The sequence below is a fragment of the Homo sapiens genome, chromosome 15 (assembly GCF_000001405.40).
Source record: "Homo sapiens chromosome 15, GRCh38.p14 Primary Assembly".
In the NCBI taxonomy this organism is placed as follows: domain Eukaryota; kingdom Metazoa; phylum Chordata; class Mammalia; order Primates; family Hominidae; genus Homo; species Homo sapiens.
In genome coordinates, this window is record NC_000015.10 from 73,276,875 (window position 1) to 73,843,946 (window position 567,072).

At 45.6% G+C, this 567,072-nt stretch overlaps 7 protein-coding genes, 5 long non-coding RNA genes, 1 other non-coding gene and 1 pseudogene across 65 annotated transcripts in view, besides 33 other annotated features; 8 read left to right on the top strand and 6 right to left on the bottom strand.

Moving 5' to 3' along the window:
- Positions 1-28,332, top strand: part of NEO1 (neogenin 1) — a 253,515-nt gene extending 225,183 nt beyond the window's left edge. For 11 of the 29 annotated variants that reach the window (XM_047432591.1, XM_011521628.3, XM_011521629.3 and 8 more), the window contains 8 exons: positions 1,257-1,325; positions 6,090-6,237; positions 11,439-11,677; positions 12,272-12,364; positions 16,516-16,674; positions 21,474-21,737; positions 24,447-24,583; positions 25,739-28,332. In XM_047432591.1, coding sequence (XP_047288547.1) covers positions 1,257-1,325; positions 6,090-6,237; positions 11,439-11,677; positions 12,272-12,364; positions 16,516-16,674; positions 21,474-21,737; positions 24,447-24,583; positions 25,739-25,822 — 1,193 coding nt within the window. In that variant the 3' untranslated portion in view covers positions 25,823-28,332. The remainder of the gene's footprint in view (positions 1-1,256; positions 1,326-6,089; positions 6,238-11,438; positions 11,678-12,271; positions 12,365-16,515; positions 16,675-21,473; positions 21,738-24,446; positions 24,584-25,738) is intronic. The other 18 variants (XM_011521633.4, XM_017022233.2, XM_017022234.2 and 15 more) reach the window with 5 other exon arrangements.
- MIR12135 (microRNA 12135) lies at positions 23,036-23,105 on the top strand. Its single transcript, NR_162148.1, has one exon. It is a non-coding gene; the product is annotated as a microRNA 12135 (primary transcript).
- Positions 42,097-42,146: a silencer, noted in NCBI's record as "silent region_6632". NCBI's record gives its function as "represses an Ori minimal core promoter by ATAC-STARR-seq in GM12878 lymphoblastoid cells {active_cell/tissue: GM12878}" and the evidence as "EXISTENCE:reporter gene assay evidence [ECO:0000049][PMID:35858748]".
- Positions 42,985-92,084, bottom strand: HCN4 (hyperpolarization activated cyclic nucleotide gated potassium channel 4). Of its 2 annotated transcripts, NM_005477.3 has the most exons (8): positions 90,612-92,084; positions 66,511-66,934; positions 55,257-55,418; positions 52,699-52,917; positions 48,424-48,570; positions 48,081-48,321; positions 47,215-47,379; positions 42,985-47,075 (listed from the first exon to the last, which is right to left on the bottom strand). In NM_005477.3, the coding sequence occupies exons 1-8, from the start codon at positions 91,394-91,396 to the stop codon at positions 45,607-45,609; spliced, it is 3,612 nt and encodes a 1,203-aa protein (NP_005468.1). In that variant the 5' UTR covers positions 91,397-92,084; the 3' UTR covers positions 42,985-45,606. The 2 variants fall into 2 exon arrangements, with proteins under 2 accessions (NP_005468.1, XP_011519450.1); XM_011521148.3 differs by lacking the exons at positions 66,511-66,934; positions 90,612-92,084 and adding an exon at positions 58,195-58,614.
- Positions 47,869-48,369: an enhancer, noted in NCBI's record as "H3K4me1 hESC enhancer chr15:73617084-73617584 (GRCh37/hg19 assembly coordinates)". NCBI's record gives its function as "activates a minimal SCP1, AML or CMV promoter by ChIP-STARR-seq in naive and primed H9 embryonic stem cells {active_cell/tissue: H9 hESC(naive and primed)}" and the evidence as "EXISTENCE:reporter gene assay evidence [ECO:0000049][PMID:30033119]".
- Positions 48,370-48,870: an enhancer, noted in NCBI's record as "H3K4me1 hESC enhancer chr15:73617585-73618085 (GRCh37/hg19 assembly coordinates)". NCBI's record gives its function as "activates a minimal SCP1, AML or CMV promoter by ChIP-STARR-seq in primed H9 embryonic stem cells {active_cell/tissue: H9 hESC(primed)}" and the evidence as "EXISTENCE:reporter gene assay evidence [ECO:0000049][PMID:30033119]".
- Positions 53,018-53,921: an enhancer, noted in NCBI's record as "NANOG-H3K27ac-H3K4me1 hESC enhancer chr15:73622233-73623136 (GRCh37/hg19 assembly coordinates)". NCBI's record gives its function as "activates a minimal SCP1, AML or CMV promoter by ChIP-STARR-seq in primed H9 embryonic stem cells {active_cell/tissue: H9 hESC(primed)}" and the evidence as "EXISTENCE:reporter gene assay evidence [ECO:0000049][PMID:30033119]".
- On the top strand, positions 58,386-68,310 carry LOC105370890 (uncharacterized). Its single transcript, NR_188273.1, has 6 exons — positions 58,386-58,458; positions 58,605-58,770; positions 64,139-64,191; positions 65,439-65,621; positions 66,396-66,708; positions 68,182-68,310. It is a non-coding gene; the product is annotated as an uncharacterized LOC105370890 (long non-coding RNA).
- Positions 66,547-67,746: an enhancer, noted in NCBI's record as "CDK7 strongly-dependent group 2 enhancer chr15:73635762-73636961 (GRCh37/hg19 assembly coordinates)". NCBI's record gives its function as "activates an origin of replication core promoter dependent on BRD2, BRD4, P300/CBP, MED14 and CDK7 cofactors, with strong dependence on CDK7, by STARR-seq in HCT116 cells {active_cell/tissue: HCT116}" and the evidence as "EXISTENCE:reporter gene assay evidence [ECO:0000049][PMID:35650434]".
- Positions 69,931-70,131: a silencer, noted in NCBI's record as "peak2386 fragment used in MPRA reporter construct". NCBI's record gives its function as "represses an SCP1 promoter by STARR-seq MPRAs in K562 erythroleukemia cells {active_cell/tissue: K562}" and the evidence as "EXISTENCE:reporter gene assay evidence [ECO:0000049][PMID:32103011]".
- Positions 74,995-75,495: an enhancer, noted in NCBI's record as "H3K4me1 hESC enhancer chr15:73644210-73644710 (GRCh37/hg19 assembly coordinates)". NCBI's record gives its function as "activates a minimal SCP1, AML or CMV promoter by ChIP-STARR-seq in primed H9 embryonic stem cells {active_cell/tissue: H9 hESC(primed)}" and the evidence as "EXISTENCE:reporter gene assay evidence [ECO:0000049][PMID:30033119]".
- Positions 75,496-75,996: an enhancer, noted in NCBI's record as "H3K4me1 hESC enhancer chr15:73644711-73645211 (GRCh37/hg19 assembly coordinates)". NCBI's record gives its function as "activates a minimal SCP1, AML or CMV promoter by ChIP-STARR-seq in primed H9 embryonic stem cells {active_cell/tissue: H9 hESC(primed)}" and the evidence as "EXISTENCE:reporter gene assay evidence [ECO:0000049][PMID:30033119]".
- Positions 86,054-86,348: a silencer, noted in NCBI's record as "tiled region #342; K562 Repressive non-DNase unmatched - State 21:Repr". NCBI's record gives its function as "represses a minimal TATA promoter and a strong SV40 promoter by Sharpr-MPRA in K562 cells {active_cell/tissue: K562}" and the evidence as "EXISTENCE:reporter gene assay evidence [ECO:0000049][PMID:27701403]".
- Positions 97,391-101,643: an enhancer, noted in NCBI's record as "VISTA enhancer hs2161". NCBI's record gives its function as "enhancer in: heart[9/9]" and the evidence as "EXISTENCE:transgenic organism evidence [ECO:0001131][PMID:17130149]".
- On the top strand, positions 99,216-164,117 carry LOC124903571 (serine-aspartate repeat-containing protein I-like). Its single transcript, XM_047433430.1, has 3 exons — positions 99,216-99,574; positions 99,664-101,488; positions 163,782-164,117. Exons 1-3 carry the CDS (start codon positions 99,216-99,218, stop codon positions 163,785-163,787), a joined length of 2,190 nt encoding a protein of 729 aa, XP_047289386.1. The 3' UTR covers positions 163,788-164,117.
- A 2,172-nt stretch (positions 164,118-166,289) lies between these two features.
- REC114 (REC114 meiotic recombination protein) lies at positions 166,290-283,139 on the top strand. 2 transcript variants are annotated; one of them, NM_001042367.2, is made up of 6 exons: positions 166,290-166,470; positions 196,958-197,047; positions 263,611-263,694; positions 274,064-274,276; positions 279,428-279,517; positions 282,878-283,139. In NM_001042367.2, the coding sequence occupies exons 1-6, from the start codon at positions 166,312-166,314 to the stop codon at positions 283,040-283,042; spliced, it is 801 nt and encodes a 266-aa protein (NP_001035826.1). In that variant the 5' UTR covers positions 166,290-166,311; the 3' UTR covers positions 283,043-283,139. The 2 variants fall into 2 exon arrangements, with proteins under 2 accessions (NP_001035826.1, NP_001335701.1); NM_001348772.2 differs by lacking the exon at positions 263,611-263,694.
- On the bottom strand, positions 206,316-207,071 carry MRPS15P1 (mitochondrial ribosomal protein S15 pseudogene 1; annotated as a pseudogene).
- On the bottom strand, positions 283,140-356,515 carry NPTN (neuroplastin). 8 transcript variants are annotated; one of them, NM_001161363.2, is made up of 9 exons: positions 356,251-356,515; positions 320,148-320,495; positions 315,092-315,263; positions 310,650-310,744; positions 296,788-296,921; positions 293,276-293,549; positions 286,362-286,371; positions 285,022-285,096; positions 283,140-284,174 (listed from the first exon to the last, which is right to left on the bottom strand). In NM_001161363.2, exons 1-8 carry the CDS (start codon positions 356,339-356,341, stop codon positions 285,036-285,038), a joined length of 1,185 nt encoding a protein of 394 aa, NP_001154835.1. In that variant the 5' UTR covers positions 356,342-356,515; the 3' UTR covers positions 283,140-284,174; positions 285,022-285,035. The 8 variants fall into 8 exon arrangements, 5 of the variants coding, with proteins under 5 accessions (NP_001154835.1, NP_036560.1, NP_001154836.1 ...); NM_012428.4 differs by having other exon boundaries at positions 286,362-286,383; XR_007064440.1 differs by lacking the exon at positions 283,140-284,174 and adding an exon at positions 286,505-286,709 and having other exon boundaries at positions 285,027-285,096; positions 286,362-286,383.
- NPTN-IT1 (NPTN intronic transcript 1) lies at positions 290,064-292,669 on the bottom strand. The gene has a single exon (NR_103844.1). It is a non-coding gene; the product is annotated as an NPTN intronic transcript 1 (long non-coding RNA).
- Positions 310,583-310,748: a silencer, noted in NCBI's record as "fragment chr15:73879798-73879963 (GRCh37/hg19 assembly coordinates)". NCBI's record gives its function as "represses an EF-1alpha promoter that drives an FKBP-Casp9 reporter gene in an ReSE screen in K562 erythroleukemia cells {active_cell/tissue: K562}" and the evidence as "EXISTENCE:reporter gene assay evidence [ECO:0000049][PMID:32094911]".
- Positions 340,339-340,928: an enhancer, noted in NCBI's record as "NANOG hESC enhancer chr15:73909554-73910143 (GRCh37/hg19 assembly coordinates)". NCBI's record gives its function as "activates a minimal SCP1, AML or CMV promoter by ChIP-STARR-seq in naive H9 embryonic stem cells {active_cell/tissue: H9 hESC(naive)}" and the evidence as "EXISTENCE:reporter gene assay evidence [ECO:0000049][PMID:30033119]".
- Positions 340,942-341,503: an enhancer, noted in NCBI's record as "OCT4-NANOG hESC enhancer chr15:73910157-73910718 (GRCh37/hg19 assembly coordinates)". NCBI's record gives its function as "activates a minimal SCP1, AML or CMV promoter by ChIP-STARR-seq in naive H9 embryonic stem cells {active_cell/tissue: H9 hESC(naive)}" and the evidence as "EXISTENCE:reporter gene assay evidence [ECO:0000049][PMID:30033119]".
- Positions 356,032-356,291: a silencer, noted in NCBI's record as "silent region_6633". NCBI's record gives its function as "represses an Ori minimal core promoter by ATAC-STARR-seq in GM12878 lymphoblastoid cells {active_cell/tissue: GM12878}" and the evidence as "EXISTENCE:reporter gene assay evidence [ECO:0000049][PMID:35858748]".
- Positions 356,372-356,671: a silencer, noted in NCBI's record as "silent region_6634". NCBI's record gives its function as "represses an Ori minimal core promoter by ATAC-STARR-seq in GM12878 lymphoblastoid cells {active_cell/tissue: GM12878}" and the evidence as "EXISTENCE:reporter gene assay evidence [ECO:0000049][PMID:35858748]".
- LOC105370891 (uncharacterized) lies at positions 359,543-378,160 on the top strand. The gene is made up of 3 exons (XR_932451.3): positions 359,543-359,863; positions 370,688-370,742; positions 377,711-378,160. It is a non-coding gene; the product is annotated as an uncharacterized LOC105370891 (long non-coding RNA).
- Positions 406,398-406,906: an enhancer, noted in NCBI's record as "H3K4me1 hESC enhancer chr15:73975613-73976121 (GRCh37/hg19 assembly coordinates)". NCBI's record gives its function as "activates a minimal SCP1, AML or CMV promoter by ChIP-STARR-seq in primed H9 embryonic stem cells {active_cell/tissue: H9 hESC(primed)}" and the evidence as "EXISTENCE:reporter gene assay evidence [ECO:0000049][PMID:30033119]".
- On the top strand, positions 407,070-437,640 carry CD276 (CD276 molecule). 9 transcript variants are annotated; one of them, XM_017022638.2, is made up of 10 exons: positions 407,070-407,189; positions 422,712-422,844; positions 425,381-425,719; positions 425,898-426,212; positions 426,785-427,123; positions 427,302-427,598; positions 431,465-431,599; positions 432,774-432,815; positions 434,261-434,296; positions 436,060-437,640. In XM_017022638.2, the coding sequence occupies exons 2-10, from the start codon at positions 422,766-422,768 to the stop codon at positions 436,080-436,082; spliced, it is 1,605 nt and encodes a 534-aa protein (XP_016878127.1). In that variant the 5' UTR covers positions 407,070-407,189; positions 422,712-422,765; the 3' UTR covers positions 436,083-437,640. The 9 variants fall into 9 exon arrangements, with proteins under 9 accessions (XP_016878127.1, XP_011520397.1, XP_005254757.1 ...); XM_011522095.3 differs by lacking the exon at positions 407,070-407,189 and adding an exon at positions 407,341-408,025; XM_005254700.5 differs by lacking the exon at positions 407,070-407,189 and adding an exon at positions 407,341-407,925.
- Positions 407,290-407,339: a silencer, noted in NCBI's record as "silent region_6635". NCBI's record gives its function as "represses an Ori minimal core promoter by ATAC-STARR-seq in GM12878 lymphoblastoid cells {active_cell/tissue: GM12878}" and the evidence as "EXISTENCE:reporter gene assay evidence [ECO:0000049][PMID:35858748]".
- Positions 407,460-407,589: a silencer, noted in NCBI's record as "silent region_6636". NCBI's record gives its function as "represses an Ori minimal core promoter by ATAC-STARR-seq in GM12878 lymphoblastoid cells {active_cell/tissue: GM12878}" and the evidence as "EXISTENCE:reporter gene assay evidence [ECO:0000049][PMID:35858748]".
- Positions 407,600-407,729: a silencer, noted in NCBI's record as "silent region_6637". NCBI's record gives its function as "represses an Ori minimal core promoter by ATAC-STARR-seq in GM12878 lymphoblastoid cells {active_cell/tissue: GM12878}" and the evidence as "EXISTENCE:reporter gene assay evidence [ECO:0000049][PMID:35858748]".
- Positions 407,890-407,939: a silencer, noted in NCBI's record as "silent region_6638". NCBI's record gives its function as "represses an Ori minimal core promoter by ATAC-STARR-seq in GM12878 lymphoblastoid cells {active_cell/tissue: GM12878}" and the evidence as "EXISTENCE:reporter gene assay evidence [ECO:0000049][PMID:35858748]".
- Positions 407,924-408,430: an enhancer, noted in NCBI's record as "H3K27ac hESC enhancer chr15:73977139-73977645 (GRCh37/hg19 assembly coordinates)". NCBI's record gives its function as "activates a minimal SCP1, AML or CMV promoter by ChIP-STARR-seq in naive H9 embryonic stem cells {active_cell/tissue: H9 hESC(naive)}" and the evidence as "EXISTENCE:reporter gene assay evidence [ECO:0000049][PMID:30033119]".
- Positions 419,219-419,730: an enhancer, noted in NCBI's record as "H3K27ac-H3K4me1 hESC enhancer chr15:73988434-73988945 (GRCh37/hg19 assembly coordinates)". NCBI's record gives its function as "activates a minimal SCP1, AML or CMV promoter by ChIP-STARR-seq in naive H9 embryonic stem cells {active_cell/tissue: H9 hESC(naive)}" and the evidence as "EXISTENCE:reporter gene assay evidence [ECO:0000049][PMID:30033119]".
- Positions 419,731-420,243: an enhancer, noted in NCBI's record as "H3K27ac-H3K4me1 hESC enhancer chr15:73988946-73989458 (GRCh37/hg19 assembly coordinates)". NCBI's record gives its function as "activates a minimal SCP1, AML or CMV promoter by ChIP-STARR-seq in naive H9 embryonic stem cells {active_cell/tissue: H9 hESC(naive)}" and the evidence as "EXISTENCE:reporter gene assay evidence [ECO:0000049][PMID:30033119]".
- Positions 419,731-420,754: a biological region, named in NCBI's record as "H3K27ac-H3K4me1 hESC enhancers GRCh37_chr15:73988946-73989458 and GRCh37_chr15:73989459-73989969".
- Positions 420,174-420,468: an enhancer, noted in NCBI's record as "tiled region #8861; HepG2 Activating non-DNase unmatched - State 10:DNaseD, and K562 Activating non-DNase unmatched - State 10:DNaseD". NCBI's record gives its function as "activates a minimal TATA promoter and a strong SV40 promoter by Sharpr-MPRA in HepG2 and K562 cells {active_cell/tissue: HepG2 | K562}" and the evidence as "EXISTENCE:reporter gene assay evidence [ECO:0000049][PMID:27701403]".
- Positions 420,244-420,754: an enhancer, noted in NCBI's record as "H3K27ac-H3K4me1 hESC enhancer chr15:73989459-73989969 (GRCh37/hg19 assembly coordinates)". NCBI's record gives its function as "activates a minimal SCP1, AML or CMV promoter by ChIP-STARR-seq in naive H9 embryonic stem cells {active_cell/tissue: H9 hESC(naive)}" and the evidence as "EXISTENCE:reporter gene assay evidence [ECO:0000049][PMID:30033119]".
- Positions 423,531-423,580: a silencer, noted in NCBI's record as "silent region_6639". NCBI's record gives its function as "represses an Ori minimal core promoter by ATAC-STARR-seq in GM12878 lymphoblastoid cells {active_cell/tissue: GM12878}" and the evidence as "EXISTENCE:reporter gene assay evidence [ECO:0000049][PMID:35858748]".
- Positions 425,132-425,853: an enhancer, noted in NCBI's record as "H3K27ac-H3K4me1 hESC enhancer chr15:73994347-73995068 (GRCh37/hg19 assembly coordinates)". NCBI's record gives its function as "activates a minimal SCP1, AML or CMV promoter by ChIP-STARR-seq in primed H9 embryonic stem cells {active_cell/tissue: H9 hESC(primed)}" and the evidence as "EXISTENCE:reporter gene assay evidence [ECO:0000049][PMID:30033119]".
- INSYN1 (inhibitory synaptic factor 1) lies at positions 458,584-476,477 on the bottom strand. 6 transcript variants are annotated; one of them, NM_001384353.1, is made up of 4 exons: positions 475,236-476,477; positions 474,101-474,823; positions 463,694-463,768; positions 458,584-463,602 (listed from the first exon to the last, which is right to left on the bottom strand). In NM_001384353.1, the coding sequence occupies exon 4, from the start codon at positions 463,499-463,501 to the stop codon at positions 463,043-463,045; it is 459 nt and encodes a 152-aa protein (NP_001371282.1). In that variant the 5' UTR covers positions 463,502-463,602; positions 463,694-463,768; positions 474,101-474,823; positions 475,236-476,477; the 3' UTR covers positions 458,584-463,042. The 6 variants fall into 6 exon arrangements, with proteins under 6 accessions (NP_001371282.1, NP_001371281.1, NP_001290183.1 ...); NM_001384352.1 differs by having other exon boundaries at positions 458,584-463,598; positions 474,101-474,988; NM_001303254.2 differs by having other exon boundaries at positions 458,584-463,768; positions 474,101-474,223.
- Positions 474,594-475,367: an enhancer, noted in NCBI's record as "H3K4me1 hESC enhancer chr15:74043809-74044582 (GRCh37/hg19 assembly coordinates)". NCBI's record gives its function as "activates a minimal SCP1, AML or CMV promoter by ChIP-STARR-seq in primed H9 embryonic stem cells {active_cell/tissue: H9 hESC(primed)}" and the evidence as "EXISTENCE:reporter gene assay evidence [ECO:0000049][PMID:30033119]".
- Positions 476,478-491,211: 14,734 nt separating the features above from the next.
- Positions 491,212-492,928, top strand: INSYN1-AS1 (INSYN1 antisense RNA 1). 2 transcript variants are annotated; one of them, NR_120353.1, is made up of 3 exons: positions 491,212-491,312; positions 491,879-491,986; positions 492,596-492,928. It is a non-coding gene; the product is annotated as an INSYN1 antisense RNA 1 (long non-coding RNA). The 2 variants fall into 2 exon arrangements; NR_120352.1 differs by lacking the exon at positions 491,212-491,312 and adding an exon at positions 491,340-491,582.
- Positions 497,690-498,889: an enhancer, noted in NCBI's record as "MED14-independent group 3 enhancer chr15:74066905-74068104 (GRCh37/hg19 assembly coordinates)". NCBI's record gives its function as "activates an origin of replication core promoter dependent on BRD2, BRD4, P300/CBP and CDK7 cofactors, and independent of MED14, by STARR-seq in HCT116 cells {active_cell/tissue: HCT116}" and the evidence as "EXISTENCE:reporter gene assay evidence [ECO:0000049][PMID:35650434]".
- Positions 520,374-521,332: an enhancer, noted in NCBI's record as "H3K4me1 hESC enhancer chr15:74089589-74090547 (GRCh37/hg19 assembly coordinates)". NCBI's record gives its function as "activates a minimal SCP1, AML or CMV promoter by ChIP-STARR-seq in naive H9 embryonic stem cells {active_cell/tissue: H9 hESC(naive)}" and the evidence as "EXISTENCE:reporter gene assay evidence [ECO:0000049][PMID:30033119]".
- Positions 521,920-522,599: an enhancer, noted in NCBI's record as "H3K4me1 hESC enhancer chr15:74091135-74091814 (GRCh37/hg19 assembly coordinates)". NCBI's record gives its function as "activates a minimal SCP1, AML or CMV promoter by ChIP-STARR-seq in naive H9 embryonic stem cells {active_cell/tissue: H9 hESC(naive)}" and the evidence as "EXISTENCE:reporter gene assay evidence [ECO:0000049][PMID:30033119]".
- Positions 522,600-523,278: an enhancer, noted in NCBI's record as "H3K27ac-H3K4me1 hESC enhancer chr15:74091815-74092493 (GRCh37/hg19 assembly coordinates)". NCBI's record gives its function as "activates a minimal SCP1, AML or CMV promoter by ChIP-STARR-seq in naive and primed H9 embryonic stem cells {active_cell/tissue: H9 hESC(naive and primed)}" and the evidence as "EXISTENCE:reporter gene assay evidence [ECO:0000049][PMID:30033119]".
- LOC105370892 (uncharacterized) lies at positions 529,807-533,425 on the bottom strand. Of its 2 annotated transcripts, none has more exons than XR_932453.2 (3): positions 533,326-533,425; positions 532,548-532,722; positions 529,807-530,292 (listed from the first exon to the last, which is right to left on the bottom strand). It is a non-coding gene; the product is annotated as an uncharacterized LOC105370892 (long non-coding RNA). The 2 variants fall into 2 exon arrangements; XR_932454.1 differs by lacking the exon at positions 529,807-530,292 and adding an exon at positions 530,866-530,990.
- Positions 533,426-567,072: the final 33,647 nt, after the last annotated feature.

A 567,072-nucleotide genomic window follows, 5' to 3' on the forward strand; every position in this document is an offset into this window, starting at 1 on the left:
TCATGCTCTCTGCCTCTTTAAAGAGAAGATTATACTCTTTCGTGAAGATTTTTTATGCTTGTAATAGGAGTGGTTAACATTTATGGAACATCTACTATGTGTCAGTCAGTATTAAAAATATTTTATGGTATTAAATTTCCATTTAATCCTCACAACAGCTTTGTGAAGTGGATACCATTATTATCCCTGTGTTACAATGAGAAAACTGAGGCCCAAAAAGAATAAATAACTTGCCCAAAGTCAAACAGTTGTATATGATGGAGGTAATATGCAAGTGCAGTCTGTCTATTAAACAATGTGCTATATTAACCTCATAGTTAACTTCATAAAACAGCTTTTACTTTGCAATTCTTTCAGACCTCTTTTTCAGGAGAAGTATGATATTGCTTTCTGGGTATAAACCTTAGATTGACACCTTTGCTTTATTGGAAAAAGGTCCTCGTATTTGCTTTTCCCAAGCAGCTTTTCCTATAAATGTGAAGAGCAAAATTCAAGGCCAAGTATAAGAATTTTTTAAAAAACTGATATTTGCACTTTCTGAGGCCTCCTTCTGGGGTGGTCCTAGGCCTGAGGTCAGCAGCCTCACTTAGTATGTTCCCTGATGATGGATTAGGAGACAGTGTCTTTTTGAGCAACTAGGAGGAAGACTGTTTTTTTCAGCCTCTGGAATGTTTAGGTGACTGAGCAGGAACTGAGAACCTGATTTGAACTTCCATTTACCTTCCTGCTCCTGCTTAGCTTAGGGTAACTTTATATTCAGAAGGACAACTTTGTAATTTGAGAAAAGAATCTAAACAATACTAACACCTGCTAGGTCAGGTATTAGTATCCACATAGCCAGGTCCCTTGGAAGAGTATAGTTCTTTAATGTAGACATTAACCTAATTAGTCCCCTTGGTTGCTTTTCTAGGAGAAGCTACTTTTGCTGTAAGTCCTCTGAGCAGTCCTTTGGGAACTGTTTCCTAAGCTAGAGAAATAGCACCTACTGTCCCAGCTTCTAAACAGCAGTGACAGTCAGCTCACAGCCGTGAGACAAGCGTGTCAGTCTTTCAGATGCCTCATTACATAGAAAGCTATACCTTAGTTTGCTTTCCACACATAGACTATAGATTCCCATGATTTATGTGCTACTTTATTTTCTCATGGACAGAATAGACTAAAAATTGTGTTTTTTGTTTAAAACACTCCCTAGCTATGAAGTGGACTGTCACGCCAAATGTGTGGGGTCATTATTGACATGATTTCTTCTCCTTTAGCCTCAGGGTCTGGAGGGAAAGGAAGCCGGCTGCCAGACCTAGGATCCGACTACAAACCTCCAATGAGCGGTAAAGCCTTTCCCATGGCGTTTTTTGCTTACTATGGACATGAAGCACTTTTGCTTAAATTTTTGAAATGTCCTTTATAGCTTGTGTGTGGTGGGTTGTAGCATATTAGCCTGTTTTCTTTTATTGCTAGATTTAAGTGTTTGCCAAATCACTCCAAGCCCATGTGTCGTAGGACCCATAAATCAAATTGTTTCCCCAGTTATCCAACTTAAGATTAATTCCTAAACAATTTGTTCATCCTGTTGCCTACTGCCTCTAGAAAAGAGTTAGAGTTTCGCTTTCAAAAATAAACCCTCTAGTGGGATTAGCCACCATCCAAACCAAGCCAAACAAATGCTTTTAGAATCATTAAGTTCTTCCAGTGCTACTACATACTGCAGTGTTTTTAGTTTAGCAATTCTAGAAAATTCTTCCACTCTCCTAGCCATCCTGAGAGCTGGTGCCTTCTAATTTAATGATGACACCCCCGTCTTTACAGAGCTTCACCATATATAAGCTACTTTCACACATGAAGTCACAATTGATTCTTACAACATGGTGAAGCAGGGAGAACAGATACCGTTATTCCCGTTTAATACATTCAGAAACTAAGTGGAGAAGTAACGTGCCTGGGGCCACGTGCTAATTGTGGCAGTCCTAGGACCAAAACCCAGGGCTTCTCATTTCTGATTGTGCTTTTCCCACTGTCACATTCAGCCTAAAAAAGCAGTGGGTGCTGTACCAGACGTGGGAACCTAGAGTGGAAAGTGTCCACAGAAGTAGTTACTAGGAATGACCCTTACTGTCTCTTCACATGTGGAAGAGAGAGACATATGAGAGAAACGCCTGTCCCCTAGTAACTCATAGTCTAATTGTAGGAATACGATGATGTCTTAATCTCCAGCTATCTATTTAAATCAAAAGTGGAACTGCCCAGACTTTAATGAAATCAGCCTTAAAAGAACCAGACAAACTTAACATCCTTCCAGAAATAATTGTGCTCCAGGTTCTAGGACTCTGTTTATGAGTTTCTTCTTCTCCATGTGTATGTGACATTTATATTGTGTCCACAGTATAATTTTTAAGGCTGTGAGGAAGGTAATTACTCCTTTGTCTTTCTTTCATTCATGTATTCACTCATGCATGCATGTTTTTTTGTTGTTTTGGTTTTGGTTTTTTTTTTTTTTTGAGATGGAATCTCGCTCTGTCACCCAGGCTGGAGTGCAGTGGCATGATCTCAGTTCACTGCAGCCTCCACCTCCCGGGTTCAAGGGAGTCTCCTGCCTCAGCCTCTCGAGTAGCTGGGATTACAAGCGCCTGCCACCACGCCCAGCTAATTTTTGTGTTTTTAGTAGAGACGGGGTTTCACCATGTTGGCCAGACTAGTCTTGATCTCCTGATCTCAGGTGATCCGCCCACCTCGGCCTCCCAAAGTGCTGGGATTACAGGCGTGAGCCACCACGCCCGGGGCCCGCGTGCACGTTTTTAAAGATGCAGGCTCTATGTGACAAGCTGTGGGAGCAAGAGGAGTTAATAACAAACTACCTGATAAAGGGAAAGCTTCCTAGAAGAGGTGCCGTCTAACCCGGATCTTCAAGGATGCTAGAAGATTGCTAAATGTCAAGAAAGGGATTGGACATTCCAGGAAGCAATATCAGCATGTGCAGAGGCATGGCAATATATTAATAAAACAGCCTGCTCTCTCCAGGAGTCACACTGCATAGAGAAAGGATAGAGATTGAGTTGAAAATGCAGGTTGGAATCAGCCTGTCAAAAACTCAAGTACCAGTGCTAAGAAATATGAGCTTTATCCTACAAATAACATGTGAAATATCTGACACCACTGGTACACTATGACATCCATCTTTTATTATCAACTGTTATTACTCTGATAGCAGTGAAGAATAAGTTGGGGGCTAAGAGTATAAAGTCAGGCAAGAGGGGTTAGGGAGCTGTTACAGGCCAGGCGTGGTGGTATGCACGTGTAATCCCAGCTACTCAGAAGGCTGAAGCAGAAGAATCACTTGAACCCGGGAGGCAGAGGTTGCAGTGAGCCGAGGTCACACCACTGCACTCCAGCCTGGGCAGCAGAGTGAGGTTCCGTCTCAAAAAAAAAAAAAGGAAGCTGTTATAGTAGTCCAGATGAGGCATAAAGAAATGGCATATATATTGTCCCTGGTAGGACTGTTCTTTGGCAGCTCACTCTTGCTGTATCTTAGAAGAAAACTTTTGTCCAGCTCATTCGCAAGAGGTCAGATGCGAGTAAATGAGAATTTGTCAGTGAAATGCAGGAAAGAACCACCTCCACCTCTGCCTGCCTCCCATACTTCAGCTCCCCAGCCTCTAATTTGCAATGCCTGCCCTGCCAAGTACCCAACCCTGTAGTTCAGCACTGCTATTAATAACAGTGTTATGGAAAGCCCTACTCTAATATGAACAGTATGGTCCATTTTAGTGGCCCCAGTACCATGGTCTTTCCCAAATATAAAAACATTATTTTATTGAAGGTCAGTATGTACAGTTTAAGTTGTCTGTCTGCTTACCTTTTTCTCATAAATGAAAGATAAAAATGATTGAACCAAATGTAGAATAGGCTCTTAATCCCTTCTAAATCAGCCCCAGATTTAGCACTGTACTTAGATGTAGTCTGTAAAATCAAAGAAGCAAAGTTGGAGGGTCAGTTAATCCGGCGTTGTGGAAGGGATTCCCACAATGAGTGTAAGTTTGGATTAGAACATAAATTTGGGCCGGGCGCAGTGGCTCATGCCTGTAATCCCAGCACTTTGGGAGGCTGAGGTAGGCAGATCACGAGGTCAGGAGATCGAGACCATCCTGGCAAACACTGTGAAACCCCGTCTCTACTAAAAATACAAAAAAAAATTAGCCGGGCATGGTGGCGGGCGCCTGTAGTCCCAGCTACTCGGGAGGCTAAGGCAGGAGAATGGCATGAACCAGAGGGGCGGAGCTTGCAGTGAGCGGAGATTGTGCCACTGTACTCCAGCCTGGACGACAGAGCGAGACTCAAAAAAAAAAAAAACACATAAATTTATAAGCCAGGTTGTTAGGAGAACCACTTCAGGAGATTTTTTCCCCCCTAGACGGAGTCTTGCTCTGTCGCCCAGGCTGGAGTGCATGGCGCGATCTCCGCTCACTGCAAGCTCCGCCTCCCAGGTTCGCGCCATTCTGCTGCCTCAGCCTCCTGAGTAGCTGGGACTACAGGCACCGCCACCATGCCCGGCTAATTTTTTTGAATTTTTTATTAGAGACGAGGTTTCACCATGTTAGCCAGGATGGTCTCGATCTCCTGACCTCGTGATCCACCCGCCTCGGCCTCCCAAAGTGCTGGGATTAACAGGCGTGAGCCACTGCGCCAAGCCAAGAGATTTTTTTTTAAAACACACATTCCAGGCCATACTTTGATGGTAGGAACTTCTTCCACAACATCCCACGCTGGCAGGATGCCTCTTAAGTACTTCCAATAACTAAAGATGCATTTCTTGGCAAGGCAGCTCATCCCATTATTGTACACCTCTGATTGTTAGAAAATTAAGAGAGAGAGTAGCTAGAAGGAAAGAGATTAGATATCCATGGTGGTTAGACATGTGTGGTGGGATTTGCCACATTTTATAATATGAGCATACATAAATAATGAGTAGGGAGGCAAAGAAACATGTTTCAAGAAATGGAAGACAGTAAGACTTAGAGCTAAATTACAAAGCCTAGAGCTCATCCTTTCAGCAATGGGGAAATAATAATAGGAAAAGGAAAAGAAAATCTGAATTTCCTTCTTCAGGGTCCTAAATGGTCCAGCCTCTGCAGCTTTTCCAGCCTTATCCCTTTTTTCCTCCTCACTTCCTTCCTTCTGACTTGCATCTCTCTGCTTAAACAACACTGGCTGCATTTCTCTTCCTTGAGAAGAGCTTGTTCCTGCCTCAGGGTCCTTTCCCTTGTATGATGGAATCTTTCTTACTCAGATCTGAACTCAAATGCCATCTTCTCAGAGAAGCTTTTTCTAACCATTCAATCTAAATTGGCTACCCAGACACTCTGTATCATAACCCCTCATTTTCTTTTTTTCACACCGTTAGTTATTAACTAATAATTTCATATTTATCGTTTATCCCATTCCCCCGCCAAACGTTCACATCTTTGTTGTTCACCATTGCACCTTAGTACCTAGAACAATGACTGACACATAGTAACCATTCAGTATTTGTCAAATTAAGCCATACTTCAGACCTACTGTTTCTTGAAGTTGAACAAGAGAATTAACTCTGCGTAGGCTGTGTATTTATAAAAACAGACTTTACTTTTCATGCAATTTTTATAATCTCAGATATCTGCCTGTTGGGGAAAACTTCTGCTTTGTATGAATGAACATTTTTAAATGGTTTTGAAAACCAGAAAACTAAATGACTTATAAGTGGTGCTTTACAAAATGAGTTTATATATCACATGAGACACCAGAGAGCCAAGACTCTTTATCTGTCTAAGTATATCTCAACCTTTGAAAGCTCTTGAATGTTCAGTACAATTTGAGAAGCTTTAATTAAGTACTATCTTTGAGCAGGCTCTGTCCTGAGCACTGTTCATAGGACAGACTCTTAGCTGTCTAGGAGCTCATCATCTAGAGAAGAGAGCCATGTTCACGCGGCACTTTTATATAAGTCAGAGCAATGAGTGTTATCAAGAAGTTCACGTGAGATATTAATGGTTCTGTAGCTTGATAGTATGCATGTTTTAAATTCTCTAACCCTAACACATGTACCATTTCTCTCTCTGCAGGCAGTAACAGCCCTCATGGGAGCCCCACCTCTCCTCTGGACAGTAATATGCTGCTGGTCATAATTGTTTCTGTTGGCGTCATCACCATCGTGGTGGTTGTGATTATCGCTGTCTTTTGTACCCGTCGTACCACCTCTCACCAGAAAAAGTAAGAAGCCCCAGATGCACCCCTTAGATTTTTGGCATCTTATCTTTTGCTTCCATGTGACTTCTGTATATGGAGTGGTACACAAAGTTAAGACATAAAAATACATGAAAAGGAATTTAAGATATTTTAAAAGAAAATGGGAAGTGGTTCCTCTTATCAGTCAGTGTCCTGGCAGAAAAGAGCTGGCACATTTAAAAGGATTTCAAAAGAGGTAATTTACAAAGTCATAGGTGGGGTTAGGGCAAACTAGGCAGGGATATTCAGAGGCTAGCAGCTATGATAAGACACCATCATCCTTGGGCCTGAAAGGGCAAGAGGAGAGAGCTGTTTTCAGAAATCTGAAGCAGTAGGAGAGGGCTTCCTGACAAAAGCAAAGTGGGTGCTAGAGGCATGCAGCCATTGCCAGCCTCCTCCCAGCGGGCAGTGGCAGGAAAAGAAACACCTCCTACCCTCCAGCCTCTTGCCAGTGTCTAGTATTAGCTATACCCAGCTGGAAGCCAGGAAACCCAGCAGGATTGCCAAGTAATAGTTAATTTAGCTCAACCTCTGGGGTCAGAGGGCCAACTAGAGAATAGATGTGGTGAGAAAAGTAGAAAGTGTCTGGCATTGCTGGTCACCCCCTTTGGAGCACCATCTGTACATGCCCACAGTGAACCCGATGCCCAGGAGTCTGTGGACATTCTTACAGGCTGTGTCACAGCACAAATGCCAGCCCAGTTGGAAGAAGACCATAGGCCTGTCATTCTAAATCTAAGTTTAAGAATATTTTTAAAGAATTGCTACCAAGTGTAGAGTTGGGGGTGGGGGTAGGATTGCTTTAATGAACAGGAAAGGATCATTGATAATCAATTTATCAGTTTCTCAGAGCGGCTGAATGGCTGCTAGCCTTGAACTCCTCTGGGATTTTGAGGGTTGTGGCTAATGGTCTAAGTGCAGATAGCAAGGGGGCTCAGTTATGTAGTGCTTGCTAATACCATACAGTCCTACACTTGAAAGAATCCTTGATCCTAAATTACATTCAACTCAGATATCTGGTTAGCAAAATAGATAGAAAAAAAAAAGGAGATTCCTGAGTTATTCCTAATAGCAGTACCATAATGTGCATAATAAAATGACTTTAGTTGCAATATCTTGAAAGATCATAAGATGGGGGTGTTGCTCCGCTAGAGAAAGAGAAATTCATGTTTATGTGATTATCCATGCAGACTTGATCTGCCCAAGGCAAGAATGCATGTATTTAATAATCATAAATTTGTTCATTTTCACTGTACAGGGTAAGTACAGGCCACCCTGTAACTGCTACTGGTAATGACTTTATGTCATTTTTTGTAAGTTATGTGATATTTTAAATCTCTCTTTCTTTTGCCCAAATGAAATAGCTTTCCATAGCTTGTACTGTATCACTTTTCCAAGAAAAATGGAGGCTTCTTTTATAATCCTTCTGACCACTGCCTCTTATAGCTCTTCCTTTTTTTTTTTTTTTTTTTCTTTTGAGACGGTGTCTCTCTCTGTTGCCCAGGCTGGAATGCAGTGGCACATTCTTGGCTCACTGCAACCTCTGCCTCCTGGATTCAAGCGATTCTCCTGCCTCAGGCTCCCAAGTAGCTGGGATTACAGGCACCCACCACCATGCCTGGCTAATTTTTGTATTTTTTAAGTAGAGATGGGGTTTCACCATGTTGGCCAGGCTGGTCTCGAATTCCCGACCTCAAATGATCCGCCCGCCTCGGCTTCCCAAAGTGCTGGGATTAGAGGCATGAGCCACTGCGCCCGGCCCTGTCTACTTTTAATAGTGGAAAACTATTATTTTTAAAGCCTCAAAGACTACATTTTTTTTTCTACTCTAGAACTTTTCTTCAAGCCTCTTTATTTGGCATTTAATATTTATCTATCTATGAACTTGATTTTATATCAGTTTTAGAAATATTGGGATCTTTATTTTTCTGTTATTGAAATAATTTGAAAACCAAAATGACAGAATTCCTTAGTGCTTTGGAAGACTTCAAATTCAAAGTAAATTTTTTTTTAGACAGGATTTTGGTCTGTCACCCAGGCTGAAGTGCAGTGGAACAATCTCATCTCACTGCAACCTCCACCTCCCGGGTTCAAGTGATTCTCCTGCCTCAGCCTCCCAAGTAGCTGGGATTACAGGCATGTGCCACCATGCCCGGCTAATTTTTGTATTTTTAGTAGAGACAGGGTTTCACCATGTTGGCCAGGCTGGTGTCAAACTCCTGACCTCAAGTGATCTGCCCACCTCAGCCTGCCAAATAAGGTACTCAGTCTTCAGATTGAAAGTAAGAAGATGAGTTGATAATAGGCTCTATTCTCTGTATTGGCACGTCCTACAGATTTGGGTCCCTTTGTTGAAAATCATCATATCAGATCTTCATGGGGTTTTCCCCTCCCCCACTTCCCCAGTTATCTGCTTTGCAAGTATTCCATTGACTGTTGAAAAATATAAGCGAGCTTTTCTTACTACTTTTCTTCCTACTTTTCTTCCTCTGTAATACCTGAGGTTCATTTAGATGGTAGCTGTTTACAGAGTCTTACAACCTCAAAGTTGATAGAGCATTTAGAGAATCTAAACCCTCGTTGGTTCTCAGCACATTCCCCCTTAGCCCCTGACTGGCAACAGGTAAGCTGGGCTTCTCCTTCATGAAGAAGGCAGAAGCTGTCAGATAAGAACAACCTCAGCACACCACCATCAAATCTGACACCTTTCTACACTGGTAATCATCGTTTCCTCCTCCCTCCTAAGTGTACTTCCCCTGTTTGAAGCCCGTTCTACCCTTTACCCCCTGAATCTCATTGTCTTCCATTTTTCTAAGACCTTTTACCTGCTGTTATTCCTCTCTCCAGCATAGCTGACCTCTTACTCGTTATTGGCCGCCTCTTCAGTATTTAAGTGTGCTCTAACTTCTTCCAGCTTAAGGAATAATTATAATTATAACCTCACCCCCACCCCCACCCCCTGTATGGTCCTTTTCACCGGCTGCTTACTAACCTTTCTTCTCCACCACAGAATTCCTTGATAACTTGCTTATACTCTTATGTCTGTTCACTGCCTACCCATGCATCAGCCCTTTCTAATCTTTATTCTGCCCCTACCACTTCACCAGAATTGCTTTTGTGGAGGTCACCAGCGACCTGTGTATTGCTAAAGCCAAAGAACATTTTTCAGTTCTCATCTTAGTCTCTCAGCAACATTTCACACAGTCAACCATTCCTTCCTTCTGGAAACATTTTCTTCTTTTGTATCCATGACAGCATGTTTTGTTTTGTTTTTTGTTTTTTTTCATAGGTCCTCCTGTCTACCTAGCCATCAAATACAGACATTCCTCAGGGCCTGGGCCTGGACTTACTCTCTTCTCCTTCTGTGTTCTCCCCAAGTGATCTCATCTGCTCCCGTGGCTTCAGCATTCCAGCTACTTTTGTATTTCTGTCTCCAGCCAAGGCCTCCCTCCTCTGAGTATCAGACTTGCACACACAGTTGCCTCTTCTACATTTCCTCTTGAATGTCTCAGAGACATTTCAAATTCAGCATGTCCAGAGCAGAATTCATCATCTTTTCAGGCAAACCCGCTTCTGCTCCTTTATTCCCAATATTAAGTGGCTTAAATCAGAAACCTTAGCATCATCCTGTACTCCTCTTTCTTCTTTACTCCCACCTCACCCTACATCCATTTATTTACCAAGACCTGTCATGTCTGCCTCCTGAATAACTTTCAAATCTGCCTCTTGCCTCTACTCCCACTGTCCCATGCCATCAGTTATGGCTGAGATTGCAGTAGCATCCTAGCTGGTCTCCTCTTCTATCCCCAACCCCACAGAGCTATTCTTCACATCACAGCTGGTATAAAGTTTTAACTCAAAAGTGTTCTCCTTACTCTCTTGCTTAAAACCATTTAATGGTTTCTCATTACTCACAAAGGGAAGTTCACACTCTTAGCATTGCCCTAAAAGCTCTTTATGATCTGGTCCCTGACTACCTTTCTAGTATTATTTCACATCATTCTCTGCAGGGTTCACTATGTCCCCACCACTCAGGATTTCTTAAAATCCTTCTAATATACCACCAGGGCATTGCACTCTGCTTTAGGGTTTTGACATAAGCTGATTTCACCACCTGGAATGCACTTTCTGTTCCCTTTAGGTCTTAGCTTAAATGTCACTTCCTCCTCTAGGTTTTTCCTGTTCAGCTTAAGTCCAACTGTTAAGAAGTTACTCTAACACTTGACATTTCAGTAAGCTCAGAACATTTTAAAATAATAGTTCAACGTCTGTATTCCTCACTTTATCAAAAATTCTGAGGGCACAGCAGTCTAGCACAGGGTCTGGCATATACTGGGTACCCAGTATGTCCTCATTAGGGGTAAGTAAGAGAGTGAATGGAGAAGCTAAAACACAGAGAAGTAGACATTGTTGTCCCCATTCTTGACTCCACCTAGTTGGTAGTCCTAGTTTGGCAGTCTTCGAAGTTGTTCCGGCCAGGTACAGTGGCTCACGCCTGTAATCCCAGCACTTTGGGAGGCCAAGGCGGCAGATCACCTGAGTTCAGGAATTCGAGAACAGCCTGGCCAACATGGTGAAACCCTGTCTCTACTAAAAACACAAAAATTAGCTGGGTGTGGTGGTGGACGCCTGTAATCCCAGCTACTCAGGAAGCTGAGGCAGGAGAATCTCTTGAACCCAGGAGGCCAGGTTGCAATGAGCCGATATCTCGCCATTACACTGTAGCTTGGGCGACGAGCAAAACTCCATCTCAAAAAAAAAAAACAAAAAAAGTTTTTGCCTCCCTCCTTTATAAGCCACAGACTTTCCCTCTACTCCATTGTTATGTTTCTACATTGCTCTAATTAGAAACTTGTGGATGAACCTTCTGGTTATGAGATTATATAATGAAAAATGCTATCTTAATCTTTTAACAGTCAAAAAAAGTAGTCACAAGGCAGGATTCAAACATAAAGACCCTGGTAAGTATCTCTAAATATGTGTGGACAAAATAGAGATACATTTACTCTCCCCAGGAGCAAACTTGTTGTTGTTGTTGTTGTTGTTGGGGGCAGGAGGTATGTTTTTAGTTTTTGCTTTTTTTGCTTGAAACATCTCTCAGAAAGGAAGTTTTAATCACTCAAGCCTTTTGACAAATACGTTCAAATGAGTTACTTTTTAAAAGCTCCTCTGAACTTCGTGCCTAGGAAACGAGCTGCCTGCAAATCAGTGAATGGCTCTCATAAGTACAAAGGGAATTCCAAAGATGTGAAACCTCCAGATCTCTGGATCCATCATGAGAGACTGGAGCTGAAACCCATTGATAAGTCTCCAGACCCAAACCCCATCATGACTGATACTCCAATTCCTCGCAACTCTCAAGATATCACACCAGTTGACAACTCCATGGACAGCAATATCCATCAAAGGCGAAATTCATACAGAGGTACCATTTTAAGTGCAGGTTTTTTCTCAAATGTTAGGAAACTATTTTCATTTAAATCTTTTTTTTTTTCCCTGAGTTTGCCTTCATTTGGCAATTCCTATATGAGATCAGATTTAGAGAAATGTGTATGATAAGATTTGGGAACATATGATGAAGAATACCTAGCTTCTTATGGGAGAGAGATTCTGTAGCCATACGAGACAATCTTGCAGATCTTTTAGGTCTCTCATCAGGCTTCAGCAGCGTGATATTCAAGGATTTGAGGCTAGCTAGCCCATGTCTGTGCATTTCATTCTGTGTCTTCAGCTGGCTTCCAGCTTGCATTGTGGTATTCAGAACATTCTTGGTCTGGAGGCTCTTATAGACACCCTGTGAAGTATGGTGGGCAGCATTGTGACATCCACATTGATTCAGCAGGAACTCTTGTAATGCTCTAATGATCATTTTCCTCTTTATTTCACTTCTTACAGAAATGTCTTGTCCCCATTATGCTGTTTGTGAATTCTGAATCCCCTACTAGAAATGTTTCACTGTTGAGGCTGCTCAGTGGCATAGGGCACATGCTGGTAACTAACCTCCACGTTTAACATCTAGGGCATGAGTCAGAGGACAGCATGTCTACACTGGCTGGAAGGCGAGGAATGAGACCAAAAATGATGATGCCCTTTGACTCCCAGCCACCCCAGCGTAAGTAGAAGCATCTCTTTTCCTCAGTGCTACCAATCTGTTCAGTCATGTAGGGGAACAACTATGAATGATCTTTTTGACTTCACTTGATTCTAACACAAAGATAATCTACCAAAGCTTTGACACCTTGAAGGAGGAAGTACCAAACACTTGCCATATTTTGCAACAAACATTATTCTTGAGGCTAGCGTCGTTATGTTTATGGTAAATAAGCTGAAAAGCCAATGTCTCCAGATTCCCAGGAATAGGGGAGTAACTAGTCTCCCTAAAAGTGCATCATATCTCTATGGGAGAGATGGGAAAGCTTCCCTCCTCCAGACTAGAGCTAAGGATGGTCTGATGTTACAAGTTTTCATTACGCTGCCTGACACCAGTGCTGATGAGCACCTGTGAAATTTATTTTTTTAATTAATAGATTTGAAGGCCAAGCAAGATGGCCCACACCTATAATCCTAGAGTTTTGGGAGACCAAAGTGGGAGGATTGCTGGAGGCCAGGAGTTCTAGACCAGCCTGGGCAATGTAGTGGGACCCCATCTCTACCAAAAAAAATAAAATTAAAAATTAGCCAGGTATGGTGGTACATGTCTATAATCCCAGCTACTCAGGTGGCTGAGGCATGAGAATCACTTGAACCTGGGAAGCAGAGGTTGCAGTGAGCCAAAATCGTGCTGTTGCACTCCAGCCTGGGTGACAGAGTGAGACTCTGTCTCAAAAAAAATAAAAAAAATAAAGCCAGGCATCGTGGCACACAACCTGTAGTCCCAGCTACCCAAGAGGCTGAGGCTACCCAGGAGGCTGAGATGGAAGGATTACTTGAACCCAGCGTTTAAGGTTGCATTGAGCTATGATTTTGCACCATTGCACTCCAGCTTGGGCAACAGAGCCAAGAGCCAGTCTCTAAATTAATTAATTAAAATAATAAAATTTAAAAATAAAATTAGTAGACTTTATATTTTAGAATAGCTTTAGGTTTTACTGTGTGGAATTTTTTTTTTTTTTTTTTTTTTTTTTTTGAGACAGAGTCAGAGTCTTGCTGTGTCGCCAAGGCTGGAGTGCAGTGTCACGATCTCAGCTCACTGCAGCCTCCACCTCCCGGGTTCAAGCAATTCTCCTGCCTCGGCCTCCCAAGCAGCTGGGATTACAGGTGCTCGCCACCACACCTGGCTAGTTTTTTGTAGACACGGGGTTTCACCATATTGGCCAGGCTGGTCTCAAACTCCTGACCTCAGATGATCCACCCAACTCGGCCTCCCAAAGTGCTGGGATTACAGGCCTGAGCCACCACCACCCGCCCAGCCGGAATTTTTTAAACAACATTTTTCATTCTTGATTCGTGCCTCACTTTGATAAGCATAAAGGTTTCTGAGCCTCTTTTAATAATAGTTGAAATTCAAAATAAATATCATGATTAAACCAGAAAGCAGTGGGACAAACCGATTCTTTCAAACTACTATGTCCTCTCTCGTCACTGTTTTCAAGGAAGTGAAGCCTTTCAGACTAGCTAGCACAGTGGGGCTTGCAGTTGAGGGAATTCTCAGCCATCTGTCAACAAACGATGCGATTTAATAGCCATGAATATCATACATGCAACGAGGTACACCATGACATCGTGCACTTGGAAAAGTTCCTCAAATCCCCAACCTCTTGGTGGAAGCTTCAAGCACGTGGATGTCTGCACACGCATTCCCTCTCCCACAAACACTGTACACAAACATGTAAGATACTGGATTACAAAAACCATCTTTGAAAGAGTAATACCCTATTTGTTAACAGGTAATTTCAGCTCAAAGTAGCTTATGCTTGTGGTCCTTGATGGAAAGAAAAGCCTGGACTTGGAAATGCAGGGGAAAACCATGGTTTCCCTCTTACAAGAGGTGCCCTGGATGGGGTTCCCAGGTTTAAAGATACAAATGCCCAAGAAGAGTAAATTAATCCATCCCAGTTGCTTCTGATTGATCAAGAAGATGCTAGCACTATACTCTTATTTGTTTGTTTTGTATAAGACTTGAGTTCCTACCTGAACTGGCTTATTTTGAAAACTTGTAAAATTTTACTATCTTTATTTCTAGATGTATTACTTTTAAATATGTTAAGTAAAAAAGATATGTTGTCCAGTTGATATCATTCTTCTTTTTTTGATGTTGGGGAAGGAGTTTGCACCAATATACAATATTATTTAATTTGTGCCTTAACAGTTGGGTGGGTAAGTGGAATCTTTTAAAAACCTGCAACCATAAGATCCACTTGTGGTCTTTAGGTTTTCAGATACTGTTTTTAAAACCCGCATGGCTACAGTTCTGTTTCACAAGCTGGTATTCCCTGAGCTCTGGGCCCTGGAATGCTGCAGGAGCCATATACCCACTCCCCACCTTCCCTGGTCTTAAATGACTGAGCAGTGCCAGGAAGGGTTTGCTGGTGCTGGGACATGGCTCCATCCAGGGCCATGCACTGAAGCAACAAGTTCAGAGTCAGCTAACAGCTGCTGATTTCCTACTATATCCTAGGCAGGCACATTCACACTGCTTTATTTTTTTTTATTTACTTACCTAGAAAGACTGGAAATGCCTTATAAAAGGGAAAAAGTCAATTTTGTTTTTCCCTTGTGAGAGTCCTAAAATGCTTTCAAATTGTACTTTCCTAGGTAAAAATCAGGTTTATTCCCCCTACCCCAGCCTGAATTCTGGAAAACACTGAGTCTGAAGCACCTACTTCTAAAAACTACCTGTCTTCCCCTAGAGTTGCTGACTCCCCAGTTACCTCAAGAGCCCTCCTCAGACAGCTTTCCTCTGTTGTTTTATTCCCGGGCACAACCTGGAGCCTCTGGTCCCCAAGAGCAGCACCTGAGGGAAAGCCCCTTTTTTGTTCCTCAGGCCTTGAGAAGGGAAGGAAGGGTCAGCAGTGCTCAAGGGTCCCAGTCATGCCACCTGCTTGCTTGCATGTGGCCAGGACAAGGGATAGCTGGAAAGTAAAGGCACCCATTTTGTTGACCAGGATTTCTTTTCACCAGAGTAATGTTGAATAGCCCCACAAAGACTTTAGGGAGATCCTTGGGGACAGAAGACATTTCAATAGGCCACTAAGTGTTAATTAAGTAGTATTATTAAGTTCATGAAGCCTTTGTTTGGAGAAAAAAAGATTCCCAGTATTGTTAGTCAGCTTTGGCCTATTTGCCTGTTTGGTGGGGGTAGAGCTGGTTATCTTGATCTTAAACGTGCCATTTCTACAACCACTCCAAGGGAGTTCCTCAGAAAAGTTTATTCTCAGACTCTGGGCTTCTAATTTTATCTGTTTCCATCTCAGATGGATAATGAAGCCTCATAGAAAGTAGTACATGGAATCTCTGTCTTCATAGAAAGTAGTATGTGAAATCTGTGTGGAAATTTCAGATTCTTTAGCTAAACGCAGTTAATTGAATCCTTAGCCAGTGTGGGAAGGAAAGAGCCATTTATTCTCTTACATGCAGATGGGTATGTCTGAGTCCCCAGACTGGAAGCAGTAAAAGATGGTGCCATCAGCCAGTGGTTCATGCTTTTAGTACTAGATGGGACCATCAGAGTTCAATTCCATTTGCATTTATTTTAAGACATGAAAGCCGATTAAACAGCTACTTATTTATTTGGCCTAAATACCCATTAAATGCTTCATTCAGCAGTTTTAACAAAGGCAGAATGAATTAGGAATGTACTCGAAAAAGAAGGGACTTCTTTCTATCCTTTTAGCAGGACAAAATAGAAAATTTATGTGTTGGCTTATGGATTTATATTTTGTGACATATTCAAATAGATACTTGTAATAACTCATGTAATCCATGTTTATTATAGTAGAATTGGAAAATACAGATAAGCCAAAAGAAAAATATTATTTTAATCCTGACCACTCTTCCCTGCAAGATAATAACTGTTAACATTTTAGTGTATATTCCTTTTTTTCTATATATATGTAGACATATGCAAAAGAGTATCTTCATTTTTAAAAAACAACGTAAAAATCAATGGCTAATTGACCAGATCTAGCCAGCTGCCACCAAAAAACCAAGGGAGTGTTTGGATTGTATGGGAGGTGGGAAGGGGGTGACTTTGCTCTTAAACTGTGATTTGTGTGTGTTTGTGCAAGCATGTTAAGCATTTCTCTGTCTTGTGTTCATTCACAGCTGTGATTAGTGCCCATCCCATCCATTCCCTCGATAACCCTCACCATCATTTCCACTCCAGCAGCCTCGCTTCTCCAGCTCGCAGTCATCTCTACCACCCGGGCAGCCCATGGCCCATTGGCACATCCATGTCCCTTTCAGACAGGGCCAATTCCACAGGTGAGAGATGAGGATCAAGCCCAGATGGAAACCATTCCAAAAGAGTCGGCAAGCAGAAATGGGGAAGGACTTGCCCTACTTAGAAGAGGGATTTGGAATTTTTCTGTTTTATTTAACTTAGCATAACATTTCTGTGACTGACTCAAATTTGTTTCTGTAAAATTCACCCCATATTTCTACTTAAGTTTTAAACATTCAGTGCAAGGTTTTCTTTTAGTAAAAACAGTATCTCTAATCACATAAGCATCCCTTGTTCCATAAACTTGCACTTTAACTCAGTCTTTTTTCCAATTTCTTTCTTTTAATCCTCTAGTTTGAAAGGAAAACTCATCCTGGGTGATTTCAGACACTAGTGGTTGCCTTTGCCTGGCAGTCACTGTAACATTGGGTAGGTCCAAAGGTTAACTGTTACATACAGGTTACTTCCACCGTGGACCAAAGTGCAAACAACATCCAAGGAGCAGTGGGGCCACCAGCCACGAGGAGTTGTGTGTATTGTAAACCACAGGGTGCCTGATGTAAACCTCAGGATTATTAAAATTAGGAAGCGATGCACAGGAATAGATCCTCTCTGAAGAAACAGAAAATTACCTCTGAAGTGTATTTAAAGAAATACGTTGCTAGACAAACATGTCCCCAGTTTGGAAATCTTAGGAAACCGCATTATCAAACAGTTTTAAGGAGGAAAGAAATAGTGAAGGTGTGAGGACAGTAAGCGGCATAAATATTCTTCATTAATTGAAAATTAATTTTCATCCTCAGTTTTAAACGGCAAGCCTAGTAACTTCCCATATATTCAACATATTATTTTTCCACCATTTGAAACTTGCCTATTAATAGTTATTATGTTACTGATAGAACTGAGTTTTGCTGGTCTGGGGAATAAGGGAATTTCAAGTGAGTTCCATTTTAAAAGAACCTCAAAACTTTATGCTGGAAATTTGGGTTTCCAGTAATATCCCCATTCTTTTAAGTTTTTTGTTTTTCTTTGGTTTCTTTGTTTGTTTTTGAGACAGAGCCTCAGTCTGTTGCCCAGGCTGGAGTGCAGTGGTGCGATCTCGGCTCACTGTAACCTCCACCTCCTGGGTTCAAGCGATTCTCCTGCCTCAGCCTCCCAAGTAGCTGGGATTACAGGCACACACCACCACACCCAGCTGATTTTTGTATTCTTAGTAGAGACAGGGTTTCCCCATGTTGGCCAGGCTGGTCTCAAACTCCTGACCTCAAGTGATCCGCCTGCATTGGCCTCCCAAAGTGCTGAAATTACAGGCGTGAGCTACCGCGCCCGGTCCCCATTCTTTCAAGTTTTCATCAATCATAAACATACCCAAAACATCAAATGAAGCTTTATTAAGGGGTGCCTAATAATTTCCAACATTAGCTACTCCCAAAGCTATTACCTGATTTGGAGAATGCTGCTTGAACTCACATCTAAATTTGGCCTTCCAGGCTGAGCAGTGTGGCTCATGCCTGTAATTCTAGCACTTTGGGTGGCTGAGGCAGGAGGATCGCTTGAGCCCATGAGTTTGTGACCAGCCTGGGCAACAAGGCAAGATCCCGTCTCTACTAAATATTAAATATATATATATATATATGTAAAAATTTGGCCTTTCTACTATCTCCCTCCAAATCCCAATTTGGAGTTCTGCATTTAGGAAAGACGGTTTCCAAGATGGACAGTTACTCCAGCCAGCTGCATGGAGAGCCAAAGTCTGCCTTACAGACATAGTCTCAAATAGAACAGAGGACCAGAAAGCAGCCTCCACACCTGCTCTTAGAAAGGAGGTTTTGTGCCCAACCCTGTTTCTCCATCTTTAAGGCCAAGGAATCTCACATGCTAGGATGTGGTCCTGCCTGAGTGGATGGCAGGCACCTTCCAATCAAATCAGCCCCTTCCTCCTTCCTCCTGGGTTTGGGGATTGGAGAGAAGCATGGCAGCTCCTACCCAGCCCTCTCCCTTGTGATCTAGTATTGGTAAGCATTCCCTGCTCTACGGACCTAGGCAGAAAGTGAAGAGAGGGGGAAAGAATAATTTGCATTACTGAGAGAGGCCATGCTTTGATGACTAGTTGGATAATAGAAGGTAAAACTAAAGTGATAGACTTACTGAAGACTGATTTGAAATATAGAGCAAGTATCCAGAAATGATCAAAGTTCTTTTTCACGATTGTACTTTGCTAAGCTCCTGTGTCTCTGGAGCTCAGAGTGTTGCCACAGCTTGGTATATATGGGCTAAGCAGGGCCAGTCTCTGCTCTAAGGAGCATTCACTATGTCACCACCACTTGACATTGGAAAAGCACTTTCCTCTTGTCCAATCACTTGGCCAGTGTGAACTCTGTGTGTCTTAACTCTTTAAGAGGCAAGTCAGTCAGGAAGTAGCCCCCTTGCCAAAGCAGGAATTTTACTTACAGCATGGATTCTAAGCAGGCCAGTGATTTTGCACACTGTCAGGGAGCACCCTTCATGATAAAAGCAACGTGCCTGGGGCCCCCGGAGTTGTGCAAGGCAGCCCTGGTCTGTGGTAGCAGGCCTGGGTGCTGACTCATGTAGGCAACCCCATTTTCCTTTTTCACCTTTTGCGCCATCTCTTTGGCCCTCAGAAGCTTATATATCCAGTTACAGACCGTTGAGGCAGTCAGGAGAGGCCGGTTTGCCCAGAGCTGACCTAACATATCTGTCAGTACAGGCTGACATGGCCTGGACATGAGTCTACTGTTCTCTCTCCTCCTCCCTGCTACCCTTCCTAGCCAGCTCCTACCCTGCCCAGCTTCTCCCTGGCCCAGGATCACAGAGGGGGACCACCAGCTCCCCCGCCGTGGGGATGGCTAGCTTGAGCAAGCCTAAGAAGATCCTCAGCACACCCCTTTAAGGGGTGAGGAGTGACCTAAGCCTGGTAGGGCCAACATAGTTAGGCACACTTGGGAGGGTGTACGAGTCCCTCATCCATGGACCCAAGATCAGAGGTGCCACTCGTGACTGGTGTGGCCTGACTTCTCAGAGCCCAAGGGCACAGATTCACTGCTACTTCAGCAACAAAGGCAGGGAAATGTGTTGGATTTCTGCAGATTGCTCATGCTTTACAGTATCCCCATCTGCGGGGATACATTCCAAGACCCTCCCCCTCCCCCCGCAGTGGAGGCCTGAAGTCGCATATAGTACTGAACCCTTTATATCTGTTTTCTCCATCTGATAACCGAGACAGCTACTAAGTGACTCAAGGGCAGGTAGTGTACGCAGTCTGGATAGGCTGGACTAAGGGATGAGGCACATCCCCAGTGGAATGGCGTAAGATTTCATCATGCTACTCAGAACGGTGCAAAATGTAAAACTTATGAATTATTTATTTCTGGAATTTTTCATTTAAATTTTTGGACAGCAGTTGGCCACAGATAATTGAAATCATTGAAAGCAAAAGCATGGATAAGGGGGACTACTGTACTTGTTAAGGTTGAGGACTCCAGAAGTCAGAAGAGGCCTTCAGGCCACCTGGTACAGTCCATTGCCCTGAGCTGTGTCCCCATCCCTCTCCTCACAGGTGGGGAAGCTGGTCACCAGCTCATGCTGTTGGAAGGGTCTTCCTTATGTGGTCTCCCCGGGCCTTGGTGCTGCTTCTGCCCCACAGGGTGGGGGCAAGTGGTAGTCTGGGTGTGGAAAGGTGTGTGGTGGTCCAGAGCATGTGTGTGGAAGTCGGAAGGCAGGGATTCAGATTCCACCCTGCTAGTTCTTAACTGTGCAAATGGGCAATTTGCTTAACCTCCCAGTGCCTTCTGAGTTACTTTGAGGATCTAGTGAACTAATGAATGTAAAGCAGCTGGCATAGTGCTTGGCTTAAAGTAAGCACCCAGTAATTTACAAAGAAAAGAATCTTAATAGATAGATATTCAAGCACCGTGTTCAGCACTTTTCATACATCTCATTCAATCCTCAAAGAATTATGTGTTATTCTCCCTCTTTTGTAGATGAAGAAACTGAGACTCAGAGATATTCAGTGACTTTGTCAAATTCACCCAGCTAGTACACAAAGATTGGAGTCCAGGTCTGTCTGACTCCAGAGTCCGTGCTTTTCTACCCTGCTGTGCTGCCTTCCAGAACAACTCTGCCCCTTCTTATATTTTGAGATTGTTATCATGTTCTTCCTGAGCCTTCCCTTCTCCAGGCTAATCTACCCCCATTTCCTTCTCTGAATCAAAAATGCCCTTCATTTGGTGTGATCTGAAAGCTGTGTGCAGACCTCTGGGCTGCTCTGTTTGTTGTCCAATTCTCACTTGAGCTATGGGTTTTTTGCTGTGATGAGGCCATGCACAGTCCCTGGAGGCACGAAGGCCTGTGGCATTGGCCTCTCCTGCAGTGACCGCCAGGCCTTGTCAGCAGAGCTGGCTACTGTCAGGTACCCGGCCAGCCTTGGTGGTTAGCCATGGTTGTCTATGAAAGGCCACTGTCTAAGATTCCAGTGAGTGAAGTTTTTAATTTTCTTTTATACTTATTTATATCTTAATATCTTAGTCATCTCAGGAACCTTTACAAGTGCTTCATAATAAATAATGAGGAGAACTTTAAATCTACAAAATTGTGACCACTTAGCTGTGAGGTGAAAAACTGGAATAGCTGGTTGAGTACAAAATTGTTCGAGACTCCATTCTTATCCCTGGCAGTGGTGCTAATCCATGTTCTCTTGGACTAGCACTGATCGCAAGTGCTATTGAGCTGGTTTAGGGAACCCCTAGAAGTAGCCAAACTGTGGGACTGTCACATATTTAATGGCAAAAGAAATGCTAACATTTAGACTTTCCTGCTGTAGAATCCGTTCGAAATACCCCCAGCACTGACACCATGCCAGCCTCTTCGTCTCAAACATGCTGCACTGATCACCAGGACCCTGAAGGTGCTACCAGCTCCTCTTACTTGGCCAGCTCCCAAGAGGAAGATTCAGGCCAGAGTCTTCCCACTGCCCATGTTCGCCCTTCCCACCCATTGAAGAGCTTCGCCGTGCCAGCAATCCCGCCTCCAGGACCTCCCACCTATGATCCTGCATTGCCAAGCACACCATTACTGTCCCAGCAAGGTGAGTGAGGATGGCAGCACACCTGGAGGGAGCACACCTGGAGTGACCCTTTGGCTCAAGCTTGGGACAAAGCCACCCCTTCTTTGAAGTATAGCAAAGCAAATATCCTCCAAGCCTATCTTAGCAATTCTGTTAGCGTAGCAGTGTGCCATTGCCCCGCCCAGGAAGTTTATGGCCTCCCCTTTTCTGGGAACACTTACAAACCGGAGAATAATTTGCTGGGAACCAAGGGCTGACCTTTTGAATTGTGTTTTATGTGCAGCACCTTTGGTGGTAAGTCCAATGGCATGGGAATGGATAGCAGATCTAGTCTGCCCAGACCCCTGGAATCACCTCACTTCGTAAGGTCCCTGCAAACTAGAGAAGGGATCAGGGAGGCCAAGGCTTGGACTCATAGGGTGGTGAAAGCAGAAGTAACCTCAGAATAGGGAAAGGAATCCTGTGAAGGGAAAGTCATTTACCCAAATCCACACAGCTCAGTAACAGTCCCCTGACCTCAAAGGCATGCTTGCTTTCTGCTCTTCCAAATTGTTACCTATTCATTTGCTTTAGAATAAGCCAGTGGTTTTCAAAATTTCTGGTCTCAGTATCCCTTTATAGCTTAAAAGCTATTGAGCACCTAAAAGAGCTTTTCTTCATATGGGTTATATCTATCAATATTTACCATATTAAAATTAAAACTAAGAAATTTTTAAAGTATTTTATTCATTTAAAAAAGCAAGTATCTATCATGTTAAGATAAGTAGCATATTTTTATGAAAAACAACTATTTTCCTTTTTTTTTTTTTATTTGGGATGGAGTCTCGCTCTGTCACCCAGGCTGGAGTACAGTGGGGCAATCTCGGCTCACTGCAAGCTCCGACTCCCGGGTTCACGCCATTCTCCTGCCTTAGCCTCCCAAGCAGCTGGGACTACAGGTGCCCACCACCATGCGCAGCTAATTTTTTGTGTATTTAGTAGAGACGGGGTTTCACCACATTAGCCAGGATGGTCTTGATCTCCTGACCTCGTGATCCGCCCACCTCGGCCTCCCAAAGTGCTGGGAATATAGGCGTGAGCCACTGCGCCCAGCCGAAAAGCAACTATTTTCAAAACAAAAATATAGTGAGAAGAGTCGTTTTATTTTTTGCAGATCTCTTTAATGTCTGGCTTAATAGAAGACAGCTGGATTTTCCTATCTGCTTCTGCATTCAATCTGTTGCAATATGGTGTTTTGGTTGAAATATAAGAAGAAAATCTGGCCTAACAGATATGTAATTGGAAAAGGGAAGAGTATTTTTATAACCTTTTCAGATAATTGTGGATATTCTTTTTTGATACTACAGCAAAACTCAGCAAGTTGTAGTTTTTTAAAGGTTTGTTTGTAAAGTGAAATCTGAAACCTTATCTATGAAATATTCATACTTCATTCCATTGAAATTCATTCATCTGTCTTGCATTTAATGCATGATACTAAAATATCACACATCGGTCATTTAGAAAATATTGGTCCACTACATTATGCAAATTCTGCAAATAGTGATACATTTCATTATCCAGTATCTAAAAACATATTCATTAATATCATCAAAATGTGTAAGTATTAAGTTCTCAAGACCATGGTGGCGGATGCAAGTTTTCCAAAATCCTGATTTTTACTTAAAACTTAAATTTTATCATTGGCAAGAAACACTATCCATTGTGTTCCTTGAATTGACAGGCTCACTTTGTTCATTTTCTAAAAGATGTCTCAAGAACCAGTTTGTCTGTCTTTGAACTAACAGTGATATTCCATGATAAAAACATTCAACTCAAAACTCAAAACTATCACAAGTACCTTTATTTAAGACAGCTGTTGGCCGGGCGCGGTGGCTCACGCTTGTAATCCCAGCACTTCGGGAGGCCGAGGCGGGTAGATCACCTGAGGTCAGGAGTTCAAGACCAGCCTGGCCACCATGGTGAAACCCCGCCTCTACTAAAAATACAAAAAGTTAGCCGGGTGTGGTAGCAGACACCTGTAATCCCAGCTACTCGGGAGGCTGAGGCTGGAGAATCACTTGAACCCGGGAGGTGGAGGTTGCAGTGAGCAGAGGTTGCTCCACTGCACTCCAGCCTGGGCAACAAGGAGAGACTCCGTCTCAAAAAAAAAGACAGCTGTCATACTTTGCACACAGCTGAAGTACTTTATGCATACTTTCCATTTTGTCACATACAGTAAGGTCAAGATTTAGTAAAATAAAAAATATGTATTCCTTTATTAAGGATGGTTCTTAGTGAAACTGGCTTTTTTAAACTGCACGTGCGTGTCAGTGAATGGCTTTACAGTTTGGCACCACTGCCTTAATTTGTGCTAAGGCTCCAGCAGCTCACCCACTATTGCCTTTGTATCCTCAGTGCAAAGGCAAACACAGTGGAAAGGCAAATAATGTCTTACTATAAAGAGAGCTTTGGCCTTCCAGATATCCTGCAAGGGTTTGTGGACTACCACACTTTGAGAACCACTGGACTAGGATATTGGTTTTCTAGAGACAGTGGAATATTTTCTCTGGCCTCATGAATGCCCTGCTATCTCCCTCCTTCCCTCTTATTCCAGTAACTTTTCAGAGCAGTATCCCTGCACTGGGTCTGTATGTCTCTCTCACCCCGAAGCAGCACTTGGACCTTAGGGCCTTCATGAGGTCTAGGGGAGGCAGGCTTGGCCACATATCTGATGGTGCCCTTTCCCCTCAGCTCTGAACCATCACATTCACTCAGTGAAGACAGCCTCCATCGGGACTCTAGGAAGGAGCCGGCCTCCTATGCCAGTGGTTGTTCCCAGTGCCCCTGAAGTGCAGGAGACCACAAGGATGTTGGAAGACTCCGAGAGTGTAAGTTCGTGGGGCCATCAGTCCAGCCAGATTGCCTGGGAACATGCCCCAGGGCCTGAGACTGCTGGTCAAGCTGATAATCTGTGCATACCAGGCCCGCCACCCAGAACTATGAAGCAGATACACTCATTCATTCAGTAGATACAGTGTTGAGCATCTCTTCTGAGCCGGGAACTGTGCTGAGGACTTGGTGTGCTTTCTTTCCCATATCCACTCTTTTTTTTTTTTGAGACAGAATCTTGCTCTGTCTCCCAGGCTGGAATACAGTGGCATGATCTCGGCTCACTACAACGTCTGCGTCCTGGGTTCAAGGGATTCTCCTGCCTCAGCCTCCTGAGTAGCTGGAACTACAGGCACCCATCACCATGCCTGGCTATTGTTTTGTATTTTTAATAGAGATGGGGTTTCACTATGTTGGCCAGGCTGGTCTTGAACTCCCTACCTCAGGTGATCCACCTGCCTCAGCCTCCCAAAGTGCTGGGATAACAGGCGTGAGCCACCACGCTCGGCCCCCATATCCACTCTTGAACATCTTAAATTAGCTTTTCACACTAGCCCAGCTAATGGCCCCTTCCCCCACATCCTGCCTGCCTTTTAGTTCTGTCCCTTCTGTCATTGTTCTTTTCTTGGTTTGAACCATCCATACATTCCCTCAGTTCTACTCTGTGACCTTTCCTGAGCAAGATGCTGGAGGAGAAAGTGCCTGAGTGGTTGTTCTCGAAACAAAAATCACCAGGGTCTTTCTTTGATCTTTCACTCTCAAACTCCAGTAAAAATGTTTTGCCTCTGAATTTCCAGGTACAGGATTCTCTAAGCGGAAAGCTTGGGGCCCAGAGATCCAGGGACATACCAACTGTGCTGACTGGGGCAGAGACCTAGAAGGGGCAAGCAGTGGGCCTTCTGGCCTGTGAAGTCATTGTGACCCTGGGGAGTATGTGTTGGGAGAAAGGCATTGTGCATTATCAGGAAACGGGATCCTAGTGACCTTGGGTCTATCCTGCTACTTTCCACTCTTCTGAGCCACCCTGCGTGTTAGTAGCCAGTTTTCTGGGGCCATTTGACTACTGACCACATGAGGCTTTGGCCTCTCTCTGGGCTCTCCTTTCTGAGCTGCTCCCTGGATCCAGCCCAGTAACAGTGTTTTCTTTTCCATAGAGCTATGAACCAGATGAGCTGACCAAAGAGATGGCCCACCTGGAAGGACTAATGAAGGACCTAAACGCTATCACAACAGCATGACGACCTTCACCAGGACCTGACTTCAAACCTGAGTCTGGAAGTCTTGGAACTTACCCTTGAAAACAAGGAATTGTACAGAGTACGAGAGGACAGCACTTGAGAACACAGAATGAGCCAGCAGACTGGCCAGCGCCTCTGTGTAGGGCTGGCTCCAGGCATGGCCACCTGCCTTCCCCTGGTCAGCCTGGAAGAAGCCTGTGTCGAGGCAGCTTCCCTTTGCCTGCTGATATTCTGCAGGACTGGGCACCATGGGCCAAAATTTTGTGTCCAGGGAAGAGGCGAGAAGTGCAACCTGCATTTCACTTTGTGGTCAGGCCGTGTCTTTGTGCTGTGACTGCATCACCTTTATGGAGTGTAGACATTGGCATTTATGTACAATTTTATTTGTGTCTTATTTTATTTTACCTTCAAAAACAAAAACGCCATCCAAAACCAAGGAAGTCCTTGGTGTTCTCCACAAGTGGTTGACATTTGACTGCTTGTTCCAATTATGTATGGAAAGTCTTTGACAGTGTGGGTCGTTCCTGGGGTTGGCTTGTTTTTTGGTTTCATTTTTATTTTTTAATTCTGAGTCATTGCATCCTCTACCAGCTGTTAATCCATCACTCTGAGGGGGAGGAAATGTTGCATTGCTGTTTGTAAGCTTTTTTTATTATTTTTTTATTATAATTATTAAAGGCCTGACTCTTTCCTCTCATCACTGTGAGATTACAGATCTATTTGAATTGAATGAAATGTAACATTGAAAAGACTTGTTTGTTGCTTTCTGTGCAGTTTCAGTATTGGGGCGGGTGGGGGGCTGGGGGTTGGTAATAGGAAATGGAGGGGCTGCTGAGGTCCTGTGAATGTTTCTGTCATTGTACTTTCTTCCAGAAGCCTGCAGAGAATGGAAGCATCTTCTTTATTGTCCTTTCCTGGCATGTCCATCCTTATTGTCACTACGTTGCAACTGGAGTTTGATTTGGATCTGGTTTTAAAATTCTTCTGTGCAATAGATGGGTTTGAGGATTTAGCGGCCCTGATGTCTTGGTCATAGCCTGGTAAGAATGTCCATGCTGAGGAGCCAGATGTTGTATTTCTAACTGCCTGAGTCACACAGAATAGGGTAAGAGCCTGACCCCATTCTGTAAATCAGAAAGCAAGGATGGAGACCCTTTCCTGCTGCTATTATTGGCTCTCTTTGAGGAAGTTGGAGGTTAAGGAAGGAACTTGTTTGTTTCCGTATACGACTCCTTCTTCTCTCTAGTTCAGTCTTCAGCCAGTCCAGCGCTCTCTTCCACACTTCAGAGCCCCTTCAGAGAAAGCATTAGCAGGAATGAGACAAGGCAGAGCTGCAGTGCCCCCTGAGGCTTCCACACATCTTTCTGAATATTATTTTTCAAGTAACAAGGGCAGGGACAGCGGAAACAGCTGCCCACCCCCCCCATCCCAGCAGCTCAGCTAAGCCCTGATGAGAATGAAGCCACAGGAGTTGTCTGAGGTGAACCCAGCCGCTCAGCCACACATGGAAGCCATTGCCTTTGCACATAGTTCTTGGGTTCTTTTTCCTAAAAAGGTAAGGAGCTGAGGTGTGTGGTTTTTTAATATTAAGAATATATAATGGAAAACACACGACTGACGCTCAGGCATCTTCCCCTACTCCCCAACAGATCCCCAGAAGACAGCGTGGAAGGCAGTGTAGACAGTAAATCGGGCTTCAGTTCTATAGCCAAGAAGAGATCAGCTGCTGAAACCACCAGTGGGTACCCCAGGCCACCTGCCTTTGAACTTGGGGATTTGCCATGTTTGATCTTGTCACATACTTGCTTTTTTACAAGATGAACTCTTTGTATTTATGATTTGGGGGGCAATGAAAGGTGCAATGCAGGAACTGCTGCTGCCGAGCTCGCTGGTCACATGGGGGTGCCAGGCGGGATTCTGGAAAACCAGTGCACTTAAACTGATCCTGAAGAGAGCTGTCCCAGCACTCTGGCCACCAGGAGGGCCAGATTCCCCAGAAACTACCTTTTGCCCAAAGAACATGCTCAGTATTTGGGGCATTTCCTCCCACAAACCCTGACTGCTTCTGTTACCTCAGGGCCTTGGTACCTGGATACTGCCACAGAATTGGGGCGGGTGGGGGAGGGGCCTATTTTTAAATAAAATAACTGTTCAAAGTTGGGGGTTTTTTAAAAAATTAAGAAAAAGGAAAGCTATTCTGTATTGCACCTTTTCACAATTTAATACATTTTCTTACATTTTCCTGTGATTTTCGAAACTAAACCATTGTGTGTCCTGTAGTGTCCTGGTTGAGCTGCCGCTCAGCAGCTTCCTCGGGGGGATTTGGAACACCTGTGTCTGTCGCCGCACTGCCTGTGGGAGGGGCCCAGAGGGCTGCTGGGACTGGCGTCTGTACACACTTGTTTGGCCTTTTCTGTAGTTGATGCTGTAAACTCTATGGCTTTTTAAAAACGATTTCATGTTTTTATTTAGTATTGGAAATCCAATACACTTTTTTAATCCAATCAAACTCTGGTCTGGTCAAAGAGTTATTTTCCTTTGTCCTTAAAAAAAAAAAATAACAACAACTTTGGGGCCCCCTGCTTCCCAGCCTCTAACTGACTTCACGGTTGCCTTCACAACTGTAAAGCCAGTAGTCTATGAGGAGACTCAGGGAAGGGTGGCAGGTGAGCCAGGAGGCTGCAGGAGGTGTTTGGACCGTCCACCAGTACCAAAAATGAGTCTTGTCCCTGTTCCCATCCCCCTGTTGCTGCCCTGCAGGGACTGAGCAGCCTGAGGAATCAGAGGGGGCCCCTGGCAGCCGTCCCTGAATGGAGTGCAGGCCATGTCCCTGCCGCGGCAGCGCATTCTGTTAGGGCAGACTGACTGTCCACGTGGGGCCTGGCCTCCCCACTCCCAGCCCCACCACTCATAGGGACCTGAAGCTGGAGCAGATGTCTCCTGGGATGCCCGCTTGCCCCAGGCTGCCTCACCTTACTGTGTTCACTGTGTAAGATTCCTCGTGGTGTCCCAGAGTCTGGGCCAGGGAATAGGGGACCTCAGCAGCCAGAGGCCTGAGCTTGCAATAATAGAATGAGGGCTAAACACAGAGCACAGTGTCCTCACTGCTCCCTTTGCCCCACTGTTCATCTGCTCTGTGGCTAGAGTGTACTTTAGGAAGCCCAAATCCCGTCCTTCCCATTAGCCACACTCCACTGGGCTCAGGATGAAGTCCATGCTCCCATAGCTGCAGGTTGGTGCTTGTCTGCCACAGCCTCCAGGTCCAGACTAATGTTGCCTTGTGTACCAGGGGTGTGGCCACAGAAAGCTACCAGTGAGGCCATTCTCAGTCTGCCTGGAGTGTCCTCTTTACTGCCATTCTGTCTTAAGTGCCGGGCGTCTGCTGCTACTATCCCTCCTGTGCGTCCCTAGGTGGAGCTCTTGGCACATATTACCATGATTTGTTTGAGTCTTTTCCTGGGCCCTGTGGGCTCAGTGGGGACAAGATTATTTCTCACTCCTTTCTGAATGTCTAATGCCAGGGGCAGTTTCTGACAATAGCAGATGCTTGTCTCTTGGATGGATAGACAAACAGTCACGAGGACTCATGCCCTGGAGCGTGCTGAAAGGCTTCACACACGCGCACAAGAAGCCCCCTCCTGGCAGGGATCCTAGTAGGTCCCCAGTGTTCTGGTGCTAGAACACTCCCATTTCAGCAGCCATGGCCGTTTGGCCTCCTGGGGTAAACGTGAAAGATGAAAGATGACAGTCATGAGAAACGATGCTGGACTGGGCCCAGTGGCTCACGCCTGTAATCCCAGCACTTTGGGAGGCAGAGGCAGGCGGATCACCTGAGATCAGGAGTTCTTGACCAGCCTGGCCAACATAGTGAAACTCTGTCTCTACTAAAAATACAAAAATTAGCCAGGCATGGTGGCGGGCGCCTATAATCCCAGCTACTTGGGAGGCTGAGGCAGGAGAATCGTTTGAACCTGGGAGACGGACGTTGCAGTGAGCAGAGACCATGCCATTGCACTCCAGCCTGGGCAAGAGTGAAACTCCATCTCAAAAAAAAAAAAAAAAAAGAAAAAGAAACAATGGTGCTGCCTCATGACCAACTTCAAGCTGGGAACTAACACAAGAATATCTTGCAGATTTGTTCTAAGATGAGCATATGGACAAGGGTGTATACGAAGAAGAAACACCTCTTCCCCTACCCCATTCCTGCCCCATCCATCAACCTCTCCCAATTGCAGCCACCTTCCTGCCAGAAGTGGGGAGAACCATCAGGAGAGACTGGAGACAAGCAATAAGCAAGCCATCAAATTGATGATGACAGGGCCATGGGCAGGGATTGGAGAACCAGGGAGCCAAGAGGAACCACTGCTAACCACAGACAGAACCCCAGACAGCAGGTACCCGATTCTTAACCTAGGGTTCCCAGCTACCAAAGGAGGGAGTTCACCAGGGGTGCAGGAGGAAGAGGTAGGAGACAGTAGTTGAGAGAAAATAATACTTGTTTTTAATAATCTTGTAAATGTACATAATGTTGGAAAAGTGCTACTTAAAACTACCACTACCCTCTAAGCATGGTGGATGATATTCATCTCAAGACACCCTTTTCCTCAATTAGGAACTTGGTTTGTAAAATGAAAGGGACCTAAAGCTGAGCTCCAAAAGGTTGGTGGGAGTACCTGCTGCACTATAGCACAAGAATAATTCGGGATTTCCTGAAATAATTAGGGGTGGAGGGGACACGCAACCGGTATAATCAACAAGATGGTGCAAGAATGAGGGGCTCTGTGGGAAAGCACCCCAGTGGGAACTGGCTGGCCTCAAGGTGTTCAAAGACCTTTCTTAAATGGGAAGATCTTTTTGTTTGTTTGTTTGTTTTGTTGTTTTTGAGTCAGAGTCTCACTCTGTCACCCAGGCTGGAGTGCAATGGCGTGATCTCGGCTCACTGCAACCTCCGATTCCCAGGTTCAAGCGATTCTCCAGCCTCAGCCTCCAGAGTAGCTGGGACTACAGGCACCCGCCACCATGCCCAGCTAATTTTTGTATTTTTTAGTAGAGACAGGGTTTCACCATATTGAACAGGCTGGTCTCGAACTCCTGACCTCGTGATCCACCTGCCTCGGCCTCCCAAAATTCTGGGATTACAAGCGTGGACCACCGCGCCCGGCCAAATGAGAAGATCTTGCCCTATTTGCACTTCTATGGAGTGAACCCCCTCCAGCTCCCCAAATCTCATGTAACATCTGCTGTGTGCACATGGCCTTGAATGTGTTACTGGACACTCCCCCAGTGAAGAAAACAGCATCTGGGCCAACATGGCGGTGGGCAGGCCATGAGTCTGGCATGGCACGGGTGACCCATGAATGGAATTGGTTCGCTAGAAGCAGGAGCTGAGGGCCAGAAGTGACCATAAGAATCTAAACCTGAGAACTCTCAGAAGTCCAGGGGGCAAAGGGGGACACAGGTCAAGAAATGTGGGTTCCAATCAGCCTAATCCAGATTTTAAGAGGCAGACTGACCTCAGCTTGTGTCTGAGTTGCCATCAGTTTACAATTTCTCCCTCCTCGGGGTCCTGGAGCAAAGCCTCATCACCCTGTTACTAGGTGTCAGCCCCTTGCTAATGGGGTCTGCCTTCTGTGGACCCGGTTGCCCAAAGGAGAAATCTGGGAGCCATTCTAAATTCTTCCCTCAACACCACAGCACATTGCTCAGCAAATCCTGCCAGCTCTTACCTCTCAGAGGTCCCCCAGAGTAGCTCTTTGCTGTCTGGTAGGCAAACTACTAATTAAGCCCCCTGCCTGAGTCTCACCAGCAATCAGGGAGCGATCCTCCACACAAGTGTTCAGGTGCTGCTTCTAACGCAAATCTGATGCTTCCCCGCTGCTCAGCACTGTGCGATGAGAGCTCCAGCACCTGCCCTACGGTAGAGACTCCAGTGTGGCCCTGTCTGCCTCGTCCCTTTTATTTCCCACTAACCTGCCCCTTCACCCGAATTTGGCCCTAACCATTGACAGCAATTTACACTTGCAGAATAAGCCGTGATGTCTGGCCTCTACTGTTTCCTCTGCCTCAATTTCTCTCTATCCCCTACCCTGACCACTGGCTTTCTCTGTCTGGTCATATCTATTCATCTTTGAAGGCCCAGCCTAACCATCCAGTCCCCTGATCATTCTTGTTCACGTTTCTGTCTCCGCCAATACACTGTGACCTCGCTAAGGAAAGCAGCTGTGCTTGGATTCTCCACCCGAGCACCCAGCACACCATAGGTCTTCACTAAATGAACTTGCCTCGTGAGGCAGATGGACTTGAAATCAGGTAACTAATACATCATGGCCCGGTACTGAGGGAATTTAACAAAGCCCTAATTCCTCCTAGGAGCATATACTTAAGGTTTTGCAGAGGAACTAAGGCTGAGCTGAGCCTAGGGTGTAATGTGAGGCTTATCTTTCTGGAGGAAGGAGGAGGCCACTGCAGAGCTGTGGAGCTGCCTGCTTCACGTGGCCATCAGTACAGATCCCAGCCATCCCATGTCACTCCTGTGCTCAGCCTCCTGTCACTGCATTCAGTGCAGAGGCCCCAGCAGGCCAGTGCAAAGGCTATGGAGGGTGCACAGGTCTGGCTAGCTGGCTTTCGGGGAGAGAGGGAGCTGGTCCCCCAGATTCCTGGAACACTGCAAGGGCAATACTGGGCCCAGTCAAGCTAAGTTTGGCTGGCCAGATACCACAGCTTGGGGTCAGTTCTAGTGAGACAAGAATAAAGTGGTTCCTTTTGTAAACTCAAAACCCAGGTCTTGCCGAGAATTCTGGGCAGCTCATGGCTTTCTGGAGAGGAAAGAGCCAGGATTTACTTTTGAAGGCAAAATTATGGATCAGGCTCCTGCAGACAAAGTTGCCCATGATACGTAAGGAGAATCAGCCAATGAACATTCTAGACTAACACACAGAAGGGAAATTGACTGTAACCAAAGCCAGAGAGATCTCAGTGTGGGCAGGTGGGATGAGAGAAGGAATATTTGCGGCCAGTCAGAAAAGGGTCTTCCTCACCCAAAAAGCTGGAAATCTTCAATTGTTTCCAAAGATACTTCTGAAGGCCCACTATATGCCAGGCACTGAGGATGCAAAATGAGTACGAGAGTACTCATGAGATGGTAATTTCATGAAAAGAACATGAAAAGTGCTAAGAGACCCAAACAAAGTGATCTGGTAAAGTAAAGAAGGAATTTCCAACCCTAACTGGAGAGTTGCGTGTCACGAAGTAGGTGACACTGAGAATGATGGACGAATTCACCAAAGAAAGGAGTTTCTTCCAGCATTGCTTGAACTAATCTAAAAAGCAGGAAAAATTCCAACACTGGATAAATTACAACAGAAAATGCTTTTCAGTGATTTGCTCCAAAGACAGTAAGGGATGTCCGTAACAGGAACAGAAAATCTGACCCAAGTGGTAGATGAAAAAAGAGGTTGGGGTTTCCTCAGGGAAAAGCCTAATACTAAGAACCAGAGGGAAGCCTGACTGACGCTTATCAAAAAATAAGTAAATGAGTGATCATCATCTTCCCTGAGAATTTGTTGAGAATTTTGTGTCTATATTCATAAGAGATATTGGTCTGTAGTTTTTTTTGAAGGGGGGAGTGTTGTACTTTTTGAGTGGAGGGGTCTGGCTTTGGTATCAGTATAATACTAGCCTCATAGAATAAGGGAAGTGTTCCCTCCTTGTCTATTTTTTGGAAGAGTTTGAAGGATTGCTATTAATTGTTCTCTAAAGCTTTGGTCGAATTCACCAATAAAGCCATTGGGGCTTGGGCCTTTCTTTGTGGGAAGCATTCTTTATTACTAATGTAATCTGTCGACTTGTTATAGATCTATTCGGATTCTGTATTTATTCTTGAGTCAGTTTTGGTAATTTGTTTCTAATTTGTCCATTTTATCTAGGTTATCTAATTTGTTGGTATACAACTTTTTATAGTGTTCTCTTATAATCTGTTTTATTTCTTTAAGGCTGGTAGTAATATATTTTATTTGACTCCTGATGTTAGCAAGTCTCTCTTCTCTCTCTCTCTCTCTCTCTCTCTTAGTCTAGCTAAAGGCTGCCCATTTTGTTGATCTTTTCCAAGAACTAACTTTTGATTTTGCTGATTTTTTATATTGGTTTTCTGTTCTCTATTCTATTTTTTTCTGCTTTCATCTTTATTATTTCCTTTCTTCTGTTTGCTTTGAGTTTAGTTTGTTCTTCTTTTCCTGGTTTCTTCAGGTGAATGTTTAGGTTATTGATTGGATTTTTTTAAGTATCAGAGCATACTACTCTACATTTTCCTATAAGCACTGTTTCTGCTGCATCCCATGTTTTTGGAATGGTACGTTATCTTTTTGTTTTCATTTTCATTCATCTCAACTTGTTTTTTTCGGGGTTTTTTGTTGTTGTTTGTTTGTTTTTGAGACAGAGTCTCGCTCTGTCACACAGGCTGAAGTGCAGTGGCATGATCTCAGCTCACTGCAACCTCTGCCTCCCGGGCTCAAATGATTCTCCTGCCTCAGCCTCCCTTGTAGCTGGGACTACATGTGCCTGCCACCAGGCCTGGCTAATCTTTTATATTTTTAGTAGAGATGGGGTTTCACCATGTTGGCCAGGCTGGTCTCAAACTCCTGACCTCAAGGGATCCACCCGCTTCGGCCTCCCAAAGTGCTGGAATTACAGGCGTGAGCTACTGCACCTGGCCTCAACTTATTTTCTAATATCCTTTGTGATTTCTGCTTTGATTCAATGATTACTTACATATGTGTTTAATTTGTATATATTTGTGAATTTTTCAAATATCTGTTACTAATTTCTAAATGTTGTTCTATTGTTGGTCAGAGAATATATTTCATATTATTTCAATCCTCTTAAATTTATTGAGACTTGGTTTGTGGCCTAACAGATAGTCTGTCCTGTAGAATGTTCCACGTGCCCTTGAGAAGAATACATATTCTGCTGTTGTTGGATGGAGTGTTCCAGAGATCCCTCTTAGCTCTCTTTGGTTTATATTGTTCAAATCTTCTATTTCCTGGCTGATCTTTTGTCTAGTTGTTCTATCAGTTATTGAAAGTAGAGTATTGAAGTCTGCAACTATGACTGTTGAATTGTCTATCCTCCCTTCCATTATGTCAGATTCACTTCATGAGTATATGTGTATGTGTATGTGTGTGTGTGTGTGTGTGTGTGTATAATCCAAATAGATCCATAACAAGTAGACAGATTACATTAGTAATAAAGAACACTTACCACAAAGAAAGGCCTAGGACCCAATGGTTTCACTGGTGAATTCTACCAAAGCTTTAGAAAACAATTAATAGCAATCCTTCACAAACTCTTCCTAATTTTATATATATATATATATACATATATAATTTTTTTTTTTTTAGAGAGAGACAGGATCTGGCTGTGTTGTCCAGTCTGGACTCAAACTCCCGGGCTTAAGTGATCCTCCCACCTCACTCTCGTGAGTAGCTGGAACTATAAGCATGTACCACCATGGTGGCTTAGGAGTTTGGGGGCTCTGTTGTTAGGTATATACATATAATTGTTTAATCTTCTTGATGGATTGACCTTTTTCTCATTATAAAATGTTCTTTGTCTTTAGTAATAATTTTTGTCTTAAAGTCTACTTTGATATTATTAAATAGTATAGCCACTCCAGCTCTCCTTCAGCTAATGTTTGCTTGGTATGTCTTTTTGCACCCTTTTACTCTCAACATATTTGCATCTTTGAATACAAAATCTGTCTGTTGTAGACAGTATACAGTTGGATCATGGTTTTGTATCCATTCTGCCAATTTCTGCCTCTAAACTGAATGTTTAATCCACTTACATTTAATGTAATTGCTGGTAAGGTAGGATTTACATCTGCCATTTACCTATTTGTTTTCTATATGTCTTGTGTCTTTTTTTTTTTTTTTTTTGAGATGCAGTCTCACTCTGTCACCCAGGCTGGAGGGCAGTGGCATGATCTCAGCTAATTTTTGTATTTTTAGTAGAGACAGGTTTTCACCATGTTGGCCAGGCTAGTCATGAACTCCTGACCTCAGGTGATCCACCCGCCTCCCAAAGAGCTGGGATTACAGGCGTGAGCCACCATGCCCGGCCATGTCTTACGTCTTTTTTGTCACGCTATTACTCTATTACTGCCTTCTTTTTGTTAAGTAGATATTTTCTAGTGTACCATTTTAATTCCCTTGTCAAAAAGCATGAATCATGAAAGAAAAATTTGGTAAGTTGGATATCATCAAAATTAAAAATGTTTACTCTCTTAAAGTCATGGTTAAAAAGTGAAAAGTCAGGCTGGGCGTGGTGGCTCACGCCTGTAATCCCAGCACTTTGGGAGGCTGAGCAGGTGGATCACAAGGTCAAGAGATCAAGACCGTCCTGGCTAACACGGTGAAACCCCGTCTCTACTAAAAATACAAAAAAATTAGCTGGGTGTGGTGGCAAGCAGCTGTAGTCCCAGCTACTCGGAAGGCTGAGGCAGGGGAATGGAATGAACCCGGGAGACGGAGCTTGCAGTGAGCCAAGATGGCGCCACTGCACTCCAGCCTGGGCGATGGAGCAAGACTCTGTCTCAAAAAAAGAAAAAAAACGAAAAACTGAAAAGGCAAGCCAAAAACTAGGAGATGATAATCGCAAAACTTATATCTTATAAAGGACTTATATCCTGAATATATTACTTACAATTCAATAAAGTGACTCAGCAAAAACAAATGAGTAAATATTCGAACAGTCACTTTACCAAAGAACATATACAGATAGCAAGTAAACACCTGAAAAGATGCTCGGTATCTTTAGTCATTATGGAAATGCAAATTAAATCCAGGAGTTAATATTACACACTCTCTTGAATGGTAAAAAATCAAGACTGACAACATCAAGTGTTGCATGAATATGAAGTAACCGAAACTCTCATATGATTGCTGGGAGAAATGCAAAAGAGTATTCCAGCTTTGGAAAAGAATCTTGTGAAGTTTCTTATAAAGTTAAAAATATATTTATCAGGCCAGGCATGGTGGCTCACTCCTGTAATTTAAGCACTTTGGGAGGCTGAGGCAAGTGGATCACAAGGGTTCGAGACCAGCCTGGCCAACATAGCAAAACCCTGTCTCTACTAAAAATAAAGGCTGCAGTGAGCCAAGATCGAGGCACTGCACTCCAGCCTGAGCAACAGAGTGAGACTCCATCTCAAAGAAACAGAAAAAAAAGGAATATATATATATATATATATAAAAAATAGCCCAGCAATGCCATTCCTTGAGTATTAAGATAAACAAAAATCTACATCCATCTTGAAAATGACAGAAGTAGATTTTAAGTGTCCTCACCACAAAAAATGGAAAGTATGTGAGGTAATGTGATAAGTATGTCAGTTTAATTATTTCAACGTAGTCATTCCACAATGTATACATATTTCAAAACGTGGTACATGATAAATTTACACAATTTTTCTTTGTCAATTTAAATAATTACCTAAAAAGAAAATCCACACCCAGATAAAGAATTGAACATAAATTTTCACAGGAGCTTTATTCTTAATAGCCCAAAACTGGAAACAGTTCCATGTTCATGAATGGGTGAGTGAATAAACAAACTATGGCATAGCCATCAGAAACATTAGGCTAAAGGAGAGAAATCAGACACAGACCATATGCTTTATGATGATACTGATATGAAATTCTAGAAAAGTCAAAACTTTAGTGACAGAAGGCAGACTGGCAGGGTTCGGGAGTGGGAGGAGGGGATTGACTGCAAAGAGCCATGCAGGAACCTGGGGAGTGATGGAAAGAGTCTATGACTTACTCGTTTAGGTAGTTGTAGTACTGTCTGTCAAAACTCATTGAGCTGTGCACATAAAATTGCTGAATTTGATACATATGAGTTATACCTCAATAAAGAAAATACGAGGTCAAGCTCAGTGGCTCAGCCTGTAGTCCCAGCACTTTGGGAGGCTGAGGCAGGTGGATCACTAGGTCAGGAGTTCGAGACCAGCCTGGCCAATATGGTGAAACCCCGTCTCTACTAAAAAATGCAAAAATTAGCTGGGCGTGGTGGCGTACACCTGTAGTCCCAGCTACTCAGGAGGCTGAGACAGGAGAATTGCTGGAACCCAGGAGGCGGAGGTTGCAGTGAGCCGAGATCACGCCACTGCACTCCAGCCCAGGCAACAGAGTGAGATTCCATCTAAAAAAAAAAAAGAAAAGAAAAGAAAAGAAAGAAAATAGAATTAGCACTAGCAACAAAAATATAAGGTACTAGGAATTAATGTAATGAAATGCAAAAACCTTCATGAAGAAAATGATAAGATTGTGTTGAAAGAATTGGCAGGGACAGTTAATACCCAGCAAAGATTGCAGGTGATCTCCCACACAGCACAGCCTCCTCTGCAGTTACGCTGTGGCCTTGTGACAATGGAATATAAGAGCAAGTGATGTTCACTGGTGAGAGATGTAGTTCAGATGCGGGAATCTCATCTAGTTGTCTCTTCTTCTCCCACAATGATCTTGGAGAATGGGGGTTCAGTTCAAGTTGGTATCAGTGAGGAAAATGCTGCCTGGGCTGCACAGGACTTTACCCAAGCTGGAATAAACCTTTATTGTCTTAAACCTTGAAATTTGTGGCTCTTTCTGTTGGGGCTGTTTGTGCTCATTAATACCAAAGACATTAAAGAAGACCCAAATGTGGGAAGTTATACCCTGTTCATCCATGGGAATACACATTTCCGCAACAATGTCAATGTAATTTCAATCAGAAGCCCACTGGACTCTTCATGTACCTCAACAGATTCTAAAATGTCTGTGGTAGTGCAAAGAGATTGGAGTAGCCAAGACATTCCTTAAGAAAAAGCTGGGGGGCCGGGCACGGTGGCTCATGCCTGTAATCCCTGCACTTTTGGAGGCCGAGGCAGGTGGATCACCTGAGGTCAGGAGCTTGAGACCAGCCTGGCCAACATGGTGAAAACTCGTCTCTACTAAAAATACAAAAAAATTAGCCAGGCATGGTGGTGGGTGCCTGTAGTCCCAGCTACTCAGGAGGCTGAGGTAGGAGAATCGCTTAAACCTGGGAGGCGGAGGTTGCAGTGAGCTGAGATCACACCATTGCACTCCAGCCTGGGTGACAAGAGCAAGATTCCATCTGAAAAAAAAAAAAGAAGAAGAAGAAGGTGGGGGACTTACTCTATATCAACATACTTTATAAAGCTAGTGTAACTAAGACAATTGACTGTTTGAATGGGGATAGACAAGCTAATAGTACAGAATAGAGAGCCTCGACACAGACCCAGATATGATAGAGACGTGACATTGTATTGCATATTAATCAAGCCTCATTCAAGAAACAATGTAGGAAAAATTGGTTATCCATATGCGGCAAAAAAGAAATTGAACTACGCCTTCACACCACACCAAAGTCAATTAGAGTAAGGACTTAAATGTGAAAAGCAAAACTTCACTTCTAGAAAGAATATAGAACACATCTTTACAACATCAGGGTAAGATAGGTTTCTTAAGCAAAAAAGGCACTAAGGAAGTACTAGACATTAAATATATATATATATATATAGCCAAAATTGACCTCATTAAAGTGTAAAGCTTCTGTTTATCAGGGAACACCCCTCCAAAAAAAGCAAAAATACAAACCATAAACAGATATTTGCAATAAATATAGCGGACAAAGGATTTAGTTTTTCAAAAAGATGTGTAAAATTCTGACAAATCAATAAAAAGACAATAGAAAATTGGTCAAAATATGTGAATAAATATTTCTCAGAAAAGGAAACACAAACAGCAAATGAATATACGAACAAGCATCCAACCTTACTGGTAATTGGGGATTTGCACATTAAAACACAAGTAGATATGACTAGATTAGGAAAAATAAGAAAGCCTGATGATTCCAATTATTGGCAAGAATATGAAGCAAGAGCAATTCTCATACTCTGCAGGTGGGAGTGGAAATTGTTAGAACCACTTAAAACAGCTTGGCATTATCTTGTAAAGTGAAGATTAATTTACTCTGTGAGTCAGTTATTCCACTCCTAGATACAGAGCCTAGAGATCCTCTTACCATGTTTTTCAGGAGCCACAAACAAGAACATTTGTCGCAGCAGTCCTGTTAATCACAGGAATGAAAACTGACTGAAATGTCTATGTTCGGAAGAACACATATGTAAATGGTGGACGATTCATATACTGGAATGCTATACAGCAATGAAAACGAACTATCCATGCATTGACAGGATCTCAAAATTACAGTATTGAATGAAAAAAACCCAAATTATTAAAGAATGCATGCAGCATACCATTTATGCAAAGTTTTAAAATTACAAATATATTCAGTGGTGTATGAAGATGGTGGGTATGGCCCACCCCTAATGCAGGTAATAAAAAGGCCCACTGTTTGTAAAGAAAAGAATAATAAAACTGACCAAAATCTGATTTTTATTGTCACCATACATCAGCAATTCTGGACAATATTATTGATAAAAATTCTTGCCACAAAGGCAGCTACTTCCAATCTCCACTCCCCACCTTGGTGTGCAACTGAATACATTCTTTAGAGTCATTTGTTTCTATAGAAAGAGTATCATGAAAAGTAATGATAAAATTCAGGTGAGAGGTTTTCCTTGGAGGGAGGGAGAGGGACACACTTGGGCAACAGCATAGATGCCTTCAAAGGTATTCCTTATGCTCCATTCCTTATGTTCCATTCCTTAAACTGAGTGATTGGTACATAGCTGTTGATATTATTTTTTATATCTGATTTACATAATGTATCTCTTCAGTAGGTACGAAATATTCCACCCTCAAGAGAAAGAAAATTAAAGCAGCAAAATCAACAAGGGGTGCAGGTGGAGGAGAAGGCATGCTTTGTAGTGCACTGGAAGCTGCAAACCCAAGAAAGAATAAAAGGGCCGTGGTCAGTCAGAAGAGAATGAGGGACCCTGGAGCAGCTGCCCAGGCCGAGGCTCAGGGCATGCGGGGGCCTGAATTGGGGTAGGGGAACTCTGGGAAGCTTTTGCTTCCAGGCTGGGGAAGCCACAGGCCTAGGTGAGGTTAACCCCAGGAAGTGCATCTGGAGTGAGAAGACGGGGGACAAGGCCAGAGGCCCAGGGAGCACCAACCTTTTGGGAGAAAGAAGAGCCCTTCAAGCTGAGGCTGAGCTTGAGAAAGGTGAAGCAGTGAGCAGAGGATGGGGTCCCATGTGCTGAGGAGGGCCTGGTGGAGGAGGTCACACCCTGCTAAGAGGACAGCAGGACGCCGGCTGGGAAGGAGGCCCTGGATTTCACAATGTGGGCAGGTGAATTCATCAGAAATTGTCAGAGCCATGCGGTGGAGGAGGAAATGAGGACAGGGAGGGGACACAGCTCTCCGGTGGGAAGAGTGAGGAGTAGCGGCTGGGAAGAGACGTGGAGTCCAGGTAGGGATCTTACGCATCTTTCAATTGTCCCTTAAAAATCCCAGTCGGGTTTAGCCCCACTAGGGAGAAAAAGTGCCTTCAGGCCTTCCCACAGCGCCAGCAGCACGAGCACAGCAGGTGTCCCTTGGGGCTGACGCATAGGGTGCTCATGGTGGGGTGGAGGAGCTGTCTGCCCCTGTGCTGGGAGCATTCTATCACTGACACTGTCTGAATTGCTGGTACATGGTGATCAGAGGAAGCAAACTGACATTTAGTCACTTTTACCGTCTTTTTAAAATTCTCTACAGTTAACACACCCTTTGTTGCCTGCACCAGGGACAGACAGCTCCTACCGCCAGCCCTTGCTAAGGCTCTAGTGGGACGAGACCAGATTGAGTCCCCGGCACCTGGGTGTGCAGCCCCGCTCCTTTCTTCTAGCTGACAGGGCTGGCAAATTCCTGCCTCTCTGAGCCCCTTTCCCTTTGGCTCACTGTAACTGAGGGAAATTCTGACCTCTGGGGTGGTTGGGCAGATGACAGCAAAGGAAAGACCCAGGGCCTACCGCACAGGAGGTACTTACTAGCTGTCCTTCCCGCATCAGGGAACAGAGGAGACAGTGACTGAGGACCCCGCAGCGAATGCCCCACCCACACAGGCTTCCTCTCAGCGGGGCCTGTCCCCACTGCTTCCCCACAGCCCCAGAGGCCAGGCCTCAGCCATTCAGACGCGGGGGAGGTGATCGCAGCACAGGGCCGCGCCCTGCCTCTGCCGCTCCGGGGGTCCCCAAGGAAGCACCAACGCCTGGCCGCAGGGGGCAGTTGTCATGGGGACGCCAGGGCCCGCTGAGCTGCCTCCTTAGCAACGGGACTCCCCGGCCAGTTGCCATGGAAACAGCATCCCCTGGCAAGCGGTGATGGGGAACGGCTGGGTTTCCTGCCCTTTTCCGAGGACTTTCCCCTCCTAGGGCGGGAGACACGGCACTCCCTATACCGGCGGGAGCCGCGAGGACTTGGTTTTTCCAGTCGCCCGTCGCCACCCCAGGAGGGGGCCTCTGCCCGACCCCGCGAAGTCCCAGGGCCCGGAGGAACCCTCTGGAGACAGGGGTGGGGAAGGGGGTCACCCGGGGACCAGGCCTAGCCCCGAACAGGCACAGCAGTGGGAAGTCCGTGCCCTGCCTCCTTCCAGAGGCCCCACATGCTGCCTCTGCCCTCGGGCCCCCACCAACCCACACAGGAGCCCAGCGCTGTTCCCCCACCCCTCGGCCACCCTCTGATGCCCTCCCCCTTGCCCAGTCACCTTGTGTCTCCAGCCACCCTCCCACTTCTGAGAGCTTACCTAAGACGGCATCCCCCTCTATCTAGCTGGATGGAGCCCAGGTGCACATTCACCACCCTCCTCCTCAGCCAGCCCTGGCAGTAGGGGGTGGGAAGGGTCTCACACCTCCCCCACTCCTGCGTTTCTCCCCTCCACTAGCAAAGCACACATGCCCACTCGCTCTCACCCTCCTCAATGATTCTCACCAGTCCATAAGCACGTGCACACCTGTGTCCATAGCCAGGCCTTGCACATCCCCCGTGCACACCTCTATGCACAGAACACAGCTCCATGCTCTTGCAGGCATAGGTTTGCACATACACAAGTGCCCTCTGGGCCATGTCCCCTGCCTTCCACACCCGAGTTCCCAAGACTCCAGGATTTCCCAATGACCTCACCCCCACCCCTATCCCTGGCCCCTAGAAGAAGGTAGCATCTGCTGGAATTTTTTTTATTTAAATAAAATATACAATACGGCGCATTTACCGGTTTCTGTTTTAAAAGTGGATTTGAAAATTCCTTGTAGGTGACTGGGTGTGGGAGGGCCCATTGCCTGCACCTGTCTGTCCCAGTCTCTGCAGAGTGGCCAGGTTGGGTCAGAGCTATTATAAAATGCATGTGTGTGTAAGTAGAGAAGAGGGTGGTTAGGCCAGGCTCTGATGGCAAGGGGGCTCCTCATGGCCCTGGACCCTCCACCTTCACCCCTGCTGCCTCCAGGACAAGACTGTGGGTTTGGATCAAGTCCTGCTGCCTCTCAGAGCTGCCTTCCTTAAGGGGAAGGGGTGTGTGCAGAACTCAGGTTGAGGCTAAGTCCTTCCAGTTCTCAGAACTCCTGAGCCAGCACAGTAGAGACCAGTACTAGGCGGCGTCTAGTCTTTACCTAAGATCCCAGGAACCTTCACCCACTTCTCTCCTGGAGTACTGCCTCCCACTCCCTGCAGCCCATCTATGGAGAAATCGGTTTGTCTCACATCCCAGGATAGCTCAAGGCAAAACCCGATCTTGCCAACATTCTGGCTTGGAGCATGGAAGGTTCTGGATGGATAATGTGGGACCAGCCCTTCTCATTACTTGGGGATTGCAGCCATACCTGCTCTGGCCCTATAGGCAGGGGCAGACCCCTGACCTTGGCTCTGGCAAGATCCCATCTGGGAGGAGGGAGGATGGTGCCTCCAAAGGCATCTGAGCTGCTTTCTCGTTCCCGCAATCTGGAACCTGCTTATGGCTCCTAGTTGCCAGGACTAAGCCCAGACAATCCCTTACCCTATCACCCAAGGCCGTCCCTCTGACCCCTCAGCCTGGGGATCCCCTCCCAAAGCCCTGATCCACCACTCCACATCCACCTCAGGAATCTCCCCACCATACACTCCATCCCACCCACCATTCCCTCCCTCTCTCCCTGTTGAAGTCTTCCCACTTCTCAAGGCCTGGCTCCCACCCACCTCTGGCCACACACCTTCCTTGGGCCCTTAGGGAGGCCCAGCCACCTCCTGAGTCCTGAGATTTTAAGTCTTGGAGCCCTCAGCCAAAGCTCCCTGGGCTCTCACATAGTTTGCTGGAGCAATAGGCTGGGCATATGAGGGGCAGAAGAAATGTGATTTTTTATTGAGCACCTACCATGGTATGTGCCAGGCGCTGGGCTGGGCATTTCACATATAGATTTTTCTCATCTGGTCCTCATAGGTCCTTGTGAGGCAGTACCATAATTATTCCCATTTTACAAATGAGGTGACAGAAAGGTCAGATAACTTGCCCAAGATCATACAGCTAAGAAGTGGCAGGGCTGGGATTCAAACCCAGGCCTGACTGCTGCCAAAATCTGGTGTCTTCCTTCTGTACCATGCTTGGGGACCATCTACCTCAGCCCCCCTCAACACAGTTTTCTGATGGAAGGAACACAGACTTGGGCCTCAAGGAGGCGTGGACTCGAACCTCAAATCAGTCCCCACTCTGCCACTCCTAGTTACATGATTCTGGAAAAATTACCCAAAACTGTTTCTTCCTCTGCTAAATGGGGAGAATCAAAGTACCCACCCCATGGTCTTTGTGAAACTGAAGGAGTTAATGTGTGTAAAGTGCGAAACCAGTGCTTGGCACAGAGCAGACTCAATAAACAGAAGTTCCGCTCACCTCCCACTGTACAGATGGGCAAACTGACGGCCCCAGAGGTGGCGGTGTGTGCTTGAGGCCCTAGGAAAGGGGAGTCTTCCACTTCCGTGTGGTGAGAGGTCAGGCTGGGACTGGCTTTGAGACCAGAGATGGGGAGAGAGGGGGCCTGCTGCGAAGTCCTGGGGTCCTCTTCCCTGAGGACTGGAGAGAGAACGTCCCTAGACCATGCAGTGCACAGCCTGTGGGCCAAGGCGGGTTGCTGGGTGTAAGGTGACCTGGGCATCCTGTCAACATGGGATTAAACTAGACCGCACACGTGTGCGCACATGTGAGTGGCTATCTACATGGCTCTACAGAGCGCTACATAGCTATACATATACACATCTTACATACATATACATATACATATTCATATACAGATCTTGCTACGTTTACAGTAGAAAAAATGCTAGGCCCTCAGGGCCCTGGCCCTTTTCTCCCAAGGTCGCAGGCTTCTGAGGCTCCCCAGGGCACACCCCAGGGCAGCCCCTTTCTGGGGGCAGAGTGGAGCTCCAAGTTACAGCTAACGGGCTGATGGCAGCTGTTTCTCTAAATGAACACAATGACACATCTGCTCTAAGAACCGCCAACACTGGCCACTCCCACCCCTGCCCAGCCCCGGAGACCCCATCTGCCTTTCTCTGGCTTTTGCATTTGGGACCTGCCTGCTCCCTCCTCCCTCCCCCTCCCTCCCTCTAGTGCTGAGTATTAAAATAGTCTATAAAAGCAAGTGACCAAAAATCTATAGCTCTAAGAATACCTGGTTATTTTCTGCTGTCTTTTGTTTTTCTGGTGTGTGTGGTTTTTTAAATAATTATTACTGTTATTGGTATATCTCCTAATCACAGTTAAACCTGAAGGAAGAAGGAAGGGAGAGAAAAGAAGAAAGAAGAGGGAAGGAAGGGCCCAGCTCATAGATTGGATGGCAGTTTGGAGCGCACTGGCTCAGGCCTGGCCCCAGGTTCCCTCTGGGGTCCAGCAGTCAGAGGGGGCCCCCCAGAAGAGGTGGCTCTTGCCCCAAACAAAGACAGAGGGGGTGGCAAAGAACCTGAGGATGTCTTCCGAGGCAGAGTGACGTGCTGGCCGGGGATGGCACCATAGGGCCTCCCAGGGGGACCGAGGCCCCCGCTGCTCCCACTGCCCCCGCTGCCACCCCCAGCCCTGGGGAAGAGCGGGAAGGCAGCCATGGACTCCCCTGAGGAGTGCGGGGAGGCTCTGCGGAGAGTCTGCGCCCCGTCCTGAGGCAGGGCTGGCTGAGACGCGGAGATGAGCTTGAGGTCCTGGGTGAGGCGGCCGGGGGTGAGCGGGGGTGTGCCCCGGCGCTGGGGGACCTGGGGTGGTGGGGGGCTGGATGCAGGTGGCAGGAGCAAGGATCCGTGGGAGCCAGAGGCCCGGGGCGGGGCACTCGGGAAGGTTCTTGGGGGGCCTGGGCTGTGGCCAGGGGGGCTGAGACCTCCTCGGGGAGTAAAGCCTACAGGGGAAGCCCCCCCAGAGGCCCCTGCCACAAGGGACGGCGGCTCAGGCTGCCGTGGGGGTGTCTCTGGCGTGCTCAGTGGGCCAGTGGCCAGACCTAGGGACAACTCCCCGGGAGGCTGGCCCAGCTGCCCGGGGCTAGATGACGGGGATCTGGATGAGGGTGGGGGTGGCAGGAAGTGCTCCGGGAGTCCCAGGCCTCCCCGGGCCCCGGGTGGCGCGGGAGATGGCTGGGCAGCCTGCGGGGAGCGGGCGCCTGGCTGCAGCGGGGTGAGCAGGGGAGAGTCGGAGGAGGACAGGGAGCCACCCAGCGCCTTGTGGAAGTGGCCAAACCCGGCTATGGTGGTGGCGGCTACGCCAGCTGATGGTGTGGGAGCCGAGGGGGAGCCACAGGCCCCGGGGGGTGGGGAGGAGCTGGATGAGGGCAGGAGTGGGCTCAGTCCAGCGGGGGCAGAGAATCCAGCCAGCTGTTGGATGTGGAAGGAGGATGAAGACGGTGTGTCCACCTGGGACGGGCTGCTGGCGGGCGAGGCGGAGCCCAGCGCAGAAGGGATCAGGGACTGCAGCCGTTTCAGGTGCCTTGGCGTCTGCCCGGCACCGAGGTTGCCCAGCCCAGATCCTGGGGGAGGGCGGAAGATGGCAGCAGGCAGGCGAGGGTGGTGGGTGAGGGCTATGGCCACAGAAGTGGTGGCAGCGGCAGCCTGCAGTGGTGCCTGGATCAGCGGGGTCCAGATGACGGGCGTGGGGGTTGGGGTGGCAGAGGCAGCAGCCTGGACGCGGTGCGCGCAGTGGGCCATCTCCCGGTCATGCTGCACAATCTGCTGGATGATCTCATTCTCCTGGTAGTTGAAGACGCCGGAGTTGAGGTCGTGCTGGACTTTGTGGAGGAGGATGGAGTTCTTCTTGCCTGGGCCACAGAACAAGAACAGGCACTCAGGGCAGAGCGGGGAAGGAGATCAGGTGCAGACCTGGCTTAGGCATAAAGGAGCCCTGCCCTCCTCCCCCAACACCCCCCACCTGCCCCGCCTGTGGCCCCTCCCCCTCACCAATGCGGTCCAGGCGGTCCAGCGCCACGGTCTCGAAGGCCCTTCGCATCATGGGGTACTCCTCCAGCACCTCATTGAAGTTGTCCACGCTCAGCGAGTAGAGGCGGCAGTAGGTGTCGGCCCTCACGCTGGCTGTGCGCCGGCCCCGGGTCAGCAGGCAGATCTCTGCCAGAGCATCAGGACTCAGGATGAGGCATGCACAGCCTGCCCAGGCCAGGGGGACTGCCCACCCTGACCTTGGCCCTGACTGCCTGGCACAGAAGCCTTGGCAGGCTCACAAGGCCCTGCCCCCAGACTGCGGCCACACTGGATGCCTCTTCCCCACCAAATGGGGGCTGGACAGACTTTCCCATCTTTGGGACATACCCTCTGCTCTGGACTGAATGTGTTCCCCCAAAATTTATATGTTGAACCCCTAATCCCAGCATGATGGTATTTGGAGGTGGGGCCTAGGGAGGTGATTAGATCACGAGGGTGGAGCCCTCGTGGATGGAATTAGTGCCTTTTTAGGAGGAGGCCGGGGAGCTGGCTCATCCTCCTTCTGCCACATGAGGACACAGCGAGAAGTCAGCAGTGCAGCCCAGAAGAGGGCCCTCACCAGCCCCAACCATGCTGGCCCCCTCAGCTCAGATGGCCAGCCTCCAGAACCATGACACATACATTTCTGCAGTTTACAAGCCACCCAGTCTGCGGCACTTTTGTTACAAGAACCCAGACTGACTAAGACACCCCTACCCTGGGCTCACAGACACCTCCCTCCAGGCTGTGGCCAAGAAGGGTGCTCACTGCCTCTGTCCCCTCGGTATCTCCCCAAACCAGCCCCTGGGAGCAGCTGCCCTGTCCCCCAGGGCCCAGGGCTGCCTCACCTCCAAAGTAGGAGCCGTCGGCCAGCTTGGTCTCCTTGTTGCCCTTGGTGAGCACGCTGACCACGCCATGCTGGATGAAGTACATCTTCTTGCCAATGGTGCCTTCCCGGATGATGTAGTCCCCAGGCTGGAAGACCTCGAAACGCAGCTTGGTCAGCATGGACGTCACGAAGTTGGGGTCCGCATTGGCAAACAGTGGCATGGAGGCCACCAGCTTCCGACAGTTAAAGTTGATGATCTCCTGCCGGACAGGGTGGATTGGGACACGGGAAGGAGGTGGTGAGGGGAGCTGGCTGCCAGGAAGGCCTGGCTCCCCTCCACGCCGGGCCGCCACACAGCTCACCTCCCGCAGGGGCTCGCTTAGCTCGCCCAGGATGCTCTCCTCGTCGAACATCTTGCCCTGGTAGCGGTGCTCGTAGTAGTCGTGGATGCGCTGCCGGGTGTCGGGCGGGAGCTTGTGAAAGGACATGTACTGCTCCACCTGCTTGTACTGAGGCCGGGAGAAGGGGGCGTCAGCTCCACCCCACCAGGGGGCGTCAGCAGCCAGCCCCACCACCTCGGCAGGCACCACATCCGGGCACCCACCCCGGGGGATTTCCTGGCTAAACTTGGTTCCTTGAGATCTGAGGTCTACAGTGTGGAAATGACCTCACTGTGCTCAAAACAACTGCCCGGGCTCCCAGCTGCTTGGCATGGAGGAGGGGCCCCCACCAGCATCTGCTCCTCGCTGTGTTCAATACTAAGGAGGTGGGTGAGGGCGGCAGGGAATGTCCAAAGCCCAGTGACAGGACATCAACTGTATCTCCAGGGAGGTCGATCACATTTCCTTGGAATGTTACACTGGGGACAGGGAGGCCTCACCGACTCTGCGGGGAAAGAAGCTGTTTCCTCCCAGCAGTGACAACTGGCACAGTCAGGAGGCAAGGGTGCGATGGATCAGAACGCTCAGAGGCAGAAGCAAGGATGCCTGGCTGCTCGATGCTATGAATCCAAACGTGGCCTCAGCTGAGACCCCGGGTCATTTCGTTGAGAGCAACTCCAGGTAAGGGAAAAGCAGGGTAGACTAATTTGAGGGGACCTTCAAATAGAGGCTCGGGTACAAAAGATTTGTGAGCCTCAGACCCTGGGGCTCAAACAAATAAGAAACGATCCTGCCCGCCCTCACTGAGAGGAGTGGACATTGCTCCCACCATCCTAGATTGTGGGTGGACAGTGGGATTCCCAAGAGCAGGATGAGGGATGGGAGGTATTGATTAGGCAACAACACAGACTCCTCCCGGATGGGAAGTAGAGGAAGTCCCTATCACCCCAGCAGCAATCAGAAACGGGGCAGCCTGTTTGCATCTATGTGTGCTCCAAAGAGGTGGGAACGCACAACTGCTGCACAGAAACACCCACGGGCAAATGAGGGCTGAGAAATGACATTTCCTAAACTTCTTCCAGCCACCCTGGCCTCTGACTGCTCCAAGTTATGCAAAGTCCCAGGGGACAGTGACTTCCTGGCTGGTTACAGAGATGGAGGCAGCTGGAAAACCTGGAGCTGTGTTTTAGAGAGTCCCTCCCCTGACCCCCAGAGAACAGGTAGGGGTAGGGAGGCAGGGTCTGGACATGGGGCAGGAGTTAAAAGGTTGAAGTGGTCCAGGTGAGAGACAGACGTGGGGATGGAGAGGAGGGAAGACATTTAAGAGAAATTTATTGGGCAGACTTAGATATTAGCCAAAGGACAAACATTTTAAAGTCTCAAATGAAAAGCCACAGACGCCTTGACTCTGGCCCTAAAATAAACTCTGATGCATTTTCTTTTCTTTTTTTCTTTTTATTTATTTATTTATTTATTTATTTTTTTTGTTAAGACAGGGTCTCGTTGTGTTGCCTAGACTGGAGTGCAGTGATATGAACACAGCTCACTGCAGCCTCAACCTCCTGGGCTCAAGCGATTCTCCCATCTCAGCCTCCTAAACAGCTGGCACTATAGGCACATGCCACCACGCCTGGCTAATTTTTGTATTTTTAGTACAGACAGGGTTTTGCCACGTTGCCCAGGCTGCTCTTGAACTCCTGGGCTCAAGAAATCAGCTCGCTTCAGCCTCTCAAAGTGCTGGGATTGCAGGCATGAGCCATCATGCCCAGCCTCCCAGACGCTTTTTCTTTTTCTTTTTTTTTTTTTTTTGAGATGGAGTCTCCCTCTGTTGCCCAGGCTGGGGTGCAGTGGTGCAATCTTAGCTCACTGCAACCTCCGCCTCCTAGGTTCAAGTGATTCTCCTGCCTCAGCCTCCCTGAGTAGCTGGGACTACAGGTGTGCACCACCACGCCCAGCTAATTTTTTTTTTACTTTTAGTAGGGATGAAGTTTCACCATGTTGGCCAGGCTGGTCATGAACTCTTGACCTCAGGTGATCTGCCCGCCTTGGCCTCCCAAAGTGCTGGGATTACAGGCGTGAGCCACAGCGCCCGGCCCCAGATGCTTTTTCTAAACTAATCCCTGATCTTGACCCCAGACTAAAACCTAGCCTTGATCACACACTGAGCCCTGACCCCACTCACATGCTGAGCCCCACCCCAGTCACAGGCTGGGCACTGGTGCTGGCTCCAGAAGGATCCCTCACCTGGCTGAGCCCCACCCCAGTCACAGGCTGGGTCCTGGTGCTGGCTCCAGAATGATCCCTCATCTGGGCCCGGACTAAGCCCTGACCTTTGTAGCTTGATGCCTTCTCTACCTCCCTAGGAGGTAGAGAAGGGTCCTCTAACCTAGGACCCTGTGTTCTAGCCAGGCTAATTTCTCTGCCACCACCCCTATGCTCATCCTCATCCTGATGCCTGGCCTAGAATTCTCTTCCACCTTCTCCTTCCTCTGCTTCCCCACAGTGAGCTCTCCTTGCCTCCCAGCTCTGTAGGCTCTCCTGAGCTCTCTTCTTGGCATCATGGGACCTGGACCTCCACACCTGGGTGGCCCCCACCTGTCAGTCACCCCACCAAAGGACAGTGCCTGGGACAGGCAGGCAGGCAGTGAATCCACAAATGCTGACCCTACTGTGTGCCAGGCATGGGGCATAAAACAGAAAACGACATACTGGGTCCTCCCCTCATGGAGCCGTGGCCTGGAGAGGGAAGGTGGGTTTGTTAAACAGATGGCTGCCTATGGTTAATTACATCACCACAGAGTGCCGAGTGTGGTGAAGGAGGAGAGGGTGCCATGGGGTCACATGACAGGTGAGGGGCTGGCCAGGTCACAGACGGCTTCTCTAAGTGGTGAGGCTGGACGTGGAGAGGGTGTCAGGTGGACACCTGGGGAGGAGAGTTGAGGGTGAAAGCCCGTGTCTGGGTCCCATGGCAGGAGCAGGCATGGGGAGAGAAGTCTGGCCAGGCTGAAATAAAGGGTGCAAGGCCCAGGGCAGGAGCTGAGCATGAGGGCAGATCCCTGGTTATGCTCCTCAAATGCCAGGCTGGGAAAACATGCTGAGGAGTTAATCTACATCTTCAGAGCAACGTGAAGTCCCTGAAGAGTTTCAAGCAGAGGATGAGGCTGACGTGTTTTAGATGCCGCTCCAACTGCTGTGTGAGGTGTGCAGTGGAAGGTGCCAGGGCAGAACCTGCTTAGCTGATAAACACAGGGGAGCTTACTTGCAACCCCCACAGCCTGATGCCCAGTACCACCCCCGCCCTGCAGATGAGGAAACGGGGCCTCACGCTGTGGAGGCACAGGCCCACGCTCAAACAGAGCTCGGCAGCAGAGAAGCTGGGGTAGGGCCCAGGTGGCCTGACTCCAGGCCACAGGACTCATTCTCTGTGGTGAGGGGGCTGCTGTTGAGACCCCAGGGAGAGATGAAGCTGGGGACGGGGGAAGGTGGTTGGGATGCAGAGAAGGAGCTGTGGCTTTGAGGTAGGCATTGATGACAGAGAGAGGCCAGGGATGGCTCCTAGTCTCTGGCCTGGGCATCTGGGAAGAGCAGAGACTTGGAGTAGAGAGAACAGGGCAGCCTTCTCATTACAGACATGAGGGGCGTGGGGTGTCCAGAGAGGGATGAAATAAACCACCTGGAGCTGAGAGATGAGGTGGGGCTGCTGATGCTGTGCAGGCCCCACTGTGCAAAGATGGGCACAGAGCCTGTGGGCCTGGGTGGTGAAACCACAGCACCGGGGCCCCAGACAGAGGGAGGGTCAGGGGCGAGGCCCGGGCCACTGGGGACTCCAGTGGCAGTGACTGGGAAGAGAAGCCAGCAAATGGGGGCAGGGGACTGGCCAGAGGGGCAGGAGCAACACCGCGAGAGTGCGGTCCTGGAGAACGAGTGAGCAGCCAGGAAGGGCGTGGTGACTGTCAAATGCCTACTGGAGCAGCACGGAGGGCACAGGGCCTCAGCCAGGAGCCACAGGCCCCAGTGACACTGGAGACGGGGAAGGTGGGAACAGAAAAAAAGACATGTGGAGGGGCCAGGCCAGGGAGCTGAAACTCAGATTCTCATCTCAGAGGTGTCTCCCTCCTCCTGCTCTTCCCTCACACTGGGAGTTCCGATCCTGTGGGGTGGGAGCAGGGGGCGGTTCCTGCTGGGGGCCCACTGGCTGGTGGCCTGTGCTCCCTCTTGGGAGGGACCAATGTGCGGGTGCTCCCTGGGTAGACCTACCTTTTCCTGGTACTGGCGCCGGGAGGAGTCCAGGGACTGGATGAGGGCAGTGGCGTGGCCAATGAACATGGCGTAGCAGGTGGCACCCACGATCATGCTGAGCATGGTGAGCCAGACGTCGGACATGCCCACGGGCGCCTGCCGCCCGTAGCCGATGCACAGCATGTGGCTCATGGCCTTGAAGAGCGCGTAGGAGTACTGCTTCCCCCAGGAGTTGTTCTGTGGACAGACGGATGGGTGGGGACAGTGGATGAGAGGGAAGGCCCTTCTCACTAGCAAGAAAAGGCCCTGCCACCTCCTCACCTCAACCTAACTTTCTCAGTGGCTGGGCCCAGGGCTCCCTAACCTTGCTGTTGGCTGAAAGCCTTGGGTGAGAAGCAGCCTGTGCTGCCAGCGAGTCCTCCTCTTGTGCCTTCCTCTTGCAATGGGGGCAGAGATCAGACTGGAAGCCCCAGTAAAGGTACGGGAGCCAGCGTGGCCCAGCCCCCATGGGGCAGCTTGGAGCCTCCTGGCTGGGTAGCAAAGGCCCCGGGCTGAGCCACCGTGCTGTCCTTCCCTTGCTAAAACAGCTCCACCCCCCAACCCCCTAAACAGCTGCCAAGTGAAGCCCATTTCCCCACTGACCTCAATTATAAAACCAGATATGCTTCCCTTGGGGGGACAAGCTCTGGCGGACTGAGCCGAAAAACACTGTCCTCATTTTGGATGAGCAAAAGTTAAAGCTGTGAGCTAACGGGCCTCCTGCATGAACCCTGCCCGCCTCTGCTAGGGCTGCGGCCACCAGTTCTCCTCCCACTACCCCCAAGGCAGACTCTCCGGAACACACAAGGCGTGGGGACAGGAGGAGGGAAGCTCTTGGCTATTTTTGTCTACAAAGCCAGTCGGTGTCTCAAGGAAGGCTCAGCGTGGGAACACTGGGATCGGAAGGGCCATCTCTTGAATTTAGTGCATGTGTGGGCCTGCCACCCTCACATAGAGAGGACACTGCCCCAGATGAGGGCCCATTGAACCTGACGAATGCCAGCACTGGCCACCTCCCTGGTGTCTTTCTGCTCACAGGGCAGATGCATGAGCCACAGTGCAGAAACCTACCCAGGCCCACAGAGCACCTGCCAGAGGCCCAGCCCCCAGGGGAAGGCGCAGGAGCCCGTGAGCTTCGAGCCATATTCAAGGTCAGCCAGACTGCCCTGAACAGAGCTGAGCTGGCTCCTTGGGTCTGATGGCTCAGTCTAGACTGGAGTGGGGACCAGGAGGGCTCATCCCCAGGGGTGGAAGAGACCTGGGTTCCCAGCCTTGGGGAACAGGGGTAGGCCCCCAGCGGCCTTTACTGCTGAGCCTCTGGGAACAGGGAATTCAATCCATATGGCTGATTCATTTACACTTAGCTCATCAAAAGGCTGTTTTGTAAAGGCCTGTTTGATGCTGAAAGATGCCTCAGGGTCTCTTTCACCTCTTTCAAAGCCAATTTTTCCTCCCCTGGGGCCCTGGGAATTTGCCTTCAGAACAAACCAAACTGACTGGGAGGAAGCCTGGGAGAGGCAGGGGTTCACCAGAGACACAGAAAGGCTCACAGATCCAGGGTGTCTTCTGTCCTGCCTGGAACCCACCTCATCCACAGGGGGACTGGAAACTCTGCCCTATGGCTTCCGAGGCCCCAAGTTCAACTTCTCTCACCCACCCTGACCCACTTGCAAGGTTGGAGGGATAGGGTGGGGTCAGGCTTCATCCTGCCTGCCCTCCCTATCGGGACTCCACCTCGGATCAGGATATGTTGGCGAGTGGGGGCAGCCCAGCTCTGCTGTTGGAGTAGAAAGTGACCACATATGACCTGGGAGTCTGCGTGGGCTGCAAATAGTACCCTTGAAGGCGTCTGTTTTCTTGGGCTCAGCTTTTTGTTTTTTATTTTTATTTATTTATTCCTTTTGAGACAGGATCTTGCTCTGTCACCCAGGCTGAAGTACAAGCGAGCTCAAGGGATCCCCCTGTACAGCCGGGACACATGTGCTTGCCACCACACCAGCTAGTTTTTTAAAAATAAATTTTATTTATTTGTTGAAGTCAGGGGTCTCCCTATGCCGCTCAGGCTGGTTTACAATTCCTGGGCTGAAGGGATCCCCCTGCCTCGGCCTCCTAAAGCACTGGGATTACTGGTATGAGCCACTGCACCCAGCCTCAGGCTCAGCTTTTAAGGACTTGGCTTCTAAGGGGCAGAGGCAGGAGGCCAGGAGCTGCCAGCCCAGCATTGCCATGCCTGGGGGAGGCCGCCCAGGTCTTAGTCTCCCTGGGTAAAATCAAGATGAAATACTGAGGCTCCCAGTTGCAATGGAGGCTGTGAGAAGATGGAGGTACCAGCTCCCAACCCAGAGCTGTGAATGGATCCCTGGACTGGCAGCAAGCGATTGGGCCTGTACTGGGTAGAGCTATGTGCCCCCTCAGCCCCAGGCAGCACTCAGGGTCCTACATGCTGGAACTCAGAAGTTCCAAGTCCACATCTCGCCACCCTACCTCTGGAGAGCCCGCCTATGGCCCAGAGAGAGGACCGGGCTGGGCGCACTCACCACCATGTTGTTGATGGACACCCAGCAGTCGTCAGGGAAGTCCTGTAGCATGGGTACCAGGAACTGCAGGCAGCCGTCCCAGTGGCAGAGCAGGAGCATCATGCCGATGAGGTTCACGATGCGCACCACGGCGCTGGCCAGGTCGTAGGTCATGTGGAAGATCTGCCAGCAGAGGAGGAGAAATTGGCTGGGATAGGTGAGTGGCCAGGAGGGCCAGCGGCCACTTTCCCTGCCCTGGAGCTGCTGGTGGGCACTGCTCTGCCTGGACTCTGCAGGGCGCCCACTCAGTGCAAATCCAGGCTGGGGGTGGGATGGGAAGGCGTCAGTCTAGGTCTTGGAAGAGGAAGACTGTAGGCTGCAGGGTCCCAGAGGGACATCTCCTGGCATCTATACAGATGGGGGGTCTTCCTGAAAGGTCTAGCCATCCAGGACATGTGGAAGGACACCTGGAGCCCCATGCAGCCCAGAAGTGGGCAGAGAAGCCACTTTCTCAGCTTTCCTGGGGTGTGAGGATACCAGGGAGAAAAGCCTGCCAGCCTGAGGCTCCTCAGGGAACCAAAAGTCTACAGACATGCCAGGGGCGTGTTTCCCTAAATCTATCACTAAATTCTCAAGACTCACACACGGTAGCCACGGAACTGCAGAGGAAGCGGCACAGGCTCACAGGCCCCAAGTTCAGGCAGACCTTGATCCCAAGCCCAGGTCCTACCCAGTTCCTAGCTGTGTAACCTTGAACCTCTCTGATCATGTTTTCTCATCTGGAAAATGGTGATAAAAATTCTTATCTGAGTGGGCTGTCAAAAGGACTAAATTATACATATAAAGTGCTTAGTAATGGGTAGAGGAGTGTTCAATAAATTACAAACCATTATTAATTGATAAGCTGTTATTAATAATTAATCTTCCTGATTGGTTAATACGTATTTGGGGTAATGTTCTCCTTTACAGCACCCTTGACCCCAGCCCACTGGCACCAGCCCCTCTCTACTCCTGCAGCTCGGAGTGGGGGGCTGCAGTGTAGCTGGACAGGGCCAAGGTGGGCATATCCCAGCCCCTCCTCCTCCCAAAGCTGCCATGCTGGGGTCCCCTTGCTGACAGGGCAGTGGGGGATGGAGAGGTGGAGGCAAGTCTAGAGGAAAGTCTCTGGAAGCTCTGGCCTTGCTTCTGTGGCCTGGGAGACTTTGAAGTGGGTCTAGCCACCCAGCCCCCATTCTCATCCCTCCATACTATTCCCAGGCAAAGACACCCCTCTTGGAGGGGGGCTTGGGTCAAATGCCACAGAGACCTAGTTTAAGCCCATTTCAGATGTGGAAACTAGGCCCAAACAGACAGAGCCTAGATATGTCAGCCCCTGTCTACTGGTCTTCCAGCTACAGCCCTGTAGCTAGTGGCAAGCTGTTCTGATACTAGTGACCGAAGATGAGTACTTTTTGTCCACAGCTCATCACCTGCAGTCACCCCCACCTGTGGCCCCCATCAAGGGCATGACCCTGAAGGTTCCAGCTACAAAGCTGGGAGTCTTTCCAGGATGAAGTGGACAGCGAAAGGTTCATGGGGTCCGGTAGCTTAAGCTTGCCCCATCATTTCCCTGTGGCCCTGGTGACAGAGGGGACAATAGTGCCACACCTGACTGTGGACATGAAATTCCACAGCCATCCTCTATTTAAACTCACAAAAATCCTTTGCTGAAGATATTGTTCATCTGTTTTATACCAAGGCTCAGAGAAGTACAGGAACTTGCCCAAGATCACGGTGGCAGTGGAAAGGCCAGATGTTGTAGCCAGGTCTGCCTGATTCTGAGGCCTGTAGCCACCATATTAGATTGTTAGATTGACCTAGTGAGGAAAGGGTAGCTCTCAGCAGTTCCATTTTGTGGATAAAACAACTCAAACCCAAAGTGGCTGAATGAGGTGCCCAGATTCACACAGCAAGCTGGGTCCTAGGCCAGGTGGGAATTGCCAGCTTCTCGCCTCCCCAGCCCCTGCACACAGTGTGATGGTGTAGACGGTGCTGTGTGCCCTGCAGCCCAGTACCACTGGGGCACAGACCAGCTCTGGGGCTGTCAGCGTTTGAGCTCCTGGCTAAGCTGACACTGCTCAGCATCTGCCATGGCCTGGAAGGAATGGTGGGCCCTGGAGAGCAGGCCGGTCTGTGGCTGGGCTGGGGCCTGGGTCTGGGACACAGAGCAGATCTGATTATGAATTTGGGGTCTCTGGTCCATTTTCTGTGGCTGGTCATGTTCAGGCACCTGTATCCTAAGACCGTGAGGCTCTCCCCAGCAGGTCCCTGAGCACCAGAGCCCCCAGCACCAGCCGGGGGGAAGATCCCACTTTTGCCTCCTTAATTAACACTTAGGTGAATGTGACATGTCTATGACCCTGGGCAAATCCTAACCTTTCTATGTCTTGGTTGACCAGGATGCCACTAGCTCCCCAGCTCACCCAACCCCCTGGTGTCTGAGCTAAGACACCAGGGGTTTGGGGAGGGCGAGTGACACAGCACCATTCACGGTCTCAGAGCCGGCCATCCTCCACACCTGCCTCCCCACCACCACAACTCAGCCTCCCCCTCAAACAAGCTAGACATCTGCCCCCTGTTTTACAAGATTGCTTGTGAATTAAACTAGCTAGCAAAGTGCTCTCTGCACACCCGTCATAGACGCAAGGGTGGGGCCATTATTATTAAGCTCCTTCTCTTCCCAGCTGCTAGGGACTGCACCTTTGTGTCCCTCTCAAATTCCTACGTTGAATTCCTAACCCTCGAGGTGATGGCATTTGGAAATGAGGCCTTCGGAAGGTCATCAGGTCATGAAGTTGGCACCCTCATGAGTGGGATGAGTGCCCTTATAAAAAGAGACCAGACAGAGACGATCTCTTTGTCCTGTGAGGGCACAGGGAGAAGGCGGCCGTCTACAAGTCAGAAAAAAAAAAGGCCTTACCAGAAGCCCCCGTGCTGGCACTCTCAACCCAGACTGCCAGCCTCCAGAGCTGTGGGAAGTAGTGTTTGTTATTTCAGCGCCCCCAGCCTCTGTTGTTTATGTTGTCACAGCCTGAGCTGACTGAGACACCAACCTTCAGAACCCAGCCCTCTGCCACAGACAGGAAAGCTGCGCAGGAGGCCAAGGGTACTGGAGGCACAGACGGGGGCCCGTGGGGGCAGGACAGCAGCCTCCCCGAGGCACATGGCTGAGTGCTGAGCTGGGGTAATGAGGCAGGCCTGCCCCAGGGTTGGAGAGTCCAGGACAAGGGGCAAATCAGGTTCCACAAGCCACAGATTTGGATATTTAAAGTCGTAACTCAAGCCAACAAACTGTTAAAGAAAATATATTCTATTCTCCTACCTTGACAGAAGGCACCATCGTAATGCCCTGGAGGGCCAGACTTGAAATGAGAACTCTTACAAAACCACACCAGAGCACAGCCCACCTCCCTTCTCTTCCCTGACTGTGCCCCCCAGCAGAGGACCCTGGCCCACAGCCAAGCCACATCCATGCCACTCCTGCGAACAGCCACTTGTAAGTGGGTCAAGGGGTGGGCACAGAGGCAGAATGGTCCCCTCAGGACATCCTGGGAACGGCCCTGCACAGGCCTTGACAGCAAGCTTAGAGGTGTCTGTGCCAGGAATGCTGGGTACCCAAGTGTGGTCAAGAAAGAGTTGCAAAGAGCCCCCAGACTCCTCACTGTGGGGAGAGGAGCCTTCCGGAGTGGGGGCCAGTGGGGCCCTTCTTTCCTGGGTCTCGGGGCAGTACCCTTAGAAAGACCCAAATGTCTATGCCATGTCCCCTGGAAGTCAGCCTGTGTCAGTGCCCAAGAAAGCCCCCCTCCCTATGGGGGTCAGGGAGGAAAGTCTTGCCCTTGCTTGCCCAGAGCTCATAGTCTGGCTGGGGAAGGAAGCCGCACCCAGGAAAGGGACTTGGGAACATGTATATAGAAACCCAGCAACAGAGGAAGGCAAGCAGGGCACAATGGGGAGGTGAGTAGAGAGGCTGGTCCAGGCTCTGAGCACCCCCAGCCCAGATGCTGCTGTGGGGCTGGACAGCACGGCTGGTAGCAGAGCCCACAGCCACAAGCATGCCGTTCTCCTCCCACCCCTGGCTTGTCAAGGCAGCAGGAATTCTGCTGAAAGTTTCTTTAGTTGAGGAGGGTATCAAAGTCTAGGGCATCTCTGGAAGCACCCTGAGTGGGGTCTCCCTGGCTAAAGGGCTCCCCAGGATGCAACTGTGTTGCCGCCATCACAAGGGGCTGTGGAGACCGGCAATGCTCCTCCTCTGATGAAGGCAACCTTCCCTGTGCTCCTCTTTCAAGCCCTGGGATACCCCCAGTTCCTTGCTTCTGTCATGCCTAAGACACACAGGTGGACTCAGAGTAACACAAATTGGCTCGTATGTCCAGCTGTCTCGGTCTATCTCTACGTGGACACATCCAAAACCTGTTTCCATCTCACAATTGGTGTCGCTGTTCGTGAGGCTGAGCAACAAAAACCCACCAGCCAGCCGTGAGTGAGTCTCTCATCCCTCCCCACATCCCATCAATCCAGGTGGTTTTGGCTCTACTGCCTAAGTGGACATCTCAAAGCCATTTACTTCCCTCCAATCCCAATATGACCCCAATCTAAACACCCGCAAGATGACAGCCCCAACCTCTTGATGAGGCTCCCCGCCCCTCCAAGCCACTCTCAACCAAGCAGCTAGAAAGACCTCTTGGAGACATAAATCAGACCATGTCACTCTCTTACCATAAACCTTCCAATGACTTCCCACTGCACCCATGAATACACTCCAAATGCCAACTGTGGCCCTCGGCATCTCGGCTCCCAACTACCGGCCTCCCTGACTCTGCCCAAAGCCATCTCTGGCCACAGCGGCCTTCCTTCATGTCCTTGAATGCCCCAGGCCAGTTCGTGCTTGCCCCAGGCCCTCAGTACTGGGCTTGCTCTTCCATCTGCCTGCGTGCTGCCTCCAGCTCCTTCTTGTCATCCTGTCTTGGCTCAAAAGCCACTTCCATGGAAAGGAAGGACACTGGATCCCTGTGTGTGACACAGCCAAGGGCTCTCCCTTCCCATTCTCACTGTGACTCTTTGCCCTGATGAATTTCCTTCCTGGAGTTCTCACTATCTGAAATGACATTCACTGACTTGCGTGCTGCTGCACGAGGCAGGGCTCCTCTCTACTTCTCACTTCTGTGTTCCTCCATGCTTAGCACAAGCAGGCATCAAAAATATCTGCTGATTGCCTGAATAAATGCGCGTACATCTAAATGAATGAGTGGGTACCATATGGGAGCTCAAGGAAGCCTCCGGGCATGGCTAGAAAGAGTCCCAGACTGTCACAGGCCACAGTAACTGCTCCTTTGGACAGATCACGCTGGGCCTTAAAGACAGAGCATCGAAGGTGGCATGTTTTCCTGCAATGACCTCCTTTCCTTCTGTATCGCCTTTATCTTTTCATTACTCCTTTTCTTCTAAGATCAGGTCCTTGTCTAATTGTGCCTTTATCGTGATCTCAGCAATGAACACGGCACAGAGCATGTGGTAAGGTTTCAGGAACTGAGAAGGGCTTCGTGATGAAGGTGAAGGCAATGGTGACAGTGACGAGAATGGTGGTCAGCAGGGCTCCTGCTAGTGTAGACAGTGGAAGAACAAAAAGGTACCCGCTCTGGGCAGATGCAGCCCACAGGGAACCTACCCTTGTCCCTGTGGGAAGAACCAAGGTGCCTTCTCCTGCAGGGGACACAGACTTCCGTGTCCTACTGAGAGCATGGTGGTGGTGAAGCCTGGAACTGCGGTGAGGAGGACTGTGGGCACTGGGGTGGTGGGTGCAGGTGGCAGGGCTGGAGAGGTGTGTTTCAGGTGGTTTTTAGACACCACAAAGCTGGAGCGCCAACAACGCACAGTCTGAGCTGCCTGGGAAGAGCTGGTGGGGGCACATCCATTCAGGTTAGGGGGTGCCCTAGATTTGAGGACACTCACCTCACCTGCACCACTCTCCAGCACCTGGGAAGTGGTTGCCGAGAACAAGGCTGGACGTTGCTGGGAGAGGCTGCTAAACACTGGTGTGTCCCCACTGTTGGCTGGGGCCACAGGCCACCGGAGAGTCAGTTGCACCAGGCAAATATTTGCCTTGCTCTTTATATTTCATTAGAACTCCCTCTTACGATGTTGGTTCTGACTGCAGGGGTTGAGCACCTTCATTTCCAGGCCACTACAAGCCTTGCCCGTCAGGCGGTCCAGGCAGCTCACTCTGCCACACATGGAACTTGGGGAAGCCCTGCTCTCACTCCTTCTGCAGTTTCTCAACTGCAGTGCAAGGACAGAGCCACTGCCTTTTCCACCCCGAGCCTCAGTTTCCTCATCTGTGGAATGGGTAATTGCCAGATCTCAGGGCTATCATGGGGGTCAGGTGAGATCATATCCACCACTAGCACATGGTAGGCACTCAGGACATGTTGGTTCCTTTCCTTCCCTCTCTTTCCCAGCCCTCCCAACAAAGAGTTGATTTCTCAGTCCCAAGGAGAGGCCAGAAATTGGAGGTCTGGCTGCTGCTGTTTCCACCAAGGCCTCTTCCTGGGGCCTGATTGAATCCTCTCCTGTGGATTCATTTTCTCCTCATGGAAGAACAACTTCCACCTGTGTCTCAAGAACAAGTGTCTGCGTTGAAGACAGCAACCCCAGGCCTGGCAGAACAGGCTGCTGCATATGCATGCTGGGTGCAGTTTGAAGGCAGCTGCACTGAGGGTCATGCCGGGTCCCATCCTGGGTGCAGGAGACAGGGCCAGTACCCACGCCCCAGGACCTCTCCTTGTGTCATCTCCACTTCTCGCAGATGCCAAGCACCTGATTCTGAGATGAGGCAATCAAGGTCTACAGGATGAGGGGACTCATCAGAGGCCACACAGCAGCCCCAGCTGGCCTTCTGCCTCCAGCCCCTCTTTGGCCACTTCAGGCTGCCAAGGGAGAGGAGAGACTTCTGGGATGGGTCACTGGAGTGCTGAGCCTTGCAGGGTAACGTCCAAAGAAGGGTAACCATGGTTTCTAACAATAGCCTCCATGCCTGGAACAAGCTCACACCTCGGAGGGAGGGAGGAGGCATGGCTGGAGAGGCTCGGGAGGGAGTCTGCTGACCCAGATCGCCCAGGATGGAGGCAAGAGGCTTGCATCCTCCAAGATGGTGGCCCACCTGCGCTGACTCACAAGACTGCCTGACTGCCACCAACACTTAGGAGATCTCCTGGGGGCCTGGTCTGGGCCCGGCTGGGGGAGGCAGTAGAAGCCTGGGGTCAGGAGTCTAGCTTCTTGCAGTGCCAGGCAGCCTGGGGCAAGCTTTCCCCAGTCTGTGGGAGGCAAGCTCCCTAGCCCCAACCGAGGGCATCCTCCTTCACGTTCCGTGAGCTACAACAAGGTCTTCAGAATCAGCTAACATAAACCTTGCCAAGGCAGATGGGAGCTGGGGACTGGGCCCCAGGGAGCCACAGCTTCAGAGAACATCATTATGTGCCTCACAAGTGGGGAAACTGAGGCCCAAAGGAGGAAAGAGACTCATAGAGGGACTTGAAAGAGGAGATTAGGGCAGGGTTTTCTGTACTAAATACTCTCCTCAGCTCTCATGTGGACCTAGGGCTCCAAAGGGTCTTTCTGCTGCTGCCTCTGGGCCAAGCAGAGGTGGGAGAAGCCCCCGGGCTGGAGTGGCCTGCTATGGTCCTGGAGACAGGGTTCCTGGGGCCAGCTGGGAAACCCCAGTCCAATCTCAGGGGTCCAGTGAGAGCCCTAGGCTGGCCAGTGTGCCCGGCAGAAACTAGCTCAAAGCAATTTTCTTCCCAGCTGGTAGGAGAGATAAAGGTTTGTGTGTGGAAGGGTGAGAGTCATCCATCTGGCCTCCTGGGATCTTCTTCCTCCCCACGAGATGGGGCGGCACGTCTAGTTCAGAGGCCTGACTCAAGGCCTCCTGGGGCCTCTGCCTCCCCCAGAGAAAGGCCAGGACCAGCGCCTGACCAGTTCTGGGTGCCCAAGAGGGTGGCCTGGCCAGGGTGGCAGTGGGGACAGGAGCCCTGGGCCTGAGCTCCCAGGATGCATAATGTGGGGACGTGAAAGACAAGCTTAGCTCCAACCCACGACTCACCCTGTCCAGCCACTGGCATCTCTGCCAACTCCTACAAAAGACCACAGCCCTCAGGCCCTGGAGGAGTAAGGTCAGCCCCTGGGAGGCTGAGGCCTGGAGACACGAATGGATGCTGGAGGAGGGAAAGAGCTGGCGTGTCTCTGCTTTTCATGGCAGTCTAGCTGTGGGTCCAAGACATGCAGAAGGTTGGGGGTTTCTCAGGGTCTGAGGGAGCCAACCTGGTCCTACATTTCCACCTGCGACGGAAACCAGGAGACAAGTGTGTCAGAGCATGAGGGGAAACACGCCTCCATCTTTCCTTCACAGCCCCTCAGAGTGGACCCAGCCGCACCCTCCAGAGTCACTGTCCCCTCTCAGCCCTCAGCTCAGACCACCTGCCACATCTCTGCACATCTCTGTCTCACAGGCACCTCCAACTCAACCTGTTGCACAGATCTCCTCCCCTGCCACTGCCCTCCCACTCTCTGCCAACAGTCGTCCTAGTCCTTTGATCCCAGCGCCCACCCAGGCCAGCACAGGTGGGTGCCCGGCAAGCACTTGCTGGACTGAATGAAGTCCAGTCCCCCATGGAGGGGCCCCAGCCATGAAAGGAAACAATCGTAGAATCAAAGTCATTCCCTTTCCATCTGAGAAGGCGGGAAGTGCATGGAACAGGAAGACAGGAGGCCTAGGCCAAAAGCCCTACCACTGGGGCGGCTGGCCTTTCTGATCTTCAGTTTCCTCACTTGACACATGAGGATCATAAATCTTGCCCTGTTTCTCTTGACAGCTAAGTATGGGGAACCAAGGAAATGTTACTAAGACAACTTGGTGGGGAGGGAGGTAGGTGTGTGTGTGTGTGTGTGTGTGTGTGTGTGTGTATAAATATATATATATTATAAATATAAATAACATCTATTTATTTATTTTTTTGAGACGGAGTTTCACTCTTGTTGCCCAGGCTGGAGTACAGTGGTGCGATCTTGGCTCACTCTGCAACCTCTGCCTCCTGGGTTCAAGCAATTCTCTTATTTCAGCCTCCCGAGTAGCTGGGATTACAGGCGCCCACCACCACGCCTGGCTAATTTTTTGTATTTTTAGTAGAGACGGGGTTTCACCACGTTGGCCAGGCTGGTTTTGAACTCCTGGCCTCAAGCAATCCACCCATCTCGGCCTCCCAAAGTGCTAGGATTACAGGCGTGAGCCACCGCGCCCGGCCAGGAGGGACACATATTAAACAGTTCTTCTGCACCAGGCTTCATGCTAAGGCTTTATAAACATCAGGTACAACTTATACCTATTTTGCAGATAAAGAGACTGAGGCACAGAGAGGCAAAGTGGACCCAAAGCTACATGCTAGGCAGTGTGGAGCCGGGATTTTAACTTGGGTCTTAAATGCGCCATTCCACTACACCGGGGTGGGACAGCCCACACTATGTGCTGGGGGCCAAGAGGGCTAGCTGGATTCTGTCCCAGTTCTACCAGAGGTCTAACTGCATGACCTTGGGAGAGTCACGGCCCCTCTCTGTCAGCATAAGTAATGTGAATTTTCCAAGCCAAAGAGAATTTCTGCCATGGAGGGACGCTGCCAAACTGGTGCACACACTTCTCCTATGGCACATGCGTTCATGACGCCTCTGACCATCAGCCATAGGTGCTGCCAGTCGAGGCCCAGGCTGCTGCTGGGGGTGAGCATGGGGGGCTTCATGTCCTGAACATGGGAACTTCTGCCAGGCAAGCAGGGGGTCCTGGAGGCTGGGAAGTCAGCCACGCGGCACAGGGATGGAGCGGGAAATGGCCCTCCATGGAAGCTTGTCCCGCCCACAGGTGGCAGGGATCCAAGGTGGGCTGTCTCACAGAGAGAGTAGGCCCTCCAGGCTGGCCTGCCTGCCGCTGCTGCCAAGTTGTGTAACTTGGGTGGGTGGCAGACACAGACCGAAGCACTTGGCAAGGTCAGCTGCTCTTCCTCCCAGCAAAGCCCTTAGCTCCTCTGCTGCAGATGACTGCTTCAGCCCATGGATGAGTGAGGTTTGTTCACAATGCAGTTGGTCCGCCCAGTTCTTTTTCAATGTTTTATTTTCCTCCTGTAGCCAGTGTTCACAGCCCCTAGGATCCCTTTACAGTTTCTGAGCACAAGACTCCAACTTGCCCGCGTGATTTCACTCTCTACAGCCAGCGGCCGCACCTTTTGTCAGAGGCCTGCCCGGGCTGCTGGAAACTGCTTTGGCTGTGAGTGCTGAGGGCTGGCAGTGCCTTGAACCAATGACTGACAGGTAAGGGGATATAAACATTCCAACTCCCTTGCCCTGACTGGGACAACTCCAAGGTGTGGCGCACACTATCCTCAGATCCCATAGGGCTGAGGCAAACAGCCATCCACAGGACACCCTCCAATGTCCAACCATTGCTTGGCTTCCTGCCTTTCCCTGTCCCTCTCCCCAGTCCCCTTACCAGATTTTCCTGGGAATGCATCCCCAAAACATCCCTTTCATGCAAATCTTTGTCTCAGGTTCTGCTCAGGAAGAACCCAAACTAAGAGAGTTGCCAACAAAATTTGTATAAAAATCCAGATTTCCATTTCTCATAATGCTATAGATCTAGCAACCCTGGGCCCATTCCCACTTGACAAAAATTAGCTGGAGCTGCATAGAGGCCACCCAATATAACGGAGATGTTCTCTAGTTCTTCTCATCCACCACACTGTCTACTGTCCCCCAACTGGCCCTTTTCACCCATCCCTATTCCCTGCCTGTCCCCAACAAGTTTATGGGTTTACAAACCCTACAACATAACGCAGTGGTTAATAATGTGGGCTCTAGAGGTGATCGGCTTAAGTTCACATTCCAGGTTCACAAATTACTAATCATGCAACCTTGTATAAGTCACTTAATATTTCTGTCTGTTTCTTCAGGTGAAAAATGAGTATATACATGTACCTATATGGTTCCCTCTATAGCTGTTACACACTTCATTGAGATACTGCATGTAAAGTATCCAGCACATGATAAGAGGTCAAGAACTTACTAGTATTTGTCCTCTTGGAGCAGGTGTGCCTGCCACAATCTGACAGCCTATGTTCAATTATCTGAGGTTCCCTGCCAGTTCCTCACTCCCTCTGTGGGGAGTGGCCTTTCCCCCAAGAGGTTTGCACTGACCACTTACCTCTTCCCACTGGTGAATATATCGAATGAGGCGGGAGAGGCGTAACAGGCGTAAGAGGCTGAGGATCTTCGTGAAGCGGACAATGCGCAGGGCCCGGGCAGTCTTGTAGACCTCCGAGTCGATGCGTGTCTCCACAATGAGGAAGATGTAGTCCACGGGGATGGAGGAAATGAAATCTACCATGAACCAGCTTTTCAGGTACTTCATTTTAATCCGCTGCGGGTCCAGGATGATCTCTGTGTTGTCCTCCACCACGATCCCTGTGCGGAAGTTGAGGACCAAGTCGATGAGGAAGAATGTGTCTGACACCACATTGAAGACAATCCAGGGTGTGGTGTTCTCATCCTTGAAGAAGGTGATGCCCACAGGAATGATAATCAGGTTTCCCACCATCAGCAGCAGCATGGTCAGGTCCCAGTAAAATCTGCCCAGAGACACAGGGGTCAGTCGCCAGGAAGAGAGAGAGGACAAGTTACAGACTAAGGGAGGAAGATCTGAGGGACAGCATCTGGGACAGAGAAGTCTTGGGAGGTTCTGAGACAGGAAGACAGGCACATGGGTACCAGGGCAAGATGTGGAGATTGGCACAGGGAATGACACAATAAGAGGCTCTTCATTCACTAAGGATACCCTCCGTGCTGCCCTTCTGTGAGTTTCCCCGAGCCCCAACAACAAGCTTCCTCCTCCCATCCCCAGCCCGCAGTAAGAGTCAGGCTGAAAAGCAAATCAGTGACACTCAGAGAGAAGCAAGAGGCTGTTTTAGCAAAAGGAGCAGCTCACCCCACACCACCCCAGGCTCAGGCTAGGCTGCCCCATCCTCCCTGAGGGTCAGCTGTGGCTTGAGATGGGCTGTCAGGGAGACATTCCACAGACCATGACCAAAGAGCAGGGGAGGTACAGACATGACTCAGGTGCCTGGAAGGCAGGAGGCCCAGGCTCCGGCCCCAGCTTTGTCATCAACATGCTATGTGACATCCGGAAGGGCCTCCCTATTCTGGGCCTCAGTTTCCTCACTGTGTAATGAGTCCTATCATTCTGATCTGGCCCTCTCCCAAACTGGTTCTCTGGCATCCACCTTTAGTCCATCCCCTATAATCAGAAAATGTCTGACCATCTCCTTCCCTCAGAGGTTTGCATCCTAACATGGGGGTGTGGAGGGGGAGAGATAGCTTCAAAACAAGAATAATTAATGGGGGGATTTCAGGCACCAGTGAGATACCACTCAATGTGATAGAAAGAGACCAGCCCAGGGCTTCCAGAATCATTTCTCCTAAGGCCTCAGGCACCTTCAAGTCGTTTGTAGAGGGAGCCTCAGGGCAAAGCCTTGGAGAAGTTGAGCAGCATGAGGAGGAGGCACAACACCAACTCACAGGTCTGTGGTGGGTTTCTCCCAACTCACCAAGCAGGGGGCCTTCTGGAGTGTGGAAACAACACAGGTGGCCAAGACCCCAATCCAGAAGGCATGGCCAGTTATTCCCAGGGACCCTGCCCAAGCACCAGCCATCCCAGGGCTGGCCCCAAGACCAAAAACTTGCACTGCAGAGCTGTTTCCCTCTGCTATTAATTTAGACATTTACACAATAACAGATAAAGGTATTAAGTGAGGCAGAAATAAGCATGTCTTCTCCCAGGAGAAATAACCTTTCCACCATCTTTGATTCTTTACTGCAGGGAAGCCAGGAGGAAGGAAGTGGGAAAGAAAGAGATAAGCTTTCCTCGAGTCTTCAGAGGGTCTCACTGTAAACCAAAGTGCCCCTGCCTGCAGAGTTCCAGGTTGCAAAGAAATTACTTCATAGCAAATTGTTTGTTTGTTTGCCAGACTCAAAATGGGGCTGTGATTCAAGGAGAGGGTAGGGCCTGTTTTGCTGAAGGTGGGTGAGATGGCTGTCCTACATCACACTGTGTGGCAAAGGGCAGTTTCCAGAGAGTCAGCTTTCTGCAGCTCCTTTGAAAGCCAAGCTCTTCAGGGCCTCAAGACAGGGCCTTATGGGGGATAAGGCCGGATGCCAAGAGGCCAACTTCAGCTCCTCTCTACCCCATGACCCACCACTCCTTCCTGTGGCCCCAGTACCCATATGCCAGCTGAGAGAACCCAACTAAGGCCTGAGGACCCATCCTCAGCTTCACACTTTACTACAAAGAATGCAGCACACCTGCTAATGAGTCATGGGCCCCAGGAGGATGGTTTCAGCATCTATGGGGTGCCCTAGAGCCGTGCATGCTCTACCCAGCCACATAGACCTCACTCAAAGACAGCTGTGTACACTCATTAGATGCCACACGCAGGTATCCCCATTCACACACACAGTGCACAAACACCCCTCTATACACTCTGCTGTCATCCCTCTTCATTTAATCTCCTGGGAAAAACAAAAGAAAACAAATTTTTTAACTGTGCATAGAAAGGCCACTGAGGGCTATGTGGCCCTCTGTACATAAAGCTAATAATACACCCAGGCTGGAGGAGTTTCTAAAATTAACAGAGCGGGTGCAAGGCGGCTGGGAATGCTGACTCGGGCGGGCCTGCCACTCCAACGGGTTTCTACACTCTCCCCAGCTCTAGTTCCCTCAATTACAGTCCAAATTTGAGAGAGTAATTAACAGGAGAATGTTTGCATTTTGTGGTCTTCATAAAACCAAATTGCATAAGGCAAAAACACCCATTTCCTCGCACTCTGACTAATGGTTTCAATCTTGAGCTTCCAGATGCTCAGGGATATTTCCAGCACTCGATCTGGGCTGGGGTCGGGATCCTGGATCATTCTTTCCCACAAACCACTACCCTGGAACATCACAGAGCTGCTGGAGAGACAGTATAATATGGTGGGAGGAGGGATGGGCCTGAAGTCAGGGTTCGATTCCTGCTCCATGGTTTACTAGCAAGTCACTTTACCATGCCACACCTCAGTTTTGTTATCTGCTCAATGAGGATAACCACAGTACCTGACTAGCAGCACTGTCATAAGGAGGAAATCAATTGATTTCTGTCAAATGCTCTGACCTATGCCCAGCTACATTATGAAATGAGTAAATAAATCATCAAAATCAATAAATTTGCAGGAAAGAGGTAAGAGGGAGGATCAAATCTCCCAGAGAAGAGCCAAAGCAAAACATCTGCTGGGAGTGGGATCACAGAGGAGCCTGTAATAGACCCAGGAAAGCCAGTAGCAGGAGGTCCCTCCAGCAATCAGATGACAGACCTATTTGCCTCAGTACACAGATGCCCTCACCTCCAGAGACTCATGGTCTGGTCAGAGCGCAAGGCTTGGATAGAAGGCAATTGGCAATGGTGTAAGAAACCATCCCTATGAGCCCAGGTATCCGTAAAAAGCCCAGGTATCCATAAAAATGGGATCCCGGTGGCCTAGAAGGGTGAGGCCGGGAAACTGCTTCTGGAGGAGGTGAGAGGAGTTGGGTTTTGGGAACTGCCGTTGGCTTCTGGACTACCTTTCCTTACTCCTTGCCAGATGCTTGCACAGGTCTCCGAAAGCCAGGCCCTGCCAGAGCTAGATATGACGTTCAGCACCACGGACAGCGCCCAGCACACCTGCCAGCCCCGTTCAGTGGGTTTAGCCAGGGGAAGGTGGCAACAGCTTCTACACTGGCATCCTCAGCTTGCTGGCCCCTCTTCATTTCCAATCCTGCTGGTCGAAGCATCTCAAGTGATGCCTTAATATCTCTGAGCATTTTTACTGGGGCTCCTTGGTGACTGAAAAGTCTTTATTCATAAAGACCCCAAAACACTTCACATGTATAGAGAACTTACTTGGGTTTTCCATGCATTACTTCATTTATCCCTCACACTAGCACTGTGGCTGCTGTTATTTTACAGATGATGATCTTGAGGCTGACAGAGAAGTGTCTGCCCTAGACTACACAGCTAGTGAGGGACAGACACAAGATTAGGAGAAGTCTCTGGGACTCCAGAGTTTGAGTTCTTGGGGTTGTGGGTACCCTAGAGGGATGTGGGAGGCAGATATGCCTTTCTGACACCTTTACATCACAGTGGAAAGGCAGCCTACCACAGCAGGTGTGGCCCCTGCCCCAGAGAAAGAAGAGAAGACTGCAAAGAGGATTTGGGGGGCCCATGCTCCTGATGCTAGGGCTGTCTGAGGTAGAGGAAGTAGCACACCTCTCAAGTGCTGAAGGCACCCTGGCCATCAGCAATCACTCGGTCACGGTCACACATGTCCTATAGAAGGGAAAACGAAGGCTCACAAAGGAAGGAAGAGTAACATTTCCGAAGCCTCAAGCTGGATGCCCAATGCTCCCTTATCATCTGGCCACCCCGAGAATCACTCATGAATAAATCTCACAATCCAGGGTGTGAATCCAGGGTGGTGGGTGTAATGCCCTGACAGGAAAGCAAGGGGCAGTCAGGCTCAGATATCCTGGAGTTGGCACGTGCCTGAATTAGGGGCCCTAGTCTCTCCAAATCCAGAGGATCCTCCTCCAGCCCAGTGCCCTTTAAGTTAACAGGAGTCCTGGCCAGCAAGACACCAACTGGGCTCTGGGAGCCCCAGCAGCCCCAGGCTTCCAGACCTGTCTTATCTCAATCCTTACTTCCTACCTGGACCAATGGGTCCACCCAGGCAGGCAGGTGGCCTCTCAGCAGGAAGAGGCAACTTATAGGCTGACACTGGAGGGGCAGGTCCCATATGCAGAAAGAATGGGGGATGGTAAAAAGCCAAGCAGCCCATTACACCGATATCTGGAAATTTCATGTTTTGGTGTGAGAGGAAGTTCATAGCCTCAAGGGAGCTGAGGAAGACATGACAGGAGGTGGCTGATACTGAACTCGGGGACTCAAGGACAAGACTAAGGGCCCTCTCCTTCCCTGGAGGCCAAAGAGGATGGGAAGGGTGACAGAATGAAAGTAGGAAAAGTGGAGGTCCCAGCTAGGGATGACCTCCTTCAGCCTCTTCTTGTCCACACACACCCACGCTTGCCTTTGAGGACATATGCACATATATACACGCATGCACATGTGCACATGCACAGACACGAACATGCGTGCACACACGCACACACACATGCACACCCACATGCAATACCATGAATACATTTTTTGTAAACACGCTCTTGCCTTTTGCCCTCCTACATGCATCCATTTTTACACATGCATACTTTCTTGCATACATTTTGGCACAAATGATATCCACTGGGAATCCTGTCAGCTGGAAGAAGAATGTCATTGTTTTGTCATTAAAATATTTTCCACCTTTCAAGCTAGCTCTTCAACTCTGACCACTGAAGCCTCTGCACAGCCTGAGTCTTGGTTTTAGCTCCTAAAACACCATGGGTTCATGGAGGACAGGGACCTTGTCTCAGACACCCATGTCCCTGCAGTGCTGACTGTAGCCCGTGGGTCTCCACGCTTTCTCCCAGGTGAGCAGCACACTCAGTGCCCCATCTGTTACCCTCTCCAACTTTGCAGACAGCTCCCACTCAGTGCCACTCCCAGCACCAGACCTGCATTCTTACCTGCCTGCAAAATGCATCCACCTGGAGGGCCTGCTGTCTCCTACAGCCAACGACTCCAGAGCTGAACTCAGCATCATCCTCCTCAAAGCTGAATGGCACAGTTTGCATTTCAATAATCTAGGCTCAAAACCTCCCAGCCATCCCTTACTGCTGCCTCTTACCTCCCACCCACCCCTACAGCAACACCCCCAGCAGTCACCATGTCTAGTCTAGCTGCTTCCATGATGGCTTCTGCATCTGTCTCTCAGCTGGACCCTTGCCCCACCTCCTTCCTGGTCTCCAGCCTCCATTCTCATTCTCTCCAACTCATATGCCCTCTGGGTTATCTTTCCCATTCCCTTGGTTTTCCAGACCCAGCAAAGATCCTGACACTGAAAACAGTGAGAATGGAGGAGGATGGCAGTCAATACTTTTTGGACACTTACCATTTGCCAGGCACTAATCTGAGTACCTTATCTGGACTACTTTATTTAATCTTCATTAAAAAAAAACCCCTATGAGGTAGATACTATGATTATGCCCATTTTACAGATGAGGAGACTGAGGTACAAGGAGTTGAGAGATTTGCCATATATGGTGGGCCAAGTATTCAAACCCAAAGAGTCTGACTCCAGAGGCCTGCTTTCTAACCACTCCACAGAAATATCAATCTGGCTGGTGGTATTTTATTACTCCCAAACTCTGTCCCTCCCCAAGCTCCTTGTCTCCCTCCCAGCTCTCTCTCCTGTGCTCTCTTCCATGGCACCTGCATCCTTAACTTCTTCACTCCCAGACCCCACTGCCTCCCCGCTTAAGTGAACCCTAGTTGTGTCCTAAGGACATCACTCTTCCAAATCCCTCATGCCTCAGAATCAGGGGTGAGTCAGCATCCTCCCCTCTCCCTACTGCTGCTACCTCCTGCCTGTGGCAGAAACGTCTACAAGATCTTTTGGGTATCCTTGTCATTTGCTGGCCATCCTTCCAGCACCCATCTGCCATCCTCAAGGACTTTGGCAATGCTGGCACCTGGTTCACAACCTCCCGTTCCACTCCAAATCCTGTGATTGTCCTGGGTGACTTCTACTCCATATCATTGACCCAGACAACACCTTGGCCTCTTGGTAGCTTGCCACCCTGACTCTAACAATCCCACCTCAATGGTCCATTCCAAAGCACACACTTGACCACGTCACCACCTCCGGTGCTGCATCTCTGCAGTCCTCTTGTACACCCTGCCCTTCTTTCCTGCCGGCTCTTCTATTCAGTTGTGCTGCACCTGTTTTTCAGAGTCCTGGGAATATCCAGTCTGCTGACTCCTCTGATCCTCTCATCAGAACCCTCCTACATCCTCCCAACCACCCTTCACCCCAGACACGATGGTCCAGCTCATTCGCCTCTCTAAAACCAACGCCTTTAACTCCCATGCCCCTCCTCCTGGCACCGTCATGAAATCCCAGCCCCAGGCAAGGACCACCATCAACCCTTTTCATGTTCACATGGGAGCTGTGTAGAGAATCCCACAACCTCAGACCAGTCCTACTAAATATCCAAGTTTCTTAGCTCCTCATGCCTCAATGTCATCATCATGGCCTCATTCACAGCCCTCATCTCTGTCCCCTGATCCTTCCAGGAGAACCTAGTAAACTTTCCTGCCCATTCCCCATAGCTGCTATTTCAAATTAATTCCTCTCTCCTCAAAGCTCTGAAACCACCACTTTTTCTCTCAGAGTCAGCAGATAACACCACTTTCTACGTCACAGAGAAAAGCAAAGCCGCCAGTGTCCCCTTCCTCTTTCTGCCACCTTGAAGCATCTCCCCAATCCCATCTCCTCTTCCCAGTCACAGGGGAATCAGCGGCTCTTCTACCTGCCCTTTTGATACCATCCCCATTTTCCTCCCCAGGGACCTTAATCTACAGAAGATTCCCTCTCTCTCTTCCATCTGTCTCTCTCCACTGATCCTTTCCCATCAGCTTTTCCTTTTAAGCTCTCTAAACTTAAAAAAAAATCCCTCCCTGAACCCCTGCTGTCTTATCTCTTACCAAGCTCCTTGAAGGAGGTGTCACCGTCCCCACACTCTCGCTTTCGTGCCCCTCACCCAGCGCTCCTCTCCACTCCACTTGATCTTAGCCAAAAGGCCGAGAAGCGATGCTGCTCTCCACTCCTCAGCACGTCACCAATATGCATCCTGCTGCTAAATCCAATGGTCACTTTCCAGTCCATTTCCTCCCTGGCCTTTAGCATCATCTGGTCCTGTAGACCATTCTTACCTGCAGACAGTCTCCTCCTTGGCTTCCAAGGTGGCCCACTCCACTGACTTTTCTCTGTTCTCACTGCCTCTCCTTTCCCTTCCCTTGAACGGCCTCCTTTCCCTCGGCATGACCTTTCCATGTTTTTGCTCCTTGGGGCCCTCATCTCTTCCCGCTCTGTGCACTCTTTCCAGGTGATTTCACTGACTCCCATGGCCTTGTTATTCTGCTGCCTTGTAAACCATACCCCTCTCTTGAACTGTAAACCCATGCATCCACTTGCTGACTACATGTCTACAACTGGATGTCCCACGGGAACCTCACCCTTGCCATATTCAGACAGAGCTTCACAGCTTCCTCCACACTCTTGTGCTCCCAGAAAATGGTACCACCAGGCATCCAAAAGTATATCCCAGAAACCTCAGAGCTATCCTCAACTCTTCTATCTCCCTTGCCTTCCAACACTTCATCACACTGGATCCAACGTGTCCCATCAACCCACCATGGGGACTACTCCAACAGCTTCCCAGCTGAGCTCCTGGCCAGTCCAGGACCTCACATACCTCAGGGTCAGGGCTGGGGCCAGCACCCTCCTCCAATCGACTCTCCACACTTTGCTAAGCCCCAAATCCTTCTGCGCTTCCCATCACCTCTTAAGTGAAATCCAAATTCCTCACTGTTGTCCCCAAGGCCTTTCCTGGCCTGGACTCTGCCTCCTTCTCCTGCCTTGATGCTCCCCATTCCTCTCCTTGCACACTCTGCTGCAGACAGACTCAGCAGCCTTCGGTGTCCCCAACGCATGGTGCTTTCTTTGCCTCTGGGCTTTCCCACATGCTGTCATCTCTGCCTGGAACTCTTCTCCCCACTTGTACCCACCTACCCCCCTTGGTTCACAGGAGGCATCACTTCTCCTGGGAAGCCTTCTTTGTATCCTAGGAAATCTGGTTAACTGCCCCTCACAGGCGCTGCCCTGGCATAGTACTTATCATGTTATAAGAAACTGTGTGTGTGACAGTCTAACTTGCCATCACTGACTCTCTGAAGTCGGCGCAGTACCTTTTATACGGTAGGTCCTCATAAATACGTGAATGGGTGGAAACATACGAATGAGTGGATGGGGGATGGGTGAACAGATGAGTGCATGCCATGCATGCCTCAGGAGTGCGTGCCAAAGGCTGAGTGGCAGGGAGCCCAGCAGAAGCCACATGATGCGGGCAGCCCTCAGAAACAGACTCCTTCCCACCAGGCTTCCACAAGCCTCCGACAATCAGGGAAGAACTTAGCACATCCAAACCCCCAAGACTCACAGCAACAGCCCTCGGCAGGTGGTCCCACCCAGTGCTGAGGATCATGGTGGAAAAGTGACAGAAAAAGAGCGGAGACATTGAAAGTGGGGGAGAAGGCAGGTGAACAGACATGGGACAGAAGAAACAGGGGGCCTGGGGTCTCTGACAGGATGGGATGAGAGAGAGCTGGTCGGGGGACCTTGTGGCTAAAGACTGCCAACCAGGGCCCTGACTGTGTTTCCAGCCTGAGCTGTGCAGGCGGTGGGAGCAGAACCAACCACCCATAATAAGCCTCTCATTATGGGCACACCCCCTTGGCCCTCCTCTACCCCACCTCCACCACAGGGGATTTTAGAAGTTCTCCCTTCTTCCCAAATAGGCCTAGCAGTGAGACTCAGGAGCCCTGAGGAGGGGATGAAGGAGGCAACTCCACTGCTCTCCCGGAATCCCCTCCATTCCCCAACCAGACAGACCCAGGAGGAGTCTTAGGGCTTCCCCTACTGTGAGCTCCCCAAGGGCAGAAATGATTTCTCTTCCTTTTCCAAGATGGGAACACACAGTTGGGCAAGGGATGGGGAGGAATCTCAGTAACATTATCTTATTGTTAAATGGATGGATGGACAGATGGATGGATGGATGGATGGATGGATGGATGGATGGATGGATGGACGGACGGACGGGAGACTGTTGCCAGAAGAAGAAAAGACTGCCAAAGATAAAACAAAAAAAGAATTCACTAAATCATTAACATTGATGATTTCTAAGGGTGGGAATATATCGTGACTCTGAGTTTCTCCATTTCACCTTTCTACATTTTCCACCTTCCCCAAAACAGGCAGATGTTACCTTTATAATCAGAAACATTCATCTACCTTTAAACAATGGCCAGCGCCCTGTGCTGTAAGGGGTCCTCTAACATGTGTCAGGGGAAAGACACGATCCTGGTCCCCAGATGGCTCCTAAGTGGTCAGCAGAAATATGTGGCAAAGTCATTGCCGTGCCCGGGAGGTCAGGATGAGAAGATGTTTTGGAGATCAATGATGAAGGTGGAGAGAGGGTGGTTGTCTGAAGAGCAGGTGTAATAGGCAAAGGAGGACAGCTTAACATCACACGCATGTCAGTCCATGACACAGACACGTGACACGCATGAGGATGCCTTTCCTGCCTCCCCTCCTCACACCTTGATAACTGTCTGAAAGCACCTATTACTCCCCCTCCACACCCCCTATCTGTCTAGCTCCTCTTTACCATTCTCTGAGGCAGAGCCACTGTCACCACCTTCACCATCCCATACCCTAGAAGGAGCTGCCTCTCTGGTGGTGGGGGAGTGTTTTGTCCCAGGGTGAGCAGGAGTCCTCCCTGCCTGTGTCCTGGGGCTGGCATCTTAGCCTCCCCCTGTACCCTCAGGGTTGAAATCACCTCCCACAGCCTTCTTGAGCCAGGCTGGGTGCTCAGCTCAGGTCTCTGGAGGGAAATATAGCCCCACCCACTGCCCAACCTTCCTGCCCAACCTCCCCTCACTGTTGTTCTTCCCTGACCCCAGGGTCTCCCCACCACAATAGATAAATTGCTGTCTTCCTCCCACCCCCGCCTGGCCACTAGGGCTCTATTTTTAACCCACCTCAAAAACTCTGACTCAGAATCACAGGGCTCCCAGGTAAGCTGCTCCCTTGCCTGCCTAGGGCTGCCTCAGACACAGTCCGATTTAGAGCCAAGGGCATCTGGGGCTTGGTTTACAGGCGGGTTGTTTGGATTTGGGTGTACATTTATTTTCCAATTTTTCTATGTTTATCAATATTTGAGGAACAAAGTTTGTTTCGTTTTGTTTTTCTTAAAACCCAATGATGACCCTTTACCCCTGCCTCTTCTAAGGTACCTCCCCATCCTGGGCTGAGGTCCTGCCTGTCATGATGCAATGAGAGCTGGCCTCAGCCTCTCCCCAAGAAGGTGAGCTGTGTGAGGGCAACAGCTAACCCAGTCTTCTCTTCTTGGCCTGTGATCCTTCAGCCATACAGCACGGCGCCCCTCACACAGGAATGTGCACACACATCACCTGGGGACTTTCTGAGCTGCAGACCTGGTGGACTTCAGTCGGCTGTGGGGTGGGGCCAACATCTGCACTGTTAACAAGCACCCAGGTGATGCTGAGACTGCTGGTGCAGGGACCACATTTCTGTGTGGCCAGGCTATTGTAGATGTACGGTGGCTAGGTGCTCTGCTGTGAGGCCTTGGGCAAATCACTTAACCTCTCTGAGCCTGTTTTCTAATGTGCAGGATGAGAACATTAATCCCCACCTCACAGGAGTCTAGGAAGACCAAATGAGATAATATTTACAATATGCTATATGGCATAAATACTCAATTCAAGTGGGCCATTATCCCCATCATCATCATCCCCATCATCATCATCATCATCATCATTCTATGGCCATTAAGATGCAGGTCCTGGCCTGAGAGCTAGGAGGATCCTGAGGGACACAAATGGTCCCACCTCAAGAAGCCCTCAATATAGAGGATGGACAGACCCACCCCACAGCGGAGCTGAAAATCCAGGCCAGCTCCATGGGCAGATGGGGCCATGAGCCAAGGGAAGGGAGTAAGAGGGTTGATGCAGAATCTCTGACTCTGTATCCCTCAGGCTGGGGATGGCCAGAGGGGAGGAGAAATTCAGCCAGGCTTGCTCCAGAAAGGAGCAGGGGGCAGCATGCCCTGTTGGGTACTAAAGCCTCAAAGAGGATGCAGGCGCCCAAGTAGGTCCGCTGGTCAGGAGACAGCACTGTGGCTAGAGGCCAGGGGTTACAGGAAGGAGGCCCATGCTATGCGATGGAAGGTGTCTGGGTCAGGGGCCTGAGATTCTCAAGTTCTAGTCCCGTCCCTGTCTCTAACTTGCTATGTGACCTTGAATAAGTCCCTTCCTCTCACTGTCTCTTCCTCAGTTTCCCCATTGGCACAACACGAGGATGGAGCTAGACATCTCTAAAGATATGCTGAGTTCCATGAATCTCTGCAGTGCAGAGGCTAAAGAGGTCAGCCAAGGGCAGCTGGCCAGATTGACAGCTCACTCACGGAAGAACGCGCACCTCAGGGAACCCTGACACCTCAGCTCCCAGCTCTGAAGAGAATGTGGAAGACATCCTGAACGCCAGCTTGAGAACTCAGGGCTCTTCCAGGGTACATGAGGGGCTGGGAAAGTTATAGAGGAAGAGAATTCCTTGAGAAAGGGACTGCAACCGCACCTTCTCAACAGCACAGTGAGAACAGGCCTGGGCAAAAGAAACACTTTGAGATGAAAACCCATTGTTTATCTGATGGGCTAATTCCTCCTCTGCAGACCCTATGTTGCATATGCAGAAACACACCAGTGAATATGTACATGCGCACACACACACACACACACACCGCCAAACTGCACAGCAGGGGACATCTGCTTCACAGTGCTCCAAGTTGCCCAGATGCATGTTCCCTCAGGCCAGGGCCTAACCTCTCTGTGCTTCACCCAGTGGACAAGACCACTGGGGAAGATGGGGGAGGTAACAAGCAGTTGGAGAACCTCTCAGTCAAGCTTACAAGAATCAAAGAAGGCTCCAACACCACTCCCCCAGGAACCTTCTGTCCTCCCACTCAGGAGATTGGAGCAAAAATAGAACATTGTTGTGGAGTAGCACGGGAGCACACCCTCTGGGGAAATTAGGTGGGAGAGCTCACCTGCTCACACAGGAAGGCACTGCCAGCAGCGGGAGGAAACAGGCTTGAGGGGCAACATGAAGCACTGGAAATGGATTTGGGGCAGAACGTCTTTGTTTTTTGCTTTTTTTTTTTTTTTGAGATAGGGTCTCACTCTGTAGCCCAGGCTGGAGTGTGGTGGTGCAATCTTGGCTCACTGCAGCCTCGACCTCCCTGGGCTCAAGCCACGCTCCTGCTTGAGTCTCTGGAGTGGCTGGGACTACAGGCACACACTACCATGCCCAGCTAATTTTTCTTTCTTTTCTTTTCTTTTTTTTTTTTTTTTTTTGTAGAGGTAGGGTCTCTCCATGTTGCCCAGGCTGGTCTTTAACTCCTGGGCTCGAGTGATCCTCCTGCCTCAGCCTCCAAAAATGCTGGGATTACAGGAGTGAGCCACAGTGCCTGACCCGGGGCAGAACTTCTTAAGGCAGGCAGCATTGGTCATAGAAGGGGCTAACAAGGAGGCCATAGGAAGGCTTCCCTATAAAGAGTAGCTAAATACTGACTCTGCAAGGGTCTACACCACCCCTTTTTGATGGGATGGAGCTTGGGGCCAAACAACAAGGATTCTCTGGGGCATCTGGGGACACAGAGCTGGAGGGAACGGGCTGCCTTCTCTCCAGGAAAACACAGTCTAACAAGGAAGATGAGTGGGGCCATGTTCTCTGAGGTCCCTTCTGGCCTCAGAATTTTATGATTTTGACTCCTCACAACCCACAAGGAAAAAAAAGGTATAAAAGCTCCCTGGAGAGGGAGGCCTATTACCAATGGGGTTGGATATTGTGCTAAGAAGGCAGGATTTTACCCCAAGCTCTGGGGAGCCACCGTAGGACTAAGGCAAATGCAGAGCAATCAGAGAACTGCAGGCTGTTAGTGCAGATGGGGGCTTGGGGATGCCCAGCTCATTGGCTCCCAAAGTGATGGAGGCAGAATCACCTGAGTGCTTCCTGAAACTCTACCTGCCCGGCCTCACCCAGGGAGCCCAAACATCCATGATCACATAAGCACCCAGATGACTCTTCAGCGGCTGCCAATTCAGGCTTTGGGATCTTGCTAACACCCAACCCCTCTCTGGTCCCATTTTCAGAGGAGGAAAGCAAGACTCAGAGAGGTGAGGCCTCAGTTAAGTCCACACAGCTGGGCAGCACAGAGCCAAGTCTTCTACTGGTAGGATTCACAGGCTTGTCCCCTAGACTCTGTCCCCAGGAGCTACAGAGCAACCCAACAGGATGATGATGCCCCAGAGCCTCTGGGACACGTTGAACGGCTTTTCCTGTTTCCTTCCTCTGCCAATCCCAGAGTAGATGATCCCGCTGGCCTGTCCCACAGGGCCCCTCCACCCACAGTCATCTGGTGTGCCCTGCAGTCTGCATGGGTCCTCACACTCTGAGCTCTTCTGAGGCCAGGTCTGAGCTTCCAGGAGGGGACTGCTCCCTAGGAGGGGAGGCTGGGAGGAGAGCGTGGTTGAGGCCCTTTCCCGGATGGCATTTCAGTTCATTTTCATTAAGCTCCTGCTGCATCACTTCCCGGGAAGGATGCCCCGGAAACAAAGAAAAGAAAGCCTGGCCTCCATCCACGGAGGCCATGACCTAATGGAGGGAGGGCCTTCAAGAGGCCTCACCAATATGACACAACGTGCCAGGAAGACCCCCAGCCCCGCTCCCCAGGACAAGGGCCGACAAAGCCTCCACAAAACAAGGCCCCTAGGTAAGAGATCTTCCACGTGTCCCTGGCCCCCAGGGACTGCAGAACTCTAGGATCATGACTGGCTGGACCTCGGTGACAGAGCCAGAAAGAGGGAGGGAGATTCTCAAAAGCTCTACTGGTCGGCAGCACTGTCCCTGCCCTGCTGGCTCTATTTGTGCTAATGGGGTCAGGATTCAGGGCTCAATACCTATTTGGCCAATTAGCTCTGCTCTCTTCAGCCTCATACTGAGGCCCGACCCTGGACACTGAGAGAAGAGAGGAGCTTGCTGAGGTCACCCAGCAGAACAGGATGAGGGTCAGGAGGGGAAGCTGAGGGTGGGAGAGGTGGGCAGTTCTGGGCAGGCTGGCTCAAGATAGAGGACCCAGGGCTCTGGGGCGGGCCGGCCCCCACACTGCAGGAAGCCAGGCCCCAGGGGCAGTCTCCCCTGCTGGACCAAGTTTCTTCTAAAAGGTGCTAATGGCATGAACGGGACCTGTGGACCTGAGGGTCTTTCCTGTCTTTGGGGAAAGGAACAAGTGCCCTCACATCCTCTGAAGATACTGGAGGTGGGAGAAGCCCATGGCTGACTTTGGCATACAGTGGCTGGGGACTCACATTAATCATTAACAGGGGCTGCTCTAGCCTCCAACGGGGAACTGCAGGGTAATTACTTCTGGGCTCCAGGCCACACGCTCAGTGACATTATTGCAGGCAACACCTGCCTTCTGGGCCTAGTAAGGCAGGAGAAGCGAGTCTTCTCAAAGGCTGTGCACCTAGGACCAGGGTGCACACATACACACAGGCAAACACACCACACGTACTCAGATGGCAGCACAGGCAGCCCGCTCAGAGTCCTCAAGGGTGAAGGGCAGGGACTAAGGAGTACAGGTTAAAGGAGGCAGGTTCTGAATAAGCAGCCCCCAGCACCTGCCAACACCCACCCCAGCCAGGCGGCCCTTAGCTTAAGCTTCCAAGAAAGTGCACAGAGTGGTTCTCTCTTTCCTTCAGATCCAGCTCAGAGTCACTTGCTCCAGGATGCCTTCCCTGACCATCAATCCATATTGATCTATTGCTCATCTGCCCTCCCATAAACCAGAAGTGGAACCCTACTCTCCATTTTGCCACCTCCAGCACCCTTAATAGTGAAAGCAGTCTTGGAATGGGTGATATGGTATTCTGGAGGGCATGACTCCCTTAGCTTGCCTCTCTCCAAGCCCAGAGGATAATGTATTAGCCAGCCCCCATTATGTATTAATTTCTGAAAGCCTCGTTCACGCAGACATAACACATCCACCCACACAGATAAATGCTTAGACAGACACAAAATCATCAGCAGCCAATTATCAGGCCCCCGCAGCTGCCGTGATCAGACCTGGAGGCCCCGCTGCTTGCTCTGCAATTTGTGGTAGCCCAGAGCTGGGGGAGCAGTGGGTGGAGGGAGTCCCCCTATCCAGCCGGCACGGCTCGAGGTCCAGCCCTGACCCTGAGGGCACCTGAGCTTGCTGCCTGGCTGAGAACACCAAACACCAGCCCCAAACGATGAAGAGAGCAGAGTTGGGTGGGGAGCTGTCACGTGTGAGATTTGGTGGCTCTGGCGTCGGCAGTGGTGGCTCTGTTGTTTATTTATAATTTGTACTTTACCTCCCAGAGAGGACCAGAGGCAGCTGGCTCAGATACTAAGAGGTGTAGGAGCTCAGGGAACTTAGGGAGAGCTTCCTAAAGGGGGGCGGGGCACGAAGGTAGAGTCCTGAGCCTTGGTACCTCAGCAAGGGCACCGAAATTGGCTCAAAGGCTTTGCACAAGGATGCCAGTTCCTGACCCTAGACCAAACCCTTCCCTTGGCCACAGACTTAGCCCTGACCCCAGCCACGGACTGAACCCCAATCCTGGTTACACACTGAGCCCCGACCATTGTCAGAAGCTGAGTTCTAGCCATGGTCACAGAATAAGCCCTGATTCTGGTCACACACTGAGTCCTAAACCACAGATCAACCCCACTTCTTGACTTTTCTGAAGTCTAGCATGAATAGATCACGTGACCATTTCTCTGGTGGATCAGAGAAAGATACCACTGGACACTTGCCCCTTCTCCTCTGAACCCCAATCACCGCCATCCATGAACAGGGGCATTAATGGCACCCGGATATGGTCCCCAAACCCCAAAGGTCTCTAGCAGTCAGGACCTGCCCAGGAAGAGGAGGTGAGCTGGCATCCCAGCCCAGCATCCTCAGAAACAGCATCCCCAGATCTGGGGTCAGGACAGCATGTCCCAGCCACCAGACTCTGCATCTTCAGAAAGGGGAAGGCTCCCTTCTCATGGGAGCAGCCTAATTTTGATGGGATCCTGAAAATATCTATCATCCCAGAAAGACAGGTATGAAGCTAGAGTGACAAGAAAAAGCTCCAACTGACAGGACCATTCAGGAAAAGCCTTCCCTGTGAACCCTCTGGCTGGGAAGCTGGGGGTGGACTTAAGCTTGAAGGCCTTTGCAGACAAGACGTTACACAACCCACTTGGTCTCTGGTTTCGCCTCTGACATACTCTGTGACCTTGAGCCAGCTGCTCCCCCTCTTTGCTCCTCTACTCCCCATCTATGAAACAAAGGCTCCAGGCCAGCGGCTTGCTAAGGCCTCTCCAGATCTGATATTCCGACACCTGATCCATTTTCTGTGCCTGCTGACTATCCCTTTCTGAGCCCCTCCTCGACGTTTTAATTCTCAGGAGAATGTTTTCTTGAACTACTTGTGTAATTAAATTTTTTAAACACTAACATAAAAGAAGGAGGAATGTCAAATTCCAGTTCTGATATTCATGGCTGCATGATTTGGGGGACCTCTCTCTCTCTCTCTCTCCTTTCCTCGTCGGAGGCTTATCTGTAAGTTGGGGATATAAAACTATTTGGAGGCCATCGTGAAGAATAAATGAAATGGGAGATATAGAGCTCCTAGCACAGCCTGGCACATGGTAGGTGCTTTGTAAATGGTGGTTACTGATCTGTGAACCCACCTGGCTTTAGTCTCTGTTGATTTGAGTCTAGGGCTATAAAATCCAAAGCCTACAGGGGTCAGGCAGCTAAATGGCATGAATGACGTGGCTGGGTGTAAGACAGTGGCCTTAGCGACAGCTGGGGACCTGCACAACTGCAGAGCAAAAGCCAATGTAAAGGAGGCAGCCTCTAGTGTCTCCTTCAGCTCCCCGCTGTGGAGTGGGAATGTGGGGCCAGGGCTGCCAGGGTTTCCAGTTTTTCAAGAGAAGCCCGAGAGCCATATTTTCATGTTGTATCTTTCCATTTAAAAACATTGGCTCAGATTTGTTATGACCCACTATGCTGGCCAAACAGAGCACATCTGGATGCTGTATTTGGTGCATGGGATGCTGCTTGGCAACCTCTGATCGAAGTACTGCCCAGTCTTATCTTGAGCGCCCACGGTGACGGGGAGCTCACCACCTCTCTGTGCTGCCTCCCACCTCAGATCCGAGTGGGTGCTGATGGTACAGTGTCTCCCAGTGGCTTCCTAGCCCTTGGGACTGCAGACTTCTAGGGCCCTGGCAATGCCTCCTCAGTAAAGAAGCCTAGCTGGCAGAGAACATCCTCTCCAAAGCCAACACAATGCCCCTGCCCGCCCATGGCCCTCTCTGTCTGGGAAACGTGAATTCTTCAGCATCCCCTGGGCGAAAGCAAGACTGTCTGGCCGGCCTCAGTAGCCCTTCTATTAATTAGCAACTGGCAGTCGCAGCTTTGTAAGAGCCCTTGAGCCAAGTGAGTCTGTGCAGGAGCCGGCTGCCTCCTCGGTTCTAAGACAAGCCCCCAGGGGACTGGGGCTGGACCTTCTGCTCTGAGTGAATTCCTCCATGGTGGTCAGTGTTGTGGCAGGCACAAGGGCCACTCAGGCTGCTATGACACTTGTCAGCCCCATCATTTGTATGAAAGCTAATGCCTTTCAGGGTAGGAGGGGGCAGGGAGAAGTGACAAGCAAGCCCAGCCCCCAGGGGCGGCTGCTGGCCATAGCCTGGGGCAGGGAAGAAGGATATAAGATTGGGAAGAAGGCCTGGATGCCTCTGTCCTCCTCTCAGCTGGCCCCTGTCAGAGCCACTGGCTCCCCTGCTCAGTCACCTCTGCGCTCATACCGACATCTGCTCCTTTCCAGAAATCTCATTGCAATGCAGCAGTCACAGTACTCCCTGCGCCTTCTCCCCAGCCAGGCCCACCCCTCTGGCCCTTTGGATGGGAGAAAAGCTGCAAAAGTGGTGGGACAGGATGGATTAATGAGGGTCCTCTGACCACCCAGCTTCTTCCTGTTCACACCCATCCCAAAAGCCAGCATGCGGGACCAGCAGCGTCCAAGCAGCAGTGCAGGAAAGGAGGAAGAGCAAGCTATGAATCCCACATCCCCACACTGGCAGGCAGACCTCTGTGACTTGGCTCAGCCCAGTTCACAGACTTCACCCTGCCACGCTGAGCTTGGGGATAGAGGCCACAGGCTCTGAGGCCAAAGAGATAAAACGGAGCTCTGCCCTCAGGGAGCTCAGTTTGGGAGCTTGGGCTAAGCATGGAACAAGCGCATGAACAGTAACCTCAATACTCCAAGCATGGTCCTGGTCTGGACACCAGCCACATTAGCAATCTTTGGGCGCTTAATGAGAAATACAGCATCTCAGGCCCCATCCAGACCTACTGAATCAGAATCTGTATTGAACAAGATCGCCGGGTGAGTCGGATGACATTACAGCAGGACAAGCTGCATTGTAACAAACACAGAGCTCCGTCCAAATGCCACAAGGTGGTCAGCCAGGAAGAGATGGATGGTGGCCAGGGTGGCCTGAGAGAGCATCCCACAAGGCCCTGGGGACACTGGGCCCTAAAGCATGGGAGAGAAGGGTGGATGGACAGGGAGACAGGTCAGCACAGTTGGAAACTCCCTATGTGAGGCAGGCAGCTACCTGGCAGCCCAAAACCCTCGAAGCTCACAGCAGCTAAGGGAACCAGTGTGGCAGGGCCAAGCAGGGGAGAAGGTAACCCCCATCCTTACCATGTAGCCACCAGACCAGGAACTTGAGCCTTGCAGCAGGGAGAACCTGGAGCCGAGGCCTCTCTAGCCAGGCAGTATGGGGATCCTGGCCCTCTGCCCCTATCGGGTTTTTGTGCACCCAGCATCCTGGAAGCACCTCGGTCCTGAGCTCCAGCAGCCCCTGCCTTGTCAGGTGGGACACATCTCATCCCCAGAGAGAGCCCTGCTGCCCACTGTGCCAGCTGATAGCACAGCCCAGGCAGCTCACCTTGGAATTCCCCTCTGCAACTAGGCACCCTTCCCCCTCCAACACAGCCTGCGGCTCCTTTCCGCCTGGCTTTGCACACTGAGAGTCCTAACAACATTCCTGGGTAATGGCCCCAGGAAAGCCCAGCAAAGAAGGGGCCTCGGAACCCCCAGACCCAGAGTCAGGCTGCTGCCTCTTCCTCCTTGCCACCTCCTGCCAGAACAGTCCTTTCCAGGATTCAAAGTGAGAAAGGTGGGAGCGGGTAGGACTGAGGAAATAGAAAAGAAACCAGTCCCAAGGGAGAACCCCTTTCCCCCCTCAGGCATCTAACTCTGAGCCCTGTTTTTGTTTCCATCCTGCTGGCAATGGGAGGCCCAAGCCCCAGATTGCAGAGGGACCCCCACTGCCAGGCTCCAGAGAAGGTGAGTGTCTGCCTCTCACCAGGCCCAGGCTCTCTTCTGGGATGGCCTAGAGAGGGGTTCACAACCTTGAGCTCCCAGATGGTCCTCAACTTAGGGGGCCACAGACACCAGAAATTAAGTGCCACACTCTATGTGTCTGGACACCCAGGTATCCTTCTGGATGGAGTAAAATGTCTGACCCCAAGAAGGTTCACAACCCCTGCTTGAGCCAAGGACAGAGGCCCTTGTGATCTTCCCAAAACCAAGGAAAGGAAGTTGTGAGGACAGGGGAGGTGTGGTTCACAACAGCATCACGGCTCCTCTGACAGCTCACTGCAGCTTCTCACCTCGGCAGGGCGACCACAGTTGTACAATTTGTGCTTGACATGGCAACAGGCAACAAGATTCCCATTTTCTAAATGGGAAAACTGGGGCTCAAATAAGGCTCATAACCCACACAGGGCTCCACAGCAGTCAGGGTTGGGGAGGTGATGGGAGGTGAGTAATGGCAGTGACGGGGTGCCAGTGACCAGCAGCAGGAAGTCGGCTCAGGACACCCCTGGGACCTGCTAGGCCACTGGCCCAGTTTCCAAGATTTTGGAGCCCAGCTCTTTCTGCCCCAAGGAAAGGACACTTTAAGCACCCCCGTCTTCCCTTCCTCATGGCTTCAGGAGGCTCAGTCTAGGAGAGGGTAGGGACAGGGGGATGAGAAAGGCCAAGCTTCTGCCTGCCTCCATTATTAAGGCTGAGCCAGCTTTGGGGGCGCAGCAGCAATCCCAGAACTGACGTTCCACACAGGGACTTCCCCACCAGCTTCCACATCCACCCACACAGCCCCCAGACACCCACTCAGACAGACACCTAGATACACACACCCAGGCTGACTCCCTGAGCCTGACCAGCTTCCAGGAACACAACCAGCTACATCTGCACTTGGGGTTCCATTTCCTTTCTCTCCTCTTAGAAAAACAAGATTAGCCAGTACCTATGTTTTTTGTTGTTGTTGTTGTTCCAGGTTCTCCAGGACACAGCTTGTGTGGAAGGAAGGACCCATCCAGGACCCAAGAGCCCAGCCAGCCTCGGGGAGGAGCCCGGGGAGCTATGTCCTGAGGGGCTGCAGCATCCTGGCCTCTTCCCTTAACACACCACAAATACAAGTTTCAAAAGGCAGATGGGGAGTTGGAGGGGAGGGGAAGCCAGAAAAGCCCAGGGAGCCTGGGGAAGCCATGGCGGTGGCCAGGGCATGGTTTCTTTTCTATTGGGGGGTGGGATCGGGGGCAGGTAGAGTAATGAGAAGCAGAGGTAGCCCAGAAAAGCCTATGATTAGCCATGGCCCAGGTTATGCTGGTCCCTCAAAGCACAGCCCACCCTTGCCCTGGAAAAGGCACCCAGCCTTCCTCCCCCAGCAATGGGAGATGCTGGAAGCAGCCCATCACAGCCAGCCCTGAACTCCAAACCGCAAACTCAATCTATCATTGTTTGCTGGCAATTCTTTATTAAACCAGTTCTGCTGGATCAATGCTTCCTGCCCGTCAAAATGATGAATAAATCCTCGACTAGCCTGAGCAATGCTTGCAGAAGCTCTTGCGAAGCCTGAGGTGGGCAATGGCGATTGGCTACACATAGAGGCCCAAGGCCAATGGCTAAAACTCTAGAGACCAAGGCTGGGGGTGCTGGTCGGGGTGCGGTGGGTTAGGTGGGGTTGGGTGGTGGGTTTTCGAAGCTTAGAAGAATTAGCTAGGCTCTTGCCTGTTTGACATTCTAAGGATGACACTAGCTGTTTTGGCCTAGAAGCAGGAAAGGTATGGCCACCGCTCCTCCAGACACACTCAGATGGTCTTTCTTGGATTTCTTTCCTTACACCCCACCCAGCTCCAGACAGCTACAAGGCTGTGCAAAGAGGACGTGCCACTTGCAGCTACCAGTCCCTGTTGCTTGTTGCACAAACCCAAATTCAAAGCCCACTCTGACCCTTTTCCTGTTGCCCATTTCACAATTCTGCTGTATCCCCGCTTCCCTATCCCCACACCCTCTCCTGCAGCCATGTCCCAGGCAGCCTGCAGTTAGTGGGAGATTCTGCAGCAGGGGGACTGCAGACAGACATACCAGAATGGGGTAAGACCAGGAAGGGGAAAAGGATCCTATCTGATGAAATCAACCCAGTCCTCACTCTCCAACTTCTAAGGTAAGGGAGATAGGAAGGGCCAGGCCCAGCATCCAGAAGGTCCCCGGCCAATGCTTGCTGCTGAGGGAGGCTGGGCATGCCTGGGGTTGGCCTCTTGTAGGCTCCCCAGGCAATGGGCTTGGTGATGAGAACCCTGAACAGATGCTTTCTGACAACAAAAACAGCAGGGACCTGGGCAAGGGAGGGGAGGGCCCTTCAGCAATCTCGAGGGGTTGGTACTGGAACTGCCTATCACCACCACTGAAGAGTTGAGAGACAGGAGGAAAAACCCAGGACACCCATGGGGGTGGAGGAGACATAGCCCCTGCTCACTCCTCTCTAGCTCGGCCCAGGATCCTCAGGGCCCAGTACTGGCCAGAGGCAAGCCCACTCTTCAGGAACCTGGCACTGGGAACCCAGACACCGTTCCTGATGGGAGGGTCCCACATTTGCTCACACAATTTGATGACTATGGCTGTCTGTTTAGCCTGCCCTCTGGTCTCCCTAGTCTTCTGGGAATGGGAACCCTGGAGATATTAGGGTTAGGAAGAGCAGTCTGTCAAAGGAAAAAAGGGGGGAGGGGCTCTGTTCACTACCTATTTTAAGCCACCGAGTGTTGTCTGACTGGTCATTCCCAGTGCGAGAAATCTCTCTCATTGGATGGAAAATGGCTTTGCTCTCATTACAAACCCAGCTTCCCTGGAGTTTGCAAAGAGGGCTCTGGGTTGGCAAAATGCTCATTTTTATAGGCAGGCAACTAAGGTAGGCAAGGAAGGGAGATAAGTAGGCGGCAGGGCCCAGAGAAAGAGAGAATGAGAGAATTAAACCCAGCTTGAAAAGTGTTTCCCAGACCTTCATCACAATCTCATGCATCACGAAAGCCCAGAGGGGCACTAGGGAACCTTAGGACCTTGACTTAGGTAAAGGCATCCCTGATCCCAACCCTAGAAACAACCAACAATCCCTCTTTTTGCACAAATATGCCCACAAGCTCCCAGTGGTATCTGCTGTTCAGTGGCATCCGACTCAAGTGATGTGGAAGGGGGCAGGGTCCCTCTCCCTGACTGGCAGTCATACCTTGTTTGGGGACCCACGAGTGGCCCATGAGAGACCAAGCAGATGCTGGAGCTTGGGTCTCTGGGGTATGGATGGGCCACTGGACAAGCATGGGACACAGGACAGCTGCTCATCAGTCAGAACACCAGGCATCTTCACCCATCACTATGAGCAAGGTCATTCAGCCCTGCCGCTCTGGATGCCAGCTGCCCAGGGTGCCTGCTCTTGGCCCACCACTCAGCATGAGGAGCTGAGCTCAGGGTTACGGTGGGTGCAGGGGGTTTTCATCCCGGCCTGAGGCCCCAGTGACTTCGGTCCTCCAGGGACCCGGCCGCAGCTTCCCAGGGCACCAGAAAGCAGACATAAATGCCTGCTGTCAGCACCCAAGGAGCTGGCCCGTTGCTAAGAGGTCTGTCTCTCTTCACGGCCCTGCTCTGCAGGCTGAATGACCCGGAGCTGCCTCTAGGATGGCCATCCTGACTCTGCAGCCTTGAAGGGGGAGGAGGAATATGTGGCTTAAGGTGGCAGAGCCCTATCCTGGCTGCCGGCAGGGGTAGGCCAGGCTCAGAACACCTTTTCATTCTGTCTCCAATGCAGCCCAGACCCGAGAAGACCAGTGACTGAACCCAGAGGAAAGTTCCCCCAGCGCGGTGCAGGAGGGGGCCTGGGGGTGTCTCGGAGCCTAGAGGCGCCCTGCCTCTCTTGGAGCTCCCAGCGCAAGGCAGGAAAGTTAACTCCGGCTGGGAGGCAGGGTCAGGAGGAGGCATGCCTGCCACCGCGCAGGGCACCCACAGGATCATCGCTGTGGCCCCTTACCTGAAGTCACTGTAGGGGTGGATAATCCAAAATCCGGCCGACTTGACCCTCTCCTGTTCGCGCTCCACGGCTTTCTGGCTGCCGAACATCCTTAGGGAGAATTTGTTGACCCCGGGTTGGAGCATGGCCCCGAACTGGCGCTGCATGAAGCCGGCCTGGCCCAGGCGCACCTCGGCCTCCGGGAGGATCTGGTCGCCGGCAGCCGCGCCTCCCTCCACTTTGATAGCGGTGTCCACCGAGGGCTGCTCGCAGGAGGCGGAGGCCGGCTGCGGTGGCTGCTGGGGCGGCGGCGGCGAGGCTGCGGGCTGCGCCGAGGCGCCGGGGCGCTCGGGCTCGGCCGCCAGGCCTGGGGGCGTCCTGTCCTCGCCGGGGGACGCGTCGCCCTCGGCGATGAGCCGCCGCTCCTCCGCGGAGTCATGCAGGTGTCCGTGACTGCTGCCGCTCCCCGTGCCGCCGCTGCCGCCGCCCCGGCTGCCCAGCGAGGCCAGGCTCCCGCGGAAGCGCCTGCAGTCGCCGTTCGTGCTGGACTTGCCCGCGCCGCGGGCCGGCCCTTCGCTGTCCGCTGCCCCGAGGGCCGAGCTCCGGGACTCCGTGCCACCCGCGGCCGCCGAGGGGGAGGGCGAGGGCAGTGGCCGCAGCCGGATGCTCCTGCGGCTGGGGTCTTGGCGGCCCCCGGCCCCCTCCTCCTCGGCGTCCTCTTCCTCGTCCATGATCCACGCCTTGGCCCCCACCTGCTGCGGGAGGCTGTAGAGCCGCTTGCGCATGGACGGCGGCAGCTTGTCCATGGCGCCAGGGGCCGGGGTCGGACCGGGCCGGGGGCAGGAGCGCGGCGCCGCGGACGGGCTCCAGGTCCGCCCGCCGGTCAGTCCGCCCGTGGGGACGCGTCCTTTGCCGCCGGCGTGGGGGCAGCCTCAGGCGCCCATGCTTGGGCAGGCTGCGCGCCGCGGGGAGGATCCTAGTCCCGCTCCGAGTCCCCGGGCTCGCCGCGCTACACCTCCTCCCGGGCCCGGCTGGGCGCGGGGACCCCGCGCTCCCTTCTTGCCTCCCTCCCTCCCTCTGGCGTTCAGGGGCGCGGCGCGCCGCCCGGCTCCAGGCGCCCCGCCCCCGCGGGGAACAATGGGCGCCGGCCGGAGAGGCTCTGCGGCCGCGGCGCTCAGGGAACCGCTCCGGAGTGCAGAGCGCACGGCCCGCGCGGGTCCCGGGCGTGCGTCCCGCGGGAGGGCTGGCTGTCCGTCTGTCTCGCCGCCCGGGCTTTGTGGCTGGCCACCCGCGAGCTCGCCTCGCCTCCTCTGCCCCGGCCCGTCCGGCCCGTCCCGGGGCTCCCGCCGCAACCGAGCGGAGCCCAGCGACCCGCCGGGCTTACATCAGCGGCCGCCTCCCCCGAAGCGCCCTCCGGCAGCGCTCGGGCTCCCGCGCCCCGGAATATTCATGAAGCCGCCGCAGCTCGCGGGTTGCCATAGGAGCGGCTCCAGCAGCCGGGCCTGCCTACCTGGGCTTCTTAAAGGGGCAGCGGCGCACGGGCCGGGGGCTGGAAAGGGGCGGGGGGCGGGCCTGGCAAGGGGCCCAGGTTAGACCCTCGCTAGACCTTCGGGGCCGGGGTGAGAGGTATCCACACTGCTGCGCCCTTAAATCTCTTTCCTGGGCTAAGCTGGGAGTGCGCCCCAAGTCTGAAGCTCCGGCTTCAGTTGCGAATTCCCCATCCTAAGATTGAAGGGTGGGGGGTGGCTTCCCAATTTCTCCATCACCAAGCTCTGGGCTCGCCTTTCCCTGGCATTTTTGCCCCTCAGCTGGGTCTCCGACTTTCCTCTTGGGAGGCGACCGGGTTCGTCTGGATGCAGAGTCCCGGCCTTCCCGCAACCCTCCTGGAGAGGGGGCTTCCGGAAATGCGCCGCGTCGGGGAGGCTCCCACGGTTTTCCTGTGACATGGGCAGGGTGCGAACCCCGCGCCAGTCTTTCCCCTGCAAAGCCTCGCAGCAGCCAGGCAAGGAGGGCGTGGGGAAACAGGGAGACACGCACAGGGCGCGCGGGTGGGACCCAGCCCTTCGAGGTAAGACTTCGAGGAAATGCGCCGGCAACAGTGACGGATGCGAGATCCGAACGCCGACCTCCGCACGCGCCTCTCCCTCGGTAGTTCCGAGAAAGGGACAAGCCGGCTGCAGCGGGGAGCGGTTGGGCCGGTTCCTCGGACGCCCCAGCACTCTGGAACTGGCTTTGGAGCCCCTTCTCCCTGTGTTCCCATCCACATTATGACACCTACTATGTGGACCCACGCTGGGTGAGTTCCTGTTCCACCCAGTCCCCTACCTGCACCCCCAAGCAGCTGCACAGCCCCCACTCCCTTCCAGTCTGCAGCCCAGCCCCCTTCCCCCCAACCCCCGCCAAGGATCCAACTGTGTGTCCTCTCTCCCAGTCTCTCCCAGTGTACAGTGTCCGGGCTTATGGACAGATTTCACTAGCTCAGCCTAAGGTATAGCCCTACCCCCTCCAACACCATGGACAGCCTGATACCCCAGATTAGCTCAGAAATGGATAGGGGGACAGATTGGGCATTAAGGGGAGGGGAGTTGTCCAGAGAAGGCTGGAGCCGAGGTTAATGCTGGAGCGGACACACAGCAAAGTCTCACAGGAGGGAGGCAAAAAGGTCCCCTGGCTCTGCCATCTCTCTGAGGAATAACATCAAGTTTTTCTTCAAATGATTTTTTTACTCTCATTCTTAGCCCAATGTGACCACTTTCGCCTCCTCCATCCAGAGTAGGAATTTGGAGAGCAGGATGCGGGGCGGGCAGCCTAGCAGGGGCTCTTCTGCTCTACCCACTGGACCACAGGACCTCCCACAGTGAGAGGAATGACTAGGGTGATGACATCACTGGTAGCTGGCATTTTTACTTTTGAGCAGCTCTGAGCTGACAGTTCTCTGCACAGATGCTGGAAGCCTAATCCCTGAGTGTCCTTGGGTCTCCTTGAGAAGAAGTGTTCTTAAAGAGCTGTGAGCCCAGCCTGCCCTGGTCTACCAGCCACAGGAGGGAAGACCTCCATTTAACACACTTCTTTGAGCTTCTTTGTCTAGCTGGGAGTTAGTCTGCCTTAACCCCGCTCAGGAAGTCAGCCCATATAGGCTTCCCCATGACCTATGGTAGAGACATCTCCTCCTCTGGGAACCCTTTCCTAATCACCAAAACCTTGGTCATGTCCCTGCCTTTGGTTCCCATGGCCCATTAGCTCCTGTGACCCTGAGCACTGATTACACAGTGCAGTCTGTGCCCTGAGGGTGGAGCAGGTCCACCTTATCTCAGGGACCTCTCCACCAACACAAGGGTGGACAGAAAGCAGATTAATAAGTTTCAACTCTACAAATGAGTGAGGGACCCTAGAAGTTAGCTAATGGCATTGGAGGGGATGCTTGGAGGAGATGGAGGATAAGACCAAAATTCTGCTTCCTGGGATACTGCTGCCACAGGCCGGCCAGGGGTCAGGATCTCTTAATTCCACCCTACCAGCACCTCACTCGCCCTCAATTTCATTAGTGGCACCCATTCACGACCATCTAGGACCAACTTTAGGTGCAGCAATGACTATTAGATAAATCAGGCCCTTGATAAACCCTGATGAGATCTGGCTTCTCCTGCCTCCTTTATGTGGAAACCCTAATGGAGGACACTGGTGGTGTGCCAACAGTCCAGGGGACAGAGGAGGAGCAGCCCCAGGTCTTGCCCTTGATGGGCTTCAAGTTGTGAGGAAGCTAGACTCATTCTCAGGAATAGGGCATGAAAATAGAGCAGGAAAACTGAAGACAGGAAAGAAATGTATATTAAATCATGTCCCCAACCATGAGAGATTTCAGAGGGAGCTATTGCTGGCCTTGGAGTAGCTAGGGAGGGTTTCCTGGAGGAGGGGGCCAGACTTGATGAGAGACATATATCTAACACTTTACAGTTTACACCTTTTTGTTGTTAAACCACATGAAATTTTGATTTTTGTGAGCCCAATATTGTCAAATTTTGGCAATTTCACGTGAGTCAACCTGACATTCTTACTCCCATTTGCAGGCAAGAGAACTAAAGCACAGAGAGGTCAAGAGGCTTGCCAAATGCCCCATAGCAAGAAAATGGTGAAGCTAGAATTCAAGGGCTCCACAGGGCAGGCTGTGCTCTACTGCCCATCTGCTCATGCAGGTGGGGTAGGGGGCAGGCACAGATGGAGGAAGGAGAAGGAGAGAGAAGGTAAAGAATGGGGAGAGAATAAATAGGACTCCCACATTCTGTAATCTCCCCATTGCTCCACCTGGGTCTCACACCCTCTCCTTTCCAGCACTGCCTAGAAGGCCTGGGGTCTGCTCTGGTTCCTTTGATAACATGGTAGCCAGGCCCTGGGGACCCCAGCAAGGGGAAGGCCCTGTCTCAGGACTGAAATATATGGAGAAGACCTGCTGCTCTCACCATGGGTGGGGGACTAGGGGACTTTGGAGACAAATGGGCTGCTGCAGTGCTGCAGCGGGCCTGGATATTCCTGGAATGCAAATGTAGAAAACATCTGAGTCTAAGAGAGAAGGGGACTGGGGAGGATGGGTTTCCTTCCCTGGAACGGACACTGAATATCAGTGAAAGTTAGAAGACCTGCTGGGAGTAGAAGTGGAGAATGTAGCTGATTGTATAAATCAACCTCAGACCTTATTTGTGGGGGACCTAGATGGGCAGAGGGGGATGGGAAATTCTGGAAGCTTATTTGCTTATGGGCAGAGGGCATTGTTCTTGCTTGGAGAGGCAGCTCTGGGGTAGGGCAGTGGCTCCCACAGCCTGCAATGCCAAAGTTTTGGCCAGTTCTGCTTGAAATGAGATGAAAACACACACACACACACACACACACACACACACACACACACACACACACACACAGAACAATGTAGGATATTTTAGGTTAAGGTTGCCAACTGTCCTTTCTTAGAAGGCTGTCTTTATTCTAAGGTTATATCCTTGCTACATTCTCTGTGTTAAAATGCCCTTTTATGAAATCATGGTGCTGGAAGATGCTGTTTTTTCAATGTCGTTGGCTAAATAAAAAGTTGGCACTGGGTTCTGTGTTTGTTCCGAAAAATCATTTTTGAAATGTTATTGATCTATAAGTTCCAAAAGTCTGGGAACCCCTGTTGTAAACAATAGAGCATGAAACTGAAAAACAAAAGCTGGAGAATTAAGTACTTCTCTGTCAGTTACTGCCTGTGTATGCCTCGATCTTCCTCGTGTGTAAAATGGGTTTAATGATATGCACCTCAAAAGTTATTGCTAAGACTACATGAGAAAATGAATGCACCTAGCATAGCATCTCATTTGTAGTAAGTTCTCAGTAAACACTGAATGATGAAATGATGGAATGAAACCTGCATTACCCAATGGAGAGGAAGGCTCCTGGCCTTTGGAATCCAATTTAGGTCATATCATCTTAAAACTTTCTGTTGGGATGAAAGGGATGTTTTATACAAGATTCCTTCCTTTGAACTCTCCATCCCTGACAAGCCCTGGCTGGGTCTCCAGAAGGCAGACTTCCTTCTCTCTGGGACAGGACCTTGCTGTGGCCCCAAGCTCTACAGCAAGCTTGTTCAACCCGCAGCCCACAGACCACATGCAGCCCAGGACAGCTTTGAATGCAGCCCAACACAAACTTGTAAACTTTCTTAAAACATTATGAGATTTTTTTGCGATTTTTTTAGCTCATCAGCTATTGTTAATGTTAGTATATTTTATGTGTGGCCCAAGACAATTCTTCTTCCTCCAGTGTGGCCCAGGGAAGCCAAAAGATTGGACACCCCTGCTATATAGGCAGCTGCTAACTCAGAGGGCCACATCGTTGACCCTGTGCTCAAAACCCTCTGAGAAGGCTGGGGGTGGTGGCAAGTGGTATCCATACATACATGCCACTTCATCTTTTTGCTCAGTGTAGATACAGTCCTGCACTTCTGCTCTGCCCCAAGGCAGGTCTGCTCTGTAGGGCTGGACAGGGATCAGGGACATATAGACTTCCTGCTGGGAGTCCTGACCTGGAGACAAGGCCTCCAAGAAAGAATACTGGAATCAGCACCATGCCCTCAGGTTTTCTGTCCTGAGGCTTCCTGATAAAGAAGCTGGAAAAAAAAAAGAAAGAAAGAAAGAAAGAGAGAGAGGGAGGGAGGGAGGGAGGCAGGGGGAGAGAGAGAGAGAGAGAGAGGGAGGGAGGGAGGGAGAGAGAGAGATAGAGAGAGAGAAAGAAAGAAAGAAAGAAAGAAAGAAAGAAAGAAAGAAAGAAAGAAAGAAAGAAAGAAAAAGAAACTAAGAAACTGGAAGGGTGGAAGGGGAGGGGACATGCAGGGAGCAACCAGACTGGATATAGATGTTCCGGGAAACAAACCAACCAGCCAGAGTTGACCAAGCCCTTGGGTGCCCAACCCTGTGCACAGCTACACATGGATGGAGGCCAAGAAGGCAGAGATATGCCCTAGCTTGGGCGATACCTGGTCTGGTCAAAGCAGCAAAAGATCATCCCAGAGGTTTGTAATCAAGAGTCAAAGGGAGTGGTTCAGAAGCTCAGGGCAATGATCCTCTTGAGTAGAGTCAAGTTGGGTTCCCTGGAGGAAATGGAAAGTGGTTAGTGTGTGTGTGTGTGTGTGTGTGTGTGTGTGTGTGTGTGTGTGGATGTGTGCACGCGCACATGCTTATTATGGAGGAAAGAGTGAATGGAGTAGCCGGGCATGGATAAGGCCTGCAGCATTCTCACAGTGGGGTCATCAAGGATAGAGCTGGGGGCAGGTGTTCAATTCACCTGCAACAGCCTTTGCCCTAAGCTAGCCCTGAGAGAAAGTCCTGCTGTATTATACTCAGTCCTTCTGGTCCCCCTCCTCCCAGTACCCTCAACCCCAGTAGGTGACACTTGCTACAAAAAAGCACTGGGAGCCCACATGCCCATCACATCAAGGTGTTAGTGAACAAGAGACCCCCTATAGGCTCAACTTCCTATTGGGCTTGCCATCTGCTTTCTCTTCAGTTCTGCCTGGTTTCTTTAGGATCTAGGAGCATGAGCTATTGTATTGTCCTCTTCTCTATCCCCTGCCTCTGTGCAGGACTCCACCTGTGAGCCCCTGGACCCCAGCAGAGCCCAAAGCCCTTTCATCTCTAGGCCAGCCCCAGCTGCATTGCCCTTGATCTGTCTACTCCACACCAACCCGGATGCTCGACTGTTCCCTGGGGACTCTGCCAGGGCACTGGGTGGGACCTCTTCCCCCTCCCACCTCGGGGAGCCTGGAGGAAGATGTGCTGACAGCTCAGCCAGGTCTGGACTGTGTCTCTGTGTCCTTCTGGGGCTCCAGGACGTCTGGGCCACCTGGACTCAGAGCCAGGCCAGAGAGGGAGGCACTGGGAGGGGGAGGCCCTGAGGTGCCAGCTGAGCAGAGCTGCCAAGAAATAAGTACCACAGACTCCTCTGTTCGAAGTCTGGAATTCACGATATATCAGGGATGAAGTGGGTTCAGACAGGGGCCTCTGGGGTGGTTTCACAGCTTGGGCTGGAGGCGCCAGGAAGGGAAAGAAGGAAGAGACAGAATGGACTGGGAGAGGGGGGAAGAGACTCTGAAAATGGGGCTGGGTGCGGTGGTAGAAAGAGAGGTGGTGGACAGCTGGAGAGTTGGGGCTTTTCCTGGGACCCTGAGATGGCCCAGGGACTGGACTTGGCTCAGTCCCCCACTAACACTGGGCTCCTCCGCTCCACCCAGCCTTGCCCAGGCAGTCCTCCCTGCCATGCCCTCAGTCCTCTCCCCGACTTATCTATGTTTTCTTCCTCCCCCAATTTCACATGATCCCTTTTCTCTGTTCAACGTGTGGAGTACCTGTTATCTGATGCTACATGACCCAGTCCCTAATCTCCAGGCATCTCCAGGCTATGGCAAGGATAAGACAGACTCAAGACTTCACATAAGGAAGCCAGGGACGAGGAGCACGTGATGTGGACAAGAGGCTAGAGGGCCGAGGGGGGAGGAGGAAAAGCGTGAGGAGGGAGCAGGGGAGATGCTCATGTCTGAAGTAGTTTTGATGCAAGCAGGTGTGACTTGTAGAAGTGGAGGCAGGGAGGTGGGGCACGCCAGGTGCAGGGCCCAGTGTGAGCAGGAGAGCAGCAAAGGGAAGCCCCTGCCCTGGAGTGGGTGAGCACCCTGGGAGACCACAGTCCTGGGGGGTCAAGGAGTGGGGAACGCGAGGACATGAGGGTGGGTGGCTCTGGAAGCCGTGAGGAATGCTGAGGGCGACTGGAGACAGGCTTTTGCGAGGACCATTGGGTTGTGCCCTGGGAGCCCAGCGCTGTGCTCAGCTCTGCTCAGAGCGAGCAGGAAAAGAACAAGACACAGTCCCTGCCCCTGGAAGCTCACAGTGGGGTGGCGAAGATGAAAGTAATGCTGTGAAACAAGTCATCCTGCCAGAAGCAGGGGCCTGGACCCCTGACTGCTACAGGGACAGGGACTGAGCAACAGCCAGGCTGGAGTTTAAGAGAGCTGCTCTCTCTGGTTCCCTGCAAAGCACATCTTTGTACAAGCCCCAAGGCCCAGCCTCCCTCCCACAAGCCCCATGCCTCAGGGTAACCTGCTATTACATGAGCCTTCTGCTGGATGCCTTCCAGAAAGAGACACTCCACTGTGTAATGAGAGCTGTGCCCCAGGCCACCCTGCAGGATCCAGAGAAGAGGCAGAGCCAGGGAGAGGGCAATGGAGACTGCCACATAATCTATGACAGATGTGGTGACAGGGGCTGTCATGGAGGCTGTGACAGAGACTGCGGTGTGGACTGTGATACACACCGTGACAAGGTCTGTGATACAGACTGTGACAGGGACTATGACAGAGGCCGTGATAGAGACTGTGACAGGGGCTGTGACAGAGACTCTAACAGACGCTGTGATAGAGACTGTGACAGAGACTGTGATAGAGGCTGTGATAGATACTGTGACAGGCTGTGATAGAGGCTGTGACAGGGGCTGTGACAGAGGTTGTGATAGAGGCTGTGACAGGCTGTGATAGAGACTGTAATACACACTGTGATAGAGGCTGTGATAGAGACTGTGATAGAGACTGTGACAGAGACTGTGACAGAGGCTGTGATAGAGGCTGTGACAGAGGCTGTGACAGAGGCTGTGACAGAGACTGTGATAGAGGCTGTGACAGAGGCTGTGACAGAGACTGTGATAGAGGCTGTGACAGAGGCTGTGACAGAGGCTGTGACAGAGGCTGTGGTAGAGGCTGTGACAGAGACTGTGACAGAGGCTGTGACAGAGGCTGTGATAGATACTGTGACAGAGGCTGTGATAGAGACTGTAATGCAGACTGTGATAGAGGCTGTGATAGAGGCTGTGATAGAGACTGTGATAGAGGCTGTGACAGAGGCTGTGATAGAGGCTGTGAGAGAGGCTGTGACAGAGGCTGTGATAGAGACTGTGATAGAGGCTGTGACAGAGGCTGTGATAGAGACTGTGACAGGGGCTGTGACAGAGGCTGTGATAGAGACTGTGATAGAGGCTGTGACAGATGCTGTGACAGAGGCTGTGATAGAGGCTGTGATAGAGGCTGTGACAGAGGCTGTGACAGAGACTGTGATAGAGGCTGTGGTAGAGGCTGTGGTAGAGGCTGTGACAGAGGCTGTGACAGAGACTGTGACAGAGGCTGTGACAGAGGCTGTGATAGATACTGTGACAGAGGCTGTGATAGAGACTGTAATACAGACTGTGATAGAGGCTGTGATAGAGGCTGTGATAGAGACTGTGATAGAGGCTGTGATACAGACTGTGACAGAGGCTGTGATAGAGGCTGTGACAGAGACTGTGACAGAGGCCGTGACAGAGGCTGTGATAGAGGCTGTGACAGAGACTGTGATAGAGGCTGTGACAGAGGCTGTGACAGAGGTTGTGATAGAGGCTGTGACAGAGGCTGTGACAGAGGCTGTGATAGAGGCTGTGACAGAGGCTGTGACAGAGGCTGTGACAGAGACTGTGATAGAGGCTGTGACAGAGGCTGTGATAGAGGCTGTGACAGAGGCTGTGACAGAGGCTGTGACAGAGGCTGTGATAGAGACTGTGACAGGGGCTGCGACAGAGGCTGTGATAGAGGCTGCGACAGAGGCCGTGATAGAGGCTGTGATAGAGGCTGTGACAGAGGCTGTGATAGAGGCTGTGACAGAGGCTGTGACAGAGGCTGTGATAGAGGCTGTGACAGAGGCTGTGATAGAGGCTGTGACAGAGGCTGTGACAGAGACTGTGACAGGGACTGTGACAGAGGCTGTGAGAGAGGCTGTGACAGAGGCTGTGACAGAGGCTGTGATAGAGACTGTGACAGGGGCTGTGACAGAGGCTGTGACAGAGGCTGTGACAGAGGCTGTGATAGAGGCTGTGACAGAGGCTGTGACAGAGACTGCAACAGAGACTGTGAGAGAGGCTGTGACAGAGGCTGTGATAGAGGCTGTGACAGGGGCTGTGACAGAGACTGTGATAGAGGCTGTGACAGGGGCTGTGATAGAGGCTGTGACAGAGGCTGTGACAAGGGCTGTGACAAGGGCTGTGACAGAGACTCTGACAGCGACTGTAACAGGAATTGTGACAGGGGCTGTGACAGAGGCTGTGTTAGAGGCTGGGACAGAGACTCTGACAGGGACAGGGACAGGCACTGCGATGGGGACTGGGACAGAAATGTGACTAAATCTGGAACCACAATCAGAGTTGGGACAACAGTTCCTGGAGCCCGGGCCCACACTCCCACGGTCGACAGAGCAGTTGGCGGTGACAGCAGCAACACAGCAAACACAGAGGCCCAGCCAGGCCCAGGCATTTGTGGGGACGCCAGCAGGCTGAAGCTGCCGCGGGAAGACAGCGAGAGGGAGGTGAGTGAGGCTGGCGCCCACCCAGCTCTGCCTCGGATGTCTGTGTGTCCACAGGCGAGTTCCTGGCCCTCTCTGGGCCTCAGTTTCCTTGATAGTGCTTACCATGGGGACAGATCAGATTAGAGTGTGGTAAGTGCAAACGTGCACTGACTGAGGGTCCCAAGTTACTCTCAGGGGTCTCTGAATCTCCAGAGTCTCCCCAGGCACAGCCAGCTGATTGAATCCGTAATGCGCCTCCCACACATATGAACAACCATCTACCCCATGTGTGCAGTGCTCTTGTGAAGAACGAAACACAAATTTGTTTTAAAATGTAAGATAATTCATAGTCATGATCGTAACTAACATTTATGGAGCACTTGCTCTGCGCAAGGTACCACACCAAATACTTAGCATGGATTAGCTCATGTAATCCTCACTAGAGCTCTGTCAGGTAAGTGGTATTTTCCCCATTTTACAGATGATTAAACTGAGGCTTAAAGAGGCTGACCGAGTTGCCCAAGTTCCCAAGGCTAGAGGAAGAGCCAGGGTTTGAAGACACTTCTGTCTGACCCAGTCTGGGCTCCTATCCTCACTCACCATGAGCAACTCTCTTAATCACAACTGCTATTGTGTCAGATACACTTGAAGTTCAAAGTCAAAAATGTTTTCATTGAAAAAGGGGTCTTCACACTTGAATTGGCTGGGACCTACCGGGAAGCGTTCCTTCAGTGCGTGGGCACTTCTGGTATTTCTGGAACTCTATCTTCTCTCTGCCCCTGCCTGAGGCACTAAGTTGGGGATAAGCAGGATATGATTTTCTGCCCTAAGAGAGCACAGAATAGCTGTAACGATTTCAAGGACTGTGTTTGTTTTTGCACCTTGTGCTCAGGATCTCACTTTGAGCTGTGCAGAGAAGGCCCTCACACCCTGCTGTCCTTGAGGGTTGGATCCTCATTCTCCCAGATGCTCCTTGGTTTGGAAGTGAGGTGGGGACCCCCATGGCTCCTCCCAGACCATCACTCTTCTACCTTCCCATAAAACTCCTCACCCAGCCGGGCGCAGTGGCTCATGCCTGTAATTCCAGCACTTTGGGAGGCCAAGGCAGGCGGATCACCTAAGGTCAGGACTTCAAGACCAGCCTGGCCAACATGGTGAAACCTTGTCTCTACTAAAAATACAGAAATTAGCTGGGCATGGTGGTGGGCACCTGTAATCCCAGCTACTCAGGAGGCTGAGGCAGGAGAATCACTTGAACCTGGGAGGCAGAGGTTGCAGTGAGCCACTGCACTCCGGCCACTGCACTCTAGCCTGGGGGACAGAGCGAGACTCAATCTCAAAAAATCAAACAAACAAACAAAATCCCTCTTCACCCACCTGCTCCTCAGAGGCTCCCACAGCTGGTCCCCTCATGGCTGTCACCAAGGCATCTTTCCCACTGAATTTCCGCCTTCATGGAGGGGGCTCCCCATGAACCTTGGCCCTGGCTTCTGATTTCAGTGGCCTTCTTCTCACCCCCAGCCATCCACTCCCATGGCCTCAACCTAGAGATGCTCTACCTCTACGATTTAGGCTGACCTCAGCCTCTGCTCCTTCCACCTGCTCTCCGGGCCCTCCCTTTACACCTGCTCATCAAGGGCAGTGAGAGCTGCAAAAGAACTCTCAGCACATAATGACTCCACCTGAACCCTTGCACCCAGAGACTTAATAAAACTCTAGCATCGTTTCTAACAGCTCAAAGCAGCATCACTAGATGATGACTCCAGTGCTTTAAAGTCCCTGCCTGGGAAAGCTCAAGATGGCCAAAAGAATTTATTGTTTGTTCCAGTCGAGGGCCCCTGTCTCCCAGTCTCTGTGGGAGGGCACTTAACTTTGATAAGTGCCAGTCACCAAACCTAGCTTGCCTGGTCATATAGAGCAAACTCCTGTTTTTGCCCTTCAATGCCTGTTGCCTGGCTCATCCCACTTTAAAAAAAAAGCCTTTTGGCCTTTGTTTTGAAGAAGTTGAGTTCAGTTCATGCTGAACCCTTTTCCCTATTGCAATAGTTATCATTGAATAAAATCTGTCCTTACCATTTTAACTAGTGTCTAGGTTTGTTTACCTTTGACAATAGCAAGTTCTGTGCATCCGCCCCTTCCGCCTTCAGTCCCTTCCCTTCCCAGTTTAGATACCAATATCTACCACCACAAGCTTATCTTGCCAGTGTCCTCAATTTCTTTGCCTCTTGGTTCTTTTTGTCTGTCAACCTAGAAACTCCAGCTCTGACCTTCTCTGCAGGCACACCAGCTACAGCAGGCCTGAGAGGCAGCCAGAGAAAATCACATAGCCGCACAGATTTGTTCATTGTCTCTGATGTGCCTCTATGCCTGGCAATCTGACTGTGTTTTCCTTATCTGCCATGTCTTCATTCTGTTCCATCAGTGTCTGAGTCTGCACAGTGTTGCTATGACAGAATACCACAGACTGGGTAATTTATAAAGAAAAGAGATTTAGTTGGCTCATGGTTCTGGGGGTTGGGAAGTCCAAGAGCATGGCACTAGCATCTGGTAAGGGTCATCCTGTGGTGGAGGGCTGGAGGGCAAAGGCAAGCATGTGAAACAGAGAGGAAGGGGACCAAACATATCAGGAGCCCAATCCTGCAATAATGGCATTAATCCATTCGTGAGGGAGTAGCTCCTATGACCTAATCACCTCTTAGAGGCCCCACCTTTTAATACAATGGCAATTAAGTTTCCAACACACAAACTTCAGGGGGACACATTCAAACAATAGCAACCAGTTAACACTTCTCCCCAAATCTCAGCCTTCTGATCAAATCTCTGCTATCCAAAAAAAAAAAAAAAGTGTCCTCCTTGAACTTCACTGTCCCTTTCTCTCCTTCCCATCACATCTAAACCTCTCAAGAGGGTGGGCTTCATTTGCTTTCCTTTCTCAACTCCCACTCATTCCTCAGCCCATGCAGTCAGGCTTCACTACCCATGGTGTCTTCAGCAAGACCACAAATGTCCTCCTGAGTACAAAGTCCACCTTTTTTTCCTTTCCTTATTGACCTTGGAGCACCATGCCATGCTGCTGACCACCTCCCCCTTCTTGAAATACCCCCTTCCCTTGACTTCAGGGACACACACTCTTCTGATTTTCTTTCTACATCTCTGGCCAGTTCTCAGGATCTTTTGTGTCCCATCCTCTTCTACTGGCTCCTCACATGTGGGTGATATCCCTGACTCTATTGTATGCTCTTTTTTTCCCCCACGGGGTCTCTCTCCCTGAACGCCAGACCCTTGGCTTCAGTTGCCATTCATGCCTTCAGCCCAGACCTCTCCTGTGGGCTCCAGACCTGCTTATTTGGCTTCTTGGATGTGTTACAAGCAGCACACACTGAAAATGTCTAAACATTCACACTCTTCTCCAAAGACCCCTGCTCTTCCTGCTCAATGAACGAGACCACCATCATCCGGTGGCTGAAGCCAGAAACACTGGCATTATTCCTGACTCCTTCCTCTGCCCCAACATCCCATCAGTTCAAAAGTCTTATTTCTCCTTCATAAATATCTCTCAAATATGTCCACTTCTTACCATATGCACTGACACAACTTCAGATGATTTCTTGCCTAGGCTATGGCAACAGCCTCCTAACTGGCCTCTCTGCCTCCAGCCTTGCTCTACTATAATCCATTATCCATGATGCTACCAGAGTGGTTTTTCAAATGTAAATCTAGCCATATCTGCTTAAAACTCCTAACAAATATCACTGGCCTTAGGATAAAGTCCAAACTCCACTGGCAAATAAGCGGCTCGGTGGTCTGGCTGCTGTTGCTCCCTCAGCCTTCCCTCCAACCAGTGCCCTCCTGACCACTGCACTGTGTGCTCATGCATGTCCATGGGCTTTCTGCTGGTGGTGATGGTGGCGATGTCATTCATGGCAGTGGAAGCGATCAGATGTCAGTTGTTGGTGATTATGGTGGTAACTTTAAACCACTGCCCATCACATTTTCAAGGCGATCTTTGGAGGCTGACTTCATCCAACAAATATTCCTCGCTCCTATTTCCTGCAGGGTTAATTATGCATGCCCATCTCAGATCCACCTCCATCCAGGACTGTTTTAGGGCTCTCTGTTTGGGGCCCTGGCGAGCTCCCACATTGACTCTTGGTTATCAGCCTGAACCTATGTCCAGCGTTCATCTCTTTCTGGCCTTCAGTTGAGCCCAGCATGTTGGTGATGGGACAGTGATGGCGATAAACATGAAGATCCTGCTGCTATCAGCACTCACTGGGGAGACAGACAAAGTTGCCTGGGGACCCTAGGAGAGGAGCCACTGGGAGGTCCAGCCAGGTGGTGCTGGTTCCAAGTCCTGCTGCGTCCAGCAGTGATCAGCTGATGGGGCTGCTTTGACCTTCTCAGAGGTTTGGCTCTGAAACACTGACCTTCACCGACTTTCTCTGTATACCCAGGGCTGATGGTCTGACCCCCAACACAGGGCACTTGGTTGCCAGGCTGGAGCCCTGACACTTCTGATACAGACAACATCTCTTCCCAATACCAGCATTTATTTGCATCTATGAATATGCATGGAGGCTGTTTTCCTGAACTGGGGAAGGTAGCTGGGAGCTGGGAAGACTGGATATAAGCTGTCTGGGGGGTGATCACAAGGCACTGATCTGCCCCTGTGGTAGGCAGAATGACGGGCCCCAAAGATAACCAGGTCCTAATTCCTGGAACCTATGAATGTTACTTTGCCTGACAAAAAAATATATAAAAGTTTGCCAAGGTGATTAAGGATCTTGAGATGGGAAGATTATCCTGGATTATCTGGGTAGGCCCTCTGCAATCACTGGTGTCCTTATAAGAGGGAGACAGAGGGAGGTTTGACCCAGAACAAGAAGACAAAGTACCCACAAAAGCATGATGATGCGCTGAGGGCTTTGAAGATGGAGGAAGGGGCCATGAGCCAAGGAATGCAAAGGAAAACATCTAGAAGTGGGAAGATACAAGGAAACAGATTCCGCACTGGAGCCTCTGGAGGGAGCGTGGCTCTGCCAACACCTTGATTTCAGCCCAGTGAAACTGATTTCAGGCTTCTGACCTCCAGAACTATAAGAGAATAAATGTGTGTTCTTTTATGCCACCAAGTTTGTGGCACTTTGTTACAGCAGCAATAGGAAACTAATACAGTCCCCTTCCACCCTCCCTCTCTGTCACTCCTCACTTCCTCTTGAGTTGGGTTAAGCTGTGGGTAAGCAGGGTAGCTGAGCGCTGAGTGGTAGAGAAGACAGTCCTCCTCACCTCTCCTTGGGGCCTGGCACCCTCTGGTTCCATTGAATGGTGGCTTTGGAAACATTGGAAGGTGACACCTCCTCAGAGCAGTAGTCACACATGGGTCACTGTCAGAGTGACATGCTCAGGCTACTTCCAGTGGCTTTGCTGGCAGTAGGTGTTGAGCTGGGGCAGAGAGGAAGGATTCTAGAGAAGCCATATGGGGATCGTGGCTGACAGAGCGATGCTTAAGCATATGTGTGCTCCCTTTTTTGGAACTCCCAGAAATACTTGTGGCAGAGGAGGAAGAGGGCAGAGGTCCTGTAGGCGCAAGAAGAGAAACAGCAGGAACTTTGAGTTATGGATGTTAATGGAGCTTTATTTATAGCCACAGACTGGGAGGGTCTGATAACATTTGTGTGATGTTGCTCCTCTCGCTGGCTACTCCCCCACTGCCTTTTCGCATAGGTGGCTGATTAAGCAAACAACGATGTCCAAATGCTTTCATCCCCTTTCCCTGTTTTCATTCAGTCTCCATCTTTTTCTTATTGAGTTGAAGGAGCACTTTCTGTACTGGGGAGAGTATTCCCTTCTCTATCACGTATTGCTACAAATACCCATTTCCCCTAGTTTCTTATTTCCTTTAACTTTTGTTATGCGGTGTTTGCCATGCAGAAGTTTTCTTTTTTATAGTAAAGTATAAAACTAAAAAGTAAAAAAAGTATTTTTTTTTAATTTATTTATTTTTGAGACAGGGTCTCGCTCTGTCACCCAGGCTGGAGTGCAGTGGCACCATCTCGGCTCACTGCAAGGTCCGCCTCCCGGGTTCACACCATTCTCCTGCCTCAGCCTCCCTAGTAGCTGGGACTACGGGCACTCGCCACCACCCCCAGCTAATTTTTTGTATTTTTAGTAGAGACAGGGTTTCACCATGTTAGCCAGGATGTTCTCAATCTCCTAACCTCCTGATCTGCCCGCCTCGGCCTCCCAAAGTGCTGGGATTACAGGCATGAGCCACCGCGCCCGGCTGTAAAAAAGTATTTTTACGATCAAACAATGCCTTTTGATAGTAAAGTATATCAACATTTCCTTTTACCATCTCTGACTTAGATAACACATTTAAAGAGCTCTTCCCCATCTCAAGAAATACTCACTTAAATTTTCTTTCTATAAATAAATGTTTATATACATATATAATCCATATTTCTCCCATTAATTAGCAATGCCTCCTTTCATCATATACTAAATTTCTATACATACATGGTTATATATTTCTGGATTTTATCTCTGTTCCATCGATTTGCTTCTCTATTCTTGTTCCTATACCACTCTGCCCCCCCAAATTACTGTAACATATATTATCTTTAAATAATAAGAGGAGTCTCTCTCCTGTGATACTTATCTCATTCAGAATTCTTTCCTGGGTTTCTTACCAGATTAACTATCTAGTTAAAATAATTTGATCATATTTTAAAAGATCATAGGCTGGGCAAGGTGGCTCATGCCCGTAATCTCAGCACTTTGGGAGGCTGAGGCAGGCAGATCACGAGGTCAAGAGATCAAGATCATCCTGGCCAGCGGGATTCCCAGAGTCTTCAGATTTGCCCTGAATTGAGGGTGAAGGCAGGGATAATGGGTGAAGCTGTGGGTGTGGGTGAAATTCAGAAGGAGATTGAATACTAAACAAGAGGAACTGAAGGTGGAAGACCGTTGGCATGTGTGGGGAAAGTGAATGCTGCGAATGTGGATAAGAGAAAGCACACAGAGGGGAGAGGTGAGACACCAGCAGACGGGTGTCAAATAAGCCGGAGGAGGAGGAAAGCTCAAGACCAGCATAGTCGACAGAGTGCCATGTTGCAGGGCGGAGGGCGGTTGCAGAGAATGACTGCAATGGAGCTGTGGGCTGTGTTGGTCGTGGCTGATTAGCGATGAGGTGGTTATAACATTTAGTGTTTAAACTGGGACTGTTGGAGAAGACTCTGAGACAACAGGGGTAAAGCAGGATTCTTCCTGGAAAACTGAGACACATGGTAACCCCAGTTAGTGGTGACCTCTGAGAAAGTGGTCTCGTTGGAGGGATGGCCAAGGTGCCTAGGTTACATGGGTTGATGGTACACTGTGCTTTGTAGAAGTTTGGCCCAAAAGATAAGGAAAGAGTTGGTGGTAGATGGAGGGGAATCAAGGTTGAAAGGGGTGGGTGTATTTACTTGTCTGTTTTCTAGGCTTGAGAGATTTGTCCATCTAGGGAAGGGTAAGGACTTAGTAAAAAGGGAGAGATAGAAGATACAAGATATAGAAGGGATAATTAACAAAGAGAGAAGATACAGGAGGGCAAGGGCAAGATCAGCAGTGTATAAAGGACATGGGGTTAACCTGGAAGAGGAGGACAGTTCCTGATAAGAAGGAAATAAAAGAATGCATGGCAAATGGAGGAAAGTTGAGGTGCAGAAAAGGGAATTTGAGAGAACTAATAATTTCTCAGGAATGGCTGCTGAGAAGGAGGTGGGCAATCTCTTTGGAGTAAAGAGCCCCCAAAGGAAAGGAGTAGAAGCCTTTAACCCCTTTCTTTCAGTAATTAACACGGCTAGATTCCCTCTAATGGATTGAGATGGTTCTGAATGAGACCCATTAGTGGTAGGGACCTGGCCAGGGTCTAAGCTCAGTGCCAGGCCCAGGCTCTAAGCTGGTAGGGTTCTGGCTGGTGTGTCTGGGCTGGAAGCCTCTCCCATCCTAGGCACTTTGGCACATTGGGGGTCTTCCTCCATTGAAGAAGGACCACAATCCCTGTAGAAATCTGGACCAGTGAGAACATCACTGTCTCGGTGGGCAAGGATGCTCGGACTGTGCAGGGCCAGGTTCTACTGTGACACCTTGGGGTGGCAGCAGAAGCCACAGTGAGTCGGAGGCTCCAGCGCTCTCCTCACCTGGCTTTGGATGGAGGAACCAGCCCTTCGGATTCAGGAAGTCCTCCAATTCAGGGTGGAGGAAGCCCCCAAGAGACAGACACTGGATTTCTTGTTACTTCAGACAGGCTCAAATGGTTAATATGAAATATTAGTCTAATTTATAACCCAATTTCAGTATAATAGAATGGTATGCAGCCATTCAAATATGTTGGAAAATAACGTTTGATTACATGAAAAAAATATTCAGGAATATTCATAGAACAACTAGTATGAACACAATAATCTGATTTTTGAAAAGAATATGTAATATATCTATATAGAGACAGATATAAGACTGTAAGAATATATGCAAGTTAGCAGTGGTTGTTTCTGGGTGATGGAATTATGAGAATTATGAGTGATTTTTCTTTTGACTTACCTTTATTTTCTACAAGGTGCTTATATGGCTTTTTAGTAAGTTAAATAACAAAGTCATTTTTTCAAAGGATTGCCAAGCAGTAACAGGACCCCAGCTGAGCCGGGAGGGGGAATCTGTTGAGAAGCCAGTGCCTGAGCCCGGGTTACTCTCCCCAGCTGCACTCAGCAGGTACAGCTCATGACTGTGTAAACTGAAGGGAAAAACAACGTGGCCAAATTTAGCAATGCACCTAGCCCATGGGACACTTCCAGGGGGAGCTGCCCTGCATTCCCCACCTGGGGCTCTGTAGACCACCTTTGAGCTGGCGACTTCAATCCAGATGGCATCGGTTACACTTTCGCCCTTCTCTTGACTCTGCACACAACTATCCTCAGCCCATCTGTACCCAAGGCCAAATGGGAGAGATGAAGGTGTAAACCAAAAGTGACTGAGACAGGTTTCCATCGAGTAAAGGTTTATTTAGCCAAGGTTAAGGACAGGCCATGCGGGCTGTAGGTAGAGGGTGGGAGGGAAGGTAGGGAAATTCAAGCCACAGGAGCATCTGTGACCCATGCTTTTTCCAAAGGGAGTTTTTGGGAACTTTCATATTTAAAGGGGGAAGAGCAAACAGGAGGGAAAAAAGAGGGAGTGAGGGTAGGCCGTGAGGCAGATGATTACGGTCTTGTGAGGCTCTGATTCACCCCAGTAAATCTACATTTTACATGTGAAAGAGAGCAGAAGAAAAAGTCAATGATGCTTTATCCTGCGCTGAGTAAATCTGCATTTGACATAAGAGAAAGTAAACATGTGAAAGGAGGGAGCAGAGGAAATGAGGCTCTGACAGGGTTGTGAAATCACTGCTGCCTGTTTGGGAACAAAAGGAAAGCAGTTCTTGTGTGACTCAGTTCCCCAGCTTAACTTCCCCTTTGGCATACAGAGTTTGGGGTCTTGAGATCTATTTTCTTTCACAAGGGTTTAGGAAGGCTGAAATAAGCAAGGGGTTCTCAGAAGGAATGGACTACGGTGGCTACAGCTGTGATTCCGGTTATGTGCCTGTCAAGGTCACCGCGCTGCACAAAACTGTGGTTTTTCCACCCTCTGGTGGGAAGAGGGGCAAGGACACTGCCAGCCAGTAGGGAAAGGCGCAAATCAGACCAGAACCCAGCATCTAGAGGGAAGGCCTTACAGCTCTAGCCAGAGTCCTTGATGAGTCCTAGACAGCATCCACCCAGGGGGCACGGTCAGCTCGCTCATCCTGGCCGGGGCTAGTGGCCCATCCTGAGTGTCACTGAGAGGGGCCCATGATACCTCCCACCTATATTTGGTGGATGTGTGCAAGGGGGTCGCTGAGGGGTGTGGACAGGTCTCCACTGGAGGGTGCGGAAGGGGCTGAGCACTAGCCCTTTCGGCTCTTTCCAGATCCCTGAATCAGATATCACCACCTGCCCCATGGGAAGCCTGTTAGCCAGCCGGATCTCTCTGCTTAGCACACAGGGCTGTCTCTCTCCCAGGAGCAAGGCCTTTGCCAAACAGCAGGAGGGGTGAGATGGGGCAGGTGAAGAGGGAGGGGCCTCCCCTGGCCCACCCCCATGCCTACGTGAAGATTCTCTAAGTGAAGCGCCATCCCTGGTACCTACCACTCTCTTGAAGATTCCCACAATGATGGTGAAGGAAACGCAGTTTATCTCTGACTCATAACAGGCATTCCATAAATATTTGTTGAATGAACAAGTAAGTGAGTGAAGTAATTAATTGATTTTGTGGGCACATGGCTAGATAAGGAGACAGACTCTTTTTAGACGAGGGACATATAGATAAAAATACCCATGGTGCCTGGCCATGAGTAAAAGAAAGGCTAAGTTGCCAAGGTTTGTTGACTATGAGTCAAAATTTTTATGTATTAATCATGATACTTTAAAAAGTCTTACATTGAGGCCGGGTGTGGTGGCTCACGCCTGCAATCCCAGCATTTTGGGAGGCAGAGGTGGGCTGATCACCTGAGGTCAGGAGTTCAAGACCAGCCTGGCCAACATGGTGAAACCCTGTCTCTACTAAAAATACAAAAATTAGTTGGGTGTGGTGGCATACACCTGTAATCCCAGCTACTTGGGAGGCTGAGGCAGGGGAATTGCTTGAACCTGGGAGGCAGACATTGCAGCGAGCCAGGATTGTGCCACTGCACTCTAGCCTGGGAGACAGAGCAAGACTCTGTCTCAAAAAAATAAAATAAAAAATAAATAAAATTTTAAAAATAAAATTAAAATAAAAAGGCTTATATTGGGACTAGAACCACAGAGTATCAAGTCCAACCAAGTCCAAGTTTCAGATAAGAAAACAGGCCTGGAAGGAGAAGGGAGTGTCCAAAGCCACAGCTGGTAGAATTTAAGCAAACTGCAGGCCTCTTGCTTCCCGGTCCTGCAGGGGTCTTGTGCCTCATGCTACTTCTGCAATGCAGCTGGGGGCCTTTTCCCCAGGTGCAGGGTGTATGTGATCAGTTTTCCTTATAAATAAATATTGGTTGGGCATCTACTGGATGCAATGTACCTATTATATGCCAAGCAAGTTGCTAGATACTGGTGGTAGAATGGTGGACCAGATATTAACTTGACAGGAAAGGAGATGGGCGATTAATCTGGCAATTTCAATAAGGAAAGTACACCCAGCTTTGGGAGCCCAAAAAAGGAATGCCTAGCCCAGACCTAGGGTGAAGGGTCAGGTGGGAGAAGCTTGAGGTGGAGAGCAGACATTCCACACAGGAGCCTTTCCAGGGGCATTCCCTCACCCTGCTCCCCCAACCCCCGCATTCCTGGCTGATCTGTCTCCTACTTGCCTGGGAGTGCCTGGCTCCAGAGTCCCAGGCACTGCAGATAAGAGTCACACCTCAGAGGCCAAGGGGACAAATATGCAGGACAGGCTGCTCAGATAGAGGGAGCCTCAGGAAGGGGTCAGGCTCCAGAGGGAGGCCCTGGGAAGGAAAAGCTCTTCGGGGGGATGTGGTGGGATGGTATGAACTCAAAGGCAGAGGCCTGACCTGCAGGCCCCTCTCAGCAGGCCCTTCCCAGCCCTGTTGAGTTTTGCTCTTCAACCATGAATCTCAGTCTTATTTGGAGGCCAAAGCTTCTCTAGGAGAAGGAGACCCCTCATCTTTCTGGTCTCCTTTCCACCTCCCTCCTCCCATCTGCCGATGGGACAACTTCATAGACAACTCACCCCTCTTGCCTCATCAGCCCATCCTGAGTCATTTCTTTCATCCCTCTTCATTGGATGGCTCCTGAAACTCAATCTCTTCCAGAGAAGTGTGGAGGCAGAGTCAGAAGTGGAGAGAGAGAGAAACAACCATGATCCTCCTCCTCTCCATCATCCTAGTCCTAGTAGTTGGGCTAACATAGACAGGAGCCTATGTATCGGTCAGAAACCCTGCAGGAAATGGAAGCAGGAGAGCTGTGAGTTAGCATGTTGCTGAGGGGCAAAGTCCTAAGAGAAAGAGGGCAAAGAAACTCCATCTCCTTCCCCACTGGATGTGCTGGTTAAAATCATCAGCTAAGGTAGGTCTGGCTTCTCTGAGATTTCATTGCTACTCCTGATTGGCCTGAGGCAGCCCCTGGGCACTTTTCATGCTTCTTGATGAGGAGTTCTTAACTGGGCTACTGGGGTTCCATGCATGGCTCCAGGAGGTCTCTGGAGCCCCCAAACTTGTATGCAATACACTGCATATTTGCACGTGTCCTTGTTTCTAGAAGGCTCACAGGTTCCATCGGATTCCCAAAGGTGTCCATGACACATAAACGGTACAGAACCCCTCATCCAGGTCTTTGGAGGAAGACACACCTCCTGCTCACCTGCCCTCTCCCGAAAGGCTCCCCTCCCCTCCTCTGGGTTTCTTCCACTCTTGTGCTTCTGTAGACAGCCTGTTCCCAGAGCCAACTGGGGCCATGTGCTTCTCTGCTCACCTGGACACAGCACCACGCCTCTATCGACTGCCCTATTTAGGAGCTGCTGAGCTGACAGCAGAAACCAGGACTGCATTTGCCCCCTCCAGAGGCATCTAGGCTTTGAGGAAGGGTGTGGGCGAAGAGCCTCTGAATCTCTGGACTTAAGGAGCAGGAGTTCTGGAGTCAAAAAGACTTGCACTTCACCCTGGATCTGTGCCACCTTGACAATTTAATGAACCTCCCTGAGATTCTGTTTCCTCATCTATAAAATGGGGTGAATGCCTCCCCACAGGGGTGTTTTGAGGATTGAGGTAATGGCTATAAAATGCCAGGCACTCAATAAATATTAGCTGTTATCTGGCATAATTGGACCCAGAAATTTTCTCTCCAGTGTCCCTGGCTGGAGGTTGTCCAGCTCTTTCTGGGAGCTGCCACCTCCCAAGGCAACCCAGCCCCATTTGGACAGCTCCCACTGTGAGAAACTTCTTACGTCAGTTGGGAACTCTGAGTTGAAGTGACAGAAATTCAACTCACTGGCTCACCAAAATAGGGAATGTATTGGGCCAAGAAATTGGGAAGGGTAGCAGCAGAAGTGACCTCAAGGACTCTGGAGACCTAAACAATGTTGTCAGGACTTTTCTTCTCTCTCCCTGAAACTCTTGGCTCTGTTTCTCCGTGTGATTGGCACAAAGTCACCAACAATTCCCAGCATATCTCATCCCAGCTTGGAGAACCAGAAGATAGAGAATCTTTCTCCCAGTGATCACACATACATTCTCAGGGAGGATTGAGAGAGGCCAGGCGTGGATCACATGCCCATCTCTGAGCCAATTACCATGGACAGGGCCATGGGCGCTTATGACTGGCCAGGTGTTGTCCCACGACCTGAGGCTAGGAGATCGTATACACTGAGTGGTAGCCACGTTGAAACCATATGGAGTGTGGGAGGGTAGGTTCCCCAAAGAAAGGAATGCTGTTTCTAGAAGCCTGGGCAAACAAAACAAGTGGTTGTTCACTGCTCTTTTTCAAATTCAGTCCAGCACCAGTCCTGGCTCTGTCCTTCTGGCCTACACAGGACAAAATATGAAGAGTCATTGTAACCTCCTCAGTCTTCATTTCTCCAAGCTAAGTTCTTCCCTCTCTCTGAATACAATGGGTTTCCAGTGCCCCCTCCCCAGACTCCTGGGCAGAAGGCAGCAGTCTGGTTGGAAGTTGGAATGGGGACTGGATTTGAGAATTATCAACTGAAATGCTGATGAAAATGATGGGGGGCTCTAGTATGCCTTGGAGGCAGCCACTGATCTGGTGTTTCCTTTAGCCACCAGGGGAGTTGACTTGGGAGGAAGGAGAAGTGGTGGTGAGTGGGAGGAAGAGAAGGGGAAAGAGGAGGAAGGAGAGAAGAGAGAAGAGTGGGAGGAGCAGGGAGGCAGACGAAGAGGGAGAAATAGGAGTTAATGAGAGGAATGGGAAGAAAGCTTCAGCTCTCAGGCTGGGAAGCACAATCAATACATCAAAAGGTGCCCAGTGTGGGCCGGGCACAGTGGCTCAAGCCTGTAATCCCAGTACTTTGGGAGGCCAAGGTGGGCAGATCACTTGAAGTCAGGAGTTTGAGACCAGCCTGGCCAATATGGTGAAACCCTGTCTCTACTAAAAATATAAAAATTAGCCGCGCATGGTGGCATACGCCTGTAATCCCAGCTACTCAGGAGCCTGAGGCAGGAGAATTGCTTGAACCTGGGAGGTGGAAATTGCAGTGAGCCAAGATTGCACCACTGCACTCCAGCCTGGGCAACAAGAGCAAGACTCCGAGAAAGAAAGAAAAGAAAGAAAGAAAGGAAGGAAGGAAGGAAGGAAGGAAGGAAGGAAGGAAGGAAGGAAGGAAGGAAGGAAGAGAAAGAAAGAAAGAAAGAAAGAGAAAGAAAGAAAGAAAAAGGAAGGAAGGAAGGAGAGAAAGAAGAGAGAGAGAGAAGGGAGGGAGGGAAGGAAGGAAGGAAAGAAGGAAGGAAGGAAGGAGGGAAGGAAGATGCAGACTATGTGCAGAAGGAGCTCGCGGCTGGGAACCATGCCCCAGGTGATCAGGGCAGGTGTGTTAGTTTGTTTCCACTGCTACAACAAACTACTACAGACTAGGCAGCTTATAAACAACAGAAGTTCATACCTCACAGTTCTGGGGGCTGGAAAGTGCAAGATCAGGGTGCCACCATGGTCAAGTTCTGGCGAGAGCTCTTTTCCAGTTTGCAGACTGCCAACGTCTAGCTGTGTCCTCACCTGGCAGGAGAGGCAGGCAAGCTCCCTAGGGCCTCTTCTATAAGGACACCAGTCCCAATCACTAAGCCTCTGCCCTCATGACCTAATCACCTCCCAAAGCCTCACCCTAATACTATCGCAATGGGGATTCAGTTTCATCTTATGAATTTTGAAGGACAAACAGTCAGACTATAGCAGCAGGCTTCCTGGAAGAGGGAGCTTGAAGGAAGAAGAGGAGTGCAAAGCTAGAGCCTGGCTCTGGGAACCCACAGCAGGAAGCATAGGAGCATCTCTGATGGCCCAGCTGGAGAGTCGGGGGCAGGCTGGCAAGAGAAGGGGCTTCTGCCTCCCTCCCTCCATTCTTCCTTTCCCAATTGGGCTGCTCTGCAGAGGTCACCCCTAGGCTAATGAGGAATCTTCCTGAAGTTTAAAACCAATTAAGCAACAAATGGTTTCTGATTAGTTATTTCTCTTGATGTGAATTTTAATGAACAGCTTCCTCTCCCCGCCCTACCTTCCAAGCACCCTGGGAGCTAGCCAGCTTTGGGTCTGCCTTGAAGAGCCCTCAGGGGTGTCTCAGAAGGCTGGGAGAGGAAGGGGAGAGGGACTGGGATGGGGGGGATGGTGAGCAGGTTTGCACAGCACAGCAAACCCTACCAGTCAGCCTGCATTTCCCTTGACATTGCAGGGTGCCGCTTGTCCCTGAGGCAGGGGCTGTCTCGAGGGGAATGAGGAGCAGGGAGAGGACAGAAAGCAAGTGGAACAGAGAGATGGTGACAGCGACTAGGTGACAGCCTAGTCAAACAGGCTGAAGTAGAAAGTATAAAAAGTTCACCCAGGACAAAAGCTAGAAGAGCTGGAGGAAGCCCAAGCTGCAGGGAGGCACAGAGGTGGGACCAGGGCTACAGGGGAAGGCAGAGTGGTGCAGTAAGCAGAACCAAGTTCTATGGGGATGTGCTGTGGGGCTCTCAGTGGATGGGCCCCCCACTCTGGTGCTCATCCTTCCACGAATGCTGAGATGGTGGTTATCATTGGCCTTCCTCTAGGGACACTTATGACCCTTCCATGAGATGACGCAAGGGAAAGGACACTGGGAGTAGGGTAATGAGTGTGGGGGAGATGGCAGGGCACTGTCTTCTCCACCCCTCAACAGGAGACTCCCCGCACAACAGCTGTTGGACCTTATTCAGTTACACCCCTGTCTCATTCCACGGGCAGCAAACGGGGGCCAGAGTCCTCAGCTGTGTCTCCATTGCGGACAGGAGGGCCAGCTGCACAGTCACAGGGTCCAGCTCTCTCTACCCTAAAATGAGCATCCTCTAGGATCCTTGCCCAGGACTGAGACACCCCTCGGGAGTAGCTGAGACCCAGAAGTGCTGCTCGGAAGCTTTGTGGAATCTTGCTGATCAGCCCTGCACTCCTGACCACTCCTTCCAGCTGAGCAGAAAAGCTTTCTTGAAAGGAGAATGAAGTCCAGATCTCTGCTGGAAGAAGGAAAGAGGGTGGGGGAAGCACCTTGTAGGAACTGCTGACAAAGAAATAAGGATGGATTTTTCTGCAGGTTCCTCTTCACTGTTCCCCTCCTCTCCCCCTCCTCCCCAGTCCCTCTACCTCCCACCTTTTCTTCCCTCCCTAATCCATGTTGGCTCTGAGGGACATCTGGCAGAAGGTTTCTGGAATGATCTGACTAGGCTCTGGACTTCCAGGAAAAGCCCAGTGGTTCTTATAGTGATTCCCTCAGGGTCAGAGGAAAGGCAACATTTCTGGCCCAGGCATCTGAGTGATGACAAATTGAGAGCAGCCACCTCTAAACCCAACCTCTTTGGCTTCTGTTTTGGGTACCAGGAGCCAGCCTGGCCCAAAAGATTGGCTCCTGACCAGGGCTCTGCAGCCCAGAACTGGGGCCAGCTGCTCCAGGCCTGAGCCTCCCCCACACTTGGCCTCATGTCACCATCAGGCACCTGGGCCCCTCTGGTTGGCTTGACTGCCCCAGCTTTCTGGAACATGCTGGCTGTGTCTTCCTCATGGAGCAGTGACAGATGACAGATTGGACTGATTAGGTCTCTTGGTGGCAAGGGACAGAACCCAATTATGGGTACAAAAAAGAACTTTATTGGTAGATAATAGTAGTACCAGGTTGTCCTTTTTGAGGAGCCGGCCAGAGTCAGGTATGGGGTACTGGCAAACACATCCCAACTAGAAGAAGGGTTGAACAGTCAATCTAGGGAAGAGCAGGGCTGCTGCTGGATCCCAGGAACATCTGAACTCAAGACTTTTTTTTTTTTCTTTTGAGACGGAGTCTCGCTCTATTGCCCAGGCTGGAGTGCAGTGGCATGATTTCGGCTCACTGCAAACTCCGCCTCTCGGATTCCAGTGATTCTCCTGCCTCAGTCTCCCTAGTAGCTTGGATTACAGACATGTGCCACCACACCTAGCTAATTTTTGTATTTTCAGTAGAGACGGGGTTTCACCATATTGGCCAGGCTGTTCTCAAACTCCTGACCTCAAGTGATCTACCCGCCTAGGCCTCCAAAAATGCTGGGATTATAGGCATGAGCCACCACGCCCAGCTGAGCTCCAGTCTTGAATGTTGCCAGGAACCTGTCTTCTTCCTTCCGCCTATATCCCTTGTCTCTGCTCCTCTCTGACTGTAGATCAGCTTCAGATGCCTCCTGAGCCTCATCCCTCACAGCTTCAGTTCCTAATGAGAAATGGACTCATCTCAGTAGCAGCTCAAAAAAATCCCAGGGAGGAAGTCAATGGGTTCAGCTTGGGTAGAGGCCCTGCCCCTGGATCAGTCCATGATTAACTGAGGATAGAGTAAAATGGCTCTTTCCACGGGAACCCTGTAGGTGGAAAGGAGGAAGAAGCAGCTTACTAGAAGAAAGGGGCCTCTCCCCAGAATTTGAGAGGAGGGCTGGAGAGACAAATCAGTAAGCCTCTATTTCATCTGCTGTCTCACCAAGAGGACTGTGGGACTTTTTTTGCAAGTCCCGCTAGAGAAGCTTTGTGAGTGTGACTCTCATCATCTCTGGCTCTCAAGGGGGCACACTGCTAGATGTATTTCTTTCCCTCATCCCCAGCTCCCCGCCGGCCAATCCTGACCCAGAGACTGTTCTCATTTGTCACCCCAGACTCTGGCCCTGGTGACCCACACCTGCCATCTTGTCCTGCATTCTCTCTCTCTTTTTTTTTTTTTTTTTTTTTTTTTTTGAGATGGAATTTTGCTCTTGTCGCCCAGGCTGGAGCGCAATGGTGCAATCTCAGCTCACTGCAACCTCCGCCTCCTGGGTTCAAGTGATTCTCCTGCCTCAGCCTCCGGAGTAGCTGGGATTACAGGTACGCACCACCATGTCCAGCTAATTTCTGTATTTTTGATAGAGACAGGGTTTCACCATGTTGGCCAGGCTGGTCTTGAATTCCAGACTTCAGGTGATCCGCCTGCCTCGGCCTCCCAAAGTGCTGGTATTACAGGCGTGAGCCACCATGCCTGGCCTCGTCCTGCATTCTCTTGTCTTGGTCAGCTTTACTTAGTGGTTGAAATAGAGCCCAAAGATAAGATCCCAGGATTTGGAGTCAGGTGTCCCTGGGCTTAAAAGTGCCACCATTTATGACCTGTCTGAGATCCTGTTTCTTCACTTGTAAAACGGAAAAGAGTACCTAACCGACAGGGTTGTAATGAGGGTTAAAAGAGACGGGTGGCCGGACGCAGTGGCTCATGCCTGTAATCCCAGCAGTTTGGGAGGCCAAGGTGGGCCGATCACTTGAGGCTGGAAGTTTGAGACCAGCCTGGCCAACAAAGTGAAACCCCGTCTCTACTAAAAATACAAAAACTAGCCTGGCGTGGTGGGGCGTGCCTGTAATCCCATCTACTCGGGAGGCAGAGGCACGAGAATCACTTGAACCTGGGAGGTGGAGGTTGCAATGAGCTGCGATCGTACCCATTGCACTCCAGCCTGGGCAACAAAGCAAGACTCCATCTCAAAAAAAAGAGAGAGAGAGATGGGGAATATAAGCTCTTGGCACATAGTAGGCACTCAATAAATGGCAGCCTGAAAAATTCCTCATCAAAACATATAGAGTCTCCACGGCTCCTTTGTCAAACAGCAAGATCCCTGTATTTGAGCAGGAGCTATTTGTAGCAGGTGGGGGAAGGGCGGTGAGGATCGTCTTCCTGCTGCAGGCTGAAGGAGAAAACCTCAGTCTCCCCTCCCCAGCTAAGCTCACATATATACCTTTTGGCCAACTCTGGGGAGCTGTCTGTTTTCTGGGAAAATGTCTCCGTGGCTTCAGGGAAAAGGTCAGCTACACTGGAGTGCATCACAAGAGCAGAGTGGAGAGGGAGATGAAGACCCTGCAAGGGACCCTGGACATATCTATCCTGGGGAAACTCCAGCTTCTAAATGTTTCAGGCCGTAGGGAAAACCCAGACACTGGGTCCCTCAGGGCCACGGTCTGCATCTGTGCCCAAATCAGCCTTGTGTATCTGCACAGGCTGTCCTTCCTGAGGAGCTGGCTGTGACTGGTACAGGATATTGGCAAACACATGTCAGCTTTACTCCCCCTTGTTTGGGTCGGCAACCCTGAGCTGCAGGCTGGTGGGCCTAGCAGTGATAGGGAGGGGCAGGGGAAAAATAGGGAACAAGGACAACCCAAGATACAGGTACATGCATGCAAGCACCCTCAGACACACACCAGCCGGCCCTGTGTGTAGAGGGAAACAGATGGCCAGGATCAGAAGCCCTACCTGAGGCCTCCCAGATGTTTAATAATAGTAATCGAGCCTGCATTTACAAAGCACTTACCATGGGCCAGGCACTGGGATAACCTCTTCCAGTTCATTATTTCGTTAAATCCTTTCCAGAATCCCTGGAAGTGGGCAGTAGTACCCCTGTTTTACACATGAGGGACTGGAAGCCCAAAGAGTTAAGTAACTTGCTAAAGACCACATCATCTGATTTCAAAGCCCTGTCATCCTGCTGCCCACATGGGTACTACAACAGACCCAGTTTTCCTACGAAGACATTCACAGAGGACAGAAGATTCTCCAGGCAAATGCACTGGTTCTTGCAGGCAGGCCTGGAGTGGCCCAGTGTTAGAATCTCCTGGGGAAGTTGCTGAAAGTGCAACTTCCTGGGTTCCACTCCCCCTTCAGGCACCCTTTCTTCTCCATACTGATTCAATGGGGTTGAGGGCCTAGGAATATGCATTTTAACAAGCTGCCTATCTCCCATGAAAATAGCTTCCCGCCCCATTATTAAAAATATATACTGTCTGTAATCCCAGCACTTTGGGAGACCGAGGCGGGGTGGATCATGAGGTCAGGAGATCGAGACCATCCTGGCTAACAAGGTGAAACCCCGTCTCTACTAAAAATACAAAAAATTAGCCGGGCGTGGTGGCGGGCTTATATACTGTCTGGGCATGGTGGCTCACGCCTGTAATCCCAGCACTTTGAGAGGCCAAGGTGGGTGGATCACCTGAGGCCAGGAGTTCAAGACCAGCCTGGCCAACATGGCGAAACCCCGTCTCTACTAAAAATACAAAAATTAGCCAGGCATGGTGGCTCATGCCTGTAGTCCCAGTTACTCAGTAGACTGAGGCAGGAGAATTGCTCAAACCCGGGAGGTGGAGGTTGCAGTGAGCTGAGATCGCGCCATTGCACTCCAGCCTGGACAACAGAGCAAGACTCCGTGAAAAAACCAAACCAAACCAAACCAAACCAAAACAAAAAACATATATATACTGTTTATCGTAAGATCTTTGACTCCCAATTGCTACACATGGGGCTCAGGTGCAAATCTACATTTTTCATATATTTGTGGGAAAGAACTAGGTTCACTAACGTTGGAAATGTCTGCTCAGGATTTTGAACACATGGCCTGGCCCGGAATGCAGTTGCTGGGCTTCCCCAGGTCAGTGTCAGTCCCAGGGATCTGCACAGAGGAAGCTGGGAACTCCACAGTCTGGAGTGTGGGAGGAGGGTGCATCCCCTCCAGCTTTCTCCTGGCTCCCTAGGCTCCTGCAACCCCTATCGACTCAGCCTCACAAGCAGGGGTGGAGGAGGCAGCAAGCACTGCTTGGAGTAGGCAACTCTACCAGGCCTTCTCCGTCCACAGGAGAATGCATCAATAACTTCTGCAAAAGCCTCTTTCCTCTGCCCAGGACCCTCTCTCTTGGAAGCCTGGGACCATCCTTGGTTCCCTACTTCCTAAGCTCCTCCCACACCATTCTGCCAGACTTGTAAAGCTCCTCTTCCAAGAATGTCCTCCCCTGGGTAATTGGACCCACAGGCCATTGACATTTAAAGAAATGTTCCTGACCTTTTCAGCAGTTCCATAAAATCGCAAAATAGGTCTCTAAATATTACTGCAGACTCCTACTTGCCCAGACCCTGGCAGAGACTCATTTTCCCGGCTAACTCAGGAATAAGAGAAAAATAGCAATATTGCTAGCAAAAAGAGGGCTATTCTCAAACATCTTTTGGTAATCATTCCGTTATAGATGGCTGTTATCTGCATCAGGACTCCACCATCACCACCCACCACCACCATTACACATTTCGCCATCATCACCTTAATTACTTGATTATATAAAATGTGCAGGATTTGTGCTCTTAAATCTTCACAGTGCAAAAAGTCTACTTGCGTTTTAGCTATTTGATCCAGCTATGTGAGAACGTTTATCTTCTTCTCCCCTTCCTCCATTGGTGTGGGACCAGATGGAACAATGGATATAGAAGGACCAAAGGCTATGGAGAGAGACATAAGAGAAGACAGAACTCTGGGAGGAGGGGCAGTGAATGTGTAAAGAGACATTCTGAGAAATTTGAAAATAGATTAGATATTAGATCAGGACTATCCCTTGCATTAACAGAGCTTGGGTTAAGAGTAGAAATTTACATTTTCCTCCCACATGTTTCCCAAAACAGCCTTATCACTTAAAACAGGAGTTGGGCAAACTCCACTCTGCAGGCCAAATGCAGCCTTTGGCTTTTTGTACGACTCTTGAGCTAAAAATGTTTTCACTTTTTTTTTTTTTTTTTGAGATGGAGTCTTGCTCTGTTGCCCAGGCTGGAGTGGAGTGGTGCAATCTCGGCTCACTGCAACCTCCACCTTCCAGGTTCAAGCAATTCTCCCTGCCTCAGCCTCCTAAGTAGCTGGGATTACAGGCACACGCTACCATACTCAGCTAATTTTTGTATTTTTAGTAGAGACGGGTTTTTGCCATGTTGGCCAGGCTGGTCTCAAACTCCTGACCTCGGGTGATTCACCTGCCTTGGCCTCCCAAAGTGCTAGGATTACAGGCGTGAGCCACTGCACCCGGCCCACTTTTTTAAAATATACAATTCAGTGGTTTTCAGAATATTCACAGAATTGTGCAACCATCACCACAATCTAATCCTGGAACACTTTTCATCACCCCAAAATGAAACATGACCCATTAGCAATCACTTCCCATTCTCCTAGCCCCCAGTCCCTCAAAACCACAAATCTACTTTCTGTCTCTATGAATTTGCTTTTTCTCGACATTTCATATAAATAAAATCATATAATATATGACCTGTTATATCCAAATTTTTTTACTTAGCATAATGTTTTCAAGGTTATTCATGTTGTAGCATATACTATATATAAGTAATATTTCATTGTATGGCTATATGTGTAGTACTTTCTGATAACACTCTGGCACCAAATGTGTTTTTTTTCACTGACACCAAATACCTGCTGTTTTTCCACACCAACAACCAATTCTCCAGCATGACTCTGTGTCCTACAATTCAATTCAGTTCTAACACTAACTATCCAGAGTTAGCACAGACCCCACAGGTTAAGGGCTCAGTCCCACAAGAGTGCTCCCACTTCAGGTGTCAGCCATAAATGGGGTTCCAAGGCTACTAACACTTCTGTCCGTCTGACTCCAAATTCGTGACCCCACCCCCACCCCGACCCTCAGGTTCAGTAATTCTCTAGAATAACTCACAGAACTCAGGAAAGTGCTTTACTTACAATTATTGGTGTATTATAAAGGATACAAATGAATAGCCAAATGGAAGAGATGCGTAGGGCAAGGGATGTGGGGTGGGGCACAGAGCTTCCATGCCCTCCTTGGACACACCACCCTCCAGAAGCTCGTTGTTCAAGAGTTTTTATAACTCAATCTCCAGCTCCCCTGCTCTTCCTGGAGATAGGGAAGGGGGTTAGGGGAGGGCATTGAAAGTTCCCATCCTCTAATCACATGTTGGGTCTTTCTGATGACCAGCATCCTGAAGCTATCAAGGGGCTCCACCATGAGTCACCCCATTAACAAAACTAAAATGTATGCCAGCGCTGGGCGCGGTGGCTCACACCTATAATCCCAGCACTTTGGGAGGCCAAGGTGGGTGGATTACCTGAGGTTAGGAATTCGAGACTAGCCTGGCCAACGTGGTGAAGCCCCGTCTCTAATAAAAATACAAAAATTAGCCTGGCGTGGTGGCACATGCCTGTAATCCCAGCTACCCGGGAGGCTGAGGCAGGAGAATCGCTCGAACCTGGAAGGTGGAGGTTGCAGTGAGCTGAGATCAGCTGTTGCACTCCAGCCTGGGTGACAGAGCGAGACTCTGTCTCAAAAATAAATAAATAAATAAAAATGTATGCCAGGCCCCGTGGTGTGCACCTGTAGTCCCAGCTACTTGGGAGGCCTCATGAGGCAGGAAGATTGCTTGAGTCCAGTTTGAAACCAGCCCCAGCCAAAATAGCAAAACACCATCTCAATGCCCCCACCCAAAACAAAACACAAAAAAACCTCAGGTGTAGTCAAAGGGGCTTGAAATGAATAACTAGATGCTCCTATCACTCAGGAAACTCCCAGAGTTTCAGGAGCTCTGGGCCAGGAACTGCAGACAAAGATCAAATACATTTTTTATTATACCACAATGTACCACATTTTGTTTATCCACTCATCAGTTGGTGGACATTTAGGTTGTTTCTACTTTAGGGCTATTACGAATAATGCTGCTATGAATATACATGTACAGGTTTTTGTGTGAACACATGTTCTTAATTCTCTTGGGTGTATACCTAGGCGTGGAATTGCTGGGTCGTGGGTTTCACCATGTGATGAACCGCCAAGCTTTTTTTTCAAAGAGGCTGTACCTTCTATATTCCCACCAGCAATGTGTGATGCTTTCAATTTCTCCACATCCTTGCTAACACTTGTTATTGTCTGTCTTTCTTACTTTAACCATCCTAGTGGCTATGAAGTGGTATCTCATTGTGGTTGGTATTAACATTTTTAAAGGATTGTAAAAACAAACAAACACACAAAAAAATATAGCACAGAGACTGTATGCCATACATGGTCTGCAAAACCTCAAATATTTACTACGTGGACCCTTACAGAAAATGTTTGAAATATTCTTAATTACCCATTGAATTAAAAGGCAAAATACAAATAATAAGGAATGATTATCAAAAGTTTAAATCCAAATTATTTGACTAAAGCTGAAATTTTTACTTTTAAAAAATTTAATTACATCTTAAGTATTTTTATTAAAAATAATCACAATGTTAGCATTTATTGTCTATCTTTTTTTTTTTTGAAACAGTGTCTCACTCTGTCACCCAAGTTGGAGCGTAGTGGCATGATCTCGGCTCACTGCAACCTTCGCCTCCTGGGTTCAAGCGATTCCCCTGCCTCAGCCTCCCAAGTAGCTGGGATTACAGGCGTGTGCCACCACACCTGACTAAATTTTGTATTTTTAGTAGAGACAGGGTTTTACCATGTTGGCCAGGCTGGTCTTGAACTTCTGACCTCAGGTGATCCACCGGCCTTGGCCTCCCAAAGTGCTGGGATTACAGGCATGAGCCACAGCACCCGGCCTCATTTATTGTCTATCTAATTGCTAATGTAAAGAATCAGCATTATACTTCAGGGACAGGACATCTAGATCTAGCAGATACAAATTTAAAAGTAGTATGAATTGTTTACTTTTGCAAAATGTTCCTCAGTTACCATATACAGCTATTGCAAATTTTTTGCTAATTCACTAGTGTGCCCAGAACTCTGAACTAGAATATGAAGAGAAGCAAGGAAATGGTCTCTTGGCACTACTGAGGCAGACATTTATCATGCAAGAATGTACTGCATTCACATCACACTCTCTAAGAGGAATGATTTGACAAGTTAATTAATTTGTCTTTCTCTGCTTAAGTGCTTCTGCTGCTAAAATCCACAGGCTCCCAGAAGTGGACCCATCTCTAACCTCAAAAACTGCCCAGCTCTGATGCTTACTCAGTATTTGGAGGCAGGCACCTCTTACTCAGAGGCTGGTGGGGCATTGGGGGAACAAGAGCATTTCCCAGAGGCCTGAATGGTGTGAGTCACAAGAGTAGATGTTAGGCTATGGGTCATTTGTGCTAGGGCTGTATGCTTAATCCAGGGTGATAGAGGTACCCACATATTCTTTAATACTTATGTATTTATTTATTTATTTGTTGGTGTTAGAAATATGTAAGAACCTTGGCCAGGTGTGATGGCGCACCCCTATAGTCCCAGCTACTCAGCAGGCTAAGGTGGGAGAATTGCTTGAGCTTCAGGAGTTCGAGACCAGCCTGGGTGACATAGCAAAACCCTGTCTCTAAAATATATTTATATTATTTATTTATATATATAAATGTATATAAATATATATATTATATATTATATAAATATATTTTATAATATATAATATAAATATATTTTATATTATATATATAATATATATAAAATATAAAATATACATATATATATATGAACCTCTAAAGAATGGGGTCTGGCCCAGGTCTAAGAGTAATACTGTATTACTGTGTTGGTAAGATGTTGAGGGATTACTCTTTATTTTGTTAGATGTGATAATAGTGTTATGGTAATTTTATTTTATTTCGAGACAGAGTTTTGCTCTTGTTTCCCAGGCTAGAGTGCAATGGCACGATCTCGGTTCACCACAACCTCTGCCTCCCGGGTTCAAGTGATTCTCCTGCCTCAGCCTCCTGAGTAGCTGGGATTACAGGCATGCACCACCATGCCCAGCTAATTTTGTATTTTTAGTAGAGATGGGGTTTCTCCACGTTGGTCAAGCTGATCTCGCACTCCCGACCTCAGGTCATCCGTCCGCCTTGACCTCCCAAAGTGTTGGGATTACAGGCGTGAGCCACCGCGCCCGGCCCGGTAATTGGAAAAAGTCATCTGTTAACACTGAAGTATTTATGAATGAAATAAAATGACATCTGGGATTGGCTTTACAATACTGCAGACAAAAAAGGAAAACATCAGGAAGATTTATGAAATAAGATTGGCAAGTATTAATATTAATAACTCGTGAAACTGGGAGATGATCTATCACCCAGTTCATTTTACCATTTTCTTGACTTTTTGTATGTTTAAAATTTTTCATACTACAAAGTTAAAAATAATGAAATGAAAAAAGACAGAGGACTGTGGGGGAAGGGGAGGTACAGTGAGCGAATGAGGGAGAGAATCCTGCTTCCTGGGACGGCGGCCACATTCTTCTCTCTGACAGTGAAGGAAGAAGGAAGGACGCCCAGGAAGCAGGCTGCAGCCCACATGTAAGAACCTTTACTAGCAACCAGATCCATGAAAATGGAGTGATAGCATTTGGGCTGGAAGTAAAGGACTAATGAAACCTTCTCCAGCTGACAGTATGGCTATTTTGGTATGGACTGTTCCAACCCTCCCTTCTGTAAGGAAGCATTCCTGGAATAATGAAAGAGTTCTTGAGACAGACAGCTGACCTCCAAGGTAGCTCTTTTCCATATCATTTTTAAAGTTAGGAGATAGTTCAGGCACCAAAAAAAGGTATATGTGACCAGCCCAGCCAACATGGTGAAACCACATCTCTACTAAAAATACAATTGTTAGCTGGGCGTGGTGGCGTATGCCTGTAATTCCAGCTACTCGGGAGGCTGAGGCAGGAGAATCACTGGAACCCAGGAGATGGAGCTTGCAGTGAGCTGAGATAGCACCACTGCACTCCAGCTTGGGTGACAGAGTGAGACCCTATCTCAAAAACAAAAAAAGTTTATGTATGTACCTATCACTCACCTTGTCAAATCTTAGCATTTTGCCACCTTTGCTTCCAACCTTTAAAAACAAATTTTTTAATTTTAATTTTTGTGAGTACATGGTAGGTGTATATATTTATGGGATGCATGAAATGTTTTGATATAGGCATGCAATGTGTATTAATTGCATCATGTAGAATGGGATATCTATTATATCAAGCATTTATCCTTTGTGTCACAATCCAATCATACTCTTTCAGTTATTTTTAAGTGTACAATTAAATTGTTATTCACTACAGTTACTCTATTGTGCTATCAAATACTAGGTCTTGCTCATTTTTTCTGCTTTTTGGTACCCATTAAGCAACCCCACTTTCCCCCAACCTTCCCTATCCTTCCCAGCCTCTGGCCACCATTCTTCTACTCTCTATCTCCATCAGTTCAATTGTTTTGATTTTTAGATCCCACAAATAAGTGAAAACATGTGATGTGTCTTTCTGTGTCTGGCTTATTTCACTTAACATAATGACCTCCAGTTCCATCCATCTTGTTGTAAATAACAGAATCTCATTCTTTTTTATGGCTGAATAGTACTCCATTGTGCGAAGTACCACATTTTCTTTATCCATTCAGCTTCTGACCCTTTTATTTATAAATTGAAATAAAATATTACAGATAGAGTTGAAGCCCTTGTAAACCAGTCTGCAATTCTCTTCTCTTTGCCCTCAGAGATAACAACTAGCTTGAATTTGGTGTTCATCATTCCTACCCAAACTACATGTATAGGTATCTATCAATAATATATAGCATTGTGTTGCCTATTTTTAAACTTTATATAAATTGTATCATACTTAAGTGCCCCATAATTTTATTTTTTCACTCACATTTTTTGAATATTTATCTGTGTTGATCCTAATTATATCACAATTGATTTATTCATTCATTCTCTTATTGATGGACATTCAGGTTGATTACAATATTTTTCTATTGTAAACTATACTGACATGAAAATTTTGTACATGTTTTCTCATGTATAAGTATGACAGTTCCTATTTAGCTGGTAGTAATTAATTGTTGATTTCTAGTGTATATAATCTTATATTTAGTAGCTCCTCCCCAAATTGGTTGTATGAGAGTCCATGTGGCACCACAGTTATTAATTTTTGCCAGTCTGTTGAGTGTGAAATGGTATATCATATTCTCTTAATTTTGCATATCTGACTGCTTATGCAGCTGTGCAGTTTTTCTCCCTTACTGGCCACTTAGATTTTCCTTTTCTGTGAATTCCTTGTTTGACCATATTTTCTCCTTTGCATTGTTAGTTTTTTCCTCAATGCTTCATAGTTCTTTATATATTCTACATACTGACCCTTTGTAGGTTTAATGCAGTGCATAGATCATCTCCCAATCAATAACTTGATTTCTCAATTGTGATTTTTTTGTACAAACTTTTTTTTTTTTGAGACAAAGTCTCACTCTGTTGCCCAGGCTGGCGTGTAGAGGCGCGATCTCAGCTCACTGCAACCTCTGCCTCCTGGGTTCAAGTGATTCTCCTGCCTCAGCCTCCTGAGTGGCTGGGATAACAGGCACGCACCACCCCATCTGGCTAATTTTTGTATTTTTGAAGAGACAGGCTTTCGCCATGTTGGCAGGGCTGGTCTTGAACTCCTGACCTCAAGTGATCCGCCCACCTTGGCCTCCCAAAGTGCTGGGATTACAGGCGTGAGCCACCGTGCCTGACCTATACAAACTTTTTATTTTTAATGTAGTTGAATTTATTTTCCATTGTTGTTGATGTTTTTTTTTCTTAATTTAAGACATCCTTTCCTACTCCAAGGTCATATGAATATGCTCTTATATTTTCCTCTAAAAGGTTTTAAGTTTTGCTTTTTCATAATTAGGTCTTCAATCTGTCCAGAATTTATTTTGTGTGTGGCATGAGCTACAGATCTAACTTTTTATGTGTGAATAACCAATGTTTTCAACATTTCTTACTTCTGACTCAAAATTCTACCTCTATCATGTATCAGACATCCATATAGACTTAGACATGTTTGTGGCCTCTCTACCCATTAGGTTTTTCTATTTGTCAATGTTTATTCCAATATCACACTCCCTTAGCTACCATAGCTTTATATGAGATTTTAATATCTGGCTGGGAAGTCTCTCCTCCTATCATCTTCAAAATTGTGTTGGCTGTTTTTAATTCTTCACTGTTCCATATGAACGTTAGGATCAAATTTTTCATTTCCACAAAAACCCTATTGCCCAAAACTATACTGATTTCATATATTAATTTGGAGATAACTGCCATAGTTACAATTTTGGGTTTCATCACATATGAAACTAAGAGATATATAAAATCCACACTTACTTAGATCTGTTTTAAAATCTTCTAATAGTGTTGTATAATTTTCTCCATTAAATTTTCTCCTGGGATATGTTGGTTGGGTTTATTCTTAGTGAACTTAAGCTTTGTTTTGTTTTGCTATTTTGACAGTATTTTAAATTATATTTTACAAGTATTTCTTGTTGCCATATATGAATGCAATTAATGTTTTCACCTTCTCCTACTCTTTGTTTTAATAATTTTACTATAGATTATTTTGGATTTTTCTATGCATTGTTGTACAAATAATGATGGTTTACTTTATTTCCAATACATTTTTTGACATCTTTGTACTAATTGATTTATGCTTTAATAGAGATATGTATGGGTTTTGTTTGTTTGTTTGTTTGAGATGGAATTTTGCTCTTGTTGCCCAGGCTGGAGTGCAATGGCACAATCTCGGCTCACTGCAACCTCTGCCTCCCAGGTTCAAGCCATTCTCTTGCCTCAGCCTCCCGAGTAGCTGGGATTACAGACGCCCCCTCACCACGCCCAGCTGATTTTTGTATTTTTAGTAGAAACAGGGTTTCACCGTGATGGCCAGGCTGGTCTTGATCTCTTGACCTCAGATGATCCACCTGCCTCAGCCTCCCAAAGTGCTGGGATTACAGATGTGAGCCATTGCACCCAGCCTGTTTTTGTTTGTTTGTTTGTTTGTTTACCAGTATCTTTTTTTTTCCTAGCATGGCTAGGCTCTCCCTTAGCTTATTGAAAAGAAGCGCCATTGTCTTATTCTGGCCTTTAAAGGGAATAGGAAGATGCTAATAGTATTTTATTTTTATTTTTTTTTATGAATGGATATTGAATCAACTGCATTTTCTGCATCTCTGAAGGTCTCCTTTAGTGTGTTGATGTTTCTGAGTTTTGGCATCAGCTTGTAGGGCAGGCTGGATTTATCTAGAGAGGCTGTCGCAGAGTGGCCACCGCTACTGGTAGAACCGGGTGCATTTGCTCTATGTCCTGCTGAGTCAGAATCCCTGGTGATGGCAATCAGGCCCCAGTAAGGCAGTGTCCTTAGGCTTTGCAGCTGCTTCTCCAGTGAGCCATTTTCCCTCTCACTCAGAAAAATGGGAGAATTTCTTTGAGGAACATTCACACAAGCAGAAGACTCTCATCTGGGAGTCTTCCTGCAAGTGGAGGATGCTACTATGTCATGGGAGCATCTACCTCTGAGACATTAGGGAAACTTGAGTTGGAGGAAAGCTAGAATGGCACAAGAGTGGTGTCGAAAGATAGGATGACTGTGATGGGTAAATCAGTAGCCCACCAAGAACAGCAGTGCATGAGAGGTAGGGAGGACTGGCAATGGACAGCAAAAGATGCAAGAACAGTATTAACCACATAGGGCTAAGGACCAGGCCCCAGGGATCTAAGTATGACTCAGTAGTGGGGGAAAAGGAACATAGCACTGGCATGGAAGGTCAGGGCTGCTTTAGATGTTAAAGGGCCAGGGTTCTCAGAGCTGATCTATTTTGGCCTACAAAGATAATGTGAAATTCCTACAACTGAGGGATCATGGCTGTCATTCATACCTCTATATGGGCACAAATTTTTATGTCCTTTCTTCACCTAGAACCCAGCTTAATACACAAAAAGTATTGTACCTTTCCAATATTTGTTAAATGAGTATTTGTTGACTGTCGAACCCACACACAAAACAATTAGCACAGGGCCTGTCACACAGTGATGTGGAAACCATAATGCTGGCTCTGAGTGTTGGTTGGAGAGATGCTGGGTGAATAGAGGCCTTCATGGACTTACAACCCAAGTCTCAGACAGACAGTGTCTCCCTGACCAAGCCTGGAATGAGAGAGCAGAATGACAGTACCTCTAGCCTCCCTCCTCTTCACTGGCCCCCTCTCTAAAGTGCAGTGGAGCCAGACAGAAGAAAAATGACCCAAGCATGTCAACTCACAGAGGCTGCTCCCCTTGGTATGTCTTCCTCAGCTCATCGTTGTCTGTCTACTTCACTAAGAGAATGGGACACATATGAGCATGTGGTCTGCTTTACTCCTTCCCCAGGAGCTGTCTGCATGCCTGTCAGAATTTATATTTGCAAAACCATCAGTGATCAGAAAATACTATGGTTGATTCTCTGTCCTTGCTGCCTCCAACAGAACCACAGGAAAGGTACAGGTTCCATCTTTTCCTCCCTCCCCTTCTATTATCCATCTCCTCTCCTCTCCATGTCCCTACTGCAAAAATTGGCCTCTCAATCTCCATTCTACCTTCTCTTAGTTAGAGGCATTGAAAAGCTACACACTAGGTTTCTGGATTCAAAGCAGCTTTTACCAAATAAACAGTCAGGTGGCATTTGGAAGTAAGAAGTGAGAAGAAGACCATCTTCCTGCTGTTGCTGATAAACAAAGTAAAGAGTACGAAGGCTGTGGCAGCATCTGGACTCAGAGTTCCAATGTCTAGTGTCTTGCTTTGTGGGATGAGGGTCAGCTGTGGTGTTCACAGAGGTAGTAGCAGTAGTGGGTTCCTAACAGTTTCAGTGGTATAATTATGTATTTGATAGCCTGGTTGCAGAACCTTGACTTCCACATCACAAATTTCTTCCAAAAATTTTTTGTATTACATCCCTTTCCGCATAAAATAATTAGAGTGATTTCTGCTTACTTCAGTAAACTGATTGATGCATCTATCCTCTGCTGGGTCACCTAAATAGATAACAGTTTGCCCAGGAGGGAATTCAGTTTCGGTTCAGGTCAACCCAGTTAGTACTGACCTCCACTATATGCCTAGTTCATTTTCTAGGCTTTTGCCTTCAGGAAGTTCCTAGTCTGTCTGGGTAAATGGACTCACACAAAAGGGTCTGTAATCATAGATACTATTTATTGAACAATCACCAAGCACCAAGGTACTATTGGGACTTTACATTTGCTGTCTTTCTCATCATAACCCTGTACGTATGTGTATCAAGAATGCTTTTGGTCATAAGCATTAGAAAATCCTATCACATACTTAAACAAGTAAGGGGTTTATTTTTCTCACATAAACAGATGTTCAGGCTAGGAAATTCAGAACTGTATGGCTTGCCGAAGCCATTATGAAGAACTGGGCTTCTTTTATCTACCTGCCTTACCATCGTTAGTGTGTTTTTACTTCTACAATAGAATAGAATAGAACAGACTAGAATAGAATAGATGCTGTACCTCCAGACATGTCATCCAAGTTCAAGGCAGAAAGGAAGATGATTGAGGAAGGCAAAAAGCAAATAGCAGGCTGGGCATGGTGGCTCATACCTGTAATCTCAGCACTTTGGGAGGCTGAGGCAGGTGGATTGCTTGAGGCCAAAAGTTCAAGACCAGCCTGGCCAACATGGTGAAACCCCATCTCTACTAAAAATACAAAAATTAACCTTGCATGGTGGCACATGTCTGTAGTTCCAGCTACTTGAGAGTGGGAGGCTGAGTGAGGCACAAAAATTGCTTGAACCCAGGAGGCAGAGGTTGCCATGAGCCAAGATCGCACCACTGCACTCCAGCCTGGGTGACAGAGTGAGACCCTGCCTCAAAAAAAAAAAAAAAAAAAAAAAAAAGCAAATAGCAACATTCAGTAACCTCTTCCTTGTCAGACATTGACTTTTTATTCTGGAATGGAAGGCCTCCCTGGGGTCTTCTGTCTGCATCTGATTAGTTAGAGCTGTGTGGTATCATGGCCACCTTTTTCTACAACAGAGAGTGGAGATGTGAGCATGTCACTTGCCAGCCTTTTTTAAAGTAAGACAGTAGACAATATGGTTGAAATAGAGGCTAAATCATCTAATCTACAGAATCTGCCAAGGCAAGTGTTATCTCAGTTTTACAGATGAGGAATCTAAGGTTGAGAGAAGTCACACGATGTGCCTGAATTAGCTAAGGGAATGTGGACCACAGATAATACGGTCGTCTGTCCTGTGGAGCATCTATGCACTGCACTGAGGTGAAGGGGTGCTTTTCCTCAGTGTCCATCAGAGTCTCCTTGGCCTCAATGCCTGCTACAGATGTCCCCTGATCTTGGACGAGGAGTGTAGACTTGGGGAAGTATAGAGTTTTTGACACCATTAAACCTAGAGATTGAGAAACCTACCTTAACATGTTAGGAGCATTTCTAGAGCTGAAGCACTACCATGGGGATGTACAGGCTACTGTGAGAAGACAGGACTCAAGGGAAGTTTCCACAGCAAGAACCACCAACTCATGAAGGCCACTTGCCAGCAATTTGTGTGGCACCAGCAGGGAACATCAGGGCTAACAGGGAGCTGTGTTCACTGTTAGGTTGTTATAGAGGTGAGTAGTAACATTTGAGATAGCTTAAAAAAGAAATGGTGAACAGGCTTAGGAAGGTAAAGGTAGAGGTCTCTGTCCCCTTGAATTGGTGTAGGCTTGAAGAGAAAGTGGAATTGTGGACAGGGAGATCTGGGTGAATGGTGGCACCAGAGAGAAGCACTGAGAAGGTCCTGAGGGCAGTGGCTGCTGTGGATGGTCTAATTTCAAGATCTCAATAAAGGTAACTATAAAATTGGAGAGATTTAAAGAAGGCCAAAAAAAAAAAAAAAATGAGGTACCATGTTCATGGATCAGAAGCCAATATTGTAAATATGTAAAATGTCTCTAAATTGATCAATAGACTCAATACAGTCTCAATTAAAATCACAAGATTCTTCTAGGAAACAAATGAGCAGATTCTAAAATTTATATGGAAATGTAAAAGGTAAAGCTTATCCAAGGTAGAAGAAGAGGTAAGAGGACTTGTTCTAGCAGATATCAGGATTTACTATGAAGTAGAGTAACTAAGTCAGTGTGGTATTGGTACAAAGATAAAAAATTAAACCATTGAACTGATGGAATAGAATAGAGGATCTAGAAATAAATTGCGCATAGACAGACAGTCGATATATGACAAAAAAACAACGCTGTACACTGGGAAAAGATTGTCTTTCTAATAAGAGGTTATCAATGTGGAAAAAAATGACTCTTATTCCATACCATCAACAAAAATCAAATTTCAGATGGATCGGAAAATTCTCAATAGATTGGAGTCCTAAAAATTAAAGACAGAATAGTAAGAAATGTATAAGAGAAGATAGGGGAATATTTTCATGACCTTAGGATAGGTAAAGATTTCATAAGATGCACAACAGTACCAACCGTAAAAAAGAAGATTGTTCTACATTAAGACCTTTGTTTTTAGTTAAGAGCTTTGTTCAAAAGATACCAGTAAGAGAGTAAAAAGATAAGCCATGGAATGAGGCAAGATGTGTTCCACACATATAACCGACAAGAAAGAGCACCTAGAAATCAATAAGAAAAAGACAACATAATTTAAATAATGGTTAAGTAATTGAACAGACACATCACAAAAAGGGAAGTCCAAATGGTGAATACATTTAAGGAAAGTGGTTCAATTTTATTAATTAAGGAAAAGTACAAGATTCTATTACATACCCATCAGATGGGTAAAGTTTTCCTTAAACATCTGGCAGCACTAGGCATTGGCTAGGGTGTAGTGCAAGGGGAACTCTCTTATACTGTTGATGGGAGTGTCAATTGGCATAACCATCTTGGAAAAATGGCATTTGTTACTAAAGTTTAAGATATGCATACTCATACCATAACCCAGAAATTCCTGTACAAGAATGTACATGGGCAAGAATGTTCATAGCAGTATTGTCCACAATAGCCTCAAACTAGAAACAATCCACATGTCCATCAACCATAGTTTATTTATTCATATAATAGATTATATGGCAACAAAAATGAACCCAGCTACGTGCAGCAACATAAACAAATCTCACAAACACAATTTTGAGCAAAGAAGTCATATACAAAAGAATAAACACTACATGATTCCATCTATATGATATTTAAGAAATCAGCAGCCAAACTACCTAGCCTAGACTTGCATACTTAGGTAGGATGTGACTACTATTATTTTCAGCATAGTGTATTCCTCTTGGGGAGGAAGAGGGCTGTGACTAGGAAGAGGCAACTGGGGGTGCTTCAGTGGTGCTAGAAATAATCTCTTTCTGGCTGGGCACGGTGGCTCACACCTGTAATCCCAGCACTTTGGGAGGCCGGGAGGCTGAGAAGCCGAGGTGGGTGGATCAAGAGGTCATTAGTTCAAGACCATTCTGGCTAACACAGTGAAACCCCATCTCTACTAAAAATACAAAAAAAAAAAAAAAAATTAACCAGGCATGGTGGGACACACCTGTAGTCCCAGCTACTCGGGAGGCTGAGGCAGGAGAATAGCTTGAATCCAGGAGGCAGAAGTTGCAGTGAGCCAAGATCGTGCCACTACACTCCAGCCTGGGCGACAGAGTGAGAGTCCTCCATCTCAAAATAATAATAATAATAATAATAATAATAATAATAATGTCTTTCTTGAACTGTGCTGATTACCCAGGTGGTCAGTAAGAAGGATTAAACTCTACATTCATCTGGAACCATCAGTTTTATGTACTTTCCTGGGTATAATATTGCAGAATAAAAAGATGAAATATAATATATATTAGATCTGGAAATAAATTCAAGAGTCCCTCTGGTTTAGGTCCACTCCAACAAGCAGATCAGACGTCCTTTATCCCCATTTTCAGGTGAGGCAATTGAATTTGAGAGCTTTAAATGACTTGTCCGAAGCCATTCAATGGTAACGAATCGAAACCAGAAATAGAACCCAGGCCTCCTGCCTCCCAGGTTAAGACTCTTTCCGGTCTACTTTGCATTTCTCTCAACCCAAACAGCAGTAGTTAAGTTCACAAAGAGTTAAGCAACATCATTGAGGGAAGAATTTCCCAGGTGGCCTGGATCATCCTGGATCCTGGCCTCCTTTTCCCCAGGGTCCCAGCCCTACCTTGATGACCCAGGCAGTGTGAGGAGCTGGGACTGGAGGGTTAACCCTGAAGCCTCCAACAGCTGCCTGGGTGCATCTGAGGCTTTGCATTGCTCTTATTTCCCTGTTCTGCTCCACATTTCCTGGCTGGCCCTTCTGGACCTACAAGCCCTGGCTGATGTGACCAGCTCTTTGAGATTTGTATGTTTTATTGCCTCTCAGTCAAGAAGAGAACTACCTAAAAGATATACAGTTTGAGCTCTGTGAGGGCAAGAACCATATGGGCACAGGCACTATACTCCAAGAGAGGTGGAGCTGAATAAAGGTCTGGTTCCTTATCCAAGGAAGTCGGTGACCAATCCATGGACTTTGTAAGTCATTGATGGTTGGGGAAGGGAGAGATCAATGTGGGCTAACTGGTCCAAGAGGTCACATTTGTAGTGAGTCTTCAGTGATAAATGGAAATTGATACATGAAAAAAGAATGGAGGATGTTCCAGCATGGGAAACTTCAGGCCAGTTTTGAGAAGGGTGATCAAGTTGACCACAGCAAATCATTCATGTGGGAGTGTAAGGTTTGATCAGTTTGTTTCACTGCCCTTTCAGTTACAGCATTCTGCAGGGCTTGTCATCAAACTTGTGAAGCTATTTTGTGGCCCATGGCTCTTCCTCATCACAGTGGAGGCTCCTGCAGGGCAGGCCTATGCCTCCCCTATGGGGCTCAGCCAGAGCGCCATGCTCTGCAGCTTTGCCAAATCCCCTTCTGACCATCAGGCTATCAGCAGTGTTCCTCCCGTGACCATCTGGGTTCCAGGTGATGCTTCTCCCAGACGTTCTGGTTTGCATTTTTTACAGGTTGAAGTAAGTGCATTATTTCATTCTGGCTGTCCCACAGCCCCAACCCTTATGCAGTTGTCCCCCCTGGTCCCCCATATTTTTAGCAACCAATGTAATTAATATGCTGTGTAATGTGTTTTCCTGGAACTATGATTATGCTCAAGGTATCTCAAACCTTTTTACAGTAATTACTGAGAAAAAGCTTGGAGAGTATTAACCATGCATGTGGAGTGAGCTGTAATCTGACCTTGGACACTTAGATATTAAAAATCTCTCTGACTGTGTCTGCCTTCATTTGCATTTCCAAATTTTCAGGTTAGAGGGCCTTTCAGTTGATTGAATAATGGGTTAATGGAATCCTCTTTCTAATTAAATCCAGATTGTCTCTTTGTGAAATTGCACACTTGACAGTCTATCTGGATCATTCTAATTGCATTCTAAAGTTGCCATGGGGGCTGTCTTGAAGAAGCTACTGTCCTGTCTGAGGGTAGAAACTGCACACAGGAGAGTAGCAGGTCCAGGAACACTCAGAGGCTATCCAGTTCCACACAGTGCTGTAATATAAGATTTGGGAGAACAGGGACCCACTTTGCCTTGTTGACCATCATGTATGCTGTGCCTAGAGCAATTATGGCCACTGTTCTCAATGCTAGGCTCTTGATACTGGATAACTATTGCTTGAACACATGAATGAATGAATGATTTGCAGCTGTGTTGTCATACTGACAACCCAGTGGGGCGGGCTGAATGGCCACTTGGATGTAGTTTTAATCCCATGTTTTAAATTATGGGACTAGGATATATTGAACCCAGAGCATGAGAAGATTCTGAATACAGGAGAAGCTAGGCTTGAGCAATTCCCATATCTCCCCAATATATGCCCCCATAATGAGCCTTCTGCAGGGACTGGGTGGCCCATTTCTTTAACAAACTCTATGACTTGCTAATAGCCATCTAATTTCAAATTTCTATGACAGTTATGCCATATGATAAAAACTTTAATATGAAATGTTCTTCTAATACCAATCCTAGCTAATCTAAAACATACTGCTTCCTCTAGCCATGGATTTCTATGCTTAATTCTAATCTTTTTTTTTTTTTTTTTTTTTTTTTTGAGACAGAGTCTTGCTCTGTCGCCCAGACTAGAGTGCAGTGGCACAATCTCAGCTCACTGCAACCTCCATCTCCCAAGTTCAAGCGATTTTCATGTCTCAGCCTCCTGAGTAGCTGGGATTACAGGCACGCACCACCAGGCCCAGCTAATTTTTGTGTTTTTAGTACAGACAGGGTTTCACCGTGTTGAACAGGCTGGTCTCGAACTCCTGACCTCAAGTGATCTGCCCACCTTGGCCTCCCAAAGTGCTGGGATTACAGGTGTGAGCCACCACACCTGGCCAATTCTAATCTTTTAAAAACTCAATATTAATCCTTGATTGCAGAGAAAGTAGTGGGGAAAGTATTCTGGGTCTGCCTATTACAAACAGTAATATAACCAGCTTTTTTTTTTTTTTTTTTTTAAATGCGTGGTTGGCTGGGTGTGGTGGCTCACACCTGTAATCCCAGCACTTTGAGAGGCTGGGCAGGCAGATCACTTGAGCCCAGGAGTTCAAGACCAGCCTGGGCAACATGGTGAAACCCCATCTGTACAAAAAATATTAAAGAAAACTAGCCAGGCATGGTGTCTCACACCTGTAGTTCCAGCTACTCAAGAGGCTGAGGTGGAAGGATTGCTTGAGCTCAGGAGGTAGAGGCTGCAGTAAGCCCTGTTTGCACCACTGTACTCCAGCCTGAGCAAAAGATTGAGACCCTGTCTTAAATAAACAAATAAATAAAAATTAAAAAATAAAGTGCATGGTTAAGCTTATAAGAAAGAAAAGTGAATCTTTCATTGGCCACCAGGAAAATTAAAACCTAAACCACTATGAGATACCATGTTACACCCATTAGGATAGGTGTAATAATTTAAAAAAAAAACCATAAAATAACCAACCTTGGTGAGGGTGTGAAGAAATTGAAACCTTTCTACATGACTGGTAATAATGTAAAATTGTTTTTTAAAAAAAAAACTCCAGGCCAGGTATGGTGCCTCATGCCTGTAATCCTAGCACTTTGGGAGGCCGAGGAGGACAGGTCACTTGAGGTCAGGAGTTTTGAGACTAGCCTGGCCAACATGGTGAAACCCTGTCTCAACTAAATATACAAAAATTAGCCAAGTGTGGTGGCAGGCACCTGTAATCCCAGTTACTCCGGAGGCTGAGGCAGGATAATCACTTGAATCTGGAATGCAGAAGTTGCGGTGAGCCGAGATCTTGCCATTGAACTTCAGCCTGGGCAACAGAGAGAGACTCTCTCAAAAAAATTTTTTTTAACTCCAAAAAGTTTTTTTTTTCTTTTCCTTTTTTTTTTTTTTTGAGACAGGGTCTTTGCACTATTGCCCAGGCCGGAACACAGTGGTATGGTCATGGATCACTACAGCCTCAACCTCACCAGGTTCAAGTGATCCTCCCACATCAGTCTCCCAAGCAACGGGGTCTACACGCGTGAGCCACCATCCCTTGCTAAGTTTTGTATTTTTGGTAGAGATGGGGTTTCACCATGTTGCCCAGGCTGGTTTTGAACTCTTGGGCTCAAGAAATCCACCCACCTTGGTCTCCCAAAGTGCTGGGATTATAGACGTGAGCCACCATGCCTGGCCCAAAAAGTTAAACATAGTATTATCATATGATCCAACAATTCCACACAAGAGAATTAAAAACTTGTACATAAACATTTATAACAGCATTATTTATACAGTTGGTTCTCCATATCCACAGGTCCCACATCCTTGGATTCAGCCAACTGTGGCTGAATAAAAAAGTATTTTTGGGGCTGGGCATGGTGACTCACGCCTGTAATCCCAGCACTTTGGGAAGCCGAGGTGGGTGGATCACAAGGTCAGGAGATCGAGACCATCCTGGCCAACGTGGTGAAACCCCATCTCTACTAAAAACACAAAAATTAGCTGGGCATGGTGGAGCATGCCTGTAATCCCACCTACTCAGGAGGCTGAGGCAGGAGAATCCCTTGAACCAGGGAGTCGGAGTTTGCAGTGAGCCGAGATCGCACCACTGCACTCCAGCCTGGTGACAGAGTGAGACTCCATCTCAAAAAATATATATGTATGTATATTTTTAAGAAATATATATTTTTAAAAACAATAATACAACAATAAAAATAATACAAATAAAAAACAACACAGAACTACCATTTACATAGCATTTACATTGCATTAGGTATTATAAGTAATCTACAGATGATTTAAAGTATGCAGGAGGATGTACACAGGTTATATGCAAATAGTGTGTCATTTTATGTCAGAGACTTGAGCATGTGGATTTTGGTACGGGTGGGTATCTTGGAACCAATCCCCCTTGGATATCGAAGGACAAGTGTAATAGTGCATATCTTGGTATAAACAACCCAAGTGTTTATCAACTGATGCATGGATAAATAAAAGGTAATATAGCCATACAATGGAATATTAATACACTTATCCCAGGCCACTTTTCCCTCCACAAAAGTTGATGGCCAGATATCCTACATAGAGCTCTGCCTTCCAGGAGGATCACAGCCATGGGTGGAGTCATAGGGGGGCGGCAGACCATTTTTGACGCACAGCAACAAATCAAGGCATTCCATTCATGGACCAGACCCAGTTTTTTCCTGCTCACAGTAGCTGGTTGTATGGAACTCTCCACGAGGCCTTAGGTTTGAGCTGAGACAAAGGTATTGGTACAACAGAGGTGGGCGGCATGGGGATTTGGGATACCTGACAGTGTAAATTATTTGAGCTCTTCAGTTTTATTTGGGCCTAATCTCAAACATACCGATTCCACCATATGATGGATTGCTACTGTGTTCTCAAATTTGTGACTTGGTGGATGTGACAGGACCCAACTTATAAGGTTAGCTCCACTCAAACAGTCACCTAGCACCCCATGGTCATGCACTCAGTTTCAGCCAGGGTTCTGGTCTACCAGGGACTGATGTTTAAATAATGGCTATCTCTCTGCTGCAGGTAGCAAATCCTTTCTCCAGGACCTTAGGGATTTGTGCTATGACTCTCCTAAAATAATTTTTCAGAGATGCCACATAGCACCCTTATCTATCACAGGTACCTATAGCCCCATTGTGCTGGATTATATGACCTCCCCACCCTCTGCCCCATGGCAGGGCTGCTTTTGCTGAAGCCTGGACCTGCTGAAGAGCTCACTTTTACCCTAGGCCCAATTCAAAATCAGCTGCCTTCCAATGCATCTGATAAATGGGACTGAATAATATTCCCAACCATGGTATGTGCTATTTCCAAAATTCAAAGAGAGCTTCCAAGTACTCTGCCACTTTTTCAGTGCTAGGAGGTACAAGGTACAATCGTTTGTCTTTTACTTGAAGATATTCCAGCATACCCCAGACCACTGGGCCCCTGAAAACCTCACTGGTATGGTATTCTCCCTAAATTTTTATGGGATTTATCTGTTACCCTCTGGCCCTCAAGTGTCTTGCCAGGGCTTCCAGAATACTTATCATTTCCTCCTTACCAAGTCTGACTAATGTGATTTAATCAATATGGTAAACCAGCATGAAGTTCTTCAGAATATCAAGATAATCAAGGTCCCTTTAGACTATATTGTAACGGGGAGCAGGAGAGTTAATCAAGCTCTAGGCAAGACAAGTGAATGTGTACAGCTCTGTGTCTTAGGTAAATGCAAACTACTACTAACCTCCTTTCCTAATGGAGGTTAAAAATAACACATTCACCAGCTTAATAGATGCAGACTCAGTATCATACACTGTGTTGATCTAGTCAGTAAAGATAGCAAATTTCATATAGTAGCTGGGATTGGGACTACCACTTGCTTAAATTTATGGGAATCCACCATCATTTGTCTTGGTCAATCTGATTTGTAGGTCCTTAAGAAAGAATGGTGGTAATCTCTGCTATTCCACCCAGTATGCAGTACAACTACTTCTAATTTACTATCTTGGTTGGTAGGAGGAATAGTTTAAGGGGCTTCTGTCTGGCCTTTCATACTACAATGACTCTTACCCCACAGGCCAGGGAACCAACTACTAAGTGTATCTATCTCAATAATGCAATCGGGACTGAGAAAATTGACTTATACCAGGACTCCATGTAATACCCAGCCTGCATATACCCCTACTCTAAGTATGGGGACCATGATGACATTTTGGGTCTTTGTGGTATCAAATGTCAGCTCATTTAAAGGCTCTATATCCAATAGCCTTTAAAAGATCTGGACAGCCCTGTGCATCATTACCGTGCTAAACGACTATAGGTCCCTTTGGGATAAGGGTTGAGGGAACACCTACTTGCATACACTTGATGTAACATTATAGGGTCCTTCTTCAAGGGAGTATAGCCCCCTTCAAGCAAGTGCTCTAAAAACTGGCTCATGTCTGGAAAACAGTGAGAGATCATGATGTTTTTCCATTGCAATCAACTTTCTGCTCACCCTCTCTTGATCTATTTTGATCTTGTAAGTTAAGCCACATCCTCATTGACCCACCATTTATCTTGTGCCTAGAAACATCATTGTTTATTAGCCGTTGCTCTGAAGCCATGTGGGTTAGGACTCTTGATTTTCTTCTGGCCTTGCTGTTCATCATGGTAATTACACCCACATTTTCTCTGGCAGTTAAGTGCTGCCCCATGGCTGTGCTATTCCTGAATCCTATCATCTCATTGATATTAGGGACTCCAGTTCCATAGCACATCTTTTACCTTTAACCCTGGCCCACACAGGACAGCCACCACGGAACCCCTCACTAGCTTATTCCTTATTATTTTAATGAAGGAAGTGTCTTCTTGGCCTTTCCAGGGAATATAGTCAGCTGGAGTGTTCTCTAAAATTGCATAATAAATGCGTTCTAACACACTCATTTTTCTGAGGCTTCTTTTTTTTTTCTTTTTTTTTGACAAGAGTGCAGTGGCACAATAATAGCTCGCTGCAACCTCGAACTCCTGGGCTCAAGCGACCCTCTTGCCTCAACCTCTAGAGCAGCTGGGACTATAGGTGCATGCCACCTCACCCAGCTATTTTTTTTAAGAGGCGGGGTCTTGCTATGTTGCCCAGGCTGGTCTTGAACCCCTGGCCTCAAGTGATCTTCCCGCCTCAGCCTCCCAAAGTGCTGGGATTACAGGCATGAGCCACTGTGTTTGGCTTTTCTGAGGCTTTTGACCTCCTCCTCAGTACTCTGCTAAGCCATCTCCCCTTTCTTTCCTACAGACTATCACTGATTCCAAGCTTCAAGGAGCCATTCCATATTAGGATCAGCTCCAGGCATCCTCATTGGGATGTTAAATCCAAAGCCACAAGTGTGTCTCCATATCATTAAATCTTCCATGTCCAGCCTTATCTTTCAACCTCATTAGTCCAGCAATCTTGGAATCCATTCCCACATATGTTTTCCCACAGCTCTTTTGGTGAATAATCCCTTATCTTTAATGGCAACAATCATACTTTTCAACTGAAAGCACGCTGAGACCTGACCGTACTTATCAATCTAGAAGTGGCCAGGTGTGGTGGCTCACGCCTGTAATCACAGTACTTTGGGAGGCTGAGGCGGGTGATCACTTGAGGTCAGGAGTTTGAGACCAGCCTGGCCAACACAATGAAACCCTGTCTCTACTAAAAGTACAAAAATTAACCGGGTGTGGTGGCATGCCCTTGTAATCCCAGCTACTCGGGAGGCTGAGGCAGGAGAATCACTTGAACCCGGGAGGTGGAGGTTACGGTTAGCCAAGATCATGCCACTGCACTCAGCTTAGGCAACAGAGTGAGACTCTGCCTAAAAAAAAAAGAAAGAAAGAAAGAAAGAAAAAATAGAGAAGCAAGGAGGGTGGCAATGGGAGGTTGCCCTCCTAACAAGTGGTGGTGGAGGTGAGAAGGGCACACCTACTGGCTCAGAAGGGTCTAGATTCTTAAAGGCATCTACCCAAATATCCCATGTATCAGTGTCCTGACCTCACCTTATCAGTGCTGTGATTTTGGCATAGGAGATTTGTTAGGGCTATTAATTCATCTTCCTCTGTAACTCCACCACCCTTGCAATCAAATCTTGTCCTTATTTTTAGTACAATCGTCTTTCAGCTGCAGGAGATGCAGGTCACTAACATTGCCACCAGGCCGTGTGGTCTTCACATTGTATCCAGACTTAACAGGACGCTGACATGAATTTGGTATTTTTTTCCCCTGCTGAGCTTTCATTTTATTTCAAGACAGGGTCTCTCTCTGTTGCCCAGGCTGGAGTGCAAGTGTTGCAATCTCTGCTCACTGCAACCTCCGCCTCCTGGGCTCAGGTGATTCTTCCACCTCAGCCTCCCGAGTAGCTGGGACTACAGGTGCATGCCACCATGACTGGGTAATTTTTTTATTTTTTGTAGACACGGGCTGTCACTACGTTGCCCAGGCTGGTCTCGAACTCCTGAGCTCAAGTGACCCACCTGTCTCAGTCTCCCAAAGTGCGGGGATTACAGGCATGAGCCACCGCACTGGGCCCCCTCTTGGTTTTTATGGCAGTTAACAACAGCCAACCAATTCTGCCTTCTCTGTAATTACCATTGCGCCCTTATCTTTCAAGTGCCAGAGCTATTGAATAAGCATTGCATTCCATTCCACCTGTATTCCGCCCCAATCTATAGGCAAGTTTTATTCATTGCAACTAGCATGAGAGCTAATATTACCACCCCAGTCGCTTTTTTTTTTTTTTTTTTTTTTTTTTTTTTTGAGACGGAGTCTCGCTCTGTCGCCCAGGCTGGAGCGCGGTGGTGCGATCTCGGCTCACTGCAAACTCCGCCTCCCTGGTTTGAGCAATTCTTCTGCCTCAGCCTCCGGAGTAGCTGGGACTACAGGGGCCTGCCACCATGCCAGGCTAATTTTTTTGTATTTTTTAGTAGAGATAGGGTTTCACCGTGTTAGCCAGGATGGCCTTGATTTCCTGACCTCATGATCCACCCACCTTGGCCTCCCAAAGTGCTGGGATTACAGGCGTAAGCCACTGCGCCCGGGCCACCCCAGTCACTTCTTACTGATATCTGGTTGGCAAATGATACAATTTCAGAACCCCATATTGAGGGTCTGCTTCATAGGATCACTTTTGGCACCACCCTTCTTAGGATGAGAAAAGGATTTGAATGCAAGGAGCTTATTTGGAAGGTGTTCCCAGACCGCACTGGTATGAAGCTAGAGAAGAGAGAAAAGTAGAAGAAGGAAGTCAAGAGAGGCTCTACTAATGAGCAGATTTTCACCATGGACACCTCCTCCTCCCATTCATCACTGACTAAGAATCACTCCCCAGGATTTGCACTCCCCAGTACTTCTGGTTCAACCCATGGCATGGACCATGTAAAAGCCCACAGGTAGAGAATCACAGGTTTACAATGGGATACTATTAGTGTGTATGGTAATGATGAATGCTGGTGGGGTATGTGTGTGTCCTTAACTGTATATACTATCGTAGGCTAGAAAAAAAATTGTCCACCTTAACCACCTCACACAAAAGGAGATATCAAGAAAGCTTATCTTTTTTTTTTTTGCTTGGGCAAATGTGTGTGTGTGTGTGTGTGTGTTTGTATGTGTATGTGTGTGTCCCCTTTGAGAATCTGCAACCATAGATCTTTACTTGACATAGGCTTGCTATTTGAATTTATACTCCTTGATGGTCCAGAAACCCAAGGTAAGAAATTAATGTAAAATTTATCCCTGGCTAAGTGATACCCATGGAATGCTCAGCAAATGTGCATGAAAAAATAAAAAAAATTATATGACTTTAAACACCCAATAAAAGGAGAAATGATTTTTGATAAAGCCAAATGATGTTACATAATGCAGCCATTAAAATGATGCTTAGAACCGGGAGCTTGGGGGAGAGAGATAAAGAGAAGTTGTTTAATACTTGCAGAGATTCCGTTCTGCAAGATGGAAAAGTTCTGGAGATCTGTTCCACAGGAATGTGAATATACTTAACACTACTGAAGTGGATACTCAATAATGGCTAAGATGGTGAATTTAGTGTTATGTGTTTTTTTACCGCACAGGAAAAAAGAGAAACAAAGAGTTCTTAATGGTGAGGAGAAATGCTTATGGTAGAATGCTAGAGAGAAGGGGGACACAAAATTGTATAGACCATCTTATCCATCTTATCTCATCTGTGAACAATTACATATAATAGTAATTATATATTTTATATATAATATATTATATATATACATATATATGTATATATAACTACAGTGGAGGGAAAAGGTTTAAGAAAATATTTTAAAATACTAATAAAACTGCCTGGCAGAATTATGGGTGATTAATTTCATTTTATCTTCCTTTCTAAAAAAATCTATTTCAGTAATGTATCACTTAGGATGCTTTCAGTTGCAAGAAATGGAAAATCCAATTTGAAATGACTTAAAAAATGAAGGGGATTTATTGGCTTATGTAACTGAAAAGGCCAGAGGTGGGGTAAGCTTCAGGGCTGATTTGGTTCAGATGTTCTAGTGATGTCATCAGGAACCCATTTCCTTCCCTCTTTCTGCCCTGCCATCTCTGGCTCCAGCTTTACCCCAAGGCTGACTCCCTTCATGGTACCAGAATAGCTGTAGCAGTCCCAGGCTGTGCACCCACACACCATGCTGTCCCAGGGAAAGGACCCCTCTCTTGGCGGCTTTCAAAAGAAGAGGAAATTTCTTTCTCATAAGCCACAGATAACTGATGCTTAAGTCTCTTTGGCCATATTGCATCACATTTCCACCTCCGATCATATTATCCTGATCGATCTTAGCTTAAGCAGATAGGCTACAAGGTGCAGAAGATACCTGAAAAAATGTCTGGGCATTGTTAGGAAGGGGAGAGAAGAGAATGAATGCTGGCTGGACAGCTAACAAATACATGTATTTAAGCCTATTCCAAAATTTTAGAATAAATTTGTATTTCTCTGGGAAGTTCAAAAACCACAAGTGTAAAAATGCTCTTTTATAGAATATTATATATAGTATACTATAGCATGTATTACATAAGTTTATATAATATAAACATACAATATGTAAGTTATAAGTTTGTTATATAAATATATATTTATTATAATATATGATATATATTATATATTTTGTACATAATATATATCATAAGTTTCTATAATACATACTATAGTATACTATACATAATATATTTATATATGTACTATAATAGACTATTATATTACAAATATAATATAAATACCATAATAATAATGTTCTTTATGCAGAAAAAGTAACAAACCACCTTTACCAGCCTTTTACATAGACTCTATAGAACGAGGCTAGCATTCTGAAATCAGCTTTAACCTGACATTACAATTAAGGGTGACATTAAAAATATTTAATGAGCAGTATGGCACAGTTATCAATCAATCTGAGTGGGCACCCAAACAATGGGGGAGAGGATGTCACTGGCCATTCCACTGCGTTGGTGACCTCAGCCACAATCACAGTCATTATTACTTAGCAGTCACCATTAGCTCAGAGTATGACATAAAACTGTCCAGTTTACCTTCAGCCACCAGTGCTGGACACCCACTAGCCAAGGGATTCTCACTCACACCCAGTCCAACACTGCCAGGACAGAGGGATCCCCATCACCAGACACACAGTCTCAAGGGAGACTAGGATTATCATTGTCAAACACCAGTGGAAGCATGGGCTAAAGAGAATAAAAATAAAATCCAGCAAAAGCCTCCCTAGTCTTCTGTTGCATTTAATGAAGAGATACGACATTGAAGTCAAGACAAACCAATGTCAAAATGAGCTCAATCATTTACAGCTGTGTCTACTCCACCTGGCCAAGCTTCAATGTTCAATCTACAAAAATGAGTAATACAAGAATTACCTCCAAAATTGGTTATGAACACGTAGAGGTAGTGTAAATAAAGTCATTAATGCGGGTGCAGCACATACTAGGGAGTTAATCAATGGTAAGTATCTTTTATTACCATCTCAAGAGGCTGGTTGAAAAACCTCAGAGAACTGAGAGGCTTATAAATGCCCTTGTAGGGAGATTAGCTCTCTGATTTCTGAAGTAAGGAAACAGCCACTGGCCTCTCCGTAATTTAACCCTCATTTTGGGCTTGAACCATCCATTCATCCACACTGCCCCTGTCTCTATAAATATAATGGGCTGACAGCCTCTAGTGCTGGAAACAGCTCTTCCTGAGCTGGGATTTCTGACAGCTCAACTTCCACAAGCTGTTCATGAGTTATTTCAAGGGACATTTTACTGTCAATCACTTACCCCCGAAGTGGACTGCACAGTCCTGCCATGTGACCAGGATTCTGAAAGGGGCGAGAACAACATTTGCTTCCTGGAAATCAGCATACTGGTTCACGACCCATAAAAGGAAGCTGAGAAAAGGAATGTGATGCTAAACAAGGAAAGGAAGCTATTCTTACCAACAACTCCATATATGTCAACCACTGTGCTATCTTGCTGAATCCCCACAAGAACCCCGGGAGGCAGGTGTTAGATGCCCACCTTACAGGTGAACAAACTAAGGCTTAAAGATGCTAACTAACTTGCCCAGGCTGGTATGGGGAGGAGCTGAGTTTCACATCTAGGGCTCTTTGACCGCAAATTTCTTTCAGAATTTCTCAGAGGTGATGCTGCTGACATTTTGGGCAGGGAAGTTTTTTTTTATTATATGATGTTTAGCAACTCTGGTTCCTGAGCATTAAAGGTCAACAGCATGCCCAGGTCATTGTAACAGCTAAACTGCCTCCACACAGTTTCAAACCTTCTATATCTATAATAAATAGATCTTTTAGATCTATAATAAATCTATTTGTAATAGATAAAAAAACATCTTATTTCAGAACAGGATTCTGGCACAGAGTAAGAAGAGAAAAGGAGGCTGGGCACGGTGGCTCATGCTTGTAGTCCCAGCACTTTGGGAGGCCAAGGTGGGTGGATCCCTTGAGCCCAGGAGTTTGAGACCAGCCTGGGCAATGTGACAAAACCCTGCCTCTACAAAAATACAAAAGTTAGCCAGCCATAGTGGCACACACCTGTGGCCCCAGCTACTCAGGAGGCTGAGGTGGGAGGATTGCTTGAACTGGGAGGGTCGAGCTGCAGTGAGCTGTGATTGCACTACTGCACTTCAGCCTGGGTGACAGAGTGAGACCATGTCTCAGAAAAATAAAAATAATTTAAAAATAAAAATAAATTAAAAAAATTTAAAAATAAGTAAAAAAGAAGAGAAAAGAAGCTTCACAGATGTGGCCATGGGTGATATTGGAAATGCATTTGTGAATCCAAGTGTGTGTGTTCCTGTCTAGAGTTAATAATGCATCTCTGTGCATAGAGTGTGCATGCCACACTATCACTGCACACGTGCATGAGATGTGCTCTTGTGTATGCACAGGCATGCAAGGCCCTAAGTCATCTGGGACCCTTTCTTCTCAATCAGCTCCCACATTCAATCAGTCTCTTCAGTCCTGTTGATTCCCCCTCGTAAATATATCTCACACCCATTTCTGCTCTCCATCACTGCTACATTGGTCTATATCAAACTTCTTCATCTCTCATCTGGACCACTGCACTGACCCTATATCTGATCACAGGTACTACCAATTCATTCTCCACACCACTGACCACCAGCATTATCTGTCTGTAAGGCAAATCAGACCACATCTCCCTCTAGCTCAAAATTCCTCAGTCGTTGCCATTGCCTATAGCAATTTTAGAAGCAGAACCTTGTATCTAAATGAAGTCTTCAAACACAAGTGCAATACGTAAAGCAGATAAATGCAGAAATGCTCTTTTGGATTATGCAGACTCCTCAGCAAGGCATACAAGGTCTTTTATGATCTGTCCTCCAGCCAACTACTACAGCAACTTCTCTGGCTTGGTGGTCATGTTTGAGGGCTCTAGAATTCCCTACCTGCATTCAAATTCTTTGCCACTTACTAACTGTGCAACTTGGGCACATTGCTTTACTTCTCTGTGCCTGAGTTTCTTGTAGATAAAGTGGGACTAACTGCACTTAATGGAGTTCTTTTGAAGATTAGATTCATTCATATTTGTGAAACACTTAGAACAGTTCCTGTGGTTCCCAAAGGAATCTGTGGTGGGATTGAGGCCCACTAGAGTTGCCTACAATGTGACCAGTTAAATACACATCCTTGGATTAGCTTTCCTCTTTCTCTCTTTCATTTCAATTTTTTTTTTTTTTTTTTCAGATCGAGTCTGGCTCTGTCGCCCAGGCTGGAGTGCAGTGGTGCGATCTCAGCTCACTGCAATCCCTGCCTCCTGGGTTCAAGCAATTCTCCTGCCTTAGCCTCCCAAGTAGCTGGGACTACAGGCTTATGCCACAATACCCAGCTAATTTTTGTATATTTAGTAAGACAGGGTTTCACTACGTTGACCAGGCTGGTCTCGAACTCCTGACCTCAAGTGATCCACCCGCCTCAGCCTCCCAAAGTTGAGGGATTACAGGCATAAGCCACTGCGCCCGGCCCTCTCTTTCACTCTTTAGTCCCCCCACCTCTATTTCCTCAGACCACTTCCCCAAATAAACTATTTGCACACAAGATCCTGTCTTGACCTCTGCTTTTGTAGGGAATCTAAGCCAAGACAAAAAAAGGTTCCCAAATTTTTCACTATTACAAAAAAATCCTGCTTTATGTTTTTATGTTTCCTTGTGACCATGTGTGAGTTATTCTCTGAGGTATAAATCTAAAAGTAGAACTGCTGAGTTACATGATGTGTGCATTTTCGATTTTATTAGAAATTGCCAAGTTACTTTCCCATATGGTGGAACTAATTTACATTGTTGTCCACACTGCTGAAAATTCCCATTTTCCCACATTCTCTTCAATATTAATGTTGTCTGGTTTTAATTTTTGCCAGTAACATACAGCCTCATTATTGTTTTTAATATGTATCTCCTTGACCGCTAACGAAGTTGAGCATCTCTTCTTAAGTTCATTGCTCATTTTGTTTTCCTTTTATGTATTTTGCTTATTCACATCTTTTGCCCATTTTCTATTGGGTTTCTTTGTCTTTTTGTTATTGATTTATGGAACTTCTTCATACATTCTAGATACAAATCCTTTATCTGTTAACTAGGTTGTGAATATTTTCTCTGAATGTTTCACTTGTCTTCAAATTTTGCCTATGATACTTAGTTTTTACTTTTAATGTAATCAAATATATTTTTCCCTTTATTGTTTGTTATTTTTTATGTCTTGTTTTAAAAAATCTTCTTTTTATGTTACTTTATGATAATATTTACTTCTTTCCTTTCATAATTTTACATTTTGGTTTAGGGCTTTAATACATCTGGAATTTATTTTTATACATGGTATAAAGAATAACTCTTTTTGAGCTAACAGGCATTGAGAAGTTTTACTTTGCATTAAAAAATGTTTCTTGCAGAGACATCTTGGCATTTTGCATAATGTATATCTGACAGACCTAGAAATGGCAGAAAGGTAGAAAAGAAGGCGAAAGCACTGAGAAACTAGGGATGGTAAAGAAATTTCAATTTCACATTTTATCCAATGTGAGTACTGTGACCTTGTTTGGGCAATCACATAAAAACCACTTTGAAAAGGTTTACATTGGTTCTTAATTATCTAGAGGTGTCATATTATTGAACATTTTTTGATTCCCTCACTTCCATTAGTCAGCTGGAATATGCTCAGAGAAATTGCAAAAGCTATGAAGTGGGAAAATAAGTAGCTTCAGTCTGAACCAAACACAATGAGAAAAGGAGGCCTGCAGGAAGAAAATTACATTTCAAAGCCTAAGCTAAAAAGTTTGGGGATTTTCTGCTATTTTGGAATAGTTACTCACTTTATATTCGTTCACTCAGCAAGCATGTATTGAGCATCTACTCCATTCCAAGGACTATCCTGGGTGTAGGGAGCTGTAGAGATAAATAAGTCCCTCCCCTTGCTCTCAACAATTTCTCTTTTAGGCAAAAAGACAACTATGTAAGAAAATAAATTTTCATTATAGGTGATAAATATATGAAATGCCTACCATACACCATTTAAACATAATACCGAGCAGGAGGAATTAGTTATCTACACTGGGGAGGAGGAGGTGGTCAAGGAGATGTTCCTGGAGCTAACATGTGAGGAACTATTCAGCGGTGAACAATGGTTGACCAGGTAGACAAGGAGGTAGGTATGAGATGACTTCAAAGGACATTCCAATCAGAGGGAGTAGAGAAAGCAGACATGTGAGAGGCAACTGTGCCTGTAGGTGGTGGGAAGGGTCTAAAAATGTCACACAAACAGGATCTATTTTCCCAATTTTCTATTTCTCCTCTTCAGTTTGAGCTTGTCTTAGTTCTGAAGAAAAGGCCCATTTCATCAAAGTAAACAAATATGGGCTGAAATTGACCTTCTTTTGCATATATATCTAGATTTCTTTTATTTATCTAACAATTTTTGTTCAGCACCTACTACAGGTGCTAGCAATACTTAAGGAATTCTTGTGAAAAGACATACAGAAATACAGACATTAGTAAGACAGATCTGCTAATGGAAGGTTGTACCCAGGTCCTGGATGTGAAAACAGGGCACCTAATTCTGCCTGGGAGAGTCAGGAAAGAGAGACAGAGGAAGTGGTCCTTGAGTTGAAATTTGACAGGTAAATAAAGTTTGCCAGGCAGAGAAGTAGGAAGGAGACAATTCTAGGTGGAGGCTGCAGGATGTTACGGTACCAACGTGGTCACTACACCCCTTTCACCTGCAACTGTCTCACCCACAATGCCCTGCTCAAGGAAGAGAAGCAAAGCCATCCTTTGAAGGATGGTGGCTGCTGATTGGACCTCCTCACAGGCAGACAGTGTCCTATGACGTATCCAGATGCAAGGGCTTTACCCAATTAGGAAGCATTGGTAACTGGTCAATCAGGCTGCATCCCCTAAGAATTTAGAGAATACAAATTGGACTGTCTGGTAACAGCAGAAGGATGATGATGCCAGCTCTCAGAGAAAAGAAGAAACCTGGCTAGAGCACCAATTGTCTGTGATTATTTCCCCCAAGGATAGAAGATTAATTCATTTATCCATAGGCTCCCAGCTTCCAGTCATCAAGGATTGCCCTATGGGATGTTAACTCCTTCACGTTTCCAGGTTGCATGTAGGTCAGAATGGCTGAGTAGGACCCCACTGGAGTTGCCAGATTGTTATGTTTTCTTTCATGGGCTCTGTCTCTTTGGCCTTTTTTTCCCCTCCCTCCCTCCCTCCGTCCTTTCCTCCTTTCCTCCTTTCCTCTTTCCTTTCTTCCTTCCTTCCTTCCTTCCTTCCTTCCTTCCTTCCTTCCTTCCTTCCTTTCTTTCTTCTCTCTTTCTTTCTTTTCTTTCTCTCTCTCTCCCTGTCTCTCTCTCTCTCTCTTTCTTTTTTAGATGGAGTTTCGCTCTTGTCACCCAGTCTGGAGTGCAATGGCGCAATCTCGGCTCACTGCAACCTCCGCCTCCCAGGTTCACAAGCGATTCTCCTGCCTCAGCCTCCTGAGTAGCTGGGATTACAGGTGCCCACTACCATGCCCAGATAATTTTCATATTTTTAGTAGAGACAGGGTTTCGCCAGTTAGCCAGGCTGGTCTCGAACTCCTGACCTCAGGTGATCGGCCTGCCTCGGCCTGCCAAGGTGCTGGGATTACAGGCGTTAACCACTGCACCTGGCCGACCTTTTGTTCTACTTTCTAGGAGAGCTCCTCAACTTTATTTTTCAACTCCTGTGCTTTCTTTTATATTTGTCCAGCATATTTTAAAATTTTTAGAGCACTCTTTTTTCTCTAATTATTTGTCTTTTCTGTAGCGACCTGTTCTTGTTTTATAGATATAATAGCTTCTCATGTCTCTCTGGGGATTTTAATTATCTTCTTCTTCTCTCTGTGTCATCTCTGTTCTCTCTGGTTATTTATCCTTTCTTCTACTCTCTTTTATATGTTGGAGATTTTTCTCAGAAGTCTGATAATATTAATTGCTGGTTTTTATTTAAGAGTGAGGTAACTAAAAAGCTGATTGGAACTATAATATTCTGATTGGGCTTTAGAATTGGGGAAATTTGCTTTAGGTAAGTTAGGAAATAAGAAGTTTCCTTCTATTCTGAGTGGCCCCCAAATGCCAGATAAATGGAAGTTATTCCATTTCTCTATGGAAGAACCCTCTGCCTGGGGGGAGATGTCCTGTGGGTAGGTGTTTTACACTCAAGTTTTGAGAATGTGTTCCACTTATAGACTTTCTTTCTTTCTTTTTTTTTTTTTGAGACCGAGTCTCGCTCTGTCACCCAGGCTGGAGTGCAGAGGCGCGATCTCGGCTCACTGCAGCCTCGGCCTCCCGGGTTCAAGCGATTCTCCTGCCTCAGCCTCCTGAGTAGCTGGGATTATAGGTGCCTGCCACCATGCCCAGCTAATTTTTGTATTTTTAGTAGAGACGGGGTTTCACCATGTTGGCCAGGCTGGTCTTGAACTCCTGACCTAGTGATCTGCCCGCCTTGGCCTCCCAAAGTGATGGGATTACAGGCGTGAGCCACTGTGCCTGGCTCCACTTATAGACTTTCAATTAGTCCATCCATTTGCAGCCTCACGTCTCAGTCACGTGTACCCTCTGGGGACACATGCCATCTCTGCCAGACATGATGGCTTTCTTCTATTTTACATTCTCCTTCTAGTATGCTCCAGGCTGCAACTTCCCCTGCCCTACTAACAGTTACCCTTCCTTCTGTAGTTTTTTCCTCCTTAGAAACTTGTTGAAATCTCTCCTTCACCTTGCTTTTTGATCATAGTCTTTTTTTCTAGTCATCTACATTTATTAATATGACGGTACATTTGGTCTTCTTAGTTATTCCTTGGTTTTAAATACTTTTTTGATGTTCTGTTATATTAATGTTTCACTTTATAATCTGTGATTACTTTTCTGGGACGTGCATGCTGTTTTTGTCTGATAATAAGGATTTTTTTTATAGTCTGATATTTTTCTAGTTGATCACTTTTTAGCTATGATTTTGAATAACATAACTGATTCTAGCATACAGCTAGATTTAAAAGTCCAATCTGATGATTTATGTTTTTAATTTGTGAGTAGAGTTTATTTACATTTTTGTAAATATATATATATTTGAAGTTTTAGGACCACCTTATGCATGATTTCTGCTTATTATTCTTTCTTTATTCCTTCTCTTTGTTGATAGACTTTTCTTTATACCAACACTCTTTTTTAGTTTACTCATTTGGAAGCTATAGATTGTTCTATATTTTTAGTGGTTTCTTTCATTTTTTGACATATGCACACTTAACTCCTCATTTTCTAACAAAACTACTGTTATTAAATATTTCAATCCTAACTTTGGACATTGTCACAATTTAACTACTTGTTGAATACCTCTCTCCCTCCATCTTTTTACTCTTTAGAGTTTTAAAAATAGTCAATAGTTTTTTTGATAGTCAATAATTTTCTCTACATTTAAAATCAATTTCTGTGCTATCATTAAATACATCCTCTAATAGTTATTTTAGTGAGTGTCTAGAAGTATCAACTCTCAGTTATTACACTGAAAATTCATTGTTTAAATTTTTAAATGGGCAACTTTTTAATTGAAGTGTAATATACATAAAGAAACCTACAAAAATTATATACAATTGATTCTCATTATTTGTGAAAATCATGTTCCATAAAATCACCATGAACACTGAATTAATAAATACTGAACCATTGCTCCCAGGGGAAATACAGAGTTAGGCTCCCGTGAGCCTCTGGTCACAACATTTTCGTCAGCCGATCAATGTGTAATCTTGTTTTATGTGTGTTTCTATTGAAAGACACCTTATTTAATATGTATGGTTGATTCATTAACATTGAACTTACTGCCAACAGCACTGCAACTCATGCCTGAATGAAGCTTACTAACACATGTATTTTCTCTATAAGGCATACCACAGGCTTATGATAACACTAGGTAACACTTCAGCTGTATGCTTCCAGGCCATTTTAAACAGCAAAATCACCATCAGAAAGCACAAAAATGCAGAAAAACGTGCACTAAGTAGCCTGTGAAAAGGACACTTGAGGCCAGGCGCGGTGGCTCACGCCTGTAATCCCAGCACTTTGGGAGGCCGAGGCAGGCGGATCACAAGGTCAGGAGATCGAGATCATCCTGGCTAACACGGGGAAACCCCGTCTCTACTAAAAGTCCAAAAAAAAAAAAAAAAAAAAAAAAAAAAAAGCCCGGGCGTGGTGGCGGGCGCCTGTGGTCCCAGCTACTCGGGAGGCTGAGGCAAGAGAACGGCGTGAACCCGGGAGGCGGAGCTTGCAGTGAGCCGAGATCGCGCCACTGCACTCCAGCCTGGGTGACGGAGACTCTGTCTCAAAAAAAAAAAAAAAAAGAAAAGAAAAGAAAAGAAAAGAAAAAAAAGAAGAGGACACTTGCTTCTAACATGAGAGCTGAAACAAGTAAGCAGAGAGTTGCTTTGTCCGACTTCAGCTTGGAACATATGCATCCAGTGACTCAAATTTTTCCCCTCAATGCGTATATCTGCAAACGACCACAAAGCTCAGCAAGTATTGATTTTGGGGTTGCAAATAAATTTGAGTGAGTAGGTAAATTAACAAATACAGAATCAGTGAATAAATGAGGATGGATTGTATGGACACACAATGACTTTTCATAAAGTGAAAGCACCCATGTAACAAGCATCTGAGTCAAGAAATAAAGCGTTTCCAGCATTCTCTTTGGCCTTTTTCCAAGGGTAACCATTTTTCTGGCTTCTGACACCATAGATTGGTTTGCCTGCTTTTTCACATTACCTCATGTAAGCATGTGTTATGTACTTTTTTGTGTCTAGCTTCTTTTGTTCAATATTATGTTATTCATCCACGTCACAGGTTGTAATAAATAGTATTGATCATTCTAAAGCATTTTTGTCAGTCTGTTCTATACAATTAGTTTTGTCAGAAGTGAGTTTGTATTCCTAGTGTTGATTTTGTTGATTGTCTTTCCTAGAATTGTATTCCCTGATGTGTTTTAGACTTTTGATTTTCAGGGTCATTTTAAGCAAGAAGCTTCTTGCTTTTCTTCATGTTTCTCTTGCTTTCTAGTAATTGAGTGGTGTGCTACTGCCTTCCCTTTGTCCCCCAGGCTCCAGTCCAAAACTAGGTCTTACAGGGATGTTGATGTGCTGCAACATTGGAGATACCCAGTTCCAGAGTCTGCACGAGCCTTGGCTCAGGTCCTGCTCATGAGGCTGTGTCTGTCCACCTGCCTCCTTTGGGCCCCATGTTGCTGGGAACAGTTACACCGGGCAGCAGAGTGGCAGTCTTTTTGAGCCCCTTTCAATGGAGTAGCATCCCACTCCAGCTCCTGGCTTCATGCAGGGAGCCTGACTCTATTCTGTGCCTTGTGTGGAGATGTTTGGTCCTGATTCCCTGCTACCGCTGTCTGGGTCCAGACCTGGAGCCCAGCATGCCCTGGCTTTATCCTTGCTCACTGCTGGAGATTTATGGTCCCAGAGATGCTTGTCTTCTCTTTGATCCCAGCTATCCATTTTCAGTCATCTCTTCTTATATTTGACCTGTCATTACTGTGTCTGGACATGGGTGAAGTTGTCGAGGAGTGAATTTAACTGTACTATGCTGCCTGGGAGTCTGTATTGTTTGTTTTATCAGAGAATTAACAAGCCATTTTTATCTTGAAATACATAAAGTATTCAAGAGTTTCCTCTCAGGTGGAAACAATTCAAATATCTGTCAACTGATGAGTGGATAAACAACATGGGTATATCTATACAATGGAATATTAGTCATCCATTAAAAAGAATGAAGTATTCATACATGCTATAACATGGACGAATCTTGAAAACATTACGCCAAGTAAAAGAAGCCAAACATAAAAGGCCATATATTGTATAATTTCATTTATATGAAATATACAGAATAGACAAATTCATAGAGACAAAGAGTGGATTGGTGCTTTCCAGGGGCTTGGGGGAGGGGAGCGTGGAGCTGATAACTAATGGGTATGGGGTTTCCTTTTGGGGTGATGAGAATGTTCTGGAACTAAAGAGTGGTGATGGTTGCACAACACATGCCTTCTAACTGCTCTCATTTGAAGGTATCACTCCTTCGCACCAACACAAGGCCAGGTCCTGTCTTTATTGAACATCTTTCACAATATATTGTGAATTACTTGTCTTTGGGTCTGTCCCTCTACCAGACTATAAACATTTTCAAGAGAAGCGTTTTTTCCTATTCAGATTTGTATCTCTGTTACTTTGCTTAGTGCCTGGCACAGAGTAAATCCAAGTAACACTGCTGAATAAATGAATGAACAAATTAGTTGAACTGACATGACCACTTCAAAAAAAGTCATTCTTTTTCTGGGTCCCTCAGTTTATTGTCAGAATCATTTCCCAGGGAAAGATTTTCATTCAGAGACACTGTGATGCCCTCAGAGTTAAAGCATTTGATGTGAGGAAGCAGTGCAAGCAGCCCTTACCATTCCCAGGGTCCCCCTAAAACTTTGACCTCCCAGCCTCAGCCAGTCCTAACCTAACATCTGCTGGAGGTGCAGTTGCAATGGCTGAATTATTCAAAATATTCCCAACAACTAAGCACAAAAATGCTGTTGCTGAGTCACTCCCAGCACAAAGCATTTTCTTTATGATGTCTGCCCTCTGAGGTGTAAATTGCAAGTCTCACAGCCTCACTCTATAGAGGTGAGCTAAATGACTTCTCCAGGGTCAGGGAACAAATGATGGAATAAGCGATGCATCAAATTGGAAGCGATTTCTAGGGATCTATGCTTCTGTATTTGACTATGTATATGTAGGTGTCAGGGTTGGAAAGTCCCCAAATATATCACCTATTAGATTAAGATCTTGAGATACAAAAATTTATTCTTGAATGTTAGTGCCAATTCTTCATGACGTGGTTGAAGGTGATTTCTTCTTGTTCCAACAGTGTGGAGGTAAGGAAGGGAAAGGGTTATTAACCATTTCCCCCCATGTTAACCCTTTATACACTCACAGTGATTTTTAAATTATCCCTTTCTTCCATATTAAAATTTGCAGTCCATTCATTAAAAAAAAATTAAGAACCTATTATGTGCCAGCAATTCTGGATTTCAACATAAAGTATGGTCCCTTTCTTTAAGGTCTGAGTTCATAGTCTTCCTTTAGGGTTTGCTTTAAATTCTTATTTCTGACGCTAATCCAGCTTTGTAAAATATGCTCCCAAATCTACCACCTGGCAAACGTTTTGTAGTAATTTATTATTCTCTGTGCTTTTAACACACGGGAAAATCAGTGTTAATCTCTCTCCATGTTATGCCAATGACCAGCAGCCTGTAGACAAGTTAGGATTGTCTGCGCCTGGTCACATTGAAATACTTTCAATGACCTGCGATGGAGGAGTTGATTTTTGCTTGTGGAAGATACAGAGTAGCAACTTGAAAATAATTGCTTTTTAGCAGTGAGTGTAAAGTACCATGGGAACATCCCCTTCTCACACAGTATACACAGGTCTGTCATAATGTAGACAGTTCATCTGGCTTGACTGATGCAAACAGGGCTTTTCTGGGAAATCTCACAGCCATCAACATTGTTCTGCAGTTCTCAATCACTTTGTGTGTCCCCAGAGCTGTTGCTGAGGGACACAGCAGGCAGAGCAGAGGTGCAGCTTTTCCTGTCGTCTTGTCATCTAGGGGACCCAAGGAGACTGAAGCCATCATTTCCTTTGCTGACTCAATATCCTGGGCAAAACGGATGTATGGGGTCCCTGGTCTGCTCTGAAAGACACATGCTAGGGTTCCAAAACCAGTCCTTCAGCCTGCCTCCAACAGTGATGCTGACTTACTCACACAGCATCTCTCTGTGCTATTTATGCCACCTGCAAAATAGAGTTACACAGTAAAAGAATTTGGAATGAAAACACTGTTCAGTGAAATAAATGACTTTTTCTCTTTTTTTAAAACTTCAGGGGCTAGGTTTTTCTAACTGGTAATAGTCTTCTAAGAGGGGGATGTAGGGATCCAGTGGCTCATGCGAGTAACCCCAGAGGCTGAGGCAGGAGAATTGCTTGAAGCCAGGAGTTTGAGACCAACTTGGGCAACAAAGCGGGACCCCATCTCTACAGAAAAAAAAAAAGAAGGGGATGTTTTAACTCATAGTAACCTGTCATTTATTAGTTCTGCCTTCAAATGCTGTCATTCTGCTGCTTCTAGTCAGCGAGGCATTGGAGGGTCTACTTTCATTTGAGAATGACTTCTCCCTCCTCTGAATGCTGGTTGTAGCATCTTCCTATATGCAACTATATTAAAGCTAAATACATGAGGGTAGGGACGGTCTGTCTTGTTTGTTACTGTCTTGGTTTGAGTTTCCACAGAAGCAGACCCTGGGATAAGCAGACCCTCGAGTGCAAGCAATTTATTTGAGAGGCGATCCCAGGAAACACTGATAGCAGAGGGAGACAGGGTAGGGAAGTTAGCCCAAAATGAATCATTACTAAACAAGTTAGCATCGTGGGTAAGTGGAACTTAATTCCACTGGAAAACTTAGGGAACAGGGTATTACACACATCTCAGAGCTGTCCCAACTGAGGAGTAAGGGAACTTGGGTATTTATATGACAGTTTCCATTAGTCATTGGTTTAGGGCTGCCCCCATTTAACATAACAGTACATCCACATGGAAAAGAATGATCCTTAATCCCTACTTCACTTCACACAAACAATATAATGCAAGAAGGATCATATACCTAGTTGTAAAAGTTAGAACCATAAAGTTTCTGGAAGAAAATGTGGGAGGATATGTGTGCAACCTTAGGGTAAGCAAAGTTTTCTTGTGCAGGACAGAGAAAACACTATTAAAAACACCCGAAAAATTAATTAAAAAGTACTTAATCAAAATTAAATACATCTGCTCTTTACAAAAACATTGTTAAGAAAATGAAAAGGCAAGTAATGGAATGGGAAAATATTTTCATTACATATATCTGACAAAGGACTGGTGCCCAGAATATATAAAGAACTCCTACAAATCAACAACGTTCAACGATTTGAACAGACACTTCACACATAATGTATACAAATGGCCAATAAGCCAATATCATTCATCATCAGGGAAATGTAAATTAAAATCCCAATGAGAAACCACTAGACATCAACCAGAATGGCTCAAACTAAATACTTGGTAAGGCGAATGTCAGCAAGGATGTGGTCATGTCAGCAACTGGAACTCTTATATTTTGCTGATGGGAGTGCAAAGTAGCACAATCACTATGGAGAACTCTTTGGCAGTTTTTTACAAAGTTAAACATACATCTCTCTAAGACCCAGAAATTATATTTCTAGGTATTTATTTATTTATTACTGTTTTTTTGAGATGGAGTCTCGCTCTGTCACCCAGGCTGGAGTGCAGTGGTGCGATCTTGGCTCACCGCAACCTCCGCCTCCCAGGTTCAAGTGATTCTCCTGCCTCAGCCTCCGGAGTAACTGGGATTACAGGTGCCCACCACCACGCCCAGCTAATTTTTGTATTTTTAGTAGAGAGAGGGTTTCACCATGTTGGCCAGGCTGGTCTTGAACTCCTGACCTCAGGTGATCCACCCGCCTTGGCCTTCCAAAGCGCTGGAATTACAGACGTGAGCTACTGCACCTGGCCCTCTAGGTATTTATTATTGAAGATAAATGACAACACACATCTACAAAAAATAAAAATAAAAAGCTTGTACAAAAATGTTCATAACAGCAAAAACAAACAAACAAAAAACTAGAAAGTATCCCAAATGTCCACCAACAGGTGAAAAAAAGCAAGCTGTGAAGTAGTCATATAATAGAATGCTATTTAGCACTAAAAAGGAATGAATTATTGGTACATGCAACAACATGGATGGAGCTAAAAAAACAAAATTACACTGAATGAAATAAGCATATATAAAAGAATATATTCTGTTTTATTTCATGTATATAAAGTCCACGAACAGGAAAGCTAAGGTGATAAATCGACCAGTGGTTGTCCTTGCAGGGTGGTCTGATTTGAGTAATGGAAAGGAGGCACTCACAAGGGAACCTGGTGGTTTTGAAAGTGTTCTATATTTTGTTTTGGATGGTGGTTACATGAGTATATATAGGTGCCAAAACTCGCCTAATTGGATATGTGAGATCTGTGCTTTTTATTATCTAAAATTATACCTTAATAAAGATTACAGACTTATCTTTTAAAAAGAAAACACATTAGCCATTAACAATAGTGGGTGATTTGCTCAGTGTTCTGCCCTCTACTAGACTGTGAGCTTCAAGAGAGCAGAAGCCCCATTTGTTTTGCTCTCTACTATATGCTCAGCACCTATCATAGCACCTGGGACCACTTGAGTGCTCAAGTCATATTTGTTAATATTATAAGTTTGTAAGAACCTCTGTGCATTGAGCTGTGGCTTTATCCTATCTCCCTTTGCAGACATGATCTGTTCTTGGCAGATGCTGGTGGCCCCAGAAGCTCGAGCACAGGTGCACTGTCTAGGAAGGGAGCTTGCAGGTGGGAACCCAGCAGGGCCCTGGGTGTCCTTGGGCACTGACAGGGTCCCAACTGTGAGCACCATCTGCTCCTGTGAAGGGTGTCTGACAGTAGCCGCAGCCCTGGACCTGGAAGGTGAGTACCTCTGAGACCCAAAGTCAGGCTCCCATTCCCATCCTCCCTGCCTGTAGGGAGTCCACGGAAAGTCACTTTAACCCTGGAAATAGAAAGCACCAACATATGTACCACTTTGTAATTTACCAAGTGTTTTCCCACATATGTTCTTATTTTATCTTCTCCATGACCCTGTAAAGTAGTTGTCTAATAACCTTATTTTACAGAGAGGTTAACTGACTTCAACAAGCTCACGCAGCTGGCAACTGACAAACCTGGGATTCAAACCAAGTTTTTAACCATTTATTCCTATATTAAATGCAGTACTGCTGTGTCATTTATGGATCTTCAGAAGCAATTTCTGAAACCTGACCCCTTCAGTAAGCTTTACTGGACTGCTGGAAAGATAAGTAGCAGGCCCCGCTTGCCTTTTATCCAATTTATCCCATATGCTTCCGAGATATTAACCTGCCTGGACCACTACTAGGATAGTGTCATTCTCCCATGCAAATTTTTCATATTCCTCATCACCTACCAAGTAAAATTCACATTCCTTAGCTGCTGTTCAATGCTCTTTTGCCCCAACTCACCTCTGTAGCCTCATTTTCCTTAAAAAACAACTTCGCATTCTAGCTGGTCATGTCATTATCCTCATTTCCACAACTTTACTCCTCAACTTCTCCTTCGTATGGAACAACAGTTCCTTCCATCTTCCCTCGGGAAATTTTTCTCACCCTTCAAGTCCTCACTCAAATACCACTGCCACTCCCTATTGGGAAGATTTTTACTTCATTTGAACCCTGAGAGTACATGGTTTGTACCTTTCCTGTGGCATTAACTGTCAGGTGTCATGGGTATATTTGCATCTTGCTTGTTTTCCTTATTAGATCCTGTGATCCCAGAAGGTTAGATACATGCCTTATCCGTTTCTGTAGCCCCTATGGTGACTAGCATAGCTGTTTGCCCATTGTAGATATTTAATTGATACTTTGTAGAGTGAATACATTACCACCTCTCCAACCATTGTCTATGAATTGAATATCCTTTGGTATGCATAGCTTTAAACATTGTTTGCGTTTTAATTCTATTTTATGTATTTGGTTAGCATAGTCTCTACCCTCTGTATACTTTGCTTCTAACTTGACATAGATTGTATGAATATCTAAATTCTTTGCAAATGAGGTGGACACGTGGAGATTGTGGAGTCCACAGCTCTACTCTGGCTCTGCCGTTCACTGGCTGTGTAACCTTGGACAAACCACATCTACTCTCTGGATTATTTTATTTATTTTATTTTATTTTATGAGACAGAGTCTTACTCTGTAGCCCCAGCTGGAGTGCAGTGCGACAATCTCGGCTCACTGCAACCTCCGCCTCCGGGGCTCAAGCAATTCTTGTGCCTCAGCCTCCCAAGTAGCTGGGGTTACAGGAGCCTGCCACCATGCCTGGCTAATTTTTTGTATTTTAGTAGCGATGGGGTTCACCATATTGCCCAGGGTGGTCTCGAACTCCTGAGCTCAGGCGACCCGCCCACCTCGGCGTCCCAAAGTGCTGGGATTACAGGCATGAGCCACTGCGCCTGGTCACTGGACCTTATTTTGCCTCCATCTATTAGATGGGGGTAATAATCCCTGCTTTACTTCTTTAATTCACTGCAAGTTTGTTGGGAGGATAAAGGAAATAACAGATGTGTAAGTGCTTTGCCGCCTATAAATCACCCAGAAATGTCGTTTCATTGCATCTGCTGTTAAATGCAGGCACATCTTTTGCTGCTGGCAGCCCCCACCCATCTGCTCCTCTTTCGGTGAAAAATTGACTGTCGGGTGGCAGGGAATGTCGAGCGGGCGGCAGGATGGATGATGAAGAAGCAACCATGTCTCCTGAATGGCGTGTGGCACTGGGGCTTTGTTGTGGTGGGTGTTAGGTGAAGCGGGGACATTGTCTTCTGAAAGGCCGCTATGAGGAAGGGAAAAGCCTGTGTCCAGGCAGCCTCGACTACCAGCCTAGTCCCAGGGTGTACGCTACAGGGAGTCAGGCAGTTTGGGAAACTTCTCAGACTCAGAGCTTCAGAAGTTGACATGGGCTGCCTGAGGGAAGGTGTGGGCCCGAATGCTGTGCAAGTGCGACATCAACTTCCACTAATAAGGGTCACAACCGCCCTTCAACGTAGAAGCAACCATCTCGGTGCCCAAGGTCAAGAGAGACACCGAAGCCCGGAAATGCCCTAAGCGGGAATCTTCGGAGCCTGCCCATTGGCTTCTGCTGAACGGGAGGGTGGGCCCTGGGGCGCTCCGCTTACTGATTGGTTCGATGCCAGATTGGCAGGTCCCCGCCGGCAGTGCGTGTGGTGAGGCAGGACATGGCGGAGGCAGGAAAAGTGCCCTTGAGCCTCGGGCTTACCGGAGGAGAAGCGGCAGAGTGGCCTCTGCAGCGGTACGCCCGCTGCATACCCTCAAACACCAGAGACCCACCTGGGCCATGCCTGGAAGCTGGGACAGCCCCCTGCCCCACATGGAAGGTGAGGCCCGAAGGCAGGAATATCCCTGAGGTGCCCACAGCCCTCAGGAGGGGAGGCTCCGCGAATACACTGGGCCAGTGCCCCGAAAGCAATGCCGAGGGGACACCGAGTGACTGCCAGGCCTGTTGGGGAATGGACAGGCCGACAACTAAGATAGGAAATACATACATAGCAGTAGGAGACATGGTTGGAACCCTTTACAGTCTCAAAATAATTATGCAAGGGAGTAGTAAACATTCATATATTCAATGTGTATTTATTGAGCGTCAAGTATGTGCTAGACTCTATTCAGGGTGCTAGGGATGGAGCAGTGAGCAAGATATAAACGCTCCCCACCCTTATTGATGTTTTTAGTTTAGTGGAGGATATACTATTTATCCAAATAACTAATTACAGAAGGGACAACTGAGTCATCCCGTAACCAAGCATTCACACAGGACTAAATTTGAATCCTCGCGTTGCCAGTGAATTTCTGGGACCTTGCTTTAGTTACTTAACCTCTCTGTACCTTATTTACTTTGTCTTAAAATAGAGATAATAATATAATAGTACAGGCCCTCAGAAATATTGGGATTCGGTTCCAGACCATCACAATAAAGCAAGTTACGACCTTTTTGGCTTCTCAGTGCATATAAAACCTGTGTTTGCACTGTACTGTAGTCTATTAACTTGTCTAAAACAATTATGTCTAAAAGAACAACGTACCCACCTTGATTCGAGAATACTTTATTGCTAAAAAATGCTAACACTCACCTGAGCCTTCAGCAGGTCAGTCTTTTTGCTGCTGGAGGGTCTTGCTTCATGCTGGTGGCTGCTGACTGATCAGAGTGGTGGTTTCCCAAGATTGGGGTTGCTGTGGCAATTTCTTAAAATAAGACAACAATGCAGTTTGTCACATGGATTGCCTCTAACTTTCAGGAAAGATTGCTCTGTAGCATGCAATGCTGTTTAATGGCATTTTTACCCACAGTAGAACTCCTTTCAAAATTGGAGTTAATCCTCTCACATTTTGCTGCTGCTTTATCAACTAAGTTTATGTGATATTCTAAATACTTTGCTGTCATTTCAGCAATGTTCACGGCATCTTCACCAGGAGTAGATGCCATCTTAGGAAACCACTTTCTTTGCTCATCCATAAAAAGCAACTCGTCATCTCTTCAAGTTTTATCGTAAAATTATAGCAATTCAGTCCCATCTTCAGGCTTCACTTCCAATTCTAGTTCTCTTGCTCTTTCAACACATCTGCAGTCCCTTCCTCCATTGAAATCTTGAACTCCTCAAAAGTCATCCGTGAGGGTTGGAATCAACTTCTTCCAAATTCCTGTTAATGTTGATATGTTGACCTCCGTCCATGAATCACAAATGTTCTTAATGGTATCTAGAATGGTGAATCCTTTTCAGATGTTTTCTATTAACTGCCCAGATCCATCAGAGGAATCACTATCTACAGAAGCTATAGCCTTATAAAATATATTTCTTAAATAATAAGACTTGAAAGCAGACAATTACTCCTTGATCATGGGCTGCAGAATGAATGTTGTGTTAGCAGGCATGCAAACAACATTCATCTCTTTGTACATCTCTAACCAAGCTCTTGGGTGACCAGGTGCCTTGTCAATGAACAATAATATTTTGACAAGAATCTTTTTTTCTGAGGAGTTGGTCTCAACAGTGGGCTTAAAATATTCAGTAAACCATGCTATAAACAAATGTGCTATCATCCAGGCTTTGTTGTTCTATTTATAGAGCACAGGCAGAGTAGATTTAGTACAGTTCCTAAGGGCCCTAGGACTTTCAGAATGGTAAATGAGCATTGGCTTCAATTTAGAGTCACCAGTGGGATTAGCCCCTAATGCAAGAGTCAGCCTGCCCTTTGAAGCTTTGAAGCCAGGCATTGACTTCTCCTCTTTAGCTATGAACGTCCTAGATGGCCTCTTCTTCTAAGAAAAGGCTGTTTTGAATACGTTAAAAAATCAGATCAGACTTTGGCTTAAGGGAATGTTGTGACTGGTTTGATCTTCTATGCAGACCATTACAACTTTTTCCATTTCAGCAATAAGGCTATTCCACTTATCATTCCTGTGTTCACTGGAATAGCATTTTTAATTTCCTTTAAGAACTTTTCCTTTGCATTTACAACCTGGCTAACTGGCATAAGAGGTCTAGCTTTTGACCTATTTTGGCTTTCAACATGCCTTCCTCACTAAGCTTAATCATTTCTAGCTTTTCATTTAAAATGAGAGATATGTGATTTTTCCTTTCACCTTAACACTTTGAGGCCATTGTAGGGTTATTAGTTGGCTGGATTTCAATATTGTTGTGTCTCAGAATAGTGAGGACTGAGGAGAGGGAGAGAGACAGAGCAAAGGCTGGTGGATGGAGCAGTTGGAATATACATACCATTTATTAAGTTCACTGTCTTCTATGGGCATGGTTTGTGGCACTCCAGAACAATTACAATAGTAACATCAGAGATCACTGATCACAGATCACCATCATATATAATAATAATAATAATGAAAAAGCTTGAAATATTGTGAAAATTACCAAAATGTGATACAGAGACATGAAGTGAACACATGCTATTAGAAAAATGGCACTGAGAGACTTGATTGATGTGGGGTTGCCACAAACCTTCAATGTGTAAAAAATGTAATATCTGTGAAGTGCAATAAAGCAAAGTGCAGTAAAGGGAAGTGTGCCTGTACCTACTTCATAGGATTATTTTGACCATTGCATAAGCTAATACATGTCAATCACCTAAAATAGTGCCTAGTATATATTAAGTTAGGGGTTTGCTCTTATTATCATTTTGTTCTAGTGGTATGCTTTAACACCATGGGTTGCCAGTCATTCAGTTCCCTTTTGTCTGGTTTGACTATTGGATGAGGAACCTGGGATTTTGGATTATACACATACATGTACGTCACATGTGTGCACACATGCATACATGTTTGTGTATTTTGGGCAGCAGTAGATAGGAGAAGAATTAAAGAGAATAAAGGTCCCAGGTAGCTGGGTGTGGTGGCTCATGCCTGTAATCCCAGCACTTTGGGAGGCTGAGGCAGGCGGATCACCTGAGGTCAGGAGTTTGAGACCAGCCTGGCCAACATGGCAAAACCCCGTCTCTACAAAAAATGCAAAAATTAGCCGGGTGTAGTGGTGCCTGCCTGCAGTCCCAGCTACTCAGGAGGCTGAGGTGGGAGAATCACTTGAACCTGGGAGGCTGAGGTTGCAGTGAGCTGAGATCGTGGCACTGCACTCCAACCTGAGTGACAGAGCAAGACTCTGTCTCAAAAAAAAAAAAAATTCCCACAACATGTACAGAGGCCACAACATACCTGAAAAAACCTCAGCATGTAATGTATAGTGAGAAGGCTAGCAAATCTGGTGCTTAGAGAATAAGGGAAATGGTAGCTTGAGATAAGCCTGTCTGAAGATGTAGGCAGGTGCCTTGTGAACATTATTATAAATCCAGTGGGAAGCCACCGAACAGTTTTAAGCAGAGGCATTTTCATCTTTGAAAGATCACTCTGGCTGTGGTGTGAAGATGGAATTGGAGGGGAATATGAGTGGATTCAGAAAGATCATTTAGAATGCTATTGCAGTGTTATAGGCAAGAGATGATGATGGCTTAGACTCAGGGCATGGCAGTAGAGATAGGGATATTGGGAATATATTTTGGAGACCAAAATGAAAAGGCTTGGTGATTGATTGTATATGGGTGGTGAGAGTAAAGGACTTCTGGGTTTCTAGCAGAAGCAACTGAGTAGATGGTTGAAGAATGGGAAACACTGGAGGAGGAACAGTGAGGGAAAAATCCAAGATGTCAGTTTTGGATGTATTGAATTTCATAAGATTGTGAAGCATCCAAGTGGAGATACTGAATAGGTGGTTGGGTATATTGGTCTAGACTCAGAAGGAAGATCTGGGCTAGAGATGTAAAGGTGTGAGTCATCAGCATAAAGGTGATATTTATAGTCATGGGATTAGGTGAGATTCGGGACCAAGCTTAAACGTAATCCAACATTTGTAAGTTGGGTAGAGGGGACAGAGCCCCAAAGAAGACTGATAAGAGGCCTGGCACAGTGGCTTATCCCTGTAATCCCAGCACTTTGGGAGGCCAAGATGGGTGGATCACTTGAGGTCAGAAGTTCAGACCAGACTGGCCAACATGGTGAAACCCGAGGCTACTTGGGAGGCTGAGGCAGGAGAATCCCTTGAGCCTAGGAGACAGAGGTTGCAGTGAGCCAAGATTGTGCCACTGCACTCCAGCCTGGGCAACAGAGTGAGACTCTGTCTCAAAATAAATAAATAAATAAATAAATAAATAAATAAATAAATAGGAAAATACAACAAGATAGCCGAATAGGAACAGCTCCGATCTGCAGCTCCCAGCAAGATCAACACAGAAGGCGGGTGATTTCTGCATTTCCAACTGAGGTACCTGGTTCATCTCATTGGGACTGGTTGGACAGTGGGTGCAGGCCATGGGGGGTGAGCCGAAGCAGGGTGGGGCATCACCTCACCTGGGAAGTACAAGGGTTGGGGAATCTCCCTCCCCCAGCCAAGGGAAGCCGTGAGAGACTGTACTGGGAGGAATGGTGCACAGATACTGTGCTTTTCCCATGGTCTTTGCAATCAGCAGGCCAGGAGATTCCCTCTGGTGCCTACACCACCGAGGGCCCTGGGTTTCAAGCACAAAACTGGGTGGCCATTTGGGCAGACACTGAGCTAGCTGCAGGAGTTTGTTTGTTTTTTTTTTTTCACACGCCAGTGGCTACTGGAAAGCCAGTGAGACAGAACTGTTCACTCCCCTGAAAAGGGGGCTGAAGCCAGGGAGCCAAGTGGTCTGGCTCAGCGGGTCCCACCCCAACAGAGCCCAGCAACCTAAGATCCACTGGCTTGCAATTCTCACTGCTAGCACAGCAGTCTGAGGTTGACCTGGGATGCTGTATCTTGGTGGGGGGAAGGGCATCCGCCATTGCTGAGGCTTGAGTAGGTGGTTTTACCCTTACAGTGTAAACAAAGCCACCAGGAAGTTTGAACTGGGTGGAGCCCAAGACAGCTCAGCAAGGCTGCTGCAGCCACACTGCCTCTCTAGATTCCTCCTCTCTGGGCAGGGCATCTCTGAAAAAAAGGCAGCAGCCCAGTCAGGGACTTATAGATAAAACCCGCATCTCCCTGGGACAGAGCACCTGGAGGAAGGGGTGGCTGTGGGCACAGCTTCAGCAGACTTAAATGTCCCTGCCTGACAGCTCTGAAGAGAGCAGTGGATCTCCCAGCATAGTGTTCGAACTCTGATAAGGAACAGACTGCCTCCTAAAGTGGGTCCCTGACCTTTGTGTCTCCTGACTGGGAGACACCTCCCAGTAGGGGCCGACAGACACCTCATATAGGAGAGCTCTGGCTGGCATCTGGGGGGTGCCCCTCTGGGACAAAGCTTCCAGAGTAAGGAACAGGCAGCAGCCTGTTCTGCAGCCTCCGCTGGTGATACCCAGGCAAACAGGGTCTGGAGTGGACCTCCAGCAAATTCCAGCAGACCTGCAGAAGAGGGGCCTGACTGTTAGAAGGAAAACAAACAAACAGAAAGGAATAGTATCAACATCAACAAAAAGGATGTCTACTCAGAGACCCCACCCAAAGGTCACCAACATCAAAGACCGAAGATAGATAAATCCACGAAGATGAGGAGAAACCAGTGCAAAAAGGCTGAAAATTCCAAAAACCAGAAAACCTCTTCACCTCCAAAAGATCACAACGCCTCGCCAGCAAGGGAACAAAACTGGATGGACAATGAGTTTGATGAACTGACAGAAGCAGGCTTCAGAAGGTGGGTAATAACAAACTCCTCTGAGCTAAAGGAGCATGTTCTAACCCAATGCAAGGAAGCTAAGAACTTTGAAAAAAGGTTAGATGAATTGCTAACTAGAATAACCTGTTTAGAAAAGAACAGAAATGACCTGATGGAGCTGAAAAACACAGCACGAGAACTTCATGAAGCATACACAAGTATCAGTAGCTGAATTGATCAAGCAGAAGAAAGGATGTCAGAGACTGAAGATCAACTCAAAGAAATAAAGCAAGAAGACAAGGTTAGAGAAAAGAGTGAAAAGAAACGAACAAAGCCTCCAAGAAATATGGGACTATGTGAAAAGACCAAATCTATGTATGATTGGTGTACCTGAAAGTGATGGGGAGAATGGAACCAAGTTGGAAAACACTCTTCAGGATATTATCCAGGAGAACTTCCCCAATCTAGCAAGGCCGGCCAACATTCAAATTCAGGAAATACAGAGAACACCAGAAAGATACTCCTCGAGAAGGGCAACCCTAAGACATATAATCGTCAGATACACACCAAGGTTGAAATGAAGGAAAAAATGTTAAGGGCAGCCAGAGAGAAAGGTTGGGTAACCCACAAAGTGAAGCCCATCAGACTAATAGCAGATCTTTCGGCAGAACCCCTACAATCCAGAAGAAAGTGAGGGCCAGTATTCAATATTCTTAAAGAGAAGAATTTTCAATCCAGAATTTCATATCCAGCCAAACTAAGCTTCATAAGCAAAGGAGAAATAAAATCCTTTACAGACAAGCAAATGCTGAGAGATCTTGTCACCACCAGGCCTGCCTTACAAGAGCTCCTGAAGGAAGCACTAAACATGAACCAGTACCAGCCACTGCAAAAACATACCAAATTGTAAAGACCATCGATGCTATGAAGAAACTGCATCAACTAACTGGCAAAATAACCAGCTAACATCATAACGACAGGATCAAATTCATGCAACAATATGAACCTTAAATGTAAATGGGCTAAATGCCCCAATTAAAAGACACAGACTGGCAAATTGGATAAAGAGTCAAGACCCATCAGTGTGCTGTATTCAGGAGACCCATCTCACGTGCAAAGATACACATAGGCTCAAAATAAAGGGATGGAGGAATATTTACCAAGCAAATGGAAAGAAAAAAAAAAGCAGGAGTTGCAATCCTAGTTTCTGATAAAACAGACTTTAAACCAGCAAAGATAAAAAGAGACAAGAGCGTTACATAATGGTAAAGGGATCAATGCAACAAGAAGAGCTAACTATCCTAAATATATATGCACCCAATACAGGAGCACCCAGATTCATAAAGCAAGTTCTTAGCGACCTACAAAGAGACTTAGACTTCCACACAATAATAGTGGGAGACTTTAACACCCCACTGTCAATATTAGACAGATCAATGAGACGGAAAATTAACAAGGATATCCAGGACTTGAACTCAGCTCTGGACCAAGTGAACCTAATAGACATCTACAGAACTCTCCACCCCAAATCGAGAGAATATACATTCTTCTCAGCACCACATCACACTTATTCTAAAATTGACCACATAATTGGAAGTAAAACACTTCTTAGCGAATGCAAAAGAACGGAAATCATAACAAACAATCTCTCAGTCCACAGTGCAATAAAATTAGAACTCAGGATTAAGACACTCACTCAAAACCGCACAACTACATGGAAACTGAACAACCTGCTCTTGAATGACTACTGGGTAAATAAAGAAATGAAGGCAGAAATAAAGATGTTCTTTGAAAGCAATGAAAACAAAGACAAAACATACCAGAATCTCTGGGACACCTTTAAAGCAGTGTGTAGAGGGAAATTTATAGTACTAAATGCCCACAAGAGAAAGCAGGAAAGACCTAAGGTTGGCACCCTAACATCACAATTAAAAGAACTAGAGAAGCAAGAGCAAACAAATTCAAAAGCTAGCAGAAGACAAGAAGTAACTAAGATCAGAGCAGAACTGAAGGAGACAGACACTTGAAAAACCCTTCAAAAGTCAGTGAATCTGGGAGCTGGTTTTTTGAAAAGATCAACAAAATAGGCTGCTAGCCAGACTAATAAAAAAGCAAAAGGAGTAGAATTAAATAGATGCAATAAAAAATGATAAAGGGGCTGTCATCACTGATCCCTCAGAAATGCAAACTGCCATCAGAGAATACTATAAACACCTCTACACAAATAAACTAGAAAATCTAGAAGAAATGGATAAATTCCTCAAGACATACACCCTCCCAAGACTAAACCAGGAAGAAGTTGAATCCCTGAATAGACCAATAATAAGTTCTGAAATTGAGGCAGTAATGAATAGCCTACCAACTAAAAAAAGTCCAGAACCAGATGGATTCACAGCTGAATTATACTAGAGGTACAAAGAGGAGCTGGTACCATTCCTTGTGAAACTATTCTAAACAATATAAAAAGAGGGAATCCTCCCTAACTCATTTGACAAGGCCAGCATCATCCTGATATCAAAACCTGGCAGAGACACAACAAAAAAAACGAAAATTTCAGGCCAATATCCCTGATGAACATTGATGCGAAAATCCTCCATAAAATGCTGGCAAACCAAATTCAGCAGCACATCAAAAAGCTTATCCACCACGATCAAGTCAGCTTCATCCCTGGCATGCAAGGCTGGTTCAATGTACACAAATCAATAAATGTAATCCATCACATAAACAGAACCAATGACAAAAACCACATGATTATCTCAATAGATGCAGAAAAGGCCTTTGACAAAATTCAACAGCACTTCATGCTAAAAACTCTTAATAAACTAGGTATTGATAGACTGTATCTCCAAATAATAAGGGCTATTTATGATAAACCCACAGCCAATATCATACTGAATGGGCAAAAACTGGAAGCGTTCCCTTTGATAACTGGTACAAGACAAGGATGCCCTCTCTCACCACCCCTATTCACCATAGTATTGGAAGTTCTGGCCAGGGCAATCGGGCAAGAGAAAGAAATAAAGGGTATTCAGATAGGAAAAGAGGAAGTCAAAATGTCTCTGTTTGCAGATGACATGGTTGTATATTTAGAAAACCCAATCGTCTCAGCCCAAAATCTCCTTAAGCTGATAAGCAACTTCAGCAAAGTCTCAGGATATAAAATCAGTGTGCAAAAATCACAAGCATTCCTATACACCAATAACAGACAAACAGAGAGCCAAATCATGAGTGAACTCCCATTCAGAATTGCTACAAAGAGAATAAAATACCTAGGAATCCAACTTACAAGGGATGTGAAGGACCTCTTCAAGGAGAACTACAAACCACGGCTCAAGGCAATAAGAGAGGACAAAAACAAATGGGAAAACATTCCATGCTCATGGATAGGCAGAATCAATATCATGAAAATGGCCATTCTGCCCCAAGTAATTTACAGATTCAATGCTATCCCCATCAAGCTACCATGACTTTCTTCACAGAATTGGAAAAAACTACTTTAAATTTCATGTGGAACCAAAAAAGAGCCTGCATAGCCAAGACAATCCTAAGCAAAAAGAACAAAGCTGGAGGCATCAGCTACCTGACTTCAAACTATACTACAAGTCTACAGTAACCAAAACAGCATGGTACTGGTACCAAAACAGATATATAGACCAATGGAACAGAACAGAGGCCTCAGAAATAACACCACACATCTACAACCATCTGATCTTTGACAAACCTGACAAAAACAAGCAATGGGAAAAGGATTCCCTATTTAATAAATGGTGTTGGGAAAACTGGCTAGCCATATGCAGAAAGCTGAAACTGGATCCCTTCCTTACATCTTATACAAAAATCAACTCAAGATGGATTAAAGACTTAAATATAAGACCTAAAACGATGAAAACCCTAGAAGAAGACCTAGGCAATACCATTCAGGACATAGGCATGGGCAAAGACTTCATGACTAAAACACCAAAAGCAATGGCAACAAAAGCCAAAATTGACAAATGGGATCTAATTAAACTAAAGAGCTTCTGCACAGCAAAAGAAACTATCATCAGAGTGAACAGGCAATCTACAGTATGGGAGAAAACTTTTGCAATCTATCCAGCTGACAGAGGGCTAATATCCAGAATCTACAAAGAATTTAAACAAATTTACAAGAAAAAGTCAACCCCATCAAAAAGTGGGCGAAGGATATGTACAAAAGAAGACATTTATGCAGCCAACAAATATATGTAAAAAAGCTCGTCATCACTGGTCATTAGAGCAATGCAAATGAAAACCACAATGAGATACCATCTCATGCCTGTTAGAATGATGATCATTAAAAAGTCAGGAAACAACAGGTGCTGGAGAGGATGTGGAGAAATAGGAACGCTTTTATACTGTTTGTAAGAGTGTAAATTAGTTCAACCATTGTGGAAGACAGTGTGGCAATTCCTCAAGGATCTAGAACTAGAAATACCATTTGACCCAGCAATCCCATTGCTGGGTATATACCCAAAGGATTATAAATCATTCTGCTATAAAGACACATGCACATGTATGTTTATTGCAGCACTGTTCACAATAGCAAAGACTTGGAACCAACCCAAATGCCCATCAATGATAGACTGGATAAAGAAAATGTGGCACATATACATCATGGAATACTATGCAGCCATAAAAAAGGATGAGTTCATGTCCTTTGCAGGGACATGGATGAAGCTGGAAACCATCATTCTCAGCAAACTAACACAAGAACAGAAAACCAAACACTGCATGTTCTCACTAATAAGTGGGAATTGAACAATGAGAACACATGGACATGGGTGGGGGGCATCACACACCGGGGTCTGTAGGGGAGTGGGGGGCTGGGGGAGGGATAGCATTAGGATAAATACCTAATGTAGACCACAGGTTAATGGGTGCAGCAAACCACCATAGCACGTGTATACCTATGTAACAAACCTGCACATTCTGCACATGTACCCCAGAACTTAAAGTATAATAAAGAAAACACAAACAAAAATAAATTAAATAAATAAATAAATAAAAGATTGACAAGGGACAGAGAGTTGAGAAGCACCCAAGAGAATGGAGGTTTATCAGTGCTAAAGAGAGTTATTTCCAGGGGAAAGAGTGATTGATTAACTTTGTTGAATGATGCTGCAAAATGAAGAAACATGATGACTAAGGGATATCTATTCCATTCAGCAGTGTGAACGTCCTTAATGGTCTTTACCAAGAGAAATTTAAGTGGAGTGAAGGGAGTGGAAGCCAGATAGGAGTAGGGTAAAGAATGGCTGATGGGTGAGGAAGTGTAGCCAATGTGCACAGACAGTTCTTCTGAGAGGCTTGGCTGTGAGTATGATTAGAGAAAGGGCACAATGAATTATTCACCACATTCTAGAATATTAGAGCCAGGGGCACTCCTTCAAGATTGAAATCAGTATATCTAGGACCATAAAAAAGACATTAAATTCCTAGTTGTACTGTTCTGAAACCCTGTATCCTGAGAAATGATATAGGCTGAAATACAAAATGAGGTGAAGAAGAGTTAAATATAAGGATGACTGACCTATAATTGGATCTTATAAAAAGCTGGGAATGTTTGGTGACATATTTAATTTTTGAGACTGCTCCACAGGTTCCTTGATACCTTCTCATAAAACACTTTAAACCCTTTCTCCTAAAGCATCTGTGTTGGGTGCAGCTGAATAATTCTTAAATTCTTATCCTGCAACCCAGAGGCCAGGACATTTGACCATTCTAAGGAGTTGATTGTTATTACAATTTTTTTACTTCTCTTTGCAAAGCTCTTCATAATTGCTTATAAGGAACAGTGCTTTTAACAGTTTTCAAATGTTTGGCATAAAGCCACAGCTACAGTGACAAGAGATGAGGTTGGCTTTTGCAGTGGTTTTGAAAACTGAACATTTGTACCTTCCTTTGAATCTGTGCCGAACCATCCTACCCGCTGTGATCAGTTTCAGCCTAGGTCTGTCATTTTTTTTTTGGAAAAAACGAAAGAGAAAACAAGATTTGTTCTATTTTATGGGCACTGGGACTATTGTGCAGTAATAATAATAAAAGATGAGCCATCTAAAGAACTGTACTCTCTAAGTCTCATGTGAATTTTTTATTTTAAAAATATGTGGTACCTGCAGTAAAAAAAGAGGTTAGGTAAAGCATAAAAATATATTATTGTGGAGGATAGAGTCATTCTAGTTGTTTTTTCTTTAGGGAACTTTCAGATTCAATCTTGGTTGAACCTATTTTGAGTTCTTTGATTTTTTCTGATTATAGGAGAATCTGTTCTCCTGGTACTGTTCTCTATAGCTGTTTAATTACAGAGAAAACTTTCATCACAATGGCTCTATATGCTGAGACAAAAATGTCAACTCAAGAGAAAAAATGAATAGTACAACAAGACTCCTAAGACTCGAAGTCCTAGTTGAGAGGGAAGATCAATTCTGAGACAGAAAGAATGTTATGTATAAAATATCTAATATATTTTATAGAATAATATGCTTCATTATGTATACTGATTTGATTTACTTCTTTGAACTGAATTAATCTTGTTAAAAGACACTGTCTAGAGATAAACACAATTCGGAAGCAAATAAACTTTGTAAAACACGCATGCACACTGAAAACCCAATGGTTTAGAGCTGTGCTACCCAGACCTTAATGTGCATAGAAATCATCTGAGGGTTTTGTTAAAAATGCAAATTCTGACTCAGTCAGAATAGGTCTGGTATGGGGAATGAGATTCTAGTTCTAACAAGCTCCCAGGTGACACAGATGCTGTTGGTTCAAGGACCACACTTTGAGAGGCAGGGGTTTAGAATATCTTGAATGAAATGATAGCCATATAGTAAAATTGATAAAATGAATTTATAGAGTTATGAGGTAAGGCAATCAGATTCATAATGACTGTGCAAATGTTTTATTAATAGGGTTAATATTTAAGCCATCTGTCGTCATTTAAGTGGAATGAGCAAATGTTAGTTCCTTAGATCTGTTGGCTCAGCCTTTCTGAAAAGATATAATAACAGATTGGTCCATTTTATGTATTTTATGTCTGAATATAATTTAGTCTACTAATAAGTAGACTAATTTGAAAGGTGATGTTAATTGCAGGTTGCTTTTAAAGTTTTACCATGTTTTTCAGATTTCAAGGATTTCTCAGACATGCCCTAATTGGTTGAACCTGACAACTTCTTAGACTTTTTTTTTTTCCTTTCAAAGGGAAAAAAATCCTTTTTTTATAGGAGGAACTTAAAATAATTGCCCTACTTAGAAATTAAGAAATAGAATGTGAAGTTTGTACTTGAAATGAACTTTTAAATGTGGATTCAACATAAGATATATTTTGGATCTTCTCAACAGTGTTCTTTTTTCTTTCATATTCCTAGTGCCTACATAATACCAAGTATATGATAGATGCTCAGTAAATGTTTGAATGTATGGTGTGGTAATTTTCCTTATGATAATGTGTTAATTATTAAATGATAGCTATTATTTATCATTTGCTTTGGTGTATTTTTTACAAGAGCCCTATGAAGCAAATATTATTATACCCATTTTATAGATAAGTGAACTGAAACTCAGGTTCAGTGGCTTTCCCAGGAACACAAAGATAAGTTGAAAAGAAAGAATTTAGACACTCCTTTTCTTGTCTGTAAAATCTGTGCTTCTAAGCTCTATGCTGTTTGCCTTAAAACTGTTAATATCTTATATGGAATGTAGCAATTCAATTATGTGGATGAAGAATTTTGAGATTAACACACAGGATAAAAATAACAAAAATAACAGTTTTTTAATTTGTTTTTAAGGAAAATTTAAAATAGTAAAATAGTTCTTTGTATGCTTGATAATTTTTTATTGCAGGCCTAATGTTGTGAATTTTACTTTGTTGGGTACAGGGTATCTTTGTATTTCTGTATTTCTGAGCTTTTTTTTTTTTTTTTTTTTTTCCAGATAAGTTATTTGGAAACAGTTTGATCCTTTCAAGTTTTGCTTTTAAGCTTTGTCAGCTGGGACAAGAGTGGCTGGGACTAGGGCTAATTTTTCCCACTTCTGAGGCAAAGCTCTTGAATATTCTACTCAATGTAAATTGTTTTCTCTACTAAGAACAGGCACTATTCCCTGTCCTGTGTGAGCTCTGGGGATTATTCCCTTAAATTCTTTCAGGTGGTCCTTTCCCCACCCTCTGGCAGTTTCCTTACGCATATATATATGTTGATCAGTACTCAGCTGAAGCAGAGGAGGAGGTTCTGCAAGTGTCTGGAGTTCTTCCCTTCGTACAGGTCTCTCTTCTCTGGTGTTTTGTCTTGCAAACTGTAGCTGCACTGACCTCCTAGGACTCGAAGCTTCATCTCCTCAACTCAATTATCACCAGGCTCTGCCTGGGTTTATCATCCTTGCACTCTGACCTGGAAACTCGTGCCAAGAAGTAACCTGGGGCAGTGGTAAGGGCTCACTTCCTTCATTTTCTGTCATTTCTCAGGAATTAACATCCTTTATTACGTGATACCTATTGACTTGAGAGCTGTTGCTTCCTTTGATTTGTTCAGTTTTTTATTTCATTTAGGAGGTATGAAATAACCTGTTAAGGAGGTACTTGTTAATTCCCGTTGGCCAGAAGAGGAAGTCTATAGTGAGTCTTTTGATTCAGTTCCACTTTGTTTTTCTACTGCAGGTCATCAAACAAAGCATTATTAAATTATCTGCTAAGTACTTGACATTCAACTAGGCATTAGAGATTCTATGGAACTGTGTGCTTCACACAGTCTTAAAATGTTATGTTACTTGAGTACAGGATTACAAGGATAGGTGGGGCTTGATCACTGGAGCCAAGATTCCTCCTGGTGAGCAGACAACTTTCATCAGTCTTTTGGGGTGCTTCTTGAAAATGCAGCTTCATTGTTCCTGTGCTAGGCCTACTGAATCAACTTCTGGGGTGGCTCTCTAATTGATTCTATGAGTTGTAATCAGTCTTCATGGCCCAATTCTGAAGAAAGGGTGGTAGGGAAGAGGGGACAATTCACTAAGTGGTACTGATACTATATGGAACTTTCAATTTACAAAGTATTTTCATAAACCTTTTTCCATTTAATTCTCACATTAAGACTTCCTGGGTCTCATTACCATCTTATAGACAAAAAGCTGAGGCCTAATTAGGGTAAATAGTTTGCCAAAGGGTAACATAGGAAGTGGAAGAACGAATTCTAAAACTCAGGTTTTCCTCAAGCCATTGCTTCTTCTGCCATACACCGACACTTACTGCATTAGTTATCTTCTCATATGCAGATGTAGGAGTATCATCAAGAGTTATTATCCTTTCATGTAGCATGCTTTTTTTGAAGAGTTAACAGGTAACATTTTGTATTAGGATTAAGATAGGCTCTGAGTGACATATAACAGTGGATTAAATAAGATGAAAGTTTATGATTTTCCGCATAAAAGTCCACAGCTGGTGTGGCACTATAGTGATAGGTACTGAGGCTCCTTCTTTGTTCTCTGCTGTGCATGGCCATGGTCTCACAGTCTGAGATAGAATCAGTATCCTAGACAGCTTGTGGAGGAGGGGATAAAGAAATGGACAAAGGTATATGATTGCTGTCTCTTAAGGAAGTTTCCTGTAAGCCACCATGACACTTTCCTAGAGCACAGTGGCCAGAACTTAGACCTGTGGCCATCCTAGCTGCACGGGCAGCTGGTATATATGGTCTGTATTCCACAAGTTCATATGTCTAGCTAAAAAAACTAAGGGTTCTATTACCCCATAAGAAGGAAAAATGGATATTGGAGGGTAACTGGCAGTCTGCCACACAGTTCTCTTCTGATCTAGAGACTGCTAAGAAATGAAGACTTATTCTTTGAGCCCCTGGTTGGAATAACAAAAACAACTACTTAATGAGTAATTATTGTATGTTAATACCTAGAACACTGCTTGGCAGATGCCCCCAAAATATTAATTGAAGGAATGAAGGCCAGACATTCTGCTAAGCATCTGATCTCACATACCATTTAATCTTTCAGATGATCCTATAAGGTAGTATTACAATTTTTATTTTACATTTTACAGATGCGGTAATTAAATATACTTTTTCTTTTTTCTTTTTTTTTTTTTGGAGACAGAGTCTCACTCTGGCACTCAGACTGGAGTACAGTGGTGCAATCTTGGTTTACCACAATCTCCACCTCGCAGGGTCAAGCGATTCTCCTGCCCCAGCCTCCTGAGTAGCTGAGATTACAGTTGCCTGCCACTACCGCCCGGCTAATTTTTGTGTTTTTTTCAGTAGAGACGGTTTCACCATGCTGGCCAGGCTGTTTTTGAGCTCCTGACCTCAGATGATCCACCCGCCTTAGCCTCCCAAAGTGTTGGGATTACAGGCATGAGCCACCGCGCCCGGCCCTAATTAAATATGCTTCTAAATGGCAAAACTGGAATTTGATCCTAGCTGTAATTCCAGATATTGTCTTTTATAAAGTAGTAGTCATTAGTGCTGTTCACCAAATATGCTCAGATTGTATATTCCTGGCCTCTTGAAGTTAAGTTTTTTATATGACTGGTTTTGGCCAATGAAATGTGAGCAGAACCAACTGTCATGGGCAGAAGCTTTAAGAACCAGTGCATGATTCATCTTATTCTTTTTCTTTGCCAGTGTTGCAGATATTGGCTTCTCTCTTAGCCTAGGTCCTACAGTGAAAACATAGGCAGTGTGAGGTAGAGTGTGAAGACAGGTAGAATAAGGGTGGATAGGTAATGTAAGTGAGAAACCTTTGCTTTTGGGGGTTAATTTCTGCAGCATACTGTAAGCTACACCTGACTGATATGGAAATTTTTTTTTCTTTTGGTTATGTTTAATTGAATTATGTCATGTACATTGTAGAGTGCATGGGCTTTTGAGGAAGAACCTTATAACTGATGTTCTAACATTTTTTTTCTATGACAAAATTATTAGTTGTTCTAAAGCATTAGTTTATAAATGTTTCCAACTTGGGACCAGTCTTTGTTCTCTTTCTTCAGTAAACAAAATCTTAATTTTATTGTGTAACAGACATAGTTTTCATAGAGGCTATGGATTGTTTATGAAACATGATTTAAGGTAGAATTTATTTGGACAAATAACTGAAGTTTTTTTCAGCTTAGTGGTTTAAGGAGTCTAAGAAGTTACAGTTTAGAATGAGGCCCAAGAGTATTAAAATTCATTCATTTTTAGGATTTATTCTTTATCCACTATGTGCCAGACACTATGCAAGGCTCTGTTTAGAGATGGTTAAAGCATCTCTACTTAAAGAGCTAGCCAATTAAGCTCAAGTACCTGCTTATTTCAATATAGGTGTTTTTGACTTCACAAATGACAGCACTGTATCTGAGAAATAAAGTAAGGTGTTTCCTTAACTCAAATTTGAAATATAATTTGATTACTGGAACTGTTATGAGCTTAAGTGTGCTTTGTGAATGAATAGAAGAGCATGCCTATGAAGATACCAAAGGTGAGTGAGAGTTGCAGAGACCTAGGATAGGTTTGATAATGGGAAGTACCACTTTCTGGTATAGTTAGTGATTTTATCAGATTTAGTAGTCTGGGAAATGTTTAAAGGATACTTTAAACATGTGGGAGAAATGTTGTGGGAGTATTTGTTATAGAAATAACCAGAGTGGCCTTGACTGGTAATTTCAAAGACATAAGGAACTTATTCTTCTGTTACATGGAAAGTGTTTTGAGTAAATGTAGTCTATTTATGGCTACTGATAATTCTTCTGTTACATGGAAAGTGTTTTGAGTAAATGTAGTCTATTTATGGCTACTGATAGAGGTGATGAAGTTAATTCTAGTAATTGGGTTTAAAAAGACTGGATAATTTCATGATCAATAATCTTAGGGATATGTGGTAAAAGGGGAATTACATCTCATGCTTTGATACATGAGATAATTTTTGTACATTGTAAAAGAAAAAGTTCTCTATATATATGATTACTTTTTTGGTGGTGGGGAAGGTCTGCGTGTTATTGCTATTGTTTTTTTTTTATTGTTACAGTTAAAACTTTGTATTTCTGTGAAACACCAAAAAATGCTGAATTTTATTGTCTGGTAATTGGTATTTGGCAGGACCACTTTTATTAGCATAATACACTCTACAAGTTTGTTGAAATAATTTATGAGACTCTTGCTACCAAGAGTCAGTGGGAAGGCAGTTGATAGCCTACTTAGCAATTTTGCACACTTTTCATATTTTATAGTGCATAAAATAGCAACTTGAGCCAATATATAAAGCTGTGACACTTTTTGAGGGGTCTTAAAAGCAGAAAACAAAACCCCTGATCTAGTACATAATTTAATTCATCACAATCTGAATAATACTATTTTCACCTTTCATGTAGATATAATTTAGGGTAAGCACATTTGGAATACTTTTCTGTATTTTCATACTCTTTTGACTTTTTTCTACCTGATGTTAGATTTTTCTTATAGTACTGACTTGCACAAACACATGCATGTAAATTTTGAGAAGATTCTCTGTTTAACCAATATATAGGTTGTGCTATTGTTATTTAACTGATGTATAAGCTTGTGATAGGGAGGTTCCAAATAAAGCTGTGTGTGCTGCTGTGTTGATGGCAACATACTGCCATAGGCGGAGGTCATATTGATGTCAATGTTAAGCTACGTTTAGATTGGCAACTGGAACGAAGAGAAGATGTAAACTTTATGTATGTTCTCTGTGACCCCTTAACATTAATGTCTTCTGTTATGATTTGGTCATTAGAGATAACATTTTTCTTTTTCTTTTTCTTTTCTTTTTTTTTTTTTTTTTTTTTTTTTTAAAGACAGAGTCTTACTCTGTCACCCAGGCTGGAGTGCGGTGGTGCGATCTCGGCTCACTGCAACCTCTGCCGCCCGAGTTCAAGCGATTTTCCTGCCTCGGCCTCCTTAGTAGCTGGGATTACAGGCACCTACCACCATGCCCGGCTAATTTTTGTATTTTTTGTAGAGATGGGGTTTCACCATCTTGGCCAGGCTGGTCTGGAACTCCTGACCTTGTGATCCACCCACCTCAGCCTCCCAAAATTCTGGGATTACAGGTGTGAGCCATCGTGCCCAGCCAACATTTTTCTTTAAGCTTTCCATATTGTGTTAATGTGAACATGCCAGTAGTATAAAGTTATCAGTCATTAAAGGTATTTCCCAAGGGCCAGAAATAAGCAATTTTTTTTTCTCAGATACCTGGATTATGTTAGGTGTTATGATATTGGAATGTCTCGGTAGAATTAGGACATTATATTCAAATCCTAAATACAGTATCGTTGTCCTTTGTGGTAAGCTGAATGCTTTTCTTAACCTTGATTCTACCTAGTCGACAAAGAACATGGAAGCCTCTAACAACTTGTATTCTAAAGCATTTCAAACATAATCAAAGGTAGACAGAATAATATAGTGATACACGTATGCATCATCTAGCTTTAAGAATTACCAACTCGGGCCAGGTGCGGTGGCTCACGCCTGTAATCCCAGCACTTTGGGAGGCCGAGGCAGGCGGATCATGAGGTCAGGAGATTGAGACCATCCTGGCTAACACGGTGAAACCGCATCTCCACTAAAAATACAAAAAATTAGCCGGGCATGGTAGCGGGCACCTGTAGTCACAGCTACTCCAGAGGCTGAGGCAGGAGAATGGCGTGGACCTGGGAGGCGGAGCTTGCCCTGAGCCGAGATCGTGCCATTGCACTCCAGCCTGGGCAACAGAGTGAGACTCCGTCTCAAAAAAAAAAAAAAAAAAAAAAATTACCACTTACAGCTAGTCTAATTTCATCTACACCCTATCCACTTCCTTCTCATCATGTTATTTTGAAGCAAATCCCAGACATGATATCATTTCATCAGTAATTATTTCGGTTCATATCTCTAAAAGAAAAAGGACTTTAAAAAAGCATAACCATAATACCCCAAAATTAACAATTTCATAATATTATCAGTGTTCAAATTTCAAGTAGTCTTACAAGTGTCATAATTCTTTTAAACATGGCCAAAAATTGTGATTGATTGGTGTATCTTTTAATTTTTAGGTTTCTCTGCAGTATTTCCTTGACCTCACCTCTCTCTCTTCCTTGCGGTTTAAGAAATCAGGTTGTTCTACAGAGTTTCTCAGTCTGGATTTTGCTGACCGCCATCTCTGTGGTGCAGTTTAATGTGATCCTTTGTGCTCTGTATTTCTTGTGAACTGGTCATTGAATCTAGAGGCTTTGTCAAATTCAGGTTGGATTTTCTTGTATTTTCTTTATATATCATCTAGAATATTTCTGTAAAGAAAAACATCCCCTTATCTATTAGAGGTTACCCGGTGGTTGGTTTTTATAGCAGAGCTAGGATAAATTCTTGATGTTTTCTCTTCATTTACCACTTAAAAAATGAGTTAAGCTGGGCGCTGTGCTTCACACCTGTAATTCTAGCACTTTGGGAGGCCCAGGTGGGTGAATCACTTGAGGTCAAGAATTTGAGACCAGCTTGGCCAACATAGTGAAACCCCATCTCTACTAAAAATACAAAACTTAGCTGGGTATGGTGGCGCATGCCTGTAGTCCCAGCTACTTGGGATGCTGAGGCAGGAGAATCACTTGAACCCACGAGACAGAGGTTTCAGTGAGCCAAGATCGTGCCACTGCACTCCAGCCTGGGTGACAGGAAAAGGAAAAAAAAAAAAGAGTTGGTTCCCTAGACTCCTTCGGTGTTGGAGGATGTTTTTGTTTTTAACTAGAAGCTTTTAAGATCTTCTTCTATCCATGGAATTCAGGAATTTAATCAGGATATGTCTAGTTATTGATTTTTTAAAACCCCCATCCCCATTAATGCCTGGAACTTAAACCGTTTGTATCTTCAGTCTCACTTCTTTCTGCAGTTGTAGAATATTTCATTCTATTATTTTTTCAATCAGTTCCTTTCCTCAGTCTTTTTTTCTCCCTCTACTTTAGACCCTCTCACTAACATTTTTTCTCCTGGATCTGAATCTTTGCTCCGTGTATCTTGTTACACATGATTTCTTTCTCCTAGTTTTGCTCTATTTTTCTCCTGCTTGCTCTTTTAAACTATTAATTTGGCCTCAATAGTGTCCATCCAATTCTTCAATTAGCTATTGAAATTTGTATTCATAAAATAGTTTTAGCTTCAAGATTCTCAAGTGTGAATAATAATTATATTTATCATTATTTAATAAGAAATACAGAAATATATATTTATTATTATTACAGTTATTATTTAGTTCAAGCTGTTGTCAGTCTCCTCTAGCAGCTTGTTCCCCCGGGAGCCTCGTGTTTTGGGTTTTCTGTTGTTCTTCATTGCTTTAGCCCATTGGGTATGTAGCTATTTTCCTTTGTCTAACTTATGGGTCTTTTCACTCCTGGGTGTCATCTCCAAGAGTGGACACTTTAAGGTGCTGAGTGTTGGGAGATGCAGAAGTCACAGTGCTGTGGGCCTCCTGTAGAGAAGTAGGAAGGATTGAGTTAAGTTGGCCAACTCCTTTGTGACTCCTTGGAGGTTGAGAGACCGCTAGGAACTTCAGAGCACATAGTCTGGTCTGCCCATCTTCATGAGGTCCACCAATTTCTAGGGACTAGGCTCTCTCACAAGAACTGCAGCATTGTCTTTGCCTCAGGGCTCCTTGCTTAGTACCTCCTTTCTCCTGTAGGGGGAAAACGTCCTACTAGCTCTTTTTTTGTGGACCCTGAGACCTCAATCCACCCTTCTGGCTGTCTTGGATGATGTGTTTTTTGTTTGTTTGTTTGTTTGTTTTGAGATGGAGTCTCACTGTGTTGCCCAGTCTGGAGTGCAATATTGCAATCTCAGCTCACTGCAACCTCTGCCTCCCAGGTTCAAGAGATTCACCTGCCTCAGCCTCCTGAGTAGCTGGGATTACAGGTACCCACCACCACGCCCAGCTAATTTTTGTATTTTTAGTAGAGACAGGGTTTTGCCATCTTGGCCAGACTGGTTTCAAACTCCTGACCTCATGTGATCTGCCTGCTTCGGCCTCCCAAAGTGCTGGGCTTACAGGTGTGAGTCACTGTCCCCTGCCAGATGCTGGTCTTAATAATTGCTTAAGGAAAGGTAAATGGCATTTGGATTGGATTTGGAAAGAGAAGACTTCAGGGATGCAATGAAGCTACCATTTTTTCTTGAACCCCTTGGAAGTTCTTAAAATGGATATTTTCTAACTATATGAGCACATTATGTAGACCTTTTGGATGAGGGATTGCAACAGACATCTGAAAAATCATAAGCCTGGAATTCTCCTCCCCCAGCTACCTGGTTAACTTTCATACCTTTGGTCTTTGCTCAAGCCTCACCTTCTCAGATGCCTACCTTAACCTCTCTATTTATATTGTAACATCTGTGTCCTGTCTTTGCACTTTGATTCCACTTGTCCTGCTCTATTTCTTCCCTAGCTCTTAGCATTATCTCATATACTAGATAATTTTTTTATTTGCTATGTTCAGTGATGTGCCTAGAACATCTGACACCTAGAATGAATATTTTTTTAACATCTTCTTCCCCTGAATGATAAAATTATTTTCTGAAATAATCAAGTTAAATGAAAAATATTATGCAGCGGACATTCTCTCTTACTGAGTTTTGTTATAATAATTATGCCAAATAAATAGGAAAAATACAGTATAAGGCAGGAAAAAAAATCCACAACTATTTAGCCCATTGTTTTTATTTTATTTTATATTGTGTTATTTTATTTTATTTTGAGACGGAGTCTCGCTCTGTCACCCAGGCTGGAGTGCAGTGGCGCGATCTCAGCTCATTGCAACCTCTGCCTTCCGGGTTCAAGCGATTCTTCTGCCTCAGCTTCCTGAGTAGCTGGGACTACAGGTGCACACCACCACGCCTGGCTAATTTTTTCATTTTTTTAGTAGAGACGGGGTTTCACCAGTTGGTCAGGCTGGTCTCAATCTCCTGACCTCATGATCTGCCCACCTCGGCCTCCCAAAGTGCTGGGATTACAGGCATGAGCCACCGCACCCGGCCACCAATTGTTTTTATATCTAGTTAACTGTTTGAACTTGGATTCTGCAGTTACAGACTGATATTTTATGAAATTGTTCATTAACTAATAAGTGAAGTTTTTTTAAGTAAAATTAAGCATTTCCGACTGGGTTCGGTGGTGCATGCCTGTAATCCCAACACTTTGGGAGTCTGAGGCAGGTGGATCACGAGGTCAGGAGTTTGAGACCAGCCTGGCCAACATGGTGAAACCCCATCTCTACCAAAAATACAAAAAATTAGCCAAGTGTGGTGGTATGCACCTGTAATCCTAGCTACTCAGGAGGCTGAGGCAGGAGAATCACTTGAACCTGGGAGGCAGAGGTTGCAGTGAGCCAAGATGGTGCCATTGCACTCTAGCCTGGGTGACAGAGCAAGACTCCCGCTGGGGGAAGGAAAACAACAACAACAAAAACCTAAGCATTTCCAAAAGGTACAATTTACGCAACTATTAATAAAATTGTTGATATGTTTTATCCCCTCTTAACGTTCTTTAGTTTCAAAACACTTAATTTGAAGAGAATAAATTTCAATGTTAAAGATATTGTTCAAATTTAGTAAAATATTTTGTGAACTAAAATTTGCACTTATTAAATAAGTTACATCTTGCTATTTACACTTGCAACAGTGTTTTAAATTTTAGACAAATACCAAAAGGTCCCATAAAAATGACAGAATTGGAGTGCCTCAAGTTGTTTCTTGGTCTTTACAATCACTGTGCTATCTTTGTTTTATTTTGAATCTATCATTTAAATGCACAAGAATGTAGTACCACAGGGAGGGAAAAGCCAACTGCATCCTAAGAAAGGGTTGGATTAAGAACTTCATGTTAAGCAGTCTTCAGGTTTAAGAAAGCCTGGTGCACTGCTTTTGAAACAAGTGTATGTGCCTAAGTTTGCATGGATGGGGGTTAGCTGTAACTGGGAGTTTCCCCAATGAACTTATATGTAGACAACAATTTAAGAATAAATAACAAATCTGATATTTTGAAGCTTACATATATATTATTTAAACTCAGCAGTAACTGCAGTAATTATTTGGAACTTAGACCAACAAAATGTTTTTTTCAGGAAGGAGTATTTTTATCACTGACATTGATTAGAATTACTGGCACATGGTGGTAATAAACTGATTTTAGTCAGCTTTTTAATTGTTTATAAATTCTCTACAGACCAAGCATTGCTTTATTGCCAGCACCTGCAGTGTACTGCTCCCAACATCCCACCTTTGGTATGTCACTAATTATATTTGTTGTGTATTGTCTGTACTCTTGCTCTGCATCACCATTTCACACTTGCTCCATTAGGATTAGGATCTGTGTTTTGTTCAGTGATACTGCAATCATATATTTGTTGAATGAAGAATTAATGAAGTTCAAGTTCAGAGACTTTCTATGTCTTTTTTCTTCTCCATATTATAAGAGGGATCAGTACATAGTGGATACTTTGCTATTGTTAACTCACTGACTTAAATGCTTGGCATATAGTCTCTTTGGACTCTTGCATTTCTTGAAAAATTTGGAATTTTGATTGGGATTGGATAGATCAACTTGGAGAATTAGTGTCTGTACTAATTTCTTAGTGCTGCTGTAACAAGCTATAAACTTAGTGGCTTAAAACAACGCAAACATTAGCTTATAGTTCTAGAGGTCAGAAATTTGAAATGGGTTTATTGAGCTAAAATCAAAGTGTCAGGAGGACTGCATTCCTTCTGGAGGCTCAAGAATCTTTTTTTTTTTTTCCTGGCCTTCTCTAACACGTAGAGGTTGCCTGCATTCCTTAGTTTGTTACCCACCTTCCATCCTCAATGCCAGCAATCACATTCCTTCTGACTCTTTCTGCCTCCCTCTTTCTCTTGTAAGGATGCTTCTGATTACAATAGGTTCACCTGGATAATTCAGGGCTATCCCTCCAGCTCAAGATATTTTAACTTAATCACATATGCAAAATCCCTTTGCTATGTAAGATAACATATTACAGGTTCCGGGTATTAGGACATAGACATCTTTAGGGGGACCGTTGTTCTGCCTATTACAGCATTTTAATAATATTAAATCTTCCTATCTGTGAACAAAATATTTCTCTCCATATATTTAAGTGTTCTTAAATTTCTCTCAATTTTCAATGTGCTGGTCTTCTTTTGTCATATTTATCCCTTAGTATTTTATATTTTTGATGTTGTAAATTTTGATGCTTTTAAAATTTCAGGTTCTAGTTCTTCATTAGTGTATGTAAATGCAATTGGTTTTTATTTATTGATCTTCTATTCTGTAACCTTTCTAAAATTCACTTATTCTAGTAAAATCAACTGGATTTTCTACATAGATGATCATGTTGTCTGTGAATAAAGACAGTTTTACTTCTTTCCAATCTGGATGCTTTTTCATTCTTTTTCCTGTCTGATTACAGTGGTAAGAACTTGCGGTAACAATGTTGAATAGAAGTGGTGAAAGTGGACATCTTGTCTTGTTTCTTATCTTAGGGAGAAAGCTTTCAGTATGAAGTTAGCTGTAGTTTTTTTTTTTTTTTTAATAGATGCCCTTTATCAGCTTGAGGAAGTTACTTCTATTCCTGGTTTGCTGAGTTTTAAAATCAGGAATAGATGTTGGATTTTGTCAAATGTTTTTTCTGCATTCTCTCATATTGAGGTGATCATATGGTTTTTCTTTTTTAATATGTTAACATGGTGAATAACTTTGAGTTCACAATATTTCTGATTTCCCTTTTAATTTCTTATTTACCCATGAGTAAATAAGAATATTTGGGGCTTTTTTTCAGAGACCTGTTTTTGATTTCTAATTTAATTCATCTGTGCTCAGGTAACATTCTCTTAAATCAACCAGAACTTGTTCTGTGGCTTAGAATATAGTCTTTGTGAATGCTCTGTGTATACTTGAGAAGAATGTGTTTTGTGTTGGTGTTAGATGGAGTGTTCAATAAATGTCGATCAATCATGTTGGTTGACAGTTGCTCAAGTCTGCTATATACTTGGTGATTTGCTATGTGCTTTTTCTATCAGTTATTGAGAGAGGGGTATTAAAATCTGACTGTAATTGTGAACTTGTCTGTTTCCCCTTACAGTTCTATCACTTACTGCTTCGTGTATTTTTAAGCTCTGTATTGGAGGAATACATGTTTGGGATGATTATCTTTCTTGATTAATTGACCCTTTTATTATTTGAAATGACCTTCTTTGTAACCTTTTGATATTCTTGTCTAATATTAATAAAACCACTCCAGTTTTTATTTTTTATTTTTATCTTTTTAGTGAAAGAGTCTCACTCTGTTACCCAGGCCTCTGGGTGCAGTGTGCAGAGTGCAGTGGTGCAATCATAGCTTACAGCAGCCTCGAACTCCTGAGCTCAAGTGATCCTTCTGCTTCAGCCTCCCAAGCAGCTGGGACTACAGGCGTGTACCACCGTGCCTGGCTAATTTTTACATTTTCTGTAGAGATCAAGTCTTGCCATGTTGCCCAGGCTGATCTCAAATTCCTGGCCTTAGGCAAGCCTTAGACTCTTTTTTTTTTTTTTTTTTTTTTAAGACTCCGTCTCCCTCCTTTGCCCAGGCTGGAGTGCAGTGGCGCGATCTTGGCTCACTGCAAGCTCCACCTCCTGGGTTCACGCCATTCTCCTGCCTCAGCCTCCCGAGTAGCTGGGACTACAGGTGCCCGCCACCATGCCCGGCTAATTTTTTGTATTTTTAGTAGAGATGGGGTTTCACTGTGTTAGCCAGGGCAAGCCTGTGCTGAGATTGTAGGAGTGAGCCACTGTGCCTGGCCTTACTCTAGCTTTTGACTAGCATTAGCTTGGTATATATTTTTTCTATCCTTTTGTTTTTAACCTGTTTGTTTTTATATTTAAAGTGCATTTCTTGTAGGCAGCATATAGCTTGTTTTGTCTTTTTTATCCAATCTGACAACCTCTGCCTTTAATTGAGGTGTTTACATTTAAATGTACTATTATATTTAATATGATTATTGATAGGGTTGGGTTTCAGTCTGTTATCTTGCTATTTGTTTTATAATTTTCCCATCTGTTCTTTGTTCCCTTTTAATTTTGATCTTGCCTTTCGTTTGGATAAATTGAATATTGTTTATCAATATAATCCCATTTATCAGTTATCTTTTAAAGATATTTAGGTAAAATTTTTATGCATTTGCCCATGTAATTATTATTTCCTGCACTCTTCATTCTTTTGTGGAGATCTTAGTTTTTATCTGATAACATTTTCTTTCTTCCTGAAGGACTTCCTTTCACATTTCTTTCAGTGCAGATCTGCTGGTGATGAATTCTTTCTGAAGACATCTTTATTTCCTTTGAAAATTTTGCATCTTAATATGGTGCCTTCATTTAAAAGTTCTTATTTACTTAACCATCCAACAAAATATTGGGTGTCTATTGTGTGCCAGGTACTATCCTAGGCATTTGAATATAACAGTGTCCAAAACGGGGAAAAAAAAATCTCTATCTTCATGGAGCTTAATTTCTGCTCAGGGAAGACTAGTAACAAGTAAATATAACAAAGTGGTAAGAGCTATGGATAAAAATAAAGCTGGAGAAGGGAATAGGAGTAGTGTGGTTTAGATAACATGGGGGAGTTTTCAGATGGATGGTTAGGAAAAGTTTTACCTGAAAACATGATATTTAAGCTAAGGTTTGAAGATGGAGTGAGTCGTGGTATCTAGAAGAAGAGAATTTCAGATAGAACAGCAATTGTAGAAGCCCTGAGGTTTATAATAATCAGTGTGCCTAGTGGGTTCAGGGAGCAGGAAGGAGGCTAGTGTGGCTGATGAGAGTGCACAGTAGGTGGGTGCTACAGGACAAGAGCAGAGAGGCAGTGGAGGGCCTAGACCGTGGAGTGCGTTGCAGGAGCTTCTGAATGAGATAGGGAGCTATTGCAGGGCTGTAAGCTGGAAATGACATGATCTGACTTATATTTTTAAAGGATCACTCTGGCTACTGTATTGAGAATAAACTCTGTGTTGGAGAAGGGAAGCAAGAACAGAAATTGAAAAGCCAGTTAGGAGATTATTATAATAATCCAACTAGAGAGAATGATAATTTAGACAAGACCTATAAGAAGTGGTTGAATTATGGATATTTTGAAGATAGACATGAAGGATTTGCTGATGGATTGGATATGGGTGTGAGAAAAGGAGTCAAGAATGATTCCATGGTTTAGCCAAAGAAATGGAAGGAAAGAATTAATTTCTTAAGTGTTGCATATAGAAACCTGAAAAAGAAGAAAATTATTTTCTGAGGTGAAAATGTTGTGATGTCAAATGTCTACAACAGCCTAGCACAGGGTAGGTACTTTGTAAATAGTGAATGAGAAGGTTAGGAGTTCAAGTTAGGGGCTGTTAATTTTGAGATAACTATTAAACCTTTACATGGAGATGTTGATTGGGTGATTAAATGTAGCAATTTGGAGGGCAAGAGAGTAGTCTAAACTGGGGCTCTCCTGGAAGTTGTTGGCTATGATTTGAAAAAAAAATAATTTGGGAAAAATAGAAATCTTTATAGTGAGTGTTTCTATCCAACAAGAGACATATGTAAGAATGTTCATAACAGTATTATTTGTAGTGAACCTAAACTGGAAAAAATACCCATCAGCAAACAAACAAACAAACAAAAAAAGGGTGGTATCATCATAGAAGGTATTCAAGAATCATGAAAATGAATACACATGCAACAACATTGATGGAGCCAAATGTCAAATAATTCTTTATGATTCCACTCATATAATTAAAACTAAAGTATAGTGTTAGAAGTCAGGATGGGAGATTATTTTAAGGGAAAAAGAAGCAGATAGTGATTTTAAGACAGCAAACACTAGAGGACCTTCTGGAAATCTGGTAATGTTCTATTTCTTCATCTGGGTGATGTATTTGCTTTGTCATTGTTCATTGAGCTGTACACTTATATTTCGGATGCTTTTTGGTATATATGTTACATTTCTTAAAACAAAACATTAAACTATCATGTTAACACATTGCCTTCCAAATAATTCATTGACCAGACTGTAGTTGTGAAAGCTGTACTTGACTCCTAGCTATGCTTCTGGTTCTAACTAGTCATTAAAACACACAGGATAATTCATTTAAACTGTGACAAGAAGAGTGTTGTGCCACTGACCAAGTTCCAAATACTGGGAAAGAGGGAGAATTACAACCACTGAAGGAATTAGTGCAGGTCTTATTGTATCCCCTTTGATATCTAAAATGTTATTCACTTTTTAAGTTTGGAATTTAAAATGAATTAGAGAAAACACAGTAGAAATCTTGGATTTAAATATAGCATTAAAACTCCAAACCCCACGTATGAAACTATAAGAGCATTGTTAGTAGAATGCAGTAACCTCATAAAAACATATCTAAGTTGAATTAGGTATGTGTTAATTATTTTGAACTTTGGGCATTAAGATGAGTCTATAACATCTTATTGTTTATGTAAGGATGTTTACCTTACGGTGTTTATTAAGGATATGAAAGCCACCTATATAGTATAGTCACTTAAGACCCAGATCCCACTCTAATGTATCTATCAGTCATGTCCTTCCCTGACATTTTGATTTAATTTCTTCGGTTCCTCACTATATCTCGATAGGTTGGAACTATAGATCCAATCTAACAAGATAAAATATAATGGGGCTAATCCAAGGTTTTATGTTTAGGTTCAAGATGAATAAAGGGAAGTATGATTTACCAACATAGGTAATGAAGTGTCAGGAGGTTATATTGATTTAAGATCAAACTCTTCAGTGTACTACCCTCTCAAAAAGTTAATGTGATTATAGGCAATAGTATTGCAAGTAATGGGAAATAATTAGACTACACCAAGCAGATTATGGTAAGTTTATGGCACCATATTTTAAGAGTGACACTGACAAACTAGAGCTCATCCAAAGGAAAGCACCAGATGTTAAGGGGTTATGAAAAATGGAGGGCTGGGTGCGATGGCTCACGCCTGTAATCCCAGCACTTTGGGAGGCTGAGGTGGGCAGATACTTGAGGTCAGGAATTCGAGACCAGCCTGACGAACATGGTGAAACCCCATCTCCACTAAAAATACAAAAATTAACCGGGCATGGTGGCGCATGCCTGTAATCCCAGCTACTCGCGAGGCTGAGGCAGGAGAATCGCTTGAACACAGGAGGCAGAGGTTGCTGTGAGCCGAGATCACACCATTGCACTCCAGCCTGGGCAACAAGAGTGAAACTCTGTCTCAAAAAAAAAACAAAAAAGAAAAGAAAAATGGATTACATGGCTGAAGAAATTGGGACTGTGAAGTCTTACAGCAACTCTGTAAGGTGCTATCTCCATTTTACAGAAAGAATACTGAGGCTCAGAGAGAATAAATTATTTATTAAAATGTAACTAAAAAGTGGTTGGCTCAGGACCCACAACTCATGATTCTTAATCTGATATTCTTTCTGTTTCAAAATATTGGCTTTTAATTTTATTTTTTAAAAGTCTGGCTGTTAGCCTATATATATGGAGAAGCTTAAAGTTGTAAGGGAAGGGTTACAGATTAAATGAATGGAAAAGCAAAGAGAATGCTCGGAGTAAAAAGATCAATATGAGAAAACACTTGGTCATCAGTATTGTAAGTTTATCAGTTATAGAAATGTATTATCTTTTACATATTTTTCTCCTTCTCCCTTTCAAGGTTTTTGATTCCAATGAAGAATCTGGATATCTTGTTCTCACCATAGTTATATCAGGTCATTTCTTCATTTTCCAAGGACAGACACTACTGGTAGGTTTTATGCATAACAGTTTAATATGGAAATACATCTTTGTCTTCTTAGCTTTACATGAATTTTTGTATCCTCAAGCTTCTTCAGTCTCACTGTAATTCATCAAGGTCAACACATTAAGCATTTATCGAATGTGCCATAATAGTGGGAAATACAGAAACGTACTGAATATTGCCTGCCCTAAAGGGGTTTAGGATTTTGTTGGGAGTCAGAGTGGATCAAAAGATTGAAATTAACCAGTATGATAAAGGATTCTGTAGTAAGGGAGATTGAGTTAAGATAGGCTTGTTAACAAAGACAAGTGTGGAGGGTTTTCCAGATAGGGAAAACAGCATATGCAGAGGGATAGATTTGCAGAAATAAAGAAAACAAAAAGGTGTTACTGTTAATTGATAGCGTCCTCTATAAAACTCTAATTTTATGGTGATACATGTGTTCTTTATTCTGAATATATGTACACTTTAGGAAATTTTGGAATGAAGAAATATGTAAAGAAAATAAGAATCAACTTGGTTGAAAGTTTAGGTTTTATTTGGTACATAGAAACCAAATGAAAGAAAAAAAACAATTGGTAACTTCCAATCAAAGGAATTGTACAAGAAAGGAACATATAAGGGAAAGTTATTATATCATTTAGCTGTGAATGGGGTCTACATTGACATAAATTCATACAACAAATATTTACTATCTACATGGGCATAATTTAACAAATATTTATTGAGTAATTGTATATGCTAGGCATTTTAGGGGATGCTAGGGATATAGCAGTGAACAGTGAAGACAGAAATCTCTTTCATTATGGGATATCATCATTCTAGTGGGGGAAAAACAGCAATAAGCAAATAGGTCAAGTACATTTAAAAGACATTAATTCTTTTTGGATCACTTACATGTTCTATCATAATATGGTAGGATCTCACATGTGTATGTTGTGATGATTCATATTTCCGCTTAAATATAGCCTTCTCATTGAACGTGAGATGACCTGCAAAGTCATCTTTGTATTCCTCGTGACTTTTAAAACTGCAGCATGCGTTGTACTATTTTGCTTTATCTGCTACTGTCAGGGTCTGCATCAGTTGCAAGAGATAAAGGTTTCTTCAGCTGCTAATGAGTGTTGCAAATGGTAGACTTGAAGAATACCTAGTGCACAGTTAGTTCTCCCTGCCAATATCATGGGTCTTTGCTGAATGGTGACATTAATGCAGTTTGGCTTCCTCGGGCATATTAGACCACCCCATACTGTGTCTCTGCTCCATCTTTTTGCCCCAGTGGTGACTATTATGAACAAATGGATAGAAATTTCTTTGTATCACACATAGAATGATTTTTGCACTGTAGTCACAAAACCAAGTTATCAAATTCCAAGATACCCACTACAGAGAAATGTAAGGATAACTCTGCAATTTGGTGCATGTTGCATATACAGTCATGTGTCTCATCACAACATATTAGTCAAGAGAGGACCACAGATATGATAGTGATCCCATTAGATTATAAGGGGGCTGAAAAATTCCTATCACCTGTGATGTCTTGATGATACTGGCCCTTGTAGGCATAGGCTAATGTGCATGTTTGTGTCTTAGTTTTTAACAAAAGGTTTTTAAAATACAATGATTTTAAAAATGTAAAACTAGAAAAAATATTGTATATGTTTTAAGTTATTGTAAAACAGTCCAAATGTTTTTTAAAATTTTTTTGAAGTTTATAATGTAAAAATGTTACAGTAAGCTAAGGTTAATTTGTGATTGAAGAAAGATACTTTTTAAAATAAATTTATTTATAAAAAATAGTCATTAAGGAAATGCAAATTAAAACCACCATGAGATAACAATACACACTTAATTAGGATAGTTAACTGAGTGTACAGTGTTTATAAAGTCTACAGTAGTGTACAGTAATGTCCTAGGCCATCACATTCATTCACCACTCACTCACCCAGAGCAATTTTCACCTTGCAAGCTACATTCATGGTAAGTGCCCTATACAGGTGTAATGTTTACTGTACCTTCTCTATGCTTAGATATACACATATTTAGCATTGTGTTAGTGTTACGGTTGCCTACAGGGTTCAGTACGGTAACATGCTTTACAGGTTTGTAGCCTAGGAGCAATAGGCTATCCCACGTGACCCACATATGTAGTAGGCTGTACCATCGAGGTTTGCATAAGTGTACTCTATGATAGTCACACAATGACAAGATCACCTAATGACACATTTCTTAGAACATATCCTCATTGTTAAGTGACATATGACTATACATATATAACTTAAATATTGTAATTTGTTTAATCTTTTTTAAAATTATTTTTAAAAATCACTTTTATTGAGGTATAATTTACATAAAATTCACTGACTTTAAGTGTTCAATTTGAAGTGTTTTAATAAATCTATAGTCATGTAACCATCGCCACAATCATGATACAGAACATTTCAATTAACCCAATTTCCTTGTGGCTCTTTGCAGTGAGCTTCTCTGCCCACCCTCAGCACCTAGAAACCATTGATCTGCTGTCACTCTAGTTTTGCCTTTTTTAAAATAATTTTTGTTTATATATATCTTTAATTGACAGATAAAATTGTATATATTTACTGTGTACGTTATTTTGAAGTATATATACATTGTAAAATGACTAAATCTAGCTAATTAACATATGCATTACCTCACTGTAGTTTTGCCTTTTCTAGAATTCATGTAATGGAATCATATGATATGTAGTCTTTTCAGTTGGGCTTCTTCCATTCAGTATAATTTGAGATTCATCTCTGTTGTTCCATGTTATCAGTAGTTTATTCCTTTTCATTAATGAAGAATATTCCATTGCATAGGTAAACCTATTTTGCTTATCCATTCAACTTTTGATAGACATTGGGGTGGTTTTCATTTTTTCAGCTGTTATGAATAACACTACTGAATATTTGTATACGAGCCTTTGGGCATGTTTTCATTTTTCATCGTTAAATGTCCAAGAGAAGAACCGCTGAGTCATATGGTGTGTCTGTGTTTAACTTTATAGGAAACTGCAAAACTGTTTTCCAAAGTTGCATTCTCATAAGCAACGTATGAGGGTTCCACATGTTCCACATCCTCACCAACACTTGGTATTGTCAGTCTTTTTAACTTATCTATCCTAATAAGTGTGTAGTATTATCTCATGGTGGTTTTAATTTGCATTTCTTTAGTGACTAATACTGTTGAGCATCTTTTCACGTATTTGCCATTTGTATGTCTCATTGGTGAAGTGTCTGTTCGTGTCTTTTAACCATTGAGTTGTTTGCCTTCTTATATTCGAATTTAAAAATTCTTACTCTGGTTACAACTCTTTTATCAGAAATGTGTTCTTCAAATATTTCTACCAGTTTATAGCTTACCTTTTCATTTCTTTGTGTCTTTTGAAGAGCAGAAGTTAAAAATTTTGAAGTTCAATATTTTTTTCTCTTATGGTTTATCCTTTTTGTATACTACTTAGGAAATTTTTACCTATGCCAAGATTGCAAAGTCATTTTTTTTGAGTCAGGATCTTGCCCTGTTACCTAGGCTGGAGTACAGTGGTGTGATCATAGCTCACTGCAGCCTTGACCTCCCAGGCTCAAGTAGTCCTCCCATCTCAGCCTCCTGAGTAGCTGGGACTGTAGGCATACACCACCATGCCTGGCTAATTTGTTATAGTTTTTGTAGAGACAGGATCTCACTATGTTGCCTAGGCTGCTCTCAAACTCCTGGACTCAGGCGATCCTCTCACCTCAGCTTCCCAAAGTGTTGGGATTATAGGCATGAGTCACTGTGCCTGGCTGCAAAGATTTTTAAAAATGTTTTCTTCTAGAAGCTTTATGCTTTCAGCTCTTATATTTAGGCCTCTAGTTCATTATGAATTTTTTTAGTATTAATATTTTTATTTTTATTTCATGTAGTGGTCCTTCTTTCCCACAATTAAAGCAATGTGGTATTGATAAAAATTACTATATTATGGAATGTAATCATGGATCTTAGGCAATTTACTTCTGGAACCATTGAATTAATTTTAATATATGGTGACAGTTAAGAATTTGGGTTTATTGGCCGGGCGTGGTGGCTCACGCCTGTAATCCCAGCACTTTGTGAGGCCAAGGTGGGTGGATCACCTGAGATCAGGAGTTCGAGACCAGCCTGGCCAACATGGTGAAACCCCATCTCTACTAAAAATATAAAAACTAGCCTGGTGTGGTGGTGGGCACCTGTAATCCCAGTGACTCGGGAGGCTGAGGTGGGACAATTGCTTGAACCCAGGAGACAGAGGTTGCAGTGACCCGACACGGTGCCACTGCACTCCAGCCTCAGTGACAGAGTGAGACTCTGTCTCAAAAAAAAAAAAAAAAAAAAAAAAGAATTTGGGTTTATTTTTTGCACGTGGATATCGATTATTTTAGTACCATTAATTGAAAAGACTAGCTTTCTCTCATTGAATTACCTGGGTATCATTGTTTAAAATTAATTTGCTAAGTATGTGTTAGTCTATTTCTGGACTCTTTTTTGTTCTGTTGATCTATATGTCTATCCTTACTCCAATAACACACTGTCTTCTGCTTTGTTGTAATTTTTGAAATCAGGTAGTTTAATTCTTCCAACTGTGTTCTTTTTCAAAGTTGTTTTGACTATTATAGGTCATTTGCATTTCCATATAAATTTTAGAATGACATTTCCTACAAAAAAGCTTGCTGGGATTGTGATGGGACTGATTTGAATCTATAAATCAATTTGAGAAGAATTGATTTCTTTTACCATCTTCTAAGTAGTGAGCATATTTAAAACTCTCCATTTATTGATTTCTCTCATCAATGTTTTGTAGTTTTCATAATACAGGTCTTGCACATACTTTGCTAAATTTATCCACAAATATTTCATATTTTTTATGTTCTTGTAGGTAGGATTTTAAAATTTCAATATCTAATAGTTTGTTGCTGATGTTTAGAAACATAATTGATTTTTAAATATTGACCTTGTATCCTGTGATGATCTTGCTGAACTCATTAGTTCTGCAGCTTTTTTGTAAATTCTTTAGGGTTTTCTACATACATGATCTGTGTTCTGTAAATAAAGATGTTTTACATTCTTCCTTTCAATCTGTATACTCTCCCTGCCTGCCTCACCCGCTTCCCACAGATTATGCTGGCTAGGATGTCCTTTTCAATGTTGAATAGCAATGGTGAGAGTTGATGTCCTTGCCTTGTTTCCCCATCTTAGGGGGAAAGCATTTAGTCTTTTCACCATTAAATATAATGTTAGCTGTAGGTTTTTTTTTTTGTAGATCCAATTCATAAAACCAGGGAAGTTCCCTTCTATTCCTAGTTTGCTAAGGGACTTGTTTTTTCCCTTTGAGCTTCTGGTATTTATCTATTTTTAAATAAAAATTATATATATTAATATACATATAATTAAGGTATACAATGTAATGTTTTGATATACATTGTAAAACAATGACTGTAGTCAAACGAATTAACATATCGTTACCTCACAATTACCATTTTATATATGTATGGTGAGAATATTTAAGATCTATTCTAGCAGATTTCAAATATACAATATAGTGCTATTATCTATATTTATGCTGTACATTAGATCTCTAGAATTTATTCATCCTATATAACTGAAGCTTCATACCCTTTGACCAACATCTCATTTCCTCTACCTTCCCTGGCCCACCCCTAGTAACCACTATTCTATTCTCTGCTTCTATGAATTTTACTATTTTAGATCTCATATATAAGTGAGATCATGTAATTTTTGTGTGTGTCTGGCTTATTTCACTTAGCATAATGTATTCCAGGTTCATCCATGTTGTTGAAAATGGTAGGATGCCTTCTTTTTTAAGGCTGAATAATATTCATGTGTGTATATGTACCTATATACATAACAATTTTTTATCCACTTATCCACTGATGGACCCTTAGGTTATTTCTGTATCTCGACTATTGTTAATAATGCTGCAGTGAATGTGGAGTACAGATACCTCTTCAAAATACTAATTTCATTTCCTTTGGGTATATACCTGGAAGTGGGATTGCTGGATCATATGGTAATTCTATTTATAATTTTTTGAGGAAACTCCATACTATTTCCCAAAATGGCTATACCAATTTACATTACCACCAACATTGTACAAGGATTGCTTTTTCTCCATATTCTCACCAATACCTCTTGTCTTCTGTCTCTTTAATAGTAGCCATCCTAAGAAGTATGAGGGAATAATGTCATTGTGGTATTAATTTGCATTTCCCTGATGATTAGTAATGTTGAACACTTTTTCTTATACCTGTTGGCCATTTATGTCATTTGTGGAAAATGCTTATTCAGGTCTTTTGCTAATTTTTTTTATTTTTATTTTTTTGAAATGGAGTTTCGTTCTGTCACCCAGGCTTAATAATAAATAAATTATTTAAATAAACAAATTTATTTAAAATTTTTAAATTTTATAATAAAAATTTTCAATTACTGAATCAACCTTTATTGTAGAAGTATTTGATTTTTTAAATTATGTACATATGTAAGTGTGATAAAAATAAGAATACATATTTAAAATATATTTTGCCCCCTAAATTACAGAATAATTTTCATCAGTTCATGCCATTTATTCATAATCTTTCTTGGCCTCCACAGAAAGCAACACGTAGAAGAGCAAACACATTTGGATTATAACGCATTTATAACATGTGTAATTTTATGTTGGTATTACATTTACACACCCTCTCCTTTCATACTAATCTGGGTCATGATACATTTTTAGAACTTTTTTTTGAGATGGAGTCTCACTCTTTCGCCCAGGCTGGGATGCAGTGGTATGATCTCAGCTCACTGCAACCTCCGCCTCCTGGGTTCAAGCGATTCTCCTGCCTCAGTCTTCTGAGTAGCTGGGATTACAGGTGCCCACCACCACACCCAGCTAACTTTTGTATTTTTAGTGGAGATGGGGTTTCACCATGTTGGCCAGGCTGGTCTCGAACTCCTGACCTCAGGTGATTCACCCACCTTGGCCTCCCAAAGTGCTGGGATTACAGGCCACCGCACCTGGCCTTAGAACTTTTTTCATAAAAGGTAGAGACAGGACAGCCATAGAAAGTTTTAGCCATTTCTGTCTTAGTACAATTATTCAATCACTGGCGTGAATCTAAATATCATATATTTATATTTTCAAAGTTGTGTGGAAGCTGCATCCATAAAACCCCTCCAAAAAGTAGTAACAGCCTAGTAACAGCTTCATGTGTGTGATATGTTTATGTAAAACTCAAAACACGTCAACATGGTTTTGGGCTTTCTGCTTGGTCCTGGGAAGTTATTTAAATTTAATTTCCTTTAACCATCATAGGTCTTTGATTGCCACTCCCTGTGAGATCCATGGGAACTTAATGCTTCAGATTAAACTGCATGCATGGTATCTAGTAATACTACAGATTTCCATCTTGCTTGTTCATATAGCACCTGCATTCAACTGGGGACATCACTGCCAGAGGGCTCCATGGAGACATACCACTAGACTGTTCTATTGTCATTTATGTCAAAGGGTTAATATAGCAAGAAGGCTGAGATATCTTGACCCCATCCTCAGTTTACCTTGGACTTGGGCTCAACTGACTTTCCCTTGCTAGTCTTGAGAGTTTGAACAGATTCTCCCTTGGCCGTTTTGGGTTTCACATTTTTTTTTTCCCTAATTGTGGTAAATACATGTAACATAAAATTTACCATCTTAACTCCCTTTTTTTTTTTTTTTTTTTTTTTTTTGAGGCGGAGTCTCACTCTGTCGCCTAGGCTGGAGTGCAGTGGAACAGTCTCGGCTCACCGCAACCTCTGCCTCCCAGGTTCAAGCAATTCTCCTACCTCAGCCTCCTGAGTAGCTGGAATTACAGCTGCACACCACCACGCCAGGGGCTAATGTTTGTATTTTTAGTAGAGATGGGGTTTCACCATGTTGGTCAGGCTGGTCTCAAACTCCTGAGCTTGTGATCTGCCCACCTCGGCCTCCCAAAGTGCTGGGATTACAGGCGTGAGCCACTGCGCCTGGCCTATCTTAACCATTTTTAAGTGTACATGTCATTGACATTAAGTACATTCCTATCATTGTGCCACCAGCAGCACCATCTATCTCCAGAACTCTTCATCTTGCAAAACGAAAACTCTGTACCCATTAAACAACTGCCCATTATTTTTCCCCCAAGCCCTTGGTAACCACCATTCTACTTTCAGTTTCTATGAATTTGACTATTGTAGGTACCTCATATAATGGTGATATAGTTTGGATGTTTGTCCCCTCCAAATCTTGTGTTGAAATGTAATCCCCAGTGTTGAAGGTGGGGCCTGTAGGAGGTGTATCCCTCATGAATGGCTTGGTGCTGTCCTCACGATAATAAGTGAGTTCTTGCTCTGAGTTCATGCAAGATCTGGTTGTTTAAAATAGTGAGGCACTTCCCCCTTCTCTTGTTCCTGTTCTTGCCATGCGACATGCCTCTTCCCCCTTTGCCTTCTGCCATGATTGGGAGCTTCCGAGGCCTCACCAGAAGCTGAGTAGATGGTGGTGCCATGCTTTCTATATGGCCTGCAGAACTGTGAAACAAATAAACCTCTTTTCTTCATAAATTACCCAGCCTCAGGTATTCCTTTATAGCAATGTAAAAACAGCCTCTAATACAAGAGGAATCATACAGTATTTGTCATTTTGGACTGTTTCACTTAGCATAATGTTATCAAGATTGCTCCATGCTATAGCATATCATAGATTCCTTCCTTTTTAAACAGAATAATATTCTACTATAGGTATATACTACATTTTGTTTACTGATTTATCTACCAATGGATGTTCAGTTGTTAATACCTTTTGCCTATTGTGAATAATGCTGCTGTGAACATGAGTTTACAAATATCCCTTTGAAACCCTGCTTTCAATTAATTTGGATATGTACTCATAAGTAGAATTGCTGGATTATATGGTAATTCTATTTTTGATTTTTTTTTTTTTTTGAGGAACTGCCATACTCATTTCCACAGGGGCTGTACCATTTTACATTCCTAGCAATAGTGCATGACAGTTCCAGTTTCTCCACATCCTTGCCAATGCTTATTATTTTCTGTTTTTTAAAATAGTATTGATCTTAGCGGGTGTAAGGTGGTATCTCCTTATGGTTTTGATTTGTGTTTCTCTAATGATTAGTGAGATTGAGCGTCTTTTATGTATTTGTTGCCCATTTTTGTATCTTGTTTAGAGAATGTCTATTCAGTTTTCTTTTTCAAAAAAATATTTAACAGTTTATTTTCTTTGAGTACTTCTGGTCAGGCTTTGGCAGGGCTCTCTGGATTCCTCTGGTCATGTTTTGAGCTGCCGCTGCTGCTGCTGCTGCTGCTGCAACTTTTAAAGGCTGTTTTTGCTTCTTCAGCTTTTGAGTCTCTTGGAACATCCAGAACGCACAGTCTTCTCAGTCAGGACTTGGCAATGGGCTGCTCCATCAAAAAGATGTGCTCAGTCCCCAGTGTGTCTTCTCAGAGACATCATATTGGTCTAACGAAGGTTTTTGAGCATCTTTTTCCTCTGGACAGTGCCCATCACCAATAGTATTTGTGGGTTTTGTTATTTCAGTGTTTCTGCTGTGTTCTTCATAATTGTGGGCTTTGGTCAAGGGAATAATTCGAGCCTCCAGGAAGCTGGTGTCCTTAGGGTTTGCCACGACTTTGTTCATCAGATGTTCTTACTTGATATTTAGCTTCTCCTTTTGGTTGGTCATTTCCAAAGACAAGGATCTTTTCACTGTATCATTGCCCTTCTCAATTCCAGGGATGGTCTGGTGGTCTTTGAGCAGCATGGAAAGGGGAAGGTCATGGTCCTGTCTAGGCCAGACTGGTTTCTGGATGGTGTATCTGCTGCAGCCTGGAGGAGGAGACTGCAGGCCCCTTCAGTTGGAAGGAAGCCTGGCATTCCCTCAGCCCAGCAGCCCAAGGACTGGGGTCTGGGTCACTGCCTGGGTCCAATAGAACTCGGCACTCTCTATGTGGCCCTCAGCATGGTGACTTCTGACCCCCACCAACTCCCCTGGGGCCTACTCCACAGCCTCCAGCCCCTTCACTGTAGGGACTGGGTTACACAGGCCTCTTCAATTTTCTGATTGGGGTTTTGTTGTTGTTGTGTTGTGGAATTGGTGTTGTTTTTTTAAAATGATAATTCCCCTTTACACACACACATGCATACACATCCTCCACCTAGTGAATGTAGCTTTTAAAACATTTTTGGCCAGATCTCATGTGATCTTCTCCACTCCTGTTTCTTCTTTCAGCTTGGATGAGGTGTAGGATAAGCACTATGAGCCCTTTTTAGGGTAGGGACTAGAAAGTGTGGCTTTTCTTGGAGCACAGAGCTCTGTGCCATGCTGTGCCCTCTCCCCAGTCACCCTTATATATCAAGTTGCTTCTGCCACCTGCTTCTTTGTTGCCTGCTCAATCCTCCTCGGCTTCTTCTGTCCTGGAGCTGGAGCTTCTGATTATTAGCAGGAGGTACACTTACTCTTCAGTGGGCTGCCATCTTTTCCTGGATCTCAAATTCATTCTTTAAAAAAGTGGAATTCGTAACTCCTTTGGGGATATTTCTCCAAATTTAAAAACACATTCTCTTACATATCATTGTAAACCTCTAAAGATCTACCTTTTGTCAGCATCTTCCTTCTCAATCCAGAAGTTGCAGAAGCCAAAGTTTCAAGCCAGGTTCTAAATATATCCAAATGGGAGAAGTTATTTCCCAAGGCTTTAGCCTCTATTTCCAGCCATTCCTTTTTATCTCAGTTGGCTTTGGTCCAGCATGAGTGTCTTTACCTAGATATAATTATGCCTGAAACACAGAATGGTTTTGAGACAATTTTAATTCTGTTTGTCTGGAAAACATGGGTCATTCTAGAAATGATAGAGTTCAGCAAATTTTGGTTTTAGTTTCCTTTTTATTTTTCACACCCGGCCCAAATGTTCTTCCAACAGGAATTGTCTTTCTGTTTACCAGTGAAAATGCTATATTCCTATTTAAGTGAACTCTGAAACCTTTAAACACTAATTTTAACCCAATTAGTTTTTAAAAATGTCCAAAGCAGTCTTAACTACAGAATCTTCTAAAAGGAAAGATTTAGCATAAACTTTTAAAGTCAAGTTATTCATACCATTAAACTATTTATTTAATATTTATTTTGAGATGGAGTCTCACTCTGTCTCCACTGCAGTGGCACGATCCCTGCTCACTGCAACCTCTGCCTCCCAGGTTCAAGCGATTCTCCTGCCTCAGCCTCCCGAGTAGCTGGGACTACAGGTGTGCGCCACTACGCCCAGCTAAGTTTTGTATTTTTAGTAGAGACAGGGTTTCACCGTGTTGGCCAGGATGGTCTCGATCTCTTGACCTCGTGATCTGCCTGCTTCAGCCTCCCAAAGTTCTGGGATTACAGGTGTGAGCCACCGTGCCCGGCCAACTGTTTAAATCAGAACCTGTCTATTCTTTGGCCACTGATATGGTTTGGATCTGAGTCCTACCCAAACCTCATGTTAAATTGTAATCCCCAGTGTTGTAGGTGGGGCGTGGTGGAAGATGATTAGATCATGGGGGTGGTATCTCATAAATGGCTTAGTACTAACCTCTTGGTACTGTCCTTGAGATATTGAGTGAGTTCTCGTGAGATCTGGTTACATAAAGTGTGTGGCGCTTGCTCACCACCTTGCTCCTGCTCTTGCCATGAGATAAGCTCCTGCTTCACCTTCTTTAAGCTCCCAGAGGCCTCCCCAGAAGCAGACGCTGGTGCTGTGCTTCCTGTACAGCCTGCAGAACTGTGATCTAGTTAAACCTCTTTTCTTTATAAATTACCCAGTCTCAGATATTCTTTATAGTAATGTAGGAATAGCCTACTACAGCCACTTTTTCAGGAAAGAATGAGGGAAACAAAGCTCTTCATAACTTTATCACCCCCTCCCACATTTAAAACCACTGTGATCAATTTAATTCCACTTTTGTGTGTTTTGTTATTTCTCTTATAAAGACAGTTGGGTTAGCAAGAGTTAAAGCATTTTACTGTTCTACGTTTATACTGTCCTACATCTAAATAAACTTCAGCTCTTATGCAATACTTGCTTGCAAATTTGCTGATTACTCAACTGGAAGAAATATGAGGCGAGGCAATCTTCCACCATACCTTTTTTCCTTTTTTTTTGGAAATGGAATCTCGCTCTGTCACCAGGCTGAAGTGCGATGGCGCAATCTCGGCTCACTGCAACCTCCATCTCCTGGGTTCAAGCGATTCTCCTGCCTCAGCCTCCTGAGTAGCTGGGATTGCAGGCACGCACCACCATGCCCAGCTAATTTTTGTATTTTTGGTAGAGACAGGGTTTCACCATGTTGGTCAGGCTGGTCTCGAGCTCCTGACCGCGTGATCTGCCCGTCTTGGCCTCCCAAAGTGCTTGGATTACAGGCATGAGCCACTGTACCCGGCCACCATACCTTTCTTATCTTCCTGGCTTTTCAGCTCCCTTTGGGAATCTGCGATGTGAAAAACCAGGGAATAACGCCTTAAGCTATCTTACCTTTCCCTCTTTTACCCATTGGGCTCAATTTGTCAGCAGGGAGTTCTTAGTCCATTTGTACTGCTATAACAAAATACCATAGACTGAGCATTTTATAAGCAATGCAAATTTATATCTTACAGTTTTAGAAGCTGGGAAGTCTGAGGTGCCAGCAGGATTCGTGTCTGAGGTATCTCTACTTCCAAATGGTGCCTTGTTGCTGCATCCTCCATAGGGGAGGACTGCGGTATCCTTACATACAGAAGAACATAAGAGAGGTACTCTATTCTGGCTGGGCGCAGTGGCTCATGCCTGTAATCCCAGCACTTTGGGAGACTGAGGTGGGCGGATCACCTGAGGTTGGGAGTTCGCAACCAGCCTGACCAACATGGAGAAACCCCATCTCTGCTAAGAATACAAAATTAGCCAGGTGTGGTGGCACATGCCTGTAATCCCAGGTACAGGAGAATCGCTTGAACCCAAGAGGTGGAGGTTGCGGTGAGCCGAGATCGCACCATTGCACTCCAGCCTGGACAACAAGAGCGAAACTCTGTCTCAAAAAAAAAAAATACTCTATTCCCTGAAGCCCTTTTCTAAGGACCCTAATCCCATTTATGAGGGCCCTGCCCTCATGACTTAATCACCTCTTAAAGGTTCTACTTCTGTATACTATCATATTGGCAATTAAGTTTCAACATATTACTTTTGAGGAATACATTCAGACCATCAATTCCACCCCTGTTCCCAAAATTCTTGTTCTCACATGCAGAATATATTCATTGCATCCCAGTACCCCCAAAAGTCTTAACTTGTTCCAGCACCATTTCAAAAGTCTTCAAAGTCCAGAGTCTCATCTCTAAATCAGATGTGGGTGAGACTCAAGGTAAGATTCATCCTGAGGTAAATTTCTTTTCAGCTGTGAGCCTGTGATATCAAACAGGTTATATCCTTCCAAAGTACAATGGTGAGATGGGCATAGGATAGACATTCCCATTTCAAAAGAGAAGAAATGGTTAGGAAGAAAGGGATAACAGGTTCCAAGTAAATCTAAAACCTAATAAAGCAAACATTAAGTCTTGAGAGTAATCTTCTTTGACTTCATATCCTACTTTTGTACACACTGGGGTGGAGTTGGGCTCCAAGGGCCTGGAAGGCCCTGCCCGTTAGAACTTTGTGAGCACGGCCCACACAGCAGTTCTCATGCGTTGGAGTTGGGTGCCTGCAGCTCTTCCAGGCTAAGATCACACTCTGGTGGCTCTACAGTTGTGAGATCTCAGGAGTGGTGCTGCTCCCGTGGCCTCACTAGACATTGCCCTAATAGGGAGTCCTTGCAGTAGCCCTGCATCCGTGGCTTCACTAGGCATTGCCCTGGTGGGGGCTATCTACAGTGGCCCCACCATGTGGTATTTTTTTTTGCCTGGGCCCTAAGGCTCTCTGAGCCATCCTTTGATTCTAAGTAAAGGTAGCCATGCCTCCACAGCTTGTGCACCCTACACACCTGCAGAATTAGCACCATGTGGATGCTGTCAAGATTTATGTCTTGTGCCCTCTGGAGTGGTGGCCAGAGCTGAACTTGGGCCCACCTTAGTCACAGCTGGGGTGGTCAAGGAACACTGCACCAGAATTCTGGGAGCAGAGACTTGAGGCAGCCTGGAGCAGTGAGCACCAAGGTCAATGGGCACTCTGGGGCCCTCCCTTAAAACTGTTCTGCCCTCAAGGCTCTGGCATTGTGGACCTATGATGGGTGTGGTAGCCTCAAAGTTCTTTGAAATACTTTTGGGGTTATTTTCCCATTGTCTTAATGAATTGTATCTGGCTTTCTTCTATCCATACTATTCTTTTTATCAAATAGTTGCTTGGCCATACCTTTAGGGTTTTCTTCCAAACACTCTTTTATATTCTTTACATGGCCAGGCTGAGAATTTTCCAAATCTTTATGTTCTGCTTCCATTTGACTATAAATTCCATGCTTAATTAATATCTCTCTTCTTGCAGTTTATTATAAGCAGTTAAGAGAGTCCATACAGCACCTAGAGTATTTTGCTCAGAGATTTCTTCTACTAAATATTCTATTTCATTGCCTTTAAATTCTGCCTTCCTCAAAGCAGTGGGACACAAACACAATTCAACCAAGTTCTTTGCCATTGTATAACAAGAATGGCCTTTCCTCCAGTTTCTAATAAGATATTATTTATTTTTGTATAAGACCTTATCCAAATGGTCTTTACTGTCCATATTTCTACCAACATTCTATTCACTACCACTTAGATTATCTCTAAGACTGAGGCTTTCTTTATAGCCGTCCTCTTCTAAGCCCTCACCTGAATCATCTTTAATGCTGTGTTCATAGCAATATGGGCCTTTTCCAGCATTCACTTCAAAACTATTCCAGCCTGTACCCATTACCCAGTTTCAGAGCCACTTCCCCATTTTCAGGTATTTGTTATAGTAACACCCCTTTCTTGGTACCAATTTCTGTCTTAGTCCATTTGTGCAGCTATAACAAAATGTCACAGACTGGGTAATTTATAAACAATAGAAATGTATTTCTTATAGTTCTGGAGGCTGGAAAATCCAGATCAAGGCACCAGCAGGATTGGTGTCTGGTGAGTGCTGCTCTCTGCTTTTGAGATGGCATCTTTTTGCTACATCCTCCATAGGGAAGGAAAACTAAGTCTTCACATGGTGGAAGAGCAGAAGACAGTGAACCCATTTTCTGAATGCCCCTCCCCCACCTTTTTTTTTTTTTTTTTTTTTGAGACAGAGTCTCACTCTGTTGCCCAGGCTGGAGTACAGTGGTGTGATCTCAGCTCACTGCAACCTCTGCCTCCCAGGTTCAAGCAATTCTCCTGCCTCGGCCTCCTGAGTGGCTGGGATTATAGGCAGGTGCAACCACGCCCAGATAATTTTTGTATTTTTTTAGTAGAGATGGGGTTTCATCAACATGGTCAGGCTGGTCTTGAACTCCTGACCTCAAGTGATCCACTGACCTCAGCTTCCCAAACTGTTGGGATTACAGGCGTGAGCCACCACGCCTGGCACCTGGAGCCCTTTCCTAAGGGCCCTACTCCCATTCATGAGGGTTCTGCCCTCATGACTTATTATTTCTTAAAGGCCCACCTCTTAATTCTATTATATTATTATTAACTTATTATGTAAAGGCCCACCTCTTAATTCTATTATATTATTATTAACTTATGTAAGTTTCAACATTTGAATTTAGGGGAACACGTTCAGTCCATAGTGAGGGGAGAGTCTGTGCACTCTTACATGGCTACTCCAGAAAAAAAAAAAACAAAACTCAACTCTCTAATCACCCAGCCTTCCTCAGGCAGCAGTTCCCTTATTTGCTTCCTAGCAGTCCTTCCAAACTCTAACAACAGTGGTGGTTTATCTGTGCCAATCTCATGTCTGATGCCAACTGTAGCATTTCAGGTAGTGGAAGGAGTGAGTACACTCAAACACAGTAGAGTTCCTTGCTTAATTGTAAATGTGGAATCTTTTGAGAGTGAGGTGACCACCCATGACTGGAATAGGTACAGTGAATCTCAGGATAGCTTTTGCTAACCCCATTTTCTGATGACACTTTGCTAGGCTGTAGCCCTTATATACTTGGGACCTAGGTCACCATTCCAAAAGAATTTCACTAATAGCTTCTGATTAAGAGAATGTTTATAAGCATTGGATTTACATCTGCATTTTTTTCAAAGACAGAAAGTTGTCAGTGCTCAGATGTCCATGAAATTATTCTTTTGCCAAGCTTTTCAGCATTCTGGAAATCCACAGTGCTCTTCACATTTTCTGTTGGGATACTAAGGTTTTGTTATGTATTATTGGAATTATCTCTATAGAATAAGAATATTACGTCTTTGAATATATGTTGAAATAGTTTTGCGTGGTTTGTCATTGACTATTCTTAAAATGAGTTTTATTAGAGTACAATTTATATATAATAATAAAGTATCTGGGCGCAGTGGCCCATGCCTGTAATACCAGTGCTTTGGGAGGGTGAGACAGGAGGGTCTCTTGAGCCCAGGGGTTCAAGACCAGACCTGGCAACATAATGAGACCCTATCTGTACAAAAAATTAGCCAGGCATGGTGGCATACACCTGTAGTCCCAGCTATTCAGGAGGCTGAGTTCAGAGGATTGCTTGGGAGATGGAGGCTGCAGTGAGCCCTGGTCGCACCACTGTATTCCAGTCTGAGCAACAGAGCAAGACCTTGTCTCAAAAAATAAAGAATGTATATATATAATATACTCACTGAGTTCATTGAATTTTGATAAATGTATTCAACTATATAAACCATCACAATCATGATATGAACATTTCTTTCATTCCTTCGCCCCCACCAAAAAAAAATTCCCTCTTACTTGCCCACCTTCATCCCCAGAGAACTACTTTCTGTCTGCTTTCTGGCACTACAGATTAGTTTTGCTTTTGCTGGAAATTGATTAAATGCAATTATTGTAATATGTGCTCTTTTTGTGTCTAGCTTCTTTAATTCAGCATGATGTTTTTGAGCCTTATCCGCATCATGCTGAATTAAAGAAGAACATCGTACATGTTCTTTTTTTGTTGATTTGTATTTCATTTTATGGATGTACCACAATTTGCTCATCTATTAACCTGTTGGATATTTGGGCTATTTCCAGTTTGGGGAAATTATGAGTAGAGCTGTTATGAACATTTATATATAAGTCTTTGTGTATTATCTTAATTTTGTGTATTTGTGTATTATCTTAATTTTGTGTATTATCTTTGTGTACTATCTTTGTGTATTATCTTAATTTTTTGTATTATCTTTGTGTATTATCTTAATTTTGTGTATTTTCTTAATTTCTTTTTGTATATATAAGTATTTGTGTATTATCTTAATTTCTTTGTGTACTATCTTAATTTCTTTGTGTATTATCTTAATTTCTCAATTTGCTCATCTATTAACCTGTTGGATATTTGGGCTATTTCCAGTTTGGGGAAATTATGAGTAGAGCTTTTATGAACATTTATATATAAGTCTTTGTGTATTATCTTAATTTCTTTTGGGTAACACCTTAGAGTAGAATTATTGGGTTGCCCAGTAAGTGTCTTTATAAGAAAGAAGTAACTTCAAAAGAAACTTCTGTACAGTTTTTCAAAGTGATTGTATCAGCCAGATGCAATGGCTCACGCCTGTAATCCCAGCACTTTGGGAGGCTGAGGCAGGTGGATCACATGAAGTCAGGAGTTTGAGACCAGCCTGACCAACATAGTGAAACCTTGTCTCTACAAAAAAAATTTAAAAATTAGCCAGGCCCGGTGGCACATGCCTGTAAGCCCAGCTACTTGGGAGGCTGAGGCAGGAGAATCGCTTGAACCTGGGAGGCGGAGGTTGCAGTGAGCTGAGATCATGCCGCTACACTCCAGCCTGGGTGACAGAGTGAAACTCTGTCTCAAGAAAAAAAAAAAAGTGATTGTACCATTTTGCTTTTCCACCAGCTTTGTTTGGCAGTTCAAGTTGCTCTATAATCTTGCTAACAGTGGTACTGTCAGTCTTTATAATTTAAGTTATTCTTGTGTGTGTGCAGTGGCATGTCATTGTCATTTAGTTCTCATTTTCTGAATGACTAGTGAAGCACATTTTTTATATGCTTATTGGCCTCGTTAAGAAACAGAACATTTTCAGTATCCCAGAAACCTTTCTCATATTCCCTTCCAGTGACTACTACACACCCCACTCCGCAAAGACTAACCACCATCTGACTTCTAATAGCATAGTTTCCCTGTTTATGTACTTTATATGAAATGAATAATACAGGACTCTCCTGTCTGCCTTCTTTTGCTCATCATTATATTTATGGGACTTGTCCATATTATATTTATGGGACTTGTGCAAAATGAGATTGTTCATTCTCATTTTGTGAATATATAACAATCTATCCATTGATGGGTGTTTGAGCAATCTCAAATTTTTAGCTACCACAAATAGTGCTTCTGTGAACACTCTTGTATATCTTTTGGTGGACACTTGTATGTGTTTTTGTTGGGCATACAACTAGGAGTGGAATTAATGAGTTATAGGGCAGCGCTTCTCAAACATTAACATGCATATGAATTATCTGGGCTCTTATTAAAATGTTGATTGTGAATCACCAGGTCTGGGATGTAGTCTGAAATTTTGCATTTCTAGCAAACTCTTGATGATGCCGATTATACTCATCTATGAACACACTTTGAGGGACAAAGTCATAGAGTATGCTTTGGTAGGTATTGCTGGAGTTTTCCAGAGTTATTCTGCTCAATTTATACTCTTACAAATAATGCATGAGAGTTCTCCACATTCTTGGCTATACATTCCTGATATTTTCTTTTTAGCCGTTTTGGTAGGTTTTCATTTATATTTTCATAATTAATAGTGAGTTTGAACACTTTTCCTTATGTTTATTGGCCAGCTGGATATCCTCTTTTGTGAAGTATCTGTTGCAATCTTCTGCACAATTTTCTCTTGGGTTATCTTTATGTAGTTTTTATTTCTGCCATTTTTTTTACTCTTCTTTATTTTTTTTTATTTTTATTTATTTATTTTTTTTGAGACAGAGTCTCACTCTGACACTCTGGCTGGAGTGCAGTGGTGTGATCACTGCTGACTGCAGCCTTGAATTCCTGGGCTCAAGAAATCTTCCAGCCTCAGCCTCCCAAGTAGCTGGGACTATAGGCACATATGCCAACACACCCAGCTAATATTTCTAATTTTTAGTAGAGATGAGATCTCACCGTATTGCCCAGGCAGCTGCTTATTCTTTTATTTCTTCAAGCTCCTTGTTTATTTATTCTTTACTCTTAGTGAAATCTCTGACTGTTGCTTATTATCTGATCTTTACTCTCTTGTTTCAAAGAATCTGCATTTTTCTGAATTTAGTTTTTTTGTGGTGCAATTTTAATTAAAATTTACTTCTATTTCCAGTTTTGTTTGTTTTCAAAACTATGCCCTTTTCTGTATCTTGAGGGTTAAGTTTTCCCCTTTCATTTTGTTGCAGAATGTTTTCATAGATCTATTATTTTTTCTTTTTTTCTTCTTTTTATTTTATTTATCCTCATGCATGGAGATGTCTCATATGTAGAGGCCTGAGGGTGGATTCATCTGCAATAACCTCACTGTCCTTAGAAACTAATAGTTTCCTTTCAAATATTACATAAGAGACCTGGCTAATATAAGTTTACATTTCTGTTCATTGATCTAGAAGCCTGAGAGGAGTGAACTTAGAGCCTGTCCTAGCAAAGGAGTTATCTCTAATTTCTTCTGTAAGGAATCAGTTTTTTGCTAGCCACAATGCCAGTTGAATACTGTAGTTATTCATCCACCCTTCTGGTATATCTGCCTATTATTTCTCACACAAATTTTTTATTTCTCCGATTATTATCTGGTACGCTGCATTACACATTCTAGGGCACAGTTATTTCAGATGATCTTGATTAGTAGTGGTGAAACAGATTCCAGATGAGGGCTTTCTTATTTTTTCTATGGCTCCCCTATTCAGTAGCTCTTGCTCCTCTTGGTAATGGTGTTTCTGCCAGTGTCTTCTCTTTCTCTCTGAGTCACAGAACTCCTTTCTCAGGAAGGTGCATCACTAGTTGGCTCTTGGCATCTTTCTTCCATCACAATACCATGTCTTGCATAAATTCTTCAACAGTTTTGTCATATGAATGGCATCTAGTCCTAGTTTCTAGTATTGATATAGTTCTCTACTATTTTATATTTGTTTTGGCATTTTCATTTTGATAAGATGAAGGTATGAGTTAAAAGTTCAAGATACACCCTGGAGGCAGAGATTGCAGTGAGCCGAGATCTCGCTACTGCACTCCAGCCTGGTGACCTGTCTCTACTAATAATACAAAAATTAACTAGGTGTGGTAGCACGCACCTGTAGTCCCAGCTACTTGGGAGGCTGAGGCAGGAGAATCATTTGAACCTGGGAGGTGGAGGTTGCAGTGAGCCTAGATCATGCCACTTCCCTCCAGCCTGGGTGACAGAACAAGACCCTGTCTCAAAAAAAAAAAAAAAAAATTGAAGATATTTTCTTACCTCAAAGTCTAAAACCCTTTAAATTATTTTTCTTTTTTTCTAAAATGCTTTAAGTATTAAAAAGAAATGTACCTTTTCTCACCATAGGATAACAGTTATGCAGCTTTCTGTGACGTTTGGTTGTTCGTGGTATCTCAGATGATGTTACATTTTTGCAATTGGTTGATATTCTATAAGTGGGCCAGAATATCCAAATATACATCAAGAACATTTATGTAGATGTAAATAATTCACTTTCTATAGTGGATCAGACAGATGAGACACTCTAATTGGGTAGCTAAAATGGAGATCTTTGACCTAAGCCTTGTTATACTAAGTGTTTAATGGAAAGTTAGCGTATATATCTAGCTTCACTAATATGGTAATAGCTCTGATAGGGACCCGAAGGGCTTATCTAGCCTGGTTTGCTTTTAAAACTGCAATTACACTTTTGTTTTGTTGCACTTACATTGTGACTTTTATATGAATTTCTTGTCTCTCTTTCATTAGGGACTAATTCCCGACAATTTTTAAAAGAGATTCTGCTTTGTATTTAGTATGAAAATCTTAACCATGTGAAGCCAGTAATACCATTTTATTTCTTCTCCTCATCTTTTCTCTTCTCTCTAAAGTGAGTCAAGACTTTGGAATAATCTTTTGAAAGGGTACTAACTACTCACAAAGAGTAATTTTGACACTTTAAACCTAACTGCCTTTCCCACCCTTCTTTTTTCATTTCCTAGCATATTGGAGTCAAAGACATTTGCCAGATTGTGTAGACTGTCTTTATTTTTAGAGCTCTTGTTTACTTTACTAGATTTGTAGTTTCGAAAAAAAAGTACCTCTTCGGGGCTAAGTTCTGGTTGGTTCCTTTTGGGTATGTTGAAAGTTTGCATCAATATGTAGCTTACTAGTTATCTCTGATATGTTCTATCCTCAGTGTCGTAACCCAAAACAAAACATAAATACCACAGTCTTAAAATATTTTGCACTGCCAGTCTTAAAAAAAAAAAAAAAGCAAGAGAACTTTTTTTTTGCTGTGACAAAATAAGTCTTGATTTAATTTATATCCCTATTTATCATCTTATCAAATTACAGGCATAAGAAGCTTAGTTATAGTACTTAGCCAGACCTCTAGATTCCTTCTTTTATTAAGAGGCTATAGAATTTAGGGTCTTTTCAAAAACACATCTTTGGTATAAGATTTTTTTCTCACAGTATTCAATTAAGTCTGTACTAGGTTCAATTGGATTAGCTTTACTTGGATTCCTTTAAAATAGTAAATCTTCTTATTGTTGGAGAAAAATTGTTATTTTTTATATCACTAATCATTAATGAAAGGGAAATGAGCACATTTTACTTTGACTATTACTAATTAAACTCTTCTTAAATCTTTAATATTTGGGAATATTTAATCCTTCAGTGGACCTTATTGAGCAGATAAAATTTATACACTTGAAACAAAGAAAGTGCAGTTCCAAAAGATGGGAAAGATGCTCTAGCAGCATAATATTTTTTTATTTAAACTTTTTATTTAGAAATAGTTTCAGACTTATAAAAAAGTTGGCTGGGTGCGGTGGCTCACGGCTGTAATCCCAGCATTTTGGGAGGCTGAGGCAGGCAGATCACGAGGTCAAGAGATTGAGACCATCCTGGCAAACATGGTGAAACTCCATCTCGACTAAAAATACAAAAATTAGTTGAGTGTGGTGGTGAACGTCTGTGGTCCCAGCTACTCGGGAGGCTGAAGCAGGAGAAATGCTTGAACCCGGGAGGCAGAGGTTGCAGTGAGCTGAGATCGTGCCACTGCAAATTCAGCCTGGTGACAGAGCAAGACTCCTTCTCAAAAAAAAAAAAAAAAAAAAAAAAAAAGTTGCAAAAGTAGGCCGAGCGCGTAATCCCAGCACTTTGGGAGGCCAAGGCGGGCATATCACTTGAGATCTGGAGACCACCCTGGCCAACATGGCAAAACCTCATTTCTACAAAAAACACAAAAATTAGCCAGACGTGGTGGCGGACACCTGTAATCCCAGCTACTTGGGAGGCTGAGGCAGGAGAATTGTTTGAATCCGGGAGGTGGAGGTTGCAGTGAGCTGAGATCACGCAACTGCACTCCAGGCTGGATGACACGGTGAGACTCCATCCAAAAAAAAAAAAAAAAAATTGCAAACGTAGTATAAGGAATGTGTTTATACCATTCACCCAGCTTTCCCAAATGTTAACATTTAGCATAGAATGGTAATCCAAACCAGGAAGTTAACACTAACACAATACTACTAACTGATCTACAGACCTTATTCAAAATTTGAAGTTGTCATACTGTGTTTTTTGCTGGTTCAGGATCTAACCTAGGATTCCACGTTGCATTTAGTTTTTATGTCTTCTTGGGTTCCTTCCATCTGGGATAGCTCCTCAGTCTTTATTTTTTTTTTTTTTTAATAACTTTGACACTTTTGAAGAGTACTAGCCAGTTACCTTGTGAAGTGTCTCTGAAAGACAGAAGAGATGTTCAGTTCATTATCTCAGGAGGTATATGATATTGATATATCTTGTTACTAGTAATGTTAACCTTGATCACTTGGTTAAGGTGATATCTGCCAGTTTGCTCCATTGTAGTTACTCCTTTTCCCTTTGTAATTAACAACTATGTTGCCAGAAGATATTTTGAAGTATGAAAATACCTTCTTTCTCACAATACTCTTGTCCACTAATTTTAGCATCAATTGGTGATTCTTGCCTGCAACAGTTACTGCTCTGGTGTTTGCCAGATGGCAATTTCCTATTTCTGTGATTCCTTCTGCATGTACTAATTGGAATTCTACTGTAATAAAGGGCTGTCCCTTTTCCCTTATTTATTTATGTATTTATTTGATTCTATCAGTATGGACTCATAGATGCTCACTTCATTCTGTAGGTTATCCATCACTATCATTATCTATCACTATCACTAATCTCCCACTGATCACTTTTCTTTAGTCTTTTAGTCTCTAGCAGCATGCTATCAGTTAGAATATCAGGGTTCTTACTCTAACTTCCTATGTGCCATGAAATTCACCTTTAGGCAAAATATTCAACTATTGTTACCCTGAGTGCCCTCTCTCATAAAATGGGAATAATACCTGCTTGTGGTATATAAATAGATTTGTAAACTATAGAATGTGATACATATAGTAATATTGTCATTATTTTATTGCTAAATGCCACAATAGGTATTCAGAGAACAGGGGCTCTTTTCAGGGGCTGACTTAAGAATTAATTCTTTTAGAGTGTCCACTTATTTCTATAGGGAGGCCCAAGAATGAAAGTGGAGAGGAACAGTTGTATGGAGATGAAAGGCAGAAGGAAGCCAAAAGTAAGTCACAGAAACACAGAGCAGCATTTATTTTCACATTCTGCTGTGTACAGTAAATAATTACTGAATTCCCTAGAATATCATGCAATAGTAATCTATTTCTTTGACTATTAGTTTTGAAAATTCCCTTGTTTCATGTAACAAAATATTTTTAAATTAAATGTGGCATATGAAAACAACATTAACTTAATTTTTCCTGAACCTCAAGCTATTGTTTGATTTGGAAATGTTATCTCTGGTGTACTTTAAGGATGTGTGAAGCACACAAAACCATAAGGTGTTATGAATGTTATTACTCTTGTTTTTTTTTTTCCGAGTTTGCTTTGTGAGTCTTTTTAGATACCTATGACAATACTGTGTACAGAAGTCCTTGATGTGACTTTTTCCTCATTAAATTTCTGAATCAATACATACATCCACTGCCCGAGATCATTTGTTTCTCCATCCTCTTTGCTGTAGGTATTTGGAGGATCTGTTGAATGCTAAGTTTGTGATTTAAGGTAGGGGTGTGTGTGTGTGTGTTTCCTTTTTTATGTTTTATTTTGTCTTTGGGGATGAGAGTTTTATTTCTTCCTGTCACAACAATTGGGCAAAAAATAGTAGACTAAACTGCTAAGTAGGTCGACCTGCCTGAGCACCATGAGGTGGCAAATTCTAATAAGATTTCCTGACTTCAGCAGTTATCAGTGATGGGAACAGGGAGTAGAAATAGCAGTATTTGAACTTCAAATATCCAGGGAAGAATAAATGAGTTTCTGCTTTGTTCAACATTTGTAACTAAAGAAAGATTTTACACCTTTTTCTATTTCATTTTAATGAATATTACCAAATAAAGGCATGAAACCAGAATTAAAGAATAAGATCACAGTAAATTATTATATTAATGGATTTAGGCTGTGTAGTAGGCACCTTCTGTATTCTCTAATACAGTAAAAGATTAGAAATAGCCTTGCCTCCTTGTTGCATATGTGTATAAAAGTGAACGTTAGGCGTTGAAGCTATTAAGGGATACTATTTTGTGTCAGTTATTTTGGAGATGGATGTTTTGTAAAATCCTCTTAGACATTAAAATCAACAAATGCTTTGAATGAACTTCAGACCTTTGGCTTTAGCTTAGCTTTTGGTCATAGGCTGGAATTTCATTTTTTGTTGTTGTTGTTGGTCTTTGGCTACTGACTTGTTTGCAGAATGGTGCTCAGCTAAACTCTTCCCCATGTCATTGGTCTACCAAGTATCTTAAAACTCTCCAGATAACAATGGCAAGCGCATTGGACACTGTAAAGAAACACCTCTTAAGGCGTTAACACTTCTGAATGAATTACTCCGATTCCTTTAGGTTGGTGCAAAAGTAATTGCGATTTTGCCAGCAGAAAGTGCAATTACTTTTGCACCAATCTCATAATTGACCTGAAACCAGTTATGAGGAGGCAAGTATTATGGAAAAATATTTTTCATTCCTGCAAGGTCATGTGGAGAGTGTTTTAAATAGCAAAGTCAAGTACTTATTCACCAGAATCCAGTTTGATCACTTGCTGTCTAATTAGTCTTTTGTGTTAAATCTTTCAGTTTGGTTGAGGGACAACAGGGTAGTTTTCGACAAATCATATTAAAACCAAGTAGTTTTAACATTTGAGTTCCCTACATCTTTATTACCGTTACCTCAGTTTAGTCCTCATTATCTCTTGTCAGGGTTACTACTGTAATCTCCCACTGATCACTTTCTTTAGTCTCTTATTAAGTCTGTACTAATATCTGAATAATCATTTAAAAATACAAGTCTGGTCAGATAATTTTCTTGCTTCCAGTTTCTTCAAAGCTCCCAATCGCCTTAGAATAAAACCAGGCTTTCTTAGCATGGAATGCAAGGATCTTAGTGATCTAGTCATGGCCTGACTTTTCAGTCCTGTTTCCTTACAACTTCCCCCAAATGACTTGTGGGTCCCTGAAAACTCTGCAGTTTTGCTTTTCACCCTTGCTTTTAATGTTTCTCTGCTTGGCGTGTTATTGTATTACTGACTAGCTCCTATCCATGCTTTAAGACACAATTTAAATTTTAGAAACTTTTAATTATGGATATTGTCCAAACATACACAGAAGTAGAGAGAATAATATAATAAACCCCATGCATCCATCACCCAACTTTAGAGTATCATTTTGCAAATTTTTCAACCATGATTTTTTTTTCCAACTCAGTCTTCACTGGAGTCCTCCATGACCTCTCTAAGCAAAGTGAGCCACTCTTTTCCTGTGTTCTCTTTAGCACCTTGACCATCCTGCTATTAGAATGCCTGCAAATATAATTCCTCATTTACCTGTCTCTCCCTCTACAATGTGAATCCTTTAGGGTAGGTACCAAGCTCTTTTCACCTGTTCTCTATGCCTAGCATAGATGCCAACACATCATAGGTGTTAAATATATGTGAATGAAAGTAATAACCTCTTATCTTCTTCATCCCCACTTGCTGTCACCCTTTCTTTCCTTCACAGAAATAGCAAAAAAAAAAAAAAAACTTGTTTCCCCAAAGAAACCAGATACGACAAAAGAGTGTGTTATGTATGCACATGTGCATTTATTTTTACTTTTTCAAGAAAGGCAAAACTAGTCTATGGTGATAGAAGTCAGGATAGCAGTACCTTTGGCAGCAGGTGAGATGGAGGCATTGTTCACTGGGGAGAGATCACGCATGGAGGAGCCTTCTAGGTTCTAGAAATGTTCTATGTTGATCTGGATGGTGGTTAAATATATGTGTGTATAAAATTGTATCAAGTGGTAAAGTTAAGATATGTGTATAATACTTTGCTGTATATAAGTTACAGCTCATTTTTTAAATGTCTGTTTGTTTTTTAAAGCCTGTTCTCTTCAATTATTGTTTTTTTTTTTTTTTTTTCACTGCTGGTAACATCATTTTCTTGATTACCCAAATTGCAAAACTGGGAGTTTCTCCAGACTTCTCCCACTCCCTCCTCTGAACTCTGATGAATCCATTTTATAAATAGCATTTGATCTTTCCCTTCTTATTCATCCTTAGAACCTCTGCCCCCAGGATATGGACCAGCCTGTGATGGGCCCACTTTGTGTCAGGTGTCCCCATGGTCTTATGTATTTAGGGAGGAGTCATCTGGCTTACTACCCACTTAACAGGAGTTGTGAGTGGGACATGGCTCAAAGGCCTTGTTTGGGAAGGCAGTGATTCACATCACTTATATACAGTATGTGAGAATTTAAGGCATATCCATTAAGCCATTTTTAGTACCTAGATAAGTGTATCCGTGTAAATGAGGTTATGGTATTTGAAGTAAAATAACACAATTTTTGCTAACTGTATATTTTATTGCAGCACATCTATGAAGGTGTGCCATTCAATCTCATTGGATAAATGTTAACTAAAGTTTAAAAGAAACAAGTTTTTATTACATGTAGTGTGGAAACGTGTAGCACAATTTAAGGCAAGGTGCATTTTACCTAAGTATCCCTTGTCATTCTTCTTCTATTGAAGGAAACGTGGTAAAAATAAAAAGCCATAGGAAGGTTCCAAATGGTGATAAGAGTTTATCCTGTGAGCCTTTTCCAGTTTTATCAGCAGCAGCAGCAGCATTATTATTTTAGGCAGAGTCTCGCTCTGTCTCCCAGGCTGGAGTGCAGTGGCACCATCTCAGCTCACTGCAGCCTCCGCCTCCCAGGTTCAAGAGAGTCTCATGTCTCAGCCTCCAAAGTAGCTGGAATAACAGGTATGTGCCACCACACCCAGCTAATTTTTGTATTTTTAGTAGAGCTGGGGTTTCGTCATGTTGGCCAGGCTGGTCTCCGTCTCCTGACCTCAATTGATCCACTCACCTCAGTCTCCCAAAGTGCTAGGATTACAGGTGTGAGCCACCATGCCTGGCCACCAGTTTTATTATTAAAGAAGGACAGAATTGACTCACTTTTAAGCAAGCTGATTTTATGTTTGGTTCTTGAGAATAAATGTCTCATCAAATAATCAGAACAGATACAAGGATGCAACGATCAGAACAGTGAATACTTAAATGTGTGCAGTTCCGGAGTAGAGTTTATTTTCTTATGTAATGACATTTAAGATCATATTCTTCTGAAAATAAACTCAGTATTTAAGAGAGTTGCATTGTGGAAAATGCAACTCAAAGAGTTATGAGCTGGGCACAGTGGCTCTCGCCTGTAATCCCAGCACTTTAGGAGGCTGAGGCTGGAGATAGCTTGAGCCCAGGAGTTGGAGGCTGCAGTGAGCTATGACCACGCCACTGCACTCCAGCCTGGGCAACAGAGCAAGACCTTGTCTCTTAAAAAAAAAAAAATGACAGAATGCCAGGAATTTTAGATACAGAATGTAACATTTGTTTACTTTGTATTCTTCATATCATTGTTAAATAACACATCTTATAGAAAAAAAAATATAAAAGCTGAGGATTAAATTTCCATGGTAACATCACCTTATTACACTACAGTTGATCCTTCAGGATGCAGGGGTTAGGGGCACCAACCCCTTGCGCAGCTGAAAATTCAGGTATAAATTTTGACTCACTGAAACGTAACTAATAGCCTACCGTTGACTGCCTTACCAGTAAAATAATTTTTAACACATATTTTCTATGTTACATGTATTACATACTGTATTCTTATGATAAATTAAGATAGAGAAAATAATCATAAGGAAGAGAAAATACATTTACTTTTTATTAAGTGGAAGTGGATCATCATAAAGGTCTTCATTGTCATCATCTTCATATTGAATAGGCTGAGGAGGAGGAGTAAGAGGAGGGATTGGTTTTGCTGTCTTATGGGTGGCAGAGGCAGAAGAAAATCTGCCTATACATGGACCTGCACAGTTCAAACCTGTGTTGTTGAAGGGTCACATGTAATTAGTTTTAGATTCCATTTAAGTAAGTTTTAGTGCTAAAATTGTTCAGAGCATAAATATTTGAAAATTTTATGTTGATTTTATGGAACCTGGCACATTCTTTAGAATCCTGTTACCTCCAAAACTTATTTGTAGGCTATTATTTGCATAAAGGACAATATTTTTCTATGCATGCTTCAATTCTTACTGAATTGATTGCATTGATTAGCGAAATACAGATTAAAACCCCAATGAGATACCACTATATATCTATTAGAATGGCCAAGATTAAATGAACTATAATACAACTGTTTGCAAGGATGCAGAATAAATGGAGCTGTCATGCTTTGCTGTTGGAAATGCAAAAGGATACAGCCACTTGGCAAAAAATTTAGCAATATTTTGTAAAGTTAAACAGTCACTTACCATATGACCCAGCAATAAAGGCTCTTAGGTATTTATTCAAGAGAAATAAGTTACTTTCACACAAAAATTGGTTCACAAATGCTTACAGCAGTTTTATTCATTATCACGCCAAACTGGGAAACAATCCAGTTCATACGTTCCCCAGTGTTTCAACTGAGTTGTGGCACACAACTCATAGAACTGTATACTAAAAAGGGTGAGTTTTACTGTATGTTTATACCTCAACTTTTATTGAGGTATAACTTATACTTCAATAAATCTGACTTAAATTTTTTCCGTATCTTTTAAGGATGTAACTGAAATATTTACAGGAAAAAAAAGTGATACAATACCTGGGATTTGCTTCAAAATTATCTGGCAGTAGAGATAGGGATAAAATAAGATTGATCATGAATAAATTATAGTTACATTATGGGGTGGGTACATGGATGTTCATTTTATTTTTCTCTCTACTTTCATACATGCTTGAAATAAGCAACATTAAAACAAATTACAGGTTATCTGGCAGATGTGAAATGGGATCTCATGTTTTAAAATTTTATTTTCCTGTTTATAATGAGTTTTAGCATCTTTTCTTATTGGCAATTTGGGTTTCCTCATTTATGAATTTTTGTTTTTGTCCTGTGCCCATCTTCCTACTAGCTTGTTTGGCTTTTACTTATTGATTTTAGACCTTTATATATTCTGAATACCAGTCCTTTGCCAATTACACAGGTTGTAAATCTTTTTTCCCAGTCTGTTATTGGCTTTTCAATTAGTTTATGTTAGCTTTTGTTGTATATAAGTTTTAAATTTTTATGTAGATGAATTATGAACCTATTTATTTATGCTTTTATATCTTAGAAATTCTCCCATAGGAATTTTTTTTTTTTTTTTTTTTTTTTTTGAGATGGGAGTCTTGCTCTGTCACCCAGGCTGGAGCGCAGTGGTGCAATCTTGGCTCACTGCAACCTCTGCCTCTCAGGTTCAAGCGATTCTCCTGCCTCAGTCTCCTGAGTAGCTGGTACTACAGGCACGCACCACCATGCCCAGCTAATTTTTGTATTTTTAGTAGAGACGGGGTTTCACCATGTTGGCCAGATGGTCTCGATCTCTTAACCTCGTGATCGCCCTCCTCAGCCTCCCAAAGTGCTGGGATTACAGGCGTGAGCCACTGCGCCCGGCCTGAAATATTTTTATATTTCTTTGTTTTTCACATTTCTCTAACCCTTCTGGAATTTATCTTTTTGTATAGGAATTCAATATTTTTTTCATATTGATTACCAGTTGTCCTTATACTAACCTTTCCTACTGATTTGGAATGCAACCTACAGTTCTTTACCACTGGGCTCCCTACTGATGTTGGATCCCTTCCTGGACCATGTTCTTGTTTGGCAAGAGGAATCCTAGCCCCTCCTTCCTGCCCATATGATCAGAAGTTGCTTTTTCTCCTCTGGGTTTCTTTAGGAGTAGTTATAGATTTATGCTGCTTTGGCTTTGCTTCTCTTCCAGGTTTGGAAATGGGTCATTTTAAACTTTTTCTCAGGAATATACTTGGTGGAGGTTGGGGTAGAGAGGAGCAGGCAGGCTCAAGCTACAGATTTTATATGTTGAACTGGTTTGGAATGAGTCTTTTAAATTATTTTTGTTACTTATTAAAAAAAATTGACTATTCATGAATTATAAGTTGTATAAAAAATTTTGTGGGTTTTGTTTTAATGGGTTTTGTTTAAAAATATAGATGTTTTATTGGATTCTATTTTAATTTGGGTTAAGAAACCCTGAACCTTGGGTTGCTTAAATTTCTGCAATAATAAACTTGCATCCTCTTCTCTAGCCAAACTAAATTACATTCTATTCCTTGTTCATGCCATGTTCCTCTAGTCCTCTGTACCTTTGCATTTGCTGTCCTCACAAGTGACCTTTTTTTTTCCTTATCTGCTTGGGAAACATGTACATGTTTCTGTTTATCTTCTTCACTAGTCTGTGAGCTCTTACTATGTCTTATTTATCTTTTAATCCCATTAACTGTGCACAGCACCTAAAATGTAGTCAGTGCCCTGTAAATGTTTATGTGCAACCTTAGATTCACTATGTTTGTGATGTTCTTCATGTATAAAAGTTTTAAACCTTTTCTATAATTTAGTTTGACATTTGGTCAGTGTAAATTTACCAGTTTCACACATGTGGATTGTTATTGGTCAGGCTCTACCATGTGTACTCAACCTGTTGGCCCCTAATTTGCTAAATCCACCAAGATTCTTATGAAAACAGTTTTTTGTCCAATTGGCCCGTATGTAGATTTTTCTACGCATCCCTTTGGCACAAGCTAGTTAGGATGCTTTTCTGTTCTACCAATGCCCTTTCCCCTGTGTAGGGCCTTTTCTTATCCAACATTCAACTGCACTTCTCCTTCCTTTTTTTTTTGTTTTTGAGATGGAGTCTTGCTCTGTCGCCCAGGCTGGAGAGCAGTGGCGCGATCTCCGCTCACTGCAAGCTCTGCCTCCTGGGTTCACGCCATTCTCCTGCCTCAGCCTCCTGAGTAGCTGGGACTACAGGCGCCCGCCACCATGCCCGGCTAATTTTTTGTATGTTTTAGTAGAGACAGGATTTCACCGTGTTAGCCAGGATGGTCTCGATTTCCTGACCTCGTGATCCGCCTGCCTCGGCCTCCCAAAGTGCTGGGATTACAGGCGTGAGCCACCGCGCCCGGCCTGCACTTCTCCTTCTTACCCTGGTTATAGTTGGTAGAACATTTCCTGATTACACCCTGATTATTGTAGCTATTGTGATGTCATGCTCTTAGTTTGAAAGGCTCTCTTCTTTTTATTCCTACTAATGGAGCGGTTGAAGAGGGCACGCCTGCACGTGTGGTCTGCAGAGCACATCCTTTCTGAACTGACAGGAATGGAGATGCCCCCTGCTTTTTTTTCCTTTTTGTAAACAAATGTTTTCATATTGATTTAGCCATTTTATACAGAAAGCTTCTATAAAATGTTATTATTACTTATTTATGGAATAGGCTCCATAAATGAAAGGTTAAAAAAAGCTTTGTTATTTCTTAGAAGATAAAAGCTTTACTTTTTTTGTATCTGATCTTTTATCACATATATTTTCTAATAATGGAAGATAGTGAGAACTGAGAAATAGGTTCTGAGTTGTGACCCTTCAATTTTTTAAAAGCTCTGTTATGTTGTCTTGGTTCTGCTTTTAATGTCACTTAGTATTGTCTAAACTGTACTGAAATAGCAAGAGGTGGCATTATACCTAACTCAGCTGGTTCACTGTGCTGTTATAATTACTAATACTTATGAAATCTAAAAATTGAAAGTTTAAAGAGATGCCTGCAGTGCTGATAAAACGTGGCTGAAGTGCCACTAGAAATGAATGCAAGTAGAAGTGCTATATATAATAATTCAGGAATTAGGTCAGAAATTGTTAACTATAAACAATGTAAATATGCTTGGTTTGCTGAGGATTATAGTTTAATGCAGCCATATATATGTTCATCAACACTAAGTGCAATCATTTGTAGAACCATTATTACAACTGTAAATCTTTTGGGGGGATAAGTGTAAATGAATGAGTTTTATAAGTCTCATCTCTATACTCAAGAGGCAAATAACTCTATCAAACTTACAGGACCCTTTGAAGATTAAGAGCAATACAAGTCTGAGAGAAGGTACTTGTATAAATTTGTGTGCTGACATTCTGGCCTTAGAAAGGATTTTTAAATCACCAAAGAAAAGATCAACATATATTAACTACGTAAAAGTAGAAAACTTTGGTATATCAAATAAAATCCATAGCCAACTAAAAAAAATTAAAGTCTTGGAGTGAAAAGGCCTTGTTAAATAAGATAGAAATGCTCAGAATCTGTAAAAGAAAAGATTGATAAAGCTTGCTACATAAAAAAATTCAAAACTTTCTGCATGGAAAAAATACCATAAAGTTTTAAAAAAAGACAAATCAACTCAAGACTAAGTGTTCATTTCCTGTGTATATAAAGGATATCTACAATTAATAAGATAAATTATAACCCAATTAAAAATGGGCAAAGGATATAAACAGACTGTCCACAGAAGTGGAAACTATGTATATATAACTTAAATAAAAATATATCACATATACATTTTTGCTTGCACATGCATAGGGTACATCTAGAACAAGATTGTCCAACATGTGGGCCAGGATGGCTTTGAAAGCAGCCTAACACAAATTTGCAAACTTTCTCAAATTATGAGATTTTTTTTTTAAAGCTCATCAGCTATCGTTAATGTTAGTGTATTTTATGTGTGGCCCAAGACAATTCTTCTTCCAAGGTGGCCCAGGGAAGCCAAAAGATTGGATACCCCTGATCTGGAGGCTTTATAAGAATTTGGTAAAATTTCAGTGGTTATCCCTAGGGAGGGGACCTAGGTGGCTGGAGGACAGAAATGAGAAGAGGATTTACTTTCTAAAATATTTTTTACCTTTTGATTCTGTACATATGTATTAAATATTAAATAGACACTATATATGGGTACACATGTATGTGTACATGTACGTACACATATATAGTGTTTTATGTGTATATATGTATTTTTAATGTTAAAAACCTAGAAACAATCTTTAGAGCACAGAATGACAAATTTTTGTTTTAACAAAGAGCTCACACAAATTAAAAGCAGCAACTTATAAATAAGTAAGCAAATGAACAAACAGTTCACAAAAAGAATGAATAAACAGACATACAGAAGTATGTTCAATCTCAGTAGCAATCAGAATGAAGCTTGGACATAACCTTCTCAGAAAGCCATTTCCAAGTACCTAGGGTCATGAATGGCTTTTATGAATCCTGTCTGTATAAACGAGGTGGATGCTAAGGTCAAGGTTAGCGCCATTTTTGGTGCATCCCTACAGCATCTTGTATTTGCTGTGTTGTGGCACTTAATCATAATCAGTGGCTTTTGTTGGTTGGTTGTTCTTCTTGTTTTCTGTCTTCAGCTCTAAACTACAAGCTCTCTGAGGTCAGAGATTATGTCTTCTGTTATTTTTTCCAAGTCTGCCATCACATCTGGCGTCTGTTTGTTGAATGAATAAATGAATAGAGTAAATAGATAGTAATCAAAGGCATAGAAATTAAAGTAAAATATTTTGGTTTATTTAATAAGGGAAATTAAATTTTAATATATTGTGTGTTGATAAAAATGTAATGAAGTTAGTATGTTCATTTACTGCTGGTGACATAGCACACTGTTTTTCTAAAATGTTTTCTTCATCTGCCAGTATATATATCAAGACTACCCTCTACCGCAGCACAGTTTCTTTTTTTTTTTTTCTTTTTTAATTTTTTTTTTAATTATACTTTAAGTTTTAGGGTATATGTGCACATTGTGCAGGTTAGTTACATATGTATACATGTGCCATGCTGGTGAGCTGCACCCACTAACTCGTCATCTAGCATTAGGTATATCTCCCAATGCTATCCCTCCCCCCTCCCCCCACCCCACAACAGTCCCCAGAGTGTGATATTCCCCTTCCTGTGTCCAGGTGATCTCATTGTTCAATTCCCACCTATGAGTGAGAATATGCGGTGTTTGGTTTTTTGTTCTTGCGATAGTTTACTGAGAATGATGATTTCCAATTTCATCCATGTCCCTACAAAGGACGTGAACTCATCATTTTTTATGGCTGCATAGTATTCCATGGTGTATATGTGCCACATTTCCTTAATCCAATCTATCATTGTTGGACATTTGGGTTGGTTCCAAGTCTTTGCTATTGTGAATAATGCCGCAATAAACATACGTGTGCATGTGTCTTTATAGCAGCATGATTTATAGTCATTTGGGTATATACCCAGTAATGGGATGGCTGGGTCAAATGGTATTTCTAGTTCTAGATCCCTGAGGAATCGCCACACTGACTTCCACAATGGTTGAACTAGTTTACAGTCCCACCAACAGTGTAAAAGTGTTCCCGTTTCTCCACATCCTCTCCAGCACCTGTTGTTTCCTGACTTTTTAATGATTGCCATTCTAACTGGTGTGAGATGGTATCTCAGAGTGGTTTTGATTTGCGTTTCTCTGATGGCCAGTGATGATGAGCATTTTTTCATGTGTTTTTTGGCTGCATAAATGTCTTCTTTTGAGAAGTGTCTGTTCATGTCCTTCACCCACTTTTTGATGGGGTTGTTTTTTTCTTGTAAATTTGTTTGAGTTCATTGTAGATTCTGGATATTAGCCCTTTGTCAGATGAGTAGGTTGCCAAAATTTTCTCCCATTTTGTAGGTTGCCTGTTCACTCTGATGGTAGTTTCTTTTGCTGTGCAGAAGCTCTTTATTTTAATTAGATCCCATTTGTCAATTTTGTCTTTTGTTGCCATTGCTTTTGGTGTTTTGGACATGAAGTCCTTGCCCATGCCTATGTCCTGAATGGAAATGCCTAGGTTTTCTTCTAGGGTTTTTATGGTTTTAGGTCTAACGTTTAAATCTTTAATCCATCTTGAATTGATTTTTGTATAAGGTGTAAGGAAGGGATCCAGTTTCAGCTTTCTACATATGGCTAGCCAGTTTTCCCAGCACCATTTATTAAATAGGGAATCCTTTCCCCATTGCTTGTTTTTCTCAGGTTTGTCAAAGATCAGATAGTTGTAGGTATGCGGCGTTATTTCTGAGGGCTCTGTTCTGTTCCATTGATCTATATCTCTGTTTTGGTACCAGTCCCATGCTGTTTTGGTTACTGTAGCCCTGTAGTATAGTTTGAAGTCAGGTAGTGTGATGCCTCCAGCTTTGTTCTTTTGGCTTAGGATTGACTTGGCGATGCAGGCTCTTTTTTGGTTCCATATGAACTTTAAAGTAGTTTTTTCCAATTCTGTGAAGAAAGTCATTGGTATCTTGATGGGGATGGCATTGAATCTGTAAATTACCTTGGGCAGTATGGCCATTTTCACAATATTGATTCTTCCTACCCATGAGCATGGAATGTTCTTCCATTTGTTTGTATCCTCTTTTATTTCTTTGAGCAGTGGTTTGTAGTTCTCCTTGAAGAGGTCCTTCACATCCCTTGTAAGTTGGATTCCTAGGTATTTTATTCTCTTTGAAGCAATTGTGAATGGGAGTTCACTTATGATTTAGCTCTCTGTTTGTCTGTTGTTGGTGTATAAGAATGCTTGTGATTTTTGCACACTGATTTTGTATCCTGAGACTTTGCTGAAGTTGCTTATCAGCTTAAAGAGATTTTGGGCTGAGACAATGGGGTTTTCTAGATATACAATCATGTCGTCTGCAAACAGGGACAATTTGGCTTCCTCTTTTCCTAATTGAATACCCTTTATTTCCTTCTCCTGACTAATTGCCCTGGCCAGAACTTCCAACACTATGTTGAATAGGAGTGGTGAGAGAGGGCATCCCTGTCTTGTGCCAGTTTTCAAAGGGAATGCTTCCAGTTTTTGCCCATTCAGTATGATATTGGCTGTGGGTTTGTCATAGATAGCTCTTATCATTTTGAAATACGTCCCATCAATACCTAATTTATTGAGAGTTTTTAGCATGAAGGGTTGGTGAATTTTGTCAAAGGCTTTTTCTGCATCTATTGAGATAATCATGTGGTTTTTGTCTTTGGCTCTGTTTATGTGCTGGATTACATTTATTGATTTGCGTATATTGAACCAGCCTTGCATCCCAGGGATGAAGCCCACTTGATCATGGTGGATAAGCTTTTTGATGTGCTGCTGGATTCGTTTTGCCAGTATTTTATTGAGGATTTTTGCATCAATGTTCATCAAAGATATTGGTCTAAAATTCTCTTTTTTGGTTGTGTCTCTGCCCGGCTTTGGTATCAGGATGATGCTGGCTTCATAAAATGAGTTAGGGAGGATTCCCTCTTTTTGTATTGATTGGAATAGTTTCAGAAGGAATGGTACCAGTTCCTCCTTGTACCTCTGGTAGAATTCGGCTGTGAATCCATCTGGTCCTGGACTCTTTTTGGTTGGTAAACTATTGATAATTGCCACAATTTCAGCTCCTGTTATTGGTCTATTCAGAGATTCAACTTCTTCCTGGTTTAGTCTTGGGAGAGTGTATGTGTCGAGGAATTTATCCATTTCTTGTAGATTTTCTAGTTTATTTGCGTAGAGGTGTTTGTAGTATTCTCTGATGGTAGTTTGTATTTCTGTGGGATCGGTGGTGATATTCCCTTTATCATTTTTTATTGTGTCTATTTGATTCTTCTCTCTTTTTTTCTTTATTAGTCTTGCTAGTGGTCTATCAATTTTGTTGATCCTTTCAAAAAACCAGCTCCTGGATTCATTGATTTTTTGAATGGTTTTTTGTGTCTCTATTTCCTTCAGTTCTGCTCTGATTTTAGTTATTTCTTGCTTTCTGCTAGCTTTTGAATGTGTTTGCTCTTGCTTCTCTAGTTCTTTTAATTGTGATGTTAGGGTGTCAATTTTGGATCTTTCCTGCTTTCTCTTGTGGGCATTTAGTGCTATAAATTTCCCTCTACACACTGCTTTGAATGCGTCCCAGAGATTCTGGTATGTTGTGTCTTTGTTCTCGTTGGTTTCAAAGAACATCTTTATTTCTGCCTTCATTTCGTTATGTATCCAGTAGTCATTCAGGAGCAGGTTGTTCAGTTTCCATGTAGTTGAGCGGCTTTGAGTGAGATTCTTAATCCTGAGTTCTAGTTTGATTGCACTGTGGTCTGAGAGATAGTTTGTTATAATTTCTGTTCTTTTACATTTGCTGAGGAGAGCTTTACTTCCAAGTATGTGGTCAACTTTGGAATAGGTGTGGTGTGGTGCTGAAAAAAATGTATATTCTGTTGATTTGGGGTGGAGAGTTCTGTAGATGTCTATTAGGTCCGCTTGGTGCAGAGCTGAGTTCAATTCCTGGGTATCCTTGTTGACTTTCTGTCTCATTGATCTGTCTAATGTTGACAGTGGGGTGTTAAAGTCTCCCATTATTAATGTGTGGGAGTCTAAGTCTCTTTGTAGGTCACTCAGGACTTGCTTTATGAATCTGGGTGCTCCTATATTGGGTGCATATATATTTAGGATAGTTAGCTCTTCTTGTTGAATTGATCTCTTTACCATTATGTAATGGCCTTCTTTGTCTCTTTTGATCTTTGTTGGTTTAAAGTCTGTTTTATCAGAGACTAGGATTGCAACCCCTGCCTTTTTTTGTTTTCCATTTGCTTGGTAGATCTTCCTCCATCCTTTTATTTTGAGCCTGTGTGTGTCTCTGCACGTGAGATGGGTTTCCTGAATACAGCACACTGATGGGTCTTGACTCTTTATCCAATTTGCCAGTCTGTGTCTTTTAATTGGAGCATTTAGTCCATTTACATTTAAAGTTAATATTGTTATGTGTGAATTTGATCCTGTCATTATGATGTTAGCTGGTTATTTTGCTCGTTAGTTGATGCAGTTTCTTCCTAGTCTCAATGGTCTTTACATTTTGGCATGATTTTGCAGCAGCTGGTACCGGTTGTTCCTTTCCATGTTTAGTGCTTCCTTCAGGAGCTCTTGTAAGGCAGGCCTGGTGGTGACAAAATCTCTCAGCATTTGCTTGTCTGTAAAGTATTTAATTTCTCCTTCACTTATGAAGCTTAGTTTGGCTGGATATGAAATTCTGGGTTGAAAATTCTTTTCTTTAAGAATGTTGAATATTGGCCCCCACTCTCTTCTGGCTTGTAGGGTTTCTGCCGAGAGATCTGCTGTTAGTCTGATGGGCTTCCCTTTGAGGGTAACCCGACCTTTCTCTCTGGCTGCCCTTAACATTTTTTCCTTTATTTCAACTTTGGTGAATCTGACAATTATGTGCCTTGGAGTTGCTCTTCTCGAGGAGTATCTTTGTGGCGTTCTCTGTATTTCCTGAATCTGAACGTTGGCCTGCCTTGCTAGATTGGGGAAGTTCTCCTGGATAATATCCTACAGAGTGTTTTCCAACTTGGTTCCATTCTCCCCATCACTTTCAGGTACACCAATCAGACGTAGATTTGGTCTTTTCACATAGTCCCATATTTCTTGGAGGCTTTGCTCATTTCTTTTTATTCTTTTTTCTCTAAACTTCCCTTCTCGCTTCATTTCATTCATTTCATCTTCCATTGCTGATACCCTTTCTTCCAGTTGATCGCATCGGCTCCTGAGGCTTCTGCATTCTTCACATAGTTCTTGAGCCTTGGTTTTCAGCTCCATCAGCTCCTTTAAGCACTTCTCTGTATTGGTTATTCTAGTTATACACTCTTCTAAATTTTTTTCAAAGTTTTCAACTTCTTTGCCTTTGGTTTGAATGTCCTCCCGTAGCTCAGAGTAATTTGATCGTCTGAAGCCTTCTTCTCTCAGCTCGTCAAAGTCATTCTCCATCCAGCTTTGTTCCGTTGCTGGTGAGGAACTGCGTTCCTTTGGAGGAGGAGAGGCGCTCTGCGTTTTAGAGTTTCCAGTTTTTCTGTTCTGTTTTTTCCCCATCTTTGTGGTTTTATCTACTTTTTGTCTTTGATGATGGTGATGTACAGATGGGTTTTCGGTGTGGATGTCCTTTCTGTTTGTTAGTTTTCCTTCTAACAAACAGGACCCTCAGCTGCAGGTCTGTTGGAATACCCTGCCTTGTGAGGTGTCAGTGTGCCCCTGCTGGGGGGTGCCTCCCAGTTAGGCTGCTCGGGGGTCAGGGGTCAGGGACCCACTTGAGGAGGCAGTCTGCCGGTTCTCAGATCTCCAGCTGCGTGCTGGGAGAACCACTGCTCTCTTCAAAGCTGTCAGACAGGGACATTTAAGTCTGCAGAGGTTACTGCTGTCTTTTTGTTTGTCTGTGCCCTGCCCCCAGAGGTGAAGCCTACAGTGGCAGGCAGGCCTCCTTGAACTGTGGTGGGCTCCACCCAGTTCGAGCTTCCTGGCTGCTTTGTTTACCTAAGCAAGCCTGGGCAATGGCGGGCGCCCCTCCCCCAGCCTCGCTGCTGCCTTGCAGTTTGATCTCAGACTGCTGTGCTAGCAATCAGCGAGACTCCGTGGGGTAGGACCCTCCGAGCCAGGTGTGGGATATAGTCTCGTGGTGCGCCGTTTTTTAAGCCGGTCTGAAAAGCGCAATATTCGGGTGGGAGTGACCCGATTTTCCAGGTGCGTCCGTCACCCCTTTCTTTGACTCGGAAAGGGAACTCCCTGACCCCTTGCGCTTCCCAGGTGAGGCAATGCCGCGCCCTGCTTCGGCTCGCGCACGGTGCGCGCACCCACTGGCCTGCGCCCACTGTCTGGCACTCCCTAGTGAGATGAACCCGGTACCTCAGATGGAAATGCAGAAATCACCCGTCTTCTGCGTCGCTCACGCTGGGAGCTGTAGACCGGAGCTGTTCCTATTCGGCCATCTTGGCTCCTCCCCCGCCACAGCACAGTTTCTAACCTTTGACCCAATTCTATTTCTCCAAATCTGTCTTAAGATAATTTAAGATACAAAAAAAAGTATACATTTAAAAATGTCTGTCACAATGTTATTCCTAATAGGGATAAAGTGGAAGTATTCATAATGGGCAACATTAAAGTAATGGTTTTTACAAATCGTTGGTTCTATATGATAGGCATTAAAAATTATAATCCTAACAAAAAGGTAGCAGTTTGAAAAAAACGCTTGTGCTAAAATAATGTTAAGACAGCAAAATTCAGAATATAAGTATACTTTAATAACAATGATAAAATATAAAGAAAGACTAGAAGAAAATACTTTAAAAGGAGAAAACAGGAAGGTATATTTATCTGCTGTAATTGGCATAAGTTTAAGTACAGTGGCTAAGACTCCTTTCTCAAAAGTGCTCTAATGGGCACTACTGCCTTTAACACTCTGATTTTTTTTTTTTTTTTTTTTGAGACAAGGTCTCACTCTGTTGCCCTGTTGCCCAGGCTGGAGTGCAGTGATGCCATCATGGCTTACTGCAGCCTCAACCTCCTGTACTCAAGTGATCCTCCTGCCTCACCTTACAGAGTAGCTGAGACTATAGGCATGCACCACAATGCCTGGCTAATGTTTTGTAGAGATTGGGTGTCTCTCTGTTGCCCAGGCTAGTCTCAAACTCCTGCATCAAGCAACCCTCCCACCTTGGCCTCCCAAAGTGCTGGGATTACAGGCATGAGCCACCATGCCTAGCCAGATTTCTTTTTCTTTAGATATATTTAATACATCCAAATAACTTATTGTATTATCTTTTATCTTTTGGTAGGAGTCTGGGAGATTTCTCCAACAGAACAATCATATGATTATTTTTAAAATAAAAATGTTTACATATTCCAGCAAACATAATATCCATATTCTTACGGGTTGCTGCAGTTATTGTATTGGTGATGTTGCTTACAAATTTTCAAGGTATTTTGGCAGACAACTCTTGTGGGCTTTTAGGGCCTGAATTGTGTCTCTGCCCATATTCATATGTTGAAGCCCTAGCCCACAAAGTGATGGTGTTTGGAAGTGGGGGCCTTTGGGAGGTAATTAGGTTTAGGTGAAGTCATGAGAGTGGAGCCTGTGATGAGATTAGTGCTTTTATAAGAACAGGAAGAGAGAGAAATCTCTCTCCCTTCTCTTGGTGCATGCACTGAAGAAAGGCCATGTGTGAGCACACAGCAAGAAGGCAGCTGTCTACAAGCCAGGAAGCAAGCCGTCACCAGACACTGAACCTGCCAGTATCCTGATCTCAGAACTCCCAGCTTCCAGAAATGTGAGAAATGAAATATCTGTTGTTTAAGCCACCCTGTCTCTGGTATTTGTTATGGCAGCTTCAACTGACTAAGATATGGGCTAACTTTTATGAATATAGGATGTGTTGAAGGCACATGATAGCTACTTTTATATTTTGCGCATAATCCATTTTACTAACAAGGAACTGAACATGAAGGCCAGTCTCTAGCTTTTTCTTTTTTTTTTTTTGGAGACAGAGTTTTGCTCTTGTCACCCAGGCTGGAGTGCAATGGCACAATCTCGGCTCACTGCAACCTCCGCCTCCCAGGTTCAAGTGATTCTCCTGCCACAGCCCCCCAATAGCTAGGATTACAAGCACCTGCCACCAGGCCCAGCTAATTTTTGTATTTTTAGTAGAGACAGGGTTTCACCATGTTAGCCAGGCTAGTCTCGAACTCCTGACCTCAGGTGATCTGCCCGCCTCGGCCTCCCAAAGTGCTGGAATTATAAGTGTGAGCCACCTTGCCTGGCCTCTAGCTTTTAACTATTAATAAAATTAAGGTTCTGATTGTTAGTGTTCTAAGCATCTGGGGGTTTTAGAAAGATACTCGCCACCAGCCTGAAAATAACCCACCAAGAACTTTTATGATCTTCAAAAGTCTAGAACAAGAGAAACAAATTTCACACAGAGTTAAATGGTAAAAATCAAAGCCAAGGTATGGAAAGATCTCCCAAGGAGATAAGATTGCTCCCAGGCTGAGTCCTGAGAAGTAAATTGAGATAAGTCTGCAGAACCTTGGAGGTTGTATTGATGAATGCGGTACTCCATGCTATGAAGTAAGACAGCATTCTGGGCCAAGTCTTACTCAAAGAGAGGTGCTATAAAGCTATAAATAATTTTTATACTCTTGTTACCCAGGCTGAAGTGCAATGAAGCAGTCTCGGCTCCCTGCAACCTCTGCCTCCTGGGTTCAAGCAATTCTCCCGCCTCAGCCTCCCGAGTAGCTGAGATTACAGGCTCCTGCCACCATGCCAGGCCTATTTTTTATTTTTAGTAGAGATGGGGTTTTACCATGTTGGCCAGGCTGGTCTTGAACTCCTGATCGGAGGTGATCTGCTGGCCTTGGCCTCCCAAAGTGCTGGGATTACAGGCATGAGCCACTGTGTCCAGCCATGTAAAGGATTTTTATATGCTCCAAAGTTGGAGTATTTTGTAAAACACTCCATCGATTTCATTCATCCCAAAATGTGTACTGGGGAAGGTGAGGAGGGAGTTGAGAGAACCTCACTAGGACACAGGCTTGTTCTGTGTCCACAGACCCCTGTCTTAAGAGGTTTCAGGTCCTAGAATGTCTTTATGATTTCTTGGCTGTTTATGATCTTCAAGTCTTTTATTTAGCAATTAGGTATGCAAGTGTTTATATACTTCACCCTTCCCACTTCTTTGTAGGTCATATAAAAGATTTAGTCTTTAGCTTGAGAGAAATAGGAAGCTATTGAAGAATTCTAAGCAAGGGAGTGACAGAGTCAGTTACGTTTTTACATAAAAAAGGTATCTCTCAAACAAAGAAAAAAAATTTTTTTAAAAGGTATCTCTCACAGTGTTGTGGAGAAGAGGAAGAGTGGGCAAGAAGATACATGAAGCCTACTTAGGAGGCTGTTTTAGTAAATAAAGAAGATGACAGCTTGGACTACAATGGAATAGATTTATTTAAAAGATATTTAAGAGCAAAAACCAATCGGACTTAGTGGTGTTTTAGAAGTGAGGGGGGGAAAGAGAAGTGAAGGAAAACTTTGAAGTTTCTGGTTTATGCAACTCAACTGAAGGTAGCCTCATTTACTGAAGTTAGGGACTTTAGAGACGAGCCAGGCCTGGCAGCAGGCATGTGTGATGACCACCGCCCTGGTGTCAGACAGTTTGAATTGGAGGTGTTTTTGAGACACTCAAGCAGGGATGTCAGTTCCACTTGTCCTCATTTACTATTTAACAATTAGCCCTTCTGGTTCTTTGAAGGTCAGAGAAGGCTGTGCTAGAGATATGATTTGGGACTCACAGATATTTAAATAGCAATTGAAACTGTGGATCTGGTGACCATAGCCTGGGGGAGGGTAAAAGAATGAACAAGGGAAAGAGGAGGTTGAAGAGAATAAGATCAGAGTAGGCAAAGAAGGAACTGCCACATGTAGGAGGAAAACTAGGAAAGGGTGTGATCATAAAAGCCAAGACAAATGTTTCACAAAGGAAGCAGTGGTTAACTATGTTGAATATTGCCGATGCTGATAAAACATTTAGATAAAAAACCAATTTGTTAATTGCTATGTTAAATGAGGAGATGTGGAGTTTTTAAAATGGCATAGCAATTAGATAGGGAAATTTGGATAATGAGCAGTTAAAGAAATGAATTACGTTTGCTATTATACTTCTTAAGCTGAGTATTAAACTCTTTGTGTTGCAAATAACAGAAACCCAACTCAGGTTCTTTTAAACAAAGTAAATAACTTATTCCTTCATGGATTTGAAATATCCAGGATAGGAGTGGCCTCCAGCACAACTGAGTCAGGGGCTTAACCAATATTGTTAGCTGTGTCTCTCCCTGTCTCTGCCTCTGCCTCTCAGCTCCGTTTTCCTCTGGAAGGATCTCTCTGGTGGTTCCTGGCCACATCAGGCTTTTCTGATCCTTACAATAAATAACCCTAATGGAAAGAGAGCTCCTCCTTCCTAGTTCTAGCAGGAGTCCCAGGATTTACTTAAATTTTACTAATTTAAATCACATCCTTTTTCATAACCTAATTACTTTGGTCAGAAGTAATTAGATATGCTGACAGGCCAGGCCTGAATCACCTGCTCACCCCTGGAGGTGGGCCAGGTGAAAAGTAGCCTTGTCTGAATCACATGGGCTCTGAATAGGGGGAGGGGTGATCTCCCAAAGGAAAACCGAAGAATGCATGCTGGGGATACAAAAACAACAGACAGCTATTTTAGCGGTAAAAAGAAGCCTTTGGCCCAATACATTTGAATAACTGCTTCTGCAATATACTTTATAGGTAATCTTTTGACCTAAAGGATGAATGGATGTATTTGTTGTTATAACTTTAAAAGAGCTACAGGGTCTGATTTTTAAGACTAAAGAAAGGTTGTAATTATTTTTGCTGCATGTGCTGCTACCGTGGGGCTGAATACTAACTAATCTTAAAGACACATTGAGGCCAAAACAAGCCCATGAAAAATGTTCAGCATCAGTAATCATTAGAGAAATGCAGATCAAAACCACAATGAATTATCACCTCACACCCATTAGGATGGCTGCTATAAAACAACAAACAAGCGAAACAGAAAGTAACAAGTGTTGGTGCTATGGTCTGAATGTTTGTGTCCCCCTAAAATTCATATGTTGAAACCTAATCCTCAATGGAATAGTATTATAAGCATTACATAGTATTAAGCACCCTTAAGAGGTGATTAGGTCTTGAGGCCTCTGTCTTCATGAATGGGATTAATGCCCTTATAAAAGAGACCCCAGAGAGCTAGCTAGCCCCTTCCACCATGTAAGGACACGATGAGAAAATGTCATCTTTCAACCAGAGAGCAAGCCCTCATCAGACACTGAATCTGCCAGCACCTTGATCTTGGACTTCCCAGCCTTCAGAACTGTGAGCAATAAATTTCCACTGTTCATAAACCACCAGTGTATGACACTTTTATTATAGCAGCTAGAATGGACTAAGACAGTTGGCAAGGATGTAAAGAAACTGGAACCCTTATACACTGTTGATGGGATTGTGAAATGGTGCAACCTCTCTGAAAAACACTATGGCATTTCCTCAAATAATTAAAAATAGAACTACTATCTGATTCAGCAATCCCACTTCTGCATCTATATCCAAAAGAAGGAAAGCAGGGTCTCAAAGAGATATTCGTACACTCATATTCATCGCAGATTATTCACAGTAGGCAAAAGGTAGAAGCAACTCAAGTGTCCATCAGTGGGTGAATGAGTAAACAAAATGTGGTATTTACGTATAATGGAATATTATTTATCCTTACAAAGCAAGGCTGTCCTGTCATGCTACATAGATGAGCCTTGAGGACATTACGCTAAGTGAAATAAGCCAGTCTCAAAATGACAAATACTGTATGATTCCTCTTATATGAGATGTCTAAAGTAGCGAAACTCATAGAAACAGAGTAGAACAGTCATACTAGGGGCTGGGGGAAAGGAAAAATGGACAGTTGTTATTTGATGGGTATAGAATATTAGTTTTTTTTGCAAGATGAAAAAGTTCTGGAGATCTGTCGTATAACACTGTGAATGCATATATAATATCACTGAACTGTACAGTTAAATATGGTAAAGATAGTTTTATATGTGTATCTTACCACAATTTAAAAAAATTCATGACACATTGACTGATTCAACAAATTACATAAATAGATGGTCCTTATGGACTAATTGTATCTCTTTTTTTTTTCGTTTTGGGTTTTTTGTTTGTTTGTTTGTTTTGAGATGATCCCTGTAGCCCAGGCTGGAGTGCAGTGGCACAGTCTTGGCTCACTGCAACCTCTGCCTCCCGGGTTTAAGCAATTCTCTGCCTCAGCCTCCTAAGTAGCTGGGATTACAGGCGTGTGCCACCACACCCGGCTAATTTTTGCATTTTTAGCAGAGACGGGGTTTCACCATGTTGGCCAGGCTGGTCTTGAACTCCTGACCTTGTGATCCACCCACCTTGGCCCCCAAAGTGTTGGGATTACAGGTGTGAGCCACTGTGCCTGGCCTATTGTATTTCTTAATAAGGATTGGTGCACGTATCCAAAGGCAAGGGGTTTTCAGGGGTTGAATTTGTTAGAAGATGTACCTAGCACCCCATCACGAACCTCCCTGCCCCATTTTGCCCTGGATATGCCTCTGAACTATGTGGTTGTTGTACTTTGCAGTGGTATTAATAGATTTGTATGATTAACCTTATTTTTCCTGGTTCTCTTTTAAATAGTCCATTTGTGTTATCAGTAACTATCTTTTAAAAGAGTATTTCTAAATCTTTCTAGGAGTTTGCAACTCATTATATTTGTTTATTAGAAATTAACCCACACTTTCTTTTGCCATAGATGGGATTGCTGTTCTTCATTTTTTCATTAATTCATCAAACAGACATGCCTATTGAATGTCATTCTTGAGATACAGAGGTTTGTGACATAGACTTTGCTCTCAGGAATCTCACAGACAAGGCAGATATGATTCACAAGACAGGGTAGGAAGTGCTGTGACAAAGGTGTGCACAAGATGTTACAGGGACATAGAGGATGAGTATCTCTTTCAGGATGGGCCAGAGTATAAAGAAAGTCTTAGCAGAGGTAATGACTGGGTTAAACTTTATTTTAGCATTAAAAATACTTAAGAAACGGACAAATCCACAATCCTGGTGAGAGACTTCAACACACCCCTCTCAATAGCAAATAGAAGAGCAGAGAAAAATCAGTAAAGATGTAGAAGATGAAACAAAACAACAACTGACATACTGAACACTGTACCTAGAATGACAGAATTCACATTATTTTCAAGTACACATAGTATACATACCAAAATTGAATAATTGTTGGCCTAAGCTATGCTTGAGGAAATTCTGTAGTTGTACAAGCATATTAGAAAAGATGTAAGAGTGAAAATCAAGGATTTAAACTTCTATCTCAGATTGAAAAAGAACAGTAAATCAAACCTAAGGAAAATAGAAGAAATAAAGAAGAGAAATAAGTGAATTAGAAAGCAAATGTATAACAAAAAAAATCAAGAAAGCCCAAAATTGGTACTATGGAAAGATTAGTAAAATTGATGAACCCTTACAAAGACTAATTTCTTGAAATAGAGAAGATATAATATTAGGAATGAAAAGGGGGATATCACTGTAGAGCCTACAAACATTAAAAGAAGGTATTTTTATCATCTTTATATCATGTATTTGATTGGATGAAATGCACAAATTTCTTGAAAAATACAACTTACCAAAGCTAACAGAAGAAAGAATAGAAAATCTAAGTAGTAAAATGTATATTAAGGAAACTTGTTTCTGTTATTTAAAACCTTTCCACAAAGAAAACTGTAGGCCCATGTAACTTGTCTGGTGAATTCCTTCAGATGTTTAAGGAAGAACTCAGATTTTTCTAGATAATAGAAAAAGGGAATAGTTCCTAACTCAAATTGAACACATAAAATGAACAGTACATTACAATGAATTGGGTTTCTTTAAAGTATGCTAGGGTAGCTTAATGTTTAAAAATCAATGTGTTTCACCACATTGACAGGAAGTAGAAAAAGTAGATGATCATTTTGATATGAATTTTTAGCTTAGCAGAAAAGGCCCTTTTCAAAGAATCTGCCTGTCCTCCAGCCTCCTCTCCTTCCCTGTCATGTATACACACACTCCTTCAGCCATATATGGAATGGTTTGCACTTCTGAGGCATGGCATGTTATTTCTTGCCTCTCTGCTTTCACATGTATCATACTACCTGCTTCTTTACTCAGTAACTTACACTTGTCCTTCAAGTCAGTTTAGGATTCTTGGAAGATGTTGCCAGCATAGTCTTTCCTCCCCCTTTTTCCATCTTTATTGAGATATAATTTACATGCAACGAAAGGCATCTGGGTAACTACCACCACCACAATCAATATGTAGAATATTTGTATTACCCTTAAAAGGGTGCTCCTTCTCTATAAATATTCCCCACATTGATCTATCTGCTTTCCGTTAGTGTAGATTAAATTCATATTTTGTGAGGTTTCATATAATCTGTATTAACTCTTTTGTGTCTGGCTTTTTTCACTCAGTATGTTTTTGAGATTCACCCATATTGTTGTTTGTATCTGTAGTTCATTTTCTCTAACTGTTGAGTTGTATATCACTATATGGATATACCACAAATTGTTTATCCAATACATATTCATGGACATTAGAGTTTCTTCTAGTTTTTATTAAGAATAAAACGGTTATAAACATTAGTATTCAAGTTTTGTGTGGACATATTTTCATTTCCCCTAAGTAAGTACATAAGAGTTAAATTGCTCAGTAATATTGTTGGTATATTCTTAACTATGTAAGAAACCACCAGACTGTTTTCCAAAGTGGTTGTACCATTGTACACACCAATCAGCAATGCATGAGTGTTCTGTTTGCTTCATATCCTCAGCAAGACTTGCTATTGTCAGTCTCTTTAATTTTAGCCATTCTGCTGGGTATTGGTGGTATGTCATGATTTTAATTGATGTTTCTCTGATGAATTATGTTGAGTATCTTTTAATGTGTTTATTGGCCATTAGTATTATCTTCCTTTGTGAAGTGTCTGTTGAAATATTTTGCCTATTGAGTTGTCTATAAGAGGTTATATATATATTTATGTATATATTCTGAATTCAAGTCCTTCATCAGATATGTGATAAAAGAAAAACTTCAGCCGAATTAAATTTAAAGGAGTTTAATTGAGCAATGAATGATTCATGAATCAGGCAGCCCCTAGAATCACAGCAGATTCAGAGACTCCAGCACAGCCACATGATGGAAGAAGATTTATAGACCAAAAAAAAAAAGGGGGAAATGAGGTACAGAAATTGGAAGTGAGGTACAGAACAGCTGGAATGGTTACAGTTCAGCCTGTGCCTTATTGGAACACAGTTTGAACACACAGCAGTGAATGAATGGTTGAAGTCTGGCCGCTGGGACTGGCCAAGACTTAGCTATTGTTACAGGTGCATACTACTAAGTTAGGTTTTCAGTTTTGTCTGCCTATGAAGCTAGGTTACAGTTCATCCACAAGGACACAAATGTAGAAGTATGGAGTCCTTCTCAGGCCATATTTAGTTTGCTTTAACGTATATATGTTGTGAATACTTTTTCTTAATCTGTGGCTTGCTTTTTCATTTTCTTAACGTTGCCTTTGGAAGAGCTGATACTTTAAATTTTATGAAGTCTGATTTATGAAATGTTTCTTTTATGGTTCATACTTTTTGTGTCCTCTGTTTCTACCCCAGGGTGGCAAAGATTCTCTCCTATGTTTTATTTTAGAAATTTTATAGTTTCAGCTAGTACATTTAGGTCTATGATTTATTTTTAGTTAATCTTTGTGTATGATGTGAGGTAAGGGTCAAGGTCCCCTTCTTCCCAACTATGGATAATTTGATTGTCCCAGCACCATTTTTTGAAGAGATTGTACTTCCTTCATTGAATTATTGTGGCACTTTTATTGAAATCAATTGACCTTGTACAAGGGGTCTTCAAAAAGTTCATAGAAAGTATATTGTGAAAAATCTATACAAGGATTTCATTTTTTTTGCACCAAAATAAACATCTACTAACTTGTTATAACATGTCTGAACAGGATCTAATTTGAGGCACTAAGAAAGAGGAGACATCAGTTTGAAAACAACCCCTATTAGAGCAACATGGATTTTGCTAAAATTGAAGAAAGAACAAACATCACATTTATGGTGAAGCTTGGATGGAAGAAGAGTGAAATCAATGATGCTTTATGAAAAGTTTATGAGGACAGTGTTCCCAAAGAAATTGGCAGTTTATAAATGGATAAATCATTTTAAGAAAGGATGAGACAATGTTGAAGATAAAGCCCATAGTGGCAGACAATCCACATCAGTTTGCAAGGAGAAAATGAATCTTGTTCATGCCCTAATTGAAGAGGATCAATGATTAACAGTACAAACAATAGTCAGCATCATAGATATCTCAATTGGTTCAGCTTACACAATTCTGACTGAAAAATTAAAGTTGAACAAACTTTATGTTGATGAATACCAAAACTCTTGTGCCCAGATGAACTGCAGACAAGAACGGAGGTTTCTTTTTATTTTTCTTTTTTTTTGGAGACAGAGTCTCACTCTGTTGCCCAGGCTGGAGTGCAGTAGTGTGATCTTGGCTCACTGCAACTTTCGCCTCCTGGTTTGGAGTAATTCTTGTGCCTCAGCCTCCTGAGTAGCTGGGACTACAGGCACCCACCACCATGCTAGGCTAATTTTTGTATTTTTGAATAGAAATGGGGTTTTGCCATGCTGGCCAGACTGGTCTTGAACTCCTGGCTTCAATTGATCTGCCTGCCTCAGCCTCCCAAAGTTCTGGGATTACAGGCATGAGCCACTGTGCCTGGCCCAAAAGCAGAGCTTTCAATGGAAATTTTTAACAAGTGGGATCTAGATCCCAAAGCATTTCTTCGAAGAACTGCAACAGATGAAACATGGCTTTACCAGTATGATCCTAAAGACAAAGCACAATCAAAGCAGTGGCTAGAAAGAGGTGGAAGTGGTCCAGTCAGAGGAGATGTGGATCAGTCAAGTGCAAAGGTCATGGCAATAGTTTTTTGGGATGCTCAAGGCATTTTGCTTGTTGACTTGCTGGAGGGCCAAAGTGCAGGGATTACAGACATGAGCCAAGTTGTACTATTCTTACTATCTTTTTAGTGCCTGTGGGATCTGTTGTGCCATCTTCTCTTTTATTCTTGTTGTGAATTTGTGTCTTCTCACTTTTTATTCTTGATCAATCTAGATAGAGATTATTATTTTTTCAAAGATCTATATTTTTGTTTCATTAAATTTTCTGTTTTCTATTTCATTTACCTAAGCTCTATATTTATTTCCTTCTACTTATTTCTGGTTTAGTTTGTTATTTTCTGACTTCATACAGTGGAAGCTTATATTATTATTGCTTTTTTTCTAAGTATTTAAAATCATAAGCTTTCCTTTGAGTACTATTTTCACTATATATCCCAATTTTTTTCTATGTTGTATTTTCATTTTCATTCAGTTTAAAATGTTTTATTCTGTGATTTTTTTTTACCCATGGGTAATTTCACATTGTGTTATTTAATTTGTAAATATTTGGAGATTTTCCAGTTATCTTTATGTAATTTTTTTCTAATTTAATTCTTTTATGACCAGAAAGCCTACTCTATAGTATTTCATTCTTCTTTTAAAAACCTACTCTATATTATTTCAGTCTTTATGGAAGGTATGCATATGGTATATCTTTTTGAATGTTTTGTGTGCATTTGAAAATAATGTATATTCTGCTGCTGATGATAGGTATTCTATGAATGTCAGATCAAGTAGGTTGATTGTGTTAAGTGTTCCATATTCCTAATGTTATTCAGTCTACAAGTTCTGTCCATTACTGAAAAAGGAGTTTTGAGGTTTCCAATTCTAATTGTAGATTTATTTCTCCTTTCAGTTGTGTCAGTTTTTGCTTCATGTATTTTGAATAGCTGTTATTGGGTACAAGCACATTCAGGATTGTTACGTTTTCTTGATTAATTTAACCCTTTATCATAATGAGATGTTCCTTTTTATCTCTGGTAATGATCCTTGACCTGACACATGTTTGTCTGAGATTGACATAGCCATTCCAGTTTTCTTATTATTAGAGTTTAAATGCTATATCTTTTTATCTCTTTTTATCTGTTTCTTTACATTCAAAATGAATTTTTTCTAGATAGAATATCGTCTGATCTTGCTTTTAAAATCTATTCTGACAACCTCTTTTCAGGGTTTAGACCCTTTGCATTTAATGTGATTTTCTGTGTAAGTTTAAATCTGCCATCTTGTTATTTTCTGTTTATCACATCTATTTTTGTTTGTTTCTTTTTCCCTCTTTTCGTTACTTTTGGGTTAATTCAGTGTTTTTTTAGGATTCCATTTCATTTTCACAATTGGTTTATTAGCTACTCCTCCTTTATCACCACCCACCATGGCTGTTGTAGGGTTTACAATATACATCTCTAACTTATCACAGTCTGTCTTCAAATATATGCTGCTTCCTGTGTAATGTATGAAACTTAACAATAGTGTACTTCCATTTGTCCCCTGGACAAATGTGCTGCTGTTGTCATATAGAGCATATTCATGAAATAGCTTCTTCAATACCCTTTTCTGCTAATTTTATCATCTCTTAAATTTCTGAGTTTGTTTCTGTTGACTCATTTTTCTCAAGGCTACTAGTCATTGTTGCTGGTTTTTCATATATCTAGTACTTTTTGATCAGATGTCAGATATTGTGACTTTTACATTGCTGCATGCTCACTTTTGTTGTATTCCTTTAAAGAGTACAGAATTTCTTTCAAGCAAGTAGTTAAGTTACTAATAATCAGTTTGACCCTTTTGAAGCTTATTTTTAATCTCTTTTAAGGTAGATCTAGAGTAGCTTTTACTCTAAGGCTGATTTAGCAATACTCCTGATGTATTTTTTTTTTAAATAGAGATAGGGTCTCATTATGTTGCCCAGGCTAGTCATGAACCCTTGGCCTCAAGCAATCCTCCCATCTTGGGCTTCCAAAGTACTGGGACCATAGGTGTAAGCTACCACATCTGGCCCTCATGTATGTTTTCTACTGAATGTCCTGTGTATTCAATGAAGTCTCTCTACTCTAGCTAGTTGTAACTTAAACATTCCCAGACCTGTGGAATTCTAGGACTGTTTGACTTACAATTCCTGGTGATTCTTATTTTTCCAGAAGTTGTTCTTGCTCAGTCTTATGGTATTTCGTTCTGCATATGTACAGATAGCTATTCAGCCAGAGATTCAAGGAACGCATATGCAGGTTTCTAAAGCTCTTCCTCTGTGTTGTCTTCCTCTCTTAAGTGCCCTGCCCTGAAAACTGCAGCATCTTGGCCTACCTGACCTCCCATCTCTTTCTTCTCAACTCACTGGGATTGCAGGCTCTGTTTGGATTTCCATTCTCTGTGCCAAAGTCTGGAAATTAATTTTAGGAAGAAAGCCTGGGTGATGGTAGGGCTCACTTTGTCTCCCTTTTATCAGATATCACAGTCCTGTACTGTCTATTTTCTACTGTCTGAAAATAGTTGCTTCCAATAGTTTTGTCCAGTTTTCTAGTTGTTTATAATAGGAGTATAAATTTTGACCCTCTTATTCCCTGTTGGTCAGAAATGACATCACAGCTTTTGTATTTTCTCCTATCTCCCCATAAAAATAGACAGTTCAAACAGGGCTGCAAAACCAAAGACCCATGGATAACATCTACAACTAAAACTAGATGACTAGGCATTCCTGTGACCTTCCAAATATGAGTGGATGGAGCTACATCACTGACAGCTTGAAGACCTGTGTGATGTCGTTATCTATACGGGGGGGAAAAAAAGGCATTTCAGCTTCTGATACCTTGAGATTGCTAAGGCTATATCAAAAGGACAGGGCCAACTTGAAAAGGTCCTCATAGCTAAAGAGAGGCAATGTAAAGATCAGTAACTGCAAAGGATCGAAACAGCAAATATATTTAAATTTGTAAGTTTCAAATGACACTTTTTTAAAAAAAAACCCTCATTGTAATCTTTGGAGGATACTAGAGAACCACCTCATTATTTTGAAAGCTGACAAATACAAGAAATGAGGGTGAGCATTTATCCCACCTTTCCTATTTTTACCTAGTATAACAAAATAGTTGATGAGGCAAAATTCCTCTTTCGAGATGTATTCTGTCTCATAAAGAATGAATGAAAAAATTTAAAAATTACCATTTTGCAACCCCAGATGAATTAATGAGTGTAGGCAGTGATTATCAATGGCTGCTAATATCACAAAAAGAATAAAAAACCATTATGTACCTACTATGGAATCGAATACCTGTCACTTAGGAAGTAATCTTATAAAATCTGAGAAAAAAAAATCCAACCTGAATCTGCAAGCTTCTTGATCTACCGCTTTTTGAGAATTATAAGACAGAGTTACATATTAAAACACACCATGGAGATACAAAAACAAAATTTAGTGAGGGGACTTTAGGGCAGGGGTTAGCACACAATGCGTGGGACACATCTGGCCCATTGCCTGTTTTTGTATGGCTTTTGAGCCAAGAATAGTTTTTACATTATTAAATGGTTGAAAAAATTCAGAATATTTTGTGAATTATGAAAATTGCAGCGTTCATAAAAAGGTTTTGTTGGAACACAGCCATGCTTATTTGTTTATGTATTGTTTGTGGCTGCTTTCGTGCTACAAGGGCAGAGTTGAGTAGGTGCAGGAGTCTGTACAATCAAAATGCCAAAATATTTACTCACTGGCCCTTAACAACAAAAAAAATTGTCAATCCCTAATCTAGAGGACTAATGGCCTGGTTTCTTTAACAAAAAAATTCCAAGAAAAAGGATGAAAGGAAAAATCAGTAAGACTTAAGAGACATGACAAGTATCACAATATGTGGACCTTATTTGGATCCCTATTCAAAACACCATGTTTAAAAAACCAAGATCATCAGGAAAATGTGAACAGCAACAAAGATACTTGATGATATTACGGAATTGTTAATTTTTAAAGGTGTGATAATGATTTTGTGATTATATTTTAAGAGGTCCTTAGCTTTTTATTTTTATTATTTATTTATTTATTTTATTTTTTTTTTTGGAGACAGAGTCTCGCTCTGTCGCCCAGGCTAGAGTGCAGTGGCGTGTTCTCAGCTCACTGCAAGCTCTGCCTGCCAGGTTCACGCCATCCTCCTGCCTCAGCCTCCTGAGTAGCTGGGACTACAGGCGCCCGCCACCATGCCCAACTAATTTTTTGTATTTTTTAGTAAAGACGGGGTTTCACCATGAAAGCCAGGATGGTCTTGATCTCCTGACCTCGTGGTCCACCTGCCTCGGCCTCCCAAAGTGCTGGGATTACAGGTGTGAGCCACTGCGCCTGGCTGGTCCTTGGCTTTTTAGAGATAGATTCTGAAATATATACAGATACTTGGATTTGCTTCAGAATAATCCAGGGAGATGGGAGTTGTTGAGTGTGGATGTAAGTAAAATAAGATTGGCCATGTTATGAAAATTGTGACTGGAAGATGGGTGCGTAGTGTGATGGCTCATCACACTGTTTTACTATTTTCTCTAGCTTTGAATGTTTGAAAACTTAGAGTTTAAAATAAATCAGTTATTTCAAAATAAGTTTAAAAAATCAGTTCAAAGGCCATTTCCTCTGGACCTAGTAATTGAATGCCTCTTTTCTGTGCTTCTGTAGAATCATGGAACTTACCACATTGATTATTGTTGGGTGGTTATTTGTTTAACTTCCCCTAGACTCCCAGCTCCTTGAGGGCAGGGACCATTTGACTTTGATCTGTAGTGTCAGTTATAGGACATAGCACGTAATCTGGTACATACTTCTGGAACAAATATAATAACTTTTCATGGCATATCATGATTTCTAGATGATAAAAATTGTAAAACACAGTCGTCCTTTTTTGTTGACATTATTTATTTTTATTTACTTTACTCCTTCCAAATAGCCTATAGTTCAGCATGAAACCAAACTGGTTATATAGCTTTTATAAATCAGGAAAAATATAACTCCAAAATAAAGTAAGTTATAGAATGGGCATCTTAGTTTGAGCTATCTCAGTCTGAGATATGATATTAAGTGTGGAATAGGTACTTTGAAGTAAGGCAGGTATTGCTTCTCCAAGCACAATATTGTATGTTTCTGAATATTGCAGAAATATCCATATTCAAATCTAAGACCAAAATCTAATCAAACCAGCTACAAATTATTTCTATCTATCTTATTATTCCCTTTTGTTAGCTTAATACCTTAATTATTAGCTTAACCTAACAACTGGTTATGATTATTGAAAATTTAATTTTTGCCTGGGTGTGGTGGCTTATGCCTATAATCCCATCACTTTGGGAGGCCCAGGCTGGAAGATTGCTTGCGACCAGCCCGTACAACATAGCGAGACCCCATCTCTACAAAAAAATTTAAAATTAGCTGGGCATGGTGGTGCATGCCTATGGTCCCAGCTATTCAGGAGGCTGAGGTGGGAGGACTGCTTGAGCCCAGGAGATCAAGGCTGCAGTGAGTTATCATCGTACCACTGCACTCCATCCTTGGCAACAGAGCAAAACTCTGTCTCCAGAAAAAAGAAAATGTAATTTTAGAAATCCCAATCTTTTGCTTTGTTTTCCCTCTTCACATCGTTGTCTTCATATTTGTAGCAATTCTCTTATCATGGATTTTTTTTTTTCTGTTTTCAGTGAAATTTGATCCTCACAAACTGAGCTCCAGGATAGTGAGTCAGAAACACAACCCTGAAGCTTAAGCCAGGGTCTAATTTTTAAATAAATCACCTGGCACCAAAACACCTTCTCACATTCATCAAGAAGCGCTTTTGGTGTTCTGGGCCTGGGGACGAGGTGCACTGTGAAATGATCAGTCATCCAGTTACTTTTGTAACCTGATTCTCCTATGCTGTTTTCCTCTGAATCAGGGTTTTAACAGCAGGTGTGAACATTTAGAATTGTCATTTTCATAAAAATAAAATGCTGTTTTCTTCAAAGCATTTACAAAATCATAATGGGAAGATTTTAAAGCTAATTTACCTAGCTAAATGCCAGTGACACCCCATGATATTCTCCTGGCTTCCTTGCCCAAACTGGTAGGTGAAGTCAGAACTGAGGGGTGTCTGAGGTACTAATGGAACTAGCTCAATGGCAGAGTCAACAGCAAGGGAAACAGACTCAGTAGGGTTAAGGGCACAGGTAGTTTTTCCCACCATCTTTGGACTTCAGATTGTGTACATCTTATCTGTGCATCCATTTTCTTAGGTACTTTTCTCCCTTTCGTTGATGGCTTCCTTTTTATCTCTATGGCAAGTCTTCATTATGTATGATAGCAGGGGCCACGGAGTGCATGGATGACCACAATTTAGAAACGCACTTCATAATTTATAATGCATGAAAAGCAAAGCTTGAGATTCTCTTTATATGAAGTGTAGTGTGGCGCCCCATCTTGGTGGCATTCTGGCCACTGCCCCTCAGGCTGTGCCAGAACTGGGCAAATTAAGGGATGGGTCAAAGTGTGTTAGGAGGAAATGGGGGTGTCAACCATGTGCCAGAAATTGGCCCTCTTTCATTCAACAGACATGCTGGGCACAAAGATGAATGTACCCCAGTTCTTGATCTCATGAAGTTTGCAGTGAGGTGTAGGGGCTACAAAAAGAAGACAGGGTAGAAGCAACAGCCAGCCATTGCAGGGCACAGCACCTCCTGCTGCTAGACTCCATGCAGATTTGACAGCCCTTATTTCTACTCCATCCCTGTGCATCACCTGACACCATTGACAAGTTTCTCTGCTGGAAACTCTCACCCCTCTTAGCTTCCACATTACTCTGTCCTGGACATTAATTCTTGGTATTGGCTCTTGTTCTTTTGTCTGATGGTAAATTAGCATTTCCTAGAGTTCTCCACTCTTTTTTTTTTTTTTTTAATACTTTAAGTTTTAGGGTACATGTGCACATTGTGCAGGTTAGTTACATATGTATACATGTGCCATGCTGGTGAGCTGCACCCACTAACTCGTCATCTAGCATTAGGTATATCTCCCGATGCTATCCCTCCCCCCTCGCCCCACCCCACAACAGTCCCCAGAGTGTGATATTCCCCTTCCTGTGTCCATGTGATCTTATTGTTCAGTTCCCACCTATGAGTGAGAATATGCGGTGTTTGGTTTTTTGTTCTTGCGATAGTTTACTGAGAATGATGATTTCCAATTTCATCCATGTCCCTACAAAGGACATGAACTCATCATTTTTTATGGCTGCATAGTATTCCATGGTGTATATGTGCCACATTTTCTTAATCCAATCTATCATTGTTGGACATTTGGGTTGGTTCCAAGTCTTTGCTATTGTGAATAGTGCCACAGTAAACATACGTGTGCATGTGTCTTTATAGCAGCATGATTTATAGTCCTTTGGGTATATACCCAGTAATGGGATGGCTGGGTCAAATGGTATTTCCAGTTCTAGATCCCTGAGGAATCGCCACACTGACTTCCACAATGGTTGAACTAGTTTACAGTCCCACCAACAGTGTAAAAGTGTTCCTATTTCTCCACATCCTCTCCAGCACTAGCAAGGCAGGCCAACGTTCAGATTCAGGAAATACAGAGAATGCCACAAAGATACTCCTCGAGAAGAGCAACTCCAAGGCACATAATTGTCAGATTCACCAAAGTTGAAATAAAGGAAAAAATGTTAAGGGCAGCCAGAGAGAAAGGTCGGGTTACCCTCAAAGGGAAGCCCATCAGACTAACAGCGGATCTCTCGGCAGAAACCCTACAAGCCAGAAGAGAGTGGGGGCCAATATTCAACATTCTTAAAGAAAAGAATTTTCAACCCAGAATTTCATATCCAGCCAAACTAAGCTTCATAAGTGAAGGAGAAATTAAATACTTTACAGACAAGCAAATGCTGAGAGATTTTGTCACCACCAGGCCTGCCTTACAAGAGCTCCTGAAGGAAGCACTAAACATGGAAAGGAACAACCGGTACCAGCTGCTGCAAAATCATGCCAAAATGTAAAGACCATTGAGACTAGGAAGAAACTGCATCAACTAACGAGCAAAATAACCAGCTAACATCATAATGACAGGATCAAATTCACACATAACAATATTAACTTTAAATGTAAATGGACTAAATGCTCCAATTAAAAGACACAGACTGGCAAATTGGATAAAGAGTCAAGACCCATCAGTGTGCTGTATTCAGGAAACCCATCTCACGTGCAGAGACACACACAGGCTCAAAATAAAAGGATGGAGGAAGATCTACCAAGCAAATGGAAAACAAAAAAAGGCAGGGGTTGCAATCCTAGTCTCTGATAAAACAGACTTTAAACCAACAAAGATCAAAAGAGACAAAGAAGGCCATTACATAATGGTAAAGAGATCAATTCAACAAGAAGAGCTAACTATCCTAAATATATATGCACCCAATACAGGAGCACCCAGATTGATAAAGCAAGTCCTGAGTGACCTACAAAGAGACTTAGACTCCCACACATTAATAATGGGAGACTTTAACACCCCAATGTCAACATTAGACAGATCAATGAGACAGAAAGTCAACAAGGATACCCAGGAATTGAACTCAGCTCTGCACCAAGCGGACCTAATAGACATCTACAGAACTCTCCACCCCAAATCAACAGAATATACATTTTTTTCAGCACCACACCACACCTATTACAAAATTGACCACATACTGGGAAGTAAAGCTCTCCTCAGCAAATGTAAAAGAACAGAAATTATAACAAACTATCTCTCAGACCACAGTGCAATCAAACTAGAACTCAGGATTAAGAATCTCACTCAAAACCGCTCAACTACATGGAAACTGAACAACCTGCTCCTGAATGACTACTGGGTACATAACGAAATGAAGGCAGAAATAAAGATGTTCTTTGAAACCAACGAGAACAAAGACACAACATACCAGAATCTCTGGGACGCATTCAAAGCAGTGTGTAGAGGGAAATTTATAGCACTAAATGCCCACAAGAGAAAGCAGGAAAGATCCAAAATTGACACCCTAACATCACAATTAAAAGAACTAGAGAAGCAAGAGCAAACACATTCAAAAGCTAGCAGAAGGCAAGAAATAACTAAAATCAGAGCAGAACTGAAGGAAATAGAGATACAAAAAACCCTTCAAAAAATTAATCCAGGAGCTGGTTTTTTGAAAGGATCAACAAAATTGATAGACCGCTAGCAAGACTAATAAAAAAAGAGAGAAGAATCAAATAGACACAATAAAAAATGATAAAGGGGATATCACCACTGATCCCACAGAAATACAAACTACCATCAGGGAATACTACAATCACCTCTACGCAAATAAACTAGAAAATCTACAAGAAATGGATAAATTCCTCGACACATACACTCTCCCAAGACTAAACCAGGAAGAAGTTGAATCTCTGAATAGACCAGTAACAGGAGCTGAAATTGTGGCAATAATCAATAGCTTACCAACCAAAAAGAGTCCAGGACCAGATGGATTCACAGCCGAATTCTACCAGAGGTACAAGGAGGAACTGGTACCATTCCTTCTGAAACTATTCCAATCAATACAAAAAGAGGGAATCCTCCCTAACTCATTTTATGAAGCCAGCATCATTCTGATACCAAAGCCAGGCAGAGACACAACAAAAAAGAGAATTTTAGACCAATATCTTTGATGAACATTGATGCAGAAATCCTCAATAAAATACTGGCAAAACGAATCCAGCAGCACATCAAAAAGCTTATCCACCATGATCAAGTGGGCTTCATCCCTGGGATGCAAGGCTGGTTCAATATACGCAAATCAATAAATGTAATCCAGCACATAAACAGAGCCAAAGACAAAAACCACATGATTATCTCAATAGATGCAGAAAAAGCCTTTGACAAAATTCACCAACCCTTCATGCTAAAAACTCTCAATAAATTAGGTATTGATGGGACGTATTTCAAAATGATAAGAGCTATCTATGACAAACCCACAGCCAATATCATACTGAATGGGCAAAAACTGGAAGCATTCCCTTTGAAAACTGGCACAAGACAGGGATGCCCTCTCTCACCACTCCTATTCAACATAGTGTTGGAAGTTCTGGCCAGGGCAATTAGTCAGGAGAAGGAAATAAAGGGTATTCAATTAGGAAAAGAGGAAGCCAAATTGTCCCTGTTTGCAGACGACGTGATTGTATATCTAGAAAACCCCATTGTCTCAGCCCAAAATCTCTTTAAGCTGATAAGCAACTTCAGCAAAGTCTCAGGATACAAAATCAGTGTGCAAAAATCACATGCATTCTTATACACCAGCAACAGACAAACAGCCAAATCATGAGTGAACTCCATTCACAATTGCTTCAAAGAGAATAAAATACCTAGGAATCCAACTTACAAGGGATGTGAAGGACCTCTTCAAGGAGAAGTACAAACCACTGCTCAAGGAAATAAAAGAGGATACAAACAAATGGAAGAACATTCCATGCTCATGGGTAGGAAGAATCAATATCGTGAAAATGGCCATACTGCCCAAGGTAATTTACAGATTCAATGCCATCCCCATCAAGCTACCAATGACTTTCTTCACAGAATTGGAAAAAACTACTTTAAAGTTCATATGGAACCAAAAAAGAGCCTGCATCGCCAAGTCAATCCTAAGCCAAAAGAACAAAGCTGGAGGCATCACACTACCTGACTTCAAACTATACTACAAGGCTACAGTAACCAAAACAGCATGGGACTGGTACCAAAACAGAGATATAGATCAATGGAACAGAACAGAGCCCTCAGAGATAACACCGCATATCTACAACTATCTGATCTTTGACAAACCTGAGAAAAACAAGCAATGGGGAAAGGATTCCCTATTTAATAAATGGTGCTGGGAAAACTGGCTAGCCATATGTAGAAAGCTGAAACTGGATCCCTTCCTTACACCTTATACAAAAATCAATTCAAGATGGATTAAAGACTTAAACGTTAGACCTAAAACCATAAAAACCCTGGAAGAAAACCTAGGCATTACCATTCAGGACATAGGCATGGGCAAGGACTTCATGTCTAAAACACCAAAAGCAATGGCAACAAAAGACAAAATTGACAAATGGGATCTAATTAAACTAAAGAGTTCTCCACTCTTTCCTGTCCCACCCAGTACTATCAATTCTGAACCTCAATTTTTCTGCCTCAGCACTTTCCTGGGTTATGACAGACTCTCATCAATTAACAGTAACTTCCTTTGGCAGTGATTCTTGACCTGGTGGGGGAACAGTATCCAAAGCTCCAGTAGCAGAAGCTCCCTTGGTGATTTTGACACATTTCCCCCTCCTCTTGGACAGATTCTGTGTCTTATATTTTAACCCCTAGCACAGTGGCCAGCTGTGGTAGGAGCTCAGTGATGTTAACCGCATGTTTAATGGCAGTAAGCACAGCATGCTATGAGAACACAGAGCAGGTCACTTAATTGTGAGAAAGTCAGGAAAAGCTACAGAGAAGCTATCAGTTGAGCCAAACTGAATTCTCTAGATGGATAAGCCTTAAAAGAGATTCAAACAGGTGGATTTTCACAGCAAGGCAGATCAGTTATTGAAATTTATGTATGGCAAGTGGTTAGACACACAGGCTTCTTTACTAAATCTCAGCATTAGGAGGAAAGAACTCTTTCTGAATTTTGAACATTAGCATAAGTCAAATAAAAGTAAGATGTTCTATATCATTGGATAGGTAATAGATTTGTGGTCATCACTGCTCCCAAGAAATGATACTGGTCCTGGCATGAAATAGTCTAATTAATTTTTAAAAATAATTTCAATTTTCATTTTAGATTCAGGGGTACATGTGCAGGTTTGTTACCTGAATATATTGTGTGATGCTGAGGTTTGGGATACAAATGATCCCATCACCCAGGTAGTGAGCATAGTACCCAATAGATAGTCTTTTAATTAATTGTAATAAAGTGTTTCATTTATTCACTCAATAAACTTATTGAAGCACCTTCTAGTGTTAAGCACTATAATAGGTGCTATATATTCATTAGCGAGCAAAACGAACTTAGCCCCTTCCCTCTTGGGGCTTATAGTCTAGTGAAAAAATAGACATTAAGGAAATCACTACAAACACACAGACACAATGATAAATGCTATGAGAGAAAGTGGAATGTTGAGGGAAAGTACAACAGAGTCACCTAGTTGAGAGACTAGGCAAGAAGTGAACAATGATCAGAGGTTAATTAGGCAAAAAAATTAGGGGGAAGAGGCAGAAGAGATATAGGAAACTCCATGGCAAAATGGTTTGAACAAATCGATGAAGAGCCATAAAGCAGCTCAACTAAGAGTTGCTGTTGAGGAGGAAGGGCACACCCCTTCTCAGGTCCTGCTTCTGCCTCTTCCTTGAGTTCATGCCATATTGTAGTGGGTATCCCCCCCTGAATCAACTCCAGCGACAGTGGTCTCCTTGCAGGTTCCCAGACAGGCTATGCTGTTTCATGCCTTTTTAAAATTGTGGTAAAAAACATGCGACATGAAATTTACCCTCATTTTAAGTGATCAGTACAGTATTGTTAACTATAAGCACAGTGTTGTCCACAAATTTAAGCATTATGCATAAGCATTAAGCATAACATTAAACAATAATGTTGTCCAGCACAAATGTTTGCACAAATTTTCTCATACATGCATAAGAAGCTTACACAGCTCAAAAATCAGAGCAATGTAAAAAGGCATAGAGAAAGCTTTTATTCCCACCCCTGCCACATCTGCACTGTTCGCCTTCACTCCCTGCAGATAATATTTTTATTAGCCTCTTGTGTATTAGTCCTCTAGTTCTTTATGTAAAGAATATACATTGTTATGTTCTCTCTTATTAAAAAAGTAGCATATGATGGACATTGTTATGTAGCTTGCTTTTTTGCCTAACAATACGTGTTAGAGTTCAGTTTATATAGAGCTGCACTGTCCAAGATCAGTAGGAGTCATATGTGGCTGTGGAGCACTTGAAATGTGGCAGGTGCAACTAAAAATGGAATTTTAAATTTAATTTAATTTAAATTTAGATTTAAAAAATGAAAGCAGTGAACAATATTTTCCTATTAATCTCAACTTTATTGTTTTAGTAGGACTACATTTCACTTTAACTATTGAAAATCCAACATCCAAATTGAGATGTGGTATAAGTGTAAAACACACACTGGATTTCAAAGACAGTATAAAAAAAATGCAAACTGTCTCATTAATGTTTTACATCATTTACAATCTAGTCATCAATTTGTTCAGTGTTTTTTGATATAGTTGGCTAAATAAAATATTAAAACCAATTCTGCCAATTTATCTTTTTTTAAAAGTGATACTAGAGAACTTTAAATTACATATGTGGCTCAAATTCTATTTCTTTTTTTTTTTTTTTTTTTGAGACAGAGGCTTGCTCTTTCGCCCAGGCCAGACTGCAGTGGCGCTATCTTGGCTCACTGCAAGCTTTGCCTCCCGGGTTCACGCCTTTCTCCTACCTCAGCCTCCTGAGTAGCTGGGACTACAGGCACCCGCCACCGCACCCAGCTAATTTTTTGTATTTTTACTAGAGACAGGGTTTCTCTGTGTTAGCCAAGATGGTCTCGATCTCTGACCTCGTGATCCGCCTGCCTCGGCCTCCCAAAGTGCTGGAATTACAGGCGTGAGCCACCGCACCTGGCTCAAATTCTATTTCTACTGGACAGTGCTGATACATAACATTTACTACTTTTTACACCTGTATAGTATTCCATTGTATAGAGTACCACAATTTACTTAACCAATCCACCTTTGATGCATACCTGAGTTGTTTCCAATCTTATGTTTAAAAAAAAAAAAAAGCAGAAATGCTTACCCTTCTCCATGCATCACTTCATACATGGGCAGGTTGATCTGTAAAATGAATTCCCGGCATTGGGATTGCTGGGTCCAAATGTAAATACATTTGTAATTTTGATATTGCCAAATTGCCCTCCGTAAGCATTGTACCAATTTGCACTCCCACCAGCAATGTGTGTGAGTGCCAGTTTCCTCATACATTGCCACTTGAAACTACAATTAACTGTATTTTTGGATGTAATAATCAACATTTCTTTTTGCTAATTCTGAGAGGGTTTTAAGAAGAAATCATAAATGGTTTGTCTAACTTCTCTTTCCATTTGGAAAAAAAACCTATTGATAAAATGCTTAGAGGTAGCATTTCAGAACTGATTTTTTTTTTTTTTTTTTTTTTTTTTGAGACGGAATCTCACTCTGTCCCCCAGACTGGAGTGCAGTGGCGCAATCTCGGCTCACTGCAACCTCCGCCTCCTGGGTTCATGCCATTCTCCTGCGTCAGCCTCTGGAGTAGCTAGGACTACAGGCACCTGCCACCACGCCCGGCTACTTTTTTTTTTTTTTTTTTTTTTTTAAGGAAAGCATCAAAGAATTAACCCTCACTGTTTCCCAGGTTGTAAATTTCTATGAAAGTTGCAACTTTCACCATACTGAGATTTAGGCAGAGGGATTTTGTGAGGGTTCAAATGGATAAGGGACTACATTTTCTTCTGTTTTTTTAAGAGTTGGGGATTTCTCAGATTACTCCAGCAGCCTTCCCTGGCTGTGGTGGACTAACATTTAAGGGTAGACTGGCAGTTTCCATGCAATTTTTGCATATTGTCAGTTAATCTCCTGGATTGGTTTTACTGTATGCTAAACATATTCTAACTCAATGGGTTGCTTAACTGAGGAAACCAGTGACAACATAACTGGCGCTTAAGAGCTGCCATAATCATCAGATAGTTCATTCCACTGACTTTATTAGTAAATGGCAGAGAAAGTTTATCTTTTCACTTTATGGATCCAACTGTTGTCCCTCATTTGAGACTTGTGTGCCCTCTACTGCCCTCTTTGCCTTTTTTTGTTTTTTCAGATGGAAATGAAGAAGTAAACATTCAGTATCCAAAAGAAAACTGCTTTAAATTTTCCATTCATAGGAATATGAAAATAAGATTCTTATGAAGAGAATTCTTACTATGGAGTTAGAGACGTGCCAGATAAGTTAATAAATCAGTATAATGGAACCCTTGATTTGGGGGAATATAAAATATTTTGGCAAATCCTAGAGGCATAGAAAGGCATTTTATATCAAATATGACTATGGACACTTAACTATCTTTAGTATTGTATTGATTTTCAACATAAAAAGATTAAGAAAAAAAAGTTGTCTTACGTTCCTCATGCAGGAAAAGCACCAGGACATTGAGGACTTAGTATAAGGGTCATCCTTGGCAACTGGTTTTATTGAGTCATTGCTACTATGTTTGAGTTACACAATAAACAAATATACAACTTTCTAACAGGAAGTAGCTGCAGCCATAGCTATTCTTCATATTTTTGTTTCTGTTGCTAATTTTTGCCTAATTTTGTTTCAGGAAGGGTTTTCACTCATTGGTAGCAAGGACTGGTTGAAGATTGTAAGACGCGTGGATTGTCTGTTGTTTGGAACAACGATAAAGGCAAGATTTAAGCTAATGATCACACTCTTCTCATCTTCTATGTGTGTATGTTGGGGAGGTATTTGGGGGCATCTCTTGGTAGGTGACGGGTACTGGGAAGAATACAAATGTTTAAGAAAGGTTTGTACTATGAGAAAAACATGAAACAAGGACCGTAGAGAGGCAGAAGCCTCATTAGCAGGAGGACATTGCTAAGGAGTCAGGCTCTGATGGATTTCTCAGTATGCGTCTGATGGAGCTGTGCAGCCATTCTCTATCCCCCAAGCACAAATTGGAAGTGGAGTACATCATTTGTCTTGCGATTTGGATGTTTAAAAAGGTGTATACCTTCAAATGATTCAGTGAATATGTATTTTCATTTTTTCTTTTTAATATTAAAAAATTTCCCTTTTACTTGCTTTCTAGCTGTATTAAGTGTAAAGAATGATCTTCATCAAAGAAACAGTCATATTAATCACCTGGATCATTTTCCTTCAAAAATAACTATGAAAACCAATCTGTTAACATTCATGGAGTAGATAATATTGAAATTTAAGTGAAAGATACTAATTTTTGAGGGACTCAGACTCTGAGAGTTAGACGATTATCTAGTGGAGGGGTATTAACCTGGGGTACACAGACCCCAGAGTCTCCATAGAATTCAGGGGGTCCATGAACTTCCATGGATTTTCACTGACCTCTAATTGAAATGTATCATTTCCTTCCACTATGAATGTAAGGCCAGCAGACCACAGTAGTTTTAGACCTTCTCACTAATGGAAATCACAGATACTTTCATATCACATTTCAGTTGTTTCTGACATCTCAAATGTTTATGCTCATCACTACCTCAAAATTAAGGTGTTTATTAGTCCTCCTACTAGATCTTTATTATCAAATACATTAATAAAGAAGCATATATATTAGTTCACAAATTAGTGCCTTAATATTGTAATAAACTAATTCAGTATAATTGGTTTCTTTGTAAACTTGTGCATTTTGTGTGATTAAAAACATTGTTCTGAGAAGGGGTCCACTGGCTTACCAGATTGCCACAGGGATCTGGAGCACACACTCCAAAATGTTCAAGAACCCCTGTTTTGTTTCCCATATAAGGAAATTGACTTAAGCCAATAGCCCAGGTTATGACTAGCTATCAGAGAACCAGGCTGCCCTTTGATCTTTGGACTTAGCTCCAGACCATATCATACTGAATGAATGTATAGATCTCTGAAAAAGTTATACATGCTGTATGTTTGATACTTGAGTTTTAAATTTTTCTAAATATACATTATTACTAAAATTTTAAACTAACTACAAAGAGCAAAATAAAAATCAACCATAATTTGACCACTCAAAAATAATTATTAATATTCTGAAGGTTTTACTAAGCATATATACTATATCAGTTAGGATTGTGTTCAGATGCATGTAAGAGAAAAATCAGCTATAATGGCCTAAAAAACCAGATTTCTTTTTTTTTCACTTAAAAGGAAATCTAGGCTGGGCATGGTGGCTCATGCCTGTAATCCCAGCATTTTAGGAGGCCAAGACAGGTGGATCACCTGAAATCAGGAGTTCAAGACCAGCCTGGACAACGTGATGAAACCCCATCTTTTTTAAAAATACAAAAATTAGCCAGGGGTGGTGGTAGATGCCTGTAATCCCAGCTACTTGGGAAGCTGAGGCAAGATAATTGCTTGAACCTAGGAGGCAGAGGTTGCAGTGAGCCAAGATCGCACCACTACACTCCAGCATGGGCAACAGAGCAAGACTCTGTCTCAAAAAAAAAAAAAGAAAAAAAAAAAGAAAAAAGAAATCTAGAGACAGGCCCTTGCTAGCATCCTCCAGCAACTCAACAGTGTCCAGGTTGGCATCTCGGTAATTCTCCTGGCCTCTCCCTCTTGGGTGCAGAATGGTTGCTGCAGCTCTACTATATTTCCATTGAAGGAAGGTCAGCATCACCTGGCCCTTTTATAAGGAAAGCATCCACTTTCCTATATAGCTCTCCACCACCCACAACCCCCAGAAGATGCCTGCTTATGTGTCATGGACCAGTGTAATATGGCTGTCCCAAACTGCAAAGATTAGGAAAATGAGCGTTTGACATTTCCAGCCCCTCTTGTGGATTGGCTTGTGCTAATTGAGTGTCCACCATATAGATAATTTATAAAATGGGGATTGTAGTACTTTGTATCCTGTTCTTTTTATCAGGAACATTATACCAAGTCATTAGATAGTCTCTGAAAGAAAACACTCATAATGGCTTGGTAGCGTGTTATTGTTTGGATGCACTAGGGTTTAACTCATCGCTAATTTTTCACTATTATAAAAATGTTCTGATTTTCATAAGGATTTATTTACAGGGTTCTTGAGATAGAAGTCCTAGAAGTATACACTTTTTTTTTTTTTTTTATATAAATTTGCCCTCCCGATAGGTTGTCCCTGCTTCTACTCTACTGGCAATGTGTAAGAATGTTCATTTATCCAAATCCTCTCCAACGTGGTGATACAATTTAAATTCAAAAACTAGTTTCTAATTTGACAGGCAGAAATAAGCATATTCCTTTAATTTGCATTTCTTGTTAAAACTGATGAGAATGGTAATGTAACATTTGTATTTCTTCTGTTAATCACCTGCTTCTTTTGCCTAGTTTTTCTCTTCTTCAAACTACGTATAATTTGTGTAGCTATATAATTTTATATATTTGTGTATATACTGTATGCACAGACTTTTTAAACATTTAAAACTAGGAACCATTTGCCTGTTATTGTCAATGGTTTTTTTGTTTGTTTGTTTTTGAGACGGAGTTTCACTCTTGTTGCCCAGGCTGGAGTGCAATGGCGTGATCTCAGCTCACTGCAACCTCCTCCCGTGTTCAAGCGATTCTCCTGCCTCAGCCTCCTGAGTAGCTGGGATTACAGGCATGCGCTACCACACCCAGCTAATTTTGTATTTTTAGGAGAGACGGGGTTTCTCCATGTTGGTCAGGCTGGTCTCAAACTCCCGACCTCAGGTGATCTGCCCGCCTCGGCCTCCCAAAGTGCTGGGATTACAGGTGTGAGCCATCACACCTAGCTGTAAATGGTATTCTTTATCCCAAATATATTTTCAGCCAGTTATTATTGGATTTTTTTCTGAATTAGTTTAAATTTAACCTCCTTACTAAACTTTTATTAACTGTTTTTTAATTTCTAGGAAAGTGTTTTTATAATTTACAGACAATTGTATTTCTTTCCAATGATTTATATTTTTTATTACTTTCCCCACCTTACCGAATTGTCTAGATCTCCCAGAATGCTGTAATCATAGGGTTATAGTATCTTTGACGTCTTCCTGACTTGCATGGGAAGTAGTGTTTAGACATTAACTCCATCTCTGTCTGTTAACTGGCTTTTTTTTTTTTTTTTTTTTTTTTGAGAAGAGTCTAACTCTGTCCCCCAGGCTGGAGCAGTGTTGTGATCTCTGCTCACTGCAGCCTCAACCTTCAGGGCTCAAACAATCCTTCCGCCCCATCCTTCTGAGTAGTTAGGACCACAGGAGTGTGCCACCATGCCTAGCCAATGGTTCGATATTCTTTATCATGTAAGGCAGATTCTCTTTCAATTATAGTTTATTTAATACCTTTATCAGGATTACATATCATTTTATCAAATGCTTTTTGACAAGTATTAAGATCATGGGTTTCTTCCTCCTTTGATCTATTGACTTGATGTAATATGTTGACATTGAACCAACAGATTCTTCTTTTGCCCTACCTGGCAAAGAGTATCTGATGCATCTTGGCTTGGATAACTTTTAGTTTTCAAGTATTATGCCAAAACACTATTATTTAATTGACAAATGGAAGAAGTAAAATTTTCATTCCTTTTATAGCAATTTAATATAAATTCTATGAGTAGTAAACATTATATTTCTTTTCTCTCTGAACTGAAATAAGTAGGTTGAATAAATTCTGCCTACTTATAAGGTAGGCTTCCCTTTTTCCAGCAATTCTGATCAAATAGGGGGCTAACAATAGACATATAATTCCTTATCTTAAGGGCACTTTGGCTCAAAGAAGGAAACCCAAACAACCACTGTCCTCTTTACTTCTCACTCCCAGTAACTCACGGAGGAGTTTTTAAAATGATTTCGTCTAGCCAAGGCTTTGAGTATTGCCTTTTAGTTTCAAAGCAAAGAATCAAATAAAATGCTGAAGTACCTTCTCTGTTTAAGACCTTTTTCTGTACTTCCACATTTTCTATAGTAGAGGAATTCACAATTAGCGGTGGGGAAAACTGCTTCAGTTGGGGTCTTAGTGGTAATGGAAAATTTCTTACCAACCTGGGTGATGAATCTAAAACCAGCGGGAAAACCCACTGGGTTTTTATGAGGCCTCTAGTGTCTCCTTGGCTCTCTATGTCATGTTAACTGGGCTCCACATTTTCCAGGGCATGACGATGCCTTGGAACACCTACTGTGGAGCCTGTGGCCTAAGCATCTCTGTATGGAGATGCTATTCATACCTGTGAGCCAGCACTTAGTAGGCCTAATCCCTTTGTGAGTACACGTAGATAAGTGAAAAGAGATGAGCACTTATCCTTAAATTTGCTTCCTTGAGTCTGTATTAGTTGTTATAACTTGAAATTAAGTGTTCTGAAGGAGGGCAGGTGCAACTTTACATGTAAGCCACCACTTCAGATACAGTAATTATGAGCCCATCTTCTTAGGTGATAGAAACTAGAGACTGTATATTTGGCGAAGTTCGTGATTGTTGGTATACTTGAGAACTTTTCACTTCACAGCAAGAAGCTCTTTCTGACTTTTAATTATGGCATAAAAATAAATCTCATCAAGACTTTCAATCTTTAGCAGTCCCTCTGGTTAACCCAGTGGAAAGTTTTCCATTATGGTAACCTATGGCATTGAGGATATAGGATGGAGATACAACTAATTTTCAGATTTTTCCTGATGTACCTGGGTTTTATCTTGGATCCACATGCATTGAAGTGGTATTTCTGGCTTTAGATGATAAGCTCAAATTCTAAAATTTTTACAGAAGCAAACATGGAACAAGACTTCAGTTAGGCTATTAGACATGTAAACTACTCTGTTGCTTTTTTGGAATTATACTCCAAAAAAAACCCTAGCTATCCAAACTGATTATTATATACATTCACATATAGATACCTGTAGACTTATATAACTGGTCTCAGGTTTTTGCCCTGCTTGTATGCTTAGTGTCTGCTTGTGCATACAGCTTTTTAAAGCTAGCTATGAAATACAGTTGCTGATGTCACTGTCAGAAAGTTAATTGCAGAATCCTAATAGCTAATATAAGGGTACTTCATATAGATGTCTTCATATAGAGTCTGTTGGAAACAGCTAAATAACTGTAAACAAGAAATCAGTTTAATTTCACAAAAGAAGATTCATAGTAGTATTATAGATTGAATGTATAGGTCTCTTATCAGTTCTTTTCCCTTCCTCAGGGAAGGTAGGCTTTCAATGACTCCTGATAATCTGGGGATTATCCATCCAAGAGGAAAATGGCTAAGGGCATGAATAGGTAATACACTAAAAGAAAAAATACAAATGACCAATAAGCATAAGAAAGATAGTCAACCTCACTTGTAATCAAAGAAATGAAATTTTTAAAAAACTATGTTAACCTAGTATGTTGACAAAAATTTAAAAAAAGAATCTTCAGTGTCGGAGGGAAATGGGCACATAGATTCTTGGTGGGAGTAAATAAGCCCTGTCTTGCCACAGGGGAGTTAGGCATTATGTACCAAAATATGAATTACACACATCCTTTGACCCAGCAAATCTGCTTTTAGGCATGTATACACAAAGATGTATGTATAAGAGTGCTTGTTAAAGCTTTGTGGTTTATAATAGGAACAAAGGCTGGAAATAACCTAAATGTTCATCCATAGGGGGCCAGTTAAATAAAGGAATACTCTTCAGCCATTGAAAGTAATGAGGTATACTTCTATTTTTATATATTTGATGTTAAATTAAAAATTATGTTATAGAACAGCAATGTATTTTACATATACACACACAATATATATAACCTATAAAAATATATTTATCAGTGAACTCATTTTTGATAAAGGTTACAAGAACATACCCTGAGGGAAGAGACAGTCTCTTCAATAAAGAGTTCTGGGAAATTGCTGAGGCAGGAGAATCGCTTGAACCCGGGAAGTGGAGGTTGCGGTGAGCCGAGATTGTGTCATTGCACTCCAGCCTGGGCAACAAGAGCAAAACTCTGTCTCAGGAAAAAAAAAAAAAAAAAGAGTTCTGGGAAACTGATATCTATGTGCAGAAGGATGAAACAAGACTCCTATCTTTCACCATATACAAAAATCAAATAAAAATGGATTAAATACTTAAATCGAAGACCTCAAACTATGAAAACTACTACAAGAAAACACTGAGGAAACTCTCCAGGATGTTGATCTGGGCAAAAATTTCTTCAGTAATACCCCACAAGTGTAGACAACCAAAGCAAAAATGGACAAAGGGGATCACTTTAAGTTAAAAAGCTTCTGCACAGCAAAGTGAAGAGACAACCCACAGAAGGGGAGAAAATATTTGCAAACTACCCATATAACAAGGGATTAGTAACCAGAATGTATAAGGAGCTCAGACAACTCAATAGGGAAAAAAAATCTAATAATCTGATTAAAAAATGGGCAAAAGATTTGAATAGACATTTCTCAAAAAGCAAATGGTAAACAGGTATATGAAAAGGTGATCAACATCACTGATCATCAGAGAAATGCAAATCACAACTACAATGAGATACCATCTCACTCCAGTTAAAATGGCTTTTATCCAAAAGCCAGGCAATAACAAATGCAGGAGAGGATGTGGTGAAAAGGGGACCCTGTTAAATGGTTGGTGGGAATGTAAACTAGTACAACCATTATGGAGAACAGTTTGGACGTTCCTCAAAAAACTAAAAATAGAGCTACCATATGATCCAGCAATACTACTGCTGGATATGTACCCAAAAGAAAGGAAATCAATGTATCAGGATATCTGCACCCCCATGTTTGTTGCAGCACTATTCACTATAGCCAAGATATGGAAGCAACCTAAGTGTTCATCAGCAGATAAATGGACAAAGAAAATGTGGTACTTATACACAATGGAGTACTATTCAGCCATAAAATAGCCATACACAGAATGGGTATAACTGGCTAGCCATACACAGAAATACAAAAATTAATTCAAGATGGATTAGAGACTTAAATGTAAAACCAAACGCTATAAAAATGCTGGAAGACAACCTAGGCAGTACCATCCAGGACACAGGCACAGGCAAAGATTTCGTGACAAAGATGCCAAAAGCAATTGCAACAAAAGCAAAATAGGATCTAATTAAACCAAAGAGCCATGCACAGCAAAAGAAACTATCAACAAAGTAAACACAAAACCTATAGAATAGGAGAACATTTTTGCAAACTATGCATATGACAAAGGTCTAATATCCAGCACCTACAAGGAACTTAAATTTACAAGAAAAAAACAACTCCATAAGAAAGTGGGAAAAGGACATGAATAGACACTTTTTTTTTCTTTTTTGAGATGGAGTCTTGCTGTTGCCAGGCTGGAGTGCAGTGGTGTGCTCTAGGCTCACTGCAACCTCCACCTCCCGGGTTCAAGTGATTGTTCTGCCTCCGCCTCCCGAATAGCTGGGACTACAGGCATGCGCCACCATGCCCAGCTAATTATTGTATTTTTACTAGAGACAGAGTTTCACCATGTTGGCCAGGATGGCCTCGATCTCTTGACCTTGTGATCCTCCTGCCTTGGCCACCCAAAGAGCTGGGATTATAGGCATGAGTCACTGTGCCCGGCCTGAATAGACACTTTTTAAAAGTAAGACATACATGCAGCCAACAACTATATGAAAAAAAGCTCAGTATTACTGATCATTAGAGACATGAAAATCAAAACCAGTGAGATACCATCTCATACCAGTCAGAATGACTATTACTAAAAAGTAAAAAAATAACAGATGCTGGCGAGTTGTACTTATATACTGTTGGTGGGAGTGTAAATTAGGTCAGCCATTGTGGAAGACAGTGTGGCAATTCCTCAAAGACCTAAAACACCATCTGACCCAGCAATCCCGTTACTTGGTATATAATCAAAGGAATATAAATCCTTCTGTAATATTCACACATGCATGTTCTTTGTGGCACTATTCACAATAGCAAAGACATGGAATCAACCTAAGTGCCCATCAATGATAGACTAGAAAAAGAAAATATGGTACATGCACACCATGGAGTACTATGCAGCCATAAAAACATGAAATATTTTTTGTAGAGATGGATGGAGCTGGAGGCCATTATCCCTAGCAAACTAACACAGGAACAGAAAACCAAATACCACAAGTTCTCACTTATAAGTGGGAGCTAAATGATGAGAACACATGAATACATAGAGGGGAACAACACACACTGGGGCCTTTTGGAGGTAGAGGAAGGAGAGGATCAGGAAAAATAACGAATGGGTACTAGGCTTAATACCTGGGTGACGCAATAATCTGTACAACAAACTCCCATGACACAAGTTTACCTATGTAAAAAACCTGCACTTGGACCCTTGAACTTAGAATAAAAGTTAAAAAAAAAAATTATGAGATCTTGTTACTTACAACAACATGGATGGAACTGGGGGTCATTACGTTAAGTGAAATAAACCAGGCACAGAAAGACAAACATCACATATTCTCACTTATTTGTGGGATCTAAAAATCAAAACAATTGAACTCGTGGAGATAAAGAGTAGAAGGATGGTTGCCAGAGGCTGGGAAGGGTAGTGGGGATGGTTAATGGGTCCAAAAAAAGAAAGAATGAACAGGACCTAGTATTTGATAGCACAACAGGATGACGATAATGGAAATTTTTAAATACACGAGTATGGTTGGATTGTTTGTAACACAAAGGATAAGTGCTTGAGGGGATGGATACCCCATTTTCCATGATGTGATTATTACTCATTGAATGCCTGTATCAAAACATCTCATGTACCTCATAAATATATACACACCTATGTACCTAAAATTTTAGAAATTAAATATACATGAGTGTTTGTATATATTCTTTTATACACCCACAGATATATATGACTCTTCATATTTTTTCCAATGTTGGATAAGATAATGATAATGGATGACTTTTATATTCAGGGGGAAAAATTAAATGAATTAAAATATAAAGAGTACCAAATACTGGCAGTGAAAAGGGGCAGTGGTGCCTATTCTTCTAAACATGATAGCTTACCATTATCTCAGCCATGCCAAGAGTTTTCTGTAATCTAAATATATGGCTTTACTTGATGGGTTTATTTAAATAGTGTAAATTATGAACAGGAAAATCAAGGACTATTTATTTGCTTATAGGAACTTACAGGATTTTGTTAACTGTAGTTAGGAGTGTTTTCAAGGAAGCAACATGGTATATATATTTCATGAGGGAAAAGGACTGTCACTGTGCTAAGCTTAGCATCTACATTTCTTTACAGAAGAAACTGATGAAAGGTATACAATATATACAGTCCTGTTTCGGGAGGCTTTTATGTAGGTTGACTCCTCTAAACTAGGCAGAGTAGTAGACTAGAAAAAAGGGAAACTATTCTAAAATGGTTTTATGTTATTGTTATAATCTAGATGTTTTTACACTTAGATGTTTTTATACTTGTAATCAAATAAGTTTGATGTAGTTGACAGATTTTTAAAATTTTTTAATTGCATCTGTCCCACATTTGCTAATTTGCCAAGGGATGTGACTCATACAGCAAATTAAAGACAGCCTTTCACTATGCAACTTGTATGGTAGTCTGGCCTCTTTAAGGATAAAGGGTACTACAGATCATTAGCATGAGATCTATTAGCTTTGAGCATCTGCCTGTCACTCTTCCCCAGTATTGTTTAAGCTCACTGCCTTGTTTAACATAGTTATCTACCTGGTTTGGTATTACTCAGTTTAGAAAAGTTTTGAGCAGGACTATGCTTGCTGTATTATTATCCTCACAGATTTTTCACTTAGGGAATTAGAAGCTATGAAATCTTTATTCCAAAGCACGATAAAACACTGATCTGCAATCAGTATAGTGATCTTCCTGTCTTTATGATATGAGCTTTTCCACTGTTGCTGATGTCACTTCCCAGAGGGAAGTGAATTTTAGTATGATGAACAACTCCCAAAAGGGGGAAGAAAATGAATTATTGGCTTTTCTATGCCTGCATCAATAAGTGAAGATGACTGTTCCCTTATCTATACCTCTTCCTCCGCCAAGCAAAGGAAACACTCAGTGGAAGACCCCAAAGTAAATAGTTATATGATGAGGGTCTCTCATGATAACTTTTGATTTGTCAAACAGGACAAGAGTCGCCTGTTTCGAGTACAGTTCAGTGGAGAGTCAAAGGAGCAGGCGCTGGAACACTGCTGCAGTTGTGTTCAGAAGCTGGCACAATACATAACCGTGCAGGTGCCTGATGGAAACATCCAGGAGCTTCAGCTGATTCCTGGCCCACCCAGGGCAACTGAAAGTCAAGGGAAGGATTCTGCAAAGAGTGTCCCACGGCAGCCTGGAGTAAGTAGGCTGATGTGTTGGTTATACAGGAAACATGACAATGCAGTGCACAATGAGTGGCCAAAATGACAGTGGAGTTTGTCAAGTCTGTTAGGTTTGTAGTTTAAAAAACATCTATGTTCGGTGACTTTTTAAAATTGAGGTCGATACTCATTGTAGCTCCCTATTCAGAAATTAGGCAGGGAGGAGTTCCAGCTGCATTCTGGGTGTCACTACAGAACAGTGGTTCTCAAAGTGTGGTCCACGAACCCCTCCCTAGGACTCTTCCAGGGGGCCCACAAGGTCAAAATTATTTTTCTTAATATTTAAAGAAAGAGTATCACTTGCCTTTTTCACTGTGTCAACATTTGAATTGATGACACAAAGGCATCGTAAGGCTGCTGTCATCTCATACAGATCAGGCAGTGGCACCAAACTGTACTAATAGTCATCATGTTCCAATCATTCGCAGTAAGAACAAACTAACGAAATAACCCTGCAGTCTGCAGTACCATGGCTGTCTCAAGGGAACGCACCTGTGTGACATTTGTATTTTGAACTAGCCTCTTTTTTCATAAAATACCATCATTATGTGAGAGAACAACAGACTATGGTAATTCAGATTTGGGTATTTGGCAGACATTTTCTCAAAAATCAGTGAAATGAACTATCACTTCAGGAAAACAACTGATAGTATTTATTGAAAATGATAAAATTTAAGCTTCCAAGTGAAAATTAGAATCTTGAAAAACTTGTATCTGCCACATGAGCTTCACAACTTCCCAACCCGGAAGACTTTTCTAAAGGTGCTATTAATAAATGTGATTTACTTGTTTATAAGTAATTACCTGATGAAATGTGTCAATATTTGAAAGACAGTATATTCAGTGAATCAGTATTGTCCAGATGACCGATGCCTGAATGCCACAAAATTATACGTGGATAAAGAGCTATTCAAAAGTGTAAGATAGGCTAAAAGATTGTAATATAACAGTATAACAAGTTTATTGCCATGGTTTCAGATTCTATATTGCAACTTAACTTTAAGCAACTCACTCGTTGAGTTTTGGTGTTGTATCAAGGAATATCCACAGTTATCTGAACAGGCTATTCTAAAATACCCCTCCCTTCTCCATCTATAATTTGTGTGAGGCCAGATTTTCTTCATGTCTTCAACCAAAGCAGCACATTACAGCAAACTGAATGCAGCAGCAAATATAAGAATCTAGTCACCTTCTACTAAACTAGGTAGTAAAGAGATTTGCAAAAATCATTATTTTGTTTTAGAAAAGTTATTTTCCATAAAATGTTTTCAACATTAACGTAAAGTGGGTTTATTATTTTTAATGAACATTTTTAAATTCCGTGTTAGTTTCTAATATGATAAATACCAGATAAATGTAACTCAGATGAAAGTTCTTTGAAGGCCTCATAAGGGGTCTTGTGATAAAAAAGTTTGAGACTCATGACTATAGAATTTCTCCCAGAAATATGTGTTCTGCATTTCTTTGGCAGTTTCAAATATTATTGGAATAAGCACCTACCTCTGTTCTTGAGATGAGATACTACTTTCAAGCTGGGTTTTGCATTTGCTTTGAGAAGTGATTTTTCCAAACCTGGTTTTCCATTACTTCATCATGTTAGTTTTCCTTAACCAAAACACCTCATTTTTGCTGTTTTGTCACTATGTTTCTTTTTTTTGAGACAGAGTTTCGCTCTTGTTGCCCAGGCTGAAGTGTGCAATGGCACGATCTCGGCTCACTGCAACCTGGCCTCCCAGGTTCAAGCCATTCTCCTGCCTCAGCCTCCCGAGTAGCTGGGATTACAGACATCCACCACCATGCCCAGCTAATTTTTGTATTTTTAATAGAGATGGGGTTTCATTATGTTGGCCAAGCTGGTCTCGAACTCCTGACCTCAGGAGATCCACCCTCCTCGGCCTCCCAAAGTGCTGGGATTACAAGCATGAGCCACCGCACCCAGCTGTCACTAAGTTTCTTGTTACTCATAATTTGTCTAAGGTGAACATAAATTTTCATTATTTATTATACAATCTTTTTCTTTAAGCAGGTGCTGCATGATTTCCTCTTGAATGTATTTAGTTTACCAAACAGATTTTGGTGTTTTCCTTCCCTTCGTTTGATTTTTGTGAAGATGTCTTAATGCTGAAGCTGCTTGCCTCACAAACCCTGGATCTAGTTTCAAACAATAATGCTTCGTCTATATTCAGCTCCTGCTATATTCCTTAAGAATCCCCTCCCTACAAATGGGTTGGTTGTTATAAGGTATTTTATTGCTTATGATCCTTTGCCCTTTAGTTTTTCATGTTTCACTGCCTGTTAGATTCAGATGATAGTATAGTATACCCAGTGTATGGAGTGTAACAAAAAAACCCAAAAGGGTTCCAGATTTTGGGAACTCAGTCTGGAGTTCCTTATAAAGGTAATGAAGTCACATCACGCTAGAACCTCATCAGGCTACACAATTATCTAAGTATTACAAATGCAAATAAATTGAAGTTGTAACATGCAGTAACAAATGCAGGCTGAGTTGTGAGCTACAGCCCCAGATGAAGGCTCCAGCTCTCTGATGTTAAAGACTGGTCCCAAATGTCTAGGTAGGAATACCTGAGAAGTGGTTAGGAAACTTTCATGCCTTTCTTGATTCTATTTTCAGGGACTCTTCTGAACTGTAATTGGGTGATTTGACTAAGATAGCATGATGTTGTGCAAAGACTACAGGCTTTGGTATCAAAATGGATCTAGGTTAGAATCCTGGCCCTATTTCTTAGTAGCTGTGTGATCTCACGGAAGCCAATTAGCCCCATCTGTAAAATGGTGAGATTAAAATGCTGTATAGAAAGTACCCAATACAATGCCTGGCAAATATAATCACAAAATCCATCATTACTATTATTGCCACCAATGTTACCCTTTCAGATGTGCCTTCCCTTGCAAATGAACAAATCAGCATCCTAGTCAATTAGCAAGGATCAGAACCTCCAGAGCCAAGAGAGGGCATGATAAGACAGTGTCTGAAGCTGCAGAGCAGATGATAAGTTAAAGCCATTGGATTAAATTCCACCAGGGTACAGACCTTGTGAGGCACCACCTAGAACATTCTAGTTTTCCTAATGGCAAAACATAAGGTTTGCCCTTAACTCTGTTGTACAAATTTTGGTAGCATGTGCTCTTTCTCAGAATCCGTCTTAAGCGGCACAAGCCATGGCCAAGGTTCTGGTCATTTTGCTGCTCTCTTACATTCAGGTGTGTCATTTTTGTAGTACCTATATATTTTTTAGTATAAAATAGTTATTTCCTTCTTTGCAAATAGAGATAATTCTATTTCAAGTTCTTGAGTCATTTACTGGCTCATATTTTAGTTTTTGCTTTTCCTCAGCCTTGTAATTTTGTTAATTGTGGCTTAACCAGGCATTTCTCAACCTTAGCACTTCAAAGGCAACCAGCCCACCCCAGGGAGGGGGATGGGAAAGACAGTTAAGAGGATCGCAGTTCCTATGTGGACTCTTTCCTGTTAGCACAAAAAGTCCAGAAGAAAGTAGCTAGGGGACTCCAGCTACTGTGTGCACAGACTCTTCCATCTCTATGCTGTTGCAGAGGTGGACCATCTAATCCTAGAGCCCGCTAGCCTCAGGTGCTTCAGTTCCACTTAGCTATTTTTTAGTGTTTATGGCAGACAATTTTGGTTGACATTAGTTCTTTGTGTGAGCTGAAATGATAGGTATTCTAGGAAAGCATCATATGTCATAGCTGAAGAAACACTAGGCACTAGAGGCTGCCTTGTTTTTACAGAGGAGAAAACTGAAGAAACTGAACAGAGAAATGGGGCTTGTCTAAGGACTATTGATTATAGAGTCCTTTGGCCCTTTGGCCATTTTGCTCGTTTTTTGTTTTCTTGTCTTTGTTCTTTCCTTCCTCACTGTACCTCCACCCCTCTTTTTTGTTGTTGTTTGATGCTTCCAGGTCTGGTTTCCTGCTACCTACTGACTAGCAACCATCAGATTCTCTGTAGGACAGAAGACAGAATTTGGCATCTCCTGCCTTCTGGTAGTCAGACTTGTTGCTGAAGGACAGAAGCGCCCTCCAAAGAGTGCCCTGTTTCCTCCCTGTATTGCACCATGAGCTCATACCTAGTGTAGGATCACCACTGCTCGTCTGGAGATTAGCACTGCAGCAACCTCAGGTACCCAAGGCATATTGGGGCCTGCAGACATGTGGCTAGGAAGGAACGGAGGTAGGGCCCTTCATGCCTCCAGACCTCCTGCACCTTGTTCATTCCATTTGCCTGGAAAGCATCCCATGTCCTACCCGAGAACAACTTATTACCATAGATTCTCTCCAGATAGCATGGACCTTAGAGCATCCCTGTACTTCCTGCTTAGCATACAGCCCTCCAGTTTACCCACTTCTCTGTGAACCTCTAGCACTTCCTGAGTTGCAAGATAATTCATGGTTTTACTTGTTAGGTTCTCACTGGGTTGTGGGCTTCCAGAGGGCAGGACTATCTTGTTCTTTGTCGCTCCTATCCCCGTACCACCCCAGTGTCTAGTACGTAGGAGGTATAAACAGTTGTTGAAAGAAGATATCTGTAAGTTTTACTTACAGAAGAACTGATTCTTTCAGAATATCTAAAATGAGATTTAAAAAAATCATTTTATTGAAAACATCAGTTGTCTTAAAATTATAGGAGTTTCCCCCCATTTTGCATTTCTTCAATGAACATGTATTACTTGAGCAATAATTTTTAGAGTGTGACAAATCATCAGAAGCTGGGGTCCGTCCACTGCATGTAGGCTGCCATGGTAACAGCACCGGGCCCACCCTCCAGCACCTGGTCCTGAATCCTAGGCTGGGCCTCTAACAACAGAGGAATGCCCCAGTGTCTGACAGGAAGAAGCACTAACAGCCTGCCAACTGCTGAGGAACATCAAATAGAGGTCAGGAGCCGCAAATTTAAACTCAGTACTTCTGCTGTGGTAACTCAAGTAACCCTCCGTTTAAACCAGGACAGACCTATGCTGACAACCATTTTTATCACTCTTAGTGGTATTTTCTTTCTTTGAACATGAATGCATATTTCTGCTCTTTAATGGCCTTTGGTATTTAAGATTACATTCAGCTAGTCTCCTTATTGCATGTTGTTTTATTCCAGTCCCACCAGCACTCAGAACAACAGCAAGTGTGTGTAACAGCGGGCACAGGCGCTCCAGACGGAAGGACCTCACTGACGCAGTTAGCTCAGGTAGAGCTTATTTCTGTGTTCAATTTTCTTGTCATGAGAAGCAGTGACCCCTAAGAATTTGTATCCCTTTGTTCAATTCTTTGTTTTAGGAGAGAAACTTCTAAAGCATTACTCTAAAAGGTGATAGAGACAGAGACGGGCCATTTTCATCTACCCCTTGCAGAGTTAAGTTTTATTACAGTAAGTTGTGAGGTGAGACATGATGGCTGCAGGCACATAGTCAAGATCTACCCTCCTAAGGAAATAAAACGGGGAAAAGTGGTTGAATGTCCAATATAGAAAATTTAATCACCACTTTCCCAAAAAAGAATAAATGGAGGACTCCATTGTAATTATGGAAATGAAATTTGGGAACTATTTTAAGACAAATATCAAAATGAATGTGGATTCAGATCTACAACAATTTCTATATGGGTAGATTGTTAGTACTCAGCTAAGGATGTGAAACCCAGGAGGATTCAGCTGTTAACTCAGACTTGCTTTCAGACAGCCCCTTGCCCCCTGCTGCAAAACCTCTTCATTCAAAACTATGGTTGTGTGACGTCCACTCTCCTGGGAGCTCTGCAAGGACTTTGTCTCCCCCTCACTGCATTCCTCATTGCAGGTGTTCAAGCCAGCAGCTTCTGCTTGCCACAGAATTCTGTGTGAAGTTCATCAATCTTCAAGTATGATTTTTTTTTTTTTTTTTGAGGCAGGGTCTCACCATGCCTCAGCACCCAGCAGGCTGGAGTGCAGTGGTGCGATCTTGGCTCACTGCAACCTCTGTCTCCTGGGTTCAAGTGATTTTCCTGCCTTAGCCTCCTGAGTAGCTGGGATTACAGGCGTGTGCCACCACGCCCAGCTAATTTTTGTATTTTTAGTAGAGTCAGGATTTCACTGTGTTGGCCAGGCTGGTCTTGAACCCCAGACCTCAAGTGATTCCCCCACCTTGGGCTCCCAAATTGCTAGGATTACAGGTGTTAGCCACTATGCCCGGCCACATTTTCTTTTAATCCCTCCACTAAACTGTACTATCAGTAGTTTAAAAAAAAAAAAAAAAAAAGAAAAAAAGGGTTTTCTCCATCTGGCTTGCCACTAACTCAAAATAAATGGACAATCATATAGAATAAAAAACTCAAGAGGTAGGAAGACTAAGAATTCATGTTTATTTCTTTTAATAAACCCCTAACTATGAAAAAAATTATTTGTCCAGCAGCAGGACTAATGCCCATATTTGCATTGGGGTTAGGGGCTAACTGAATCAGAGAAGCTGAGGAAAACAGAGCTGCAATAAAACAATAAGCAAGGCAGGGTGTGATGTCCTTATTTAGGAAATATCAATTGCTAGAAAAGGCATACCTTTGCCCAGTTTATTTACGTAGTATGGAAGAACCATATACAAATGAGAAAAAGCATGAAGCTTGGAGCTCAGATACATTACTTACTTGCTCTTATCTTTTGGACATGTCATTCTATGTAAGTTGGTAAAACCTTTTGGAAGGCAATTTAGCAGTACATATCAAATTTAATATTATGTTAGCTATAATTTCATTTCAACTACACAAATATACATATGTTCATCACAATGCTTAAGAAATTGGAAACAACATAAATGTTCATTTAATAGGATATTAAGTGAGGTATAACCACAGATGGGATAGAAATGCAATTAATACAAGGGATGTAGGCTGCACATGGTGGCTCACACCTGTAGTCCCAAGCACTTTGGGGGGCTGAGGCAGGAGGATCATTTAAGGCCAGGAGTTCAAGACTAGCCTGGCCTAACATCATATTGAGACCCCCATCTCTAAAAATAAACAAAACAAGTGCTGTATATCCCAAGTAAGTTTCTGTTACAGAGAGTTCCTGGAGAAATACCAGTTATGTACTTACACACTAAAACATGCTATCCACGTAAAGAATAAAACCACCTACCTCACAGAATTAATGTGAGGAGTCAATAAGATGACCAAGTCAATGCACCAAAGTAAGTGGACCACACAGAACTGGAGCCCATCATCGTCATGTGGGACTGTGGATCCGGTGTTGCCAGATCTTCCAAATTGTCAAGATTTTTATTTGAACTCTCCTAATATTTAAACGTTGACAACTTATTCAACTGGTTTTAAAACACTGCAGGTTACCAAAGAAAACATACAGATGACAAATAAGCATGTGAAAAGATGCTCAACATTATTAGTCATTAGGCAAATGCAAATTAAGACCACGATGAGACATCCTGCAAACTTATTAGAATGCCTAAATTAAAAACAAAAAGAAAAACTGACAATACCAAACCCTGGATGGGTGAGCAACTACAACTCTCATCTACACTGCTAGTGGAATGTAAATGGGACAGCCACTATAGATGACAGTTTGGCAGTTTCTTACAAAGTTAAATATACACTCACCACATGACTCAATCCTAGGTATTTACTGAAGTGAAATGAAAACCTGTGTTCACACAAAAACCTGTAAGGGAATGTTTATAGCATCTTTATTCATAATTGCAAAAAAATAAAACCCAAATGTCCTTCAACTGGAGCACAGATAACCAAACTGTGGCACATCCATGCAATGTAATACTTATTCAGCAATAAAAATGAATTACTGCTATACTCAACATCATGGATTAATCCCAAATGTATTCATTATGCTAAGTGTAAGAAGCCAGATTCAACAACGTATTATGATTTCATTTATATGACATTCTGGAAAAGGCAAAACTATATGGAGAAGAGATCAGTAGTTATTAAGGGTTAAGGGTTTGACGGTAATGGTTAGCACAAGGGTCACATAAAGGAATTTTTTTGGGAAGTGAAAGAAATGTTCTGTATTTTGATTGTGGTGACAGTTACACGACTATTTGTCAAAACTCACAGATGGCCAGAAAAAGATGCGTGTGAACTAATGTCCTTTGGGAGTCTGTGGCCTCTTTCTTACATTCAGAATGCAGCTAGCACATAGTAGGCTGCTCACATCCACTCTGCCACCTATGCTGTGGCGAAGATGAACTGAGCTAGTGGAGCTCATTCATTGATAGCATTGATAGGTTTGTTTTCAATCCACAGGTTATCAGCACAGTATTCTTCATTAAAGTAGAATCTCAACTTTGCAAACATTTCATCAGTACATTTGAAATTCTTTCCTTAGGGCAACAAGATTATCTCACATGCTATGTGTATTCAGAATACATATTAATATACAAAATTGTAAATGTAACAGTAAAACTATGTAAAGGAAGCCTGTAAAGCTAATTAACACTAATTTTTTTGGTGTGTATTTCGCTAATCTTTCCTTAAAGCACTATTTGCCTGTGTTCTATTAGCCAGGTATTGCTTTTACCTGTAATCTGTAACGACTTTTCTGGTATCCCTGCAGACTCTTCTGGCATCGGAGGAGCTGCCCCATGTCTATGAACAATCTGCATGGGGTGCAGAAGAGTTAGGCCCCTTCCTACGTTTGTGCCTTATGGATCAGAATTTCCCAGCATTTGTGGAAGAGGTAGAAAAGGAACTGAAAAAGCTGGCGGGTTTGAGAAATTAATGCTCTATATACATATATAACTAAGGAACTTCAAAGTATTGAAAAATGCTTCCTCCTAAAATTAAAGAAGATATTAGAATAAAGAGTATTATCCAAACACCTTTTATCAATGTTTTATTTTTAAAAACAGGTGAATCCACTTTTTTATACATCATTGCACTTCAATAATTACACAAAACACACAAGTACATGCATCTACAATTACGCACCGCATGAGAACCGTTAGGTTATAAAATCTATCATCAACCAGTAAATCAATGTGAAAAAATACAGTGTCAAACCAAAAAGTATAACTATAGTTGCATAGAATATTACCATGCTATAACATTTCAAGGTCATTGGAAACAAAAGAAAAATTATAAAAGTTTGCCTTGATTGAATGAATGTACAAGAATAAGGTTCAACACATCAGTGCAAAAGGATTTATGAATTTACATGACTTAACAGAAGAAAAGATAATCACTTAAAAAGCAATCATACGTATATACTGCAATTCATTATACCCATTCAGTGGACTGTTCCAGCTTATTAAAGTCACAGGTTAAGCCCTTAAAATTATAGATTTCAGTTTATATTACTCATCTTTATGTACCAGAACTGCACAATTTCCTCATCTGACAACATACAATAAGGAATGAATATCAGCAGCTTAAAAATGAAACAAGCATTTACTTTATTTTGGATTTCTCCCACCCCCAAAAATATAAATATATATATATATATATTTATATACTGTATATATCTGTAGGTTTTGCTGTACTTTACAAAAGTGTATCACTAGATGGCAGCAGTGCATTTTAGAGCTTTGCCAATTTAACAGCTGCATTAAGTAAAAAATGGCGCATGCATGATCTGATCCTCAGAGGACCTTTTCACTTCTATTTAAATATTTTAACAAAGGAAAAAAAAAAGCAACATTCACAGCACATCAAGCCCAAAATAGTTTACACCTTCTACACTGAAGCATTGTTTAAAATGTACCTGGCTAGATCACCCTTACAGGAGAGGCTAAATAAGGCATGCTTTAGACAGTCATTGTGGTGTTGCTCACTTGAAAGGGGAGAGAACCAAAGAGGTCCAAGCAGAAAATTTTAGCAGGTCATGTTGCCACCAGTTTCAGGAACCTAAAGATCTGTAAAGAAATATGTATTTGGAAATTATAAAGGGATTATGCACTGTCACTCACAACTACACCGTGTGCCACACAAAACTTTGGTTCAAACAGCACGCTCAGGGATGTGGTGTGAAATTCTGATCTCCATATGCCTAACAAGATGACATTCTGGCCCTGCTGCTACCTGGCCATTCTTGTCTTGCCCCCAGACGTGAGGTAAGACTAGTAGGCCTCTGGGAATAAGCCACCTAAGAAGGTGACAATTTTCACCTCTTTGTAAAGATATAATAGTAGTGAAAAGTGTTGATTTTAAAATATGTCTTCTGAAATGGCATTTATATAAACATGTGACACAATGCACCTGATGGCGGGGCACACTGGCTCATGCCTGTAATCCCAGCACTTCTGGGAGGCTGAGGCAGGCGGATCACTTGAGGTCAGGAGTTCAAGACCACCCTGGCCAACATGATGAAACCCCGTCTCTACTAAAAATACAAAATTTAGCTGGGCATGGTGGTGGGCAGCTGTAATCCCAGCTACTTAGGAGGCTGGGGCAGGAGAATTGCTTGAACCCGGGAGGCGGAGGTTGCAGTGAGCCGAGATCACACCACTGCACTCCAGCTTGGGCAATAGAGTGAGACTCCATCTTAAAAAATCCAAACAACAACAAAAAACAACGCAGCTGAAAAATGTTCCTTTCCAGTCCCTAAACTGGGCAGACAGAACTGGCTTCATCAGTATCAGCTGCTCTGAAATGAACTAAAATATCTTATAACACCAATTACTGAAGAATTTGTAACAAGGTCAATAGAGGCACATTCATTTGAATATAATTTTTAAGACTGCTACAGAAGGCCATACTTACATTGTAAGCAGTACTTAATTTGTGTTTCTCTGGCGCAAGTTTTTATCTTTGTGATTGTTGGTAGAGTTGGTTTTCCTTTGGAGGAAAAATTGCATTACATGAGTTAAACTCAGTCAATAACTTTTCAAAGTATAACACATGGAAATACAGGGACTCTTTCACTTACTGCCATCCCTGGTGTAGTGAGAAATTTTGTGGCACAATATGAGTGCATAAAAAAACATTCCTTAAGTAGCTACAGGTTAAGTATCCCTCATCTGAAATGCTTGGGATCAGAAATGTTTCAGATTTTGAATTTTTTTAGATTTTGGAATATCTGCATTATACTTACCAGTTCAGCATCCCTAATCTGAAAATCCAAAATTCAAAATGCTCCAATGAGCATTTCCTTTGAGCCTCATGTGAGCACACAAAAAAAACTTCAGATTTTGGAGCATTTCAGATTATGGATTTTGGTAGTAGGTAGACTCAACCTGTATATACCTCATTTTATCCTCCTTTTGACCCCCAAGGCAGACGAGTACTTTCCCTTCGAATCCGGAACTATAATTACGATACAGGTGAGAATATGTAAAACTTTTCTCCACTGAACACAACACCACTGTCCCTTCTTGATAAAAGGTAATCATAAGCTGGCAGTGCTGGGCCCTCTGGTACTTAACAAATTTGGGTGCTGTTTGTCTGCTTCTCACTCTTTAGTCCAACTCTAGGAGATTCTGCCGATCTTAGATTGATTCCATACCTGCAGTACCCTCTCTCTTGGATACGAGCAATTGTTAATGGGGCTAGACAGTTTATCCAGGCTATAGTTCAGCCTCAAATTGCATTACATGAGTTAAACTCGGTCAGTAACAACTTTTGAAAGTATAACACATGGAAATACAGGGACCCTTTTACTACCATCCCTGGTGTAGTGAGAAATTTTGTGGCACAATATGAGTGCATAAAAAAACATTCCTTAAGTAGCTACAGGTTGAGTATTCCTCATCTGAAATGCTTGGGATCAGAAACGTTTTAACATTGACAAAACCGGGAGCCTCAGATATACTGGCCATTTCCCCCACATTTTAAGTATATCAAATACACAAAATTTGAAAAAAAAAAAAGTTTTTTGCATGGTATTCCACTTTGTATGGCCACTGGAAAACAAGACTGCATAACCTATCCTGAGAATCAAGTGGTTTTTAGTCAGATCTGTGTCAAGCTAAGAAATCTACACTGCAACCTTCATTTCCACTCACTGTCTTCCCCTCCAATCTTAGCTACTCCATTTGATTAAACTGCAAACACAACATCATTCAATCAGATACTGTTGAATCAATGTCCAATAAAGTACTTACATTGGTCCAGCTGGTTCATCATCTACATGGTGTTCAGTTTTTTAAAAATCCATGAGAGATAAGAGAAGAAAGGAGAAAACTGTTAGATTCTGCATAAGGATTAACAGAATAGCAAACTGCAAGTGGCAATCATGGCTACTCACAGCATTTATTAAAGGCCATTCCATCTGGAGGTGCAAAACACTCATGGAGTTATTATTTCTAGATTCAAGTTTAAATGGCAGGTATGTTGTTTCAATGGTTTTAGTTAACACTTTGAATGCTTGTCATGAAAAACTGCAACTGTAGCGGACAGATAGGCTGCAACATTGTTATACTCATCTTGTCCCCAAGTTCCAGTGGTTCACTCTTAAATAGATGAGAAGACAAACCAACATTTCAGTTGTAAAATCCTGCTGTTTGTTTTCTTGTGGTGAATGCATGCAGTTTTGGCTCAATCCTGCAATGTGAATGGATGTGTACCATCTGTACATTTAGCCACACATCCTCACTTCCCCAAAGGGCACTCTGTTTTTCTTGCTGTTTTGTAATCTTTAGAAGAGTCTTTAGTCTGGAGAATGAGATTGAGAAGAGGCAATCACAATAGTTCAACCTAAATTGGGTCAGCCATGCTGGGCTATGCCAGCAACAAGTGTATGTATACCAGAGGATGTTCTGTGACACACCGAGGAAAGCTGAACAGTGGTGACATCCCTCTAGAAAAGACTTCAGAAAGACAGGCTCACTCCTGTGCCCTGGCCAAAACCAGAAGCCAAACCCAGGGGAGCCATGAGATAACTTTTTTAAAATCAAAAAGCTGACATTATATGAGTTTAAGCCTTCTTAAATTGATACTTTATGATTCTGATTTATAAGTCTTTCGTGTTTCAACTAAGTGCAACTTGATCCCCTTTAAGCAGAGATACACATTCACAGAGAGAGAATGTTTTAAAAAGACCCACAAGGGGAAGGGAACAAGTAAGTGCTCTTAGTTTGTTTTTATTATACAAAAGTCAGGTAAACTAAATGATTCAGAACAGTTTGATTTCACTGAAGGCTTCTAGAAAAATTCTCAGCAGGATTCCACAAGGGGGCTTGGTGCACATGAAGCAGTTATGGAGATTACAGTCTCAGTGTAGGCATCTGCAGGAGCACATGTCGGGAGTAATGTCTGTCAGAGGGAGACATTGCTCCACCTGTTCCTTCGAGGCAACGGAGAGGCAAAGCCACCGCCAGCACACACAGTGACTGGAGCAAAAAAGGATTTCAAAAAAAAGAACTAACCACAAACCAATGACTCATCAGCCAAAACAATAGGCTAGCGACACACTAGTGTCCACAGGAGTCCACTACTAACAACAGTATACACTATCAAACGGGTACAGAGAACAAACTAAGACTTAAGGACACCCAAGACATCTGTGTGCTGTGTATGCAGTGGAGAGATACAAAGACATACCAGGTACTAAGACACAAAAGCCCAGCCTAAATTCTCCCCTCACAACATCCTAATGCTCAGCATCCCGGCCAAGCCAGCTCAGCTACATGCTAGGAACTAAGCACTTTGGGGATTTAAATGAAAAGACATAGGAGCAAACTTGGAATACTTTTAGTGCTCTGGCTGTGCACTCGAAAATACAAAATTCTAATGCAAGAGAGCCGAATCAAGAATACACCAATCTACTCCCAAATTTAAAATAAAAAGCAGGGGAGGGAGAATCGCAATAGCCAGGCTAATCTTTTCAAAGCATGACACTGTAGGCACCAACCCAAGCACCTCACACCACGGGCTGTTTTTCCTTTTGGAGTGTGGGTATTCCCTGGTGTCTGATTAGTAATGTCACTTTCCAGCCCAACAAGCTGGTAACATGCAAAGGGTTGCATGGAGGTGTTTTAGCGACAGTGCCTCCGGCATAGCTGCCATGCCTGCAAGTGGGAGCAGTTGAGATTCACAAGGGGGCAAAATCCCAGGAGCCCTCTTCATCTGTCTCCCCAAATCCACTTTCACACTGACAAACAAAAGAGCCTCATGTCTCCCCACTCTCCTGGACTGAATCACTATCTGCAGCACCACTCTCCCCTACAGGTCAGACAAAAAAACGACTTGACCCCTAACAGGGAAGTCAGGGGAGAGGGAAAGAACAGAATTACAGAAAAAAGATACAGAAACCAAAGTAAATGAGGATTAAACAGCAAACTGAAATCCAAATTAGTTGTGAAAGTGAATGAAGTAAACTTGAAGAAAAGTGTTAACATTATGAACTGTGCATCGTATAGACTGAAGCGGAGATTAAACAAACTCCAAAAGCATGCATATCGCTCACTTACCACCATGTTTTAAGGGTTTGATGCAATTGAGGGGGGAAAAAAAAGAAGTCATAGTAACCGACAAATATCAACATACCCCAAACCCTCAGGCCAAAAGATAGCCAGCTTAAACAATGACTGTTCTCTCCACCTCAGTATTACAGCCACTGGCTAGATGAGAGGAAGAGGACTGGGGGGATAATGGAAACAAGATGCTTCTGGAATCCACCTTATGAGAGTGAAGTTACCGGTGGAACTGTAGCACACACTGATTTATCTGCGTGTTCCATCTTCCCAACCGAATGGACCACAGCCCTCACTCCCCCTATATCCGCCTCATCATCTAGAAGGGGTGCTCTGCAATGTCTAGTAAATAACGGATTGCCTAATACAATATCACCTCCAAAAAGATGGCTTTAAAGTCCGAATAATGAAGAGTTGACTCTCTGGTCAAAGGTCCTTTGTCACTGCATTCATCTCACTAGAAGGTTTTATGGTTTCTAAATCCACTTAAATTTTGCCTGACCTTAGCAGGTTAGCATTAAACCCAAGAGAGACTGAGTTACTTCCTATTTCCTTCCTTGTTTGGTCCTATTGCATTTTCTCCATGAGGTAACTTGTTATTGACCCAGATGGCCCCTAGTTAACAGACCAGACACCGAATGCATGTTTTAGGTGTCATTTTAAAAGTCACATTTCTTTTCCAATATCCCTAGTCTGTATAAAGCTTCATATGCTACCAAATGTTTTGACCAACGAATAGATTTTGGAACATTAGAACAGCTCTTCATTCTAAAGTGTCTAAAAGAGCTTGGATATATCAGAGCCACTAAAAATGGCCCCCCAAAAAACCTCAAATATCTTCTCCATCAGTAACTTAAAGAGAGTCCCTTTGACTTGCTTATAAAAAATTATCCCAAGGTAAAAACAGAAAGTTCTTTTTTGGTACCAGCACTTCTTTTCTTAAATCAGCTCCTGTTTTAATTTGCTGTCTGTGAGGTCACTAAAATATCCAGAAGAACTGCAGGCCTCAGCAACTAAGTGGGTTCACTCCCCATTCCTCCAGGGCCTGGGGAGGGGAGACTCAGGAGCACAGGCTGACTGCTCCTGGAGTGCAGTCCGCAGGACACCAACACAGAAGGTGCACCCAAGCAGGTGCCCAGCTGTGACATGGATGGAAGCCTAGAGGCTGCTAGCTTGACCTGGTCTTTTTAGAGAACTATCATTTAACATTTTCAGGGAATACAGTCAAGTGGTGAGTCAAGTGAACAAAACAAAGCTCTTATTTGACTCCATGATTCACTTGTTCCTGAAAATACTGAAGGTAAAGGTGATCTGTAGATTAGTCCACCTACAAGACAACCTAGTGGGCACTGATCCTCAAAGAGACCATACAGGGGACTAAAGGAATGCAGGTGGGTGTTTTCATGTAGGAAATGGTCTGAGAATACTCCAGTAGGTAAAGAAAAAAGACATGGGGCTTTTTTTTTTTTTTTTTTTTTAAAGGAAGCAGCTAAACCTCAATCCTAAGCATTTTCAATGTGAGAAATCTAAATATTTGATTTTCTAGTGAAACATACTTAAACTAAACTATGTAAGTTCAAATTTGTGCTTTTATACTTTTGTATTGTTCACTTAGTGCTTTTGTAGTAAGGGGATGAGTTACCAAGAACTCACAGACTGCCCAAAATATGACGACTGTGCATTCATATAAAAAAAGTTCAGTGAGTCTGAAATGAGCCATGGGTGTATCTTGATAATAAAGTGCTATTTGGCAAAGTAGAAGTATGGCAGGCCTATAAAAAAATTCCCATTTTCCTAATGGTATAAAAAAAATCCAACACAGAGCCACAGATGGTTATCTGATAGGTAAACACTTATGACCTCTTAACACTCCCAAGTTTGTGTCAAATATAATGTACCTCTTCGTTTATTCCAAAAGGAGTGTACGTATATATCTATATGAAAATTTGGGGAGAAGCACATGGGAAGGAAGCAGACAGGTAAGTTTGTCCTTCCTATGGAGTGCACAGGGGTTGAGGGGAACTGGCTAAAGAAGGAAAAGGCAGAGAAGAAGGAAACTCACCAAAGAACATTCAACTTTTTCTTTTGTTTAATGATTACTTCCAGGAAAGGAGAAGAAAAGCGGGCAGGGGTGGAAGCAGGATGGAGTTTGAGAGAAAGACAGAAAGAGACAGAGGAGAAAAACAGAATGGAAATACTGGAGCAAGGGCAGGGTGTGAAGATGGAGAGTGGAGCCTGGCCCACACTGGCTGTCAGGAAGGGAAGGAGAGAAGGCAAACATTGCCATCATTCCAGCATCTCAGATTTTTCACCCCAATGCAACAACAACGAAGTAAACGCTGCTTTCATTACAATACTCTCCCAAGAGACTAGAGCAAGGAGGTTTTACTTTGCACTTACCCTGCCGTCATCTCTTTTAAGGGTAGGATTCATTCACTGTCTATAATAACTTAGTTTAAAAGAGGTACTTTCCCTCTAGGAAGCTGTTCAGATTTGCTGGCCACAGATGTCTCCTATAACAAACTGGTCCCCCATTTGATTTCAGTAACCAAGAAAACTCTTACAAAAAAAGAGCTGCTTCCCTGGGCAGGTGTCTGCACTTATCCAACAGAACAATCCTAACCATTTCTCAAATCTAACCTACCACATGCACTGTGATAGCAACCTCATAAGCGCGGTGACTTCTTAGGGCAAAGACTAGACCTCTGCTGGGAACACGCTAGGCTGCTGCATCACTCTCACCAGTGGCAGCCAGCCTTGCCTTAAAATTTAAAAATCAGGTTCTGAAGTCCATCTCTGCCTTCTCTTACCTGACTTTTTAGCTTCTCAACCTTTCCAAAAGGCAGGCTGAGGAAGGTGGTATTGGCAAAGCAAAAGCATTCTGGGGGGATAAAAAGGCCCTTTTCAGGAATGAGGCATAACTGATCCCACAGAGCCAAAGCTGAAAACACACGAAAGACAGGCAACTCTTTCCCTTTACTCCCAGGTCTAAATAAAGGTGCACTCTTGCCTTGGGAGTCCTAATATGTAGCAGGAAAGAAATACCTGGAGAGAAAAAGCATTAGGAGTACATGAAATCCCAAAGAAAGCAGGTTCACTTCATAAAGTAGGAAAGTAAAACTCATGGGGACACTCCCAGGTTGCAGGAAACTAGAGATTCATTTGCAGAGGCCGTCTGCTCCCAGCCAACGTCCTTCCCACGCCTCTGCCCAGCTCACTGCTGAGTGCACATCTGGAGGGAGTCACCAGATATTGTCAGTGTCATCAACAAACCTCCTCACCAGCCACTCACTCTACTTACTGCAGGCAGAGAGATTTATAACTGCTGAGAAGAAAGGAAAAGATGGGGAAGGGGCTGTTGCTCTCAAACATGTCCTCCCAGAGAGTCTAAAGCCACTGGCATGCCTCTGGGGCCACATTCTTTCTGAGGGAGCACCAGATGTCACTTTGTATTCTCCACTGGACAGCCAGCTCTGTGGGGCAGGATACAGCACCACAGGTGCACAAACACAGGCCCCAGAACAGCTGGACTACAGCTGGCAACCCCACCATCACCCCGGGTAGGCTACCACTGAGCCCAGGGGCACACCCATCTGTCTAGTCTAGCCAGGGACAGACTAGTGGTGGTAACAGTCGGCCAATTAATTTCTGTACGCCGGTCATGTTATAGGGTGGGGATGGGGAGCCAGCTGGGAACCTGAAGTACTGCAGATACAAGTCTCCATCAGCAGCTTCCCCCTTCACAGGAAAAATCGATCACCAAAAATTTCCCAAGGCTTTTCTGACTCTAGGCATATCCAATAACCTAAGATTTCAGCTCTTGCTCTTTCCAGTGCTCAGTGGTGTGCTGTGGTTCTGCTGCTACCATCTCCTCCCTTCTCTGACCCTAGGCCAGCTTGAGGGCACAGCCTCGGGGCATGGACTCCATTTGTTCCGCCTTTGCTATCTCTGTCTTACACTAGATGGGTGGATACATCAGACTCTCCTTTGTCTGTGAGACACAGATGGAAAGCCACCCAGCAGAGAGCGCTGGAAACCTATCAAAGGGACCAACCAAGGAACCAAAAGCTGGCTTGTTCCAATGGCTTTTCTGAGAACAGTCTGACTGGGCTGGGGCAGTTACCTACAGGGGCTACACCAGGCAACCATGTGACAACCAGTTAGATACCTTAAATCTGCCTGAAAGGCCAGGTGGCCTGCCATCTTGGGGTGGCTTCTAGGCTTGACTTGGATTCTCCTCAAGCTCAATCTGCCTGATGATCTGTATTGAAGGAGGACAGAGCTGAACAAAGAGACTGACAGCTGCCCATTCACCACATGGGGCCTGAAAGGCAGATGGGACTAGGGTTTGGAAAACACCCAAACAGAGGGAGAGAGCTAAGGACAGCTCTAGATGGCTAATGCAAAAAAAATAAAAATAAAATAAAAATAAAAAATAAAAATAAAAAACTCTTACGGGTAGGGGGTTAGGAACTGGTATAAGAATTTTCCTTCTTTCCTTTAGGGATTGAATCCCAACATCCCTATAGTCCTCTTTGGGTACTTGGAAACCACCCGAAGGAACCAACCCCAGCAGTACAGCTATTTTGTAGGGATGCTCTTACCGTCAGGAACCTCATCTGGCCTCTTCCTCTTCTCATACACAACAATGATCACCACAAGGATGATAATTTCAGCCAGAATTCCCAAGAAAGGCCAGAGTGGGGCCAGGTGGCTCCGCACCCTGAGGACAGTGACAACAGAGGCGGAGCCAATGGCGTTGGTGGCATTACATTCATACTCGCCAGGGTCTTCCGTGATCTGCAGGTTCACAATGTTCAACTCAGTGTAATTTTCCTTGTTGATGATGAAGAAGCGGCCAGAGGTATTGACAATGTCCTGCAAAAAAGTGAGAATACACAAAGGTGAGAGTGAGTAACTGAGCTAATGTTCAAGAGAGGGTGACACTGCTCTCCGTTCTTTTTAGGCACCAGCCAGAATGAGGAAGCAGTGTCTAGGAACATTTCATTAATGATTTCCCTTCAGTATCAACAACAACAAATCAACTTCTGACAGAGCCAGGCAAGCCTCCCTTACCATCGGTCCTCCAGACTTCCCCGACTTCCACGAAGTGAGTGCAGGTCCTACTGCCTGGAGACTCAGAAAAGTCCAACAACCTAGTAAATGCTGCCTCCAACACCAGGTAAGAAACCACAGCAGAAAGAGGACGGCAGAAGGAGGGGTACAACCCCTACAGTCAGGCATGCCTCGGGGACCTCAGGCCTCTCTGATGACCTCAGAGTCAGCACACTGACTTCACACTTGGTGAGTTCTGAGGAAGTCTCCTTAAACTTCCTCCACAAACAATGCTAAGAACTCACTCCTAGTCAGACTGGGGGAAATTCATAACTTTCCTTTCATTTAAGGACTAGAGGTTAGAGGAAAGGTTATTCAATCAATCAACAAATATTTGTGGCTGGGCACAGAGGCTCATGCCTGTAATCTCAGCACTTTAGGAAGCTAAGGTGGGAGGATCGCTTGAGCCCAGGAGTTCAAGACTGGCCTTGGCAACAAACTGAGACCCCATCTCTACAAAAAATCAAAAATAAAATTAGCTGAGCATAGTGGTGTACACCTGTGGTCCCAGCTACACAGAAGGCTGAGGCAGGAGGATCACATGAGCCCAGGAGGTTGCTGCACTCCAGCCTGGTAGACAGATCAAGACCCTGTCTTAACACAAAACAAAACAAACAAATAAAAGAGAACAAATATTTACTAAAATATGCTGCATGCTTTATATCCTACTAAGGGCAGGTGGGAGTGAGAAGGTGAGATAGGGAGAAGACAGACCTAGAAATGAATAAGGAGCTTGGCCTCAAAAGGGAACCAGACATCCAAAAAGGGATGACTGATTTCAGGAATGTGTTAAGAAGCCCCAACAGAGCGTGTGTATAGAGTGCTGTAGGGCACAGTGAGTGGCCACTGCTGGAAAGAGTCAGGGAAAGCTTCACACATGAGCTAACATTTGCACTAGACTGTGGAGGAGGACAGCTGATCAAACAGGGAGGAGCAGTGCAGGCAGGGATTCGCATGGGTGTGAAGGCAGAGGTGCAAGAGTGCACAGGCAGAGGTCGGGACTCAGCGGGATGGCTCACTGCACTCAGCTCATGAGATCCCGGCAGGGAAAAAACAGACTCATGTGTCTTTACCCTGCAACAACTAAAGCACAATCAGAAATAGGAGAGAAAAAGGGGAATATTATCCTGGAAATGATTCTAGATATGGCATACAATCTTGTCAGCATTTGAGTGCAGGTACATCTGAAATGGGGAACTCGTAAGCTTTTAAAACAGCTAGTCTGTGATGCCTCAAGCTTCATCTTTCAGATTAAAACACATACTGCGTTAATTCCAACCTGCTTTGGCAAAAGCTCAAGGGCACTCCTTCCCAGTGACCAGCAGAGAGAAGTGGACATTTCCTCTCCAGTGCCTTAGAAAGTTCAGTGTCTTGTAAAAAAGACTCAGCATCTTCACCTCGGCAATCCTCATCCTGCTCCTCGTTAACGGGTCTCTGAAATCATCGCTGATGTTGGAGTCATTATCACAACTCAACATTTTATTATCAAGATGTCATGAAGTAGGAAGAATAATGGACTTGAAATTTAAAAAAACTAGATACAACTCTTGGTTTTGCCACTAATTTATCTTGGCTACTATGGAACCCTTCCAAAGAAGATGGATTAATGATCTTTAAGGTCCTTTTGGATTCTGAAGACTGATAATCAAAGAGGATCCATGGGATCAGAGGAACGCTTGACACGCTCTCTGACAGAAAAGGTAATGGGTCAACAATCATAATGAGAGAGAAAGTGAGGTTCTAAAGCTCTGACTCTCCAAACAACATCATGAATCATCCCACTGATCGGAAAAGATGTTCTCTTTGACATTTTCTGGGGCAAATACCGTCAGGTTCCCAATGTCTAAGGCTGCCAAGGCTGCCCTTGGGCCTCCTCAGGTTGCCCCGATTCCTTATCAGTATGTTCTGTGTTGCAGGAATGTACTAGTAATTGCCCTCAGTACCTTGGGCCTCCTCAGGTTGCCCCAATTCCTTATCAGTATGTTCTGTGTTGCAGGAATGTACTAATAATTGCCCTCAGTACCTTGTTTCCTACTAAAAAAACAAGGCAGGTTCTCTAAGACCACTTCAAAAACAGTATTTTCTTCAGGATAAATGGACGAGAATTAGGCTCGGTTCTTTCAGTGTCCTATCCTGAAGGCAAGTGATATGGTTTGGATTTTGTCTTCACCCCAATTTCATGGTGAATTATAATCCCCAGTGTTGGAGGAGGGGCCTTGTGGGAGGTGACAGGATCATGGGGGCGGATATCCCCTTTGCTGTTCTCCTGACAGTGAATTCTCATGAGACCCGGTTGTTTAAAAGTGTGTAGCATCTCCCTCCTTCACTCTCTTCCTCCTCTCCAGCCACCTAGGACCTGCCTGCTTCCCCTTCACCTTCCACCATGATTCTAAGTTTCTCTACTTACAGGGATCACTTAAGAAGAAATAAACAGCAACTGCAGTCTAAAAAATAGGTAAGTTTCAAGGATCAAAGAAGCCTGAGGGGGAGGCTAATTCTTTGGATTTAGCTTTATCTTAACTATATTACCTGTCAATGCCTCACCTTCAGTTACAGTAATCTGAAAGCAATAAAACTCAAAGCAGGCCAGATGTCACTCTGTTGTCTAAGATAGGAAAGATCATCTTTCCTGTGTTTCCTGAGGCCTCCCCGGCAATGCTTCCTGTAAAGCCTGTGGAATCATGAGCCAATTAAACCTTTTTTCTTTATAAATTACCCAGTCTCTGGAAGTTCTTTAGAGCAAAGTGAGAATGGACTAATACAGTGAGCAATCTAATCTCTTACCAGAGGGACAGCTTTAACAAATCACGTACAGGGATTTTTGTGCTGGAAGAGACTGTCAATGACCTCTTGATTCATGCTGTAAACCGTGACTCTAGAAAGGGTGACCCTCGCCATGCACACATCCGAGGATACAGCTACTACAGTAACTGACCCACGTGTCTGGACCTCTGCAGGGAAAACTCCAGCAACCAGAGACCCGGGCCTGCCTCCTACTCACCATGGGCATCCCGTTCTCCTTCTTGCGCCATATCCAGTCTGGGTGGGGGTAGCCAACTGACTTGCAATACATAGTGGCATCCTGCCCTTCATTCTTGTTCTCACTCCGTTTATGGCCAGTGATGTCAGGAGCGGCTGTGAGAAAGCGTTAGACGCAGTTACCACGGAAGTCTACTCCAAACAGGATACAAAGGCCCCACCTTCTGGCTCAGAGCCCTGCTTGTAATGTAGTCAGTCTTTATGCTTACTGTCATACTCAGCTTTGATGAAGAGCATTTCAGGTCAGAATAGGGTAAAGGGACCAAACCCATCCTCTACCCCCCACCCGCTAAAGATGCCCAGGCAGATACCAGGGTTACTAATATATGAGGCTCTACTAATGTAGGTGATTCTCCAACCTACTGGAAAAGGATGCAGGTCCAACTGCCCTCAATTAAGCCTACCTTTAAAGAAAATGCAAACAAACACTATTATCTCTTCTATCGGCCCAAGTTTTTTCTTAAAACACCTGCATGAACAACAGTTATGCATCCTGTCAAATATCACACATTCCCTTAAGGAAATGAGATTCTGAGATAAAACAACTACAATCAAGTCCTATTACAAGGTATGTAAAAACAATGAATGCTTGGAGAAGCTACTCAATAAGTAACAATGACCAAGGCTCTCCCAGGAAAGAGGGAATCCAGAAACTGGTCTTCACAAGGAGGAAGAAAGGAATGAACAGGAAATTCAACCAGTGTCCCAAGAGATTTTTTTTTTAATTGAATGACTGATTGAGATGGGGTCTTATTCTATCGTCCAGGCTGGAGCATAGTGGCATGATCGCTGCTCACTGTAGCCTCAAGCTCCTGGGCTTAAGTGATCCTCAGCTCCCGAGTAACTAGAACTACAGGCACATGCCACTACACCTGGTTAATTTTTAAATTTCTTGTATAGACGGGGTCTTACTATATTGCCCAGGCTGGTCCTGAACTCCTGACCTCAAGTGATCCTCTCACCTTGGCCTCCCAAAGTGCTGGGATTACAGGTGTTTGCATCTGCACCTGGCCCTAAGACCTTTTATTAACAACTTAAGAATCTGCCTTGGACACCTGATTTGCAACAGTTTCCTAGACTGAACCCAATATAGAAGGAATTTCAAGACATGCTAGAGGCCGTTGGTCTTCTCTATTTATAGGGATCACTTAGGAAGAAATAAACAACAACTGTAGTCTAAAAATTAAGTAAGTTTCAAGGATCAAAGAAGCCTGAGATAAAAGCGAATTCTTTGGATTTAGCTTTATTTTATCATAACTATATTACCCGCCAATGCTTCACCAGTTACAGTAATTTTTTTGGAGACAGAGTTTCGCTCTTGTCGCCTAGGCTGGAGTGCAATGGTGTGATCTTGGCTCACTGCAACCTCCAACTCCTGGTTTCAAGCGATTCTCCTGCCTCAGCCTCCTGAGTAGCTGGGATTACAGGCATGTGCCACCATGCCCAGCTAATTTTGTATTTTTAGGAGAGATGGGGTTTCATCATGTTGGTCAGGCTGGTCTTGAACTCCTGACCTCAGGTGTTCTGCCCGCGTTGGCCTCCCAAAGTGTTGGGATTACAGGCGTGAGCCATCACGCCCGGCTAATTTTGTATTTTTAGGAGAGATGGGGTTTCACCATGTTGGTCAGGCCGGTCTCGAACTGCTAACCTCAGATGATCTGCCCGCCTCAGCCTCCCAAAGTGTTGGGATTACAGGCGTGAGCCACCACGCCCAGCCGGGTTACAGTAATCTGAGAGCAATAAAAGTCAAAGCAGGCTGGATGTCACTCTGTTATCCAAGATAGGAAAGAGAATCGATATGCCTTGGTCCCAATTCCAGTTTTGTTGGTTCTTTCGTTATTCTGGGCTTTGCTGCTACAGCCATTATCAAATGGAGACACCTCGTGTCCTTGTCTACCTCCCAGTGTTCTTGGGTAGATGAACAGGATGTCAAAACATTCATCTTGAGACTGTAGAAGCCTGTACTATTGCATTGGGGCTAATCTCATGTTCCACCTTTGACTGGCTTGGTTTTTCTTGGCTTAAAAACAATGCAAAGTCCTACTAGTCACAGAATGTGCTTCCCAGGCACAAACTGGTTTTAGACTCACCCTCCAGAGGCACCTGGATGGGCATGCACTGGGCAAGGCCCCAAGCTGTCTCTGTAACCAGTCCCTGCCAAACTGAGGCCTGCTGAGTAACACTCAGTGTGAAGTGTTTTCTAGATAGTACGTTTCAAAGGAAATATCTTTTTTTTTCCAGGCAAAGTTTCTTACTACAGAAGGAAGTGGTCAACCTGGCTCTATCTCATTCCCACAAAGCCGAACTTTTCCCACAGCTACTCAGTCACTTCTTAGGCTGACTGTTCAACCTGGTCACCCTTTCTCAGAGCTTACTTCAGTCCATAAATTCCAAGCACTCCAAGGAGCAGGCTCCATAGCCACACAGGACCCAGCATGCCCGAAGGGTTACCATGTGCTGCTCCAGCCAGCCATGCTTCATTCATCTGGCAAACACCTGCTGAGCACCCACTACACACCAGATATGTCAGACTGGTTGGGTAAGGCTTTTGTGATGAGATGAACTTTAGCATGGTCGTGAAGAAAATAAGGGAGTATATACAAGGTTCCTGACCTGTGGTAAGTAAAGAATGTATTTTTTCTTTTTTGAGATGCAGTCTCTCTCTGTTGGCCAGGCTGGAATGCAGTGGTGTGATCTTGGTTCACTGCAACCTCCACCTTCCGGGTTCAAGTGATTCTTCTGCCTTGGCCTCCCAAGTAGCTAGGATTATAGGCATCTGCCACCATACCTGGCTAATTTTTGTATTTTTAGTAGAGATGGGGTTTCACCATGTTGGCCAGGCTGGTCTCAAACTACTGACCTGAAGTGATCCACCCGCCTCAGCCTCCCAAAGTGCTGGGTTTACAGGTGTGAGCCACTGCGCCTGGCTAAGAATGTCACTTTCTAACAGGCCAGGAACCCCAAGTTATCTTGGGACCTCAAGAGGAGAGGAATTTGCCCAACTCGTAAGTATTTGAGGGTACAAACCCATGGCTGGGCTCGACTTTTTAACAGTCTTATCTGAGATTCTTCATGGAACAGAGTTCTGTCAAAGCCAATTTAAAAAGCCTAAGTGAAAAATAACTACTCTTGCTGCACTTTATGCAAATAATCAGGCCAAGTACAGTAAGAATAAGTTTATTTTATAAATAAATCAGTTCTATCATGATTTGTTTTTAATAAAAATGGGGACTGGAGAGAGAAAAATTACGCTTCAAAAGAAAAACTATAGTATACTGTTGTTAGCTGTTCTTGAGGTTTTTTTCTGCAGTTTAGATGAAATTCTAAATTCTTTGTGGGTTGGAAGTCCCCAAACTAATGCTTTCAAATCTTTGCTTTTAAAATTGGGAATTGTACTCCTCATCCTAGGACTCGTTATTTACCTTACAGTAGGCTGTTCACTTAAACACTGTAGTAAAACTATAGATGAGAGTAGTAATGTTTTTCCCACACAAGCCTTGGAATCCTAGCCAGGCCTGCATGAGTACACTCAGACAGTTACAAGGTGGTTCCACTCTTCTCACCTTGGGGTTCACTCCCATTCCCACAATGTCCCCTATCAGCAGGAAGAAGCCAGAGTGATCTACGGCCTTTTGCCATCTTCAGAGCCTACACCTTAAGATTAAGGTGTTATAAAACCCAAAGGGAGAGACTGAAACCGTCTTTGCAAAATTATGACTGAGACAGGGAAAGAGATCGAACTTAACTGCTTCATCTTACTTCTAACCTCCAAGCTGTCCTTGTTCACTCCTGGGCGCAGGCTGAACTAACTTTGGGAGAAACTTATAGTTTAAACAAAGATGGTAACAACCCTTTCCCAAAACAGACTCCCTTCTTGCCTGGGGACTAGATTGCCTTTGTAGAACTAACATTAGACACAAGATTAGAAATTATGGTTTAGGAGTCATGCAGCTGGAAGCTACAAGATTCTGACCCTCCCTAAACTGCTCCTAAGATCAGTGCTTGAGATATTTTGCAGACCTTGCACTTGATGGATCAGCTGGCCCCACCCAGATCAATAAACTGGCTCATCTGATCCTGTGACCCCCACCCAGGAACTGACTGAGCACAAGAAGTCAGCTCTGACTCCCTGTGATTTCAGCTCTAACCAATCAGCACTCCTGGCTCACTGGCTTCCCCCAACCACCAAGTTATCCTTAGAAACTCTGCTCCCTGAATGCTAGGGGAGACTGATTTGAATAGTAATAAAACTCTGGTCTCCCAGCAAAAAAGAAAAGAAGGGAGTAGGTCACACATATCTGTAGGAAGAACACTCTAGGTCGAGGGAAATGCAAAGGTCTTGAGGTAGGATTGTGCTTGTTATGTACAAGGAACAGCAAAGAGGATTTGATTGGAACATAGTAAGCAAGGAGAAGAGAGCAGGAAATAAAAGAAATCAGAGAGACTGGGGACCCAGATTAGACAGGACTTTGTAGGCCACCATAATGACTTTGGCAGTTACAGTGAGTCAGCCGGGAAGCCACTGGTGAATACTATGTGCAGGTATAAAATGATGGGTGTGTTTTAACAGGCTCCCCGTGGCTACTATGTGAACAAGAACTGCAGAGACAGCAGTGGAAGCAAGACCAAGCAGGAGGCTATTACAGTAACCCAGGCAAGGGAGAGGCTGGTTTCCATGGGGGCAGTAACAGTGGAAATAAGGAGAAATGGTGAGATTCCAGGTATATTTTGGAGGTTGAGTTAACATATTTGCTAATAGATTGAATGTGGACTGTGAGAAGAAAAGGAGTCAAGGATGACACCAAGGTTTTGGCCTGTGTAACTGTGAGAATGGAGTTGACAGTTACTAAGATGAGGAAAATTGCAAAAGAATAAGAGTGTTTTTTGTTTGCTTAATCTTAGTTTGTTTTGTTAAAAGACTGAGAAACAGTGGTGGTAAAAACCAGAAGGTCAAGGTCTAGAACATGGTAAGTTTAAGATACTTATTTAACATATGGCTAGGTGTGGTGGCTGGCTAGGTGCAGTGGCTCACACCTGTAATCCCAGCACTTTGGGAGGCCGAGGTGGGCGGATCACCTAAGGTCAGGAGTTTGAGACCAGCCTGGCCAACCTGGTGAAACCTTGTCTCTACAAAAATACAAAAATTAGCCAGGCATAATGGCAGGTGCCTGTAATCCCAGCTACTTGGGAGGCTGAGGCGAGAGAATCGCTTGAACCTGGGAGGTGGAGGCTGCAGTAAGCCAAGATCATGCCATTGCACTCCAGCCTGGGCGACAGAGTAAGATTCTGTCTCAAAAAAAAAAAAAAAAAAAAGATACTTATTTAACATCCAAGTATTGGGAAGGCTGAGGCAGGCGGATCACGAGGTCAGGAGATCAAGACCATCCTGGCTAACACGGTGAAACCCCGTCTCTACTAAAAATACAAAAATTAGCCAGGCACGGTGGCGGGAGCCTGTTGTCCCAGCTACTCGGGAGGCTGAGGCAGGAGAATGGCACGAACCCAAGAGGTGGAGCTTGCAGTAAGCTGAGATCGCGCCACTGCACTCCAGCCTGGGCGACAGAGGGGACTCCGTCTCAAAAAAAAAAAAAAAAATCCAAGTAAAAATATCAAGTAGGCAGTAAAAGAGCAAGTCTGGAGTTCAGGGAAATGTTCTATGTTAGGGATATAAATTTCAGGTATCAGCTTATATGTGGTACATTTTCCCATTTTCATTCTCCTTTGACCCAAAGAAGACACCCACTTTGGGCCAGTTATTGGCAATAGTACTATGAATTCAGTACTATCAGCTTTTGCTTTGGGGACTCATTTCCAAGACTGTACATTAGAACCATCTAGAATGCTAAAAGTTGAGTCGGCAGCTGCACTGCCTCTGAAAAGTCACTATTCTGAAAGGACCCAGACTTAAAGGTCAAGATTGGGAAGGGGGCTAGGAACAGTCTTCACTCCTGCCTTGGTGTGTGGGAGGAGGAGAACACCACTTCCCCTCTTTATTTGACACTCTGGGAAAGGGTGGCCGCCATACTGGGGGACACTCAACCAACCAATGGAGAGGGGCACACTGAGGAACTGAGGGCCACTGCCAAGAGCCATGTGAGTGAGCTGTACACATGGAGTGGATCCTCCAGCTCTGGTCAAGCTTTCAGATGACTGCAGCTCCAGCCAACAGCTTGACCAAAATCTCAGGAAAGACCCCAAGCCAGAACACCCCACTAAGCTGCTCCCTAATTACTGACTCAGGAAAACTGTGAGGTGGTAAGTGCTTAGCATTTTATGCCACTAAGTTTTGGGGTAATTTATTATGCATTTTTGTATGTATAGATACAAATATACCAATTGATGAAGCAGACATTACCCCACTTTTTAAAATTGGAAAACTCAAGTTTGGAAAAGTAATTTAATGTTTAAATGGTAAAGCCAGAATCCAAGTTCAGGGTTGTGTGAATCCAGAGACTATGCTTTTTGTACTTTAACATACTGAGGGGAAAATAAACTAGAATAGAGTCCACAAAAATAAAAATATACAACATGCGAGGAGGGAGACCATTAGGACAAACACCTAATGCATGTGGGGCTTAAAACCTAGATGATGGGTTGATAGGTGCAGCAAATCACCATGGCACAAGTATACCTATGTAACAAACCTGCACGTTCTGTACATATATCTCAGAACTTAAAGTAAAACTTTAAAATATATATATTATATATATAATATATATATAATATATATATAATATATATAATATATATGTATATATACAAAATATATTTATATATACATAAATATATATATACATAAATATATATATTATATATAATATAGTTATATATGTATATATTTGTTATATATGTATATATGTATATACATGTTATATATGTATATACATGTTATATATGTATATATGTATATACATGTTATATATGTATATATGTATATACATGTTATATATGTATATATTTGTTACCATGTATTACTGGTAACTGCAGAGCAAAGAGCCCAAAAGTTATCTTTCCTTGTAGATGTGCTAAAACACCTTAGACCCAAAGCAGAACCAATTTACCTTAGACCCAAAGCAGAACCTATTTACCTGTCAGACTTTACTCTGTATTAGTGTAGCGTAAAGAGCAGAGCTTCAGACCTGAAAACATGGAAATCTGGACTTGATCTCGACTCTATTACTCACCAACTGAGTAACCCAGGGCAGATCACGTCAAATACTCTGAGTTTTAGTATTGTAAAATAAGAGTAATACTCACATGTTTCAGAGGTCTTGTGAGGATTAAATTACATCTCCATACTAATCTAGAACATGGTTGGAACTCAGGGCCAAGCATTTAAACATCAGTCAGGGAAAGGAAAGGCTAAGGCTTCGACTCTGTCATTAGTTCTAAGAAATCAAAGATACTGATTACTATGTGCTCTCCCCATTTGCTGATACAAACAGGACTTTTGTTTGTAGCTCTAAAAATAAGGTTTAATCATGTCAGATACTGATAAATTATCTGATTAATGGCCTATTTTAGTGCCTCACCTTCTATGGTCTTGCCTTTTAATAAGGGACTGCTTAACCAGATTTTGTTGGTCTAAAAGCAGGTCTGAGCGTCTAACTAAGCCTTCATATCCTGAAGGAGACAGAGACAATACTCTGTGCTTCTCTTTACCCTCTTAGGGGGGCACAGACTAAGTGGCAAGAGCAAGGGGTAGGAGCAACAAAGTAACAAAAAGACCCTTAGAAGAGAGTTCTGATCCACTCAGGAATTCATTCATTCTCTGGCCTTGTTAGTCACATATTCTAGTCACACTGGTTAATGGCTATCCCTCCAGTATCCTAATAAATAGCAACACAGGGGTCCCAAAAGAGTCTCTGTTACCCAACAGCACCTGAACCAATTTCATTATCTGGGCAGTCTGGGACTCTGGCTGAGGACGAATGCATGTTCCTTAGTACCCTCTGCTACCCAACCTGATGCACTTAGAGCAAAGGGTCAGCTTCTAGGCCAGGCTGGATGCTGTAGAAACTGTCAACTCAGGCCATGGAGGCACGTTTCAGATGATATTAAATAAAGTTAACAGAACAGACTTAAGAAAGTGATCAAGATATAAGGCCTCTTTACAGACACTGCTTATATGGTGCTCTTTTTTTTTTTCTTTTTAGACAGAGTTTCGCTCTGTCGCCCAGGCTGGAGTGCAGCAGCGCGATCTCAGCTCACTGCAACCTCCGCCTCCCGGGTTCAAGCGATTCTTCTGCCTCGGCCTCCTGAGTAGCTGGGACCACAGGCGTGCACCGCCACACTCGGCTAATTTTTGTATTTTTTAGTAGAGACGGGGTTTCACCACCTTGGTCAGGCTGGTCTGGTCTTGAACTCCCGACCTTGTGATCTGCCCGTCTTGGCCTCCCAAAGTGCTGGGATTACAGGCTCAAGACACTGCGCCTGGCCTTGGTGCTCACTTTTTAAAGCATGTTCATAACCCAGCAACTTATCTTCAAAGAAAATCTATCCTTAAAGGTGTTGTCAATGACTAGCCTGTTTCCAAGTAAACACAGAGATTCTGCATTTACGGTCTATTTGCTTCCTTCATGCAACCTATCAAATCCCAAAAACACCTATCTTTGTGGTGGACAAAATGAACACTTGGCTGACGGCAGTGGGAGAGTGAAGATTTACTGCTTGCCAAGAGCTATGCCCAAGAAGGAATATGAGATCAGTCAAGACAGAAGCAAGAAGGATGCAGGCTTTTGGCTCAACAAGCATTCTCCACCCACAGCAGATTTATCATTGGTTGTGAACACTAGAGCAGTCTAGGACAGGTGCCTCCTTCTGCAGGTGAAACCACTGTGTAAGAGGTGTAGAAGTTTCCTTGAAGACAGTGACCCTCAACCCTGGCTGTACACCATAATCACCTGATGTGCCTTAATCTGATGCCCGAGCCACAGTTCATATGAATTAAATCAAAATTGAGAACCACTGTTCTATCACCTTTCCTGGCACCAGTACTAGAGGTCAGATACCCCCCACAAGACAGGGAGATGAGTGGGTAGAGGTGTGGGAGTCATTCAGGTGACTTTTCCAAGCTGAGAAACTGACAAATTGAAATTTTCCAATAACACTAGGAAAATGGGCTTGGAAATCACTTCCTGCAATAACCAACCTCTCCCAGCCTACATCCTTCTCCCGTGCTGGATGCTTCCTGCCCTCAAACATCGGACTCCAAGTTCTTCAGTTTTGAGACTCGGACTGGCTCTCCTTGCTCCTCAAGCGTGCAGGCAGCCTATTGTGGGACCTTGTGACCATGTAAGTTAATACTTAACAAACCCCCATATATGTATCTCCTGTAAGTTCTGTCCCTCTAGGAAACACTAATACACAACCTCTCATCTCTGTCCACATAAGGGAACCTAGACCGTCAAGAGCCACACAGAGCAAAGGAACCTTAAAGATGAGCTATCTCATTCTACTTCATCATGCACTTGAGGAAGCTGAGACCCAGAGAAGGGAAGTGACTGGTCAGAGTCACTGTGTTTAATGGCAGGACCACGATTAGAACACATTTCTCCTAACTCTTAGTCAAGGCCTTTTAAATGTTACATGCTCAACAGGGCACCATGGCTTGGTGCTTAGGAGCACAGGATCTAGTGCTAGGGTGCCTGAGTGAGAACCCTAGCTTCACCAGTTAACTCTGTGACACTGGGCCAGTTATTCCCTCAAGCCTCAATTTTCTCAACTGGAAAGTAGAGATAATAATTGCACTTATCCCATAGAGTTGTGGAGACTAAAGGAGAGAAAAGGAACAAATAATGCACCTAGCACAGTGCCTGACCCACAGTAAGTGTGCAATAATGTTAGCTATTCTTATTCTTATTAAGGAAGGTCAGGGTGGCACCCTGAAGAGAGGAAAAGAAAGTGCAGGTGTGGTTTTTGGGCTGAAGTTAATGTTCAAAATGCCCTAGCAGCTTCATGATATTATTATGCCTTCAAAGACTTCTCAAGTCACAGCAATTCTGAGTCAGAAGCAGGTTGCTTTGACATCAGTTCTCACCTAAAGGATGTCACAACCTCTACGCATCCTCACCTATCACACTAGCTGCCTTTCCTGACTGTCAGTGAAGAAAGGACGGTGGAGATGCTGTGCATGCTGAAAGTGCCGTGTGAATGTGGTCTGGGTATCACTGTTCTTCACAGTGATCTTCATCCCCACCACACTGCCTTAGCCAGTCTGGATTAATATGTCACTTGTAATGCACCATGACAGAATAGGAAATAGGAAGGCAGGGCAAGGCCACTTATAGAAATCCTAACCTTTATTCTTAATAGTCAAATATAGAGAAAGCTAAGGAGTAGGGAGGAGAAAAACAAGATCAATCCTGGCTCTCTCAGCAGCCAAAAGACTGAAACTCATTTGAAATGTCCAATAAGGAGGGTGAGATGAACCTAGTAAGACAACAGGCTCAACCCCCTTCTGGGCTGGGAAGTGCCTCTCACAAGAGGCAGTGACATATTTGTTGCAAAGGATTGGATGACCAACAAAATCCTCTTCCAAAAACAGCAATAAAATTCAAACTCCTTCTTTCTTGTACTAATCAAAATGGTTAAGGGATAAGGATACTGCTTGGGAGTCATGAGAGCAATTTTTTTCTTTTTACTTTGTAAATGATACCGGGATTTTTAATTTGCTTTTTTGTGAGCACTTTTTAAAAAAAAATTTTAGAAAAGGAAGGAAGGAGAAGAGGGAAGGAGTAAGGGGCAAAAGGTTGAAAAATTATAGGGGTAGAAAATTTCAACATCTATTCATTCATGTATTCTCTGTAAGGTGTGCACTCTGGTACCACAGCCTCTGAAGAGTCACAAGCTGAGGACAGAGATGCCCTCCTCAGTATTAGCTGAGTGGATCCCAGGGAGGTGGGGCTTTGGGCTCCATAAGGCCTCATCACTGCTGTCTTCCCTCTCCTGACCGGCCCTGCTCCATCTTCCTTCTCTCCATCTGTGCAGATCACCTGCCGAATACCTGAGAAACGTAACCCTCAACAGTATCTTCCTGTTTATACTATGCCACATTGTGTCCTTTAAAAAAAAAAAAAAAAAAAAGGGAGAGAATTTAAAAACCTGCTCCAGATACAAGGCCTCCCCCACTACATGTAGATACTCCTATCCTCCAAATTCCTTTCTTGACGGTGATCTACAGGCTTTGGTTAAAAAACATGATCATCTTGGCTCTGTTCCCAGGCCACTGTCCCTCTGTCTGGTTCCTTCAGCCTTCTTTTCTTTTGTAGACCACAGATAACTCAAGATTTGGTAATCTGACAGATAATGCCCAGTCCCTGGCTAGGCTAAATGCTTCACTTCCCACAGTGCTGAGCCCAAACAACACCCCAGAAATGTTCTGAAAGACAGGAAAAGGCAGATGGGAAAGAAACGGCTGAGAGCAGAATAGATGATGAAGAAATATATATGCATGGTCTGAATTACATGCCCTGTTGTGCTGATTCAGTTAAAGCCACACAGGAAGATTCTCAGAGACTCCTTTCAGCCAAGAGGCCACTGATGTTCTCGGAACCTCTCTGTTCTCAAGTACAACCACCTCTTAACTCTCTATTACTCAGCAGATTTTTCAGATCACTACAGCTATAAAAAGATAACTGTCTCTTATCCCCACCCCGGAGACACTAAGGGAATAAAATGAGAGTTTCTATTAAAATGTTTTGGGAACATACACACATGTACTACTCTAAATGCAAGGCAGTTTTTCTACCCCAACCACAATTGGAGGTTAGCTTAGAATATGATCCTGGGCCTATGGCAAACCTTTTAAAACTTATACAGAAAAAGCGAAGTGTTCATAGTCTTTACCATACTCAACTATCCATAACTGGGAAGACAAGACATTAAACATTGAACTCTTTTCTATCCAGGTGTTGGGGGGAGAAGGAAAGACAGACTAGAATTCTTTTACAAATTTTCTTGAGAGATAAACACACAGTATATCTATCCAAGGTGGTCCAGAATATGGTTTAAGATATTTATAAAACAGAATTCCCTCAAGGTCTACTTCTGTAAAACCAAGATACTACCACCTGCCTCACCTTCCACACAGGGCTATTTGTACAGTGAGAATCCAACAGTGCACAGTAAGCACCTTGAATATAACACGTAAGTTGTAACTTGCTCTGAAAATACTCCTGGCCTACAGCGTCCTATTCTCTGACCCTGGCAACTGCTGCTTCCTACCTGCTGAAGAGACTATGAAGAAAGATGCCTCTAGGGCCACTAAACCCCACCTTCGTAAGCAGCCAAACAAATGGAAAAACCATTTTGATTTCCACTCTTGAAAGTGCTTTTTAGAAATCATTAACTCAAAGTCACTAACGATTACAGTTAGTTAGGACTAATTATCTCTTAGGCTTGGGGAGCACAATGAACTAGACACCCCACTCTTTCCTTCCCTCACCCACCCTGCCTCTCTGCACTTGGACTTTGTGCTGAAGGCTCAGCCAGGAATGCTGCACGGCCTCAAGTCTCACAGAGAGGTCTCACCACAAATTTGGCTCACCTAGGCTGGGGAAAGCCCTCACTGGCTTAGAGAAAATGTTTTCCCACATCCTTCATTTTCATGTTGAATACATGTGGCATTCTTCTAAAATGGGTAGAAACCAAGGTTTCTCCAAGAAAAGCCACTAAAAAAATCAAATGCTAAGTTCTCTGGCCCAGTGTGACCTGTAACTGTAACTCCTTTAGGCATTCAGAATTAAACTGGCAGCTGGAGGAGGCAGTGGCCATCCCTACATCAACTCACAAGTTCAGGGCTGTGTCACCAAGACATTACTTTCTTTTGATAACACCATATAATGGAAACTTTGAATGTGTCTAAGCCTTTCTTGAATCTGCATTTTTAACCTTCCAAATATTTTAGGAAGACCTGAATACCTATTATACGGGCCCTTCCTTCTCCTAAATTTGTCCTTCTAGCTTCCAGGGATAACTCTATGGATTTAAAGAACAAGTCTGTGTCCTTACTAAGCAAAATGAGAAAGACTGAAAATAAAAAATCTGACCTCAAACAGTAGCCCTGCCTTCTCATGATAATTTTGTGAGAGTAGAAAAAACATTGGATTGGGGGTCAAGACCTGTGTTCTAGACTAGCTCTGCCACAAACTCACTGTGTGACAGACAGCTAGAGGTTTCACTTTTCTGGGTCTCAGATGCTTCTTTGAAATAACTTAGGAAAGCTGAAATTTATGATGTTGGGTAGCTCCAACTTTTATAGTTCTGTTTGCCCATCTTGGAACTTTCTGCTACTGCCTCATCTTTCAAAGGTTTCTATTAAAATTCTAATGAATTATCCACAAACAGCTGATGTCCACTCTGCACACTGTACTTTCCCCTCAATCCTGCTGGCCCACAGAAGACCTATGTAATCATACTTGTAAGGCACTGATCTAAGAGCTTTACAAAGCCTTGGGCCATAGGAGCTGCCAGCATTCAAACATTTTTGACATATAAAAACAGCAATTTTATGCAGTTCAATCTATTAACTTATTTAATCCTCCTAAATAACCCATGATGTAAGTACTGCTGATATCCTCATTTTAAAAATGAGGAAAAGGAAGCAAAGAGAAGTTAGTAAACCACCAAGGCCACACAGCTAGTAGATGATGGGGTTTGAATTTAAACCCAGGCAGCCACGATCCTGAGCCTGTGGCCTAACCACAACATTATATTGTGTCTCGACATGGAAAGAAGAGGAGCTTGAAGACTGGGACTCCAGACCAAGGTACTGTCTTGGAAGGAGAGTGAGAGGCTCACACCACAGCCTCTGCTGGGTTGTACCTTTCACTTCAATGGTGGCGTTTGCTTTAGGAGCGCTGACAAAGTGATATACGCAGTGGTATTCGCCTGAATCCTCAGCTCTCGGCTTATTGATCCTGCAGAGATGAGAAGAAAAACCAAGTGAGGAAACTGGGAACGGTCAAAATATAAAACAGAAGGAGAATCAAAGGGGCAATCAGGGATCCTGCTCTCCGAACCCTTAATGCAACTCACCTCCTTCTAACTAAAAGCAAAAATTCCTCTCTGTGCATCCTAAAACATTAATGTCTTGCTCTTTTCCAGGTGCCAAGAATACAAAGATGGAATGGCAACATGGTCCCTAACCTTAGAATGCTCTGGTCTACTGGGAGAAACAAAATGCAAAAGAAGTAATCAAAATAGAAGGATGTCCAAAGTACTATAGTTTATATTCAGATATACAATATAAAACCATCACGGCTGGGCACAGTGGCTCACCCCTGTAATCCTAGCACTTTAGGAGGCTGAGACAGGTGGATCACGAGGTCAGGAGTTCAAGACCAGCCTGGCCAAGATGCTGAAACCCCGTCTCTACTAAAACTACAAAAATTAGCCGGGTGTGGTGGCACATGCCTGTAATCCCAGCTACTCGGGAGGCTGAGGCAGGAGAATCACTTGAACCCAGGCAGCAGAGGTTGCAGTGAGCCAAGATCATGCCAACGCACTCCAGCAAAAACAAAAACAAAAATCACTAAAAACCTCTTGTTCACCTGGTGGTTCCAGTTAGATAAACAAGAGAAACAAACAAACAAACAAAAACAAACAAAAAGCACAAGCTTTCTGAGCTTCTCCAAAGACCTTGTTTTGGTAGTTCTGTTCTTCCTACCTTGTCTTTTAGGAGCATGCGTTTCCACAAGTCTACTTGCTAACAGGACCCAGGCACAGTTTAAAGAAAAAGAAAAAAATCTGCCATCAGAGCATCAGCCACAGACATGCAGCAAAAAGTCTGGTGATAAATCCCAGGGCCCTACATGATCTGGCCCCTGTCTATATCCCTAGCTCCATCCCATGCCACTGTCCAGATCTTCTGGTCTCTCTTCAGTTTTTCAATGCACCAAGCTTGTTCGCACCTCAAAACCTCCACACAAGATGTTCCTTTACAGAGAATGCTCTTCTCATCACTCTTAGTCTACCTAACTCCTTTTCCATCAGGTCTTGGCTTACGTGTCAGTTTATTCCAGCCCCAATCTAAATGTCATCCCCTTCCACAACATTCTCTCTCACACTACTCTGTGCTTCTTCACAATACTTATCATGTGTGTGATTATATATTTATGTGATTACTTGATTAATGTCCGGCTTCCCAACAGACCAAGTTCTATGTGGATAGGCACTGTTTATTCAGCATACTATCCCATACCGAGTACCTAGCCTGGTGCCTGGAATACGGCAGGGGAATGAATAAATGAATGAATTACTGAGTGAACACAAACACAGAGTGAATATCTATGTACAGATTCAGATCAAGTTAAGCAGAGTGACAGGAAGGACTGTAAGAAGAGTGTATGGGTCAGGCGTGGTGGCTCACACCTGTAATCCCAGCACTTTGGGAGGCTGAGGTGTGTGGACTGCTTGAGCCCAGGAGTTTGAGATCAGCCTGGGAAACATGGCGAAACGCTATCTCTACAAGAAATAAAAAAATTAGCTGGGCATGGTGGTGCACGTATAGTCCTAGCTACTCGGGAGGCTACGAGGTGGGAGGATCACTTGAACCTGGGAGGTCAAGGCTGCAGTGAGCCATGATCATGCCACTGCACTCCAGCCTGGGTGACAGAGTAAGACCCTGTTGCGAAAAAAAAAGAAAAAAAGAAAAAGTAGTATATATGGCCAGAACAGCACTTCATTTCAATCACACAGGGTGATCCCAAACAAGCTTTCTTGCCCCCGAGGGTCAACTACACATCAACTCAGTACACTCTGGCCTACAAGCACATACACCAAACACATGCAGAAAGGTTAGTGAGTAATTACAGAAAGAAGAAAAACATCAGCCTCCAGATGAGAGGATAAATAGTTATATAGGGCTGAGTTCTAGCTCTTTTGCTTAGGGGTTAAAATATGATACTTGTGATGGTCAAATCTCTACTGCACTATTTAATGTCTAAGAAAAACTCCTAAACTCGACCACTCTGGCCTAATGCATTTATCCATCTTATATTGCTCATTCCAAAAAGGAAACACAGGTTAAGAGACTATGGACGAGGAGAGACATAGCCTATCCCCAGAGCTGTCTCAAGATATCCACATGGCGGCACAATATTCTGTGAGAAGCAGTCAGTGTCTTCTCAATGTGACACCATGCCTCTTCTTAAATCATTATGCTCCCAATTGGAAAACAGACAAGTCAGCTGCTCTTATCAACAAGTGTTCCAGAGTTTGAGGAAGGAGCAGCAGCTCTTTCTTCAGGGCTTAAACTGAAGTTCTTTGAGTCCAAGCTCTGAAGAAAGACCTGCTGTTCCTTCCTCAAACTCAGCCCTGAACTTAAGACTGAAGTTCTTAGACTTCTAAGTTCTTTGAGAAATACTTGGGAAGATAACTCCCACACTTGAGTCCATGCCTATAGGCTGAAAATCTCCCCACACCATTCCCTTGGACTAGCTATTAGGAAGAAATTAAAGCAAAGGGAAAACGTTCCCTACAGGCTGGGCAGAAGCAGGGTTCTGAAATCGCCTCTTCAGGCTAACTTATTTGGTAGCCCAAGGAACTCATCAGTTGTTATTTCACGAAATGTAGAATCCCTGAAAAACTCTAGAGATACACAACACCCTTGGAGAGCTTCAAATAAGCTGAGGGGAAAAAAGAAGCAGCATTTTATAAAGTCAGGCTGAAACTTCATGAAGTTAAAGCTCAGCACTTTGCAGGCAATAGTACAAGACCCAAGAGAAACATGATTGGATGTCTGCTATCTTAAAGGAGGTATCATAAAAAACAAGTCTAAGGCTGGACACAGTGGCTCACGCCTGTAATTCCAGCACTTCGAGAGGCCAAGGTGGGGAGACTGCTTGCACTCAGGAGTTCAAGACCAGCCTGGGCAACATGGCGAAACCCAGTCTCTACAAAAAATACAAAAAAAAAAAAAAAAAATTACCCGGGTGTGGTGGTGTGCACCTGTGGTCCCAGCTACTGGGGAGGATGGCTTGAGCCCGGGAGGCAGAGGCTGCAGTGAGCTGAGACTGTACTACTGCACTCCAGCCCGGGAGGCAGAACGAGACCCTGTCTCAATAAAATAAAATAACAACAAAAAATCAAGTCTGTAAAACTAATGGACAGAACAAGAAAAAAATGCTTTTCATTCCACCTAACAACTTTATTTGATTAATCCTTTCCAAACTATGAGGAAAATTGCTGAGGCTAAATTTCTAATTTTTTTTTTTATCAGAAGAAACTACAGTGGAGATAGGTTAACTACCTTGCCACTAAGTGGATGGCATAGCAGGGAAAAGAAAAACAATTCTAGAAAAAATTCTAGAAAATCAGAAGACCTGGAACCTAGCCTTGGTTCTAGAACTTATTAAAATACAGTATTTGGCCTTAAAGCAGCCAAGAGTCACTCTTCAAGTCCTAGTTTCCTTGCTTGGGAAAAAAAGGATCCACAAATTCATTTGGATCAACTAAATAAGGGGTGTGAAAAGATCTCAATGCTGCAATATCCTGCAGAATGCCCTTGCTATCACTGGATACACAGGCTTTCCTGGTCTCACCTCAGTGCTCTCTTTCTTTGCACTGCATTAACCTTCTAAGCAGGATTAGCTGATTCTTTTCCAGACAGCCTTCAACCAGGAACAAACTATTCTGCAAGGTGGGGTGCCATGTGTTCTAGATATTCCAAAAAGCACCAAATATTTGGGTGCTGGGTAACTCTAGCCAGCAAATATCCTTCTTTTTTCAAAGGATATTTCCAGGCTACCATCCTCAATCCAGATCATTCAAGAGCCCTGCATCTGCTGGTCCTTATCAGGTTACAGTGATGTTACACACTCCTAAAAGGGAATTCACAGGAAATCTACCCAGTGGAAAGATGGCTTAGGGAGATGTCTTGCTCTACAGTCACAAAGCAGACTTCAATCTGTTTCTTCAAACCTAACTTCAATCTGACTGGATTAGGTCAAGAGACTACATTCTAAGTGTGACTCTCCTATTGACTAACATTGTTACCCTGAACAAATCACTACTTCACAGCCTCAGTTTCTCTATGATTATAGTGAGGGGATCATCTATGATTCTCCAATCTGGCTGCTCATTAGAATCCTTTGGGAATCTTTTCTAGACTACTGGGCCTTACCTGAGATACTGGATTGGACTCTCAAAGGGAGAACCAAATATATCTCATGTCCCTTCTGCATGGCGCAACTATGGATTATGAATGTCAAGTAAGCTCAGCCACACTCCCTCCCACCTTCCCAGGAGCTGCCCACCACTCTCACCTGTACTCCATGTTGCTGGCATTCTTACGAGTGGCACTCAGTTCCACCCCATTCTTTGTCCAGTAGCTGTATGTAAGGGTGTGAGAGCTGGAGGTGAGGTTACACTGCAGGGTGACAGGGAGAACAGGGCTGTCTCGAATAATGACCTCTTCACTGGTGACAATCCTTGGCTCTGTAATAAGAGTGCACAATGATAGGGGGCAATAGCCTTCCATCCTCTGTAGCCCTGGCCTGAGAGTTGGACGGGGTAGGAGGGGGAAACTAGAAAAAGAGGGAGGGCAGACAGGACCACATGAGGAATTTCACTTTACCACTTTGGAGGAAGTCAAGAAAGGAAAAACAATGATTATAAGCAAATGACCACTAGCGCAGACAACAGCCTGAAGACCAGTTGGCCTAGACGTGAAAGAATGGGAGTATTACGGGTGCTTGTACTGGTAATAATCCACTTACGTTTTTGAATACCACCTTTTTATAAGAACCACCAAACAATTCGGCTTCAATTAGACAACCAGGCTCCACCTTGCCATTCTGAAGACAAAGGCCATATCATTTATATACCTATTATAATAAACTCCCTATTGTACCACTGGGCCTTGGAACAGTAATAATTACATAATACATGTATAGCTTTCCCCACATTTAAATGTTAAACCTATGGCAAACCATAGGCCATTATTTATGCAGAAAAAGACATTGTGGATTCTAAAAAGCAAACTTCCTATTGGAAGTCACTTGCATTTTCCAAATTTTGTGGAGGCAAAATTCTTGAGAAAGCATCATCAGTTCCTCCTCTCCAGCCATACCTATTCCCAAAACAAGTTGTTGTTTTCAGAATTGCACTTTAAAACACATTCCATTCTGAGAAAATATAACTAGAGTGCAATATTGTGTTGGTATTATGGGCTCCCAGAATTTTAGAAAGGCCCTTAGAGTTCATTGAATCCCACTCTTTTTTTAAGAGCTGGAAAAGTGAAATGATTTGTGCAAGGCCGTAAGTATTACTAATGGCAAAGCTGGGCCTAGAAGACATATCTGACTGAATTCTCTATCCTTGCCCCCCATCCCCAAGACCACCCCCACCACCTTGTGTCCTGGGCAAGGTATATATACTTCACCTTCTGATTCTATTCTGCGCTTAGATAACCTGGGATCACTAGCTTATCTACAAAAATAACCTACTTGAGTCAAATATTATAATACATTGAACAAAAATGTTTAAAATCACTCTATATTATTCCTGGAAGCTTCATCTTTAAAGCACTTTGAAATCTATCACTGTATTAAAGTCAAGACATTTCTATGTTTGTTGTCTTTTGTTAATGTGCTTTGTCTTTATTATTTCCCCAGGCTTAGTTTTCTCTACTTTTGATCAAACATTTCCAGGTGAAGTCTACACTAACCATCTTTTCCCAACCACAATAAGAGGTATTTGCTGTTTGTTTGTTTTCCAATTCTCTCTCAGAAACCCTTGACTGACTTCCCATTTCCCTGTGTCTAGTCACTTCCTATCTACAGCTTTGCAGCAGCTCCCCTCACCATTTTATACAGTATTGTGCTGAGCCTTAACGTGAGGAAAGAACTCTCTCCCTCCATGGGAACTAAGTTGCTTGCTGTTCAGGGAGGGGGAAAGCATGGGGAAGTCGTGGGATACTTGGGAAATGTAATGTCTTAAGGACCTCCTAACCGATGTAACATTTCTGACTTGTAGAGTTAATGTCTTTGAAGAAACTTGTAATAATGCAAAACCTTAAGTTTGCTCAATTAACAAATTAGTTCTATTTTCCAACTCTGGCAAAAGGATAACGGTTATCTTCCATTCAGCACTGGTCCTTATCAGTAACATCAAACAGGGTCTCTATGTACAGATAATGGAGGCATAGCAGCCACTAAGACAGAAGCAGATGCATGTAAACACGTTAGCGCAGTGGTGTCCCATGGTTTCCAAGACACACTGGACAGAAGCCAAATCCCTGGGCCTTAAGAAGTCGAGCAGAACGGCTGCAAACCCTGCAATGGAAGGCGCACACACACCATCAGCAGAAAGCATCACAATTCCAAGAAAAATCAAAACCAAGCAAAAACAAAAGAGAAAAAGATAGAACCAGTACTCCACAGAAGAGAAATTAAAAAAATATAAAGGCAACATTAAAACCCAAACACACTTTTAGGTTTTTACTTAATTTTTATTATCCAATTTCATTTTCTGTCCCACTTGGGACTCTCGTTCTGGGTATTCCTCTCAGACTGCACTGAGAAAGGGTAAACTCTGAGAATGAGGCCAAGAGCTTCCAGATGTTTAAATACAAGGAGGCCAAAGTAAATGCTACTCTTACCTGTGGCGATGCAAATGACCACTGCAGCTCAGGGAGATTAAGAAGTTGATGAAAGCAACCTGGTAGACTTTCTGCCAAGTATTCTTTGAAGGCAAAGGAAAGCACTTTTTCCCTTAAGTGTTAAAGATCCAGGAGAGAGTCACTGGGAGCAAGTGGATAATTTAAATAGGTTTAAATATGATTCTGCACCATAGGAGGGTTGTGGGGTAGGGTAACCTGCCTCCTGTGATTGCTGTATATGAAAAACAGTGCTACACCAAGTTCCTTGGCCATGGTGCCTCAACTGCATTCTGCACCAGGATGAAGGTGGGGCTTTTATTTTTGTGGCCAAGCGCTGCCCAAAGTCCAAGAGAGATGAACATTTAGGAGAAGTTCAAATGTGTTTACCTGCCACTGATGTCTATTTAAAAGCAGTGGATAGGAGACCCTTACCCCAGCCATCATGCATATATAAAGAACATGCTATGGCCAGAGAGATACCTAAAAACTGGGCACACTTCTCTTCTTGCCTTACATACTCAATGAGCTTTGGGGAAAGTACTACCAGGAGGTCATTCTTAGATAGAACACCTGATGTCCCCATAGAGCAATGTCTTTTGGGACGCTGAGATCATAAAACAGTCCAATTAGAGTTGGATCCAGGGTGTTTTAAAAAAAAAAAAAAAAAAGCAGCAGCAGCAGCAACAACCTCCTGGCTCTCCAAAACAGCTAACTTGGGTTAACTGACTGATGGGGAAGTCTGAAGAGAGTCTAGCCAGGATTTGGATTTGATTCAACCACATGCAGACAATTCTAAGTAAACTGGGGAATGCTATGTATTCTCGGGATTGGTAGGTAGGTACCCCAATGCCTCATCTTTTTCTAGCCCCTTGGCATGGCCATTCTAGCTATGAGTCAGGCTCTTGGAAGTATAAGTGCAAATGCCCAGCCCAGTCCATACCTATAAACTTCCACAGACCTTTGTGGCCATGTAGGTAATTCTGCTTTTATAAGGAAAGGAGCAAGGGGGCAGGAGAAGGAGGCGTGCAGGGTAAAAATATTGTTAAAAAAAAAATCACTGGGTTAATGTTCCCCATTTTCACATAGACAAGGTTTTCTTTTCCTCTTTCCAGAAGCAGGTTCTTTGATTCAACAGTGCCAACTGCAGCAGCCTCTCCTACCACTGCCCTACAAAGGACTCTTTTTTTACCCATAGGATCTTCAAGTGGCTACAAAGAACAGACACTAATTTGCTATTTTCCATCTAAGTATATAGACTCAAGGCCCATGTCTTACTACTTTATGTTATTACCAAATTCCTCATCAAAGTAAGATTTTACTATTCTTACTTTCTCTAGATCAATCAGCTCTTTAAGCTGGAACTGGCTATAGATCTCTCATTGTGTCCTCAAAGAGAAGGTGAAAAACCCAGAGGATCTTTCCAAAAGTGAATGTCCCCTCAATTATAACCAGGTTTGATGTGGGGCCAGAACTCTTCTTGGCCAGGAACGTTGGTTCTGTGGTGGCTTCTCCCTCTCTCTGCTTCTCAACATAAGGTAGCAAGTCACTTTCAAGAAAGAGAGAGAAGTGGCCACAAAAGTCCCGGTGTCATATGTCTCACGCATACCTGCTACAAGGAGAGGATTCTGAGCCAGCTGGTCAGCTCACCCCATCACTATGAGAAACCAGGTTGGAAGTTAGTTTCCTCTTTTTTCAAGACACAAAGAAAAGGCCAGTGTGAGTGGTCCCCACACTATGTCTGGAGTTCCCATGCTCTGGGATAAGGTACACTGTGCCAACAGCTACTCATCAGAGTCAAACCGTGAACAGGAATCAACTGCAACTCTGACTTCCAAACAGTGTGATGGGCTAAAAAAATAATAATTTGCAGCTTAGTGTCACCTGGCTCCTAACAGCAAAACATAAGAAGGAAGTCCCAGGCTGCTGCTTTTAAAGAGGAGACTAATTAGCAGGCCCAGTGAGGAGTACACTGCTGCAGTAGAGGGCTGTTATCAGAGAAGCACATGCCACGGTTTTAGAAAAGAAAAAGAGCTGGAACTATGAAAATATCCAAGCTTACATGCCACCCAACAACCAAAACACACCACCACACTGCACCCATGGCAACATTCCCATCACAACAAGATGACACCAAGTCACAGTTAAAGGAAGAGGCTGGGCAGACACAAACTTAAAACCATAGAGGTGAAGGCAGCTACTTAGAGAGCTTCAAACAGAAGAACAGAAGAAATAAAAAGTAGTTAGACTGGGGAGAGAAACAAAAATAGAAAGGCACCAGAGAAGAAATCAGCAAAAGTATAGCAGGAAACCTACTACAAAATCAAAGGGGAGGGAAAACCATTTCAACACTACCCTCCTTGGACTGCCTGGTTTTATGAGTTTTAATTTAAGCTTCCCAGTTCTCCCTCCCCAACTCTTCCCAACACAGATGATTTTGGACAGTCACGGATTTCCTCAAGTTCTTTGTTCCTGAGAAGAAAGACACAGAGAAGGGTTGGGGGATAAGGGAGGCAGAGAGAACGGCAAAGAAAAGAAGAAAAAAAGTTGCCACAGATGTTTTCATACACTACAACCAGAAGGGTCATGGGATTGAAAAAAAAACGAAGACAAGGGGTGGGGTGAGTGATCATACTGGGGAAGAGGGAAAGGATGCAGAAGGGAAGGGTCATTGGGCCACCTCTAATGACTACAGTACTACTACTGTAGGGTGCTGGACTCACTCTGAAGGACGCTTATGGTGGCCTGGGCTCGAATCCATGTTATGGAGGGGTTTTGCCTCAAGTCATTCCTCTTGGGGTCGTTGCTGGCCCTGCACTCGTAAGTCCCAGAGTCCTCCAAGGTGAGCCGGGTTATTCTCAGCACACTCACGCCGTTTGACCCGTAGGCGGTGTTTACGGTGACACGGCGCTTCCGAGCACCGTCCCACAGCTGTCTGAAAGACTCTGCCCGGTTGACTTCTGCGTACCACCACTGGATCTCTGGCGTGGGGCTCCCGACCACGTCACAGTACAGCTCAAAGGCGTCCCCCGTGAGCTTAGTTTCTGACATGGGCGACTTGACAAACCCAGCTAGAGGGAGGGGGAGCAGGAATGCAGTGACAGGCCAATCAGAAAAAAAAAAAAGAATCAACAGGTGTTAATAGTAATTTAAAGAAAAGAAAAGAAAAAAGCAAATGAGTTGCAAAGAACAAAAAAGGATTCATTTTTAAACTATAAAGAGACAGTACAGCAATTCATACAAGCTTTTAGAAGAAGAACCACACCCTGGGAAGCTTATGAAGCAAAGGCAGGCTAATTACAAGCTGGGGCAGCCCAGGTGCTGGCCAGGCAGAAGCAAGCCCACTGGAAAGCATTTTAGCAATGGGCCCAGCTGGTAGGAATGAGAAAGCCTCAGGTCTTGGGAAGAGCCTCTTTCCTTAGAACACAAACCATTTATTACCTTTTTAAACTCAGGCAAGTGATGAAAGATAACCAGAAGAGGCAGTAGTTTTATATGCCAAATCAGGATCTCTCTTTTGGATGGGCAAACGCTTTGTTAGAAATGCAGTGTCTTTTGCAAGCCTCAACAAGAAGTATTAAATGACCTACTGGTGCCTTCTCTTGGGATTCAGAGTTCAAATTTCAACTGAAAGAGTAGCAAATTTCTCTCTCACACAGGATTCTATCCTGGGTTCGATTAGACTTTCTCCACCTCCTATTCTTCCCTGGGCCTATGGCAAACAAACAACCCAGTTGTTTAGCGTTAGGCAGCCTCTTCCTGAATGCAGACCCTCAGGAGAACAAGACAGTCTGTACTTCACACCACAGTGAGATATTAATACTTTGTGGGTCAGCTCAGAAGTGGGACCAACAATACCAGCAACCCAACTCACTGCCAGCTAATGGAGGGACTGTGCCCTCCATAACCCCATAGATCCATTACCTAGAAAAATCTGAAAAGCTATGGTATTTGACAGGCTCCATACAGTTGAATTGCCTGGCTTCTAGAAGCCAGCTCAGAAGAATGAGAAATGTACCCTGATGAATTAAACTAAACACTAGGGTGAAAGCCAGGCCTCAACCAACACTCTTAGGAACTGCCCAGGAACTAAAGTTGATGCCTACCTCTAATTGCCCATAATTTGCTTGAGGTTACACTTCCATAAGACAAGGTGGAAATGGCAGAAAGAGTTAAAAAAAAAAAAAATCCAGGCTTAGTTTAAAAACTTGGAGTTAGGTCCATAGGAAACAAAATCAGAGTGCAAGCATACTCTCTCTTACCCTTCCACCCCACCTAGGGTTCATTCAGCATTTCTACTGATTCAGACAGTATCCGAAGGTATAAAGAGAGACACTAAAAGAGGGCATTCTGATTGGCTTGGAAACGTCCCCTGGGAGGCCTGCTGCATAAGCCAAGCCAGCCCCTGTGCAGTAAGCAGGGAGTGAGGTCAGGATCTGCCAACATCAAATTAAGAACATTCCAGAGGAAAGGATGAAATAAATGGAACTGTTTTCCTACAGTCCAGAAGCCAAGGATGTTAACAGGGCTAGCTGAAAATGGAGGTTACTAAGTGGAAAAATTCCTGTTTACATCCATAGCAGTATTTGCCTTTGGTGATAACCCCACACCATGGACTAAGAACATTAATGGAGGTACTATACTTACTCAAGTAGAGGCCAAGACCTCCAAATTCATACTAGTCTTTCAATTCCTGACATTTTCAGACTCTGGGGAGCACAGGAATGCAGTGATTAACAGGCTTAGACTAAACGTTCTGCCTTTAATATGCCATTTTAAACTACCTCTTCAGATCCAGCATGCATTCCTTGTAAGGAAATATCTACCAGAGGCCCCAAGAAGCCCAACAGATGTCATTCTCAGATGCAGGAGAAGCTTTAGAATTACAGAAAGGAGCCCCCAAGCCCCTGCATGAAGAGCTGAGCTCACTGCCCAATAAAGTGGTATCCAAGGAGCCATGTCTCGGTCTCACAAACTACCACCTGCCCACCTGTCAAAGTCAATGCCAGCTAATATAAACAAAGAAGTAAAGGAGGGCCGGGCGTGATGGTTCACACCTGTAATTCCAGCACTTTGGGAGGCTGAGGCGGGAGGATCATGAGGTCAGGAGTTCAAGACCAGCCTGGCCAGTATGGTGAAACCCCGTCTCTACTATAAACACAAAAATTAGTTGGGCATGGTGGTGCTCACCTGTAGTCCCAGGTACTCGGGAGGCTGAGACAGAAGAATCACTTGAACCCAGGAGGCGGAGGTTGCAGTGAGCCAAGATCGTGCCACTGTACTCTGCCCTGGGCGACAGAGCGAGACTCCGTCAAAAAAAAAAAAAGAAAGAAAGAAAGAAAGAAAAGGAAGGGAGGGAGGGAGGGGAAGTAAAGGAAGTTGGTTTTATTTATTTTACTACTGGCTCAATCACCAGAGAAAACTGGATATCAGTAAATCCCTGAAATGCAGTAAAAGTATTATTCTGTTTTAATCATATTCTTGACCATAAGTGGTAATCACAAATGGTCTTATCACATTATCTGTGAACTTGGGGAGTTACAGCCTCTCAAATGCGGTAATTATGTACTCGATTATGCCCTAGAACTGTTAGTGGATTTCTTTTGTACTTTTTCCCTTCTTCTGTATTGTACTTCAAAGCAGCCTTAGACTTAAGCCTGTTTATCAATCTGTTGACAATGCTAATGTAAAAAAGATGCCTGAAAGTATCCTTTCACCAAGAATCCATCCAATTCCACTGTAACCCCAAGTCCTAATAACACACAAGTCACAGGTAGCTGAGAAACAGTCTGACTATGATTCCCACTGCACACAACTGGGCGAGTCACTCAGCCAGATCATGCCACCCTGGGCAAGACTTCCTGCTAAGAGTAAGGAATGCTGATCTGAGTCAGTTCAATTTTCTACCTGTATCAAGGAAAATGGGACCAAGACAAAAATGTTCTTTGCATTAGTAAATTATAGGATGTATATTTAAATGAACTTTTAAAACACAAGATAAAAAACCCTTTAAAATGCCAACAATGGTCTTTGAAGGCCATTATTGTTATTACCATTATTAGACATATAGAGTAACAGTGACATTTTCTAAGTATGCATTATATGTTTAGGCAATGTGCTAAGCACTTTATTCATTATCATATTCAAAATTCATTTATTCATTATGATAAGTGCCATTATAATTTTTCTTAAAGATGTGGAAACTAACGTCCAAAAAAGTTAAATATTTTGCCCACGGTCACAAGCTAATAACAAAGAGTCTGGCCTGGAATCCAAAGTGAAAGCATGGTCTCTTAACACTTACCACAACTGTGGTCAATGTGTCTCACTGGCCTGAAAAGGTTTTTGTAGTTACTTAAGTTAAAGATATGCTTTGTCACCACTTAGTTTAATTAATAAATTAATTAATAATAATTCCTGGCCACAAAAAGCCAGGAACCTTTGACCAATTGTGCAACATACTATGATCACTAACTCCATAAAATTATAATCTTACTAGAGAATGGAGATAGAGAAGCACTGGGTCAAAGAGTTCTTAAAGCAACTGGGGGGAGGGTGAACAGTGTGAAAAGATAAGATGATTCTGAGGCAAGACTGCCTCTAGTTCTGATGATTCCAATGCCCTGCTCTGGAGAAGGCTGGCTTCAGAGAAGGAAGGAATTTACAAGACACTGGAAAAATTTCTCTGATGCTGTAGTCAGGAGCCAAATTAATAAAGGGCAGCACCTGAAAGTTTTATAAAACTCCGCAGTTTGCAAAGAGCTTCCACATACATCACATCTCATTTCATTCGCACAGTTCCACAAGGTTCATACATAGGGCAGGTGCGGAGACAGGTTTATGACTTGCCCAAAATCACTTAGGCAGTTAATCCTGAGTGGGGCTGGGACTAGAATGCAGGTCTTAGCTTAGTCTAGGGTTCTTTCCAATAAACTGTGCTGCCTCTAAACAAACTAAGGAATTCCTTGATAGCTGAACACTCATCAAAAACCATGAAAAGAGATCTATTCCCCCTCCAAACAGCATGGAAAAGAAAGAAAAGAAAAAGAAAAAGAGAAAAGAGAAAAGAACCCTCTTTACAAAGTACTGTGAAATCACAATTAGCAAGGGAAAGTTATTAGCAACCATCCACCTTATTATCCATCCAAAATTAGCTTCAATTCAGGAAAAGAACTGGCTCTCAGCAGCAGCAGCAGGAGGTTCAGAGCCTGACTCACTGCCCTGCCTTTCATTACTAAGGGCTTTCAAACAAATATGTACCTTCAACAAGAAAGCACACACTGCCTAAAGTTGGGAGGCCAACAGAAGCATCTGTTTGCTCTCTAGGTCAAGGGTCATCCAATATTTTGGAAAAACCCTAAATTTTGTAAGACAACCTCCTACCCCACCCTCTTCCCCACCATCGTCTCCACCCACTATCTTAAGTGACTGGGCCCAGATCTGCAAGAGTTTTGGGAAAGTATTAATATCAGTGCATTCAGAGCAACAGTGATAAAGAGGGAAACTGAACAGTGGTTACTGGCTTTGAGGGAGGAAGAGACTAGAAGCTGATGCTGGAGGGGGTAGCAGGCAGAGCATTAAAAATGGAGGCAGCAAACCCAAGAGAAGCGTAATGTAAAATTGCATAACTGGGGATGGGGGATGGGAGGCAAAGATGACAGCTGGGACTAGCAGCCGGAGAAAAGGAGGAGCTTGCTGGCAGGAAAAACTGGATGTGTGGATATGTAGCAGAGGGTGAGAAGAAAAAGGAAACACAGAAGAGCAAGTTGAGCCCAATCCCAGGAAAACTGCTTTCATATATGCCCTAAGGAAGTAAAAAAAGCTAGCCTAGCCCTATATAGGAGAGACTATCATGATTTTTCACATTTACCTCCAGGGCAACCCACAGAACAAGAAATCAGACTAACTTTCTCTCTCCCTCAACTGACTACTGCCAAGGCCAGGCCTTTAAGTCTTGCCTGCTTTTGTCACCTCTTTTAAAAACAGCTGTTCCCTTCAAACCCCCTCTACCTCTAATTCCCTGTGGCTGGCTCATGCTGTTCTCTCCTTCGTTCCTCGCAATAAAGAGAAAATGACAGCCAAGATCATAAGAGCGTTTCTCTCCTCTGTCTCTCTCACACACACACAAATTCAAATCGTCTACCTCAAAATAAAGACTGAGCAAGACCCACTGACATCTAAACGTGAATACAGGAACTATGAGTATTTCAAATGTCTAAAGGACCCTTAACTGCTGTGAGGCTGTCACAGACTTGAGCCTACACAAACTACTGTAGAGCCTGCCTATCCTTCCTGTTAATCAGGAAACAGATCATTCATCACTATTCCTTAACACCAAAGGCAGGTCAGAAGTCTATATGCACTCATTCTGTGTGTACTGACCAAGGGTAAGGCAGGCTTGAAGTCCTGGGAGCAGAGGAAATGGGGTAACCTCATTCTCTGCAGCAGGAAGAGGTACCACAGATTAGTCTCATCTCTAGGTAGAGATGGCAGCAATTACAAAACATTTTCCAAATTCAAACCTGCTCCTTCCACAGGTACCTTGATCAGGCAGATATGACAAAAGTTTGGAAATTAAGATCATCCCTATCACTAGCTTCTAAACCAGGGTCCACCCTTTATTCTGAAATTATACCATTCAAAATGACCAAAGGCATCTATACCAGCCAGCCTTCTGCTTTGGAAAAATAGGGGAATCTAGTTCATGCCAAGAGAAACTACATAGTTTAGTGACCAAATGCAGCAAACTCTAAAATCAGTTGTCTGGATTCACATAAGGCTCTGTCACTAACTGTATGACTGTAAGCAAGTGACCTAACCTCTCTGAGCTTCATCTCCCTAATCTGTAAAACGGGACTAATAATAGCAGCTACCTCACAGGGTTATTGTGAGGATTATATGAGATAACATAGCTTAAAACAGTACCTGACACATAGTAAGCACTCAATAATGTTAGCTATTATTATATGTCTCCATAGAAATAAGTGCTAAACAGGCCACGGGCAGCAGCCTGCAGCACTGCTCCACAACAGGCTGGGAAGCAGAACTTCACATCCAAAATGAGCTTAACTTAAAATCCAAGTTCTTCAAGAAACAACAAAAAACTAACCTTAACCTTCCAAATAAAATGAGAACCAGAACGGAAATGTTAACTGCAGAAGGGAATGAAAAAGAAGGGAATTCTTCATTCCTTCCTATCTTTAGAGCAAACTGGAATGAACAAAGTGATAATAGCAGACACATGTATGTGGACTCAAGGAATTAGCAAGTGTTTTCAGAGTTATAAACCATTAAATCTAAGATATTATGAATAATCTGGAAAGTCCAAGAATAATAAGAATAAAGAGAGGCAGTACAAATTCTCCTTTTCAAAAAAAATTCTTTTAAAGTAGAAAATAATCCTATCAATTATAAATCAGGCTGCTTAACAATATTTGGGAAGATACTGGATATTGAACAGGCCAAACTGTTAATTTACAAAATATAAGATGTAGTTATGGAATCTGAGATCATGTCACATTAGCTTAATTTCAGCCTAAGAAAAGGTGTCAGGTTTTGAGTCAGCACCTCCACAACACAAATTCTCTTAACTTTAAGCAGTTTCTTCAAATGGGAATGATGCCACTTTCTTTATAGGGTAGTTGTGAAAATCATGTTACATTATGTGTAAGAGTTCTGTAAACTACTCTATGCAAATGTTAAGTTACTTTAGGACAGACAAGAAATAAGCATTTGGTATGACGGATCTCCCTCAACAAAAACTTTCATTCAGTCCTGTTGCCAATTCCTACTGACAAGCTAAACAAGCATGATCTACCTAGATCTACAGGTTTAAAAAAAAGTCAATGACAAAAAAGAAAAAAATTTAAAAGTATGATTTAAAAAAAAACATGGGCCGCTCACACTCATAATCTCAGCACTTTGGGAGGCCAAGGTGGTCTGATCGCTCGAGTCCAAGAGCTCGAGACCGGCCTGGGTAACACGGCAAAAAACTGTCTCTTCAAAAAATTAGCCAGGTGTGGTGGTGCAAGTCTATGATTCCAGCTACTCAGGAGGCTGAGGCAGGAGAATCACCTGAGTCCAGGAAGTTGAGGCTGCAGCATGCTGGGGTCACAACATTGCACTCCAGCCTGAACGACAGAGGAGACCCTGTCTCAACAAAGAAAGAAAACAAAAATTATGGGAATCTCTCAACTCAGAAAAATATAACCAAAGTTTTGCATATTTCAGGGGTCTTCCAGACCCTGAGTCTAGATTGTACTACTGTTAGATGAGTGAACAGTTAAGGGTCTATTAAGATGAGAGCTCACCTTATAGGGAAATGAGCCATGGTTTAAAAAACTTGGGATGGATTTTTCCATTTCTTCAACCTCAGTTTCCTCATCTGAAAAATGGGGACAATGATTCCTATCTTCTTCATAAGGTCATGGCAAGATTCACATGAACAATGTACATAAAATTACTTTGTAACCTGTAAAGCTATAAATGTAATAACATGTCAGTTTTATGCAAGCATTCTACTCTATTAGGTAAAGAATGATCTAAGGCCAGGCGCAGTGGCTCATGCCTGTAATCCCAACACTTTGGGAGGCTGAGGTGGGAGGACTGCACCAGTCTGGACAACATGGTGAAATCCTGTCTCTACCAAAAATAGCTGAGCATGGTGGTATGCACCTCTAGTCCCAGCTACTTGGAAGGCTGAGGTAAGAGGATCAATTGAGCCTGAGAGGTTGAGGCTGCAGTGAGCTATGATCATTCCACTGCACTCCAGCCTGGTGACAGAGTAGAGACCCTGTCTCAAGGGGGGGGGGGGAAAAGAATGATCTAAACTAGTCCTGAGTGTTCTATTAACATACCTCAAAAGCAGTGTGGAAGAAACTGGGGGCAGGGCTCACACACATCCATGAAGGAGGGGGATGTCTACTGGACTGACTGTTTCCAAATCTTTCCATTTTCCAAAAGAAAAAAGCACTGCAAACCACTGATCCAGAAAATTAACATGTTTCAAATAGAAAGTGACATTAAATGAGGTAAGGCTGCCAGAAATTAATAAAAATGATTTAGAATAAATTCTGGTTAAAAAAAAAAAATCTTACAAAAATAGAACCTGACATCAGACCTGAGAAACAGAAAGAATTGGAAAATGTAGGTCGGGTGCGGTGGCTCATGCCTGTAATCCCAGCACTTTGGGAGGCCGAGGCGGGCAGATCACCTGAGGTCAGGAGTTTGAGACCAACCTGAACGACATGAAGAAAACTCGTCTCTACTAAAAATACAAAACTAGGTGGGCATGGTGGCGCATGCCTGTAATCCCAGCTACTCGGGAGGCTGAGGCAGGAGAATGAGGTGAACCCAGGAGGGGAGGTTGCGGTGAGCTGAGATCGCACCACTGCACTCCAGCCTGGGCAACAAGAGCGAAACTCACCTCAAAAAAAAAAAAAAAGAATTGGAAAATGTTAAAAGCAAAGAGAAGAATCAGCTCACAATTGAACCCCTCTTGCATTCCTTTTGTACGTCTGTCTTCCAGGGTTCCTTCCTATGATCCTGAATATCCTCACATGGACTCTTAACAGATTGAAAGCTCTGCCTGTATGTTACTTATCAGAAAATACTATGGCCATCATGCGGTGGCTCACGCCTGTAATACCACCTACTTGGGAGGCTGACGCACAAGAATCGCTTGAATGCAGGAGGTGGAGGTTGCAGTGAGCCAGGATCACACCACTGCACTCCAACCTGGGTGACAAAGCAAACTACTTCTCAAAAAAAATAAAAAGAAAATGCTAGCCACTTGCAGGCTTTTACAGTACTCAGGTAAACAGCTTCATTATCAAAGACACTGCTGGAGACTAACAATGTTTCTCCTTCACCCCAGGGAGGAAAAAGGCATTTAATTTACTCTTGAGCAGTCAGATCCAAGAAAGTGTGGCCAAATACAATAAATCAGGGCCCATTTTGACTTTGACATCAAAATGACCATGACTTTTTTAAAACTAAGGATGTGTCTGTCCAAGGAGAAAAATGCAGCAGCCACAAACTATTGTCAAGCTAGTATTTTCAGGGGAATTTTAGGTAATTCACTTCCCAACTTCACAAATAGTACTTAAGCTGCTGGTCCCTAAGAGAAAAAGCTGGTTTTGCTAGCCATTAAAAACCAGGAATGTCTCATGCAGGGGAAACAGAAAAATGCACACAAATAAGCTATATCTTAAAGAGAGTTATTAATGAAAGGTCTGGTTCAAATATGTAAGTGAAACCCTTACATATTTAAGCAAATGCTCATAAAAGCTCTCTTATCCCAAGAGATTGTCAAAAGTAGCTATGGGCAGATCTAGAACTACATCCAAAATGGAGCTTTGAGGCCAAAAACAATTTTAATTAATTAAAAGAAAAATAATACCAGTTACAAAACATTTAAAGAGTGTACTTCAACTGACTCTCCAGTTAGCATTAAAGCCAAAATGAAAACAATATACTAGAAAGCTTTAATACTTCAATTCGACAAAGATTCTTTGCTTGACCAATATGTAGGCTTCTGAACCTTCTCCTAGGCCCATCTGTGAACTTCCTTGTAAAATTCAGTTTTAGCAAAGAACCTTGCTAAGTCAGTTTAGCAAGAACCCCCATCTTTGATCATCCTCAGTATCAGATCAGGTTCTTCAGCCTCCACCATTCCCTAGCTGAGGTCTGATCAACCTGGCCTATCCTCAGTGAGAATGTTTAGGTTGGCTTAGCCAAATCCTCCTTACCCCTAATGTTTCCTCTTAGTAATTTTCCATCCACTGACCCCCACCTGCCTATGCTGTATTCAGAGCTGAGCCCATCTCTCTCCCCAGTGCAGAATCTCACTGCAGTGGTCTGGTCCCTACATCTATCACCATGTTCTAAATAAAGCCTTTCTTACCATGCTTTAACACGTTATCATTTTTTTTTCTTTAGCAAGTTGAATAAACCATTCTCAAAAGCCATAGGTAATTACTGCTCAAAAGCTAATCTTTGCCAAACTTTTTCTGTGAAATGCACCTGTCTATAAATTCAGCGTAACTTCTGATAACAAGCTTACTTTCTGTCTCTGACAACACAGTAACAATCAGGACTTAAATGTTAAGATACCAAAATTCATCTCATTCTTCCATCATCATATATCGCATGAATATGACAATGAACACAAGCAGTCCAAGCTGATAGTCTAAGTATAATCTAGAAGACATTTTAACTGAAAGAGGTAGTAAGCTACTTCTCCCCACCTTTTTTTAAACAGCCATTCTCAGAAACCACAGAGTCAAAAACTCTGACCAGAGGGAAATTCAAGTTTTGAATCACATCTCAGGATGTTAGGTAACCGTAGTCCTAGTCTTCCCAGCTGATGAACTATTAATATTTCCAAAGCATAAATAGCTTATAGCAGAAATCACACTGAGAACTTTGTCATTACATACAAAAGGCAAAGCTTTCCTTAGATGACAAAATTCTAAAGCAGTAATTCTTAAATTTTACCATGCAGCAGAATCATTTGGAGGGCCTGTTAGAACACAGACTGAGGCCTGAGACTGCACTTACAAGTTCTCAGGTGATGCCCGTGCTGCTGCTCCAGGGACCATACTCTGACAATATCTTGGAGAATCTGAAACTGTGCAAATATTGTGCAAATTTTGAGCTTGTTTAAATGGAAGGAAAACAAAGGCATAAGAGCCACACAGATGTTTCTGAAATCATATAAAGATTCTCCCAACAGCTGGGTCTGTGATCCATGGCCAAAAGAAGTAGAGTAGCAAAAACAGTTGCTAAAAAAACTGTGTCACTATGATTTCAAAACAATGACTTTTATCTTGGATTTGTTCAGTTTTCCAGTGTATACACTGACAGGATGCTTCAATTTACCATTTATTGAGGTCCTGTTTACCAAGGACTGTGCACAGGGATAAACTTTGTTCCTAAACAGATTTCAACCTTGCAAGACACAAGACAGAATAATCAAAATACAATACCACTGACAACAGCACTTCTATGACAGGTATGTACAACAGGAACATATATAAAAAATAATTTTGTTGGACTAACGTATACCTAGAAAGCTCATGCATTGAAATCTAAATCTAGCCTTGTCAGTTGCGGGGAGAGATGGTCTTGTTCTAGGCAAGAGGAAACACCATGAGCACAGTATTACAATTAGTAGGAATGAGTTCTAGATAAAGGTGAAAAAATTCAACATTTTTTGAGTGCTATTATATGTCAAGCACCTATTAAGTGCTCATGCTATTCAGAAAAATATCCTCAAGACCTCACAATATAGGGAGAATGACAGGTATCCTGTAAGCTATGAAGAGCATATTGGGCTTCTTTCCATAGAACAAGGGGTATGACTGCTCTGACTGGTGGCAGTACAATGGCTGTCAGAAATAAGGAAGTCAACAAGGAGTTAAGAAGCTCCTTCAATAATCCAAATGAAAAATAGTCTGAACTAATTAAGAGTGGCTGTGGGAATGGTGAGAAGGTAACAGACATGAGAAATGTTTACAAGATAGAATCAAATGAACTTATTGACGTGGGGTGGGCAGTGATACTATAACTGTAATAAGGGAAAGCAGGCTGAGCTGGCTTTACAGACATCTGGAGATATCCAAATGTAGTTAAAAATAAGGATCTGATATGCAGGAGAGAGGTGGAGGCTGGAAATATGCACTTGGGAATCATCAGCTTATGGACGTTGAAGCCATGGGAGGAGATGAGCTGACTCAGGGAGGATGAAAAAGAAACTGAGAATGGAACTTTCTACATAATTATACTTCTTTCCAAATGATTCACCACTGAATGCAATGCACTTTCACTAGGATAAAATACCCCAAGTTAGGAACTAATTCCCTTCCCATATCTAGACAACACTTTTAATAATGTCAAGTAAATATTTTATTACTTTGCTTCAGAAGACTTAAAACTCCATGTCAATGACTCAGATATAAGGCACAGTATCCATACCAGAAGGTCTCAAAGCAGCATTAGACTTCGCTTGAGTAGAGTGTGTAATGCTATTAGCCTTTACAAAGAATCCTGGCCGGGCGCAGTGGCTCACGCCTGTAATCCCAGCGCTTTGGGAGGCCAAGGCAGGTGGATCACCTGAGGTGGAGTTCAAGAGCAGCCTGGCCAACATGGTGAAACCCCGTCTCTACTAAAAAATACAAAAACTTAGCTGGGCGTGGTGGTGGGGGCCTGTAATCCCAGCTACTCGGGTGGCTGAGGCAGGAGAATCGCTTGAACCCAGGAGATGGAGGTTGCAGTGAGCCGAGACGGCGCCATTGTACTCCAGCCTGGGTGACAGAGCGAAACTCCGTCCCTGAAAACAAACAAACAAACAAAAAACACACACAAAGAATCCTTACCTTCTGAGAAAAACAGTATCCATATGGTTCCAAAGATTACCTTTGGAAATGCTTTTTTCCCCTTACTTTTTTATATGACACATAAAAATTATATTTATATGACACATAATAAGTATATATATTTATGGGATACATAGTGAAGTTTCAATATATATACAATGTGTAATGATCAGATTGGGGTAATTAGCATATCCATCATCTCAGACATTTATCATCTGTGTCGTGAACACTCAGTATTTTCTATTTTAGCAACATGAAAGTATGTATTACTGTTATAGTAATCCTACTTCTAGTATTTTCTAGCTATAAAACACTACAACTTATTCCTCCTATCTAGCTTTAATTTTGTGTCCTTAAACAAATCCCTCCCTATTCCTTTCTTCCCTCACCTTCCTGTTCTACTTTTTACTTTTTTTTTTCTTTTTTTAGAGACAGGGTCTCGCTCTTGTCACCCAGGCTGGAGTGCAGTGGCATGATCATAGCTCACTGTAACCTCGAACTCCTTGGTTCAAGCAATCCTCCCACCTCAGCCTCTAGAGTAGCTAGGACTACAGGTGTGTGCCACCCCACCCAGCTAAGTTTTTTAGTTTTTTGTAGAGATGAGGGTCTTGCTACGTTTTTTGTACAGTATGCTAGTCTCAAACTACTGGCCTCAAGTGGTCTTCCTGCCTTGACCTCCCAAAGTACTGGGATTACAGGCATGAGCCACTGTACTGGCCTACTTTTTACTTCTATGAGATCAACTTTTTTTTAAGCTTCTGCATATGAGTGAGAACATGCAGTGTTTAAATTACCATTCCTGGGTTATTTCACTTAACATGGAATGCTTTCTGTGGAGAAAAAGCTAACGCATAATCCCAACCAAATTTTCTCAACTTTTAAAAAGGAAAACAAGCGGAATCTCAGCCTAAAGCCCAAAGCTAAACCAACTCCCACTCTGCAGTAAAGAGTACTGAAAAGAAACAAAGCCAATATGCCACGGACCAGTGATTCTAGAGAAAATATTAACAGAAATAGTAACCCCTATTTTAGACTGTGATAAAAGTTCATGAAATATTACAATGTTTATGCCCCTTTTCCTACCCTTCTGGTCCCCTCCAGTATTTCTGTAAAGATTAAACAAATATGATTTTGGAAAATAAGGATATGATAGTGATACACAGGCAACTGAACAAGAGACTCTTCACTTCCACAATGGCATGAAATGGGAACATTTTCCCCCCTCTAGGCCCCAGTGGTTTCTCAATTTAAAAAAAATTGAGGATGCTCAGCAGAACTTTACTGAGTCTTATTTTGAATCTTGAAAAATGAGACAAATTTGACTCCGTTACATATGGACCATATGGACAATGTGCTGAAACTGCAAACATTCCCACTACTTAAGTTGTGATAGTAGCAAAAATTATTTATACAGTTACACTGAGCCAGAGTCCAAAGAATATTTGATATTTGGTATGACACAGTTTATGAAGATCCTGTATTTGTCCCTGAATTCTCAACAACTCATATAATTATTGTTCATTCAGGAAGACAATCATTCTTAAAGTAATACGCAATTTCACTCCCATTAAATGGGAATTTATCACGTATTCAACTCACTGTTAAATAATTAAAAGTTCCCACTTGTGGAATTTAGTATGCCAATCTCGAAACAGACTATCAAGAACATTTTCTTAAAATTAAATATGCTCCCAAACAGTAAAATACTATTCAATGCAAAAACAAAACAAAACAAAACAAAAACAAAACAAACTCTCAAGCCATGAAAAGCCAAGGAGAGACCTTAAATGCATATTACTAAGTGAAATAAGCCAATCTGAAAAGGGTACACAGTATGATTCCAACTACATATATGACATTCTGAAAAAGGCAAAACTATAGAGACAATAAAAAGATCAGTGGTCCCAGGAGATAAGAAGGAAGGAGGGATGAAGAGGTAGTACACAGGGGATTTTTAGGACAGTGAAACTATCTGTATAATACTCTAATGATTAGCGTATGTAATTATATATTTCTCAAAACTCATAGTATGCACAACATCAAGAATGAACCCTAAACTCAAAGTCCTAAACTGTGATCTTTGAGTGATGATGTGTCAGTGTAGGTTCATCAACTGTAACAAATGTACCACTCTGGTGGGAATGTGATAGTGGGGGCTGTATGTGTGTGGGGACAGGGGGTACATGGGAACTCTCTGTACTTCCTGCTCAATTTTGCTGTGAACCTAAAATTGCTCTAAAAATGCAGTCGATTTTTTTAAATTAAAAGTATCAACTGAAAAATACTTATAATCATGTACTGAGGTTTATTTGCACTTGACACTGAGCATATCTGATTGGAATTTTTTAAATGATACATAAATGCAAAGCTACTTTTGAGCAAGCAAAAATAACTTCTGCTCGGACAAGCTAGTAATGGTCACCTATCTTGTGTTTCTGATGCAAGCACAGAAAACATGGGACAGGTTGGGCCTAGTGGCTCATGCTTGTAATCCCAACACGGGAAGGCCAAGGCAGGAGGATCGCTTGAGCCCAGGAGTTCAAGACCAGCCTGGGTAACATAGGGAGACCCTGTGTCTTACAAAAATGTGAAGAATTAGCCAGGCATGGTGGTATGTACCTATAGTCCCAGCTACTCAAGAGGCTAAGGTGGAGGAACACCTGGACCCAGGAGGTCGAAGCTGCAATAAACCGTGATCACACCACTGCACTCTAACCTAGGCCCACAGAGCGAGATCCTGTCTCCAAAAAAAAAAAAAAAAAGGAAGAAAAGAAAACATGGGACTCTTAAACCTTAAGATCTATCAGACTGGCCAGGCGCAGTGGCTCATGCCTATAATCCCAGCACTTTGGGAGGCCGAGGTGGGCGGATCACGAGGTCAGGAGATTGAGACCATCCTGGCTAACATGGTGAAACCCCGCCTCTACTAAAAAAAATACAAAAAATTAGCCGGGCGTGGTGGCCAGTGCCTGTAGTCTCAGCTACGTGGGAGGCTGAGGCAGGACAATGGCGTGAACCCGGGAGGCGGAGCTTGCAGTGAGCAGAGATGCGCCACTGCACTCCAGCCTGGGCGACAGAGCCAGACTCTGTCTCAAAAATAAATAAATAAATAAACAAATCTATCAGACTTCAACTAGGCTATCTTAATTAATGCTCTCCTAACTCCATTAAACAGAAATCTCCCATCATAAGGAAAAGAATGTCATAGGAGGAAATCTCCTAAGCCTTTATCACGTTAAATGCCCAGGAGAATAAATTACACTTATGGGTAAGGTAACCATATAATTTGTCATCTAAACCTGAATCCTTCTGAGAGTGAAAGGGGTGCTGTTAATAATTCTGACAGGGCAACAGGCACAAACTGAGAATTATGATTACTCAACTTACAGGGAACCTGGAGGATGTATTATGTAAGATTAAGCAATTAGAGTGGAGATATCCCAGAATAAAATTCTAGGTCAATAAACTTCCAATTCTAAATACAGTATATTTGTGATTTAAAAACCTTCCCCAAAACCTGGAGCAATAATTTTCCAAGAATCCCTTTGATTGTTAAATATCTGAGTCTCAGATTCAAATGTATCAAGTCCTCCAAAGCACCTCCAAAATTCCTATTTTATTTTTATCTATTAAAATTATAAATCTTCCACCTTATTCTTCTACATTCAATATTAATTGGTAACTATACCACCCTTAGCTAATTTTTCCATTAACTAGAACCTATTGTCTTAGAATAAAGTACACAATTCAAGGCCCTACTGCTCCAAAAGAAAATGCCTCTCTTGATTTTAAATGGTAGTATACAAAGATCAATGAACAGTAATATTTACAAAAGGTAGTTCTCCACTTAGTAATTTCAGATTATCATATTTAGTAAAATCATAAACTCTGGTTAAAAAAAAACAGGCCAAGATTGTGTCAGCTAGCAATGATGCTCTAGAATTTATTACCATATACTCTCTAATAGTGTCTCAGAAATGAATACGAAGCTACGCGGTAACAAAATGCTGGACATATCTTTTTTTTTTGAGACAGAGTCTCGCTCTGTCGCCCAGGATGGGGTGCAGTGGCACAATCTCAGCTCACTGCAACCTCTGCCTCCTGGATTCAAGCGATTCTCCTGCCTCAGCCTCCCAAGTAACTGGGATTACAGGCGCCCACCACCATGCCTGGCTAATTTTTGTGTTTTTAGTAGAGACAGGGTTTCACCATGTTGGCCAGGCTGGTCTCGAACTCTTGACCTTGAGTGATCTGCCTGCCTCAGCCTCCCAAAGTGCGGGGATTACAGGTGTGAGCCACCGTGCCTGGCCTGGACATACCAATTTAAATTGTAACTTTTTGAAAAGTATATTTAAGCCAGGTGTGGTGGCTCACGCCTATAATCCCAGAACTTTGGGAGGCTGGCGCAGGTAGATCACTTGAGCTTAGGAACTCAAGATCAGCCAAGGTAACCAGACAAAACCTCATCTCTACAAAAAATACAAAAAAAAAAAAAAAAGCTGGGCATGGTGGTCCACACCTGTAGTACTAGCTACTTGGGAGGCTAAGGTGGGAGGATCATTTGAGCCTCGGAGGTGGAGGCTGCAGTGAGCTGAGACTGTGCCACTGCACTTCAGCCTAGGCAACAGAAGTAGACCCTGTCTTAAAAAAAAAATGCATATTTATAGAAATCATTCCATTTAATAAATACATACACATATATTAAAACCTGAAACCTCAGTTCCCTTGTGTATATAACCAGAAGACTGGAATGGACAATTTCTAAGGTCCTTTCAGCTTTAATATTCAGCAAATCTATGTATTTGTAGATGTAATTGATGAATTAATTCAAATGCCATATTCTATGAATCCATGAAGATGCACAAGGTAAGAAGAAAGAATATATGTTAACAGATTATAAATTATTTGGAAACCAGGATATGTCTCTAATTTTGTTTCCCCACAGTGCCTTGCTGCACACATTATACTCAATATTTGTTAAAAGAAAGGTGAGGAATAAGATTCTTATTAATGAAGGATTAAGAAAAAAATCCTTTCATTAAATTGCAACCTATTAAAAACTTAAAATGTACTAGTCATGTTAATAAATGTATAATAAATGAAACCATCTTTCTTTGATTAGTGGAGTTTTTCATAGAAAGGTAGCCATCAGAGCCATCTTTCTTAATATCAACAGAATCATATTAATACATTCTAAAAGACTAGACTTTGTTATATTTGAATTTACCACAGATACCTTAGAAGTTACCTTTTGTTTAAAAAAATCAAATCCCTAATGTCAGTTTGTTTTCTAACAAGCAAGGGAATAAATTTGAGTTTAAAATAGATTTCTTATTTGAGTTTTTACTTTACAGTTAGGTTTCAACTTAACCACTGTTTTCCAAGTTAGGTAGTGATGCTGCTCATCACTAGGTCTAAAAGAGATGGATGTTCACAGTTTCTGTGAAACTCCTAGCATCAAAAACAAACAGCTTAACAATCTTTTTTTTTTTTTTTTTAAAGATAATCTTGAAGAAAACCATGGTGGGCCAGGGATGGACAGGGAATAGGACACTTTTTAACTATTCTTAAAAAATAAAAAAGAACATTTCAAAAAGATTACTGAGCACATAACTAATGTCTCTGAAAGGAAATTCATTATAACAGCAGCTAGCCTTTATTGATCATTTGTGTTAGACATAACGCAAAGTATATCATAATTTAATTTGCTACATAAAGATACAGTCTACCTCTTAAGGTTGCTTTTGCCATTCTACACAGTACAGAGGAATGATGCACACCTTGGCAGTATACTTCCAGAGCTTGCAATCACTACACTATACTGCCTCACTGACAGCAATGCTTTTACTATAAACAATCAGAACTAAACAATATCCTATATACATTATTTAATCCAAACACATTTTATCTTAGAAAGACTGTACACAGTGAGTTCCACTTCTCTGTCATCAAGGTTAACAGTTCAGGCCTTTATCACTACACTTTCATCCCCGATCTGAATTACCTATACAAAAAGTCTATGTGGGCCTATGAGTTTAAAAGGCATTTGGCATTACTAACAAAGACCGATTTTTAAAAGCTGATGTTCCTAACTAGTAAACTGGAACTTGGCAGTAGGTTTCCAGTTCTTACTGACAGATCTCCAAGATGGTTACTAAAATGATACGCCCCTAAGATTTTCTTCCCACCAAGAAGAGATGAAAATAGCAGGTTCATCCTCTTTCCAACCAGAGACTTAACAGCACATTTCTGCACTCTATCATGTACATATACCTGGATTTCAAAACTCGGGTAAGTGACAGGTAGCTCTTTCTTCCCCAGAGGTTGGCAAGCCTTGTAATAAAAATTATTTTACTGAATCCATTTTGCATAGGGTAATTATATTTGTGCTATTTTATACATTCTATCTTAAATGGGTCATCTTTTCTGTTGGTCTTATTTCAACAATGGACATATATATAAGTATCTTAATTCTCAGTTTTACAAAGTATGCACAGGACCTCTTCCGTGCAGGTATCAAGACTGACCAAGTACATTATGAACCAAAGGTACAAAACACTCTTATGCAAAAACTTTAAAAGTAGGTCTACAAAGGGGTCATCCATTTTTCAATTTAAAAACCCGGCTCCACAGACCCTAAAGATTCTTTGGAACACTTATGGGACTCCCTCTACCCCTCAAACAGCTCTACTTGTATCTAATTAACAACAACAAACTTTCTGCAGCTAAAGGTTGAAAACTCCTAAATCTAATTCTTGCCCCAAATTAACACTCAGATATACCACGGGCCAAAGAGGCTATACTTTAGTTGCAGAACCCTTAGCTAGAATTCAAATATTCTGACTCCTGTTCACTAATGCTCTATCCACTAAAACCTGCTGCCTCCTCAGTCCCTCAGGAAATCCCAAAATTCAGCCAATTGTCCAAATCTATTCTATTCTCCCTTCACAATTACTTCTTATTTCTACTCTCCTCAACTTGTTTCAGGTCTGTATTACCTCGTAACTACATGATTAAGTAGAATTTTCACCTCTGCAGTGAGGTAGAGAGTCAGGTTATACTACTTACCTAGTGTCCCAAACACCAGTAAAAAATATTGCTGCTTGTCTTGAAAAGGGACAGCAAAATTGTTTCCAGAATGCTTTCGCTAAAAATTAGCAGAGCTGTCCCAGGAGTTACCCACATGGCTAAGATATTAAATGTGTGAACACTGAAGACTTCAGCCAAAAACTGGATAAAATTGAAGTAGTATATTTTTCTATTCCATTTAATGAAGCTTTTCCCTGCTTCCCTCTCAGTAGGCCAATTTCAATATCAAGAATGCAGTCACTATCAACATAATTCCCTTTGGTGACAATTAGTAACAACAGATGTATTCCAGCAGTTCCATACGTTTACATAAATGAAAATATCTGTCACTCCAATTACTATATTCAAAAAAAGACTATAAATACCAAGATGAATTGTAACATACTACTAAATGCAAAGCATCACAGTATGTAAATGACATGCCTACATAAACCAAGCTTTGAAAGGATACACAACAAACTACTAACACTGCTAACTAAAAAGCAGGAATATCAAGGAGTAAAAGGAAGAACTTCAACATTTTAAACACCAAAGTATTATTTGAAGTTATCATGTAAGCAAATCCTTTCATAATTTTTAAAAATCCAATAACTTTTTCCTTCTTTCAAAAAGCTGAATGAAATAATTCAGTATCAAAATGTTGGCTAACCACTATCCAATGCAGGAGGATTCATCCTTCCTAACTAACCACTGGTATTCCCTCCTGTGGTTAGTTACAGCTATTCTTTGGAAATTTGACCTGATGAAAACTTCACTAAATTCTAGGCACAGATGGCTGACAAGCTTATGTATCTGGTTACCTCAGGCTCACCTACTACTGGGCCTGTCAAGTTTTTCCAGTGGTATATTTTGAGAGTTCAAGACTTGACACAATTCTTTAGTTCTTTCTGTGACAAACAGATAGTGTTGCAGAATGGTAAGGTGACACTCTACTAAGACACTACTAAAAACACATTCCACTCAAACTCCCATTCGGCTTTACAAAGCTGCTGAAATACACACACGTGTTACTAAAATACAAATGCCAGGAAAGCTCATTCTTCTGATAACTTCTGAGCAATTTTCACTATAACCTAATGTTCCTACAGCAAGAACTACTACTTTATATACTCTACTGGTGTTTTTTTCTCCCTTTAATGCATATCAAAATTTGCCCTTTCATCCTCCAGCTGTAAAGTCTGACTACCCCTAGCACCACTCCACCTCATAATTGAATTTTTAATGTCTACTTGCCACTGAGTAGCAAATTCTATGCTCCATGGGCAGACATTTCGTTTCACAACGTTTCACGTATGCTACTCCACAGTAAGTGGTAGCTCTGCAGGGAAGCAAGTACCACATAGCTCACAATCAATATTCATTACTAGCCGCCTGCCTGGAATTCTTTCTGCCTCGATGTCCTCACTTCCATCAGGAATTAATTTCCTTTGTGACTAGGCCTTGAAGACCAGCTGAGCTGTTTCTGAGAAACATGGGCATTATGACCCTTTGGGGATTAAAAGAGTTAAAAAAAATATATGTTAGAAAGATCTCTACCATACAAAGAAAGTCATTAAACAGCTATTAGGAAATGCAAAAATACCCACTCACAATATGGAAACACTCCTGCTCAATAAACACCAGTCATCTAAACTTTTATATTACACTTAGAATATGGAACCACTACCTCTCTGTCTAAAAAGGATTAAAATAGAATTTAAAAATTTTAAGTGGCAAATGTTTATCTAGAAACAACTGAAGATACCAGAAGAAACAGGATCAAGAAAGTATGTGTAAGAAGAGAATAAAATTAAGATAGGAAAAATAAAATAACTTTATAAGAAATTACAGGCTGGGTGCAGTGGCTCAAGCCTGTAATCCCAACACTTTGGAGACCAGCCTGAGCAACAGTGAGACTCTGTCTCTATGAAATATTTTTAAAAATTAGCTGGGCATGGTGGCACGCACCTGTGGTCCCACTACTCGGGAGGCTGGGGTAGAAGGATCACTTGAGCCCAGACAATGGAGGCTGCAGTGGGCTGTGGTCTCACCACTGACTCCAGCCTGGATGAAAGAGCAAGATCCTGTCTCAAACAAAACAAAACAAAAACACCTCCCTGGGCAACAGAGTGAGACACCATCTCTACAAAAAAGTTTTTTAAAAAATTAGCCGGGTGTGGTGGTGCACACCTGTAATCCCAGCTGCTCAGGACACTGAGACAGGACGATTGCTTGAGCCTGGGAAGTCGAGGCTGCAGTGAGCTATGATCATACCACTGCACTCCAGCCTGGGCAAACACAGCAGCAAGACCCTGTCTCAAAAAAAAAAAAAAAAAAATAGTAACAATAAATTAACTTAAATTAAAAAATTTAAACTAAGGCATAGAGGTCTTTAAAAGGATTCCAAATCATATTGTAGAGGAAAACAAAGAGGGACAACAGAATTATGGTGATGGGAATAAAGCTTCTATTGCTTTAACTATTTAGATCATTGTCTTAATTACTAATGTTTAAAAAGAAAACTTTCTGCTGCTAAAAGCTGAAAACAAGATGTACAGCAAGCTATGTACGTCTCTACAAAATTTTACAAGAAGCAAGAAAATGTAAAACTTTCAAAACATTCACTGGAAAACTGGAAGAAAATAATATATCATAGTTTCCTAGTAAAACTCATGCTGCTAAATTTCTAAGTCAAGCAACAACTACCAAAACATGTCACTTCTATGGAACAACTTAATTTTGATGGTGCAATACATTACTGTAGTATTAGCAAAATTACCTGCTGCAAGACGGCTTCAAAAATAAAGACCACTGCTACCTGGATACATTAATGTTAAAAGCTAACCTGAAAGACCAAGGAGGGTGATCTACTGAAATAGTTTGGAATAAGCATATTTAGCGTTATAAGCATCAGGCTTCACACATCCTAAATGGTAAATAAGTTGTGTGTTAACCAAAAAAGTTCATTGTAATTACTTTCTAGCTTGTTAAAAATAAGAAGGGACTAATATCCTCTATATTAAAGATTTCAAATTTTATAATCATTTTACTATAGAACACATAGCTAGCTTTAAAACAACAGATTAAAAAGTAACCAAGATAACTGAATGGGTATTAGGGCAAAGAGAAAAGTTCACTAAGCACATGTATCTTGTGTCATGTACTGTACTGGGCATTGTATATATGCAGTCTCATTCTAACCACCATCCTGTGAGGTATGCGTTATGTCTAATAAGCGACTGAGAAAACAGAGGCTAAGAGAGATTAAGAGATTTGCCAAAAATCAGGGTTTCAACCTAATCTCTCAGGCTCCAAAATTCATAATATAATCCTTTGGTGAAAGGGACACAACTTAGAGGCCCACTGATAATTTTATTTCATCAGCACAGTGTTTTTAAATCCAACTTTCAGTGTTTTCAAAGCATGTATTCTCTAGTTTAGCAAATGGTACTTGTTTAGCTCTTGTGGTAAATGAGTTTGCAAACCCTGCTTTAATGCATGTCAACAAAAAGAGTAAAGGCAAGTCAACAGCTGTTCTCCTTGCCTTTCCATTCCTAGAAGGCATGTGGCTTTGACTACTGATAGTCCTAGGGACTAAGTACTATAATCCTACCTCAGAGGACACTTACAAGTACAGGAACAAAATGAAGATATTCTCAATGGGGGTTGCCCTGCCTTTTATAGGGCATTTTGGAAATTTCTCTATTTTTGGTTGACACAATGACTGAGGTGAAACTACTAGTCTTTAGTGGGCAGGCACCAAGGATTTGCAACATCCCACAAAGTAAGGAAAAGTCTTGCACAGTAAAGAATTGTCCCGCTTCCTATACCACTTTCAAATGACATTCAAGATGAAAAACTTGTTCTGAGCCCAGAACCCAACTCTGTTTTAAATATAACACAAAGTATTCTTGCATGATTTTAATCATCACTTAATTTTCCAGGAATGTAATTACTGTGTAAAGTGAGAATAGACTGTTCTTTCGTTCATTTGGAACTCTACCAAGAGCTGTTCACCTTTTCAGAAAATCACATTATCAACAGCAACACTGTCTATAGTATTCAATTCACCATTACAGCACAACTGTATCGGTCTGAATTTGTAGCTTGGTTTTTCTAATATAAACAATGGGCTACTTCAATGTCTTTCTGTCCAGCCATCTCTTAGCACTTACAGACTGATCTAAACATTGTATTATTAGAGTTACTTACCCTTATTTTCTCCTTTATATTACATTTAGGACATCAGATTGTTTTTTCTTCAATAACATGTAGGTAGGTCAAAACATCTATGAATTTTATTTCAGGATAGTAAAAGGGAGCTACAAAAATTTGCTATAAAAAGTTAACACAGATAGACATCTGATTTCACTTTCAGTCACCTATCTCGGGGAGGAGAGAATGGGGATGAAAAATAACAAGGGTCCCTGTGACTAAATTTAACTTGAAGTGAGAGCAGTGAGCACACTACAAAGATTACAGAAATTCGATATTAACCTTCCCTAGTAGAGAGGAATAATTAATTCAATGAAAAGACTGGCCTATTAACAACCATCTAAAATGCACATTTTAATGATATGCTCATCATTTGTCAAAAGAGCCAACCTTGAAATAATCTGGCCTTTCTCATTAGTACTTTATTTTTCCTCTTAACTTTCTTATGAACTACCAGAGTTGCAGTTAACCTATTAAGGGTAAACACTATAAATACCATGCCCTATAACTCAAAGCTAAACAAGCATGCCATTTAAAAATATAGCAGTTTATTAAGCACTTCAGCATACATTGTAATTTAATCCCATAAAACTCTATGGGTTAAGTATTACACTAATTTTTAAAACAGAAACCAGAGTACTAAAATGCAAACAGACAGTATTACAGGGCTACTGCCAAATCCAGTGTTCTTTCTACTTAACTTCATTACCCAACAAGATGACCTTTTCAGTATAGTTCTTATTCACATTTTATATTTACAATGGTAATTTCCTACTTTCATAAAAACTACAAGTTACTTTTAGTACTTTTTAAAATTACCTTAAATATATTTCAAATAAATATGGGTAAGTATAACTAGGGTTATGTTTCATGTTCCTTAATATCATTCTCCCTGGAACCTATTCCACTGTTCGAGTCCTCTTATTCTTATAGGCACCACTCCTTGCCTTAGCCCATAACAAAAGGACAAAAGGGAGAGCTCTTACAATGAATTACTGATAAACAGGGACAAACCACTACTAAAAACTCATCAAACCATGATTTTCTTAGTACTGAAATTTAGGTATAAAGTAATCACATCCCATAGGAGACTGAGGCAGGAGAATCACTCGAACCCGGGAGATGGAGGTTGCAGTGAGCTGAGATCGCGCCACTACACTCCAGCCTGGGTGACAGAGTGAGACTCCATCTCTGAAAACAAACAAAAAAAACCAAACAAAAAAACAAAGTAATCACATCCCTAGTCTGTCTGCATTGTTAACATCCACTTTCTGACTCTCTAAATCAGGTGGTTACAATTCAGCAAGTGAAAATTATTTTGAACCCATTAGAAAGAAAAGGGTGTGGTCAATCACATCTTCATTTATACCTTTTTCTTCTTCCAAACCAAGAATACAAATATATTCCAAGCCCCCAGGCACAAATATGGAAAAGGGCAATCCTTAAACGAGAAGTCCCAGAAACATCCTTATCATATACCCTTTAGGCAATAATGCCCTAAATTTTTAAATATTTTAGGTAAGAAGAGGGAGAATTGTTTTAAAAAAAAAAAAAAAAAGCCTGACGCCCTCAGCCCACCTTCTTCTCGAAAACAGCTTTAATTTCAGAGAATAAATGAAAAAAATTACTGTCAGATATAAGGTAGCTGAACTGAAGAAAACACATATAGAAATGTGAGGTTATCAAAATAAAACAATGCTACTCTAACCTATATTTTCTCATACAAAATTTGCAATGCAACATGATTTTGTCCATATTAAATCTACTTTAGGAAGGTTTCTTTTAATACACAAAAACCTCACCAAATTACAAGGCTGTCTTTTAAGTTCTAACTGGAAGGCCAAAATAGCAAAGATACATTCTTCCAGGGTTGCCATATTACGTAAATAAAAATTCTTCATTTTTGATCTGAAATTCAAATATAACTGGGCATCCTATATTTTATCTGACAACCCTACACTCTTCAAACTAAAGTGAGCTCCCACCTCTACCAAGGTATTACAGCACCAGCTCCCACTTCTAAAGACAGGCTGTGGCTTCTATCACAGCAGGATTTTAACTAATGAAGTCTTAGGAGTTAGGATGAAAGTGTCCTTTTCCAGGTTTTTAATAGCATACATTTACCATATAAAAGAAAAAGCTTAATTTCTAATGGCCAAAGGTTATACTTTTACTAGGTTTCATATAAAGTCTAACGGGCTCTTTATTATCTAGGCTTCTTTGTATTCAACACGTATTGGAAGGATTTCATAGTTTAGCTTTTTGATAACAAAAAGAAGTTGCTTCTGAAGGTTATAGTAAGCAAAATTCTGTTCTAATATCACAGGCAAGTCCTAAAAGCTACCTTAATGGATTCCAAAGTTAATCTACCATTTTACTTGGATTCATAATCATAGAAGTTTAGAGCTAGAAACACTAATTTCTGATCTTTAAAAACTTCTGGCTGGCAGGGGGGCTGTGGCTCATGCCTGTAATCCCAGCACTTTGGGAGGCACAGGCAGGAGGATCACTTTAGTCCAGGAGTTTGAGACCAGCCTGGGCAACATAGGGAGACCTCATCTCCACAAAAAATTCAAAAATTAGCCAGGCATGGAGGTATGCGCCTGTGGTCCCAGCTACTTGGAAAGCTGAGGCAGGAGGATCACCTGAGCCTGGAAGGTTGATGCTGCAGTGAGTAATGATCACGCCACTGCATTCCAGCCTAGGCAACAGAGTGAGACCCTGTTTCAAAACAAAACAAACAACAGAAAAACACACTAACTTTTGAAAAGTCCATTTCATTTCATATTCATTTCCATATTTTTCTCTCATTGAGCTTCTAAACAAGCACAGTACTATGTAAGAAAGAGATCATTTCTGTTTTTGAGTACCCTCTCAACCAGCTCTTTGTCCTACTTATAATGGTTCTGACGATGAGTGCAAATAACTCTATTCTTCCGCTAGTTTCATTAAAATCATCTTAATACTAAACCTATGCTTTCTTCCCTGTGCTCTAGGCCATTGCTCTTTGATACAGCCCATCCATCTTTGGAGACTGCCTAATTCCCTTACTTCATTTACACTGCTACCTTGAAAGTATTAATAGATAATCACATCCCCCTAGTGCTCCCTGTTCCTAAGTTTAGCTCCTTCAGGCTTTTCTCCTAAATCTTAAGCTACCATCAACATAGATTCTATGTCTCTTCCAAAATGTGGTTAGAAAGTATTCTTATTTGGAGTTCAATCCTAGTAGAAAACAGTAATGCTGTTAGGTTAGCACCATACTTTTGATACGTGATCACTATGTTATTTGTGTAAGGGTAATTCAATGACAGTTCACTGCAAGCTATTTGAAACCTCTTTATACTTGCTTTTTTCCAGGTAGCAGTTTCCTGGTTTGCATTAAGGCCATTTATTTCATCTCCCTTGATGCACGATTTGAGATTCAGCATTAATGAATATAATTTCAATGCTGGAGCTCCTTGTGCTATTTTTTTCCAGTTGTTCGGCAATGATTCCCAAACCTGCTAAACTCGTATAATCAAAAAAATCCCAAGTTAAATTTAACACATTCCTTCAATCTATGAATTTAGAAGTTTTTCACAGATAGTTGCCAACAAAGGAGGACATCTTGTTGCCTTTTTTTCCTCCAGGAAGCAGTGTCTAAAAACTAGGAAATAATCCCACTACTCTAGGATCTTAAACATGAACGGCAGATGATTCTTTAGTGATGGTTCTGCTTACCCTCTCTCTCTCTTCCCTTGGCCAGTATTCAAGTCAATCTGTACTCAACAGAAATGTGCCTCAGACTACAGCAACCAAGTAAAGCATTTGGCTTAGAATAAACATTAGTACTCCCAGCCCTGCAAACTCAAAGGCTCAGGAATAAGGAACACAAGGTCTAATTTAAAAGGAAGGTCAACTGAATATACTGGAAAAGTTATGTCTTGATTATATTCAAATTACTGTGGCTTCCCCTTTTTCTAAAGTTCTAAAAGGAAAAAAAATCGCTATATATAATGGCTAATGTATAAATCCAAAATGTTTTATTTTCTTTACTCATAATGACTAATAACAGTATATGCTGATATTACTGATAAATGTCTAGTGAAAATCCTTGTGTTAACAAAAATCATAATTATTCCAGACTAACATGGCATGTAAAAAATAAACAAAAGCCCCAAACTACTCCATACCTGAAAATGCTGTTTTTCAAACTGAGTTTCACGGCCCATGAATTGTGAATTCAATTTAGAAGGTCACTATGGTTCTCTTAACTACCTCACACAGATTAATAATAGGTAATGTTTCACAAGATATTACATATTTGTGTAATTTTGTTATAAATTTCTATTAGTCAAAAACTACTTCTCTATCTGGGTCACAGACAAAAAAGTTTGAAAGCCTTTTTCTAAAGAGCTTTTTTTTTTTGAGACGGAGTCTGGCCCTGTCACCCAGGCTGGAGTGCAGTGGCATGTTCTCGGCTCCCGGGTTCACGCCATTCTCCTGCCTCAGCCCCGAGTAGCTGGGACTACAGGTGCCGGCGACCACCCCTGGCTGATTTTTTGTATTTTTGGTAGAGATGGGGTTTCACCGTGTTAGCCAGGATGGTCTCGATCTCCTGACCTCGTGATCCGCCCACCGCAGCCTCCCAAAGTGCTGGGATTACAGGAGTGAGCCACCGCGTCCGGCCAAGAGCTTTATTTTTCAAGTAATTTCAACATGATTACATGTGAACCAAATATTATCTTTTACTCATATAAACTAACCCCTACTGACTACATTTCAGGTCCTAGAAAATTCTAGTTTGCAATGTAATTTTTAGGTTATTTTTAAATTAATAAGTAGCAAGGGTGTAGCTGAAACTAGATGATGAATACACAGGGGTTTATTCATTACTTAATCTATTTTTGTACATGTTTGAAATTCTAAAGATCTAAAAGAAAAAAAGGAAAAGAAATGGACCTAACAGATAACAAAGTAGTACCATGAATGTTTACAACTTGAGACCTTTAAACACAATGTTTCTAAGGAATAACAATCAAGGAACTTGCTAGGATTTAATTCAGTTAACACTTGGGGTTGCCTTCTTCGACTATAATGGACGGATTTCCAGGTCTTAAAAAATGCATAAGGGACTGCAGAAACTAACTCATATATAGAAAACAAACTTTCTCGAAAGATAACATAAAAATACAAATAGTTAAGTGTGTTTCATTGTCTCTTTATTAGTCAACCACTTTCAGCCAACAGAAAGATCATAAAATACCTACCTACCTGGCAGGAATATTCACTTCTTTATTCACACTGGCAATTTTCCCAGCAAGTTTAATATAAGATCTCTGCATAACAGACACGGTTCTGCCTCCCTTGAAACAAGAACTGCAAGGGTTGTCTGAAGTAGATTTAGAGGCATTTAGATTTCAAAACAGTGCATGCCTCAAAGTTAATTTTCATTATATTCAAAAGTAAGTTTCTAAAAACTTTTAAACAGAAAGTGTTATCATCTCTGAGCCTTTAACCTATTGGAGACAGTATCTAAGCTATAAGGGCAAGATATTTAGTAATTTTTAGAACTGAAAGGAAATTTAGACATCATCTAGTCCAATGGTTTCCAAATCCTACCATCAGGAAGAAAAGAATCTCAAAGGCATAACAATTTATATATGCAAAACAAACTCTTACTTGTGTGTTTTCCTGTATCTTCCTGCACATGAAATACTATGCCTTATTAGTATTCTATCAGGAAAGGATGTGACATTTCGTTATGCATTTTATATTTAATCACATTTAGTATGTGAGTATCCATTTAGATATGATTAAAACTATTGGTACGATTTGGGACTTAATGCTTTCTAATTATAGAAACTTACATAATATATCCAACCCTAATACTTTCAGAGTGATTTCATACCATCTCATTTATATTTCACTGTCTAGTAAATTTGAAGTAATACCTGGGTGACCGATGATTTTTAATAAGGCAAGAGAAGGATATCCAAATTGGCATATTTCAGCCGGGCACAGTGGCTCACACCTGTAATCACAGCACTTTGGGAGGCCGAGGTGGGCAGATCACCTAAGGTCAGGAGTTCGAGATCAGCCTGGCCAACATGGCGAAACTCCATTTCTACTAAAAATCCAAAAATTAGCTGAGTATGGTGGCTGGCGCCTGTAATCCCAGCTACTCAGGAAGCTGAGGCAGGGAGAATTGCTTGAACCCAGAAGGTGGAGGTTGCAGTGAGCTGAGATCATGCCACTGCACTCCAGCCTGGGCAACAGAGCAAGACTCCATCTTTAAAAAAAAATTGACATATTTCTGGAAAATACCATAAAGTATATCATAAAGCTCCAGTAGTTAAGATTATTTGGTAGGAAGGCTAGTCTTAAAACATTCCATAATTGTTTCAGAAATGCAAGAGAATACCATTTAGTGCTTTTTAGTACAAGAAACTCAATACAAAATGTTTCCCTCGAGCTGACTACATTCTATTTTAATGAACAGATAACACTCAGTTTATTTATTTGAAAAACAAGAAACACAACAAGAAAACAGCAGGTATCTGAGGAATATTAAATGTCTCCCCTAACTTACTGTGTGCAAGTAAATTTACATACGTAGGAAATTCTTTAAATATTTAGAAAACCCCATTTCTATACAGATAGACAAAAGTTCTGAGCAATCAGGTCAAAATAATCTCAAATTAATAAGAGTTGATTGATAAATGTTTGCCTTTGTACATACACAAAAGCAAACAAAAGTTAGGCCTACTTTCAGTTTCAGACAATATAATAAATTGAAATTAAATACAAATTTTGACTCTCCTTCCTAAACTGAATAGATCCTTAAAAAGCAGATATATTTTACTTGTGTATTCACTCTTTTAAATTTAGACATCAATATCACTAGAATAATGTTTTTACACAAGATCACTTTTAAATTCAGTAAGAAGTTTTGTTATGTATATAAGCCTAAAATATGTAACCATTTATAACCAATTAATTTTACTGGAGGGGTTTCCTGTCTTCCCGAAGTTAATCCTTACCAACTAAAATTAGGAATTTTGAAAAAAAAAATCCATAAAAATTTCACAAACAAGCTTACAAATGCATTATCTAAGGTGCTTAAAATTAAACTCCATATTATGAACAACATTTTAAAAATTTGTATAAAATGATAATGTTTTGTTTAAAGAGGCATACTGAAAGCTAAGCCAATTTTTCACAGGAGGTGATTCTCCAACATTATTTTAACTTTGATGTGTGAATTTACTTTAGAGGTCCCTGGTCTATTTACTCTTTCTGACAGCTTATATTTTTCCGGATGCTCCTCAAACAAAGATTCATTCCTCATTCTTGCATCCTGCTTTTCTCCTTGTACTACTGCAGCCTTTCTTCTGTCTTTCCCTTTCTCTTACAACTTCATTCTCTACTTCTGATCCTGTCCAGATTGTACTCTCACTGCAAACAGTAAATTGAATAGAATACATCAGAACGATTTTCATAAAATTCACTTTTCCAAAACTACTCTGCATAATTTTATTCAAACTTTTGTTGAACATCTCTTGTATGGTATCCAACATGGTCACTCACTGTTTCTCTACATACTTCATTTTAATAGATATTAGCACTTTATCTCCTTCCCGAATCGTTGTAAAAAACCTTTACACAGACCCAGCAAGTTTCAGAGTTTACACACAAAACATCTTACTTTTAAAAAGTACCTCAGACTAATGAAAAACAATGTTCAAACTGACAGAGCACTTTTCTAATTACATTTGGTCATCTTTCAAGGCCCAATTAAATCTTTTTTTAATTTAAATAATTATTTTTATTTAAACTTTATTTTAAAGTTAAAATAAAGATAATATAATGTTGCTTTTTATTAATGTCTAAAGGCATATTCCACAAAAGAAACTGTTTCACATCAAATCTGTATTAATGAGAAAAAACAATGGGATTCCCTTAAAACAGTCTAATTTCTCATAAGGATCTGTATTAATCAAGCGAAGTCAGACCTGTAATGAATTCCAACCTCACATCTAAGGGGTTTTATTTCCTTTTGTGGTTTTAAATCTTGGTATATTCACAAGTTAAGCTCTACTGCGTCTGGCAACACAAAAACCCATCTGTATCTCTTTCTAATTTGGATCCAGTAACCTTGTAAAACAAACCCAGGGAATGGGTCCTGATGTAGTAACATGGCCTATCCTCCCAGACCGAACCAATTTCTCATGCCTGGGTGCTGCATTATATCAGTAGTGACATTTTAGCCAGTAGCCTGAGAGACTGAAAGCCTGTGATCTCCTTAGGAAGGGCTTTATGTCAAGGCAAACTATTTCTTCTGGTCAAATCTTATTTGGATTATTTCAAAATTTTTTGCTTGACATTCGGCATGTCATTTGTGCCACAGCTGCCATAGATAAGATGTGTCTTCTGTTGCTCATTTCAGTTCAAAGAGGAAACACGCAATCAATTAGCAAATACACCTCTAAAAATGTACTCAGTGAGAGAAAATTGCTAAACCACTGAAGCAAACAGCCCTTGACAGAAAAGAAAAAGATCCATGAATCATCTAATGCAAATACTGGCATTATTACAAAGCACAATGTTCACAACTATCTAGTATCACCCAAACAAAATGGTTTCTAAAATTTAGGTCGTTAAAAATAAGATTCATTAGATTCCTTATTTTCCTCCATTGAACAGTGTTAATTTTGTGATGTCATATTTTCCATATGAATATATTACGTTTTTACACACCACTCCACATTCATTAATTCAGCTAACATCTATAACACTCCCACTGTGTGCCGGGTACCACACTCTATTTCTCTTATTCACAACAATAATACTCTATGAGAAAGTGATACCTGGCCCACTTGAAAGATTTGGTTCACAGAAAAAAAAGAAAAAAAAAAGCCATAAAGTCTCTCCCAGAAACTCAAATAAAAATATTAACTTCCTCACCAGAATTGGCAATTGCAGACACAGTGCAGCTGGTCACTTTTCTGAGAAAGTTACATAAGCAAAAGCACAAATCTCTATGTGGGGCCTTCAAATGGCCTATTTACCATGACAGCAGCATTAACAATCAAGTTTTCAATATACACATGAAGAAAAATAAATAAAAAATAATGCTCCTTTTTAAAGGATAGTAGTAATAGCTAACATGTACTGAGACTCAGGCTGAAATCTAAGCGGTCATTATCTCATTTAATCCTCACATCATCCCTAGGGAATGGACATGATTGTAATCTCCACTTTACAGATGATGAACTGATGAAACTGAAGTTTGCATTACTCAAGATCACTCAGCTACTGACAGCTGGAACTCAAACCTGAGTCTGTCACCGTCCAAAGCCTGCACTCTTGATCATCACATTATACTGCTTTGTTTACACTCACTCAATTGCAGTCTAATGCTTTTGAATGTCTTATAAGGTTACTTTTTAGAACAAGTTCCTCTTTAAACTACCATTTTGATGATACATATAGAAGTCAACAAATAAGGATTTTACTTGGAATTGGTCTTACAAGTTTAAATTCTTGGATGAGAAACAAAATCCATCTGAATGAAAGCCCTGAATGTCCACAACAATGGGTCAGAAACTCACTGGAGCTTCAAGAGACCTTGAGAGTCATACAGGCCAAATTCTTCATTTTAGGAATAATGAAACAAATGCCTTTTGAAAAACATCTATATTCAATCTAAACTACTACATTCCCAATTCAGAGATACTTGTGAGTTTTTTTCTCCAGTCATTTAAATAGAAAATCTAACATTTCTAACATTTCAACATCATGCACAAGCAAGGTATCCCTTTTTGAAAGCACTGTAAGAAAACACAAACTCCATGACATGAAGTCAGATCACTGCAGGGCTATTTATTACCAGCTGAAAGCTTGAATATTATAATAAGACATGTTATATAGAAAGCTATAAAATGGCATCCATAACTATAGGAACTCAAACTCAAAAATAGCCATCTCTTCCTTGAATTAAATTTACATTCATTTGGGTCAACCAGCAGCTCAGCTTCATTTCATCGGTCATGTCATGTGACTGAATTCAAGCTCATTTCAAGGGAAAGGCCGTTCTATGCTGTATTTAGAACACATATCACTGAGCAGACAGATGAGTCTTTATAGGCCTATCCAGAAACCTTGCTTTAGTTGCTAAGAAACTACAATTTTACCGTATTATAAATCATTGGAAAAAAGCTAAGCCAGCAGAGATTAAACATGTTAAGATCAAGAATCTCTCACCTATTGTGCAAAATGAAACTATGCTATTACCATAAACTGAATAGCTAAAATTAGCATTAGGCTTCTTTAAGTCATGTTGACACAGTCGAAAAACTGATAAGACAAATAAGACTAACTCTACCCTGCCTTCCACAGTGGACTCATGCTTAGAGGAAAACAGGAAAAATACCCAATACACTTAGCATATTCAATGCTAGAGACAGAAAAAATGTTTCCTTCCTGACCCCTGCAGTGATATCCAAGGCCATGAAGCACACATAAAATTTGGTACTACGAACACATATTTAACTGATGGATATTGTCAATCCTTTATTCGTTTTAGGAATAATGAAACAAACTCTAACATTCAGCATTTTAAACCCAGTTTCTCAAAAAACTCCACTGGCTCTATCACTGATTTTTTAAAATTTAAATTGCAGCCTCTCTAATAAGAGTAATCATAAATTGTTCTGGCCTAACAATAAACAATGAAAGATTAGCAAAAATAATTTATAGTTCACTCTCCAGTACTGACTTCTCATAAATTCCTTCACAGAAAAAATATTCTTTAACCTCTTAATGGCTGTTTCCACAAGGGCAGAAACAGGTTCACAATCCTAGACTCACTTGTGAAAGATCAATTCAGCAGCTGAATGCTAACACATGTCTTCAATCAGAATCTGCTCTGTTTAGGTCCCTATGCCCATGATTCCCCACCACTTCTCCATCTTCTCAAAGGAGCTTCAATTCAAAACCCAGTAATTCTCTGCTTTCTACTGTACCACCTCCCAGGGGCCACTTTCATGTTCCTCGGAAATAACGTCTCTTCTGTCTTGAAACTTTTAAATCTCAAAAATCCACTTCCCCATCTCCCTGTCGCCAGTCACTGCCCTCAATCCCACCACTGCAATTAGTTGCAGCTATGTGTCCCTGTTTTCCCAAAGGCCCGACCAATATCATACAGCATTTGCCACATCCCAACTCCTCCCTTCCCTAATTTATCCTCCACACTGCAAACCAACATTACACCCCCGACTTCCTGCATTTTACTCCCTTCCCTTATTTTTCGTCTTCCCCCACCCCCATCTCTATACCCAGGCCTCCTTACTTCTCTAATAAATATTCCCCCACCTCAGTTCCAACCCTTTCCCTCCATCCTCTGCTCATTTTCCTCTCCTTATTTAGAAACTCCTTTTTGCTCTCCCAACCACTACCCTAGAATGCCCAGCACTCCACCCTCTTTAGCAAACCCAGCCCTCTTCCCCCAGCTCATTTGGAGACACTGCTGCTTCTCTCTCCAGGTCCCCTACTGCAGTCAACCCACTCCCTCATCTTCCCACCCACCTTCCCTCTATCCCTAGATCCAAGGTTCCCTGATTCTTTACCCCCTCCTTTGGTCTCTAGTACTCAGCTCACCATTAGTGTTCCTCAGGACTCTCTTCCCCCCAATTTCCCCCTTATTTTTAAGGATGTCACCAGTCCTACGGGGCCTCAGTAGAATCCTGGACGACCCCAGCTCCCGGGGGGCCTGACGGACACCACCATCCCCGTCGCCCGGAACACAAACGCCGGTCTTGTGCCACCCTCCCTAAGAGCTGCGCCCCCTCCTCATCCGCCCCCGCTACTCCAGCTCCCCACGTCGGCTTCCTCCGTGTCCCCTCGCCGACCCGGCACGACGAGCCCCACGACGTGGAGCCTCCGAGTGGGCAACACCTCGGGCTCACCCCGGACGCCCCCGCCGCTCGGATAGGAGCCTCCGGTCCTCACACCCGCGCCTCCTCAAACCCGCAGCCGGTACCTCCTCTCGGACCCGCAGCCCCTCAGACGCCCACTCGGCCCCCTTCCCCGAGCTCCAGCGTCTCCTCAGGCCAGAGCCGGGCCCCCTCCGGCCCCGGCGCCCCTCAACCCCCGCCCGGCCCGCCCCCGGCGCCCCGCTTACCGTTCTGAGCGGCGCCTGGCCCTGGGAGGAGGGAGCCAGAGACCAGCAACAGCGAGAGGGCCAGGGCGCTGGGCAGCGACGAACCCGACATCCTCCCTAGCAGAAGACCCAACAGCGAATGGGCCGGGGCCAGAGCCGGGGCCGGGGAAGGGAGGGGAGGGAGGGAGGGGGCGGGCGAGTGCGCGAGGGAGTGAGCGAGGGAGGCAGCCGCGGCTCGGCTCCGTCCTTCCCCGTCCTCCTCCTGCCGCCGCAGCGCCCAGGCCTCGCGAGACCTTCGCTCCGGGTCGTGGGCGGCTGAGGAGCGACCGCCGCAAGGATCGCGAGAAGAGGCGGCTCCGACGGAGACTCCCGCCCCGCGGACTCGGTGGCCCCGCCCCTGCAGAGGCTGATTGGCCTAGCGCGAGGTAGGTCACGTGCCGAGGGCGCCTCTGGCCATGTGACGGGGCGAGGCGGGACTCCGCTAGCTCTCTGGGCAGTGGGGAGCTGGGAAGTCCTTCAGTTTACTCCTCTGTGGCCCGGGAGCACCCATAAATAAGAGGAAGCTTTGGAACACAGTACATTTCCTCCACCCATCCTGCCTTTCATTTGTTAGCGCTCTTGGCTACAGAGTTTCATACACCGTGCCTCCTTTCCTCCTTCCTCTCTTTGTCCCCGTCCTGCTGTTTCTTCCTTCTGGACTTTGAACATAGACCTCTACTGGTAACTGGCTCCAACCTCCTTCTCTCATCTGCTGTTTTTTCCTTCCAGGAAAAGTGGTGCGCCCCCTGTGCCCCCGTTACCTTGTGCTTTCCTGCCTGGACATCTGCTCCCTTTGCCTGAAATGTCCTCCTTTGCCGCCTCTGCCTACTCCCCCTCCCACCCCACATCTGGGCCTTATTTTAGCTTCATAGACTCTCAGGGCCTGAAGTTCAGCTAGCCTAATTGCATGTTCATTGACACAATTCTACAAGGAAGTCGTGTATGAACTTACATGAAGACTCCTAAGAAGCGTCTTAATGCGGAAAACATTTATTGAGAACGTGCTGTGTGCCAGGCACATAGTGAAACCCACATGAAAAGGTAGTCCCCGTCCTCATGGAGTGCACTGCCTAGGCTAGCAGAGGAGTGAGGAAGGGTCAAATGGCCCCATAGGAAAGGATCTAGCAAAGCACTCTGGAGGGTGATTGGCAGTGTGGTTACTACTGTTTGCATAGAAGTTTGGGAAATGCTCTTTTTAGGGGTATTTTTTGTACTACCCTCAGGGCTTGTGGTTGGCAAAGGAATTTCTATGGCTTAGCTCATCCCTGACTCACAGCAGACGTCCTGGGAGTGTCTGTGGAAACTCTGAGGGGCCAAGTAAACAGTCCTGGTGGCCTGACTTGATTTAAAGAGAGGGTTTGGAGGACCTGGAAGAAGGAGACCCTCGCAATCTCTATCAAGCTAAAGTGGTCTGGAACTTTCAACAGGAACTGAACAGCTGGTGGTTCCAGACCAAAATTTCTAGCAAAGGCCAGGACCACTATGGCATGTTGTTGATTGAAGTGAAAACTATGTCCTTCAAAACCTCAGGTGTGTGAGTGACAAAAAGATTGGCATGTACCTTCATCTGGACAAAGGCCATTCTGCAGACAGCCCAGTAAGGAGGGCTACAGGGCTGCCTGTGGTGGGATCAAGATTTTCAGCTGATGGAAGCTTTGGTTGGATGCAACCATTCTGCCTCATTATAGCTGTAACAAATGTGGCTCTTTGATCCTTACAACAAGAGATTCTTACAAAATGATCATGGTCTTTTTGTGGATAGGGAAGCTGAAGCCAAAGGAGGACACGAACGGCTCCAGCTCTCAGAATGTTTGTATTAATCATTAATGCCAACAATCTGGTTTGCTTGTTAATAGACTCATGGTAGAAGTGCATTTTCTTGTCCCCTTGAAGTCGGGAGTGGCATTGGATGTGCTTGGGTCAGTGAAATGTGTAAAGTAACATGCATTGCTTCAAGCAGAAGCATTTCATTTCCAGTTTAGACTCTTTCCCATACTCTTTCGTCTTGGTAGTGATTACTGATCATGACGATGAAAGCATATATCAAAACGAACCTTGTGTCAGCATTAGTCCCTGAGTTAGCATAATAAGCTTAACCCCCCTGCTAACCCATACAGAACAGGTACCCTCTGTTGAATTAAACTGTGAGATTCAAGGGGTATTTGTTCCTGTGACATAACATAGACTGTTCCGGCTAATGGAAAGATGAAATTCAAGTCCACAACACCAACATTACCATCCAGGAGCTCTGTCATCTTAGGCAAATGACCTAATCTCTCTGGACCTTATTTTCTGTCAAATGGTGCTAATGATAGCACCTACCTTCCAAGATTATAGAAGGAATAAATGAGTAAATTTATGTGCAATGTTTAGAACAGTTTCTGGTGCATAGTAAACACTCATGTTGATGTTGATGCTGCTACTACAATTCTGACTCCAGCTTTGTATTCTTCTTCTTATCTCATGCTTGCAAAAAGTGATCTGGGAAGAACATTTTTAAGTATGGGTGTTACCAGTCAACTCTCAAAACCTGCAGTTATGAAAAAACCCTTTTACCCAGGGAGAAATGTCACCAAATTCCACATGATAGTAGCTGTACTTTGTCACTTTTCATCGAGAAAATACATAATAACTAAGACCTTTTAATAATTCTGTAATTTTTTTTTTGAGATGGAGTCTTGCTCTGTTGCCCAGGCTGGAGTGAAGTGGCGGGATCTCGGCTTACTGCAACCTCCGTCTCCCGGGGTCAAGAGATTCTTGTGCCTCGGCCTCCAAAGTAGCTGGGATTACAGGCATCCGCCAGCATGCCCAGCTAATTTTTGTATTTTTAGTAGAGACAAGAGTTTTGCCATGTTGGCCAGGCTGGTCTCAAACTCCTGACCTCAGGTGATCTGCCTGCCTCAGCCTCCCAAAGTGCTGGGATTACAGGCGTGAGTGAGCCACCATGCCTGGTCTAAGTCAGTAACTTCCTTTTTTTTTTTTTTTTTTTTTTTTTTTGAGACGGAGTCTCGCTCTGTCTCCCAGGCTGGAGTGCAGTGGCGCGATCTCGGCTCACTGCAAGCTCTGCCTCTCGGGTTCATGCCATTCTCCTACTTCACCCTCCCGAGTAGCTGAGACTACGGGCTCTTGCCACCACGCCCGGCTAATTTTTTATGTTTTTAGTAAAGACGGGGTTTCACTGTGTTAGCCAGGATGGTCTCGATTTCCTGACCTTGTGATCCACCTGCCTCGGCCTCCCAAAGTGCTGGGATTACAGGCGTGAGCCACCGCGCCCGGCCTAAGTCAGTAACTTCTTTAAAAGAATTTAGGAATTTGTATTTTTTTGTTGTTCAAGATTTACATACACTGTAAAAAAAAAAAATCTCTGCAAGTGTGTGTGGCTGTGCCAGAGGATGGCTGAGCTCTTTGCAATACCTTAGAAGAGCCCTAGGGGTCCTCAGAGCTCAAGCTGAGACACACTTACCTGGCCTCGAGGGACTGCTTGTAGTTAGGCTCTCCGTTGCTGATCGCGCCCCCTGGTGGAAAGGTCTGGAATACAGCATTCCCAACTGAAAGGCTTCGCGTGGTTTGGTTTGAACGTGATTCACTCAAGGATGTTAGTCAAAAGGCTTGTACTGTTCCTAGAGTTGACCTTGAACTTCCTAATGGTTTCCTCCCTCTTGTAAATATCTCTGCCCCTTTAAAGCTCTTGCTATTCAGATGACCACCCCACTCATCTTGATTGTTGTCATCCTCCGACCTCCCAGTCAATGTAATCTTTTCCCTGCCCCTTCCGATGCCTGCTGGCACCATCCTTGAACTTCATCCTTGGGTGAGTTCAACATCCATGTTCGTGACCTATTCAGTATCCTGATCTCTTAATCCTTTTACCTTCTCACGTCCAACAACTTTCTCCTCAATTAAACCAACACTTCTGAGCTCACACTGTCAACACTTTAATCACCCAAAAAGTACTTCATCTTTGAAATATGAAAATGTAATACCCCACTGTCCATTCACCAACACCTAGCCTTTCAGTTCCTTGTGCTAATACCCTATTTGCTGTAATTCTTCAACCTCACTGAGACCACTAATCTGCTAATACCACCAATTTGTCTTTATCCATTCTTCATTTCTTTCTTGGTCCAATTTAGAGCCCATGATTCATCATTATAATCATTCCCTTGCCCACCTCAACTTTCAACATACTTTCCTGGAAAAACCACGACCTGACTGAGCACTATAGTCTGAAGTAAGGTACCATGCCTGTACCTGAGCAGCTGAGTGTTGCCAGAGAAAAATCATACAAACCTTCTAAATGACTTCATTTTAAATTCATGATCTCAAACTTCAAAAGGATATTCAACACTACTCAGCAATCCTACTCTTTCATATGCGATAAGCATGAATTTGCAACTACAATGGTCACTTGCCAGAAATGCCTCATTTTTTTCTTTCTATAAATCAGATTTAATCTAGTCTGAGTACCTTTCTGCTGAGATGACAAGAAATTCAATGTTGGCTTTTATGAGCCTCCGTGACTACTTCCCAGGATAATATGAAATTCCTGGTGTTTTACACAGCCTAGGACATTCCTTTTTATTTGCTTTTTAGTTCACCATGGTGACTGCTGGTAGGAACATTGAGCAGATCCACGTGATTCCTTGAAGGTGAATGGCTCAGTGCTTCCCACCACTTCCCCCAGCAGCCTCACCCCACACCACATTCCCTTTCAGTTCTTTGTGATGGTTCTGCTTCATCTCACCTTGGGGGCCTTTGCATATTTTGTTCTCTTTGCCCCAAATACTGAACAACCCATCTTTTTTACCTGGTCTACTTCTCATCCTTTAGATCTCAGCTTCAACTCATCTCTCCTAATATGAAATTTTAAACCACAGTGAAGTGCCATTTCACATGCACATATTTAATTCAATAATTTTTAAATGCTGGGCACAGTGGCTCATGGCTGTAATCTCGGCACTTTGGGAGACCAAGGTGGGTGGATCAATTGAGGTCAGGAGTTCAAGACCAGCCTGGCCAACATGGCGAAACCCCGTCTCTACTTAAAATACAAAAATTAGCAGGGCATGGTGGCGCACATCTGTAATCCCAGCTACTCAGAAGGCTGAGACAGGAGACTTACTTGAACCCAGGAGGCGGAGGTTGCAGTGAGCCAAGATCACACCACTGCACTCTAGCTTGGGCGGCAGGATGACATTCTGTCTCAAAATAATAATAGCAATAATAATTTTTTTAAACCTGAAAATACCAAATATTGATAGGGATGTGGAGCAACAGGAACTCTCATACATTGCTAGTATGCAGATAAAAATGGCAAAATTACTTTGAAGAACTGCTGACAGTTTTCCATCAAGTTAAATACATATCTAATCTATGACCACCAATTCTACTCCCGAATCTCAGTGCCCAAGAGAAGTGAAATATATGTCTACAAAATGAATTGTACAAGAATGTTCATAGCAGCTTTATTCATAATAGCCAAAACAGGAAACAACCCAAATACTCATCAACAGATGAATGGATAAACAAACTGTGGACTAGTCATATGATAGAATACTACTCAGGAAAAATAAATAAGTAAATAAATTATTGACACACAACAACACGGATGAATCTCAGAAGAATGATACTGAGTGAAAGTGAGACAAAAAAAATGTATGTATATATATAGCATAGTTCTACAAAGTTATAGAATAGGCAAAACTAATTTACATTGACACAAATCAGATCAGTTTCAGTGGTTTCCTGGGACAGGGAGGGTATTGACTGAAAGGGACACAGGGGATGTTCTGGGTGATAAAAATTTTCTGTATCTTGATCTGGGTGATAGTTACGTTAGTGTATACATTTGTCAAAACTTATCGAAGCTACACCTCAATTTAAAAATGAAAACAAAAACATCTCCTTATCAAAGCCTTTCCTGGGCTCCACAACTCAGTTAAACCTCATTCTTTCTTTCTTTTTTTTTTTTTCCAGACAGAGTCTCGCTCTGTTGCCCAGGCTGGAGTTCAGTGGCATGATCTCAGCTCATTGCAACCTCTGCCTCCGGGTTCAAGTGATTCTCTTGCCTCAGCCTTCCGAATAGCTGGGATTACAGGCATGCACCACCACACCTGGTTAATTTTTGTATTTTTAGTAGAGACGGGGCTTCACCATGTTGGCCAGGCTGGTCTTGAACTCCTGACCTCAGGTGATCCACCCACCTCAGTCTCCCAAAGTGCTGGAATTACAGGCACGAGCCACCATGCCTGGCCTAAATCTCATTCTTAAACACACTGATTGTTCCATGCATATCTTCATGGCTCTTATCACAGCTGGGATTTTACATTTATTTGTGTGGTTATTCAACTTGCATCTGAATCCTTCTCTAGACCTCCAGGAGGAGGGAACCATGACCAATGGTATCAGTATTATTTACCACTGTATCTCTGTTGCAGGCTGAAAGAATGAGGGTCATGATCAACTCAGTATACCACTGGAGGCTCTGTGAGTAAACAGCAAACTGTTTTCATGAAAGCAGGATGTTGGCAAACTGACAAACTGCGTCTGCCGCCCAGAAGGAATGCTGAGGGCAGTCACGCCCCAAGCAGTGTTTCTTGTGGTTAGGCACATCTGAAGCCTGTTAGCAGTAATGTGAACCTGTGATCAATTAAGCAGCTGACCAATCGTTACCTCCTCCTCCCTGCTCTTTCTACCCAATAAATACGAAGGGCTGTAGAAGCTCAGGGCTGCCTTTGCTCACTAGAAGCAGGGAGCCTTCTTCTTCCCCGGACCCCTTCTTTAAAACGGTTTCTTTTGTTTTAAGTTTTCATTTCTGTATTCATCCTCCTTCGTTCAGTCCTGTGGTAACCATAGTAACCATGGCAAACTGCAGCATATCTCCAGTACCTACTACAGTGCCTGGCAGTGGGCATTTAGTGAATATCTCCTGAATGAATAGACAAAGCATACAGCTAGACTCAGAATCTCAGACTCTTGCCTCTCAATCCAGTGCTCCTTTCAGTCTGTCACTATGATGTTGGAGTCCAGTTCTGCCTCAAGGCCCGACTCTAATTCCACTTATTCTGGAAAACCATCTCTGTTCACCATTCATTCAGTCCTCATTAATTTCACAAATGTTGGGTGCATAGTCTGTGCAAGGGTATGGTATACAATGATGACAGGGAACATAGACATTGAACAACAATGATACCATTGCTTACTTAATGATAATTTTGGTCCATGATAAGAGTAGACATATTGGATGCTAAGGGAATATGTTACAGGGAAACCTAACTATGTCTGAGGTGGGAGGAGTGGTCAAGAAAGGCTCCTGGAGGAAGGGACAGCAAAGCTGTGCTCTGAAGGATGCTTAAGAGTTAGCCAGGCTGTCAGGCGCAGTAGCTCACGCCTGTAATCCCAGTACTTTGAGAGGCCAAGGTGGGCAGATCACCTGAGGTCAGGAGTTTGAGACCAGTCTAGCCAACTTGGTGAAACCCCTTCTCTACTAAAAATACAAAAATTAGCTGCACATGGTGGCACACACCTGTAATCCCAGCTACTTGGGAGATCGAGGCATGAGAATCACTTGAACCCAGGAGGTGGAGGTTGCAGTGAGCTGAGATCACACTACTGCACTCCAGCTTAAGTGACAGAGCATGACTCCATCTCAAAAAAAAAAGTTAGTCAGGCTAAAAAATAATAAACAACAAAAAATTATATCTAGAGGCAAAAATAAACTAAAAAATAAAAAACAAATGAACAAAAAAGAATTAGCCTGGCACAGATAAGGTAGGCCTAGGTAGGGGAGGTCTGTTCCAGGCAGGTTTAAAGGGTTGGAAGCAGGAAGGAGATTGTCAAGGTCTGCGGAGGATCCCAGTGTGCCTAGAGCTCAAACAGCAAGGAGAAGCGGGGCAAAAGGAGCTGAGGCTGAAGGAGGGGCATTGGGGCCATATCAGGCAATGCCTTGAGGACCATATTAAGGGTTTAAGATGTTGATCATCTATGAGGTAACCTGTAGCTTTCTTTAACAAAATCTAGTCCAGAACCTCTTTATTTGTCAATAAAAGAAATCTATCTGTAAATACCGTAATATATTAAAGCAGAATGAGTCGTTAAGCTGTGCTACCTATAAGCCTGATCACATGTTACTCTCCATCATCATTTCCTTCTATTAGTAACGTTTTACTTAGCTGTTCCTCCAGGCTCAGCTGTGCTGCACAGAATTAAGGGAAGGGCCATTTGTCCTTTGGGTCAGAACATAAATGGCCAGGAAGCCTCCCCTAAGGTCATGGTGTGGTGGCTGTTGTCTCCAAGTAGAAAGTGAATGCAGCACAGAGAACAATGCAATGAATTGTGAGGGAGGACCAGTTCTCCCTCCACACAAGGAGACTCTCTAGCAATTGCCAAGGCTGCATGTCCAGCCCTCAATGCTTCCTTCTGCCTCCCAATACCTATAAAGCTCCTCCCTATACCATTGAAAAATGTTACCAAGCCTTGCATGACGGGCTAATTTTGCACCTCTCCACATCCAGTCTCCCCATCTAGAACACGAGTTCATTATAACAACGTCTTACATGCTACAGCTTTTCACAGTTTACAAAGCATTTCCCACAATAGGAAAAATAAAGCATTCATTATCCCATTATTTCACTTGGTTATCACAACGACCAATCATGTTCATTTCATAAACAAGATAACTAGGCTTCAGAATGGAGAATGCCTTGTTCAAGGTCCCCAGCTGGCAGGTAATAGAGCCAGAATTTGAACCCAAGTCCTTTGGACCTCAAAGGAAATATGCTGAGGGTGGCTGAGTCACTTTCTTGGGGAAGATGATCTCTTGCAATGACCCTCCTCAGACACCATGAGTCTTATCTGAAGATAAAGCACTCTCTTTGGGCAAGTTCTCCATTCAAGATCTGCTAAGGCTGGTATAATGTTGTTTCACCTCCTGGCCCCAGAAGTTTGAGGTGCTCATAATTTCTTCAGGGAGCATCTTGGGTACCAGCTCTACTATGATGGCCAATGCTCAAATGGGGCAGGGCAACTAAACAGCTGAGGTAGGCTCTCTCCACTGTTGGGGTTGGGGTTTTAGTGGCTAATACAAGGCATTCTTTTAATCCCTTCTCAAACTTGGAAACAACTGAGAGACGGACACAGGAGTCAGGCATATGGAGGTCAAAATGGTGGAGAACATGGCTTAGTCTGCTGGCCAAGTGAGCTTGCTAACACTTTGCCCCTGAATTTGGCAGACTTATTCAGAGATGTTGGTAGTGCAGGAAAACCACAAGTCTCCCATGGCCACTGGAAAACTTAGGGCAGCATGGAGAAGCAGAACCACTCATCTGCTCTCTGTAGGACGCCGGTCCCAGGCTTGCTCAAGTCCTTCCGCCTCAGTTGTCCACCAGAAAACTCATTCCTGAAGCCAGGAGGGGAAGCAAGTAAAAGGAGGCCACACATGTCACAATAATGAAGTGATTCTCTGCCCCAGCTACACATTAGAATCAACTAGGGAGCTTGAAAAAAACACCAGTGCCAAAATAGATATACACAACAATGTCCAGGTTCCAGCCCCAGCGATTTAAATGCAATTGATCTGGGGATGGGGCCCAGCTTGCATAGCAGAGTAATGCACTTTAATGTGCTGTAATGCACTGCTTCTCGAATGTTGATGCACATTGGATTACCTGGGGAACCTTAAAAAATCCCAACCCTAGACCACACCAATTAAATCAGAATCCCTGGAGGGGAGACCCAGGCATCAGTATATTTTTAAGACTCCCCAGGTGATTCCAATATGCAGCCAAAATTGAGAACAGGTGCTCAAATGTGGTTGTGTTGTTGTTGTTATCGTTTCAAATTTGAGTGTTCAGCAGAATCACAAGAAATGTTTGTTAAAAGATGGACTTCTGGGCCTCACCCCCAGAGTTTCTGACTCAGTAGGTTTGGGTTGGGGGCCTGAGAATCTCCATTTCTAACAAGCTCCCAGGTGGTGTGGATACTACTGGTTTGGAGACCACACTTTGAGACCTGCTCCTTCACAGGGTGTGCAGAGAAGCGTTTCCTTCATCAGCTGAGAAAGCCATGGTAAGACCTGATGTGATAACTTTCATCCCTGCAGGTCCACAGAAAAATATGCCAAAGTCAGTAGCATTGGCCTACATGATGTTTTAAAGAGGGTTCATAGATTCTGACTTTAAAAAAGAGCTGCCTCATCGTGGCTAGTGTCAGAATGCCCAAGATGCTCTTTATTTTGGTGCTCTCCTTCTCACAGTTGGGAAACTCATTTCTGGTTTTTACCAGGTTAATGGTTGGTTATAGTTGAAACAGAGATGCCTTCTGAGTATTGACATTTTCTCTTGAGAAGTGCTCCCATCTACGTAGCTCTAATTGGACCACTCCATTCTTACAAGTCCCTGTTTCCCTGTTTCGTTCAGGGGTGGTCACCAGACTCAAGCCAGGCCATCCAGAAGCCCTGGAAAATTTTTGGGTTAAAACTGAGGAAAGAGAGTCAGTTTCTCTCTTCTCCGTGTTATAAGCTATGAGATGTGAGACTTGGGGTGAAACTAGGTTTCCTCTCTACTGTGAGCTCCTCAAGGACAGAGTGTTATTTACTGCCATATTTCTCAGTGTTTAGCATAGTTAGTGGCACAAAGCAGGGCATCAAATAAATATTATACACAGTTTTGATGAGGTATAAGTGACATACAATGAACGGTGCATATTTAAAGTATTCAATTTGATATGTTTTGACATATTTATACACTCTAATAAACAGATTTTCAGATTGAATTAAAAAAATAATACCCGACTATATGCTGTCTCTGAGATAGCCATTTCAAATATGAAGCCACAAATAGATTTAAAGTAGGAGAATTGAAAAAGTATCCCATGCAGACATTAATTAAAGAGAAGCCAGAATGACTGTATTCATATCAAAGTGGATTTCAGAAGAAGAAATATTATCAGGGAATCATAGTGATATTACATAATGATAATGGGGTCAATTCACCAGGAGCACATAACAATCCGAAATGGTGTGTACAACAGTGCTTTATTATGCATGAAGCAGAAACTGAAATGCAAAATAGACAAGTCCTCAATTATAGCTGGCTATTTTAACACCTTTCTTTCAGTGATTGATAGAAAAAGTAGACAGAAAATCTGTAAGGATATGGGAGACATACAACACAATCCATCAACTGGATCTAATAGCATCGTCTACCTAATAATAGCAGAATATGCATTCTTTCCAGGTGCGCACAGAGCATTCACTAAGATAGGCTGTGTTCCAGACTATAAAATAAGTCTCAACAAATTTAAATTTATTGCCAGGCACGGTGGGGCATGCCTGTAGTCCCAGCTATGCAGGAGGATCCCTTGAGCTCAGGATTTGAGACCAGCTTAGGCAACATAGTGAGACCCCCATCTAAAAAAAAATAAATAAAAAGTAGTGAAATCATGCAAACTATGTTGTCTAACCACAAAGGAATATACTACTAAAAGTCAAAAAGAAAAAGATATCTTGAAAATCCTCAAAGAATTGGAAATTGAACAACACACTTCTAAAAAGAAACCAAAGAATAAATAATAATGGAAATTTAAAAATATTTTAATAGTCCATTACATTAAAGAGATGTGAAAATAAGAAAACATATTTAGGGCCAGGCGCAGTGGCTTATGCCTGTAATCCTAGCACTTTGGGAGGCCAAGGCAGGTAGATCACTTGCTCTCAGGAGTTTGAGACCAGCCTGGGCAACATGGTGAAACCCCGTTTCTACAAAAAATACAAAAATTAGCTGGGCGTGGTGGCTTGTGCCTGTACTCCCAGCTACTTTAGGGAGCTGAGGCAGAAGATTCCCTTGAGCCCAGAAGGCAGAGGTTCCAGTGAATGGAGATGGCGTCACTGCACTCCAGCCTGGGTCACAGAGTGAGACCCTGTCTCAAAAAAAAAAAAAAAAAAAGAAGAAGGAGGAGGAGGAAACATATTTAGTATACTTATATTCACATTTATCTTTTCTCTTTTCTTTCTTTTTTTTTTTTTTTTTTGAGATGGAGTCTCAGTCTGTGGCCCAGGCTGGAGTGCAGTGGCCCAGCTCGGCTCACTACAACCTCCACCTCCCGATTTCAAGCAATTCTCCTGCCTCAGCCTCCCAAGTAGCTGGGATTATAGGCACATGCCACCATGCCCAGCTATTTTTTGTATTTTTAGTAGAGATGTTGTTTTGCCATGTTGGCCAGGCTGGTCTCGAACTCCTGAACTCAGGTGATCCACCTGCCTCGGCCTCCCAAAGTGCTGGGATTACAGGCATGAGCCACTGTGCCCAGCCACATTTATCATTTCTATACTCTTCATTCTTATGTGTGGATGCAAATTTCCATCTGGTATCATTTTCCTTCTGCCTGATGAACTCTCTAAACTTTTGCCTGAGAAAGTCTTTATTTCACCTTCTCTTTTGAAACATATTTTGGCTAGGCACAGCGGCTCACTCCTGTAAACCCAGCATTTTGGGAGGCCAAGACAGGAGGCCCAGGAGCTTAAGACCAGCCTGGGCAACATGGTGACATCTCATCTTAAAAAAATAGAAAAAGGAGAGAAAGAAAGGAAGGAAGGAAGGAAGGGTATTTTTTTTTTGTCAGGTATAGAATTCCAAGTTAACAGATTCTTTTTTCAATTCTTTAAAGATGTCATTCCATTATTTTTTGCTTGGCATAATTTCGGTGAAAATTCTACTATAATCCTTGCCTTTGTTCCATTGAACATAATACGTCGTTTTTTTTCTGGCCGCTATTCAATTATTTTATTTATCACTGGTTTTTCAGCAATTTGATTATAATGTGCCTTGATGTTTATTGTTTTCTTTATATTTGTTCCATTTGGAGTTCATTGAGCTTCTTGGATCTATAGGTTTATAGCTTTCCTCGAATTTGGAAAATCTTATGCCATTATTTCTTCTCATAAGTTTCTATTCTTCTACCCTTCTGCAACTCTAGTTACACTTATTTTATTTTATTTTATTTTATTTTATTTTATTTTATTTTATTTTATTTTTGAGATGGAGTCTCGCTCTGTCGCCCAGGCTGGAGTGCAATGGTGTGATCTTGGCTTACTCTCCACCTCCCGGGTTCAAGTGATTCTCCTGTCTCAGCCTACCTAGTAGCTGGGATTACAGGCTCCCGCCACCATGCCCAGAAAATTTTTGTATTTTTAGTAGAGACAGAGTTTCACCATGTTAGCCAGGCTGGTCTTGAACTCCTGACCTCAGGTGATCCACCTTCCTTGGCCTCCCAAAGTGCTGGGATTACAGGCGCGAGCCACCGCGCACAGCCTGTCACGTGTATTTTAGATCACTTGTTATCATCCCATAGAATCACTAGGCTTGTGTTTTGTTTTTGTTTTGTTTTTGAGACAGAGTCTCACTCTTGCCCAGGCTAGAGTGCAGTGGATCACAGTTCACTGCAGCCTTAACTTTCTGGGCTCAAAGGATCCTTCCATCTCAGCCTCCCAAGTAGCTGGGACCATACGCTTACGCCACCACACCCACCTAATTTTTGTATTTTTTATAGAGATGGAGTTTGGCCATGTTGCCAGGCTGGTCTCAAACTCCTGAGCTCAGGTGATCCACCTGCCTCGGCCTCCCGAAGTGCTGGGATTACAGGCATGAGCCACTGTGCCCGGCCACATTTATCATGGAGGAGGGGGAGGGGGAGGGGGGAAAGGGAGGAGAAGGATCTGCCCACTTCAGCCTCCCAAAGTGCTGGGATTACAGGCGTTCACTTTTTTTCATTCTCGTTTTTCTCTGTTTTCTTCATTTTGGGTAAATATTGCTATGTCTTCACATTCACTGACCTCTTTTTTCTAGTGTTTAACCTGCTCTCAATCCAAACTTGTATAGATTTCATTTCAGATAATTGTGTTTTTCATTCTAGAAATTCCATTTGGGTCTTTTAATATATTTTCTTTGTCTCCTCGTTATTTTTATGTTTTCCTTTTCATCTTAAGCATATTTGTAAGATTTAAAAATAGCTTTAAAATCCTTGTCTGCTAATTCTATCATCTTTGTCATTGCAGGTTTTTGGCTTTTTTTTTTTTTTTTTTAAGAGACAAAATCTCTGTCTCACTCTGTCACCCAGGCTGGCGTACAGGGTGACACAATCATAGCTCACTGCAGTATCCAATTCATGGGCTCAAGAGATCCTACTGCTTCTGCTTCCTAAGTAGCTGGGACTACAAGCATGCTCTACCACACCCTGCTAAATAAAAAAAAATTTTTTTTTGGACAGGTGGGGTCTCATGATGTTGCCCAAACTGGTTTTGAATTCCTGGCCTCAAGCAATAATCCCGCCTCAGCCTCCCAAAGCGCTGAGATTACAGGCATGAGTCACCGTGCCCAGCCCATTTCTAGTATTTTCTAATGATGCATTTTTCTCTTCACTATAGGTCATCTTCCTGCTGATTTGTATGCCTGGTAGTTTTTCACTGGATGCTCTACATGGTAAATTTTACCTTGCTGATTGCTACCCTTTGTTGCTTTTCTTTAAGGAGTATTGGGCTTTGTTTGGCATGCAGTTAAACTATTGCATATCAGTTTGATCTTTTTGAGGCTTGTTTTTCTGCAGTTACGGAATCAGAACAGCCATTTTTCTAGGTGTATTTATGTCTTCTGTCAAGGCCTTCTGCTTCTGAGAATGCCCTCTATTTTACAAAGTCTCTTTACTCTGGCTCATGGGAACAAAAACGAGTTCTAGCTGTGTGTGAGCTCCAGGAATTATTTGAACAACTGTTTTCCAGTGGTTTTTACCCCACCCTCCTGGAGTTTCACCCCAGGCATGTACAGATCATCACTCAGCCAAAGACTAGTTTAGAGGATCCTTTTGCAGATCTCTAGAGCTTTCTGGTGTGCAGCTTCCTCCTTCCCTGTAGGCTGCCCCACAGGTTCCACCTCAGCCTCCCCAAATTCCAGTCTCTGTCTTCTAAACTCAACAAGGCTGGTGGTTCTGGATGGGTCCCTCTCCCTGCGCTAGAGCCAGAAAACTGCCTGAAGGCAGCAATTGCAGAACTCCCAATACCTGTGCCCCTTCACTCAGGGATTGCAGTCCTGTGCTGCCCACGTTGTTTTATATATTTTGCTTGGTTTACTAGTTGTTTATAATGGGATTGCAATTTTTGTAGCACTTAATCCTTCATAGGAAGAAGTACAAGTTAGAGTTAACTACTTTTAACTGTTTCTCTTTTAGTTCTTCTACTAGTTGCTTTCATAAGGTTAAATAATATTCTGAAGCCAACATTTTTTTAATCTTTCAACTTCCTGCTATGAATGATGAAGATTCAGCCTACCCTCCACTTTCTCCATCCCTCTTCCCAGTTTGAATAGTTACGTGATGTTTTTGTTGTTGTTCTTCATTTACTGTGTTCAAGTATTCAGTAGTATACTTGACAATGTATTTCTCACGCCGTCATCTTTTTTTTTTTTTTTTGAGATGGAGTCTCACTCTGTCGCCCAGGCTGGAGTGCAGTGGTGCTATCTCGGCTCACTGCAAGCTCCGCCTCCCGGGTTCATGCCATTCTCCCACCTCAGCCTCCCAAGTAGCTGGGAATACAGGTGCCTGCCACCAGGCCCAGCTAATTTTTTTGTGTTTTTTAGTAGAGATGGGGTTTCATCATGTTAGCCAGGATGGTCTTGATCTCCTGACCTCGTGATTCGCCCACCTCCACCTCCCAAAGTGCTGGGATTACAGGCATGAGCCACTGCACCCAGTCACTCCATCATCTTTTGATAATATCTTTGGATCTTCAATTACTGTGTAAGATGAGGTTATTGGCTGGGCAAGGTGTCACGCCTGTAATCCCAGCAGTTTCGGAGGCCCAGGCAGGTGGATCACCTGAGGTCAGGAGTTTGAGACCAGCCTGGCCAACATGGTGAAACTCCGTCTCTACAAAAAATACAAAAATTAGCTGGGCTTGGGGGCGCACGCCTGTTATCCCAGCTACTTGGGAGGCTGAGGCACGAGAATCACTTGAACCCGGGAGGCAGAGATTGCAGTAAGCCCAGATGGCAGTGAGCCAAGATCACGCCACTGCTCTCCAGCCTGGGTGACAAAGCAAGACTGTCACAAAAAAAAGGTTTTTTGAAAAAAAAGATCTTGAACCCGGGTGGCAGAGGTTGCAGTGAGCCGAGATCGCACCACTGCATTCCAGCCTGGGCAACAGAGCGAGACTCCGTCTCAAAAAAAAAAAAAAAAAAAATGAGGCTAACACCCTACCCTTCCCTTCATTTCTATTTCCTGACTTCCAACTCCCTGCTTATTTAATAACCTATACCCTTTATTCCCACATTGCTGTAGTTCCTACCATTTATATTTTGCTGTGTAAACATATTTAAATCTTCTGTGCTTTGCCTAGGGATTACTTCCAAAAGTTGAAAACTAATAGAAAATAATGTATATTATTGTCATTAAGAAAATATTTACTGGCCAGGTGCGGTGGCTCATGCCTGTAATCCCAGCACTTTGGGAGGCTGAGGTGGGTAGATCACCAGGTCAGGAGATTGAGACCATCCTGGCTAACACAGTGAAACCCCGTCTCTACCAAAAATACAAAAAATTAGCCAGGCATGGTGGCATGTGCCTGTAATCCCAGCTACTTGGGAGGCTGAGGCAGGAGAATGGCTTGAACTTGGGAGGCGGAGGTTGCAGTGAGCCGAGACCACGCCACTGCACTCCAGCCTGGACAACAGAGCGAGACTCCACCTCAAAAAAAAAAAAAAAGAAAAGAAAAGAAAAAAATATTTACTGCAGAGCCAAGCTGTGTGATCAACTTACAATTCCTTCTTTATGAGGTCAATAATACAAACCCGTAATACTTGAATGAGTCGAGGTCCAATGGATTCTATTTTGCTTCATATTTGGACCATGACTTTGTTGTACACATTCTTTCCTAAAATTTCTAATTACCTTCCTCTTGTCGAGAAAACTAATGTAAGACTAAGCCACTAAGCTCTTCCAGCTTCTTATCTACCATTTTTGCTGAGAATCAATTCTACTCTTCTTCCTGAAGACATTCTTGTTGGATTCTACTGATCTGTTTTTCTTTTTCTTTTTCTTTTTCCTTTTTTTTGAGATGAAGTCTTGTTCTTTCTCCCAGGCTGGAGTTCAGTGGCACAATCTCGGCTCACTGCAACCTCTGCCTCCCAGGTTCATGTGATTCTCGTGCCTCAGCCTCCACAGTAGCTGGGACTACAAACATGCCTGCCACCACACTCGGCTAATTTTTGTTTCACCATGTTGGTCAGGCTGGTCTCAAACTCCTGACCTCTGGTGATCTACCTGCCTTGGCCTCCCAAAGTGCTGGGATTACTGGCATGAGCCACTGCACCTGGCCAACTGATCTGTTTTTCTGATATGAAATGATTGGCTTCTAGATCTGTTACAGTATGGTCTTAGTGAAACTCTTTTCCCCAGATGAGCACTACAGGAAGTATTGTAATGAACACTGGTAGATTCCCCAACTCACATCCCACTCAGAGGATTAGTCTAGATTAACAATAATAATCCCATTCATTTTGCTAGCGATTGGTTCAGAATTGTGACTCAATTCTGGCTAATGAGACACAAGAATAAATTAGCAAGGGGACTTCTGGGAAAGATTTTCGTCCCTAAGACGGGAAAAAACAGAAAACACAGTCCTTTTTCTTTGTCTGGACATTGTCATATCTAATTAGATATGACACCTGGAATTGTGGCAGCCATCTTGCTGTCAGCTTGAAGCTGAAGCCAACACTAAGGTGGCAGAACAGAGATATGGAAACAACCTGAGCTTCAGATGATATCATGGAGCTAATGACTCAACTAATTCTGGAAGCCCTGCATCTGGACTTTCTGTTTCCTTATTGCTTAAGCCAGTTTCCTGTCTCTTAGAACCAAATATTTTGTATGTAAAAAATTCTGTTAGTTTCTTGCACAATACTTTTTCTCCTCTTCTTTATTACTAGGAGAACCTCATTTTTTCCCACAGAGAGGCATTATACAAAAGAAAAGAAAGAAAGAAGGCAAGAAGGCAAGAAGGAAGGCAAGAAGGAAAGAAGGAAGGGAGGGAGAGAAAGAGGCTTTGCCCTTCAGATTCCTTTTTTCAGCTAGAGATGACTCTAAGACCCATCTAATTCTAGCGAATGAGATACAGATACAAATTTCTGAGTAGGGCCTCAGGAAAACCTTTTTAATGGGAATAAATTTGGTCTTCATACTTCCTCCTTCCTTCTCACTGAGAATGGAGATTTGATGCTTGGAATTACTGCAGCCATCTTGTGATAGGGAGGGTGAAGACCAAATGCTAGGGATGGCAGAAATGGAAAAAGAAGATGTCAGGAAAACTTAGGACATCCCTGAGCTGCTAAGCCAGTCATAAAATGCCTGTGACCAGACATTCTGTGATGTGGGAAAAATAAAACCTTATTTCTTTAAGCTGCCATTAATTGCAATATAGATAATACATCAAGAATCCAACCGCTTCCTCTTCCTTGGTTTTCACCTTCATTTTGCTTGATGATATCCTCAAGATTCTCTCTCTTAAAAAGTATGTGAGATAGATGCTTTCTTAGCCTTTGTCTGTCTGAAAATTCCTTATTTTGTTCTCATACTTGATTGATAGTTTGGATGTATTATACAGTGCTAGCTTAAAAACAATTTTCTCTCACAAGTCTTAAGACATTGCTCCATTTTCTTCTGGCATTTAATGTTACCGATGAGAAGTCCACTATTAATTTGATTTTGCACCAATGCAAGTAGTTTAAAAAATTTTGGGGGGGAGCTTTTAAAAAATTTTATTTTTGGTGTTCTGAAATTTCACAATGATATGTCAAGGTATGGGTCTTTTTCACTCATTATGTGCAATACTTGCTGGGCTCTTTCAATCTGAAAACTATTATGTCTTTATTACTTGAGATAAATTATGACCTTCTGTGCTCTTTTATTCTCTTTCTGAATGTTTGACTTTCTGTATTGATTGTCTCTTATATTTTCTATCATATTTCCCATCTCTTTTGCTTTTTCCTCTATGTTCTAAGAGATCTCCTTTATCTGCCAATTCTTCCATTACATTTCTAATTTCAGCCATTACAATTAAAATTTTAAGAACAGTTTCTTGGTTGGGTGTGGTGGCTCATGCCTATAATCCCAGCACTTTGGAAGGCCAAGGCAGAAGGATTGCCTGAGTCCAGGAGTTTGAGACCAGCCCATGCAACAAAGTGAGACCTTGTCTTCTTAGTAAATAACAACAACGACAAAATTAATAATAACAAGGAACAGTTTCTTATTCTATGATTGTTCCTTTACCATAGCAATCTATACTTGTTTATGGATATGTTATATTTTAAAAGTCTCTCTGGAAATATAGTTTGTAACGGTTTTCTGTTGTCTGCATTCTTTATTCCTTTTGAGCCAGTTTTTTAAAAAATATATTTTTATCATGATCTGTTTCTTTTATTTGTATGTGCAATGATATACATTTGCTTTTTTATATTTAAGAAAGAGAGGCCGGGCGCGGTGGCTCACGCCTGTAATCCCAGCACTTTGGGAGGCCGAGGCGGGCAGATCACGAGGTCAGGAGATCAAGACCATCCTGGCTAACACAGTGAAACCCCGTCTCTACTAAAAATACAAAAAATTAGCCTGGTGAGGTGGCGGGTGCCTGTAGTCCCAGCTACTCGGGAGGCTGAGGCAGGAGAATGGCGTGAACCCCGGGGGGCGGAGCCTGCAGTGAGCCGAGATCGCGCCCCTGCACTCCAGCCTGGGCGACAGCGAGACTCCATCTCAAAAAAAAAAAAAAAAAAGAGAAACCGTGTTGATTTTTCTGGGTACCAGTTTTGAGTTTCCTGGGTACTGCATGAAGCTAGGTCTGTTTTCCCATTTAGTATCTCCTGGAAGGAAAAAGTTGGCCAGGCATAATAATGAAGTTTGTTCATGAAGTTTGTTCCGGGCATAAGATGAAGTTTGTTACTATAGTGAGACTGGGCTAGGAGTTGACTTTTAGCACTGGGGGAAGGGTATTCTCTATGGTTAGTCCCATCTAGCTGAGCTCTACATGACTAGAGATAGCAAAGGGCGTGGTCTAAGGAGGGCACCTTGGGAAGTTGTTATGGAAAGACTTCCACTTAATCTCTGCTCTCATAACTTTTCTTTCCTCACCAGCCAGCTCTTGGGCTCTGCTGGGTGTACCTGCCCCTCAGCTTCCTTCACTTACTCTGCACAGTGGGCCCACTTCTACTTCTCATCCATCAGCGGCTTCTCTCCACTTACTATTTTCTGCAAATCTCAGAACGTCTCTTTTTGGTGATGGTCTACTCTCATTCTCTGCTCTAATCAGATCATTTTCTTCTGCTTTTTTTTTTTTTTTTTTTTTTTTGAGAAGAAGTCTTGCTGTGTCGCCCAGGCTGGAGTGCAATGGCATGATCTTGGCTCACTGCAACCTCCACCTCCCGGGTTCAAGCCATTCTCCCACCTCGGCCTCCCAACTACAGGCGTGCACCGCCACGCCTGGCTAATTTTTTATATTTTTAGTAGAGACGGGGTTTCACCATGTTGGCCAAGCTGGTCTTGAACTCCTGACCTCAAGTGATCCGCCCACCTTGGCCTCCCAAAGTGCTGGGATTACAGGCGTGAGACACCACGCCTGTTCTCATTTTCTTTTACTGGCATTCTAATTGAGTTTCAGGAGGGAGAGAAGGCAAATGTTTGTGCTTGGTCCATCATCTTTGCTAAAATTTTATTTTTAATTTTTCATCCATCTTCATAAATGAGATTGTTATATAGCTTTTCTTTTCCTTTATGTCATGTTTCTTTGGTTTTGGGTTCAGGGTTACAGGAACTTTAAAGAATGGTTGGTTCACATTCCATGTATTTCTATGCCCTGGGATAGTTTAAATTCATCCACATATTGATCCAGTAACTTACTGCATTACAGTCACCTGGGAATATATTTTAAAGTACATATTTCACTTGTCTTCGTATAATCACAGGAAAAATATGGAAGGATGTATATAAGTTGTTACATTTATACACAAACTAATAAAATTTGTTTCAGCAGGAGTAAGATCAGGGAGAAAATGGGGAGACAATTTTTCTTTTGTATATTGTTGGATGTTTTTTACAACCACTAAATGTAACTTCTGAAATGAAAAAAAAAAATCTTTATGAAAAATATAGATTCCCAGGCCAAATTTTGGAGACTTAAGTTTGTTGAGTCTGGGAAGCCAGGAAATCTATATATGTTTTTAAAAATGTACCTAGGTAATTGTGATATGCAATCAAGTTTAGAAACCCCTAGTATAGATATTATAGGAATTAGTTTTTTCTTGAAATTGTGAAGTACTTACCTATAGAACCCCACAGCCCTGAGGCTTGGTGGGGGAGGGCAGGGCAGGTGGACGGAATGTCGTTCTTTGACTCCTTTTTACAATTTGTCTTGTAGAGATCAAAATATGCCACTCCAAAACATGCCACTTTGGCATACAATTATTTCAGATTCAACAGATGCAGAAAGAAGCCATCTCAGAGCTTCCCTTATCTCATGAGAAGCAGAAACTTCTGAGAAATGAGGACTGCTGTAAATCTCCTCTTCTAGGGAAGTTTTATGGCCACAGAGAAGATGAAGTTGGCGCCAAGATGGATCTGCACAAACAAACCTTACTCCATTAATTTCCCTCATATATTTACTTTCCCATGGTTTACTGCCTTTGGGAGCCTAAGATTTTTTTTTTTTCCTTTGACTTGTCACTTCTCTACGAATTTATTGTTCTTTGTTAAGATGCATAAACCCACATTCTAACCACCTCTTTGAGTTTTTCATCATATCACTGAGTTTCTCCTGGGTACACGCCCACTGTACATGCTAATAAACTATTTGTTTTTCCCTTGTTAATCTGTTTTTTCTCAGTTAATTTTCAGAGCCCCAGCCAGAGAACCTATGTGGGTAGAGGAAAAAGCTCCCACCCTCTTACCGTCAATTTTGGTATTTTATGCATCTCCTGGGAAATCATCCATTCTATTAAATTTATTAGTGAAAAATTAGATCTACTAATTTTTTATTAGCTGTACACTTACCCTTTTTATCTTTATTTTGAACTCCTTTCTTATTCTTAGTATTTGTGATTACTCTGTTTTTCAAAAAAAAAGTTTTATTGTGGTAAAGTATATATATATAACAAAATTTACCATTTTATCCATTTTTAGGTGTGCAGTTTAGTGCCATTTGTTCACTCATAATGTTGTACAACCATCACCACTATCCATCTTAGAACTTTTTCATCGTCCTGAACAGAAATTCTGAACCCATTGAATAGTAACTGTCCATTCCTTCCTTCCCTAGCCACTGCTAACCTCTGTTCTACTTTCTATTCCTATAAATTTGCCTATTCTTGGCACTTCCTATAAGTGGAATCTTAAAATAATTATCCTTTTGTGTCTGACTTATTTCACTCAACATAATATTTTCAAGATTTATCCATGTTGTATCTGACTTTCATTCTTGTTAAAGGTTGAGTAATATCCCATAAAGTGTGTATATATCACATTTTGTTTATCCATGCATCTGTTGATGTCCGTTTGAGTTGTTTCCACCTTTTGGCTATTGTGAATCATGCTGCTATGGACATTGGTGCACAAGGATCTATTTGAGTCCTTACATTCAATTATTTTGGGTACATACCTAGCAATGGAATTGCTGGATATGGTAATTTTACATTAAAATTTTTGAGCAACTGCCAATTGTTTTCCACAGAAGTGACATCATCTTATATTACCGCCCACAAGATACAAGGGTTCCAATTTCTTCACATCCCCACCAACACTTATTTTCTTATTTTTTTTTTAAATAATGGCTATCCTAACCGGTATGAAGTGATATCTCATTGTGTTTTTGATTTGCATTTCCCTAATAGCCAGTGATGTTGAACATCTGTCATGTGCATATTGGCCATTTGTTTATCTTCTTTGGAGAAATTTCTATTCAAGTCCTTTGCCTATTTATTTATTTATTTATTTTTCTGAGACAGAGTCTCCCTCTGTGGCCCAGGTTGGAGTGCAGTGCGCAATCTCAGCTCACTGCAACCTCTGCTTCCCGGGTCCAAGCAACTCTCCTGTTCCAGCCTCCCGACTAGCTGGAACCATAGGCACCACCACCACCACCACGCCCGGCTAATTTTTGTATTATTAGTAGGGATGGGGTTTCACGATGTTTGCCAGACTGGTCTCAAACTCCTGACCTCAAGTGATCCACTCACCTCAGCCTCCCAAAGGGCTGGGATTACAGACGTGAGCCACCGTGCCCGGCCGTCCTTTGCCCCCACTCCCCTTTTTTTTTTTTTTTTTTTAAGACGGAGTCTCGCTCTGTCGCCCAGGCTGGAGTGCAGTGGCGCGATCTCGGCTCACTGCAAGCTCCGCCTCCCAGGTTCACGCCATTCTCCTACCTCAGCCTCCCGAGTAACTGAGACTACAGGCGCACACTGGCACGCCCGGGTAATTTTTTGTATTTTTAGTAGAGACGGGGTTTCACCGTGTTAGCCAGGATGGTCTCGATATCCTGACCTCGTGATCCGCCCGCCTGGGCCTCCCAAAGTGCTGGGATTACAGGCTTGAGCCAACACGCCCGGCCTGCCCATTTTTTTAAAATTGAGTTGTTTGTTTTTTTGTTATTGAGTTGTAAGAGCTTCTCTATTTTTTTTTCCTTTGGAGACAGAGTCTCGCTCTGTCACCCAAGTTGGAGCGATTCTCCTGCCTCAGCCTCCCCAGTAGCTGGGACTGCAGGCACGTGCCCCATGCCCGGCTAATTTTTGTATTTTCAGTAGCTTCGGGGTTTCGTCATGTTGGCCAGGCTGGTCTCAAACTCCCAACCTCCAGTGATCTGCCTGCCTCGGCCTCCCAAAGTGCTGGTATTACAGGTGTGAGCCATTGCACCTGGCCGAGTTTCTCTATTTTTTATTATTTATTTATTTATTTATTTTGAGATGGAGTCTCACTGTTGTCATCCAGGCTGCAGTGCAATGGTGCAATCTCGCCTCATTGCAACCTCTGCCTCCGGGTTCAAGCGATTCTCCTGCCTCCGCCTCCTGAGTAGCTGGGATTACAGGCTTGCGCCACCACACCTGGCTAATCTTTGTATTTTTGTAGAGATGGGTTTCACCATGTTGGCCAGACTGGTCTTGAACTCCTGACCTCAGGTGATCTGCTCACCTCGGCCTCCAAAGTGCTAGGATTACAGGCATGAGCCACCATCCCCGGACTATTTTTGAATGACCTGTTTATTATTCTGTGTCTCCTGGATTTCTATGAAGCATCCATTGGCTCTTCTACACTTGTGCTGTTCAGTACAGTAGCCACAAGCCACAGGTGACTATTAAGATTTAAACTTTAGTTAATTAAAATTAAGTAAATTAAAATTTTAGTTCCTTGGTGACATTAGCCACATTTCAGATCATCAGTAGACACACGTGACAAGTGGCTGCCATATTGGACAGCACAGAATGAACAGTCCTGTCATCACAGAAAGTTCTATTGGACAGCACTGTTCTAGCTCTACCTTCCACAGCTCTTATTTTTTCTCCAGTATTCTGCATCTCTATTTTTATGGTCTTCATTCTGAGAGATGTCCTTGACTTTATTCAGACCTTTAATTGGCATTTAATCATGGCCATTGCATTATTGGCTTCTAATATTTAATTTTGAATTTTATTTGGCAATTAGCTTTATAAATGCCAACGTTTCTTTTGTTTTTCTATTGCTACCTTTTCACAGCAGCATATTCTTATTTTATTTTTTATTTTTATTTTTTCATTTTTTTTTTGTTTATTTGTTTTTTTGAGACAGAGTCTTGCTCTGTCACCCAGGCTGGAGTGCAGTGACGTGATCTCAGCTAACTGCAACCTCTGCCTCCTGGGTTCAAGCGATTCTCCTGTCTCAGCCTCCTAAGTAGCTGGGATTACAGGCGCACGCCACCACACCCGGTTAATTTTTGTATTTTTAGTAGAGACGGGGTTTTGCCATGTTGGCCAAGCTGGTCTCAAACTCCTGACCTCAGGTGATCCGCCCGCCTTGGCCTCCCAAAGTGGTGGGATTACAGGCATGAACCATCACTCCTGGCCAGCATATTCTTATTTTGTAGGTGAAGTTTGCTCTTGATTATCCCCAAGGACACTAATTCACTTTAAAAACTATTTTTAAGGTCTTCTGTTTTCTGAATTAACTCTGTTTCCTCCATAATTAAACATCCTGTTTGTTCATCTTGGATTTTCTCTTCCATACTGTTGGTTTCCTAAAATGTCTATTGATTCTTAATTGTCCATTTATATTTTATAAATACAAATCTAGGCTGATTCATAACTTACATTCATTCTCTTAACAATTGAAACTCCATTTCCACAGCTGACATTTCTCCTTAATTATAAGATTGATGGGAGGCTCTCAGTGTGCCAAGGTCAGTAACAGTCAGATCAGCTCCCACAATTGCTATAAAAGGAAGGTTTTATTTTAGAGGTGAGTGCTTTATTTCAATCATGGGTGAAGCTGCCTTTCTATTTTTCCCTTTCTTCCACTTACATTTTGAATTTACAGAATTATCTGGGTCCTGATCTGATTCTCTCATCTCAAGACCTAAGAGTCCCCCAGGCAGATTCTCCAAGTAATCAGAGAGTGGTAATCATGGCTTTATCCTGCAGTGAAACATTGCAGCCAACTGCTTTATATAGAATGATGACTGGCTCAGTTGCTCCAGGGCAGACCTTTAATTTGTGACTCCAAGTTCCACTTCTGCTCCTTGCCTTTGCTGACTCCTGGAAACTCTTTGAGGAAAAAACATCTCTAACTTATATTTCAAATCTCTGCTACATCTATTTCGGATGTGAATTTCTCTGCTGTGATTTCTCCACCAATTAAATACCACCTTCATTAATTAATCTTTGCTTTTATGGACCTCTAGTGCATTAGATTGAATTAATCTTCATAGCAATCAATTATCATCAATCTATAATGTTCCTCTCTGATTATTATTACTAATACTATTACTTTATTTATTTTGGTCTTCATGCATGACAAAGGCAGTCTCTTTTCACCAAAATGTTAGTCAGACTCCCCTGAGTCTTCTGCTTACCTGGCCCGTCCTTGGGCTTTTCTCTCTGTCATTGAAGAATCCAGTTTGAGCTAGAATCCTCAAGTCAGTTTAATGAAAATTCACCATCCCTGATATCTGACCACCCTGGCCTATCTTCAGCAAGAATTCTGTTGAGTAGCCCTGATGTTTCTGCTTAGTAATTTTCAATTCCCTGATCCTCCACCCTGCTCCTTGGTTATAAATTCCTGCGTGTCCTTGTTGGAGTTGGGGTTGGGTCCAGTCTCTCTCCCCTACTGCAAGACCTCATTGCGGTGGTCCCTATACCTATCACCATGGCATCCTTGACAAGTGTCATGGATCATCTCTTCTTTAACATGCACCATCGCAACTCCTGCTCCTCTTCTTAGGATGAATGTATTTTTGCCTCATGTATGTTTGTATTTTTAACTAGTATAAATGGTACTAAAAGCCTTGTTTTCTTTTTTAGTCAACATTGTGTTTTAAATATACATCCGTGACATCTTATAAATTTCTAATTAATGCTTTAAAATGTACAATCCTACTGTGTGTGCAGAAGGAAAAAGGCCTGGAGATATTTGGGGAACAGCACTAATAACAACCATTGTTTGTCCTCCTGGTCAACAAATATTCAGTTTGCTTTATTTCCCCTCAGAAAAAATACACTCCTTCTGTATCTAAGGGAGTTGTCTGAAACATCACATGGAGTCCTCCCCACCTCCTCTCCTCGGGATGCACATGGTTCTTGCTTTGGCCCTGATTTCCTGCCCTGGGAGTAGCTACTTTGTCCTTTGTTCTTCTTCTTGTTCCTCTGGCTCTACCTTCTGGAAGATTCTTTCTTCTCCATTATCTGAAGAAACCATCAGCCCATTTCCTGCCCACTGGTGGTTGGGTGCCCTAGCCCCTTTAAGACTCAAATTTAAACTTTTTTTCACTCATAATTTCTTTGGCAACACTCCTAAAATTTAGTAGCCTTCTTATTTATTTGATTCCAGTCAGTTCCATATGGCAGAGCTCATCTATAGTTATTTTCTAGATATATTTCCTGAATTTGCTACATTTCTTGTTTCTTCCTTTCCCCAACCCTTCCCCTTCACTTAATTGCAGGTAAGGTGTTAAGCTTATCAGGCTTTGGGGGAAAAGCCACACATTTAGTCTCTTTTCCCAGAACCATTTTGTCAAATTAAAAGGAATTATTGAATATCTCACCCTTAGTTGACATTCACTTTGAGACATCTTCATCCATTCAAAGGTTTTTATCACTGGATGAAACAGCCATAAATTTGATCCTTGTTGAAAGCCTGAAATTTTAATTGGTCTTTGTCCTTCAAAGTCCTGCTCATTTTTCCTTTTACTTGTTAGGGTTGAGAAGCAGTTATTCACAACTTCCAACTTTGCAAGACTCCAGTTTTCTAGTTCTTCTCAATTTCCTTTCATTGCTACTTGGAAACTTGCCAATTATTTTCTGAGCTTATCTCAAATACAGTCAATAAAAACTTATGCTCTCTCCTGTCTTCCTTTTCAGAGCTACCTTCCAAGTTTTTGCAGATCTACCTTCCAATATTTTGCCACTGCATAACATGAATCACTGGCCAGGCACAGTGGCTCATGCCTGTAATCCCAGCAATTTGGGAGGCTGAGGCAGGCAGATCACCTGAGGTCAGGAGTTTGAGACCAGCCTGGCCAACATGGTGAAAGCCTGTCTCTACTTAAAAATATATATACACAAAAATTAGCCAGGTGTGGTGGCACACGCCTGTAATCCCAGCTACTCGGGAGGCTGAGGCAGGAGAATTGCACTTGAACCTGGGAGGCGGAGGTTGCAGTGAGCTGAGATCGTGCCACTGCACTCCAGCCTGGGAGACAGAGCAAGATGCCATAAAAAAGAAAGAAAGAAAGAAAGAAAGAAAGAAAGAAAGAAAGAAAGAAAGAAAGAAAGAAAGAAAGAAAGAAAGAAAGAAAGAAAGAAAGAAAGAAAGAAAGAAAGAAAGAAAGAAAGAAAGAAAGAAAAGAAGGAAGGAAGGAAAGAAAGAAAAAGAAAGAAAGGAAGAAAGAAAGAATGACAAAAACATGAATCGCCATCCTTTCAACAGTTGCTAACAGTTTCCTTGCAACCTGATGGCCAGCTCCTAAGCCTTCAAAGCCATATTTTTGATTATATTACGGCAGGTAGGACTCCACTTCTGTATCAACCAGGATAGATGGATTATGCTGTGGTGACAAACAACCTTAAACAACCATAAAATCATAATGGCCTAACACCCCAAAGAGTATTTCTTGGTCATTGCAAGTCAGCAGTGGTCTCCTTTCATAGCCACTCAGGGGCCCAGGCCAATGGAGTGGCCACCATCTCTAACATTGCTTGTCATCACACCAAAGGGAAAGAAAATGTGGTAAACAGCACATTGGCTTTTAAAGCTTCTACTTAGAAGTGATACTTGTCACTTAAATTTTATGGACAAAGCAAGTCCTATGGCCACACCTAACTTCAAGGAGGCAGGCAAGTGGAAATATGGCCGCTAATCATAGCCATGTATCCAGGAGGAGAAGAAGAAATATTTGTGGAATGGTACTATCTCACATAATTTGCCTATTTTTTATTGTTGTTTCTGTCTTTTGTTGTTGATTGTTAGAGTTCCTTGTAGGATCTAGAAAATGTTATGTACTCCCTCATCAGGGAGTACATTTGTTTTGTTTTGTTTTGTTTTGTTTTATTTTGAGACAGAGTTTTACTCCTGTCGCCCAGGCTGGAGTGCAATGGTGCGATCTTGGCTCACTGCAACCTCCGCCTCCAAGGTTCAAGTGATTCTCCTGCCTCAGCCTCCCAAGTAACTGCGATTACAGGCATGTGCCACCATGCCCAGCTGCATTTTTTGTATTTTTAGTAGAGACGGGGTTTCACTATGTTGGCCATGCTGGTCTCGAACTCTTGACCTTGTGATCCGTCCACCTTGGCCTCCCAAAGTGTTGAGATTACAGATGTGAGCCACTGCGCCCAGCCCCTCATCAGTTTTAAACATTGAAAATATCTTCTCTCCATCCTTCATCTGTTAATTTTGTCCATAGCATCCTTCCTTCACTGTGTAGAAATCCTTTATGTTGGTGTAGATCCATTCACCAATTTTTCCAGATGAAAGTTTTTGCTTTTGGGGTCTTATTTTAAAAATCCTTTCCCCATCCCAAAGCCACAATATGTAATTATATACTTTCTCCTATTAACTATGTATTTTACTTTCCATATCTAAATTTTAATACAGCTAGAGTTCACCTTTTTCTTAAGGTGTGAAGTAGGGATCTTTTCTTTTAATCCATAAAAGGAGCGAATATTCTTAATACCATCAACTATAAAATTAATAATTTCTCCACTGATTTATGGTTCCATTTTTATATTTCAAATTTATGAAATCTGTTTTTGTCCCACTAGTCTATATGTTTGTTCCAATTCTTTCTAGTATAGTACTATATTTTTGTAGAATATTGAAACAGGATATTTTCATGACCCCTTCCCAGGCCTTGCGAAAGGGGTGTTTCACTTACTCAGCCCGCAGTGCTCCACCGCTCGTAGGAAGGGGAGCACATGTGAGCAGGTGCAGGAGCCAGGGTGAGTGCTTTTGGGTGCTGATAGGAGCAAAACTCCATGTGGGCCCTGTAGCAGTGACTGGGGGTCGTCCCTGCAACCTCTGAAGCCCCAGAAGGAGAGTTACAGTGCCCTTTTAGCTTTGCCATCTGTGGACTGCTTAAGAGTTAACAGCTCAGTGGAGGGTCAGTGTGGCAGCCTTTTGCACCCACACTTGAGGCACCCGAGTTCTCGTCTGGCATACAGGAGGAATGACGTTGCACAAATGAATTGAATTGAAGGTGGTAAATGCGGGGAATTTTATTGCCAATGAAAGTGGCTCTCAGTGGGTAGGGGAGCTGAAAAGGAGACAAAGTGGGAAGGTAATCTTCCATTGAAGTCCAGCTGTCCTTGGCTGGACTCCTCTCTGAAGCTACACTGTCAAGCTGTCCCTCTGAAGTCAAGCTGCTTCTCTCTGACTTCCAGCTGTAGTCTCTGACATTCAACTGCTTCTCCTCTCTCTACTGGCTGAGCCTGGAGTTTTTATGTGCACAGGATGGGGGACAGTGTGGGCCATGGGTGGTTTTTGAAAAGGCAATATTCAAGCAGGAAAACAGGGATGTAAGTTTTCATTTTGGGCTGCAGGTTCAGGCAGAATTTCTCTGCCTCCTGTCGCTATCAATATCTTTGCTTTGTAGAGAATCTCTGCTCTTCTTCACAGTTGTCTTAATTATCTGTGAATTTCTATTCTTCCCTATGTATTTCAGAATATTTTAAGTTGCTAAAACCTTTTGATATAAATTGTACTAAATGTATAGATGATTTTGAAAGACAATTAACGTCTTTGTGATGTTAAAATTTTCCATTCTTTTTTTTTTTTTTGAGATGGAGTCTTGTTCTGTTGCCCAGGCTGGAGTGCAGTGGCGTGATCTCGGCTCACTGCAACCTCCGCCTCCCAGGTTCAAGTGATTCTCCTGCCTCAGCCTCCCAAGTAGCTGGGACTACAGGTGTGTGCCACCACACCTGGCTAATTTTTGTATTTTTAGTAGAGACAGGGTTTCACCAAGTTGGCCAGGATGGTCTTGATCTCCTGACCTTGTGATCTGCCCACCTCAGCCTCCCAAAGTGCTGGGATTACAGGCATAAACCACCATGCCTGGCCCATTCTTAGTTTTTTTTGAGATGGAGTCTTGCTCTGTCACCCAGGCTGGAGTGCAATGGCGCGATCTCGGCTCATTGCAACCTCCGCCTCCTGGGTTCAAGCAATTCTCATGCTTTGGCCTCCCAAGTAGGACTACAGGTGCCTGCTACCACACCCAGCTAATTTTTGTATTTTTAGTAGAGATAGTGTTTCACTATATTGGCCAGGCTGGTCACTCCTGACCTCAAGTGATCTGCCCCCGTTCAGCTTCCCAAAGTGCTGGGATTACAGGCGTGAGCCACCGTGCCCACCCCAAATGTTCCATTCTCTAACATGACATGTCTTTCCATTTTTTCTAGTCTTTATGTATTTTATTAGAGTTTTAAAACTTTTCTTGTATATTCTTTGATAGGCTTATTTATATTGTTAAAATAGATAATTGGGATGTCATTAGGATGAGACCCTCTAATGCATGAGGTTCTTACCAGAGAAACCAAACCCCAACTCACTGTAAACTGTAAAATGAAACTTAGGCTAAACCAATCAGAAACTGTTAGCTAAACTTCTAACGGACTTTCCAACTTTAACCAATTAAATATTTTCTTTGTCTTGCTTTCATGAGCACCTTATAAAATTTCTCCTTTGTATCTTCTCAGTAGAGCACTGACCTGCTTATAGTCTGGTGTTGACTGATGAATCGCAGAATGCTCAAATAAACTCATTAAGATTTTAAGGTGTCTAAGTTTATCTTTTCTTTTCTTTTATTTATTTATTTATTTATTTTTTGAGACAGAGTCTTGCTCTGTTACCCTGGCTGGAGTGCAATGGCATGATCTTGGCTCACTGCAAACTCTGCCTCCCAGGCTCATGTGATTCTCATGCCTCAGTCTCCCGAGTAGCTGGGACCTGCAGGCTTGTGCCACCACACCTGGCTAATTTTTGTACTTTTAGTAGAGATGGGGTTTTACCATGTTGGCCAGGCTGGTCTTGAACTCCTGACCTCAAGTGATCCCCCCACCTCAGCCTCCCAATGTGCTGGGATTACAGGCATGAGCCACTGCACCTGGTGGTCGTGCCTATGTTTATCTTTCAATGCTATATAGTATAGATGGGATTTTTTTTTTTGCTGCTGCGAATGGTATCTCAGTTTATATTATATTTTCTACTTGGTAATATCTGATGTAGAGGAATGCTACTTATTTTCAAATATTTTAAAAGATTGCAACTGTGCTTATTTTTTTTAAATGATGTTCTGTTGAGTTTTCTATGCATATGATCACATCTGTCACCTGAATATAATGACAGCTTTGTCTCTTCTTTTCAAATCTTAAATCTTCATTTCTTATTGTCTTACTTCAGTGTCCACATTGACTAGGGGTGGGGATATTGTCCATCCTTGCCTCATCTGTAACTTTCAAGGCTTTGTGCCTTCATCAAGCATGGCATTTTTTATTGAGGTATAAGTTCCATGCAGTGAAATTCATAGATCTTCAGTAAACTCTGTACTCAGTTTGGTGGACACAGAGCATCTTCTTTACCTCAGAAAGTCCCCAGTGCTCCTTTACAGTTAATCTTTCTGCCCTCCAGAAGCAACCACCACCCTCATTTCTATCATTATTACGTTAGTTTTGCCTTTCTAGAGTTTCATGTAAATGGAATTACAGCAGAATGTACTTTGATGTGCCTGGTTGTTTTCCATCAGCATAGTATTTTTGAGAACCATCCCTGTTGTTACTTGCATCAGCAGTTTGTTCCTTTTCATCGCTTAGTAGTATTTCATTGTATGAATACACCACTGTTTGTTCCTTCTCCTTTGGATGAGCATCTGGATTGTTTCTACTTCAGTACTATTATGAATAAAGCTGCTATGAACATTATTATACAAAGCTTTTTTGTGGACATATGCTCTTATCTCTCTAGGAATGGAAATGTTGGGTCATAGTGTAGATGTATATTTAACTTTTTTTCTTTCTTTCTTTTTGTTTTTTTTTTTTTTTTTTTTGAGATGGACTCTTGCCATGTTACCAGGCTGGAGAGCAGTGGTGCAGTCTTGGCTTGCTGCAACCTCTGCCTCCAGGGTTCAAACAATTCTCCTGCCTCGGGTTCCCAAGTAGCTGGAATTACAGGCACATGCCACCATGCCCAGCTAATTTTCATGTTTTTAGTACAGAAGGGGTTTCACCACATTGGCCAGGTTGGTCTCGGACTCCTGACCCCAGGTGATCCGCCTGCCTCAGCCTCCCAATGTGCTGGGATTACAGGCATGGCCACCACGGCCTGGCCAACTTTTTAAGAAACCATTAGTTTTGATGTAGTGTGGGCAAAGCCTCAAATTGGGGCTTAGCCCAGGAGGGTTTGAGGCTTCGCCCAGGAAAGAATTCAAGGTTGAGCTGGTGGTATTCGCAACTTTTATTGAAGCAGCAGTGCACAGCAGCGGCAGAGGTACTGCTTCTTGCAGATCAGGGCTACCCCACAGGCAGTGTGCCCAGAGTAGCAGCTCAGAGGCCGTTCTGTGGTCATATTTAGACCCACTTTTAATTACATGCAAATTAAGGGGCAGAGTATGCAGAAATTTCTAGAAAAAGGGTGGTAACTTCTGGGTCGTTGGGTAGTTGTCATGGCAATGGTAAGCTGACATGGCACACTGGTGCGCATGTCTTATGGAAAGCTGCTTCCATTCTCTTTTAGCTACTCCTCAATTTGGGCTGGTGTCTGAGCTCTGCCTTCGGAGTTGAGTCCCACCTCCTACCTCAGTTTTCCAAAGCAATTATTTCATCTCACACTCCTACCAGCAATGTATGAGAGTTCTAATTGCTCTACATCTTCTCCAGCATTTAGTGTTATAAATCTTTTTCATTTTAACCATTCTATCAAGTATGTAGTGGTGCCTAATTGTTGTTTTATTTGCATTTCCTTGATGAATAATGATTTTAAGCACTTTTTCCATCTACCTATTGGCCATTTGTATATCTTCTTTTATAAAATGTCTGAGTTTTTGCCCATTTAAAAATTGTGGTTTTTTTTTTTAAATTACTGGGTTGCAAGAATTCTTTATATTTTATGGATGCAAGAATCTTCATTAGATATATGTGTTGTGAATATTTTCTCTTGGCAGCTTTCTTGTTTATTTTCTTGATGGTGGTTTCTGATGAAGAGAAGTTTTAAATTTTGATGAAGTCTAACTTATTAATCTTTTCTTTTATGATTTATGCTTTCTGGATCCTCCTTAAGAATTAACTGCTTACTCTGAGATCACAAAGATATTCTTCTAGCAGTTCTAGTAGCTTCATTATTATTTTAGCTCTTATGTTTAGGTCTGTGATCCATCAAGTTGGATTTTGTGTATAGTGTGAGACAACGGTTGATGTCCTTTATTTCCTATACGGATATTCAATTCTCTAAGCACCATTGGTTAAGGATATTTTCCTTTCCCCATCGAATTGTTTTGATACTTTTATTAAAAATCATTTGATTTTATGTGTATAAGTCTGTTTCTGTGACTCTCTATTTGATTCCAGTAGTTTATTTGACTATCCTTTCACTAATAGCCCATTATCTTTATTGCAGTTTTGTTTGTCTGAAAGTATCTTCATTTTGCCCTCATATTTTGAAGGGTATTTTTGCTAGATATAGAATATTTGCAGTTTTTTTCTTTGAGCATCTTAAAGATGTCATTCAATATCCTTCCAGCTTCTAAAGTTTTTGATGCAAAATCATCAAATCTTACTTTTTCTTCTTTGAAAGTCATGTGTCTTTATTCTCTAGTTGCTTTTAAGATTTGCCTTTTAGCTTTGGTGTTTGGCTTATTGACAAGGAAGTGCTTAGGTGTGGTTTTCTTTGTAATTATCTTGCTTGGGTTTGACCCAGCATCTTGAATCTGTACATTGATGTCTTCGATCAGTTTGGGAGGGTTCTTGATCATTAGCTCTTCCACTTTTGCTGCTGTCTTATTCTTTCTCTCCTCTGTTTGGGACTCCATTTACACATATATTCAAACTTTTGATTGTTTCTTGTATGTCTGATGTGCTCTGTTATTTCCATCCTTTTTTTCTCTGTGGGCTTCAGTTTGCATAATTTATATTCAAGCATGAACTTTTGAGTTCACTAATCCTGTCTAATGTTAAATCCATCCAAAGAATTTTTATTTTCAGATACTGTATTTTGCAGTTCCAGAAAGTCCATTTGCTATATTTATAGATTACAATTCTCTGACAAAGTTTTCTTTTTAACTATTTTGTTGCATTTTCAATTATCATATTTAAACATATTTGTAATAGTTATTTAAAATGTTTTTTCTGCCCTACAATATCTGAGTCATCTGTGGGTCTTTATTATCTTTTCATCTCCTGAGAAAGTGAGGTTATATTTTTCTGCCTTTTCACACAACTTATACATTTTTTTTTTTTTTTTGAGATGGAGTCTCGCTCTGTCGCCCAGGCTGGAGTGCAGTGACACGATCTCAGCTCACTGCAACCTCTGCCTCCTGGGTTCAAGCGATTCTCCTGCCTCAGCCTCCCAAGTAGCTGGGGTTACAGGCACATGCCACCACGCCTGGCTAATTTTTTGTGTTTTTGGTAGAGACGGGGTTTCACTGTGTTAGCCAGGATGGTCTCGATCTCCTGACCTGGTGATCTACCCACCTCGGCCTCCCAAAGTGCTGGGATTACAGGCATAAGCCACTGTGCCCGGCACGTTTTACCCTTTTCTTATTAGGCAGGTAAGGTAAGAGGCCAATCACAACAATATGATCAGAGAATAAACTAGATTGAGGTTGAATTGTAGTTCTGCTAGACTCAGTCTCTGGTTTGATGGAGAGCTTGTCAAGTCTACCTCCTCAGACATATCACACGACGGAACATTCATTTATGCCTCTTAGAGGTTTGAGCTTGGCTCTTTAGCTTCCCACTTAACACGACTTCAATTTTGGCAAATAGGAGAGCGGGACCAGCTGTGCGTTTGACACAAGTCCCCCTTCCTCTACAGATTGTTGTCTCCTAATTACTGTGAGGGTGGAAATTTTCACTTTGTTATTCTGTGTCCCTCCCACAGCCTTCCATGCCCCTCAGGCACTCGGCAAATGTTCCATGGGAAAAGCTGGCCATGCTTCAAGGGCTCTGTTCAATCTGAGACCCTACATCTTTAATTATGAGAAATAATTGGACATTGTGTCTTAAAATATTTTTCTGGTTATTTCTTTTTCTGAGACTCCTGTTAAATGGATGTAGGCCCTTATACTTTTATCATCCATATAACTTTTCTTTTTTTTTTTTGAGACAGAGTCTTGCTCTGTCACCCAGGCTGGACTGCAGTGGCACAGTCTCAGCTCACTGCAGCCTCTGCCTCCCGGGTTCAAGTCCCCCTGAGTAGCTGGGACTACAGGTGTACGCCACCATGCCCAGCTAATTTTTATATTCTTAGTAGAGATGGGGTTTTACCATGTTGTCCAGGCTGGTCTTGAACTCCTGACCTCAGGTGATCCACCCGCCTCAGCCTCCCAAAGTGCTGGGATTACAGGTGTGAGCCACCACAACGCCTGGCCCACTTTTCTTTATATTTTCTATTTTTAGACCTTTTCTGTTTTTTGTTTTGTTTTGTTTTGTTTTGTTTTGTTTTTGAGATGGAGTCTTGCTCTGTTGCCAGGCTGGAGTGTAGTGGCACAATCTCGGCTCACTTCAAACTCCGTTTCCCGGGTTCAAGTGATTCCCCTGCCTCTGCAGGCTCCCAAGTAGCTGGGGCTACAGGCACGTGCCACCACGCCTGGCTAATTTTTGTATTTTTAGTAGATGGGTTTTCACCATGTTGGCCAGGATGGTCTCGATCTCCTGATCGCGTGATCCACCCGCCTCAGCCTCCCAAAGTGCTGGGATTACAGGCATGAGTCACCTGGCCCCAATATTTTTGATTTTGGTGATTGTCTTCTGCCTGATCTTCCAACTCTCTAATTTATTTTTTGGCTGAATACATTCTGCTATTTACTCCATCTACTGAGTTATTTGTTGTAACGGTTATTAAATGTTGTCATTGCCAACATTTCTAGTTATTTTTAAATCATTGCTTATCTTGCTTGATATTTACAGTGTCCTCCCTTATGTCTTGGAGGATGTATATTGTCCTTATGGTAAATCCCTCTTCTGCCTAGTCTGTTCATACGACTTTTTAAAATTTTTTATTTTTTTGAGACAGAGTCTTGCTTTGTCACCCAGGCTGGAGTGCAGTGGTGCTACCTCGGCTCACTGCAAGCTCCACCTCCCAGGTTCATGCCATTCTCCTGCCTCAGCCTCCCAAGTAACTGGGACTACAGGCGCCTGCCACCACGCCCCACTAATTTTTTGTATTCTTTTAGTAGAGACGGGGTTTCACCGTATTAGCCAGGATGGTCTGAATCTCCTGACCTCGTGATCCGCCTGCCTCGGCCTCCCAAAGTGCTGGAATTACAGGCGTGAGCCACCACACCCGGCCCATACTACCCCTTTTGCTAGTCATTCATTTGGTGGTTGTTTTGGCTCTGAGTTCATCTTCCCTTAAAAGTGTCAGCTATCTTGGTGAATAATGTATACTCCGTGGGAAGGAGTGAGGTTAAAGACGGGGCTCCAGCTTTGGCTCCTCTAGGCAAAGGTATGAGGGGAGTGCCTCAGGGTGCAGAGCCTCTGGCAGCTATTCGCCATTTGCCACCTGTCCACAGACAAGCCAGAGTGAAGTGCCTCACCTTCCAGAGACCCTCTGCCCTAGTCGCTGCTCTTTTCCAAGAGCTGCCTCACTCTGCTTTGTCTTTTATCCCAACCAAGGGTAGAAGAGGAAGGAGAGGCTGCTCCATGGCTCCTGGCCAGCCTTCATCTATTGAATCTGTTTTCCACCAGCCAGTTCAGCTGGCCCCAGAATTGCCTTGAGGTTACCTTGCTATTTTCGGCTGGTGCTGTGTTGATATTTTCTGCCCACAGAGGTGAAAGGGCAGGCTACCCTCCACCCAGAGAAGTATGGGGGACAGAAAAGCAATAAGAAAGCCCTCTCCCAGATTTATATCGACCCATGACCTCTGGCTGTCACCACTCTAGGCTGCAGTGCTCAGCCGACTGGGACCCATCTACCTTTTGTTTCTCAGGGTCAGATTCTGGGTACATCATCCCTCTCTCCCTTATACAATATCTCTAGGGCCAAGTCTTGGGGAGGGAATCTGCAGTCCACTCCATCCAGCACCAAGATAAAAATCTGAAGCCCCATCTACTTTCTGTCTTCTAAAAATTCTCCAATATTTCTGGTTTGCTAATGGTTCTTCATTTTGTTTTCTAGCCCTGTTATGTTTTGATTGTTTTTAAAACTATTTGTTTCTTTTCTGCCATTTTCAAATATGAGAGCATGTTCTGAGACCCTCCCTTTTCTTCTTAAGAAGAATCCCCTTGGCCAGGTGTGGTTGCTCACGCCTGTAATCCCAGCACTTTGGGAGGCCAAGATGCGTGGATCACCTGAGGTCAGGAGTTTGAGACCAGCCTGGCCAACATGGTGAAACCCCGTCTCTACTAAAAATACAAAAAATTAGCTGGGCGTGGTGGCAGGCAACTGTAATCCCAGCTACTCGGGAGGCTGAGGCAGGAGAATCTCATGAACCTGGGAGGCGGAGGTTGCAGTGAGCCGAGATCACGCCATTGCACTCCAGCCTGGGCAACAAGAGAAAAACTCCGTCTCAAAAAAAAAAAAAAAAAAAAAAAAAGAAGACAAAGAAGAAGAAAGAATCTCCTACTTAGTAGAGGCAGTGATTCTTGTGCAACTTTGTAACTTTCATTCATCCCATTCACTCTTTCCTGTTTTCTTGTCTGTAAAATGGGAATAGAGGAGTAGGTGATGTTTGAGGGCCTTTCACCCTCCCCGTGCTGTGGCTCCAAGGATCAGGCCCAACTGTTGTTTGGCTCATTTTCTGCTGTACATTCTGCATTAGTTCAGAAACGTGAGTGGTGGCACCGCTTTCTTTCTAATTTCATTCTGGTCATTGGTATTCAGAGAGCAAAATGTAGAGCTGAAAAATGAAGATTGTTTCTTCTTAGAAAAACAAAAAGCACAAACCATCTACAGAAACCTGTTCCTATAATGAGCAGCTGAGGCAGGTGGACAGAAGATTGTCCTGAGAAATGTGAATGAACTTGCCTCCACGGAATGGGGTATCTAGAGTGGGGGATGGTGCGAGGGTTTTTTATTCCTTCCCAAAGCAAAAGCAGACTTCTAATCATTTTTATCTTGCACTCTGGCCTCTTTCAAATCCCATGAAGCCCCCCAAAGTTGCCAATGACTAATGTGAGACTATAACTCTCTAGGAAATAGGGATATCTCTGCCTCTGATGCCAGAAAACAAGGCAATAGACAGAATGACCTCCAAGAACCTTGCCTATCAAATACAGCATCCAGTCATGTCTCTTTGTAGAGGCAGAAACCATTCATGCTTCTGGGAAGAGCTAAAAACCATTTTGAGAAAGGTTGGAGGAGTTGAAAGGAACACTGGGATGCTGGCTTCCTCTTCACCTTCCACCATGATTGTAAGTTTCTTGAGGTCTCCTCAGAAGCTGAGCAGATGCCAGCTTCATGCTTCCTGTACAGCCTGCTGAACCGTGAACCAATTAAACCTCTTTTCTTGATAAATTACCCAGTCTCAGGTATTTCTTTATAGCAATTTGAGAACAGCCCAATATGCCATCCATGATTTTAGGTACTATAAAGCCATAGACTATTGGGCAAGGACTTCAGCTCGACCCTCATATACAGACAGGGAAATAGCCTGAAAGAGCTCAGAGACTTCCCTGATATCACCATAGTGAGTCAGTAGCTGAACTAGGAGTAGAACCCAAGGCCTCTTACTGCTGTGTAGGAGTCTGATACCTGTACCTGGATGCCTCAAGTAAGTTCCTGAAGCTTCTAAGCCCCCCACTGCTTTTGAAGGAAACGCTAGGTCAGGCATAGAATAAGGGCTAATTAAATGTTCAGTACTGTGGCAGATGCTGTGGATCCCCATTGTGGTTGAAGGACCTAGCCCTCCAGGTGCTAGAAAGACTGCAGGAAGACAGCTCACGGCTGTAAATCCTCTTTGGGAATTGCATCTGCTGAAGAAAGCAACCTGGATCAAAATAACTTCCCCCTTTCTAGAAGATCCACATCCAATGACTGATCTGTGCTTGAGTATTAAAGGCCAGATCTGTCCCTGACACAGGACAACTCGAAAGAGGTTGTTCCAGCTTCAGAGTGCCCCATGCGGTTGGCCAAGGTCTTTGCTGAGTCTATACTGTGGCCTAACTTCTCCCCTGCCCAATTCTATTTTTCTCCCTTTTCTTCCCCAGGTGTTGAGCCACAGAGCACTCCCTATTCTAATCTCAGAGTCTGCTTCCTGAAGAACCCATCCTGCCACACTTGGATTGAATTACAGTCATGAGAAAGCCTGAACTTGGGAAGGAGCCAGGGTCTGGTGGCTTCAGTCGTGGTGGGGGAGCAGCTGAAGAGAGATGGGTCATGAGGTGGGGCATAGACCCTGGACCTGGAGGCCTGGATTCCCGCCTCTCCACAGCAGCTCACCTGCCCAATTATGATTTTGCCTGCAACCCTCCAAGCAGAGCTGGGAGAGGCTGTGTGATTATTGCTGTTCCAATCACTGCTTAAAATCAATGTTATGTGTCCCAGAAGATCAATCTCCCCCATTTCTTAGAGCCATTCCCCTAAATCTTCACCCCTCTTCTCGGGCTCTGCTCACTCTCACCTCCCTCACTCTCAGCAGATGATCTTGCCTCGTACTGTCCTTTACAGAAAAAACGAAAATGAAGCCATTGGGAAGCTTTCATCAGTTTCACATCTCATATCCTTGTTACCCTATCCTCACCTCCTCCCATCCAGCCCAAGAAAGGGTGGTCTCCCCAGGCTCTGGGCCCTGCCCCTTTCTGCTTCCTTAGAGATCTCTGCATGTCAATTATCATACCCCTTCTCCCTCATGGGACTTACCTGTTTCCTCTCTCCTGCTACCTTCCCATGGGTACATAAATATGTTTAGGTCTCTCATCTGGAAAAAAGCACCAACCACAGATAGAAGAAAATATTTGCAAATTATATGTTTAACAAAGGACTTGTATCCAAAAATATACAAAGAAGTCTTAAAACTCAACAAGAAAACAAACAACCTTATTAAAAAATGGGCCAAAGACCTTAACAAATACCTCACCAAGGAAGACATTTAGGTGGCAAGTAAGCGTATGAAAATATGTTCCACATCAAGTGTCACTGGAGAATACAAATTAAAACAATAAGACATGACTACACACCTATCGAAATGGCCAAAATCCAGAACACTAACAACACTAAAAGCTGGTAAGGATGCAGAGGCACAGGAACTCTCATTCATTGATGGTGGGAATGCAAAATGGTACAGCCTCTTTAAAAGACTGTTTTTGGCAGTTTCTTACAAAACTAAACATACCTTTACCATAGAATCCAACTTCCTTTGTTAAATACCGAGGAGCAATCATGCTTCTTGGTATTTAACAAAGGAAGTTGAAAAGTTACACCCCAACAAAAAACTCTGCACGTGAATATTTATAGCAACTTCATTCACAATTGCCAAGGACATCCTCTTGTCCTTCAGTAGGTGAACAGATAAATAAACTGTGGTACATCCAGACCACAGAATATTATTCAGTGCTAAAAAGGAATGAGCTAGCAAACCATGGAAGGACTTGAGGAGACTTTAAATGCCTATCACTAAGTGAAAGAAGTTAATCAGAAAAGCCTAGATACTGTATGATTCTAGCTATGTGCCATTCTGGAAAAGGCGAAACTATGAAAACAGTAAAAAGGTCAGTGGTTTTCAGGAGTTGAGGGGAAGAGATGAATGAATAAGTAGAACACAGGATGTTTAGGGCAGTGAAACTACCCTATATGATACTGTAATGGTGGGAACATGTCATTATGTATTTGTCAAAACCCATAATTTGTATAACACTGAGAATGAACCTTCATGTAAACTACAGATTTTGGGTGATGATGATGTGTCAAGGTAGGTTCATTGATGGTAACAAATGTACCCCATAAATTGATTATGGGGGAGGCTGTACCTGTGTGGGACCAGGGGGTATATGGGAAATCTCTGTATCTTCTGCTCAATTTTGCTGTGAACTAAAACTGCTCTAAAAAATAAAATCTATTTTTTAAAACAACACCACAACATTTTCTATCCATGTACTTGTCAACTTCTGGTCTTTTCATTTAGCCACACTCATGCCACAAGCAGTTATTAAGCAATATTCTAGGTGCAGAAATACAGCAGTGGACAACAAAGTCATGATTCAAATTCTATGGAGGGAGATAGACAATAAATGCATAACCAAGTAATATATAATATTATCAGAGGGTAAATAAGTGCTAAGGAAAAAAAATCAAGCAGAGTAAAGAAGTTGGGGATGACCAAGGCTGGGGATAGTGGGCACCACTTTATATAGGGTGGTCAGGGAAGGCCTTCCTGGAAAGGTAACACTTGAACAGAGACCTGGAGAAAGTAGGGAATGAACTCTGTGGACATCTGGGGAAACAGTGTCCCAGTGAGAGGGAAGGGCAAGAGCAAAGGCCCAAAGGCAAGCATGACTGGTGTATTTAAGGAGCAGTAAAGGAAGCGAACGCAGAGTAGAGGAAGCAAGTGGGGGAGAGATGAGATCAGAAGGAAAGCACAGAGCCAGATCATGTAGGATCATATAGAACAATTGAAGGATTTAATTTTTACCCTAGAGAATTCTGAGCAGAGGAATGACTTGATTTGCTTGCATTTAAAGAGGTCACTGTAGCTGCTGTGTAGAAAGTAAACTATAGAGAGAAGTGGAAGGAAAGAGACTAATCAGAAAGCCACTGCAATACAGGTAAATGAGGATGGCTTGGATTAGGGTGGTAGCAGTGGAGACCAGAAAGGTGGTTCTGGTTCTGGATATATTTCGAAGGTAGGAGCCAGTAGGATTGTTGGTGTGGGTTTTGCAAGAAACAGAAAAATCAGCTGGGTATGGTGGCTCATGCCTGTAATGCCAGCACTTTGGGAGGCCAAGGCGGGTGGATCACCTGAGGTCAGGAGTTCGAGAGCAGCCTGGCCAACCTGGTGAAACCCCATCTCTACTAAAATACAAAAAATTAGCTGGGCCTGGTGGCAGGTGCCTGTAGCCCCAGGTACTCAGGAGGCTGAGGCATGAGAATCCCTTGAGCCCTGGAGGCGGAGGTTGCAGTGAGCCGAGATTGCTCCACTGCACTCCAGTTTGGGCTACAGAGTGAGACCCCATCTCAAAAAAAAAAAAAAAAAAAAAAAAAAGGAAAAGAAAAAAAGAAACAGAAAAATCAAGGATGACCGCAAGGTTTTTGGCCTGAGCCAAAAGAAGAATGAAGTTGCCATCGCCTGAGATGGGGAAGACTGCAGGATAAATGGTTTGTTGTTTGTTTTAGTGGCAGTGGGTAGGCAGGAGGATGAAAATCATGAGTTTGATTCAAGACAAGTTAGTGAAGATGTTGAGTAGGCAGTCGGGTATACAGAATTAAAAGATACAGTCCAAGCTGGAAACTTGAATTAGAGCGTTCTCAGCACATAGATAGTATTAAAGCCGTCAGACTGGATGAGATGACCGAGGGAATGGGTCTAGACCCAGAAGAAAAGAGTGTGAGTACTAAGTCCTGGAGTTCCTGTACATTAAGGGGTTGGGGAGAGGAGAAGGATCCAGCATAGGAGACTAGAAGGAACAACCAGCAAGGTGAGAAGAAAAGCAAGAACTTTCTGTTCTAGAGGCAGAAAGTGTTTCAAGAAAGGTAGTGAATGATTTGGAGACAGTGAAAAGATTGATGATGCAGGAGAGGAGAATTTCTGGCGTGATGTCCTTGAGTAGGCAAGTTGCGCAAAAGGAGGGCTGACCTGAATGGTAGCACAAGGAGGGAAGGCAGAGGGTGTGGCCCAGGTGCTCTTTTCTCTGCTCCCAGACCTGCTCTTCTTGAGGTGGCCTTCCCCTTCTGCCCCCTGCACTTGACCCATTTCCTGGTGCCAGACTCTGCAAGCAGCACTACCAGGGTAATTAGATCGATGTCTTCCCAAGTGTGTGTTGTCTTAGAGAAGGTCAGACCTGGGCAGGTCCCTGATGCCTTTCACTTATTGAGTTCTTCCCATCCTTCAAGGTCAGCTATAACCCAGCTCCTCTGCGAACCCTTCCCTGACCTCCACAGCCTCAGTCCACACAGCTTTCCCCTCTCCTTCCATCCCATTTCCTTCTTCAAGCTGGGCATTGAGGAGCATCCTTGGAGACCTAGGACAGGTGAGGACAGGAGCCCATTTCAGCTGCATTTCCACTTATCACCAGGAGGTGGCTCAGAGTAGCAAGTGCCTATGTCAACCATGATGGAAAGAACTTGGAAAAGGAGTAGGGAAGTTGGAGACTGTTAGTTCCTTTCTGGCTCTGCAGGCCGCTTGTCCATGGCGCTAGCCTGCTTCATTAGTCCTGTCTGCTGCAGGGCCGAGGAGGAAATTCTGATGCTCTCAGTGAGAAATGGTGGCTCAGGGCTGCAGAGGAGCTTTAGGAGGACTCTGAGAGGAAAAGGCCCAGAACGGTTAAGCTACCTCCTCCCGCCACATGGTTAGTTTGTGGCAGGGATGAGAGGTGAGTCCTGGTGTCCTGGTTTTCAGCCTGCTGTACTGTCAATGCCCCTTCCCGCCAGCCAGGGTCAAGCATTCACTCCAGAGTTCAAGCCTTCATTCAGCTATAGCATCCCAGGTGGGAGTGAGGGAGCATGAGTGAGGAGCCTGGAGGAGAATGAGCCAGAGTTCCTGCCCTAAGGGAGCCCTCAAAGTGCCTGGGGAGATATGACATGTGGCTTGGGCCAAGTGGAGAACACTGTGGGCAGCACACATCAGAACAGACCAAGGCTGAAGCTGGCACCTGCTCCTTGGAGGAGGCTTAGGGAAGTAAGTGGATTGGTCCAGTTTGAGAGGACAACCTCTGATAGACTCCCTCCTCTTAAGCTGGGAGGAACTGGACTACATGAATATTTATGGAGGGGTGGAGGGTGATGGAGACGGGCCACATTTTGACAGCAATGCTGACCCTAAAGAATAATGAAGGGCTGGTCAAGGAACTACTAGGGTGAGGGGAGAAACTCCAGCTGGAGTCACTCCTCAGAAGCCACACATCTGGCTGCACATCTCCCTGAGTGGACGGCATCAGTGCTGCTGCTCAAGTTCCTGTTTGGAAACCCAGAGCCCATCCCTGTTTGCCTGTGAAGGTGCCAGGTTCCTGCAGAAAGTCTGCTTATAAAGGATTTCTTTTGAAGTTATGTTTGTGATGGTCTCATCAAGAAAACTGAGGAAGGAACAGGAGCCACACATGTCATTTAGCTGAAAGTCCTGTTTTAAGAAAACAAACGCAAGGTTGTATTCATGAGCAACTGCTAACCACAATAATGGAAGAAGCAGTTAAGCTAATAAGATATAATACCCCATACTTCATGTAGTAACCTTGGGAGAGGTAGGCCAGTGGGCAGGAAGCCCCATGTCTGGTGGCAGAAGCAGGGTGGGAAGGAAACTGCAAGAGAACTGAGCCTTGGTCACTGACTGAGGATGTTGCGATTCACACATCCTGCTTCGTGGCCTGGATTGTCTCGAACTGGGTTCTTCCCTAGCACCAGTAACCCAAGTGGAGACCTAGCAGCAGCCAAGACATGTTCCCAAGAAGGGTCACTTTCACTGCAAAATGCCTATCTCCAGGAGAAGAGGGGGAGTGGACTGAGAGAAGCCAGGGAGAGAGAAAGGGCAGGGATTTGCAGTCAGTTGTCCTGCCTCAGGGATTAGGGTTGACATGAAGAACTGCAGGTTAAGAGTGCTCCATTAAGGAAGATTAGATAAACTGTTCTCACCACTGGGGCAGTTAAACCTTCCCTTGAGTCCCTTTGGTAAGGTGCCCTGAAGATGCCTAGGCATAATGTCACAAACCCAGCTGAAAACGAATACCACAAAGAGACCCTGTGACTCTGAAAACAGCAATATTTGCACTTAAGATTCAGCACCTGGCTTACTCCTGTAGTCCTAGCTACTAGGGAGGCTGAGGAAGGAGGATTTCTTGTGCCCAGGGGTGAATTCAAGGCTACAGTGAGCTACAATTGCACTACGGCACTCTAGCCTGAGTGACAGAACAAGATCCCGTCTCTTAAAAAATAAAAATAAAATAAAAAAGGATTAAACTCCTGGATTGAAATTCAGATTTCTGGATTCCATATGGTTTATCCACTATCTTCCTTAAGAGGGCCATCACCACTGGCTTGTGAGGCAGGGCCCCTTGTTCTCCAAGCCAGGGGCACTCGATCTTATTCATCTAGCAGGAACCCTTAGTTGTTCTGGTCAGTGCCTGCTTCTCTGAGCCTGTCTTGGGGCAAGCCTAGGAGCAGGGCCAGGACGAGCATGAGGTACCTGCACCTATGATGCAAAACTGAAGGAGGTGCTCACTTTCAGGTCAGCGCAAGGGTGGAGCCTGTTCAATTATTTGCATGTGAGAGCTATTAGAAAAAAACAACTCCCAATGAGATAGAAGAGTTCCCCTGGTAGCATGGTGCTGTTTTTAGTTTGTTCTGTTGTTTTGTTGTTTTGTTTTTTAAACTCTGTACAACCCTCCTATTTGGAGGACCTGCCACCTTCCTTCCGACTCACCAGCAGCAGGACACAAACTCTGAAATGGCTTCCCGGTATTGGGAGTGTTGTCAGCCAAGATTATAGTAAAGAAATTGGAAAGGGAAAGGGGATTGAATGGTTCAGTTTCACCGGGGATGGGGAGGAAGACAGATAATGGAAAGGGTGAACAGGGAAGAAGAGCAGAGGCTGGTGAGTCAGATAGAAGCAGCTAGTTAGAAAAGACTGCTTAGAAGCTCTTTCGTTATGTTGTTGTGTGTGTATTAGGGCCTTAGGGTTACGGAGTGTTCCCAGGCGATCCTCCCTGGAGGACCTGCTCCTCTTTCATTAGGCTGCTCCTGTTATTTTGCTTGCCAGATGCTTCCAGCTGGCAGTAGTTGGTTCTAGACATTTGAAGCCTATTCCAAGACTCAATTCCCAGGACTAAGAAACTAGGAAGCCGGAACCTGCAGTGGTTGCTATGCACCATATTCAGTTTTACACCGGATTCAGTCATTTGAGAGAAATGTGGTTGCCTTAAGTCTAGGCTGGATGGAATGGTTCCTGATGGCACCCTATGAGTCCTAAGTGAGTGGGCAGAGTGGAGTGCGGGTGGGTGGCTTTTGCCAAGACATCAAGGATTTGAGGCCTAAAAATGCAAACAACTTGGGAAGTAATATGCACCAACCAGCCTGAGGGAAGGGAGGCCAGTGCCAAGGTATTGGCTTAGTGTCGCAGGGATCCTCGATAAAATCCCCAATCGCCACTTGGGCCTTAAATCCCTGACACTGCCAAGAATTGATTTTTGTTTCTTATGGAAGCAGTCAAAATGAATACATTTTCAGTATCATTCTTAGGAGAGGCATCTCAATGTTTCTGAGCCGCTTTCTATGAGATGGACTGCTTAGCTGCTCTAAAAAGACAGAAATATCTCCATAGCTTACACTGTACAGTTTGCATTATCTAAGTGTATTTAAATAGATGAGAGAGACACTTTCCCTTTTGCATGTCAAAGGAGGCAAAAGGAAGTTTTCTCCTAATTTCAGTCATAATTTCTGCCCTGAGGAAAGTTATAATGTTCTACTGTATGGATACACCACATTTTGCCTATCCATTCATCTGGAGATGTAGACACTTGCGTTGCTTCCACATTTTGCCTATTGTGAGTAATGCCACTAAGAATATGAGTGTACAAATATCTCTCTGAGACCCTGCTTTCAATTCTTTGGAGGTATGCCCATAAGTGGAATTGCTGAATCATATAGTAGTTCTATTTTTATTTCTATTTTTTGAGACAGAGTCTCACTTTGTCACCCATGCTGAAGTGCAGTGGCATGATCTCAGTTCACTGCAACCTCCGCCTCCTGGGTTCAAGTGATTCTTCTACCTCAGCCTCCCAAGTAGCTGGGACTACAGGTGAGCGCCACCATGCCTGGCTAATTTTTGTATTATTATTATTTTTTTAGTAAAGATGGGGTTTCACCATATTGGCCAGGCTGGTCTTGAACTCCTGACTTCAGGTGATCCTCCCGCCTTGGCCTCCCAGAGTGTTGGGATTAGAGGTGTGAGCCACCTTGCCTGGCCTATTTTTAATTTTTTGAGGAACTACCAGACTGGTTTCCATAGCTCAAGGCTGCTCCTTTAACAAGCTTTCCCCAAAGCCTCAATCAGTGAGTTTCATTTCCATCTCATTTGCCACACTGGGTCACGTGACTGCCTCTAGCTGCAAGGGGGTCTGAGAACCCACGTATTTTCAACTAGGCATAGAACTTCTTAGAACAAATGCTACACTCTGTTGGTAAGGAAGAAGTAGAGAATTAATTTTAGTGGACAACTAGCAGCCTAAGGGCAAATGAGAACACTGAAGGGCTTCAGGTAAGCAAGAGACATTGTGGGAGGATTTGCGCTTTAGAAGGCTCTCTCTGGCAGCTATGGACTGAGGAGTCACAGTCAGCAGAATTAGTTAAGAGGCTTCAACAACAATCCAGTGAGGAGTGATGGGGGTTCAGATGAGGATGGTGTGGCAGTAGGGTATTCAGGAAAGGGAGGGATTCCTAACATATTCTAGGGCACCCCTTCAAGCCTGCCTGGATATTGGCAGTGGGAAGTGGGGGGAAGTGGGAGGGAACGAGGGATGAGTCCAGGTTTTGAGCATAGTCCTTCCTGTATATCTAGAAGGGGAAACAGGTTTTGGGGACATGTGATAATTCAATTTTGCACATGTTGAATTTGAGGAACCTGCAGGATGGTAGGTAGATAAAAAGTGGGATAAGGCTTGTCCCAATCTGGGTCTTTTGGGATTGGTTTGTGACCTCCTTGGGGAACTTGAAGCAAAACTGGAGATAGCACATTCTGAGTCATCTACTACTGTGCTGACCTAGGAAGCAGGTTGTGGGGAGGTGGGGGGTGGGAGGGATAGAGGTGAGAGGGGTAGGGCTGCTGTCCAGAAAGAATGCATGAAGACAACCTTCCATCCTGAGTTTTTCTGGTTCTGACGGGAATCTCTGTGTAGCACCTCCATTCCTGAGTTCCCAGGGACAATCAGGCAAACATTCTCTGAACCAAGGAGACCCCTGCATGATGGGATGGTCATTCTAGCTATCTGTGTCCAGATCCAAGTGTCTGAGTCTCAGATGAGCTGGTCCTACACATGTGCTATCTGTGCCCTGCCCAAGCTGTTTCCCCCTCCTAGGGGATCAGAGCCCTCTCAATCTGCTGCTTCCAGGAATGAGAGCCAATACACATTTCCTTCCCTCCTGACCTCTGCTCTTGAATGATTATTTTAAAATCTCCCCCCATAGACACACTATAAACTGCTCTGTGATGTTCCTTCACTGTCCACCATGGCTGAGTCATGCCAGATTATAAATCCCTTAGGACAGGACCAGCGTCACCACCGCAAGGCACAAGGCACAGGACTGACTCTTTGTGAAGGGAAGGAAAGTAAGTTTCTCTAGATCTGTTCAATGCCACCTCCAGGGTCCTGCAGCAGGGCTCCTAGCTCCCTCAGCCCAAGGACACCTCTCCATGTGATGCTACTTCCCCAGGTTGCTGGGCCAACTGGAGGCTACTCATCCTGAGACCTGTAAGGCCAGACCCAGGCTGGACGAGGCTGGTCAGGGCCTGGCAGGGCAGTGGGGAGCAGCGTGGAATGGTCCAGAGTTCCTGGAGGTGGTCAGGGACAAGACAGCTGGGCCTCTCTGCTGTCATCCCTAGGAGCAGTCAGCAATTACACAGACACAGCTGCTGTGTGATTCAAAGACACATATGCACGTAGACTCAAATACAGAGTTGCTTGAATGTGTTCACAAATATACACACCCGGCCGGGCGCGGTGGCTCACGTTTGTAATCCCAGCCCTTTTGGAGGCCAAGGCGGGTGGATCACAAGGTCAAGAGATCGAGACCATCCTGGCCAAAATAGTGGTGCGCACCTGTAATCCCAGCTACTCTGGAGGCTGAGGCAGGAGAATCGCTTGAACTCAGGAGGCGGAGGTTGCAGTGAGCCGAGATTGAGCCACTGCACTCCAGAGCCAGACTCTGTCTCAAAAAAAAAAAAAAGACAAAAACCCCCCACAAATATACACACCCATGCACCACCACCCCTACCCATACACCACACGCACACTTAAATTCAGAGGGCAAATCCCGGTTCCTCCCTTCATAGCTATGTGTCCCCAAGTTACTTAATCTCTTTGTATCTTAATTTCCTTATTTCCGATCTGTAAAAATGAGAATAATGGTATTCACCTCAATGAGTTGTTGTGAAGATTAAATGAGATAAAATGGTAAAGAGCTTACAACAGTGGCAACACATGCAGAGAGACGCACATGTTTTCATACTCATTTCCCAAGCCCTGCCCAGTACTGCCACTGGCACTGGTGGTGAGCCTGGCAGCAGTACAAGGTTGGAGTCCCTTCATCCCTTTGAGCCTTGGTTTTCTCATCTGTGAAATGGGAATAATAATATCTAGCCGGCGGGGCTGTTTGGAGGAACTAAAGAGGCCCAGCATGGAAAGCTCCTAACCTAACTCTGGCCCACAAAAGTCTCCCTACGTTTTAGCTGTCACTGTCCCTGTGAGGAAGAACAGATCCAAGAACAGGTGCAGGGATGGGCTGCACCACAGCAAAATCTGGACAGGCCCGACCCCCATCTCCTCCCAGGCTGGAGCGGGGCCCTGTAAGGACAGAGCCCAAGGCCACTAGGTGTCAGGCCTGTTGGAGCCAAGTCCGGCCAGCAGTCTGGGGTGGGGCTGGGGGCAGGGCTGGTCGGATGGCCGTGGGTGGAAGGAAAAGAGGAAAACCAGCTCAGTGGAAATTGTCCTGCGGTTGGCTCAGGCGCCCACGACACTGTATTTATAGAGAGCTCCTTGCAGCTCTTAATTCCTCGCAGTCGAGTTAACCCTTTCTGGGCTGTGGTGCCAGCATGGTGTGGAGGAAGAACCCAAGACTGGGGTTGGACAGCAGGATTCCAGCCCTGTTCTGCCGCCAGTCGATGACCAGTCAGTCACCTATCCCCTCTCGCAGAAAGGAAGATTCGGCTCTTGGAAGTGTGGGAACGGGGTGGGGGATGGGCAGCGCCCTGCTCCGGGAGCCGAGGGTTTTCCCCGCCAGGGTCAGGCCTGGGGGCGGGGCGGGGCGGGGGCGGGGGCCAGGCCGTGTGCTCTGCCCAGCGGGCTGGCTCAGGCCTCGGTCAGCAGCCGCCACCGCGGGGCCAATCCGGCCTCAGGGACGCACCGGAGCCGCCTTTCCGGGCCTCAGGCGGATTCTCCGGCGCGGCCCGCCCCGCCCCTCGGACTCCCCGGGCCGCCCCCGGCCCCCATTCGGGCCGGGCCTCGCTGCGGCGGCGACTGAGCCAGGCTGGGCCGCGTCCCTGAGTCCCAGAGTCGGCGCGGCGCGGTGAGTGCTGGCGTGGCGCGGGCGGCGCGGGGTGGGGCGGCCTTTGTCTGCTGCGGGCCGGGCCTGGATCCCGCGGAGGTCCGCACGTTCCCGCTCAGGGCTGCAGGAGCTGAGCAGGGCGCCTTCCCTCCGGGCTCCTGCTCCCCTGCCCTCCCCCAGGTCCGGGCGGCCCCCCTCGCACAGGAGTCCCGGGAACCGCGGGCGCCCCTCCTGCCCTGGGCTGTGGGGCCCGCGGAGAGCTGGGGGCTCCCGGATCCTACCCCGCCCCCCTTTCCTCGGGTTGAGAGGGGCCCGGGCGCCGTCGGACCTGCAGACCCCGGAAGCTGCGGACCGGGCCGGGTGGGTGAATGCGCTTTTGCAGGCCCCGGGTCTGGAGCGGGCATGGGGGCAGATCTGTCCCGTGTTGAAGCTTAACGAAGCCACCGGCCGGCGCTGGGAGGTTAGCGGGGTCTCGGGTCCTGCAGAGGAAAACGCCCAGCTCCGGGAGGGGAGCGGCGGGGAGGGAAGGCGAGTGGTTAGGCGTGTCCACTCTGCAGGGCCCAGCAGGGCGAAGGTGTGGGCGACTGGTGCACTTCCACAGGCAGCCGTGGGCAGCATGAGGGGTCAGATTCCGGGAAGGACAGGTAGAGACGGCTGGCAGGGGCCACGGGGTGAATAGGTGTTGGGGGTGGGGAGGGAATTGGGATGGGCAGTTTGGGCTTGGGAAGCCTCAGGGAGGTGGGGGGTGAGGTGGGATGGAGAGGAGATGCGGGCGACGGTGGAGGGAGGTGGGGACCCCGAGTGGGGGCACACTAGAAGGGAGGGGATTGAATTCCAGCGCCCAGGGCCCTCCCTGCGACCGTTTAGCTAGCGAATTGGCAGGTTTGGCAGCCTAAGGCAGGGGATTTATTTCTAAGCCAAACCTGCTCTAATGAGAAAAGCGTGATAGATGACTCAGATATGGGATCTATCACTGAGGGAAAACATTAAGCAAATAGTAAAGCAAAAAAGATTTGTGTGTGTGTGTGTGTGTGTGTGTGTGTGTGTGTGTGTGTGGCGGGTGGGGGGGTGTTAGTTGTCTTAATTTAGAAAAACGATTTACCTTCAAATTGGATGTGGATAATTGTAAATGAGTCTGATCTCTTCATTAAAGCCCGGGGTCCTTTTCTTATAAGCATGTCTTCAGCAGTTAGTTTCTATATTAGAAAGTAATGAAGCTGCTTTGTCTTTAAGAGAGTTCTTTATTTAGTGCGGCCTCCTCTAGTTCCCTCTGGCCTCCCAGAAGTCCCTAGGAAATCTGATGCTGTGCAGCCTTCCTTGTAGTGTGGGGGACTGCAAATAGGTGGGACAGTTTGAGGCTGAGGGGAACTGAAGTCTAAACTTGAAGTCTAAACCTGTCCGATGGGTTGAGCTGATCTGAGTGCAGGGCAGGATGGAGGGCTATGGGGCTGTAGGGTATGAAGTGGCTCATTTCAAGGGAGTATTTTGGGTGAGTACATTTTCCTGATATCTGGAGTTCTTGAGATTAAGCACTAACACTTAGGGTAACTGTTGACCGTGGAAATTTACATACGTCACCGTCAGCTTACTGGAGTATCCTGATGTGAATGAAATTTTCCTTCATGACTTTGGGTCAGCCCTGTGGACCTCAGTTTTTGTTCTGAGGGGTTGTATGGCAAGGGGACGCTGGCGGGAGAGAGCTTCGTTCCTGCATTAAGTGGCCTCAGTGATGCAGTCAGGGTCCCATGACTGACCTTTGGAGTTCTTCCATGTCCTTATGGCATTACTGGTGGTTTCTCCTGCCTGCAGTAAGCTTTCCAGCTTACTCTAGACTCCTGTGCTGTGAGACATGAGCTTGTCAGAGGTAAGGAGCCTGTGTTAATGCAAGTCTCAGGTGAGAAGGGGTGTTGGAATCTGAGGACCCTGTTTTCCTTCCTGTCCCCTCTTCAGCTCTGTCCAGGCACCACCCGATGGAGGGTTGGCTGAATGTCTCATGTTCATATACCTGACAGCTGGCTTCGGTGCTTTAATATTTATGGAAAGGACAGTTATAGAAGTGTGGTCCCTTCAAAGTAGTCCTCTGGGGTGTCTGTGTCCTTATTAGGTTGACTTCTGAAACTTCCTGTGAGAATTCCATCATTAAACTTTGGCTTTCTCTGGAGGGGTAAATCTTTGTTCTTTGGAGTAGGATTTGAGTTTGACAAGGAGCTGGACAATGCTGTTTGGAGTCAGAGATGCAGTGTGATAAGAGAGCTGTGAGTTGGAATTCCACAGCACCTAAAGAGACTCCTAGAAAATGTTGTAGAACAAGTGGCTGGATGGTACTTGGTTGCACATACGGGGTTTGGGGTCTGTGCAGAAAAATGACCAAATCCAAGCAGCCTCTGAGATTATGACCACATGGGGGCTGTTAAGCTGTGGATCTGAGTCATAGGGTCAGGGAAAGAGGAAAAATGGCAAGGAGGATGACGTTACTGCCCATGAGCTTATCCTCTGAGTGGGTGGCGACTTCTCATTGTCCTTTTCCCACATCCCCAGGGCAGGAGTGTTAGGGAAGTCCACCAGCAAAAGGGGGAGGGCACACCCAGGGCCTAGGGGAGGGGGAGAGGGGTGAGGACTGGTCCACATGATTTTTGAGAAATTGCCTTTGGTCTTGTTGGCTCAGAATGGACCCCACACCTGGAAGGGGGCCACGTGTACAGTTATGCAACCCTTGCCTGCCACCCCCAGTTCTACCGCCCTTGCAGTGTGCCAGATAGGAGCATTGGGTTTTCAGGTTTGGGAGTGGGTAGGGTTGTGCTGGAGGCTAAATAGACATTATCTCATGTAATCCTCATAGTAATCCTATGAGGTAGGGTATCATTAACACCATTGTACAGTTGGGGAAACTGAGGCCCAGAAAGGGTAAGTCACATGCCCAAAGACACACAGCCGGCAAATGGTGGAGCTGGGCTGTTGTCTGCTTCCAGAACTGGCTTTTTCTGCTGCTCTGGAGGTAGGCACAGGTTTTACCCCTCTTTCTGGAGCCCGGTAAGATGTGCCAAGGGTCTCCTTAGTAAGTCAGGGAAGACTCATCTGGGGAACCAGAGAAGGGGCAGGCCTGACCTGGGTGACCCAGTGACTAGTGGCCTTCACAGCATAGTCAGGGCCTTTGCTGAGAGTTCTTCTCTTCCAGAGCCCTGGACTTTATCATGCTGGGGCTTCCAGGAGTTCCCCCTCCACCCTCCAGTTCTGACCAGTGCTCCCAGCCAGCTGCCCCCTTTCTCCCTTTCTTTCTCTTTGTGGTCCAGAGAATGAATGCCTGCTCCACACACCTTATGCCATTGGGAATCTGACCTTCTCTAGGCATAGGGAGCTTAATCTGCGGGAAGTGGAGTGAGAAGCATTTCTTGCTGGGAGCCTTGGAGCAGGGAGAGATACTGTCTCTGGGAGGCAGGGGTCCCAAGTTACCCTAGAGGCAATGCAGGCTCCTAGGAACTGGGGCTGCCTTGTGGGAGACATTGGAATGTGTCCCTGTGGGAATGCTCTGTGCTAGGGGCTATGGCAGCAGGACGGTAGGAGCTCATGGTACTTGGAACTGTGACCAAGCATCTGCGAAGAGGAAGGGGCCCAGGACCACTAGAATGAGTCAGAGCCAGAGATGGAGTCGAGTTGTGCATTTGCTACTTTGGAGCTGGGGCACTGATAGGGCTCTAGGTGAAAAGTAGGGATACAGAAGGAGTAATGGTCCCAGAGGCCCAGATGTGTGGCCTGACAGAGGAGGTCTTGGCCAGGGAGAGTGGGGTAGGGGCAAAGTGTTCGCTCAGTGCAGAGGCCCCATCTAGGAGGCCTTGTCCCCATGCTTGCGGCAATAATAACAGCAATAATAATAATTATTACTGCAGTTTTGGTACTGGGCACTTTCCTAAGTCCTCTCTCTCTATTGTCTTATTTTATTCTCACAGCAGCCCTGTGGGGTAGGGATTGTTACCCCCATTTTAGAGATTTGGAATTGGGTCTCAAATAGGTTAAGTCATTTAAACTTGGTCATGTGTTCAGCAAGGCATCGGTGTCAGGATTGAAACCCAAGGCTGCTGGCTTCTGAGCTCATGCTGTACCCTGGGCAGGCAAGGCAGCCTGGTGATTCCATTCAATAAGTGAGGAAGAGAGATAGGAGCATCAGCTGGCTCTTAGTCACTTCTGCTGGTGGCTGATAATTGAGTGTGGGCCCTTGGCCAGCCGGCCACCACTCTGGGTCCAGATTTCCATCTGTACAATGGGCCTGGAGCTAGGCGCTGGACCAGGTGTACCGTAAGAGGCCTTCTAGCTCTGAGGACTGGTGGAGATTGCTACACTCCGAGAGGGGTCTGGTGCTTAGATGGAGAGGGGTCGGCAGAGTTGTTCTGCTAAGCTGAGCCTCTTTCAGGGTAGAAACCAAAGGAATTTGGAGGCAAGGAGGCATTTAGGCAGATCACATCTGGAGAAAATGCACCCTTCCTTGAGTGCAGTCTGGAAAGGCTTCTGGAAAGGATAGGATTTCCAGATATGTTTAGGTGGGCACCTAGCAGGACTCAGCAGATATTGAGTGAATGCAGATGTGTGTGCCCTGGGCCTGCCAGTGTCTGACCCGAAATCTGCGCTCTGATGTGGTCTCATGTGCTCTCATCCCTTTCCTTCCTCTCCCTATTCTCCTTGTTGCCATCCCTTCTTTTGGCTGGACCTCCTCTGGGCCCAATGTAGCTTTCACTTTTTTCAGGGCTCTGTGCCTCCTGTGTGTGTGTGTGTGTGTGTGTGTGTGTGTGTGTGTGTGTACACATTTCCACATGCATGTATAGGTCAGTTTTGCAGCCCCTGCACATGCCTCTAGTTCCAGGGAGACCTTAGCCCTGCTTTGCTGGCCAGCCCTGATGACATACTACTGTCCTGACTCACACAGAAATCGCTTGGAGAGGAAGAACTGATTCCTGCTCTTGGGTGGGATCACGGGACTGGGGAGTGGTGCCCAGTGGACAGCCTTGAACATAAAAGGCCCAAACTGACTCAGATTATCAGGAAAAAGGAAGGCAAACAGGGAGGCTGTTCCCAGGGAACTCTAGGGACCCTCCCATCTCTTTTCTGAGGCTGCTGCCCATTTATAGAGCACCTAGTATTAACTAGGTCAGTTTTGATAATTTTGCTCATTGAGTCCTATAATCATCCTATGAGGGTAAGGTTTATAATCCCCATTTTACAAATGAGCAAACTGAGGCTCAGAGAGGATATTTTCATAAAGTTTCATTACTAGGAAGTGACAGAGTCTGGATTTGAACCTGTCTCTCCAACTCCAAAGTCATCTTCTTAAACACTAGTGCTAACTTCTTCCATGAAGCTTCTTGTGATTACACCAGCCCAACATGCGATATGGTCACAGCATGGGATGGTGGTCAGGACCCTTTGATGGTTGAGGAGATGAAGACCCAGAAAGGCAAGGGGTTTGGCCTAGGGAGCCTGGCAAGTGAGTGACAGAGCCTGGTCTAAAGTCCAGGATATCTCTGTTGTTGCTGTTTTCCTTTTTTCGTTAATTGCAAAAGAATTTACATGTTCATAGTTAAAAACAGAGAAGTGTATCAAGTAGAAAACAGTAGCAAACTCTCACCCTTATTCTGACACTCCAGAGTTGCATTCACTCTCAGGCATCCAGATCCTTTCCCCATATACAAACATCCATCCATCCATATATCTATCCATCTCTCTATCTAAACACACATGCATTCATTCGTTCACTCATTGAATCGTGCATTGAGAACCCATTATGTGCCAAGCCATTGCTAGAATTAAGGATGCAATAGTTAAATAAAGCAGATGTGGTTCCTTCTCAGGGAGGTTCTCATATATCATGAAGAAAACAGACTGGGTGCAATGAATGACAGGGTCCTTCTTAGAGTGGCAGATCTCTTACCTGGCTTTTCTGTCAAGGTGACCCTCAGAATATGGAGGTGTTACCTTTTATCTTAGTCCATGTTTTACTGCTATAACAGAATACCACAGCCTGGGTAATATATAAAGAAAAAAAGGTTATTTGGCTTGTAGTTCTGGAGACTGGGAAGTCCAAGGGCATGGTGCTGGCATCTGGCGAGGGCCTTCTTGCTGCATTATCCTATTGTGGAAGGGCATGTGAGCGTGCAGTACAGACAGTATGGGGGCAGCACTTACGCTTTTATCAGGAGCCCACTTTTCCTGTGATAACAGCATTAATCTCTTCACTTCTTACAGGCCCCACCTCTTAATACTGTTACAGTGGCAATTAAATTTCAACATGAGTCTTAAAGCACCCATGTCATCTAGGAAGAAGAAACTGTATTTGCAGCAACACTGTGAGGTAGGAAAGGGAGTCCTATGTTGTAGGAACTGGAAGCAGCCCACTGTGGTGAGGGGCAAGTAGGAAGAGGTGAGGCTGGGCAGGTGGGCAGGGCCAGGGCAGATGGGGCTCTGTAGGCTATGGAGGAGCTGCGATCTTATCACAAGGAAAGTGAACAGCCCTATGATTAACTATTGAAGGCAGTGATATAATTTATGCTTTTATATTAATAGCAATTATTCTGGCTGTTGTATAGAGTATAGATTGGAGAACAGAATTGGGTGGGGGAACTAGAGAAGGTGAACAGACTGGTGAAGAGGCTTTTATAGTTATCCAGGCAAGAGATGATGGTGACTTGGAAGACCAGGAAGAGAAGCAGGGGTAGAGAGAAATGGAGATAGTGAAGATATAGCAGACATATTTGAGGAGTCCTTCAGTTACAGATAATAGAAAACTAGCTCAAGCACATTTAAGAAAAAAAAAAAAGACTTGTTTAAGTACCTAGGCAGTCTATGTGTGCAGCTTGCTTCAGGAATAGGGGCTTAAATGATGGTTTTAGGGCTCTATATCCTTCTAGCTTCCATCTCTGCCTCTGTTCATTTGTTTGGATCAATTCTTTAGATTGTTGGTAGCAGACACATTTATTGCTAACAGTCCCAGACCGTATCCTTCTTAGTAATCTCAACAAGAAAGAGTCTTTTTTGATGGCTGCAGCAGCAAGGCTCTGGGGAAGTCTCTGATTGGGTGTGGCTTGGCTTACAGCTCATTCTCGAACTAATCACTGAGTGGGGGCAGGGCAGGTTTCTCCATGAGCCAGGTCTTGTAACATGCCCAGGCCCTAGGCTGGGAGGACAGCTCCACCAGTACAGCATGGACTGGGCTCCCTGCAGGAGTGCGGAGCCTTGCTACCAGAAGGGGCCAGCATAGACCAAGAGAAGGGCACTGTAGAATAAAGGACATGGAGCAAAATAACTGTGTTAAGACTAGCTACCAAAGACGGAGACGATCTGCTCGGCATTGAATTTGCCTCTTTGTCAAGGAAAGAAGGAGCAGAAGATGTTAAGAAGGAATTGAAGTTTAGGCCATACGGGGAGGTGCTCATCTGTTTTAACTGTATTTGTCTTCTGGCCCCTGGGATTGCCTGTCCTGGTGTGGGGTGAACTTGGAGACAGAATCTCTGAGAAGCTGTCAGGGATATTTCAGGCCAGTCTAGGGTAGAAGAGGGTTGGACACGTGGGTCACAGTATTCCACAGTTTCCTGCTGTGCACAGATTCAATCCGAGTCCCCATCTACGTCCCTCACTACCTCCCTTGCCTCCTCTCCTGAGTCTCAGCCTCTCCTGGAGTCCCATCTTCCCAGAATATGCTGTGGACATCTCCTCTTCTGTGACTTTTCATGCTGTCCCCTCCGCCAGATAGCCGAGATGTCTCCTCCTCTGTGCAGTCCTTACTGAGCCTCCCCAGCCCCCAGTGAATGGCTTGACCCTTTCATCCAGGTTTAAGCCTACTGCCTCGTCCATTCCCACAATACCTTGTATAAATGTGTACCAAAAAACTGGTCATATTCTATTTTAATGATATATTTGTTTCCTAAACCTTTTTTCTATTTTTAATATGAAAATGTGGGATTTTAAATATGCCATTTAGCAGCTCTGTAATCTTGAGCAAGTTATTAAATCTCTCCATCCCTGAATTTACTCCTCGGTGAAATAGGATAATAATAGTACCTACTTCACAGAATTGTTGGGAAGCTTAAATGAGTTAATATGTGTAAAAGCATTTAGAACAGAGCCTGGTGCATGGCTTTCAACAAAACTGGCCTATGTTATTATTATTTGATAAAAGCAAAATAATATATATAACATGGGTAACTTTTGAAGCATAATAATAAACATACCTCCCAACTTGAGAATGAGAACCCCTGTAGTTGAATATTTATATGTACGATTCTTCATCTCCATTCATATTGCATGCATGGCCAATGCCTGGCATGTGGATCATGAATAAGCATTTGTTGAATGAATAAATGAACAAATGCCAGAAGACTTGAGACAGGGAAATAACCAGTTTTATGGGGAAGATGGTAGATTATGGGAACAACAGATCGATAATCTTGTTCTTAATCCTTGACAAAGTCCTGGAACCAATGAGCACTTGAAGAAGAGCCCACTAGTAGGCACTTGCATGGCTTCACTGGGGTTTTGAAAATGCACTTCTTTTCTTGTTCTTCTCCAGTTGATTGGTCCCCAGCCAGAAGCAGTGAAGCTTCTCATGACAGCCCTGGGGATGAGATGGGTAGATGGGAGCTGGGTAGCAGCACAGGTAGGAACACTCCTAACCCCGGTGTACTGAATGGTGGATGGACATTGATCATCCAGGGACAGATGGTGCTGTGGGCTTTCCTATTCCTGTCCTCTCCCTGAGGACCTTGATGACACCCAGACACCAGCAGAGAGAGGAGAGTAACCTTTTCAGATGATATTCATTCATTCTTTTTTTAATCCACCAACAAATTATTGAGCATTGTCTATGCACCAGAACAGTCAAAAGAGTACTTCAAAAGATCACGACAGGGTTACACAGCATTGTAAATATAGTTAATGCTGCCGACTTATACACTTAAACCTGGATAAAATGGCCAACTTCATGTTATATATATTTTACAACAATGAAAAAAATGTTGTGGCAGTTGGAGGAATGGACTCAGTTTAACTGGGTGAAATGGAATAGTAACAAATGAAATATCCTGTAAAACTCCTCCCCATTCTGAACTCCATCAGAAGAGGATGGCAGAGGTGTGGATTAGCAGCAATGAGTGTGAGTGACTTCTGATGGTTGGCTACAGATTTGATAGTCTGTTATTTTGGGTTATTTTGGTGAATGGTGTGACATGGCTGCTCAATGGTGACTTCGTCAAGGAAGATCAAATACTTGCAGGGCTTTGATAAGGAAGGGGGCAGACTCATTCTGTGTGGTCCAAGGGGTCACATGAGGACTGTTGTGGGCTGTATTGGGAGACAAATTTGGGCTAAGTATAAGGTAGAGCTTCTCACCGATGAACGCTGTCCAAAAGCAAGTGGATAGCCCATGCAGGCCATGGGTGCCCATCACGGGAGGGCAAACAGAGATTGTGTGTATGCGGTGGGTGGGGGGAGGGGCAGGGAAAGGTTCCCTGTTCTGATACTTGATCATTAATTTCTGCAGTTTCCCCAGAATTTGTTCTCATGGCATCATCTCCCTCAGTGACCCCACCTTTGGTTCTGTCACCACCACTGCACGAATGACTGCCATGTCCCTCTGTTCTGAGCTGCAGCTCAGTGTGTCTGGGAGTCCATAGGACATTTTGGTGTGGATGATCCATAGTCGAGCTCAGTAGGAACTGATCTTCCCCCTCCACGTGCTTCATCTCCAGGTCTCCTTGTTATGTGTGTCCATGTTTGCCCATTGCTCAAGCCTTCAGTGCCCTCTTGACACCTTCAGCCCCTCCCTCAATACAAACAGTCCCCAAGCCTGGTCACTTCTACCCTTGACATTTGTCCAAAGCTGGGCTCAGGCATCACTCGGTGACTCTGATGAGATAGTCTCCTGTTCGTATTTTGAGATACCTATTTTAGATGTGGTTTCCTTTTGTGGCTCTGAGCAGTGGCAATGCTCATCGGGTACGGAGACGGGGAAGAGAAGGAGGGAAAGTAAGGGTGGGATGGCTCCTTAGTTAGTTCAGATGCTGTAAGAAAGGCCCAAAATAGCAATGACTTATGCTGGAAGAGATGTTTATTTCTCACCCATGTGACCATCTGGGTATATCCAGGGCTGATACTACAGTCCCTCAGGGTTCTTCTGTCTGCTGCTCTGCCGTCCTCAGGGTGTTGCCTTTGGCAGTATGATCGCCACACACACCACATCTATGTTCCAGCCAGTGGGAAGGGGGAGGGGAAAGGGAGGGGAGGGCATGCTTCTCTCTTTCAGGGCATGACCCAGAAGCTGTACACATCAGTGTACACATTGCATGGCCACACTCAGCTGCAAGTAAGGCTGGGATCTGCAGTCGTTAGCTGAGTGGCCGTGTGCCTAACTAAAAATGCTATGGAAGAAGGGGAGAGCTGGGTGTGCTGGCAGCACCTGTAGTCCCTGTTACTCGGGAGGCTGAGGCAGGAGGATCACTTGAGCCCAGGAGTTACAAGGGTGCAGTGGGTTCTGATTGCACCACTGAACTATGATGGTACCACTCCAGCCTGGGTGACAGAGCGGGACCCTGTCTCTTAAAAAGGGAGAAAATGGGTGTAAGTGGACAACAACTAGCAGTTTCTGCCACAGTCACTTTGTGCATTTCAGTGGGAACTGTGTGGCTGTGAACTGGTTAAGCCTTAAGGATATAGTCCCTGAAAGCTTCAAGTACTGATAAAGTTCCACTAGCATCCACAAAGCTTTTCTTTTATAGGTAGGAACACTGAGCTCAGAGAAGTTGCCTAGTTAAGATTGCATAACAAAGTGTCAGAGCTGGGACCAGAACCCCACACTTTGGGCTCATTTTCTAGAATTCCAGGGTGATCTGGCTGAGGGGCAGACAGGCAGTGTCAGGAGGACGGGTCTCTGGAGTTCAGGAAAGGGTTACCTTTCCCAGCGCGGCTACCTGGGGAGCTGCTCATGACTTTTCAGGGATCATCTCTGGGGTTATCATGCCTCTGAGGTGCCTCCAATTCGCCCTGACCATATCATAAATAGTATACTATACCAAACTGCAGTGATCTAACTGCATGTCCCCCTTCCCTATTAGAATCTGCTCCTTGAGGACAGACGTGTACCTTAGTTATCTCTCTGCCCCTAGTACGTCCCTACCAGGAACTCCGTAAGTAGTGAAATGAATTACTAAAGACATGAATGCATGTGGATTCAAGGACTCCTTCGGTTGCAGACAATAGAAACTTAGTTCAAACTGGTTTAAGGGAAAAAAAATGATTGGCTCAAATATCTGGGCGGTCTAGGTCTGCAGCTTGCTTCAGGCATAGCTGGATCCAGGGACTTGTCTGACATTTTCAGAACTTTGTGTCTTTCTGACCCTTTTTGTCCCTTTGTGGGAAGTGTTGCCCAAGGAGCCCCTGCGGGGATTGGGAGGAAGTAGGGGGTTAGGAGGAAGTGGAGTGATGTGGGTGATTATGGTGGGGGGCAAGGAGACCCTCTTGGGCATCCCCAGGCCCAGGGCATTTTGGCCCTGAGCCCAGGTGCAGTCTGGATTTGTTGTAGCTTTCTGAGGGCACATCTTGGGTCATCTCTTGGGAGCCTCCCTGTGGCCCTGCTTCTGCAGGGTTGGATGCCCTTGCTGTACCTTAGGCTGAGGACAGCCTGACCCCTCTCTCCTGCTGCTCTGTGAAAGCCGAAGGTGCTCTGTGGTTTTGGGATAGAGCAGGAAGGAGAAGGACGAGGAGTGGGCACTGGCAGGTGACTCACCGGGACGGGTGGCACATGCTGACTCCAGGGCAGGTCCCGGCTGGGGATGAGATTCCCCTTTGTGGAAAACATGGGTGGAGGGGGTGGTACGCAGGCAGCATGAGGCCTGCGTGGCTCCACGTGGCTCTGGGTCCCGGGCCGACCAGCTCTGTGTTCACAGGACACTCTCCCATTCTCCAGGGAGCACTTCCTTTCTGAGCTCTGTCTCTTTCTCCTGTCCTCAGCTCCTCCAGGCCCAGCTGTCAGCGTAGGGGTCTCTGGGTGCCGTGGACTCTTCTGGTCTCTTTGCTTCTGGGCTGTCAAACTGCTTCTCTCCAGGGCAGGTTTCCAGGATCCAGAGTCTAGGAAAGGAATGAAAGGGAGCAAGTCCAGGGCGCAGCCCTGGAAGTCCCTCATCTTCCCTCTGGAGGGAAGCGCAGCTCGGCCCTGGGAGAGCCTGGGTAGGTCTGATCAGGGGAGGTGCCCTCTGCTCCCTGTACCTGCCCAGAGTGGCAGGAATTAGCCTGATATATGAAGGAGACAATTATATGAAGAGTCTTGAGTACCAGGCAGAGGAATGGGGTCTGACTTCTATAGTGAATGGGGAGCCATGGGAAGTTCTTGAGCAGGGGAGGGACATGAGCAGATTCCTGTCTTAGGTCCTAAGAGAAGGCACCTTAGAGAATGGGGCTGGCAGGGAAAGAGAGGAGCAAGCAGGGCCAGTGAGGGGGGTGATGGGTCAGGGTGGGAGATGGAAGCTTGAGAAGCAGTGTGGAGAGTGAGGGAGGCGGCCCAGGAAGAACCCACAGGCCTTGGTTCTGTCTGGGGTTAAAGAGAGGCAGGGAGATGTGGAATCTGGGCGTTCGTTCATCCTTAGCCCTGGTGCTTCCCGCAGGGGTTGGGCAGGTCCTGCAGGCAGCTGCCTGCTGGATCTTCCTGTGGGCCTCAGGGTGGCCCTTGTGGGGCAGGATGTGGTGCCTGCCAAAGGTGCTTTATGAATGGAGCCGGGGAAGGCTGCTGACTCAGCAGGCAGTAAGGCTTTGAGGCCGGAAGCGTCTGGAAAGGAAGTGGCTGCTCAGGGCTTCCCCACTGTAGACAGCTGGGAGAGAAGGGGGGCTGGCCAGGATGCACATGGTTTGGCTGAGGGACTCCCTTGGCCCAGCTGCTGGGGGTGTGTGTGTGTAGGAGTGGAGGGTGGCGGGGGGCGGGTGTGCCTGGCTGGGATTGGAAGGATTGAGGCTGGGCGCCTGGAATGGAATTGAGGCTAGCAGCTGTTGATGAGGTTTGCTCCGTGGAAGGGTGGAAAGGTGTAGCAGAATTGGACTCTTTTTGGCTGTGCTGACTGGCAAATTACTTGACATTAACAAAGTCACTTATCTGGGCTTTAATTTTTTTTTTTTTTTTTTTGAGACAGAGTCTTGCAGTATCGCCCAGACTGGAGTACAGTGGCGCGATTTCCACTCACTACAACCTCCGCCTCCTGGGTTCAAGCAATTCTCCTGCCTCAGCCTCCTGAGTAGCTGGTATTACAGGCCTGAGCCACCACGCCCAGCTAATGTTTATATTTTTAGTAGACACAGGGTTTCACCATGTTGGTCAGGCTGGTCTCAAACTCCTGACCTCGTGATCCACCCACCTCGGCCTCCCAAAGTGCTGGGATTACAGGCATGAGCCACCACACCCAGCCATGGGCTTTAATTTTTTAAAGTCCTGCAAAAATAGGACCAAGTGTTACAGCCTATCTCCCAGGGTATTAGGAGGACGTGAAATCATTTCTATTCTTGTTGATCAGTGTTGGTTGGCATAGATGTGGCTTGATCAGGACATGGCACAAATGTTTAGGCAGCAGCTGTGGGACTCAGGGACAAGGTGTGTGCAGCCTGGAGGGTGGCTGGGATTGGGAGCAGGGCTGGATTTAGGGATGTCTGCCCTTCTCATCCCCAGCTCAGGCCTGACCTGCAGCCACAGACTTGCCTCTTACTCAGTCCTGACTCCAGCCTTGAGGTCATCCCCAAGTCCTTGCCTCTTCCACTTCTGATCTGTCTTGGTCACTCAATACAGATGTGTTAAGCTAGCAAATGTTCTCTCTCTGCATTCCCACACTCATACACCTAGTCGCCTCCTAAAACTCTGTCCTAGAAGCTTCTTTGCAAATACTGCTGATTTCACACAAGCTATACTGAACCCTTCCATTTTCTCTGCCTCAGTGAATGCTCCACCCTGTCACTGAGGCTCAAAACCACGGCCAACCTGACTGCTCTTTCTCTCTACCCAAGTCCTCAGATACTGTCACTTTTACCCAGACATGCTTTGTCTCCTGTCTGGCCCTTCATTTATTCCACCACTATACCTTCCTACAGGGATGGCTATATTAGCCTCTTTTTTTATTTTTATTTTTTGAGATCGAGTCTGGCTCTGTCACCCAGTCTGGAGTGCAGTGGTGCAATCTTGGCTTACTGCAACCTCTGCCTCCTGGGTTCTAGCAATTCTCCTGCCTCACCCTCCCAAGTAGCTGGGATTACAGGTGCCCACCACCATGCCCAGCTAATTATTTGTATTTTTAGTAGAGATGGGGTTTCACCATGTTGTTCAAACCGGTCACAAACTCCTGACTTCAAGTGATTCGCCTGCCTCAGCCTCCCAAAGTGCTGGGATTACAGGCATGAGCCACTGCACTCAGCCTGAAATAGCCTCTTAACTGGCCTCTCCCTTGCCCTGATACAATCCAGTCTATGCTGAGGAGCTAGAGTGGGTTTTAAACATTGTTACCTAGATTATGTGTGATTAAAATGCTCCCCAGTGATTCCCATTACTCATAGAAAAACCCAAATTCCTCACTGGTCTCTCAAAGCCCTGCTTGATCTGGCTGAAACATACCCTCCCATCAGATAGCGGGTGGAGGTGCTGTCAGATTAATCTTCATGAAGCTCAGCTCTGACCGTGTATTTCCCTTATTCAGGAAGCTTCAGTGGCTCTCAACTGCCTTTAGGATACATTTCACACCTGTCAGCCCATCTCTAAGTCTGGCCCCCACAGGAGCTCCTGCTCTGCCCTACCAGCTACTGTCTGCCAAATTGATCTGCACACATCCTAGCCCCAGAGCAAGCCAACCTTGCCTTCACTTGCCGCCTTGCCTCCTCTTCCTTATATTTGGATACTAACATCTTAGCTGAAAGGGTGGATCCCAGCTGCCCCCTACCCCATCTTCCCTGTCAGGCCTCCCCAGGGACTCCCTGCCAAGCATCTGTCACCAAGATTCCTCAGCAGGGGGCCCGGTGGGATATGGGAATGAGGACCTCCCAGTGGGCAGTTGCAGCCTTCCCCACTCTGGTCCAGGAGAGATGAGGCAAGAGATGGTCTGGGGAGAACCTTTGGAGACAAAGGCCTTGCGTCCTCTTTCTCCCAGGCAGGGGCAGCCTTCCACCACGGGGAGCCCAGCTGTCAGCCGCCTCACAGGAAGATGCTGCGTCGGCGGGGCAGCCCTGGCATGGGTGTGCATGTGGGTGCAGCCCTGGGAGCACTGTGGTTCTGCCTCACAGGTGAGGGTAGCAGCATGGGGACGGGAGGGGAGGGACAGTGATTGTGGCAGTTGGGGAGGGGGTGCCCACGCCTGTTAGGGGTCCTGCCAAGCCAGCTCTGGCTAGCAGGGCCATACCTTACTTCCACCTGTGGGATCCAGTAGGCAACTCACGTTACTGTTCTTAGCCTCCATTTCCTTGTCTGTAAAATGGGAACATGAGTGCTAAATGAGATCGTGCTATTTCTTGAATACACTGTGTGCGCCCCCTCCCAGGACCTTTCCACTTGCTCTTTCCTCTGCCTGGAACTTTCTGCCCCTAAACGTCTGCATGACTGGATCCCATATTTTGTGGAGGTCTTTGCTCAATGTCACCTCCTCTCAAGGCTCTCCTAGCTCCCTTGTATAAAATAGCACACCTCCGCTCCTCCCTCCCTATCCCTGGCCTCCCTGCGTTATTCTGCCTAGATTCGCCCCCACCTGGCGTTTGCTTGCTTCCTCCCTGTTCAAAGAGCAGGGTCCATCTCAGGGCCAGAGCGGCTGTTGCATAGTAGGTGCCCAATAACTGTGTAGAATAAACGATGTGACTCTCCCCACACGGTGCTTGGCACACAGGAAGCACTCAATAATAATAGCTACTTTAATAACAATATCCTCATCACATTTCAAATTCTCATCAGCATCTCTGCTCTGAGACGGCTTCCTCCGTGGGGAAGACAAAGCTGAGGGTCTGGCGCCATCTTGTGGCCATAAAGAAGTGCCTGTCTCTACCCACGGCTGCTCTGATTTCTCTAGAGCAAGAAAGGGTTTTGTCTGGGTGACTTACCAGGTTTCATTCCCCCAAATGTCCCCTCCAAGGGGCACCCTGGTTCGACTGACAGGGCATGAGAACTGGCCTGGGGCACCAGGGGTTTCAGCAAGAGATCCAAGGCTAGCTTAAGAACTTTAGAGATCTCTAGGTACTGCAAAGATTATGATACTGAGTATGATTCACAATAAAAATAATAACCATAAAGTCAATGTTATTTTTCTAAATGCAGGAAACCTTTAATGAGTGCTGTATTCAATTAGCATTGTTTCAAGGTTGATCTTCCCACATTTTGAGTGTGCCTGCTTTGCTAGTGCTCGAAGCACACAATCTAACCATTACCGGAGAATGGTAGTGCCAGGGTGGGGGGGTTCGCTTCCCCTCCTCCCCTCCTCCTCCTCCTCTTTTTTTTTTTTTGAGATGGGGTCTTGCTCTGTTGCCAAGGATGGAGTGCAGTGGCGCGATCTCGGCTCACTGCAACCTCCACCTCCCAGGTTCAAGCAATTCTCCTGCCTCAGCCTCCTGAGTAGCTGGGATTACAGGTGTGTTCCACCACCCCTGGCTATTTTTTAGTAGAGGTGGGGTTTCACCATATCTGCTAGGCTGGTCTCGAACGCCTGACCTCAGGTGATCCACCTGCCTCGGCCTCCCATGCCGGGCCTTTTCCCCTCACTTCTGACTCATCAGCAAGTCCTGTTGATTCCCTCCTAAATAAACCTTGAATCTGATCCCTCTCTTCTTCTCTACTACCACCCTTTGAAGCCACACCACCCTCACCTCTTACAGGGACAGCTGAAACCGCCCCTAACTGGCCTCCCCCTTGCCCTGCCACAGTCCAGTCTCCACAGAGGAGCTAGAGTGAGTTTTAAGCATTGCTACTCAGATTATGCGTGATTAAAACACTCCCCAGTGATTCCCATTACTCATAGAAAAAGTTAGATTCCTCACTGGTCTCTTCAAGTCATCTTTGGTCTGGGTGGGACATGCCCTCCCATCAGATGTGTCTGCCACACTGGACGCTCCCCGATATTTTCACACAGCAAGGCCAGTCTTGCCTCAGGGCCTTCCACCTGCTGTTTCCTCTACGGGGTTCTCTGTATGTCAGCTCTTTTTCATTCCCTATAAATTTCAGCTTAATTGCTTTAAAGAGCATGTGCCTCACCACCATATTTAAAGGTACGGGTATTCTTTCTTGTATAAAAACAAATCGTGTTTCGTTAGGAAAAGAAAAAAAAAGAAAAAAAGAAAAAGCACTTGTGATTCTCTCTCCTCCAGAGAAACCACTATTGACATTTTTGGTGGATACTTTTTTGGACTCCCCAATTTATAACATTACTTACGCTCATGGGGAAATGCACATGGTGCAGGCAGGTGTAAAGTACCTGCCAGATTTTTGAAAAGCTGTTGCTTTACTTACTAACCTGCTGGCTCCTTTTCCTCACATACCTTAGTCACATGCTGACGAGAATCTGTGTGCCCATTTGTCTCTCTCTCCCATTAAAATGTAAGTTCTGTGGGGATGTGACCGTAGTATTGCTCTCTGTTGCATTTCTGACTTTTATGCTTGGCACCTGTAGGTGCTGACTATATTCTTGACTGAATGAGGTCCTAAGACAATAAATTACTTTGGGTCTCAGGCCTAAAAGGAGGGGTGGACAGGGCCTGGGGTTAGCAGGGGCAGGGAGCGGGACTAGGGAGGCCCACCCCTCCTCAGTCCCCCTTATATGTTCTCCACTCCCCCTACCCCCAGGAGCCCTGGAGGTCCAGGTCCCTGAAGACCCAGTGGTGGCACTGGTGGGCACCGATGCCACCCTGTGCTGCTCCTTCTCCCCTGAGCCTGGCTTCAGCCTGGCACAGCTCAACCTCATCTGGCAGCTGACAGATACCAAACAGCTGGTGCACAGCTTTGCTGAGGGCCAGGACCAGGGCAGCGCCTATGCCAACCGCACGGCCCTCTTCCCGGACCTGCTGGCACAGGGCAACGCATCCCTGAGGCTGCAGCGCGTGCGTGTGGCGGACGAGGGCAGCTTCACCTGCTTCGTGAGCATCCGGGATTTCGGCAGCGCTGCCGTCAGCCTGCAGGTGGCCGGTGAGCACCAGGAGGGGGACGCCTTCCCCTTAGTTCACCCTCCATTCCCCCTGCAGCCCACCCCCTGCTGCACCACTGCTCCCAGAACCCCAGTGCTGATTCCTGTACTCAGCCCCATGCATCCTTTTCGTCCTCTGCCATTGCCCTGCCCTTGACCCCTGCCCTCTGTCACCTCCAGCTCCCTACTCGAAGCCCAGCATGACCCTGGAGCCCAACAAGGACCTGCGGCCAGGGGACACGGTGACCATCACGTGCTCCAGCTACCAGGGCTACCCTGAGGCTGAGGTGTTCTGGCAGGATGGGCAGGGTGTGCCCCTGACTGGCAACGTGACCACGTCGCAGATGGCCAACGAGCAGGGCTTGTTTGATGTGCACAGCATCCTGCGGGTGGTGCTGGGTGCAAATGGCACCTACAGCTGCCTGGTGCGCAACCCCGTGCTGCAGCAGGATGCGCACAGCTCTGTCACCATCACACCCCAGAGAAGCCCCACAGGTTGCTTTGCTTAAATGTCCCCTTGGGGGAGGGGGGTTCTGCTTCTGTCGGCAGGGGTTGGGAGCTCCGAATCTGGCCCCACCTTCAATCTCCCAGAACAGCAAGTTGCCTCCTAATGATAGGGAGAAAGATAACGGGGAGGTGGGGATGTTCACTGGAGGGGTTGGGGGCGGAGAAATCACAGGCCTTCTTAAGGCTCTCCTGACTTCAAGGCTCTGGAAGCCTCTGGGAAGAATGGAGCCACATCTGGGTCAGCAGAGGGGTGGGCGAAGGAAAGGAGTCCTGATGGCAGGATTCACCAGGGCTGGAGCTGGTGAGAGTCACCTGCCCCAGGCCTGGCCCTGGGATTGGTCTGGTCAGGCCAAGACCCACCTGCTGTGATTGTTCTCAGAAGATTGGGGAGACTCCATATCTGAGAGTCCTCAGACTTAATCTGCTTTTGCATCTAAGAAGAAAATAGGAAGATGGAACAGGGTCTGGGAATTGATGGGGGAAGAGTTTGGGGGACTCGGGTGGTAGCCTAGAGAGTCCCATTTCTCCTCACCACCCTGCCCCTCTGACCCCGCCCCCAGGAGCCGTGGAGGTCCAGGTCCCTGAGGACCCGGTGGTGGCCCTAGTGGGCACCGATGCCACCCTGCGCTGCTCCTTCTCCCCCGAGCCTGGCTTCAGCCTGGCACAGCTCAACCTCATCTGGCAGCTGACAGACACCAAACAGCTGGTGCACAGTTTCACCGAAGGCCGGGACCAGGGCAGCGCCTATGCCAACCGCACGGCCCTCTTCCCGGACCTGCTGGCACAAGGCAATGCATCCCTGAGGCTGCAGCGCGTGCGTGTGGCGGACGAGGGCAGCTTCACCTGCTTCGTGAGCATCCGGGATTTCGGCAGCGCTGCCGTCAGCCTGCAGGTGGCCGGTGAGCACCAGGAGGGCGACGCCTTCCCCTTGGTTCACCCTCCATTCCCTCTGCAGCCCACCCTCTGCTGCACCACTGCTCCCAGAACCCCAGTGCTGATTCCTGTACTCAGCCCCATGCATCCTTTTCCTCCCCTGCCATTGCCCTGCCCTTGACCCCTGCCCTCTGTCACCTCCAGCTCCCTACTCGAAGCCCAGCATGACCCTGGAGCCCAACAAGGACCTGCGGCCAGGGGACACGGTGACCATCACGTGCTCCAGCTACCGGGGCTACCCTGAGGCTGAGGTGTTCTGGCAGGATGGGCAGGGTGTGCCCCTGACTGGCAACGTGACCACGTCGCAGATGGCCAACGAGCAGGGCTTGTTTGATGTGCACAGCGTCCTGCGGGTGGTGCTGGGTGCGAATGGCACCTACAGCTGCCTGGTGCGCAACCCCGTGCTGCAGCAGGATGCGCACGGCTCTGTCACCATCACAGGTAAGGGCAGATGAACAGCTGGGGAAGGACGGAGCGAGTAACTCCCTCTTTACTGGACCCTAACGTGGAATTTCCATAGGTTTGGGTGGCCAGAAGACTTTCAAAATCCCTTTCATAGACTTCAGGTGCTCACACTCTTCCCCACAAGTCCTTAAGGGACTCGAGCTGATAAGAACCATTTATAATGTTTGCCTTCCTAAGAGTGCTTTTCGTGGCACTTATGCTTCTTATGCAGAGGACAAGGTACCTGCCCGAAATTTGGAGGCATGGGCAGGAATTCTGGGGCAGCCACAAGGTGTGGCCCAGGGGACTTGGTGTGGGTGTGCTTTCCAGCAGGAACTCCTCTGAGTGGTAGGAAGGTATTCTGGGTCAGTGGGCGCCATCTGATTCTGAAGCCTGAGTGACAGCTGGCCCTCCCTAGTTAGTCCCCAACACCTGAGTCAACGTCAGCTCTTCTTCCTGCAGACTTGCGCTCCACCCAGGCAGCCGTTGGATGGGCAGGGGCTGTCTCTGCTGCCCCCGTGTGGTCAAACACCAGATAGAGGCCACCCCTTTAGTGATTGTTAGTCTCTGGTTTCCAGGTTCTAGCCTCGTGGGCACCTCTTGTGCCTGAGGGTGTGAAGAGGGTTGAGGTCAAGAGCCGCAGTCTCCATCTGTGTTTGGCCCTGAGAGGCCTCTGGTCAGTCACTTCCTGGGCCGACGTGCTCAGTCTGGCTCTTCAGTATCTCTCCCTGGCCAACTGAGCTTTCCCAGGGACCTCGCCCTGGTGCACAGTGAGGTCAGGACAGCAGGTTTTGTCTGTCTGGTTCTCCTCTTGTCTTCTGATGACTTCCATCTGCCCCTCAGCCCATCCAAGTTCTGATCTCACCCCAAGTTTCCAGGTCTGCATGCACCTCAGGACTCACTTATTCCTGTCCTCTCCCTCTTGAGACCTATGTGGTCCCCACTTCTGACAAGCTCGGAGCCAGGGCCCGTCACATCGTCTGCTTGGAGTTCAGGCTCACTCCTCCTTCTCTCTTACGTGTTTCCTTCTGGCAAGGTTGTGCTCCTTCTGCCCACCCCTTCCCCAAGATGGAAAACACTCCCTTCCTGTGCTCTCCAGGAGAGAGTAGCTGCCCTGAGCTCTTGAATGTTCTGAGACATGTCCTTGACCTTTTAGAGAACAGCATATGGTTTGGTGGTGAAAATGCTGTTCACAGGCGAAAAGAAGAAATAGAAGATAGAGTGATCTTGGCAGAGGATATGAAGCTTTCAGAGGAGGGAGGGTGGTAGTGAGGACACCTCCAGGGGCAAATGGGAGCTGAGAAGGCCTTGAAGGATAAGGGGTCTTTGTGGTCATTTGCACCCTGGGCTGAGCTGGATATTTGCGATGCTGTGCAGAAAGGACTTATGAGTATAAATGTGATTGCAAAGAGAATGTTTATCTCACCTAAGAGAAAATTCTCTATTTTAAACTTGAGTAGCTAACATTTAAAGTGATTTCAAAAAAATTTAGGGCTGGGCATGGTGGCTCACACCTGTAATCCCAGCACTTTGGGAGGCCAAGGCGGGTGGATCACTTGAGGTCAGGAGTTCGAGACCAGCCTGATCAGCATGGTGAAACCCTGTCTCTACTGAAAACACAAAAATTAGCTGGGCGTGGTGGCATGCACCTGTGGTCCCAGCTACTTGGGAGGCTGGGGCAAGAGAATTGCTTGAACCTGGGAGGCGGAGGTTGCAGTGAGCCGAGACAGTGTCACTGCACTCCAGCCTGGGTGACAGAGCAAGACACTGTCTCAAAAAATAAATAAAATAAAAATAAAGTGATTTCATTGAGGCCATTGTTGCCAAGCACATTTCACAGACGAAGAAACTGAGGTCCACAGAGAAGGGGGAACTTTCCCAAGGTCACAGACTGGCACAGCGGCTCTCAATCTTTGGGGGTCAGACCCTTCTTTGAAAATTGGATAAATGATCAATGCAGCAGTTTGCACATAACTCTGGAGGGTTCGCTGCCTCTCTAAACTCCTCCGTGGGTCTGTAGACCTGGGCTCCAGTGCCCTGCAGTGAGGAGATGAGCCATGATCAGAATCCAACTTTGGCCTCTCAGCCTAATTTCCTCTCCTTCCCACCAGCCAGCCTCCTGTTTCTGTTAGAGCAGGTCTGGCCTACTTTGGAGCCCTTGGCCTGTATTTTGCTTCGGGCAGCTTTGTATCATGTCAAACATTCTGGGATTCAGACTTTCAGTCCTCCAGCTGGTCTCTCCCGTACCTGATGAAGTTAGTGAAGTTGTGTGCTGTGCAGAGCCTCTTGGAGGGGGATTTATGGAGCAAGCCCTAGAGACGTGGCCTGAGCCTGTCCTTTCTTGGGTGAACAGGGCAAATGTAATTTGTGTTCCAGGGACACCACCAGTTAAGGGGGAACATAGAGACCCTCTGCTTGAGTATTTCCATGGCTCTGCCCCCTCCTCTGCTGTCAGAGCCCCATGATGGGATTTCCAGGGTGGTTATTGTTTTTTAATGTGTGCTCTGTGGATGGGCCCTCTTGGCCACATCAGCTGCTGCCCTCCTTTTCTGCACACCTCTCTTCATCACTGGGGTGATGGATCCCTGTGCTTCCAATGGCCAGAGCAGCAGTTTTGCCAGCAGTGCCTATTGAAGGTGACATCTGCAGATCCATGCACGAGGTGCATCTATGCTGGGGTCTCTGCCGCCAAAGGGTCCATAGCACCGCGCACTGCACTGACAGGGCCTCCTGCAGAAGCTGCTGAGGCCCTGGGTGTGCATCGTCTCCAGACAGCAAAGGAAAGCAGCACTGTCTTTTGTCAGGCTTTTCCTCTCAAGACTTCTCCCTAGGACCCAGCTGGGTGCAGGGGCTGGGCTAGAGGATGGTATGTAAGATGGAGTCACACAGGCTGTGCTCAGAACAGCTCCTGGCCCTACCCAGCTTTGGGTCCTCAACTTCATCCCTCTTGACGTGACAGCTCTAAGAGGAGGGGCCTCAGTGTTTCATGTTAATATCCCCCTGGCAAGGCCCCTGCAGACCTACCTGACTCCTTGGGGAAACTCCAAGCCCTCACTCCAGCCCCGTCAGTGACCTCATCTGTATGTAGGACTCAGCGAACATTTTCTGTAAATGGCCAGGGAGTAAATGTTTTTAGGCATCGTGGGCCACACACCATCTCTGTTGCTGCTGCTTCTCCTTCTGTTCCTCCTCCGCCTTCCCCCATCTTTTTTTGGTAACCCTTTACAAATGTAAAAACCATCACTAGTTTGTGGACTGTACAAAAACAGGCCACAAGCCAGCTTTGGCCCATGGGCTGTAGTTTGCTGCCTTCTGATCCATAGAATGGGAGATGTCACCAGGTAGGGCTGAAGCAGTCAAAAGAGGGCCTCTGGAGGAGGTGAATATTGAGCTAAGCAGAGAATTTGGGAAACTGATAGCATTAGTGCAGAGGCTGGAAGGAGCCAGTTGCTTCTGGAGAGAATGGTTAGGACACCAGTTTGGCTGAAGCTGAGGCTCCTACAGTAGAATTAGAAAACTTAGGGGAGGGTAAGCAGCAGCCAACTTCTAGAGGTCCTTGAATCACGCTTGAAGCTTGAAGCATTATTCTAAAGTCACTAGGGAGCCATAGAAGGTACTTGAGCATCAATTCAACCACAGGCTCTTCAGCCCTTCCTGGTTGAGGCGTGTCCACATCAGCCAGGGTTGTATCAGGGTTTGGGGAGTGTATGGCGAAGGGACTGTAGGAACTTAAGTGAGCTTTATTCATAGTGTTAGGGCCCAGTGAGGGTGGGAGCCCCTGTTCACACTTGGAGCCAATGGTGCTGTCCTCCGGGACATGGGGCCAGGCATGACAGTCTCACTGTTGCTACTTTTCCTCTCAGGGCAGCCTATGACATTCCCCCCAGAGGCCCTGTGGGTGACCGTGGGGCTGTCTGTCTGTCTCATTGCACTGCTGGTGGCCCTGGCTTTCGTGTGCTGGAGAAAGATCAAACAGAGCTGTGAGGAGGAGAATGCAGGTGAGTGTGTGTGTATGTGTGTGCGTGCGCATGCACACTTATGTGTCTTGGGGTATGTTGCTGTCTTTGATGTCAATAGAGTGTCACTTTCTAGTGACAGAACGAGTGTGTGTGTGCAGATGGGGCTGGATTTGTCTGTGTGTGACCTTGAGTCTACGTCTTGTGTGTGTGAACAAGCGTGAGCCTGTCTGTCCATGTGCAGATACCACAGGATGAATGTGGATGAGTGTGACTGGAAGGTGGTGGGAGTGTAAGGCCAAGTGCTACAAAGGGATGAGTGTGTGCCAACAAGTGTGCCTGTGAAAGTGTAAGTCAGTCACGTGTGTGTGAGAGAGCAGGCCAGAGCATGGAAGCTGTGCGGCACAAATGTAGGCATGCCAGGGGCGTGCATGGCACTGGGGGTGATCGTGCCTGCCTTGGAGTGAGTTTGAAGCAGCTGCCATTTGCGGGGCTGAGGGTCAGCCCGAGCTGGCATTGGTGACTGGTAAGTGGGTGAGAGGACATTGGTGGGTGGTGAGTTGACCCTGGTGGGTAAACAGATGCATGAGAGTAGATGGGTAGTCAGAGGCTGGGGATGGCTGGAGGTTGGGAAGGAGAGGGAAGAAGAGTGGTCAGTTGGCAGATAGGTGAGTACTTGTGAGGTAGACAGGTGGAAGGATGAGCAGGTAGACGGCTGGTTGGTTACATCTGTTGGAGGTTGATGGTTGGCAGGGCTACTGAGCGAGCGGATGGGTGAGGTGATGGGTGGGTGGGCTGGTGGAGGGTAGGTGGATGGTCTTTGGCTGGGTGTGTGGCGGGGGCTCCAGGTTGAGTGGATGGTCTTTGGCTGGGTGAGTGGTGGGCTCCAGGCTGGGTGGATGGTCCTTGACTGGGTAAGTGGTGCACTCCAGGCTGGGTGGATGGTCTTTGGCTGGGTGAGTGGTGGGGGCGCCAGGCTGGGTAGTTTTTGGCTGGGTGAGTGGTGGGCTCCAGGCTGGGAGCCCCTTCATGTTGTCACAGGCTCGGCTCTGCTGTGCTCTGCTCTCGGGCTCTAACCCGTGTCTAGCATTTGGTCCGCAGGTCAGGCCCACTCAGGCCCTGTTCACCAGCTTCCTGCACTCTCAGGTGGGAAAGTGCTGGCATGAAAATGGGCTTGCAAAAGATTTTTGTTTATTCTGAGTTCTTGCCTTTGCAGGAGCTGAGGACCAGGATGGGGAGGGAGAAGGCTCCAAGACAGGTGAGTCTGAACTTGGAGCTGGCCCTCTTGGCTGGGAGAGGGACATATGGGAAAGGAGAGAGGACTCTAGGATCTGGAGGGGCCAGATTTGCTGTAAGGTTTGAATGAAATGTGTTCTGTGGACTCAGACCTCCCCACCCCGGTGAGTCTGCTCTTTGCCCAGAGTTAGGCAGGAAGTGGATCACCCAGTTCCCTCCCAGGTGTGGCTTCATTTCTCCTGCCAACCTTTACCCATCTGCCAGGGCCGATTCCACCTGATTGGCCCCACACCGTGGAGTCTGGTGGCTTCCTAGGGGTGGGAGCAGGGGCTCCGGAGATAGGGAGTCTGGGTTTAAGTTCCTGCTCCATCTCAGGTAAACAGAGTGGCCTTGAGCAAGATGCTTTGCCTCTCTGGCTTCGGTTTCCTCTTATGTAAAATGAGGATAATCACAGATTCATAGGTTGTTTGAATTATTAATTGAGATAATGTATATAAAGGACCTAGTATCATATCTAGTGCCAAGTGCTTAATACTCTGGAGTCCTATTACTATTAGGCAAACAGCTTAAGACAATACTGTTCTAGTTACAGACTGTGTAGCTTTGGGCAAGGTGCCTTGCTCCTCTGGGCATCAGTTTCCCATCTGTAAAATGTCATCCTGACCCTGCCCTGATGGCACCAGAGGGCTGTTTTGAAGCTCTTTCAGGTGACTGGAGAGGGAGGTACTTGCAAAGGACATAGGAGCATGGCACAGTAAGCTGGGGGCCCAGCTTGGGTGGGTGCCAAGGCACTGGTGCCCATGGCCGACTCCCAGGGGATCCTGGGCTGGGAGAGGCAGGTTTCCGCTGAGCCATTTGGGATGGTTCCAGTTAATGCCAGTTCCCTCCCCACCCCCGCAGAAGGAAGGGCAGGAGATTGACACTTGGGGACTGCTATAAATTATGCCAATTAATTCTTTGCCTGTTGGTGCCCAGCGTGGCAGGCGTAGAGACAGCTCTGGGATCAGACCTCATTCTTCATGCTCAGAGGCAGATGTAGTTGGCAGAAGGGAGGGAGTGAGGAGAAGAGTGTGGGTGATGGAGTTGGTCAGTCTCATTCCACATGGTCCCAGGCCCACCTGCAAATCTGCCAGCCTCCTTTAGCTTCTCACATCACCCTGTGTGTACATTGGGCTCAGGGCACTTCCGCATCTCCAGCTGGAGGTGGAGGGCTCGAGGGTTGTCCCATTCTATAGATGCAGAAAACTAAGGCCCAGAGAGGAGAATGACAAGCCACAGAGTGGAACTGGGACCTGGGACTGGGGCTTGGGACAGCAACCTAGGGCCCCTTCCCTTGTGCTATGAAGTGGTCCCACTCTGCTGACTTGTCCCGCCCCTTCCAGCCCTCACTCCTCCCTCTGCCTGACTCCCTACCCCACCACTTCCCATGGTTCCTCCCTCACCGTGTGCGCCTTCCTTTTTTTACAGCCCTGCAGCCTCTGAAACACTCTGACAGCAAAGAAGGTAAAGACACCTGGGCTTGAGGTTGTGTCTGTGTATGCACACATCTGTGTGTGAGAGGCTGAGAGGGTGGGTAGGCATCATCCTTTCACTAGTGACCTGAGGCCCCCTCTGCAGAAGAGCAGCCTCAACTTCCCCCTGGTGAGATGGCAGAGGGCTGAGTAACCAAGGTCCCAGCTGCTCTGATGGGACCCAAATACGACAGAGGCTTAAGCAGGACAGGAGTTTATTCCTCCTTCCTGTGATAGTGTGAGCATAGGTAATCGTAAAACCACTGATGACCTGGAGCCAGGTTCCACTTACCTGGATTCTGCCCTCTTCAACTTCAAGCTTTCACTCCTAGGTCTAAGAGGCTGTTTGTGCTCCCACGCCCCCTCCAGAGCCAAGAGGGAGAGAAAGGAAGGATATGTTTCCTTCTAGAGCTTGAGTGGAAGTAGCCTGCATCACTTCCGCTTACATTCCATTGGTCAGAACCCAGGCATATGAGCCCTAACTCAGGGGAGGCTAGAAAAGTGTTCAGCTGGGTAGCCATGTCCCTGGCGCACAGTGGGTGGTTAGTAAATGTCCATAGTCATTATTGGGCCTATTGTTATAATGTCAGTGATGACATTTGGAAATACAGGAGATAGGTCATTTCCTTCCTGTTTTTCAGAATCAAATAACCATAGAAGAGCTGGGCAGATGGAGATAAAAAGTGTCAGCTTAGGCCAGGCATGGTACTTCACACCTGTAATCTCAGCACTTTGGGAGGCCGAGGTGGGTGGATCACTTGAGGTCAGGAGTTTGAGACCAGCCTGGCCAACATGGTGAAACCCTGTCTCTACTAAAAATACAAAACTTAGCCGGGCGTGGTGGTGCATGCCTGTAATCCCAGCTACTTGGGAAGCTGAGGCGGGAGAATCACTTGAACCTGGGAGGCAGAGGTTGCAGTGAACTGAGATTGCACCTGTGCACTCCAGCCTGGGCAACAGAGCAAGATTCCATCTCAAAAAAAAAAAAAAAAAAAAGTCAGCTTGGTTTTGAAGAGTTGCTGGAGAATGTGGCCTGGATGGGCAAACCAGTTTGCTTCCTAACCCTGCTCCTTGGTGAGGCAGCCTGCCCCCTCAGTCTCTGGCCATGCTGGACAACCACAGAGGCAGTGCCCAGATGGGGGAGCTCTTCTCCTCTCCCCAGGGACATACAGAGCCCCAAGAATGGGTGAGGGAGAGGGCAGGGGAAGGGCCCAAGCCCTTCTTCCCAAGTCTCCATTCAGCTTCAGATGCAGAGTGGGGTCTGAAAGATGAGTCTTTGGGATGGCCCTCCACATGGAGACAGGAAGCCCAAGGGAAGGAGGAGGGCCCCTGCCGTGTCACTCTCAGGGAAACCAGTGTGGAGGGGACACTGGGAAGGCTGCCTGCTGGACGAGGGAGTTGGGCCAGGCCTTGGAGGGTGGATGGGATGGACAAACAGGAGATGAGAAGGGAAAAGTGTTGCACGTAGAGGGAGAGTGGAGGGAAGTGTATCGGGCTGTGGGCCTGTGGGTACTGAGAGGGGGCTGCGTGAGGTGGTCCCCCTCAGGTGCCCCGGCGTGCCTGGCACCTGCATCTGTGTCTGGGCCTCCAGGGCCGTGGTCAGCACGGGGGCTGTCCGTTGGGCTGCTGTCTCACACACACTCCCCACTTGAAGTCTGACCAGGTGCTTGGGCTTCTGGCATAATCCCAAAAATAGATCTTCTGGCATCTAATGCTTTTCCCTTCCCTTTTTTTTCTTCCCATCATGAAATGAAGATGATGGACAAGAAATAGCCTGACCATGAGGACCAGGGAGCTGCTACCCCTCCCTACAGCTCCTACCCTCTGGCTGCAATGGGGCTGCACTGTGAGCCCTGCCCCCAACAGATGCATCCTGCTCTGACAGGTGGGCTCCTTCTCCAAAGGATGCGATACACAGACCACTGTGCAGCCTTATTTCTCCAATGGACATGATTCCCAAGTCATCCTGCTGCCTTTTTTCTTATAGACACAATGAACAGACCACCCACAACCTTAGTTCTCTAAGTCATCCTGCCTGCTGCCTTATTTCACAGTACATACATTTCTTAGGGACACAGTACACTGACCACATCACCACCCTCTTCTTCCAGTGCTGCGTGGACCATCTGGCTGCCTTTTTTCTCCAAAAGATGCAATATTCAGACTGACTGACCCCCTGCCTTATTTCACCAAAGACACGATGCATAGTCACCCCGGCCTTGTTTCTCCAATGGCCGTGATACACTAGTGATCATGTTCAGCCCTGCTTCCACCTGCATAGAATCTTTTCTTCTCAGACAGGGACAGTGCGGCCTCAACATCTCCTGGAGTCTAGAAGCTGTTTCCTTTCCCCTCCTTCCTCCTCTTGCTCTAGCCTTAATACTGGCCTTTTCCCTCCCTGCCCCAAGTGAAGACAGGGCACTCTGCGCCCACCACATGCACAGCTGTGCATGGAGACCTGCAGGTGCACGTGCTGGAACACGTGTGGTTCCCCCCTGGCCCAGCCTCCTCTGCAGTGCCCCTCTCCCCTGCCCATCCTCCCCACGGAAGCATGTGCTGGTCACACTGGTTCTCCAGGGGTCTGTGATGGGGCCCCTGGGGGTCAGCTTCTGTCCCTCTGCCTTCTCACCTCTTTGTTCCTTTCTTTTCATGTATCCATTCAGTTGATGTTTATTGAGCAACTACAGATGTCAGCACTGTGTTAGGTGCTGGGGGCCCTGCGTGGGAAGATAAAGTTCCTCCCTCAAGGACTCCCCATCCAGCTGGGAGACAGACAACTAACTACACTGCACCCTGCGGTTTGCAGGGGGCTCCTGCCTGGCTCCCTGCTCCACACCTCCTCTGTGGCTCAAGGCTTCCTGGATACCTCACCCCCATCCCACCCATAATTCTTACCCAGAGCATGGGGTTGGGGCGGAAACCTGGAGAGAGGGACATAGCCCCTCGCCACGGCTAGAGAATCTGGTGGTGTCCAAAATGTCTGTCCAGGTGTGGGCAGGTGGGCAGGCACCAAGGCCCTCTGGACCTTTCATAGCAGCAGAAAAGGCAGAGCCTGGGGCAGGGCAGGGCCAGGAATGCTTTGGGGACACCGAGGGGACTGCCCCCCACCCCCACCATGGTGCTATTCTGGGGCTGGGGCAGTCTTTTCCTGGCTTGCCTCTGGCCAGCTCCTGGCCTCTGGTAGAGTGAGACTTCAGACGTTCTGATGCCTTCCGGATGTCATCTCTCCCTGCCCCAGGAATGGAAGATGTGAGGACTTCTAATTTAAATGTGGGACTCGGAGGGATTTTGTAAACTGGGGGTATATTTTGGGGAAAATAAATGTCTTTGTAAAAAGCTTTTTCTCTGTGAAGTGTTTGGAAGCAGGGTGGGCCCCAGGACTCAACCAGCAGGATTCTCTCCTGGATGTTGCAGGCTGGGGTAGGGAAGCCTGGCCCTCCTTATCTCACCGTCCTTAAATCACTGGATCCCCAAGGCCATTTGGCTCCCTCCTTGGCTTCAGTTTCCCTCTGGGTAAAGTGAAGTTGGTTGTCCAGAAAGCCAGGCCCTTTGGTCACTGTATGGGGCTCCTCCCACTGGAAGCATCACTCAATTTCTTTGCCTCAGAAAACTCAAACCTAGGCTTGTTTAGGGCCTCTACTAATGAACCCATTTTAGAGACTGTGAAGCTGAGACCCAGTAAGAAGCTGGCACCAGGAAAAGAGTTCTGAATGCTGTTTCTGGCTGACTCAATTGGATGGGCACCAGGCCAGGGATCAGAGGTCCATTCCCAGGACATAGTTCTGCCCTATGACCCTGAGCAGGACATTTACCTTCTCTGAGCCTTGGCTTTCTTGTACAAAAAATAGCCACCTATGCATAGTGGCTCATGCCTGTAATCCCAACACTTTGGGAGGCTGAGGTGGGAGGATCGCTTAAGGCCAGGATTTCAAGACTAGCCTGGGCAACATAGCAAGACCCTGTCTCTGCACAGAAATAAAAAATTAGCGAGGTGCGGTGGCACCCACCTGTAGTCCTAGTTACTCAGGAGGCTGAGGTGGGAGGATCGCTTAAGGCCAGGATTTCAAGACTAGCCCGGGCAACATAACAAGACCCTGTCTCTGCACAAATAAAAAATTAACTACAGGCACACACCTGTAGTCCTATTACTCAGGAGGCTGAGGTGGGAGAATCACTTGATCTTCAGCCCAGGAGGTCGAAGTTGCCATGAGCTGTAATTGTACCACTGCATTCCAGCCTGGGCAACAGAGCAAGACTCTGTCTCTAAAGAAAAAAAAAAAAGAAAAGAAAAATAGGACTGAGGTTTTAACTACCTTCCATTTTGAAAGACTGAGAGGAGGCGCACAGGCTTCCAGAGAGCCAGATTCAGGGCTATGGGAACCTGCCTAGGATACTGCGTTCGCTTGCCCCTGGATGACAGTGTCCTGGCACTGGGACAGCCTGGAGCTTTGCAGACCCTGGGCAGCAGGAGGAGCCTGTGCTGGGGGTGAGGACACTTGACTTTCAATCCTGGCTCTGCTGCTAACCTGTGTCCATGTCCTTCATACCTCTGAGCCTTACTTTCCTTATCCATTAGATAGGGGTGACAAGTCATCTCCCAAAAAGTATGTGGCATTCTTTACAAACTGGAGGCTTTGTTATAAAGTTGATGGCTCTAGGGGTGAGATCAGTCATGTTGCTTGAGGTCCTGTCATCGGTGCTCTGGGTGGGTATTAGGATTGAAAGACTTATGCCTTTGCCCCTTCAACCCACTGTGTGCCCTTGAGCTTGCTGCTTCACCACACTGGGCTTCAGTCCCTACCTGTAGAGACAGTAATAGTTCCTGTTTCAAAGCACTGTTGAGAGGGCTGGATAAAGCAGTGGGTGAGAAGACACTGCAATTAGGCCAGATGCAGTGGCTCACGCCTGTAAACCCAGCATTTTGGGAGGCTGAGGCAGGCAGATCACCTGAGGTCAGGAGTTCAAGACCAGCCTGGCCAACATGGTAAAACCCTGTCTCCATTAAGAATACAAAAAAATTAGCCGGGTGTGGTGGCACGTGCCTGTAGTCCCAGCTAATCAGGGGGCTGACACAGGAGAATCATTTGAGCCCAGGAGGTGGAAGTTGCAGTGAGCTGAGATCACGCCACTGCATTCCAGCTTGGGTGACAGAGTGAGACTCTATCTCAAAAATAAAAATAAAAAGACACTGCAAACCATTAGGTGCTGGGCACATGTGGGGGGCTATTCTTTCCCTCCCTGCAGTCAGGCCCACGCGCTGTTGCTCCTTAGGTGATTTTGTAGATTGAGCACAGTGACTTGGAACAAGCTCTCTGAAGCCCAGTTTGTTCATCTGTAAAACAGGCACAGGAACCCATGCTTTTTCTTTGCGACAGGGCTGGATAAGGCTCAGACAGGACACTGTATCAAGTGTTCTGGGCACGGACCCAGCAGGTGTGGGACTTGCCTGGAGGCTTAGGTGTAAAGAGAGTGGCAACTAAGTCCTCTGGTGACAAGTGCCCTGGACAGCAGTATTTTTAGCTGCCCTTCCTGGGCAAAGCTCCAACTCCTACATTTTAATGGAGAAATAATTCTCACAGTGCGACAAGCTATAGCTTGCAGGTGTCACATCCATATTAAAGAGGGGACAGAGCGAGGTTCATTTGCCTGGCTCAAGGTGTGACCAGAATTCGCCTCCAGGACCATTTGTAACCAGGGCTTGAAGACCAGTGGATCTGACTACTCACCACCCAGAAGGAGGAGACTGGGAGGAGGGGTTAAAATGGTGTGGCCAGGGCACCTGGATCATCCTGCCTCTTCTACTTGTGTGTTTGGAGCATTCTGCTTACACTCGCAGACCCTGGGCAGCAGGAGCCTGGGCTGGGGGTCAGGACACTTGACTTTGAATCCTGGCTCTGCTATTAGACTGGCCACCTTCTAGACTGTTGTATCAGTCTTACACATTTACAAAAATATCATAAACATCATGCAACCCTTTTTTCTGTTTTTCTTTACTCTTTTCCCAAGTCACTTCTTCTAGATAGAAGTGTCCTTGTCCTCTTTACCTTCTATATCGATGTGTAACATACCTCTAGTATTTACAAGATGCTAATCCTCAGTGTATGACTCCATGAATTTTTACACAAATCTCTACCCATGTAACCACTACCCAGATCAAGATATAGAACAGTTCCTGGATTCCAGAAAGTTCCCTAGTGTCCCTACCCAAGCAACAGCCCCGCCCACTTGGCTGCTTTCACCAATTAGTTTTACTTATTCTTGAACTTCATATAAATGGAATCCTGCAGTACATGCTATTTTGTATCTAGCTTCTTGCAAAGACCTCCCTCGTTCTTTTTAAATGGCTACATAGTATCTCAAAGTACTGCTGTTCTAGCCTATATTTTGCTAGTTCCTACAGTTTAGACACAAATAATGCAGGCTTGTGTTCGAGTTTCTACAGTATGGAGCCCTAGAAGTGGGATCTCTGGATACATTTTAAGTGTTACCAATTGTTTCAGCTGCCTTTTTAGCCAGTCCCTGTGGCAGTAAGAATGCAAGTGAAGAAAACTTAGGGTGGCTGGAAAAACTGATTCTAGACAGGGCAGAGATGGTGCTTGGAATTCACATCCAGTTGGTCTCTCAGAGACTTCAGAGTGGAGCCTGATTTGGTAGTGTACAGGGCCTGCAGTCATCCCTTCCACCCGCTCTGGACCACCTTGCCCTTCAGCATATGTCACTGCCGCTGCCTCAGTTTCCAGGAGCTATCTGCGTCCCCGGGACCCCAGTCCTGGGGGAGTGCGTCTGCCTCCTAGTGGATTATGTGGGCCGAGCACCGTGTTCTGAGTGTGTGTGTGCCAGGGTTGAGCCCTGCACCCGCAGCACCATAATTGATGGGGGGAGGTTCTCAGCATCTTTGGGGTTTTTCTTTAAAAGAAGGTCTCACTCTGTTGCCCAGGCTGGAGTGCAGTGGTACGGTCATAGCTCACTGCAGCCTCGACCTCCAGAGCTCGTGATCTGCCTGCCTCAGTCTCCTGAGTAGCTGGGACTGCAGGTGCCTGCCACTACACCTAATTTTATATATATATATATATATATATATATATATATATATATATATATATTTTTTTTTTTTTTTTTTTTTTTTTTTTTTTTTTTGCAGAGACGGGATCTTGCTATGTTTCCTGGGCTGGTCTCAAACTCCTGGGTTCAATCAATCCTCCTGCCTTGGCCTCCCAAAGTGCTGGGATTACAGGCAAGAGCCACTGTGCCTGGTCAGCATCCTGTTGGATGCAGGTGGCTCAGGTTAGGTTAAATCTCTTGCACTTGTGTCAGAGAGTATTCATAACCTTTGGCACTGCCAGCTCCAGGTAATTATGGTGACACTACTTCATTACTAATGAGGCAGCTCTTTGTTAGCACAGAGAAACACCTGGGTCTCATAGAGGAGGCATAACCCAGCCCTCAGACAGAGGGACTGTGACCTTTGCCTCCAGCCTTTCTCCAGCATCTGAGCAGCAAAATATCCCCTGCACCTCAGCTTCCTTAGCTAATATGATTTCTCCACCCCAGCGCTCTCCTCTGGATGTGTTTCATCCGTGTCCCTTGCAGATTGAGGCTCTGGCATGGATCACGATGCTTCAGCTCATGATAGATCACCTCTCACCTCCTGCATCCAGGGCACTATGTTCCTAGTGATACAGCTCCAGATCCCATTAGTCCAGCGGTTCTCAACCCTGGCTGCCCATTAGAATCACTTTGGGAGTTGTAAATGGTGCCTGGGCTCCATCCCCAGAAGTTCTGATGCAATTGGTTGAGTTTATTGCTAAGTATTTGATGTGCATATGCCAGTGGCTCTAGTCTGGCTTATAAATTAATGTAAAATAGGATTCAGAAGACAGCCCTGAGCTGAGACCTTTGAGACCCCACCTCTTAGATAAGCTAGCTATTCTCAGTGATCACCATATTGGACTGTGGGTTTTTTGTTTTTAATTAAGGGAAGCACACAAAATACAGGAGCAAGGAAGGTTGAGGGAAGTGATAATCTTTAGTTCAGAAAGGAGGGGGCCCTGTTCCCTGTGTTGTGGGGCTGGGGAAGAGAGCAGGCATCCTGAGTTCCTGCATTCAGACCAGACACATAGGCTATGGGAGAATGATGAAGGATGGGGTGCCGCTGGTGATGGCTCAATCCTTTTTAGCTCTAGGAAATGGGGGGCCCTGCCTACTCCTGATCATCCCCTCCCCCTTCTCCTTTCACGGCCTCCCTTTTGCCTCTGTGTCTCTCCCGTCACCCCCAGGACTCCAGATGTGCGCAGCCACGTGGCTGTTTCTGACTCCCTCTTCCCTCCAGCACCATGTCCTCCACGGAGGGAAGGAACATCTGTCCTGCTCCCTGTAGCCGTCAGTCTACGTGCATGTGCCAGGCTCAGGGAAATAATAGCCTTCGTGCTTTTCCTGCTCCCCGCCCCCCCACCTCCCATCTCACACATGCTTCAGAATCAGGGTATCCTGGGGTCTCTACCACACTGCAGCCCTGTAGTATCCAGAGTGACTGAAGCACAGGAGCTCTCCTCTACCACCCCCACCCTCCTCCTTGCAGCTCTCTGGCCTCTAGTTCTTCCTCAGTCTCAAAACTCACCTATCTGAAGTCCACCTGCCTACCTACCTACCCACCCTAATTTACAGGCCAGCATGCTCCCTGGGTGCTGGTCTACACTCTATTCTGTTTCCTTCCTGCTCCTCATGTTGCAATATCCTCTCCTAAAAAGTCCCTGCAGAGTGTGGCACCATTGTTGGAGGTGGGGAAGAGGGACTGATGTGTCTGCAGAGCCTGCCAGCCACTGACTGACATTTTGCCTTATTTGCTAAGATAATTTAGTGTAATTTGCTAATGAATGAATGCACTTCTTGTTCTTATAGCTTTTGTAATTGCATTGAAATCCATGTGCTTGCTGACAGTTTCAGCAAACGTTCCGGGAACTGAAGCTGGCCAGGTTACAGAGGGCTCAGCCTCCTTGGGTGACCATGCTGAGGGCCTTGATGACCTGTGAGGCATGGCCAGGATGCTGATTTTCTTGGTGTCTCTATCTGTGCTGCTTTTCTCAGCGTCCTCCCGTCCACTGCAGCCAGGAGGATCTGGGTCAGCCCAACAGGAGAATGTGCTGGCAGCCAGGGGTTCTGGACCTAGGACATTTTTGGAATGGGCTTTGCAGTGCTAGAAGAGAGTGCATTCTGTTCTGTCTGCAGGATGGGTGATGAGGGAGTCAGGGGGAAGTATAAGGGAGAAGGGGACAGAGATGACTGGCGAGTGGCAGAAGTTGCATGTTTCATATTCAGTCGTGTTTATAAGCATTTGCTCCAGCTCCCCCCATCCTTGGATATGCCCTCTCTCTCCTCCGCCTGTGCAGATCCTAGACACCCCCCTCCTATGTATCCCCCCAGATCTCTGCAACTCCGTGTTTCATAGCTACGATGAAGCACTTGCTCATTCATTGCACTCTGGGAACTCATCTCCCCAGAGCAGCTCTGGCTGGCCCCCAAGCCCAGAGCCGGGCACAGAGCAGCTCCTGTCCTCTGGTCTGCTGCAAGCAGGAGGTACCCAAACCACATTAATTCAGGTCTCTGAATGGAAGTAACTAAGGCTGAAGTTTACTTCTACACTATCCATGAAAAAATGATTTCCCAGCAAATGAACAATGTAAATGAGGCAGCCAAATGGTGCTTCACCTATTTAAAGGAATAATCTATTTTAAAAATCTTTTAGAAGCTTTTAGTTACCCAGAAACAATTGATACGGTAATTGCAAGCCATTTTTTAAATTTACTTATTAGAGAAGACTCCCTAAGCTCTGTTCACCCACTCCCATGCTCTGCTAACCCTTAGGGAGCTGGGTACTAAATGCTCGCTGTCCTTGTAGGCCCCATCTGTAAAATGGGGTCAAGAGTAGTACCTTCCCCTCCCTAGTTGACCAAAATGGACAGAGAATGCCCAAAGGACAGAGCCTTCACAGGGCCACCTCACCTGCACTTACACAGTATGAATGGACAGATCTGGGCAGATGGCACTGGACTCAGCCAGGACAAAAGAGAGCTTTGACCTGAGACCAATAGGGAGGGGCTGGATGGTCAGACAGGATTTGTGTGGGGAGGATGGGGGTGGAAGCAGAGGCGATTTCTCATTGCTCAGCCCAAGATGGTAGCTGAAGGAGCCCCAGGCACAAGGAGCAGCAGCCATGGCCCCCTGAGCACCAGCACCGCAGATCCCTGGCCTGCAAATCGATTCTGCTTTCTGTTTGATGGGCTTGTTGGCTTCAGCTTGGGGAGGAAAAACAAGCTCTTTCCCAAGGAGAGGAGCCGTGTCAGAGGTGGCTGTGGTGCCTCCATCCCTGCCGCACACCCCATCCCCACCCAGCCCTGTGAGAGATGCTGGGTCAGCGGGCAGGACACCATTCTTAGCCTCTCCCCTGGCCCTAGCCAGGCCTCTGCCTGCCTGGTGGTGTGGGGCGAGGCAGGCCAAGATGCCTGGGTTGAGGGGCTCCTGCGGGCAGTTGTCTGGCCCTGTGCACCTGCTCACCGCGGCTGCTCCTGGTCCAATGTGTGTGGCCCTGGATGGATGTGTGCATTTGGTGGGGTGAGAGAGTAGGTAAGAGTGAAAACAGGAAAGCAAAGGGCAGCATCCACAAACTTGGAAACATCAGCCTGCTGTGGAAGGGACGCTCAAGCCCCTTGTCCACAGTATTGCTGAGCTCTAGAAGGGGAGGAATTGGGAGCAGCTGGGAGCAAAGCTCAGAATAGGACCCAGGAGGCTCTGCCCCCGGCTCAGCGCCATGTCCACAAGACTCTGTGATACACCTCTGTGGGGTTCAATATGAGGACAAGAGGATGGGCATCTGAGCAGCCACTTCCTGCATGTGGTGAGGCAGCCCAACACAGTGGGCTTTTCCGTTTTGCAGCCCCCACAGAGCCAGCCCCTCCAAGGGAGCACGTTTCATTGGCAGCAGTGCTGGCAGTGGCAGCTAAGCCCTTATAGGGCACCACTCCTCCCAACCTCAGCAACCTCCTCTCTCCTCCTGTGGTTTTCCTAATAAACACCTTTAAAATATTTATGAAGGCAGCTTCAATGAAGTAACACGACATTGATTTAAAATGATTTTCTTCTAATAGGTAGCTTGAGCATGGGCTCCATTTCCCAAGCTCCTAAGGGCAGGCCCATCAGGGTGAACCCCCAGGATGGGCATTCAAGGCTCTCCATCAATGAGCTGAGCAGTGGGGATCCCTTCCCTCTCTCAGGGCCTCCACTGGGGGGCCAGGTCTGGTGACAAGTGTGGTGTGACAGTGTCATAGGGCTCAGGAACTGGACTCTGGTAGAAGGGGTCTAGGGGATCAGGCAGGCCAATTAGGGCTCTGGAAGAACGCCTGACATGGGAAGAAGCTGAAAACTGGAAGTCTCCCTAGAACCATGGATAGCACCTCCAACCTGTGCCCCTGGGGCACTGAGAAGCCCAGAAGCTGGGAGCTAGGACTCCTCGGTCTCTGTCCCACTTTATTGATAGGAATGGAGAAAGGCTGTACTCCAGAAGGAGGTGATGAGCGCCATGGGTTTCTAGGGAGGAACCTGGACTGGGATGCTGTGGCCACTGAACAGTTGGTAGCTGAGTTTAGCTGCTCCCCAGCAGCCCTGGCTGGAAAGGACACAATGGCAATGCCTTCTGTGCACGTGTGGGGGTGGGTCGGGAGCAAGTCGGGATCTGCAGTTGGCCCTCAGATTTGTCTGTCTGGCCTTTGAAACTCCAAGAAGCCACCACCTACCCTCCTTACACAAATCCCTGAGCTGCCCTCTCTTGACAGGATTGTACTTTGTCCAATCTCTTCCCGGCACAGAGGGGGAAACTGAGGTTCCTCCCCATCTACCAGCCTCTCCGCAGGCTAGAAGGAAAATCCCATCCATATCTATCTGGCACGCAGACAGAAGGCCCTGATGGAGAAATTTTGGGAGGAAGGTTCTATTCTCAATTCTCACCCCACTCATCCCCAGAAAAGTCTAACAAGAGCTGTTTTCATCACCATTGCCTAAAGCCTGGAGCTGCTCTAATTACGTGTCAGGCTTGAATTTGACAGGAAGCATTTTAATTATTAATTTGAAGTGTGCTGAGCATGGGGTGGAGGAGGGCCGGCTCTCCAAGCTCAGGCCCAGCCCTGTCTGTTGGGACCTCATTAATAATACCTCAGACCTCCCAGCCTTTCTTCTCCAGATGGAGCCTCTTCCCTGCCACGGCCCAGGATCTGCACCTCCCACTCTTCTGACCTTCTAACCTCTCATTTTGCACCATGCTTTCTTGTTTTCCTTATTTTCCTAAGCCGTTTGGCACAGAGTCTACTGTTCCCATTACATGGGATGGAGCAGACTGAGGTGGAGGGAGGGCAGGGAGTCCAGCGGATGTCACAACATGCATTAGCCACGGGCAGGGCAGGGCTTTTTGGGGTTCTTTAGTTGTTGCCTGACAGCAGAGGTGGCCTTCTGCAGGGCTGTCTCTCACCTGCTGTGTGCCTTTATATCCATATCATCTAGGGTGGCATGCAAAGTTTTTTCAATTTGTTGCCTGCATCTGATCCCATCTGATCCTTTTTTTTTTTTTTTTTAAATGCAGAGTCTTGCTCTGTTACCCAGGCTGAAGTGCAGTGGTGCGATCTCAGCTCACTGCAACCTCTGCCTCCCGGGTTCAAGTGATTCTCCTGCCTCAGTCTCCTGAATAGCTGGGATTCTAGGCGCCTGCCACCATGCCTGGTTAATTTTGTACTTTTAGTAGAGATGGGTTTTCACCATGTTTGCCAGGCTGGTCTGGAACTCCTGGCCTCCAGTGATCTGCCCGCCTCTGCCTCCCAAAGTGCTGGGATTACAGGTGTGAGCCACTGCACCTGGCCTGCATCTGATCCTTTTAAAGATCAGTTTCTTTGCTTCATTTACACCCAGGTATGGGTGTGCCCTTTGGGCTCAGGGGCCAGACCACTTGTTCAGTCCTAGGTGAAAGAGTCAGAGCCTGTCGTAGGCTAAGGACATCATTTTGCCCATTTTCTCTCCTGCCCTCAATTAAGAAAGATTCATCCCCTGCTCATTGGTTGTTTTCTGAGTTTAAACCCTGGCACTGTCCTGTGTGTTGGGGCCTGTCTCTTCTGTCACACGTCATTGTTTCTGCCTTCTGGATTCAGGACCACAAAGCTGCAGGCTGGGACGCAGCCCTGGGGCTGAAGATTGTGCTGTGTCACATGGGTCTAGCTGCTGCTGTGGTATGTGACACTGAGATTGCATTTCTGTCCCAGGCTTCCTTCCTTCTGTTGCTGGCCAATCCCCTTCCTCTCCAGGGCATCCCTGCCTCTGCCTGCATCCCAGGCTTGGTGCTCAGGGGCCTGTGCTCAGCCACCCGCCCCTACTTCATTTCTTGATGCAACCTTCCTTAGTGTTAGATTCTGTGCTGTAGTTGGATTGGAAAGTCATGATCCACTAGGGGAGATAAGCATTTATGTGAATTTGATCTAGGCAGAACTGTGGGGTCCAGAGGAGGGATCAAGGAATCCTGGAAGAATTGGGGCAGATTTTCCAGACACGGTGATGTGAGAGCTGAGTCTTGCAGGACATTTGGTATGTTATTCATAGTTGGGTACATTGAACAGAAGCAACTGTATTTTAAACAGAAAGGAATTTAGTACAGGGTATTGGGTGCTTACAAAGACTGAAGGAGCCTGCTTGGGGCTGGGTCTCAGGAAATGATTTTTTTTGAAATGGAGTCTTGCTCTGTGGTCCAGGCTGGAGTGCAGTGGTGTGATCGCAGCTCACTGAAACCTCCGCCTCCTGGGTTCAAGCTATCCTCCTGCCTCAGCCTCCCAAGTAGCTGGGATTACAGGTGTGCACCACCACGCCTGGCTGATTTTTCTTTTTTTGTTTGTTTCCTTTTTTTCTTTTCTTTTTGAGACAGAGTCTCACTCTGTTGCCCAGACTGGAGTGCAATGGCACGACCTTGGCTCACTGCAGCCTCTGCCACCTGGGTTCAAGCGATTCTCATGTCTAAGCCTCCCATGTAGCTGGGACTACAGGCACACGCCACCATGCCCTGCTAATTTTTGTATTTTTAGTAAAGATGGGGTTTCACCATGTTGGCCAGGCTGGTCTTGAACTTCTGACCTCAAGTGATCCACCTGCCTCAGCCTCCCAAAGTGCTGGGATTATAGGCGTGAGCCACAGTGCCTGGCCAGGAAATACTTCCAGAATACAGAATATCACAGAACTGAACAACCAGGGGGCTGCTACTTTGTCATGCAGTAGGTTGAATAATGGTCCCCAAAGATGTCCATGTTCTAATTCCTGGAGCCTGTGAATATTACCTTACCTGGCAAAAAGGACTTCACAAATGTAATTAGGTTAAGAATCTTGAGATGGGAAGATGATCCTGGATTATCTAGGTGGGCCCAATATAACAACAAGGGTCCTTATAAGGAGGCAATAAAGCAGAATCAGGAAAAAACAAAGGAGATGGATGACAGACCAGGAGCTGGCTTGAAGACGGAGGAAGGGGCTGTGAGCCAAGGAAGGCAGGAGGCCTCTAGAAACTGGACAAGGCAAGGAAATGGACTGTCCTTGGAGCCTCCAGAAGGAACTCAGAGCTGCTGACACCTTGACTTTAGCCCAGTGAAACCGATTTTGGACTTCTGACCTCCACAGCTATGAGAGAATAAATGTGTGTTGTTACAAGCCTCTGAATTTGTGGTATTTAGTTATAGCAGCAAAAATATGGGGAATGGGGGAAGAATCATTGGAACCATTGGGTTCAAGACCATGCTTCAACCTGATCCAGGGTACAAAAAGAAACCCATCGCTGCTACCCTTCCACACCCCTGAATCTGAGGCCTCAGCACTGAAATGCTGCTGCAGTTCCACAGGCTTACTGGCTGAAAGCAGCCACAGATAAGCCTCCAAATCTGCCTTCCAGGTTTTGCCAAAGGGCCTCTAATTGCTGGAACTTAATTCACACACAACTTCAGCTGCAAGGGAGCCCTGCATGTTTAGCTTCCCAGGCACTGCAGTCTAGCAAGGCCATGAGAAGATGGCAGGAAAGGGATGCTGAGTGTTCACCAAACATCTCAGACACAATGGGGAACCATTAATGATGAAAATGAGTAATATGCATTAAAACCTGACCACGGGCTCACCAGGAAAATCTCCCACCAGCCCATGCATGAATATTGAGTATGCCTCTGTGTAAAGATGAAGCTAAGCTATTTGCCCAAAAATCCCACAGCAAGGAAGTGACGGAGGCAGGTTTGAATCCAGCTTTCGTCTACTTTAGCGCTTGAGCTTCTAACTGCTACACAGTACTGAAGAGGGGCAGGGTCAGTGCCACGAGGGGAAATGGCCTTGAAGAACACAGATGCATGAAGTAACCAGGCACTTCAGGGAACTGCAAGCAGCTCCTATGCCTTGAACAAAAGCTGCATGGAGAGGAGAAGCAAGGTGAGTAGAGAGCAGCAGAGGCCAGGCCACGAGGGTCTCCGGCGCTCTGCCAAATGGCTGCACTGCATTCCTAAAGACCACCAGGCACCATGGAAATCTTTTTTGCAGGCTTTTCCCATAAAAGGTCTTAAGACAGGAGAGCAACAATTTGTTTCACATTTTGTATGTGAAGAAAGGTTTATACTAGATCAGAGAACTGAGTCATATAGGAAAGACAAAACCCTGACCCTGGTCACACACTAAACCCTGACCCTGTGATGGGCTCAGGGTCATAGACTGAGCCCCAACCCTGGAGACACACTTAGCTCCAACCCTGGTCATAGACTGAGCTCCAATTCTGGTCACACACTGAACCCTGATTCTAATCATACACTGAGCCCTTACCCCAGTCACGCACTGAGCCTTGATCCTGGTCACACACTGAACCCTGACGCTGTGATGGGCTCAGGGTCACAGACTGAGCCCCAACCATGGGAACACACTGAGCTGACTGTGGTCACACACTAAGCTCAATCTCTGGTCATAGACTGAGCTACAATTCTGGTCACAGAGCCCTGATCTGGTCACACACTGAACCCTGACCCCAGTGGTGCACTGAGTCCTGATCCTGATCACACACTGAACCCTAATCCTGGTCATATACTGAGCCCTGATCCTGGTCACAGATAGAACCCTGATTCTAGTTATAGACTCAGCCCCTTCCTTGATCTGAACTGAGTCCTATTTTTGGTCTCTCCCTGGGCCCTATCTCTGGTTGTAGACCGGCCTGTCTTACAGTTGAGCTCTTATTCCCATCCAACCACTAGGAAGGCCACTTATCACTGGGGCAGTCAGGCAAAAGTGTGATTCATTCAGTGCAGCCCTTCTCTATTGCTGTGTCCACAGCCCAGGATGCACATCTTTAAAAAGCAGAGAAGTCTGTTTGTGTGACGTGAAAGATGACTAGACATGCTTACTTAGTGCTTGATGAGTCAAGGAGTAGGAGAAGGTGGAAGAGGAGAAGGAGATGAGTTCCTAGAACATTAAGCTCCCTTTTCTATAATGAAGGGAGCTCTCACTACAAGCCTAGAGCTCCCTGCCAACCAGATAGGAATGCAGAGGGCATAGCGACAACCTGGGACTAGCTGTGCTCTGGCCTGGGGCCTGCTGGGCTTCCGGGAGAGAAATCAGACCTCAGCCTCTCCCACGGCCAGAGGCCAGTAGGATCTTACTTAGTGAGATCCTGCATGTCACACGGGGTAGCAGGCAGAGTGGGCCCTTGTGGCTGGGCCCTGAGGAAACAACCCATTTGTCTGCCGGCAGGTGGGTCCAAGGTACTCACAGTATACTTGAGTCACCCCAAAGTGGTTGTAGATGGGGTAAATCTCTTCCTTGTGCTGGAACCCGTGCATTGCCCTCCACACCCCACCCCTCCTTTCCCCTTACAGCTCTAGAGGTCACTTGGGCCATTCCTCTCCACACCGCCAAGCAAATTTCCACTAATTAAAACTGGAATTTAACCACTCTAGCAGCCTTCTGTCCTGTCCATACAGTCTCCAGGGCTCAACAATGGGGTCTACCCACTACCAGATGTGGTCGTCTCCAGCGTGGAGGAGAGAAACCATTCTTAATGGGCAGCTTGTTAACATCCCCAGGACATGACTGGTTCGGATAGACCCACTTCCAGCAAAGTGCAGCTGCCTGTGAGGCTCTGCTCCAGCCCCACCCTCCTGTCCTGCCTCTGCGATGACATATGGGGCAGGTACTATCCCTCTCTGGACCTTGCGAACTGACCCTGGGAGCAGCCACAAGAATGCCGCCCTGAACCCTTGTTCCTGAGCTCAGGACATTTCCTATGCCCAATATGACAGGGAGGCAGAGAGCCCTTGAGAGAGAAGGAAACAAGACGGTGGTGGTGCATATTCTGGCAGGCCCTGGGGAAGGGGCTTCACACATATTTTTTCATTGAGCCTTCACAGCAGGGCCATTGGTGGGTTTTATATCCTTAAGAAAATGAAGCTCCAAGAGGTGAAATAGCTGGTGCAAGGTCACAAAGGTAGGAGGAGATGGACCCCCAGTCTGGAACCAGGGCTTTCTGGCTCTGAAGCCAGAGTTAGGATTAGGGACCTCACTTGTAGGCCAGCCTTCTCCTGGCTGGCCCTGCCCACCATTTGGTCCAGAATACAAAGCAGCTTCTGAATCTGGCCACGGTTGGGGCAGGGGTTGGTCAGCTATCTTGAGCCTCAAGACTCTGGGATGGTGTCTGCCAGCCTTGGCCTGCCATGGATCCTGCCCTCTGCATCTGAAGTTTTGGGATGAGGTCTCTGCCAGGGACAGAAGGTGGTGAGGTGGGGATTATGGATCCTCTTGGGACAAGCCTGGGGCCAGGAAGGGACCCTTTCACTAGCCACACTCTGTCCCCTGCTCTGTTCCATGTGGAAATCTCTCTGGGCCCCAGTGTGTGCGGTGAGGGTACCGTGGGCAGCTAGAGCTCAAAAGCATGAGGTCTGAGGCTCTCAACCTGGTCCAGAAGCCCTGGCAGCCTCAGCTTGGTGTCAGGGCCATACGTCCTTGTGGCCCTGTGCAGGTGTCATAATCACCATACTGCCTACCTCCAGGGCACACTGCTGTGGTGTCTCCAGCAGAGCTGTGCTGAGGGGGGCCATTTACATAGGTGACAGTGTGAGTGGTGTCCCTGGAGTTGTGCAGTGGCTCTGACAGGTGCCCTCAACACTCCCTAGGGAAAGAAGTTCTGATAGTGATGGGGCAGGGGCACAGGGCCAAAGGGAAGAGAGCTTGTCTGAGGGGTACATTGCAGGGCTTCTGGGACAGCCTCCCAAGGCCAGCAGTAATGGGGAAACGAGGGAATCTGATACTGATGCATTTAGCTAAACCTTGCTTTTAGGGCACACCACTGGGCCTTCAGAATATGCAAGCCTATGGGGCAAAGATACAAGAAAAATTCACTTACTGACATCTTGCTATGTCCCATTCAGTACTTGAAAAATGGCAATTACTCAGTGAATGAGTTATCCATGTGGCTGGCACTACAGTGGATTGATGAAATAGCAACAAGGGCTATTTGATTTGAAGATTCCCTTATTAAAAAGCATGAAATCATCCCTCAGCCCTGCAATGATGCTCTAAATTTAAAAGCAAACAAAGCAACAAGAAACCAAAACCAGAAAAAAAAAAAAAACCACCAAAACAAAACTGGGTGAGTGCTTCGCAAAGTCCAGCAGAGGCCTGCTGCCTCAAAGCACCAGAGGGTCAAAGTGGCCTGTGCCTGCCTTCACTGCCCCACGACCCAGAATGAAACTTCCTCCCTTTCAGGAAGCCTTTGGGAGTCTTGACCCTCCAACTCTGAATCTGGAGAGGGAGTTAGGTCCCATGGACAAGGGTGGGCCAAGCAAAGGCAAGACGTGTGTTTATTCAATGTACATTCACTGAGAACCTTATGGAAGCATTGTTTCTGCCCTCGGGCTTGCAGTCAACTGGAGGAGACAGCTGTATGGGGGAAGATAAACCTCAGTGCAGTGATGAGGGTGGGTCAGAGGCACACTTAAGACGCAGCAAGGCAGAAAGGAAAAGACACGGCGAAACAAGAGTTTGGGGTAGGCTGAATTGGCAGGAATCAGCCTCATATGCCTGCAGGTGCCAGTGCGAATAAATGAGTCCCTGGGCCAGTGTGGGGACACTGGTGAGTGCCTGTCCCACCCAGAAGGGCCCTGCTGCTCAGTTCCTGCTGACTGGTTCTGTGCGGAAATGCCAGCCCAGTGTTGTCACAGCTACTGATTTTTTCTAAGAAATCTGAAATTTTACGTAAAATGCTGTTTTTAAACTACTGTAGGAAGCAAAACAGGTATGCAGGCCACCAGTCTGCAACCTGTGGATAAGAGAAATAAATATCCAAGGAACCGAAAGGTGAGCAGGGTTAGCCCGACCTGAAAAAGGGTGTTCTCTGGGCTAGAGTTCTCAGGACGTCCCCACCCACCCCGGGTAGAAGGACCATCTGCAGTTTCCCTGACACCACCGCCAGCCTCCAGCCCAAGCACAAGGGACCGCATTTTTTTTTTAGGAAGCCAGAGGAAAGACTGGAACCCTCTGGGAGGCCCATATGTTGACTGGGAAGACTGAACTCCATGTCTGGGGCACCATCCTGAAAAACTTTTTCTCGTTTACACCAGGCATTGGAGTGAAAAGTCTGTCTTGAGAGGGGCTGGCAGCTCTTAAGTACCAGGACACTGCAGCATGTGCCACTCATTGAAGTGGTGTCAAGACTGAGCACACCTGGGAACATGTCCTAGACCTACCCCCTTGCCAAGTGGGGCTCCTGGCTCCTGCTCCCAGCCCATATCCCAGAGACCTGCTGACGCTCCCCTTGGTGCCTTTGGGATCACAGGTTTACCCCTAACCACCCTCACCCCCTGCAGGTCAGAAAATGAGCTCATCATACCTAGAATTCACCTGCTCTCAATGGTTGGTTTTCTAGATTTAAGCCTCCGCCCTCCCGCTAGGTCTACAGGAGGAAATAAGCCTCCTCTTAGTACTGTCTCTACGGAAACGGTAGTGTCTGGAGGGCAAAATAGATAGTGCCGATTGTTCACTATGGGCAGGGGGCAGTGAGCAGGGTTCTATCCCCTCCCCACACTCCCAGGTTACTCTTACTATATGAACCTCCTCCCTCCCCTCCCCCTTCCCCTTCCCCACCTCACGAGCTGGACTTGTGTCCGGAATCCGTAGGTTCTCGGTCTGACTTCAAAAATGAAGCCGCAGACCCTCGCAGTTGAGTGTTACTTAGTTCTTAAAGGCGCGTTTCTGGAGTTTGCTCCTTCCCATATTCGGATGTGTTGAGAGTTTTTTCCGTCCGGTGGATTCGGTGGTCTCGCTCGTTCAGAAACGAAGCTACAGACTTTCTCCGTGAGTGTTACAGTTCTCAAGGTAGCGCGTCTGGAATCGTTCGTTCTTCCTGGTGGTTTTGTAGTCTCGCTAACCTCAAGACTGAAACTGCAGACTTTCGTGATAAGCGTTACAACTCACAAAAACAGTGTAAACCCAAAACATAAAAAAAAAAACCGCCTCCACAGGATGGAAAACAAACCCACCAGGTTACCACTACGGGCTCGGGCAGCCCGCTTTTATTCTCTCATCTGGCCCCACCCACATCCTGCTGATTGGTCCATTTTACAGAGAGCCGATTGGTCTGTTTTACAGAGAGCTGATTGGTCCGTTTTGACAGGGTGCTGATTGGTGCGTTTACAATCCCTGAGCTAGACACAAAAGTTCTCCATGTCCCCACTAGGTTAGCTAGATACAGAGTGTTGATTGGTGTATTTACAAACCCTGAGCTAGACACAGAGTGCTGATTGGTTCATTTGCAAACCTTGAGCTAGATACAGAGTGCCGATTGGTGCATTCACAATCCCTTAGCTAGACATAAAGATTCTCCAAGTCACCACCAGACTCAGGAGCCCAGCTGGCTTCACCCAGTGGATCCCCCACCGGGACTACAGGTGGAGCTGCCTGCCAGTCCCGCGCCCTGAGCCCGCACTCCTTAGCCCTTGGGCGGTCGATGGGACTGGGCGCTGTGGAGCAGGGGGCAGCGGTCGTCGGGGAGGCTCGGGCCGCGCAGGAGCCGACGGCGGGTTGGGGGCGTGGCTCAGGCATGGCGGGCTGCAGGTCCCAAGCCCTGCCCCGCGGGGAGGCAGCTAAGGCCAGGCGAGAAATCCAGCACAGCCGCTGCTGGCCCAGGTGCTAAGCCCCTCACTGCCCGGGGCCGGCCGGCCGGCGGTTCCCAGTGCGAGTGCGGGGCCCGCGGAGCCCACGCCCGCCCGGAACTCGCGCTGGCCCACAAGCGCCGCGCGGAGTCCTGTTCCCACCCGCGCCTCTCCCTCCACACCTCCCCGCAAGCTGAGGGAGCTGGCTCCGGCCTTGGCCAGCCCAGAAAGGGGCTCCCACAGTGCAGCGGTGGGCTGAAGGGCTCCTCAAGCGCGGCCAGAATGGGCGCCGAGGCCGAGGAGGCACTGAGAGCGAGCGCGGGCTGTGAGGGCTGCCAGCACTACCTCCTTTGGGAAGCTGCTCACACTCAGCCATTTAGCTAAGGAAAAATTCTCCATTTTACAGGGGTCTCCTGGGAAGGCCCCACCACTGGCCATCGTGTGTCAAGGAACCCCACAAAGATCAGGGCCCCTCGGGATCTTTCCACAGCTGCTCCACAGGCAGTGCCTTGCAGTGACACCTGCAACCCCCACCCCATCCTGCTTTCTTGGGGGTGGAGGACAGGTCGGGTGATGCCTGGAGACTGGGTTTCTGTGGCTCTTCTAAGATAGTGGGGGAGGAGAGGACACCAGGGTGGGTCTGCACCATCAGATTTGTTGTCCACAGTGGGAAGTGCCTGACTTTACACATCCCAGCATAATAGGAATGGAGCAGCCTGAACAGGAACTGAGAGCCAAAAGCCTCAGGCAGGTGTGTAAGCTTGAGTGTTCCTGGCAGGGAGTCATGTCTGATCAGCACAGTGTCTGAGCCCTGGATAGCGTCAGCCTGAGGTCACCCTCCAAGACCCCTTGGTCCCCTAGTCTGGCATGGCTGGTACAGGTAAGGTGGGGGTGGGCAGGTGGTGATGGCAGCTGTGCTCGCCCCTCTGGTAGGGGTTCGGGGCAGGCCAATGGAGGAGTCAGGTTGCATCAGAATTCCAGCTAGCTCCCGTGTAACATGTTACAGGAAGGTGCAGCTCCAGCATCCCACCCCTCTGCCCTGTGGGAGAAAGAAAAGGGCACTGCAAATGCATTGCAGGAGGGACGTTTAACCCGCTTGCAAGATCCAATTATCTTCAAGGGCTTAGCATATCTATGTTACTTACCAATGTGCTAATTGTGTGCTGTTCTTATCTATTCATAAGAGTGGGTCCCTATCATGATGGTCTACTGGATAACTGTTGCTGAGCTATCATAAAGCTATTCTCCCAGTATCAGACTAGACAGGATACCCTGGCTTCCTCCCCCACAGTTAAAGAGGATGGAGTGGCTCTGAGTGGGGCTCTGGGGACTCAAAAGTCCCTTGCAGAAGGTGCTCTTATCTTTTCCATTTTGCACCAATGTGCACCTCTACTTTAACAAGGGCTCTCTCCACCATCTCCTATATGGTTCCCCCAGCCACCTTTGTGAAGTTCCACCAGTATCTCATGTCCTTCATTCCCACTTCTAGGTGACCCAGCTCTATTCCATTTCAAGTGAAATTCCATGTGAAATCCTCCCTCCTTCCAGAAGCCTTTTCCTTTTTTTTTTTTTTTTTTTTAAATGGAGTTTTGCTCTGTCGCCAGGCTGGAGTGCAGTGGTGCAATCTCAGCTCACTGCAACCTCCACCTCCTGGGTTCAAGTGATTTTCCTGCCTCTGCCTCCTGAGTAGCTGGGACTACAGGCTCCCGCCACAATACCCGGCTAATTTTTTGTATTTTTAGTAGAGACAGGGTTTCACCATGTTGGCCAGGATGGTCTCCATCTCTTGACCTCATGATCCACCCGCCTCAGCCTCCCAAAGTGGTGGGATTACAGGCGTGAGCCACTGTACCCGGCCCCCAGAAGCCTTTTCTAGATACTCCAGCCCCACCCATTGTCAGGTAAGCCTAGACCAGAAAGGGCAGTGATATTTACTGGGCTTAGGGCAGGCTAGTCTTGGCTCTGCCAGAGAAATGGAAAGGGGGAAGGATGCTTTGGACTTGGAGCTGTTTTTCTGCTAGTCACCCAGTCAGTGCCCCAGACCCACCAGAAACTAGGGGGTGGTTCTGAAAGTCTGGCCTAAAGCGGAGTTGAAGTCAGGGCCCAAACCCTGGTGAGCACTATGTAAAGTGCCTAACAATCACATAGTATGCTATACATTGTAGCACTTATATATAGTGTAAATAATAATGGCAATGTCAGTCCCCAGAGCAGCCAATTTCTGGCTGTGTAACTTAGAATGAATTCCTTATTTGTTCATCAGTTGCCTCCCCTGACCTGTAAAATAAAAATTGTGGTTAATTCATTTACTCAACAAATAATTATTGAGCAACATATTCTGTTCTAGGTACAACTAAATCTGTCATTTAGTATTTGTTAAAAGATGTAGCACGGTACCTGACATATATATACTAGGTTGTCAATAAACATCAGTTTTCTTACACAAGTCTCAGCTGTGGAATGGGAGATGGGTGGGTGTGGGAAGCGCCGGAACAGAGAAACAGAAAGTCAGGAGTGGACAGGGTGGAGGGCTGGTCTTGTTGCCTCTGGAATTCCCAGCCCCACTACACCCACTTTCCCTTCTTGTTGACAAGTCCTCATTAAGGACAGGGGATGGTGCTGGGGTCTCTGAATAGTTTACCCTCCTTTCTGTCCCTTGATCCCATTAGACCACTTCTGTGGATGACATCATCTGTCCCTCATCTATAAAATACAGACAGTGATGCCTCCTCATTCTTAGACACCAAAGACATGGCAATGTGCCCACCCTATTAATGGAGTGTCAGGTTGGGGACCCCCACCCTTCCCAGGACATCTCCCAGAGTGGTCTCCTCACCAAGCTGACTTGCCTCCCACTTCTGGTTCCTTACCCTGGCATCCCAGGCTAGACCCAGCAGCAGCTATGGCTCCCTTAGTGCTGAAACCCCACACCCTTCAGTTTTGACTTTCCCCAGCCCCAAGGCACACCAGACCAGACCCTCACAGAGGAGTTGTGTATACCTATGTGTGCAAGCACCATGACACCTGGTACACAGGAGGTCTGCAATAAAAGCTGATTGAATGAATGCATAGTGGATACCCTTCTGCAAATGGGGCTCGTTTATTCATTCAACAAACATTTATTGAACCCATAATCCATTTGGTGCCAGTCTCCGAGTCAGGGGTGGTGACATTCAGGTTAACAGTAACTAAGTTCTCCAAAGACTGAGGCATGTTCACATGTTTCCTCACCCCAACACTCCCCTCACCCCGAAGACCCGCCTGGCTCTCAGACGACCCAGCCCCGACCCTCACCTCCAGTGACCAGGCCACCCACTCCAGGCATTTTAACTGCAGTGGATGTTTGCAGTAGATGATGCTAAGTCACTGTGTTTGTGGTTGAATCCTGGTTCCATAGCCCATCCTGTGTTTCCTTAGGCAAGTTACTTCACTTCCCAGAGCCTCAGTTTCCTCATCTGGAAGCTACTTAGACATAAGTAAGATTGCTTATCTCATACGTGCTGTGAGGAGTAAATGAGATAAGACATACACTTAGAACAATGCCCAGTGCCTAGCACGTGCCCAGTGGACATGAGTTATTCATCATGCTATGACTTCTCTCCATCACCAGGTTCCAGCTCCCTTCTGCCCCTCCACAGCACCACTCAGCACAAGCCTGTGCACACAGTAGGTGGTCAGTGGAATAGGACTTCCCGGAAGCAGAGAGATCTGATGGAACATCCTGGGTAAAGAAACTCAAAAACTGGCAAAGGTTTGGAGGCAGGGAAGAGCAGCAAAGGGCTGTACCTGGAAGGTCTGGAGGAAGGACCCAAGGGATGGCTGTGTCTACCCCAAGGACAGGGAGCTCACTACCCAGAAGCAGCCCATGCCATGACTCAGCAGTGTTGAAAGTCAGAATTCTCTCTATCCCTAGCTGGCCACATTTTGTGTTTCAAGTCTGAAGAAGCCACTGGGGCCAGGTGCGGTGGCTCACGCCTGTAATCCCATCACTTTGGGAGGCCAAGGCAGGTGGATCATCGGAGGTCAGGAGTTCAAAGATGAGGCTGGCCAACATAGTGAAACTCCATCTCTAAGAAAATACAAAAATTAACCCGGGCATGATGGTGGGTGCCTGTAATCCCAGCTACTTGGGAGGCTGAGGCAGGAGAATCGCTTGAACCCAGGAGGCAGAGGTTGCAGTGAGCTGAGATCACGCCATTGCTCTCCAGCCTGGGAGATGGAGCAAGACTCCATCTCAAAAAAACAAAACAAAAAAAAATTGGCCAGGCGTAGTGGCCCACGCCTGTAATCCCAGTGCTTTGCGAGGCCAAGGTGGGCAGATCACAAAGTCAAGAGATCAAGACCATCCTGGCCATGTGGTGAAACCCCATCTCTACTAAAAATACAAAACTTAGTAGCTGGGGTGGTGGCGGGTGCCTGTAGTCCAAGCTACTCAGGTGGCTGAGACAGGAGAATTGTTTGAACCTGGGAGGTGGAAGTTGCAGTGAGCTGAAATCGCACCATTGCACTCCAGCCTGGATGATAGAGGGAGACTCCATCTAAAAAAAAACAAAACAAAACAAAAACAAGAAAAAGGAAGCCACAGGGATCCCACTCCACTGTCAGGAGGTCCAGACTGGGTGTAGCAAAATTGTGAAGTCAGCCAAGTACTACCTATATCCCACTTCCCCCTCCTCCAGGATATACTCCCACCACTGCCCTATTTGGGGGCAAATGGCCAGGCAGGGGAGCAGGGGGCGACTGATGGACATTAGCCACTACTACAGAGTCACATAGAGCCAGTGTGGGGTGCAGGATCCCATGGCTGTGTCAGAGACCCCTAGCTCTGGCCCTCAGTTTCTTCCTCTGTGAAATGCGAACTATTCCATAGGTTTCTTTTCCCTGACTGTTGAAAAGATGAGAAACTGTGAGCCTGAAAGTGCTCTTGCCATGACAGATGAAATGCAAGCCTCAGAGGGAGAACTGTTATGTCCATTCTTAGCACCAGGTAGGCCCATTCCTGGTCGGGGACTGCCCCCTTCTCACTCTCAGGGTGGGGCGGAATGCAGCTGGCCCCTCTCCCCAGAGGAGCCCCTGGCACTCATCCTGTGAACCAGAGCCCTATCGCTGATCAGCACCAAATGGCTGAGGATTTCCTGGGGCTGATAGAGGGGCTCAGACCCTTGGTTCTCAGACGTGAGCTGGGAAGAGCTGGCCATGGCCTGCGCCATCCCTGGATTTCCACACTGGTGGCTGCACCCTGGCTAACTCTTTAGGGCTCCAATCTCACCATGAGCTTGAGGAATAAGCTCTACATTGCAGAGCCTCCTAGGTCTGCTCAGTCTTATCCAGATCATATCCCCTGCAGCTGCTCCAGACCGGCCTGTACAATCTCACTGTATGTCCACAGCCGGGGCTGGATAGCACCTCTTCAGGCAGGAGCAGTGGGTGCTGCCAGGCCTGCTGCTCAGGCCCCCTCCGGACAGACGCTGGGGGGCTGTAAACCTGCCTTAATTGAAATATGCAACAGGGAGGCCCCCAAGGAGCGATGTCTTTGCTGTGCTGCCAGTCCCACCTCCCTGCTCTGAGCGAGGGGCTGTGAATCAAGCTGCAGTCAACTTCTGACCTCGAGCTACTGCGAGGGACCAAGCAATGGAGTGTTTGTGACCCAGGGGTGGCTCCCAGTTGGATGGAGGTGTCTTCTTTGGCCATCCCACTCAAAGCCCCTGTGCCCTGGAAATCACTGGACATCTGGGTTGAGGCCACACTGACCACAAGGCATGTCCAGTGCCTTCAGTTTGTCAAGTGCTTTCACAGTCACCATCTCGTCGGAGCTCCACAGCAGCTGGTGAGGTAGGTGAAGACTACCAGACCCATTATACAGAGGAGGTAGATAGGCTCAGAGAGGCAAACGGACTTGCCAAGGTCACACAGCTGCTAGCTAGCAGAGCCAGGCACAGCCTGGAAATCACTAATTCTTGGGGGCAGAGTAGCACAGGCTTTGTGGCTTTGGGGCAGGTACTGAACTACTTTGAACCTCAGTCATCTCATTTGAAAAATGGGGATAGGTGGGGGCACAGTGGCTCACGCCTGTAATCCCGGGACTTTGGGAGGCTGAGGCTGACGAATCACTTGAGGTCAGGAGTTCAGACCAGCCTGCCCAACATGGTGAAACCCCGTCTCTACTAAAAATACAAAAATTAGCTAGGCGTGGTGACGCATGCCTGTAGTCCCAGTTGCTCTGGAGGCTGAAGTGGGAGAATTGCTTGAACCTGGCAGGTGGAGGTTGCAGTGAGCCAAGATCGCCCCACTGCACTCCAGCCTGGGTGACAGAGCGAGACTCCATCTCAAAAATAAAAAAAATAAAAATAAAAAAAGAAAGAAAGAAAAAGAAAAATGGGGTAATAATACTTCCTGTCTCATCAGGTTATTGTGGTGATTAAATGAGATGCTGCTATAAAAAGTATTCGGCATAGAAGTAGCATAGAGACCTGCTCAATAAATGTGAGCAATATAATTGTCATTATTATCCCAAGGATATTCAGCTGCTGTCCCTGTGCTGGCCATGCCCCAGATGAAGCCCTGGTACCTCTAGGCTGTAACCTCATCTTTGTTCAGGACCTGCTGAGATGGGCTCAGGGGCTGGGTGTGGAGACATCGGGACGGAGTGGGGACCACTGGGCTCCTTTCCAAGGCTGCCCACCTGGTGAAGGTGGCCAGGAGCCTGTCTACGGCCCTAATTTTTAGCCCCATGGAAGTGGCTGCCTACTTCCTCGCACAGATCTCAGGTCTGCTTAGGGCCACGCCAGGACTGGCTGAGGCTTTGCCCTGAGGTTTTGGTCTTGGTCTCAGAATCAGGCTGAGAATGGGAGCTGAAAGGATTGGGGGTGGTCCAGACCCTCCAATCAAACCCCTGCCCAGCCCAGGCGATCCTTCAGGCTCTGTGGATGCCCAGCATCCCAGCACGGAGGCCTGCGCCATGGGAGCAGCTTGCCATTCCCCTATGTCCCAGGCAACCCTAAGATGGAAGGGGGTGAGGCAGGACTGTGTATAGCCGAGTAAGTCTGCCTTGGAGTAGAAGGATGGTGGGTGCAAGTGACGCAGGGCCTGGCCAGACTGATGCCACCCCCAGGCCCTGAGTCCTGCAGTCTCCAGACCACCCCGACTGTGAACCCTGGCCTAAAGGGACACCACTCCCTTTAGAGCCCGCCTCCTGCAGGGGAGTCCCCTCTAGGACATGGCCCTGGCCATCAGCCAGACTCCACCACAGAGTTCAGGGGCTAGCAAAAGGAGGATCAGACCTCCCATCAGTTTTACATACTTTCAGATACCCCCTTCAGGAGCCCCGCAATGAGAACGGAGGAAGGGCAGTCCTGCCCACACCTCCTGGGACCTAGGAGGCCAATGGGCATCTTCATGTCTAAGAGGAGCTCTGTGAAAGCTTTGGGGCCTGTGGGGCCAGATCCTTAGCATTTTTAAATTTTATTATGACTTCATTTGTTTAAATATATATATATATATATATATATATATATTTATTTATAGCTCTATGTGCCCACCGCCCCCGGCCCCCTCCCCGGCCCCTAGTTTTTCCCCCTGGCTTTCTGTCTAGTGGCTGTGTAGGGCAGAACCGTCTGCGTGCTCTTGTCTGACACTGTCTGGGTGCTGCTGTTCCTCGTGACCCTTCGAGTCTGTTCAGGGGCCAAGGTAGAGCCTGAGTGGCGGCTGGTCAGTGGAGAGCGCCGTGACTTGTAGGGGGCTGGGGAGGGCTTGTGGGGGCCTGCATGGGCCTCTGTATGGGCAGGCTCAGGGGGCAAGCCCACTTCTTCCTCCTCCACCTCCTGCTCACCGTCCCCCTCCTCATCGTCACAGCACAGAGCATGGTAGAGCACTTTGTCACTGAACCGCACCCTCTCCCGTGTCCCTGGGGTCCGCTGGGGCAGCTGGCTCTTCACCGTGGGGCCAGCACCAAAGGCCTCCTCACTGGAGGAGTCTGGGGTCTCCACTCGTGGCCCATTGGGGATGGGCGTGCCACCATTCATGAGGCGGTAGTCAGGGCCAGCCCCTGGCCGAGTCGACTCGGGACCATCCACGGAGTCCGAGGGGGTAGAGACGTCCAGGAAGGAGCAGAACTCCCAGCTGTCTGAGAGGATATCGGCTGTCATGAAGTCCAGGTGGCCCAGGTCAAAGGGGCCACCCATGCCCGCCTTGTCACTGCTAGAGGTGCTGCTCACAGTGGCCGTGGTCCAGTCGTCCGGCTCCAGTTCAAAGTCGAAGTCCGAGGTTAGCTTATCGATCTGGCTCACCACCTGACCAGGGAAGGGGAGAGGAGATGAGAGGGGCCAGGTGGGTCCCTGCATCAGCCAGGTGTGAGTGTGTCTCCACCCCATCCCTGTAGACCCCTGGCTGATGAGCGTACTGGACAGGGGAGAGCCTGTAGGATGGTGACTGGCCTGGAGGTCACAGGTTGGTTTGCCCTGTGGAGGGCCCAAATCAGATCAGGCTGGACAGAGCTTGTTCCGGCCCTTCCCAAAGGTCTGTTTACCACTGTTCAGTGCCCTGGGGGAGAGGGAACTGCTTTCCAGCCCTGCACACCATCCATTCACTCACCCCTGTCTCTCAAACACAGCAGCTGCTCTGGGGGCAGCCCTGGTGATCAGGGATGAATCTTCCTTAGTTTGAGAGGGGGCCACTTCAGAGGGGCTGAGGGCCTCCAGCAAGCCCATTCCACAAAGAGCTGAGCAGCCCATGCACCCTCAGAGAGGAAATGATGTGGGTGATCACAAGGAAGACCCTGTGTGGGCTTTCTAAAGCATCCTGGACCAGTCCTTGCAGCTGACTGGTGACTGTCGCCCCTGGGTCTCCACCATCCCTCACGGCAAGAACACCAGGTGTACAGCACTGGCTGGGTCACCCCACCCCCATCTCCATCTCCCGGAGCCTCCTCATTCCTTCCCCTTCCCTGCCCACTGACAAGTGGAGATCAATCCTGGCTTGTTGAGAGAAGGAATAAAGCAAGCATTATTTGATAAGCAATAAAGAAGCCATCTATTCTGGGCCCAGAGCTGCTTGTTCAATGCACTCAGGGGGCAGCTCAGCTGTGGAGGTCACTCCACCCTGGCCTGCCTCGCATAAAGTGAAGCCCTTGGCTTCTATACAGAAGGCCCTGGCTTGGGACACTCCCTTGCCTGGGTGGCCACTGTCAGCACATAAATCAGGGAGGAAGACAGTGAGGGAAAGAGGGAGATCCAGTCAGAGACACAGGGATGGGACAGGGCAAGAGAAGGGAGAGAGAAGATTCCAACCAAAAACAAAACAGAAAAACAATGAAAACAAAGCAGCGAGGCCAAGAGTCAGAGTAACAGAGACCAAGAGATCCACAGTGAGTCATCCAGATCAGAATCCAGCCCCCAGCACCTCTCTGGCGCCCTTCAACCTGGGGTCAGAGCAGGCAATTAATTAATTAACTCATTAAGTCCTTAATTCAACAAACAGTTGCTAAGGGCTGCTGCTGTCCAGGGATGTGCTAGTATTTGGCAAGGAGTGGGGGTAGTGAGTGCCCCAAAGTGAGAGGAAAGCAAGGACAAAAGTGATGGCCAGAGTGGCTTGGGCCAGTGGGAAGACTACTTGATCAGGAGTCAGGGGCTGGATGCAGGAGACCTGGTCAACCATTTTTCCTCTGTAGGTCTCAGTTGCCCAGTCTGTAAGCGAAGAGGGTGGGTGAACTAGTTTATTTCCAAGGTTCCTTCCATGTCTGAGATTCTAGGACTCTGTTTATAGGAATGACTCTGAGAGGCTGCTTGGGTGCTGATGCCTAGGGATGGCCCCTCAACCATTGCCCAGGCCAGGAGTGGGGAAACCACTTGGCTGAGGCCTCCAGAAGAGCTGGAGGAATCAGGACATCTGGATTCCAGACTTAGCTTTGACATTGTTCTGTGTGTCTTTTGGAAGATCACAGAACCTCTCTGGACCTCAACCTCATTCACCTCCAAGTGGGTATGACAATCCCAGACCACCAAGTGAGTATGACAATCCCAGCCAACCTTATGAGAGCTTCATGAAGGACAGTGAGAAGGGCAGCAAAAGGACTCTGCAAAGCACTGGGGATGAAAATGACACCACCTCCCATCTCTGAGCACCTACCATGCACCATGCTTTCGAGTGCTCACCTCCACCCATGAGATCATTATCTCCTGTGTCTACAGATGAGGAGTCTTGGGCACTAGTCCCTGGAAAGCTGAGAATCTCCCCCTGCGGCCCCCTGCAAAACTGCACACCATCATGAAGTGCTGCTGTGACTGCTGGGCTTGGGCAGGCGGCAGGGATAGGGCCCTACCCTCCAATCTGGCTACTTCTTCTTGTGCTTCTCCCAGGATGATGCCTTCCTGCCCCAAAGGAACCTCAGAGAAACTCCTATCTCCCAGAAGCCCTTGCTCAACCCAAGCTCCACCCAAGGGCTGGTGGGAGCACTGGCCTAGCGTAGGGACACTCAGACTTGAGTGTCCCTCAGCTCACTCCCCAGAGTTTCTGGTTCTGCTGGTCTGGGGTGGTGCTGGAGAAGGTGCCTACCTAGTGTGCCTCCAGGTGCTGTTGCTGCTGGTCCAGAGACCTGCTTTGAAAACCACTAGCCTAGGGCACTGGGAGATTTAAGCTGGGTGAAGACCAGCAATTCAAGGCATTGATGGCCTCAGGAGAGGCCCACCACCTCTGGGGCAGCTATGCCCTCAAATGAGACTCCCCTGATCAAGCCAGAGCTGTGGAGTTTGCTGCTGCCTGAGGGCGGGGCAGAATGCCAGTAGGAATTGGAGTTGCATGACTTGGCTGTGACCTCACAGGGTCAGCTGAGGCCAGGCTGGGCCCAGAAGCTGGGTCTCCTGATGCTTAGTGAGGACAAGCACCATTGGGCCTCAGGCAGGGAAGATCCAGGGTACACATGGCAGGAGCCCAAGCCTTCAGGCTGGAACACTCCCCCAACCCAAGAAGCCCTTCCTCTTCTTTATTAGTACACTCCTCTCTGGTTCCAACCTGGGGGGATGGAGGAAAGAGAAAGAGGGAGGCCTGCATTCCCGAGTCCCACGTCTGCCACCTCTTGGCTGAGAGACCTTAGGCAGATGATTATCCCCCTCTGGGGCTTGATTTCCTGTCCTATAAAAGGAAGTAACACTCCCCTCCTCACCCAGGGTGATGAAAATTTAACAGATATGGGCCGGGTGTGGTGGCTCATGCCTGTAATCCCAGCACTTTGGGAGGCCGAGGCGGGCAGATCATGAGGTCAGGAGATTGAGACCATCCTGGCCAACATGGTGAAATCCCGTCTCTACTAAAAAATAAAAATAAATTAAAAAAATTAGCTGGGCGTGGTGGTGCGTGCATAGAGTCCCAGCTACTCGGGAGGCTGAGGCAGAGGAATCTCTTGAACCCAGGAGGCGGAGATTGCAGTGAGCCGAGATCGCGCCACTGCACTCCAGCCTGGCAACAGAGAGAGACTCTGTCTCAAAAAAAAAAAAAAAAAAAAAAAAAAAAAAGAAAGAAAAAGAAAATTTAACAGATATGAATGTGTCACAGAGTCAAGATAGCTAAATACTTAAGAACCTGGGCTCTGGAGCCAGACATGGAGTCCTACCCTGGCTTCACTGCTTACCAGCTGTGTGACCTTGGCCAAGTTACTCAACGTCTCTGTGCCTAAGTTCATCATCAAAGGAGAATTCTAGTAATACCTACTTGATAGGGCTGTTGTGAGGATTTAATGGCTTAATGCGCTTTGGACAGCATATGGAACAAGGCAGACTACCAACATCTACAATGCACCGTTGGGGGCTAACATGTGATCATGCCCCCGCACCAGGCCTAAGAGCAGTGGGAATTAGTTCTGCACCAAAGGAATGACCCTCTGATGTGGGTCCAGTGACTGTGGCAGAATTTCCAGTGCCTGTGGCAGAATAATGGGACATGCCAGGCCTTTCAAAACCTAGCACATGGACAGTACCTATTTTGCCCAAAGTTAGGGCTGTCTCCAGAAAGAACAGAACCAGAAGAAGTTCTAAAAACCAACTGGCTATGAGGCCCACAGGCAAATCTGGCCCAACCTATTAGGTGAGACAGGTCACACCACTTGATGAATGACATAGTGAGGATGTGAAAGGGAAGCCATGTGCCCAAGGGTATGCAGCTTCTCTGTGGGGGGCCTGGGTCAGTTCACAATCCCCACTGCTCTTCCCTGGTGCCTCGTTTCCTGGGCCAATGGTGAGGGCAGGTGTGGAGCAGACCCCAGTCTTGTCTTGCTCTCTGCTTTGGATGTCTTGAAATCTGTGATTTTTCCCTGAGGTTTAATAATCATTTTGCCTACATGTAATTTGGGATTGTCTTGGAGTGCATGGAAATAATTATATACACAGAAGGAAAGAGAGGGGGAGAGAGAGAGTGGAGAGAGAAATTGAACCATAAAATTACAGAATCAGACAACCCCCAAGCCAGAAGGGACTGCAGGCACTGTTGAGTCCACCTGTCTCAATGTGTTTGCCGAGGGGGGCAATGAGGCTCAGAGACTGGGAGGAGCTGAGCTGGGACCAGAGGGTGAGTCTTGACTCCTGGGCATTGCACCTTAAGACCAAGAATGACTTGCTCTGAAGAGACCAAGAGGGAGCCCTAGAGAGCAAGGGCAGGACTGAGGGCTGTGGCAGAACCTGCAAACCTCGTGCCAGAGGTGTCCCCAACCTCTGTCCTGGTCACAGCCTTAGCGCCCCTCGCTGAAAAACTGCACCCATCTAGTCTTTCCACCGATAGCAACTTCCTCCCAGCTCTTGCTTCATGCTGCACCTAGGGAACTTTCTTATCAGCCAACAGGTCCACGTTGCCCCTGTGCTTCCAGCCCTTCCATACTCCCCAAACTCCTAAGCCTCCCAAACATAACTCCCTACCCACCCCCTTTCCTCTCCAGCAAGCAGCCTCCACCCTGCCAGGCCTGCCTCCTCACCACCCCTACACACTCACACTCCATCGAGCTCACTTCTGCCTCTGGGCCTCACCTGACACGCCCTCCCTCCTTTCCTACTCACTCCGTCTTCACTTCGAGAAGGAAGCCTTCCCTGATCCCCAGCTGAGGTCAGGTTCCCTATGAAAGGCTCTCAAAGCACCCTGCACCTCTCCTGAAAATGTTACACAATATTTAACACTGCTACAATTTTGCACCTATATGTTATAACGTGGTTGATGTCTGTCTCCCCACTACACAGTAAACCCCATGAGGAGCAGGACTAGGTCTCTTGCTCACCGCTACATCCCCAGCTCGGCACAGGGATCGGCACATTCTGCAAACACAGCTGTTGGATGAGTGATGAGTTGAGACAGATGGCTTAATAAAAACTACTCGGGAGGCTGAGGCAGGAGAATGGTGTGAACCCAGGAGGCAGAGCTTGCAGTGAGCCGAGATCACACCACTGCACTCCAGCCTGGGCGACAGAGCGAGACTCCGTCTCAAAAAACAAAACAAAACAAAACAAAACAAAAAAACTGCTGGGGGCTTCTTTTCTGAGGAAGAGTTCCATAGACCTGGACAATCCTATATTGCCAGACGCCAACCCTCTCTCCAGCCCTGGCTGAGCCCCCTCTCCAGTGGAAGCTTTGCTGTGTTCCTTAAGGCCTTAGAGCTAGGACTGAGGACCTGTAGTCCCAGAACCAGCATCCTGTACCCCCGGACCCCCCACCACACCCCCCACCCTGCCCCACCTCACCTCCCCTGACAAGCTGCCACCTCCTTCCCTCTCTCCCAGCTCCCCAAGGCAGCTGGTTACATAACTGGGGATTCTGCATTATTTATGACCACTGATTATTTTTTAATTCTGTGATTACGTTATTATCTTCTTGGGGGGCTGTGGAGTTGGAGGGGCAGCGAGCTGATCGTGATTCATGGCTCTCATCCTGCAATTTGGCCTAATTGGCCAGGGAGCTTTGGTAAATCTGTCCGGAGGAGGAGAAGGCAAAGGGAAAAGGGAGGAAAGGAAGGCGTGAACAAAAATAATAAGAAAAAAATCCACGCAATTCTTGCTGAGCTGCAGGTGATGGAGCTGACCCACTTTGGCGCAGCTCCGTGGTCCCCAGCCTCTCCTGCTCCAGCTGCTTCCTGGCTGGGCCCCATTTATCTCACACTTGCATGGCCTATGGCTTTCCCTGCCACCTTCAGACAAAGCCCCTTGCCGATGGGACTGCACAATGGAATGGCCAGGAAACAGAATGCCAGGATGACTGCTTCCTAGGCAAATCCGGTGGGGGATCCTCCACTGCCACCCAAGGCTGGGGAAACGTTGTGCCAACCCCTCCATCTTCCTGAGGTGTTTGGGCCAAAGTGAGCAACTGTGCCCTTAAGTTATATCCCACCCAAGAGTCACCGATGATGTGGGAGACACTGGTGTTAATGCAAGGATCACTATTGAGCCCCCATGTTGAGTGACGCCTGGGGGAGGGGGAAACCAAGGATGAGGAGGCCAAGTACCTGCTCAAGGTAAGCTCAATACCTGGGGGCCAAGGACAGGGGCCCTTAACCCTGCCTTTGGGAGCTTCTGGTGGGTGGGTAACAGGGGAGCAGTGGGGAGGCAGATTCCCACCCAGAAACATGACCAGCAGATTCCTGGAGAGTGTGTGGGATTCTCACTGAGAACGAATCCAAATTCCGTGCATGCTGTGCATGGCTCGACGGAATCTGACTCCCTGCTCCCTCTTTGACCTTTCCTCTACTCTTCTCCTTGTTCACTGCCCTCCAGCTGCTCTGGCTTCCTTAGCTGAACCTGCATATGCCAAGCACACTTCCTCTTCGAGACCTTGGCACCGGCTGCACCCTCAGCCGGGAATGCTCTTCCCCTAGATAGCCATGTGACTTGTATCCTCACTTCTGTGGGGTCTCTGTTCAAAGGCCACCTTATTGGAGACCCCCTTCCTGCCCCCATCCCTGTCACTCTCTATCTGCTTTTCCCACTGGCAGGGAGTGAGACTGCTGACTGCAGGAGAAACTAAAGGGCCCCAGCCAGGAGGCCAGGATGTGGTCCTGACCTCCCTGGTCATGGCTAAGAAACTGATGTGATTCCAGAAAACAAGGCCGTACGTGGAGCTGAGGAGCAGGCCAGTTTTAGAATAATTCATTAAAAACATCAAACAGATACGGAGTGAGCTTTGTGCCTCTCATTGTGCTAAGTGCTTTATATATGTCTCATTTAATTCTCGCAACAACCCTGGGGCAGGGGTAGGGGAGGATGCCTAAAATGTAGTCTCCCCATTTTTACCAATGGGAAAACAGAAGCACAGAGAGGTAAAGTAACTTTCGCAAGTTCACACAGCTAAGGAGAGGGTGGAGCTCAGATTTGAACTACAGGCATCTAGCTGCAGAGCCCATGCTCATAGCCCCTGAGCTGTTCTGCATCTCTTACTTAAGATCTACAGAACTTTGAGGAGCTTAGAGAACCTGCTGGGACTGGCCCGGTATCCTGGAGTACTGGGGAGCCTGGGAGAGATAAGGGCTAATTAACGATTGACCGTCATATCCCTCTGCAGCACAATTTTAGCTTTCAAAGCACTTTTACATCCTCACCTCACTTAATCCTTTAAAAGACTTTCCCCACCAATGGGATAGAACTTGCTCATCGCCCAGGGAGCCAGTGGCAGAGCTATAGTAGGGGTTTGCGAGGGCGAGGGAGGTGTGGGAGAGGGAACTTCAACTCTTCTAGGAGTGTGAGTAGGTGTTGATCCCCGCGCCCCCAGCCCACTGCATGCCAAGCCCCTAATAAATCCTTATAAGATCACCGTGCAGTGCAAATCACCACATCCCAATTTCAGAGATGAGCAAACTGAGGCTGAGGGACCTGGGGAGGAAGTGCTTTGGTGTGGCTCATCTTTCAGTGAATTTCAGGCCATATGCTCGAGAGGATGAGGAGAGTCTGCCATGATCAGTGGCATCAGGGGGCTGGGGAAGGGGAGCAGCAGGCAGAGGAGGAAGATGGCTGAGGGGAATAAAGCTAAGCCCTTCCACTCCGCTGGCCTTGTTCTTTCACCAAGCATATGTGCAGCCCCCCACCCCCAACAGTCTTGTATGTGACTCTCATCTCCACTTCTAAGTGCTTGGCCTGAGACAAGAACACAGCTGGTGGGCTCTAAGCTGGTGCTGCCCAGGTCATGGGGTGAGGTGAGGGAACAAGTGAGTGCCTCTCAACCTTGAGCCTACCCATGCCCCCGATAAAAAAATGCTACACAAAGGGACTGAGGAGAGCCAGGCAGATTCAGCTTTACAGCTCCCTTGGAGAGCCAAGAGCCAAGACCACAGGTTCCAGAGAGCAGGGAGATTCCAACCCTTTTCTCCAAACCGGGGTCTGGCACCCCCCCTTGGTAACCCCATCCCTGGCAAATCCCATCTCACAGGAAGACGGTGATGGCATCTCTTCTTTTGCTTGGGCCTCCCAGAGCTTCACCTGCCTTCCTCCACACTCCCCTCTGCCTGTCACCCTGTGTCTAGACCCTGCCTGGGGGACGAGAGAGTTCTGAGGCTTACCCACTCCCCCAGCTGGGTGCCATTGGCAGCGGGCAGGCAGTGGCATACGGGGTAGGCTCTGGTTGCCGTAGCAACCTGCCAAAGTCTTGGGTGGAGGCACATGGCCTACAGGGTGTGTGGGGGGAGGGGACTCATTTTCTCTGTCCTGGCTGAGGCCTCTGGGCTGCATAGCCTGTGAACCTGGAGCTCTGCTATTGGAGACATGGGAGTGGGTGAGTGTGAAAGGGAAGGAGAGGGCATCTAAACGATCTGCAAATAAATCCTAGAGCTATTGCATCACAGATGAGCATAAGAGATCATCTCTGGAAGGCCCCTGTCAAAATGCAAAGAGATCGCCCAGTAGCTCACCTGCTGAAACCCCAGAAAAGGCATCAGGAACCCGAGTTCTAGGCATACTTCTGCCACTGGTAGGCTGTGTAACCTTGGACAAGCCCCTATTGCTCTCTGGGCCTCAGTTTCTTCAATAGTAAATGGACAGAGCTGGTCTGGATTACCTATGAGATCCTTTGAAGCTCTGGGTGGCTATGCGGTGGGGAGAGGGAACACAGATGCCTGGAAGATGCCCAACTGGGAAAAGGCTGGGAGTTGTATCAGAGTTGACTCCCAGGCCTAGAGTCAATCCTGGCTCTTTGTGGGTACCTGCCGGGGCATAGGTCTCATGTCCCTGGCCAAGACTGAGACTTTGGACAGTTCCCATGGCCCTGATCTAAAATAAGATGGAGGCAGGGGGAAAACTGTAGTGCCTTGGACCCAAGAGTTTGGAGGAGGAAGCGTTCCGCAGGGGCATCTGGCGCTTGATCTCCAAATTGTACTGTCCAAAGATGTGCAACCCAGACTATGGCCGGCCCAGTCCATGGGCAGAAGCACCACCACCTCAGTCTGCCTGAAGCAACAGTCATTCTCATCTTCTGAGATGGGATTTCCTGGTAGGCTCCACGAGGCTGACCCTGGACAGCTCTTGTCCTGGCATCTCTATGCCCACTCCCTATCCCATTCTGAACACAGTGCCCTTCAAACAACCCCTCCTCCTTGGCTCTCAGGCCAGGCTGCAATGCCACTTTGCCAGCCTGGAGTTGGTACCTACCATCACCCCACCTCTTCAGCCTTCCTAGAGCCCCTATCCTCCCTGCACAGCTGGCCAGGGAGAGCTTGAGCCCATAACTCCAATTCAATCACTCTCCCTGCCATCTCTGCAGGGGCCCTGATTACAAGGAGTTGAAATTTGCCTAAAGCCCACCTGGCTGGTATAATGGCACCCAGTGGGCAAATTCAGGCTAGCAGCTCAGAACGCTGGTCATGCATTTTGGACTCGAACGCAGCACAGGGGGCAGGGCTGAAGACATGTGTACCTCATTACCCTAGCGATGTGAGAAGCAGTAATTAAACCAGGCTCCACTTAGAAAGACAGAGAGGGACACACACATCCCAGCATTTCTCAGTGGCTTTTCAGCCTTGGCAAAAATATTTAGAACAGTGGGATGGAGACTCGCATCCCCTTAGGGAAGACTCCTGCCCCTGCCAAAATATGCAAGGAACTCTGTTATCCACTACAGCACCCCCAGACCCATTCTTACCCCCGGACAAAGAGGACATAGCTGGCTTAAATTTTTCCAAGATCAAGGGTTCTCAGTATCTGTGTGATTTCTAGGGATATGCTTTGAGCTGGGCCTCAAGCAGTGGAAACCACCTCAGCACAACTATCTGCACTCTCCCAGGGTCCCTTGTGACCAGATCAGAGTCTGGGAGACAGATGGTGGGTTCAAGGGTCAGCTTGGGTCCCAGAAGGTTGTCTTCCACTAAGAAGCTGTGGCGGGATTCAGTCCTTACTGGCCATCTTGGCAGCCCTTTGTGCTAACCCAGAGCTCCAGGCCCACTGACATGCTGCTCAAGTAACCTCTACAACACCGAGGCCCCTCCAGCCTTGGGGTCTGATGAGATTTTTAGCAAAGCAGATTTGCGGAAAGGAGAGCAAGGAGAAAGAAGGTCCCCAGTAGAGTGACACATGTGCACGCAGCTTTGCACACTCCAACGTATTTATGAGTACGTTTTTGTGCCAAACCCAAGAAGGTTGGCTTAGGGTCTGTCTGGTCCCTCCTCACCCCTCACTTACCTCCCTCAGCTCCTTGGCCACCTCCTTGAGCTCGCGAAGGATGCCCTCAAGCTGCCCGATGACCATCTTCATGCGCTGTCGAATCCGCTCCCGCTCACCACCACTGCTGGGGTCGTCACTGGGCTGCCCGAGGTCCGGGGCGCCCCGAATGTTCATCGTTTACCACGTGGCCGCAGGCCTGCCCATACTCCCCCCAGCTGGGCACACACTGCGTCTGCCTCCACGGAGCCCCCCTCGGCTGGGCAGAGCTCCACATTTTAACGGCCCCCCAGCCCACCCTGGCCCTGGGCGGCCCTCAACCAGCCCCTGCCCCCTGCCACCCAGCCTCCTCTGCCTCTGGGTGGAGAGTGGGACACCCAGAGGGAGACAGAGTCTAGCAGAGGGGGTCAAGGTGAGGACACAGGAGAGGAGGGGGAGGGACCTTGGGTCCCAGGAGTGGCCTCCAGGTCTTGAAGTGCCTGTGGGTGTGCAGAGCTGATCTCTGCCTGAGCTTGAACACAGAGGCAGGGGGATGACTCTGCAGGGACTAAGGGTAAGAGATGCCCTTGGGATGGGGGAAGGCAGCAGGGATCCCCTCACAACTCCTAGGCAGTTGCAAAGGCAGAGGTCTCTGGATGCAACTGACACCTGCAGAGGGATGGTGGCCAGGGTCTTCCAGATGTGGAAGGGGCTCCGGATATGGGCAGCTCTGGGGAGGGAGCTGGATTGGAAGAGGGCAGCCCCCTGCGGAGAGAGCGAGCCTGGCGTCAGCCCTCCCAGGCTGCAGCACCAGCCGGCAATGCCGCTGCCTCCCTCCTCTCGCCAGCCTGCACCCTTCCTCGCTGGGGATTTTTTTTTCTTTGTGGGGAGGGGTGGTGGAGGCAGACGGTTTACAGCACAGCCCCTCCTCTAGAGGGAAAGGGAGGGAGCCCCTGCTTTAGAAGCAGAAGTCCTCAGCCTGCTACGGGGCACCCTGGCCGTAGCTCCCGCCCTCCCCCCCCACCTTCCCCCCAGCCAGGCCTGCCCAGGCTGGTTCACCAGAGGGCCTCTCCAGTCACCCATCCTCCCTCCTAGCGCCCCCAGGGTGCCCTCGTTCCCAGCGGACCCTCCCTCCCCCAGCCCCGCCTTCCCTCAGAACCCCCACTCCTGGACTCACCGAGGGTGGGGGCACCGGCCTTCCCTCCAAGCAGCGTCGGGGGCCAAGCCCCAAGACGGAGTTGGGGGGCCCCCAAGGCTCCCTAGGGCGGGCTTCTCTCTCTGGACCCTTCGGCCCCGGGCCTCAGGGAGGTCCTCCGAGCCGTGACCGGAGACATCTGGGCGGTGGGAGGGGGCGGGGCCTCCGCGCTCCAGGGAAGGGGGCAGGAAAAATCTTTCTCAAGCCTCTCCAGGCTCGGGGTCGGGAATGAGCGAGGGTCCGGCAGATTTGGGGCTCCGAGGCCACAGGTGACCGGGGCGCGGGGAGGCCGAGGAGACGCCGGGCAGGTCCCAGCGCGTGAGCCAAAGTCGGAGGGCTGGGAGGGCGCCGGGATCCCCTCAGCCCACGCCCGGCATTCCCCGGGCTCTGCACCGTCCGGGATTCGCTCTGTCCAGTCCAGATCGGCCGGGTCCGTGTTCCGCTGGGGTCTGCCCTGCCCTACCCCGCCCGGAGTGAGCTGGCACCGCCGGGCGCCCGGGACGCGCTCAGCCCGGACCCAGAACGTCCGTGCCCCGGCACCCGCGGCGTCCGGAGCGGCCGCGAGGGTCTGCTCAGCCCAGCCCCGCGGTCGGCCCTGGGCGAGACCGCTCCCACGGCTCAGTTCACGTTCCGAAAGGTCCGGAATCCACCGGGTCCCCGAGGAGGGGCGATGTCAGCCGCGGGGACCCGGTCCCCGCCGGGCCCAGCCGAGAGCGCGCGAAGCCGGGGGCCCCGGCCGGGCTGGGTTCGGCGGCCCGGGCGCAGGCGGGAGCAGCGCCGGGCGGAGGAGAGGAGAGGAGGCGAGAAGAGGCGAGGGGAGGAGGCGCGGCGAGGGGAAGGGAGGGGAGGGGGCGAGCGGCGGGCCGGGCCGGGCCGGGGCGCACTAGGCTCGCAGCCTCCGCTCGGCTCCGCTACCTCCCGTCCGTTCGCTCTCGGCTCCCCGCCTCAGCAGCCCCCGGGCGCCGGGTCGCCGCCGGTGGGGCAAACAGGCGCCGGGTCGGGGCTGGGCCTCCCTTCACCGCCTCGCCCTGCCCTGCCCCGCCGGGCTCCCGGGGCCTGGGCCCGCTCCCCAAGCGCCGCGGCGCCGCGCCGCCCGCGCCCCGGCCGCCCCCGGCCCGCCCCGCCGCCCCCCGCCGGACTGGCCGCCCGGGCGGGCGCTGGCTCCCTTAAAGGCCGCCCGGCTCGCTTGGCTCCGCTTGCCTCGGCGCTGTCAGGGAAGGGGCCGGCCCGCCGCGCCGGGAGGGAGCTTTTAAAGCGACACACACGCCTCCCAACCCCGAGGGCCAAGCGTGCGAGCCAGGGGGGTCTCGCCACCCGGGCGAGGGGGAAGGGTCTCGCTGGCGGGGCTGGAGGCGGACTGACCGGACCCCACGCCGGCTGACCTGGGGCGCGGAGGGACAGCGTTCTGGGGACTTCGTTCCTTTCCCACCTCTCCAGACACCCCCATTGCCCCCTTCCCCTACTGCACTGCCCCCAAGCTTCCCTTTTGGCCACGTTTCCCGCATCCAGACCCTCCCTTCTACCACCCACATAACCCAGCCCCTGACCTTGCCTGAAATCACATTCATTCAGAAAATAGAATACTGCCAACCTTTCCTGAGAACCTACTGTGTGCCAAGCTCTGGGTCGGCAGGGCTGGGGGTTGGAGGCTGTCTTGGACACCCATCGTTTCCTTCAGCTATTCAACAATTGACTCATGTATTAGAGGCCTTCTGTGCATCAGGTTCCATGCTAGGCTCCGGGGCCACCAGAGCATTTCAGGAAGCTCACGGCTCGGGGACACTCCTGAGTCACAACAGAGGCAAATTCTGGAAGCAATGTTAACAGGGGAGTAGGGAAGTGTGGGTTGGGTGGTGCAGTTCAGGCCAGGGCCTGGCGGGTTCTGCCAGGTAGGCCACCCCTGAGCTGAATCTCAAAGGAGGAGTAGGAGTGACTGTCAGTGTGGGGGGTTGGGGATCAGCATTCCAGGCAGGGAGGAGGGTGGGAGCACAGGCTCAGAAGCAGAAATGGGAGGAGGGGAGTTTAAGTTAACTGGGGCCTTTTAGATACCATTTTGACTGCAGACCACAGAGAGACTCAGAGACCATGGTTAGGAGCTTAGATTTTATCCCGGGGCGGAGGGAGCTTTGATATTGGGAGGAACCTGGGCCTGCTTGCCTTCTCAGGAAACCCCTCTGGGGCATTGTGAGTGGGTGTGAGGAGGTGCCACCGAGATAGAGCAGTTAGGAGGCTATTTCACCGTTGGCCAGAAGACAGTGGAGTCTATGAATCTATGCTCATGAGAGAGGCTGGGGCTTGAGAGTAACATTTTGTTTGTTTTTTTTTTTGAACCATCATTAGAGGGGTGAGATGAACAGGGACGCTGCGTAGAAGTAACAAAAGCAGTAGTTCTGGGCTGGAACCTCAGAAAAGAGTCCATGAGTGAGAGGGAGGAGTGATTAGAAAGATAGGAGAAGAACCAGAAAGTGGAGAGTTATGTAGGCCCAGTAGGAGGAGTTTGGGAGAAGCAAGTGCTCATCAGTGTCGAACGCGGCAGGGAGTGGCTGTGAGAGAAGGAACAGAAAGTGTCTATTTGTCTTGGTACTCAGGAGGCCACGGGTGACATGGCAGGGGCAATTGGTTTTGGAGGGTAGAAGGTGACAGGAACCAAACTGTTGGGCATCGAGGACTATGTGCCCAACAGTGAGGAACAGGAGTGAGTACAGATGACATTTTCAAAAGTTTAAGTGGCGGGGAAGCAGAGATCTTGAACTAGAGGCAGAGGAGGGGTCAAGGGAGGTGGGGCTAGGTGGTGGTTTTAGGCTGGCCCATGGGGGACTTGAATTCCAGAGACAGTGATGGTACTGTGGGTGCTAATGATGTTCCTTGGTCTCTGAGTTATCTCAGAGATGTATTCACAGGGGGCTGCTGGGGGAACTGACTCCTACTTCCTTGAGATTCAGCTCAGGGGTTGCCTTTGGAGAACCAGAAGCTGTGAGGGTGGGAATCCAGCTGCCCTGGGTTGGGGAGATGTTCTTCTGATGGGGTGGATCCAGAGGGCCCACCAATCACTTAAAAAATTGTAGCAAAATATGCGTAACATAAAATCTACCTTTTTTTTTTTTTTTTTTTTGAGACAGAGTCTCGCTCTGTCACCCAGGCTGGAGTGCAGTGGCGCGATCTCGGCTTACTGCAAGCTCCGCCTCCCAGGTTCATGCCATTTTCCTGCCTCAGCCTCCCAAGTAGCTGGGACTACAGGCACCCACCACCACGCCCGGCTAATTTTTTTGTGTTTTTAGTAGAGACGGGGTTTCACCGTGTTAGCCAGGATGGTCTCCATCTCCTGACCTCGTGACCCGCCTGTCTCGGCCTCCCAAAGTGCTGGGATTACAGGCGTGAGCCACTGCGCCCGGCCTAAAATCTACCATCTTAACCATTCGTAAGTGCATAGTTCAGTGGCACTAAGTACATTCACATTGTTGTGTAACCATCACCACCACCCATCTCCAGAACCTTTTCATCATCCCAAACTGAAACTCTGTGATTAAGAGCTGATAGCAGCCACTCTCTGTGGAGCACCTACCAGGCACCAGGCACTGGGCCAAGTACTTCCACATGCATTATCTTATTCCATCTCACAGTGACTTTCCATCACCCCTCCCCCCGCCAGCCCCTGGCAACCACCATTCTATCTTCTGTCTCTGTGACTCTGACTACTCTAGGTGCCTCATATAAGTGGAATCACACAGTCTCACCAATCACTTTTGTGGAAGCAGTGATGCTAAGGAACAGCCGAGACCAAAAATGGGCTAAGCCTGAAAAAAAAGAGTTTCTAGTCTTAGGTCCAGGGAATCATCCGCCCTCATCCAGGATGAGGGAGATGTGTTTGAACTGGCAAGGTTAGGAGACAGTGAGCTTGATTGGACAGGGTGGACTGTGACTGCTTAATACATAATTGATCTCGGGTCTCATTAATAGAAGCACAGTGTTTTGAAAAAGGGAGGTAACATTTCTTCTGTCATTTGTGTGGATCAAACTGTGCCTAGCACCTCAATTCATTGGGTGTGTCCATAGGAGGACAGCCAAGTAGAATAGGGGAGGTGACTGGTGTATATGTTCTATGAAGGATGGTAGGGCTGGTCAGAGCAGGCTAGAGAAGAGGAGACTCAGGAGAAGGGGTCTCTGATTGTAAATCTCCAAAGAGCTGCCACAGGCGAGAGGGAATAGATAGTATCTGGGTGGTGCTCAGACCTGCCTTCCTTAGTGTTTGGGGATTGATCCATCCTTTCTTCCACCCAACCTCCCTGGCCACCTGCCTAGATGTCCCATCCTTTAGATCTCTGCTTATTCACCGCCAACCTCCACCCTCTAGGCAGCCTTCCCTAGTGCTTTAGTCTACGGAGAGAAATGGAAGCACTTTTTTTTGCCCTTAACCAAATGCTTCCCAGGGCATTCATTTAATGTGCTAGCTGTGTGACCTTGAGCAAGTCACTTAACCTCTCTGAGCAAGGATAGCAGCCTATAAACATTTTAATTCTTTCTTGAATTGGGTCTCTTGTAAAAAAAAAAAGGGGGGGGGATGTATTTCACTGTCTCTCTGATTCAGAAAAATCAGGACAATAATGACTACTTTCCAGGGTCACTGTGAACATGGAATAAGATAATGCACATGGAAGTACTTGGCCCAGTGCCTGGCACCTGGTAGGTGCTCTGTAAATGGTAGCTGCTATCAGCTCTTATTCATGGCTTCATGTCTGTAAGCCTTATTTCCATGTGAGTCTGTGAACTCCTCATGATGGGCTTGTGTGTGTCTGCCCATCTCTCACATGGACCACTGCAGTAGACAGTAGACAGCGATTTTTACCTGTCTGCCTGTTTTCCACCATCCAGTTCTAGCATTCCTTTTCTTGGGGAAACTCCCTGCTGTCATCACATAATCCTAGTGGGTTGTCAGTTAAAGTGCCCACTACTCCCACCCATCCCTATCCCACTGCCACTAACTAGGCATGTGACTCAGACTGCACCAACCGTGGAACCCCATCCTCCAGCAACAGTGATTGGTCCAAGGGGTGGGCACATAACCTAAGCAGGACCAATCAGATTCTTTCCCTGGGATTGATATGTGGATGCTGGGAGGAAGAACCCCTCTTCCTAGTGGGGTGCAAAACTGGATGTTATGGTCCAAACCTGCTGACAAGCCATTTTTCCCACTCAATCTAGGAAGCTGAGCAAGGCAGCAGAGAGGAGAGGAATTTAGAGAGCATGCTAGCAGCATTGAGTCCCAGTTTTTGTTCTCATGGCCTTCACTCCTGCAGTTCTTCTTTCAGTCTGGAGAGCTGCAACAACATCCTACTCATCTCTAAGAGCTGATAAATTCCTCATATTGCTCCAGTTCGTTTGGTGGGGTCTCTGTCTCGTGTAACCAACTGGAGCCTGACAGATGCACTCAGGAAATACTAAATGAGCTGACTAAATGATTGACTGAGTAATTGGGTTCCCAGATGGGGTAAGATGTCTCCAAATCCTGAAGCCAGAGGGTTGGGACCTGCTGCCCTGTGGCCATGGAGGGGAAGTGGGGGCATTTGGGAGATTATTGCAACAGGCCAACTTGGATTTGGGCCCCAGCTTTGTCATTTGCTAGCTGTGTGATCTCAGGCAAGTTACTTGCCCTCTCTGAACTTGAGATCCTTTGTCTATAAAATAGGCAAAGTACTAGTGACTGCCTAGGGTTGCTTTGAGGATGGAATGAGATAAGGAGCAAAAAGCACCAAGCACAGTGCCTGGGGTGTGGGGGTGAGGGAGCAGGAGTTGGAAGAATGGTAAGAAATGGTAACTGTTTTTATTTAGTCTGCAGTCTACTCTCTCTAATAGCGCAGGACTGAGACTGGCATGCAGCTCAGGAGAGAACGAGGATTCAGTCTGCAAGCTAGATTCTCAGAAGCAATGGATCCTGACACCAGGGAAGCAGTGCCGGGGTGACAGTGGGCATGTTTGGGCTTCGAACAGATAATAGAGACAGTAGAGAGAGTCTACAGAGAGAAATGGAAGCACTGCCTAACACTTAGGCAGTAGAGTTGGAATGATAGGGCACCAATGCCAGCTTTTCCATTAACCATGTGACTCATTTAATCTTCCCAAGCCTAAGTTTCTCGTTCTGTAAATACCTTCCTGGTAGCTGTCTTGAGGACTAAATAAAACAGTTCATGTATCATGTTCAGCACAGGGCTTAGTAGGCGTTTGATAAGTATTACCTATTATTATTGATATTGGGGGCTTAGGGAAATTTTCTAAACACAAAGGTTGGGATGAGTGGCAGTCAGGTGGGATCAGAGGCAAACTTTTCATGACAAAGTCCCCAAATAAAGGAGTTATAGAGAATCATATCTGAATAGCCAAGGAAAGGCCATTTCAGAATGACAGGGTGACATATCTCCTTCTGTGGCTGGACAGTGTCGGGTTCACACTGGGAAAGCCATGTCTGAGGACATTTCTGTCATCTTGCTGCCCACAATAATCTCCCCAGCTGAGTCAAGTTTCTCAAGAGTTTTCTACACTGACTCCTTCCACTTCCTCACTTCCCACTCACTCCTCAAACCTTGTAACCCGCGCCTGCTGGCACTGCATTGCTGGAATAACCCTCACTGTGCAGGACATTATCCTTGCTAAGACCAGCAGACACTTTTCTTCCCCTATCCAAGGCAGCGACCTTGGGGGACCTGACCCTGCTGAGCTTGTCTTACTTCCGGGTCCCCTGTCCTGTGTGGCCTCATGTCTCCTTTCTCTACTGATTCCCTTCCTGCCTCTCTGGCTGCTGCTTCTCAGTTGGCTTCAGGTGTTCATCTTCTTTCTCTGGCCCCTTAAAAGTTAAGTCCTCAGGGCCAGGCACGGTGGCTCATGGCTGTAATCCCAGCACTTTGGGAGGCTGAGGGGGGTGGATCACGAGGTCAAGAGATCGAGACCATCCTGGCCAACAGGGTAAACCCCATCTCTACTGAAAATACAAAAAAATTAGCTGGGTGTGGTGGTGCGTGCCTGTAGTCCCAGCTACTCAGGAAGCTGAGGCAGGAGAATCACTTGAACCTGGGAGATGGAGGTTACAGTGAGCCAAGATTGCACCACTGCACTCCAGCCTGGTGACAGAGTGAGACTTCGTCTCAAAAAAAAAAAAAAAAAAAAAAAAAAAGCTGGGTCCTCGAGATTCTCGTCTAGACTCTCTTCTCACTCTATACACCTTCCGTAAGGGAGCTCTTCACACTCCCAAAAAGTTTTTGACTTCCAATTCACTGTCTCCAGAGGAGACCTTTCCAAAGCTTCAGATCATATTGCCACTTGCCTACTGGACAGTTCATGAGGTTGTCTTGCAGGCACCTAAAACTCAACATGCCCAAGTTGGAACCCATTACCTTTCCTCCAAATGTATCCCCTTTTGTCTTCCTAATTTCAGAGAATGTCAATGCCCTCTACTCCTCCATGCACGCCACAAACTTGTGATCGCACTAGAGTCAGAGCCAGAGTTAGAGCCACCCTAGAGCCAGAGCTCTTCCACATTTCTTCAGTTACTAAGTCCTGTTGCTTCCACCCACTTTATCTCCCTGTCGATAACCAGGCTCTTGATTGCACCCATGAGCCCCTGTATTAGCCAGCAGCCTCCTGATGGATCTGCTAATCTTCACACTTACCCTATGAAGTCTGCTGTTGCTGTTGCTGGTACCAGCCTTCTGATCTACCCACTTATGACCATCCACAGCTCCCTGTCTTTATGAGGAAGTCCGGTCTCCCTAGTTTGGCGTCCACATCTTTCCAGGAGCCTGCCCTTGTCTAGCTCTCCAACCTCATCTCTATTGCCTCTTGCTCTCTGTGCCTCTGCCAGGCTGAACTGCTTTCAGCTTTTTCCTCACCACCACCTTATACCTGCCCTCCTCTTTGCCTGGAATGCTCCTCTCCTCTCTCTTCTCGAGACCAACCCCCAGACCCTCCTGAAATATTCTTCCAGTGTGCAAGGTCCCTCCTCTGCACCACCCCAGAGCCCTCGTCCACCGCAAGTACAGTGTCTGCCACACTTCCTTGCCATTGTGAATCCAGCTCTCTTCCACAGACCACATGCTGCTGGAGAGCACCTCCATGCCCTTGACATCCAGTAGAGCCAGTCAAAGTCAGTTCTCAAGGCATGTTTTGTAAATATTGAGTGACTCTCTCAAATAATTATTTATTTTGCATCTTTGTTAAACACACTATTTTAAAGATGACCCTAAGGTGGAAAAAACTGGAAGGAAGGGGCATGGCACATAACTCAGGGGTCCCCCCAACACGTACCCTGAACCTTAATGGCCTTCCCCAGAACTCTAACACTCAGACATCACTTTCCCCAGGAAAGACCTGTATGCAAAGCCCTGCTGTGTGACTTAGACCAAGCATATGCCCTCTCTGTGCCTCTACTTCCTCTTCTGAAAATGGGATGTTGGGGTATTACAGGAAGATGATATTTTGCAGAGTACTTTCAAAGAATCTTCAGTTAGCTTGCCACGGCATGGAAAAAGTATGCTGTTATCATTTCTGCCTGCCTTCTGGGGAATTTAGGCTGCCCATTACCCTACTCCCCATTCTCTTATCCTTAAATCTCTCTCTCTCACTTACTCTCTCTCTCTGTCTCTCCTGGTTCCTTCCCATCAGCATTTAAACTGGCTCTCTAAATTCTTTCATCTTACAAGTAAGATCCCACTTCCCTCTCCAAGTACTGTCTCGTCTTTCCTCTTTCCACAGCCAAACTCACGCCAAGAGTTGTCCCCATTCCCTGCCTCTCCTTCCCTGGCTCTCACTCATCCCTCTTCCTTGCAATCTGGCATCCGCCTCCACCACTCCCCTGAAAAGCCTTTAAATGCTAAACACACCCGTGACCTCTAAGATGCTCAATCCACAGGACACGTTTGAGCCCTGATCTGACTTGTCTTCTCACTGCATTTGGACATTCAGCCGCCTGTCCTCTCTCGGCATCAGGGATTTCCAGCCTTCCTGGATTTCTGCAGGCTGCATGTTCATGGCTGGCTCTCAGCTTCCTCTGCCCACTTTCCACACTGCCCAACTTTGGATGCTGGAGTTGCTCAAGGCTCAGTTCTGGGTCCTTTGCTTTCTCATGTCTCTCTCTGCCTCCTCAGTTGTATATCCTTCTCTGCTGATTGCCGTTACTACCAATATGGCCACGAATCCCAAATCCACATCTCCAGCCCAGATTCTCCAATTCCAGACTCATGGATCCATCTTCATGTCTTCCGAGAAGCTCAGATTCAAAACTGACCTCAGGATAAACTCTTTGCTATGGTCTAAATGTGGTGTCTCTCAAATATTCATGTGTTGGAACCTAATCCCCAGTGTAATAGTATTAAGAGATGGGGCCTTTGGGAAGTGATTAAATCATGAGGGCTCCACCTTCACAAATGGGATTAGTGCCCTTGGGAGCTGGCTTGCCCCTTTCACCACGTGAGGATGGAGAAGGTACCATCTCTGGCGAGCAGGCCCTCACCAGACACTGAATCTGCTGGCATCTTGATCTTGGATTTCCAGCCTCCAGAACTGTGAGCAATGAATTTCTTTTGTTTATAAATTACCCAGGCTAAGGTATTTTGTTGTAGCAACAGAAATGGACTAAGACACTCTTCTTCCCCATGTTCCCTACCTCAGCCACTCTTACCAGAACTCTGTGAGTCTTCCTTTATATCTTCCTCCCCTCTCTCCTGCCTGCCTCAAATCCGCCTCCATTTGCTCATTCTCCTCCTGAAGATCCCTCCTGTCTCAATTCTCTGCTGCTACCACCTTTGTCTGAGCACCTGCATCTCAACCAGACAGTGAAACCCCCAGACCCCACCATGTGCTCTCTGGTCCTCTTCCATATATTCTTCTCATAGGAGCACAGTATTCTTAAAAAACTTGGAGTGTGACAGTCTAACATATCATTCTCCTGCTCCAAACCTCTCACGATTTCACATCTTCCAAGCCCCAAATTCTCACCACGTTCACAAGACCCTGAGGTCTGGCTCCCGTGGCTCTCTCCTGTGCCCCTCTTTCCTCACTTTCATTGCTCTCTGCCCTTCAGTCACTCCAGCCTGCCTTCATTGCCTTGGATGTGCACATTTTTTGCCTCTTGACTCTTTTTTTTTTTTTCACATGCTGTTTCCTCTGCCTGGGGCACTCTTGCTGCTTCTTCACCTAGCTAACTTCCACTCACCCTGGAAGACTTGACTTAAATTTCAAGCCTCCAGAAAGCCATCCCCCAGGGGGATGTCCTCCTTCCCATTATTTGTCACAGCATAACACTTACATTTCCTGCTAGAATGTATATCCCTTGAAGTGACTACAATATGAAGTGACTGCAATACACTTGCTCAATGAATACAACTGATGGAGTTCAGGGTAGTTAAACAACTTGCTTGAGGTCGCACAGCTCATTAGCAGCAGGTCTCATCTTAAACCCTTTTAGACTATTTTTCATGCCTCTGCCATGGGGCACCACCACACACAAATTCTTATCAAAACAGTAACCACACTTTATTGTAGCTGTGTGTTCAATGGCCCGTCTTCCCCACTAAGCAGTAAGCTTCTAAAGCAGAGGCCATGCTGTCTTGTTTATTCTTGTGTCCCTCACTTTTAGCTATGCGTCTGGAGTGTTCTGGGGATGGAGAACTATGAATGCTTGTTGATGGACTCTCTGGTGATGAGTCCCCCAGATTTGTTTCCAGGTCTGACTTCCTAACAAGCACCAATCTTATTCATTAGCCCAGCTATGGATTGTGTTTCCTTTGAATTTTCATTCAAAGTTAACTCTTTGGAAGTAACTTTTATTAAAAAAAGAACAAATCAGTGAATAATGGAGGGAAGCACACAGGAAATAAGACAAAAAGCGTAAAACACAAGATGCTAGAAAAGGTTGAGGCACAGAAGTTCAGCTCCATATAGAATCTGTGCCAAGGCCGGATGCGGTGGCTCACGCCTGTAATCCCAGCACTCTGGGAGGCCAAGGCAGGTGGATCATCTGAGGTCAGGAGTTCAAGACCTGTCTGGCCAAGATGGTGAAACCCATCTCTACTAAAAATACAAAAATAGCCAAGCCCCTGTAATCCCAGCTACTCAGGAGGCTGAGGCAGGAGAACCCTTGAACCTGGGAGTGGGAGGTTGCAGTGAGCCAAGATCTCACCACTGCACTCCAGCCTGGTTGACAAGAGAGAGACTCCATCAAACAAAAAAAAAAAAAAAAAAAAAGAATCTGTGCCAAGTTATCCACAAGTCACTGTCCCCCACCCAATTCTGCCCTTTTGGTTCTTGAGCCAATCTCCCACCTCCGACTCCCAACCCTCCTACCCCATTCTCTGAGCTCAGTCCTGGTTAGGTGATACTTCCTACTCTTTGGAAGGCTTCTTTGGGCAAACTCACTTCCTATTCATGCCCTAGTTGGCAAATCTGGGAAAATACTTCTAAAAGGCTTGGGGTCTGTCTTAGTCTGTTTTGTGTTGCTGTAACAGAATACCACAGACTGGATAATTTGTTTTAAAAAGAAACTTATTTTTCACAGTTCTGGAGGATGGTAAGTCCAATACCAGGGTGCCAGTATCTCTTGAGGCCCTCTTGCTGCGTCATCCCATACTGGAAAGCAAGAGGTTGAAAGAGGCCAAGAGAGATTGAACTTGAAGCCTCAAGCCCTTATATAATAAGCATGAATCCATTTATGAGGGCAGAGCACTCATGACCTAAACACCTCCCATTAGGCCCCATTTCCCAACACTATTGCATTGGGGACTAAATTTCCAAGACATGCTTTTTGGGGGACACATGTAAACCATAGCACATCAATGATGGGGAAACAAAGGCCCAGTGAGAGTTAGAAATGGACAATGGAGTTCTGTGTTTATCCCACAGACATGGGTTATGCTAGTGCTGGCTGAGCCTGTCTGCACTTTCCCCCAGAGAGCTATGTGACCTTGACTGGGCTATTTACACCCCTCTGGATATGGAAGGAGAGGAGCAGAGGGCTCGAGGCTGGACTGCTGGGGAGTGAGGGTGGTGGCGGCTGAACTGACTGGGAAGGAAGCTGGCAAGACTGAGGCTGAACTCAGGAGGAAGGGCGGGACAAGGGGGCCAAGGCTGGACAAGAACAGCAGGTTCTTGTCAAACACACAGTTTAATTCTGAGGCTGTATTCCTTGTGCCTGGGAGATTTTCAGCTTGCAATAGTGTCATTTACAGATGGATTTGCAGCGGCGAATTACAAGTTTGTAAGCAACAGCTTCTCTGACGCCTTGAAGAAAAAAAAGCCTTATCCCTCTGCAAATTATAAATTCATAACTAACAGTGTTATCCAACTGAATGCAAAACAAATTCATTACCAACTACATTATTCCATTGAATACCAAGTGAATGAACTTCACAGGGCTTTGTGCAGATCGGGGACATGTTGGGAGATGGGAACGAAACAGCACTCCCCCACTTGCCTCTCCTTTGTGTCCTTTCAGGCCCAGAAGGTGGGCAGAACTGGACAGATGTACACTGCTTGAATTAAAAGGTCACTCGAAGTTATGATGGCGATGGTGGCGATGGTGATGATGATGGTGCTGGTGGTGTACCAAAACCAATGACCACACTGCGATTGTGTGTGTACCTCTTATATGATTATTAGGATTGCTGTGGTGACATCTTAAGACACTATCTTGTGAAGGCTTACATGCCTAAGTCCCTGTGACTCGCAGGACACCCCTGAAAAGGGGGATCACCTCCTGTCGTTCACCATGCAGGAAGATGTGGGTCCTCTGAGCTTCTCATCAGAGTGAGAAGATGGGGCTAAATTTAGGCATTCGAGCAGGGATTCCCTGTGTCTCCTCAGGACGTTGCTCTCTTGGGATCAGGCTTCAAAGTGCTGAGACATCTAGATAGAAGCTTCTGGGTGCTGGGTATCAAGACAGTGCCCACAGTGTGCAAACAGCCTGGGGTCTATGGGAGAGGACATAGGCCACATTTTGTAACCCAGATTCTTCACTTCCCTCTGACTTTATGATGTATTCCCCATTTGTGGTCCCTGATATTTACTATTTTTCTTTTCTGTCTCTTTTAGAAAATTAGAAGATACAAATAAAACTAACAAATATATAAGTCATCCCTAATTTTTTTTCCACCAGAAAGAACCACTTTGGGGTGGATCAGACCTGAAACTTGGCCCCTTTTCCAATTCTCACAGAAAAATCCTTCATTCAGAAACTCTGAGCATTCAGTAGACTTGACTGAAAATTTGATATGGGGGAAAAGAAGAAATGGTTCATACTGTAGCCACACAAACAACTTTAATTATTTATTTATATTTTTTGTAGAGACGGGGGTCTCATTATGTTTCCCAGGCTAGTCTTGAACTCTTTGTCTAAAGCAATCCTCCCTCCTCGGCCTCCCAAAGTGGTGAGATTACAGGCGTGAGCTCTGGGGCCCGGCCACAAAAGCAACTTTGGAGAAAGAGCAATGATCTGGGAAATTAAAAGGCCTTCCCCCACTCCCCACCTCACTAGGCATTTTTCTTGGCATCTGCACCATCTCCTCCATGCTAACTTCTTTGGCTCTCCCTTCTCCTCTGATCATCTCACCTTTCTCTGCCATCTTCCTCAGGAGCAAAAGGAATTCCTCTCCTTGTCTCATGCTGAGTGGTTTGCAATCACTGTATGTCTAGATAGTTTACCAAAGTTTTTTTTTTTTCCCAAAGACAGTTTTCCATCTAAGAAGAATTTTGATGCCAGGTGTGAAAATATTTTCATCTTGTTTCGTGAAGACATTACACTTTTAGAACTAGAGGATAATTTTATAAATGCTGATATGAAACCTGCTTTTGCTTATAACAATATAGAGTCAGCATATTTTTATGTCAATAGGCAAATCTATATTTTCTGTTTTAATGGCTGCATATTAATCCATATAGTTTCTTTAAACAATCTCTTTTTTTGCTATACATTTAGGCTGTTTCCAATGATTGTTATTATAACATCCACACATCATCTTTGCAAATTTATCTAATTATTGCCTTATGATAACTTCTTAGAAGTAAGATTTCTGAGAATGCACTTTTCAAAGATTTTTCTTGTATTGTTCAGCTACTCTTCAGGAAGTTCGTGCCAGTTTATACTCTCATCAGTTGTTTAATATTATTGTCCCACTTACTATGAATGCTCTAGCTCTATCTCAGCTGTGCCTTGAGGTGTTAAAGAAAGAGCTCCTAGGGCCAGTTTGGTGGCAACAGTAGCCAATTAGTGTGAGATTATCCAAAGGATACAGAATCCCAGGGAGCAAGAATGGGGGCCGTGAGGTCCAGCTGTTTCACTCTATGTAGGTTCTTTTATGGCCTCTCTTGAAGGATTTGAAATTGATTGCTTGATTGATTTTATGAAGGAACACATTATTTCCCTCCAAATGATGGTGGTGGCGATGAGTGCATGGTCATGATGATACCAATGTGTGGTCATGACAGTGTGATATTGATGAGGGTATGGACAATGGTAGTAACAGGTTAACAGTGGTTCTGACGGTGAGTGCAGTGCCAATGATGGAGATGGTGGTGGTGCTGGTGTTGACAATAGGATGGCAGTTATGGTGGTGGTAGTGGTGACAATGTTGGTGATGATGACTTATGATGGTGGTAAGAATGGTGATGGTAACTGTGGTGGTAATAGTGAGTTCAGCACTGATAAGGGAGATGGTGGTGGTGGTACTGACAGTAGGGTGGTAGGAATGGTGGTTGTGGTCACAGCTATGTTGTGATGGTGGTTAAGAAGGTGGTGAGAATGGTGTTGACAGTTGGTGATGGTAGAAATGGTGGTGTGGCATTGACTGTGGGATGGTGGTGACAATGGTGAGAAGATGTGACAGTGGTGAGGGGCAGCGTGATAGAAGGGGGATGGTGGTGGTTCACGATAGTGGTGAGTGGAGTTGGTGCTGATGGGAAGCCTGGTGCTGATGGTAGTGCTGGGGTGTTGTGGAAACAGAAAGGTGAAAGTGCATAGATGATGGTGAAGGAATGCAATACAGGATTAAAATAGATACAAAGGGAGAGAGAGGTTGTCTTAGGAATGTGAATAAAGGAAGCAGCATATTCTAGACCTAGAACAGTGAGGAGACCCACTGGCCAGAGGGGATGGTGGGGGAGACGTGCAGCAGGAGTGGGTGCTGGGAAGAGTCCTGGAAGTAGTGAGAAGAATGTGGACTCCAGGAGGGCAGCACGGGGAGGCATTCTGGGTCCTGGGAGGGATAGGTCAGAGCCGATTGGCCTGCTAGAGAAGAAAAGTGGATGAGGAGCCAGCTGTTGGCCCTCATGCTGGCCTCAAATGGAGGCAGAAGGTAGGCTAGGCCCTCTCCAGTGCAGGCAAGTGTCCCAGGCATGCTGGCAGCATGGAGGAAGCGGGTGTGAAGGGCCTTCAGTAGCTGAGCCAACCTTAGAATGCATGGGCATGGGGAGAGGTAAAATACCCTGTGCTCTTGTACCAGCTGTACCTGGCAGCTCCTACTCTCACCTTTGCTTGAGAGGGAGAAGGGTCTGAAGCAGGGACCCAGAGCTCCAGCTCCCTTCTCTCCCCCGGCTCCCTGCCTCTCAACAGCTCCCTGAATCTCCAGTAGGCAGTTTTTGTTCACTAGAATTGCCTGGATTCAGAGCTCCTTCCCCACCTTTCCAGGTATAGCATGAAGCTGTTTGGTGTGTATACAAAGCTGCAGGATTCACTCTTCCGGGGCACAGATGCCTGAGAAACTTCAGAGAGGCAGAAGGCGTGAGTCTGAGCAGCCATCATCTGGGCATCAAGGGGTTAACCCATCCCTGAGGGCTGGGCCAGGTCTTTTCCTCGGACTGGGCCCCGCCCTCCGGTTCCTCCATAGAAGCCACTGGAGTCAACTAGGAGCTCACTTTGTGGGAGGGAGAAACGTTTTTTTCTCTTATTTGAATGGTGCTGGTGACCTCACAAGGTTTCCATGGTGACAAGACCAAGGGAGCCAGGGGGCCTTGGTGAATTAGGCCAAACAAACCCACCTCCAAGAGTCTTCTCCCAGACTCCAGCCTTGAGGATGAGGACTCCAGGTAATCAGTGAGCTTGCTGAAGAGGGAAGGTTGGGGGCTGGGGACATGCCAGGCCAGGACCTGCAACAGAAACCGCCGCCCCACCTTTCCTTTCTGTGCCCCACCCCATCCTGCCTAAAAAGTTGCTTTCCATGAGGGCTTGGTGCTGAGTGTGGCCCCCACAGGGATGTCTGTGTGGTCACAGAGTACCTGTGGGAGGGCAATTCTGACCCCAAGGTAGGAAGCAGTGATCCGGTAATTCCAGGCACCAAGGCAGATAAAAAGACCAAGGTAGGTGAACAGCAGAGTAGAGGCCTGGGTGTGAAAGGAGAAAGCCATGAGCATCTGGTTGGGAGTGGGAGCCCTGCTCTCTGAAGCTTGACTTTCTCAGGAGCAGCTGGGGGCTGGAGCTTGGGAACACAGGATCATGGGATCCAAGTGACCAGGGTTTGAAACCAGGCATAAATAATGCCTGCACTCTATGGTTGTGGCCTACATGGGACATCACAGGGAAAGCACCGAGTAGGTGCTCAATATGTGTTTGTTTCCTCCCTCCTTCCCTTCCTCTCCTCTCCACCACTCAACAGCCACAGCCTCCTCAAGAAGTTTGAAGTCTGCATTGAACTCATTAATTTCCAGCTTTTGGCCGGGCGTGGTGGCTCATGACTATAATTCCAGCACTTTAGGAGGCCAAGGTGGGCGGATCACCTGAGGTCAGGAGTTTGTGACCAGCCTCACCTACATGGTAAAGCCTCGTCTCTATAAAAATACAAAAATTAGGCGGGCATGGTGGTGGCCACCTGTTATCCCAGATTCTTGGGAGGCTGAGGCATGAGAATTGCTTGAACTTGGGAGGTGGATGTTGCAGTGAGTGGAGAACATGCCACTGTGCTCCAGCCAGGGCAACAGAGCGAGACTCCGTCTCAAAAAGAAAAAAAAATTCCAGCTTTCAATTATTTGATCCTCACATAATTCAATGTCTAAAATATTGTACTCCTACATATTGTCCTAAAATTCTACCATGGAAGCTCCAACCATTGCTTTGCATGAAATCTCCTTGTAAATGGCAACATCTTATCTGGAAGTAATTGTCTTTTCCCTGGACAGGGGCAGTTGTATGAGTGGGTGGGGAGCAAATGGGGTGGGGTGGGGTGGGAGGGTAGACGGGGGGAATGAGTGATGTCTTGTTTGTTTGATTTTTGTTTTTTCTTTTTCTTTTTCTTTCTTCTCTTCTCTTCTCTCCTTTCCTCTTCTCTCCTCTCCTCTCCTCCTCTCTTCTCTTCTTCTCTTTTCTTCTCATGCAGATGGGGCCCATGAGTGAGGAGGACAAGAGAGAAAGGAGAAGTTTGGGTGTAAATCCCAGAGATTGTTCATCATGTGAGAGGAGCCGTGCATGCATTTCATGCCATACTCACACCATGGATGGAGAAAAAAAATCAAGCTTCACTTTCTGAGAATGGCCCTGGGGGCACTGCATCTAGTGCCTGTGCATCTGCAGACCTGCCGGATGCCTCCAGGGGAATCATGCCACCCCAAGCAAGAAAGGGCCCAGTTGCCAGGAGCCTGGAGGCAGAGAGCTGAGGAGCCAGCCCCTGACATCAGAATGGAGCTCAAAGGTTGGCTGGGTGTGACTCTGCCGTGGACAGCTTCTCTTGGGAAATCTACTTTAATGAATCCAGGGGACCAATTTGTAATCAGCCCATCAGATGTTCAGCGACACTTAGCTGGAATCTCGTTGCTGGACTCTGTGCCCCGCAGTGGATGACAGTTCTCCATCAGGGTCTGCAGTCCTCTACCCTGGACTTGCTGCATCCTGGAGCCCCCAGCAGTCAGGTACCGGCTCTCAGAACTGCCTGCATCCCATTGGCCTGAGCTGCTGTCTGCCAGGGCTGCTGGTAACCAGGCCCACAGGGTTGGATATTCCCCCAACAGGGCAGCTCCCAGTCCAAGCCCAACTGTTACCAGCCCAGAAAGATGTTTCAGGATACCCCTTTCCTCCCCACTTCCCTGCCCTCTGCAGCTCCAGCTGGTGCACCCCATCTTTCTCTCCCCCTCCCTGCTAGGCTGGGCCCTAACAGGAGACCTTTGAGGTGGTTGGGCTTGTTCTGCAACCTTGAGTACCCTTGAGCTACTGCCTCACTCCTCAGTTTTCTTCTTCTTAAGGTTTCTAATTGGACTTTGCCAGTGTATTTATTTCAAAACTGGTCATCTTACTGACCTCGCTCATAGTCTCTTATTACTTTTCTAGTTGATTCTCTTGAGTTTTCTGGATAAACAATAATATCATGTACAAATAATGATGACAATTTCTCCTCCTTTCCAAATGTTGTGTTTCCTTTTGTGTATTAATGTACTCTTGCCTTGGCTAAAACTTCCAAAACAATGTAAAATAATTGTGTTAATAGCAGGCTTTCTCATTCTACCCTGACTAAAATATGAATGACCCTGGCTAGGTGTTTTATTGCTAAGAATGATGTTGACGGTTGGTTGCAGATAGGTTTTTTTTATTATTATTATGCCAAGGAAATGTTCTTTTATTTTTATTTTACTAAGGGTTTTCAGCAGAATGGATATTCAGTTCTGTCAAATGAGTTTTTGATGTCAGTTAAGATGATCACAAAACTATTTCCTTTCTGGTAATTGACATGATTAATTATAGGGGTGGATTTTCTGATATGTAAACGTCATCACTTCTAATGTAGACATCTTTGAATTGCGGAAGAGATCCATTGCCAGGGAGAATCTGTATTGGTTGGATCTGTATTGTGCTGAGTCCCATGAATGTGAACTCATAACTTTTCCCGCATCACCCCCTAATCCAGGATGGCCTGTCAGGCAGGAGCACTGTGACGCCTAAGGGCTTGAGCTGGGGCTCTGGAGAGCTGGATGGGGTGTCAGCTTGTCCCAGGGTGATCTTTCTAAAGGCCAGTCCAATCACATGACTCCCTTTAGTGGCTCCCCATTGCCTTCAGCAGGAAACTCGAGCTTCTGTGTGCATTTTCCAGGCCTCTTACAACTGGCCTCTGTCCACACCACTTATCACCTCCAATCTCTCACCTAGAACCATATAGGACCAGAACTCCTGGAAGGAGGCTCCCCCACATCTCCTATGCCTCCGGCCCTCTCACTTGGCTGCTCTCCTGCCTGGAATGTCCTTTCCACCTTCCTTCCCAGGCAGGACTTATCAGTCCCTGCTCTTCCGACCCCACAAAGCTCAGTTACTGCGTCATTGCTACTTACCAGGGGGAGGTTAGTTTCTATGTTCACCTCTATCTCTAGAAGCCCCAGGAGGTTGAGGACCTGCCTGATCCACCCCATCTCATCTCCCAGCCCAGTGTCTGCCCCATCACAAATGTTGCTCAATCAGCCCTAGGTCAAACATTTTGTTCACACTCATGGACCCCCTACTTGACCCACCGCCTGTGACCTGCAGGGTTCGCTGTCCCAGTGGTGGGCACTGAGAGGCCCCAGTCGCAGGCCTCACAGGTGGCTGCAGCTCCCTGGAGCCTCTTTAGAAAATGCAGTCGGCCTTGTTTCCTCCTCAGAAACAACGACTTAGCACAGCATCCGGGCCCCAGGGGAGAGTGTTCCCCCCTCAAAAGCTGCTGCCATTGGAGATGCAGGAGAGGAAGCCAAGTGGGCCCAGGAGGGACCGGATGATTCGGGGTAGATGGGAGGGAGTGAGCAGGAGGGGCTCTGATAGGCTGCATCCCTGGGGTTTCCTGCACATCCCAGATGCTGGCACCTGCTCTGGGCCTGGGCCGGCAATAGCTCTGTGTCTGGCTCTCCACCGGGCCTTGGGTGCATCCCCTGATTCCCCCAGGGTCTTCTCACCCGACTCTCCATGGGATCCATTTTCAACTCTCTGTGTTCCCTCAACTACTAGGCAGCCAGCTAGAGTCCTCACCTCTTCAGAAAAGCTGATACTAGTTAAGCATCCCAAGTCTGAAAATCTGAAACCTGCAATACTCCAGAATTTGAAACTTTTTGAGCGTGGACATGATGCTCAAAGGAAACGCTCATCAGAGCATTTCAGATTTGGGATTTGGAGATTTGGGATGCTTAACCAGTAACTATTTGTAAATATTCCAAAATCTGAAAAAAAAATCCCCAATCGGAAACACTTATGATCCTAAGCATTTTGGATAAGGGATGTTCAACCTGTATCAAATGGAGGGCTGCTTGGCTGCTAAGCCTGGGGTGGGACAGGAGCAGCCCAGACCTGCCCCTTCTTTTTTGCCAAGCAATCCTGAGTTACACAACACATTCCTGGCTACTATATAATAAGAGGTTAGGTGACATGACTTCAAGGGCATCGGAGTTGGGTTGTGGAGTCTGGCAGACCCGGGTTCAAGTTCTAGCTCCACCTCTTGCTAACTGTGTGATTTTGGGCAAGTTACTTAGCCTCTCTGAGACCCAATTTCTTCATCTGTGGAACAGAGTACCTACCTATGGAGGTGTTGTGAGGATTACATGAAATGACTGACTGACTATAAAGCACTTAACACAGTGCCTGGCACGTAGTCGGAGTTCAATGTACATTAGCTGTTTTATAAGTTACAGGTCAGCACAGGCTGGGCCATAGCTGTCGCTTCATACACCTTTGTCCCCCATGCATGGGTGGAGAAACTGAGGCCCAGAGAGGAGCGGGACATCACATCGCTGCATCCCCTTCATCAGCCTGGGCTGACACCTACTGAGGAGCTCTCTGCTGTAATGGTTTCAATCACAACAAACCTGACGCATGGAGTCTTAGATCTTGGGCTTGCCTTCTGCACAGCCTGGCACCCTCTTGTTTAAGAAACCTTTACATTGCACTAAATGCCAGGAACAGTTATAAGCCCTTTATACGTATAATAACAATATTATGCATATTAACCTTAATCCTTCTAGCAAACCCATGAGAGAGATACTATCATTATCCCCATTTTACAGATGAGGGAATGGAACAGTTCGAGGGCTTGCCCAAGGTCACACGGCTAGCAAGTGGGAGGACCACTATTCACCAGCAGGGATGCCATCGACAAGGTTTCCACCCTGAGGTGAACATAGCCTGGGCTCTGTGGTGTGATCATCGCGGGGTGATCTGGGGTGTCTGGGGCACCTGAAGCCTGTCTTCTCCCTGCACCCTGATGCTCGGGTGGAGGAGGCATTTTGGAGGGGACTTGGTGGCCTGTGACTGGGCACAGCGGGAGCATCTGCTTTGTCCTATTAATGCTATTCACTAGATGCCACATCTCAGGCCACAGCAGGTATTTCCCTCGAGAGAGGACAGTGAAAACTTGGAACAGAAGAGCTTTTTATTATTCAGAATAACTGCACTATTTAATTTACTATTAATAATAGCTCTTGAGTCAACCTTCTCCTGAAGAGAAGTGAGAACTGAAAGGATGTCCCTCTCTTCTCTCCCCTCCTCCCTCCTTTTCTGCCTCCTTACTTCGGAATGCTGTGAACTCAGTCACGAATGATTGAGCTGTTTTGGGGGTAGGAGTGGGAGAAATGGAGGCCCAGCTCATGCAGCGAGCCTGGTTACTCCTCCTCCCTGCAGAGCCTTGCTCTGCTGCTCCTCGGGGGTCCCTGGAGGCCATGACCCATCTGTTGTCAGATCCCTCCGGGAAAGAGGATGACCTGTCCTCCTAGGCTGGGCTGGAGGCTAGAGGCCAGGAGGCTGTTTCAGCTGCAGCAAAGGGAAGGCTGCATCCAGCAATCCTTGCCCTCCTTGTCCTGAGGGCAGGAGTGTGTGTGCTGAAATAAGAAGATGGGGATCCCGTCAGAGACCCATCTTCTGCCCTCTGCATCCAGCGAAGGGCTCAGCGTTAAGAAGGAGCACGTCCAGAGAGGACTACAGCCAGGAATGAGACTTGAACCCAAGCCAGGGGAGGAGGATTTGGTTTGGAGTTCAGAAGAGTTGGGGGACTGAGAACTGCTTTCAAAGAACCTGAGGGATTTGGTTCTTCATCTACAAGCCCTCACTGAGGGCCTGCTCTTCCAGGTGCTGGGAACATGTGAAGCCCCCAGAGGGGCAGAGGCAATGAGATATAACTAATGCTACTGTAAGGCAGTGCTCCAAGGACAGGACCACCATGTCCGGTGAAGTCCTAGGAGGTGAGGACTTGGCTTGCCTCATTCAGAGCTAAATGGGCCTCCTGGCTCCCTGAGGCAAAGGATATAGATGGTCTTCTAGGGTTGACTTTATCCCTTGGGCATTTATTCAAGACGTCAGGCACGCTCCCGGCATCTACATCCTTGACTCTGCCTCCTGTATTGGGGCCCTGTGGGATCTCAGGTGTGTCAGGTGGCCCACTGGGGCTGACCTTCCAGAAGATAGAGGCCTGTTTCTCTCTTTCTCCTAACTACCCAACTGTGCAGAGCTAGAGGACAGTGGCTGTCCCCACAAAGGTCTCTCACGGCTGCAGACCAGCACCCCGTCCACCTCCTCTCACCCCTGGGACATAGCCAACCAGCCTGCTCTCCTCTTGTCAATCTCCTCACACCCTGCCCATCTGTAGAGTGGGCTGAATCCTAGATATCCTTAGGTGATTGAAGAGTGCTTTCTAACACTCTGGTGCGGGGTGGTTTCGGTCTGGCTTTCCGAACGTGCCAGAGCTGGGTTCCACATACCTGCATGCACATACACTCCTAAGCACACACGCTGCCTCCACGCATCCCGGCTTTCATTGTGAGGGCCCCACTCTTTATTCAAGGAGCGGTCTCGGGTGTCTGAATGGATGCTTGAAGGCTCCGTCTTTGCAATTAACACGCTGCTGCAGTATTATTAGCCTCTGATAGGCAGGTCTGCCTTTGCCAGAAACTATAAATATGTGGGGCCAATGACTCAGCAAATCTGTTGCTATTTTTCTTGCAGGTCCGTGTGGATCTGTATCTGTGTACACCATGGCCCCATCTCCCAGCAGCTCCCATGGCTTGTATCCATGGAAACGCAGTCCTCCCCAACTATGGTTCTCTGCTGACAAAACCTGGGAGTCTCCCCAGCCCCCTACCCACCTCGGAAAAGGAGCGTGGACCACACAGGCTCCAGCCAGCAGGAGGGCGGCACTGTGGAGGAGGTGGCCACTTTCTCAGTTGCTTTGAAGGGCCAGGCAAGGCCAGGCCTCCAAGACCTTCCTCCGCGGGTCTGTGGTCAAGGCCTTGTCACCTGCTTAAGGGGAGCGGCCTGTTGAGAGAGCCATCACTGAGGCCCTGGGCCCTGGTGGGATTCAGTTGGCAGGGCAGTCCCTGAGGGCTGTGGGCAGTGCGGCAGGGGAGGGGGGGGGAGGGGTTACTGCCCTCACGAGTGGGGAGCACTAGCACTTGGGAGAGGGAGGCTGAGGAGTAGGGAGAGGGCCAGTGGCAGTGAGGTGGGGGAAGGGGATGTGCAATGTGGGATGAAATCTTGGAGCCTTGGCCGGGCACCGTGGCTCATGCCTATAATCCCAGCACTTTGGGAGGCTGAGGTGGGCAGATCACCTGAGGTCGGGAGTTCGAGACCAGCCAGACCAACATGAAGAAACTCCGTCTCTACTAAAAATACAAAAAAATTAGCCAGGCGTGGTGGCACATACCTGTAATCCCAGCTACTTGGGAGGCTGAGGCAGGAGAATCGCTTGAACCTGGGAGGCAGAGGTTGTGGTGAGCCGAGATCGTGCCATTGCACTGCAGCCTGGGCAACAACAGAGAAACTCCATCTCAAAAAACAAACAAACAAACAAACAAACAAAAAACAAATCTTAGAGCCTTGGCTGTGTCAAATAAGCTGTGGGATAGAAGAAAGAGCATGGCCTTGGAGTCCCTCCCTCTGTCCCTCCTTTCCTTCCACAAACATTCGCATTTGCTTCTTCTGGACCAGACTCTATGCTGGATGTGAAGACCCAGAAATGTTTCAGAATTAGACTCTTTCTCCTCAACGACCCACAGTCTCGGGAGAGAAGACAGATTCTTCATCAAGTCAGAGAGCTCAGGGGTCCTGAAGGTCAGGATGGTTGTCTGTATCAGAGCAGTGGGGCACAGGAGGGTGGTCAGAGAGGCCTCCTAGGGAGCTGCAGCCCAGGGGGCAGGCCAGGAAGATGAGGCAGTGTGTGGGACGACTGGCAGGAGGCAAGAGAGGGCAGTGCCGGGAGCCAGTGGGTGAGAGACTCGCGCACTAGAGTTCTAACTCTGGCTCCTGTTGGCGGTGCTCCCTGGAGAAAGCCACCTAAGGTCTCTGGTGTGTAAAATGGGAAATGGCAATACCTACCTTATGGGCCAGGATGGAGGATTAAATAAAACATCTGGCCCCTCATGCAGCATTTATTGTATTCATTCTATGCCGGGGCTGTCCCATGCCTTTTGCTTTCCTCCCTACAGGGTCTCTGTCACTTCGTCTGTCAAATGAGGGAGCTGGGCCAGATGATGTCTAGAGCCTCTGACATTCCCTGTCCTCAGTTTCCCCGTTTTTGAAATAGGAAGAAGAATCTTCCAACACGCTCCAGAAGTGAAGGAATGGATCGTGGAATCAACAGATATTTACTAAGAGTAGCTTGGGACAGGGCGCAGTGACTCATGCCTGTAATCCAAGCACTTTGGGAGGCCAAGGTGGGAGGATTGCTTGAGCCCTGGAGTTCGAGATCAGCCTGGGCAACAGCAATCAAAAAATCAAAACGCCGGGTGTGGTGGCATGTGCCTGTAATCCTAGCTACTCGGGAGGCTGAGGTGGGAGGGTGCTTGAGCCTGGGAGGTCAAGGATGCAGTGACCCCAGTGAGCCATGATTGCACTACTACTGCACTCCAGCCTGGGTGACAGAGCAAGACCCTGTATGTTCAAAAAAAGAAAATATAAAAAAAAGAGAAAAAGAAAAAAGCAGCTTGCTTTTCCCCAGCTTAGGGAAAGCAGAACCCAGACAGATATCACCACTGCTACCTCCATGGGATGTGGAGGAGCAGGACACCCAGCACTCCCAATGTGGCTGGAGAGGCCCAGTGTGGTCTGCAGCCATGGAGCAGTGACTCTGGGTGTCTCGTGTCGCTGCTCTGCTGCTTTCTCTCTTCCTGTGTCTTGTCTGTCTTGGGTAAGGAAGGACTTGCTCAAGGCCCTGGGATCTGATTTCTAAGGACCATCTTGCCCACCAGGGACCTCCAGACCCTTAAATCCTTGTACTCAAAGCCCTAGGGAAGCTGAGGATCAGGCTGAGGATCTGAAATTATTAACACCGCTTTGTCATATCATAGTGGAGTCTCACACTGAGCCTCTGAGGTAACCCCTATTGCTATCTCCATTTTGCAGGTGAGGAAACTGGGGCTCAGAGATTTTAGGGACTGGCTCAAGGTCACCCAGATGCAATGGCAGGACCAGGATTTCAATCTAGGTCAGCATGACTCCAGCCCCATGTTCTTTCTGGGGCTCTGTACCCACCCTCTGGAACTCTGGTAAACCTCCTGAATCCATCGGGAAAGTAAAGGAGATATAAATAGCACGTGGGATTGTGAAGTGAAAAAAGCAAGTTGCAGAACAATACCTGCAGGATTATTGCAGTCATGTAAAAGAACTACTTGAAATGATGCGTCTATATAATGAGATAAATGCACAGAAGCAGGTCTGGAGGGAGATCTATCCAGGGTTGAATGGTATTCCCCTCTGGGTAGGGTTCAACATATTTCAGAATTGGTTAAGTTTTTATTACAATGAGAATGTATTTATGTACTACTTGTGCAATAACAACCTCCCTCTCCCATAAGGCAGGAGATGGGGTGACCCACCTCCTTATGACATGAGCCATGTAAAGGCTGGGGCAGGTGGAGACCTGCAGGGGAATGTAGGCTCATGGGAACCTTGGAGACAGAATGGCAGTTTTATGTCAGAACTCTTTGTGTGTTTTTCTTGTCTTTTAACAGCCTGGAGAGAAACTCCTTCAGTCATTTTACAGTGAGGAACCCTTGGCTGGGTGCAGTGGCTCATGCCTGTAATCCCAGCATTTTGGGAGGCTGAGGTGGGTGTATCATTTGAGGTCAGGAGTTCAAGACCAGCATGGCCAGCAAGGTGAAACTGCCTCTCCTGGGCGTGGTGACATATGCCTGTAATACCAGTTACTCGGGAGGCTGAGCAAGAGAATCGCTTGAACCCAGGAGGCGGAGGTTGCAGTGAGCCGAGATCTCACCACTGCACTCTAGCCTGGGGAACAGAGTGAGATTCTGTCTCAAAAAATAAATAAATAAAAAAGAAAGACAGAAAGAAAGAAGAAAAAAAGGAAGGAAGGAAGGAAGGAAGGAAGGAAGAAAGAAAGAAAGAAAGAAAGAAAGAAAGAAAGAAAAAGAAAGAAAGAAAGAAAGAAAGAAAGAAGGAAAGAAAGAAAAAGAAAGAGAGAGAGAAAGGAACCCTTAAATCTAGATAGCCTCAGCCCAAGGTCAGAGAGCTTTGTTGCCACGGATTGGTTGGTTAGTAACTTGCTTTATGTTGAAGACAGGCCTGGCTTTGACTTTATACAGTTACTTGCAGATTCTTTGAACCTCAGTTTTCCTACCTGTAAAATGGGATTGATATAGCTACTTTGAAGAGTGTTCGTGAGGATTCAGCAAGATCAAGTTTGCTAAGTGGCCATCACCGGACAGGGGCTGTTTTCAACATCATTCCCCAACCCTCTTTTCTGTTCCCTTTGTCTAAGGAATGCCATTCTAGACTCAGCATGGTGCAGATGAGACATAGGCTTTGGCCTGAATTGGGGCTTGGCCACGTCAATTATTGGCATCTAACATTGAGGACATATTAGATGTCAGGAATCATGCTAAGGGCCATACATACAACTCCCTTAATCCAAATCTTGCTGCCTACCTCAGAGGTGGGCACCACCTATTATTATCCCCACTTTACAGATGTGGGAATTGAGATATCAACATCACCCTGGCCTCATAAAATGACTTAGGAAGAATTTCCTCTTTTTCTGTTATCTGGAGGAGTTTGCATAATAAGGTTTGTTTATTTACACTTAAATATTCACAAGAATTCACCAGGAGAATCATCTGGGCCTGGAGTTTTCTCTGTGAAAAGAGTTTTGACTATAAATTCAATTTCTTTAGGAGTTCTAGAAGCAGTCCTGTTCCTCTGCCCATGCCTCCTCCTTAATCCTCAGCTCCCAAATCTGAGTCCTGGAGGAGGTGATTATAATTGCAGGCCCTGCAAGGTACCCCCAGTTTTATTTACCCCCCATGTGGACACTCTGGCCTTGACTCTCCTCCTTATTGAATGGCAGGGCAGAGTGGGGTGGGGGAGGAGGCAGAATGCCAAGAATGAGATCCGACTTTGCTATCTTGGCTCCAAGCTTGCACCTCTCCCTGCTCTGGTAAGCTGTAAGGAGCAAGGCCTGTGGCTGGAGGACCCATCCCTGAGGCCAACCTTCTGGGACTGTTCCTGAGGATCCACTATGCAAGGTGCACTGGGCCCTGTGACAGCTTAGCAGAGCAGAGCTGCTCCACCTGGCATTGGGATCTCTAGGAGAAGCTCGGTAAACCTAGAATGAATGAATGAGCAAGTTAACAATGACTTCCTGAATGACTGGAACACCTGCTCTAGGTACCCAGCTTAGAAAGGTTAAAAAGACACTTCATCTGGTGCAAGGCAGACACATGGACACATGGTCCATGACATCTTTGGTGACAAATGCTGTGCTACGGGTGGCATAGGGTACTGTAGGGGTACAAGGGAAAATGTCTGACCCATCCTGGGGGTGGGTGATGGGGGTGGCAGGGGCTTTTTGGAAGAGGGGACACAGGCTGAGTCTTGAAAGACACTAGGAGTTAGTCAGGAGGCTGGTGGAACTGGGAGAGAGCATGGGGTAAGAAAAGCAGGGCACTTCCACAGAAGGGGAAGACACTGCATGGTCCCTGAGCTCGGTCTATTAGAGAAGCTACTGGTCACTCAAAAGTCAGCCTCATTTCCAGGCCATTTATTGCTCCAAAGGATCCTGGACTCACAGTGCATTGGAAGCTCAGTGTTCTGACCTTTCCTGCCAATATCAAGGTCAGGGGAAAGAGATCCCTTTCTACCCGAGCTCAGCATTTCTAACTGGAGGAGGGTGATAAAACAATTAAGGATGCATCTGACAGTGAGTAAGAGAGAACCTAATAAATAGTGTCCTAACTGTTTATTAGGGTGCAGTGGGGGTGAGGAGGGTATTTATTCCATATAAAAAGAAATTCAGGGATGGGCAGTCTGGGGCCACCAGGCCGTCAAGGCTCCAGGCTCCTCTCATTGTCCCTTCCACCAACCTTAGTGTGAAAGCCTTTGTCTTCATGCTTGTTGCCTCATAATTGCAAGATGGCTGCAGCAACTCCACACCTAGATCCAACTTCCAGGCAGAAAGAAGATGGAAAGGCTGAGGGGAATGCCAGTTCTGTACCTTCTAGAAAGAATGTCCTGAAGCCCTACCCGGTGACTTCACTCCTATCTCATTGACCAGAAGTGGGTCCCGTGGCCATCTCTAGGCCAGTCACTGGAAGGTGGCTGGGGAAAAAGGGGTGTGGAGAGGCTTGGGCCAACCAGCCAGGAGCATCTGCTACAGGTGGTCACCCACCCCAGAAAGCACAGCCCTCAGCCCCCTAGCTGTGAGAGCCAGCAGAGGCAGGGGGGAAGCTGGCCACTCCAGAAAGGTCTCGCTTCAACAGTCATTCAACAAATGCTAACCATTGCCCCCACTGTGCCCAGCAACTTGGGCCCTGGAGCCCAGTAGAGGAAGTGAGCTTTCAACACAAGGCCAGGCAGAAAGGAGAGCCAGACCCCAAAGCAGAGAGCCCCTCTCTGGGTGGGAGCATCAGAGGGTCCCAAGCCTGCCAAGGCCTTTCCTTGCCTTTGAAGAAAAGGAGATTAAATAGGACCAGCCTCAAAACCCCAGCAGAAAGGACCTGGCCTCTTTATCTGACTGACTGATGAAGTGGCTTCCTCTGGGGGTTGAAGGAAGGTATGCAGATAAGTGTGAGTAGTAGTTACGCCACGATCATTCAGGAAGAATTGGGGTGGTGTGGGGGCGGGGAGAGGTCACTGCTGTGCCATCAATGTCAGCCTCACACAGTGTTGCAGAGCCCAGGCTCATCCCCTACTCCTCCCATTTCACTGATGTAATCTGACATAGCCTTCCCCCTTGGAGGCCTGAGCCCAGGAAGTTACCTTATGTTACCGCCCAGCAAGGTCGCTCAGGCCTTCTTGAGCTTGCCCCGTGATTCTGCCAACCAATTTCAGACAGAGCAGATCACTCTGGGTCTAGTAGGAAATGCCCAGGTCTGGGCATCAGAAGGCCTGTGTGACCTTGGACCAGTCAGCCAACCTCTCTGAGCCTTTACTGACACCTTGTGGCAGCTTCTGCCCAAAACCAAAGTGCTTGGGTGAAAATAAAAACCTGTATTTCCCTTCCACTACTCCCCTGCCACTATGCTCTGGTCTGAGTCACATCACTGCAGAAGGATAGCCTTCCAACACACCTCCCCATCCCACCTCTCTAGGCCACTGTCCTGAAAGAATCAGTGAAAAGGCTTCCCAGGGAAGCAGTTACGGCTCAGTCCTCCAGTCTCCAGTTGCAGGTCTCAGAACTCAGTCCTGCACAGTACTAGTACTTTCATCAGCTCCAGGATGAGGATATGGTGGACACGTGCTTATCACATGATGTCAGAAAATCTCCAGAGGCCAGGCATTGGTGGCTTATGCCTGTAAGCTTTGGGAGGCCAAGGTGGGAGGAGTGCTTGAGGCCAGGAGTTCAAGACCAGCCTTGAACAACATGGTGAGATGAGACCCCATCTCTACAAAAAATTTAAAAATTAGCTAGGCATAGTGGCACATGCCTGTAGTCCTAGTTACTTGGGAGAATCGCCTGAGCCCCAGAGGTTGAGTCTGCAGTGAGCTGTGAACATGCCACTGCACTTCAGCCTGGGTGACAGAGCGAGACCCCGTCTCAAAAAAAAAAAAAAAAAAAAAGAAAGAAAGAAAAGAAAATCTTCAGAAGGGAAAAGTAAGTCCACAGCCTCTCCTAGATTACTGCTTGGTCATGTGTTTGTGTGTGTGTGTCTGTGCACATGTGCGCTCACATCTGTGTACACAAACACCTGTGTGTGTTTTGTCATGGACCTGGGGAACTTCCTACCAGGCTCCTGCAATGGAATGGTTTCAACCGAAGCTCTAGCTGGGACAGGGCCCCTCGTTTTTGGCTTTTGAGATGAACGCCCCAACCTAGTTAGTTATCAGTGCTCGGTTTTCTTGGCTTCCTTTCCTGCCCCATCTATATCCTCTGTCTTCCAATCCCACCATCCAAACCTGCTCCAAACCAGAGGTTTAAATGAATCTAATAAAACCACTCCTAGAGGCAGCTGTTCATGGCTAATAAGGGTGCCCAGAGTGGATGGATAGGTTGGGAAGGGCCTTCCAGGCCTAGCGCCAAACATTATTGGTAGAATTTCAAACCAGGTCTCTGTGGCTAAAACTTTGTCTCTTCCAGGCTACTGGTCTGACCCACTGGCACAGGGAAGCAGTTTTGGGTATGAGGGAAAAGCTGTCCTGAGCTCTCCACACCTCCACCCAGCCATCTGGGAATTCTGGGGTAGGGTATGATCTGTGGATGTGGCTTGGGGACTTGGCGTGGACCTGCAGTGGTTGGCTGGCTCCACTCCATCAAGAAGATTAAGAGGTAATTGAGCAGCTGTTCTGGATGAGGGAGTTGCTGCTTGAAAGTTGGAGGTTGGCCTGAAACCCTCCCATTAAATGTGCTTGTCCCTGGGATTCAAGAGCTCTCTTCAAAAGGCAGGGAGCCCATCCAGGCCCTCCTATGGCTGGAAGAAACCAGTAGCAACCCAGAGCATATGGGGAAACTGAGGATCAGAGAGGAGTAGCTGACTCCCATTTTACCAGGTTGAGTGTCATGGCAGCCTGCTGCCTGAGGTTGGGTGGTATGGCCAAAGGTGGTTCTGGGCCAGAATCCTTCCTGCTGGGCTCCAGGAACCTCCTCTCCTGTTGGTTAAGAGCCAGGAGTGCAGGCTTTTGGAGCCAGGGGCTAGACCACCCTCCTGGCACTGCTATATTCCAGCTCCTTCTCCCCACCCTACAACACTGTCCCTAACGCATTTTTCCATTACTTTTGTGCTCTGAAACATTCGATGGCTCCCTATCACCTCCAGGATCTGCTGCAACATTCCCTGCTGGCCCCTCCCCGCATCACCAGCCTCACTCTGTCTGGACTGCCTGCTACTCTTAGCACCCACCTGCCCTCTGCCCTCTCCTCCATCTCCACTGTGGCCTTCCTGCCATCTTCCCATCCCTTAAAAGCCATTTCTCCAGGAAGCCTTCCTGTCTCCACTCCGTAATTGGGGCAAGCTACTTAACCTTTCCAAGCTTCAGATGGCACCTCTGGGAAAAAATGAGGGAATAACAAGATGCTGCCTCCAAAGGGTTGTCGTGAGGCTGTCACCAATGAAATAATGCATACCCAGGGCACATCACAGTACCTCTTGTACAATGAGGACTCCAACAAAGGATGCTGGGTCAATTTCATCATCATCATTGATATGTTATGGCTATCTCATCGTGAATTGTAGGTCCCATAATCCCCATGTGTCATGGGAAGGACCAGGTGGAGATAATTGAATCGTGGGGCACAGTTTCCCCCATCCTGTTCTCATGATAGTGAGTTAGTTCTCATAAGATCTGATGGTTTTTATAAGAGGCTTCCTCCTTTACTGGGCACTGATTCTTCTTTCTCCTGATGCCATGTGAAGGACATGTTTGCTTCCCCTTCTGCCATGATTGTAAGTTTCCTGAGGCCTCCCCAGCCATGCTGAACTGTGAGTAAATTAAACCTCTTTCCTTTATAAATTACTCCTTTATAAATTACATCTCAGTACATGTAATGTACATCTGTAACGTACATGTAATGTACTGAGTAATGTACATCTCAGGTACATCTTTATTAGCAGCAGGAGAATGGACTGATACAATCATCATCATCAACCACTCTTCCTCCTCCTTTCTGTGGAATAATAAGGGGATAATAAGAGGGACTCTGTGGCTCCCTCTTCTGAGCTGTCAGAGTACCCTTGGTCTCTGTCCTGTGCTCCATTTAATTAGAGAAGCAATGTGTGGGCATGCGCCCCTCCCCTCAGACTCCTCCATGGCTGGGTCCTGAACCCCTGAACTCCAGGGCCCAGGACAACAGTGCTCACACTTTTGAATCTCAGGACAGCCTGAGTTGCTAGGCTTTCTTCCTCAGCCCTGGAGAGCACTAATGGTGTCTTTCAAACCTGGTATCCTGGATGTGTGAGCGTGATTGGGTGGGGGCCAGCCCTGGGCTGGGCTTTGACCCCCTCCTCGGGCCTGATGAGAGCTCTCATTACCTTCCTTCCTTGCCAGCTAGGCCTTGGGGTGAAGCCAGCCCTCAACCTTTGATGGGAGGAAGGCTTAATTACCCCCTCAGGCAGAGGGAGAGGATAATGAGGAGCAGATGAAAAGCCTGGGAAGGTTGCTCCTTCCAGAGGCCCCCACCTCTTAGCACCCAGGCTGCCCCCGGCCCCACCTTCAGCCTCTTTGGGCTTAGGTTAAGGCCTTGCACCCTGGTCTGCAGAGGGCCCCAGCACCCATGGCCCTTGTGTGATTCACAGATCACAGGGATTACCTTGGATTCTCTCTACCACAGTGCCTGAAATCTCATTAGCACTTCCTATTGGGGTCACACCAAGCACTCCTACCCAATCTAGAAAGAATGGTTAGAATTTTTCATACCACACTGGGATCCTGGGACAGTTTGGATAAGGAAGCCATACATTAAGGCCTCTGGTTTGTATGAAACCTGAAATTTGTGATGGAATGGGAAGCAAAGGACAAATTTCACAGAAGGAAGCCAGTGGAAGGGGTCATAGGCCTGCCTCCTCTTGGGGCTTGGCTGGGGATTTGTGGTTGGGACAACATGGCTGGGCTTGGAGACTCTCTTCCCTCCATTGCAGAGCAGCTGAAGGGCTTGGTGTGTTCTTGGCTCTCAGTGGGCAGGCAGGAGGGGAAGAGGAGGTGTCAAGTGTGTCTGGGCAACAGTGACAAAAGATGAGGGAGAGTAGTTGGGCAGACAAGTAAAGATCATTCTTGCAGGGCAGGCCCAGGATCCTGGGTTCTTTCTTGTGGGGGGCACGGGGTGATGTGGGTAGAACTAGGGTGTTTTGTCTTCTTGTTCCCCAACTCCTGGGCCATCCCTTGGAAATGCCACTGTGCTCAGCCCAACAGGGAAACCCTGAGGGCTCTGGCCCCACAGCTGCACACAGGCTTGCAGGGTGTTTAGCTTGAATGCCAGTCTGTCCTCCCCGGCGTTGTAGCAGGACTAGCCGCAGACAAAACCTCTCAGACACCAAGATGTAGAAGGAAGGGCTTTATTCCGCTGGGAGCATTGGCAAGCTACTGCCTTAAAATCCAAGCTTCCCGAATGCACAATTTCTGTCCCTTTTAAGGGCTCACAACACTAAAGATTTCACATGAAAGGGTTGTGACTGATTTGAGCAAGCAGGTGGTATGTAACAGGGGCTGCATGCACCGGGGGTCAGAGAGAAACAGAACAGGGCAGGGAGTTTCACAATGTTCTTCTATACAATGTCTGGAATCTATGAATAACATCGGTTTCTAAGTTATGAGTTGATTTTTAACTACTGGGTTTAGGCCAAGCAGGCCCAGGCCTGGTTTCGGGCCTGGCGCCAGGCTACCTGTCTTTGGTTTTACCTCCTTGTTGTTTTTTCTTAAAACAGGTACTGAGTATAAAACAATATAAAACAATATGAGAGGGTCTCTCTCTTCGCTCAGCGTGGGCACCTCTGGAGCAGGACAGTGGAGAGGGGCCTGAGGAAAGTACTTCTGCCTGGACTAGCACCTGCCCCGGTCATGGTTCCCCAAACTCCCCATTAGTGCTAGTTCTTCCCAAAGAGGCATCAGAGGGGCAGGGAGGTGCTGGGGGACACTGTGGTCCATGCTGCCATTGACTGATTTTAGGGTCCTGGGCCAGTTAATTTACTCTTCTAAGACCTAGTTGCCCCATCTGTAAAATGGGGTTTGTAACAGTATCTCAAGGTTGTAGTGAGGACTAAAAAAACATAGTGTATGTAAAATGCTCAGCATAATGCCTGGCATGGGGCAAATGCTCACCACTGTTAACTGTTATTACAGTTATTATTAATCCCGCTGGGCAACGTTTCTCAACCTTTTTAAATTCCAGGCTCACTTGTGATAAGCATACAAACCTCATACTCCTCCCAGTAATAGTATAGGATTTAAAACATCAAGGAAATAGAAGGTTGAGGCAAAAAACAAATCGAAGCACTTATTATATAGAACATGCTTTTTCAGATGAGAGAGCACCCCTGCCCCCGCCCCCCCAACACACATACACAATTGAGGCTCACTACAGGGGTGGGAGCTGGGAGGACTGGCAGCCCCCTCTGAGAGGCCTCAGGGTGGAGGGCCAGGAGCACAGGGTGGCCTCTGGTGGGTGCCTCTCCTCCCTCGCTGGCCCACAGTGGCCTCTGGATCCCAGCCCAGCCTCCCAGCTCTGGCAACAAGGGCTTTGAGGGAACAGAGGAAGCTCTTTGGAATACAAATATCTTTGGATCCTCCGGTCTCAGCCGGCGCCCTATTCTCATGCTAATACGGAGAGAGTTTGGGGGATGCTTGAAGGGGAAATTGCCAACTGTAGGAAACCCAGCCCAAGCCTGGGGCCCTGGGGACAGGGCTAGAGCCTCTGGGGTCCTTTCCCGTGTAGCTTCCCAGTACCCAGCACTAAGTTCCAGCCCCATGCCCCAACAGTCCTGGCACATCCCCTGGCGGGCTGGGTAGATTCTACAACTCAGGGTCTATTTGCTGGACAATTGCCCCTTCCAGTTTTCCCCATGCAAATAATAATTCACTTGGCAAATAATAATTCACTAGCGGCTGTTTACCGCAGCCCTCCAGTGCCAGGCTTTGGGGAGATGCTCCGTGCATCTTAGTTATCTCATGTAACCCTCACTGTGCAGCCCATGGAAATGAAACTCAAAGAGAGTGGCAATTTGCCCCAGATCTCGCAACTGTGGTGCCAGGATCCAAGTGCAGGTGTGTGCACCCCACTGGACTCACAGGGCTGGTGGCTTTGGAGACCTCATGAGCCACAAGATGGCATCAGGGGGGCCTGGGAGGTGAGGGGCATGGGGTTTGGCACAGCAGCAGTCTAGGCCGTAGGTACTACAGGCATAGACAGGACCCGCATGTCAAAAAAGGACTCGGTTGGTGGCTCAGGTCAGGCAGACAGTCTCCCCAGGTGCTGAGTCTGAGTTCTCAGCCCCCAGGCCAGGCTGGGGCAGAGGAGCAGATGGAGATGGGTAGGCGTTCTTGAGTTGACCTGGAATTTAGAAAGGTGATCTGCTGATGGCTTAGGGGGTATGCTGGGGGCAGGCTCTGGACCTGGACAATCTTTCCCTACTTCTCAGCTTGGTCAATACCTACTCCTCCTTCAAGGCCCAATTCAAACCCCAGCTCACTGGTGGAGGCTTCCCTGACTCTCCCAAGCTAACACCTAGCTCCATACTCCTCTCTTCCCCAACCTCTGTGGCATCATTTAGGTGCGGCTCTGCCTCCTGCCCTAGGCTGGGAAGTCCTGAGGGAAGAGGCCTTGCCTGATTCATCTCCATGACTCCAGTGCCCAGCATGGGACCTGGCACTCAGCATGGCTCAGGAAATGTTTGCAGAATGAATGAGTGACTCTACAGGATGAAGGAGGCTGTGATCTTCACTCTTGCAGAGTCTCCAACAAAAGGAAGCCACTGAAACCTAAGCAGGAGGGTGCTGCTTAGTATCATTGATTTCTCTGTGCCCAGCACCACATCTCCCCTGCTCTTCTCTGATTTCCACCATAATTGTGTGGATGGTTCTGGATGGACTTGGGCTCACCCTGTGCTGGCCCTTTTCCCCTCAAGTGCACCAACGCCAGGAAAGGCAGTTTGACCGGTGGATCAAAGCAGGCTGGAAGTGCGGGGGAGAGAATACCTCCAGGACAGCCCTCAACCAGCAGGGATGGGAGCCAGTGTGTAGCTGCTCCAGCCTCCCGCTTTCCAGTGGGGAGTTCTGGAGACAGAGGCCCCACCCTCCACTAAGGGACCCGTAAGACTGTCCCGTTAGGTTGGCCGTCCCTCTTTCCTGGTTTGCGCTCCTGCTCCCTCAAGATGGCAAGCTATGCAGTAGAAATTTCGTGACTGTGGAGTCTTATTCTCACTGGGCTCTGACCCTGATTCCTGAGGCTTCCAAGGGTTCTCTGGAGGTATGTAGGAAGCTCCAGTGGAAGAGAGCTATTCAGGGAATTATGTCCTGAAATTAAACTCCACGGTCCCCAAGGGAGGGAGAGAATGGGGCATGGTGACACTGGGGTGGGGATGGGAGAGAGAAGTTGTTGGGGGTTTGATGGGAAACCCATTTTGCCGTAATCGTATTGTGCACATTAAAACCACAGCTACCAGAGCAAAGGGGTGGGGGTGGAGGCAGAGCAGAAAAATGGCTAGAATGAGCTGGCAGGGGAGGGCGTGTCTGCAGACTCATTTGGGATAAGGGGTTGGGGGTTAGGGATCCCTTGGCCAGTCAAGGACAGCCCCACCCACCTCTTGCCAATTGGAGTATAGAGAAGGTGGCAGGCAGAGAGTGGAAACTGGGACTCTGCTGCATTGACACCTGCTAGGTGCCAGGCACGGCAGTAGGTGCTTTGCTGAACGCCACTCATTTATAAACTGCTTTACATGCACCACCACATTTAACCTTTGCAGTAGACCTTGGAGCTTGGCACTATTGCTATCCTAAGTTGCTATGAGGGAACTACACAGAGAGGGAAGTGACTTGCTCAGGATCCCCCAGCCGTTTAACAACCCCATGCACCACAGCTGGATGAGCAAGATGTCTGCAGTGAAGGGACAGAGGAATTGAGGCCAAGCTACTGGGGAGGGGTGGAAATGCCATTCTGGAGGATCTGTGACGTTGACAGAGACTTTATCGACACAACAAGCCAGCTAACCCCTAACGAACGTGTTGATTCATTCATTCATTCCATCAGTTACTCCAACATGTGGGACTGCATGGTTGTGAAAACAGAATATGACCTTGTAAAAGGAGAAGCCTTGGGCCCTTGATGCCAGGTGGGAGGAGGATGGAGAGCTCTAAGAGGACTGGAGATGCCAAGACGGCTTCTTAAAGAGGTGTGGAAGGACTGCGGATGGCTGCTTTCCCTCTTTAGATCCTGCTGTGGGATGCTAGCACAAAGTCTGGAAAATGCACCTGACTTTGCCTAGAGGGCAATAGGTCTCTTCCTGGGGGTGTCACGCAGGAGGGTACCTCTCTTGCTAGTCTTGCCCAGAGCTCCTGAGGAAGGGTCCCTGTGACAGCTCCTTCTCTCCCCTGATCAAGTGGCCTAGGCTTCAGGTAGCAGGACTGGTGAACTGGTTGGGCAGACATGGCTGTCCTTGCCTAGGCCAATGTAGTGCCAGCCATGGCCTTCCCAGAAGCCTTAGACTACAGGCAGAGCTGCCTCACTCTAGCTGTCCTAGCTGCTGGATGCCTGCCAGGTGTGTCTCTGAAGGCCTATCTTCCAAGACTCAGAGAGTGACCACTGGAAAAGACACATCTGGACCCTGAGATCTCCAATAAACTTCAAGTGTTCCCTCATCAGCGTCTCATGTGGCATAAACTTCCCAAATCCTTACTGAGGAGGTCATGATCTGTGCATATCTCTCAGGAGCCCAACAGCAACTATCTATTCAACAAATATTGGTGCTGGCCTTTATTCTGAATGTAGACTTCCATCGGGGCTCAGTGTGAGGCCAGGGTCAAGGCTCAGTGTACGATCAGGGTTGGGGCTTGGTCTATGACCAGAGTCAGGGCTCAGTGTGTGCCCAGGGTCAGGAGCCACTGCATGGACAGAGTCACGACTCAGTCTATGAATGCGATCAGAGTTCAGCCTGGAGCTGCTGTCAGAGACTAATCTTTTCCAGGCCTTGACTTTCCTTTAGAGCAAGACTACAGGCTCAGGGACTGCCTGCTAAGAGCAAGGTAAGGCAAAACAGGCTGAGTTCAAATCCTGGCTTACCACTTGCCAACTCACCTGGAGCAATATCCTGATCCTGCAAACCTTGAGTTGCTTACCTGTAAATGAGGACAAGGGGAGGCACCTGCCTTAGTTCATTCTGTGCTGCTGTAACAGAATTCTTGAGACTGGGTAACTTAAAATGAAGAAGTATTTATTGGTTCATGATTCTGGAGGCTGTGGAGTCCAAGATCAAGGTGTCAGCATCTAATAAGGGCCTTCTTGCTGTATCATCCCATGGTGGAAGCAGAGAAGGCATGTGCACATGGGGAAGTGGGTGGAGCGTAAAAGGGGGCCAAACTTGTCCTTTTATAAGGAACCCACTCCCAAGATAACAAACCCGCTCCTATGATAATGACATTAATCCATTCATGAGGGCAGAGCCCTTATGGCCTAATCACCTCTCATTAGACCCCACCACTAAACATTATTGCATTGGGAATTAAGTTTACAACACATACCTTTTGGGGCACATATACAAACCATAGCAGTGCCTCATAGGTTGGGAAGGCTTAACAGGTGAAAAACACCTAGCTCTGAATGTGGCACTTAGTGAATGCTCAGGAAATGGCAAACTCTGCTTTATCCATTATAACCATCATACTAGAGGCTCAGGATCTAAACACTTTACACCTGGTTCCAGTCCTGCCCTCCTGATTCAGGTTTGAGTCAGAGAGTCAAAGGGACCAGTCTCCCTGCTCATCCACGGCCAAGGAAGTCACTGGGTCCTGGGAAACTTCCCTGGAGTCAGGAAAGCTTGGGATAGGGAAGCCTCTTGGGGCAAAATCTCACCCCTTTGATGACCATCAGCTTTTCTCAGAGGCTTCAAGACTCTACCTGCCTGCTGCTTGTGCTCTCTGGTGGGCAGATGAGCCCTGCAGCCCTGGTCCCTTCAGTCCCCAGATTTGGGATGAAGACCCCAGTCTCCTAGATGAAGCTTGTAGCACTCCCTCCTGTCTGCCCTACTCTGCTCCAAGGGCCCTTTGCTGTCCAGGCTCTGTGTGCCTCTTCCTGCCTTCTCCAGCAGTCCCATGGCCCACTTCTTAGCCTCTCCCATCACAACCCTCCAGGATTCTTTCATTGTTTTTGGCTTCCTCTCCCACCCATCTTTCATTTGGATGTTTCCTAAGAGGACAGAATTCTAACCACCAGCCAGCCCTTCCTGCCCCATCCAACAAAACAGATAATCTGTTCTCCATTTTCCCAGAGGAGAAATGAAAACAAGTGGCTGAGATTGCAACAGGAATTGAGACGAGTTGCATTGGCATGGGAGAGCTGTGGGAGGCAGGCATGAGCTGGGGATGGGGTGCTCTTTTGGGATTCTGGTCACTAATCTTGAGTGGCGTAGGGACGTTTTGTCAGAAACAAAGAATGAACTGAGTAATCTAGAATCCCTGCTTCCTGTCTGAGGACCCCAGTCTTATCAGAGAAGCATTATGGATTCTCAGCTAGACCACTGGGGGCACATCCCAGCCCTGCATCTTCCAGGCTGAGTGGCCTTGGGCATGTCACTCAACATTTCTGGGCTTCAGTTTTCTTATCTGTAAAATGGGCTGTTGTGAGAAGTAAAGGAGCATGGAGCACATGTTCCATGTAATTGTTAGCTATTATTATCTACAGTAGCAGACCCTAAACACTTCCAGCAGCTCACTCCCAGCAGTAAAAAAAGTAAGTGTGGGCTGGGCGCAGTGGCTCACGCCTGTAAATCCCAACACTTTGAGAGGCTGAGGCAGGCAGATCATGAGGTCAAGAGATCGAGACCATCCTGGCCAACATGGTGAAACCCCGTCTCTACTAAAAATACAAAAATTAGCCGGGCGTGGTGGCATGCATCTGTAGTCCCAGCTACTCAGGAGGCTGAGGCAGAAGAATCGCTTGAACCCAGCAGGCAGAGGTTGCAGTGAGCCGAGTTCGCGCCACTACACTCCAGCCTGGCAACAGAGTGAGACTCAGTCTCAAAAAAAAAAAAAAAAATTAAGCGTGTCCCTAATACATATCAATATTAATTCATTCATAAATTATATGCATGTATTTCTGTGCTAATATAGTCTATATGTTATAAAATATATACAATAGTCATATTAAAAGTATAAGATAAAGAACAAAATATAAATAGAAGCTCTAATAGCTTCTTCCCATACCCCAGCGGATCCTCTTATGCCCCCACTGGAGGCAGGAACAGTACTTTGGAAACCTCTTCATGTGCCGGTAGCCTGAGTAAATTGCAGAAAAGCTTCTGCCAGGGCCGATGTGAGAGGAGAAGCTCCAGAGCCCCCACGTGGGAGCCAGGGAGTGCTAATGTGGGTGATTAAATCATTTACAATAATCCATTTGGAACAGCAGCCGTGTCTAACATGGGGCGTGATGACTGCTCCACAAATAGAAAGGTGGCCAGGGAGGCAGTTGGTGGGACATATTCCAAGGGCATGGGGTAGGCGCACAGACTTACCCTTGCTACTCACTGTCTTGCTGCAGTTCACCTGCCAGCCTCTGTGCCTGCCCAGTGCAATGGATCAGTCTGCCCCCTCCCTGCATAAATGTGCCTGTCCTCTTCTGCATCTGAATCGGTCCCATCTCTTCTAGGAAGCCTCATTGATGGCTCTTTTCTTTCTCTCTCTCTCTCTCTTTTTTTTTTGAGATGGAGTCTTGCTCTGTTGCCCAGGCTGGAGTGCAGTGGTGTGATCTTGGCTCACTGCAACCTCCGCCTCCTGGGTTCAAGTGATTCTCCTGCTTCAGCCTCCCGAGTAGCTGGGATTACAGGCACACACCACCAAGCCTGGCTAATTTTTGTATTTTTAGTAGAGACACGGTTTCAATATGTTGGCCAGGCTGGTCTCAAACTCCTGACCTCAAGTGATCCGCCCACCCCCTACCTCAAGTGATCCGCCCACCTCAGCCTCCAAAAGTGCTGGGATTACAGGAGTGAGCCACCACATCTGGCCCCTCAGACTACTTTTTCTACACTGCACCAGGCTGGTGCTTTGCTCCATACCCTCAGTGTACTTGACACTGTGGCCTCTTTGGCCCTTGATGACCACCTTCCCTTACCAACCTGACTCCCCTCCTGTTGCTCTCCTCTTCACTCATTCTGTTCCAGCCACACTGGCCTCCTTGCTGTGTCTCAACAAATGCTGAGCACTTCCCCACCTCTCGGCCTTTGCACTGGCTGTTCCCTCTGCTGGTTACAGCCCCTAAGCCCAGGTGACCCTCAAGGTTTACTCTATCATGGCTTTTCCATCTCATCTCAGCTGACGTCTTTCCTGACCAGCTAGTAGAAAATAGCAAACCACCCCCGTCACTCCTTATTTCCTTAGCCTGCTTTGATTTTTCCATAGCCCTTGTGTTTAATTGTTCTTTTTTTTTTTTTAACTGTCCACCTCTGCCAGCTAACCTGTAAGCTCCATAAGATTAGGCCTTTGCTTTGTAAACTGCAGCATCCCCAGGTTCTAGAACTGAACCTGACACATGGCAGGTGTTCAGGAAACATTGGTTGAATGAATGTGTTCCATTGCTATCCCATGAGGCTGAATCCTGTCTCTCCCTGGCCTAGGCCCATAGGAGAGAGGCTGGAGCTTTTCCTCTTCCATCTCTCCCGTTGGTCAACTCTCCAATTTAGTGGCTGGTCCCTCCCATCCGGCATTCTCCTTCACCATATCCATCACATGTTTAATTACTTTTTGGGAAGGTGTCTAGCTTCCCCATCACCTAACCCCCTAATTGCTCAAAACTAATTTTTTTGGGGGTGAGGATCTAAACGGTGCTGGATAAGAGGGAACCAGGAGGGCCGAGGAGCCACCCAGACAGCCCCTTCAAGATTTCCAAGTCAGTTTTGAAAGAGCAGCAGGCAGTTACTTTGCTCCCTAATTACCAGCCTCACTGTGGACATCCTCAGAAGACACATCTTTCCTAATTGAAACAGCAGGGTGGATTGCAGGCTCTGGGCAGCCTCCTTTGCCTTTTCTGGCAGGAGCCAGAGGCAGGCAAAGGTGTTTCATTAAAAGAGAGCTGTGGAAAGGGAGTGGTCATGGTGCCCACTGCCTCCTGGAGGCCCACAATTTAGACGCACAATGAAACAGCAAATATGACAACAAAAGAATCAAGTCCCTGGTCTGTCTCCCCATCTCAGGGCCTGGGCCTCACCTGGCCTCTCCTTCTCCCATCAACTCTCTCCTGCATAGCCACAGACTCCAGCCAAGTGGCAACTCTGCTGAGCACCTGCCCGAGTGGACTTTGGCCTCCTGCCATCTGTGAGCAGGGAGGTGTAGCTCAGGGGTGGTCCCGGGATCGTGGGCAGCCCCTCTCCTCCCTGGAAGAGATAAAATCTTGGCCCAGGCCAGCCAAGCTCAAGGTCTTAAGGCTTATTCAGCTTGCTGGAGTTGCTGCTTATGGCGGAGCCTACTGAGCCTACTGACTGCATTCCCTGTACCTAGTCTCCTCCTTTTTTCTGAGTAATAAGAACACTTCAGTTTTCCTCTAGGTGGCAAGATGCCCAGCTAAAAGACTACATTTCCCAGTTTCCCTTGCAGCTACATGTCACCAGTGATTTTGTGGGGTGGATTTTTAAGCAGATGTTGTAGGGAGGATTTGGGGGAATATCCCTTCAGGGAAAGACAGGTAGATAACATGTGCCCTTTTATTTTTCACTATCCTCCTTATTTCTGCTTCTTGCCCAGAATGTGGATGTGATGAATGGAGCTCAAGTAGCCATCTTGGGCCCACGAGGATGACAGCCATATATAAGGGATGGTAGGTCAAAAGATAGAAGGAAAGTAGATTCCTGAGCATCATGGAGCTGCCATACAACCTTGGACAGCTTAACTCCAGACTTCTTTTTTGGCAGAGAATAAACTGCAAATGTGCTTTTGCCACTATAGTTGAGTTTCTGTTATTAACGGCTGAAAGCAAATCCTAATTCACTGACCCCTTTAAGAATGTGGTAAAATGTGGGCCCTCACTCCACAGGTGCATAGAACAGCAAGAGACATGGACACACGTGTACACACACACACACACATGCACTCTCTCTCTCTATTTTTTACACAATTTGTGGGGGAGAAAAAGCCATAGACATTCTCCAAGTAAGCAGACTCAATCATTGTTTTAGTCTGTCACCCAGGCTTTAGTCCTTGTTGCTCACTGTGTCTGGGGCTTTGAGGTACAAACCCATGACCTGGCATTTAGAATGTGTTTTATTGACAGCCCTTTTGCATTTACTGCTGTTAGATCAAGTATTTGCATCATGGAGTAGAAAATAACCCAGTACCTGTTCTTGCCGAGTCCTGAGTGGGGATGGGGAAGGAACACTAGACTGATTTATTACCAATACAGATGGGATAAAAGTTAGGTCTGCAGAGGGCCATAACCAGGAGGTGCTCTGGATCACAGGAAACAGTGGCCTGCAGGAATGAGAGAGGGCTTCCTGGAGGAGGAAGGAACACTAGACCTGGAAGGGCCAGCTGAGAGATGTAGAGGGAACAGGGATCACCTGAAGGCAGCAGCTAAGATGACAATGCTAAGGGGACTTTGGCCTCGGTGTCCATAGGGGACTGAGCAGGCAAAATACCTTCACCTGGAGACACAGAGATCACTGTGGTCATACCAAGCCCTGGTGGGAGGGCGAGGAGTGTGAACTCAGTCTTTTCATCCTAAGAATATGACGGAGAGCCTTGCACATTGGGCCTGGCAGGCAGAACGTGGGGCCAGAGACCATGTGGGCCATTTCAGAGAATGGGAGGCTGGAGGTCCCCACCTTTCCCACCCTGCAACAGGTGCAGCTCATGAGGATCTGAGGAAGCCGCCCTACGTGGTCCCAATTCCTTGCGCACACTGCTGGCTGTCAGTGCCTCACTCTGTTTCCTCTGCCTGTCTTCCTCAAGGCTTGTGCCCTCCGCTGGCCCTTCCAGGTCTAGTGTTCCTTCCTCCTCCAGGAAGCGCTCTCTTATTCCTGCAGGCCACTGTTTCCTGAGATCCAGAACACCTCCTGGTTATGGCCCTCTGCAGACCTAAATTTTATCCTGACCTCTGCCTCCAGGCCTCGCTCTGCCAGCAGTTCTCCTCTATGCCTTCCTTCTAGTCTCTCTCTTCTCCCACCCACAGATCTCCATGCTCTGGGGCTCTCAAAGAATTCAGGGACTGTGGCATTCAAGGCCAGCTGGTTGATGTCACTCCTTCTAGCCTCGAGGAGAAATCTGCTCCGTTGCAACCTATGCCAGCTCAGAGGCCCCCCTCCTCCCACAGATACCCACTCTAAAAAGTCCTCCTCCTCCTCTCACCTGTCTTCCCCCATAAGGGTGACGGAGGTCAGAGAGACATAAACAACCTACGGTTTCCAATTAATTTTTAATTGCAACTTGAAATTCTTAATTGCAGCTGACACGCTATCTCTGATGGAGGCGCGATGGTGAAGGTGGGGGTGGCGGTGACCCAGTTAGAGATGTTCAGCCCCTGTCGGACCAGGCACTGAGCCAGCTGAGGAGAGGACCAGAGGGCAGCCTGAGCCTGGCTGGGCGTGCTGGCCAATTGCCCCAGGAATGCCATGGTGGAGTAGTTGTGCCTCGGGCCCTGGGCCTGCTCCCTCAGAGGCCAGAGGCCTGCACTTTGGCCCATCCTCTGGGGAGGGCTACCAGAGATGCCCCATTTGTCACTGTCTCATTATGGCCACTGAGGGTCCTGACAGGACAATGCGGCAAGCTCCAAGTGGCCCATCAGGGCCTCTACTGGAGCCCGTTTGGACATGCAAAAACCAGCCAAGTTCCAGACAAACAGATGAGTTGGTCACCCTAGCTGGAAAACAATTAGCCCCTTTGACACCCTTAGTTCTGGGAAGCGGGGAGCTGCCATTGAGACACTCTTAGATGGCTGGGGAGCTGCCCCTCCCCTCCTCCCACAGCTGTTCCTTGACCTGAGGTGCCAACATTGGGTCTGTGCGACCACAGGGTCTGTGGGTGCAGCTTCTCTCCTGGGCTAGTCGCCTGTGCGTTCTGCCCAGCAATCTCTACCTCCCCCCTTGGTAGGGAGACAGACAGGTAGATCTGTCTGTCTACCAGCTCCACAGGCAGGTTGTTATCTGATCTGGAGCAAGACATGTCCCTGGTCTGAGCCTTAGTTACTCCCTTTGCCCTTCCTCTAGTTCAGGAGTAGCCTGGTAGTGCCACTCGGGGGTAGCCAGTAGTGTGGTTGGGAGTTGCAGGACAGGAAGGGGCCAGAGATGGACAGCATCATCTGCCTCTGCAGCCTGTCCTGAGGGAGGAGCTCTCAGAGTGTGGGAGAAATCTCGCCCAGCTGCCACCCTGCTGTGGGAGTGGGGCGCCCATGGAAGGAGCCAGTCCGAGGCGTTCTGCCATCCTCTGCTCACCCACCCACTCCTGGCATGCATTTGCAAATTCTTTGGCTAAGGTAGCTAGTTCTCCACAGGCGCTATTACCTGAGACCTGCCAGCTAGTGACAACAGAAAGCCCGCACGTTGACGTCCCTCTTTGGCTTGCCTGGAAGTCTACTCGGGGCTGCAGGACTGGCAGGAGCGGGGGCTAGGGTCAGAGTGGGGCAGAGACCGTGGCTGCTTATGGGGCAGGGAGAGGGTCTGGGCCGGGTCAGGGGCTGGGGGAGTGGGAGGATCTGGAGAGGATGGGCTTTCCTGGGGAGCTGGGGGAGCATCCCATGGGTGTGCTCTGCTGAGTGACACAAATCTGGCTTTCACTCACTCATTCATTAATGCATTCATTCATTCACTCATTCATTCATTCGCTCAACAGAGGTTTACTGAGCAGCTGCCAACTGCAGGCCCCATTCTGGGCCCTGGGGGAACTTAGGAAGGAAACAGGCCAAAGCCAGAATACCAGTCCCAGGAAGCCACCTTTTCTCCAGGGGTGTGGTTCATGCCCCCTCCTGGCTTGGCCCCCTCCCTGGTGGACCCCCTACCTTCTCTATCACAAGTCCAGGTCTGCAGTAAGGTAGACACAGGGTCCTGGGGTTCCAACCTGGTCCAAGGGAGCAGCCTGGAGTGTGCTTAGAAACATTTGTTGACTAATGGGCTCAGGGACTGAGGGCCTGGGGAGCCTGATCAGGGAGCCTGCACCTGCCTGTCCCTCGATGTCATTCCCTCAGTCTTCCCGGCACTGAATGAGGCCCAGTGTGGGCAAAGCCGCGTCATCCTTAGCAGGGGCCCCCATCCCAGGGCTTATGAGGCACCCCAGCTCCCCAGGAGCCCCTCTGGGAAGCTGCAAACTCTGCTTTCCATACTTCAGAATTCATCTGTCCTGCCACCCCTTCCTTCAGACCCCCTGGGAGTCAATGGGACTCAAGGGATCAGTGAAATAACCCAAAGTACATTTATGATACAACCCCCTCAACCATGCATTCTGCACCTCCACACCCCTCCAAAGCCCTGCCCTTGGGGAGCCTGGAGACACATGGAGAGGGACCTGCCTGGGTCCTAACAACTGTAACATGTGAACACTGACCCCAAGTGACATGGAACCCTTGTGATATGGCAGGTGCCACACTTGGCACTTTACATACATAGTCACATGCACTGCTTATAGTAACCCCGGAATAGGCACTATCACTATCCCCATTTTACAGATGAGGACACTGAGGTGTAGGGAGGGCTCTCACTTGCCCATGATCATTCAGCTGGGGAGTGGGACCTCACACACAAACCCAGGGGTCTGACTGCTGAGCCCATGCTCCTAATGTCCACACGGTGCCCTCCTACGAAGCGAACCTAACAGCAGAGCACGATTAACAGCAGGTGAGGACAAAAGTACATCAGCCTGTTGGTGCTCAGAGGGGACGAGGCCCCTGTAAACGGAACACTCAGCGAAGGGCCCTAAAGGAGCGGGGATGGGGGCTCCTCAAGGCAGATCCTGAGCAGGACCCGCCCAGCACCCGCTCCCAGCCTGTCAGGAAGGCTGAATGAAAGAACACCGTGTGGATCTTCCTCTGGCCCTTGGAGGCTGTGCCCTCTGCTCAGAGAGGAGGAGCAAGGACATTAGCAGGAAGGGCTGCAGAGTGAGCTAAGGTCTGGAGGTGAGGATGACTCTGAAGGCCTTCCTGGAGAGCAGGCTGAGGAGGTAATGCCTGACTTGGTGGGGGAGGGGTGCTGAGGACCCGCAGGCCACTGTGGAATTGGACCCATCTGGCTGAGGCAAAGGCGCTGGCAGTTATGTTGCACTAAGTGGGCCAAGAGGTGACCTCTGCTTTGGTCTGACTTTGGCCACAGACCTAAGAATCTGGATACAGTTGGGCTAGAAGGGCCTTGGCAGACTGCACAGCTCAACCTGTCTTGTGCAGGTGGGAAGTGGGAGATCCAGGGAGGAGGGACTTGCCTGCACCCTCCCCACCTCCTGCTTGGGTGTGTGGCCCTCCCGCTGGGTGGGAAGAGCAGGCAGGAAACATTGTCTGAGGTTTCCAACCACACGGGAGGAACCCTGAAAAGACATTCCTGAGAGAGGCATAAACTAAGACCTAGAAAAGACAGAGGCTGACCTCACAGCCCCTGACTTCCTGCTTCAACCTCCCTTCCCAGCCCAGGCCAGTCTCTTCCCCATGGTCGCACCTTTGCTCAGCAGTTCTTCCCAGCGGGAATGACTGCCCCCACTTTCTATCTTTCTGTCTCTCTAACACTCACTTGATATTGACTGGACTTTTATGTATAGTTGGGCCCAACCCTTAGAACTAGCTCCAAGGGCTCTGGTTCCTCCAAGAATTCTCCCGTGATCGCATCTACCTGCTGACCTCTCACTCCCTTGTGTGACCCTGAACCTGAGACTGGCTCTGACGAGACAAATGGGGTGCTGTGAAACTTCCCTCATCCGTCCACAGGCCTGCTGCTCCTCCCCTGCCATGCTCTGAGCTCCCTGAAGAGGTGACCCCACTGCAGGCTGCCCTCCAGTCCTCTCTGCAACTCCCAGAGCAATCATACTGGAGAAGAGAAGGTCACCAAGGCCTGGGTCCCAGGGGAAGCTGAAGAAGACCCCTCCAGCTCACACTGCCTGCCCTTGTCACCTGCATGGACAGAGAAATGGCTTCTGTCCCTGCAGTCAGACAACCAGGCTTGTGGGCTCTGTAATCTCCATGACTTTATCCACCCTTCCCCTCAGGGTCTTACGGGACATCGCTATCTTTCAATCTCTCCAAGACTTATTTAGCCAGAGTCTTTACCACACTCCTACCTGAGTTTATCCAGCTTCTCTTGCATGCCTCCGGTGACAGGCTGCTCACTATCCACAGGGTCACTTCTTATCCTACCAGGGCTGGTCAAAACCTGTGTCTCTTTAGGTCAGCAGTGCCTGGTGCCAGAGGTCCTATCAGTAGACCCAAAGCTGGGTGAACAAAACAAAGGCTGGGCAACTCACTGTCACCTGGGCATGTGACCAGCCTTTGCTCTCCACTCTGGCTAATTCTTTTGTCTGGGGGCCACATCGCCTGCCTGCCCTCCCTCCTTCTGTGCGATTTTCTTCTTCTTCTCTCTTTCCTCCCCCCACTTCCTTGTATCTAAGGATTGCATGAGTCACTTCACTTTGAGCTGCCAGATGTCGGATGCAGTTGGGCTTGGAGTGGAAGCCAATTTTTTCCCTTTACTCAAAAAGAGCTTGGGGCTGATGAAAGCCCCCAACACTGTCATCCTGGATTTTTCAGGACGGTAGGATGGCTGCGTCAGCTAGCACCACTTCTTCCAGGTTCTGGCCTGCCCACCGTCCGTTCCCAACTTGGGAGGGCAACTTGTCCTCTCACTGGCACCAGGCATAGGGCCAGGCCAGCTCTGTGCAGTCCAAGGCACGCTCAGAATGGCCCTCATCATCTGGCCATGCAGAGCTTTGCCAGTCTGAGTGGAGCCCAGGGCTCAGGGCCAATCCCCGCTCCATCCAGGGAGTTTTCAATGAGAGCTAGGTACCTAGCTCCATGCTGGAGCTGTGGGGGAGACAGGAAAAAATAAAGAAGGGCCTCGCCTTCAAGGAATTGGCAGTCTGTCTAGGGAGATGAAATTCATACAAATAGTGGTTCATGCGTTTCTGTTTGGATTGTGCATCCACTCCCAGACATGACCTCATCCAGTTCTCACAGCTATTCAGCATGGGTGTCATCATCTTCGTTTTACAGATGAGAAAAATGGGGCTCTGAGAGATTAAGTGACTTGCCCAGGTCACATAGGTGGTTGTGGAGCTGGGCCCTGCCTCATTCGCTGGGCTCCAGAGCCTGGCATCTGTGCTGAAGTTGGAAAGGAGGGAGGGATGGCTTCCAGGAGGAGAAGGCCCACTGTCCTCTCCCCGTCTCCTCCAACTGAGGCTGGGCTCTCTCCTTTGCCATGAGAATATACCTATCTTGAGCACATTCCAGAGGTGCTAGGCAGGCCAGAGATCTTGTCTGTTGGGGAGTATGGAAGTGGTGGGGTGCTTTCTTAGATTGGGCTCCCTTGAACCTAAAGCCTGGGGCCAGGACTTGGGTACAGGAAGTGTATTGGGAGATTTCAGGAAGAGGGTAGCTGGGTAGTGAGACAGGGAAGGAGGAAAAGCTGATATAAAGGAGCATTAACAGAGAAGCCGCTGTGGAGGGCAGGGCTCTACTCCCCTGGTATCTCCCAGGACTGAAGGCCTAAAGGACGGAAGTCAGGGGGGCGGGTTATATATTGGCCACCATCACCCATTGGTTGGGGGGCTTCTCCAGGGAGGTGATGGCTCCTCTGGACTCCAGGAAGAAAGTGGAATCCCTGGCCTCAAGTGCTTGAAGCGGATGCTGAACTTGCACAGAACTGCCTATCCCAGAGTGTGGCTGGGCTGGAAGTGTCTTCTGCGGCAGAGAGTTAGGAACATTTGGTTCCGGGCAACCACATCTTAGGCCCTGCTGCCACCATGGAAGGCCCTGCTTCAATGACCCAGTGGGCAAGTTTTATCGAGCAGTTACTGGTGGGTGTCTGGCTGGGAGTCCCGGAGTCAGGTCAAGAGAGAAGTAAAGATTTAGGGGAAGGGGAAGAAAAAGACGTCTACACACTCCTGATTCATTTTGCCTACCGTCAGCATCAGTTCCGTAAATCTCTCCCCTTCCTGCTGGCTGGCTGGTTCCTCAAGGGCAAGAATCAAGTGCTATCCATCCGTGTGCTCAGCTCCAGCACAGGGCCTAGCCCCGACATGCCCAGAGGTGCTGCACTGAAAATCCAGCATGGGATTATGGCCCAGCCTTGGCTCTTGGCTGCCAAAGGTTGAATGTGGGTCTCTGGGCTCATCTCACAAGGCCCTGGGTCTCCAGGGCAGGGGAAATGAGGAGCAAAGCCACCCTTTTTTTTTTGTCATTAACAGAGTAGGGCCTCTGGCTCATAAAGCCCTGGGATCCCGCTCCCTCCCTTCTCTTTCCACTTGATTACTTGTCTCTGGAATGGAGTGGTTTCAGGCTGCCAAGTGTTTTGGGGAAAATATCCTGTATAAGAAAGACACATTCCCTCCATAAACTCGTATTGTGTTTTTGATTGTCTCCCATAAAGGAAGAGATGTATCTTCCAGTTTATGTTTACGACTGTGTAGATTAAAAAAAATCAATTCTTTCACTCTACATTTTTTCAGCCAAACTTCCCCCAGCAGCCTTTCTGCTGGGCCAACAGGCTGATGCCCAGAACTCGGGGCTGGAGGTTTCTCTGCCATCTGTAGGCAAGCAGGAGAGGCCAAAGCCTCGGACTGGCTGCAGGCCTGGCACAGGAAGGGAACTTCTTGTCCCTGCTTGATTTCTAAGCCAAGTTGGCTCTGGAAGGCAAGGGGTTGGCTGAGAGAAGGTGGCCGGCAGGGAAATAGGAGGCAGCCCCAGCCTGCACCAGCACCCTTCACCAGGCCCAGTGAAGCCTCTGATGGAGGTGGCAGGGAGCTCTCCCCGACCAGCCTCAAGTGCTGCTGCCTCCTTCATGAAGCCTTCCTGATTGCCCAGGGTAAATGGAACTCCTTGATCTGTTAGCTTCTTTGCTGGACCCTCTAGATTGATTTCTGATTGATTTTTGTCTGCTCCAGGGTCATTTGGAGTGATGGTTGCCTGGTATTTGAATAAAGAGCTCCCCTATCAGAACATTCAGGTTCAAATCTTAGTGCCTCTGTTCCTACTGTATGACCTTGGGCAACCAACCTACTTAACCTTTCTGAGTCTCACTTTCCTCAACTGGCAGATGAGGGGCATTTTGAGGATTAAACCAGGGGTATTTTGAGGATTATGGTCGGGTTTCAAACCATACCTTCTTTCCTGCTTTCTTTTTCTCCACATCACTTAGCACCATCTCACATCTTATGCTTCGTTTTGTTCAGTGCCTGTCCGCCCTCACTCCAGGAGGGCAGGGGTGCCTGTGCATTGCTCCCTGCCACATACCTGGCACAGAGAGGCGGCTCCATGGAGCGGACCGGATGGATGGTGCAGGATGAGCACCAGGCTCCGCATCAGGGCACAGTAAATGTTGGCTCTGTGCCCTTTCATGTCTGGAATCCCCAGTTTGGCATTGCAGGCAGGGGAAGCACTGTCCATCCAAGGCCGATCCTGAAGGTGGCCCAAGAGCCTGTCCCCAGCAGCAGACTGCAAACCCTTTGGGTACAGGGACTGTCTCTTGCCATTCCAGGGTCCTCAATGCCTATCAAGGGGCTTGCTCACATGGGCCCTCTTGGGATCAGAATTTCTTCCTATAAGAGGCCAGAGAACTGATGGAGGGTAGTTTTAGTCTAAACCATGCTGGCGGGTGCCAGGCTGTGGACTGCCCCATGTCTGTCACCAAGCTCAGCCCAGATGAGCCAGGCATAGGTCACCAACACACTCGCCCACCAGCTCAGCCCACAGCTCACACTAGCCTCAGTTATCTGGTTCCAGTTTGCCAAAGGCACTCTGACTCCAAGGTGGAGTGGGGAAGCCACTGACTTCTGTGTCTGGCAGGCTCCATTTCTGGAGAGTCAACTGAGGCCAAGCCCAACCTTCTTGAGCCTCACTTTTGACATCTGCAGAATGGGTGTGGGTGGAGATTTCAAGCAGGAAGCTAGTTCTCCAGTGGGACCCCTTCTCCTGGCAGCCCCTCGACTTGCCGCAAGTTCCAGCAATCACCCCTCACCTCCCTCTGCTTTTCCTCAAACCTTTTACAACCTTTTATTTTGTCTAATCCTCATGACAGATTGGTGGAAAAGCCACCAGGAGTTATTATGCTCATTTTAAAGATGAAGAGACTGAGGCCAAGAGGCAAAAATCATGCTTGGGGGTTGGCGAGGGGGTCCCCCAGCAGCCTGGGGCCAGACAGACAGTTCTCCTGCCTACCAGGCAAGCCCCAGCACCAGCTCCAAGCATCTGGAGGGCTGCAGCAGGGCGCTGGAGGGCTGCCCCCTGTCCCCCTCCCTCCCTCCCAGCTCCACTGGGGGGGTCTGCCGGGCTCTTCTCCCTCTGCCTTCTAATTGCTTGGAAACAGAGCTGACGGCAGTGGGAACAGCTCAGCCACTGCTGGTCTCATGACTGGAGGCTTTTGTTTGTTCACAGAATCATATTTTTACACTCTGGCTTCCGCTAATTTATGCCGCAGACTGAGCTCTCCCTTGCTGAAGATTGAGTTTGGGAGGGTGGGGAGTTGATTCCTGGGTTTATTTAGTCATCTTGGAGCCTATCAGAAGCCAAGCAGGGGATAAATTAACAACAACAAAAAGTAATAATAGCCAGGCTCAGGGTTTATTTTCTGGCGGTTCCCTCCTCCAATAGGCCTGCCGTGTTCCCTTAGCTCATCTGCTGAAGGAAGCTTCGCTGGGAAAATTAAACGGCTCCTCATTTAAGATGGAGCAATCAGCCCTGAGCTAGTCGCTGCTCAGCACCTATGGGAGCTCATCCCAGCTCAGCTGCAAGGGGAGAGGGAGGCAGGGAAGCCTCAGAGCACCCCCAACACACACACACACACACACACACACACACACACACACACACACGCACACGCACTGTAGCTGCTACCTCGCTCTGTGTGAAATGATGACGCTCAGGTGCACAGTTGCAACATCCTGTAGGAAACTGGGCTCTGTTGGAAGCAATCCAGGAGGGCTTCCTAGAGGAAAGGACCCAGGGATCTGAGAATGGGAAGGAGTCTGAGCCTGACCCATAATAGGCCAAAGGCGGGGATGGGGACAGCACTGCCGCAGAGAAGTGGGGAGGGGAAGAAAGCCATTTGGGGAGCCTAAATTTTTGCAACATCTCTCCTGAGATGGGCTCTGCCTCTACAAGTGAGGGTTGGGGCAAAAACACTCTGTACCTACTGCAAATAAAGTGAGCGCTGGTGCTGATGAAAGGGCATGGAAGGACCTCCCCTCAACTCCTGTAAGCCCCAGGAACATAAAAGAATTGTCTTGTACTTAGGAACTGAGTCAGGAAGGGCCTGAGAAGGCCCATGGAGGTCAAGTTCATGCACACAAGGTCATGAGAGCAGGGAGAGGGGATCGATGGGGACAAGAGAGAGAAAGCCAGCCTTGTGCCTCAAAGCTGGCACATAGTAGGTGCACAACGCATGTTAGTTCTTGGCTCCTTCTTTCCCTCTCAGGACATATGTGGCTACCTTGTCACCTGCCATGCCCCCCAGGGCCAATTTTGCCAGTGGGCACAAACCTGCTGATTGTATTCACCCATCCATCCACCCTCCCACCCACCAGTCTCCCTTTCATCATCTGCCCCTTCACTCATCTACCCACCCATCCACCCATCGTTCCACACCCAGCCTCCGATGCAGCCAGCTCCTACGCAATGGAGCCAGCAGAGCCAGCACAGAACCTCACCGGCAACCCGGCTGGCTGCCTGGAGGTCTCTCATGGTGGCGTCTACTTTGAGAAAGTACCACGGGCCTTGCTGCCAGCACTGGAGACATAGGAATCTGCTTTGGTGAGCTGGGTGCTAAGGAGATTCATCTCTCTGTGGCAGATTCACATTTACCAAGCTCACAGGGACTGATATTTATATACATACCCTGATGCCAATTTATTAATTTATAATAAGAAATGCTACTCAAGTGCAGCGGATGTTTGTCTTGGCAGAATAGCATCGCTCCCAGTAGGCAAGCTACAGTAGGAAGTCAAATTATCATCAAAACGCTGGGTTAGGAATTCACAACGAGAAATAGAACTTCTGAGGGTTTTCTGGGTACATGTATACTCCTGGGTCCGCTTCTCTCCCCAAAAGCAAGTTACAAGAGAAGATGATCTGAAGTCTCTCTGGTGAACCTGAATTAGAGAGCTGAGGTGGCACAGGGTTGTTGGTCATATGATTTGCTATCTGATGGCCTGATGCACCTGTCCCACCACAGCCCCAGATCTGTCTCAGGCATCCTCTGGCCTGGAGGTCAGCGAGTTCCAACCCCCACCGCCTAGTTTTTAGACAGCCTGCAAGCTAAGAATGGTTTTTACATTTTTAAATGATTGAGGGGGAAATGAGAAGAAGAATAATATTTCATGACATGTGATAATTATACGAAATTCAAATTTCAGTGCCCCAAAATAAAGTTTTAATGGAACACAGCCACATTTGTTCGTTACATATTATCTATGGTTGCTTTTGCGCTGCAACTGCAGATTTGAGACGTGGCAACAGACTGTTTAGCTTGAAAAGCTGAAAATATTTCCCCGCTGGCCCTTTATAGAAGTCTGCCGACCCCTCTCCCTTTGGTGGCCTTTGTCCCTTTACTGAACTGCTGCCATTCTTCAGCTCTGTTGACCTGAGATCGTCCACAGATCACCTGGCCTTCACAAGTCAACAAACTCCCAGCTTTGTTTGAAACTTTTATCAGAGGTGAAAGGCTGGTAAGAAGACCATGGTCTCTCCAGTGGTTCAGGCTTCAGGTACCCTGGGCAGGCTGTCCATCTCCAGGGAGAATGTTCTCTGAGGGAGAATGAACAGCACAACTGAGACCCTGTGGCCTTCCTCTGCTTTAAGACTGTGAAGCGTCGTCTGGAGTTCTTAAGAGGCAGCTGTGTGGGAGAGAGAGAGAGAAAAAGAAGAGGAGGTGAGGGAGGGGAAGGGGAGAGGGAGCAAAGAGACAGAACAAGAAGGAGCCCAGGAGAAGGCGGGAGGGGAAGCAGAGAGATTCACCGCCCTGTAGGAAGCATTCAAAGCATTCAAATGGCAGTGGCTCCAGGCCCATTGGTCCATTCTTCCAGGACTCCTTTGTCCTGAGCCTGGGAGGTGTGGGCGAGCTTGTCCAGGAGTGCCCAGGGTGGTATGGGCACAGCTGGGCGCTTGGGCAGTCAGGTTCTGGGCATGGCCTCCCATGTTCCCTCTGCCCTGCTGGGGACTGGGTTTCTGCCTCCTCTTGAGTAGCTGAGGAGGCTGGGCAGGATTCAGATTGAGCTTTAGGGGCATTCAGGTTGACAGGCCCCTCAAAGATTGAGAAAGGGGGGCTTTCTCTGCATTTGGTGGCACCTGTCCTGTGGTCCAGAGCCAGCTCCAACCCTGCCTCAGCTGGCTTCTGCTGGCCTCAAATGTAGGCCCTGGGCAGGGTAGTGCAGACCACACAGAGGTACCAGAGAAGATGGGGCACTGAAACCCAGAGTCTGAGATCCTTGCTTCAGGCACTGTCCTCTACTCCAAACTGCTAGGAGAAAATAAACCCTGGTTTGTTTCACATCTGCCTCACTTAGCCAGGCTTCCAGAGGCCATGGACAGAAGGCTGTAATTAAACAAATAAAGCAAAGAGAAGAAAACCTTTAAAACAACAATTAAGCAAAGCAAACAGAAGACAACCTTTAAAACAAGATGTCCACGGGAAAGCACATTTATTGTCTTTCCTGCTACTGGCATAGGCCTTAAGCTGGAAGCACCTGTCCTCCCATTTTATGGATGGAGAAGTCAAGGCCTCAGGTTACAAAGAGCCAGACACAGCCATGATGGGTCTTAGGCCTCCTGACCTCGAGTCCAGGACTCCTGTCTCTACAGAGAGGCAGCGTAACATCACAGAACGGTTAAGACCTTGGGCTCTTGTGTCAGAAAGACATGAGTTCAATGCCTGCCCCCATTCCTAGACAGTGCAAGTTTCAATCTCCTTTATAAAATGGGAATGTCACAAAGAGAACTGACCCACAGGTTGTTTTGAGGAATTAAAAAAGAGACTCCTTGTCAAGTGCCTGGCACATGTAGTTGGCCAACATGTATTAACTTTAAAAAGTCTCTGACGGGTACGGTGGCTCACGCCTGTAATCCAGTACTTTGGGAGGCTGAGGCGGGTAGATCACTTGAAGTCAGGAGTTTGAGACCAGCCTGGCCAAGTGAAACCCCGTTTCTACTAAAAATACAAAAATTATCTGGGTGTGGTGGCACCCGCCTGTAATCCCAGCTACGTGGGATGCTGAGGCAGGAAAATTGCTTGAACCTGGGAGGCAGAGGTTACAGTGAGCTGAGATCATGCCACTGCTCTCCAGCCTGGGTAACAGAGCAATACTCTGTCTTAAAAAAAAAAAATCTCTATTGTGCATTAGATGCTGGGGTTAGAGAACTGAACAAAACCCTGTATGTAAGAAGGCTTCCATTTAGTGGGGGAGAGATATCAACTCACTGTCGTGGAGGATATGGGGTGCTGTGGGTTGACGAGAGGAAGGGAACCAGAGGTCACTTCACAGAAATGGCAGGTGTACTAACTCCTGGCGGCAGAGCCGTTGTTCCTCAGGTGGAAGAGGGGAGGGGAGAACATTCCAGAACATCAAGGCAGATGGCCCAGCACAAGCAGAGGCAGAAAGAGACGTGTGTCCCTCCCAGGTGTGAGGCTGCCTCACTGGGCAGTCCTGGGGGCATTCTCTTTGCCAATGAAGGGTCGCTATTTGGCCTCCCATGGCCTGAGCTCGTCATACCCTCCCTCCAGTGTCAGCTCTGGGAAAGCAAACTGGTTCAATATTTGCTAAAGCCAAACACCATTTTGTTTCAGCAAATTTTCTGATGGAAAAAATTATTCTGTAATGAGGTCCCAAGTTAAATAGACTTGGCGTTTGGAATCATCTGGCCCTACACTTTGCCAGGTAAGATAGAAATGCGGTATGAGGATGAGGGGGATTAGTCTCCTTCACTGTCTCTCCCTCCAGAAAGTCCTCCTAGCTTTTACCCTCATAGGCACACACATAGATAGACACCCCGCCCCCCACCACCACATCCTAGCACCATTTAGCCTACATTCAGAATTTGTCTCATACCCCACCCAAGCACCCTGCCACAAATAGTTAGGCACAGTTACACTCACCTCTGAGCATATGCAGTCTCCCAGACTTACAATGTTATAGCTTCTGTGCACAAGTGCACGTGCATACACACACACATATGCACACACACACACACACACATACACACACACGGGGCTGTTCTGGGTGTTTCCTAAGGCCACTGCTCCACTGCTGCTTCTAATAACCTTCCAGATGCTGGAGAACAGAAGAATTGGGGGGTCCAGGACCTATGAAGGACTCCAGCCTCCCATTTGCTGCTGTCTGCTTCCCCCAGGCTGGGAGGGCACATGCAATGCTCCTACCCAGCCCTGGCTGTGCAGAGCCCAGAACTGTAGGCACCTGCTCTAACCATGTGCTCACTCAGAGTCGGTGGGGGCACTCCAGGAACACTCTATGGCCAGAGCCCAGGGAAGACCCCATGGGAGGCAGTGGAGTCCAGTGTGTCTGGTTCAGAATGGCCCGTGGACTAAAATCATGTCACTGCCAGGCTCCATGGGGATGTAGTTGGGTCTGACAGTCCTTGACTAATCTGTGCTTCTCTTCCTGAAACCCTGGCACTCTGCCCTCTGCCAGCCCAGCCACCCACAGCCCTGGGCACTAACTCAGCTGAGACAGACTCAGGAGAGGGAGGAAGGAAGGGAAGAGCAGGGGCAGAGATCCAGTTCCAGAACCAGAGAAAGACACCACCTCAGACACATGGACCCAGACGGGCTCTGGTTTTCAGAATTAAACCTGGAAACTCTGGACCCTGCCTATGTCTGTTTTCCTGCCTATCACACCTCTCCCAGCCTTAGTCACCTCCGCAGTTGGGTGAGCGCGTCCCTGCTCTGGGGTCAGAAGGGAGGGGTGTCATCCACCCAGCAGATGCTGACTCGCACTTACAGCCTGTCACCCGACAGAGCAGGCTGCACCCAGGCTGCTGAGATGCGCCGGCTATTTTTGTGGATGAAGTGTGATGTCACAGGTACAGGGACTTCCTGGATACCAGGGGGAGTGGCAGCTGGGAGGGAGACCTGTGCCTGCTCCACTGCTTAGCTCCAATGGTCCCTGGTCAGGGGTGGTCTCCAGGGTCACCAACAGCTTTCTCTTTCCATTGGCCTGCCCGTCCTGCAGGGGAGGAGTCCAAGCATTTCTCAACATCTCGGTGTGCCTAGGCCTGAGCCAGGGTGCTCTGGGGACAGAGCTCACCAACAGTAGGAAGATTCCTGGGTCCCGGACCAGTTGGGAATATGTGCAGTCAGGTGCCCAACCTTGAGTGCCCCAGGGGTTCTGAGATGAGAATTCCCCATGGTGGTGCAGTGGTCAGGGAAGCCTTAAGAGGACTGGCATCCTAGCCAGGGCTGGTGGGAGCCAAGACTCAGCGGCCAGGGGAATAGTGAACATGCCCTGAGGGCTCACCATAAGCCAGGACTTGTTCCAGTGCTTGTACATGGCTCAGTTTATTTAACCTTCATAACAGCTAAGGCACAGAGAAGTTAAATAACTTGCCCAAGGTCACACAGCTAGTTAGTGACAAGGCCTAGATGTGAACCCAAGGCAATCTAGTTCAGAGACCATGCTCATAGCCACTTGGCTCTGCTTTGTATGTAGAAATTATCCTGCTAGAGGAAGGGTTTAGGGTGGGGGAAGTTGGAGAGGCAAGGACATGGGGAGGGAGTTGTAAAGGGACTGCATGCCGGGTGAGGTGGCTCACGCCTGTAATCCCAGCACTTTGGGAGGCTGAGGCAGGTGGATCACCTGAGGTCAGGAGTTCAGGACCAGCCTGGCCAACATGATGAAACCCCGTCTCTACTAAAAATACAAAAATTAGCTGAGTGTGGTGGTGTGTCCTCAGGAGGCTGAGACAGGAGAATGGCCTGAACCTGGGAGGTGGAGGTTGCAGTGAGCCAAGATCATGCCATTGCACTCCAGCCTGGGCGACAAGAGCGAAACTCCATCTCAAAAAAAAAAAATGGGACTGAAATGCCAAAGAGAGGATTTGAGAGCTGATCCGATGGGTGACTGAGAGCTGATCCCAGGGAGTAGGAGAGGTGATAGCCCCTGCATGACCCCTATACACTTCCCTAACTATATCAGCCCACCCCTGGCTCAGAGGAAGAAGGGATGTTGCAGGTGAACTGAGATGCTTTTTGCTTTGTCTGTCCAATCTCCACCCTTCTTCTTGTAACAGAGTGCCATTCCTCAGGGACCTGCCAATCACAGAATATCCCCCCCACCCACCCCACAGGGACAGGCACATGATCCAAGCATGGCCAGTCAACATCTCTTGAAAATTTAGAACCCAGGAAAGACAGCCCTTCTCCGCAGGTAGCTCTGGGCAGAGAGAGCCCTGGAGCAGCCTGTGGGCAATATGCTGGCCTGTGGAGAGGGCTGGCAGGAGAAAAAGAGGCTGGCAGCCAGCGGAAGCAGGGGAGACCCCAAGAGGGAGGCCGTGTGGCTTAGGAGTCTCACTTTCAGTCTCCACGAGGCTTGCTACTCCCCTGGCCTTCCCTACCACTTGGTTTTGTGATCCAGCGACATCTCTTTGTGCCCACCTGGCTCAAATTGGGTTTCCATCATTTGTTACTACAAGGGCCCTAAAAGGTAGTGCCTCCTAGACTGGAGAAGGGACCTTTGAGAGCCCCTAGTGAAGTCTCTATGCAGAACTCAGGGTCCCCTGACGGATATCCACTCACCTCTCCCAAGATGGGGAGATCACCCTGCGCATATGCTCTGTCCAAGTCCAGTCTGTACGACGCTGGGGTCAGGGATGAATGGGACAGTCTATGCCCCTGAAGCTCTAAGCCTGACAGGGAGACAGACCTCAGACGGGGAGCACACACCATAGCAGAATGGAGCCTGGACAGTGTGGAGGTGCCACCCCCAACCATAAGAGCCAGCCCCCATCCCCTGATCCTGAGCTGCCTCCATATAAACTTTTGGGGGATGAGGGGGAAGACTAATTCTGGAGACCCAGGGTCTATCCGGCCTGGCTGCCTGCCCCAGCCCTGGGAAAGAGCCTGGCCCATCTCTGAGCAGATGAGCCAGCCTGGGCCAGGTACAACAAACACTGTTTGCTGGTCTTCCCCGGGTGTTGACCACTAGCCCTGGCTACTGTTCCAGCAGCAGGGCCTGCCTCCAGACTATTTAGGGAGGTTCTGGAAAAACAGCAACAATACAACAAAACCTCAACACAGAATCATTGGAGCTGTCATTCCTTTCCCTGGAGCCAGTCCTTCCTCCCACAGTGCCAGCCCAGCTGCCCTCTGGTCCCTGCATCCCAGGTGGCTGTGCCGATGTTGGCAGCTGTGTGCTCTAGGTCAAGGTGCCTGTTGTCCAGCTATGTCCTTACCTTCTTCTGTGTGTGCCTTCCACTCTCTGTTCTGTTCCAGGTGTCTGGCTGGTTTCCTCATGCCTCTATCTCCCCCTCTCTCAGACAATGGTCTCTCTGAGATAGACGCTGGAGGCCCAAGCCTGGGTGATTCCACTTCCCCAAGTCAGCTGTTGCACCCCACCCTCTCTTCCCTTTCTAAGCTGACCAATTTCTCTCTCCCCTTAAAAATAGTTTAAAAAAAGTGTTTCCTAAATCCTGGAGCACTGGAATTTGGTGATTGTTCATGGAGATTTGGGCCAGCTGTTTCCTATGCTGGGGCTCTAGCAGGGCAGTGATAAGGGAGGGGAGAGGAACTCAGACCCAGGGAGGGAGGGAGGCCCTTGGTGGGCTCAGCAGCAGACCACCAGAGAGGACACTGTGTGAGTCCCTACCATGTTACATTTCACGCTGGGGACCTAGGCTCACTCAGGAGCTGTGATGCCAGGAGAACAAATCGTGGCAACACGCTCCACTTGGCTTTTGGACTTAAAAGCGTAACCCAAAGGGCAACTGACAATTTATGAATGACTCTTTCTGGCTGCCTAGGCTTGGTTCCAGGCCCCTTGTGTGTGTCCCTGTGCGTGTGCATATGGTTATGTGTATGCGTACTTGGCCCAATGTCTGCCTCTGAGCTCACATGTGCACACAAGCATGTATACATGCCAAGGCTTGGCTACATCTGCCTCTGTCTTCTGCTCATGACAAGAGCTAATCTACAGCAAAGCTGAGGAGTTTTAAGATTCTGAGGCTGGCACCTCCATGGACCCCTTGCTGTCTCTGGCCCTTGCCACCTTCCCAGCCAGCCCCTCTGCCCTTCCTTTCTGTACTGGAATCCCCATGAGGTGCCTCTCCTGACTGACAGGTGCACAATTTGATTCAATTTGTGGGTATATGAAGAATACTGTTTATAAATGCAGTATTTTCCTTAAAGCCTTATAAACCAGATTCGATACTTCTCACAGTCTCTGGAAGTTACCTTTCGGTAAGAGAAATATTAGAACATCTGCTCCTTGTCTGTTGGATAAGCTCCCCACCCTGGGAGCTGCTCCAGGCTTTCTCTAGCCTTTCCCCAAACTCACTATTCTGCCTCATTAGACCTTTCTGGACCCTCATCTCTCCGCACACAGGAGAATGAGGGGTGGGAGGAGGTGGCCTGGGGCCATGGGAGGACTGGGAGTCCTTGGGGGGCTCTTGGGTACCAGTCCTGTCTCTGCCAATCACTACTTTTGTGACCTTGTGCAAGTCTCTGCCTTTTTCTGACCTCAGTTTTCTTCTGTCTAAATTGGATACATTAGGCAACACCAAGCCCTTGGCCTGGAGGATGGTCAGAACCTCCAAGGGTGGCTTTAGAGGTTCGCAAACTACTCGTTTAATTCACTGAGGCTCTGATTTGTTTTAAATCATTTTACTGGTTTCCTGTGGCTTCTGTAACAAATTATCGCACACTGGGTGGCTTAAAACAACAGAAACTTTTTCTCTCACAGTTCTGGAGGCCTTAAGTCTGCAATCAATAGTACTGGGCTGGAATCAAGGACTTCAGCACAGCCACTCTCTGGAGGCTCTAGCAGAGAAGCTATTCCTGGCCTCCTGCAAATTCTGCTGGCAGCTGACATTCCTGGGCTTGTGGCCACATCACTTCAGGCTCTGCCTCTGGGGTCACATTGCCTTCCTTCTGTGTACCCATCAGATCTCCCTCTTCCTCTCTCTTGTAAGGATACTTGTGATGGTATTTAGGGTCGATCTAGTTAATCCAACATAATCTCCTAGTCTCAAAATCATTAACTTAATCACATCTGCAAAGACCCTTTTTCTAAATAAGGTAACATTTACAGGTCCCAGAGATTCGGGGCTGATATGTTTGGGGGCTGTCGTTCGGCCTACTACAACCAAAGGTGAAATAATTTAGAAATGTCGCTTACCACTAAAGTGAAGAATGAGATTTCTATATGAAGCAAAGGGAGGCAGGAGTTTTAAAAGCTTGAGTGAACAAAACGACTTGCAAGGGTCCTCCCTGTCCTATCACTGCAATTTTAACTGCCACATGCTGAGGGAGACACAAATTAATTGAGTTTCCTTCAAAGCAACACACAATCAAAAAGTGAAATCCATTACCACTAGACAAAACTGATCCCAGGCACATGGCCTGAGATGCCCCTGTGGATAAAATGTTACCTGGATCCATGAGGGTCTTTGGTTCAGGGGGGAACCCCATTCCAGGGCCTCAAACGTCTCTGGCTCCTGGTTCCATGGTGGGCCCCAGGCTCAGGAAAGACAGAGCTCAGGCCAGGCTGGTGGATGGGTTGGAAAGGCCAAGATTGCAGGCCTACTGAATGCCCCAGAGATTCAGGGCCACACCTCAGCAGGAATACAGCCCAGGAAGAGGGGGCAGGCCCTCTGGTTATGCCCTCTGGCCTTGCTGTGAGAAGACGGCCACTTCTCAGACTATTCCAGACAAGCCTGTGGAGCCTCTGGGCCTACTGCCTTGAATTAGGTGCCTGTTACAATGGACCCCTTTGCTTCCCTCATGCCTGGCACATCCTGCCTGTAGCCTTATAGCCTCAGGGAGCAATAACCTGAGGATAAGAATGCGGGCAGAGTTTAAAATCAGACAGTCTCGCGCTCAAATCCTGGCCCTGTCGTTTGCCAGCTGAATTTGCTTGGGCAACTGATTTCACCTATCTGACTTGGGGACTGCCTCTGTGAAATGGAGACAATGCTCTCTGGGTCCTTGGGAGGCATGAGGGTGGAACTGTGCCCAGTAATAGTGGTCATTTTTATTTGGCTGGGGAAGAGATTCACAGCGTGTACTTATTAGCAGCAAAAGCCAGGAGATCAAGGAATCCAGAGAGGCTGGGTTAGGTCATGTGCAGCTGAAATGATTGAGGAGCAGAAGCTGTGTAGGAGCCAATGTGACCCCAGGCTATAGGAACAGAGATAGCCAGTTGGAGGCAGGACAGAAGGAAGCAGGCAGGATGACATTCAAATGCCTTATGGAGGTCTACAAGACCCTATGTGGCTGCCCTGCTCACTTCTCTGGCCCTTTCTGCCCCTGCTCCTCCAGATATGCTGTGTCCAGCCTCACTGGCCTTTTTATCATTCTCTCAGTGTTCCAAGCTCCTTGCCACCTCTGGGCCTTTGCACATGCTGTGCTTCCTTACCACTCAGCTAAACTTACTTACCGTTCAGTCTCAGCTTAAATATCACTTTTTCAAGGAAGCTCTCCCACAAAGACTGTTTCCCAGGTCTATGTTCATCAGCACAGGTCACTGGTTCATTAACACTGGACCACGTGCCAACCTACCTCTGTCCCATGAGCAGCAGCCAGGTGAGGTGGTTGCTGGTGGGACAAAGCATGGGGCTCAGGGGCTGTGGCAGGGAGGACTTTCTTGGATGCAGCTCTGAGCAGGCAGGTGCCATAAGGCGTGTCTGAGGCACACAGAGAGAAGACAGGGAGGTCAGTTGATAACCCAGAGCCCCTAGTGACCAATAAGTCCACATCCACTCTCTGCCGGGGGATACCTGTGATGAGGAGGGGAGTGATTTGTCTAAAGCCATTCAAAGGATGAAGGCAGGGCTGGTCTCCTGACCTCAGCTAAGGATGCCTTCCAATGCCCTGGGCTGCAGAGAGAGGAGCTGGGCTAATGAGAACTGGGGCAAAAATCGGGAGCCCAGGGCTGTGTGGCTGGGAATTCAGAGAGGAGGAAGGTGGGTTTGTGTGAAGGTACTGGCAGGGATCTCCTGGGCCAATGTGACCCCAGGCTGCCCACACCTAGGCTGCATTCTCCTCGGCCAAGCTAGCCAAGGTAGCCCTGCCTGGGCCCAGACTTCCAGTGCTGGGCAGGAAAGGATGGCTGTGATTCTTGGCTGATGGCATCTTGAGCCCTTCTTTTTCCATATCCCTTTTCTTGTTTTATTTTGTTGTCTTATTAAATAAAAAAAAAAGATGGGTCTCTTCTAGCTGGACCCACACTGCAGGTCCTGAAGGTAGAAGCCAGGCCACCTAAGGAGGGATCTGGAAAGGGGTGAGGAGTGTTCTGCAAATTGTGGGCGAGTCTCCTGTCTCCACCTGGGGAAGCTGCTGGTGCACTGTGAGGGTCTTTGGAGGGCCCTCCTCTTTTGGCTACGAGCGTCTCACAGAGCCCCTTTATTTCCACCCCCATCCAATCTGCTTTACCATGCAGGCCACTGAGAAGGGTCGCAGCCTGAGTCCTTCCATCTTTGAGGGAAGTACATTTTCTTTGTGACTAGAAGGTATGGCACCAACTGCTGGGTCTGGGGCCTCCATGGGGAAGCAGGTAACTAAGGGAGACTTGGAACCTTCACTGCCTGGGGTAAGCCTGGTGCCCTGGATGGGATGGGAGGAGTGAATGTAACATGGGCAGTGAGCCGGGGAGTGGGCGGGGGTCAGGGTCCAGCTCTGACCACTTTTATATCTTGGGTCTGGTGTTAGGCTGGGGATGTGTGTAATTAGTTGGCTAAAATTAAGAGGTCTATTGTGCCCCTAACTCCTTAGAGGCCAGGCAGGGGTTTCCAGCAGTAGCCGCACCTCCTCCCCACAGGGACCGATGGCATGGTCGGTGGCTATGCCGGCACTTCTGCGGCTCACTTCATTCTGTCAGGATAAGAGTCCTGAGTGGGAGACAGGCCGGCCTGGTTATGCTCTTTACAGGTAAAGGGGGTAGATATAGAGCAGATAAACTAGGCCAGGGATGGGAAGGGACTTGCCAGCACCCCTGCTCCCCTGGCCAGCATAGGAGTGGCTGCTGCAGGAACGGAGGGCCCAGAGAGGGGCCTTGGGCCCAGCAAAATAGCTCCAAGGCCACACAGGTCAAAGCCCTGGGTTACCTTGTTCCCCCACGCAGCAGCAGGGCTGGCGAAGCAGGAGGAGAAGGCAGGGCAGGACTGGTGCCCTCCAAACCTCAGCCAGCACCCCAGGCCCAGGCCTGCCTCTGCTGGTCCCAACATTAGCCACATGGGTTGTAACTCAAGCTACACAGCATCCTGGGCCATCTCTCCTCTTTTGGGGACAGTTGTGTGACGTCCTGTTCCTGACCATGTGTCAAGCCACCTGAAGGCAGCGGTGCTGTCCCACCCCAACGTGGTATTCCCCTCTGCTCCCCTGCCCTTGGCGGGAGGACCATGCCCAGAGAATGAGGGTTGGGAGGACTCAAGTGGTCTGGGCAGCTGCCGGGAGGAGGCATGTGAAAGACAGAAGGACTTTGGAAAGGGAGGCAGACTCAGGGGAGGGATCCCAGGAGAAGGGAGATGCACCCTGAGCAGAAGGAAAGATGAGGCCATGGAAATGCCTGGTGTTTGTGGAGGCCAGGTGGCCTTCATCCTAGGGGAGGGAGCAGGAAGGACTCCTGTGCAGGGCCTTGAGTGATCAGCCATGAGAAGAGGATTTGTCTTCAGGGTAGAGAAGGATCACCCTGGGGCCTTCCTGAGCTGGTGGGGACACTCCCTGCACATTCGTTCCCGCCACTCTCTAGGGCTGCCAGCTGGCCTCCCTTCCTGGTGCTGCCATCACTCCTCCTCTCTCCTGAGGACTCCGATACTGGGCTCAGGCTCCAGCTCCTTTCTACGGGGTGAGTGAAACCAAATGGGCGGGTTTGCTGGCAAGGGGCAGGAGGCACCAGGGCACGGTAGGGTGGAGAGGAGGCCAGTTCCAAAGGCTGGGGTCTGGGCTCCAACCACACTCTGCATTCACTGCCTCCTCCCTGAGTAAACCAGGCACTCTCCTGGGCCTCAGGCTCCTCCTGACAACCAGCAGGATGCCAGCTTCTTTTGGGACTGCACCAGCGTGGGGCTGTGGCACAGGGCCGGGTGTGAGCAGCTGGTCTGCCCTGCAGCTGCTGCAGAGAGCAGCTCCCGTCCTGGGGGCAGGGGCCATGTGGTCTGTATTTCTCAGTGTGTCTCCACCTCTGCTTCTCTGTCCATTTTCCTCTGTATCTCTTGGTAGCTGCTGCTGCTTCTTTCTTATCTTCCTCCTGGACCCTGGAAATCCCTGTAATTCTGCTGTCAATCTCTTCTTCCCTTTTTTAGTTTCTTTTCCCCACTATCTCCCTCATCTCCGAACACCCACACCCAGCCAGCTCCACATGTGCTGCACTTTTCTTGGAAGCAGCTCTCACGGCTGTCCCCTGTCAAGGCTGCCACCCTGGTTCAGATGCCCAGTGGCCTCTGTCTTAAATTGCTACAGAAATCTCCAATGGCTCCTATTTCTTTCTTGAAACCACTGCCAAAATATTCTCCCAGAATACCATTTCTCCTTGTCTCTCCCTAGGTCAAAAACTGAGCACCATTCCCGGTGCCTTGAGTGCAAACCATTCCTCTTAGTACTCAGACCCTCCGTTCTCCGTCTGGGTCCCCCAAGTTAGAGCAAGGAAGAGATTGGCATATGACCTGTCAGAGGTAGGGCGCTGCATACAGATAAGGGGGCTTGGGAGTTGGGGCTAGCTTAGAGAGGGTAGGGACTTCCCCAGTGAGTGTTGGAGGAGGCATTGCTGAAACCAGAGGCAGAATTGTAGCTGGAAGGAACTGGGAAACACCCCAGAGAATGTGCTGAAGCAGAGTGGCAATAGAGGTGCCAGGATACTAGGGCCATGACTGGAGAATCCGGGTGGGATGAAAGAATTTCTACATCTAAAGCTGTTCTCTAAGGTCAGCAATCAGAACTACATTCCTGATCCAAGAACCTGCGTGGTCCTTGGGCCAGCACAACATGATGCCAATAAAGTCAGAAGCTGGTCTTTCTGATGCTGCAGGGGTCAAGATTTATTTTGTTGTCATTTGTTTGTTTTTTGAGACAGAGTCTCACTTTGTTGCCCAGGCTGGTCTTGGACTCCTGGCCTAAAGCAATCCTCCCACCTCAGCCTCCCAGTGTAGGGATTATAGGCATGAACCACTGTGCCCAACTGGTTTCAAGAACTTTAATAGGACTTTGCATTGCAAGATTTCAGTTTATAAGGTCTGGCCTGCCTTTGCCAGAATATACTAGGCGTACTGAACCTTTTCACCAAAGAAACACTAAAATATTTACATTCGACAATTATCATCTGTGGTCATGGTGATGTTAGCCCCTAGTTTTGAGGTAATGGCCTCCCCCAGCTTCAGAACATGCTCTAAGCCTGTTTGGAACATATCTCAGGCTAGGGACAGCTTGAGACTAAGTCAGCCCAGGCAATACAGTGATGCTTCTCATCTGTTTGGTCAGTGCTGAGTGGAGACAGAGTGGATCAGACGATCCTAGGAGACCCCTTCCTCATACTGCTCTGGTTCTATCCCTGAAGTGATTTCTGAAGATGTTGGCCATCAGGCATAAAAACTCAAATTGGGCCAGGAACAGTGGCTTAATGCTTGTAATCCCAGCACTTTGGGAGGCCAAGGCAGCCAATCTCTTGAGCCCAGGAGTTCGAGACCAGCCTGGCAACATGGCAAAACCCTGTCTCTACAAACAATACAAAATTTAACTGGGTGTGGTAGGGAATGCCTGTAATCCCAGGGGAAGTGGTGTATGTAAGGGTGGAAGTGTAGATAGGGGTAGCCAGGCAGGGATGGGCTTGGGAGAGGAGACAAGCAAGGTTTGGAGGGCTTAAGACTAACTTGGGCAGAGGCAAGAGCATACAGAAAGGCTCAGAGACGGGGCTGGGCGTCGTGGCTCACGCCTGTGTAATCCCAGCACTTTTGGAGGCCGAGGCGGGCAGATCACGAGGTCAGGAACTTGAGACCATCCTGGCTAACACGGTGAAATCTCATCTCTACTAAAAATACAAAAAATTAGCCGGGTGTGGTGGCGAGTGCCTGTAGTCCCAGCTACTTGGGAGGCTGAGGCGGGAGACTAGCGTGAACCCAGGAGGTGGAGCTTGCAGTGAGCTGAGATCTCGCCACTGCGTTCCATCCAGCCTGGGTGACAGAGTGAGACTCCGTCTAAAAAAAAAAAAGAAAGAAAGAAAGGCTCAGAGACAGAAGAGAACATGGCATCTTTGAGAACCTGAGGAAAGTTTAATATGGCCCACGCATTGGGTTCACTGGCGGCAGATGGAGCTTGAGAAGGAGGCAGTGCAGGATAACAAAGGGCTTCCTAAGCCGTATTAAGAAGGTAGGATTGGACTTCCCCTTGAAGGTAATGGGGAGCCACTGAAAGTTCTAAATAGGAGAATGAAGTAATTAGATTTGTGCTTTAGAAAGATCATTCTAGCTTCTCGAGTGGAGGCAATAGAGGAAGATATTGGAGATGGGGGCAGTTAGGAAGCTCTGGGGGTGTGAGATGGTGGGGGATTGGACCTGGGCAGTGGTGGTGATAGGAAGAGGAAGAGGAAGTGGGGAGGATGCCTGAAAGTCTGGAGGCTGGAACGATAAGCTAATCCAGACTAGAGGCCACGCTCCCTCTTCCAGCAGAGTGTCTGGGGGCCTGCTGCATTTTCCCATGCACTGTAGTCTGTTGTCAGAGAGGAAGACACCTAAGAGAAGGGGTTGTGTGGGCTGGAGCTGTGGAGGAAAGCCTGTGGCATGCCATTAACAGGATGGGCCTCAGGTCAACAGGACTTAGCCTCTAGGTTAATCCCCTTGGAAGGAGGACGAGACTTTGCTTCCTCCTCTAAGCCCCCAGGCCAGCCTCAGCCTGTGACCTCATGCCTTGCCTATTCTCATATGAGCTTCTTTCTTGCCTGTTGGCCTCTGAGGCTTCCCACCTGAATAAGCCCAGCCACCGCTTATGCTTCCTGATCCCCTGATCCAGTTCCTCACACTGTAAGAAAGTCCTGAGCCTCCCCATGGAATGTCATGCTCCTACCTCTAAGGCAGCCACTTGCTCTATGCCTTTGAGCACTCTTGGCTCTGAAAGTCTTCTATTCATGGAGAGCTGGTGCCTAGTGGAACCAAGAGAGGCTGAGTCCAGAAAAGTGGCTTCTTTAGGAGTGGGTTAAACTCTCCACCTCAGACAAACCCATCCCAGACCCAAGCTATAAGATCAAGCCAAAGGCCCAAGTCCTGGTTCAGGGCTCCCAAGGGTATGGGCTATAACTCCCAGCTCCTCTTCTGCACATACCCCATGAGCCACAAAAGTTCTTCTCCCATTCTTGGTGAATATTCACACCAAATATTGATGTCAGAGTGCATATTTCCCCTAAAATGCTCCATCCATGAGCATTGTGAGAGAGGAATATGAGTGCAGGGTCGAGAGGCTCTCTTAGCTCTGTAGGTGGGAGGCAGGGAGCAGAGTTCTTAAGCCAGCCCCTCCCGGCAGCCCTACCACTGCCTCTGAGCACTAATTAGAGATGAGCTCAGGCCTGTGGAACATATGGTTTGTCAGTTTTGTTTCCAGGTGAAGCCAAGAAAAGGAGATGGAAAGGAAACTCTTGGCAGAGGGAGAGGCTCTGAGGAGGGGGTGCCCAGAGGGTCCCCTGGCCTTTTCCTCATGGACTGGTGATTATCAGAGCGCATGCCTCTGGCTGTAGGTCATCCAGCCCAAACAAGAAGGAGCTTTATCATCTCACAGGACAAGAAACCCAGAGGTGGGGCGGGATCCAGGGCACAAGGTGGGCTGCTTTGGCTCTGCTGCTCCTCCATCAGCTGCACTCTATTCTGAGGGAGACCAGCTCTCTTCCTGCAATGTTTAAAAATCAATGTGAGATCATTATTCATGCCTCCCAGCAGACTTTCTCTCACATCTCATTGGCCAGGATTATTCAAAGATCCCTTTCTAAAACAATTAGCAAGGGACATAGGACTGTTGTGACCATCCCGGGGAAGCCCTTCACCTTCCGGAGGAGGCAGTTGTCCCTGAGCCCAATCCAGGATCCGTGGAATGGGAGAAACGATTGGTAGGGGGCATGGATACTGGATAGGTAACCAAGGCCAACAGGGTGAGATTGACACCAGTCTGGACTCTTTCTCTGCATCATTTAGAAAGAAAAGGCAATCTTTCTAATAGTAAGAAAGAAAGAGATGAGAGTTGTGGCAGATCAGGGGCTAAACTGGACATTTGCACTCAGAGTTCTTCCCATCTGTACTTTCTGCTGTTCACAGCACTTTTCTGCCCAAAGTCTGGTTCAATAATCATAATGACCCTGTGAGTAAGGCAGGGAAATGATTATCATCTCCCCTTGACAGGTGAGAAAAAGGAAACACAAGGAGCTAAAGTGACTTCCCAGACCCCTTCCAGGCATCCTTTAGTCATGCCACCTAGATATATTGGCATGTCATGTGGCTTATTTTTAGATCTTTTAGGAAAAAGTTTCATTCTCACCAATCTCACCAGAGGTCTGCCTGAGGAGTCAAGTATCCAGGGATTCAAGGAGCTTCCAGAATATCCATGACATTTTTTCTCTTCCAACTCATGGAAGGAGATACAAAGACCTCCTTCCTGACGCAGAGCACAGGCCTTTTCTATTATTCTGGAAACAGGTTGCTTCCTAAATCAACGTTGCTGTCCAGGGAGCAGCGCTGTCCTTGGTACTGGGCACTACTTCCTGTCATTGGCCATCCTCAATTGTCTTTCCTTTTCAGCTTCAAGGCTGAATTCTTAAACCAAGATCTAGAGGGATTACAGGAACTATAGTTAACCCTAACATCACATCTTGTTGCCCCACTGAGGAATTCTTCTATGGTAGTGTGTTAGGCTGTTTTTTTAATTTTTATTCTTATTTTTTTTATTTTTTTTTTTGCATTGGTATAAAGAAATAGCTGAGGCTAAGTAATTTATAAGAAAAGAGGTTTAATTGGCTCATGGTTATGCAGGCTTTACAGGAAGCATGGTGCTGGCATCTGCTTCTGGTGAGGGGCCCAGGAAATTTTCACTCATGATGGAAGGCAAAGTGGGAGCAGCCATCTTACATGGCAAAAGTGGGAGCAAGGGGCGGGGGTGCCACACACTTTTAAACAACCAGATCTCATGAGAACTCACTATTGCAAGGACAGCACCAAGCCATGAGGGATCCACCCCCATGACCCAAACACCTCCTACCAGGCCCCACCTCCAACATTGGGGATTATATTCCAACATGAGATTTTGGTTGTACAAATATCCAAATCGTATCAGGTAGGCAAGGTAGGAATGGATTTGCAAGTTCCAGACACATGCTCTTGGGCTCTCCTGTTGTCTTAGCACATGTCTACAGCACTAGTTCAGGGGCTCGTAAGCTATGGCCCACAGTCAAATCTGGCCTGCCACCTGTTTTTGTAAATAAAGTTTTATTGGAACTCAGCCATGTGTGTTTACTTATTGTCTGTGGCTGCTTTTGCTCTACCACAGCAGAGCTGGGCAGTGGTGACAGAGACCGTATGGCTTAAAAAGGCTAAATATTTACTAACTGGTCCTTTACAGAAAGAAATTGCCAACTCCTGTTCTTGTTTATTCTCTTTGGGGCAGATTTTTGTTCTGAGCACAAGCCTGTGTTACTCATAATTCCCTTTATCCCTATTGATCCCTATCTACCCCCAACCCCCTAGCTTAGGATCCATGCAATCCTGAAAGACACAATCCCAAATGTTTAAATCCTGAAAGCTGAATTCTGGGAAAGGGATTAGTGCAGTTTGGGTTATAGCAGCATAGTTGCATCATATTAATTGCATCCTGTTAAGCGGAACTATTATCTTCTTATTATATTTGTTGGTTTAAGAAGATGCATGTGGGAGCCAGGTTGACAAGGGGTAGACTTGGGGAGTTAATTTTAGGTGTCAATTTGACCAGATTAAGGAAAACCTAGAAACCTGGTAAAGCATTGTTTTGGGTGTGTCTGTGGGGTGTTTCCAGAGGAGATTAGTGTGTGAGTTCAGTGGACTAGGTGGAAAAGATCTGCCCTCAGTGTTAGCAGGCACCATCCTCTTGCCCAGGGGCCCAAAGAGAACACATACAGAGGGTGGACTCCGCTCTCTGAGAGCTGGGACAGGCTTTTCTTCTGCTGCCTTGGACATCAGAACTCCAGGCCCACCAGCCTTTGACTCCAGGCCCACCAAGATTGACACCAGCGGCCTCCCAAGTCCTGAGGCTTTCTGCCTTGGACTGAGAGTTACCCCATCTGCTTCCCTGGTTCTGAGGTCTTTGGACATAGGCTGAGCCATGCTACTGACATCCCAGGGTCTTTAGCTTGTAGACAGACTGCCAAGGGACTTATCAGCCACCATAGTTTTGTGAGCCAATTCCCCTAGTAAATCACCTCTCATATGTCTATATACATATCCTATTGGTTCTGTCTCTCTGGAGAACCCTGATTAATATAAATTTGGTCTTGGGGAAGCTGAATATTATTTCTTCTTACTGTATTCCTTACAACACAACAGAAGAGATCTGTAAAATTTTTCCCTCAGAAAAAGGCTGTGATAAGTTAAGTGACAAGGCTACTTAATGGTGAAACATAAAAGTTTAAAGACTAATAATTACTGGTGCTGCAAAAGCAGAAAATTGCTTAATGGCAATGGTCAAGCAATAACCAGACTTTCTAATGGACAACACATCTTTACAAAATTTGTAAACCACAATCACTCTCCAAATACAAGTGCAGTGAGTGTTCTGAAGATCATACATGAACTGAAAATGCAGGCGAAAAATACAAGAAATCTCCAATGCCAAATTAGTCAATCATGTGTGACTTCTGACCCTTCACGCATAGCATCTATTTGCTATGCTATGTATTTCATCTTTGCATCATCTTCAATATTGGAGGTAGAAATTGTGTAGACCTTTAGAGAATTCTAATTTGTTGTATGCATTTTTTTTCAAGTTTGACTCCATAAAAGTGCATTATCACAATGTTGGCTTTGTGTGTAAGTATTGTGTATGTATATAAAAATGTCTAAACTTCCTCAAGAAATGAAGAGATGGCTGAGCGCGGTGGCTCACGCCTGTAATCCCAGTACTTTGGGAGGCCAAGGCAGGCAGATCACGAGGTCAGGAGATCGAGACCATCCTGGCTAACATGGTGAAAACCCGTCTCTCCTAAAAATACAAAAAATTAGCCAGGTGTGGTGGCAGGCACCTGTAGTCCCAGCTACTTGGGAGGCTGAGGCAGGAGAATGGCGTGAACCCGGGAGGCAGAGCTTGCAGTCAGCCGAGACTGCACCACTGCACTCCAGCCTGGGCGACAGAGCGAGACTCCATCTCAAAAAAAAAAAAAAAAAGAAATGAAGAGATGTCCTCCCTGTATATCTGCATTTATGAAAGATAAAATTTCTAGAGATTTTAACTCTTTGGGTGGCTGTACCCATTGTAGTTTCAGATCAGTCTCATCGAAAGACTTAGGGTGTCCATCACGGTCCTTAAGATGACCTCAGTTATAAAGCTGGGTGCACACAATTACCAAACATAGTGATACGCATGTACAGCTTTTGCTTTTTGACCTATTTCTTTATCAATGTGACTCCTCTGCTCATAACTGTTATACCCATGTGACTGTCGTTAGGATACTGAATGTTTATGATTACAAAAATACATATGCCATCATTGCCTGTGTTGTTGTGTAAAGGTGTCAATGAAGTGTTCTGTCATGTTTTTATATGTTTCCCAAATAATCCATTTTAAAAATGTAAGTAAATATTTTTTAAAGCATTAAATTTTTTTCAGAGTTATATTTTCAGGGTTTTCATCTTTCAAGAATGTGAATGTGGGGATTTTAGACTTTAGGGATTTTGATATTTTAGGATTTTGACATCCAGGATTATGGCATTTGGGATGTGTCTTTCAGGACTATGGCCCGGACCATTTAGGAAGGGGTCTTTTCCCAGCTTTCTCAGTTGCTGGGTAAACTGGCTTCCTGACCTAAACGGGTCCTAGGTCCATCTCATCTCTTTAAATTCAAACTGCTCTCAAATACAAACTCAGTGGTCCTCTCTGGCCTCTTCCCACAGATGTTTCTCAAACCCATTCATCTAAGGCTGAGCACACAGCCTACTTAGCTTCCCCGAGCAAAGCCTCTAGTCTAGACAAGGCCACAGTTAATACAGGAGTCACCCCTATGAGACATACTTCTTTATAATCTTTCTCAGTGTGTTAGGACTTTTTCAGATGCAAATAACAGAAACCTGATCCAAATTAGCTTAATAAAGAAAAAATAACTCTGCAGAAAATTCCAGAAATAGATCTCACTGCTCCCAGCACACAGGTGATGCCATCAGAACTCAGCCTCATGTTCCATCTTGACTCTGCATTCCTCAATATTGGCTTTGTTTAGACAGGCCTCCAAATAGCTTTGGCTCGTGTCCTCAGCAGAAAGAGAGATCCCCTTCATTCTAACATAAGAGCCCAGAGCTGAGTCTCAGAGCTCAGGTGGATCACATGATCACCTCTGAACCAATCACTATGGCCTGGGGGATGGGATGTTAGGATTGGCCAGGCTTGGACCACATGGTAATGCGAATATTGGGGAGGTAACGCCACTGGACAGACAGAGTGGCAGAGGGGTGATCCAGAGTGGAGAATGCTCCTACCTACCAGGTGGAGGGCCAATGCAGGCTGGCCAGGCAAGGACAATAGGTGGACACCTCACCTCACTTGCCTGGTTTGTTTGACTTCTCACTTACAGATTGTCATTTTCTTCTTCTCTGCTGTCTTCTCAAGGGGCTGTATCAGCGTTCAAGTCTCTCTCAGCCTACATGATAAAGTCTGTGCTGCTTCTTAGGCTGAAATACACCCTCCCTTCTGTCTACCCATAAGCCTTGCCTCCCACCATCTCCTTTATCTCACGAGCTCTGGCAATATTGAGCTTCCACCAGCAGTGCCCCAGTGGCCCCAGGTCTACAGTCTAGTTTTGCACTTTCCATTCCTTTTGCCTTTCCCATTTTGTCTGCATGGCACACTTCTGATCTACTGCCCAGATCAAGAGTCCTCTCCTCTGGGAAGTCACATCCTCACCTCTAGGACAGAAGAAAGCACCCCCTCATCTGTGCTATCACTGCCCTGTACTACTGTCCCATGGGGTCTATCTCTCTGTCTCTTTCTGTTTATCTTTGTCTTCTGTTTTAGACAATGAGCTCCTCAAGGTCAGAGATGTTTTCAGGCAATGTTTGTTGAGTGAAAACCTTTCCCTGGGGGTTGGCCTTTGTGTGGCTTCTCCAACTCCAGCCTTAGAGCAATGCTAGATCCTCTAAAATCCCATAAGATTAGTGGGAGACTATAGGCTAAAAAGGGGGATAAAGCCAAGTAGATGCATTACTAATTAATTCAGCAGACATCTAGTGAATACTTTCAGTGCCAAGCACTGTGCTAAGTGATGGGACCACAGAGGTGATTCGGGCATATTCCCAATCTCAAGAAATTCACTGTGGAATAGAGAAATGAAGTTATCTAAGCTGCTTGCGTTTCCCTCATTCTCTGGCCGATATCTAACCTAGTATCTGACACATAGTCAATGTTTAATAAACAGTTACTGAACAAATAAATGAATAAATGAGCAAGTGAGGGAACAAATGCTATGGAGGGTACACATAAGGCTGTGTCAGAGTATGGGGAAGAAAAGAGTGCTGGGAATATCCTTTCATCATCTCTCATTTACTGAGGCATATGCTGGTTGTTGGGGATTCAGAGAGAAGGGGCGCTTGTCCCCTGTTCTTGAAGATCCTGCAGCCCAGGGGACAGAAAAAATCAATGTTTACAAGACAGTGTGAGAATTACTGAGCAGAGATATGCTGAGAACTGTGATAAGACAGCATGGTGGGGGGATGCATGGAAGAGAAACCAATGAATTAATTGATTGTCCAATCAGTGTCCTCTGTAATGACATCTCTATGTTCTCTGCCCTTTCCTGGTTTTTCTGTGGGAGCTCCAAGAAAATACTAATTCATTTGGTCAAGGAGATCCTAATCAATATGGGGGAGGACCACTCATGAAACACTAAGTGAAGAGTCAAAATATTGGACAGTGGTTCCATGCTAAATCATGACACAGAAAGTCACAGAAGGGAGAGCTCAGGTTCCTAGTGGGCCTAAGTGGTCAGGAAAGGCTTCCTGCAGGAGAGGCATTCTGAAAGGCAGGCTCTGGGGCTACAGATCTTCGACAGTCTTCAGTGCCGGGCTGGGGACCTTTTATACTTTTTTTTTTGAGAGAGCCTCGCTCTGTTGCCAGGCTGGAGTGCAGTGACATGATCTCAGCTCACTGCAACCTCCGCCTCCCGGGTTCAAGCGATTCTCCTGCCTCAGCCTCCCAAGTAGTTGGGACTACAGGTGTGTGCCACCACGCCCGGCTAATTTTTGTATTTTTAGCAGAGATGGGGTTTCACCACGTTTGCCAGGATGGTCTCGATCTCTTGACCTCATGATCCGCCCGCCTCAGCCTCCCAAAGTGCTGGGATTACAGGTGTGAGCCACTGCACCCGGCCTTTTTATACTTTTATAGTTTACTCCACAGGCAGCAAAGAATCATGGAAGAGTAGTGAGCTGGGGAGGGGTATGTTCAAATATGGATTTTACAAAAATTACTTTGGGCATAATATAGAGAATGGGGGAGGGAGATGGGGAATGCAATATAGGATATAGGGGAACAACCTGGGGGCTTTGTCATAGAACTAGTGAAAGATTATGACAGCCTCAGCCTCATCCTTCAATTGAGATAACCTGGCTTCCAGTAATAGGAAGGTCATTCCAAACAGTTTCTTTCCCTTGGCTCATGGCCAAGTTAAGGTTTCTTGGGGGTTCCAGTCCATTTAACAAATATTTATTGCACTAGGCAGGAATGGAGCTAGACACTGAGGATAGAACTGTGAACAAAACAACATTGCCTGTCTTCAAGGAACTTCCATTCTAATAGTCATCTCTATGGCTGCAGGTGGCTCCCAGGGAGAGAGGAAAGCTGGTTCAAAGTTGCCTTTCAGGATGGCAGAACTGGGAGATACTCTTAGCAGTCAGTCCACACATCCCCCCACCTACAGCCCCATGGCTAATAAGCCATGTGTTTCTTCCATTTTATCCCATTTAATCCCGATCCCCAGCAGAGCCTAATGAGGCAGATGTTGGTGCCCATTATGCAATGATAATGAGGGGGCAAGGACTCCCTGGGATACCACTGACAATGACTTCCCTTAGAGGGTACTAAGGCAGCTATGGGAAGATGCTTTTGAGGATCAGGTGGGGAGTGTGCAGGGAGGCCCAGTCTCAGGAAGACGGGGCAGTCCCTCAGTGCCTGTGTTGGTCCCTAGGACTCCTGGGGAGGGCTGCACCACTCACCAAAGCAACACTGAGAGCCACAGAATGCTAATCAGACTCAGACATCAGGATCTCAGACAATAACTGCGATACTGAAAATACACAAAATAACCAGGCAGCCTTTGTAATTAACTTCCGCTCCCTTCCAGCAGTCATTTGGAGTTAATGGTTTCTTAATTCAGTGCTCATTTGGTGACTTTAATTTCCAATTAATTTTGCCGATTTTCCTCCGAGGTGCTCATGGTGTGATAGAAAATTCCTATATGGTGAAATCCCCACCACAGGGACCTGGAGTGGGTGGGGAAGAAAGGGGCTAGGGTCAAGCTGCCACCAGAAGACCAGACTCCTGCCTGAGTGTCAGGAATCAGCATCTCCTGGGTTCAGGAGGTCCTTGGGGAGTTCAGGGGTCCATGAGAGACTCCTCCCCTAAGAGGGGGCTGGTGAGAGCTGATAAAGTGGTGCAGGGGTTGAAGGTACCCCTGAATTTTTCTAGCTCTGGAGAGTTTTGAGTCATAGTGGATGGGGCAGGAGAGGAAGCCCAGCTCTCCTGGAAGCATCAGGGAAGGGGTCAGGACCAAGCACAGTGCCCTCCCTTCCATCAAGCAGAGGCATTTAAGAGGTCTTGGTCCAGATCCCCTTTGCTGGGCCAATGCCCTCATTGCCCAGCTGCTGCAGATGTCAGCTGCTATCATCTCACAGCCTCCCCCTTCTCTAGAGTTGCCTTTGGCCAGTGAGATTCACCTCTTCTGGAAAGTTACATTACCCATGGCTCGGGACATCCTGTACACAAGGACTGAGTGGTATAGACAGAAGGCTGCATCCCTTCTCCTTAATCTCCCTCCCTTTTGCCTCAAGGTGAGTCTGCCACTGTGATGAGCTAGTGTTCCAGAGTGGTGCAGCCAGACCCAGATGAGGCCACATCCTTGCTTAAGTCCTTCCCTCCCTTTCTGCTGCCAGAACTCCCTCAGTAAATCCCATGCACCTGAATCTCTGTCTTGGGCTTAGCTTCTGGGGAACCCAAATGACACCAATAGTTTATATATTAAACTCTTGTCCTCCTCTTGCAGTGTGCCAGAGGCTGTTCTAAGTCCTTTACTCAAAGAAATCCATGTCATCCTCATAGCAACCCTACAAGCTAAGCATTGTTAGTGTCCCTATTTTGAAATAAGAAAACAGACAGCAAAAGATTAAGGAATTTTCCCAGGGGCAGCATAGACTGTAAGTGCAGAACAGGAACTTGAACCCGGGGACTCTAGTTCCAGACTCTGTGCCCTTAACCATTATGCTGCCCAAGATGGAACCACTGACCTCCAGCAACTTCCCTAAAGGCATGGATGATGTAATTCAAGAGCCTGAGCCACTAAAGTGTGAGGGAGAGCTTTTCTCCAGGTCCTTTTTCAGAAGGACTGAGGAACAGGGGGGTCTGGAATCCTGGAGCTCTGGCCCCATGATAACCAAGCACTCTTTTTTTGAGACAGAGTCTCACTCTGTCGCCCAGGCTGGAATGAAGTGGTGCAATCTCAGCTCACTGCAACCTCCGCCCCCAGGGTTCAAGCAATTCTCCTGCCTCAGCCTCTTGAGTAGTTGGGATTATAGGTGCCTGCCACCATGGCCAGCTAATTTTGTATTTTTTGATTTTTTTAGTAGAGATGGGGTTTTGCCATGTTGGCCAGGCTGGTCTCAAACTCCTGACTTCAGGTGATCCACTTGCCTCAGCCTCCCACAGTGCTACGATTACAGGCGTGAGCCACTGCACCGGGCCTAGAGCACTCTTTTAGGCAAACTTTCCCCTCTGGGGATGCTCCTGAAGATCAATAGCATCGTGCAACAGACAAGTGCTGGTGAGTGAAAGTCAGACATCAGATTCTAGTGCTCACTGTGTCTCTGACTCTCTTTGTGACTTGGGATGAGTCATTTTCCACCGGTGGGCCCTCGCTTCTCCAGCTCTACTATGTGAATGAGAGTTAGTGACAAAGACTTGAAGAGCCCCAGCTATAATGTTTTGGCTTTATGAAGTGGAGACACTTTATGAAGTGGTCCTTCCTAGGGGATCCCCCATTAGAGGATGAGAACAGATGTCCATGGAAGGCAGAGGAGCTACTTTCCATGACCTGTGGGCATCAATGGCTCTGTTCCCAAAGGATTGAGGAGGGGATCCACAGGGCCACAGAAGAACGTAAGTCACAGTGACTGCTCAGTGGCCATATATGGAACATTCATTCATCAGCAAGCACTTATAGGGTGCCTACCTCATGCCAGGGACCCTGCACATGTAACTCATGTTTCCTTAAGCTAGGGAACAATGAGGTACAATCATAACAATTGCCATCAATTCATTGACCCTTTCCCTACTTACCATTGAAGGACCAACCCCATGTAAAGTCACCCCACTTCCACACACACAGTGATTTTTGGAATTTCCATGGGTATCTCCATTGTACACAGGGATAAATATTTTCTGTTATTAAATGGGGGGTGTGCTGTGTCCTTGCTCTCCCTTCCTGAGACCCTCACAGTGATGCTCACTGTCTGTGAAGTCATAGGAGGGGACCCCGCTGCTGAAGCCTTTTATGAGAAAGCCATATTCCCTCTGCTCCCAAAGCTGCCAGTCCACAAGTGCCATGAAGTGTGATGGTTTCTCTGACCTTTATTGCTCCTCAAAGGAAGAGGAGAACCCCCTCAGTCTCCTGAAGCAGGGCTAGGCCAGGGGGACGGCAGTGAGGGAGGGTGAACAGGACTGGTATAAATATTGCTTCTTTTCTTCTCCCCCATCCTGACTTCCTCCTTCTCCAAACCTTAGGGATACCATGTCCAGGGGCAGCTTCCTCCCACAGACCAGGGAGGCAGGGAGGTGCAGGGCAGCATTCCATCTGCCTTCTTCCCCTCTGTGAGTCCCACCTACCTCACCTGCCCCCAAATCCCAATCCTCAGAAGTGTCCACAGCACAGCTGCTGTCAGATCAAAACCTCTGCTGGACAGCTCCGCTGAGGCCCTTGTTGGGGAACTGGAGCTGTCATGGCTATGTCTGCCACAGGTCCCAATCCACAGCTGGTAGGAGCTGCAAAGTCCAGCCAGCCAGGACTGGTTTTTTATTTTTCTAATGAAAAATAAAAACAGACACCTTTGCAGGGAAGAAGACCAACCTTACTCTTAGAGCCAGGGCATTATGCCACAAAGTGGCCTTGTGCAACCCCAGGGCTTGGCTGTGTGACTGGAAGAGTCAGCCCTGACGGAAGCTTCCTTGCTATGCTTTCAGCTTACCTCCACTCTTCATCTTACCCAAGCACAGCTATGACCATGCCCCTCTCCGGTCAAAAGCCTTCAGAGGCCTTCAGACATCTGCTGGGTGAAATCTGAATGGGCTTCTTGGCATCAAAGGGCTGCCATACTCTGGTTCTAAGCCATCTTCACTCCTATCACAGATTACAGCCACACCTAGAAACCCACTCTTTCCCATACTTGCCCCTTGCTGCCAATCCTCAGGACCTTTGCACAACATTTGTTCTGTGTGGAGCACTCCACACTTCCCCATCTCCACCTGTAGAAACTCACTCTTTCCCTGGGGGACCTGGGATTCAAGGAGGACCATGGCCATGGGGGTCTGACACCACATCTGCCAATGCTCTCCTCTCTAATTTTCTCTCTCCTGTCTCCCTGTGCCCTCATTCCCTCCGCCACTCCTTTGGCTTCATTTTCCTGGATTCCATGAACACAATTGAATTATAGTCATTAGGTTGGAAGGGACGCGAGAGCTCCATGTTCTCTCACCTCCACCTAGATCAGTGATTCTCAAACTTTGGGAGAAATCAAATCAGCTGGATAGCTTGTTGAAACATAGATTGCTGGACCCCACCCTCAGAATTTCTGATTTGAGCGGCCTAGAGTGGAGTCCAAGAATGTGTATTTCTAACAAGCTATCAGGTAATGCCAATGCTGTTGGTCCAAGGAGCACACTCTAGGAACTGCTGACCTGGGTTTGGGCTCAGAAATTAACCTTGTATCTCTGTTTCCCCCGAAACAAAGGGTCCAATGCCAGCACACTTACTCTCTTGGTTTGGTACCCACTGATGGTTGTTGTGGCTCTTTTATCTATCTATTTTTTTTTTTTTTTTTTGACAGAGTCTTGCTTTTCGCCCAGCCTGGAGTGCAGTGGTGCAATCTTGGCTCAGTGCAACCTCCGCCTCCTGGGCTCAATTGATCCTCCCATCTCAGCCTGCCATGTAGCTGGAACCACAGGCTGTGTGCCACCATGCCTGCCTAATTTTTGTATTTTTTGTAGAGACGGGGTTTCTCCATGTTGGCCAGTCTGGTCTCAAACTCCTGACCTCAAGTGATCTGCCCGCCTTGGCCTCCCAAAGTGCTGGGATTACAGGTATGAACCACTGCTCCCGGGTGGATGTGGTTCTTGATAGGAAGGTAGGGCTTCCAGGCACCTGCCACTCAGAGCCCTGGGGAAAGTCTTGGGTTTCATTATTACAATAAATTCACTGACAAGAACACAAAATTCTTTGCAGGGAAAATAATCATAGTGATTCATAAAGAAACATACTGTAACAACATCAAGAGTGGTAATAATAGTAATAACATGATTGTAATATAATGTCATCTTCCCTAATGTGCTAAATCCAGATTGGTCTGAGCAATATAAAAGAATTACTGACATACACAAATGCTCAGAAAGTCTAGCTCAGACGTATTTGGGGCTATTTAGGTGATGGCAATGGTGATGATGACTGTAATAACAAACCACATTTGTACACAGCTTTAGTGTTTCTAAAGCACTTTTTACCAGTTTTATTTTAGCTGCCACTCTGGAAAGTAAGCGAGGTGGGTAAAGCTTCTTTGGTTCATACATGAGGCTCCCATGTGTTCCTCCTTTCAGGCCTCATTCAACAAACATGTGTTGTGTGCAGGTTAGGTACAGGACAGGGTCTGGGATAGGGTTGTAGACAAAATGCAAATTAAATATAAATTCAGGGTTGGGTGCAGTCACTCACGTGTATAATCCCAGCATTTTGGGAGGCCAAGGTGGGAGGAGGGTTGGAGTTCAAGATCAGCCTGGGCAACATAGCAAGACCCCCATCTCTACGAAGAGAAATTTTATTTTCATTGATTTTTAGTTTTTTCTGGCACTTAGTTCTGCTTCACACAAAGAAATTTTAAAAAATAAATAAACTCAATGCAGATTCAAATATCCATTAAAATGAAATTTGAATTTCAGAGAAACAACAAATCATTTTGTAGTATAACCATGTCAGAAATATTGCATGGGACATACTTAAACTAAAATTGTCTGTTGTTCTTCTGAAATTCACATTTAAGTGGGTGTGCTGTGTTTTTATTTGCTAAGTGTGTGGTACCCTACTGGGGAAGGAAGGAGGGGATAAAAAGAATAAGAAATGTTTCTTGCCCTCAGAACAATCTCACAGTCTGGTTGGACATCACAGAGCTCAAATGATTCCAACCCATGTAGTCAGTGGTCTGGTAGCAGCGTTTCTCAACACGATGCGCACAGGTGGCACCTGGGGATCTTGTGAAACTGCATACTCTGATTCCGCAGGTCTGGGGTGGAGCCTGAGAGTCTGCATTTCCTACAAGTACCCAGGTGGGGTTGACGATGCTAGTCCCTGACCACACTCTGAATAGGGACAGTGTAGCAAGGAGCAAAGAGGCTGTGGGGGCTTAGAGGAGTTGCTCAGCCCACCTTTGGGGGTCAGGGAAAAGCTTCTTGGAGAAGGTGATAGGTAACTGGTGGGTCTTGGCTGGTAAACACTTGGGGAGGGAGGTGGAGAAAGTGTCCCAGGAGGAGGAAGCACGATTTTTGGAGTCTCAGAGGTGTGAGAAACTACTGCAAATCTGGGAAGGGTGTGGGTGAGTGTGGATGGAGGCTAGATTTGGGGTTGCAAGCAGTGCTGGAGTCTGGGCATCAGAAATTCATCAGACAGATGGGGTCCTTGTCATCACAGACCCCACCAAGCCCATCAAGTGGCAGAGCCAGGGCCATGGATAGACCAGCACCATCCAGTGTGGCCGGGGATGAATTGGAACCAATCACTGGAGTGGGGGAGCCCAGGGAGGGAGCCATGTACTCTGCCTGGGAGTTGGAGAAGGTGTCCTCCTGCGCAGCAGGGTATTTGGGGACAGGGTCTTGGAGGTGAAAGGGACTTTTTTTTTTTTCAAGGGCTGAGAGGAAGAGAGGTGAATGTCTTACAAGAGGGGCCAAAATGGAGATGAAAAAGTTTGCTATGTTTCGGAAGAGTGGCTTCCTTGAGGACAGCAACCATGTCGAGTCCTTCTTCTCTGGATTCCCGGTGCTCAGCATGAGGCTTTGTCAGCATGGGGCAGAAGGCTAGATCAGCTGGCAAGGTAGCCCAGAGCCTCTACTCCAAGCCCTCGTTCATTTTGCTTTATCTCTCCACACCATGGTCAGAACATCAGTGGCGGAGGAACTTGTCATACTGGCAGACTTGGATTCACGGCTGGGGTTCTGGAATCTGTAGTAGTTAAACGGTCTTGGAGTACTTCAGAGTTAGCAGAGCTGGGGTAGTCACTCTCATAAGGCTTGTTCTCATCTTCTTAGGGTTTATCACAGCACGCAGGACAGATTGCTAGTGTTCTTCTGCGTCCGTTCTCTCCCTCTTCCTTGGCTAAATAGATTGCCTGCATTATAGATGGGTACGTGGCATCTCAGAACAAAATCTACATTTCCTAGCTTCCCTCGGTGTGGTCATGGAACCAGGTTCTGGCCAGTAGGGTGTGGTAGGTGTCACTTGAGAATCAGTCTGGGTGTAGCACAGGAAGAAAATACTATTCTAGGTATTCCAGACAGAAAGAGATTTAATAGAGGGATCTGGTTGCTTACAAATTCCTTGGCAGGACTGGAAGCATGAAGGTTGTGGGATGTTGTTAGCGTTTCCAGTCACATCACAGGAGCTACAAACCAGAGGTCAGGAAGCTCCGGGAAACTGCTGCCAATGTCATAGCCACCCCCAGCTGCAATGAGGCCAGACAGTGGACTGGAGGATCCCAGGGGCCAGAGGCTGCAGGCCAGGTGCTTCTGCCGCCTAAGGCAGAACAGCTTCAGCCATCTTTCTCCCTTGCAAATAGCATGTGAGTAAAGCTCATTGGCTGGAACTAGTGACATCCAGAATCCTGGTGGCAGGAGTCTGACAAACACAGTACTGAGGCTTCCAGGCTCTGTAATACAGTGAAAGCATAGCAGGCGGGGAGGGGGAGCAGGCTGAATGCTACCTGGTGATATTCACTATCACTCCTTCTTGCCAGCGGGGGTAGGATGCAGTGGCAAGGACAACTTCCTAGGATGGCAGAGAATCATGGTAGCAGTCACAGAAATGCCACCCAGGCTGGACCTTTGCATAGATAAGAAATAAACTTCTACCTTGTTGAAGTCACCGAGCAGCTGAGCCCATGTCCTGTCACACCGCTATTAAGTGTAAAATGAGGTCTGAGAAGTGTTAATACTCTAGCGTGCATCGTGTTGATGTTACTGTAGTTTCAATTGAACCTGCCCATCAGGAGTGCAGCAATAAAAACTCATTGGCAGACAAAGCAATATTCAGGGCTGTGTGTAGCTGTTGCCAAATGAGAGCCATTGAGTCTATGCTGAGGGAAGCTGGAGAGAGCTCAGAGGATACAGGGGTGTTGGAAGCCTTCCTGGAGGAGGCATTGCTGGAGATGGAGAGGAGAAAAGCTCTCCAGTGGAGGCCATTTTTCTCTTCTCTCTCCAGAGCTGTATCAGCCAGGGAGCTGCCCCACCCTGCCTCCAACCTTGGCCTCTCCTGGTCAAGGCTGTGAAAGGCCAGGAGGAGGGTGGCAGGGTGCCTGCGGTTAACCCCGGGAGCAGACTCTTAAGCTGGGGCAGGATAGAGACCAGAAGGATGGCCTGGGAGATGGGGAGGAAAGGAGAGGTTCAGCATTGCTCCAGAGGGAGAGGCCCGTGACTCTGAGACAGTTCTCAGCTGTATCTACAAGACTCTGAGGACAAAGATGGGGACAGACACATTCAAGGAATGGCCTCAAGGTCATGAAGTGGTGCCTGATTCTGCCTTGCCCCCTGTCTCGTCTGCCTTGCAGCTCCTCCCCAGGAAGAAACACTATTCACCCTTCATACAGGGGGCCTCAAGTAGGCCTGTGACCTGGGGAACAAGGGCCGTCCTATGAACCCATGACAGGCACAGGGCTAGGGATGCACCCAACCAGCTATTCTCTCTTCACCCATTTCTGTGAGAAGTAAGTGATTAGGATGTGGGGATAGACCCAAACTGGCCAGGGTCAGGGCCGAGTTTCAATTTATGACCAAGGTTTAGACTGTTCAGGATGAGAGAGTGGTCCAGGGAAGGATCAGAGATTAGACAGCCACAGGGACCAACCTGTGGCCACAGCTTTGTCTGTGCCAGAACCATGGTTCAGTCTAGTACCGGAGTCTGTTTTTTTTTTTTTTTTTTTTGAGACAGTATTTCACTTTGTCACCCAGGCTGGAGTACAGTAGCATGATCATGACTCACTGCAGCCTCCACTTCCCAAGGTGCAAGCAATCCTCCCTCCTCAGCCTCCTGAGTAGCTGGGACCACAGGCATGTGCCACCATGCCCAGCTGATTTTTAAAAATTTTTTGTAGTGATGGGTCTCACTATGTGGCCCAGGCTGAAGGATTCACTTTTCATGGGGAAAGAGTGTTTAACACAGTGGATGAATTCAATTTCATTAGTTCCCTTGGTAATAAACCAAAATGAAAGGCTATTATAAGTGTGATTTATTCCCTTATATCATAGTTAACCTTCATTTCACTTCCGGGGGCCCTCTTTACTCTTCCCCAAAACTTGTGGTTTAGACCTTCTGACACTTTGGTAGAAGAGGATATACAGACACAGAGGAGGAAAACGAGCTGCCTGAATTCTCATGCAACTTCAGAAAGGGCTAGAGCCAGGCGAGAAGCCAGTTGAGCAGGTGCCCAGCACAGGGCAGCCTGGTGGACTCACAGCTTCCTGCAGTGTTTTGGAGACAAGCCCCAGGTCACCCTGAAACCCATGGGCAGGCAGTGGACAGGCAGGCCGACAGCCGGCTGGAGGAGTTGGCAGCAGGGAAGTCCCGGATCAGAGCCTTGGGCCACAGCCAACGCTGTCTAGTTGGGGCAGAGGATCGGGGTGGCGATTTATTCAGCCTGCTCTACAGACAGCCCCAGGGCAGGAGCCAGCAATTTTCCAGTCCTGAGTGATGGAGCCGGGAACCACTGAGTGGCCTGGAAGGGCAGGGACCCCCCCAGGTCCTCGTGGGCATGCTCAGCTGCTGAAGGAAATATGAAGTGATGGTAAGTGACAAAATTGAAAATGTAATTAAGACAGATGGAACTAACTGGCGGGGATGATAAAAGCCATTCCCCAGGCTCTGGGATTTAAAGTGAGGTCACAGGATGACCCTGTCCTGGCCACACATCTGGCAAAGAGGAGGCGAGGGAATGAGCTTGAGGACAGGAGCCAAGCTCTGTGGAGGACACTGAGCAAACTGGGCTTTTGCCGCACTGAAAGAGCTAGGTCAGATACAGGATGAACTTCCTGGAGAGGAGGGTGGTTAAACATTGGCATAAGTGAGACATCTTCTCCTTTTCCCAAGGACATATATATCCCTCCTGCGCAGACTTGGACACAGGAACCTGGGCAACCTGACCTTGCCAAGATCTGTGGGAATGTGAAATAGCTCCATTACCAAATGAGAAGGCTGCACAGGTGGAGGTGGGTGGCATTTGGGAAGAGAACAAAGGGAAGTGGGCTCAATGTGTAGCAAGCCCCAGACAGCTTCCTGCTGGCCAGAGCTGGGAGAGTAGGAGTCAGCCAGGCACCATGCAGGTGGGTATCACAGAGGCAGCAGCACTGAAGGAGAAGAAAGTGTCCCTTCGAGACCTCCTCACGAAGAGTTGCACCAGGAGTGAGGGGGCATGGTGGCCACTCCCTGAATCCACAGAAGCAGCAGCCAGGCAGCCTGACCCCAGGTTCTGCAAGGCCCTGATGGAGGGAAACCAAGGGCCCACAGGAGAGCCTGTGTAGACCCTCACAGGGGGTAGGATGGCTGGGATCTGTGGCAAGATTCATGCAAGAATCAGGGAGCTCAGCACCGACATCCGGGGCAGCCTTGCTTTGCCAACCACAATGGAGAGAGCCAGTTTAGCTTCACCATGATGGATTGCACTGGCCAGCTTTATCAGCCCCCATTCTTTCAATATCCTGTGCCAGTTCCCCATGACAGGCAATGGGTGGGCCAAGAAAGTGGCTTCTTTATATTCAGCGAGCTCCCAGATTGGCGGGAAAGAAGAAACTCAGGCTCCCATTCAAGGCGGTCATTCACTCCCCATTTGTTAAGCACCTGCTCTGTGCTAAACAATAGCAGGGCAGAGGCTCACTGTGATGCTTAAAGCAATACTTTAAGAAGTTTACAGTTTTTGTATGAATTAAAATATACGAAGCAGTCAGATATGAAGGAAATACTTAGGTATTCATTCAAGATGATGTGTGGCTCACATGGTAAGGGCATAGGAGCTGAGGGAAGGAAGAATTTGGTGCAGGCTGGAGAAGTCAGTGCAGGATTCTTAGAGGAGGCAGAGTTTGAGCCTAGCCTTTGCAGGATGAAGAAGAGTAGCTTAAAAGATTAAAGAGGAGCATGCATCTTGGGTGGGTTTAATGCACAAGTAAATATGTAGAGGTGAGAAAGAGTATTCAGGAAGAATTTTCTGAACTTTAGGATAGAACTAAGGTTGGGCTGGAAAATAGATCCTTGGGTGATCCCAGCAGATCCAAGGCCACTCTGGGGTCAAACATTTCTCTATGAGAAGAGCTTGTGCCCGGGGATGACTTACTGTCCCCAAGTGGACAGAACCATCAGCAGGAGGTCAGTCCCAGATCTGAATGGCCAAGGGCTTAGGCTTCCCCCGACTCTTGGGTCTGTGGAACAGCTGTCCTAAACCCCACCTCCCCAAGCCACAGAAAATGAAGCCAGATTGGAATAAAGGATGCCCTTCTGCTATGCTGATGGCGAGGGATCAATGTCATTCTGCACCCTTCCCCCACCACGGCCAAGAGGTGGCAAGACGCGTGCAATGGGCAAGGAGACCTGTGCTCCATGTACTGTCCTTCCACCAGGAGCTGGACCACGGGCTCCTCTGGCTCTGAGGCTGATCGTGTGGTCCTTCCTTGCCATGGAAAAAGCAATGGAGACAGGTTGGTCTTGCCATCTGCGGACCATCTTTCATTATAGGACATGTCTTTGTTATGGATCCTGAGCATAGAACAGGCCAGCATTATCTGAGAGATGGGAGAGATGCTCCGTCACTTCAAGCACACTATCCATCTATCTGTCATGGGCCCAGCATTTATGCCTGCAGCCAGGACACTGGAATAGCACATCAGGATTTATGGGGGGCATTAAGTCATAATTTATGTCACTTTCTCTCCCTTTTCAAGACAGTCTTTCTGAAACATCTCTGTCTCCCTGGCTCACCATTCCTAATGACCCAAGATGTGTGTTTCTTCCCGCCTACCTGCAGCCTGCTTTTGGGGGTGCTTTCTCTGTTACCTCCCCAATCCCATGGGTCAGCCTCTTGCTCTTAGCAAGTCCCTGCCCCTGACCTGGGAGAAAGGATCTCCAGAAGTGTAAACTAGCTGATAAGGAGGAGACAGGCCCCTATCCTGGTTTGCTGTTGGATCCCCTGAGGATATGGGAGTTCCAGAGGCGCCCCAAATCCCTCACCCGTGATGGCTGTAGGGGAGCAAACAGCTATTCCAAGTCCCAGGTGTGTAGCCATGGAGAAATCACTTTCTTCACTCGGGTCTTTCACCTTCTCCTCCACAAACAAAGGGGCTCACAGATGACCTGTACAACTTCTCCCCCCTCTAAAATGGAGGAACCACATGTCCTAGACACCTTCGCTCATTCAGAGCTAAGCCTGGCAAAGGGCAGGCATTCTACTGTTCCAGAGACAAGTCAGAGCCAACTACGGAGGCTGGGCTGTGAAGTGAATGCTCCTAGTCACCCTCACGCTGGAGGGATCCCAGTGGGAGCTGTTCCTTTGCAGGGGGTGCTGGGGTGCCACTGCTGGCTTTACCTCCCACCTTTTCCTCGGCTCTCTTATTTCATTCCTTTCCCTTCCTTCCTCCTTTCCTCATCCTCTCTTTCCCCTCTCTCTTCTTTCTCATCTGACTTATGTCTGCCTGGAACTTTGCCACCCTGCTTTACCACCAACTGCTTACTTCAAACCACATTTTGCCGGACCAGAAATAGTGCCAGCATTGACCCCGACCTGAGCCAAGATTTGAATCGAAAGCCCCAGTCCTTGAACTCTGACTGTTATCGGCTGATTTGTGTCCTCTCAAATTCACATGTGAAGCCCTAACCCCCGGTACCTCGAATGTGACTGTATTCGGAGATAGGATCTTTAAAGAGGTCATTAACGTGGACTGAGGCTATTAGGGTCGGCCTTAATCTAGTCTGACTGGTGTCCTTATAAGAGGAAATTTGGACTCTCAGAGACACAACAGGGCTGAGCACCCACAGAGAAAAGGCCCTGAAAAGAGGCAGCAAGAGGGCGGCCATCTGTGAGCCAAGGAGAGAGACAGAGGAAACCACCCCTGCCGTCGCTTTGATCTCAGATTTCAGCCTCCATTTCAGTTGTTTGAGGCCCCAGTGTGTGGTACTTTGTTATGGCAGCCCAGGCAAACTCATCCATTGACACTGAATGACCCTGGTATCTGTCTCAGTAAGATATCCCTTTGGGCAGGCAGCAATGGTGGAGAATCATTCTTGATCCGGAGCATTGAACATTGAATGTTCTCAGAAACTGAAGCACTTTCACTCCGATTTCCTCAGTCTGCTTGGCACTATTCTGAGGTTGTAGCTGGTTCTGTCCGAAGCCATGAGCTGCAGGGGCCCTTTCAGAGGCAGTGGTCATGTGATAAAATCGTATGATGTATGTCTCGACATAGGAAAAAACTGTGTGGCTCCAAACACTGGTGTTAATAAAACAGTTTACATGGTTGTGACCAAGTAGAGACTCTTTTGATCAGATATATACATCATATATATATATGTATGTGTGTGTATAATATATATTATATACTTACACATATTAGAATTTTTAAAAATTTTTAAAAATCTGAAATATATTCACATGGTTCAAAAGTAAAAAGCATAAAAGGTATATAGTGAAAAGTTTTCTTTCACTCCTGGCTAAGATTCACCCAGTTCCCACCACCCTCTGACAGAAACTCCTATTAATCTCTTGTGAAGCCTTCTAGAGATTTTTAAAAAATTTATTCTTGAGACACGGACTCACTCCATTGTCCAGGCTGGGGTGCAGTGACACCATCATGGCTCATTGCAGCCTCGACCTCCCTGGGCTCAAGTGACCCTCCCAACTCAGCCTCCTGAGTAGCTGGGACTACAGGCGTGTGCCACCATGCCTGGCTAATTTTTACTTTTTTAAAGAGATGGGGCTGGGCGCGGTGGCTCATGCCTGTAATCCCAGCACTTTGGGAGGCCGAGGCGGGTGGATCACCTGAGGTCAGGTGTTTGAGACCAGCCTGACCAACATGGTGAAACCCCATCTCTACTAAAAATACAAAATTAGCTGGGCATGGTGGCACATGCCTGTAATCCCAGCTACTTGGGAGGCTGAGGCAGGAGAATCGCTTGAACCCGGGAGGCAGAGGTTCCAGTGAGCTGAGATCGCACCATTGCACTCCAGCCTGGGCAACAAGAGTGAGACTCTGTCTCGAAAAAAAAAAAAAAGAGAAAGAAAAAAGAGAGGTGGAGTCTCGCTATGATGCCCAGGCTGGTCTCAAGCTCCTAGGCTCATGCAATCTTACTGCCTCTACCTCTCAATGTGCTGGGATTATAGGTGTGAGCTACCACATCTGGCCTAGAGTTTCTGTATAACTGTATAAGCAAAACCAAATATTTCTTCATACTTCCCCCTATTTTTCACAAAAGTTAGTATCCTATACACACTATTTTGCTCCTTTCTTTTTTCACCTAATGAAATATCCTGAAGACTTGTTT

Coding starts and splice junctions, on each gene's coding strand:
- LOC124903571 (XM_047433430.1), top strand. CDS start 99,216: ATGAGCCTTCTGCTGGATGCCTTCCAGAAAGAGACACTCCACTGTGTA. Junction 99,575..99,663: donor GATAGATACTGTGACAGGCT/GTGATAGAGGCT, acceptor ACACTGTGATAG/AGGCTGTGATAGAGACTGTG.
- REC114 (NM_001042367.2), top strand. CDS start 166,312: ATGGCGGAGGCAGGAAAAGTGCCCTTGAGCCTCGGGCTTACCGGAGGA. Junction 197,048..263,610: donor TCCAAGGACAGACACTACTG/GTAGGTTTTATG, acceptor ATTTTGTTTCAG/GAAGGGTTTTCACTCATTGG. Junction 274,277..279,427: donor GTGTCCCACGGCAGCCTGGA/GTAAGTAGGCTG, acceptor GTTTTATTCCAG/TCCCACCAGCACTCAGAACA.
- HCN4 (NM_005477.3), bottom strand. CDS start 91,396: ATGGACAAGCTGCCGCCGTCCATGCGCAAGCGGCTCTACAGCCTCCCG. Junction 52,918..55,256: donor TGTCCATCAACAACATGGTG/GTGAGTGCGCCC, acceptor GTCTGTCCACAG/AACAACTCCTGGGGGAAGCA. Junction 48,571..52,698: donor GGCGCCAGTACCAGGAAAAG/GTAGGTCTACCC, acceptor TCCCGGCCTCAG/TACAAGCAGGTGGAGCAGTA.
- NPTN (NM_012428.4), bottom strand. CDS start 356,341: ATGTCGGGTTCGTCGCTGCCCAGCGCCCTGGCCCTCTCGCTGTTGCTG. Junction 320,496..356,250: donor GCCAGGCGCCGCTCAGAACG/GTAAGCGGGGCG, acceptor CCCTCCCTCTAG/CTGGGTTTGTCAAGTCGCCC. Junction 310,745..315,091: donor GCCAGCAACATGGAGTACAG/GTGAGAGTGGTG, acceptor TCATCTCTGCAG/GATCAATAAGCCGAGAGCTG.
- INSYN1 (NM_001039614.3), bottom strand. CDS start 474,256: ATGAACATTCGGGGCGCCCCGGACCTCGGGCAGCCCAGTGACGACCCC. Junction 463,769..474,100: donor TGGCCAAGGAGCTGAGGGAG/GTAAGTGAGGGG, acceptor TTCCCTGGTCAG/GTGGTGAGCCAGATCGATAA.
- CD276 (XM_017022638.2), top strand. CDS start 422,766: ATGCTGCGTCGGCGGGGCAGCCCTGGCATGGGTGTGCATGTGGGTGCA. Junction 422,845..425,380: donor ACTGTGGTTCTGCCTCACAG/GTGAGGGTAGCA, acceptor CCCTACCCCCAG/GAGCCCTGGAGGTCCAGGTC. Junction 431,600..432,773: donor CTGTGAGGAGGAGAATGCAG/GTGAGTGTGTGT, acceptor TTGCCTTTGCAG/GAGCTGAGGACCAGGATGGG.